The sequence below is a fragment of the Pempheris klunzingeri genome, chromosome 5 (genome assembly GCF_042242105.1).
Source record: "Pempheris klunzingeri isolate RE-2024b chromosome 5, fPemKlu1.hap1, whole genome shotgun sequence".
Classification (NCBI taxonomy): domain Eukaryota; kingdom Metazoa; phylum Chordata; class Actinopteri; order Acropomatiformes; family Pempheridae; genus Pempheris; species Pempheris klunzingeri.
This window is the reverse complement of record NC_092016.1, coordinates 18,925,305-19,412,891: the sequence shown is the minus strand read 5'-3', so window position 1 is coordinate 19,412,891 and position 487,587 is coordinate 18,925,305. Positions and strand designations below refer to the sequence as shown.

Here is a 487,587-nt window from a genome sequence, read left to right as displayed (position 1 = left end):
ACTGACAATTGTTTGTTAAAAGCAGCTCAATGTTGGCCTGTGACTGTATTATAGCCTGTTGTTATTGATGGCTGTTACTATCTATCTATCTATCTATCTATCTATCTATCTATCTATCTATCTATCTATCTATCTATCTATCTATCTATCTATCTATGACAGCTCTTCTGGACTCCATTTCCCATAAGCCCTGGCGACCATTCAGAAATCATGAGACCCATCATGAGACCTTGTAGCTCTGCTCTTTGACGCCAGTGTTTTGGGTCACCTATGCTGGCAGGATGGCGGTAGAAACCATCGCACCTGACTGGGAGTTTGACCGTTTTGACGACGGTTCACAAAGTAAGTTGGTCCTTCAGTCCGGAGCTTCACTGAAACACAGCGACGCGCTAAACTTTCTCCATAGCAACATTAGCCTGCAGCCTGCTAGTTAGCTTCCGCTGCTAGCGAGATGCTTTGCCACCGGGCGCCGTCTATTTGCTGGCATAAGACAGCTGTCACTGTTAATTGCAAACAAGCGTTCGTCAAATGGACTAACCTTATTTTTAATTAGTTATTTCTAATTCAGTTCAACGTCCAGCGTGCTCAGGCCGGCTGTAATGTAAAAGCTAAACTCGTGAAATAAAGTGACAGCAAAGATAGCTGACGTTAACCTCGATCACCGCCATCAGTCACAAACAGCTGATCAGTTTGACAGCTGAACCACATCTGAGTGCTCTAGACAGTAGCTCATGGTGAAAACAGTATAAATAACAAGCTGTAAAGCCAAATCCCATCGTTTAATGTGAACAAATATGCACAGTGGGTGTGTTTTATTGCAGACGTTTACTACAGTTAATATCCACTGCCCCACATGGAAATGAAATGGGTTTGGATATTTATTCAGTGTCTATTCGTGGCTCCTAAAAGTCTTAAGGAGACTGTGCTAACCAGCCCTAACAGCGGTGATGTTTGCATCAGTGTCAGGCCTGCTGAGGTGTCCATGTTGAAACCTTTCACCCTGCAGAAATACACACAGAGGTTCAGCTGAAGAACTACAGCAGGTTTCTGGAGGAGTACACCTCTCAGCTGAGGGGCATCGAGGAGGCTCTGGATGACTCCATCGGAGATGTGTGGGACTTCACTCTGGACCCCATCGCCCTGAAGGTAAAGCCACAAGAATCGGTGGCGGAAAAGACTCAAATTGTTTCTTCACAATATAAACTTGTGCAATTTCCCTCCCAATGCTTTCTGCTCTGTTTCAGCTTCTCCCGTACGAGCAGTCCTCCCTGTTGGAGTTAATTAAAACAGATAACAAGGTAAATGAAGACAAACAAATTCTGGGATTTTTAAAAACGTAATTTTTAAGTTCGTAACTTTTTAACCATTTGACCATTACGTCTTTTTTGTGTCAGGTTCTGAACAAAGTCATCACAGTTTACGCTGCTGTCTGTAGTGAAGTGAAGAAACTCAAGTATGAGGTAAGCATGATCAAAACAGGCTTTCTGTGGCACCAGTTCTTCTCAGCCCCGGTCCTACAGACACACTGTCCTGCATATTTTAGACAGTTCCCTGCTTTAGCACACCTGTTTGAAATCAATGGGTTGCTATCAGGCTCCTGCAGGGCTTGATGACTATTTATCGTTTGAATCGGGTGTGTTGGAGGAGGGGAAGCATCTAAAATGCACAAGGCAGGCGTCTGTGGAGTTTTCTTATAAACAAGCAAAAGTTACGTTTAGTGTTGCACTTCCATTCACCTCAGATCCTTTGCCAGGCCAATATTTTAACACTATAACACACCGTTATTGACATCCATCATTACTAGCTTGCAGTCTTAGTCTTCGCTGTCTCTCTGCTGCACATCTTGGCACGTTATCACCACTGGTTGATTGGTGGAACAGTGTGACACCGTTTGTATCTCATGTCACCCATGAGATAAACGAAATGGCAACTCACACATAGAAAACCAGCGCCACAGTGCTATTAGATGTCCAAAACTGCAGAGTGAACTTTTAAGTGGCGTCTTTCCAAACAGACATCTGTATCCCTCGTTTGTGTTTGTGTCAGATTCTGACTCTGTGCCCTGAATTCACATTGCAGGCAGAAACCAAATTCTACACCGGCTTATTGTACTATGGAGAAGGAGGTAATCAGTCTGCTGTTGCTATTTACTTTTATTCTAGATTTGTTCTCAGCGGTACACGGTGATTCTTGTTAACTTATAGAAACTAGAGGTACATGTGTGTTTGTGTTCCAGTGTCTGACACCAGTGTCGTTGAAGGAGAGTCCCAGATTCAGATGGGCAGATTCATCTCATTCCTTCAGGTAGGCTGTGATTAATTTCTCTCATCATGTAGTTTGTCGAAATGCAGAAAACGCTGATAGATTCTCTCATCGCCCTTTTGATAGGAGCTGTCCTGTTTTGTGTCAAGATGTTATGAAGTGGTGGTCAATGTTGTTCATCAGCTGGCGGCTCTCTACAACAGCAACAAGTAAGATTAACTGAAGCGAGCAGTGTTGCACAGTGAATGCACTGTTGTTGGATCAGCTTGAATATCCACATCGTCAAAAGAGCTTTCATGCACTTCCCAAGCAGACGAAACAACAACTGAGACTGTATTTCTGGAATCGGCGCTTTTTGCATATTTTGCTGTGTTCGAATGCAAAACAAAATGCACAAAAGCATCTCTCCTCTCGTGTCTTAGGGGTGCAACGAAGATCATTGAGTCGTCAGGTGTCCATTTCCAGGTGGGTTTTAAGCTTCTTTTTTTTTTTTTTAATGTCTTGAGTTTGTATTCTCTATATCTCTATAAATACTTGTTGCTTTATCCGTTTTGTGTTCCATCTGCAGATAGTGTACGAACACCTCGGGGAGTTGTTAGTGGTTCTGCTCACACTCGATGAGATTATGGAAAATCATGGCACGCTAAAAGATCACTGGAAGATGTATAAAAGGTTAGCAAACACACACAAACAACTATTGCAACCAGTCAGATAAAGGACAAGCTGAGTTCCAGAAATTATTATTTTTGGTAGTGAAAACGACATTCGTCTATTTAAAAAAAAAAAAACACAATGTCATACAAGATTGTTGTTTTCACCCTGAAAGTCTTTGTATATTAATTTGATCGAGAGAGATATTTTGTATTGTTTGCCACATTTTCCGCATTTCTACCTAATTCCATCTCACCGTACTTACTTTAATAGATAATCTATGAAGACCGCAGTCTTCTGTAATTGCATCCTCTGGTTATAGGTTGTTGAAATCTGTGCACCATAACCCTGGGAAATTCTCCATCCCTGAGGAGAAGCTCAAACCATTTGAGAAGCTCCTGCTCAAGCTTGAGGGACAGCTTCTGGATGGCATGATATTGCAGGTGACTTTGTTTGTTTTTGGGCTTTCATTAAGTGGTGGAATTAATTTTCAGTGGCTGAAGTGTTTGCAGAGAAGTCAGAGTTGATATGCAAACCTGAGATGTTAGCGTCACTCATTTTAAAACTCAGTTGAATATATTCTGTTCATGTCCTTGGAGGACCATTAAACCTTATGGTGTGTACCACTGTGTGACAGGCCTGTGTGGAGCAGAGGTTCGATGATCCTGGGGAAGGAGTAGCTGTTGCCAAAAACAGTGCATTTGCAGAGGAGTTTGCGTTTAACGTTCGCACCATATTCACCAATATTGAGTCTAAAATTGGTCAGTACCTTTACTCAGGCTGGATTGGTTACCCTTGTCACTACTCTTTCCCGCAGCTTCAAGGTGATTTACGCCTGTGTGTGTGTTGATTGTTTTCAGGTGAACCTTCAGAGATTGACCAGAGAGACAAATATGCTGGCGTCTGTGGCCTCTTTGTGCTTCACTTTCACATCTTCAGGAGCGTCGACAAAAAGCTCTACAAGGCACTGCTCGATGTCTGTAAGAAGGTAGCTCAGCGTTCTTTGCCTGCCTCTTTTTTTTTTTTTTTTCCTATCCTTGACAGCCCTCCCTCATCCTCGTCTTTTCCTTAATCTCACAACAGCGGGAACTTCTTGCTTCTGTGTTTTTGCGTCCACCTCTTCCTCTAGGTTCCAGCTGTCACTCTGACTGCCAACATCATCTGGTTTCCCGACACCTTCCTCATCGCTAAGGTCCCAGCTGCAGCTAAACTGATGGATAAGAAGAGTCTGCAGGCCCTCAGAGCGCAGAGAGACGCCTTCCTGCAGCAAAGAGCTCAGACGCTAACAAAGTCAGTGGGGCCAAAAATGATTTCACTTAAATTACATTTTTAGACTTGAGAATCAGAATTTTTTTTTTTTTCCTCTTCAGGGATGTTCAGTCCTATTATGTGTTTGTAACTTCCTGGATGATGAAGATGGAGTCCATCCTGTCCAAGGAGCATAAAAGTGACAAGTTGGCAGAGGACCTCAACAGCAGGTGTAATGTGTTTGTACAGGTGAGGACCGACAGAGCACAGCGGTGTCTCGGGTGAATTTAAAGGTGGAAATGCACCTAAAATGCATTGATTATCCCCAAAAATTTTCCATCTACAAACACGTCCTCCACAGACTTTAATGGTAGACTGACCTCATATAATTATGTAAGAACAGACACGTTCGTACTGTAACATCTCGCTCGGTGTTTTCTGTTCCTCACAGGGCATCCTGTACGCCTACAGCATCAGCACCATTATCAAAACCACCATGAACATGTACATGTCGATGCAGCGGCCCATGACCAAGACTTCTGTCAAAGCTCTGTGTCGACTGGTTGAGTTGCTCAAGGTGTGTGTGTGCGTGTGTGTGTGTGTTTTTCAGCGTTTCCATGCTTTTCACCACTGCTCGAGTAAAACTAATCGTCACGTGATGTCTCTCTCCCATCAGGCCGTGGAGCACACGTTTCACAGGCGGTCCATGGTTGTAGCAGACTCTGTTTCTCACATCACTCAGCAGCTGCAGTCACAGGCCCTCAACGCCATCAGCAACGCCAAGGTAAACGCTCAGATGATGAATCGGGCTATTGGTATTAACAGGACGAGTTTATGCAGGAGATGTGACATGCTCATCCTATGTTTCTCCTTAAAGAAAAGGGTGATCTCCGACAAGAAGTACAGCGAGCAGCGTCTGGACGTGCTGTCATCGTTGGTGCTGGCCGAAAATGCTCTGTGCGGACCCAGCACAAAGGAGCGGCGCCTAGTGGTGTCGCTCGCACTGTGTGTCGGCACTCAGCTGGTATGTCAGGAGAAGCCGTCGGTCTGCTTCCTTTTCACTTTGTGTGATTCTTCGCTTGACATGGAAAACTTTTGCTGTTTCGTAGAGAACTTTCAAAGATGAGGAGCTGCTTCCGCTGCAGCTTGTGTTGAAGAAGCTCGATCTGATTAGTGAGCTGAGTGAGAGGTGGGATTAGTTTTTTTCCTTTTGATCATTTTGAACAAATTTCAAGTGCAAAATTTAAAGTCGGTGCACAATGCAATCTGCTTTTGCTCCATCTGCCAAGAGCTGGCAAAGTGTTGAACCCTCCAGGCAGTGAAGAAAACTTCCAGAAGTTTAGTTGCAGCTGCTTGGTGTGGAGCCAGCGTGACAGACAGCTATCAACATCTTGTGTAATAGAAAGCCAGTGTTGTGCTGCGATGCCAGTGGCTCACAGTCAAAGAACAGAAGCACAGAGGTTTTGAGAACAGGCTAAACACTTTTTTTTTTTTCATAACCCAGTCATTGAAACGCTGGCATCTGAAATACACATTCATCACTTTGTCAGGTGATTGTTGATCACTGATTATCTGTTGAAAGAAGCATTTTTACTGGCATCTGGCACTAATGTTGGACCTCATCAGAACTGTGTATAAATTCATGGCCTCCAGAAGTCCTTACTTGTATGACATCAATTTGATGACCTTTGACCTACTTCAGGAGTCGCTAAGCAAACGTAGGGACTGTTTCCTGTATTCCTCAGGGTCAAGCTGCAGTGCGAGTGTAGTTTCCTTTACTGGCACCGAGCTGTGTTTCCCATCTACCTGGATGATGTGTACGACAACGCCGTGGACGCAGCACGGATACACGTAAGCAGATGTTACACGTTTTATGTTCATAACCATCAACCATACATTGCTGAATGAAGAGGACTGAAGATCCTCTAATTGATGTAAGCTGTTATCACTACGCTGATTTTAATTGTTACCTGCTTTTCTTCTGCTTGTGTTGATCGTCTGCTTTGGTGTTCTGCCTCCCTGGATGGCGTCTGCGATTGGCCGGAGCAGTACATGTTTAGTGCGCTGAGGGACAGCGTGCCCTCCATGTTGCATGCCAAACACATAGAGTCATGTGACCAGCTGTTGGAGAGCTATGACAAGGAGATCATGGACGTGTTCAATGAGGTGAGAACATACAGGGTTCACAAAAAGTTAGGGATATTCGACTTTCAGGTGAAATTTATGGAAAATGTAAAAAGTTAATGCTACAGTGATATTATATCATGAAAATAGGGCATTTAAGTATCAGCATGCAATGGTAGTTTCTTCATCTTAAACAATTTATTGAAAGAAAATCTACCAACAGTGGAGGGTAAACGAGGGTAAACGTAAAATTGGGACGTGGCCAAAGGACGTCCACTCCTCTCCTTTCTGTGACTCTTCCAGTCTCTGTATCACTGTTACAACCTCCTGATGACACTCTGTGACCCTCTAAGCTCAGTGGACACTTCTGTCTGAGGACCTGTTTGAAGCCTCCAGTTTTGAGGTGCTGCTGATCAATTGTTAGGTGTCGTCTTGGTCTCATGATGTCAGAATGTGAACAGCATGATGAGGAGGACTGTTTAAATACCAATTCTAACTGAAGCAGGAAATGTATTGGTGGTGGTTCATCCTGAAATTTCACCTGAAAGCCGAATATCCCTAACTTTTTGTGAGTAGTGTATGACGCTGGAGTGCGATGCTGACAAAGGGAATACACTGTGGGAGGTATAAGTGTCGACAGGTTTCATTTAAACCTTTTTCATACAAATCAAACAAAAAAGCAGCACTGCAGTCAGATCCTTAACCTCCATGTTTCTGATGTACACGTGTGACTTTGTTTGCTCTGTTCCTGGCATCTGACTCATGCAGCACCTGCTGGACAAGCTGTGTAAGGAGATCGAGAAGGACCTGCGTCTCTCTGTTCACACCCACCTGAAGCTGGACGACAGGAACCCTTTCAAAGTCGGCATGAAGGACCTGGCCCACTTCTTCTCCCTCAAACCCATTCGGTTCTTCAACCGCTTCATTCATATCAAAGGTGCAGAAAAAGTGTTCGCACATGTACACACACCAGCAGGACATAGCCAGGGGCATTCTGTTGTTGGGGTTGGCCGCTCTTGTGACGGTGATGTCTCAGGAACATGTTGAGGCACAAACGTCCACTTGGACTCACAGATGAACTGGTTAGATTTTGGTGGTCAAAGGTCACTGTGACCTCACGAAACATGTTTTTGGCCATAATTCAAGAACTGATTCATGAATTGTGATACATTTCACACGAATGTCTAATAGGATGACATGAAGACATTTTATATCCAAAAGGTCAACTTTACTTTGACGTCTTAATGACGTCTCTGCAAAAACACTTTACTGGATGTTATTCGGTAAGCTAAACGGTAGTTCTAATTTTTTAATGAAATTCGGTGAAAATTTAAACTGTGAATGGCAGAACTAAGTGATCCTGACCATGTTGGTATAAAAAGGCGTCCTTTGTGTGCAGTGTAATGCTGACACCTGCTGGAAAACTGTAAGACGGTGTTGAGTATTTTTATTTTATTTATTTATTTATTTATTATCCATGTCGTTGCAGCCTATGTGACCCACTACTTGGACAAAACTTTCTACAACTTAACCACTGTCGCTCTACATGACTGGGCCACCTACAGTGAGATGAGAAACCTCGCCACGCAGCGCTACGGACTGACGATGACAGAGGCACACCTTCCCAGCCAGACCCTGGAGCAGGTCTGTGTGGTTGGAGGATTTTATTTGAAGATGTGTGGATGACACATAATTGATTAACTGGGCGCTCCCCGTGTGTTCTCATCAGGGTTTGGACGTACTGGAGATCATGAGGAACATTCACGTTTTTGTCTCGCGCTACCTTTATAACCTCAACAACCAGGTACGACTTGTAGCCTCCATATTAACCTTCTCTGCCTTAAACCAAGCAGTCGTCTGTGTGTTTATATCCAGTTGTTTTTGTCGCTTTCCATCAGATCTTCATAGAGAAGGCAAGTAACAACAAGCACTTGAACACCATCAACATCCGTCACATCGCCAACTCCATCCGGACCCACGGCACAGGCATTATGAACACCACGGTGAGCACCTGGGAAGGGCTGCAGCACTGTGTGTGTTTCAGTGGATCTGACTTGCCTCAATAGTCTTGTTTGACTCACCTGCTGCACCTCCGCTCTCCTCTTTCCTCAGGTGAATTTCACCTACCAGTTCCTGCGGAAGAAGTTTTACATCTTCAGTCAGTTTATGTACGACGAACACATCAAGTCCAGACTCATCAAGGACATCCGCTTCTTCAGAGAAACAAAGGACCAGTCAGATCAGAAGGTAAGTAAAGGCTTTGTTTTGTTTTTTTGTTATCACAGCAGTTGCGCAAGCAAAGGAAAATGGACAGATGGGGGTATTGCAGGGGTATAACTTTTTTTTTTTTCAGTTTGATCAGATGGTTGTAACACCAGTTGAGCCCCATCTGGTGAGAGCTAGAAACTGAAAACCAGAGTTTAAGATGAAGTGAACCTGCCAATGAGTATATTAAGTTTTCATATCTTAAAAGACACAGGCTTTCGGTAAATCCAGGCTTGGGAACAGCGGCTTTTCTAGATTTTGTGTTCTTGGAGTCATTTTGCTCCTGTAATAACCCCCCGAAGTTGTAAAACTACTGCGTTGTCATATGACCGAGCGCTGCGTCATGGCTCCCTCGCTCAGCTCACTCCTTGCTCGGCCGTGGTCGTCCATATTTTTTCCGCAGTATCCATTTGAGCGAGCGGAGAAGTTTAACCGCGGCATCAGGAAGCTGGGCATCACTCCTGATGGACAGAGCTACCTGGACCAGTTCAGACAGCTCATCAGCCAGATAGGTGAAAAAAAAACCCACAGAAATCTTGTTTATCTCTACTTGACACTTAAGCTATGAAACTTCAGGTGAGGCAAAATAAAATGTAACACCAATTTTCCGCTGTTTTCTCTCAGGTAACGCCATGGGCTATGTGCGTATGATCCGTTCTGGAGGCCTCCATTGCTGCAGCAGTGCAATCAGGTATAAGATAAAGTTGTTCGGGTGCTGGTTGTGTATATTTGTGCTCCCTTGCAATGAGGCTATGAAGGTCTTGGCCTGAATCGGCCTGAGAAAGTCTCTGAACCACCGGGTTAATGGATGCTCTAGTGTGATCTATGTAAACACGCTGTTAAATCTGATTAAAACTCGTGTTGACTGAAGTATTTTCTGTTATTTGACACAACTGTGTTTCTGTGTCTGGGTCATCTCCAGGTTCGTCCCCGACCTGGAGGATATCGTCAATTTTGAGGAGCTGGTGAAGGAGGAGGGGCTGTCAGAGGAGACGCAGAGATCTGCTGGGTATGAAAACCCTGTCCCTCTTTATGTCTGTGAATCACAACTTGTGCGCCAGTGTTTTTCTAGCTACCCTTTACGGCTGTGTTTTCTAGTTTTGGCTGGATGTGGGGTTGAGGTTTTAATTTTGATTTAAAGTTCAGCGTGTGCTCCAGTGATCACAAACGACGGTGCTGTGTCTACGGTCAAATAATGTTTCAGTGCATTTCCAGTTTACCACCTGCAGAGGGCGCCACAGGTAGAATAATGTAAAGGAAACATCGGCTGTTTGCACAGTTCACATTATTTATGGTGTCGTTTTCAGTGTCCTAGACTCGGTGTTGGGTGATCTGACCAGCAACTCTGCTGAGGGTACCGAGTATTTCAAGATGCTGGTGGCGGTGTTTGCAGCCGAGTTTCGCAGCGCCAAGAATATGCACCTGAGGAACTTCTACATGATTGTGCCCCCTCTGGTCAGTGCAAAGACCTTTTTTATTTGTTCCTCTGCTACTGCCTGTAGCGCTCGTTTTTGTTCACCCACTGGCACTGCAGTGTTTTCATTTTTCTTGATTGTTCTTCATCATTAGTCTGTGCAGCACTTTCAGTGATTGATACCCAATAAATCCCTCCTATAGACTGTGAATTTTGTGGAGCACTCCATCGGCTGCAAAGAGAAACTCAACAAGAAGAACAAAAGTGGAGCCGCTTTCACAGATGATGGCTTTGCCATGGGTGGGTGGCCTTAAGTGATAAATTACACATGCATCCTGCACTGTAAAACATCGGCTCAGTTCTCCACACTCGTACTGCTTTTTGACTGTTGACCTACCGTTCTTCTTATTGTTCCCGCTGTGTCTTTCGCTTTGTCAGGTGTGGCGTACATCCTGAAGCTGCTGGACCAGTATCTGGAGTTTGACTCGCTGCACTGGTTCCAGGCTGTCAGAGATAAGTACAAGAAAGAGATGAGTGCAGTGGCGAAGGAGCAGAACGTCCAGTCTGCCAGCCAGGATGAAAAGTTGCTGCAGACAATGAACCTCACTCAGAAGAGGCTGGACATTTACCTTCAGGTACGGTTCCTCGTTGGACACAAGTCATCCACATCCTGTTTGCAATGTATCCAGGGATGCGCACACAACTATCACTGGGTTATTTTTGATATTGAACAGAACATAAACGTGATGATTCCCAGGCAGGTTTTGTGGTTTTATTAAACCCTTTTTATGATATCTAAGCAAATTTAAAGATGTTTATTTGCATTTACCATCTGATATTTTCAGGGTGTGTACATCAATCTGAGTGGGGGGAAAAAATGTTGTCATGTCTGTGTGTTCTTATTTGACTGAGTTGATTATAAAAATGCTTATTGCCACAATCGGCACTACTTCTTAAAGTACAACACTTGCCTCTTCTAGCTGTATGTCACAAACACACTGCTGACGGGCAGAATCAGCAGGTTAAACTACAATAACTACCATGCCGTCGTTTTTAGACCTCACACTGTATATTTTTGCCTCACGTCTCTCCCTCTGCACCTGAAATCCTCTGATGTAGAATAATTGTTGACTCCAAACTCTGTCTTCACCTCAGGAGTTTGAGCTGCTGCACTTCTCATTAAGCAGCGCCCGGATCTTCTTCAGAGCAGACAAGACTGCAGCAGAGGAAACTCAGGAGAAGAGAGATAAAGGTTAGGTGGTGTCGTGATGATTAATAGAGTCTTTTAATTATGCATAGCCACCGGCACACCCACCCTGATGATTTTTCACAGATAGAAAGACAGCAGCCTGATTAACGAGGGAGAAGTATGTGTGTGTCTTCATCCCCCTTTTAGATCTCACAAATTTAACATGACTGTCATTTTCTCCCCCAGAAGAAGCTGCCAAAGCCTCAGATGGCTCAACCCCCGCTGAACCTGCCTCAAAGTGACCCTCGCTGTGAGATCGTGGCTCCGAGGGTGCTGGAAAATGAGGGGATGATTTTTCACCTGGACAGAAGACGTGTGAAGAGCGGATCTCCTGCAGCAAACTGCACTGAAATGTGCACTGAAACTCTTAATGTCCCGAGGCAAAGCGATCGCCTTCATCAGAGAAAGAATGTGTACTTAAATCGCTGCTGCAGGAAGTGTCTTTTTTTTTTTGTTTGTTTGTTTCCATTCTACAGAAACGCCAATGTAACATCTAAGAGCTTTGAAGTGTTTGCAACATTAAATGAATTAAGTCTGAATTCGTAGCATTTACACTAGTGATCAGAAAAGGTCAGGTGGTAACAAGTGAAAGGTGAAAATGAATCCTTTCCTCGACCACTTTGCCTTTCGATGCTCGTACATTCGGTCTGGATGGACTGGATTATTTTTCTACGGTGGAAGCTTCAGCTTTACGCGTCCTCTGCCGATCAGAGATGAGTTCAGGCGAAGCTTAATTTGCATCATTTCAGCACTTTGCTACATCTTTGCTGGTGTCCTAATTGAAACAGACTTTTAATGGCAGCTCTGTTCCTAATACCTCGGTAGATTACAGCACAGTAATGAGGACTGGAGAGAATGTTTTCAATGTATAATGTTATGTTTGTGTGCCATATTAGTCTACTGCTAATTTTTGTTTTTGTTCATTTCATACATTGTATGAAACAAGGTGTGTATGTGCCTTTCAAACTTCTTAGTGTATTTTAGTTATTTTAGTGTAGAAATAATACACACAAAGTTCTTGATCATTGAGTGCAAAAGTTTCATTTTGGCTATGCAGCATCGGAGATATACCATTACATTTTGATTTCCCAGTTTTTTTAATCTACCAACATGTGGTACATGTGGAAATGAGGCCATCATTTGGTCAGAATTACATTCCATCAATTAACTCGCTCGAAAAGAAAGTTCTGTAAAGTCTTTAAAGACTAATAAAACCGGCACTTTCAACAGAATTGAGTCATCAGTTTGTACTAAAAGCCTTCAAACCCAAAGTTGTGGCACTGCAAGAGGTTTTAAAGCACAGTTTTATTTTAAAGCAGTAGATTAGCACATATTGCTCAGATATGGATGTTTCCTGGTGTAAACATTCAATCGATGTGCTATATAAAAATGAATTTTACATGTAAATGTCTCACTTTGGCATTGACATACATCAAAAATAAATCTGACTCCAGCAAATGGGTTGAACTTAATGAGGGATCTCTGTCTTTAAAAGGAGCAACAAACAACACACACACGGTGGTTCAGGAAAGCCTTTTCTGCTTTAATACAAAGAAGCTTTGAACTTCAGAAAATACAAGATTGGTGTGGATTTTTTTTTCCTCCTCAAATTGCTATTTTTCCGTTTCCTATGAAATGCTGCTGTTCACGGCTGTTTAAACAGCTTGAATTCAAATACATCCCTTTTTTTTTTTGCTTTGGACTCAAAACTTGGGGGATGATCTCCATGGTTATTTCTTCTTGATTATTTTTTTTTTGGCTGAGAATCAGGCCTTTCCTTAAATGACATTTTATTTTGTATTATTTTTATGTAAGTGCCCACAGTGCCATGTGACACCCTGTCCAGCAGATCCAGAAATGTCCTGTCACGTCCACATATTGCATCCATGCTCGCCTCATAAAAACGAGGTACAAGGCAGGGCAAAATTTCTTCCAAAATAGATGTCATATATATATATATACATACATATATATATATATAGCAATCATATATATACACATTCGTACATACATATACTAATTTATGTGATGCAAAGAAAAAAATGTACACATTTCTTACAAAATTGTAACAAAGATTGGAAAGTGTTTTGTTTGCTCTGGAGCAACATTGTGTAGCTGTGTAGCCTCTGCGAGGGTTCGTCCACATTTGTGGAAACCGAAGTAGTCTCCCAGATTTGTGTCCATGTTCAACTGGCACAGAACTCAGAGAGAGAGACGGACAGAGGGAGAGACGGAGCACGAGACAGGAAACAGTTTATGGTGCAAACACAGAGGCTGGAAACAATGTAAATGGAAGGAAGAAAAAAAAAAAGGGGGGGAGAGATGAAAAAGGGAGGCATGTGGAAAAGTTGCATGAACCCCTGACCCATAACAAAAAATGGGAAAGGAAATATTTTGTTAGGGAGTGTTCACATAATAAAAAAAAAAAAAAAAAAAATCACAAACAAATTTTGTGTTCTTTTATTACTAAATATAGTGCAACAATAAACATTGCATTTCTTTCACCCTTTCACTTGCGTCTGAGGATGTTAACTTTGCTTTCCCCGACTTTTTTCTGTTCTTAACACTTGTTGTGAACGCGAGGTGTAACCCTTGTTCTGTCACTGTCCTGTGCCATGAGGTCAGTCCTCCTCTCTGCAAGAAAACAGGGTTCAGATTCAGAGACGTAAACAATAACACAGACCCTGCTCAAAACAAGACCAAAAAAAAAAAACAAAAAAAAACAGGAGGAACATAAAGAATAAAAACAGAACAAGTGTTGGTGTTTTGGGCAGCATGTAATTTTGGAAAGGCAGGGCAGTTTCAAAGGTGGCGACGACCCCCGCAGTCACATAGCCAAATCCTCGAGGAATAAAAACCAAGCTGTGTGAACCACAGCGCCCCTCCTGGACAACAGTGCAGGAACAGCTGCGGCCTTTGGACTGGTCGGGCCTTAGAAGGCCTGCTGGGCTGGGTTGTAGTTGAATGTTGTTGGCACGTGTGGCCTCTCTTCCAGCTTATCATACTCCAGATGAAATTCCTTAGAGATGCAGACACAATTTTAACATGATAAGAAAAGCTCTACTCCAAAACAACAGTCAGTCAAGTGCAAAGACGCGGCAGGGAGACAAATTCTTACCTTGGCTACTTTCCTCCAGTTAAGACAATCAAAAAAGTAGTAGGTTCCCCTCTCGTAGGTGTTGGTCTTCAGTGTTGGCTCCATGCCGGGCGCCCTCGTTATCCAAACCCGCTCCTCTTTGTGGTACCTCCAGTCCCGGTTAAAGCTGGAAAGTGAAGGTGTGACAGACGAATTAGAAAAAAAACGCAGGATAGAGACCCAACGACTGACCTGTGACTCACATGAAATCTTAAGAACTTCAAACACCACATAAATCAATGTTTCGCTTCAAAGAGGGAAGAGCTACTGACAGCCTGCGGCACACTTTAACAGCTATTGGTGCAACTTTGAAACGACTTTAAAAGGCCTGTTGACAATGACACACACACACACACACACACTTAAAGCAGACTATTAACAGTGTGAAATTAAGACTAAAAATATGTCAATGACAATATGTCTGCAGCAAGTACTCACAGCTCTACCGCTGCCAGAAGCTGTAGCAGGTCGCCACCATTCATGTAGTACAGGTAGAACAACAGGTCTTCACCGTATCGAGCCAGTTTAATTGCAGCCAACTAGAGGCAGGACAGCAGGAGAATTAGTTTTGTACCCATATGTACCTCCTGATGCCTTCGGCTACTTATTGTTTTGGAGCTGATACTTACCTTGTCCCTTATGTGGATGTTGGTTAAGTATTCAGAGGGAACGTGGAAGTCTGGAAAGGCGAGCACAAGTGTGTTAGCATCTCTACAAAAAGTGACTACAACACATGTAATAAACACAGAATCAACATCCAGTCTCAAGCGTCTGCTTCATCTCCCCTCTGATTTATATCTACAGGCAAAGGGTGCAACATGAGCGCTAAAGCTTTGAAACACTAGATTTCAGCGGATCATATGGCCAATGTTACAAATTATGTGTAATTATTGTGACATCTATTACATCTTCACCTGGTTCCTCACAACCCCTCTCCCTACATACACATGCCATATGTCATCATGAAAATGTCTTCTCTGACATCTCTCCATTGGCTCTGACTCACTAAAATATGGTCATTTAAAAAGATTAAAAGTGGTCCTCCTCCACATACTTCTCATTAGCGCCTTACCAATGTCTTGAGGTCGACAAGGTGACGAAGCCCACGGAGAGGCGAACTTGGGGTACAAGTTTCTGTCAGGAAAGAAAGTTGCAGTGAGTTCTTGGAGCTATGAACAGTTGCTGTAATTCAGATGTAACAGAAAGTAACTCTTCAAACAATTCAAACCGTCTCCTTATAAGCTGTTACTTCTGAAAGGACAATAACACCTGCTGTGCACTTGAGTATTTTTAAAATCATGGACCCTGAAATTTAGGTGGCCTATCTGGGGAAAAAACCATTATGTCCTACTACAGCAAAGGAAGAGAAGATAATTCATTTTCCAGCTTGTTGAGTATTGTGAAAAATAACTGCCTATCACAGTTTGGGATCATCACACCTACGTTTAATTGGATAGTAAAACTTAGATTATGCTGCTACAGATGTCTCAAGTTAATAAGGCATATGTTATATGACACCATTAGTCTCACACAGAGAATTTACTCAAGCAAAGAGCCAAGAGAGCCAAAATTCAGCATAAAAATGGCATGTTGGTAAAAGGGTAAAGCCCAAAGGCCTTTGCTTTAACACAGATATATTCAGTGAGAAGACAACCAGGACAAATGTCATTGTAACCATGGTTACCATCTGTGGCTGCAACATGTACTATGGGTCATATTATATTTAAATGTGCAATCAATTTTCATAACTGGACTGTTGGTTTATTAATCTTATTTTCAACTGCACGTTTAACTAGTCAAAAGTCGGCACAAACCCACTGGCTACTGACACGCTTTAAAGTAACTGTATTCAGGGTAGGATTTGGTAAGTTCAGTCTTACTCTGGTGAGTTTAGGTTGAGTCCCAGTGTCGTGAGGTCACTTCCAAGCGCCAGATGGACCATCCCCGGATCGGTCTCTGCTGCCCGTATAAACGTCAGCAGGCCGATCATGCCAAATTGGTCTGTCACCATTCCTGAGGGAATGTTCGTCACCCGACCTGCAGCGGCAGGATAATTCAACAGAGTTCAACAAGCCGCAGAGTCTGGGCTGTGATATACAGTTAGTACTTACTGTCAATACATTACCCTCATATTTCTAAACCACGCTTTGTGCACGCATTGGAGAGCAAACCAAGCCAATTATTTTTTAACAACTGATGGACACAGACAGACTAATGGAAAGATGATGATGGTCTGTATCATACTGAACATATTCTTTTGGTTTCCTCCCTGCAGCGTATCCAATAATTATCTAACCCCAAATGTAGGGCAGAGAGCCCGACTGCCTCACCCAAGTTGTGCGATTAAGAAGGGGTGTCTCAGTGGAATTGGAGCGATACGATTGGCTGAGAGGTCTCACCATCGGGCAACACCTGGATCCCTTTCTTCTGGTTGTTGTTCTGTGCTGAGGCCGTCTTGTCTCCAGGGAACTTGGGCCCATCTGCATTGGATGTGCTCTTGCTCGTGGAGTTCAAGTTCTAAAAACAAAGAAAACCAGTTTTAAATACAAAAAAATAATCCGTATACAATCCTCATAAATAATTCCCTTTGACATCCGTCACATCCTTGCCAGACTGTGCTGTGGAGCCATCAGAGGCTCACACTTACAGTCTTGCTGTCATCGTTGTTCAACGTGGGGTCCTTGTAGTTTGGGCCAGGCAGTGCAGGGAAGTCCTCGTTATGGATGGAGAAATCCTGTGTCTGTTCAGTTGATGGCTTTGTCACCATGCCAACTTCATGATGATGATGATGATGATGATGATGATGATGATGATGATGATGATGACAATGAGCACAGTGAAATAGAGATTAGAATTCCCCAAAGTGTAATAAGCAATGATTCACAACAACAGGTTTCATAAGCCGCTCTTTTTTCTGTACACTTAGATGCACAATAAAACAAAGATGTGGCGGTTACTAAGAACCCAGTCTAGTTGATTTTCTTTTCCCCTCCTAGGGGAAGCTTCTGCCTACAGCCCAATGTGTGTAAAAACAAGACATTGTCTCCAGACTAATGGCCTACCATAAGGAGCCCGTCCAGCCAGTGGGTTGAGCACCGGTGTTGGGTTTCCAGTCCCTTCTCTTCGACTCCTGTCTGCTAGCGCAGGAAAGTCTGACAGATCCAGTCCTGTTACATTTTCACTCCCATCTGTAGCAAAAAGAAGGTTAGGAACTTTTAATATACATTATCATCTTCAACATAATTTATTTGTGCAAGAATGTGGCAATTATTAACTAGATACTAGACCTTGTTAATAAAAAAAAAACCTTCCCTCAGTAGAAACTGTTGATCAAACACAACAGCAAATTTGCATAGCAAAAAATGGGAAAGGAAACCAAAAAAATGGACTTCTGTTCACTGCATTTTACAAAGAGCTAACTTTTAAAAACAAATTCAAAAAACTTTTTTGAAATGAATGTCTTGTGCGTTGGTCTAGTCGTCTAGTTATAAAACATAATTCTCACTGTGGTTTTTGTAAAACTTTTCTTTTTAAATTAACACTATATTCTAAACACAGATAAATTCCACTAGTGTCTGTTTAAATCGGAGCCCCAACTGGGTCAAACACACTTACCTGTGCCATTGAAGATGTTGCTTGATAATGAGTTGTTCATCCCAAAAGCCTGATTGCGGTTCATACCAAATCCTGACATGCTGCAAAGACGAAAGAAAAACAGAATGTAAGACCAGCTTCCATAAAATGAAGATCTTCTACATCAGGAAACGTCGAGGACAGCCGATCTCCACAAGGATGTATCACAGGAGTGAAGATGCCTGAATTATAAGGATCTGTCTACCTGTTTATGGTGAAGGGCTGGCGTGCTGGTTGCTGTTTGGGCATACAGATGATACTGGGCGAGCTGCGGTTGGGGCTGCCCAGCCCCGAGCTGCCCATGCTGTTGGTCCTGCCGCTCATTCCGATGCCTTGACCGACCTGAGAGTGGTTCAGCATGTTCCTTGTGTTCATCGGCAATGTCCCCCTGTTAAAACATCGGCAGGGAAGATTTAGTGGGTTTACATTTTGGCTCCTGTCATGTCAAACGGCAAACGGCATGTGTGTGTGTGTGTATATATATTTTTTTTTATTATTTACTATTATAAACCATTCAAGTGTGCATCCAAACTGCAAACTCACAAACAAGTGAACAGCTTCACACACTCACCTGCTTGGTGATGGAGGGGTATGGAGGGACATGGTGGGGACACCCGTTGTGGGGGTGATATGACTCGGTAGCTGCGTGCCTTGTGTTAGATTTCGGTTTAATTGAGGAGTATTATTCCCCATGCCTCTTACCGAGAAGCCGAGTGCACCTGGACAAAGACATTACGGAAAAAAAACATATAATGTCAGGCACGCCAGTGAAGAATCTTATGCAAAATGTCCTACTCTTTAACTTTCAGTGATTCTGGTTTTCTTGGCAAGACTTCCCTATAAATGCATTTACATGCAGTTGTGCTCACACTATGTAAAACACCAGATTTCTTTTCACTTCAAATATGCCACATATAAGAAAGCTGCTATGTTAGCAGCAAAATAAACACTTACTTTGTGGACCGTACAAACTTGCACCAAGCTGCGACAGTTGACCTGACGACGATGGCGAGGGAGAGGACAGCATCTGAGGGGCAGGAACATTCGAGGACAGGACAGAGTAAGATAACTACAACAAGTCTCCTCTGGTGTGAACTCAAAAATAAGTGTGCCGAATAAACTCACATCTTTATCCGACCGATGTGGGAACATCGACGGCTGGTTGTAGTACATGCTTTCATCAGTAAAGTCGTTATCGACTACCTCGACGAACTCTACAAATTTCTTTCTAGCACCAAACATGCCTTTCGTCACCTGAGGAGAGAGCAGAGCTGCCGTTAAAGGAAGGAGGGGAAAGTCTGGCAAGAGGTAAAGAACTGGACAAACAAATGCAATTTCATTGTTACATTCATACTTATAATCCATGCAGTAAATACACTGATTCATCTATAATGTTGCAAGAGTCTCCATTTAACCTCTTTAAGTTTCACCTTATGCTGCTTCAGTGCAGTGCAATCATTAAAACACAACCATTTTAACATTAACTGAGAGCACTGCATTGTATTTATTCTGCATGTTCCAGCACATAACCCCAAACCCTTTTACACACAGCACTGTATTGTCTATGAGCGCACCTTTAAATCACATTCAACATTTTGGAAGAATCATTTATTCTCATTTCTTTGTAATGGACTGTGATACATTTGGTATCATACGGTTGTTGGAATAGACCTTTAAACGGCGAGTGTCTCGTTTGTACTGATGTACACACACAAGAGATGAAGATGTTGAACTTTCAGAACTAAATAAACTACCTTAACCATAACTTTTATCAAATAAACCAGCCGACAGCAGAACTGGCCCTTAATTCTCCCCCTGTTAAACTTGTGTGGCATTTGTATGTCTCAAATCCTGCATAGTTTTCTAACTTGACACTGTTGAGAAAATGATTAGCAGCCATGCTAACATGCTAGTTAGCTATCCCCAGTGTAGCTACCGTTAGCAGGCTAAGTTCTTGTAATCAGTCTGAGTTAGCTTAGCTAGCTTAACAGTTTGGTCAGTTTGGAAGCGGGCCACCCAAACAGGAGGCTATTTGCCACAACGTACCAAAATGTTTCAACTCTACAACAGCCTGACTTAGATACCAAGCAGCAGCCACTATTAGGCAGTGCTTTGGGCCCTCTCTGCCTCCATATATCCACAGTCAGCTGTCCGTTTTCTCTGCTCAGTGTACGCTGCAGCAGCAGCAGCAGCGACAGGCTACTGGAGCTAAAGGCTAAAGACCCGCTCCGGACCGAAACGGAGGGAAACAGCGAGATAAATAGCTCGTGCCGAAGATTTAAATGTGTAGCGAACCCATTTAACAGGACGGAAAATAAGGAAAATATCCTCACCGCATCAATTTCCCTTCTCTTCGTTAGATCCAAGATGGCTGTGTGTATTCTGAATCGAAAGAGGGATAGCCTTTACCCTCTGACCTTACAACCTGCTGACCACTTCCGTACACAAAACTGAACACGTCTGGATCCACATCAGCCCCACAGGGTGCTGCACACTCACCACAGACAGAGCAGGGAGCTAAAACCTTGTTAAAACGATGTACATTTTGCAGCGAATAGACACGAGGGCACCACTGTCAGGTCTCTGCCTCCCTCCTGTGATCGTGAGGTGTCTTGCATTATGGAAATACAGTACTGTGCTGTCTGCAGCTGCAGCCTCTACACAGGATGCTTCTTCATTAACATGTCAGAATATTCAAACAATACACATACCTGCGTGTTTAAATCCTCAAGACTGTGACAAATATTTTTTGCTGTGTTCTCAGGTGTGATCCAATAATACTAAAGCAGAAATTAATGTAAACAATGTCAGCTAACATAATAAGGGCCCTAAGGTGGGTGCTGTTTTATTCTGCATCAAAATGTAGTTTTATGACAATCATCATTTCTGACATGTTACATATTTTTACATTTATTAAGAGTATGCTAAGAAAACTTAACACGCAGCATCCTGGGGTCTGATGGTGTTGCGGTACAGAAAAAAAGTGAGTCAGGGGCTGAAGGGTTCAGCTTATTTTTTTACCCCTGGCAGGTTAGTTTGGACCTTTATAGAGCAAATTGGACTGTAACAATGAATGATGACCATTAATCACTTAGTAGAATCATTCATTACAGCTGTGCTTGTCATGAGCAGGGTCTGTTGTGGCAGTCACATGGTTTGTATTTGTATGCTTGGCCAGGGTTGTACTGTCGCCTGTTTGAGGCCTCCAGGCAGTAAGTGGATAAGGAGACAAGGACAAGTGCTAAAAACAGTCTGCCAGTGAGTGAAAACAGACAAGGGACAACCATTGCTCCTTCTGATAAGGAAAATGAAATTCCTTCTAGTTTTATCTGGTTGGAAAATATCCCTAATGAAGGTATGCAAGATAGCATGGGCAGATCACACCTCGGGCAGGTGGGGATGACATGCCACTTTTTACAGCTCAGGGGAAAGACTCCCCCCACGACCATGAGAACCTGGATTTGTGGCATATTTTTAAGAGTGGCTATAGCTTTGATGTCATGACTGTGAACTGTGGCTGGCACTGTCAAAACACAGATCTACAGAGCTATACGCCCTCCGCCACACATCAGTGCACCTCTTAGTTTTTCATTTGAATGTATTTCTCTTCCATGCATAAACATTTCAAAACAAGCCAAGGATTTACTACAGTCAAAGTCGGAACAAAACACATGCAGCACAAACTCTCTCTACCTCTCTACCTCCGAACACTGACAAATTCTTGAGATTATTCCACAGTAGAGGCCCACCGTGGCACAGACCCAGAACCATGTCCGGGCCGATTAAAACAGAATGTAAATGACCTTCGCTGTTCTTTCATCATAAAGCACTTCTCATGCTTATCCATGGCACCCTGCTCCTTCCTGTCTCTCTCTCTCTCTCTCTCTCTCCCACCTCTGTCATCTCTGGTGAAGAAGGGGGGAAAGTCATTAGACACAAATGGGGAGGAGAGAGCAGCCAGTGGTTGCTATCACCATGAAAGTCAGGGCAAAGCTCAGTGCCACTGAGAGATAGTGAGAGGACTGCACTGGGGAATATCTGCCCAGAGAATACAATACGTTTTCAGCTCATTAAGTTGAATAAACAAATGGCTTACTGTAGGAGATGCTGTGAGTCATGGACATCAGCAGGAAAACATTGGAAAGTAGGTGTTTTTCAATTCTCATTATGATCGTATTTGCGCCTGTTACGCTTTCTGTTTTCTCGTTAACCACTAGTGATTGTTATTTTCACCAGAATGGCTTTAATCACATGAAAGGGTGTAAATCATCATAATAATCATATAACTGCTGCTACACGCAGCTTCATATGCTGAGGCAGTGTTACAAAGATGCAATGCATTCTCACAAACCTGTCTTTTTTTTTTTTTTGCATAATATCAGATCAATAACTGCAGAGGGGCGGTGAAGGGGCATTAACGGTATGCTGTTAAATTTACTGGAAGACGCCAACAGCCTGCCTCAGTGCAACCACTGTCTGGTGATGAATTGGTGTGGAGGACCAGTGGTATCTCAGAGACAGTGAGCAAGATGGGAAACACCATGCGAGGCGTCATCGCCTTCATTCCCTCAGAGCGCTGTCAGCGCTTCTTAGTGGGTGACCTGAAGGAGATGCCGCTCGATCGGACCCTGGACCTGAGCAGCCGGCAGTTGCGTCGGCTGCCCGTTGCTGCCTGTGTCTTCCAGGAGCTGGTGAAGCTCTACCTGAGTGACAACAACCTCAGCAGCTTACCGGCTGAACTGCAGGGCCTGAGGAAGCTGCAGCTCCTGGCCCTTGACTTCAACTGCTTTGAAGAGCTCCCTGCTGCTGTTTGCAGATTGCCCCAGCTCAGCATCCTTTACCTAGGTAACAACAGGCTTTACCGCCTCCCCAGAGAACTCAGAGAGCTCAAGGAACTCAGTACTCTGTGGCTGGAGACTAATTGCTTCACTGTTTTCCCAAAAGTGGTTTGTGAGCTCTCTAATCTCAAGACCCTGCACCTCGGATATAACCAGATACAGAGCTTACCAAAAGAGCTTAGAGGACTCGAAGAGCTGAGAAGTATCTGGCTCGCTGGGAACCAGCTGGCAGTGTTCCCACCAGTGTTGTTGGAAATGCACTTCCTAGCCGTCATTGACGTGGATCGGAACAAAATCCGCCGCTTCCCAGGCCTGTCTCACATGCAGGGGCTTAAACTTGTCATCTACGACCATAACCCGTGCATTAATGCCCCGGCAGTGGCCGAAGGAGTCAGGCGAGTTGGGCGCTGGGCGGACAGCTCAGATGATGAACAGGAAGACGACAGGTCAAAAGCAGCGAGTGAGACTACGGCAGAGGTCACGGAAGTGCACCCTGAGGAGGAGCACAGCTTTTAGGGTCAAGGAACAGGGTGACCTTCAGCTGTGGGAGGCCTGGCAGTACGGGCTGGCGTTCAAGTGGAACACTTAAAGCGGTGTGGTCTGATGGTTGGTCCATATATGGTAATGCCAATCATATGAGCTTTAATATAAGACACAAAGTAGTCCAAAATCATGGCCTGTGTGAAAGAGGAAATTTAAATCCTGAAATAAAAATATTGAATAGGTTTGGTTACTTACACTGAATGAAATATTAGTGTCTTATTTCAATTAGGAAAACTCTGTATATGCCTTTAAATGATTAGTTCCAACAACAGTGACTTTGTAAATTGCTACTTATTTTTACCAACATCAGATTTTGCCACAAGATGTATATCACAGGAGTTTTACAGAATTTTTACAACTGTGGAAACAAAACAGCACAGGCAAGCATGTATTAGTACCTGATAAGTATAGCGGTGTTGTTGCAGGACAGTAGTGCAGAATCATCTTCATACTTTCCTACCAAACAAGGTTGTTTCTGGGGCGACGATGTGGGTCATCTAAGAATGAGTTCGTAACTCTGATGTCAGCAGATGCAAATCATAATCTTAAAATGAGGCGTGAGAGCACACCATCTAAACTCAGAGGTTTTGTGTGACTTCATTCATTGCACAAGTTCTTCCTGCAGCAGAGGCTGAGATAATATCTGTACCTGCTGAGGCTAAATACAGCGAGGTTTTTAATATCAGAGATGGATGGTTTAAGTCAATTAGTGCACTCCTTATCCAGACCACTGCATTATTCATCTGCTAGATTGGGGCTGTGGCTTTGAATAAAGACCGCTAATGGGCCTTAATGTCATCACCATAAGGTTCTGATTTGAAAAAGATCATAAATGCATGCTTTCCAGTTCCTCTGTGTACCAGGAAAATGTTGTGTAAACAGGATCAAGTCACTCATCTTGAATCCTTTTCAACAAAATGTAGGAAAAGAAATTTAAGACGGCCTGCGTGCAGCCCAATGTTAATTATTTCAGTTATATATTTTTGATTATATATGTATTTGAATTTGAATTTGCAGGGTTTTGTAAACCAACACAACTATCTAACTATCTTTATTTGAGTTGCATTGAAAGAGAACACAAACATACAAAATCCATAGCCATCATCATATACCAGTAGATGCCACGTGGAATAAAAACTGCCCATGTAGTTGTGTCCCTGTCAAGATCTTTTACTGCAGACTATTCAGTCAGTTTCTGTCATGGACTTGGTCACTGCTAGCAAACACTGTAACTGTGCATTTTATTTGCTTATCTCACAGAAAGATTAGTGTGTATATTTTGAGTATCTCCTTGTTTTTGTTTAATCTGATTTAGTGTTCAATTCAAATTTCACCTTTGGAGTTGCAATGAGCTGACTGCATCAAAGTGTAAAAACTATTGAATCTGTTTTTATCAATCTGTATTTAAAATCACCTCAATTGATGGTCACAAATCTTTTAACCATTTTTTGAGGATTCCACCAGAATAATTTGAACATTATAATAAAGATATATGACATTCTAGTGTGTAAAAGCAGCTTTAAAGTGTAAGTATGGTGTTTAGAAAATGAAATTTGTTCAATATCATGTATTTTAAAACAATAGATACGGTTTGTATTGGTCACTGTTTCATACAACACTACGGTGTAGTAATGGACATTATATCACACTGGATAACCATTTGTTTTTAAAGTCTTTCTGATTTTACTCATGAGAGAGTAGAATATTTCTAAGAGGTGTATATTTTTTTGAATGTTGTGAATCTGATGTTCAACACAGGTTATAAAGAGCACTTTTTCTTCAAAAATCCACTTTTTGTGGCTAACAGTGCATACTGATAAAGTGAATGTGTCTTTTTGATGTATTTGACCAAAATATTTTACTCAAATCTGGGTCTAAAGACTAACTAAATTTAGTTTGTTTGTAAATTCATTGTAAACTCTACTTTAAAGTTCCAGATTTATCCGATTTTTCTCAACAGATAAAAAACCTGTCAATAGTTACAGCTGCTTTATTATTTGACAGGGACGTCATCCAAACTTAGAGGAGAGGCGGTAAAGAAAGAGAAGTGCACTGCTGTATGTTTATTTAATTGGCTGAACACATTAACACCCACTCATATAGCCTCAGTGGCATTTATCAGAAAAACATTCTGCGTGAATTGAAGATGACGACATGATTATGAGTGCATCATATGTAACAGCATCTTTGGTACAAATTCCTACAACTTGCACGAACCCTCACGTAAACCTGCTGAAGCTCAAAACAGTAACTTTACTTTTCCTTCTTGTACTGTGTGCATCTTAACGTTAAAAGCAAACGTTTAATTACAGGCTTAACAGACAAACTAAAATTAGTTAAAAGACCCATCTAAAATATCTTAGTGCTTTGTTGGAATGAAAACACAATAAATACAATTTTCACAACATTAAATTGCAGAGTGCAAGCTGCACTGTAACAGACACTGAATACAAAGATCTGATGGAATGAATACCAACTTTGTCAAAGCGTTAAATCTTTAACTTAATGTGCCACAGCGTTTAAATCAGCCTTCACACTGAGACAAACGGTCTCTATTTTCAAGAATAATAGATGCAACAAATTCCTTTTGTCCCTCCGGCTGGACACACTATGCACTTTTTCAGGCACATTTTCCAAATCTAATTGCTCTGAGAGAACTTCTGAGAAAAAAGGATCACATGGCTAATTTCTGCATATCTTCCTAAAAGGTTATGGAAAAGTTTTGAGAAATCCGAATACCAATGAAAAGTTTACTTTCAAATGCCAGCGGCATTCAAAAACTGAATCAAGCCTATTGTGTAACGCTGACCGTGGTGTGAGAACATGCCACCCTACAGTGAAACACAGGCAGCTTAAACTGACTTTAAAAGGGTGTGTTAAACTGTAGGACAACAGCCGATGGCATGTCAAATTCCTGCGGGCAAACACTACTAGACAAGTCAGAGCAGGAATGTAGTATCTCCTGCTGTGAGCGCCATCAAAGCTCAGATGGCATTAAATAGAAAGAAATGAGCAGGGTCAACATGTTATAATGAGGTAAACTGTTGAGCACAAGACAATAAGCTGTAGCTTGTTAGCAGAGAAAAAACACAGGTACTATATTCTCATGCATCGATACTTAGGCCAACTCAAACAGTGGGTTTGCTTGAGTCAACTAAAATCTGCCATATCATGTTCAATCTGTGGAGCAGTGATGGAACACTGTGTGGCATATGAATGTATGAGCTTAAATTGTGAGCAACAGCGTGGTTCACAGGCTCATCCAGGGTCCGGGTCTTTGCCGGAGTGTAGTCTCGGCCTGGTGAGGCGGCTGGCATCCATTCAACAGATCTGAGCCATCTTTCTCCTCTGGCCCCTCAGAGTCATGAGACCCTTCTTCCTTGGTATCTGGCACATCTGGCCCGGGGGGATCAGGGATTTCAGAGGGCTTCTTTGACAACGGCTCAGGCACCGTGTCATTTCCCGGAGCATCAGATGACTCATTCATAGACCCAATCACTTTAGGAACATCAAGTTCCGTCTGCAAGTTTTCCTTCTCCATACGCTTCCGAGCCTCCTCTTTCCTCTGCTGCATGCGGGTGTTGTCTCCCATCATGACCCTGACCCTCACTTGGTCTGGAGGCCAGAGCCCCCCCCATATGAACTGCAGGTAGCTGAACAGCACAATGACACTGAGGAAGGCAAAGTTGGTGGCTACGCCGATCACCGCAGATGTCAGGGGGAAGTTGTACAGAACATAACGTATACCAGTGAAGTAAGCATGGATACGGAGCTGAGATGAGTAGATCTGCACTCGTTTGGACTGGATCTCAATGACCGCACCCACTGTCGGTTGGTAAGCATTGGTCTTGTAGTCAGAGAAGAGCTCAACTTCTATGAGCTGCTTCTGCTCAGCCAATCCAGTCAGAAGGAGAGGAGAGAACAGTAAAGCGCTCAGGCTCTGCAGGAGGCTGGAGCGGTAATGCAGCATTGTAGAGCGCCCCACTGATGACACGGTCTTCCCACTTTTAGAGTAAGGGGACATCTTCACCATGAACATACCCAGCTGTTCATTCACTGGAGACTCTGGCATCTCCAGCTCCAAAGATATTCTGTAAGGCTGGTCGTAAGCCATCACCTGGTCCCTCTCGTTCTTCATGAAGGAGATGTTGGCCGTGGGGAATGAACAAAGTGTTGACATCGAGGCATCACAATCAGAGGTGTAGTAGAAGTACACAGGGGTGGAGAAGCTCACAGTGGGCATGTAGGAGTAATAGAAGCTCCCATAGAGGAAGATGGACACCCAGAGGAGCAGAACCAGCACACAAAACAGGACGGCAGCCTGAAACAAAGTCCGTCGGGCTTTGAGGAGAGTCACAGATGCCACATCGTGCAGCCAGTGTAGAACCGGTCCCATCGTAGCCCCCATCGTGTCTGATCCGGAGCACCCCGGCCTTCCTCTGGTCCTGGTTTGGGCAGTTGTCCCTGCCGCGAGCCCGACTGACTGCTGCCTCTGCGGTGGGTCCTCTTTAAGGTCATACATGAGTGGGTGGCTCCCCTCCGAAACTATGTAATTGCTTATCCTCGCCGTCCCATGTCTCCTCTGTTCAACTAGCTAGCTAATGTTATTAGCTTAGCAAACGTCCGAGTTTTAGCTTGTTAAGCTACTTGCTGCTGGTTTGGTCCACAACCGAGGGATGCTACTCGGTAACATCAAAATATCTGTAACTTATAAAGGTTAAACATTGATGTTTTCTACAGACGTGCTCGGATGGTGTCTAAGCTCGTTAGCAACTTAGCTAGCATTCAATTACAGTTGCTGCTGCTACATACAAAACATGACCTCATGAACCGGAAGTTGATACTCCTTTTGTGCCAGCCTGAGCCGGAGCGGAGCTGCTACAACGCACTACGCCAGTGAAGGGAGCAGGCCCTGAGACAGACAAGCAGGCAGGCAGGCAGGCAGTGATGGGAAAGAAAAGTCGCCTCCCAGGAGGAGCAGTTGGCCGCAGGACGATCCTGCAGCTTTCACCTCCCGGGCTCCGCAGTGGGAACGCCGGAGAGAGGGAAGAGGCGCCGTCGGGCTCCGATGGTAACGCGATTTTAACCGGTTGTCTCAGTGGCACGTTAGCGGCAGGCTAGCTGAATGCTAAGTGCTCGAGGTGCGATGAATGGGCCCATCTAAAAATCGATTTCCTTAACGAATTCTAGCCGTCTGAATGGTTAACATCGGGCTTATAGGTACAAGGTTGCCAAAAATAGTCTAATGATAGATGTAGCTCACGAAACGAAAGCGTCATTTTTCAATAACCGGAAGCTATTGGCTAGCGTGCTGAGCTAGCAGTTAGCAATTTAGCAGTCATTGTGAGCCTGCTAAAATGGGGCTGAGACAAATGACTGGAGTAGTGAACGCAGACGGAATGAAACTATCCAAAACATACACCTTTATATTTTAGTTGTTTTGTCTCTGAGTCTGAATACGGAGCCCGTGTAGGTGAATAACTTTAAGTCAAATATGCAGCGAGCTTGCGGTAGCAACTGCTGAAGCTCAACGTTAACCTCATCAGCGACGTGTTTTTCAGATGAACAGGAGGGTGATGGACACAGATTTGCGAGAGAAATACGCCCGAACATGAAGGCTCCCGCGGTAAAGGCCACAGGTAAGGTTACATTATGTGTGTGTGTGGAGCCGTCAGTGTTTCTCACTCATTGGAAACGTGATTGGAACAAGATTGGCGTTTGGTTGAACAAAATTTTTTTTTTTTTGTCATCTGTAGAGGGTTTGTCTTTACTTGGAGCCTATGAGGATAGTGATGAAGAGGATGGTGGAGACTCACAGCCTTCAATTGCAAATCAACACAACCGATCAACCGACATCGACAGTACATTGGCCAATTTCATGGCAGTGAGTATGCCTGCAAACCTTAATGCTCTATTTTGGTCACTGGATGCTGAACCAATGTTTATGTGGTACATATGTTTGCTTATATAAAGTATATCTTCAAGATATGTAGACTTATATCTGTCAGTTAAGATAGTGGTACTGTCGAAGCTGTAGGTTATTGCATAACATTTATGGTATAAGTCAAGTCAGAAATACAGTGGTTAATCCACTTGTCTTATTTTTAATTGTGAAGTGTTATGAAACAACCGGCATTCAGACCTGTACATGTACATTCCTGGTTCAATTCTGTGTGTTTGAAATGAAATAGTATGTCTAACAAGTGCTCCTAGATCAGTCCAAAAATAGAGCAAATGAATAGGGAGTCCATCGTGTCATTTGACTAAGTGAGAATTTAGAATCAGTTTTCTCTAACTTTGGCCACTTGATGCATCGTAAAATATGTAAATACTAGTGCTTAGAGTGTGGTTCACTCTGAAAACATGTTTTTGTCAGCATTAAAAGTCCCTGTTGTCTTTTTCCCAATCACAGGAAATTGATGCAATCACCACTCAGCCAAGTTCAGATGATGCGGTGTCTCATCCTTCAGTCCCAACTACCAGGGCACCCAATCCTGATGTAAATACCCAGCAGCCTGCTGCCAGTGAAGAGCAGAACCAGCCGAGCACAGAGTTTGAGTACAATACTCAGTACTCACTAGCTGGAGGTAACTATCTGTGCTGCGTCTGATGTCTTTTCTGTTTAACAACGGACCCTTTCAGGCCTCTGTCCTGTAATACTTTGACAAAGCAGGTGTATGTTTAATATAGTTGTCTTTGTAACATAAAAAAAGCAACAGTTGTTTTGCTTTGGTATCAGAGCCACTGGCTTACTTCGGGGGGGGAAAATCCCAGCCGCATGTATTTATATATTGGTGAAAATGATTAATACTTAAGAATACAACTTAACAATACAGCTTGGTTACTTGTTAAAGAAACTACGTGTTCTGCCAGCCACCTTTTTAGTATAGCAGCATTTTGATATATGTTTCCAATTTTCAAACCATTCAGGATATAGGGATGGGTATTTTTGTAGGAAGAGAGAAATTGTGTTCCAAAAATCTGCTATCATTTGTTTTGAAGCATCTCATATTTATGCTTTTTCCTTTGCAGTGGGCGTAGAGATGGGGGACTGGCAGGAAGTATGGGATGAGAACTCTGGCTGCTACTACTACTGGAACACTCTAACCAACGAGGTGTCCTGGGAGCTGCCGCACTATCTAGCTGATCAGGTGCAGAGCCTGGGGCAGTGTGCCAACAGGTAGCCACCTCTAATCACTGCATCTACATGATAAGATACCTTGTTTTGTCTCCAGTACAGAAATTCAGCTGCATTTGATGTGTTTTATATTCTCCTTTGTCCCTCTTAGCGTCAATGGAAACGGAAACCTGCATACAGGCAGTCACACAGAGGAAAACGCTGTACCTGTCGCTGCCCCGACATCAGTGAAAGAGACCAAAGTGAAGGTGAGTTTCATTTAAGTCCAACACAAATGTGAACCAACTTGATTGTGTCATGTTTATGGGTTGTTATTCTGAGTTTTGATAAATCTTGCTAATGTTTTGTCTCAAAGGAGGTCATTGAGAGTGTCGTAGGCCTCACAAGCGAAGAGGAGGAGCACAGAGGAGTGGCTGCGTCTCTGCTTGGTCCTCTGATCCCCTCTGAAGTGAAAGAAGCAGAAGAAAAATGGAGAAAAAGACTGCTTAAAGGTTTAGATGAGACTGAGAACAGTTTGGATTCTGATGGGGAAGGTGTTCGCCCTGCAGAGTCCCCCGCTACCCCTCTGCAGGACCTTGACTCGGTCCCCACTGTCCAGAAAGAGATTTGCCCCAAAAAGCAGTCGGGAGACAACTCGGATCCTGAGGAAGAGACTGAAGAAGACACAATGGAGCTGGAATTGGCTCTGGAGAGGAAAAAGGTGAGTTTTAATGGGACAACACTGACTACAGGCAGGAATTACCTTCAAGCTGAATTTTCGTACACAGCAGTGGTACTTCAGAATTGGTGACAAAAGTTAAGTTTGACCCAGCTCTTACCTGTTGTCTGACTCTTAGGCCGAGCTGCGGGCGCTGGAGGAGGGTGATGGGAGTGCAGGGGGCTCCAGTCCTTGCTCTGAGACGAGCCAAGAAGCCTCAGGTTCTCGTGGCGCTCCAGTGAAGAAAAACCGGTGGAAGACTGCCTTCACCAGCGCTGCCAGCCCCGACTCTAACAGCAGAGGCTCAGACCTACAGGACAACACAGAGACGAGTGAGTGCAAGTGCTTTCACACAGGCTATGGAAGAGGGTGGCATCAAAAAATTGTTAAGCGCCTTTATCAAAAAACTCCTACATATTTGAATGTCTTTCTTGTGCCCTGTAGCACATCCTAAAGTGCTGGAGAGTGTGGCGGAAAAAGAAGACAAGGAAACAGACAATTCTGAGGAGAAGACGCTTTCAAAACCTCCAGTAAAAGAAGAGTTGGAAACGCCTGAGCTCAAAGTGGAAACACCTGAGCTCAAGGTAACAACACTGTTGCTATTATTAACATAACAATTGTGATAGAATAGGTAATTGCCTCCTTTTCAGACATGTTTTAATGTTGAAAAAAATAGTTTCAGATTGGAGAACTGGCCAACACCTTAACCAGCAAAATGGAGTTCCTCGGGATAAACAAAAAGGCTATCTCAAACTTTCAGCTGCTCCTGCTACAGACTGAGGTGAGAGGATAATAGTTCAGTTTCCAAGCAGTATTATCCTAGATTCAGGTTGTAGCTATCCCACTGAGTCTTGTAAAATATTTAACGCTTCATTTTACTTCATAATTTTGCGCACTGCCATGTGGTAGTACTTAATATTTAAAATTCTCATGATAATCCATCACATGGTGTCATTCTGAAAACTTGCTGTAATTACTCTTCCATGCTACCCATCCATCTTGTGTCTTTCTGTCTCTTTTTATCCCTTTACCTCCACTTTCTGGGCTTTTATCTCACTTTGTCGCTTCTCCTTCTCTTCTCTTTTCCCCAGACTCGGATCGCTGACTGGAGGGAGGGCGCTCTGAATGGGTTCTATCTTCGCCGCAGGTTGCAGGAAGCTGCCGAACACATAAAATATTACGAACTTAACGCCACCCCTAAAGGCTGGTCCTGCCACTGGGACAGGTACGCGCTCCTTACCTTTCACATCTCTAAACTCCCTCGTTCCCCAAAAATCTTGCGTGTGACTACATCCCCCCTCAGTGCCGAGGTTGCAGACTTTGTTACTTGACTTGGAGAGAATCTTAACAAGTCCGAGAGGATCAAAATACATACCAGAAACAGACTCTTCAGGTTTCTATGATGCAATCCTGGCACTCAGCATTGCTCGTACTGATAAGGGAGCATCCACTCTGGGCCAGCCTGCTTCCTGTTAAATATACCTGCCACAGAGAGGACTCCCTGTCCCTTTAACACAGACTCTTAAGCCCTTTGTTGTGAGGGCATTGGTAGACTGATTACGGGTCCAGTCAGTTGAAAATTTGGCAGGGGGGATATGGTAGGACAGTTGGTCGTGTGGGAGAGCTTTGCACTTTGCAGGACTACAACCCCCAGAATGCAATGCAGACAGAGTGATCCCCTGGAAGCGAGGAGTCACGCATCAAATAAAAGGTGAAGATGGAGCAATGGCGGGAATCCAGCAGGTCAGACCTACTCTATTTCATATGTCTTCCTGTTTTCTGTTTTTGTTTTTGTTTTAATTTTCTTCTTTCTGATGTAAAACGAATTGACTGTGTGCTTGTTATTTCCCGACCTATGGTTGTTGATTATGATGATGATGCTTCCTCCCTTGCGTCTTCCTGTGTCTGGGAGGGAATGGTTGTCTAAAACGGAACAAATTTGACAACCATGGTGTGAGCTGCTGAATGCTACTTTCAGGACCTAGAGATGATTTGTTTTGCTTTCTTTGTTTTTGAGAGCAAGGTGGGTTCCCTGTCCACATCCATAAGCACACTCTAATTGGGCCCTTCTTTTGGATGGCTAAAGTCGCCGTCCATACAACAACCCTGCCCCCCTACTGTGACCTTTATGTCCACTCCCTTGTCCCACTGTCCCAGGGTATCATGCCACTCAGCCAGTTGCTAGGCCAGCTGTTGAGACCCTTGTCTTCTATCTCTGTTGTCCCACTTTTTAGAGAGCACAGGCGGTATTTCTATGTGAATGACCGGACCAATGCCTCCCAATGGGAATTCCCAACAGAAGAGGGCAAGAGCGAGGACCTTAAAGGCAGAGATGGTGCCCAGACACAGACGTCCAGCCAAGTGGATACCAAATCATCATCTGCATCTGCAGGTGGACTCACCGGTCAGTCTGTCACTGCTGTTGTTGCTCCTTAGACCTGAATAAGTGTCTTCCTTAAGGACTTCCTTAAGGAAGAAATTGCATATTAATGTTGCTGTAAGTGTGCTTCCTATTGAACATGAAAGCTAATACGGTTCAGCGAATATTGCTTTTCTGTATTAGGTGTAGACTACATCACACGATGCTATCCTCACTAACGCCTGATTTTTATTACCTTTCAAAACAGGACCTTCTTTTACCGCTCCTCCCCCGCCAGCGCCTCCTCAGCACACTGCGTCATCCTTCTGGCCCCCTTCTCAGCCCCCTCTTCCTGACAGCCCGCCTCCACCGTCCATCAACCCCCCGCCTCCGCCTCTCCCCCCAGACTCGCCACCTCCACCTCCTCCCCCTCCTGACAGTGATGGGGAGATCATGGAGGTGGAGATGGAGATGGACGATGATAATGACGGCGAGCCTCCGGCCCCTGGAACAGAGGAAGACGGCAGCGGGAGACCTCCTTTACCTCCAGGCACTGCTAGCATGAAGGTATGGGAGTAATAAAGTTCCTTCTTTAATTAGTAAACTCCTGTTAATATCGTACATGTTAATGCTACATGTGTAAATTAATTTATCCTATTCCTTGTCACTCGCTCAGATTGTGGAGTCATCGGCCCCATTGGGGAAGGGTCAGAAACGTAAAGCCAGTCAGCTGAATAAAGCCATCACTATCGGCAGCAGCCCCATTCTCTACACCCAGCCTGCTGCCATTGCAGGTAAAAAGATATCATTACACATGATATATACACATACTGTACATTATCGGTGTGAATGGTACTATTCTAAGTCAGTGCTTATGTCAGGGTTAGCATTTCAAAAAAATCAATAGCAATATTTTTAGCAACATTTGCATGTTAAACCACTAAAGGATTCTCTTTGTCAGCAGCTCCTGTCATGCCAGCAACTGCCTACTGGGGTGTGCCGGCTGTCGCTGCTCCCGTGGTCCCTTGTGAACCTCCTGCTCCACCTGTCCCTGCCCCACCTCCTCAGCCGCCACTGCCTCCATCCCAGCCACCGCCTGAGCCTCCTGGAGCCAAAGCTCTGCCCACAGACAAGACCAAGAAAGTGAAAAAGGAGAAGGTTAATATCAGAGTTGACTTTCTACATGGCGTGTCTAAGGAGGGCAGTGAATACATTTGGGGGAAAAGATCTGTTTTGATATAAAAATTATTCTGTGTTTTTCAAGAGTAAACCCTCTGCATAGATTACAAAAATAGAGGAAAAGTCTACACAGCCAAGCCATCCTCGCAATCCAGTGCTTAAATATAACATACAAAGGAACCTGCAATGTAATTTTCTCCTCCCATGTCTCTGCAGTCTAAGAAGAGTAAGATCAAAATGCCGTCTCTGGTGAAGAAGTGGCAGAGCATCCAGAAGGAGCTGGATGAGGAAGAGAAGAGCAGCTCCAGTGATGAGGACAGAGACCTGCTCAACAAGAAGAGTATTGAGGATTGGAAACAACAGCAGTTGATGACGTACGTTTAGATATGCTAAAAGATTTCATGGCGATGATGATGATGATAATATAAAGATGTAGCTACACTGTTTCATAGGGAACTCTCCCACTGTTTTCCATTCTGCTAACCCTTCACTAACGGTTGTTGTTTTTAATTCTACAGAGGAAAAGCTTCGAAGAATGCCAACTTTGAAGCGCTTCCCGATGACTGGCGGCAACGACTGAAGAAACGGAAAGTGGCGAATAGCACGTAACATCTTGCCTGGGTCATAGACTGCCCAGTCAAGGTTTTGTTTTTTTAAATTTTATTTTAAAATCCACTCCAACTATCACCATCCTCCCCCAGCTTATGTTTTATTTAATGATACCTGGACTTTCTTTACTTTTTAACTTGTTCGTGATGGAGACATTTAGAGGCCCTTACACAGCTGACCATTCACCAGAGGGGGTCGAATGTCCTTTTGTTGTTACCAACAACTGTAAATGTGCCAAATGTCTTTTGTTCATCAGAAATACTTCACCACCATTTTGTATAGACCCCACGAGATGACCACCACAACTTGTTTAGAGGGACTGTCTATGTCATTGACCATTTTTACAACTGTGTATATACAATGTATAATGGGATAAACCATGTTTTTGAAAGGGTCGCTGAACTTGTATATATTTTGTAAAAAGTTATTAAACTGTTTTTCCAAAGACATCGCTTTTGTTGTTTTTTTTTTTCTTCTCCTGTTTGTGTTATTGTTGTGCTAGCACACACTATCCATGTACTTCTTATTTTTCTGTATGGATTTTTGCCATGCTACTAGTCCCGCATGCAAAAAAAAAAAAGAAACCTTAAATCAAGCAGGAATGATCAGGAATGATGTCTGTGTGTTTAACTAACATCACAGTCCATTACTCTTAAATTACAACATACTGCTGTATAACAGTAATCTGACATAGTGCTTGTTATGATGCTGTCCTTGTGACTCCCGTACACAACATAACTCCTGCAGGTTTATCACATAGTTAATAATCTTTGACACATGCTGATTTATCCATAGTATATAAACTTTACTCCTCCTTTACTTCCTGCGCACAGCCGCTGCGCCGTTAAGGCTTCTCCATGGCAACCGCGGTGTTGTAGAGACAGCCGGTTGCTCGGCAACGTGGCAGACTTCGTGAAAGATTTTGCCACAAGTGTCAGAGTTTGCTTTCCGCTCTCATGTTAACGAATTGTTTTAAAGTAAAGTATCGTAATTAAACTACAAATGAGGTAAGTGGCTGTCAGACATTGATAAATACCCTATAAACAGGCTTGTCGCACAGGTTGAGAGCGGCGTTAACGAAGCGTTAATTGAGGAAGCTTAACTCTGTCATCAACTAGCAGCTAACAGTGTAGCTGCTCTAGTTAACGATACGGACACTGAATGGAAAAAGGAAGACTTCCTCTGGCATTTTTCTTTTAGCAGAGAGGCAGCAGAAGATGCCTGTGAGAAATGTCACCCTCAGCACCTCTCATGTGAGTTTTGCCAAAGCTATTTTTCTGTTGTCTTCCTGTGGGAGTTCACTCAGATGTTTCATATTATTTCAGACCATCTTTAAACACACAGGCACAGCTATCATAATTGAACAACGTGTTTTTGTTTTCACAAAATAGGCTGAATCTCAGATAATGAGAACTACAGTTATAGAGGCACAGCTGATTGTAACTAAAACAGTATTGGCAAATATCAGCTGAAGAGAAATCAGTTCAACATTGTTAATGGTAACTTTCAAATCAGCAACAAAATCAATCCAAAGGTTGTATACTATATAACACAGGCAAGTCTGGAAAGCTCAGTCTGCTCTGTTACAATGGTATTGTGTTAAAAAAAAAAAAATCCATATTGTTCATGATGATAATATAATTCATCATCCTGATTTGCAAGCCTGGATTGATGCAAGCCAATACAGATCTGACTCAGATTGGTAATTAGGATGACAATGTTGATGACATGTTGATACTTTTCCAATCAGGCAGAGAAAACATCAACCGTGGCCGTCTCTGCTATAAGGAATTGGTGGAATACCCAACAGTTGGACAAATCAATCACCAATGACTCCAACACAGAGGAGGACGAGGACGAAATAGCAAGGAGAAGGCGGTGTAAGCTGTTTTCACACAGGCTGCTATGGCTAAGATAAGCATGTATACTGTATGTAGATTAACTGTCCCTGAAATGCTCAACCTGATGTGACACAAGTGCCTCATGTTTGGTCATATACACGCTTGGGTTTTCCTTTTGGGAAGGCGATGTGGTCAACATGTTATTATATGGCATCTCCTCCTAAGTGCTGGATCATTATATGTGAAACCAGAGCTTTTGCAGTTGAGATAATTAAAGCAATCAGGTGCAGCATAATCCCCTTTTAAATGGACACGCTTGTTTGGTCCATGTGTGGTTAGGGAGTGCAGACCTGATGAAAAATGTATATCCAGAGTGGATAGGAAGGACAGGAGCACATGCTGAATGTGTGCTTCATATTCCTATTCAGTATCTATAGATCTAAATCAGACTCTGCGGACCAGGCAGCTGCTCTTAGACTTTGATGGTGGCCGACCCGTTTTGAGTCTCAGGCCACCGCTGGACCTGGTTAACATCCCATCCATCTCTCATCCCCGTTGGCCCATTGAGTGTGACGTCATCAGCGACATTATCCATCACATAGGTAATTAGACATTTTAATTCAACCACTTTGGTACCACATATGTTACTGATATGTCCAAAGGCTTAGCGGCGGCGGTAATCAGCCCAAGAGATAGAAGGTAGATAGATAAAAGGTAAAAAGTAAATAAATATATAAATAAACTGGGAAATTAAAAACGGTTGGCGTGTCCCTTTGCTGTTAACGGTGACATGTACTGATGATGTGTTGTAGAGTGGGACCCCCCTGAGCCAGAGCCTTTCTACCAGCCCACAGGACATGAGAGGGCGCCCATGCCAGTAGGAGAGGAGAGGGGGAAAGTGGTATACTGCATTGACCATGGTAACTTTTCACACCAAAGGATTATTGCAAAGGCATTTTGTTTTGTTGCACCACCAGGTTACATTGTATAACTATAACATAAGTGCATTATGTTGTCAAGGTGGCTGCCAGAAATTCCTCTATTCTACATAAGATAGGGACCTTATACTTAATGCCACAGCCTCGCATTTGAGAGTAGATGACCTGTATTAGTGAGGACAAACCCAACCTAACTCCTTAATGCTTCAAGACTGATGTTCATATTGATATCACAACCTCCCTGTGAATTCAAGTGCTGTATTAACAATCATTTTCTAGATATTCGTGATATACCCCATCCATTTTTATTGAAAGCTGTGTTTTCGACAAATGTAGCTTTAGATATTCACTTTTTCTTCTGTTGCTCTCACTCTTTTAAGCCACTAAGCGTCCGTATTTCACCTGCGCCCGTATCAGAGGAAGCAGGGGGCCCATTAAGAGCGCCACCTCTTATGACGACAATCAGACAGACTTCACCCTTGAGTTTGATTCACGCTTTGAGAGTGGGAACCTGCAGAAGGCTGTGCAAGTGTGAGTCTCTGCAGCCAAATGTGCTGATTAGTTGTTGCAGCATTATATTTTCATCCCAGCTAGTTTTTGCCGTGGCTCTATGCTAAGTCACTCTTTGTCTCCACCCATATTTTCTCTCTGTTCAGGGGCGTTTATGACTATGAGCTCACCCTGCGCACAGACATGTACACCAGAAAGCACACGCAGTGGTTTTACTTCAGGGTCAGGAACATGAAGGCTGGAGTGACCTACCGCTTCACTATCATCAACTTGATGAAGAGCAGCAGCCTGTATTCTCAGGGCATGAGACCACTCCTCTACTCCGAGAGGGCTGCTGAGGAGAAAGGTGCGGGATGGCAACGCACCGGCTCTAATATCAGATACTACCGTAACTGCAATCAGGTAGGTGAACATTATGACAAGATTTGGAACATTCAGTCACGGTGCACTGACTGGATTTTGTCAGCACTCTGTAACTGAGGGAATAAAATAAACAATAGTCTGAAGTTGAAATCAAATGACCCAAACAGCTAATTATAACTGTTGCAGTCCAAAACTTCCCCTTATTAAATATTAATAAAGATGCTCTCTGCTTTTCTTGACATTTAAATCATAATTTTTGGAGCAGGATCTCCTAAAATCCATAATCTCTGTCTCTATTTAGAGTACAAAGGTCAACAACAGCGATGCAGTCACCCTGTACTCGCTCACCTGGACTCTCCAGTTCCCATATGACTCAGACAGCTGCTACCTGGCCCACTGCTACCCCTACACCTATTCACACCTGCAGCGCTACCTGAGGCGCATTTCTTCCAACCCAAAAGTTGCGTCATACTGCAAACTGCGGGTGCTCTGCCACAGCCTCGCTGGGAATGCCGTGTATGTGATGATAATAACGTCCCGGGGGGTCAGCAGGGTGGAGGAGAGGAACAAGAAGGCGGTGGTGGTGACAGCCCGAGTGCACCCCGGAGAAACCAACGGGTCCTGGATGATGGAGGGGTTCCTAGACTTCCTGCTGGGGGACTCAGAAGACGCTCAGCTACTCAGGGACACTTTTGTTTTTAAGGTGAGGGAGCTCAAGCTCATAGTTTCATATGATCACTACTTTAATACATTCCAGTTTGATTATAAACAAAATGATGACTGAACAGCACACTACAATCAAACACTGCTAATTTTCTCACTTGGGTTTGTGGTGCTGCAGGTGGTGCCGATGTTGAACCCAGATGGTGTGGTAGTGGGCAATTACCGCTGCTCTCTGGCAGGCAGGGACCTCAACAGATGTTACAACACATTGCTGAAGGATTCCTTTCCTTCTGTGTGGCACACTCGAAACATGGTGGAAAGGTTAGACTGGATGTTTGCATGAACACACACACAGACACATTAAATCACAAATTACATGTTAAAGAACTTCAAGATCAAATTGTATTTTTGTGTCTTTTACATAGTTTGTATATCATGCCTGTGGGATCCTATTTATTCTTAACAGCATAAACAGATTAGAAAATGGCTTGATGGATGGATGCCAGAAGGATTATTATCATAATGCCATTATTTGATGAAAAGTCGATAGCTGTCACTAGAAACAAACACGAGTGAAGAAAAAGAGAGCCACAGATGCAACAAATGTCCCCAGATGCTGAATGAACTGGGGCTTTTGAAGTTGAATACAAATTACTGTTAAGTAGTTCTGTTTGGTGAAACATTCAGTTTTTCCACTGCTTTTTGAGCATGACAAATACTGTATTTACATGCTGCCTATTCTCTGTTATGCTATATTTTCCCCAGGCTGGTGGCTGAGACGGACGTAGTTCTTTACTGTGACTTTCATGGTCACAACCGTAAAAACAATGTCTTCATGTACGGTTGTAACAACCGAGGTGATGCTTCGCTGAAGCTTCACGAGAGAGTATTTCCTCTAATGATGAGCAAGAATGCCAGGGACAAGGTAAAGTCACTGTTTTCTTTAAAAAAAAAAGTCTACCAAACCTACATTTAATCAGAGTAACACAGGACTTGGTAAAAATGCAATTAAAAGTTTTGCATTTATTATCTTTAATGGACCTGTTTTAATTAGCTGGACACTGTGCTTATTCAACAGTCACCAGTCTGTTACACACAGCAGCACTTTGTGTCTTTTCCTTGTTATTCATTTTTGTGTTCACAACATTTCAACTACATCTAACTAAATCACTCTCTTCCTTAGTTCTCGTTTAAGAGTTGTAAGTTCAAGTTGCAGAAGGACAAAGAGGGAACAGGACGGATCGCCATGTGGAGACTTGGGATCAAAAACAGCTACACTATGGAGGCCACGTTTGGAGGCTCCACTCTGGGTGAGTTTAGGCTTTCCACATGTGTGTGTGTGTGTGTGTGTGTGTGTGTGTGTGTGTGTGTGTGTGTGTGTACGCTTGCACATCTCTTGTATGAGGATCTATCGTCTGTTTCATAATTAGGAGACAGGAGAGGAACACATTTTACTACTCGAGACCTGAAGTCCCTTGGGTTTTACTTTTGTGACACCCTGCTGGACTACTGTGACCCTGATCCAACAAAGGTACGAGATACAGCAGCACGTCTGACAGCATATAGACATGTGGACTCCCTCCATCACTGGAGCTCTTATAGATAGATACTGGTTTTTAAAGCTTGAATTGATTGAACTGATTTTTCCTCTGTGCCTTTTCAGATCACCTACTGTCTGACAGAGCTGGTAGCGTTGTTGAGAAAGGAGGCCAGAGAAAGGCTGGGCAAAGATTTGGGCTCTGACTGTAACATCTCTGTGTCTGACCTGGAAACCAGGTGATATTGTATTTTTTTATTACAATTTTAAATGTACATGCAAACCAGAGTTGGGCAGTGTGGGGTGTTTATAAAATCTGGTCTCATTCAGCTTGAAAGTGAATACTTCTTGTTTGCTCTCACAGCACCAGTGGCTCAAACAGTTCAGATTCGGACGGCCTACCAGTTCATTTACTGAACCAGCCACAAACTGCCCATCCAGAGGTACACTGACATAAATCTACTCTCCCGTGGAATGGTGTTTTTACACACACGCTCACAGAAGTGGTCCTTCTGTGTGAAAATCAGTTTGAATCATGTCTTATCTTGTCTCATTGTACCACACGGTCCTGCTCTCCTCTAAAGCGAAATCCAGTGAAGAAGAAAAAGAAACACCTGAGGAGTCGTAAAGAGAGGAACAGGCTGCGACCAGAGAGAGAGAAAACTAACACACAGCCAAAGGTCCTACAAACCAGCATCAAAAGCATTGTAAGAGACTAAATGATCCATTAATTCATGCACACCCTTGTCCAATTAATGTATTGCATTACATTACATAATGCATTTAAACAATACTGATGAGTGGACGGTCTGCAGGAGTCCAACCTGCCTCCTGAGACCACAGAGAGCATCCAGAAGCCCGTAAGGAGACACAGGAGGAAACCGCTGGTATGAAGCAGAGAGGGTGTGAATAGCTTTAGGGGAAGATTTCCTGAGCGGTTCCTCTAAATATTTCTTTCTTTGTGAAGGTAAATGGCCTGATGAGAAAAGCTGCGGTCCCTCCTCCCACCACTCACCCCGGGCAGGTCAGTCAGGTGACTCTGTGGCAGGGCAGTGAGCCTGTCAAGGTAAAGACGACCCAGATGATCCAGAGCCAATTCTTCATTCACTCGTGTACCTACATCTGTGTTACTGATAACAACTAGAATGCAATTTGCCAACTACCACTTGTGATACTTGAAGCAACAGATCACAATCTGTAAGTTTGACTTAGACTTGGGGATTTTTCTCTGTGTTTTAGGATGAAAACATGACAGCTGCATGCATGCATCGCAGGGCAAAAGCATGTCCACATCCACACACGTGCACAGCTGTGTCACCTCACACAGGTAACATCGTTTTTGGAGGCTCAGTGTCTAATTCACCTACCATTGATTTAGGTTATGATTAATCGTGTTGGCTTTTGGCTTTCAAATATTTGGTGGAGAAAGAAGTATTTTGAACCGTCAGTGCACCAGAGCTCTTGTCTGCCTTGCTCGTTTTCACAGATGACCTGAGGATGGACACAGGACGGCAGGGATGCCCCTGTCAGCTGCTGTATTGGAGTGCTCTCCTTCCACATTCACAGAAATTTATAAATTTCCACCAGCAACAGCAGTACTGCCCCCGACGAGCCTTTGCCTCCTTTAAAGTCCACAAAGGTTTGTCAGCATGTGCAGTAGCTTCACGGGAAACTGAATTCATTTTTAATGATCCAATAAGTGTCATCATCTCACAGTCAGTCCACGTGTGTCTAAAATTGTAGCTCTTTTGTGTTGAGTCTCGTCTTCCTCTTTCAGGGCTGCCATCTTCCCTTAAGGTGCCCCACAGGTAAACCCCACACAGACACTGTGTCCTTCTCAATGGACAGCAGATAACTACATGTTCAGGTACGTTCAGTCACTAAGTGTTTTATCTCGTTTTCATCAGGTCTCCCTCCTTGTATGACAAGATGGTTCCAGACTTTGTTCCAACAAAGCGCTTGCTGTCTAGTGTCCCCACTGACAAGTTCAACAGGCGGCATATTTTTAGAGACACAAACATTTTACGGGTCTCTGAGCGTTATTTCGTGCCTGAAGATTCCTCCACCTCGCATGCAGACGTAACTAAGGCCAAACAGCACGATATGCAGCAGGAAGAGGATTCCCCAGAAGGTTTTCATATGCACACGTTGTACAGATATATGAAATTGAAATTATTATCATGATATGATTAGTTTTTTCTTCTTGTTAGCTGGCCTCAGTTCTGCCTCTTTATTATTTGATCTTGTCATTTATTCAGCGAGCTTGTCACTGTTGAGATGCATAACACTTGGAGAGCCGAACCACATGGAGCTTAGCCCCAACACGCCCCCAAGAGAAACTGAATCGCACAGCAATTTATTTGTTTCTGTGCTGAGGGGCACAGACCTAAGAGGAAAAAGGTACGTGTGATCCTTTTCAGCACCCTCTCTTCACCTGTCTTCTCCGTTTGTTAAACGCTCAGGTTACCATTGCAGTGCAATGATGATAGGACGTTATGCATCATGCCTCATTTTGATGGTCATTAAAAGCTCTCATGTGCTTTCCATCCATTTCCTCAGGCCATGCAAAGAGAGTTTGGGAATCAAACGGCCTCTGGGTTTTATCCCCTGTGTCAAAGCTTTCAGGCCCCATGATGATGGAAATACAGCGTCCACAGAATGACACCCTATCATCCTTAGGAGGAAGCCTAATAAGTACGACTCAAAATCTCAAAATCATCAGAGTCCGCCCTAGTGTAGGGCACAACTTTTGTAATCTGGGGACTACTGAAGTGAACCTCCTCTGATGGACGAAGAGGGATATGATTTTCACTTCACATGCTGGAATAAAATGTTTATTACCTCACACAGACATTGTGACCCAGATGAAACTTGTGTTGTATGGATAGAAGGAGAGAAGTGAAATTCTCTGCTATTCTTAAAAAGGACTATATGGTGGCAATCTTTTTGACATTTAATTATATGTACCCTTTAAATTTTCATAAAAGTGATATAAACTCTACAAAAACTGTTGCATTATGTTAATAACAATACTGATCTATTTTCTGCAGTGTGTTATTATATGCAAGGACAAGATTCTCAGAGTAGACTGACACAAAGTCTAGGAGGCATTAACTGCCTAATAAATGATACACAGGCTACTTGTTCAGTATTTTTTCATTTATTGCAACGCCTATAAAAGCAACAATACAACCCTATGAAATATAATTTCTATAAAATACAAAAATAAATATGTTTAAATGTTTTTCTCTTTAATAAACAACTGTAGGGAGGAAATACTCCATGTAATGCAGAAAGGGACATAGCATCTGAGTCTGGGAGGTGTGAAGAGCTTCAGCTTTCAGTCAAATTGCCGGAGATGAAATTGGCTCTGTGTGTGTCTGACCATGTCCCGGAGAGCCACAAAACCTGAGAGAGCCTAGAGTCCATCAGGAACGAAAACAGTGTCAATAAATCAATGACTACCACCAAATGATAAAATCTAGAAAACACACACAACATAAACTGTATTTAAGAATATATAGTGCTTGGATTGGAAATTGTAGAACTACAACAATTGTTTTTTTTAGAAGAAATGTGATCATACCTGTGTCAGTATGAATAGGGCAAGAACTATGTGAACGCCCCTCTCCAGGGGCTGTATGAGAATGGCTTCGTTGAAGAGCTGAAACAGTATCAGTGGAAACTGCAGCAGGATGCTCAGCAGCCAAAATCCAGCCAACTCCGGGACCTTTGACAAACACAAGCATTACAACAAGTACAATCTGTGCCACGCACCTTCTTTAAGTGTTGACCCGCTCTGTGTGAACTATATCTTTAAGCTAGTGTGGGTGATTTCCCATATTCACCTTTTCCTGCAGGTTCCCAGCATAACCGAGAAAGAGTCTAATGGCTTCGATCAGAGTCATCAGGATGAGAACAGTGACGAGGATGAACTTGTAGTAATCTGGCAAGGCAGGATACTGGTAGAAATGACAATTATAACAATGTAGATAAATGAGCTGAATTCAAATTAGCATGGTTCATAAAATGGGCTTTTATTCCATTAAGTTGTCTCACTTATTCCAGGTCAACTTAAATGGCTGCCTGTAAAGATAAATACCTGAACAAATGTGCTCACGATAATCTATCATGTTTTAACCTTTCAGGCTCATTTGATCACTTTGCTGCCAAATTAAATATCACAGCTTTCTTTAGGAAAATGTATTTGTATTGTGGTGTTTTGTATTTAACTGCTATTCCCAAAGTCAAACCTACTTTAAAAATGGTTTATTTAATTTCTGAATTCAATTGCCTCCTTCCAATATACACTTTGATAATCATAATGATAGAGACCCTGATGTTTTACACTGGCCTTTTCTTGATTTCGAGAATTTAAACATTACCACTGTCTGTATCTGTCTATTTCCTCTCCTCCTGTCTCACTCTCTCTCACCTTGAGGTGCAGCATGACAGTTTCGCTGATCCACCACAAGGGGAAGAACCACATGTTGAAGTACAGAGACATCTGGAGGTGGAGACTGGACAGGACCCGCTTGTCTGAAAACAAAGACACACAGCAGAGCACACATGGGTTGGATAAAAACACCCGATGTCAGCAACAGCTGTGACTATAAAGCCAATGTTATGCCTGAGACAAACACAGCCCAGTCCAGAGTGTGTCTGTCGGTAGTTAGCGTTAGCTAGCGTTGGCTAGCGTTAGCCGCTCTCTGAGTTTACCGTGAGGCAGGAAGGAGTCATTCTCTTTAGTGAAAGGCTGAGTCCGACTCTTGTCGAATAAAACGTTCCGGGAAAAGTCCTCTAGACGTTTTCTAATCGTCTCCGGCAGCTCCATCGTGTAAAATGCCGCCTATTAAACAAGTACATCCCCAGAGGAGACACGCAGCACCTCCTCTTCCTCTCTGCAGGGAGACCCAACGCTGCCGTCGTCTCCTTGGATACCAGAGAAATCTCGCGTTCCGCTCAAATCTCGCATGAAGACTGCCTCCTTGTTCCCTCTGTCTGTTCCCTCTCCTTGTTCCCTCATTACCTAAATAGTGGTTTAATGGTTTACCTCAAAATATTTAACTATTATAACAGTGTTTTTCTTCTCACACCACTGTGCTACATGATTACATTTGGACATCCCCCATTTAAAAAATGTTGGGTGAAGTTAGCCAACAGTGTCAGTGTCACATTATTTAGTGTCACTTTGCAAAGTCTATGAGCATTTCATAGTTAAACTTTGACAGTTTATTTATATTTTATGTATTTATAGTCCAACGGTGGGACAAAAAGCAGGCCTGATTATTGAATGTGCCCCGTGCAGAGGTGGTCAAGTTGTACAATGAAGCAATGGGTGGTGTTGACCTGCTCGATCAACTTGTCAGTCTGTACCGTACCGAATGATCACATATGCTTTTTGAACTCGCTGTGGTCAACAGTTGGTTGGAGTATAGGCTGGATGCCAAGAGTGCCAAAATAAAGGCCAAAGACACTCTCGATCTCCTCCACTTCAAGATGAATGTGGCCCAATGTCTAGTGAGGGTCCACAAACCAGTGGCAGCAAAACGTGGAAGACCCAGCATGTCTCCAGAACCACAGCATGTCCACCACAGACCACACATTCAGGATGTAAGGCCCCTACCTGAAGTGCAGTTAGACATGGTTGACCACATGCCAAATTATGACGATAAGAGTGCAAGAGGCCCTACTGCATGGGAAAAACACACGTCTTTTGTGGCAAATACAATATCCACCTGAGCTTTGTGCCACACAGAAACTGCTTCAAGGCCACTCATCAGAAATGAGTGACTAGATAAAAGTATCCACAAGCTGATGTATGTTCCAATTCTTTGTGTGATCAATTTCTACATGCAGCCTACTATGTTAAAAAGTACGGCAATGCATTCATGAAATGTTACTGACAAAGACATCAGAACTGATGTCTTGATTTTATGTTTCCCCAAATCATACACAGGTTGTTCAAATTGTTCATGTCCAGACCTGAACACAGACATACACATAGACAAACACGCAGACATCTACTTCTAAATGTCATAACATATCCTTTTTCTCTTAAGTTTTTATGACATTTCACGCCCATCCAGTCGTGGCGTCCATTGTAATGGACATGTAAAAATACTAATAAAAAATTGACTTAGCAAAAATGTCTTTTTTTCCCTGCATTTCTATATTGGAGAGGAGTAAAAAGCAACTGTATAAAAAAATTTTTGCTCAGCAGAAAAAAATCAGGTCTGAAGGGGTTAAGATCAGAGATCAAGTCACACCCAGTTTTCGCAGAAAGTGAAAGTTAGAGAGTGCTGCTGTGAAGACAAGAGTTTTTCAGAGCCAGACACTCAGGAGCCCGGTGAGAACAGCACACTTACAGCTGTCCACAGTGCAGACACACGTTCATCCCGAGGCCTGTGTTGAACAAGAGTGCTGGCTAATTTGGCTGAGAAAACGTCAATGGCAGAACAATCCACCCAACCCGAGAAGGATGAAGTGGGCCCGGGGGATGTGGAGTGTGATTTCTGCACCGTGAGGAAGCTGAGAGCTGTCAAGTCCTGCCTGGTGTGTCTGGCTTCTTACTGTGGCACTCACCTGCAGCCCCACTACGAGTCTGCAGCCTTCAAAAGACACAAGGTCGTGGAAGTCTCTGCCTCCTTGCAAGAGATGGTCTGCTCTAAGCATGACAAGCTGCTCGAGGTCTATTGTCGCACCGATGGCCTGTGCCTTTGCCTGCTTTGTGTCATGGATGAGCACAAAGGTCATGACACTGTCTCAGCAGCTGCAGAGAGGAAGCAGAAACAGGTAAGAAGAATACATATTTTTGGCCACATTAGGCGCTATTGCAGCCGGCAAAGGGGTGAACAATATGGTTATTATTTTCAGAGACTATTTGGAAAGAAAAAACAGAGCTACCAGCAGGGAATACAAGAAAGAGAGAAGCAGCTGCAGAAGCTGAGACAGCAAGTGAAAGCACTGCAGGTGAACTGTCTTGTACTTTTTCTTAGCTGACTCAAGTGCAATAAATGTGATGCATCCTTTTCCTTTTAAGTGGCTGGCGTGATGTGTTTCAGTGCTCAGGAGATGCAGCGGTTGAGCAAAGCGAGAAAGCCTCTGCTGAGATTGTCCTGATGGCAGATAAGTGGGGCAGTGCTGTGAAGGAGCGGATCAGAGTTCAGGAGACGGCTGTGGTGAGCCGGGCTGAGGAGCTGGTGGAGAGGCTGGAGAGGGAGATCTCTGAGCTGAGGGAGAGGGAGGATGAACTGAAGCAGCTATCACTCATTGAGGATCACATTAATTTCCTGCAGGTACACACACAGACAAATACATACTCATACTCAGCGAGCAGGGCTGTAGTTCATGCTGTGTGTCTGTTTTCTCTGCAGAGCTGCCAGCCCATTTTAGACCACCCTGAACCTGCCATGTCCCCTGATTTCAACATCCATCTACAAACACCTTTTGACTTTGTGACAAAGGCCATTTCTGATTTGACAGATGAAACGGAATGCATGGTAAAAGCTATCACAGACTTGTCTGAGACAGGTAAGAAAATACCTTTGTGAAAATAATTTATGGTTATGAAGCCACCAAAATGTTGTTTTCATTGTCATATTTTCTGTTTGTAGTTCAAGCCGGTTCTGATCCTACCACAAGACAGGAGTTCTCCATTTGTGAGTCTTTACTGCCGCGTACATACTTTTGAATCAGCCACTGCACCTCACAGGTCACACTCAATGATCATAACTTCTACATTTCAGATTCTTGCCACCTCACTTTGGATCCCAACACAGCATTTGAAAAGCTGTTGCTCTCTGAGGGAAACAGCACAGTGACCGGGATTAAAAAATCCCAGAATTATCCAAACCACCCGGAAAGATTTACCAAATATGATCAAGTGTTGTGCACTTGGGGTTTAACTGGAGTTTGCTACTGGGAGGTGGAATGGCAGGGGCCCAGGGTTGAGGTCGCTGTGTGTTATAAAAGGCCAGAGCTGGAAGAAAGCGGCTTTGGATACACAGACCAGTCCTGGTGCATTTCCCTCTCAAATTCTGTCTGCGCCTTTTGGCACCGTGGGATCAAAACCGAAATCTTCACATCCTGCTCCTCCACTGTAGGAGTGTATGTGAACCATAAGGCGGGGGGCCTGTCTTTCTACAGCGTGTCTGATTCGGGTCAAATGATGCTGCTTCACAGAGTTCAGACCACGTTCTCCCAGCCTCTGTACCCCGGCTTCATGGTTGCCAGAGGGGCCTCAGTCAGGATAATGTCACTGAAGAAAAAGGAATCCAGTGTCAGTGTTGCTTAAATGAAGCATCAGCATGGTTATTCTCAGTGCACTGTCGTGTGTATGCATGTAAATGCAACACTAGTGCTAAAAAGATGTTTACTCCTTTCTCATTAATGCATTGATTCATTGCTTGCAAAGAGAAGGGTGAAGATAGTAATGGCACATATGTTGTGGTTTTTTTCACCCCGAATTGCTTTTCAATTCAATTTCAATTCAATTCACTTTATTTGTATAGCCCAATATCACAACAGAGTGTCTCATAGTGCTTTACAAAGCACTGAAATAAACAAGTGTAAGTGAACAAACAATCTAAATTAAAACAATCTTTTGTGTGCATGTTTACATGTTTCTCATCCTGTAATGAACCGGTTTTACTGTAAACTGAGCCTTTCATTGCTTTTGACTGTTACAAAAATGTTCACGACTAACAGGAGTCATACTCCTTTAGGTTAGCCAAGTGTTCACTCAGTTAATAAAATGTAAAAAAAAAAAAATTCAGTGTCCGCCAAATGTTTCATTTCAGTATTACACATAATTGTACAAAAATAGCTTCATATCAGAATGTTAGTATTGTGCAATATTAGGCACGTCAAGGTGTGGTGTGATTACTAGTTAGCTTGCCCAAGCTCGGCTGCTAAGAAGTTATGTAAACGCATTCTGATGAATGTGAGTCCAACATTCACTTTCCTTTTAGCTCTTTTTGGGTCTCCACCAACCCCTGAGGGAAATATCTGGCCTTTAAGCGACTAATGCTCCACTGTGTTCACTTGCTACTACATGTGTTTGCTGTTTGGTGCTGGACATGTAGCACTCAGAATGTCTTTTGGTGAACAGTTAAGATTCGTCGAACCAAAACAACGAGCTGAAAGATGCTGAACTGCCCTGAAGAGCTGAGGGGGACTGGAGAGTCACATGTTTTCTGTGTGGGTTCATCACTATGAGAGATCTCATTGCAGTACATGTAGTCATTTGATCCATTGTTACTATGAAAATATTGATCAAAGCAGCTTTAAGTTTCTTTTAAGCACATTCCTCAATGTGTGATTAACCAATCTGAGTATACTTACTCAAGTTGGATTTGAATACTCCACTTGCAGTTAATGTTTGACAGTGATGATGGGGTTATGTACTATGCTTTCTGTTGATACAGAAAGCACAGTCAACATCTGTGCCACTAAGAACAAGCTGCCAACAAGCCACTCCCACCTCAGAGAAAAAGGAAGTAACTCCGTCAGTCTGAGTGGGAGAAAATGGCTTACAGTCAGGAACTGTTCGACTGCTCTATCTGTTTACATTTACTGGAGGATCCAGTGACGACCGCCTGTGGGCACAGCTACTGTATGAAATGCATCAATTCCTTCTGGGATAAGAATAATAACAGAGGAAGAACGTACAGCTGCCCCCAGTGCAGGCAGACTTTCTCCCCGAGGCCTGTTCTGAAGAGGAACATAGTTCTGGCTAACCTGTTAGAGACACACAAGAAGACAACTGCTGCTGCTGGTGACACTTATGCTGCACCTGGAGATGTGCAGTGTGACGCCTGCACAGGGAGAAAACGAAGAGCTTCCATGTTCTGTCTCGTGTGTTTGGCCTCTTTCTGTGAGACTCACCTGAGGCCTCATTTTGAAGTGCCACCGTTAAAGAAGCACAACCTGATTGAAGCCTCTCTGAGGATCAAAGACAGCATCTGTGGCCGCCATGACAAACTTCTGGAGATCTACTGCCGCACTGATCAGCGGTTCGTGTGCCTGCTGTGTGTGATGGATGAGCACAAAGGCCACAACACTGTGACAGTCGCAGCAGAAAAACTTGAAATGCAGGTAACTCAGTCCAGCCCCATGCTGAAGTCATTCGTTGCCTATGCTTTTATTGTCACCGACGTTCTGCCATGCTCCTGGTTTTATGTTTCAACAGGATAAACTGGAGAGGACCAAGCAGGAAATTGCAGACAGAGTGAAGAATTCAGAGAGGGAAATGTCAGAGCTGAGGCAGGCTGCAGACTCTATCAGAGTGAGTGTCATCCACCGGCATAAGCAACCCTTTTCCCTTTATCCATCAATAAATGCCTTTATTTCCAAAATGTTGATACTCTTGGGTTAACTTTTGGGTTAACTGCTGTTAGAGGAAATGGACGTGGATGTAAACTGTGTTAGGCAGCCATAGTTTCCTGCAACTGTATTTCTCCTCTCTCTGTTGGCATTAAGTGTTTGATAGTAGAGTGTAAAATGCTGAAAACTGCTGAACGCTGAAAACTTTGAGCCTCGGACACACAACACTACACAATATTGATGATATGAAAATGGGAACAATTTTTGTCTATGTAGAAGTGGTTTAATACTTACTAGTGGGAGAAAATGTCTTTATTTGAGAGGGACACACCAGGCTTGGTACATGCAGAGTGTATACAGACACCAGCAGCAAGAATGTAAATGGGTGAAGAAATTTTGAGCAGTGATTCCCAACCTTTTGGGCTCCGGACCTCTTCAAGCAAAAAGTCATCCTTAAAGTCTTTTGGGGAAACATGTTTATTTGTGTTTTACCAAGGGTTAGATAGTAAGATTGATACCACTCTCTTGTCTTTATGTTAAATGTGAAGTTCTACCCTGTTAGCTTAGCTTAGCATAAAGACTGGGACCAGAGGGAAACAGCTAGCCTAGTTGTGTCCTAAAGTAACCAAATCTATGACAATGATCCGTTGTAGTTTTACTGGGGGCCATGTGCCAGACTCGTCGGCCTTCAATGGCCTAAATGACTACCTGGTCTAAATGTCACTGTGAGGTTGCCAGGCAACCAGGGGAGGCACCACGCTAAGCTTTTATGCTAAGCTAAGTGAACCACTTCCTGGCTCTAGATTCATATCTACCATACAGACATGACAGTGATAAAGACCTTCTCATCTAACTCTTGACAAGAAGGCAAATAACTGTACATCCCAAAATCTCAAACTGTCCCATCACAGTTGAGCCGTATTTGCTTCCTGCAGTTCTATATGTGTTTATGTGTTGAGATCAGTTCAGCCAAAGAACAATTCTCCCTTATCAGATAGTTTTACCTGAATAATTGTAGGCCTGAGGAGGTAAACATAAAAAAAAACAATACTTGTAAAGTGTTAAAAATGAATATCATGTTGTGTACAGTGTACAATAAGTCATCAATCATGACAGTAATGCATGTTTCCCACAAGGAGGCTTCGTGGGAGGCATGTGACGACTTTGAGCAACTATGTGAGGAGAACATCAGCTTGTACATCCGCTCTGTGGAGAGGAGGCGCTCTGAGATGAGAGAGAAAGCTGGAGAAGCAGAGAAAGCTGGGGTGGACTGGACCAACAGGCGCCTCGGCCAACTGCAGCGTGAAGTGTTTGAGCTGAGGAGGAGAGAGGATAAACTCAACCAGCTGTCACAAACGGAGGACCCGGTCCAGTTTCTTCAGGTTTCGAGTCTTTGGATGCCATTTCATACCTGGTTTTGATTTAAAAATGATTGCATTTTTTTAGTCACACAATGTATTTGTTTGCCCCCTGCAGGGTTTCTATGGCTTTGGTGACCTCCCTGTATTCACAGAGTCACATGACAGCCCCGACATGCTGACAAAGTTTGTCACTGCACAGAAAGATAAACTAAAAAATATGTTCAACAAAGAGAAGAATGAACTTTTCAGTCATTCTGACAAACATTTATGTGAGTGTGACCAGTTTATATCTCTAACCCTTATAATTAGTCTGGTCTGATCAGTATATTTCCTATCAGAGACAGAATGATCACTTTTTTTTTTTTCATAGTGTCAAAACTGCCACGGCTGGAGAAAATAACATCAAGGATCTACCTTTTGACCAAACATAAGAGTAAGCGTGTTTTGCATAAATATCAGCAGAAACATACACTAAGGCTTCACCACCTGAATAAATGTCTCATCTTTCCCTGCAGACTCCAGAGTGGAGGTGGATCCCAACACAGTGGCCGCATATCTTTGCTTGTCTGAAAGTAACAGAGAGATATCGTGGAGTGGTAGTGACCATGCTCATCCTGATCACCCTGACAGATTCACCTACTATCACCAGGCTCTGTGCAAAAAGGGCCTAGTGGACAGCAGCTTCTACTGGGAGGTGGAGTGGGATGGCGGCATTGTCGAGTTGGCCGTGTCGTACAAAGGCATTCAAAGAAAAGGTTGGGGGAAAGACTGCTGTTTTGGCCACAATGACCTCTCCTGGAAATTGATCTGCTCTTCGTCTGGCTGCACGTTTTGGCACAACAATCTTCACAGAGGCCAAATCCCTCCGGCTCGCTCCCGCAGAGTAGGCGTGCACCTTGATTGCAACGCAGGAACACTGAGCTTCTACAGTGTTTATCCTGATGTTGATCCTGACAGGTTGACACTGCTGCACAAAGTCCAGACCACCTTCACTGAACCCCTCTATCCTGGCTTCTCTGTTGATTTAGGTTCAACACTGAAAATATGCAACATCTGAAACCAGTTCAGGCTGCACGTTAATGATTCAGGGATAGAAAAAAATATTAACATATGCAAAGTTTTGAAATTTCTTTGGTTCTATTTTGTCTTTTTTTCTCTTCGTTGTTGCTAGAAATTCTATTAAAAAATTATTGTTTTTTCACTTTTACAGAAATGTGTTTTTAAATTGGATTATTAAACAGCCACATTTGAACTCTGTTTAATGGCAATGTTGTTAAACTCAAATGATTACAAATGAACCGTGCCTGTGTATTTATGAAATGATGAGGTAGTTCAACAAACTTTATATTGTTTCATTTTGAGACTTTGCTGGTTAAAAACATTATACACTTTTCTTTGTGCTGTACAATGAAACAATCTTTCGTCAAGCCTGAGAGTGATCACTGTGCTTAGTCTGTATTTTGAATCATCAAAAAAATAAAGGACAATGCTTTGCTTATAATGTATCTTTTCTTTGTTTGGTTAAATATGCTATATTTACATTTTTTGTGGCATACAGCAGGGGACATGCTCGATCATATGCACAAATTATGTTATTAAATTATGATTGTAAAAACAATGGACGTATGTACAACATGCACTTCATTTATACAGTTCAGATCATGATTTCTCCACGTTACAGATTTTGACACACTAACGTGCAGCGCCAGCGCCGCTCACAGCAGAGATAATAACGAAGGCAGTCATAGAATAGATTCAATGGAGGCGTTTTTGTAGGAGTGATCCACAGTGTCGTAGAACTGCAGACAGGCCTTGTAATGCAGCAGCTTCTCAGTCAGAGGGCTGATGGTCAGTGCTTTACCCTGCACACTGAGGTCTATGTACCTGGAAGAAGAAAAAACACTTTTTAAAGCAATAGAGAGTGTCAGTGTGACTGTTCACTTAAGCCTAGTTTCTTATAACCCATTATTTATTTTATTTTATTTAACTCGCACTTTGGTTTTAATCTTTTTATCAATTTATCTGCTTATTTATTGTTGTATTCATGGTGGTGGTCGCTTTTGCTCTTTTGCTGCTGTAGCACCAGAATTTCCCCTCGGGGATCAATAAAGTATTTCTATCTATATCTATATCTATCTATCTATGTGTTTTTTGCTGGAAATTGCCTTGCTTTTCCACAAAATGTCCTTTGATTTGATGTCATACTGTACCTGTAGGATACACTCCAAAACACAAGGGTATTTATAGCCATCAGTGTAGCCAGGAGGAAGAAGAATCTTTCCAGATTCCCATCATGCAGTGTGTTTGGGTAGAAGTTACCTGTAAACGATAATCACTGTTGTCATATCAGCATCAATGAAACCAAATTTACGTGTTACTATCATTTGTTATCAGAAGAGAACTTGCAATGCAGCATTTGAATTCATTTTACCTCCAGAGAGAAAGTACACCAGCTGAATGATGAAGGCTCCCAGAAAACAGCCCCCTCCGTAAGACAGAGTGAGGAAGTGCAGGGAGATCCCTCTGATGTGGCTCGGGGTCAGCTGGAAAGATATGAGGGAACCTGCAAGAGAGGAAGGGACACAAGAAATGTCTCGTCTCCTTTCCTGCTGCGTGTTTGTGACAAATTGAGCAACATGTTGAACTGAGTCAATGACGGCCTTGGACACCTGCATTGGCTGGTTTGTGCTATTTTGATTAATTAGAAGTGTTTGGGCATGAGACACCAGCATCTAATGAAGTCTAATGAAGTTATGGAGTCTTGAACTCACATGCAGGGGTGACCAGAGCCTCTGCAAGACCAAGTAGGATGTACTGAGGAGCCAGCTGGAAGCACGGCATGGACGACACTTGCAGGACTTTTCCGGACAGAGTCTGCTCCACCAGAGGGTAAACTTTCCTCTGCAGCTCAGACAAACCTGCCACCAGGACCGACAGAGTGGCACACGCATGGCCGAGAGCTGGAAGGGGAGGATGGACAGGGAGGGGTCATGAGAGAGGGGGCTGCAGAATAATGACAGGAGGAAAGAGGGAGGATGAGAGAGGCAGAAGAGCAAGAGAGACACAGAGATGTTTAGGTCAAGACACTGACTTTATGTGTGCATTAGTAGAAATGTGCATGTGCGCACATGGAAATACTCACTGATGACTCTCACAGGTGCCAGAGGAGTTTTCTCCCTTGAGAGGTAGCAAGTCGTCAAACACTCGATCAGCGGGGCTAAGAGCAGCAGAGGGAGGATGCTGATCACATTCATGGCGCCGATGGGCAAGAGAAGGTTGCTCAGGTGAAGGTTTGAGTTCATCGTCTGTATGTAATAACCTGAGGGAATCTGTAGGAAACATGTCCCTGAGATGGAGAAGATCCTTTTGTATGCTTTATAATAGAAAACACTGCATTCATAGTGACCTGCCTGTGTGATGCAGGCTCTGTAGAGCAGCTGAAGCCCGTAAAGGGGGAAGAGCTTGGCCAAGACTTTGACGTTCTCTACATGCGTTTCGCTGTAACGACCACCATTGTTCTCTTTGGCCCTGTCCAGCCAGGATGCTACATCTCCGCTCAGGTGGCGATAGTGGAGGCAACACATCTTGAGAGAGTTCAAGAAGACACCCAGTGTGGTCAATAATGATCCACCTACAATGGACAAAAGAAGGAGCAGAATGAAGCCTTTATTTAGTGTGATTCCTTACAGGTTTATATGCTACATGAACTAGATTTTCACGAGTACATACAACTGTGTCTGAATACCAGCTCCCATGTGACTCTATATTTCTGTATGTTACCTTTTTTGGGTTTATAGGTGAGTTTGTTCCGCATCATGTGTATGGCGATCAAAGCCAGCAGCACAGAGGTGAAGGGGATAAGGAAGGCCAGGTTTTTGGCCACAGACTGCTGGATGTAAGCGATACCCAGAAACACCACAGTGGAGTTAAGATTGACCAGCCAGTAGAACCTGAACATAAATACAACAAGCATCACACTAACGAGGAGCATACTGACCGCAAATATTGTAAATGGAAAATCACATATTATTTTTCATCATTCCTGGGGATGGCTCTAGAGAAGATTTGGTCTGGTGGCTATTCCACTAAAATAACTGCAATTTGATGAATTACCCTGACATAAAAATTCATGGTCCCCAGAAGATGAATCCTACTCAGTTTGCATTTGGTACCAATTAGCAAGTGTTAGCATGCTAACATGTTAAACTAAGACGGTGTCAACACTTTACTTTTTAAACATCAGCATGTCGGCATTGTCATTGTGAGCATGTTAGCAAGCTTTCGTTAGTATTTAGCCCAAAGTACTACTGTGCCTAAATACAGCCTCACTCTGGTGAAGGTCTTGCACCACAGTCGGGTCAAAGTTTCACCTTGAGCGATTCTTTGGGCAGTTCTGGCAAAAGTAATCTGCACCTGCACTAATGGGTAGACTTACAATATATTTACTGCTGTGACCTCAGAGCCTTCATGTAACACCACAGTGTAGCAGGACTTCACAGTGATATACATTACAGATATAAAAATCTAATGATTGCTATGAAGTTCAGCACATTCACTCTCCATAAGATGAACCAGCACCACAAAATGTCAGCTCTGTATACAACACATCTAAAAGGTAGTTTTTGAGAAAATCCACAGAGCATATTTCTGTACATTTAAGGGGATTTATTCTTTTGATTTTAATGATCCATGACCTTAAGTTCCCCACTTCTCAAGCACCACTTGTGGGGCACTAGAGGTCTTGGTTGTTCTCCAAAATCAACAAAGAACTAACAAGACCTTGTTTTCCAAAAACCATCTCCATGCAGAATAACTGAACCGTAAAAGAACTTGATTTGGAAGACATAGTAACACTATCAAAGGACTGTTTGGAGTCTGATCATTGGCTTCACAAGCAAATGACTGTATTCAGAAGGCAACACCACCCACCAGTTAAAGAAGGACAGGAGCTGGTGCTGATTGTAGCCCTGCAGGCTGTAGGCTCCCATGGGACAGAGGATGGCGCGGATGCCGCCGATGCCCAGTGCAGCAGCCAGGAGGCCTGTGTAAAACAAGATCTGCTGCTCCCGAGGGTCCAGGTGGTGCGTCATGTGATGAGTGTCAATGTAGAAATCTTCGAACGGGAATGCCACCACGGGCAGCATGGCTGTGCCTAGAAAGCAGGATGACAGGTGAAAGTCATGGTATGTAGCTGCAGCCAGATTTCAAACAGGAGTGTGACTTTGCGGAAGCAGAGTCATGACTAAGCATCTGCTGATGGTGTGGAAATGAGCTCACACTAAAGGGAAAGATTCACAATGACTAATGTCTGATGATGCATCTTCCAGTTCATTTCACATATTCAGATAAATATCTTATGTTTTGAACAGATTTGACCACGCTGTAGAGTTTTAGACAACAATATTAGAGCAAGAATGAATAGATGTACAATGAGTGTAAATACAATAAGAATCAAAGAAAAGTGACAAAACACATAAAACACTAGTTTCAAATGTCAGGACATCATACAACGCATATCAACCTTTAACCCATTCTGTCTTACCAAAGAAATGGAGGAAAGCACACAAGTAGAGCACCTTCGTCCTTCCCAAGCAGGTTTCTGCAAACCATCCGACGAGGACAGGAGTCAGGGTGCTGGCTCCTATAAAGCACAGGTTGACTGTTGCAGCCAGGTAGTTGTCATAGCCCAGCTTCACAGTACAGAAGAGAATCATGTTGCATACAATCCCAAAGAAAGTGAATCTTTCAAATAGCTCAACCAGCAGCACACAGATGATAACTTGGAGCTTCTTGCGGGACCTCCGTGGTGGTCCCTGGTCTGGATGAGGGTTCTGGGAGAGTCGACGCAGTCGGCCTCTGCCCTCCGGCAGTCTCTGAAGGTCCCCTACCACCATGCCACCTGGCCAGCGAGCTGGCTGCTGGGCCGCTGGGTTGGCTGGATGCAGTCAGTAAAGGACCACGCAGAGCTCTGACTGGGAGCTCCTGCCCTTCGAGGATGGGACCAGCAGAGGCCAGAGCTGGAATCCCTCACTTTGGTGTGACTCAGGAGTCACGTAGGATCAGACACACCCACCTGCATTCTGCACGTGCTGTTTGCTGATTATCCTCCTGTGTCATGATCTTACTCAGAACTGTGGATGCCTTACGGGGATCTGATATATTATGCATATGTATCCAGACGGAGTGACGAGTGGGGGCGATTTAGAGAGCATCCCAGAAATATTTCTGTAATTACCAACAGGATACAGACATGTGACTGTTGTTTGTTTCATTGATGACTTGTACAGAACAGTGGTGGAAAGTAACTAAGCACATTTATTACAGTACTGCACTTTGTACGGTATTTTACATTAGTTATTCCATTTTATGCCACTTATTTTCTACTCCACTACATTTCAGAGGCAAATATTGTATTCTTTTATTTGACACATTTATTTGAGTTTTAGTGACAAGATATGATCGAAAAATAAATTATGAATAATTATTTTATACAAGTAAATCTAGTGCTTAAAATTAGCCCCACCTTTATCAGCTGCATCATCAAAATGATCCTTACATATGAATGCATCAGTAATCATAAACTGTTAATAAAATGTACATCATTTTGAAATGGACAATTCGTCATAATAGATACTCTTGCATTTGATACTTTAAGTACATTTGATGCAAAAACTTTTGTACTTTTATTAAAAAAATAAAGTATCCGAGTATTTCTTCCACCTATGATACAGAGTTACAGTAATGTGACCATACACTGTTGTCACTTGATTTAAAACACACAATGTTTCCTAAGCAGTGGGCTTTAGTATTAATGACATAAAGACAATATAGTGCTGCAGGTAATTACAAACACTCACAAAATGCCACATCTCTTTGTGAAAGCAGCCCTTCAGCGTACAAGCTCATTTTGGGACGCCTGCCGATAATTAGATTGATAATGTTAAGTGCGAGTGAGACAGAGTGCATGGGCAGGTTAACATCAGCTGGGTCAGAGCGGCTTCACAGACAACTACATTATTTATTTTTACGTTATTACAGTATGGAGCAATCCAATTATCTGAAGCACAATCAAAAAGCACAGTCCAGGCAATCACACAGCAGAATAACCCTGGATTACAAGAGTACTGTTCACAAAGCTTCAGTAAAAACACCAGTCATAAAACATATTATCTAAGCAGTTTCATTAATTTCCCATTTTCATTCCATTAAAAGGTATTGCAGCTCCTGTAACCTCTTAATAAGTAAGGCTGGATCATCTTTAAATGTCCTTATTCCTCACATGCAGAGACAAGAGCTATAGCTTATTCAAATAGAGGACTCGGTGCTTATGAAATGTTATTCAGTAGGACTAAATATTCTTTTCAGGTGTTAATAGGTGTTTATTTGAGTAGTAAGTCAATGAAAGCTTCCTTATTGTGGGTAAAATTTGGATCAAGCTGAAAATGAAGATATTCAAGGTTCAATGGAGCTTTATTTTAAATGTCTCAAGCATTATGACATATAACATTATTAAAGTACCAAATACAAAACATCAACTACAATACAATAGATGTGGAAGTGTGGGATAACAGGGACAGGATATAATAGAAAAGTTCACTTGCCCCCTTATATCAGCCATTCTTTTTATTTATATACATTATTAATCACAGTGTTTGATGGTAACATGATACAAAAGCACATTTCCTGCTGCTTTGAATAAATAATGAACAATCAGTCGCACAGAGCAGGAAACTATCTGGATGTAAAAACAAACCCACAGACGTTTTTGAACGCAATCATCACCATGGTTACTAAAACAGCGTCTGGTTGAGCGTTGGCTCGTGGTGTATCATGGGAAAAAAAAGTTATTAGCAAATCAGTTGCAGCTTTGGTGAAAGAGAGGAGAGCTACAGCGACACTTTTCTTCAAATATACACACAAAGGTTGGTCTCTTGGTTATCTCGGAGTTAGACACCGCACACATACACAGTGGAGTTAGCCAATGCTACGCTCGTAGCGCGTTAGATATTATTAAAGATAAATAGCTAACCAATGCTAGCCGTTAGCTACCCTTTAATGCTAACGTTAGCCACACTTTTGCTAACTGTGAATACAAGCTGTTGACGTGAGCTTTAAGCATTAGTTAGCCCGTTGTTCAGTGTGTTGTGCTTCACTGCAGTTTTTCATGTGACATTACCTAACAAACTAATGGAAAACATGGTCATGTGTCGACGTTGTGCTTTTCAAAGCAGGCTCCGGGTAGTAATGTCGGCGGGGAGGATGCCGAACTGCCCTGCCTCTGCGTCCAAGGGCTTCAGCTCGACCCCCGTCAAAACCAGACACGGGAAAGACCTCCACACACCATTACACAAGGGCTTAGACGACGACGTCCTGTCCGACGACGAAGACACGTTTTCTCTGCTTTCTCCAATCTATCATGACAGCTTTGAGAGTGATGAAGACCTGGAGCCCAGCCCAACTCAGCAGGCATCACCCAGACGGAGCCCCAGCTCCAGGCTCAGCGCGTCACCAGTCAGGTACTGCTGAATACTTCAAGCTCAAGACAAAGAGAAGAGAAAAGAGTCAAAGAGGACAGGCTACCGGGCTTGGGAGGTAGGTCAGTTGTGAGCAGAACATGTGTGATTGTAGATCTGATTTTGTTATAGATGTGAGCTACCTAGAACGCCGTCAGAGCAGATGCTGAATGCAGCTGTGGAGGCTGCAGGCTCACCTACTCTGAGTGCATGGGAAATATGGCTGGTGAACAAAGCCAAAGAAGACCGTCTCAACTTGGGAAGAAAAGCAGAAGAGGCAAGCTACAGTTTATTATTATTTATCATGTATAGTGTGGTACTGCAGTAGCACTTAGTCTCCTTACTCTCTTTTACCTTTCATGTGTTTTCCTGCTCCCACACATATATTCTTATTGCATCCTGTAGGAATATCTTTGTAGAACATTTTGTATCCTTTGATTTAGGAGCGTTTACTGAAGGAAAAAAAAGAACAACAAGAGAGGGAGCGGGTACACAAAAAGATTGTCATGGAGGAGAAGATCCAAGACTGGCTAAAGTTGAAAAGAGAACAGGTACATATCTGCTACTTAAACAGTAAAACCACACAAAACACTGTAGCAGATTGGCTGTAATTTGTCAGCATTTCATTTCATTACACAGTAATGCTACACAGTCCATGGTTAACATGTTTATTATTTGTTTTTTTCTTGCAATCCCAGGAGAAACTCAAACAATTTCTAAAACAGAGCAAAGAGGAGGAGGAGATGAAGAGGCAGCAGGAAAAACAGAGGGAAACTGAGCAGAAAGCTCAGCAAAAATTCAAAGACTGGCTGCAGAAGAAGGAGCAAGAAAAATTAGAAATGGAAAAGAAGGAGAAAGTAATGTGGATCTTTTCATTGTATGCTTTCAGTGAAAAGATGTTAAAGTTACATTTTTATGTTTCTATTGAAGAGCAGAAACAACTCTCAACTGAACAAATCTTTTTTTTTTTGACAGGAGGAAGCTGCCCTGAAGGTGGAGCAGGAGAAAGAGCGTCACAGGAGGGCAGAGGAGAAGTTCAAGGAATGGCTGGCAAAAGCCAATGAAAAAAGCAGAGCAAGTCCCAAATCATCTCACTGCCCAGCAAGTAAGGTCATTTCAGTCATCTGGGAATTATTAACTATTCTTTATCAGTGTGGGATTAATTTACTCTCTATAATCAATAGAATTTATTTATGGTTTTTCATGCAATGTGCCACTCAGGAACAGAAGCAATATACTGTAACTCTATACATACAGTGTAATTCAATGGGTTCAGACTGTATCAAATGTCACTTGTCTTATTAGTTTATTATAATTAATTTGACTTGCTGTTACTTGTTCTGAATCAATCAGTATTTTATTGTTTCGATTTCTTCCAGGTCCCTACGACAAATCCTACCCATCACCCAGCTTCTACAATCCGGTCCCCTGGAAGCCGATTCACGTTCCTCCTCCAGAAACATCACTGAATAAGACGTCTGACAAGAAACCTCAGAAGCAAAGAAAATGCCAACAAAGCTCCGGCACTGCTTTCAGACTGAGAAACACCGTGAGTGCAGCTCAGTCACTGCAGTGGAGATGACACAGCAGACAGACTCTGATTTGGTAGCTTAGTTACGGCTCAAATATGATTTCAGGACGACTCATCCACACCCCCACAGCTCCTGAACTGAGACTCTGCTGAATCACACAAGTATTTCTGTACTCTAACATGGCTGCTACCATGTCTATACTTTAGTTGCCTCTATTTTGTTGTACACTGGAGTGATTCTGTTATTATGCAGAATTTTTACATGATTTTACAGAGATATTTATATTTGGTTGTGATAATTTAGGTAGCTTTCATACCGTTGTAATGTCTAGCATGAATGTTGTCATGACAAGACACCTAAAAGTCAGGAGTCCATGTTGTTTTACCCTGTTGAAATGTGTTTGCTATTTGGATAAAAGAGGCATAATCAAAGTTATTTTTCCCTGCTCTCCTTGTCTTGTCTGTGTCATCACTAAGTGGTCAACAACACCATATTTCCTTGCCTTCAATAAGGCACCAGCCACACAACCACACAACAGAAAGAAGGCAGTTGGTGGTCACAGCCAAAGATAGACCCCGCTTGGTCAAGTGCCCCTCACACTCACACATTGTTCTGTGTCCAGCTGTGCCTTGTTCTTCTGTGGGCTGAGATGACGACAGAAACGAGTGAGGGGGTGGAGAGGGAGAGAGAGAGAGAGAGAGAGAGACACTGATTCAGACTAACAGCAGTCTGTTCATTCAGTGTTGTCATCTCACTGTGATATCAATGTGTGCAGCCTGAGGTAAAATGATTTCAATTACACTGTTAGATTACCTTATTTTTGATTACATCCTTTCAGTGTGTCTGTTGTGTTTTTGTTCTTGCTTATTCCCCTCTCTGTTGTTGCCTGCTGTGGAATGTGTTAGTTGACAGATGTCAGCGAGGGGGCTAACAATGTAGTGCTTTTTCTTTTTAATGGACAAAGGAAAAAAAACATTCTGGGGTCCAAAGGACAGCTGCTAAGACTAAGAAGTCAAGTGTTTACATTGTGTCAGGTGCTAGTAAAATTGCAGAAGTGGTTTAGCTGTTTGCTCAGAGGTGTTTGCTCACCAAGCCTTGTAAGCAAAATGTGTCTCCTTAAAGACAAACGGTTGTGTTCAAAGTCAGCCTCCAGCACTTTGGCTCTCTGTATACCTCCAGCTTGGTAAGTCTTAACCAGTTCATTGTAAAACCAAGTAGAGCTCAATACGTTTAAATCTACTTAAGTCTATCACTTCTACCCCCGAGCCAGTACTTTTTGTAGTGAATAGTTTTTGTGGTTAAGTTTTATTTCTGCCTCTTCCAGGTTTTATGTCCTGTTACAGCCTGAGTAGAAAATCCATATCCCAAGATGCAGTGGTGCAGGTGGGCTGGCAGTTGGAGATCACACCTACCAAGACAGGTAGGAGGCATGTGTTAGAATGAAAGTAAGGGTGGAGAGGTGTCAAGTGCAGGTAGAGAGAGAGAGAGACAGTCTAAAGGGCAGATCTACGGACTTCACTTGTGTTAAAGACTTGAAGAATGTGGCTGATAGAGTAACGCAGAGTTACAGCGACTTTTGGATGCTGACTTACAGGAAAAAAAGGATTTTGACTTTAGAGTTTTGATGTGAATGAGGTAAAACTGGATTCAACAGTGAGATAATTCGTGCTTTTAATGTTTTTTTTGTTTTTTTTTATCTCTGACTGGTACAACTTTACCTGTGGATCACTCTTATAGGCTGAAGCCGCATGAACTGTTGCACTACAGCTGGTATAAACCTGATTTACCCTTTTTCAAAGGAGGATAGGACTGCTGTTCCTGTAAACACTCTCTCTTATTATTGACACAACGTGGATGAAACCAGTTCGGTTGCCTACAGAGGCATCAAGGTCTTGGATGTAGTGTGTCAGCCTTAGTGTGTTTTGTGTGTATATGTTCCTCCTTCCATCATGCAGTCTGCAGGACCGGACATTGAGGACTCTTTCGACTTTCTCTTTAAAATCATCTTGGTTGGGGACTCAGATGTGGGGAAGACCTGCGTGGTCCAGAGATTCAAGTCAGGCATCTTCATGGAGAAGCAGCAAAACACCATTGGGGTTGACTTTACTGTCCGTACCATGGACATTGATGGGAAGAAGGTGAAGGTAAGTGATATGCACTTTGATTTTATTTGCTCTCTTTTTATTTATTTAGAAGTTTTTTCACAGAATATGTAAAACATGTCTGTGTACTTACACTTGTCTCAAAGTAAATAATAACTCCGCTTGTTTCAGTTAATCAGTGTTTTTTTCCTTCAAAGAAATAGGAGTGGCTGACTGCTCTGTTCAAATGATATCATCTGTATATTAGCTTTCCGGGTGTGTTAATTTGTTAACTGCATAGATGTCTTGTTATGCTAATTAGTTTGGGGTTCTGTACACACAAGCATTGTTCAACTAGGACTGCTCACTGCACACCTGAACAGCTTTGGCAGTGTGCTTTGGAGATGCATTTTGTAACCATTTAAGTCATATGGGATCGTTTTGTGTCGAAGATGCAGGTGTGGGACACAGCTGGACAGGAGCGCTTCCGCACCATAACTCAGAGCTACTACCGCAGTGCCCACGGGGCCATGGTGGCCTATGACATCACACGCCGCAACACATTTGAATCCGTTTCCCACTGGATCAGAGAGGTGGAGCAGTTTGGAGCCGCCAGCGTTGTACTGATCCTCATTGGTAAGTAACATGTTCCTACACTGTAGTTGTAGCCATAAAAAGCAGGTTAAGGACACATCAGTACATCAGATGTACAGTGTTTTCCATATGTGTTCTTCAAACATATTTTAAATGAGATGTTTCTTAACACTATGAATGACAGAAAAATAGATATTGTTGCAATATGTTTTACGTACATGACAAGGTGCTGTTAATTTATTGGTTATTGTGGCAGTTAATATACTAAAGACCAGACTCATGCCTATTTGTTATCCTATTTGTGTATTTATTTTCCTCCTTAACACAAATATGTGGAGGTATTTGAGACAGAAAATCAATCTGCTATTGTTTTGATCAATTTGATCAAAACACTGCCTGGTTCTAGCTACTGAAATGTGGAGATTTTTGCTTTTCTTTGTCATATATGATAGTAAAGTGAATATTTTGAGGTTTGTGGGATGGAGGAAACAATTAATATACATATTGGGCTCTGGTAAACGCCCACAGGAATTTTTCACAATTTTACGTGACATGTAAGCTATACATAAATCTGCTCCACTCTCGTTTTCAACATTTCCTGTTTTGTTCATCACGGCAGGGAATAAGTCAGACCTCCACACTCAGAGACAGGTGTTGTTTGAGGATGCGTGCACTCTGGCGGAAAACAACAACGTCCTGGCCGCTCTGGAAACATCAGCTAAGGAGGCCCAGAACGTGGAGGCAGCTTTTACCCTCATGGCACGGGAGCTGCTGGCACGCAACGGCATGACCATTGTGGATGAAGCCTCTCAAGACTCTCCCCAATTCTTGTTGAATAACGGCTCCCACCCAGTCCATGGTACTTTGTCTTCAGATAAAAAGTGTGGGTGCTGAGCAGACTGAAGCATGGGTGTGTTATTCAAGACTGTGGCAGCCTGAAGAGTGTTTGACAGGTTTCTCTGTCATGGAACGAAGGTTATTTACACAGGATTTGTTTTAGGAGAAACTACATATGTTTCATTGTGTGTGAAAGATTTACTTTTGTTCTTTCTTTTAATATTTATACAGTTTTGTAGAATCAGTGGTAGTAATGTTCTTCTGAGTGATAACTGCTGCTGAATGTGACCGCAGCATTACAAACCACACCTCTGTGCTCAACCAACTCTGTGTCTTTCATCCTTTTTAATTGTTCTTTCACACAGTATGGCTTTTACAGTACAGAGTACCACAGTTTTTAACCTGCAATTTAAGTCATCTACAAATCATACATATTTATACCAGTCAGTTAAAAATATAACAGACCTGCACCTCGTGAAATTTTCACAGATGCTGCAAATACAATTCTTAAAATGCAAACGTTCATATTAACCATTCGTAAGATTTAAACTACTGTGACCATTTGACAGAAAAATAGCACCTCTTTCATTTCTGCAGAAACTGTGGTACTTTGTATGAATTCTGACAATTTCACAAAATAATACTAAAATAAAATGACTCTTGATTTAGGCTAAAATCCAAATGGATGAGGTACTAAACTGAAACCTGACAACTTAATCTCTTGAGCATTAGCAGTTAGTGGTTATTCACCCTAGCTTAAAAACAAATCAAGCTGAAATATGATACCAGTAAAACAAACAGCAGAACTGGTCTATTTAAGACCAGCTGAGGTGGGTGGGGGGGGGGTTGTATTTTGGAAAGGTGAGATGACCTAGTTAGGTAGATGGTTGTGCAAGGAATAAAATCCACCTTCATCAGGACAGCATGCTGTTTGTGCTGTCACAGATGAACCAGCAGATGTGCCTTTGTAAAGATCTGTAACTATGTTTTGATACAACAGTGTAGTGTAAAATGTGTTTAACTCAACACGTAGACCTGCATTTTTAACGTGCGTTAAAAAAGAGAAAGCAGAGATAAAATCTGTGGTACAAAGGCAAGAAAGGACACACGTCCTACTCACATACATACAATAGTGTGTGTGTATGTTGGTCATGAAAAATAAAAAAAGAAAATACTGTAGTAGTCTGTGCCATGCTGCAACTTTGTATCTTTCTTATATTATGTGTTAAACCGGCATATTGTTGCCTTTTGCAGCAGATTCTATGGCACTTTAAGAAAATCTCTAAGAACTAGCCACAGTAACAGCTACATCTCCCCTGTGATAATCAGCATAGATTAGAAAAAGACCCTCAGATACTACCAGTGAAAGGCTGTTAGTGCAGTTTACAGGACGGCTGCGAGAATAAGCCACAGTTTGAGAGAGTCCTCCTACTCCAGAGGCCAGCCTTCCTGCTGAAACACTAGCTCCACCGCCTCCTTCACATCCTGCACCTCGAAGGACGGCTGCGTGAGGTTGGGGTCAAAGCGGAAGTCCCTGTGGCCATGGAAGATGCGCTGCTCGGTGACGGTGTGCGTTGGGTCTGACGGCAGCTCCTGCTGGTCTCTGCTGTACACTCCTGTGCACACCAGGATGGAGCTGCACCCCTCTGGGAGGTCCTCCTCTATCCCGTACACACCTGACGCCCCACCTAGTTCTGCTGATGTCATTTTAGGGGTGTCATCGATAGCTTCTGCCGAGGGATCCGCACCCCCTCTGCCACTCTTAGTCTGCATCTGGGCCTTGGCGCGATGAGAGGCCTGGAGGTAGCGGTTGTAGAGGTTGGCGCCGTATATGTCAGCCATTGGGTTGTCACTATAAAAGAGACACACATTAAAAGGAGCTTTTACTTCAATTCAAAGCCTTTGTTTGAGATAAAAGGATAAAGTGCACGATTCTTAAGGGGGTCTTTTAAGATGATTGAGTCACTCACCCAATAGCATACAGCCTCTTCACAGGTGTGCTCCAGCCAAGTCTCTCAGCCTGCTGTCTAATCAGCAGCTCAGCGTAGTTGTAAGTCACCACACTGGGTTTACCGATCAGAGCCTCGTACTTCAGCTCATAGCCTGTGATCTTCTTGTAGAGGCTCTCTAAGCACACCAGGAACATACCGTGTCCAAACCTAAGAGACATTCAGTATAATAACACTGTAAGACATTTAATAATGTGTCAGGATATGATACAGTCTGATGGGTGTATTTTATTCATTCATTTTTTACACACACACACAGTACCTGGGATTCTTGGCCTCAGCCATCCACAACAGGTCCATGTTACAGGCCAGGACTGGGATGTGAGGGTATCGCATCGAATTCCAGGTATTGTCTGAGTTCCCGTTTGTCAGGAGCACGTCAGTGATAAGCTGGAGGTTCGTCTCCCATCTGATTGGCTCACCAAATAAGATGACAGCTGTAGCAGATGAAGAAGGAAATAAATCAAAAAGACAGCCATACACTTAAAGCTACAATGACTGCTGAGTGTGGAAACGTACCATCTATTGGCCGTAAGCCTTTGGTGGGTGGAATCTGCAAAGTATTGTACACAATTGGTAAAATGTCTGACTCATCACCAACTGAATATATAATCTAGCCGCAATATTGCTTCCACTTACAGTGTCTTTTGGCCTCCTGTTGTGATCTACAACATCTAGAAGAGGATATGCCTCTCGGAGCATATCTATAGTAACGACATCCTGAAAGCCCAGGCTGAAGTTTGGCAGGTTAAAGTCAAACAAAGGAGAGTTATAAGGCAAAAACATAAAGAAAAGTAAATGCTTCTGCCTAACGAAAAAAAACCAGATACCACCTGCAACAGTGCTGAGCATTTGGCATCTGGTATAAATAATAAAACGATATTACTTATTACGTTTAACCACAGGGTTTTCCTGTGACTTGCTGAGAAAATAAGTTGAAATAAAATCCACATTTTGATTTGAATTAATGACAAGCCCAACATGAGGATAACAAAAAAAAAAGAAGCCAGGAAAGAATCCATGGAAGTGAGACCTTTGTCTCACTTCCTCACTGAGGCAGTCGGGCAGTAAAGGGAACAAAGGGTACAAAGATTAGATACTGATAACAACGTGGAACGTGAACAAAAATACACTGAATAAACAGAGCATGCACACTTTTAAGGTCAACACCCGGAGGGAGTGCAGACACCAGAGTCCCTTTAAGGTAGGATACTTGTGAGCCACCTCCTCCACAGGACCCTGTCCTGACACCAGCACGCACATTTTATGGAACTGGGTGAACATTCGCAAAGGACTGTGGGACAGCATCACCTGGTCTGGAGACACCTGAGATGAACAAAGATTTATCAAATAAAGACAAATCAAGCTGAGGACATTGACAGTGATTGAACAAGTGTTCAGGTTACCTCCACTTCGAGCAGATGTGACAGATGCTCTGCTTTGGTCTGCCTCATGCAGTTCCCGGCATTGGTGACGAAAACCACGGGCACTTTGTATTTCCCATTGCGGTCCACCAGGTTCCTGAAGCACTGCTTGGCCGCAGGGATCAGTGTCCTGCCCCGCACCAGCACCCCATCGATGTCAAAGAGGAGCCCGAAGGAGCTTTGGCCCTGAGGAGGGAGCTGGCCCACAGAGCGGTGACATGAGCAGTGGGAAAGCATGGAGTTGTTCATTAACCTGCAGTGATACTACAGGCTGAGCACTCATTATAATCACCAGTCACTTCAAACACGGGGGACTATGTCAGACTTTGTTCCCATTGTATATAAATAACTCATCACTGCTTTATTGGAGTGGATAACTCTGATAAGTGAACTGGATGAATAAGGCAGTAATAGCTGATAGTACTACCACACACACCATAATCATCAGTGTGTGTGTGTGTGTGTGTGCTGTGATTAGCTTCAGCATGGTGTTCAGAGTTTAACATTAACATGGAAAAGAAATCCACCTCTGACATCCAGTGGTCAAATCGAAAAAGTTGCGAAAAGTGCATGTCTTTGTTTTCACTGACGTCCATCTACATTTAAATAAAGTTTGAACAAAGCATCCACTTACATGGCTATAATTTCGTGAGGTCGAAGGCGAGGTGTTTGCTTGTTTTGCTGCTCCCTCACAGCTTGACTTCAGCAGCTGCCAAGCGGTTTTCACAGACCTTATTCTCTGCATTTCTCCAGGCACTTGTGAGCGAGAGCCCCGGCGGGTAAACAAGAGGAAATAAGAGACAGAGCCGAGCTAGCTGTAGCTGAGCTAATAGGAGCTAACTGTCCGCCTAACAAACCAGAAGCTGAGGAAACGTGTCATGGTTTCACACACAGTGAGTCAACACTCTTCTCTAGGCTGTCTCCTGTTGTTGTTGGTCAGGCTGCCACCATTCATCTCACCACAGACAGACGGACAGTCACTGCTGACAACCAATGCGCATGCGCACCGGCGCAAACTTCCAGGTACGATGCTACGTCACACCTTATATACCGGAAATGATATTGATTTTCACTTTTGAAGAAACAAAATAAGAAATGATTTCACTTTTGTAGAAATGAAACTGAGTCACTCACTACTCTCCTGTATGACTGTAACTTCACATTTACCTTCTTTTTCAACTTTAGAAACACAATTTAAGTGTTGTAAATGTAAAAATTATTTTTAATGTAAATGTGATTTTACGAGGGACTGTTTTATTCACAAATGTTTTTCTAAAATATAAAAATGTTTCATACTTGATAAGCTTTCTAAAATTTTATAAACAAACATTTTTCAACTTATTATACATATTTACTTTCATACAATTGAGATGTACCTTCCATTTACACTGTTGCCCATAAAGTTGGAATAACTGTTCAATACCCCAAATTTTGTTAAAGCCTGAATACACAGTTTGCAAAGGTTAATTGTGGTTTAAGTTTCACTGTGATATGTTTGGAAGAGTTTGATCTATAAAGTTGAGAAGATATACACTTTATTTATCAAGAATAAATCACATTGTCACAATCATTTCATGAGAAGAGGTAAAAAACATTTTATTCCAACTTTATGGGCAACAGTGTATTTAGTTTTTTTTTTTTTAATATGAAAAATACACCTCAAAAATGGACAAAAAAAATCATAGCACCAATACTATTTTTAAGTTGACTGGTTATTAGTGAAATGGTCGCTAATAACCAGTCAACTTAAAAATCATTAAGATAAGATCATGACTGCTCACAACAGATTTATATACATGTTGTATTTTCCAGAGGAAACTTAGTTTCAGTTTTGTTCATATCTTTTCACATATTAATGGGGGCTAAGAATACTTAAATTATGTATGTATATATAGTTTTTTTTTTTTTTTTTAAAAACAAGCGATTATTTGTAGCTAGTAGCATGATATAATGTTGTAATTGATGAAGAAATACCAAGTACTAACAAGTTATTAGTACAAAAGCTGTAGTTTGTACCAACATACTGAAGATGATACTTTTTTGATGATACTTGATCAGAACTGCGCCGTTGCTCGTGTTATTAATTGTGCTTTTCTTGCTATGATGACTCAGAAGGTCTGCTTTGAAAAAGGCCTTTTGCTGCCTGCAGAATTCTTTCTGTAAATAATTGCGGGTGTTCATCAGTTTAAAATCATTGTAACAAAACATCTTTATTACTCCAAAGTACAAAATAGAAAAAAAACATTTGCAGTAATAAACAGTGACAAACATACATGACTGGCATAATAAACCACACACAGATTGTCCCCTACAGGTCGACACCCAGTCCTCAGCTAAATCTCAGCTCATTTTCCAGTCCATAGATCTTGGCCTTCAGCGCCATCAGCTCACCCTGAACCTTCTTTGTCCTGGCGTTGCTCTGACGTACCTCATGCAGAATGGCTAAGTCCTGGTTAGGCCCAACATTCAGAGTAACCTGAAGCAGTGGATGCGTATACACCAGGTTAAACAGCTTAAATGTTACAATGATATCAGCAGGAAGAAAAACTGTGGGTGGCAGTTGTGAAATGAATTAATTAGTACAATTAATTAGTTTCAGATCATGACTAAAAACAAAAGAGATCAAAAACATGCAGAAAATATTTTACCTTGAGGAGTTGTTTTTCTACATCTTTGAATTTCTGTCTGAGGTGCTTCAGGTCCGTTTTGAAGCCCTCCACCTCCATGACCCTCCTCTTCTCCAGCGCCTCGTAACGCTGAGTCATCAGCTGAAGACGCTTGGCCATTTTGTCCGAACGCTCCTGCACACACAGATTAAGTGAGTCGAAAACATCAGTCACACAAACTTGGCAATCGCCACGGGATATGAGCAATCAATTTTACAGATAAGCATCAGTGCAGCTGTGGTACCTTGAATATTTCCCTGCCCACGTCCCCTTCCTCTCTGATTTGGGCCAGATCCGTCTCCAGAGAAATACACTGCTCCCTGTACATCTCTGCCAGACGGTGGGCTTGCTTCAGATCCTCCTGCAATACCTGATGAAAGAGATTCATTTAAATAAGCTCAAAAACTCCAACACACAAAAACTATTTCTTTAAGCCCACAATTAAAAAAAAAAAAAAAGAATATTCATTACCTTTAGCTCCTCCTTTTGCGATTGCTGTGACTCTGGCTGAGGCCGGGGGAGGAGCAGGGCTGTGCTGCTGCTGGGCTGCCACGTTCGCCCCAGCTCCGCACCATCTGACCCTGCTCTCCTCATACGGTTGTGGCAGGAGTCCAGCTCCCTCAGCAGCTTGTCCTTCTCCACCATCCAGCTCTTCTCATGGGCCCGTGTGGCGAACTTTAGCTGTAAGAAATCTCTGGTGCTCTCGTGCAACAGGTTCTGAGTTCGCTGGAGCCTGAGGTGTCAAATGGGACAGTTACACAGTGAGCTGAGGCTGTAGGATGCATTTAATATCACTCAAAATGATAAAGACAATTCAAAAGAAGAAGAAAAACAAATCCAGATATTTCTTTCACAAGTGTCTAACATGAACAAGGGCATTGTGTAGGTATCACAAATGCAAACCCACTTGTCAGTCAGAGCTGCGATTCGCTCCTGATCTCGCTGTCGTTGTGCCAGTGCCTCCTCTGTTTTAATGCGCCGATCCTCCAGCAGAGACTCTACCTGGTCTTTGGCCAGACGGGTTTGTTCCTCCATCTGAGCCTGCAGAGCCTCCACCTGGAAACATGAGCCGCAAAAATAAAAGCTTATCACCAAAACCGTGGAGACAGGAGAAGGAGGAAGAAGTTTCATTCCCATTTTGTTTGTCTGTAGTAAAAATGAATATTGAGCGTTGCCACATAAATGGCATTTCCTGCATTCAGAAAGAGAACACCAAGACCCACCTGTAGTAACAACGTCTGGTTATCATTCTTGTATTGTTCCAGGCTCTCTCCATTCAACCCGTCTGTGGACTTTGTTCTCCTGCTACTCTCTGCTTAATCAGACATGGAATCACAATGGCTCAGCCTCTCTGGAGCATTAATTCACCCTTGTGCTTTTCTGCAAAGAGCTTGCTTCCAAAATCTGACAAGAAATGTCACTTGCTGCTGATATCTTCATCAACGAACACACATAATTATATTAACATCATTCTAAAATAATAAGATCAAATTTAAATCTCATGAAATTCAGAAAAGGCATTTGCAAAGGAAATGTCAAACCTTTCCTGGTCGCAGCAGGTCTCAACTTTGTCTGCCTGAGATTGAGATTGTCCTCCAATCTGGACTCAGCGTTCCTCTGTGTGATAGTGACCTGAAATAAAGTCATTACATGTAGCGCGTGTTCAAAACGTATTCAACCCAAATTGATTTTCTTTTTGCTTTTTCGCTGAATTCAAAGTGGGACAAACCACAAAACCTTTGTTTTAAAATGTGGAGGCGTCTTGAGCGGCAGTTAAAGCTACATTAGTCATATTTACAGTATCTGTCATGTGTGTTTGACCAGTTAAGGCATCTGCTGCGAGACAGCTCTATGATGAGGTAAACGTGTACCTTGTGAGGAGGCTCCCGGTGGAAATACGTGATCTCTCCTGCATCGGGACCCACCAGGGCAAGAAGGTGCTGGATTTTCTTCCTGTCCTCCAACTCTCTGTCAATAGATGGTTACAATAACAACACAATCCTGACGATATTAAAGACCCTACACACATTTAAGCCTCTGTCCATGTCAGTATCAGCCCACACGGTCTTGTGAAGAGGTTTAAGCTCTGTGGGTGCACCGTGGATGGCTTTAAATAATCAGAAATAATACCCAATGTCAGATAGCCGAGTAATCCCCAATTACCTATCAAACCTATTATCATCTAATATTGCTTTTTTCACAGCAGGCGTTTTGACTTGTCATGTCATATGTGCTTCTCCTGCTATCACATTAAAATATCCGCTGTGGAAAAAGGCTTCTTATTATTCTTATGGTTCCATAGTCAACAGTGCACCCACCTGATCTTTAGTCGGTCATTTTCAGCATAAAGCCGCAGAGACTGCTCTCTTTCCTGGAAAAGGTAGACCTGCATGTCACTCAGAGCGTTTTGCAGCTCCACGATCTCCCCCTCACGCTGTCGTACCTCCAGCTGTAGCTTATGCTGGGAGGATAACCGGGACAGAGAGAAGATCAGTCAGAAACAGTTGAATATACTCCTGAAAAGCAATGTCGCACATAAAGCACGCAGTAAGACTGCTAGCTGTGTCTCACCTGGTCCTCTGTGATGCCTCTGTACTTCTCCAGCATCTGCAGCAGCTCCTCGTGTTCTCCGTCAAACTGGGCGATCTTCTGTCTGTAGAACTCCAGTAGCTCCCTGGAGGGACGCAGATATGCCAGCCGCTCATGGATGGGGGGAAGAGGGGAGTCAGGTTCTCGACCAGGAGTACCAGTGTTGGTTCTGTAAGAAGAAAAAAAAACACGCACACACGCTTCACATTGATGTTTGCCCTCGCTACTTAAGTATAAGGCCTGCAGTATCCATGCCTGTACAGTACATATCAGCAACTAATTGTATAAACAGCAAGAAATAAAAATGAACGGTTCCCCCGGCATTTAAACCAGCTTAAGGAGTAAGACTAAATCCATGTTGGATAAGACTTAGGATTGTAACAGTGGGGGACCGGACTGATAAAATAAGTCCATTCAGGGAGATTACAGTTAAAAGCCTCCTCACTCTCAGTGCTACAGCAACATTTCTCTTGGAGAGCAATGTCTGTCCTCCGGTGTGTCGTCTACACGATCTTACCTGTGTGGTGTTGCATCTTTTGTTGGAGATCCCATCCCAGCACAAAACACTGAAAACAACAAAAAAAAAATGTGTCTGTAATCAACATTGCAAAAACAGTTTGTTGTTGTTGTTGTTGCTGTAACATTCACATACTTTCTGTAACAATAGACAAAGCTTTGCAAATCGTGTGTGTGTGTGTGTGTGTGTGTGTGTGTGTAATATACATGTTAATACAGAGATGTCAGCATGGGGAGACCCTGAGAGAAATCATTAGTAACTGATAAACGCTGCTGTCAGACTTTTAAGCTCGTGTTCATTTTCTGACACATTGGTGTTAAGCTGTAAGTTAGTTAAATGTAAATGTGTGATGGTCTCACCCACTAGATTCACGGAGTGATGGTCTACTGTGTATCTCAGTCACCTCGGACTGGGCGCCAGGGGGAGCGGGATGCTTGAAACTACAGTCTATTACTCTACTAAGTGTTCACAATTTTAGGGTTTTGAACACATATTCACCTAAAAGACAACTCGACTCGGTTGGGCAGACTGCAATTGTGCTGTAATGTTATTTATAAACGAAACACGTCCGTTCCCGTTGCAAAGTGTAAATAACATTTGACTTTGTCTTTCGGGATAAAATGTTCACATTTAGCAAAAATAACGTCAGAATATAAAAGGACGACACCGTAGCTGTATTAAATGTATGGCAGGACTTTCTAGTCAACATACTGGGATACTTTACATACCAGTCACAGCCTCAGAGACACAGTCGCGTTGATCGTTGCTATCAAAGCTTTTGAAACCCCGGAAGTTTGCGCCTCTTATTCTTCTTCGTGGGAAACTGGAGAGAACTTGATATCATCTCGCCCTCTAGCGGTAGATAAGGTTACTGCCGTTATTAATCAATTAAACTATCAATAACCACATCGCTTGTAATTATTCACTGGGTTTTTGCGATGAAAGTGAGTAGGAGGTTTTTAATGTTGAAGTCAGGTGTGATCAAATGAACCAGTTACTCATTATCGAGTTCTACATGATTATATTGTTGTGTCGAGTAAACAACTTTTGCTATCTCGAGATAAATTAATGAACAGATTAATTAATCAATTAGATGAATACATTTGGCCGAAAGAAATAACTATGATTTGCTGAAAGAAAGTAACTTTCTGATTGGTTGAAAGAAACAAGCAAACAAGGGAAGTCTCTACACACACTATTGGAGCAAGGAAACACACAGCAACATCAACTATGTACCCTGCACAACACAGCAAAAGTTGTATGTCTGTAATGTTTTATTCCGACAATAATCAATGCTAATCAAACATTAATCCAGAGTCCACACTCCACTGACATAGCCTCAAGACAAGATATATTAATCGTCAGATAAACTTTGCACTTAGTGCTGTAATCCAGAGATATACAGAATTAATGACTGCTGTTGCCTACTCATCAAGACAACCTTATCTGGCACCAAGCACTTTTTTACTGTGAGCACTGTCAGATGTGAGATCAGTCATGCACCACACAGCAACAACAACAACTAAGTAGTGGCAAAACTTTGGTTACTGATAGCTGAATATAAAAAACCAGCCTTGCTCCATTTTTTCAATAAAGTCCCACATTCACCCGTTCAATCAACTGTATCATTCACAGCAAAATCCACTATGTGATGAATGTTGATGATCATATAACCTGAAGGAATTTAGCCAACACAGTTTAACTGAATGATTTACTCATCTTCCTCTTCCTCCTTGGCCTCCACCTCGCTTCTGTGTGTGAACTGACAAACTTTCTGTTTTCCCAGATGCACTAAACTGACTCATCACAGACTTGTAAAAATTTTTTATCAGGATCTCTGTCAGGACATGGTGGAGGAGCAAACCAGAGATGAGCTGATTAAATCCTGCTGCAACCAGCTCCACAGCATCTCTTTGGCATGGCGTTATTAATCTAGACTACACATCTAAACTCTTTTAAATGTGGGCCTGTTACAGTCTGTGGCAGACAGGCGGCTTGGTGATTAGAGCTAATCCGTATAACATATTGCCGATCTGATCTATTGTCTAATTGATAAAACACTGACTATCGACAGCTCGTCAAGTTTGATGAAAAAGCAGAAGGTGAACGTTTATCCCTTCAGAATAAAAGCCCAATTTGAAACGTGGGGCGAACATGAAGCCCACAAAACTGTGATAGACTCTTGAGGCTAATATAAACTATGCTATACTGTAAGCGTTCATTTAAGTCATATTCACCGCTAAAACTATTTTCACCATTGTTAATGAATGTCTTACTGTGAAAATCCCCACCGGATGCAGTGGCTGTACTAAGTGTGACTTGCAGTACTGACCCGGGTCAGTCCGCTGTGTCCCGGCCCGTCAAAGCTCACCGGCGCTGGCAGCTCAGATCGGCCTGTTCGTCCCTCAGCGATGGAGCGGAAAGTAGCTCGAGAATTTCGGCACAAGGTAAGAAACCAACATGTGGCTGACTGGAGCTGATGAAGCGGCTCTGAAAGGGCTCTTTACTCTACCTGGTCCGTCAGCTCACCTGCTCAGGTGTCTCTGTCAGTGGGATGTTACGCAGACACAGGCCTCACGGAAAAGACACTACAGATACAATCATTTCAAAAGATTCATTTTAAAGGGACACTTTTCTAAGAGCAAATATATGACTATCATGTAGCCGAGGCTGTGTGAGATGTGTGGCAGCTTCTGGGGGAAGAAACTAAATACAACGACAATAGTAGAAACTACCAAACTACCAGAGTTGCCAATAGATTAAAGGGTTTTCTTTCATCTGAAATAACTGCATTTCATGGAGTGTCTGATAGTCAGACCTCTTATGAGTTATGAGCATTGTTAGGTTTACAGTAGATCCTCCTGTTGTCCTGTACAAAAGCTTAATGTTTGAGTAGACACAGTGTTTTGTAAGCTGCTGCATTGCAGGACATCCTTTCTGTGTTTTGCTCTGGTACCTGGTCTGGCTCAGGTAAACACCATGCAGCCGAGGTCCTGGATAAAATAAATGGTATTTGAATCCATAGTATGTGTTTCCATGAAATAAACCCACATTCTACCATGTTTTTGTGGTTGCTGTTGGCACATTACAGCAGGAAAAGATAACTATGAGCAAGAGATAACGAAGGAAGGGAACATGATATGTTTTCAGCCCCAGAGCATATAGGGATCGTCACACAGCCATCTGTGGTGCACGCAGACGGGGCAGGGTCCCGTATCACAGGCTCCTCACAAAGGGCATGTCAGCATTGGATATTATGTGCAGCTGAGCGGAAGAGATGGGACAGTTTATGGTTTAATCAGAGGCAGAGGGGGCCAGCAGGGCACAATCAGGCTCTGTTCCTTTCTGGGGCATTATCATCTTCACTGTGTCTCTGTTTGGTTGAGTTTTATTGTACATTTACAGAAGAACTGCATCGTTATTTTGTCAGATTTAAACATGTATTATTGTTTGGCCATTTGCTGTATGTGCTGTGTACATTTCTAAATAGACTGGACCACATAGGTATGTACTCTAAAAACAATCTATTTTAAAATTGGTTTCTGGCTCCAGTGATCTGGTCTTGGTTTATGGTGCCAAAGTCTGCTTGTAGTTCAGGCTGCAGGAGTGGCTGACTGTTTGTCACTGCCCTGAGCAAGAACATTTATGACTACTATAAACCCCATGTCACACAAACCCTCACAGCCACCTCACGTCAGTGTCCACATAGGGTAGTCCTACATGTAGGATTACTGTCATTAGTCTGAGACCTTTGCTGTCATTCCTACATAAAACGATACACAAGTGTCTGACTTTGCTTTGTTTTTGCCCTCTTTAAGACTTATCTGTGTTCACACTGCTTAAGCTGAAGTCCGTGTGTGTGTGTGTGTGAATGTTGGGTGTGAATTGTCACCTCTGTTTGTGTCTGAGATGTAAGATGACACTGCTGACCTTCCTCCGGCAGCCTCTCCTCAGCTGCACTGCCATTATTTCCTCACAGTGGTCTGATGGTTAGGGAAGGGCAGTCCATTACACCCGCTTCAGTCCACGGAGGCTCGTCATCCCCGAAGCCTAGTTTTAACAATCTCATCCAAAAAACAAAACAAAACAAAAAGGAAAAAAAGCAACTCAGGTTTGAAGCTCGCAGACGAGTTTGGGACAGATTTAGTCAGTTGGAAAAAAAAAAAAAGAGTGAAATGTGTTATATCAGTGATTGGCCGAAGCGTTTCCTGAAAACCATCCTGTTGCAGCTGAGCCGCCATCAGGTTTGTACAGTATGATTCACACACACACACACACACACACAAACAGGGACACACACAGGTGGCTCACCCCCCGTGGTGGTGTTGACAGGACCACAGGAGAGGGGTACTGTGTGTGTGTGTGTGTGTGTGTGTGTGTGTGTGTGTGTGTGTGTGTGTGTGTGTGTGTGTGTGTGTGTGTGTGTGTGTGTGTCAGTGGGCTGACGTCTCCTCTGGCTCAGCAGTGAGGAGACGGATGGCACCAGTTGTTTGTCCTTTCTTGCAGGTGGAGTTGCTGATTGAAAATGAAGCAGAGAAGGATTACCTGTATGATGTCCTCCGCATGTATCACCAGTGAGTACAGTCTGTCACGGCTCAGTGGGGTTACAGCGTGTGTGTGTGTGTGTGTGTGTTGTTTTGTCTCTGAAAATGTTGGTGGTCACTGAATAGATTGTGTCCTTAAATAACTACTTCTTTTGACGCAGAACTGATAAAAAGTGTTTTTCGTGGAGCCCATGTGTTTCAACATGTGGCCTTTAGTTGTGTGTATTTATGTACAAATATAGAAAAAAAAATGCAGCGTAGTCTCAGATAAAAGGCTCCATTCATTCTCATTGTTCAGCCTCCATGTTGCTGCACGTCCTCCTTGTTCTGTGTAAACTGCAAGTGAAATGATGCCCTCAAGCTTTTTTACTTCTACTTACTCTTCGCCAACTTGTAACATTTTCACATTTCGTATTCAGAAGCTTTTCAGAAGTCACACCATTTAAACTGCGTGCTCCATCAGGGTCTCTGCGGGCAGGGGAGGGGGTGGACTGGGGGTTGGGGGCTACAGCTCTAGGTTTCAATTAATCTTTGTGCAGAGGCAGAGCTCTGTGGCCCCACTGGTTAAGCCTCTGATCAGTTTCCACTGTGCTCCGACAAGCCTGGCCAGTTATCCACAAAAGCTCTTTTTATGTTCACCCTCCAAACAGGGCTGAAATGGCACCTATTAATAATTTAAAGAGGAGGCCAGGTGGACAGATTTTATACAGTAGCTTTTACTTTAGCGGCTTAAATTGCTGTTCTACTCGCCCTTTGTCACTCTTTGAATAGTGAAAGAAAGATGATTCGTTTGTTTTTTTTTTCATCAGCATTTAGGTATTATAGATATATTAGTTTGCTGTTGATTAAAAGAGAAATGGAAGATTAAAGGGGAACTCCACCAATTTTACACATCAAGTCTGTTCATGGGTCTTGGAGTGTACCACTGCATCTGTAATAAAAAAAAAAATGTAAAAAAGCCTTTTGTGCAGCTGCATGCTATCTGAAAATCTGCCTCAAGTGATGTCATGTGACACGTGAGTCAGACGTCGAGCTAAACAAGGCTACCAGGCTCCTCATCCCTGCTCGAGGCTAGCGGCTACAGTAGCTGCCACTAGCAGAACATACTTGAGTCTCTAAACAATGGGCAGTATAGTTGCATTGTGGGCAATGTAGGTTTTCACAAGTAGGTAGTACGAGTGGAATGAAACACCTGATGTATCTGCTTCTGCTGCATCAATTTTCATTTCTTTTGGAAACTCATGAGACAGACAACATTACAGAGGTGCATTGCTCAATCAGTAGAGTACTCTTTAAGGGAGGACTTTAATGATTTTGTGGTTGATAAGATTGATAGAAGCCTTTATTATTACTTGTTTTTTTAGAGTGATTCACTATCTCTAAATCTGACCATTTAGTATTATAAAGCATAGCTATGTGCATGCTGCAGAGTCATACTCTATTTACCTCAGGTAACACTCTCCAGTGCATCTTGTCCAAATCTGAAACATAAACTCATGTTTTTAAAAGTCCAGGTTAACCTATATTTTATCGTTCCTTCATTGTATATTAAGTAAAAAAACAAAAAAGAAACGTGCAAAACGTAACCTTAAAAATGTATCCCCCACTCCTCCCTGAGGTCGATGGATTTGCCGGTGCTGGTGGGGGACCTGAAGCTGGTCATCAACGAACCAAAGCGGTTGCCTCTGTTTGATGCCATCCGACCTCTCATCCCACTCAAACACCAGGTGGAGTACGACCTGCTCACCCCCAAGAGGTCACGGTGAGTACAGCATACAGAAGACTCCTGTCCTGGCACTGGTGTATATCTGATCTGTAGATACATTAGATATGTATTTGCAAAACAAAAACATCCCACAGAGGTTTAATTGTACCAAAATCTCCTCGAGCGTCCCCATGTTCTCTGACACTGACACTGAAACCATCCTCCTTCTCCCTTTCTGAATTTTAGCGTGACCCATAAATCTGTCCTGTTTTATACGTACCTTCCTCTCTGCCCTGATTGTGCAGGAAGCTGAAAGAGGTGCGCTTAGATCGGACTCACCGTGATGGACTGGGTCTGAGTGTCCGAGGAGGGCTGGAGTTCGGCTGTGGTCTCTACATATCACAGATTGTCAAAGACGGTCAGGCCGGGAATGTCGGCCTTCAGGTATGTATGTGTTTGTGTTAATGTTTCACTGATGTGATGATAACATCAGAATCCACTGGGTGGAGTAAAGCACCACGTTTTTTAAACTCTCTGAGCCTCCATGTCTGTCACCGATGCTCCAGTTTTACCCAGATGGACAATAAAGAAAAGAAAAAGTGACGAGAGAGAGGCTTTTACTAAATTATTCTACATTCAAATGAATACTGTGGCATATAGCAGCACTATACGTGTTATTGCCTGCTAGTTTGAGCAGGTTACCTTAAAATGTACTTCATTGGTTATTTGTTATATTGTGACAATGTTTTGCAGTGACAGAAAAACTATTTAAAAAGAAAAGGTGAAATGCTACAGTGTTAGCGGTTACAAGCAAACAGAAATGTTGTACAGCTGCCGAATGCAAATAACACAGTTCGCTAATCCATTTCAATTAAAACACACACATAATGTAATGTAATACAATTATTTTATGAATTCTGAAGATATACCTCATCACACATTACAAAAACACACCAGCATCAAGGAGACATTTATTTATTTGTTTATTTAAAAGGGACCACACAGGTAAACCATGCAATAGATGTAATGTATAAAGAGCATCTAGCTGAAGAAAATTTGCAGCCCCTGTCTTTGGTTAGGCCTTTGAATCTCGGTTGAAACAGCCAAACAAATGAGTTAATAAAACAGACTGAGGGAAAAAAAAGAAAAAAGACACAACAGAGCAGATGCAACCAGTTGTGTATGCACGTGTGTGTGTGTGTGTGTGTTGTACATGACTGTTAACAGTGACACATAGGTGTAATAGTGACTCGGAGTATAAGCATAGATTTGACAAGTAAATCACACAAGCAAATACAGTCAGAAGTCGTTGGGTGTTCATATCTTTGTTGTTGAGCACCCTCGACTGTTTGATTATAAGAGCCTCAGCTGTGTAAATGGCTACAACATCAAAATAGATCATGTAGCTCATAATGTGGCTGCTGGTCTATTCAGCAGACTGACTGGGGTGTGAATTGTGGGACCTAACGTCCCATCCTGTGTGGATTCAAAGGTTGGTGATGAGATTGTGCGCATCAATGGATACTCCATCTCCACCTGCATCCACGAGGAGGTCATCAGTCTCATCAAGACGAAGAAGATTGTGTCACTGAAAGTCAGGCGTACGTAAAACACAAACTCATTTTCCAGCAAGAGCTGGATGACCACTAAAGTGAATACAGTTTAACATAATTTAATTGTATTTGTTGTTTTTTTCGTCCATCGGTGCAGATGTGGGGATGATCCCGGTGAAAAGGTGAGATGACTGATGTGGTGATATAGTTTCCATTTGCTTACTTAGTGTCGCTCTGTGGGATATCTGCTGATCTGCTGTGATGATGTTGCAATGCATAGATCACTGTATTGTCATTTTTTCATGTCTCCAGCTCATCAGATGAACCCCTCAAGTGGCAGTTTGTTGACCAGTTTGTATCTGAGTCAGGCGTAAGAGATCCATTTAGTTTTTTTTTTTTTTTTCATTTTCAAAAGTTGTATTGCATCAGCAGAGAGCTTACGGCCATTTCTTTATTTTGCTCTTTTTTTTTCCTGCACTGCCCCCAGGAGAAAAAAACCAGCGTTGCAGGCTTGGCGTCCACTGGAGGCAAAGAAATCAAGGAGAAGAAGGTTTTCCTCAGCCTCGTGGGCACCAAGGGGATGGGCATCAGCATCTCCAGCGGTCCAACCCAGAAACCTGGTATCTACATCAGTAACGTCAAACCAGGCTCCCTTTCTGCAGAAGTTGGACTCAAGGTGAATGCTCAAAATGATGAAAATGAAACTGTCAGAGTCACATTTCATTTTCACCTGCTGTTAACTGCATCCACGTCTTATCCCAAACTGTAGGTTGGAGACCAGATTGTGGAGGTGAACGGGGTGGATTTCACTAATGTGGACCACAAAGAGGTGAATTTCGCTTGATTTTAATTCTTTTAATAATCAATTTTGCACATTTTGTCCCACAGCACCACGAGGACGTCTGTTTAAACTGGTCTTGTGATACCAGTAGAGGTCAAGCCCCTCCTCATCGATAGTGTTTGTTCTACGCTGAACTCACTGAGCTACAGAACTGCAGCCAAAATGGATTTGGAATAGAAACAATCTTTTGTGGACTCTTGGTTTTTTGCCAAAGTGACTGATGGAGAAAACAAATCCTGGTGGCAACCCTGATTAATATACATAGCACATACAGTGGGGCAAAAAAGTATTTAGTCAGCCACCAATTGTGCAAGTTCTCCCACTTAAAAAGATGAGAGAGGCCTGTAATTTTCCCCCCATTCTGTCTCTCATAGTTGAAGTGTACCTATGATGAACATTACAGGCCTCTCTCATCTTTTTAAGTGGGAGAACTTGCACAATTGGTGGCTGACTAAATACTTTTATAAATACTTTATACTATATACTCTAAATACTTTTTGCCCCACTGTACTTAACACGGACCATGTCTTTCTATGTGGCTGCTATTATATTCTTATTATCTGCTATTACATTCCCAGGCTGTGAGAGTCCTGAAGAGCAGCAGGAGTCTGACTATTACTGTTCTGACAGGAGCTGTAAGTAAACTCTAACTGCATTATGTTTAATAGAAATTGATAACTTTTATTTTTATTCAAGACTGTTCTCCTTTGCTCCTCAACTATAAGACTATAACTCTTGTGTTTTTCTTTTCTTTGCTGTGCAATTCTTGTGAGTATTGTTGAATTCACGTGAAGACACGACATAACACCACTAAGTTTAAGATGTGTGACTACATCTGCGTATGAGATACTCAGCCCTTAAACGTTAAAATGAATACTGAAATATATGTGACAAATTGATCAGCGATGTCAAAACAAAACTGGTAAGCAGTATAAATATTTAACAGACATCCTGCCGCAGTAAACATTTGGGAATATATATAGCACAATGTTTCTAGAATGCATTTTTTTTCTTTTTACCTGCTTATGTAATACATAGTAATTATACATGTTGTGATTTAGGCTTTAAAGATGCTGCTCTCTCCCCCTGGGCTTGGCTTCCGGTATCCAGATCCACAAAATTTTAGGACCCCTGCTGCTCATGTTGTCGTCCCCTGATTCTCGTCTCTGGCTGTTTGTCACTCTTTCAGGGCAGCGAGCTGTTCATGACAGACGAGGAGCGTCTGGCCGTGGAGGCCCGCAGGGAGCTGGACAGGCAGGAGCTGATGCACCAGAAGAGGGTGGCACTGGAGACCAACAAAATCGTTAAAGAGCAGCAAGAGAAGGAGAGGCAGTGAGTGTGGGGGGGGGGGTGGTAATGTGACTGCATATCATGTGTTGCTGGACTGAAGCTTTCAATAGCAGCTATAACCTAGATGAAGTCATATATTCTGTATTTGTATCCCTGGACAGTAGCATGTTATGTGAACAGACTTGTATTTAGTACATTTATCATGTGTTTAACAGGAGACAAGTGGAGATCTCTCAGAAAACTGCAGAGGAAGAGGAGCGCTACAGGAACGAGATGGAGAAGTATACAACAAATGTTGTGTTTTTAAAATCCATAAAGTGCCAGCTCAACATGTTTTTGCATGCATTAAATGTCTGGCTGCTTTTTTCACCCTCTGTAGGATTGAGGCTCTGGAGAGGAAGCACAACAGAGAGTGGGAGGAGGACTGGGGAAGTAAAAACCGACCCAAGAGCCCCAAGAGCCCCAAGAGCCCCCGCACTCCATCACCCGCCCCACATGAGAAAAAAACCACTCCGACCCCAAAGCCCAAAAGCTCCCGTAAGGACTGAAAGAATCTCTGTCCTCAAATGCATGAATCCTCTGAATTTACTTCTGTAACCACGGAGTTGTAGAAGTAACTCTCTCCTGTGTTTCACCTTATCCCCCCCCCTGCATGCTCTGTGTGTCTCCCTCTGTCACCTCTGTGTGTCTCCCTCTGTCACCTCTGTGTGCTGTGCTGCTCGTTATGGCCTCTCCTCTAAGCTGATGAAGCTAGCTCCTTCACAGAGGAAGACAAGGAGGAAGACCAGGACAGACAAGTGAGTCCGGAGCTGCAGCTGTCGTATGAGGATGTTCGTGCAAAACAGCGTACACACAGACAAGTGCTAGATTTCCTTTGACAACCAAAAAGTAAACATTGGAGAAACATTTTCATTCTCATTTGCAGAATTTAGATTGTTTTAATTGCTAAATGCTGCCAAAAAAAAGACACCAACAGCCAAAATCCAACTGCTAAAAGATGATTTTTGTATCAGTTAAAATGCATTTTGCATCATCTGGTTTTAAAGAAGAGTTTCTCTTTCATTTTTCTTTTTGATTGCTGTGTTGTGGCACTTATCTTTTGTCTTTTGAAACTGGGTGCACTGCTTGGAGTTTGCTGAGCCTTTGTTTAACCCTTTGTTGGGTTTACTTCAACATCCTGGTGAGAGTGACCTGTGCTCATCTCCATCCTTAGCGTTTGGCTGGTTTTATCGATATGAGGGGAAGCTGCCATCAATCCGCAAGGTACTGTCAGAGTTCACTGTGGTGTGGAGTGGCTTCAGAAGAGAGTTTTGAGATAACTAATTTCTGCGTTTTCACCGGTTTGTGTGCCATCATGACACAGTTAAAGCAGTTAAAATGAGATCTGTGTTTAAAAATCATTTACAAAAGTCAAGTGGTTTGCTGTGGTTTTAGCAGTCCTACAAAGTGTGGTGCCGCTAGCTACTTGTGCATGGCATGCTGTTTGGTTTGGAGTGGCAGATTTGTCAGCGCCCTGCTTTTTATACTGACTAAATGATGACACCTCAGAAAGGAGAAAAGAAGAAGAAAAAGAAGAAAGTGTCCAACACAGACACACTGCAGGAGCAGAGAAAAAACAAGAAGGAGATGGAGTTTGAGCTGAAACTTGCCAAGGAGAAAGAAGAGATGCATGAACGAGAGAAGCAACTGAAGATCAATCGGCTGGTTCAGGAGGTACGGAAAGAAGGGATTTGTGGTGTGGACTTAAGCAGTGGACAAAGTGACTGTGGACTAAACCATTTGGTCATTTATGATGTACTTTTTGGCAACGTCACTCTGGTTTTCAGGGTGTTAAATTGTGGTTTTGACTGATTTTTTTATGCACCAAAGCACGTAAACATGCATGTGTGTGTAGAGCTAATCCCTGTTTTCTGATGCTGCATGGGCTCTGCCTCTGTACCAGGTGTCAGAGACGGAGAGAGAAGACCTAGAGGAGTCGGAGAAAGTGCAGCACTGGGTGGAGCGTCTTTGTCAGACTCGGTTGGAGCAGATCTCCTGTGTGGAGAATGACTCCCCAGAGGTACAGAGTGAGACCTCCACAGCTTAGACAGAGCTCTTCAGCACTGTGTCTGACATAGCATAGCACTGATGATGATAGCACAGAGGCAACTCTTTCCTGCCATGTTTAGTTGGAGACTGTTTCTGCATGTGTGTCAGCATATGTGGTTTGTAAGATGCATGAGGTGAAGCTCATACCACTAAAAAAAACAAGAACAAGAGGGAAACCAGAGCAGTGAAAATGTGAAATGTGAATCTGGTGCCTCGTGGTTACCTGCATAGTTAAATGGGTCCACAGTAGAACTGACACATGAGGTGAAACATTCATTTTTCATGTCATTGTGACTTTAAGCTCTCCCCGCCGCGCTCTCCGGCCTCTGAGCCCAAGGTGAAGCGTTTCCCCGGCGGCCTCCATCTGGCCACCACTGATCTGGATGACATCAACCTGGATGAGGTGGATCAGAGTTTGAGGGGCCCTCTGAAGAGACTGGCCCCCACCCAGCCCAGCAGCAGCCATCCTCCCCCTCCCTTGCCTCTCCCTCCCCCCTCACCCAAGCTGAACCCTACAATACCCAACTACTCCCCTCCTCCTTCTCACGCCTCCCCACAGCGGCGGCCTCCCTCTCCACCCAATGCTAGGAAACCTCCCTCTGCCCCGTCTACCTTGACCAACCAAAAGGGGCGCAGGCCTCACCCGCAGCCCCATCCTCCCCAACCCCAACCCCCTCGCCCACCTTCCTCCCAACCCCAACCCCCTCGCCCACCTTCCTCCCACTATCCTGCTCCGTCTCAGTCATCGTGGCCCCCGTCCTCCCCTCAGCCCGCTCCGCGGCCTCCTCCGCCGCCGCCTCCTCCTCCGCCTCCCCCTCCGCCTCCCCCTCCGCCCCCGCCACCACAGCACTCAGAGGAACGAGTAGGAACCCTCAGTGGGTACCGCCACCATCATCACCATCACCTCCAGCACCCTCCCAGTCCCCCAGAGCACAGGAGTGAGTGGGAGTCAGGTGGTTATCTCCCAAGAGGAGGGATTTACTCGTCTAACACCAGTGAAATGTCCTACCCCTCTAGTCCAAAGGTCAGAGATCACGACATGTGGCATGTGTGAGGGATGATGTGTTCTACTGGCTTTTCCTTTTTGTATTATTGCCTTACCTTAGAAGTGTCACTCTAAACTGAGGCCGCAGGGCTCGATTCTCTTTCTTTATGTGCATGTTCTGTTTTATATATAAGGATGTTTAATGCATGAAGAGAGAGTGATGCAGCATATTAGCATGATTCAATTGGTCATTGATTTACAATTCTCTTCTAGCTGAGGCCAGGAGATGCTGTTAGTTGTCACTGGTGTTTGCAGCTTATTGTTATACTGAGAAGAGTGTCGCTCGGTGTGTGGTGGCGATGACACATTTTAAAAAATGTGTGAGCTCGCGTTTGCTTGGACATTTGCGCTTTATTCAGTGGGCTTTGCATCGAAGGCTTTTGACAGCCCATCTATGCGTTGATATTTGAGAAAGTGGGAGTGACTTTGCATGTGTGTTGCATTGATATTTCTGCAGTGCTCTGTATGTGCCAGAGGGCTGAAAGATTCATTTTATATTGCTGTGGTTCAGGTGATGAGAAACACCTCCCATGCCAGTCGCATTTCTTCTTCAAGCTCTCCGTTGGTGAGTCTCTGTCTGTAAAGTCTGATGTTAGTTTCCTTTAGTTGAAATGTGTACACCAAAACAAGAAGCTTTTGCTGTACAATGACCTGTTGACTGAGCATACTTTTTTTTAAATGCAAGTGTATACTGAGCTGTTGCATGGAAACACGGTCTTTCCCCAATAGCAACTAGCTCCTAGTCCCCCCAACCAGAGGCGTCAGATGGCACCGGTCATGTCTAAACCGGTCATGCTGCCCCAGTCCCAGACCCACCGACCAGATGTGCACAGAGCTGCAGTCCGTTCTGATGCCCTGGTATGAACCACACACCGCAATCATCTCCTCTCTGAACAAAACAGTCATCTTAATAGGGTCATGAAACATTCAGACACCCGACACAGTACGCCATCATCTGGGTGAGGCATTAATCTCTGTCTCTATTTCGAGCCCTGCTGAGTCCTCCAGACTGTCCAGCTGTTTCACAGAAAGGCGATCTGCAGTTATTAGATCACACAAGGGAGCTGCTTCTACTTCCTGTCAAAAAGCCCTGATAAAACTGGGCAGATGTTTTGTTTTTCAAACTGCATTTACTTTAGTGTAATGCACTCCATTAACTGCCTGCTTCTACCGCATAGAGCCGCACATCCACACCTGAGACACTGCATCCTCAGGCTAATACCATCAGTTACTGAGCAGCTCCCCAGCTGGAGGTGAAATGCTTTGCTGAAGGGCACCTTGACTGTAGGAGCTGAAGCAGGGGGTGCCATGAATCATTCAGTCCCTGCCATGTTTTAATCATTAGAATACTCTACGTTGCTGCAGCACACATATATACAATTGATATCTGTTGTCCGAAAACTATCAAACACACATAAGTCAGTACACTGTTGCACTAGCAAACATCTTCCTTCATTACTGTGGACATGGGCACTGTAGTTTATTTTGAGTCAATCCCAAACTCACCATCCTGTTTATGTCAATATTCACCAGTGCACCAAGTATTAAGCCACAACAGAAAATAGTCCCCCACAAACGCACTGTTTTCTCCTGTTTGAGTTTGCTTAAAGCTACAGTGCCCAGCTGTCTTTGGAAATGTTGGATAGATAGAAATACTTTATTGATCCCTGGGGGGAAATTCTGGAAAAGCTTCCTTAACCTTGGTCTTATTTGTTGACAATGATAAAAACATAGAATATTGCAGGTCTCTTATTTTTGGTAACTTTTTGAATTTTACCAAAACTCTTGGTACTTTTTATGGCACCAACACCTTTTTATTTGTTGATAGAAAGAGTTCTCTTTGCTATTACCAAGAAGTTGCATTAGTGCTCATCACACTGAGCACCCACCCCGCAGTGGTTTAACGTCTCACCCTGCAGCAGTGATGTAGAAATGCACTCCAGGGTGTGTCAGTACGCCAGTACATCACTGTTGGCTGAGGTTACAGATGTAACAGTGCAGGCTGCTGACCACAGCCGTCACTCTAGCTGGGTGTGTTCAGAGGCAAAACAAACTTCAAAAGTCTTCATCCTGTATTTGACATGTGTGATAAATACAAACACAACCGTCTCTTACGTGCTGCAATTTTCTATATGTTTGCTAAACGCTGTTACCTGGTCTTGTGTTTCAGCCTCCAGAAATGCTGAAACGGATGGTGCCTTTCAACTCGTCTTTTAAGTCAAACAACAAACGACAAGTAATCCATACCAATCATCACCTCTCTTAACTTATTTTATCATTTTTACTATTGATTATTCTCGATTGTTCCCCCCCCTTTACTTTCTGCACGTTTTGTCTCCGTGCTCAAACATCAGGTTTCCTCATGTTCGACTGACATATAAGTGACAGCTCCTCCTTTAGTTTGTTCATCTCTGTGTTGACTGCACTGCAGGCCCTCGGTCCTGTTATGTAGCTCCTACATGACTGCACTTTTATTGATTTGGAGCACAACGCTGCTGTGAACGTACACTGTGGGAATGTATGTGACAGTGTTGTGGTGCTGCTGCTGCTGTTATTGGTTTCAGTTTTTACTGGCAACAGATTGTTTGTACATGAAGGTCTGTCCTATAATCCAATCCTCTGACTTGAGCTGGTGCAGCGTACATTTCTAAAAAAAAGGAATGTGTTTGTTTTACCTTCTGATGTACCTTCACTTTGCTTAGACACAGAGAGCATCGGCCTTATTTGATCTGATTTATTTATGCTTCCAAATGCCACATAAATTACATTGTTTGTCTTCAGCCACAGCAAATAAACACATATATTACAAATGAGTTCATTTTTTATGTCCAATTAATGAGTGTTTATTTAGCAGCCAGAAAAATGCCTCTCTGAGTCCTGGTAGCTGGATAAAAGTGACGTCATTTATTTTCGTTCTATTTCCCCTTCCTCGAAATTGAATAGCTGTCGTCCTTGGAAGGAATGATTAGGAATGATTAGGAATGATTCCCCGTGTGCCCATGTCTCCCTGTCAATTGTTCTTGTCCTAAAAGCAGCGGTGCTTCTTGAATTAATGGCTAGAGTGTGTCTAAGGTTTCCATTTATTCGGGGTGGTTTTAAAACTTTATCACAGAACTGGTTGTCAAAGGAAATCTGAGCAGTACTTTATTCACATTCATGGACATTTCTGAAGAGCTTCTTTTGTTTCTTTGTGTCCTGTCTGTTAAATCCTTATTGACTTATTGATGAGTTTTAATGAACTGCGTGTTGATTTTTTTTCAGGGATTCCAGAAATACGAGGAAGATTTTGATCCCTACTCCATGGTATTGTGTGCCTGATATTGTTAGCGCTACAACAATTGGGAAGTGCAGCACCTATTAAAATCAAAGTGATATACAGCTAACAGCTCTAACTAGAAATGTAAACCTCGTGTGTCTGTGACTACAGAAGGATCAGTCTGTTACACACTGCGGCACCCATTCTGAATTATGTCTCACCAAAGATGCATTTAAACTAGCATTACTAAGATAAATCTAACAGTGAAAAAATACACAATAAAACGACACAATAAGTGCATTAATTACTGCTAACGGCTTCAGAAGGGAAGTTAGTTGTTGTTGAGTTGCTGATTAATAGAAATAAATCTGTCAAATATAGTAAGTGAGATTAAATTAAAATGGCTTCTGTGTGAATTAGAGAGATTCCAGTTTGTTTCCATAAAGAACATGAATAACTCTTAAGTTAGTGAACTGTTACCAGGGATACCATGAAAAATATCCCCAAAATGATTCATTACTTGTCCCTTGTTTTTTGCTGAGCATGACCGTATACATAATCAGAGAGTGGGTGGCCATAAATTATGTTGACACCTCTTTTTATTCTTTCAGTGCTTACTATGCAACCACAGTGTTGTTTTGTGCTTTTTGTCTCCTCTGCTTCCTTTTGTTCGTAGTTTTCCGCAGACCAGATAGCTGATCGAGATGTGAGACTGCTCAGAATCAAAAAGGTACCGACTGCATCTGCAGAGAACTCAGTTTCTTGATGAAAGTAAGAAGTGACTGAATCGTGACGTTTTTATTCATTGTTCGTCAGATTGGACAGCTTGACGTTGCCCTGGAGGGAGGTGCAGACTCTCCATTGGGAAAGTTGGTGGTATCTTCTGTGTATGAAGATGGTGCGGCAGATAAGCACGGTCAGTTCATTTTTTTTTGCTTTCAAATTTTAACTTAATAACAGTTTAACCTTTAATCCACAAACAATGCCAAAACTCACCATCAAATTTAAAATTTGGGCACATTTGGCAGCCAGTGAGAGTTCTTAAAAGAAGTCAGGATGTCCAGCAAAAAGACTCCTGGCATGGCTGCAGACTTTTGGTCTTGTTTATTAACATTGGAGAGTGTGAAAATATCAATTTATTTACAAATTTGACCAATGATGACAGTTACTTCTCAGCTGGCCTTTACTCACGAAGCATCAACATCATTGATGTGAAATCTTTGCTGTAGATGTACAATATGTGCTTTTCTGGTTAATATTATTTTCATCTTCAGAGAGGGGGGCCTAATGATTATTCCCAGAGTCGTTTTGTTAATTGCATAACTGAATGAGATGTAAAGCATCTGAAGCACTGATGTTATCAATGAAATATGATGGTCTCAGGCTTATACAGAAGAAGAATCAAACGTCAAATAGGATGCTTTTGTTTTGAAACTTCAGGGCTTAAAATAAGTCTTAAAGCACACTGGAAAATCTATAGCAGACATGGACCATTGTATATAGCTAAACCAAACCCCAAATAAGATTAGATTGACAATAAAAACAAAGCAAGTGACATTTACTTGCATTAGCTTTGCATAGTCAGAAGTTGTTAATCCAATCCATCCTCAAAAACAGGTCAGACTAGACTTTAAATCTTAATATAATATACAAATATTTTTCACATTAAATGTTTCTTTTAAGATTTGTTTTAGTATTGAGTTTTAGGGACTACATTAAATACTAGAAACAGCTCTCAGTATAACGCAGTGCAATTCAAACTGACTTCATTAGACTCTATTCAACCACCTAAGCAGAATCTCAGACAATATGTTCGCGCTGCAAATACATTTAACATTCAGAACAATAGCCCTACAGCATCTGTGGAGACGAAATGCCTTGTGAATAGAAAATAAGTCGTTCTATTTTTATGGTGTGTGCAGAATGCGCCTCTATTTGCGTTACTGTCTCCACGATGAAACATAGAGGGACTCACTACAGCTCATTATGCACAATATCAGGATATCAGTGAATCACATGCACAAGCACAAGCTTGTTCACTTTCCCCTGTAGATACAGTTAAGATACATGCAACATTTTGGACTTGGGGTGACAGTGTATTCATGGTTTACTTGAGTCGACTATCTCTGCAGCTCATTCTGGCATTTACTCTGTGCGCCACTGTTGTGAGTAAATATGTTTTGGCAGTTAACCATCTCCGATGTGTCTTGTGGCTCGTAGGTGGCATCGTGCCCGGGGATGAACTTATGGCCGTGAACGGGAAGATCCTGATTGATGCCACGTTGACTGAGGGACAAAACTCTCTGGCTCGAGCCTGGAACAGCGGAGGGGTAGGAGTCAGATCAGAGGAACATGATATGCCGTACTTTAAAGGCTGGGTATTATTTATCCTGGTAGAGTGGCTGTAGCTGATTGGTTGTTTGTGCTCTGACTTGCAGATGCAGGCGGGCTGCTTGACTTCACATTTTTGTATTGATTTAGTCAAGTGCAAAATGAAAAGAACTGCTGTTTTTACCTTTTTAGGACTGGATCGATGTAGTGATTGCTGCCTCCCCTCCCAAAGAATATGAGGATGAAGTGTAAGCATTCCTGATAATCATTCAAGTCCAAATGTGTCTATTATTGAAGTGCACATCTGACGCATTCTTGTGATAATTTAGGCCATAACCTAATGAAACTGCTCGACTAGTTTACAATATGTGACAGTGCGGCTCGTGTGTCTGTGTGTGCACGTGTACGCAGCCCTAAGTCAGCATCAGTCAGTCCCACTGTGAACAGAAAGGTGTTTGAAGGCAGTGCTACGTTGTACAGACACGGCTACCTGCTTCAGCACTAGCCCTCCCTCTCCTCCCCATGTCCCGGTAATCGACCAAGACTTCAAACCTCCTCCTCTTCCCTGCACGTCTCAGAGGGGATGTTTGGTGTGGCTCTTTTGTTTTTGCTTGGCCCCCGATTTTTTTTGTCTTGAGCACATGTGACAGTCTCCCTGACGATCAGAAGAAAACAAACAGTATTTTGGTATTTCTCTCCCCTCTCAAGCTGTCAGATTTATGTTTTACTGTTACAGCTTGGCTATTTCCAAGAAAAGCTAGCTTGACAGTGAACGTACAGCATACGGCGTATGCACTTTTCCTTTTTGTCTATTCAAAAAATGACTCAAGGCGATGTTTCTGTATTGCTGAAGCATGTGCCCTACAACGCTACAGCAATGCTATTTGAGCTAAGACATTTACAACTAATGCGATCAGTGACCCATCCCGCCATATATCTGCCAAATCCAGACCCAGCGAGCCGTATATAAACACATTTGTACATGTGTGGCCTCTGTGGTATTGTCCTGTGTCGTCAGGTCATGGACGCTCATGAAAGCAGCCCAGGACTCCTGCCAGCCTTCAGCAGTTGTTCTGATTGATGTTGTTCCACAGGACTGTTACATGTTCTGACATACATAGACACTAAGTGGTTGGTACTGTAGATTTCTCCTAATACACACATCTGTTCCCGGGCTCTTTTTTTCAGGCTGACATGCCAAAGTTAAAAAAATGACAAATTAGTGGATTTTGCTGTTTCAATTCCTCAGTAAAAAAAAAAAAAAGACCAGACAAAACACAAAAGACAAGAAATCTTGGGTTCAGTTTAAGCTCTGACTAACTTGTGCTTCTAAAACTCACCTGCATGTGTGTTGGTCTGTTGTGTTTTTAATGTGCAGTGACTGAAGCAGGCAGGGCATAACTTAGTTAGCCAGTTATAATCAAGTACAGCAGCTTTTATGTGGTACACCTGCTGAAAGTAGATCTGTTCTTATCTTCCATGTTGTTGATTAATTCTTCTCTCTTCTCCTGCAGAACGTTCTTCTAGTCTCATCAACAGGCGGCCAAGAAAACAAGGATTCACTGTCAACTTAATCACAATAAAATAACCGTTTCCTCTTCACATGCACTTATAAACAAACAAGCTAAAGATGTTTTTTTTTGTTTTTGCTCAGCTTTACTGTAGACTCTCTGCCTCGTTATGTTAAAGGTGATCCTGTCAGGTGCCCTCCATTGATCTTCGTCACCTCTTTCACGCCTGAACATGTTTGTCCTCTTTTAGATACTCAGGCCATCCTGATCTTTCCCCTCAGACATGTGTCTCATCTGTCAGTAGAGCAATAAAGGCCATGTTACAACAGGAAAATCGTAAAATCAATAGCAGCGCTCCAATCTGCCTTTTCAAAGGACCGCTCACACTCACACTGATTTTGCAACCTCTGCTTTGGTTTTTCATCATCATCATCATCACATTACCAGGAAGGTGTCGCAGTGCAAAATAACAAGTCAGCCACCACCATCAGCACAGAGTAGCTACAGATAGATGTGTGTGCTTGTTAAGATCTTACCATAGAAAGATCAGTTCTAAGCCAGCTCATGGCTTTATGTCTGGCTGTCATAAAGGGGGATGAACAACATTCTTCTCATTTTCAAGAGGCTCCGGGCTAACACATTGCTCTCCTACATCAGGTCCTTGCTTATGTTTTCCCTCTCGCCCTCTCTGTCTGCTGTTTTCACCAGCTTACTCCAAGCACGGGCAGCCATTCAGTTCTGTAATGATGCGTCCACAGGGGGCAATAGTGCTCCTTGTTGAATATCAAGCTGCTCACTGAATGGGGATTTCAAACTGTGTTCACACCATCCTGATTCTAATAAATAATAAACCTGTTGTCTGTCATTTGATCAGATCAATAATCGCAGTGTAAGCTTTTAACTTGCTGGATGTAAATGTTAGGTCATTTTCAATAAAAGAAAGCTGAGAAGCAGAGCAGTCAATCATGTAATGTTGCATGTGTGTTGCTTTGCCTGTGCAGCATCACTTCCCTGTTATATAACCGCTCTGTGTGCAGTAATCCACGCGGGCTTCATGATTGCATACGTGACCATCGCCAGCTTCAGCGTTGCATCGACCGCTGTGTTGTGTTTGTCTGAGCCCCCCCCCACCGGTTCATGACAGACCCCACAGGTGGCCTCGGGTGGAAGATCTGCCCTCTTCTTCTTCTTCTTCCTCCTCCTCCTTCTCCTCGGTACCCGGGTTCAGCACCGCGGACAGCTCCCTGCCTCCACCCTTAAACCGCCGCCTGCGGCCGGATGCTCAAACACAAGTGGAGAGAGCTGCGCTCTGAACACATGAGAGACTGCGCTTTGGGACATTTCACCCCTTTTCTTTTTGTTTCATCCGAGCGACAGATGTGACGGGACCGAGGAGTGGTTTTTTTTTTTTGGGGGAGTCAGTGAACCGCCGCTCACACACAATGATCTCACGCTATAAACCGGTAAGTGCTGGTGCTCGGGTCACCTGGGCGCCCACACTGATCGATACTGTCATGTGTAGCCTGCAGTAGGATGCGCTGCTCTTTGGTGCCACATCAACGTGCACAGAATAGCACTGACACCGTAAAGCACCTCTCCATTACGCACACATATGGGCAGAAATGTCTTCATTTGCATATAGGCGGCATAAGTTTATAGACCTGAGCTGGCTGCAGATTTAAGGCCTGTCTAATTATGCTGCAAGTCTTCTTAGCTCATAGTTAGTCAAGGAACCTCTGTGTGGACTGTAATGGGATCATACATCATTCTGGGCTCATTTCTAGAGGCGAATTATTGGCGAGTGTGAAATATTGGATGTGCTGGTTACATTGTGGTTTCCCTCAGCCAGATGGGAGTCGTCTCATAAAAGATGACCTAGAAAGAAGAGAGATCCACATAGATCAATGCATGATTCATGATCTACCTACCACAATTACTTTACTCCTACATAGTACGTAGCACACACACACACACACACAAACACAGACAGTCCTGCTAAGCTTGTTATATTCAGCTGGCATGTGACTCTGTGACAGATGTGATGTCACCTCATAACAATGGAGGGGTCTCCATGTGAGGCTGTTCTGATGTTTAATGATTGAAGAACTGCACTATTCTCCGTCTTTGCTCTTTTGCCTGTAGCTGCACTAACCTCAGCTTTAAGTCCCACTTCCACAAATGTTCTTTTTCCTCTCCGAGTGCTCTTCCACTCACCCTCTTTTTGTCCTGCACACACTGAAGCTTCAGCTCACCCCAGGCAGTCCGGAGATGGACAGAGCTAATATGTGATGATGTGATGTAATCTGGCCACTTATCACAGCTGTAAAAATGGGCTGATAATACAGAAGAGGTGTAAGATTGAAGAACCAGAGCCACGAACTGTTTGCTGTCAGCTGGTGTAAGTTTTGCTTTCCAAGTAAGGAGATAATTAATGTGTGACAGGAAATTCAGAGGACAAGGCTGCAGATGCTGTGAACTCTTCCTCTTGGGTGTTGCACTGAAAGATTAACAGCACTTTCTCCACTTTCATCCATGCCTGGTGTCTCTTTTCTGTACATTTCACTGCTTCCAAAATGCCTTTTGACACTCAGTGAATATCAGCACTGCACATTGTCCCGGAACCAGCCTCTTGCAAAAGCACCACATTTTAATAACAACATAACAAACACATCATCTTTCACTGTATTCTAGTCAAATGCATTGCAGCAAATATCTATGCCTGTAGGACAGCAGATGACTGTATGTGTGTAAACACTCATGTAAACTCATTACATTTAAGCTTATCTCCCGCCTGTTGTGATGGGAAGGTCACGGTGGGGCGGATTATATTAAACACAGATCATTGTAACCACTAAGAAAAGGCTGTCAGTCAGTTGATTCACAGATTATCAAAATCTGCTCCCATGTGGGTCTTTTGCTGATCCCTCAGAACAAGTCAGCTGTCATTGGCTGCAGCGGGACCTCTCTGTGCAGGACGCTGCATCCATCCCGGGAATTAATATTTCATGTCTCTATTTATTATGTTATTCAGTCATTCACTCACCACTGCGCTCTTTCTGCTTATGTGAAGTAAAGTAATGACTGACTGAGGGGTGGAGAGTTTATGTAATTCCTAAAAACGTGATGCTGGGATTTAGATTAGAGCCCTTGCTCATGCTTCACACATATAGTGTTCATTCAGCAGCGGCACCCCCTCCTCTGTCCTCCCTCTCCTCTCTCTCTCTCTCTCTCTGTCTCTCTCTTCATCAGTCGCTGTTCCCTCCTGCCCTCACCCTCCTACCTTCAGCAGCTCTGTAGCTCGCTCCTCCAGCCCGCCTGCTCCCTCCGCTCCCTCTGCTGTTGTCCTCCAAGGTCGACTTTGAGCTCTCATTTGCAAAGAGACAGGAATAGCAGGCGCACTGCAGAATGCCACCGCTGCTCTCGCTGTACGTGCGTATGTGTGTGTGTGTTTGGGTGTGTGTGAATGCATTCCTGAGCAGCGCCAAGTGAAGCTTCAGCTTTAGAGGATGTCTGAGGATTGCGGGCAGACGGGATGCAGATGTTTCTCACCAGCATGGCCCGGAGAGCTGCTTAGACTGCCGGAGAGGAGTGGGAGCTGCTGCTGCTGCTGCTGCTGCACTGGACTGTGACTGCCTCCCTCCTTCCCCCTCTCCCCCCTGCCTCCCCTCTTTCATTGGATCCGGGATTTGGGAGCTGGATTGGAGAGGGAGCAGGAAGGAGTTCACTTTGGGAATGGCTGGGCTCTGCCGAGGACTCCCTCAATGTTCCTTTTGAAAAGGAGACATGCTCTGAGAACCTCTTTTTAAAATCTCTGTCTCTCCTCCGTTTCTGGTCCTCCTGCTCCTCATCCTCCTCTTCCTCCGGCTGGTCCCCTGCAGAGTCCCGGCTCCACCATGTCCTTGGCGTTCTGTGGGAACGAGAATAACTCGGTGGCCTACAACGTGGACGGAGGGGTGCTCAACAACGGCTGTTTTCTGGATGCGCTCAATGTGGTGCCACATGTCTTCCTCCTCTTCATCACCTTTCCCATCCTCTTCATCGGTGAGTGTCCCTGGGAGGTGAGAGCCTCAGTCTCCTCACAACACACACACACACACCCACACACACACCAACACACACACACACCCACACACACACACACACACACACACACACAGATGATCAGATGATGTGTCAGCACAGCTCCAGGAGGACTAATGGGCTTCAACATGTTCTCCATCTGCCCTTCTCAGCTTATTTACTGTAGCATGTGGTTAATAAACTACTGTATGACATATTCTGTCAAGCAAGCGCTCTTTTTTATAAATACTATTTCCACTGTAGTGTCTTATTGCTTGGATTTATGAATGAGTTTGTTCGACACCCCCTGAGTTAATACAGGAGGTGGTGGCTGCCCCATAGAAAAAACTATGAGAAAGAAATAAGAGTATCTTGAGTTTACTAGAAAACATTTCTTGCATCTCAACTCCTATGTGACTCCTCTGATGAAATGTAGTGCACTGGGGCAAACAGACGCCCCCATGTCGGCGTTGGGTTACACCGCCCTGGCTGCTGGCCATACTATTGGTGTCATCAGCAGTGTGTCACAGACCAGCTCTGCATCGCTGCACACACTCTGCAGCCACAGTCACACATGCTATGGCCTCGTCGTCTGCCCCTGTCATGTCAACTACCATGTGTAGGTGTCCATTTGAAAGCAGTTAGTGCCTTTTTGTCAAGTAGGACAGCAGTTTGTCACCCCATACAACTGGTTTGACAGCAGCTCTGTGTTCCTGTTGCCACTGAACATGCAACCTATAAATACATCTATGATTTGTGTGTTTGGATGCTTCAGTTTGTGTCACTAGATGGGCTCTTTATAGCCACACTAACAGCATGGCTCTGTTGACGGCATATCAGTACTGTCTGTCTGCCTGTCGGTCCACCACTTGGATACGAACTGAAATATTTCTACAACTTTTAGATGGACTACCATGAAATTTGGTACCCACATTCAAGGTGCCCAGAGGATGAATCCATTTTTGGTTTTCCATGAAATGTCTCCCCAACTATGAATGGAAAACCATGAAATTTGACACCGATGTTACCGTCATGATGAATTGTGATCATTTTGGTGACCTTTAACTTTTCATCTAGAACCATCATCAGTGCTTCGGTTTAAAACCAAATACATGCAAACCTAACGCCATTCCCATCAGCCTCAGCTGTACTTTAAATCGATTGCTGATAGGAAAATGTTGGCATGCTATCACGCTAAACTAGGCTTGTGAGCGTGTTAGCATGATGAGGTGTAAAGCGTCACAGAGCTGCCAGCAGTTCTTAGCATGTCTGTAGTCCATTAGTCCTGTTTTGTCTCACTCCCTGGTGAGAAACCCTATAGTGGTGTTTTCTTGTCTCTGGATTTTAATGGGTGCAAACAGATTTAGCTAAACTATGCTAATTCACAGACAGAAACAGAAAAGCTACTCTAAAATATTCACCTAACAGCAGTGTGAGGCCGTTGCTAGAGGACCTGTCTGATAGCCGCAGTGATTCATCCCGGTCACCCTGAGCTGTGCTGCTTTCACTGGCTTTTCTTGTCCACCTCAAGTCACCTGACCAAACCTCTTAAGCCAGAGTCTTGTTTATATACACTATATTCTGCACTTCATTCTGCCCTGCGGGTGGGTCATGTACATCGCTGGCTCATGAGTTCAGCAAGTCACATCACGGCTCCCAGCGTAGGTGGATGCTGTGGATACACGTATGCACCACAACACCTGTACGTTTCCTTTACACCAGCAGTGTGAGAGGAAGATAACTGGACCTCAGTTAGGGCTGCCACTACTAACCATTATTTTCATTATAAATCGATTAATTATTCACCTATGAACTGTCAGAAAATTGTGAAAATGATTTATTCAGATGTATTATTTTACCCAGAGATGTTTGACTTGTTATCACATAAGGCAAAGAAAACCATCAAATACTGAAACAACTGATTAACTGATTCATTTTCTGCTGATTGACATATTGAATAATCCCTTTAGCTCTAACCTTGGTCTTATGTATGGTCTAAGCTATATTCCTGATTACATGCTGCTGATGAGATGAATAAGTCCCTGTAAACTGTATAAAAATACAGTAATTTTAAATTACTTTGAAACACTGCACAGTACCCCGGCAGATGGTATGAATTTCTATGTGTTTGCATGTGTGGACAAGACAAAGAGGCAGATGAAGGACTAGATGTGTGTGTGTGTGTGTGTGTGTGTGTGTGTGTGTGTGATCAGCAGCCAACACTTCTCAGAGAGATAAACTGTGTAACAGCTAAGGTGCCAACAGCAGGGGAGTCACTAACATAATTTGATCAGCAGAGATGTGTCTTATGACAGCACTGACTTGCACTGGTTAAATAAATTGCACTTCATGACTGAATCGACATTATATCATAATATGAGCTGAGACAATGCGGAGGGACGAAGACGTTGTGGCTACAATAGGAGCTAAAATAAGTCAGATCTCAGGCCGGGAGCCGTCCAGCCCTTGCCTGCCAAGCACAGAGCAACTCAATAAAAGTAATCATCACACAAGTTTCCTGAAGTATGAATAGTTAATAGACTCTGGCAGGCTGCCATTGCCCTCAGCAGACCCATCCTTTGAGTTTACTGTCTGTATGAGAGCACTTTGTCATGCAGCTTGTGATGTTCAAGGTTCCACAGGGAGCAAAAAGCATTAATTCAAGACTGTTGGTGAGTGCAAGAAAAGTTCAAGAGCAACAAAAAACTTGACTATTATTTCTGTATGTCTTTATATTCTCTGACTGTCTGCACAATATCTAATAAGTCCCTCTGAATGTATATTTGAAGTGACACACCCCTGATCCTTTTGTAAAAACCTCCTGTGTCCTGTGTCCTGTTTGAGGCTGGGGCAGCCAGAGTTCAAAGGTCCACATCCACCACAGCACCTGGCTTCACTTTCCTGGTCACAACCTGCGCTGGCTCCTCACCTTCGTCCTCCTCTTCATCCTCGTCTGTGAGATTGCAGAGGGCATCGTCTCTGATGGGTATGTGCTACTGCAATTAGCACGTCACCATTTGTGAACTCAATCTTCATGTGGTAATTGCTCAGTAATGGTCACTTTAGGATAACACCATGTCTGACCTCACCCTGTTGGTGCAAAGGGCTTAAAACAGGCGTTAAACATTTATAAGTCAAAGATGTTTTTAAAAAACATATTTCAATAGTTTATACTCACATTCAGTTTATGATTTATAATTTATGTAAAGCATTACCACAGAAAAAGCAAAGCTAGCATGCCAAAATGAGTAAGCTACTAAATAGATATCTACTACTGTTCTGGTTTGTGATGTTTAGGCACCCTGCATTTACTTTTTTACATTTTAATGTTAATAAAGACAAAAAGCTGCTAATTTAGTTAGCATTCAACAGCTAGCTACTTTCTAGCGCTGTGGCTAACACTTGGAGTTGTAATTGTTGATTCGTCCTAATTTAACATAACATAAAGTTTCTTTCTTGGTTAAAATGATGCTGTGTATCTACCAGTGCAGTGGTAGATACCTTTTTAGTTTGGATTATGAACAGAAAAGCCCAATATCATGGTCCAGCCTTGACAGAAATGGCTGTCAGCTGGGTGAAGCCAATGTTAAGTGGGAGGAGTGAGGTGGTGGGCTGTTGTCTGACCCTCAAAGATAAAACAATCACAAAATTACAGGAACAGCAAAAAAGCTGGCTACTGAGTGAATGTTAATGTAGCATATCATTGCAATGTAGTAGCAAAGCAGCTTCAGCTGTTAGCTGTGTTTGCTAGTAACGGTGGCTGCCAGCATGGATGCTAACTTTTGCTAGTTAGCGCTATCAAATGTGGGTGTTTTAACTGAGTCTTCCCATACACACAAAGCATAGCCACTGAACATGTGCTGCAAATCAACTCCGGCACAAAAATATAACAAATGTGTGTATCTGTAATCGCTACCTTCAAACTCAGCAGCTGTTTCTAAACCTGCTTCTTTGTTTGTGAGGTAAATGTCAGTGAGAGTCGAGCCGTCAGTCACAGGGTTTACACGATAAGAAAGAGGTGGACAGAGACTCCATCTCTGCTCTGCCTCTCTGTAAATCCTCCTTGTTATTGTTGTCTACTGCAGTGAGTCCATGCGTAACGGGCTCCAGTAAACACACTATGGTGTTGATCTCTGCAGACTGGAGGCGTGTAACTGCATCTGAGTGATTGTCACTGAAGTGAAGAGAGGAGCTCTCCATCTGCTCGCCATTTACCATTTTACAGCGACTTCAGAGCTCAGGATGGGTGTTTGTGTCTCTGCGTGTGTGCAAATACGCCAAATATGAGTTTTTTTGAACAGCTTCATCACTTTAACAGCTTCATCACTTTGCCGGTACACGATCTTTGACTACTGGTAGTAGTTATACATTACATACATTACACCACATACAAACGTAATGACTTGCTCCAACCCGTTCAGGGTAAATTAAGGAAAAATACTCTGGTTAACCGACACCATAAAACCTGATGTATTTTCTCTCATCAATATTATACATTTGCGTTGGCCATTTTGTGCTTACTCTAAGACTTTTCCCTCTCTATGTGATGTTTCTTTTTATTTTTTAGGTTCAGCCAGTCCCTCCATCTTCACCTGTATATGCCTGCAGCTCTGGCCTTCATGGCTGGCATCACCTCTATTGTCTACTATCATAACATCGAGACCTCCAACTTCCCCAAACTACTATTAGGTATGGTACTCTTAAATTCAGCTATTCGTTCATTAATCATTCACGTTTTCTTTTTCATTTTCTGACCGAGAAAAGGTTTACTGAACCATTAGTTAAGCCTTTCTTAGAAACACACTCCCTTATACCCACCAGTTTTAAGCTGCTGGTAGCTCCACTAACCTTTTTCTGGCATCAAATTCTGATAAGGTTTTGTGGACACATCGCTGAATCGTGATCAGGTCTTCTAAAGCCTGCATTAATTAGACTATGTGATGGTAAGCTGACCTTTGTCAACACTGTTTTCACCCACGGAGCTCTTCTGATTAAACCACAGTGCAACCGTTTACAGATGAATGGTTTATTACTCTCAGATAAGATTGCAAACATGATTAAGGGCAATGTCATCTGGTGCAATTGTACTGCTCTGGGTAGATATTAATGATGCCTTTCAATAAGAAGATGCATTTTAGGTGAAATATCTGCACAGTTTTCTGCGTTTTCAACAAGACTAGATTTCTTGTTTGTGATTATTTTCATTCCAAGTCCGTTATGACCTATGAGAATTAATACACTATAATAAAATATCCCCATAGCGGTGATATAGTAAAAGCTTTTCTTGTTATTAAGAAATACATCAGTACACACACTATACTCTTAATCAGCTGTCAGCTAATATCTATTTAGACATGAAACTCGATTAACATTATTTTACATCAATGTCATCTTTCATCTCAGTCCATTAGTTTCTATCACTCCCATGTTCGCTCCTGTAATGATCACCCTGTTGCTTTTCTTCGACTGCTCCTAGTTTTCCTTTCCTCCTCACACATTATTAACTCATCTGTGTTCAGCTCTCCATGCTTTACCCAGTGAATCTGGGTTCATCATTGCACGAGAAGTAATTAATCTTCTAAAACGAGACCCTGGCAATGACCCGCACGCTGCCCCACTTGTCACGGTATGGGTGTCCTTCTTAAGTCTGCTGCAGAGTCTGAACGGATGATCTTGTTTCCCTGATACCCTGCTGTGTAATCTTTCCTTCCCAGCTTTATCTTTCTTTATCATTCTTTTCACAACCATTCTTTCAACATGAATATACCAGCTGACCTGACATGATGTGACTCTAACAAAGCATCTTCATGTAAAGACAACTGATTTACCGCCTGTTTACCGCCTGCGTTGGCCGCGGACACCCATTGCTGAAGTGCTGTTGTTGACATCTGAAGGGAGAAGGAAAGGGAGAAGGCAGAAGAGAAAGCATTTGCAATAAATAGAGCACACATTATAGTTAAAAAGGACTGTAACAAGAAATTAAATTATGCCTACACAGAAAACTAATTATAACATTAGTTAAGCTCTGGCTATACATGCAGTATATCTGAAATGTGACACCTGGATAGTTTTAGACACACTGATTTGATATTGATACAAACATTATATTGAAACTGCAGCTCTAATATTATCTGTCTGCAGTTCAGTTCATGTATCTTTTTGGCTTGTGCAGTGATTTACGGTCTTTCTCTGATGCGTGCTAAATCTCCTCAGCCCTGCTGATCTACTGGGTGCTGGCCTTCATCATGAAGACCATCAAGTTTGCCAAGTACACGGAGCATGGCATCGGCCCCAGGCAGCTACGCTACTGCATCACTGGGCTGCTCATGCTGCTGTATGGACTCCTGCTAGCTGTGGAGATCAACGTCATCCTGGGCAGGGTGAGTGTGTGCGTTTTCATGTGCGTGTAGCCATCTTGTTGCCTGTTTTTAGCTTCAGTCACCTCTGTGTTTAGTGTGAAGTCCAAATGGCTCCAGTGGTCGGCAAAGCTGCCCAGGTTAAAAATAGGTTAGATGCAGTGACGCTACATATTTGTTTTTCTCTGTCACCCACAGTCAGCTGTCAGAGAAGTGATGTTTGAGTTGGTGCATGTGATAGTGATCAAAGCACCCTTGCCAATAAAAATACTTTACATATAACATGATGCTGAGAAACTACCAAGAATCACGTGGAATCTGTCTAATTCGCATGAAATTTCTGTGCTCTTGTGGTATTATTTTAACCTTTTCCTTTCTATGCTTGCTTTTTGGAGGTGATAATAGTACAATATACTCATCACTTCATCTCTTCACAAAGCAAAAAGTAATTAAAATTAATCAAAATCCAAAAATCCAAAGAAAAATGCCATAACAAGATCGTATATAGCCACTCCAGTGATATTTTTAGCTGAATGTTAGCATGCTCATAATGACAGTTCTAGCAGGGTGATGTTTAGCTAGAATGATGTTCACCATGTATACCTTCTTAGCTTGGTGTATCAGCACGCTAACATCTGCTAATTAGCACTGAACACAAAGTATAGTTGAGACTGATGGGATTTGTTATTATTATTAATTACTTACTTTACATTAAATTACATTACTTTAGTAACGTTAAACTAATGTTATTAGTTTGGCGTGCACAGTATTTAGTCATAAGCAAACACACTGGACAAATATGATATGATGATGGTGATGGATGAGATATTGTGATTCATTCAGAGGTTCTTGAGAGCTTTAACCAAAAGCCAAACATTTTTAAAACTATAGACCCTCATGGTGATTGGCTAGTTGAAAGGTCAGAGGATCATCAACGTCTTCATCCTCAGGAGATCACTAAGGTCCAATGGCAAGATATCCAATAATTGTTGAGATATGGTGACACAGCTGCTAGTGTGGCTAAAACACACATTTATAAAAGAACAAATAAAAAACAAACCTCTCAAGGAAAATGGAACAAATTTAAGGCAATAAAAAAAAACAGCCATTGTCATAAAGGTCACAGGAGGAAGGACAAAATAAAAAACAAAGATTATGACAAGCAAAGGCCAGATCTTCTCAGTTTTATTAGACAGACAGACAGACTCTCAGGTTGCCATCTGGCTCACTCTAAACTGTGACCGAAATGTGTTTAACAATATCTATAAAATCGATTCAGAGAGCAGAGTGAACGTGTCATCGTCTTTTTGACATTCTGAGTCGTTCCATCCTTTTGTTACCACCGATTGAGAAAATGTCAGACTGGTGTCCACTTGTTCGTCTTTTTCCTCTGGACGATTTAGAGTGTGTTCGTCTCTGTTCACCTCTGCACTGAGCACACACAGCGGTTACAGAGCCTCACTCTGAGTGGACGGTAAAGAAAGTGGTTCTCCCATCATGCCCTGCACTCGATTGAAACACACGCTCTGCCTAAACTATCTTTTACACTTCATCGGAGCAGTTCATTTAGCTGAACATTTTAAAGGAGCTCTTTAATTCAAATATGTTAATGTGATCAAAAAATTCATAACAAATTCTTTGTTAATGGCTTGTTATGATTAATGATTATTGTTGCTCAGTCAAATCCCACTAATTTACACTACATCATTGGTGAATGTGGTTCTTATCTTGACCCATTTTCAAACAATACCGGGAAAACAGGATATAATGAGACCTACCATACAATTAATTGATATTATTTGTTTGTGTTTATCGATGGTAATTCATCTGCCTGTCACTTACCTAGTTTCCATACCGCTTAAAAACATGTTACCCATCTCTACTGACTCTGTTTCTCTGTTTCGTCTTCATAAAACATACTGTGAAGTTAAATTTCACTGTACCACATGTATTTTTTTCTTTACACAGTGTTGATATTTTAATTGCACAAGCTCCTATCTGATAGTTGTGAAAGAAAAAATATCCATATGAAATGTAAACCTCTGCCAAGATTTAGCAATTACCGCTGTGATATCAGACAACCTGTAATTAATACGCAATACAGACAGTTTATCTTTCGGCAGCTATAATCAAACCCACTAATAAGAGTGTGTTCAGCTTTGATATCCATTATGTTGTAGCTCTCCCGTGCAGTATGGAGGCCATTCTAATTATTACCTCCAAGATGTTTTCACAAATGAGTTGGTGTTTCTTTTTCACTGAATATCTAATCAGCCACTGCAGTTTTCAGATCGCTGCAGACGGCACAGAGAGATGAATAATAAATCAAACTTGTCCCTCTGTCCATCCTTCTCTTGCAGCGCTACATGTGTTTCGCCAACCCAACCGAGGTGAAGCCTCCAGAGGATCTCCAGGACCTTGGTGTTCGCTTCCTGCAGCCCTTCGTCAACCTGCTGTCCAAAGCCACCTACTGGTGGATGAACACCTTCATTACGTCCGCTCACAGACGACCCATCGACCTCAAGGTCATCGGCAAGCTGCCCATCGCAATGAGAGCCCTCACCAACTACATAAAGCTGCGCAGGGCCTTCGAAGAGCAGAAGGTTAGTGCATCGACTGTATGGAACTGCTGTCTAGTGCTCGACCAGTGAAAAGGAGTTATACGACACACAGCTCACATTGACCTTAATTCAACCAATGCATGCTTATGCTGAAACAGGTCGCCTCCTGTTCACTTTGACGGGCGGTACAACATTTTCTCAGGTCTTTTAGTGTTTATTATCTGACTTCACTGCGCTTCTGGAGATCTGAGATTTGATGACTGATGTGGTAAAAATCAAAAGCATCGCTCTGTTTCTTGCGTCATTGATGCTGAATAAATCATCACGCATGTCTCAGGCTCTGGTGCAGATGGCAACAAAGAGTAACAGAAGATGATATGTAGGTTGGAGGAAAAATAGGCAGCGATAATATTGGGCCGTGTCTTCCGTGGATTCTGGTTTCCGTGTTTTGTACAGAAACACCAAAGCAAATGTCTGCATGTTGATGGTCTCCAAGTTATTTTAAGCCAACATACTTGGGACAAACCAGATTATGAAACAGGAGAAAAATTCCAGTCAAGGGATCAACTTGGATCTCCTGCTGACAGACAATTAAGGTTTTAAGTATTTATGTAGGAGCTTAGAGTCCAGCTTGTTTGGCTCCTTTGGCAACACTCGACTGTATTTTGAGCCCATTTGTTAGTTTAACTGTGTTAATATATCTTGTGTTTATGATTTTAATTGTTGTCTTTTGGTCAGTCTGACATGTGCAATCTGGAAATTTTGAATGAGTGTTTTTTTGATACAGCTGTTGATCTCTGCCCTGTAATGACTCAGTCCTGGCTGAACTGGGACCATTAAACTGCACTCAGACGTCACAGAAATGATTAGTCAGTAACATAAACACTGAAAAGTCACACGTACACAGGCCCAAGCTTATTCTTTCCATCTCACTCAAAAATAAAAGTCAGATTTCATTAAGTCTTGTATTTGGAAAACCATTCTGTTGGTGCTGTGTGAGGTTGACTGACCTCTGTGGTCGTTTCTAAGGTTGTGTGTTTTGTCCCTGTGTCTGTGTGGGTTTCCTCTATGTGTGGTTTTCTTCCTACAGTCCAAAGAAATGAAGATTTAGTGAACTGGAAACTCTAAATTGCTACAGGGTCTCTGACTGTCTGTCTGGCTTTTCCCAATTGCGTGCTGGGATTTTTCAAGCTGGTATACTAAGTGTGTGTTTGGATAAATGGATGCTTTTTGATACAACAACGACAAGGATTTAGTGGTTTGATCCCGGTTTTACTTGTTCATGTCCCTTTGAACAAACTCCCGATCTGCCCGGTTACCAGCCTCTGATTCTTTGCCCACATTGCCATTGACTCAGGTATGAAACAGTGAATACATGAAGTGGAACAAAATGGTAATCCAGTGTGACTGTCAGGCTGTCTCCTGATGTGTTTGTGTATATGGGGGGGGGGGGACGACATCTCTTTAGACCAAAGTGATGCCAAACTGAGTTTTTCACTGTGTGTGTTCTCCTCACACACATTCGTTTAGAAATTATAAAAAAGTGCTGAACCAAAATGTAATAGCTGCCATCAATAGCTGCCATCAAACAGCACTTCCTCAAATAAAATGAAATACTGAAACTTTTTCAGTTCTTCTTCTTGTTTTGCAAAACTGACAGACTAGTTTGCAGTACAGCTCCTCACGATCCTTCTACATACGGAGTGTATGATATGATAATTGTACTGTAGTCTGATTGAGAAGTGAACAGGCTAATTCAACAGTTTTTGTCCTTTCTGTCTTTTTCCATCCTGCCCGAGGACCACTGCTCTCACTCCGAGGCGGTGTTCCTCCAGTCTTATTGAATCAGTCCTGGGCACTTTTTCTTGTTGCATATCATTCTTCCTTCTGCCGTCTATCTCTCTGTCTCACTTTCGGAGCACGTGTCAGGGGTCAGAGGTGAAGGGCCTCCTCTACAGGGTCAGTGTTTTCCAGTGTTTGGAGGGTCACAGAGATTCGTCACGGCTGCGTGTGCGTCCGGTGTGAACGCAACCCCACTTCCTTCCGGCAGGAGCGAGGGATGAGAGAGATCGAAAGATCCCAGTGGAGAGGTGGGGGGGTGGGGCACTTAGAGGAGAGCTGGGAGGCGCCGGGTCATTCCCATTCTACTGTGAACGAGGCGACATCCCGACCCCTGCGGGGGTGAAAGCACTGCACTTCATGGGAAGCTGGTCTCATTCTGTGTGTGAGAACGACGTCCTCTTTCTTTTTTGAACCCAAGGTAGAGAGGGAAGATGTGTGCGTGTGTTTATTTGTGTGTGTGTGTGTGTGAGACGTGCACAGTGACACTTTCAATATGAGCACAAATGGAAAGATAGAGGCACATGATAACGGTCACGTCTGCTCTCACAGTTCTGAGAATGACACACACACACACACACACACACAGTGAAAATGTTCTGGGAGTGTTTACTGCACCGTGACAGTCCAGATGTTTTCCTCTGATCACTGTTAACTGACTCACTGAACCAAGCTGTTGTCTTGTGTGTGCAGTTAATATATTTTGGACATTATAAATGAAAATGAATTAATATCAGCTTTCTCTCTGCTTTGATGATCTATTTAACTCTGAAAGTCTTAAGATTTTTTTTTTTTGTCATATGAAGTGATCTGAAAACCCAGAGAGTGTTTTCACTAGCCATTTGAATCCTCGTCTTCTACATCACTGCCGTGGTTTCGCAGCGACATTAGTTATGGGGCAGCTTAACTCGTCATTAACCATCACGTCTCATGATGCAGCAGGAGCAGGAGCAGCACCAGCGGGGGAGGGTGGGTGGAAATGCCGAACTTGACCTCATTTTGCTGGTTTCTGTTGCATTGGTGGACCTATTCTTGAGTTAATGGTGTCGATTCAGCTTTTATGTTGAAGCAATTACTTCCTCTTGCTCAGCTTGGAGGCTGTGTTGTCTAACCCAGTTTCTTTTTTCTTTGTTGTACTGCCAGTTCAGCTCTGCAGAGAAATCTCTGTGTATAATGTTTGGTGTTAGGAACTGTCTATTCAAAGAAGTAACCAAGCAATTTAGTCTTATCTTCAACAGCAGCATTCTTCATTTCACTAATGGGACATCGTGAATGTATCACGGACGGACAGTGATGTCTATTTCTAATTGTTTAGTTATCAATGATCCAAATTCTTTTAAATGGACATTATTCTTATTCAGCAAATCACATTCAGCATCTGAATGTGATTTATTTGTCCTCAATGTTTTCACTCAGTTATATATCTCTCCTCTTTCTTTTTTTATCTTCCCTCAGAGCCCTGAGGGCACAGCACCCCAGGGCCCAAAGCTGATCTGGCAGGCCTTGAGGAGAGCATTTGGCAGACCTCTCATCCTCAGCATCACCTTCCGCTTCCTGGCCGACCTGCTGGGCTTCGCCGGGCCTCTCTGCATCTCTGGCATCGTCCACCATATCAGCAAGGACAACCGCACCATTCAGACGCCGGTGAGCAGTCAACCGCACTACCATGCACGCAGTAGGACAACACAACGCAACACAACGCAACACAACGCAACGCAACACAGAGAATAAACATTTGTGGGTTCTTTATTGCCAGTGATTCATATTATCATGTATATACCCAATTTACAGAAAACAGCTGTGGGAAATCGTCATTAGCTCTCGAGCTGTAGAGAAAACCTTGAGTTTAGAATATTTCAACATATTTGATTGGCTTGAGTGAATATAAAAAAATATAAAATTATTTTATACGATTATGGCATTATTTTCTAATTGTATAAAAATTACAGAACCCTGTCTCATGTTTTTTTTTGTGGTTAAGTTTTTCCAAAATCTGGCAGTCAAAATGTATATTTTTTTCTGTAAATATATATTTTCTGGTCAGTTGCTGCTTTTTTTAACCTGCTCCTCTTTGACACTGACATTGTTGTTGTCACAGTTCCCTAAAATACAACTTCAGTCTTACATATTTTTCTAATAATATTGTTCTACAATATTAGATACTCATAACTAAATAAGCAGCACTGAAAGTGAATTTCAGGGGGGAAAAAAAGCCTCCTTGGTTATTATCTATGAAGAGTTTAGCTCTGAAAAACTCATCAGGACTGTGAGGGCGTCTCACTTCAAACCAGTGAGAAGCGCAGTTGTGAAATAACCAAAACTGTTTGTTTGTTCATGTAACAGCCCATCGCTCAATATAAAAAACAGATTTTGTTGTTCTTTGCAAATCATAATTTATTCATCTCGTTTCACTTTCACTTTGCTGAACCTGGCTTTGGTGTTGTTGGACTTCAGTCTCATCAGTGGGTTTGGCAGAAACATGCAGAAACCAGATTTTATGTGCATATTTTCAATAATGTTTGTGAGCCCATAACTCTTGAGCTCCAGGCATTGGTTGGTAGAGTAGTTTTGGGTAACAGTTAACTCTCTCTGAGGAAATATGTGGTGTAGAGACGGGGGTTGTCAGCATTCAGAGCCAGCCTCAGCAGACATGACACAGATGTCTCCTGGCTTCCTCCTGCCTCCCAAAGGTCAGAGTTACAATTTGCCAAGATGTTTATGATGCCCTCCCTCAGTGCACCTGCCCCAATGGTGAATTAATTTAATCCTCATCAATTATTTAAGTGACTTATTGCTGCTCGAGCTGACTTCTTTGATTTCACACAGGGCACACTGCCATATCAGACAGCCTCCCAGGCATCCTTCTGTAAGAATAACTCCTCAATCATTTCTTCGAGAGTCATATATCAATGCAGGCCAGCAGAATATCAAAAGTTGATTTGAGAATGGTAAAAAGACTTGTCAGGCGCTCAGAGTAAAAAGCGAGTGGAGAGTGTGGAGAGAAGACTGAAAATAGGCCTGTTTATGTAATAGAGAGCAGAATACTGTTTCTTATAGATGAGAGAGAAATGTGTTTTTTGCAGGTGGGTGAGAGAAGTGTAACATCACGGATGAGTGGATGTGGAGTTAAAACACAATTCTAATCAATAATTTGTAATCTCTCCTGAGTGACTGATATCCCCCTGATGCAGAGTTAATTGATCTGTGATACCATCTCCTATAACTGAGCCACATTCTTCTTTGGTGTCCAGCTGCCACTCATCAGTCATCACATATCAGTGACGCACTCTCAGGGCTCCATTTCACTGCAGCTTTATTTACTTTCACACACAACATTTTAGCCTACTGTGAAATGGATGCTGTTACCCTCAGCTTTTAAAGTAGTGAACAGTTTTTACTTAAAATTTAATTACAGACTGTAACACCCTTAGTTAGTTAAACCCAATCCTGCAGCCTGTCTGATTGACCTTGCCGCAGCTCCTGCCTGACTAACCGTGATAAAATGGTCGATATCTCCATCTCCCGCCTCTCCCTACCTGCCTGTGCATCCAGATGAGGTTGCTGGGGATCTATTTCATTTCCTCTAAAGAGTTTCTGGAGAATGCGTATGTGCTGGCTGTGCTGCTCTTCTTCGCCCTGCTCCTGCAGAGGACCTTCCTCCAGGCGTCCTACTACGTGGCCATTGAAACAGGCATCAACCTGCGTGGGGCCATACAGGTATGACCATCTCACACCTGAGTCCACTGAAGCTCTGCCGTTTGTCCACATGGATCTGATTGTGGTTGTCCTCCCCGCAGACAAAAATCTATAACAAGATCATGCGTCTGTGCACCTCCAACATGTCCATGGGCGAATTAACGGTTGCTCAGATCTGCAACTTGGTTGCCATAGATACCAACCAGCTCATGTGGTTCTTCTTCCTCTGTCCCAACCTGTGGGCCATGCCAGTACAGGTAAGAAACTTGTTTGTCTACTCTACTAAATAATGAAGTACTAGGCCACATTCTTAGTCCATGCATGAGTTTAATGGGAGCCCCGCCACCGATACCAACGACTGAGGTTTTGATTTACAGTTAAGCATCAGATGTCACCCACTGATAGCGGCACAGCAGCGCCAGATTAATGTATCATGCATAATCTGGATGTATCGTTTCTTGATTGTATTGCCCACAGTAACTTTACATTATTTATGTTTTCTTATGGTCTTTCATTCACTGTCCTGGTGAGCAGAAAGTTTGCAGAGGAGATGACTTTTTCTAATGTGTTACTGAAACAGAGAAGATAACTGAGTAACTGAGTGCCTCTCGGTTGTTGCATTGCTCTCTCATTGTATATTATTGCGCTATTTTCTTGTGCCAAGCTTAATTAAGCTGCGTTTTAAAGGTGTTTGTCGCACTGTTTTTTTTAAACACTGGGTTGCTGTGCTGTGTTGTGCTGCATGTTGTCTTCATTATTGGAATTCATGCACTGTGTTTGTCTTCTTCCATCAGACTCATAGTGTGGTGTAAAGCTCACTTTGCGCTCATGTGGGAAATGTTGTATACAGAGATGTGAAGGCTGAGAATGGAGCGTCAAATGTTGTAGCTCCTTTGGGATATGTTCAGTCAATTTCCAACCTGTGACCTTCATGCTTCGTAATGCCGTCCTATAATGGGATTGTGTAATACATGGCAGTACAGTGCGCTGTAATCAGCGTTGTTATTCATATACCATCAAGTCCTCAGGAGAGATTTGAGTTGAAAACAAACATCCTAGCAAATATGCACTTATATATCAATATGCACATACTCAATTTTTTTTAACTGACATCGTTGCCTATTGACATTTCAGTATGACTGTCTCCATGGTAACCTTTGCCCCCTGGGTTGTAAACCCATCAGGGGTGAAATAGGTGCAATCCTCCAAAGGCTGTCAGGGGACATGCCCCACTGAGGAGAACATTTTTTAAATATCAGCTTTAAAATGTAGATTCACAGTCAAATTTAGCACAAGGATACTAATGTAATCTTACTGCTGCAAACATAATGAAGGGGGCACTTAAAAATAGCCTAGAGAGTGCAGAACCCGGTCCAATATTGTGTTTTGCATCCACTACATAAAAGTTAATTAAACAAACCACAATATGCACTACAACTAACAAATCAAATGAAAAACACAGCTTACGTTGTATTTTGCCAAAGAGAGGCAGAGACATGAAGTAGGTCCATTTTAGCTAAATGTCTACACTGTTGTTTCATGAATCAGTCTTAGAAAACACAAGCACCACCACACAGAGATACTTACTGCCTCCTCCTTCGTGTGAAGCAATGTGCTGGTGGTGTTGTGTTGCTTCCTTCAGTAGCAGCATAAACCTGCTGGTAGTTCCTCTGAGGTCAGACCTACATTAGTATTCTCCATATGTAACCACCGAATGAATCTGCGCATGTCACTGGGCTATTGATGTTCCCTTTTTCTGTGGCTTTTAATCTTTCTTACAGCCTCTAGCTATCTTTGAAATCTCATGATTTTCAATTAAATGACTACACTGACATTTTGGGAGATTCGCTCCTTTTGTCACCTCACCCAACACATGCTTGTTGCATTTCACTCTCCAGTAAGCAGCTCTGTTCTGTATCTCTGCTGCCTTTTTAGTACACACTGTGTTCAGTAGTAGGCCTTTTTCACAGCACACATTTTGACTTGTCACAGCAGTAAAAGCAGAGGTGTCCCAGGAAGTTTCCTATGGAGGTATGACAATGTGACAGTGAGCACTACACATGGAATTCAATCATCCATCCATCCATTGTCTAGACCGCTTCAGGGTCGTGGGGGGGCTGGAGCCAATCCTAGCTGACCTTGGGCGAGAGGCGGGGCACACCCTGGACTGGTCGGCAGTCAATCACAGGGCTGACATATAGAGACAAACAACCATTCACACTCACACCTACAGGAAATTTAGAGTCACCAATTAACCTAACCTGCATGTCTTTGGACTGTGGGAGGAAGCTGGATTACCTGGAGAAAAGCCATGCAAGCACCGCAAACTCCACACAGAAAAATTCAAGGCAAAAACCTGCTGGTTTGCAGCTTTGAAACTTGAACCAGAATATTGGTTTCTATGTAGAACCTATCTATCCATTGTTGTGCCTATCCTGGTTTTAGCCATACTTGCCGCTTGGCTCTAGCGATGGCAGCTTTAGTCTTTTCGGACCACTGCTTTGGTCCAGCCGAACAATTTTAACATTTTATACACCAAACAAGTAATCGATCAAGCGAGAAAACAATCAACAGAGTAATCGACAATGAGAATAATCATTAGTTGCAGCCCTGCTGTACAGTGCGTAGGGTGAAGCTTTTTAACAACAACACACGCTTACATCAGGTATGATTCATGTAAGAAGCTCAGAGTGGGGGCTGGTGCCTCCACACCTGTACACTGCTGTGCAAAATGCCATGGTCACATATGACTCACATTTAGGAAGGAGCCACTGTCAAACAATATCATGCTGCTCTTTTACCCATTACCCACCTGGCCCCCAGAGGCAGATATTATCCTGCGACAGATGAAAGAGAGGGTGTGCGAGTGTGAAATACCACATCCATTTCCATCTGGGTCTGTGTGTCCTGGGTATTTGTGGATCCGGCATGCGTTCAGTGTGATGCCAAAGATGGTGGGTGGCTGGAAAGGAGCCAAGGACAGGTGGAAATATGACTCATGTCTGTTGTTAACCCGGAGAGAGAGAGAGAGTTATTGTTACTGTGCAGGATGAGAAAAAGCTTTATTTTCATAATTATTTAATTTTGATCATTCTTTATTCATTGCTTAACGTACAGACTGATGCTGAAGTTGAAGCTGAGTTGTGAGTTGTGTATTTAAAATTCAGAACCTTGTAGAAATATGCTGCTTTGCTTGTATGAATGTCAGTGTATAAACCCAGTTGAATGATAATGTCTCTCAGAGGCTCTTGTCATTCTCTCAGCATTTGCTTTGTTCACAGCCAGTGTCAGAAATTAGTTTTTAAGCTGTATGTCACTTGTGTGACATCTCCTCGCATGAATGCTGATGTCTGTGTTGTGATCAAGGTCAGCGTTCGTCACACAAAGGTGCTCTATTGTAATCCGCTCGTCACATAAGGTCAGCGGGGAGGGTTGTGAATCTGAAGAGCTCCTCTTTGGAAATCTTGTATTCCTCATTTTTCCCCCCACAAGGTTAATGTCTTTTCTTTCCGTCGTTCCCTGTGTCTTCCACTCTCAGATTATTGTGGGAGTGATCCTGCTCTACTACCTCTTGGGAATCAGTGCCTTGATTGGAGCAACCGTGATCGCTGTGTTAGCTCCTGTACAATATTTCGTCGCCACCAAGCTGTCCCAAACACAGAAGAGCACTCTGGTGAGTATTTTTTATTGAACCATTTGTGACTATATATGTATTTCTTATTTTATTTGCTTTTATATGGATAGCAATGTAATCTGCCCACCAGACTAAAATTTCTATTGGATGGAATAGCTATAGAATTTCCTGCAGACATTCATGGTCTTTTTGAACTTCAGTGATTCCCTGTCTTTTCATTTAGCACCAGTTTGTCCAACACTTTGGTTTACTTTGCAGTGAGCATTAAAATTTCTCGGAGCTGCTACAGAAACCCATTATCACCTACAGAGTAAATGTAATGGCTAGTTTTTTTCCCCCCAGAGATCCTGGTTACTAACAATCTATTCACACATTGAAATAGAATACAAACAGTCTGTTCAGTGAGTGTGGTTTCACTTCAAAAGATCACGCACAACTTTGCAAACAGAGTTGGTCAATATTGGTTTGTCCACATCATTCCAGGTAATGAGGTGGACGTAACGATGGTGTTGAATCTTGATGTCACACACATGGGAACACACAGACACACACAATTAACTGGACGTCTCATAGCAACACTCATTATCTCAACATCTTGAACACAATCTTCTGAAACACACAAGACATGCTCATCATGCCTCAAACCTTTCTGCTGCTTCCACCTGCTACATCCAATAAGACCAGATACTGTTTTTTTCTTTTACTGATTTTATACCAGAGGAAAAAAACACTTCAGTAAGTGAACCCAAGAATTAGAGGTGATTACACTTGTGTCGCCCTCTGGCTGCACCTCTTTATCTGTTGTCCCATATATCTCTTTATAGAATTGACCTGCCCTATATGTGTCAGATTGTGGTTGTGTAATCAAAGTCTCCCTTTCGACTTGCAGGAATACTCCAGTGAACGTCTAAAGAAGACCAATGAGCTGCTGCGAGGCATCAAGCTGCTGAAACTGTACGCCTGGGAGCACATCTTCTGTGACAGCGTGGAGGAGACCAGGGGCAAAGAGCTCACCAGCCTGCAGGCCTTCGCTCTGTACACATCCATATCCAGTAAGGCGCTTTGTTTCCTCTGCACACACTGAACTTTAATCTCTGGCCTTTAAACTTCATGTAAAAAGTGCTAAAAATTAAATGTTTCTTCTTCGGGAAAACGTTCACAGGAAGGCACAATGATTCACACGACATCACCATTTACTCGACTAATGTGCCTCTAAAAATAACTGGATGTAAAGATAATGTTTAGGTTACGCAACTAACATGGATTGTTGTTCTTCCATTCATTTCTTATTTACAGTAAATACATCACTGCATCACCACAATATGGTCACTCAATACTTTATTGTTTTCCACAGTTTGTCCTTCTTAACTTCTCCCACACCGTCAGATGAACAGTGGCTCCAGTTCTGTCTAATCTAAAATCAATAATTGCAGATTTAAGAAAAATGAGCAGTTACAGTTTCCCCCTTTACAGTTTTACGAGAGCAAGGAAACAAAATAATGTCATGACAATAATAGAAACCCAGATTTATTCACCATGAATGTAATGCTGAGATTACACTGCCACTGCAGTAACAGCCTTGACATTGAGGCATTTAATAATAATTAATGACATTTTGAATTTACAGCATAGTTGGAGTCAAAGAGCAACAAATGTACTCAGAAAACACTGAAACACCTCGTTTCACGTAGTTTTAGCTGGTATACACTCCAACAGCACACCCAGGCCATGTATTTTTATGTCTAATTAGTTATGAAATGTTTTTATGAGACAGAAAAGGATCTTGAATTTATTTTTTCATCCCATACGTAGTAACCATTCAAAGTTTGAACAGCATATCTGAGTTGAAATGGATAAACTACTGCTTTTTCATGGTAATGTACAGAAGCTTTGGAAAACTAGTCCAGAAACAATTATTCTCTACGAGAAAACGCCTTCACTTCCTTATGTCTGTTTTTCTATTTTCAGTTTTCATGAATGCAGCTATTCCCATCGCAGCTGTATTGACGGTGAGTTTAAATTCTGGCTCGACCATTGATGTGCCTAAATGTGAATGATATCAAGATAGCGACAGATGAAATATAATGGTTGTTTCTAGTGACAAACAGAGCCGATAACTACTGTGCAGAATTCATCCTGTTGACTTTCCTCGTCTGTGGAGGACAGAGCAGAGACGGTGTCAGACTACAGTCTGACTGTAAGACGTCCAGTGTCTATTTCACAGTGACACTGCGGACGGCTCTCTGACAGCATCACGCTAAATCCTGCCTGTATTTATAGAAGTCCTTCATGGTTGCAGACTTGAGTGGTGTAGACAGATCTCAAGGAGAGGGACAATTACAAATGACACATAGACAAATGATGCCCCTCAGACTCTTGCCAGGACACCTCAAGTTCACCAGCCGGAGAATGACCTCTGTTTCTCTTAGACTGTCAGCCAATCAGAAGTTAACTAAAGTTCACAGGCTTCAGATGTGAATCCATGCTGTGGAGACTAACCTCAGCCATTCTGTCCTCTCTCTCATCCTGCAGACGTTTGTGGTTCATGTTCACATCTCCGAGGACGCTGATCTGTCCCCAGCTGTGGCCTTTGCCTCTCTGTCCCTCTTTCACATCCTGGTCACCCCCCTCTTCCTGCTCTCCAGCGTGGTGCGCTCCACCGTCAAGGCTCTTGTTAGGTGACAAACTAAAAAAAAAATGTTTTTACTGTAGAGAGCAATGTCAGATTTTTAAGATAAATGATAAACACCCCAGCTTCATTCTCTAAAGATAAACTAGGAAACGCTGGTTTGTTTTTGCTTTCAGATGTTTATTGGTCGGGAGATCTCTGAAAATAGTCATGTGGGAGGAGATGCTAGCTCAAACAACAGAAACACTACTGACAAAGGGCAGAGCAGTGAAAAGCAACATGATTAGATGAAACACCTGACCTTTTCCTGCAGTAGGTGGCTCAGCTCCATTATTCGATCAGCCTTTGTTCAGTTAACAAAGTGCTTCATTTCTCTGTTGGTTTAGTGAACTTGTGTCTGACACTGGAGCCTCGTGCCTGTTTGTTTTGGCAATTAGTCTCACAATTAGTTTTGCAGTCAAGACATCTGTTGTAATTAGGCTGCTGCAAAGTTACAGATCTCTCTCTGTTCTCTACAAATGCTGCAGTCACTAACTCCCCACGTTGTCCCTCCTCTGGACGTGTACAGTGCTGATGATATTGAGTGATGCAGTAGATTTTTACAGATTACTCATTTTTAACTCGCATGCTTTTATCTTCAGGGAGGTGTGCTCTACTACATGAGACTTCTTAATTCTCTTTGAGTTCTGCCCAAAGTGAATTAAGAAAGACAAATACAGTAACTTGCAAAGCAAGCAGGAGCGCTTGACAATGACTTAATTTGTTAAGGTAAATTTCAACCAATTCACAATAGAAAAAGGAAAAACTCCTCAAATTTGCCAGAATACTGAAGAGCAAAACATTACCAGGGTTCGCCTGAGCTGTTACAGTGTATAGACATGTAATTTTAATGTATAATTTTTTATGTATAATTAGATATCAGGAAAATTAGATGAAAACGAATAACAGAATAGCAGTCTCACTGCTTTACCTAAATTTTTTATTTACTTCTCCTAGAACTCAAATGTAAATTAATTAACTGCTTAAAGATTAAACAGTCTGCTAACGGTATACCATGAATTCAACGAAGCAGAAATCTTTTCCTTAATTCTGTTCTGGCATTAAGAGCGTGTCAGTTTACATCCCATCATCTCCGTCTTTACCTCTTGAAACACAGCAGCAGTGTAAAAGGTGATGACACTGACTGTTTGTGGGGGTCCAGCTACCACAACTGTGCTGATGTGAGCACCTCATTTTGACTAGAGTGGCTTTTCTCTCTTGAATGTGGGAGCTGCCTGTGATCATCTGAGATGTCTATTTTGAGACTGTGTGATGTGACACACTTTGTCAGACACACAGGGAAAAAAACCCTTTCCGTGTAGATTCAGCACTTCAGTTTCTTTTCACACTTCAACAAAACGCCTCTTTGTAGAGGAGAAAGAAAAAACTTTTACAGTGTTGCGAATGCAAAGTCATTGTGCAACTTTTTTAGATTTAAGCATAAGAATAAGAATATTCTCATTTCATAATACTCTCTGTGATAATAGGGACACTTCTTACACTATGTCAGTGTATTTTCTCCAACACAAAGGGTTTACTGTAACACATCACCTGTACGTCCATGAAACATGTGGATACTTCAGTTGGGACAAAGTTATTCAGTTACTAAACTGTGTTATTGAGCACAGATTTAGGAGGCATATATCAGGGAATAATGTCTTCTCTTTTAGGAATTAATTTAGAGATGTAGAGATGTGTGAGTGTGACGGCGAGATAAAGGGAAGGTAAATGTCAGTAAACAGTAGGGATGCTGTTATCTATTTAAATTCTGTGTTGTTTGTTGATTTATGATGTAGATTTCATTTTATTTGTCATCGTTAGTGACTGATTGTCTCTGCTCTGCAGTGTTCAGAAGCTCAGCGAGTTTTTCTCAAGCGATGAGATTGGAGAGGAGCAGGAGCCCAGAGCCATGTTAACCTCTGGCTCTAGCAATCACAACCAAAATAGATACCAGGCTGTGGTAAGTACATGTACATGTATGCTAGCATACATAGGTGGTTGGCTAGGTTAGGCAACAAGACAGATGATGTTTCTTAGGATCCTAGTCTGCTGGTGGATCCCCACTGTGCTGTGAATACTGTTGTCTTCCTCCACCTTTAACATCATTTTCTCCTTCGTCCTCCGTACCTGATGTTATACAACCCTCCTTTAGTCACCCTCTAAACCTTTCCCTTCGTCGTCGTCGTCGTCCTCCTCCTTGTCCCGATTCCTCCAGCCCCTGAAGGTGGTGAATCGGAAGCGCCCCCCAAGGGATGACTGGAACAACTACAGCTCACAGGGGGACCACGAGGGCGACGGACCCTCCCAGGACATGGACCAAGACGTCTGTATCAAGGTGAGACAGACAAAAGGAGAGAGCAATGTGTCATCCTCCGGACTGCACCAGATCTCACTCGGCCTACTCAGTAACAGGATTCAGTATTCCTGCAGGTTTTATCAAAAGGCCACTCGTTTCAAATTACACCGACTGAAGTTCTGCCACAGTGACACGAGTCACGTAGCAGCTATGACCTTTAGAAGTTTCTTTGCATGAGGGACATTGAACAAATGCATTGATACAGCCTCGTCTCGTTTCCACGAGCGTCTCATCAGGTCGTTCCATTTCATCCACTATGCAGGTTCATAGAAAAAAAATATTGAAGTCATTGTCAGGACATCAACATTATAAAAGTGAAGATTAGAGGAAATAGAGATAATAAGAAAGAATGGTTTTGACTTATCCAAAAGATTTAAAATGATGATTTAAAGTGTGACAGTAAATTATTCCAATGAAAGGGGAGCCTGAAAAACAGCCTTGTTGCCCCTTACTGTAGAAACTGTGGAGCAAAGAGGAAAAGTTAGTCAGAGTGTATTAAAAAACACTCTGAGCTGCCAAAATAACTTCAGCTAAATTAAGTAATCAAAATGAATGCATTTAAGAATGAATACAACCAATGAATGAAGACAGCTAATTAAAAACCTCATCATAACACAAATCATAATCATGAGTGTGATAAGGACAAAATAAATCAACTCTATAAATCTAAGTAAATATTTAATACTTAAACTGTTGTAAATTAAAAGAAGAACAATGTTTTTGAAATATAAAGATTTTACTTTTTTAAGCATTTGCATTCTTTTTATTGACATACAGATATACTGAGCCTGTGTGTATGTATGAAATATACAGTATTTCAAAATCCTCTCAAAACAACATAGTCGGTAGCATCATACACATACACACACATTTCATGTGTGCCTTAGAGGGGTATTTTTGACATTTTTGTCCTAACATCTGGGATTTTTCCTTCTAGCTCTGCAGTGTACGTAGCTCTGGAAAATTTCAACCTGCGGAGCCTGCTCATTTAATTCTCTGCATGTCATTCACAGTATCGTGGGGGCTGTATCATTCCCCTTCATAAAGTGATTAAGAATTAAACCACATTTACGTCATCCGTCCTCACTGCCACTCTGCCGAGAGGACGAATGACGTGTTTTCTGTTTACTTGTTCAAGAGTAAGTTAATCTGTTTGCTACCTGGATGACTCTGTGCTATGCTTTCCTCAGATAAACAACGGTTATTTCACCTGGACCGACGGACCACCAACACTTTCTAATGTGGACATCAAGATTCCCTTTGGTAAGCATCAATCAGTGTGATGGGCAGCCTGCCTCCTCGGCTCCTCTCCTTATTTGTCCTTCTACCCAGATTCCTTCCTGTTTACTAATGGTGGTATTGCCTCCCTCTCTCATCAAACCTCTCAGGTAAGCTGACTATGATTGTGGGCCAGGTGGGTTGTGGAAAATCATCTCTGTTGCTGGCAGCGCTGGGAGAGATGCAGAGAGTATCGGGAACAGTCACCTGGAACAAGTGAGTTACACGTTTACTTTGTAGCTCCACAGTTACTGAGAGTTTTGATCATTATTTGATTATTTGAATGGCAAAATGAATGAAAATAAGGTGTCCTGTGAAAGTAACTGTGATTGTTCTTTGTACATCAATCTGCTGGATGGGAACAGAAGGATGATGCTTATCACCCTTTGACCTAATGATCTGATCTGTTAAGTGTCTCCTGTATCTAAATGGCATAAGGCTCTGTGTTTTTGAGCTTTTTGCTTCAATAAGGAAGTGCTGGTTTCATCAACAGCACCTATACAGCAGTCATCTCAGTACATCAACCACTTCCTGAACCATTCAATAACAAAGGAACATGATACATGTGTCTTCAGGGAAATCCTGGTCCTTGTGTTGCACAGCTCATCTTTGAAATGAAGTTCAGAGGTGAAAGGTTAATCTGAGGAGAAACCGGACCACTCTGACTCGTGCTTTTAAAACTTCTCTGGTAATTGGTCTGTCAGGGACGGCTTGATCCTTCTATTTATGTGTTGTCTTGCAGCAATGAATTCTACCTCCATGACAAGGCACCGTAATTAGCATCAAAACCAGACCTCTGACCATGACATGGCTATAAAGAAAATTGATTTGTATGCCAATGAAATAGAGCTGATATTGCAGCTTTTATTGTTTATGGCTGGTAGATGGAGTGTGGAAGAATGTGAGGATCCTTTTAACCACCACTGAGCCAAAATTAGTCAAACGCACATGGGAAAGGATCCCAATAGACTTGCTGAAACCCCCCTTTTCAGATGAAACCTGCGCACGCCATCCTAGCTAACACTTATGAACACCTCTTTTCCTTGCTCTTACGCTTTTTAACTACATGGGGACATATTTCCATGGAGGTTGTAAGTCACTAAGGACAAAAATGTTAAAATCGGTGATTCCAGACATTTTTGAGTGATTCCTCACCGCAAACAATTAAAATTGCTCATTTGTTGATGTGATCTAAGTACGGGACTTAAGTCACATGACAATAGGTGGTCATATATGTGGTCATTGAAGAAAGCTGCGACTGAAGACGTAATTTTGTCAGTATTTTATAATACGACCGCTCAGATTCATCATGTGACCACTTGGGTTGTTTTGACCCCCAGTTTGCAAACAAATTAATGCCAAATGAATGTAATGTAATGTTCTTATAGTAATTCACACTGTAAAGAAGCTCACTGCAATAAATTAGGATCATAATGCTGCTTTGATGGATGTCATTTGTGGAAGGTTTGGTAATTGTTATACTGATTATTTGTGTGGACTGCAGCACTAAATAGTAAGACTGCAGACTAACACAATGGGAGCACTTTGGTTGAACTTGACATATTTTCATCGATTTTTGTAACCTCTGGAGTCTCTCGGTGAAAGTCTTGATCTTTCTGCAGAATGGCCAATTATAACTTCCAGCAAAAATAAACTCTGCAGTGGTTTCAGAGAGGCAGAGCGCATTTGAAATAACTCAGCTGAACCTGAACTCTCATGTCGCACCTGATGCATTCTGGCATTCATTAGCCTCTATGCCACACATCCGAAGATCTCGCCATCTACCCAGGGATAGCACCACTATCACTCTCAATTTGTCAACAAAGTTGACCCCCTCCCCCTATTGGTGTCCCTGGCAGCCACACACACACTCGCACACACAGATCCTCCTGTCCTGATGCCAGGGTCATGCTGGCAGTCTCTCTGATGTTAGGTTGGCTTGTGCACCCTGTCGGGTGCCTAACCCTCTCACTTATCAAATGTCCCAGGGAGAGACTAAGGAGCTGTCATTCAGACTTCAGACAGTTTCTCTCAGGAGCATTTATAGCTACACATGGATCAAAAGTTGAATCTGGGAGGGAAAAAGTCAGCATTTGAAAATGTCCCCACAAATAATTCTCACCAGTCTGCGACCGAACAAAAGAGATAAGAAATAGACACAAAGCAAAAGGCAAGACGAGGATGAATGGGAGCAGCATGTGGCTGGCAGGAGTAAACAGCATGACTAATCAGAAGAGTGAGCGTGTGGGCTCGTCAGATTTATGATGGCAACCTTGTTGGCTTGACTGTGATTGGTGTCTCTGGCAGTCAGCTGTTACTGATCAGCTGAGGTGGTGTCCATGTCATTTTCCGTTTGTAATCAGCTAAGAGCTGTTTTTATTACTTGATAAAACTTTCTCACTGTCATTTAGCAGCTGCTCCTCCTCAGCAGGTGGAGGAGGAGTCTAGTTTTCATGAGCACTTTAGCATACAAGCATGCAAGCGCCCAAGTTATCTTAAATGCTGAAATCAAAAGTTAATTTTTGACCTTTGGAAACAGCTGTTGACCACACAATCTCGCCACAAGCTCCACTGTTGAGTCAACTTTTGGCTGCTAAATCAAGAATGAGCTTCCTGCTTTACGCCCTCTTTGTCTCTACTCCCCGTGTTAGTCCCTTGCTTTTAATAAAGTCAGATTAGCTTTTGATTAAATAAAATCCATCAGTGGGTTGAATTACAGGTCACAGGAGGCGACACGTTTACTAACAGCATATTCCACAAACAGTCTGACATTTTCATTGGTGGGACACCACCACCACCACCACCTGTTCCCTTTGGCTCTAGTTGTCCTCCTCCTCATCCTCCCCCCTCTGGTCGTGTTCAACAACCAGAGGGTGGCCAGAGCACTTTACTGCCGGGGATCAATAAAGTAAATTGTTCTCTGCATTTCACTTATTGAACCAAAACCAAAAAAGTGAAGAAAAGACATTTAAGAGACTAAAATAAACGTTTGTTGACAAATAGCAAAGTGCCATCGGTTATTATCATCATCACTATCAGGTGGGGTCATCACAGTGGACATGCTCCATTACCGCCCGTCATCATTAGGGGGATTTAAAGTTTTAATGGTGGATGTTTGAGTTAATTGCAGTCAGTTAGAAACTGTGGGAAGTTCCTCAGCCTGGCTTTGATGATTAGCATCTCCTTCATGAGTTCTCCTCCAACACGACCTTAAATACTTAAAGGTGGTGATTGACGTGAAGGGGAACCGGCCCTCAGCGGTTAAGTTAGACATGAAAGCTGTTAAGTCACCAGCTCCAGCGTGATTAGTCTGCTTTTATGATGGCTGCAGGATAAAGTCAATCAGGCTTCAGTGTCTTTCAAGTGTCATCAGGTGATGAGGTCTGATGAGGTCACTTTCTGAAGGGGTGTTTTCATTGTGCGCCGTTAGATATTGTCCCGTTTGGATTTGACATGACACAATTATGGATTCTTATTATTCTTTTGTGTTGTAATCTCAACATCACGAGTAGTTTACAAAACATTCTCACATTTTTCACTTTAGAATTTTTTTTTACATTTCCCTCATTGTTTGAGCACAGTTCAAGCGGTAAATATATCTTCTTAGAAAAGGAAATTTCACATGTTGCGTAAAATCCTTTGACTTTGATAGAACGTTTGAACAAAATGACCATAGCAATTTTGGTAATATTTCGGTTATGTATTTATTCTCTTGCCATCATCTTCGTAATTTCTAGCTTTGTCAAACTTAATTCTCAAATGAATGAAAGTAGTAAAACAAGAGGTTCCTTCCTTTATGGAAAACCAGGCACAGCCAGTATTCCTTGAGATATTGTGGTGCACATATATTGAAAGACAACCTGTATACTATTGAGTGCTCGCTATGAAATATGTATAAATAAAATAAATATAATAAAATATAATGTCTAACATAAAGTCTATTTTCTTTCACTGGTTTTCTACTGAATTTCAAAAAACTAATTCAGCTGGAGCCAGTAAAGCGTGGCAATAAATAGGTACAAAATTATGTTAAAATATGTTTGGTACATTTTTGTTTTTTGTTTTTAGAAACTCTCAATGGCAACAATGTGTTGTTAAAAGTTGCTGACACCATTCACTTCCATTGCTTCTTCATATTTTACTCAGTCAGTAACAGCTGTGTTTACGACATGTCAGAGCCCCTAAAATGTCAGTCACCAGTTCACTTCCTAACAGCTGCCACTTTAAAGTGGCTGCAGTAACCTGTTCTAAATCAGCCTTTGCTCTCCGGTCGTCCTCACACGTGATCAGAGTCACCTTCTCAGGACCACTGGGAGAGGTGTCAACTTGTCAAACCTAAAAATACCCTGCAGCTCCTACTGAGCATGTGCAAAGCCCCAAACAGGCAACCAGATCTTAATGAATTTTAGAGTTAGGTGTGTATGCGTGTCTACACTTTGAGGAATTTAGTTATTCTGAAAATAAGAATTCATCAGACTTTGAATGATAAAACCAGACTTCATATAACTTTTGATGAGGAACAATTTCAGAATTGTTAGATGCACTTTCGTTAATATTCTTTTTTCTCTATTTTCTACAGTCTGCCAAGCCTGGACACTGAGGGAGATGAAAGGTAAGTGGTCAGAGTGAGGAGGGAAAAAACCACCCAAGCACCCAAACCTAAACAGTGCTGTCATGCCGTCAACTTGCACAAAGGTCTGCGATTCATTTCTGAAGTCCACTATGAGTCAAATATATTTTCAGCCCAGATTACAGGAATGTTTTCAAAGTGCAAACATGTCATGGCACGCTATTTTTGATGACAGGACAGACATTTGATTCAGCTGTTCAGTTCTTGCACATAAGCATTAATGGACATTATAAATCCTCATTATAAATGAAGCTCCGTTGACAGTTCACAATTGTCACTGGTTTAGCTAACACAAATAGTGATGTTATTTTAGCACACAGACGATCATTGTTCGTAATTATAACTCAACTGGCCAGTCGATGTTTTTTCACTCCAGTATTACACACACACACACACACACACATACATACAGAGGCATTTATGTCACACTGGCATTTGACGACACTGACTGATGCCCTTGTTTCTGAGACAACATGAAACATTTAGCCCTGTGCGTCTATTGATAGCATAATGTTTTTAGGGTGTGAGTGTCCACAGAAACAAGAATTTTGTTTCTATAGCTCTGCAATGGTATGTCAGTTTTCATAAACTCCTCACCCCTGTGTACCAGTGTTCGTTCAACTTGTCATTGATAACATTACATTAATTAAATACTAATCATTTAGATTTTTGCATCATGCTAAGATTTTATACATAATGCTATTTGTATTAATACAGTAAGAGTTGGTTTTATTTTGTTTTTGTTATAAAACAATATATAGTAGGTCTGTAGGAAACAGGAGGACAAAAACACCTCCAAACAAATCAGTGAACAGCAGGAACACATTAAACTGAAGCATGAAATGGAATAAAAAAATAAAAACTTATTATGATATTTGATATTTCCATAGCGGTCCACATGGCCACATACCTCTTAAAGTGAAAGCCAACTCCCCTAAATAATTTCAAACTAGGCATGAATCCTCTCTCCCAATACATTATTGAATTATTCATCTATGTAATTCCTGTCCCTTTGATTATATACCACATGGATTAAGCACCAGTGCCTCAGTACAAAACAGAGAGCCAAGTCAGTGTTTCTGTTTATTTTATTGAAGTGTGCAGGTTTCTGACACATTCTGATACCAGAGGCACATGTACACATTTTTAGATGTTTGGTGTGTCTGAACAGACATGCAAAAATCAAACTGCTTGCCTTTACAGTTAAAGGGCAAATACACAAGATGAACGAGCAAGCAGCAGCATACATCCCGACAGCCACAGTCCTTGTGTTGACGTACTAATCTCAGCCTGAGGAATCAGATCTTCTGAGAACTGAATGAGTCAGAGTCCAAATGGACTGTTGCTGATTTCCATATCAGCAAATTACAGGAAGAAAAACTGGGAGGGGGTGTGGGCGTTATTTTTAGGAAGGATAAGATGACAGCTAATGATAGATGTGTTCATGTAGGGCAGTGGTTGGCCTGTTTGTGCTGGGGCTGCTGAGCACTGGCACGATTGCCATAGTGAGGGAAGAGTATAGGGGTTTGTGTGTGTGTGTGTTTTTGTTAATCATTAAAGGAATAAGATGGCTTTAATGGCTGTCACATCAATAATCTGTTTATCTCAGGGAGAACTGTATTGCTTATGTAATGTTTTTATTTGTGCGTGTGTGTGTGTGTGATATTTTCTCCGCAGTCCCACAGACAGAGATGCAGCAGGAGACGGAGACATCAGGTGAGCATAAAAAACAGCATCCTACACATCAGGAGGTCTCCATGGAGACGCGTCGCCATTATCAGCACAGCAGACTAGCAATTCTCATGGTTATCTAGAAAGCCACTAAAGATAATAGAGAACAATATATTCCCTCCCGAACCCTCGGTCGCTTATTGACTTCACAAATACACCGCAGCCTTTAATGATCCCCGGACCAGTTCTTTATGGACTGGAGTCATTTTCATACGTCATTAGCTTCTGGTGCTGAGGAGTCCCTGTGGATCTAACTTTAACCCATGCGTGAAACAAAAGCCATGAAAAGCAGATTATTGTTTGTTTGACACATGTCTACGTGTGTTTTAAAACCTCTGGTAGGAAGAGAGGCGCTGTGGCCTACGCTTCCCAGAAGCCCTGGCTGTTGAATGCGACGCTGGTGGAGAACATCACCTTTGAAATGCCCATGATCAAACCGAGGTAAGACCCCATAGCTGCTCTGAGTGGTATAAAAAAATGGAACAGATGCAGCCAGATGCAGGATGGCTGCATCTGTTCTGGTTCAAATATATGGTTTTCAATTGTTTTCCTCAATGCTGCAAACAGACCCCTGCTCTTGAACGTCCCTCAATGAAGGAAAGACACCTGTCATAGTGACCCATTCAGTCTGCCCTCACTGACACAGCATCAGTGTGATTAAGTAAATATCAGAAACACCTCTTGAGATACAGTTGAACAGCACCACAAACAGCAGCCTCCAAAAGAGAAAAGAAAAAAGAAGAACTGTTCTGTATAATCTGTGTGAGACTGTATGCATGCAAATCTAATAAACTGACTGTAGTAGTTAGTTGATTAGTCAAAGATGAATGATTTTCATGTTTGTGGATGTGCTCCATGTTGAACAAAACTTTTCAGGCAGAACGCTCGCATCAGTAACCACAGTGTGTTAGCTTCACCTCGGTCATTACTGAAATGTCATTGCCTCAGTGCCGTCACTGTGACACCCATAATGACAGTAAAACTTGCTGTCTGAGAACATTCTCCGTTAAAATGACATTCAGAGTTGTTAATTAGTATAATCAATGTGTTGTCAGGCCAAGCTGTTAAGCCAAAATAGAGTGTTCCTGGTCCCGAGGCCACTGTGGTAAATTGGATGTGTTGATGCCTGATTAAATCAACAGTGTGAGTCCAGTAAAAGTCAGCGACTTCCCAGATAAACTGTTTTGACACTGAGACACCTGGAGCCAGGATCTTTCTTGGCTGGAGGTGTGCGGTTCTGTTTCAGAGCAGAGAGTCTACAGTTTCACTCCTGGCGTAGCAACAACAGCTGTTTTCGCCTGCATGGGCACAATCAAAAACACACACTTTATCTTTTACTGACCCCAAATCAATTGGACACACACGCAATTTTCATCCTCGCCACAAATCACCCGCCTGAAAGCTCACTTGCTCGTGTCCTTCTGGGTTTAATGGACTGTTTTTGGAAAATACGTTTAATGGACCGCTGTGGTTTGTTGCTGTGGAGATGTTCTCTAAACTGGAGATGATTACCCGTCCTGTCTCCTCCGTCTTTCTCCCACCTGTCCTGCTGTTTGTTTGTTTTCTGGCACCATCCAGAGGGGCTAACTTAATTTGTTTCCAAATAGAAGATACTGTGTGGTCCTGCCTGTTGTTGACTGTGTCACTCATTAGCTTTGGTCAGTTCAAGAAAACATTGAAATAATTTCAAACTACTACATAGTTTTAAAGTTAGTAATGAATGTTCTGTCTGGACCTGCTAGGATTTATTATTTCTGGTTTGAGACGTGACCATGTTTACAGCCCGACTTTTCTACAGTGTTGTGCTGATTTTTATTACATGATATTTCAACCAATCAGATAAATAGTCTATGTCATGTGACACTGTGAAATTATAAATCTATGCAGGGACCAATTTAGATTCAGACTAAGAATATCTAACCATTGAGGGCACATCCTGTTTATTAATATTCTCACAAAAAACTTGTCAGGATCTGGACAAAGTCTCAAATCGATAAATTACGCACATTATTTAAAACAGCGTTAATCAACCTTTTCTGGGCCATCACCCCATTACTTTTAGCTCACGATATTGTTCAAGCAATAAGAGAATGTCCCCTTTGAAGAGCGTGTAGGTAGCTCCATAAGGATGATGTAGAAATGATCAGACATTTAAAGGGAAAACCTGTATGTGTATGAATGACTCTCTGTGCTCTCTGAGTCTACCTCTCATCTCTTCATTCTGCGTCTGTATGTTGCTGAAGCGTGTCTGATCAAACACTCGGGGCTAAATCTGAAAGGCTGCTGAATGGTTCTGCTCAGAGACTGTAATGGGCTGTGATGTACATACAGCAGTTTAAGATGAAGCTGTGTTTCTATCAAATGAAAAGATCATGAACAGGTTAATAATGACCAGGCCGATAGATCCCCTCTGGCTAGTGCCAGCAGCTGCTCTCTCTCTATGTATTTATTCTGTCTCTGTTTGTGCTCGTCAGATACAAAGCTGTCATCGAGGCCTGCTCTCTTCAGCCTGACATCGACATCCTTCCACAGGGGGACCAGACTGAGATCGGGGAGCGGGTCAGTGTCACAGTAAAACTGACAACTTTCTTTAAATCCCAGATGTGTCCACAGCTCCCGTTGTGGCTCACTGTGCTGAAGAATCATTTGTCTTTGTTACTGTGCAGTGAGGATTTGATGTTTGTGAGCAGGGAGGTGGACTGACCTTGTTCAGACAGACCACTGTCATGTCGGATTCCTTCATGCGCCAGTAATGCGGGAAATAAACCGTGATCTTCTTTTGTTACCCTGGGGGTGTCACATGTATTTATGGATGTAATCATGCTGCTCCTCCCTCTTCATAGTAAAACCTTGTAATTAAGTATTTTCCTGCGCACTGGTGCAGGGTATCATCCTGTCAGGTGGACAGAAACAGCGTATCAGCGTAGCCAGAGCCTTGTACCAGCAGACCAGCCTGGTCTTCCTGGTGAGTCTGCACACACATCTTCAATCAAAATAATGTCTTTTAGTTGTTGGATTGGGCCTTTATTTATTTATTTATTTAACTATGCTAGCAGACAGTCTGTCTAAGTATTCACAGTGAAACAGTGTTTCTATTTGTGATGTGTCCTACTTGACTAAAATAGTAACACACTTCTTAAGTCCATCTGCAGGGCTGAGAGGATAAATGCTAAATGATAGTTTGAAAATGTCAGTTCCTCGTGGATTTTGCCTCTCAGTAATTATCATTCAGTTTGTATTATATGTTTGTAACTTGGGCTGTAACTGATAATCTTCATTGATTGATCTGCAGATTATCTCTAGATCAATCACTGAAAAAAAATTGAGTTTCAATCAACCTTTTATGAGAAAATGGTTGAGATTATAATCTATATCAATACATCATTTTCTGCCTAACTGCACCAGTCAGAGTTTCAGCACTGGAAAGTGTGGTGACAGTTGAGGGTTTCTAGCCATTGTCAGCGAAATCTAACCAATCAAGCAAATAAGATGAGTTTTTAATGAGTTTTATACTATACTAGTCATGAAGTCATTTAGTTATGAATAATTACTTCAGACTTCAGATTTTAAAGCAGCTTTTAAATGCTTTTAATCTTACTCAGGGTTTTGTTTAGCTCTCTCCTCTTCCTATATATAATCACATGTATTTATGAATGTATTAATGTTTTTATTAATTCATTGATCTGTATTTTTTTAGGATGACCCATTCTCTGCCTTAGACATCCACCTGAGCGACCATCTGATGCAGGACGGCATCCTCAAGCTCCTGAGGGAGGAGAAGAGGACGGTCGTGTTGGTCACACACAAACTCCAGTATCTACCACACGCAGACTGGGTAAGACCTGTGTGTGCCCGTCCATTTGTGATGTTGAGGTATTAGTCATGACGTAAACATGTCTTTGCTTCATTTGGGTCGCGGAGAGCTCATCTCAGAAAGATTTATCTCCAATGTCAGCTAACAAGATTGCATTCCTTCTTTCTACTTTTGTGTGTGTGTGTTTTTTATCAGATCATTGCCATGAAAGATGGCACCATCCAGACCGAAGGGACTCTGAAGGACATCCAGAACTCTGAGCCTGAGCTCTTTGAGCAGTGGAAAACCCTGATGCACAGACAGGACCAGGAGTTTGAGAAGGTGATTAATGACCAGACATTCAACGCGCTAAAGTCCTGCCTTTTATAATCTTATCTTTTCTTAATTTAAGAGTTTTTAGGTTCAGGGGAGGTTCAAACACTCTGTGACTGCTTTGAATGAAAGTTTGATTTCCTGATGCAGTCTTCAGTATTCTGGGGAGAGTCCGATGTTTGTCTCTCTGTGACCTCCAGGAGACGGTGGCGGCGAGTATGACAGACCTGGAGAGGAAAAACCTGCGGAGGGCCATGTACTCCAGAGAGGCCGTCAGGACTGAAGAGGACGAGGAAGGTAAGAGGACACACAACAAGACTTGCTTTAATATGTGTGGCTGATTGCAGCCAGTGCTTCACTGATTTCAGCCTGATTGAAGTGCTTGTGTTTGCACACTGATAATCATAAAGGCAGAGGGCCTTTTTCTTTTTTTTGTGTTTATTTGCTGAGGATCATTGCTTGTTATATTGAAGCTTAAGCTTTAGGTTGAAGTAAACACCTGCTGCAATGTTTGCAATGATTTGAGTGCCGACAAATTCCCTTTATTTCATTCTCGTCCCTTGTTCTTTATTTATTTTATCCAATGCAACGCAAACATTATGTGGATGTTAAAAGCTCCAGACTTCCTTGTTGTCTCTTGCTCTTGTGTTTCATGTCTTGGCTGCAACCAGATATGACACCACCGTCTCTCTAGCAGGCTCCCGCTGTGGCAGAAAACTGATTCTGATCCTTTATCTGCGTGTGCCTGTGCTGTTGAATGTGCGGCTGTGATGAAAGTTGCTAAGATGCAGCGGCTGTACTCTTTATCTGTGTTCTGTGTTGTCTCCCGTGTGCTGGTGGCACCCCTGCGTGGACTTGTGCAATGGCTCCAGCAGCCCCCATGTTCGATCGAGCAGGTGTGGCCAGAAAGCATGGACTGAAAAACAAAACAAAAAAAAAACAACACAAGTCTGTGGCATCGTGACGCTGCAAGCTAATCGCAGCTTCTCCCACCATCTTAGAATCTCATCATCCATTTAGTCTTTGCTTTCTCTCACATTTTCCCCACGCATTTGTCACTCTTGCTCTTCAAAACCTACTTAATGTCAGCATGATTGTACAGTAGGTGATGGTAGCAGTGGTCTGTTGAGCCCTGCCTGTCAGTCTCTCCCTTTCTTTTCCTCCTCTACTCTCTCCTGTTTCCTCTCTGCCTCCAGCTTGTCTGAACCCCACTGACTCCTTCATGCAGCCATATGCTGCAAAGCTTGCTGCATGATGTGATGCGATATATTTACATCAGGGGTGGGGAGGAGGCGGGAGGTTGTTAACATTAGCTCCTGAACCCCAGTCAGTGTGTCATGGCTGCTCCATTGGCCCTGAAAAACATGCCATTCATGGGAATGAGCATCTGCTTGGTGTTGAAGAACATGAATACAGATAACGTAGCCTGCAGCATACGCTCTCTGTGTTTTCTCCTCTCCTTTGGCCCTCTTTCTCTGTTATTTGTTCTCTTCTCTCCTGCCGTGTGCAAGTAATGGTTCTTCAGAAAAAGAAATAGAAAAGAAAGACAGATAATGAAATGTCTTGGAAGGAGGATAGGTAGAGGAACATGAGCATGTGAGCAGTGAGTCACAGCAGAGGAGATCACAGCTAAAATCAGAAATCCTCCACGTAAAGTAAGAAAAGAAAATCTGTAAGGGTTCTTTTCCAAAGGTAAAATGCAGTCGTCAGAGCACACGAAAACTTAACCAAGACCTTTCAGCATTTAACTCATTTCTGTTTCGATCCCAGAGGAATCTGTGGAGAGCGACGATGATGACAACCTGTCGCAGGTAATGCGTCAACGCGCCACCATCCCCTGGCGCTCCTGTGGCACCTACCTGTCCTCCGCCGGGCTCCTCCTGCTCACCCTGCTCCTCCTGTCACAGCTCCTCAAACACTCCCTCATGGTGGCCATTGACTACTGGCTGGCACACTGGACGTCACATGTCATCAAGGCCAAGATAGACGCCACAGCTCGAAACTGTACCGTCGTTCAGGTGAGGGCCGAACGGCAGAGGTTTGATTGAGATAATTTGTTGTCTTTTTTTTCCAAAACGCTTTTTGCCCCTGTGTTGAACAGCAGTTTTAAGAGTCATAGAGTCTAAAGAGGGTTCACAAGATATTTACTGGAGCAGTAAAGAATTTTGTCCTTTGTTGCAAAATGTTGGATGTTTTCAGATCGTTGAACCTTTCATATTCAAAAAGTATTGCATCCTGTTCAAGCAGGATGCAATACTTTTTAGAAGTCAAAATTAGTTTCTTACTTACTTTTATTTTGAAGGGTCACAAGTCAAAAAGGTGTTTTGTGATAGTAAACTGGATATCTTTAGGTTTTGGAGTGTTGATCCATATGCCACCATTTTCAGACATTCTATCGATAAAGAGATGATCAATTAATTGTCCTCATGTATGAAAAAATAGAAATGTCATGTGTTTCTTTGAGAACAGGCTGCAGTGACATTACACAAGAGTTTTATCTCTAAATCTACTGTGAAACTCGGTGAGTGGTGTTGACCTAAAACACAAACACGGATCCAGCCAGCTCCAGATGGATCGTTCACTGACGCACCCCGGAGCAGCTGCAGCTCGGACTCATCTGCACGTTAGAGAAACAGAACGCAGTTTCTCTGTTTACAATAAATTAGAGCATGTGTGAGGCCTGACGTGAGAAAAGTGCTGCTGGGAAACGGGAGATGCTGAAGTCTAATTCATGTAAATGGATGGAAATGACTGATGAAATCATATATGTATAAATGATCTCGGAAACTTTAAATCCATGAAAAAAATACCTACAACTGATACACTCATATGACCTTACTTACCGAACTTATTTTTAACCTTCGTTCAGCTTTAAGCTCACACACACACACACACACACACACAGACACACACTCGCTCAGAGAGACAATATAAATACAGACGAAGGTTAAGCTGATTTGTTCACACATCTGGACCACGTCTGCTGTTGGCAGGTTATCATGTTTCAGGTCCAGTGAGGCAGCTCTATTATTAATAGTCATATATAAAGTGTGTGTGTGTGTGTGTGTGTTTGTTTGTGTGTGTATGTGTCTGTCCAGTGAAGTGAAATGCCAGGTCACATTTCACATAGTCGTGCGGAGGCGAAAGACAGCTGGGGTTTTGGGACAGCAGGCTAAAGAGTGCTCTTGTTGAATACAAACAGTGCAGTCATCTCTTCTCCACTTCTTTCTTTCTTTCTTTCTGCCGCACACACACACACACACACACACACACACTTGATGTACGGTCAAGTGCAGATAGATTGTCGCCTGAATGCTGAGGACATCTTCTTTGGCTGAGTTTCACTGCCTGTTTGGCAGGTTTATCTAATCTACGCTGTGCTGTACACTAATCCATGCGGGGACACTCAGAAGTCCTGTTCCACTATCAAACACAAACTCTGGCACTTCACATAACTGCAGGGCCGCTCTCTGACAGCACAGGCAGGAGTTTTAGAACGAAATATTCTCTTCACCGTAAGGACACTTACAGTTCAGAGATGATCTGCAGTTTCTGTCTGTCTCAATAAGTCTGGAAATAAAGAAATAATACGAGGAATACACAAGTGGTAACTCTTGATGTTTCTGGTAGGGATTAGTCTGCGTTATGGGCAACTGAAGTGCCTTTTTTCTTTAATATGACAGATGTGGCTTGTTATAAAGGACTAATCTAATTTTTTGCAAATGCATTTGAGACTTGCTTACATAATCTAAGCTGTTAATGAAGCCCAATAATTGTGTTTTTCTCACTTCACTACACACAAAGAAAAAAATAAACATGGCATTACTGAGCCACTGTCCAGTGTAGTAAAAATATTCTATGTATCTAAAAACAATCATTTTGTGAGTGAAACTGGGTTTCAATCCTAGATTTTATATATTTCTTGTGGCTTTTTTTTCCTAGAACACTTTATATCTAGATGACTGGTTGTACTCGGATGTCTAATATCACAAAACATATTTCATCTGGTGAAAAAGGAGTTTGTGAGTATAATTATTAATTATTCTTAAATAAAAGAATCAATCAAAGCACAAAATGAAGCAAGAGAGAGAGCATCATCTGAGCTTGTTTTTTTGTTTCATTGTTCAGATCAGCTTGTGAAGCTTCACTGGCTTTTGTCGCATTAGATAGATAATGTTTAACCAGCCTCAGAGATTTATCATGCTTGTAATTACAGTACAAGCAAACTGAGTGGAAGGGACGCCCCCAGTCTTGCTGTCTTTCTCAAACACACACACACACACACACACACACACACAGTTGCAGTAATGTCTTTAATAACCCTGTCTGTCTGTGTGTGTGTGTGTGTCTGTCTCTGTAGGACTGCGGCTTCAGTCACTCATGGTATCTGTCGGTGTTCAGCGTGCTTTGCTGCCTGGGCATCATCCTGTGTCTGGCCACCTCTGTAGCTGTGGAGTGGACCGGCCTCAAAGTAGCCAAGGAGCTCCACCACAACCTGCTCCACAAGATCATACTGGCCCCCATGAGGTACGACAGAGGCAGAGTGTGTGTGTGCGTGTGTGTGTGTGTGTGTCTGTTTGTGCTGAAACGGATCATTTAAATGAGGAGACATGGTTAAATGCAGTGTTTCTTGCGGCCCATTACTCAGAGTGCACCATCTGCTGCCCTTACACAGAACCTGGGAGACATCGCTTAGATAAAGATGCTCACATACACTAAACACACCTGCTTGCACTGTATATACACTCACACACACACACATTCACACACTCACACACACACACACACACACACACACACACACACACACACCTGAATAAACAGATGTATTTCACATGAAAGAATTTAAATTGAACCAGCTGACTGCACAACACGTCTGAGCAGAATCACGTGTACCTCTAAAATACAGTTATAGACTATAAGGATTTAGTAGACTTATACAATCTGGAAAAATACAACATTATTACATTATGAGGATAAAATGATATTGAGGAATACAAGGTTATAAAAGCCTTAGAAATAAGAGAGTATTTTGTACATGTATGAGAACTTTACTTTCAGAGGAATCTTACTTATTGTTTTCACGCCTGCAGGCTGTTTGAGACGACTCCGCTCGGCAGCATCCTCAACAGGTTTTCCACAGACACAAACACCATCGACCAGCACATCCCCACCACCCTGGAGTGCCTCTCCCGCTCCACCCTGCTATGTGTGTCCGCCTTGGGCGTCATCTCCTACGTGACCCCCGTCTTCCTCATCGCCCTCCTGCCGCTGGCCGTCACCTGCTACTTCATCCAGAAATACTTCCGGGTGGCCTCCAGGTGAGTCAGACGGGACAGAGGGACGGACACCACAGGAGTGGTGAAGGTCCACTGAGGACACTGTGACTTCTTTCCTCTAATTCTCTTTTGAGTTCCACAAGTGTCAATTCTTGGCCCACTACTTTTTAATCCTTACATGATCCTACTAAGTAACATAATGGAGAATTATGACTGATCCTATCATTCATATGTGAACGACACACAGCTGTATTTATCTTTTTCTCCCAATTACCTTAACCCAATTGACACAATGCAGATTATTGGATATTGGATGACTTTTTACAGCTAAATAATGAATAAAACTGAAATTGTCATTGCTGGCCCCGAAAAACAGCAACAGGAAAGAGCTTCATACTTTTTATCGCACATCTTAAAAGCCAGTGAGGTTTTTAAAGCTCTACATGGTCCAGCTCCCCAGTATATTTCTGACTACGACCCCATCAGACCCCTCAGGTCTTCAGACTGTGGCTCTCTGGTTGTTCCCAGAATACGATTAGGAGCTGGTAAAGGTGATTATAGTTGTTGTGTACCTGTCCATTCCCCCTATCCTGCTCTATAAATAAAGTTGCCTTGCCTTGCCTTTGTGGCACACAAGCTCAAGTACATTGTTAGAGTCTGATCACAAGGCTGCTGTCCTCACCCCGTCAACCTTACAACCTTTGATATTATTTGAACGTTGCCTCAGCTGATATTTCCCTCTCTGCTGTGTCCTCTGTCTTCTGGTCAGGGACCTGCAGCAGCTGGAGGACAGCACCCAGCTCCCTTTACTCTCCCACTTCTCTGAGACAGTGGAAGGTCTCACCACTATAAGGGCCCTCAGGTAATTATTATAATTAACAGGCCGAAAGGACTTTTCAGCGCAGCAAGACTCATCAAATGCTCTGCAATTAAACTTGAAATACTTGCACATACAGGAATTCTGAATTTATCGTAGATGTAATTTTATGAAATTTTAAAAGGTAAGAATTTATATGAAATAAAATAAAAAATATTTGTTTATGTCTTTCAACCTGTCTGAAGTTTAATGTGTCTAATATGTCAGACTATAAAGTCAGGTATTGAAATGCTTACCTTATTTCAAATATCTTTTCATAAGGTATTTTCTTTTCAAATTGCATAAACTCTGGAGTGCAACTTCAATTGTATTTATTGATATTCTTTTTATCTTTCTCTCAGAACCCATAAATCCTTTTCCCCTAAAGGTTTTCTAGACTCAGAGCTCATATGTTTAATCTCCTGGGTTTACAGTAGTTTGCTTTTGTTGGGTGATGAAATGTTATTCAGCTGTAGTAATACTGTATTTTTCTTTTTGTCAGTTAAATAGTATTTGTATTATTATTACTCACTGGAATAATAATACAAATACTTTCATACTATTATTATGCAACAACAACAACTACCACTACTACTAATAATACTAGTAAATATGTTATTCAAAACACCTCTAAGTCTTTAAGTTTAATAAGCTGGCAAAATGGTAGTAAAAAGTGAGTCAGGTGGACTCAAATAAAGGTGAGATGTGTCTTTTCCTGCTGGCAGGTATGAGCCCAGGTTCCGACAGAGGCTGCTGCAGTTCACCGACGCCAACAACATCGCCTCCCTCTTCCTCACAGCAGCCAACCGATGGCTGGAGGTCCGCATGGTAATGATCCGTCCACCGCCGACTTATTTGGGATTCAGATCCGACCTGTTTGCTGTTTGTTAGGCAGCACTTGGCTCACATTTTTGTTGACGCTGCTGGGTAACTGCTCCCTCTGTTGGGATGCTGAAAAACAGAATTTTTCATCATCTTTTTAAAATTACATCCCGCTGTATGTTCACGTGTTGTTTTATGCAATGATCGCATGTAGCCTGCAGCTCATCTGACTTCTGATGTTTCACAGCAGCAGAGAAGAAAATCTGATGTGAACAGCAAAAGAAAACACGCAGCCACTTTTTGTCAAATGTGCTGACAACAAACTGATCTAGTATAACGAATGTCCCTTTGTTTCTTTTACCTTTTCGATTGATTCTGTGATGTATTTTCTTCTTGCTGTAACGTTGACGTTGTCTTTCTCTGCAGGAGTATATCGGAGCCTGTGTGGTGCTGGTGGCAGCTGTAGCCTCCATCACTAACTGTCTCTACAACCAGCTGTCCACCGGCCTGGTGGGGCTGGGACTGACGTACGCACTCATGGTGAGACTGTGTGTGTGTGTGTGTGTGTGTGTTTTGTTGCTTGTTTACCTGCACTCTATAGGGACATTAGATGTGGTTTTACATGCTTTAGCTGCAAATTGAGCAAATTCTAGTATAGTTGTCTGAGTGTTTATATTTATTTCCGTGTGCTGTACACCATATTCCCTATACATTATTATGTTATACTATATATTCATGTCTCCTCATTTAGGATTTTAATAACAAAGATGAATCTATCTGATTATATTGATTGATTGTGAAATCTAGATGAAAATCTTTGAATCATTTTCTCCCTCCTTTTAATTTCCTCGCAGCAGAAAATACAACTGAAGATCTGTTTAAACGGATCTGCTCCTTTTAAAAAATGGTTGAAATGAATATAAACTGCTGCATAGTCTATTACTACGGAGACTCTCTCTTTCAGATCATCTTCATCCATTATTCAAGATGATTGTAACACTTGTTTCTTTCTCGCTAAATCGCCTCCGTCCAGTGAAAACCACGTGTCCCCAAACGTTATTTTAAAATGTTCAGAGAAACCGATTAAACGATGAGGAAATGGTTCGAGAGAATACGTTATGTCACATAAACCATCTAAAACCCCACTGGACTATCTGAAAAATGTGTTTTCACAAAGCTGAAATCAAAGCTGTTCGTTTTAGGTGATGAAAAGTGTATTTTATAGTGATGGTAAGTAAATCACAGTTGGGCTAAAACACCCTGAAAAGCGCCAACAGAGTCCTGAATCATTTATGTTTTTAAATATTTGATAGAATTAGATAAATGCTTCTTTATAATTCATTATCACCATTATTCAATCATTCATTAATTTACATATGTAAAGACTCATATCGCACTGTTTGCCTGCAATAACATTTACCCAACTGGTCTCTTTCCTCCTCCTCCTCCTCCTCCTCCTCCTCCTCCCTCCATGTATCAGGTGTCCAACTACATGAACTGGATGGTGCGTAACCTGGCAGACATGGAGGTGCAGCTTGGCTCAGTCAAGAGAATTAACAGCCTGCTCAAAACTGAACCAGAGAATTACGAGGGGCTGCTCAGTGAGTTCAGCAGCACGGTCACAGTTACATCTCAAATTAAACCTTCCTTTCACTAATTCAACAGGTGCCTTGTTGTCTGAGGGTGAAGGATTTCTTCTTCACTCAGGATAAAGTTCGACTACATTCGCTCCATATTCATCATTGTCAGCTCAAGTGGGGTATCATAGCGCTCACGGGCAGCGTATCTTTATCCCCCTTCAGCTGTTTTTTTTACATCTGTTAATGCCTTTACATCCCCCAATAATCTATCCTACATGCGTGTTTGCTTTCAACCAGAAGGGATTCTGCAAAGAGCTCAGTGGATTTATTAGCATTAAAATGCATTCATTCATTTAAACAAAATCTTAATCTGGCTCCAATAATCACAAATTTTGAGAAAACACTTATAGACTGTTTTATCGAAGGGAAAAAAAAAGTTAAGGCTAAAATCCACTGATGTGTCCGTGTCCGTCTCAGCTGTGTCTCAGGTCCCTGATGGCTGGCCCCGCGAGGGCGAGATCAAGATCCAGAATCTGAGCGTCCGATACGACGCCACGCTGAAGCCTGTGCTCAAAAACGTCAACGCACACATCAGCCCCGGAGAAAAGGTAACCAAACTGAGGAGGCCTGTGTGTTGACGCTGGGAACGAAACACAAATGCCACAAGATATAAATTATCTATATAAATTAATGATTGGAACGTTGGATGAGTCGGATTTGATTGTTTTTCAGGTGGGGATCTGTGGCAGGACAGGCAGCGGGAAATCCTCCTTCTCCTTGGCCTTCTTCCGCATGGTGGACATGTTTGAGGGTACAGTAAAACATCAGTGCTTTGATTTGACTCATTCCAGTCAATACTGCAACACTGGCAGGAAAAAGCTTTGTTTATTGATGCATTAAATGCCTTAAACACTTTGTAGTGAGGTGTGGTGTTTGTGTTTCTCTCACAGGGAGGATTGTGATTGATGACATCGACATCGCCAAGCTCCCTCTGCAGACCCTCAGGTCCCGTCTGTCCATCATCCTCCAAGACCCCATCCTGTTCAGTGGCACCATCCGGTACGTCAGCGTCACTTTTACCAGCATGACGACCTGTCACAGACATCTAGTTTTCAGTAGAAGGGAGGCAACATGGACGATTTCCAGTAACAGGATCAGTTGGCAAACTGTGACACACTTCAAAGACACTTATTCGAAGCACGAGTAGAGCCGAGTGTTTGTAGATAAGAGGACATTCCTCTGAAAACTCCACTGCAGAGGTTTATTTTTAGCCTTCAGCTGCAGTGTCCATAACAGCTTTGCCCTGTTGGAGAGGAACACACAAGGAGACACTGAGAGAGGCCGTGTGATGCTGCAGCTTTGGATATTTCAGTCAGTCTAATCACCTAAAAGGAAACTTTAGTGTAAAGTTCATTTACATGTTTGGTGTCTCGGCTCTGAACGTCATCACTGCCACAATCTGATCTTCACTTCTTAGACTTAACATCTTAGCGTTGGATGGAGGGAAATAGTGTGTTGAGGGTTTACCTTAGGTATCAATTGTGTTGCTAATTAAGATATATTAATATTATGTGTGTGTGTGTGTGTCTAGGTTCAACCTCGACCCAGAGGTGAAGGCTACAGACGAGATGCTCTGGGAAGCTCTTGATATTGCTCAACTTAAGTCTGTTGTTAAATCCCTTCCAGGAGGCCTGGGTGAGAAAACTCTCTTTATATTAAAGTGTGTGTGTGTGTACATGACATCTATTGCATGCTTGTTACTCTTTTCATGGCTTTAGGGACGGCGCTGTTGGTCTGTGGGTCGGTTTCTTGTCCACCGCTTTAGTCCAGACTGAAATATCTCAGAAACTATAAGATTTGAATTTCTGTGCAGACATTCATGGTCCCCACACGATGAATCGTAATAACTTTGGTGATCATCTCTTTTTTTTTTAATACACTGCCTTCATCAGCTCAAATCCCCGTGAAGGAAATTTGTGATTTAAGTGATTTAACCAATATTAACAAATGCTGTTGCGTATAATATAACTGTGTGGCACTGATCTGTACAATCATCACAATAACTTGACCTCTGGTTCACTGTGATCATCACGTGTCTCTTGCGTCTTGATACAAAGATCAGGCCGCTGTGTCACAGTATGTGGGCAGACATGTTTTAACCCCTTGTCGGAGCTGCATTACGTTTGTGTGTCGCTGCTCCATTTTACAGGTACATCATTCTCACGTCAGGTCTTAGCTCATGTCAGGTCATGGCCGTGACACAGGAGACCTGACAGTTACGGACTGCAGAAGTTTCACCGTCAGATCAGATATTAGCCGAGAGGCGCGTGCCTCTTCAACAGACTTAACCCACATACGCAGTGAATGCTTGGTATGCTGATGCATGGGGGCCTCCTCCCCGCACGCCTCTTACTTTAGCTCCGCTCGGTTTGCTGTTCATCATCATCATCATGTTCACTGGGCTCTTTACGTCTCCGTCGTCCTCTAGACTTAAAATAAAACAGAGAAACTATTCACTGCTCTGGTGGAATAACAGACAGCCGCTGCTCATCTGTCCTGACGGTTGTCTGCCTCAGAAACCTGCTTTCACTTGTCTTGTGTGACACTGACAAATGTGTATGTGTGTGTGTGTGTGTGTGTGTGTAGCTCATTGAAACTCATCTACTCTCTCTGCTTTAGTTCATTTTCACTGGAGCCAAATGTTCAAAAAGATATTGATCTGTTACCCCGGTCGCTAATGCTAATTAATCTCTCCCTTTAATTTAGTTAATGCAGCAGTACAGAGTCAATGTAGAGTTTTATGTTGCCTTTAAAGCAGACAGCAGTTAACCTCGGTGAGTCAGATATGTTTTACTTCATCATACAGAATACTTATTTAATTAAACTTATCAAACTCTTAACAGCAAGAATTATACAATGAAAATATACAAAAAAAACACATCTTACATGTTTGATTATACTTTGAATATTCTGGCGGCCACTTGGTTATACTTGATCTCCCTCTTTCCTGTCTTATCTCTACATATTTAACTGTCCAATTCAAAAAATAAAATGGCGAAATCACTGTTTGGCACACATGTGATCCTGGTGGCTGCTGCATATGTTTTCTTATGAATCCAGATGTTCAAATGACTCAAGATAAACCATCTTTAAACGTTGAATTCACTCACCACCACTAAAAAAAGACTCACTTGCAATGACTGATAGACCACTGGAGAGCAGTCAAGTATAAATGGAAAATCAATAAGATCCTGATGTGTCAGCCAAGAGTTAACAGAAGATGAACTTTGGCCTCTCATTTAGCTACAGCACTGGTTAGTGTGGTGCCAGTGTGCTGTTATGAGTTACATGTGAAGCAAATGCACATAAATATGAAAACATTGTGTACATTTATTTTCCTTCAGATGCAACGGTGACGGAGGGAGGGGAAAACTTCAGTCAGGGTCAGAGACAGCTGTTCTGCCTGGCCAGAGCCTTCGTCAGGAAGAGCAGCATCCTCATCATGGATGAAGCCACGGCGTCCATAGACATGGCAACGGTGAGTTGATGTACGATGAGGAAGAAAAAATACTTGATAACCCTTTAAAATCTAAAGGTACAACTGAGGAGTCAAAGATTTGAGATGGGGTTGGAGATAAACGGGAGTGACAGCAGGTTCTAAGCAGGTCTAAATCATGAGGGTTTTATCTTTAGCTGATGCTGTCTGACATAAGAGGAGTAAGTAAAGAGAGCCAGAGTGGAGGAGGCGTGCATGAAGCCGAGAGAGAGAAAGAATGAAAGGGAGGGAAAATACTCAGTGTGAGCCCGAGGCGAGGCAGCGTAGGCAAATGGCTGCGTGTTACTTAAGACCCTCTCCTGGATGATCGGTCACAAAGAGCGACGTTTCTAGCTTCCAATAACACAGCTGCACTGCCCTCGAGGAAACACAGCCGAGCTTTTAATCGAGGACATCGAGATGAGGAACAAAAGCGGCGACAGTCTGAGAGATGAGCTTCAAGAGGGTCGAACATTAAGTGTTTATTTCACCAGCATGAAGGAGTTTAAAGGGCTCTTTGTTTCATTTGTCTCCCGCTTGTACTTTTTGTTTTCTACCCTTGAATCTCAGTCAGTGTGAAAGTCATCTTGTCTCTGCCTCTGTCCTCACAGGAGAGCATCCTGCAGAAAGTGGTGATGACTGCTTTTGCTGACCGAACAGTGGTTACCATAGCAGTGAGTACCCCCCCCACACACACACACACTGTGCCAGCACACCAGGCATTTACAGTAATGCAGGCATTTACTCCCATTTCCCCCTGAGAGCGCTGACCTTCGTCCTGAACTACTGATGCAATTCTTGTAAACTGATGCAAAGAAATGCAGAGTGGACAAAGAACTACGTCTGCAGGATTGTGCTGAAAATGAAACCTCCAGGACAACATTTTCCCCGTAGATCCTTCACGTTACCTCATGAGAAAGTAATCGAAAAGACCTGTGATGACTTATAAGTGCTGTAGCTGTAACCTCAGGAGGAACCTCTTCCTGAACTAGAACCCACGCAGCTTTTTCTGATGCCTCCATGTGCTGCTCAGTCTAATGTTCGGTTTTCTTCCCCTCCGCCGCACAGCATCGCGTCCACACCATCCTGAATGCCGACCTGGTGATTGTGATGAAGCGGGGCATCATCCTGGAGTACGACAGGCCCCAGACCCTGCTGGACAAGGAGGACAGCGTCTTCACCTCCTTCGTGCGAGCAGACAAATAGCACAAGCAGAGAGAGAGAGAGAGAGAGGAAGCATTAAAGGAAGACATTCAAAGTGCAATTGTCCCATGGAATATATTCCTTTTATTTTTTAATCATGTATTATATTTGTACATAAAAAAGTGAATTCTTTGTTAATAAAACATAAATTATCATTCACAACAGTGCTTTTCTGTTGGGGTTGTTTGGGAAAAGGATTGGGGTTAAAACTAAAATGATTTTTTGTTTTTTTTAGTGCTTGTGTGAGTGACTTTATGCCCTGTGCAATAAACAAGCTAATCATCAGTGGACAGCAGGTTTAAAAGGACCCGAGGCAGAGCTGAGGAATACATGACACAGCACAGTGATCATCTTTTTATACTGGAGGGGGTCACGGTGGGATCAGAGGCTGCGCCTGCTGCAGCCAGGACTGACATTAGAAAGTTATATGGATGCCAGAGGAGCAGAGAGGCCTGTAAAATAAAATCAGGGCCATGGGTGGAGCAGAGGGAGCCCGAACAGAGAGCAGGAACGTCAGACTGTAAAAATCCAGGACTGGATATAAATGTAAAGACTGAATTTGGTGAACACTTTTTTGTTTTTCATGTAAAGAGATGTTTGTAGCCTGAGGGTGATTTACTGTAGAGTGCCCTATATTTAACCCACTACATATTCAGTATGAGCCGCCTGTGGCCTTTAAACTAAACAGTTTTTTATGCGTTATAGACCCACTCCTGCATTCTCATTGGAAATCAGAGTGAGGGCACCACAGAGGTGGTGTAGGGAGGGACTGCCTCAGCACCTCACAACGTCCCCATCTCATGTTACCAAGCCACAGTGAAGTGGTGGAGTCAGCACGGAGCCAAGTGCGCCACCAAAGCCTGTTCTCTCATCCAAAGGTGGGAGAAAAAAACTCAGCTCAGAGGCCCTTTACGCTCCGGCATCAACATTTTACATCTCACTGAATTTCTGAGTGCGCACCGCCGATGGGTCGACTCACGATGGGACTATGGCCGGTCGGTCGGTGGGTGTCGTGAGTGACGGCGGCAGCTGCAGAGCTGCAGGAAGACTCTTCTCATGGGACTTGGCGGTTGTAAAGCGCCTGATCTGGAGGCAACGTGAGGAGCGCGCATACCTCCAGAAAACGGGTGACAACGAGAGTTTCCGTCCTGCGCCTCACAGCTGACCGACTAGTAGCAAAAAGGCACCGGAAAAGAGGAAAATACTTCATCTTTCAGCCGTGCAGAGACGAGCCGGTGCCATCAGAGCCAGAGGACTGCGGGTCCATAATATGGGAGCGCTATGTTGTCCAGGAAAGGACTCCTTCCTGAGGATTACTTGCTGACGCGTTTGGCGGAGGATGTCCTGCAGCAGCCCAAATTCAAGGCGAAACCGGGGAAAGCTCGGTTCGTCGCTAAGAACGGCACCTGCAATGTGGCGCACACCAACATCCGAGAGCAGGGCCGATTCCTGCAGGACGTCTTCACCACTCTCGTGGATCTGAAATGGCTCCACACGCTCATCATCTTCACCATGTCCTTCCTGTGCAGCTGGCTGCTGTTCGGGATGATCTGGTGGCTCATCGCCTTTGCGCACGGCGACTTGGACCAGAGAGAGGACGACTTTGTCCCGTGCGTAACGGACATTCACTCCTTCTCCTCCGCTTTCCTCTTCTCCATAGAGGTCCAGGTGACCATCGGCTTCGGGGGCCGGATGATCACGGAGGAGTGCGTCTCCGCCATCATCATCCTGATCGTGCAGAACATCGTGGGTCTGGTGATCAACGCCATCATGCTCGGCTGCATCTTCATGAAAACCGCGCAGGCCAACCGGCGCGCAGAGACGCTCATTTTCAGCAAGCACGCCGTCATCTCCATCCGAAACAACAAGCTGTGCTTCATGATCCGCATCGGGGACCTGAGGAAAAGCATGATCATCAGCGCCACCGTGCGGATGCAGGTGGTCAGGAGAAGCACCACCGAGGAGGGCGAGGTGGTGCCTCTGGACCAGATCGACATCCACATGGACAACCCGGTGGGGACCAACGGCGTCTTCCTGGTGTCCCCCCTCATCATCTGCCACGTGATCGACAAGGACAGCCCCCTGTATGAGCTGTCCGCGAACGACCTGCAGCACGAAGACATCGAGGTGATCGTGGTGCTGGAGGGGGTGGTGGAGACCACGGGCATCACCACGCAGGCCAGGACGTCGTACGTGGCGGAGGAGATCCTGTGGGGGCAGCGCTTCGTGCCCACCGTCTCCGAGGAGGACGGCATGTACGCGGTGGACTACTCCAAGTTCGGTAACACCGTGAAGGTCCCGACACCGTACTGCAGCGCCAAGCGGCTGGATGCGGCGGGAGGCATCGCTCAGTTTAAACTGAACGAGGGCGTCACCCTGCGGGCGTCTGTGAGAAGGCGGCGGGGCACCGCGGGGGTCCGCAGGTCCAGGATGGAGAGTTCATGACCTGATGAACTCTGAAGGCTGCCAGAGTTTTACATGACAAGTAACTGTTGTGACAAAACTGTACTTATTTTATACTAAATATTTGTTCTAGACGATCTGTAATCAATAATCCACAGCGCATCTCTCTATGCACACATGGAGAAGCTTTTTACTCAGGGTCAGTGTGAACATGCACAGAGACAGAATGCACTGAGAATAATGAGTCATCAAACTAATATATCACGTGTTTAGGTATGAAACCTGGTGAAATGACAGTTCGGATGTGTTTCATCTATTATTTTCTTTAATTTAAGAGTGACTGCATGTATCTAAGAGCAATAAATGAGAATGCTACATGTAAACTGTGTTGTGGATGGAGAGGCCGAGTGGTGTGCTTTAAAGGGACAGTGCATCAATTTGGTATGGCACTTCCATAAAGTTTAGGGGACTCACGAGTGGAACCCAGCTTGAAGCAGACATCAGTATTGTTTGGAAAATCTAGTACACAACACAGACATTTTTAGTAAACTTCAAATTTTGCAGGTAGAATCTATACTCAATCTAATCTCCAAACATTACCAGCCTACATTTCCCATAATGCAGCCTATAACATCTCACTATGTGACCCTTCCCGTTAACTCCCACATCTCTTACCGTTTACGCCAACAGTTTGCAATGCAGGTTTTCTCTCATCAATCTGTAGCTGCCAAGCTCAAACTGAGGTAATTAATCAGACCTCACAAAGCTCCTCTGAAGTCATGGAGGATGTTACACAGCTGTTTTTACAGGCTGAGCTGCTCCTGACAAGTCAGCTGTGGTTTGAACTGGTCAGCTCCTCAGTAAGAACAGCACCATTTCTATGAGGCTGCACACAAGTCTCTTGCAGAAGTTCACACAAAGTTTCATACAAAGGACACTGAGGCAGGTGGCATTTCTCTCTTTTATTAGATTATAATCCGCAGAGCTTAAAATATTAAATTGCTTTTAACTTAGTTAATAATTAAAATACATAAAAACGAGAGCCAGAACTGAAGAACCCTGCAAAAAAAAAGAATTAAAATAAATAAAAAAGGAGAATTATAAACCCAATCCTCCTCCATACAGAGGCTATGTCTGACAGAACCCGCTTGCGATTCTTTGTACAGTAAAGTCCAAGCAGACTGTGCATTTTCTATACATGTGTAATGATACCATTACTGTTATTATTTCTCAACTAATTTTCCTCTGATACTCTTTTTAAAAAGCAAATTTTAAAAGGGACAGGTAAAAAAAAAAAAAACAGAAGTGGAGATTTTTAGTTTTGCACTGGGAGTGCTGGTGAGTGTCACACAGCAGAGCAGCTCCACACCGTCTACGCCCCCCCCCAGCCTTCGTCCTGCCTCCATCTCTCCCTCTCTGAGCCTGCAGACATTACCTCATGTCTTTGTCCTTCTGTGCTGCTGGAGTGGGTGTAGGTGGTGGTGTTGGTGATCTGAGGGAATGCTGCTGCACCAGAAAACAGCTCTGATTCAGCCTCGCCGGGCACCGGTCTGTGCCAAAGTTATCGACTCTCTGATCAGATTAAATATCTAACATACAATCTTTATACTTTCTTCTCTGTCTCCGTGTTTCTGTGGCCTTCTCTGTGTGTTTGCTGCCCTCTACAGGTAGGCTCGGGGACATGTTTGTTAGGGGTACAGCGGGCGGTTATGTGACTATACTGTAGTTCAACACGAGCAGCATGTCATACGAGGGACTGAGCGGTCTGGTGATCCAGGGACAGAGAGTGGGGGGGGGGGAAGAGAGAAACTTCTCTCTGGCAGCAGTGATGTATTCTCTCAGGTCCTGAGTAGGAAGCGCTTTAATCATTCTCCACATAAACAACCCAAACAGTGATTGGCTAGCGTCGCCCCGTCAGGCAGTAACGTGGCTCCCTACTGGCCAGCATAGTGGCCGTGCGCCCACGGGCCGCACCCCCCACCCGCCGCCGCAGGAGGAGGGAAGGACGAGCCGGCGGGTGAGCAGAGACGCCTCTTCTCCACACATCAACAACACTGTACAATAGTAGGTTGAAGCAAAGCAGAGCCCCCCCCCTCCTGAACTGTATGTTAGGTAGAGGAAGGAGGGAGGCGAGGGGACGACGGGCACGCTGCGCCCCTCCTCCCAACCCCCCACGACAAAAATAAAACTGAATAAAACTTCAACAGAAAATAAAAGTGAAATAAAACCAAAAATAAAACATACACATACTTTTTTGTTCCTAGTTTAAATTGCAGAGAAGATGAGAGGGATTTGCACCTGGGAGGAACGCTCACGCCAATTCCTGCTGGCGTGACAAACCCCTCCCGCCACCCCAACCCCCCCCACCCTCACCCCTCCCCCAAATACCCTCCCCCCCTTCCTTCCGGCTGGTTGGTTGGTGTCGTAGCGAAATATAAGGGTAGTGGAAGGTCTCTGAGTCCTGCTGGCACCGAGGAAGGGGGCCAGGCTGTCTTTCGTTCTCGCCTCCATCTTTGTCTCCCCTGGGGCTGCTGTCTCACCGCCGCCCCCCGCTCATCTCTCCGTCACATGGTTTTGTGAAGAGGGGGAGGGCGCTGAGGTTGGGGTGGAGGGGGCCGGGGCGGGCGGGGGCGGCGGGGCGGGGGTGCAGAGGATTTCGGACAGGTCGTCCATGATACAGGTCTCCTTGGGGTCGACCAGGTTGAATTCCCTTACGAAAACGATGAAATGTGCATACAGAGTGTTCAAGTGGCCCTGCAGGTCCAGAGCCACCGTCTCTTTAAAGTGCGCCCAGTAGAGGTGAGCCAGCACGTGGAACAGGTATCGGCAGATCTTCTTTACCAAGGACTCAAAGGAGTTTGGGAACTCTTTGCCTGCAGGGAGAAAAAAGAAACAAAACCAGACAGGAGAGACTGGATTAGGAACTGGAATCACCATGAGGGAGATTAATGTTTAAAGGTGCGGTTTTAAGTTCTTTATATTAAGTCTCCCATGAAAGACCAAGTGTTCCTGCCAAAGACCCTTTAAAAACCTTAAATAAACAGTCACAAGTAAACAGTTTTGTGAAAAAATATTCCTAGTATTTCTTTCAAATGTTAACTGTTGGACCACCACCCGTCTGAGCCTGTATTTTAACATGTCAAGCAGCAGGGGGCAGCAGAACATCATCATTTATTTCTACTGGGCTGTGACCGTCAGGCGCTCCGTGGGTCTGGAAGCAGAGAGACACTCACCGTATTTTGTAGGAAAGATTTCCTCATCTGTGACCAGTTTCTGACAAAGACTCATTACGAAGTCGACATATTGTGGAGCAGTGCACTTCGTCTTCTTCCCCCTCTCGTCATACCAGTAGTATATTCTGGAGAGAGAAAGACAAAAGGAAACATGCCGATCACTGCCGTCACGAATGTCTTGCAAAATAACATTTTAGACTCATCACTGAGGAGCAGGATGTTATAACGCCACTGTGAGCGACTCTTTTCGATCAGTCATAATGAATGTTTTCCAGAGAATGCTTGTGGTTTACACAGGGAGAGAATCGGACATGGAGATACAAAGACATCACCTGGCCCTATTTCCTCATTCAGGGAAAACCCACACTCCCTGTGACGTCACTTTCTGACGGACATGGATCGGAGTGAAGCGGTCCAGTGGCACTACAAAAAGTGTCTTGTGTCTCACCCGGACACATGCTGATGCAGATATCACGTTTGCATGTTTTCATTCCAGTGGACTTGCTGAACTCCGTGCCCCGGAGCTTTCGTTTCCTGATTGGGCCAAATTCCCTGCTGTCACGGGACTTAACGGGACACTGACCCCCTTCCTCCAGTCCTGTCCCGCTGCTGGTCAAACATTTCCAGAGTGGGTGACCCAGATAGCCAAACTGTACGCGGGCAGACTGGAGTCATAGTTAACAAATGTCAAACGGCAGGTCAGCACACACCTGAGAGGTAGATGAATGAGCAGCAGGTGGCTACTAGAGCTCGATTAAAGGTCGATTAATAAGCAGGTAGAGAGGAAAAGTGCGTGCAGGTGTTACTGTTAGCAGTGTGCGTCTGGGGGGCAGTGGGGCAGACATTACAAATCCAGAGGAATGTAAAGCGCTCACATAACTGACCCTGCAGGAGGAGACCCACTGACCACAGCACCGGGACCAGACTCTTACAATGCACTTACTCACACAGGATTAGACTGTGTGTTTGTGTGGGAGAGACACTGACTAAGACCTGGTAACACTATGGCCGTATACGGCAGAAAATACTGCCTCAGGATGGTTTACTCACTGTTTATGAACACATGGGTCAGGGCTTGAAAGCATAAATTAGAGAAGGTATTTGTGAAGATTAATATCCAACAAAATGAAGTTTTTGCTTCATGAATATCAAAACATGAAAACTTATTAAGTTTTGTTTTACAACGGAAAGAATTTGTTGTGTTACGGTTCTTTTAGGAATATATAACAGCATTTTCTCTGTTTTCATGCATTATTTTTATCGTTAATTTATATTATTCAGTTATTTAATCTCCTCTTTCCACTCCAATCACTTGGGTATTTTACATACTTTTTTGTATTTGACACTGCACAGTGTGGGACAAACAACATATTGATATGTGGCCATATACGTGGCTCCACCTGCACAGTGTCTAAAGGATGTAACAAATGATCACAAAACGGCCGCTGTAACTTTACAACTGACAACCCAAAGAATAAATCTCAGGCTCTGTTAGACAGACCACACGGTTGCCTTCAAGCTGAATGACCACCTGAGCGGTGCACACTCAAAATATTTGATTAGAGATTTGTAACTAATTTTGACTAACTAAAATTTAGATTTTACCAACCAAAACCAAAATGGAACCGGCTATAAGAAACGCACTGAGCACATTACATTACCACGTCTCCCTCGCTCTCCCACACACACACACACACACACACAGCCATCCATCTATCCACCCACCCATACAAAATGGGTCTAAATAGCTACCAAATGGTTCCGCTCCCTCATAGCTCATGGAAACATTTTCTTCCAAAAATAGTGCTGAGCTCTGCCTTCAGGCAGGGGCACTGACGCTGCTGTGACTGTGGCTCAGTCAGTTTTCACCACAGAGGGGGGCGCGGGTGCCAGGTCCTGCACGGGCAGGAAAGGGTGGGGTGGCGGGCGGCGGGCAGCTTGGAAGGTACAATCATAAATGGTGGGCCTCGTCTTGCAAACACGACAGTGAGACTTTTAGTCGAACTAAAGTGCTGTGAGACAAACTAAAAAGTTGAACTACCTCTGTTTCCCACAGGTCAACAGACGGTGCAAACAAAAACATGTTAATGTGCTCTGCTCTGCCCACTCTTCACATACCGCAGGCTAAGTTCATTTGCTTCTCTCCTTTTTCTCAGGGTGTGGGCTAGTAGCGATACCTTAAGGTGACAGAAGTGGAAAAACCCACTGTTGACTAAGAAGTGAACTTGTGGCAAGTTTGTCTCTCACAGCCAATCTGTCACATATGTGTAATTTGTCAACAGTGGGGTTGTTTGTCATTGTCATGTTTTTGCTCAGGGTGAGCACTTGTAGACTGCATGTAATGTACGTCAAGTGTTGTAGTTTGTCAAAGTATGGGTAATCAGGTTTTTCCAGCCTTTAGTGTACACTGGGGAGAAGAAGGCCTTTCTCCAAAGACAAGGGCTGACACATAAAGATGGCACCCCACCCTGACAGGGCAAACTAGTTAGATAAATACTTAACAGTTAGTCACCACCCTCTGTTAACATGGCATGAATAGGCCTCTATGTTATCATTATACTTAAAGTTTAACTACTGCAGAGGTATGCCATGCTTTACGGTTTACAGTAGCAATTTACTGCCTTTGGAGTAAACTGCAGACAAAATTCCTCTAAAATCATCACAGACGTTGGCTAAAGAATTAACAGCGTTGTGAACCTGCAGTTTTCAGCTCCAGAGCTGGTCTCACCACTGGAACAAATGACCTGGGTTTAAAGGCAGACTCCTTTGGTAACGGTTTGATCACATGACTGCACCCGGGCAGTGTGTGAATATGATGATATTAAGTTCAGATAGCAGCAAAAAGCATAAGCTGGGCCACAAGGGATTAAAGGTGAAGCTACACCAGGTCGATCCCCAATATGTCCCCTGTCTCTCCATGTTCTGCTCAGATTTGATACAAACTAAACCTAAAGCAGCTGCCACACTGGCTGTGTTTGAAACCAATGGAATGATCTTAAGTGGACACAAAACCAAATGATGTGATGTTATTGGCACATGGGTACTTTGTGTCTCTTTTAGCTCCTTTATCCTACCGGACATATAGATCCTTCTGTTGACTTCATCCACAAGAACTTCACGTAGGCACGACAATAATCTATAAAATGCCTGTGTTTCCATGATAGAGTCTGAAAAAACAGGCAGGTCAAAAACTAATCAAAGGAGAGTCTGATTATCTAGATTTGCCCCCCCCCCCCCCCGATAACGATGTTATCAATGAGGAGGAACAGTAGCAATCTGCTCTTTCCTGACCAGTAAACAGGATGTCTTTTGCTGGGGTTAGAGTTAGAGCACAAACAACAGCCTGAAAACGCAACAAATAAATAATCAAGTAAATGGGTAAATAGCTGTTGTCTCGACTTTATCTACGGACAGTTTTAAGAGACACAGAAAGAGACAGAAAAATATGTGAACTTATCCTTTAAAAACCCTGCGCTGCAGCAAAGACACAGAAAATGTGACGACACAAATGTGCCGTGCTCGGTGTACCGAAGCTCTGTGGAGTGCATTAAAGCTGCATACTGCACGTTCCAAGATGGACTGTGTGGGTAGTTAACAGGCCCAAATGAACCCGAGTGCACCCTCTGGGTTGTGAGTCGTCCCTCACTCAGCAGGAAAACATCCCTTGATGAATTAACCAATGGGACGCTAGATTTCTGCTAAATAAACCAATGGGCCTGGACAGGTGAGCGATGAATAAACCAAAAGCGGTGGAGATAACTTACGTGTTGCAGGCCGTCATGGCTTGACAGGTGTCCCCGGTGCAGAACTCTGAGATGGTGCTGTACTGCAGGTTGATTAGATTGAAGAATGTTGTTGCTGCGGCAAAGACAAGAGAGAGAGAGAGAGAGAGAGAGAGAGAGAGAGAGAGAGAGAGAGAGAGAGAGAGAGAGAGAGAGAGAGAGAGAGAGAGAGAGAGAGAGAGAGAGAGTCAGTCAGCGTGTGTCGTCTGTTACACTGGGATAAATCACAGTGAGGATGCTCAAATACTTCTGGATTTGCCAGATCGATGTGAATGAATGAGTACGATGGCGCCATTTGTGTCATGTGACGTTCGTCTATGGATGATGAGGACACGCCTACAGTTATGGACACTGCAGTGCATCTGTCACTGAGATCAGTGGGACTGATAATCCATCAGGTCACCACATCCTTCAACAGTGTGGGAGCCTCAGACAAAAACAAAAAAAAGGAAGTTGGCAGGAACTTTGGCATGTATTCAGACAGGTATTTGTAGTGCAGGGAAACTCCCTCACAGCCTGTTACGCTACAAAAACAAAGCATGAGGCAAATCTGGGGTCTATTCAGTGTGACGAACTGTATCTCTCAGCAAAAAATATTTGTTCCATTTGTTAGATGTAAGATCTTTCTGGTATGGTGACACTCATTAAACTGTGTGCCTTTCTTTAAGAATAAATAATAGCCTAAAGCATATTGGGGCAACTGTCAGAGCACATTGTCATTCACTAATTGAAATGGTTTTTATTGGGATTTATTCTTTATGGAACAAACGAGCCCAAGGACACAATTTAAAAGTCGTAGCCCCAACAAGTAGGAAAATATTCAGTGAACACACTGCTGGTTTACACACGTTGGCAGAATTAAATCACTCCAATCATTATTGATTTGGTTCAAATAACTAATTAATCAAAACGTTGCTCAGCCCTAATGTTAGTGTTCAAGCTAAAGCCCAATTAGTGGTGGATACAAGCTGATACAAGCCAGCTTAGAGAATTTTCAATCTCAACACATTAACATGTGAAAACACGTCCCATCTGTTTCACATAACAGTTTTATCAGTCTAAAATAAAAAGGAAAGAAGAATGCTTGTTTTTTTTCCTTTTCCCAGCGAGCACCTGGCTGGTTTGAACACGTAACCAAAACAAAGTCAGGGAGACAGACAAAATACAGAGTCTCATGAGGTCGATTAAGCAGCCAGGCCGCAGTGAGTTTACAAAACTCCAAGAGATGCTCAAGATGAAAACTTTAAAATTTCAATGAGAGTTAAAACACAGCAGTGAAGCTGGCAGTAAATAATGGTGTTTTCAGAAGCTCGGTGTGTGTGTGTGTGTGTGTGTTGTTCCCAGGAACAGGCACAATGCTGTGCCAGGCCTGGATCATGTTAGGGGCCTGGCTCTGTCAGAGCTGCATCTCGGGCACCATTGGCACATCTCGTCATCTCCAGATGACAAGTGCATACCGACTTGGCCAAACAATTCCAAACCCTTGAGGAAAATTTTAAATAAGTTGGAGCAAACACAGAGCGTCGTAAATAAGATAAAAAGCCCCGTTTGGATTTGAACAACAACCATGTTAAATTTCCTTTTACAGGCTTAGTAATTACAGTAGTGGTTTCTGCTGGCCGTTTGAGCCCCTCCTCTGTGCAGCCTGCATAAATGCCGTCACTAACTACCACCACAGTCACTCACTGTTGCTGGCTAGCCATTCGTTGAGGTCTATCTCTCTGGGCAGCACCACCAGCTCCTTGAGGTCAAAGTCCACCACGCGGATTTTTGTGTACTCTAGCTCCAAGTACTGCTTCTTCTCCTCTGCTGGAGGCTTCTTTCCATTCGGCTTCGTCTTCGACTTCCTGCAACGCACAAGAAAAGAGGGAAGGTTAGGGAGCTGCAAATGGCGACAACAGATTGAGGAAATTACAAGGGGAGAGTTCAAAAGAGCCTAAGAGCGATACAAGTGGTATATTTCCTGTAAACAATGGGAGGCAACGTGAGCTCTTTGCTTTCCAGACACGGACATGTGATGCCACTGAGAAACAAAATGTTATGTAGATACATCAACATGAGCTCAGACGCTATAGACACCTGCAACCATAGGCAGCTGAATCTCTTAACTCTTGGTGAAGCTCAGAGACAAGTTACAACGCACACCTAAACAGACCAAACAAAGAGTCCTCTGTTGCTGTACCTGACCCCTGACTCTGACCTCTGACCTGACGTTGGATCTACAGCTTCCACACAGACAGACGTCCCCAGCGCCTTGTACTTCCACTGCTAGTTTTACCATGGAGATGTCATATCACACTCCTCCTGCACTTCCACGGCTGTAACGCTGCCCCCTCCTCATTCTCCTCCGTATCAATGGAGGCAGTGCAATCCGAGGTCAAAGGTTGAAAGGCTTGATACACGAGTGAGACGAAGAAACAGAGGAAGACTTTTTTGGGGCCGTCGTTACAAAATGCAGACTAATGTAATCGACTGCCCAACAAGTCTTCAGGAGTTTGAAAGTTAGAGCTAACTGGATCAGTATTCTGGTCAAAGCTTTCCTCATGCTGTGATGACTCCATTCTTGTTTCAGATTTTTCCCTACAGCTTTATTTCGCTCCGTCTTGGCTCTGGTATTGTTGTTTGGGTTTGTTTAAGGACAAGGGAGTTTCAGTTTGCTCCCTGAATTTATTGTGCTGGTGTTGACCCTCATTTCCGCCCTGTGTTGCACTCAGCCCTTCCATCTACAGTTCTCATCCCTCCTCCGCTGTAACACAATGGTACAGCCGTGTGTTCTTGGCTCTCGCTTTTCCCCCCTTTCCTTCCCGACCACACTCCCAGATCCTCAGTCATTCCCAAAAGACTGCAGCTCCGGCTCCTGGAGTGGCGGGAGCTGTTCAAACAGCACTAATGACGAGGGATCATAAACACTATTTTCAAGCTGCAGCCAAAACCTCCTCTCATGTTCACTCAGGCTCTGCTGCTACTAACACTGGACTTTACTGGAAAGAAGTGTAGAGTGGTGGGGTTTCTGCGGGAAACAGGTTGTACGTTCACAGGCTTAATGCAGCCAGAGATGTCAGAAATAGAGTTTGGGAGGAAGGATTGAGAAGAGAAGGGGGAGTGAGAGCCGAGGGGGAGAAAGGAATGAGGAGAGGAGGTAGATCGACACAGACCCAGCTGATATCCATGGGAACTAATAAACACTTACAAAACATGACAGGACTGTGGAGCACGAGGCCTCTTGGCCAGAGCACCGTGTTCAAAAGCCCTTTGCAGCTTAATTCCCCTCTGCAGGAAGCGTCGCCCTGCTTTCCACCTCAGCAAACAAGGGAAGGCATGTGGATGCACACAGAGCCTGCAGCCCTTTACTTTGTAAATGTTTAAGTTTCCCCCTTTTTACATGCCTGTTTTCGTCTAATTTAGCTGTCAGGAGAAACACTTAGCCGCAGACTGGCTTTAGACCTCCTGTGAGAGTGTTAAGATCTGAAGGATCAACATGTTTGCGGACACACACACACACACACACACACACACACACACACGACACTGCTCAGGTTCTCATTTGTTGGGTAATGATTCATCAAGGTATTCGGCTCTTCCTATCAGGCGGCTCCTGAGCTTTGTTTGGCCTCATTTAAAAACCAAGGACACCACTGATTACACTGCTGGCTAATTATTAATGAGTGATCACTTTCTGTTTCACCTCTTTTCTTTTTCTTTTTACAAAACCTCGTCTTCCTTGCAGGCGTTTCTTTCTGTCCTTTCTACTTCAGGGCTGCATGCTCACCTGTCCAAACAGCCTATTGTTCAGAGTCAGAAGCCTCAGGCCCCACAGTTCCATCCTTGCCCTCTCTTTTCATCTCTTTCTGCCCCTTCCCTTCATCCGTCCCCAACTATTATCCCGTCCCACCAGCTTCCCATGTACCTCTCTCCACGACCTCTACTCTGACTCACATTTTAATTACTGTTCCTTTTTGAAAACTTAAGCCTGTTGTATAATTTGTTTCATTTCTCCTTATCTTTGTCTGCTTCCTTCTCCTCCACCCTTCCTGCTCATGAGGGCACAGACAGATTCATGTGGTCTGTGTGGTTTTGCGCTGTGAGCTACATGTTCCGTCATGTGAAAGAGCTTTACCCAAGGATGGAGCTTCATCCACAGATACCGTCGGCTTTCACAGCTTTTCAAATGCTTTGCTAAGCCCCTCAGAAAAAACTTTCGGTTCTTGTGAAGGGTTCAAGTCGGTTCTCTCGCACCCCCCCCCCCTTTTCCTTTTGAAAACATTCTGTTTAACTGAGCTATTTCCTGCCTCTCTCCCGGTGTAATTTCATCATTTTCCATACAAGAGCCTCCACCACTTCTTGCGAACATTTATGTGGTAAGGGGAGGTGAAATTCTGGAGCCATTAGTTTATTTTAGGATAAAGAAAACTTCCTCTATGCCAACACTCCTCCCCTCATACGTACATAGTCTGTCTTCACTGCCACACACACACACACAGCTTTGTCTGTTCCTGGTAAAGTTCTCCCAGGCAAGTCTTTGCCATAAAAGGCAGCAGATGCCTCTTTCTCCTCTCCAGATCAGCGACAGATCAGGGCAGGCCAGAAGGCACAAGTGGAGGGGAACTGAGGCCAGGGCCAGGCACATGTCTCCAGGCCGAGGGGACAGTCACAGCCTGCCTGGCACCAACAGGAACCAGTCACTGATACAGACGCACCAGGCTTGGTGGAATAACATGAGTCTGCTAAGAGCCATGAGAAAATCACTTGCACAAAACCGATGTTTTCTGAACTTTTCAAGTACAGGCAGAGGGTGTGAAGCAGGAAGACAGACAAGCTGGAGTTTATCTGCAATAAAACACAATAAGGGGATAGGACTGTATGGTCGGGTGATATGGAGGTCAGCGCCGCAGAGCTGAGGACTGACTGGCCTGACAGCTGTTCAACTGCGTCTGTTAACCACTCTCTCTTGTCCCTTTCACTTCTTCCCCAGCAATACCACCTCCCCCACCCCATGGCCGTCTTCACTCACTACCTTTCCTCCTGTACCCCACCACTGACACGCTACGCTGCACACATACACACTCCATGAACACACACTCACACACAAACAAACAAGTCTCTGGCTGTAGCCCCCTCTCCTTTTTCACGGCCGACCCAGCTGGCCACAACAGCTGCGTCACGAGCCTGATCCCACCAGAGAAAGTCCACAAGAAGCGTGTCCTGTCTGGTCTGAGAGAGTGTGTGTTTGTGCCAGCACGTGTGTGTCCAGAAAGTCCTTGTGTGTGCACGCACAGTTCAGTCTTGATTTAAGTGTGTCAAGCATACATCTCTCAGGCCAACACTGGTGCATGTTTCAGCTGCTGTGTGTTAGCTGACTGTGTGCTTGCTGAATACTGAATATGCGAGGTACCAAAATAAACTTTAAGTAAAGAGCCCTCTGGCAGGTACACCACAACTCTGTCTCATTACTAGAGCCTGCTTCCAATTAATACTGGAATCACTCGGGGGCCACATTACAGAGCTGCGCTGGAGAATAAGTTCTGCTACCATTTAGTGTTAAAGCACTTCTCCTTTGGTCTATCCACCCCCACATATATCTTAGTTATCATCTCAACACCAAAACATGCGTCCATCAACACTGACGCTCATGTTAGGACTGAGAAACCAGGAGGTTTTTTTTGTTTTGATTATTGCCGTTGACTTAATAAAACTTAACTCTGAAACCTGTTTAACAAAACCATTGCATGGGAGGAAGTTGCTGTTCCTGCCAAACCCGATATTGCACAACTGTTGCTTGAATTGGTCTACTGGATAGCAGAGGAATCTAACTATTGGCATATGGATGCAGTTAATGTGATATGTGCGGGTGAACAGCACGCGAAACGAAATCCGACACACAACAAAAAGACCTCCTCCAAGACAACTTCTGCTTATGACGATATGAGAAATTGGCTTTAAGTACCACAACTGTAAAAAAAAAAAAAAAAAGAAAAAAAGAAAAGAAAAAATAACAATTTAGGGAGGGCAAGATGATCCCTGATCTAAAATTAAAGGAACTGGCAGTGCAGGCCAAATGCAGTAATAGTAAAGAAAAACTTGATATTCATTTAGATATAAATGTCCTGTAGTTTACATGTGATCTTTCTGAGACAAGAAGAGGCACTCTAAGGTGCAGAGATATGCTTCTCTTGTCACCACATGGCCCTAATACGGTACTGTTTCACTGGAAAGCAACCCGTGTGTTTATGATAAGGATATGAAAGATAACCCACAGGCAACAATCGGAAGTCTGCTCCCCAGGAACACCTGAGAAATCAAACGCTTCTAACTGACCTGACCTTCAAACAAACACCTGATAGGTCAGAGAAAGAATCAATCAAATGTCAAGACGTTGATCCCCCCCTTTGTCAAGTGATTGACAAACCCTGTGTTCAAGGTTTAAGAACTGCAATAAAACATCAATAGGAACAGGATATCGCTCCAATCTCAGCCGATAAGCCTCGAACTGAGTGAATGAACTCTGCCATTTTGTAAAAAGAGAGGCTTCAATCAGGAGGATCGGTTTTCTCTGAGCCTGGCCTCCTGATCTATTTCAGGATTCAAATTGAATAGACTCAATGGCTCTTTTCCCCGAAAAACCACAGACAGAGGAGAGCAGGCAGCCTGAGCACACTAAAGCTAAACCACAGCAGCCATTATGGGGCTAAAAAGAGACTGAGTTAAGGATGGACTAAACCAGAAGTTCAGCCTCGCAGTGCTCATGTCTACAGAGCAACTGCTCTGTCCAAGTTGTACCTGAAGTTTCAGTGTAGTTTTAAAAGCACCGACAGACAAATACTTGTCAGTTTTACTTCTGGAGTGAAGAGATAAGAGGGAAACAAAAACAAAGAGGCACAGCTGCCACCACTTAATCAGTAGCACCACCGGGGGCGTCAGCAGCACTGTAAATCAGTAAATGAGAATTGTAGCCAGGGTGCAGGCCTAAACATGCACACACACAGCTACTGACCCTACCCCAGCACAGTTCTGGCTACCTCCTCTTCCTCTCGTCATCCTGTGCTAAATCCCATTCAGTGGCTCTCAGGCCTGCAGACTACATAAGGACCCCCTGCCAGCACTATAATGGAGCCTCATCAACATCACAACGCACGTGTGTGACAGGAAACGGGGGTTCGGGTTGAGATAAGACCGCACTGCTGGTTAAGCAATTGGCAAATGTAACCTTGCCAGAAGAAGGCTAGCTACTGCGTCGATTTGGCACGATTTCTCTACGCTTGGATCAATCCAACCGTTCCACTTGAATGGTTACTGAATCAAATAGTAAAACAAAGAAGTTAGGCATGTGTATTTGTGGTGGGAGTGTACACCATTTAAGCCAGAAATAGACTTTTCTGAGAAAAAGGCCAAGATTACACAAGGCTACATATTCACTGTCAGGGGACTGGACCATTAACAGTCTAGTAGTCATACCTGCATCCAAGCCAGGGGCATTCAACCTTGCTCCGGAGCAGGAAACTGGTTTTAAGTGGAGCTATAAACAGGTCTACGACCCCCCCCCCCAGCCCCCAAACACACACGCACCCTCATAAAACCCCAAACTATGCATCCTTGTTAAGTGTTTTTTGTTCAACTTTTCCTCAAGACGTCATCAAATTTGTGGAAACCCCCTTTTGTCACTTCCACGCAAATAGATAAAAGGTGTGTTTCCTTGGTAAGCAGCTGATTTCTTAAGTCAAGCAGTTTAGTTTGGCAGTAAAAAGGAGCAGCAGAACTTGTCTCTACCTGTCACGGCTCTTGCAACAGACATAACAATACACTGTACAATAACACTCTCCGGCTACGTCCATTACATCCTGCTTACAATCTGTTAAAGAGATCCTAAGATGGTAGGCACTCTCCCTCACTATCACCCTTCGCATCTTCACACATGACAATAGACTTTTGAGGCATGTGCCCTGTGGGCTGCTGCCTGGAAACACACCTGTCCCACGACTTGAAAGGTAAGGGGAAACTTCACTAATGCACCAACGGGCCGCTATGTCCCCTGGAGGAACCCACTCATAATGACTTCATGTCCTCCACACATGACACAGACAGGGTAAACACACACATGGAAACTAGGTTAATATTTGCCTTATTCACTGCCGCTGTTACATGGGTATTTTTCTTTGCATTGATTCTCCACAGAGATTAATCATGACTGGGGTTGTTGTTGTTTGTGCCACTGTGTTTAATGCACTGTTAACACTCTTATTTGGGTCACGCATTCTTTAAGTCTAACGTCTTCTCTGTGATATTACGGCCTTTAGATGGCTGTTAGAATAAGTGATTTGTAGAGCACATTAAATATGGGTCAAAATCGTTTCCATTAAGAGAAAAATAACTAACGTGTTAACCGTAAAAACTGTGAAATAGCAAACAATCAGATGCATGTACTTTCAGTTCTAGTCCTACATTATCTATTTAGTCAATTTCCACCAACATTTAATCTATAGCCTTGGGTGTAAATGAGATATTGGGATTAAGATGAAAAAGTCGTCCATACTCCGTCCTGACCACATTCTGCTTCTTTATCAATTTCTAATAGAAACAAAAACAGTTTTCATTTGACCTCTGTGATTTAAAAGAATTTCCTCCTTAAGCTGCCTATGCTAAGACGTTAACAGGCGCCTTAAATCATTTATTAGACTAGATGAGGAGACAGTGTCACATTTCTCTTGCTCTTGTTGAGTCTTGTTAGTGAGAGCTGCAGGAGGAATGAGGCGTTCAGGCTGCATGTGCCCCCCCATACCCCCCCCCCCTCTCAGTCACCACCGGCTGGTAAATTGCTGTGACCCCGGAACCAGAGGGTCCCAATACTTCTGTAATTACTGCTCAGATGAGACAGCTACTTATCTTTCAAACAGAGCTGTAGAGGCAGAGGAGAGGAGACACTAACACAAGCTACTGGCTGCTCCGTTGCTTAAACATCAGCATACGCACGGCGTAGCTTTACGTTTTCAGTTTATAATCGCAATTAAAGTCACTGGACGTCTGTAACAATGTAGTAACACTGTTAAAGATGTATTATGTCGGGAGAAAAAATAATGCAAACATACAGTCAGCGAGGTTTATGGTGCGTGCGGAGAAAGCAGCATATGCGATGTATCGACAGAAGTACGACATTATATATATATATATGTGGACTGTCCGGCTCTATCGGTCAGTCGAAGCCTTGTACTAACATAAAAATGCCACATGTACAGTAGAGGCTCGACTCGAAGTTATTAGCACACACACCAATTTGTCGGGTTAAAGTAAGCGTGGAGTTTTTACCTTAGTACTTTGCCGACTGCCTGAAGCACCATTTTGCAACTTAGTCCGTTTTTGGAGTTTCTCTGAGAGTGCATGTCCGTCTTATCTCCGGGAAAGGAGCAATAGTCTCCCACCATATCTTAAAACATGAAGATATGATGTCAGAATATCTCCCCTTCGGGTGTCTCACATGCGCTGTGTCCGGCCCAGACGGGATTTGGTGTGTGTGTGAAACTCTGACTCGCTGCACGGCAGCAGAAAGGAAAACTTTGTGAGGACTTTCACAGAGGGCCCGCCTCCTCTGCCCCTCTCGGCCAATCAGAGAGGAGGACCGGGGCTCGGTGGGCGGGCCGTGGTGACGCCACAGTCTGCCCATGTGGACGTGGTCCGTCCGTCTCCCTGAAGTGTAGTTGCAATGTAACAACAGGTGGTCGACCAGTTACCGAGTAGAGAGGTGCTGCTAGATTTTATGAGCCTACTGCGCCAGTTTACATGAGCAGGGCCTTTACAATGACTAAATAAATAAATACTATTATTATTATTAGCAGCAGAGAGAAAAACAGTGCAGTACAGTAGTAATGTATTACTCATAGTGTATCAGTTTATCAGCCCCAACAATCCTCCAGCAATCAGTCTTGACCACACGTGGGTTTCTCTCATATAGGAAACATCTAAACACAAAACAATGTAAGAGGGAATGATAGAGTCATCACACAACTTGTAATCTTTTCCCCCCCATTCAGAATAACACATATTTTGTCACTATAAATGCAAGTTGGCAAACTAATCTGCTCGAGGACTGTGAGATGTGGTTGAAAGCTCCAGAAAAGGCTAGTAATTAGAGCATGACTCTAAAAGGACTCTTATATCTGGCTAAAGTTAGTTTGAGCAGTGCAGCTCACACACAGCCTACAGGTAAAAATGTGTGTACTGTCACAGCGTGTCACTACTTCGGCGTGAGATCTGTCGCTGGGTGATGCGCGGCGTTTAAGCAGGGACTGTGGGGTGACATTCCTCCTGTTGATTGTGAACTTCACCTGGAGTCCGGCTATGGCAGTCTGGCAGCAGTCAGGCGTGTTCAAACATGTCAAAGCTGAGGAACCACTGAGGGAATCAAACAAAGCCTGTTTGAGAGCCAAAGGCAGATTCATAAGAATATCTAAAGGTTTCTGTGTGTGTCTGTTGGCCGTGGCTTTGTACCCGAGGGAACTGTTTGCAACAATAATTTTAGAAAATGTATATTATGGAGATGATTTGAGGCATGAGTATGATGTAAATTCTAATTAAATTGTCAACACAGAGCCAACAACACCTAAGTACAAAATGAGCAACAGGAAATGAACACTGAACATTTGGAGCTTTGCGACTCATGAGAAGATTACAAGTCGTGTTTTGGAGCCATCATTCCCTCGCCCGTCTTCCCTCTAATTAGTGCCTCTCAACAAAAGTCTTTTCTTACTCTCTTGTCTATTGCTCTCTTCACACATTTCTCCTCCCTTTCTTGGTTTGTCTTTAGTTGCCTCTCCCTCTCATTGTCTCTCCCTCTCCTCAACAAGTCTTGTTTTTCCTCTCCGTCTCCTCAGACAAAACGTGCGGGGCCTCGGTGGGCTCCAGATGTGAGAAATACTGAACCAGCTGGCTGCTGCAGCATGGACGTACACAAAGACACGCTAATCTATGGGATCTGTGGAGCTATGTGCACTCCTTGCATGTGGGTGGGTAGCTGAGTGAGGAAGATAAAAGAGGCTGTGAGGGTGTCGTGTGCGTGGACTGTGTTTACATGCTAGTATATATGGGAGTGTGTAATTTGCATGTGCAAAGGTGTGTGTGTAGTGTCTGCAGACGTGCCAGAGAAGCGTGTTTACTGTGGACTGTTGGACCGTCTGAGGCGCTGCTTGTTTACGTTTAGGAGCCCCTATGTGATCCACGGAAACGATCTGAAAGAATCAAAGGGACAGACAGAGGGTCTGACGGGCGCCTCTCAGCTCCCTCATCCTAAACGACTGACTGCTCTCCGGCTCACCGCACCAGGAGAGCGCTCCGACTGGGGTTTGGTGGGTGGAGTTGGGTGATCCAGGGACCCAATGAGTGGCTCCTACTTTGGTGAGGAGCAGGGGTGAGGGGAGAGAGAGAGGGACCAGAACAGGACACTGACTTTTCCCCTGGCGCTAAATATAGCATCAGCCTGCCTGGCCAGGCCCATAAAGAATACAGAGAACAGAGCAAAGACGGGAGGGGAGGGGGATCGTGCCATATGTGTGTGTGATAGAGTGTGTGTGTGCGGGTATGCACAAATAAGTGAGCAGCTTAATCACTGCCTGTAAGCAGGTGAGGCGATACTGGGACCTTTAACCAGGTGTACGGTGTCTGTCTGTGCTGGGGTGGCTCTGGTATATAGAGCTGAGTAGACAAAGTCAGTACGTTTTTTGATAGTGACAGAAATGTGTCCACAACACTGAATATGGAAAGTTCTTGTACAACTGCTTGAGCTTAGACAACATGTATTATTTGAGAACTTTGTCCTCTTTTGTAGAAATAAAAAAAAAAGGGTTTGTAGATAATTAAGGTATCTAAAAAAAAAACAAATTTGGGCTTCTATCAGGTCAAAAATGAACAACACCCACTGCTATGCACAGCACTGTTTATAATACATGCTATAATAGAGTTATGTGATGTATAATAGTGTAAAATTGTTGTTATAGTTGATCCATGAAGTGCTCAATGCTTTCTGTGACCACCCAGAAGAAAGCAGTTTTGTTGCTGCAATGGGAATCCCGTGCTCAGGGAAACTTTCCATCAATTTCCCTCTAACTATTGGATCCGTGTGGTCGCTGAAAATAGAAGACATCCATTCAAGTTTAGTGGGGCTTGTCCTGGGCCTCATACTTTCACCGTTGAGAAAGTTTGGACAAAGTGTCTCAAAGAGCCAAGCATGAAAGTTAAAGAGCAGGTGATCTTTCTTTAGTTAGATGGAATATGTGGTCAGAAATGTAGTCCGTGTCGTGTGAGAGCAGGTGGAGACAGAAGGTGCCACTGAACTGCACAAGTTGGACACGCTTATGCAACGTCTGACGTGTATGGAAAGCAGCGGACACATTCCATTGTCTGGCAGACAGAGGTTTACTATTATTTCTAACGTCACAGTCACCCTCCCATTCCACCACGCAGACACGACATGGCATCACTCATCCCACCGCCACCTGCTCCTACTAAACCAGATGTTGCTGAAAAGCACCGATCACTGGCACCACGTATACCCAGCCTCTTACATTTTCATTTCATTAAACACAACTCACTACAACGAAGGGAGAAGAAGTAGTAAAGGCAGGTTATGGAAACATTATGACGTCAATGGCCTTGTGACTGATGGATGAGTTAAGCCTTTATCTCATGAGTGAAGAAATAACAATAAGCAAAATGAAGACAGCAATGACTGATCAGACCAACAGATAGCACAAGGAAAATAAACACAGTCATGACGTTACAAAGCATCAGGTAGGAAGAGGTCCTTTGTTGGAAGAAGAAGGCTACATTTGAATATTAAAAACTCAAGATCAACACTGGTGTAAGTTTTAAACATAACCGATAAATGACAGACACACTGGACTGTTAACGCTACACAGAAACCTAAATAAGACCCTTAAAAAGCAAAGCAGTGGCAAATTTTGGACCAGGTGCGTCTGCCTGCACTGCTCTTTTCACCACTGAGAGATGGATGGCAGGCCCAACAGGTTGGGTCTGAAAGTCAGCGGACATTCCACCTATTTGAGACAAAGAAAACACTGATTCCAGGCCAGCAGTAGATGAGTCACAACCGCAGCAGATGCGCCTTGGGGCCTGGCAACAGCTCAGTCCCGTCCCCACGGAAGCAAATCTCTAGCCAATCATAGCTCGGGTCCAAATAACAGACAGGACAGGCGCCCAATCCTGTTAAAACCAAAATGAATAAATATAAATCAGAGCAGTTCCAAGTTACTCTGTAAGACCTTCAATTGGCGTGGCGTTCCGGGTGTGTGGGAGTGGTGTAGCATGTTTAGGTAAGGTCTTAGTCAGAGAAAACAGTGCAGACTGAAGGTTTTTAGTGCCAGAGGGTTTTCTATAGGCCCGGATAAAGGTCAGCAGGGCCAGGAGACACTCGGCACACTGAACCCAGTGACCTACCCTGTAACACAAACCTCCACAATTAGACAAGAGGAGCGATTCTGCTGCCACAGCTAGGAAAATGACAAGAAAACACTATCTGCCTGCCACCTTCTCCTTCTAAAAAAAAAAAAAGACCATAGAAAAGGCGGATTAGCCATTCTAAGTCCTGTAACCAACTTCACCTCTTTACCCTCCAATTGCAGAGTATGTGTGGCATGTATGAAGCGTCTGTGCATGTGCAGACAAAATCTAGGCCAGATTATGTAGCATCAAATCTGGTCGAGCCAAACTCTTTTTCGTCGTGCCTCTACGGTGAAGAGCTCCCACCTCCTCTTTACAGGACGCTCCTGTCATATTCACTGTGCATTAAGCACCAATGCCGTTATGACCAATGTGCGGGCATTTTAGGGGCATTTTCCAAAAGTGGACCAAATATCTCCAGTTCTTGCCCATCTGCTTTTCTTTGACCTGTTCTCTCCATTCCTCCTTCATGGCCTTGAAGTCCTTGTTCTCTCCTTGCATGTGCGCTCTTTTCCTCCCCGTCTTCATCTCTGCTCCTGCATTCTTGTAGGGGAAGGGCTGCATGCAAAGACATGCCATCGCTCTCTGCGCACACTGCCTGGCTAAACAAAAGGAGAGAAGAGCAACACGAAGAGTGCGCTAAAGGAGGTCAAGAGCAGGAGATCCAAGAAGCATGGCTCTCAGTTTGGTCTGACTTGGCTTGTTTGGAAGGCAGATATGTGCACTTCATGAGCAAACATATTAGGGTTTAACTTCATGCTCTATTTACAGCAGCAACGGCACAAAGGGAAACTACTCGACTGCCTAATTGACAAAGCACGCATAAGCCAATTAGAGATCAGGTTTGCATTTTGAAATGTTTAAACTGTTTCTGCATATTTTCTGGAACTGGGGCGATATCAAAAAGGAAGAGAGTAGACAAGTGTGTTTGAAAGACAGGAGGCCATGTTCTGACTGGTTTATGACTGAAGGAAGAAAAGGATTAGCAAGATGGAAGACAGGAGATGAGAAATACCAGACTCGTGTCCAGACGTTCATAAATCATCATCTCCATGGATACTGCTTAGATTAACCGCCATCATATCAGCAGGAATGGGCCAGAGTGGAATATGAAGAGGAGAGAGGGATGAAATGGGAGAAGGCAATGGACGAGGAGGAAGGAAGCAAGGCCGAGGGAGCAGTTGAGATTAGTAAAGCGAGAGGGGTGAAGAGAGGGCAACAGAGGAGCGGGGAAGTGAAAAACAGAGAGAGAGAAAGAAGGAGGGCGATTGAGAGTAATAACAGAAGTTTGGATGAGAGGAGTGGAAGAGTTTGGCTCAGTGTGGGAGGTTGTCACAGCATGCCCCGGCAGCCAACTGCACTCCTCCTCCCTACATTCCTGAGCAGGGGAGAGTCTCTATCCATCCTGTAATTCGCCACCTGGGCAGCCAAGCACCTGTCTTCAAAGTCTAAGAGCGCTCACGCAAACACCAGGGGCGTACCTGTGAGCCCAAAGGCTCAGGTGCAAGATCTAATGGTTGATGAACTGAGAGAGTGCCAAGGTTACTGTTTAAAAGGTCAAGGTGGGACACAGACAGGTGAGGTATCCGACCCGTGGAATAACCTGTGACTTGCTGTCGCATCACAGGTGTTCATAGCAGGACCAGAATGTGACTGTGCCCTCAGGCCGGCAGGTAAAACAGAGATGTTAATGAGGCTTTCCATCTTGCTAATGACTGCAGATCTGTGTGGCAGATTCCATCACGTGCTCAGTGCCAGATTAATCACATGACAAAAAGAGTGGAGACAAGGCGGGAGCAAGGAACCCATCACTGCCATGTGGTAAGAGGGTTCAAGATAATGCGAGTACATGGAGTTCATTCTTCACTTTGAAAACAGGATAAGAGAAAATATTCTCACCACACGGTCCATTTAGTAGCTGTTCTGAAGCTTGTGATCAGACAGCATGATATTTATCAGCAAGCAGGTGGAGTTTGCCCAGGTTTCCTTTTTTCACAGCACGTAAAGGACACATAAATGTTGGCTCAGAAGCTGATAGCTATGGTGATTTGAGGTTTTTATACTTACAATTAAGCTATAAACATAAGTGTGGGTGTGTGCACGTGTTGTGCCTTGTGTGTGCTGCAGGAAGAAACAGAAAAGGTTCCCCAAAGCTACGCGCCTTCCCAGAACTCTAATAAATGTCAAAAAAGGAAAAGAATGTGGCTTTTCCTGGGAAGACTATGATAACCTTGGCACTGACGCTAGGGCGCACGCACACACACACACACACACACACACACACACTCCCAAGAGCAGGTAGAATTCTGAACATTTCTAAACCAAACCAAAACATTATCTACAGATTACAGCTCCAGTGTAACAACAGTGCACAGGGTGGTTTGGCTGTAGGACTTGTGAGAAAAGAACATTCCTTGTTTCACACACACACACACACACACACACACACACACAAAAGGTGTGAGCAACACTGCCACCTGCTGGCACAAAATGTAGGTGTGCACGGTTTTCACATCAGGTGAGTGAGGTCAAACACACAACCTTTTGAAAACTACAGAGCAACAACCTGACTCCGGAGGGAAACTTAGAGTGAGCAGAAAGCTGAGAGCAGGCTAGATCACCATGAACAGTACCCACCCTCGGAAAAGGCCTCTCACTGCAGACATTGTCTGAAACTTACACAACCTCACTGCTAGACTGACTTTTCCATTCCACTTTTCCATTTCAGGTTTTATAATAAAGGGTGTGGATGGTCTATGTGTGTGTGTGTGTGTGTGTGTGTGCTTTCTGTGACACTTGACACCAGTAGTATGCCGACCCTACAGACGCCTGCACCCTTTGAAGACTGTAAAACTTAATGAGTTACTTTCCACTACTGGTGTGGTTCAGTAACCTGAAGACCATAAAGAAAGTGTGAAAAATGAAAATTTACATGAAGCAATTATTCAGTTCAAACAGCCGGGCGAGGAGGAGTGAGGTTTGGGGCCAAGGAGACGGGAGTTTGTGACGTAAACGAAGAGGTGCGAGGAGTGCGGTGGTCAAACATACGCCACCATTTGCTCAGGAGCACAAGAGGTAGTCTGTGTGTGTGAGAAAGAATAAGGTGGAGAGGGCTGAGCACCGGAGAAAGATCGTCATGGAATCGGGGATGGATAGGGGGAGGGAGCGAAGAGGAGGTGGCGGGAAAAGGTTGGGGTAGCGCCCATGTTTGCACAGGATGTGTGTATGCGGGGTGGGGTATGACGGGGTAGGCCGTGGGGCTTAAGGGGGAACAGAGCTCTCTTTTCATGGTCCTGAGAGGCAAAAAAATAAACGTAAAACAAACAACAAAACCAGAGAGGAACACCAGCATGGATTTCTATCTGAGGGGAAGAAGCCCTCAGTTACAGCAGCAGAGCAGCACGACACTCTCACACTGTACAACAGCTCTGACAGGCCAGAATGTGAGGCACAAAAATCAGGCTCCTCTAACACCATTATCAAATAGGTGACAGCACAGTTAGGCTGCATAAGTTAAGTGATGGCTCTTGAGGAGATGGGAGAGAACCAAAGTACATAAAGTCAGCACTGTAGAGACTGCTGGTGACTCCTAAACGCAAGTGATGCAGAGATAAGGAGGAGGGTGTGGGGCTTTTGGGTGGCTTTCTGTTTTCTGCTCCAAGGTTGTGCATGCCCGCCCTGATCCAGCTCATTAACTCCTAAGTGAGGGCATTTAGTCACAGATTTCCTAACGAGGGGAATGTGGATGTAGCTTACAGCTCTTCCCAGAAAAGACTCACACCAACAAACACACAAGGAGAGACTCGAATGTACGGAAAGTTCCTTTAGTTTAGTTTAGTTGGTGTTGAGTGACTGCTGGATGTCGAGCAGACACAGTTCCTCTCTGCTCCCACACATCACTGAGTCAAACAGAGTGTGGCAAATAACATGAGGCAACTATGCGAAGAATGTGTAAAATTTGTTTTACATAAAGAAAGGTATGGGACAGCGTCACACAGAAGCCAACCTGCATTTAAATCAAAGAAGCCATCTTGTCAGCAGAAATGTTTAAGATTCAAAAGCCAGCTGATAAGATCAACTCGCTGCCTACAGAACACAAGTCAAATCGCATTAGTCCGCTTCCTAACACACAGCAGTCTGTTTCTAGGTACATTACATAACTTGTGCATTCTCTCGGCCCGTGAGATGCAAACAACAGATGGAGACGAGAGGTGAAAGGAGAGGTATGACGGGAGCCCTTTCCCATGGGCAACGTCTCCATTTCCTGCAACAGCAGACAGAACAACTCCATCAGACTGTCTGGCATGTGAGCGATGGGTAATGTTGGCGTTTTTTTCAGTTGGTGATTTGTTATTTCACCACAGCCGATAGGCCAATGCCCCGTTTGCTCTTTAACCCTGAGAACATGGAACATGGCTGCTGACCAATATAAGTAAACAAGTTGTACAGATCGATGCTCTTTCACTTCCTATTTGGATCTTAGGCTTCTGTTCATTGCGATCTGAATACCAAATTTTCATTGTATAGTATAGCAGCCCCTTGTAGTATAGTACAGTATAGTGGTTCATATAACTTTTGTACAGTTGACACTACAATCTGACACTTATTTTAAATCAGGGTTTTTGTATTTCAAAGTTATTTCAATAAACAGGGTCACATTGTTTTACTTTAAAAAAAAATAATTTTTAAAAAGTTGGTCTGGTTGAAACAAAAAAATTAAAAGTTCCACTCTTGTCCACGAATTGTGCTGTTGTATTAGACTGGACATGAGTGAGTGAAATCAGGCTAAAAAAAAAAAAGCAAAAACACTGGTATACATTAAACAAAATAGAATAACTTTTTTCTTGGGTAAATAAATATGTACTAATGTTAATTCCTTAAGGATCAAAGTTTAAATGTATTCTTCCTTTCCCGTGTTTCCCCTGTCATCACATTTCCTTTGAATCTTCCATTTCGCAGAATGACACGGGCTTCTGAGAAAGCACTCATGTCTGTGCACCTTCTCATCCCGTTCCTAACACCTTTCTCCACAGTTGTGAGTGTGCAAACATTATGTATCCGTAAGCTCTAGCGTGTTTTGTACAGTAGCTGTTATCTCCGGAGAGCATCACTGGAGCCGTCACAGCAGCAGAGGGTCTCTGAGAGTCTGATTGGCTCTAAAAAAAAAAAAAAAAAACAGCCAAGTCAAATCTGCTGCTGTGCTTATCACAACAACCGCACGGTCAAACGGAGAGAACAAGGACATGTTCAGAGAAAAGTACAGCCAGTGCCTCCCTGCGCGCACGCACACACACACACACACACACATATTAAAATTGATTAGTGCTGGTTGCATATTCTCAGAGTACCACAGTTCACAAGGTGCTTGATTAAACTTTCATCAAATACACACACATATATTATCTTTTATCCAATAAAAATGAAAAAAAACACCAGTCAGTTGTCCATTCTGTTTTGTATAAACAGTAATGACAGAAACAGAATAACAGGTTACAAAAGTTAAGAAAATAAAACTTCCTTATTGTTCAAGGGTGTTAGTTTACCTCAAAAATCCAAGCAAGCAAAAAAAGAAAAAACAAAACATAATTCACCCCTGATGACTAGACGAGATCTCGCCACCATCTGATAGCAGAGGAAACTCTGGTCCATTGTGAGAGTCTGATTAACACTGGGCGTGGATGAAGGCGTAGGAAGTGCTGGTGGTCACACCCAGGATTGGGCAAAGAGGTGAAGAGATGTGACTGAAGGAGGCCAACAAATTAACAAACCAAAAACCAATCGGGTGGAAAATATGAGCAGTCAGTGCTCCCTGCAGGAAGGTCTGGTGAGTGCACCTCTGTGTGAATTTTAATCTCTAATCGGCTTAGAGGTGCTCAGAGTACCTTAGTTAATGCGAAGAAGCAGCACCTCTACTGCCAAGACAGGAAGTCTGATCTCTCCAAGGAAGATACTTGGAAGGGAGGTGGGGATGATTTAACCACCAGCACCGCTCCTCATGGACATCCACCCATAACAACAACAACACTGTCACCAAACAACAGCAGTGCTGGTTAGCCCACAGCAAGTCCCATAACACAGCGCAGCGACAACACACACGGCCGTGGGCTGGGTTGAACTTTTTATTTTTATTTTTTAGAAAGAATGCGCTCCACCCAAAGGCTCCTCTTTTAGTAATTAATCATGACAGCAGATCATGTAGGGATGTCAGCAAATATCAGTCTCTCTGGGCTAATCAGCGAAAAACAGACAGTGTGTACGTGTTTTGCGGGGTTGAGGAGGGGTAAAGGTAGAGATGTGTTGTCAAGCAAGACACGGCGATGGCGTCACGTGTTTCTGTGTCGCGGCCACAACAGAGAGAGAGGAAGGGGCGTACTAGTGAGGGGGGAGCTTGGAGACAAAGAGAAAGGGCAGCAAATGTTATGGAAATTCCTGGACAACGCCATTCGTGTTTTGTTTTGTTTTTTGCTCCTTGAGGGCATTGCTGAGATGACAGTGGAACCGCAGCAAAACTCTGCACTTTGTCAGAGACTGGCATGGAGGAAATATTAGAGCATGTCCCCGTCGGCCTGCCGAGAGGGAAAAGACGTACAAAAACATGCATACACAATCCTAATGAGTCACTCAAACACTCACAAGAGAAACAATACTATTACATGTATCTACTGGCTGACTTTTTTTTTTTTTTTTTTTAAACACCCTCTCCAACACACGTGCTACTAAACAAAAAGCAAGCCTGTCGCCTACAGATGGTGCATCAATGGCTGAGGGAAGGAAGTGGGCGGAGGCAGCTGCTGCTGCCGGTGTCAGAATGGGAAAATAAAAGAGAGATGGATAGAAAGGAGACAGAGGAGAGGTCAAATCAATAGATGTCCTCAGAGCAGCGAGAGAAGGGATGTGTGTGCCCCCCCACCACTGCTGCCGCATGGCATCAGGTCACTGACGACTGCTGATGTTCACATTTTCCTCCGCAGATGTATCGCATCTAACCGTAAAGGGTGAGCTGTGGTGGGAACAATATAATCCGATCCGTTTATGAGCAAGAGATGAGATCAGCAGTTCTTAACTCTATGAAGCCGAGCATGTGAGCGCGTGTCTGTCTCCTCGCCAGATGATTCAGGTGTAAACAAGCCTCTGATTGGCTGGAGCTAGAGGAGTAACTGGCTCCCACCTGGGAAGAAGAGCTTATGGAGTGACGCCATCTCTCCTGGAGGGGGAATGGGAGGGTTGCTAGCGCAGTGTGCACATCTGTCTCCCACACAAAAGACTTCAACAAGAGCAAGGAAAATAAAAAACGACTGCAACTAAAAATCCATCCTGTGTTGGCAGAAATCAGAAGCTCCTGTGATACAAAAGGGTATTTAAGGTTAGGCCTTGTTTGGCCAGCAGCCTCCAAGTTCTGTAAGTGAGCATAATAAATGATGTGAATGTCACCTCAGAACATGCTGGAGTCAGCACTCTGCAGCATCCCTGCTCGCTCTGGAGCAGCCTCTTTGCCTCAGCTACTCTCAGATTAAATATAGTTTCACAAGGCAGGAGTTCAGTGTGTCTGAACATGACGTAGGTGGGATCCAGCTGTGCTCCTGTGATGTGAAATATGACAATCTGTACATAACAGATTTACATTTCTGGAGGCCACATAAACACTTTCCTTGTCCGTTTTTTTTCTTGTCTCCCTCTCCGGTCTATGCTCAGTAACGGCGCTACGTCAGATGGTAGATAATTGAAACAAATGAGGGGGCACAGCTGCCGAAGGCACTGCAGCACAGAGGCAATTACACAGCTATGCAGGAAAGTCTGTGTATGAGTGCATGTTTAAGTTTGAGACGGAGAGCGAATAAGGAAGGCTTACCTACTCAACACCACCTTCTCCATTCAATTAGGCTGCACCAGACCACCCCTCCCCTCTCACTCTCGCCTGGGACAAACTCGATAAACAGGAAGTGAGGCGCCCAGGCACTTCCTGTCTCCCTTCAAATGGGCCTCTTGTTCCCAGAGGCGGCCCAGACAAGCCACGGGCTGCTATTGCAACAACTGCTACAGCCCATTTCCCTGCCACCTTCACAGCCGCTACAAAGCCTCCAGGCCCGTTGTTTTGGTTCTGAATTCTGTCTAACCCTTTTCCTGCCACCTGAGTGAGCCAAACACAATGAAGCCATTATCCACTTGCCAATTGGGCCACCAAGCTGCTATGAGGTTTTCCATGCCTACAGGGCACCTGCTGCCAAACACAGACAACTTTTACTCTGCTATGCTTGCACATAAGGTTTGTCTGATCAGCTCTGATGTGGTGTTTGACATGTAGTGCGTTACAGGGTGTGCTCCGATTCCTTTTTCTGAGTGTCTGAACTTCAGAACCTTCCCTTTCTCTTATACTTAATGATCAAAATCTGAATTAAGTTGTTTGAGTGATAAATGAGCTGCAAAGAGGTCTAGTGTCTTTTTATTTAAGCGTGTGCATGACTGCGTGTGCTGACTGTGTGGATCTAAATGCGGAGGTGAGGTTAGTGCAAGGCCATCTCTTTCTCCTTCTCCTGAGCCAGCAGGACTAGGCTGCTCCTGAAAACACACACAGTCTGTGTTATGCAACTGGCCCCATGTGTGAGGTCTGCCCGCCGCAGTGACTGGAGGGCAGGTGAAAGTAGAGAAGGACGGTCCGTCAAGTTGAGACTGACAGTCCTCTTTTATGTGCACTGTCCCTCCATGACAGTCTGATGTAACACATGTCCTGACAGGATCAAGTAAAGTCAGACACCTCAGGTAGGGTTCATCTGTTCTCCTTTATGATTACGTGTGAAGAGAATAGCAAAAAAAAAGATGGAAAAGAGGAAAAGGCAGATCTATTTCTGGATGCCCAATTTCAGAGAAAAAATTCCTGAGAGGAAATTCTAAAACAAAGATCCAAACCACACAGATTACGTCCAAAATAAAAAAAGTTACTGATGCAAGTTTTTTCTGACCTGTGCTCATCTGTGTGCAGCCATTAGTCTTGACGATGAGTAATGGGAAGAGTCTACTATATGAGTGCAACAACCCCAACTGAATCCCGCTGGTTGATTTTGGACTTCATGCCCCATGAGTTTGGGTGGAGTAGCGCACGGCCATAATTGATTATACAGAATCAAAATTTACTAGATCGATATTTTTCCTTGAGTTCTTTTCTGGAAATAGATTTTCAACAGACCATCAACTTTAAAAATGAACGTCTAGGTGTTATCCGGTCAGAACGACAAAGCAGCTCGATTATACAGTTCAACAGCCACAGGAAATAATGCCATCCAATTCCTCAGGCAACGCTTTTAAAAGATAATGATTTCATGAGATTTCTATCCACTAATCGTAGCTACGCCACCCCAGATCTTCAACTAAGCTTTCCTCAAAGACTGGAGTATTTCAGCTGAGTGACGGGCAGCCACGCATGGAGGGAGTCTGCTGGGCTGACGGGAAGGAGTGTGGGGTTTGTCGGTGGAGAATGGTGTCCTTGTTGAGCTGCTCGCCTTAGCCCTGTGGAAGCAGCCAGGCCTGCCAAAGATAGCCTAATGAGAGACACATGGAAAACAGTATGGCCTGCTCTGCTAATACAACACACACAGTATGATGATACACTCAGAACTATTGTTCCAAGCTGCGCGTTATAAAATCTACCAACTGATCCACTGAGGGCCGACACACACAAGCTTTTGTCATGTGATGGAGCCTGCAGGTCTAAATGTGCCTGCTTTCCAGAAACATGTCAGCAACGATACATCATATAAGAACAGAAACATTCAACATAACAGAAGAAAATTGGATTTTCCGTGCAGTTGTGTATGAAGAGGTGGCGGCCACGACTTAAACCATTTACATTACTATAGGGGGGTGGGGTGGGAGTGGAATGAGGAGTTGACCCAGGATTCAACTCTGACTGTTATGTTGGAGAAGGCCCTGGAAAACTGAGTGAGTGTGTGTGTGTGTGTGTGTGTGTGTGTGTGTGTGTGTGTGAGAATGCATTCACATGCGATAATGTATATATTACAGTGAAGTGATCCTAAAGGTAATTTTCAAGGCCGTCAGCCTTGTGACAGCCAGGTCGGACGACAAAGCCAGGCTTCTTTGTTCAGCAACACTTTAATGGGTGAAAAATCAGAAGAAATTCAAACTCTTTTTAGGCTTCAATGGTTATAAATCATCTCTGTGATCTGAAGGCCACAGCTACAATATTTTCATAATAATGAAAGAGTGTAAGACTACATTTCTTTTTGGCCATTTAAATCCTCACCAGATTAGTTAATGTGTGTCAACACACACGGGGCACAGTAGAGAGCAGATCTCCACCAGCTACGCCTACCTATCACCCAAGTTAAACCAAACTCAGTCTGCAGAGGGCACCACTATAGGTAACAGTATCTGATGAGGGAACAGGCTTAGACACAGCAGGTGTTAACAACGGCTCACTTACATCCAACATGGCTGTGAAGATGAGAGAAACCGTGATTTAATCATGCTGTATCATAACAATATATCAGGTATGGAATTAATCTGCAGATGCTCCAGACCAAACCTTTCTGTCGATGTCAGTTTTTGAGCCATGAAAAAGGCCAAAATGTGGCCCGCTACAGACCAGGTAAAGCTTTTCAGCCTAACCGAATGCCTTTAGCTCTGATTTCAAACTAAAGCATTTTTGATGACCTCTGGCCCCTACCGACCAGCTAGGAGGAGTGAGCAGTCAGCAATCAATGAAGGACAGTCAGTAAAATGGTAGCGCGCGTACCATGAAAGGCTTAGTCGTTACCATAGCAACCTTGGTTCGATTCTGTCATCCCCTCTCTCTCCCCGTATCCTGTCACTCTCTACTGTCACTATATCATAAAGTTGAAAATGCGAAGAAAAAAAAAAATCTTTAAGAAAAAAATCTATTGGGCTGATCAATAAGTATGCAACATTAGCCGTGGACAGATACAGAAACACACACACAAACACACGACCAAACGCATGATCCCCTCCGGGTGCTCCACGTCCATTGCCAAAGAGCCTCTTCTGAGAATACACACAGGAACATTGTATTATTATTAGAATAGTCTGACATTTTCTAACATTGTTGTCGGACGTTATTTGTTACCCATTCCCTCCTGTGTCAGGACTTTGTGCGAAGCCAAGTTAACTGGCTGCTGAGTCCAGCTTCAAACTGAACAGACCACATGAGTGGTAATGATTTTTTCATTCAACTCTCGGCAAGAAAGTGAAATAGCATTTTTCCAAAACTCTGAAACCATTCCTTTAAATAGATCCTAAATCATGTTATAGGTATGTTTCCAATAATCTTCGTTTGTTTATGATAGTACATATGAATCAAAACTAAATTTAACAGAGATAAAGTTCTATTATATTTAGGCAATTCTAGGCTGAATTTGTGGACTCCCAGCTGAGTGTGTCCTGCTTAAATTCACCTAGTAGGCTAGAAAACATCAAGTCTTTGCTCCTGACTGTACAAAAACAATAAAAAGGTGATGAATAAAGGGTCAATTCCAACCTGTTTTACTTTACATCATATGATGACAAACTTTTCAATTCCTCCATTCTCAATAGGATGATCAAAATTAGAGTTGACAGTGTGCTGGCAGGCACTTTCTCCTCCACACAATGCTACTGTTGAAAGCTGAAACACCGGAGCCCCGGGGACGGAGGGCCGGCTGGGGCCGAGGTCATCGAGGACCTGTTTGGATGGGTGTGCCTCCAAAAATACACATCAATCAAGCCATATAACATCACCGCTGCGCTGCCTGATTGGCTGACAGAGGCGCCAGGGGAGAGGAAATGCTAAAAATAGACATGACGGCCCATTTTGGCTTAATAAGCCCATGAGACATCAGAGCGTCGTCCAGGTCCCACCCCTTGACTTGATCAAGACCGGGGGAGAAAAGAACTTAAGTGCTCCTGGCACAAGCCGTGCCTTAACACGGCTTCTGTGTGTTTTTCACCAAGGCCTACAGTATATAACACATGTGCAGTCTCACAGATACATGAAAACACACACAAACGGCAGGCTGTTATTCATACTAAGAGTAGCAGTGAAGTGTAAACAAAGTTCTGAATCACAGCGAGGCCTAATCTAACCCAGCTGTGCTGTGTGTGTGTGTGTCTGTGTTAAAGCTACAATTTTACCCTCACCATCAAAACGCTCCTTAGAGAACCAGAAAGTTATATTTAGACTTTATACAGCAGTTAAGGCAGGCTCAGGCTGGCTAACCCCAGAACCACAAGAGAGAGGTAGCAGATCCTTTCTGCTCCGACTGCCAGAGAGCCTAAATCATCTACTCTTTCTCTCAAGCACAATAACCAGCTATATGAGTGCCAGTAAATCAGTCAGATTTTAAAGCCAACAGCACCAAACAGTTCCAGGTCTATCCTAGGGGAAGAAAATAGAAAGTAAATTCAGGTGGAAACAAGCAGAAAAAAGAGCAAAGTCTGTGAGGGCAATGCTCTGCAAACAGCAAAAACAGAATAAAGGGAAAGAACAAATCCCTGCCTGCTTGTAAAGGAACACAGTGTCCGAATAAACAGTGCTGCACAGCCAAAGGGGCACACAGGAGGATCAGAGGAAACATCGGGCAAGCCTGACTGACTGACTGACTTCTGGCCTCATGCCATTTTATTCCAACTAGTCTTAACCTAACCTCCTAACAAACCCTGTAACCTGCGAGATCTAACACTTGGTCAACCACATAAGGCTGACTATGAGCCATTGCTGTCCCCTCTGTCCCATTACTCCCACCCTCCTCCTCCCTCATCCCACAAGTCAAGATACACTGTGTGTCTGACTACAGCAGAATCTGTGCCTGCTACAGCAGCACTGTCCTCAAATGTCTCCTACAAAACCGCAGCAGCATAACAGTGAGGTGAATGGGAAGGAGAGGGAGGGGGGAGGAGATGGATGATACATGGAAGAAGTTAATGAATGTCTGGAAAGCCAAGTTCGATGTCAACAACAATCATCAACAACAACAGTAAAGACCAAGGAGGAAGGTCAAGAAGGAAAAAAAAAAAAAGAAAGAAAAAGAGTAAAAGTGACTTGTTTAAGTACCGATAGAAGAAGCAGTCGCAGCACACCAGGACCCCCATCCAGCCGGCAGTGAAGCAGAGCCGGGGTGACGAGGCTCCGACCCACAGCACCCTTCCTCCCTCTCACCTCCCTGTCTCCGCTCGTCTCTCGTAAACTCGGCTACAGGTGCAGCAGCACCAGCATAGCACCTTGTGCGATCACACAGCCACTGAGACGGCCTCTGACGTTCAGGCAGTCAGTCACGCAGGATGCACAGACGGACGGACGGACGCGTGCACGCCGTTCAGCTTTCAGCCGAACAAACGCGGAGATACACTTTGAAAACAAAAACCACCATTCACAAAACCAGACGCTTCTCTGAGCATGTTTCCCTTTCTCTCTCTCCTTTCCAACTACTGCAACTGCCTGCCTCACTTTCACACTCTCGCTCGCTCGCTCCCTCCCTCTACCTCTCCCTCTCTTTCTCGTTCACTTGCTGGCTCCTACTTGAAAGGCGGGAAGATTAGCTTGGCAAACAGAGTCCCATAAACAAACTGCTGACTGCTGGGCAGCACAGGGTGGACTGCAGGAGGGAGAGGGAGAGAGGGGGAGAGAGAGAGAGGGAGAGAGGGGGAGAGAGAGAGAGAGGGGGGGGGGTGCAATCCCTGGGAGGCAGCAATCTCAGCCATCTGTATACATCCTAAACAAGGGCTTAACATCCTATCTCCACCCATCGCTCACACAACCCAAACACGCGCTCTGTTTGCTAAATCTGAGTTGGACTCTAATCCTGTCAAACCTCAGTTAATCGGTGCGCCAAGCTGACTGCCTCATCATGCTTTTGCACATGAAGTGTAATGTTACAACAGCAGACGGCTAATTGTCAACTCTTGAGTCAACACTGAGGACGGACGAAACGCGCCAATGAACATGCATCACAGGACATACGCTGTTTCGCGTACTTATGTAACTGCCGTGACTCTTCATTCACACAAATTGATGCAGAGGTACGGGATGGGAGGGGCTAGCGCGGAGACAAGCCCCCAGGAAGCGAGCCAATCACTGCAGAGTAGTGTTGTTATGGTGTGGGCAAATAAGGTGAAGGGCACAGAGTGAATCGTGGGCCTCGTTACTGCCCTTTCTCTCTCTCCTCTGCATCTTTCAATAAGAGCAATCGCTTTCATTCGTCCTCTGTAATTCACTTGCTTCTATTACAGCGGCGGAATCGCACACGAAGACTGCAGTGGTCCGTGATGCTGTAATGCAGACGAAGGCTGCAGTCAGCGCTGGACCCGGCAGTCGCCAGCACAAGGATGAAACGTCCGTGACGAAGGCAGCCGATGCTCAATGTCAAAAAGGCCAACTGTTCAGAAGAAAACAAACCACCGCAGCCTGCCAAGAAAAGACTGAGAGACGACAGAGGCAGAGGCGACAGTCACCTTCAGAGGATGGAAGTTATACATCAACTGTAGGATGGATGTGCTCTTATTCTGTCACCGACTTATCAAAGAGCTGGGATGGATTTAGGGGCTGGGAGATATTTTCACCCAGACCTGCTGGACACACCGCAGGACAACACTGCACGCCCACCCCTCTGCTGCTTCCCTCTCTCCTCCTGTTCTTTCTGAGATAAAAGATGACAAAGACAAACTGCAGCAGCCCGGCGGAGCACTTCTACATCCCATTACGTCATCCCTCCTCCTCCTCCTCCTCCTCCTCCTCCTCCCTGGAGGCCCGTCACCAGGAGCTGCAGCTAACAGGCCTCCGCTTACGCTGTTTAATTACCTCATCCCTCTCACCTGCTTGCAGATGTGAATACACGCCTGCAACGTAGTACACATGACACCATCTCTCACACAGTGATCGCAGAGGGGGATAGTGACACACACACACACACTTTTCTTGCACACACTTCCTAAGTGAAAACAGAAGGGGGAGAAGAGGGAGGAGGGGGTATACGGGGATAACATCGTTCTCGCTTTTTGAGCCATTTGATGAAGTATGTGTTTGGCACTCATTAGCTCCCTTTGTGTTTCAGTACCTAAAAGTCAGGATGTGGGTTGTGTGTGTCAAGCAAAGCGGAAGGCCGTTTGCCCGATTATAAAGCGAGGAGGAAAAGGAGTGCCAATGGAAAAGTGTAAGAAGTTTAACTGCTATTAAATCATCTGCCACTTTGAACAATATGAGCAAGTTCTTGTGGGTCTTATGTGTTCATTTGTGTGCGTGTTTCCTCAAATGTTATCATAAAATCCAGACAAACAATAAAAGCGAGACATCCGCTGTAACGATGATGGGCTCATGTCGAGAGAGCTGGGAGACTTGGCAGGCGGATGGCAGAGAGAAAGATTTTTTTTTTTGTAAACTTGTGACTTGGGGAGATAACACAATGATGAGAGAGAGAGAGGGAGAGAGAGAGAGAGAGAGGGGCTGAATCACTGTGCAGGGGAAAGACCAGGCTCGTGACCGGGTTTGAAAATGCCAGGATATGAATAGAGGCCGTTGCAATCATGTCAAGGGAAAGTGGGTTAGGGGGAAAAGAGGCAGAACGCATAGTGCTCATCATTCACACTGCTGCACACACACACACACACACACAAACACATACAAAGTTGCTAGGTGATGGGATGGCAAGAAGGGGGTATTTCTGCAGAAGGGAAAGGAGAGAGGTCGCTTTACTCTTTTCCTAAATGCGGGGAGAGGAAACAAAAGACAGAGAGCCCACTCCCCTTAAAGCGAGACAGACAGGTTCCTCCCGATCAAGCCTAAGTGAGTGAACACGTGGACGGCACATTGGTGAAAGGAGCTGAAATCAGATCATCATCTGATTAGATTATTAATGGCTGTTCAGCATTTAGCTTGCATTGACAAGCAGCAGCATGCTGTATTTTTTTTGCCATTACAACTAACTGCATGCTCAAGTTTGACATCACATTCAGCCTCACAAGTCCCACATATGACCACAATGAAGAACTACTTTCCAATGATGCCAATGCAGCTGCTCTGGGAGCTTACTGATGCTTGTGTTGCAATAAAAACACAAGTCTCCTCGAGCAGTGCAATAAAGAGACCGAAAAGTCACCGTGAGCACCGCTGTAAGCCTCCGTGGAAATATCACACACACAAAGTGAGCTGGTTTATGAGCTCAGCGTACAACAAAACGTGCCCCCCCCCCTCCAGCCTCCCTCCTCTTCCTCCTCCTCCTCCTCTCCACATGGATAACACATTAATAAGTTACCTCTGCGCCTCTTACCTATTTAGCGTATAGGACCCGTTCCGTTTAAACCTCATCCTGGACGACAGGAAGCGGATGAAGAAATCCAGAATTGACGGCGTTTCAGGGTTTTTGTCGCACCTCGAAAGAAACAAACCCCACCGTGTGTCTCCGCAGAGCGAAACAACCGCGGAACAATACGGAGTTGCTCTTTGCAGTCCTCTCTCACTCCTCCAACACCTTTCTCTTTCCGTCCTTTCTTCCCAGACCTCCTCCTCCTCCTCCTCCTCCTCTGGTCCCCCCCTCGGTGTAGTTTCCGCGGGGCAGAGTTAACGAGTCTTCAGGCTGCAGGCGTTTCGATTAAAGCGGAGAGGGCTCGTAGCGGTGACATACGTGTGGTCCGGTAAGTTAGAAGAAAGGAATAAAAAAAATAAAATCTAGTGATATTAACACGGAGTCTGGTGGAGGCTGAGTCTGCTTTGTGTCCACAGCCTCGCTGACGCAAATCGCGTTTTTACTCCCCCCCCCACCAAAAAAAGAAAAACACCCAGATGAAACTTGAACCTTTTCTTTCCACATCTACATCCTGACCTCCGGCTCGGTTCGGCGACATAAAACCGAACAAAAGCGACGCCCAAATACAAAAAATATCCAAGACAAACGCAGAAGCTTAATAAGAAAATGGTTATCGATGAGAGTCAGCTTCCTTCTCCCCATTCACGGTCCTGAGGAGGCTCTCGTGTTTCATGAGCGTTTCCTATCTGAGCAGCTAAATATACACACACACATACACACACACACACACACACACACATATATATATATATATATTTCCTCCAAATGCTGAACACAAACCAGACTCCTGCGTCCCAACACAGCTCTTGTCAGCGCCTGAAGGGTGAGACAGACTTAAGGCTAAGAATAGGGCTGAGGATCCATTAAAGCCATTTAAATCCAAAGTAGCCCTTGTAGGTGTATGTGTGTGTCTTTCTGATGGACACACTCACTTTACAGCTATTTAACATGTTTGAACTCCAGGAGCAGAGTCAGGGCTTTAATTGATTATTAGTACATATCAATCGATCATGTGGTTTAATACAGGAAAAAATTTGTTTTTTTTTTTAATTATGATTTTGATGATTATAAATAGCCGCACAGGTGGTTGTAATGATGACAAAATAGGAGGTCTACCTTGTTAAACTGCCACCCGCTGCACCAGCGAACTCTTGACCTCACACCAGGTGCTGCTGTGAGGACAATGACCAAGGGACCAAAAACAATGAATAATCAGAATTGCTGGTGAGTAATATTCACGCTATGCAGCATTTTCATAGCATTTCCTCTGTGACAAACACGCCGAGAACTGACAATGAAGCGAGTTGCAGGAATGTTAAAAAGTGGGGGAAATGACATGCAGACACGGAGGTGACACAGGAATTACTTTACAGCGTGTGATCTGTGTCGCTGCACCCAGCCGTCTACCTCCAGCAAGCCTCAAGTGTGAATGCATGGCCTCAGGGAGGCAAGACAGCAGAGGTTAGTCAAAGACTTGTTTGGATTTGTAATGGATAATATAAAAAAAAGTCGGTGCAGTTGAGTCGGAGAAGAGAAAAGATGGATGGATGGAGAGAAAGGGAATATGGTGAGCAGAGAGCCAGACCGCAAAGACTGAAAAATGGAAAGACCAGATGTGCTTTTTCTTACAGCCAGTTGTGGAAGTGTTGGGAAGGGGAGGAGGACAACCCAAACTGGATTCAAGGCACCCCTGAAAATTAAGTCTACAGAACTTAATGAAGTGACTTGAAGACAAAAAACTAAACTATTTTACACTGAAAGCGTCAGAAACTACAAATAATCCCCATTATAATAAGAGAAGAGATTAATTAAAGGTGATCTAAGAGCAAACGTCCAGTTCAAAGAATGCTGCACACAAAAAAAACCCTCTAATGATAAAATAAAATGTCTCATTAACTTTTGTGTGTTTCGGTTTCGAGGGATTATAGCAGGAAGAAGTACAAAATGATGAATCCAGGCAAGCGGTAAGTTTAAGAGCATTCAGGGTTATTCAGCATTACATCATGGGAGTGCGGTGCAGTGTCTGCATGTGTGTATGTGTGTGTGCGATTTCTTTACTCCCACAAAAGCACTCAGGGTTGGTTTCAATGGCTCCAAGCTCGTTTATTACAGTAGGAGCAGCCTGGCACCAGAACTGCTGATCAATCGCACCACTGCTGCTGCCGTCGCTGCCTCTGCTGCTCAGTCAGTCACTGCAGAGTTACACAACAGCCACTGGGAGGATGAGGAGGAGGAGGAGGAGGAGGAGGATTGGAGCAGGCTATGGGATGAAGAGGGTTAACAGAAGATGAGAAGAATCTGGAGGGACAGCAAAGACTTGGGAGAATGGTGGAAGAAAAAGAAGGTGCAGACTGCTTCAGACCACAGAGGCACAATTAGCCTGAGCTTTATTGATGCAGTTCAAAACAACACCCCCCCCCCTCCTCTTTCTTCCTCCTATTCAGTCTCAATCCATTCTTCCTTCCTGCACTTATTCATCGCCTGCACCTCAACAGCCCTTGATTTTATTGCTCTATTCGCAGCCCCTTCATTAAGCTAATTTGAGCTTTCTTGCTTCTTTCGCAATCCTTATTTCTATTCAATCCTCTCGTCCATGCATCCCTCCCTCGCATCATGAGTCCCCCTTTCTCCCCCTTCTGTCCACCCAGCTCAGTCCCCCCTGCATTCCTCTTCGTGTTGTGTAAGAATGATGTGAACTTTGAGTGTGTGCCCATGGCATGCTAATGGCCTTAAAAGAAGCCGGTCGATGCGTGACGCCACCTCTTTTTCATCTGAAGAGGAAGCTGCAGATTTTCTGTGAAGAAGTTAATATTCGGGATAAAATATAATATTCATAAACTCTTCTTTTCTGTGTCTGGTTCCCAAGTGACAGGGAAGCTTCCAGAAAAATCTCTGGCTGTGTTGTGGCTGTGGAATAGCCCTGGCTCCTCCACAGGCTTTCCATGAATACACTGCATGGAGTCAAACGCTGGACCGCAGTGCACACACACTGTCTCTCTCTACTGTGGCTCCAGTGACTTGAGTGCATGCATGAGAGGGGAGCTGTGTCGCTGGATGTGCCAAGCTTCCCAGCACAGAGGTGATACTGACAGAAAGCACACACACTCAACGCTTCCTGCTGTCACGCCGAGAGGAGATGAATCTTGCAAAACCGCCAACATGTGTGTTGCGCAATTTAATGTACGTATGGTTTTGCTGCCAAGTACCAAGAACGTACTGTTTCTCTCACACGTACACTATAAATATGTTTCAGCACACACAAACAAACACACACTGAGCACAGTTAGAGGCGTGTGTGCTGGGGCCAGGCCAAGAGGAGCAGTATGAAAGGGCCTATATATACGACCAGGCTGGGCGACGCCAGGAGTCGGTCAGTGTGTCTGTGTGTCCGTCTTTCACATATAGCCTGGCCTATAGTGAAGGGACGCCAATATAACTCTCTTTTTATAGTTACCTCAGTGGGTCTGTCCATTTAGTCGCCCTTCCGTCTGTTCACGGCCATCTATCAGCACAAAGCTGGGGTGATATGATATACTGTATATAAAGTCTGATAGGGTTCTCTCAGTACACAGAAGCTCATGAGAGTTAAGTGTGAAATAATGGTCTCGGTGACAGCGGTGTTAACATTTTCTCAAATGTCTCCTGAATGCCCCCAAAGGCAAATGTTATGTCTGGGTATTTCTGGGCTTTGCACCCAATTACTATTATCTTTTTATATCTAGACAGCTTTGGTTTCAATTCAAATTCCAGGAAATGAAATGCAACCTTACCCGTGCACTGATCACCGCTCAGGTATTTTGAGAATGTGAAGCTCAGCTCCAGCTTTGGAAAAACCATCTAAAAACAAAGTACCACTTTTTTGTTCCCACTTTCCATTATTATTTAGCTTCCTCAAGAATCTAACAGGACACTATACAGTGTCATTAAATTAAAAATGCCACATATTCACTAAAGTCAGCCTATAAAATCTGACTATTTGCTGGTTTTCGTAGCCGTCTGTGATTGTAAAATGAATATCTGTAGGTTTTCAAGAGGTCATCCTGGACATTTAATAAAGCCAACGATTAATTGAAAAATAATTACATTAACTGATAATGAAAACAATCCTTGTGGTTTTTTTTCTCAGAATTTGCATTTAAGGAGCCTGGAGGGGTTTACATTCTACATTAAACATTAAAAACAAAGTGGGTATTTTATGGGGTGATTAGTCATCAAAATAAAAGAATAAGTTAAGGAGCTCAGTATTTTCCCCACTATAGTTACATTCCTAGCAGCATGGAGGAGACTTTGAAACACTGTTCATGTGTCTAAATTTGGATTTTTTTCTTGTGTAATTCTGATTGGTTTTGACTTCACCTCATGAAACAATCAAATTTAACCTGCCCTCCTTAAAAGAGAAAGAAGTTCATTGTTTGAGCAGCTCACCTCTCTGCACATCCATCCTGTGACAGGGAGTCATGATGGACACGGCTTTGTTTTAAGGGACCACGTGTCAAAAGGAAGATGAAGCACTGATTTGGAGAACTGCCGAGGTTGGTGGATCCATGATGCCACCTACTGTTAACCAGAAATAACGCACCACAATGAGGAGAGAGCACTCTCTGTGCTCTGCTTAGTGAGCTGTGGTGGGGCTGAGGAGCAGTGATGAGAGAGCGGCAGCAGGTGGACCTGCAGGCAGAGGTGTGGGCAGTCACTGATGTCCTGTTGACTGGTATGCAGTCTGGTATTGCTGGCATGTGAAAAAAGGCATTGCGCCGGCAGGAGGAAGGGAGGAGGTGAGGATAGAAGATTAAAAAAAAATAAGACAGACAAGGGATGGAAGGAGAGGAAGAACAGCGCGGGTGCCTCATTGATGTCTGGTATTGCTGGTATGTGACAGACATTGATGGCATGTAATGAAGATGCCTGCAGTGGTATAGTAACGAGGGAGAGTTGGATCTTTTGTGGATAAAATTTAAAAGTATAAGAACACAATTAAAAGCTTCTGGACTTTTTCCTCAATACTTGATTTCACATTTGTAGAAAACCTTTAAGTGCTTCTTTAACATTAAATGACAGCAGCGTGCAGCCACCAAATAATCAAATCATGATTTGAATATCCAAAGATTCAGCCTTGAGTTTTGAAAATAAGCAAATTACCCCATAACCTTTGCTTGAAAATGTTAAAAAAAAAAAAAAGCTAGTGGCTCAGCACCGAGGAGAACAGAAATATTGATCTCGGAGTCTGCCTCTGGCTGGTGGTGGACTGGTATTGCTGGTATAATACTGCTGCAGTTTGATACGGTCATGTGATACTGGACTGGAAAGAGCCGACAGAGCCCGGTGCACACTGGGAAGGCCTGCGAGCCATGATTATGCAACAACAAGATCTGATTTCATGCTCATTGGATTTCTCTCTCTCTGTCTCCTTCTCTCTCTCTCTCTCTCATTCTTCCTCTCTCCTCTTTTATCGGCATTTCTTTTTATGCCACCACTGACCATCTCTTTTCTCTCTTTTGAATTGTCTCGTCGCTCACTGAACACACACACACACACACAGCGGTTTATACACCACCCCCTCATGGGGAACTCACACGGCCTCCTAAAATCAATATGATTGACCAAACAAAATTACAGAAGTGCTGACAGGTAAGCATTTTTTACCAAGAGGCACCGTCCTGCTTACTGGACAACTGTGTGAGCTGGACATGTGCTGCCCTCTTGTGGTAAAAAGACACAACATCCAAATTCTGTTTCCAGCAACGTATCGAGTCAAGCAACTATTATTTAGATGTTCAACAAACAGATGACTGGGTGCCTTTGAGATGTAGAACACAGAGCTGTGGCTTACTTCCTAACAAAGGCTGTAATATTACCAGCCCAGAGACGGATGAAAGAGTGAAAAAAGAGCCTGGCGATCAGGTCAAACCAGAACAGGTTGGGAGACATGACGCTAAGGCAGAGAGGTGCAGAGGATCAGGCAGCCACAAGGAAACTGACCATGGAGAAAAGAAACACAGGTCCTTGTTATGAAGCTTTCCTCTTTCACTGCCATCAAGTTCAAGGACATTTCAATGACGATTTCAAACTGTGGCCAAATGCAGATCTCCATTAGAGGTTACAATTGTATTAAAAGATTTGGTGTTACTAATATTCTCAGCAGTTTTATGATTTTTATAAAGAAGTAGTTTCAACTGGCAATCAGCAAATGACCTTGAAGATGCAGACAGACTGGATGAAAGAGAGTAACTGAGTAAAGATATTCTATTATTTAAAAGAACTAAATTCAAAATGCTAGTGACCCAAGTGATATAATTTAAGTTGAATGCAACTAAGCCAGCCAAGAAAAGCAAAGCAATGAATCCCAATCACAGTCACTGCGACCAAAAAGTCCTAAAAAGGAGCTTTCTGCAGTCATATCCACAAATGACAGGTGCAGAAAAAACACCTTTTAGATTAATGCCTCTGCTATTTGTACAGCAGCGTTAACAGGACCTTTCCTGACGTGCATTACCAAACACTGAGCTGTGAGCTGAGCCTGAGAGCAGCAGGCTCAGAATGACTTAGACCCAAATATAAAAGATAGGAAAATGAGTACAGACATCCCTTTTAATGTATTCAAATCTGCAGACTCGTGGTTGTGTGAAAACACCACAGAAAGCATTCGTTGAGCACATGGAGCATGACCCATTAGCGTGAGCTAAAAAAGGGCTTGTCCAGGTAGCTAATCACCGCAGTAGAAAAAAAAGTTTTGTACTTCCATACGCACATGCTCGGACACACACACACACACACAGAGCTGAAGCGTGCACTACACAGCTGCCAGCATTTATGTAACAGCTGGTATGTGCAGTGGTGTGTGCGTGTGTGTGTGTGTGTGAGAGACAAAGTACATTATCCAGTCTCTATGTGGCCTTTGAAGAGTCCAGTGACCTCTAACCACCTCTGACCACAGCTGCACCTCTCAGCTGTCAGAGATGCACTTCAGGTAGATAACTCTAATATACCAGCTCCAGTGAAGGCCTCACTCCAATATGAAGCAAGAGGAAGTTATATGGCAAGGTCAGCTGCTCCTGGCAAATTCAGAGGAGCAGAATGAAGAATTTATGAGTGTTAATAAAGTTTCTGGGATACATAGGATGAGGCAAGTGTTGCAATGAAAGTATTAAAAGGAAAAAAAAAAAATCCACCTTAGAGCAGCTTTGGAGATGTTTTGTACATTTCCAAACCCTTTTTCTTATTTGTCGATCACTTCCAAAAACTATGACAACACATTTATAACATCACATCTATTTTCCCAGAGGCCACTTCACTACACTGTCGAATGAATAAATAGAAAACATGGCAGAGCACACAAAGGCTCATTAACCGTATTCAGTTATGCAGTGCAGCTGCACAGAGCCAGAGTGGTTATCGCTGACAGAGGATGGGACACGTCGACTAGCGAGATGAAGGAGCCCGAAAGGCCGAGAAAGACACGTGCGGTTAGAGACGCAGCTCACGTTGCTGCTTTCTGACAAACCGAGCGAGGTGAGAGACGCCCAGCTGGAGCCTGCATAAGGAAAGCAGCGCTTCCTGTGTTTGTGCATCTCACTGTTTGCTTTCCCTTCAGCGCAACGACTGATGAAGACTTCCTGCGAGCTCCTGCTCCAGACTCCCCGGCCTGGTGGAGAGGCAGAACAATGAGGAGGAAAGGAGAGCATGTTACAGTAAAGGGTGGGGCAGACAGGGAGATAAAGGAATAACACATTTACACGCGCACCCACACATGACGAGGCCATATGCAAACAGAGGCAAGGATACAGGTGAACATGAGGACACACGCCCAGGCCACACAGGTCACCATGCAGCCAGAGCACACATAACTCTATCACCAAACATGAAAAAAGTGCAACCAAAAAAAGCCTTTTGACCTGCCAAATGTTACCCTCCTTCATTCAGGAAGTGTCAGACTGAACCAAACTTCCCTTAAAAAAACAAACACAATGCAACAAGGCTAAAATTTCCTACACATGAAAGAGTCACAACCACCTCACAAGGCTGCATGAACTCCACAGTGATTATATGAGAAAAAGTCCCATCTTCGTGCACTGTATTTCTGCCCCTTCCCCTCCTCTCCTGCCCTGAGCAGCACATGAACTCACCAGAGCGGACCACAACCCCTGACCTACTGTTCCTCTATGAGAGGAAACGGATGTGGGGAATGTCTCTGACTCGCTCTCCGTCTCCCTCACTCGCACACAAAACAAACGTTCACAGGAACACGGTTGAGGACAGAAACAGCTTACAGGGCGGATATCCAGCGCACCAGTTTGTTCACATATAGCCTCATCCAGAGCCATAGATAGACCTTTACTATTTCTATGCACCACTCCTGTCAAATGCTGTCCTGAATCTGATGATTAAAAGGGGCATTCCACCTGTCTTGACTTGGGTTTTGAGAATCTAACATCATAACAGAAAGCCTGTGTTGCTAGAAGGGGCATAGTTTTCAAAAGATATGGGCTTTTATTAGCTGGTCCAATGAAAGATGCAATTGAGTTGCATTATGGGAAATGAAGGATCCAGCAGTTTTAGAGCTTGATGCTGCTTACTGGGAACTATACCCTGGGAAAACTCGACCATTGGTGCATCAATTTCAACCAATATTTTTTTTATGACTCCCCAAATTGGAAGTGCAATACTAAGTTGCTGGAGTTCTCCTTTGAGAGCTGGTGTGTCAGTGAAACCTCACATTTTCATTGTAAACTGGCAGAGATGGACATCAAGGGGAAAAAAACAAAACATTGTCATCATTTCTGTGCTTTCTTTTTCTATGACACATCTTGCTTTAGGATGTGTTTCTGCCCATTTGTTTCTCATTTAATCAATTAGTCCTTTTGTCCATAAAATGTCACATAATAGTGACAAATGCCCAATGTGATCTATTCAAATAGCTTCTTGTGTTTGATAAATGGTCCAACAACTAAAGACACTCTGTTTACTATCAGATATTGCCAAGAAAGCTGCAAAAACACACAACTGTGAAGCCAAAAGGTGACTAAAGTGATTATCAAAACAGTTGCAGATTAAAATACACATCTCAAATATTCAAATGAAGTTCCTCTCAGCATTTAATGTCCCCGAACAGACACATCAAAGAAAAAACTGCACAGGCATTACAAGTGCACTTTTAAAAATAGATGTGTTTTGACATGTGGTATATTAGTTATGTAAATGTGACCAAGCCAAGCTCAGGGCTGCAACGCTGCACACAGACCAAGTCATCGTCGGTGACAATGACAAGCATTAACTTGTTGCAAAATAATTAGACAACACAGAGAACGTTGCAGCCCATTTCTCAAAAGCAGAGCCGCTTTGCAGAGGCAACACGAGATAGTTGCAGGGAGGATGACGGGAGAAGACACGGGTAGAGTCGCTGAGCAGAGGGGGGGTGGTAGAAGAGGGTGAAGATAAAGAGAATCAGTATGCAAAAGACAGGAGGTCAGGAGTCACCGTCCGCTTCCCAGATCTTCAGCCTCCATCGCTCTTTATGTAGGCTAATCTCTTCCATCTCGCCTCCCTGAGCTGGCCGGCTCACTTAGCCTCATTTAACCAGCTAATGGCCGGTAATAAATCAGCAGCACACTCCTCTCACCTCTAATCTGTAGAGGCTGTTCTGATCCGCACACTCCCCCTGATATATGACTCAGTCCACTACGGCCTCCAGTGTGAAGTAGCTACTGTAGGTAAAAAAACCTCTGTTGGAAGTACAAGTCAGACCGCAAGCACAAAACAAGACTGGTAAGATAAAAAAACACTCAGACTCCCCATTTTCTTGTTTCCAGGCTGGAGTTCACATGACTTTTCATCGACATATTTCACCAATATCTTTGTCTTGTCCTTTGTCACATATTTTGGCTTTAGAAAAACAAAACATGGCCTCTTACATCCACTAACATAAAACTATTAATAAGGACAGAGTATAATTTCATGAGTTTTAACACTGGTGCCAATTTTCATTACTATTTCTATCACCAATGAGCCAAATTATGCCTCAACAATTACCTGACAGCACTGTAGAAAGACACAGTATTCCCCTCACATTATAACCTGTAATATGTCATATATTTCAGTGAAACTTTTGTTTTGACAGATCGAGTTGGATGTGATGGTGAGAAGTCCTTCCTTCCTTCCCCTGGCTTCCTGGATTAAACTGTGGCAAAGTGAGCTGCTGGCCTCGCTCCCACGCCTGGACTACTCATAATACCCCGGTCTTAAGCGGCAGCTAGCATTTAACCTAGCCGCTACTGCTAACAGGCTGTTGGCTCAGTGTTAGCATTTGTCACGAGCCGCCCAGCTCAGTGACCACCGGTGATTAAAAAAGCTTTTTGAAAGGTCACGTTAAGCAGGTCTACGGCTGGTGGCACACAGCAGAGGAGAAAGGGCCGGTTTTGTGACATCACACGAGATCCTGACCGTGTTATAAAGAAGTACAGTGTACTCTGTGAGTGTGTATGTGTGTGAAGAGGACATAGCATGTTCCCCACCGTGGCCTTCTGTAAGCCCTCAGTCAGTCAGACTCATCCGTGTTTATACACGATACACGCACACATTTCCTCGGGGGGATATCAGAGGCCTTATAGGGGTCAAATTCTCTGTTGTGTGTCTTGTGTTTCTGTGTTGTGTCCAGCCTTGAGCTGTCCCATCTCACTCCTGGGAGGCCCAGTCAGCAGCTCTCCTACAGTGACCCCAACCCAGCAGCGGAAATGCAATGACCCTGAGCGCTAGCTCCCCTCTCTGTTATCCCTTTGCCTTCATTCCAAATCAAACTCTCTCGAAAAAACAACTCCCTCCTCCTCCACATCCTTTTTTAGACGTGAAGCAGCTCGCAGAGCTTGCTTGTGGCACACTCACAAACTCAAGCATTAGTGTTTAGCAGGCATGCAGCAGGCTGTCCGTGAGGTAGCCTGCGTTACATCTGCAGATGTAGAGATGTTGACGTTGTATCCTACAAGCAAACAGTTACAGCTGCTGCAAACTCAACATTTGGACTATGAGCAGTGCAGCTACTTTTATTCTTTAGCCGTTTTTGTGTATACGTTTTTAAGATACAACATTTAACACTTACACAAACTAAAAACTATAAATATATATCATCCTGTCGCGAAAAAAAATCTTGTTGATGGATATGCAAGCTTTATCTAAAAGTGCATGTCATACGTTAGGCAACTATTGCTAATTAATTTATTAATTCTACTAAATCTGCAAGTCTAAACTGCTGCTACTGTCATTTTCCTTGCCGATAGGTGGTGCAGGTTTGAAACCTTGGCAATGAATGATATTGGATGGGTGTGGATTTGGGTGTTTTGCATCATCAGAGCTACACCCTCCTAACCTCCCTCTATCGTTGTCCACATGCTGTCCCCTCCCTCTCTTGGCTGTCATGGTGGCAGGAAGTTGAGGAGATGTACAGGCCATATGTGCAGATCAGAGCCATACGGCGGGGATGTCAGCGGACACATATGAAACATATGGCTGCTGGTGCTGGCCTGTCAGCTATTAAGTCTGTTCCATCACTGACTCCCTCTAATCTTACTGAGTGCCTCGCTGCTGTTTAATTTCTCGCCTTAATCACATCCACATGTGCTGTACGAGTGTTAGCACACATATGCATGTACAAGGACACACACAGTAAGATAAAAGGGGGGATCGCTGAGAGAAGGGAAATCCTTTTTTTCTTGTATCTCTTCCTATGGGTTGCTGAACTTTGCTCTCTTCCTTTCCTTCATGCCTTCTCTTCAGCAAGTCAGCCTCTGGTTTAAACCTGTACAAAAAGACACCTCCCCACACCCTGCTCATGTGTTACAGTGATCAGTAACACACACCTTTCAGTGCAGTTTCTTCATCGGCAGGCCGGGCACTGAGATAACATCCATTTTTCTTCTCAGCTTTCGTTTTATTTTTTTTCCCCCTTGCACTGTTGTGCAAGTTTATTCTACAGAGCTGCGTCCTCCTTGCGGATAATGAGCATAATTACTGTAATGCTTACAGGTGATGTTGATGACCTGATAATTTGCCTTTCCCCTAATCATTCATTCATCCTCAAAAGACAGGAGCATCAGCTAAATTACTGGAATTGAGGAAACTCCACACCTCCGTGACACATAAATCACATGAGCCACAAAGTTACACAGACAATGAATGCATGGAATAAGACGCACACAGTACCCAGTTAACGTCTAACTGAGTTTACAGAAATTAGAACTTATCATGAGCTCTTTTCTTTTTCTTCGCAGTTAGAGAAGTAAAGGAAATCATTGCACACCAAAATGTTAAGAACAACAGTGCAACCCGGATGCGCAGCACCCCTGACATCACTGTCTACTTCCTGTCTAAAGCTGCTTAACAGGAAGTTCACAACTGAAAAAGGTTAAGAGCAGCTCCTCGCTCCTTTCTCCAAGTACATTAGGATGTCTACATCCGTCATGCTCACATTATTATCTACACTTGACTGTTTCTTTCCTCCCTTTCCTGTCTTTTATTCTCTCAGGTGTTCTCAGCATGGGCTCCACTGCAACGCCTGCAATCCCATTTAGAGATGCTACGCATGGCAGAGGGCTGGTTTGTATGCATGCACACAAACACTAACATGCTCATACACGAAAATGGACACACCTACACATAGGCATAACAGCCAGGGGGAAGGGGTGGGTATCTGATTAAAGAGGGATAAAGAAAATAGCAGGATGCTGAGGAAAGAAGAAAGTTTGAGTGGAGAAAAAAAAAAAAGAGGCAGGAGGAGGAGAAGTTCAGCCTGGAGTACCGAGATGAACTTGGCTGCCTGAGGCATGTGTGTTGCTTGATGCAACGCAGAGATCTTTAATCCAATTATAGTTCAGACCAGTCTAGCGGACTAGCCTCAGCCACCAAGGACAAACACAGCGAGCTTCCACCAACGTTAGCTGCCCACCGGCTCTGCACAGATTTACAGGCTCACCGCTCAGCTGAAGTCTTGCCCAAGGGTGCTGACCACATCTTAGTGAAGAATAAATAAAATCACCCAGAATCAAAAGCTTCCTCCTACAAGACAAATTAGGTCTCTTATCTCCCTGGTTGAATGAGGAACGACTGTTCTGCTGGGCAAACACTCAAAATCTTGGTGTTAAGGTTTTGGGAATCTAAGCAATGAATAGAAGGTAACCAATGCATTTGTATTCCTCCATCCTTCTGCTGGCTTTCCCTCCTTCTCTAACCCGCACACGACTCCAAACTCCATTTCTCTCTCTGTCACCGACGGCCCGGGCCCCTGCTGTTAAATCTCCCTCTCTGTCCTCTATTGCAGACCTCTGCTGTTTCTAATCTAGCTCTCTGACCCACGTTGCCGCTTCCCATTTATCTCCATATCTCACCTATCGCCCGAGCCACTATCGTTTCCCTCCTTCGCTCGCTCTTAACCCGCACTTTCTATATTCTCCTGCTGCTCTCCTCCTTATCAGCTGGCCTCTCTTCCTCTGTCCTCAGTTTCTTTTCCTCTGGTCTTTTCAATTTGCACTGCTCCAGTACACCGTCTTCCCTTTTTTCTCTACATTTCACATCTCAGCTCTAGATCTTGTATTGCCTCAGTCCGGGAGGTTGTGTTGTTCATCCCCTTTGTCTTTCAGATAGCCGGAAAACTTCAGATTTTATTGAAATTTGGTGGGAAAATTAGACACTGAGATGTGATTAGGTTTGGTGCAAAAAAAACCTCTGCGTCAGGGTTTGCTGCAAAGTATTATGACGGAGGCCTGCCACCATGCCTGTAATAAAACCTCTGCTAAAGTAAGCAGAGACGTGAATTCATACAATAAAGTGTAAGGTCCACATATTTAACCTTTACAGTTTTACAAATAGGAAAAGTCAAGTCTTAGGGGTGTAAGAGGAAAAAATGGCGCTGCCAGTCAAACACCAGACTGATTGGTTAGATTAGATAATCACCAGATGGACACAAACTGCATCGAGTTGTATCAGCAGCTCGAGTTTTGCTCATTACTCCGAAAGTGTGGGACAGATCAATAAGTTAAACACCGCATTAGGACTCTGTACAACTGTGAGGCTTGTCTACTACTGACAACGATTATACGTGTGCCTGTTGATACTGTGAAACTTAAACGGGTGCAACCACAACCAGAGGTCTCATATTTGACTGATTACTTTGACAAAGCAAGTTTAAGTTGATTGATTAAATGTGCTTCTACCCAAAGAAGAAATGTATCATTAAATGTAATTTATAGCCAGAACTGAATCTGAACGACTGCAAGCAGTCCTGAAATAAATGCAGCCAAATGTTCTGCGGGGTGTCCCTTGTGAGTGGATGGTAACAACAACCCTAAATCCTGCTGCAGGGGGTTCAAGTTATTTTAGCCGATCTTAAGACAGCTCTGGCTGGCAGCGCTCCATGACTATGATACTCTCTGACAGAACAGGAGCTGCTCCCAGGCCTGTGGCGGCCAAACCTGCTACTGAATGAACCAGGATCTGTGAGGTAGTGTTGGCTTGAAATTAAACAACACGTTTTGAGAGAAAAATGTCATTTTTGACCAATAAGAGTAGAGAAAAGGAGGAGAGAGCAGAGCTGATTAGTCATGACTGTTTTCCAGCCCTCTGTTAGTCTTTTCTTTCTCCTGTCTCTCTGTCCGATGGCAGTGCTAGTTGTGTGCACTGGGCAAGGCTGCCCAGAGCGTTATGAAAGAGTAAACACAGCCACAGCATGGTGCCGCTCTCCTGCCAAATGAAATAGAGGCAAAACACACACACACACACACACACACACACACACACACACACACACACACAATGCCAGGAGCTGCCAACCAGTGTGACCCAAATGAACAGAACATCTTCAATGTGAAGATATACAGGCACATAATAAAAAAACAAGATGTACTGCACACCTAAGTGGTTACTGCACCATATGCATCAGAGGCTACTGGATAAATGTCAGCTAACTGAGCAGTTGACATTGTTAAATGCAGCCTGTTTCAAGCTTACAAACAGGTCAGGGTCCATTTGAGGGGGCGGAGAAGCTTCACAAGCACAGCCAGCTCAGGTATTGAGTTAAGTTGCATTTGCAGCCTCTTGATCCATCGCAGTATAAGGTTGCACCATGCTCACAGAGCCATGTACTGTCCTCAGGCTTTTGAAACCTCATCTTCGCTCAAACGTAGTAGCAAAAAGGGCAAAAACACCACACCTAGCAAGACCTTCCATCTCAAGTGCTCGCAAAAGTGCTTAATACAGCCGTGCATGCATTTGGATTCTCCAGCTATCCACTTATGCATATTCAGTGAAAGGCAAACTGCCGAGTCATTCTGGTATCACGTTCATTTCTGGGCCTCTCCGTGTCCCTGCCTCAGAGAAAAGGAAGCCGGGGAAGTAGAGAGGTGTCTCAAGAGACGAGCCAGAGAGCACAGCAGTGTTCGCTCAGGAGTGTGTCTATGTGTGTGTGTGTTCTTGTACCCAGGCTATTTCCCTGCTCAGAAAGGCATTCAATAGAGCCTTTATATCCCTCTCAATGATGCACACTGATGTCCTAAAAACAGTCCATGATACAGTATTGTGTGATCAAGCCTGGGGAAGTCTCGCTTAACATTCACTCAGACCTTTCCTCCACAGACCAACTACTTTAAAAGTGCACTGCCATACGATGGTGCAATATTTTAACCAAAAAAAACCCTTAAATTAAAGGTGTTGGAAGACAAACAGTCAGCGGTTTCATATTGACTACACACACTTCTCGCTGGTGTGCTGGAGCTGCTAGTTGTGGTTGTTACTATATCGACTCATCGCTTTAGGTGTCACCTTGCTGTGAAACCCGAAGTGATCGACACCTCTGAACTATGACAGCTGAGCTTTTATGGTGTGGCGACCGTCCCGCTGCTCACTTTTCGCTCTGCTGTGCTGCTGGGGAAGAGGAGGACTCTGCTACCGTTGCCCAAAAATAAGGACGCAGCCTTGATGTGCAGTGAGCGCTGGCAAAAGTCAAAGTCAGAGGGCTGATGTCAGAGAGGGGAGCTGAGGACTTGTTTGTTTAGACTCTGCCCCTCCAGCTCTGCTTTGCTTTCCCCCCGTTTTACTCCCTGGGTCCCTCACCAAAAGGCACATGAGGCCAGCATACGAACACAGCACGATAGAGCTTGTACAATATCGCTCTGCATATATTCTGTCCTCCTACATGCTCAGCTTCGAGTGCAGCCAACACCCCTGCTAGTTTCTGTTGTTAAACATTTCTGCCCTGGGCCCGATCGACGCTGCCTTGCTCTCTGTGGCCGAGCAGTCCAGCTCAGGCAGCAGTCAAGCACGCAAATGTCTCTGCACATCAGCATCCCGAGAGAGAGAGAGAGAGAGAGAGAGCGGGAGACGTAAAGAGGGAGACAGACAGAGAGAGAGAGTGTGAGCCAGGGAGTGAAAGACAGAGTGAGCTGGAGGGGTTGAAAGTGACTAAAATGCCCTTTCATGGGAGTAAACAAACCAACTAGCCTTCCTGTCATCCAGCCAATCCCTCAGCACAGCAGCACATCACGGTAGAATAGCTCGAGGCCTGCCGCTGAGCCCAAGGCCAGGGCCCAGCTCCATTAAAGCAGGGTAGAGGTGATCTTAACTTCAACAGGAAACTGAGACACATCAACCAATGAAGACAGAAATAATAATCTCTGTGCAGTTGTTGGGAATCAAATAAAAACGCCACGCAATAAAAACTGATTGAAACTTTTTTATTTTTGTTGTCGAGTCTGTCAAAAAGGGTTTTGCAAAACAACTGATGTGAACCACAGAGTGATTTCTCAGGGTTGAATGCTGTGCGGAGAGCGGATGTGTGCTGGGACACTGGGCAAACTGCCACTCACAGCACAAGGTGAATTTGTAAAACTACACCACATAACTGTCATTAAGGGTTTGGCTGGCTTAGGTGGCGTTAAACATCTTGGCACGGGCTGCCGTGGGTGTGTAGTCGTAAAGCAACTCTACTGCCAGACACAATGAATTGATTCTTAATAGAGAGGGATTCTAACTGCGGGCTCTGACACACAGAAAGCCAACAGAAGCTCTCTTCACTGACACGGTAACAAGCTAGTTAAGAGCTCTTTCCCAGGCAGACGCTGAGATCTTCTGGTGAGAACTGCTACACCGCTCCCGGGTCAGACCTAATAACAGAACAGTGTACCAGCGAAACACTGCAGATGATTGTAAAGCCGAATAATAAGATAAGATGATACAGGAATAAAGACAGCAAAGTCTGACTCAAGTCAAGATCAAGCAACACAGCTCCAGTGGTGGTTAGTTTCTATTCTCGAGCAGGTGACTGCTTTGAGGTGATGTCTGCTCATCTGTCACAGCCTATTATCAGCGCTGCATCTGTGGTGCGAGCAGCGGAAACAGCCACCTGTGCTGAGACCGTGTGCAATAGTGTGTGCATGTGTGTTGAAGTGTGCTTGTGTGTGGTGGAGATGGAAATGAGGCAGTGAGGTTGAATGAGGACAGGATTGCAGTGTGCAAAATCCCCATTGGGAGCCTCTACAACTAAAAACACATATAGTGCTGTAACAATGGGGGATTTTACCAGATAAATCCCAAAAGCAAAAAAATTTTTTAAAAAGGCAGACAAACCAGAGAGATGGAACTCCGTACGAGGTTTAATCTGGTAAAATCCTCCGTAGTTACTGGACATTAGATGCTGTGTCCACACAGCAGATGCTAGCCCTGATGCGTTAGCCTCCAAGGCTAAAAACAAAGATCAGCTGGGCAGACCGGCTGCTAACTTCCACTTCTTCCAGATTGTCTTGAAATTCCTAGTTCCTTCTAAAGTCTAACATCAAATTATTTATTATTTCAATATTAAACATCAGGAGGAGAAAAGTTGAATGGCTGTTGTGAGAAATACAAACATGATGTGTTATTAGATAAACTGAGGACTGACTGACATAAAACAATATTTTGGCTATAGCCTTTTTATGTTGCAGTTTTTACGGTTTCTCCGAGATAAGGGCCCTGTATTTGTGGCACCTATTGGCCTCAGCATATATCATTATTTAATCCAGATTGGTGGGTTGTCCACATCTATCTTTTAATGAAGTTTTATTTTTATAAAATATTATATATTATATTATTATCATTATACATTAGCTCTAAACTGCTCCCAATGACCAAGTGTAGGCAGCTATGGTTGACAGTGGTATAGGTTGCACATGCTGCCTGCCAATAAATAAACACAAAAGGCTTCGAACACACACCCCTGTGATCCGTATCAGCGGATCGTAACTGGTACTGCTTCCAGCAGTCTGTGATCGGCCCCATCACCTCATCACCTGTTGTTATGGAGACGTTCATATATGTATTTGGAGCATTTTGTTGCTGCAATCAGAAGCAAACTCCTGCAATGTAATTGTTCAACAGATAAAAAAAAAGACTTTTTTGAAATTAAAAATGATTATTGTGACCATTTCTATTGTTTGGTCTGAACCTGAGAAACAGTCTATAATCCATGAAGGGCTCCATTCATGTTTTTAAACTTAATGCAGAATCATGCTGTATTCAGTTTTGACACTTACAAACATGGTCGCGGGCTACAAAATAGTTGAGAAAATGCACTACAGTAAACAGCGTGAGAACAATCGCATCAGTAAGCACCAACAGTGTGAGACACCACAGCACACTTCTGTTCTGGATATGAGACTGAACGTGACAAACAGACAGACGTTTCGCACTGTAGAGGAAACGTCTGTCTAAGTGGTTGCTGTAAATTCCCCTTCTCCATCTACCATCACCCTCGTTCTTTATTTCTAACCGTTTTAGCTGACAGTGAGAAAGGTCATAGAGGAAGAGACGATGGGTGAGCAGCTCAACTGCAGCAGTGCCCCGTTCAAAGGTTCTCCAGAACAACATAGTATAAAGAGTAAAATGTCATCTGATGCTGTACTTAGAGAGCAGTAGAGAATAAGTAACACCTTTTCCTCTACAAAACATACAAACCTTCTCAGACATATCAGAGTTTAATGTTGCCTTAGAAGAACTTCACCAAAAATGCCACAATTCCTAAAATTTGTTCTCCACAAAATGACAGGATAGAAAAAATAAACCCCCTTTTTTACTGGGATGTTTCATACTATTGCTTGCATTACTCCAGTGATGCAGGATAATGATATGCTGCCTTTACACCGTGAAGTCACAGGTGACGCAGTGCGAGCTAAGTGTACATTAAATCTGACTCTTGCTCCGGTCAGGCGGCCTAAAGCGGCGCTCCGCTTAGCTGCTGCTGTAGTTTCAATTATCTCGCTCTTCGTTCAGCATTACCAAGCCATCACCCAAAAGCGAGGGGATTAAATATCTGTCAAAGCCTGTCCATTTCACCCAGCAGGAAAAAGACACATTTAGGCGTCGTGCATCTCCCCGGTGATTTAACGTCCTGTCTGACTCTGAATCTGGACAGATGAGGTCATTCAGCTCTGAAATGATGCTCCAAAATAAATACACTGCACGCCACGCAGATGGACTGGATGTGTTTTGTAAACACGTTCTTGGCTTGTATTTTTTAGGCAAGCACACAGGTGATACACACAAGGGGTGTTGTTTGTAGCCTCCTGCTGAAACCACAGAAAAAAGATCCTGTTCTTGTGAATTTGTCACCCACCGTAATACCTCCCCTCATTGTCTTCCTATCTTCTTTCCTCAATCTATCCACCATTAATAGGCCGTTGTGTGCTTGTCATCTGCTACAAACCTCCATTTGATTCCCTGTGAGGCTTCATCTTATCCCATCTCCTGCTCCACCCCTTCCCCCACCTGCTAATTTCTCCTGTCTCTCTCCCTAATCAACCATTCCACCAAAAGGATTCATATCCCCTTCCTACATCAGTTAGAAACACACCATCTCCTATTCCTCCATCCCTTTAGATCACCATGGCTTTCCCTCATCAGTCTCGCCTCTTTCATTCATCCGCCTCTTCCTTCCCTTTTCTCTCTTCATCTGCACAGAGCTCCTCAAATCAGCTGCTTTCACCAGCTTCCATCACCGTTGTGTGCCCCCTCTCTCTCTCTCTCTCTCTCCACCCCTCTCACATCTCTCCTCACTTCCTCCCTCCATCGGTCCTGGCTGGAGCGTCCTTCACCCTGGGTCTGTATTCAGAGTGATTACACGCTTGGTTAACTCATTCATGGACTCCACTCTGTCAGTGACGCATGCTGGACGCATGCCTGCTCGCTCCCAATGCATTCAGCTCACATGCACACCTTTACCCGCATATATAAACAGTAGACAACGTGCGGCTTTAAACACGCAGGTAAACACTGACTCTCAACATGCTGAAATGCCATCGTTCTCGGTCAGTGAGGAACAGACACTACAGCTAAACAGACGGCTGACAGTGATAACACACTGCACTGTCACGAATTACCTATTTTAGTGCCTCTATAAGTATGACTCATTTTTTAGGGTATTTAAAACATAGTCCACAACTTATTTAAATGGTGTCGCTACACACACACACACACCACAACAACAAAAATGGAATGCGACTTAATACCAACTACATTTAACATAATAATCCTGACTATCAGCAAACATAAGCAGGCAGTGGCCTTCGCTTCTGCTCGTATGTGGTTCCTCTCTTTCCTCACCTCTTCTAAGACCAAGACGTAACTGGGTGTTGCTCTTGAATTCCTGACAGATCACTAAGCAAACCAGTTTAGGTTGGACAGCACCAACTGTTTGGGCAGAAAAATATCGTTATGAGGGGAAGACGGAAGAGGAGGTTAAAACCTATGAATTTACAGCTGAGAGAACTGATGCAACTCGAGACAAGTCAATGCAAGAACCAGTTACCAAAACCAGGAACACGAGTGTCAAGGGCAGGAAAATAAAAACTACAAGAAAGCTCTCAGAGGCTGAACACCACTACCACACTGCACGCCGTGTTCAAGCATTATGACAGTTGTTGTGAAATAGGCCATGCATAGAAAACCTCAAAAAACATTTGTGAATTTTAACAAAATTGGATGGACTTTGTGGAAGTTTTTTTTTTGTGGGCAAATAGATAAGTACATGTCACACCAAGCCATGCCAGGAAAACTATTTTTGCTCATAACCCTCACAGTTCAGCAGTTATGACGGAGAATGTTAACAGTTTTATAAGTGGCAATAAAGTGGCACCCTCCACACCCAAAACTCATTAGATCTTCCTTTGCCCATGGCCTAGATATCTGTCACTATTCATTGAAGTCTGTTCAGTGTTTTCTCAGATATCCTGCTAACTGACTGACAGACAGACAGACAGACAGACAGACAGACAGACAGGCAGACAGGCAGACAGGCAGGACAAATAGTTGGTCAACTCTGGTATTCTGGTTGGCGCTATAGGCGGACTGCATCGTTATCTGCGAGCCAAAATGCCACAATGTGAAACACCCCTGACAACATGCCTCCACCCTTCCTCTGCCCTGATCTGCCCCCAAAAGTGCTGCAGCGAGCCAGCCGACCAACCTGATAACCAGTCAGCAAATAGAACAACCTCACAGCGACACACCTTACTGTGCGAGTCTGAAGCTTTTGAGAAATGCAAAAGACTCGACGTTCTCCTGTCTGGAGAGACATCCGATCCCACTGTGTTTCAGGTATCACAAGGGTGAAAACAAAATTTAGCCGTGTGCATGAAAAGGTGTTATAGAAAGAGAAATTGCAAACACACGCTGGACTAAGACTTGACCGAGTCCCTCCTTCACTTACAGGCAAATACGACTTACACCCTGACCAGACGATCAAGTGCCATTAAGTTTGCACTGCAAATAAACAAGTGAATAACACATCAGTGCTGTATGATGGCAGAAGTTTCTTTATCACTGGCACAGATGTCATGGGTTGATCTTGAATACAGTGATCGTGGCTGTAGAGCAGGTGTCAGACTCAGACAGACGCATCTCATCCGGCAGTACGAACCACCAGCTCGTGACTCTGACCAAAAATAATGTGACAAACCAGCTTTATCAACTTTGTCAGGTGTCACCTGCTGCACTGAGGCAAAAATAACCTAGAGCACCTTCAGCTACTGTGTTGGTGACACTCTTGCCTCAGTGACGAATTACTCAGCAGTAATCATCATCTGCGTATAATGTTTATTCCTCCTGTCTGACAAGTTAGAGAGCTGAAGCCTCCATCAGTGAGCTCGCTGACAGGGACCTCTGTTGTGTCCCAAAGGCAGCACGTTGTAACGATAGGTTAGCTTGGCTGCTAACGTGTGGTCCCCGCAGAGGCGGCCAGCGCACCTTGCAAAGGAAATAAACTAAAACCGGGCACAGCCGCGTTAGCAAGACTGACAGGCTGCTAACGTTAGCCCATTTGCTGTGTTAATCATCCCTATAAATAAGCTCCCTGTGCAGTAAACTGGCCTCCACAGAGATATCCTCACGACCTAATCTGGGCGCTGCCGTCGTTGGCTCGGTAGCTGCAGGCCACGGAGATGCCCTAAAATACCGCCTGGCCCCGGGTAACATTAGGCTGGGTTACCGTTGCAGGATGAGACCGTTGCCAGCTTTGCTACCAAGCTAGCATCGCAGAGCTAAGCTAGGCTAGGCTAGGCAACATGCTACCCGCTCTTGGCTACATTAATGCGTTAAAGTGGATAATTAACAGTATTAGACACGACAGTGCACCTGCCTAATGCTGCCTGTGGTGGTGTCAGCTACTGTGCAACGAATTTGCTGCCAGCATCAGAAATACTGCGTAGTTGACCTGCCATAGGAGAGTAAAGCTGGCTAGCCAAGTGTTAGCTGTCTGTACTCACCCCATTAACCAGTCCATGGCGCTGTTTGTAGCTAGCTTAGCTCACGTTAGCTGGCAGGGGATAAATCCACCAGGAGCTGGAGGCGACCCCCTAGTTTATCCAGCCACCACCCTCGCTGCCCTGGCTGCCTGGCCCCCGAGTCCCGTCGCTCTCCCCGGGGCCCGCGTCTCTCCCAGCTGCCGGATCCTGGCCGCTCAAACACAGACGCCGCTTAAACTTCTAGCGATTGTCCTTGTTTTGATCCTCAGCTAGCCTCGGATCATGAAGTGGCAGGAACACAGTCGGATCAGTCTGCTAGCTGGTAGCGGGAGCGCAGCATTGGGTGACTTTGAGCACGAAGGCGAGCGGAGGAGAGCGGGGGGCAGCGGTGCGGGTCTGCCTGCCTGGAGCCGCGGTGTCCGCTGTGCAGTGGCGCCGACTGAGGCTCGTCTGCTGGGATGCCGCTAGTCAACCCGGTAACCTCTGTCATGAAGCCTTGTATGGCTACCGTGCTAGCTGACAGCCTGAACCTCCACTGGAGCTGCTGCCGTCTGAGCGAGCTCTAAATCGGAGTCCGGAAGTAAACAGAGACCCGACCCACTCTGTCTGTCCTGTGCGTAAAATGCGTGTCACGCAGGGCTGCATGAACATGGATGCAGTGGGATATGTAGTGACTAGAAAAAGGTGACATCAGTGCACTACTACGGACTTTCACGCTATAATAGGCAGACGACATACCACTGAGTTTAACTGTTAAAGCACATTAGCAGCAACACCTGTGATCTTATTAAAGGGCAGTGAGCGCCAAAAACACGATTTTAATGATGATGTTCTCTTTCCATCCAAGTAATGCAGGCAACCTCCGGGACCACAGAACCCCAGAGGCCCCTAATGTCAGTGGGTTTTGGTGATTTAATGAACTGCAACTTTGTTAGGGAATTTGCACCAAAAAAGTACAACATCAACAAAAGCAGGTCTTGCGGTATCAGCTTCAATGATGTTCTGTCCATCTGCCAAAATCTAGCTTCAAGAGCTTAATTAATTTAGTTTGTATTGTCCACACATGATGCATGGTCCTAAATACAGTAGTGATCAGTCCACGCACACTGAAAGCTCGGTGGTAATACTCCAGCATACAGTAGGAGTGTGGACATATGATAAAGCTGCCAGGTACAGTCTGATGTGCCTCACTGGAGCTGATGGGAATCTAAGATGACACATCGTACGGATGGAGGCCAAAAGGGCCACAACAGCAAATTTTTTTGCACCAGGACCCACCAGTTAATCTCTCCATGTCTTTCCCTTTAGTGACTGTGATTTTCATCATTAGAACAAATAAAACAGAAATGCCCTTTCAAATAAAACCTGGAGTAAAGTAAAGTCAGTAGAGGTCATAAATCTCAACAGGAAGGCAGTAGTGTGTGCTGACCCCTCACTGCGAACCTGTGCAGGCAGGGCAGTGCCAGTGATGACCAATGTATTACTGGCTAAATTATTATATGCCATCAGTTACACTGCTCTGCTCATTCTTAGGCACCGACTGGACAGAGCCATCTTGGAGGATGACATTTAATCAGATCTGTCAGGTCTCACAGAGAAATAGTGCTGATTCATTGATCAGAGAAAAAGTAAATCTCTGATCACTTAGTCAACTACTTTAATAATTGTTTAATCTCTGAGTCTTTTATCAAGCCAAGCTAGTTGGTTTCAGCTTTTCTCTGTTTTTTATATAGCATTGTGAATTGAAATGCTTACATTTTGGGTTATTTAGTGAATAAAACAAGACGTTAGCAGGAACTACGATGGACATGTTCGACTATTTTCTGACACTTTATAGGTCAAAAAACGTAATTGACAGATTCATCAATAATGAAAGTAAATGTTGTTAGCTGCCCTACATAGAAGATGGCAAATATAAAATACAAAATGTGACTTAGTGATCACTCATTGGTCCTTATCATTTGCCATTTTTATTTTCACTGTGTGGTTCTGTTTGGGTACAGGATTATATTAAATCACATAATTCATCATATATCCTTTCTTATGCTCATCCTTTGGCCCATTCAGTAGCTTTTAATAGCTCTTTCCCCTCTTCCATTCCTTCTTTTCACCCACTTTCCTCTTAAGAAACCATCAATCAGACAGATGTAGTTTGCAAAGATGGGATCAATAAGTACTTTGCCCTGCTAAAATGACTGGTGACCTCTCTTCCCGTCTGCCCCTCTCTGAGACACCCATTAGAGCAAGACGTATGGTCGTCATCCTCTCCTCCTCCTTCCTCCTCCTCATCCTCCTCTCAGCATCCTTAGGCTTCTATAAATAACAGCAGCCCACAGGTGACGGAGAGGCCATTCAGGAAAGGAGCCATGTTAACAAGAGGCAGAGCCGCATGATTGGCTCGTTGTCACTCCGGCGCTCTGCTGTCGTCCAATCAGATCACTGAGAGGCGGAGTTACAGGGATGATTGACAGGAAGCTGGCGGGTTGTTAAAACGTGGTGTGATGCTGTGAAGCGCCACGTGGGGGCGGTGTGGCCTGTTTGTTGACTGGCTGTGCAGACTGGTGTCAGTGTGACAGGTCTGGTACAGTTTTACTGTGGACACTGGAGGAATCTGCTGGTCCAGGATCTGTGGCACAACTTGTTTGAGAGTCTCTGTTGTACCAGTCACACTTTTTCTCTCCGTGTTCAGTGTTTTGGCATATGTTTTTTAATATAGCCTACAAAATTGGTATGAGCAGTGTTGGAGAGAGTCAGTCTCACTATTTCATGAGGACAGTTTCTAAGAAACAGTAATTAAGGGGTTGTTTCATTCAGATTATAAACAGCTTCCTTTTTGTTTAGTGTCTACAGGTCCTCAAAGGTCCATCAACTAGAAACTAGATATCTTTGAATTTATCTACATCTATCATTGCTTCACAGCTTTGATTAGGTATCTTTGTGACAGTGTCATGTTTTTGTTTTTATGGTTTCATTTGCTCAGGTTTTAAGGTGTTTGTTTCCAGTCTGTGTAATTTCAGTTGTGGTGCTCAAAATATCCGAAACCATCAAATTAATTGATTTGTCGTAAAAGTATTATCATAATGATTTTACCATCATAATGATTATCCACAGACCTCACTGTGAACTGTTCTCATCAGAAATATTCTCCACGTGTGATGACTATAACTGATTTTCTTCGATTACTGGGGTGGAAGCAGAAACCTCAGAGACTGACATCTTAAAATTTCAACAAATGAAAACAGAACGATGGTCGTGGTGGGAAAAAATGTGTTCTTACAATTTGGGTGAACTGACCCTTTAATATCAGTTGATATCATGTGGATGTCTGATCTGTTCAACAACGACAGTATTGGCATCAATGCTGTCATCACTGGTGTCTGTGCCTCAGAGGACCGATGTGACATTTCGACTCGTCACAGTATGAGAAGCACAGGTGTAAATAATAAAATGAACGATGGCCGAATTCCATTTAGCTGCTTCAGTTTCAGCATTGTGGTATTGTGCATTCTGGCTGATTGTCACGCTGTTATGACTTACCAGGACACTTGAACAGAACAGAGACAACATCACCACCTAACGCTGTCACAATTTCCCTCTCAAATCTCCTTCACTCTCTCCATTAGCCGAACTGTTTTTGACACCCACAGTTTATGACACAGACTCCTGTTACCAAATTCATGACAGCGCTTCAGCATGACTGCAGTGACCTAAGCTCAGTCTGCAACGACCCAGGCTCAGTCCAGTGAACTATGTTTACCCCTCGGAGGGATACAAGCTGCAGTGTGTTTTCAGAGGGCTGGCCGGTGCCAGAGATGTGCTGGGTGGGAAAACGAGCTGGGCTCTGGTCAGGTGCTTGTCTGAGTTAGCCAAGGTCACTTCCTGAAATCCATCCACCCGTCAATACTGAGCCATCCCGGGGTCGATATGTTCCCATCCCATATCATCCCAGCCCCGTTCAGAGCACGATGAGAGAGACCTCAGCGTCAGTTCATCCTGTATCCTAATGACAGATAGCTGATACTAACTATACAGTGCAATGCAATCAAACAGACCTCCATTAATGCTATCATTGTCAGGTTTATTGTGTTGAATTTAGGTGAGACTTTAGGTTGTCATGGACTGCATGTTACTCTATATTGTATCTTATGTACATGAGGCATGGGGAGGGCAAAATATTTCACCTTTCCCTTTGATTGCCCTGCATTACAGTAAGCCTTTTTCATAGCATACATACAGTAATCTTGAAGCAGGGGAAGCACAGGTCTGGCCAATAACTTGAACGATGGCGTGATTCCAGTGTCCCAACAAGCCAGTGTGCACAACACTCATGCCTTTAAACTGGAACACCTCGATAAATTGAAGTCATCGTCAATGTTATTTATTACTTGTGCGCTTTTTTCCTGCAATGACACATGAAATTGTCCTCTGTGGAAAAGGTCTGTAGGACAGTACACACGCATGTGACCTTCATTATCGCTGTTATCCTGTCACACTTGTTATGTTGGCATATAGTACACAGGCTAATTAAGCCTATTAAGACACACACACACACACACACACATTTGTTGTGTCATCAACATAAGGAGAAAAAACAAACTTAAAGATTTTTCTTTTCCAAAATCTTATTTTCTAACTTTATTTAGAATCATAGAGATTCTGTGAAAACAACACACACACACACACACACACACACACACACACACACACACACACACACACACACACACACACACACCACATACCTAAGGATGTGAGGGAGGTATTGGCTTATGCCATGACTAATATGATTTATTCATTGCTGGCAGCGGTAACTCAAAAAGCCATTAGGAGGCATTAAAACGGAGACACCTCACATTACTCTTGCATGAATAATAAATGTTTAATAGATGCAATGAGGAGTGTGTGCGCATGTGTGTTTACATAAATTACACAGCAACAAGACGTGACGTTTGCTTTGTAGCTTTAAAAAGGCCGTTTTTATGCCCCCATAAAACTGAAACTATGTTTTGATTGGCGGTGTTTGATTCCAAACTCTAATATTATCATTTAGAAAAAAAAACTCAGGGGTTTACGCAGCAACCTGAAAACAAAGCTGAAGATCGGCATGTTACCTGAATAAATATGAGATTATGATGATGATAAACTCGCAATTAAATATTACTCAAGTAACATTATGTAATGATATGTGGCCTTGTGCAGATTTGTCTGTGTGTATGTGTGTGTGTGTTTGCGTCATAGACGTGTTTACTGTTAGCAGTCTGATCTCATCACCGATGGATTCATTTTCAGTTTCACAATAATGATCACATAATATAAGGTGATGATAATGGCCACTTGCATGACTGGGTTTCATATCGTTGGCACCGCTAAGTCTGTCTGCCTGTGTGCCCATTCACTATATACTGTAATGTGTGTGTATATGTGTGTGTGTGTGTGTGTGTGTGTGTGTTCGTGCTTGTGTCATTGCTGGCTCCACACTGACGGCTGATGTCTTGGCTCATGAGTCAGTCTCAGCCACATTACTCATGTCTGCAGACCTACCTGGCTCCAGTGCTCCCATCCTACAGAGAGGGACAGAGGTGGAGGGAGGAAGGGGATGGATTTAAACCACCAGATGGAGAGATGAAACTGATTTAAGAACAGGAGAGAAGTGAAACCAGAAGGATTGGTAGACCAAAGGCACTGAGAACCATTAGGGATTTTGAAAAGGGGAAGTAGGAGAGGAGGTTCAGCGCTTACCCCCGGCACATCAAACCCAAACGGACTACAGTACAGTCTAAAGAACAGTCTACAGCATCCTGATTTAATGCAGTAAATGTTCCACGCACACAGTGATACAGCCCCCACCCACACCCCCCCTCGCTTTTCTGTTTCAAGCAAATCAGACATGAAGTCATTCGCAGCCAGAAGCAACTCAACAGAAATAGCTTGCATGTGGCTCTGAGGTCATGGGCAGAGAGAGGAGAAATGATAACAGAGCGGCAGCCACAGACACTGTGTGTCAGCAGCAAGCAGTCTGCTGTGTGTGAGATTCACTCTTTGTCTTAGCAACATGCAAGTCCTCATGTCTTTGTGCTTGTTAAACCAGTCTAACAGACCAAACCATAGACAACAGAAAAAACCCGATAAACCTATACATGTATATTATTAACATTTGGTACCTGCTGCTCTAAGTGCATGTAGTAAACAAAAATATATTGCCGTTTTCAGAAAACAACATCATTTTTGATAATAAAGCGAGATATAAACAGTTAAAATCTGCTTTGTTCTCTTGTTAAAAATATGATTGTTTCAACATAAATTTTACATACAAAGCACTGTTCTAAAAATTGGTTTGTGGATACAGTGTGGCCATCAAAAGGGCATTGTGTTTCCCAATACACATTGCTGATACTTTTTATATTTATATAAAATGTATATGATATTTTGGAAACAGATACAATTTGTCATTATTTGCCATATATTTTATTAAAACAGGAGATAAATCCCTGGTGATGATATACTATTAATTCCTCCATGCATTTCAAAGAGGAAGATTCGATTCGAAGGTTTGATGTTGATGAAGTGTTTTAATTTAGTGCTTAAATAAACACACAAATATGTGCCTTTTAATTGAACATCTAGAACTGTGTGTCCTAGTCAATAGACAAGAATGAATGCGACACTCCATTCAAAGCGGCTGCAATTTACAGCTCTACATTATTGACTGAGTCAGGAATACCGTCGTGATCAATGCCAGTGTCACCAGAAAAAGATGTTTCAAATAGCTCACAAGTGATCTTCCTAGTGGATTACCTTCACATTAAGGCAACAAGGAAAGCATTAAATAAGTGTAGGATATAAAAGTTGCAGGCTTTCTCAGAGGAGAAGTCTGTTTGCAACCTGAGGGGAAAACACTAAGGTGTGTGTCAGAGCCAAACCTGTGATTATGGTAGTCTAGTTTTCATGCTGGTCTTGATCACCCAGAGTGGTGAGGCAGCATCTGACCCTGCGTCAGCGGGGCCACGTCCACCTGAAGCCCTGTCGTCTTCAGTGGTGGTCCGGGATGTGGTTTTAGAGGTGCAGACGCTGAGATATGGGATATGCACTGCTGTGTGCTGTGTGCTGTCGACTACAGTAGCAGGAACAGTGTGTGTGTGTGTGTGTGTATGTGTGTGTGTGTGTGTGTGTTGACACATTGATGGGGTTTGGACCTGGGCAGAGAGTGCTGATGGGGCTGATGCTGAGAGAGAGAGAAAGAGAGAGAGAGAGAGAGAGAGAGAGAGAGAGAGTTGCAGTTTGTTCCACCATTAGAAAGACAGAGACAGATGTCAGCACCACCAGCTGCTTGAGTCAGCACTTTGAACATACATCAACACACGTGCACGCACACACTCACTGACAGTCAACGGGGTCTGCTTCACTGTTACGTACAGAGAGGAAATGAGGACACACACACTTTCTGTTTGTCCATTCATTTAGTTTCATTGCTGAAAACAGAAGATAAGCGAAACCTGAGGACTGACGGACTGATGCGCATTCAATCTGCTGCTGGCTTGACTTGTGGAACAAAAGTATTGATCGCCTCTCACCTTCCTGTCAGGGGACAAACCGCAGCTGCTGAGTTTGACTGGGAGCCAGCAGTAGGTGGCAGCAGTCAGTTACGCAACACTTGCCTGAGTAATCATATTGAGTGTGTCTACTTTCTGCTTTGTGCACAAATCAAACCCTCCATAGATGGGAGTTATATTGAACCTACCTGTGAGGTTTATGCGGATGAACCAGGTGGATCCCTGATTGTTACAATGACCCATCTCTATTGTTGTTTGTCATGTCAAAGGCTCCAGACAACACAGAGTGCCCCCTCACAGCCTGTCTTTGTTTTCCGGTGATTTGCCAGTCTAGACACCCCCTCTTGTCTTGCTGCGGTGTGTAATACACGGGTGGCCATGACAACGCTAACTGCATTAAAGCTGGATTACCTGAGGCCTGCTGAGCCTCAGAGCCAGCCAGGGATCCCTCCTCACCACAGGCCTCACGCACAAACTCTTGCCTGCTGCTGCTGCTGCAGAAAATGCACTAATGATCTCCCAACGTTCATTTATTTTGCTCATTTCACTGCGGTGAGCCGTAATTCATGTTGAAATGAAGACGGACTCATGAATGTGCTCATGACTGCACGAGGGCAGCAGCAGGAAGAGAATATTGGACACATATGTGTGTACCAGGGCTCTTGTTGGCCGAGCAGAAAGGAAAGGGGAACTACCACAGGCTGCCCGGCCTCCCAGCCCACAGGGCTCAAGTTTTTGCCCACTTGCGTGAGAGATGGATAGGGATGAGAGAGAGGTTAGAGCCAGGGAGACAGACGGAGGGAAATAGTGGGACAAGCAGGCTGCCAGAATACAGGGTTATATAAGGACAAGAGTTTTCCATGGAAAAAAAGGGCAAGAAATGCTGTTTGGAGTCAGTCATCCGTGGTGACGCGTGGAAAAGTGTGGAATGCTGTGCTGACGCAACTTTCGAGCAGCGAGCATGTGTAATGAGAGTGTGTTTGACATTAAAGCTTGCTAAAATCAGCAACAAAGGGAGAGGAAGAAGAAGAAAGTGGGCATGTTCTGTGAAAATGTGTGTGTGCATGTAAGTGCACTTTGGATGTGAGCGCACATGTGTGTGAGTGGAAAAGCGGAGAGTAAGTGCCGTAGCCTGCTGACGTAACAGTTCCTAACTGTTTCCATATAGACGGCCTGGGACCAGGCGCCAGGCAGCCCCTCAGCGTGGATACGTCTGGTACCCATCAGCCCATGTGAGAGGGAGGATGCACACTCACACGCTTACACACATGCAACACACAGTCATGCACACATGAGTGCGTCAACGCAAAACACGGCCATTCATTTCCTCACATGCACACAAAAGCATATTCACATACATGTAAACACACATACTGCGTGGACCAAAGAGCACCTTCATACAAGCATGCACATACACACAGGTGATAAATTAAAGGAAAAAGCCGTCTGAATGAGAATAATGACTGCAGGCTGGAGCTGAAACCACTAATTCTTAAATTGATCGATCGACATTTTATTGATTGGGTTCTCCTTTGTCACCCATCTGCATATGCATCACACATTCATACACACACAAATAGATGTACACTCATCTCATACTCCTGCATAAAAACACACATGCATGCATCCAATATATAAACACACACTTTGTATCCACATGCACGCATTTGCATTATTGCTGACAAACCCTTCCATACATTTGTGTTAGTGAGCAAACAAGTGAAGAAGCAGTTCAGATGTAAATTAAATCTAAAAAAACTATGAAAAATTGCATCAGAAAGCTATTTCAAGCCACTGAAGGAGTACAGTACATTGGCAATGGGAAACCTGCAGAGAAGTGCAGACTTCAGCACAGCAGAGGGGAGACTGTTAGACGGGCAGGTTACCCGAGATGCAGATCCATATAATACGAGCTGAGGGCACCTTGAAAAACACGCACACACACGCATAGACACAGACATACAGGAAGCATATTGTGAAAGGATTATCTGTTATGATCCAGGTGACAGATAAATACACACACATGCTGAGCTCATGTTAAGGAGAATGAAAGTGAGAAAGTGGGATTTACTATGTATTCCATTACCGAGGTGGTCTTGTCAAGGGGGAATTCCCAAGATGGCCATAAAATTAAGACGCACACACACGCACACACACACACACACACACGCACACACAGGGACTCAGCTGGAGATGCTGGTAATGCCATTACCTTTGCCTGAAACCTATTTGACTCAGTGAAACGCTCATTAAGACAACATTGTGCTCACTGAAAAGGGCCATGGGCCATCTGGTTTTGCATGTGTGTGTGTGCGCGCTGAAAGGATTTGCTCCATCTTCTTTACTGCTCCTCCTTACCTCACTCGTCCGACCACAGAACAACCAGAGTGTTGTTCTGGCTGGAGTGAACCAAATGGAGGGACTTGGGAAAGGATGCTTTGTTTGCAGAGAGATGTTGTTTGATTGCACGAGGTGAAATTCCACCATGACATCATGAAACCAAAACTGCCTTTGTAGTCAAGGCCCCATGAGGAGACTCGATGAATTGGCCCCCCTGCTGGATTTGGACGCAGTGTTTTTTTGTAAGATCGGTGTAGCCTGTGTCCTCTGGGGAAAAATACCTCTCTTTGTGTTTCTCTTTTCTCACACACACACACACAGACACACCACTACCTCACCTCATTCTCTCATCCCTTGGAGGTAAGCACTGTTCAAACACATCACATCATTGGCAAACACTGCACACAGCCTCACCAGCCGCCCTCCCTCTCCAGCGCCCGCAGACAGCCGGAATAAGGAAGCATGGTGCGGGTGAAGACCTGAAACTAGGCGAGTGTATTTGTGTGTGTGTGTGTGTGTGTGTATGGTGGGGCATGAGAAGAGGAAGCAGAGGGATAATACCAGACGTTGAGTCAATCTGAGACAGGGAACAACAGGCTGATGCTGCTCAGAGGTGCGGCTAACAGGTTCCCTCTATATTGTCAGACACACACATGTCCATATTCCTCCATATTTGTCTGGCGAAGGTGTGCCTCTGTCAGCTATTAGTGAGCTACCACTGTCAGAAACGTCTTTATTTCTGAATTTTTAATCATTTTCTGAATCGTGACGCTAACATTCACCTGTGGATGTAGAACATTTACAGTGAATGTGTAAAAGAGGAAAAAAAAGGGTGTTAATACAACCAAGAAATGTTGCCTGTATATAATGGAGTAAAGTAGCTACGTGAAATTTATGGCACTTTACTTGAGTCATTTTATTTTATTCTACTTTGTTTATGCACTCCACAACCTTTCAAAGGGAAATATTGTACGTTTTGCCTAAAAGTTAGACAAGAAGATTGAGACCACCCTCATGGCGGTACTGTAAATACAAAGCTATAGCCAGCAGCAGGTTGTCTTAGCTGAAACAACCAGCCTGGCTCCGTCCAGCTGCGAGTAAAAGAAAGTCAGGTGATAGTACATTTACATGTTGTATTGTCTTTCAGTCTTATTACGTCTAAAAATATGGTGTAAATTTCATAAAAAGGTGGTTCTGCCTTTCTAGAAAGTACTTTTGAACTGTTAAATAACCCCCCTCTCCATCAGCATATCACAGCATGTGGCACAGTCTGAAAAAAAAAGAAAAGAAGAAAAATCAATGAGGCCGTGTTGTGTGGTCAGAGAGGAGTTGGTTAAACACAAAATCAATAGAAAGACTCCAGGAAACTGGATGTCGTGATGTGATGTCCGTCTGCTCTGAGGAATTCCCTTCCCAGCCCCGTCCGGCCCCCACGCAAGCACACAAGAAGAAGAAGAAGAGGAAGAAGAAGAAGCAGAGAGGAGTTTGTATTTTGTCATGTCTGTATTTTTGTATCATTTTCACAAAACATGTACAGGGGAAGGAAAAGCCTTTCAATAGAACCTGAGGTATTTTTGCGTCAAGCAGCCTAAGGTATCAGGATTTTCTTTTAAAAACTCATCTAAATCATCAGTGTTCTTAGATGCGTTGCTATTTACACAACATAATAATAATAATAATAATAATAATAATAATCATAATAATTCGATAACAACAATTTTAGCAAATGGGACAGCCTGCATCATCTTTGTTACATGTCATAAATAATTCTAACAACATTTCTTAAAAATATAGGAGGGAGGTTGAGGAGAGGAGAGGTTGCTTGAGCCTCGGGGGAAACACAGGAATCTATCTGAACTTACTGTAGCTGCAGCAGCCCAAGGTCAAAGGTCAGAGGTCACCAGAGAGAAAAGCTAATCAAGGGGCAAGGGGAAAATAAACACATTTTACATCATAAATAAATAACCATCTCGCACCAGGAGAGCAAAGGATTCATGTCTTTCAGCTCAACATATGAAGATCCTCTTTTTTTTCTTTCCATTTTGTTATGCTGTTTGTTATCAAAGCTTTGGAAAGTAAGAAATAAGAGCAAAAAAAGAGAAAGAGAGAAAGCAAGGGAGCTTTATGGACATGCATTGTGCTGATGTACCAGCAGCTGTGTACCCTCTGCCGGGCTTGGCTCACTGAAAGTTCCCCTGAGAATGAACGAAAGGGTGTGTGTAGGGCCTATGCTTTACATGTGTGAAAATATGTGTAAGTGCATACAGTATAGGGTATGTGTGTGTGTGTGTGTGTGTGTTAGTTTCAGCTTTGGTGGGACGCGCTGCGATGATGACAAACTGGTGCTGGCTCGGAGAGGACACTCGGTGTGAGTCTAGAAATCTCAAACTTGTGAAAGAGCGTGCGTCTGTTTGCATATAGCTGTTGCTATGCAAGCCCTCAGGAAAATGGCAGAAAATGTTTCACTGTATATGATCACAGTGTGTGCTTGGCTGCTCTGTCCTCCTCTGCACACAGTCAAACAAAACAAGTGTTTTTAAGTTAACGCTGAGCCCTCAAATGTGATAAATCCATGAATACACACTGCAGATGAGCCAAAATAGAGATCCCGTTCTTATAGATCTCACTAGTGAGACGTCTGTACCATCCTCCAAGTACAAAACAGAGGCTCTATATTTCTACTAACAAAACTCAAGACTTGGCTTTCGGAGTGTCGCCAGGATGTGAGGAGTAACTGAACTTGGTTATCAGAAAGCAGAAAAGTGCATTTTAAAGTCATACATCGCTCTCCCCAAAGAAGGAACAGCACATATTGCTTGCTTGATTTTGTTGAATGTGTGTATTTGTTTGTGTGTGTTCATAAATACCATACAGCAAATAATAATAATAATAATAATAATAATAATTCAACAAAAGAAAAAAGAAATAAATCCACAAAACATTATATTATTTCTCATTACCAGAATGAACCAATACAATAAATTAAAACTATAACTGAACAAAAAAGTCCATTAGAAGTCCATTAAAATTGCTATATATATTCATATTGTATATATAGTATTTGTCTGTCTGTAGTCAGCCTTTCTGGTGCATGCTCAGTGGTGACCATAGGTGGTGACTGGGAGAAGCGGGTGGGGGTTGGGGGGGTGGTTCCTACAAAGAAGCTGAAGGGCCGTTGAAGTGAACCCTCGGCACCTTCCCGAAACCTCAGTCCCATCACACCGTTAACACTGGAAACAAGGGAGCCAAAGTCAGGAAAGACACACTGTGCTTTAAGGGGGGAAACACTGCCCGTCGATAAGAGTCTTCAACTCAAAGTCCTTTCAGCAACAAAATGCTGAGGATCCTTCATTGTTTGGATACAGTACCGCCTTTAGATTAAGTCCTTGGGATCTCTCTGCCTTGTGCTGTGGTGATGTGAGGAGACGGTGCTGTTATGGAGTCTGTTATTGTCATTGATGGTGTTATGCAGAGTCTGTAGCAGGCAAAGCCACTGGAAAAGGCGTGGGGGTGGGGGGGACGTCGCCGTGCGAGGTTCTGAGGCTTTCGGACGCTGAGGTGAAGCTTTGGGAGGAAACATGGGGCTTGGTTCAAATCACAAGCTATACACCCGCTGAAGCACACTACATTTGACCGCAGGCAAGCAGTTTGTGTCCAAGCTCTGTCAAACTCAGGATATTCTATATAGTAAGGATGCAACATGGCACTTGCCCTGGGTCATTTATTTTTATCTGTGACAGAGCTCAAAAGAATTTGGAGTTTCAGTACCTACAGTCACCCCCTTTACCCCAGCCTCCCCCAAACGTTTCCTCAGATTTGTACGAGAGTTCGGGAGGGTCACGGTCCGCCAAGCACCACTTCACAGGCTCTGTCTGTCCAGGTGTGAATGCTAGCTCGCTCCCTAACCTGTTCACATTAACTCTCTGCTTGAGTATCTATTTGTCCTTCTCTCTCGTGGAGTCTTTAACACTGGTCTGTTAGGGGAGCACAAAAAGCCTCCTCTGCTCCTTCTCATATGTCCTCCTCTTGCACTCTCTCTAACCAGGTCCATTTGTGCCCCCAAGGGACACCTCTGATCATGTCCATTATCTGTCAGGACACCTCGATGATCTCCATGCTCCCAGAGAAGCTCGATTGCTTCCCGATCTTGCCCAGTTCTTCTCTGGACCGCGTTTCGGAGATTCCCTCCTCGAACTCCATCTGACAGCTGCGCCGTTTGAACTGCTTCTCTGATGCGGGCCCGCTGTTGTTCACACTGCTGGACATGGTCACTGTGGATGACGACATGGAGTCCCGGTGGTCTCTCTGCGTCTGCGGTGCCGACGACTTCTCCCTCTGGGATTTGTCTCGTAACCGCACACCCTCGCTGCACCCAAACGCCACATACGCTGAGCTGCTCCCAAACCTCACCGACGACTCCTCTCCCCCTCCAACCCCTCCTCCTCCCAGCTCCATCTCTCCCTCAACACCCTCCTCTGCCCCAAAGTGCCATGGGGCATCTGTGGTGGGGGTGACCGGAGTGACGGGAGTGGTAGCCTGGACAGTGTCTCTGTGTTTGGTCCACATGGCCCCAGACCCTACAGTGGGCAGGGAAGGGAGCGACAGGAGCAGGGAGCCCTTTAGGTTCTCATCCAGGCTGGGGCTCTTGTTGTCCAGCGACAAGCTGAGGGACTGTGGAGGTTGGTGTGATTGCGAGCGGATTGGGGAGCTGCCGGAGCAGTGTTTGGGTTTCCTCCTGGGTCTGGAGGAGGAAGAACTGGACCGATGGACTCCTTCACTTCCTCCGAGCCCTAAGCCTCCGATGCTGCCGCCGCTGCCTGGTGAGGGGAACGGTGAATCGGAGGAGCTGGGGCTGTCTAGGACGGGAGACTGGGAGCAGACACCATTGGAGGTGCCGGTTCCTGGGCTGTCAAGCTTGCACAGCTTGGGGACGTCTTCAGAGTGTGTGGGTGCCAGGCTGGGGCAGTGGGAACTGTTAGGGGAGTAGACAGACTTAATGTCCAGAGAGAAGGAGCGTTTAAGCCGGTTAGTGTCCATGATCCTCTCTGCAGAGAGGTGCAGGCCGTTGAAGCCTTGCTGGAGGGAGGTGGGTGACGGCAGCTTGGGCTCTGGTGGGATGTGCGGTTCTGCCACAGATGAGTCAAAGTTGCTGCGGTGGCCGTTCATCTCGAAACCTGTGCTGACTCCATTAATCTCTTTGTTTTCAGAGGTCTTGTCATCAGAGGTGGAGGTTAAAGCTTGCAGTAATCGCAGGCCCTTCTCAAACTCCAGTAGCTGACCCAGGAAGTTAAAGTTGGGGGATATGGACGGTCTTCGGTCCTTCACAAACCTGTAAGGAGGAAAAGAATTGGAAGTTATTAGTCACAGGAAAGCAGTTTTACAAGGCCACTCTTATAAACAGTTTGAGTTCAAGCTGTAGCCAAGGTTTTACAGTAAAGCATGTCTGAAATCATGACACACACACACTGAGGAACTTTTTAAGGTCAGAATTACCCTGGTGAACTAGGTGTAGGGTGTCAGCAGTTTTACTGATGCACAATGCATACTCCTGAGCCAGTGTTGTCCAGACAAGGCAAAGCAAAGCCTTTTGTACACACTCTGTTCCCTGGCAGCCATCTAACAATTTCATTTCTCACGACTGGGGAGGGGTAGGAGGGGTGAGAAAATCGTCTAGCATTACTCTCAACGGTGAATTGCCTTTTTACTGGGGCTGACACCTTAGCTCAGCTGGTGGTGGATGGGAAGCGTAAGCGTACCTGTAGGCATCATCTGATGACAAGCCCATTGTCTTCATGATGTATGCAATGGCGATGGTTGCTGAACGTGAGATTCCAGCCAGGCAGTGCACAATGACTCTGCAGTTTGACACCTTAGCTTTGTCTGTTGAGGGGGGGAAACGAACAGGTATGAATACACATCTTTAGCACAAAGTTTCTGGAGACAATCAACGTCTATTGAAAGCAAACTGACATTTCCTGGAAGAGTACAGGGGGTCATCTCAGCGGATGTGTTATACCTGACGCTATTGTTACCTAAGCTGCACGTGAACGTTTATTAACCGTGACAATGACAGGATATGTCGTATTGAATATCATGGCATCCTTCAACACATAACTTGAGATGAATTCACTTCCTTATATAGACACTTCCCTTACTGGCTATTGCGCTTTTTAATGCTAATCTTCACCTTCAACCCACACACAATCCAAACATAACATTTTCCCACCTCTTACCTATGAATTCATTCGTTTTGTCCAGCCACGGAAGCAATTTCTCGCAGTAATTGTCGTTAACTGGGATGCGCATAAAGTGGCTCTCACTGATAAAGTCTGGCTTGGGGCAGGTGTTGCTGGCATTCAGCACGTAGGTGATACCATTCTGAGCCATCAGATCCTGCACAGATAGAGATCAAATGAGTTCAAGGTCACATTTTGTTGCCAGGAAACAATAGCAACTTCGATGTCTTTCAATGACGGGGATAAAGCGAGTAAATTTTACCTTGTTGAGGACGTCCTTCTGTGAGCCCAGGTAGAGGTGTGGCAGGATGCGAGTAGGCCCTACATTAGCCACAGGCAAGCAGGGCTGGGACAAGCTCATAGGTAGAGCAGTGGCAGGTTTCCCTTCGCACAGGCCAGGGAAACAGGAGGAGAAGGCAGCAAAACCTCCTGCAGAAAGAGAAGAGGAGAACTGGTTAGGTAAGCTAATGGTCTTCCACAGAGCTGTCGCAGAACACATGGGAATCCCGACTCCCATGACTCCCATGAATTCATCAAAAACATTGCACTATCATCCCAAGGATTGAAGATGGAAATTAGCTAAATCTATCATAAATCATCATCTCTTGTCATTTTGAGATGAATGTTTTTGTGCATGGTGTTTGTGTTTAATACAGATAATAGCTATTGGCAGAGCAGACAGATGGTCTATAGCCTTTCAGAGGTGAAACCGGGCAACAATTTCTGGGTCCTGTTTAGTGCAACAGGAGCAAAAGAGAGGCTCTCTGTGCTTCTGTTTGCAAGTTAGGTTAACTGCTGGGCGGCCAGGAATGTGTGTGTCTGGCCCTTTAAGAGGCAGGCGGCTCCACTTTTGGCATATGTGTATGTATGTGTGTGTGTGTGTGGCTCTGTTTCCTGCATGAGCTCATGTCCTGTAGCAGTGCATTGCGTCAGGCCGGGGGAATGAGAGAGGCCACAGGTGCAGGGCCAGGACAGAGGCCCAGTAACATCCCCCTGACAACCGCACACACACACACACACACACACACACACACACACACACACACACACACACACACACACATGCACACACGCACACACGCACGCACACACAATCTGAAGACATGATCGCATAATCCTGCAGTCAACATATGCTCAATATTCACTTTCATTGTCTGTAATTCTGTAAGTCACACCACATAGGCGCTGTTTGCCCCCACTCCTGTATACATACACATACACAAATACCCACACTCATCATTACTGTGCAGTAACGCAGTTGTATAACTACAAGGTGGGGGCCAACGAGAGGAGGTGGGGGTGAAGTGTGTGTGTTGAGGAGTGGGTAATGACCTCGCTGAAGAGTGTGTAGGAGGGAGGGGAGTGCTTCAAGGAAACCCTGAGCCCCAGAAAGGAGATTAGAACCTAATCAAGCTTCAGCCCTGCCTGACCCAATCTGGGACACACACACACGCACACGCACGCACACACACACACACACACACACACACACGGACACAGAGTGAGAGTGAGTGAGACATGACATCACTGTTCTAAAGTAGCACACACAGCACAGTGCAGGCAGGACTTTGCCTTCCGTTGTAACACACACCCAGCTGCACTACTCATGTAGCAATGGCTTGCCAACACACACACACATACAGCACACACACAGAGCACACAGTGTCAGCAGCATGGACTGTGTGGTCAACAGATATGAGATCTAAAAAGCTGCAAAATTAAACTGTGCAAACAGTCTGAGGAAAGCAGCTTTCGGTGCCTGACTCTATTTCACAACACCACAGCCTCTGAGGCTGGGTGCATCCCCATGACCAAATGTTATTTTGGGTATACTGTCCCTTTAAGAGCAAAATGAAGAAGGGTCTGTTTCCAGCTATTAATGGCAACCGGCGGAGCAATGACATCAACGCTCCACATGGGGGGTGGAGTGAAGGGTGGATGGATGCAGGGAGAGCGATCAGATAACTCACAAGATACAGGAGGGAAAGCTCAATGCAAAGAAGCAGAGGCTGAGGGATCGCTGCTGCTCTGGCTTGTGGCTATGGACTAACATTTCTGGCCTCTTTAGAGTAGACTAAACAGCCATTTGTAGTTCACAGTTTGGCTTTAGACTGTGCTGGCACCGTACAATTTCCACCAGAGCCTCTTTCTAGTGATCCTATGGGCGGTGCTACAGTGTCACTAATTGATAAAACAGAGGGAGGAAGGGTAGTTCTTTGAAGGGTTTCTTCCTGCTTTCTCTGTTCCCAAGCTGCCGGTGTGGAGCCTGTGTGCGCGCACACACACACACACACACACACACACGCAAAGAAAATAAATGGTGCTCCACATAGCCCCCTCCACGGGCATATACAGTACTGTATCTGTGCGAGGAAACGGTATGTTCCTGGAGACAGTTAAATCAACAGGAAAAGCCTCACGTCACACTGCAACCATTTCCCTTTCAATGCCAGGACATTGTTGGAGAGTTGTTAGAAGGACAGAAGACAGGACGTACCACAGTGGACACAGTGTTAGTGTGTGTGTTTGACAATGAAGAGAAAGTGTGTGTGTGTGAGAAGGGAAGTAAACCCATGAATGAAAAATACAGTAAAAATATTCTCACCGTTTGATCTCATGTGTGTCTGGATTAATAATTACAGCCATGACTACTGTGGGTGACCTCATATGGTGTTAAATAAACATCAAACGACAGGAAGACTGGCGAGCCAGAGTGTGTAAGAGGTTACATGGCATGAAGGGAGGCTGAAGTCTGAGATAAGAGATCGAGACTGAGTGTGCCTGCCTGCTTTTTTAAGGGCTATTACATTACAGTGACATTACGTCAACACAATTACAAACACCTCCCTTGTAGTCAAAGCTTTACATGGCTGGCGCTAATGGATGTTAGTCACACAGGAGATAGCGTGTTACTGTCACCTCGTCACCTGACCCCACTCTACTTGAGGTTGCCATGACGACAAGGAAGGGCAGTGATGTTGATGACAGTTGGCTCGTCGTGTCTCCCCCCCCCCCCCCCCCCCCCAAGTGCTGTCAAGATGGAATAAAACACACACACACTCGGTGTCCAAGGGGCACATGAACACACTGACACACACGCACGCACACAAAACTGTGAGCGCCAAATAACCCGAAGAGACATGGCCTCACATTCTCCAAAAGACAACGATGACACATCCGTCCATTCCAATTGAAGCGCACACATAAACACACTGTACACTCACACTGAGGTCACTGAAAAAACCCTGTGACACACACCAGCCCAGCTGTCTATTAGGATGACATCAGAAAGTCAACTGGGAGAGATGAGTTCACCTTCAGCGCAGTATGATAATCAGCAGAGATTAACACTCTGCTACATTAAAATCAAGAGATAAACCCAACTCTGGCATTCATCAAATGTGGCGTCATGCTTGCCTCAGTTTCATTTGAAAATGACTAGAAAGACATTTACTTCTGAAGGGAGATAAATGATGCTGCCAGGACACACATCACTTTCAAGTGAAGTAGTGACATCTTGCCGCCCCAAAAATACTTCTTCAAACTTTTAATTTCTCGGCTATTAGATCACCTTTTGCAGAGCGCTGCATCATCTATCTTTAACTTTAGGAAAATGTAGTTGAACAGGATGTGACTAACCCAATTCTGAACACACACGCAAAGTTTGAGTAGAAAGAAAACACACAACCGGGAAAGAGGGCACTGTGTCGCCATCAACTACTCTAGCCAGCAGTGACTTCCTTTTTCCGTTTTCCTCTGCCCACTTCATCACTTATGCAACTGCTTATTTTCCTCTCTTGCCCTGTCAGAGCTGAGCACTCAGGCCTCCTTTGTTCTCTGGCAGCGAGCAGTGGTCCCGCTCCACGTCGGTCATTTCCTATAACTAACTTAGTGTTCACATTTCAATTTAAAAGTGCAGCTTATTATCCCGCAGAGATGAAAAGTGTGTGTTTAGCAGGAGATATCTGGATCAAATTCAGGCTTTTTGGGGCCGCGCTGCAGCGCAAATCAATAGAGAAAGCCGAACGATGAATGGAAGTGGAATCCCGGAGATATTGACCGGACAAACAGAGAAACACAACACCTGCCTGGCTATTACGGTTAATAGGAGCTCTGCTGTTACATCACTGCTGTTGGTACAATTGACTGCCTCGTCAATACAAGCCCCCCTAGCCTCTGTGTGTGAGTGTGTGTGTGTGTGTTTCAGTCTCTGTGTGGCTTTCAGTTGCCTTCTTTAACTCGTCTGTTAATGGAGAGGGGACACACACACAAAGCAGGCATGTACACGCACACACACAAGCGTCCATATCCTGGGGGCATTGATCTGCCTGAATGAGTACCCCTCCATCCCTCCCTCCAACGCTCTCCTCTGTGGTTCATATCGGGGGAGACATGACGCCATCCTCTGTGCCCCTCCAGCTGTCCCCTCCACTATGAAGGGACATTAGCATCTCAATGTGACCCCCCCCCTTCACCACCATCCCTCACCCTCCCAACATGACATCATTGCACACATGTCCCACTCAGCTCCACAAAGGCTGCGCTGCTGCCTGAAGAGGCAATGGGAATGTGTGTGTGTGTGTGTGTTTTAGGGGGGCAGAGTGGGCCGCGTCTGTCAGAAATGTGTAGATTGACAGAGCATAGACGAGCTAGTAGGATGAGGTCATCGCTTTTCATGCAGGGTTTCAGGTTGATGACGGTCGGGAATGACTATATGATTAACATGTCATCCTGGCTGACGGTTAAACTGTTTATTGCCCCACTATCTTTGTGGAAAGATAGCGGGATCAAAAGCTGTTTCAGCAGTGCCGTGTTACTGCAATAATGGACTATAAACCCTCCTGTAATTTAGCCGGCACTCACAAGTCTAACTCCACAGAGACGTGTTGAAGTGCCTAAAAATAACCCGTGACAGACACAATGCTATTTTCACCTGCTGATGGCAAACGTGTGATTTTTTTTGCCAGCTTTCTCTGAGCTAATGAGTTTGACACTTCCAGAAGAACGGCACATGCACATGTGCGCTCACACACAAGGAAAGACACACTTAACAGTGTGAAGTGTGGCAGGTGTGGAGGGCTGCTGTGTGACTGCTTCGAACCGGCTCTGTAACACGTCCCGATATGAATACAGCATCCACATTTGCACAAAAAACACTCATATTCTCACACATTTGTGACCCAAAGGTACAACAGCAGATTCATTTTAATGAATGCATGGCTGAATAGATACTTTGTGCAATATGCATGTAAGTGTGTTGGTATATAAAAAGGATTTGTCCACAGCACCGCAGCTCTGCATTGCCTCATCGCTCTGTGTGAAAGGTGTTATGTTAAACACCTGCAGTGCACACTGCACACATATTGATAACATAATCTCCACGAGACACCATTCTGCAGAGAGAGAGTGAGCAGGAGTGAGAGAAAAGCCAAGAGCAGGAGGAGAAGAAAGAGAAAGAGAAAGAGCCTTTTGTGATAGTTTTACATCTCAATGACCACAGGCTGAGAGAGCATGAGCACTATGTCATACCGCGGGTCACGGCTCTCAGCCCCCCCCCCCCCCCCCCAAGCCCTTTTTTCTCTCCTCTCTTTCCTCTTCATCGCTCCTCATCTTTATAATGTCATCCTCCTAATCCTCCTTTTTTCTCTCCATTCTGTCTCTCTAAACACATTAACTGTGCAAACAAAAAGGTGGGAAAACAATTAGCATGGTTTGGCTGGGTCCCCACAGTGTATTATTTTAGCCTGCTGTAGCAGCAAATCTCACTATTGATCCTGTACACGTCCTTAAAATTCAATTCACAACAATCTTTCATTTGCAGCATGCCTGGACTGGAATACCTCAATACCTCAAAGCCCACTGTGCTTTTTGTACTCATCTGCAATGCACAAACCATTATCAGGGGCTTTCCCCACACACACATCTTAAACTGTATGCAACAGTGGCATATTTGACAGCCAAATCCCAGCAATGTCAGTGTCTGTACTCCACATTCTTTGCATCTTCACTATGTATGAGAGCTCTGTAACCTCTGTACACAAAAACCTACATCATCAACATGTTAGTTGTCCAAAAGGGATCTTCTTGCCATTATTAACTTGCATACACACACACACACACACACACGTCACTTCTCCTGCTCTGAGTCCAGGTGGATACACACCTCGTAGCTCTCTCCCCTCCTTCATTCGGCGGACCCTGATCTTCAGCCTCATGTCTGTGTCCTGCAGGTCCGGCCAAAAACAGTCCTCCGCTGGGGCAATCACCACATCCAGAGGCATCCCCCAGAACACACTCTGTCTCGCACACACGCACACACGCGCACGCAGATGGAAATGTTCTGGTGCTCCCTCCTTCAGGGATGGAGCGAGCCCTCACCACACAAAAATGTCAGAACAAACAAACAGAGGTGCACTCCTTTGAGGGACGATTAAGGTGAGCCCACAGTTTGAGTGTAAAAATCCCAAGTAGACAAAACTCCTCCTGGTGCTCAAGTCCTCTCTAGTCAAGTCAGCTGTTCCAGTATCCAGGCGCTGACGCTCCGACAACAGACCCAATACTACAAAAACTAGTCCAAAAGGTCTGTGGACGCGCTCCTCAAGTCCACCTATGGTCAAAATCCCATGCAATGACCACAACAATTCCTAAAATGCTCCCTCGTCAATATTTAGTAAATCTGCGGTTCTGTGAAGAATGGTCGCCCACACAGAGCAAGAGGGAAAACAAAAGTGAGTAGTCTGTAATGCCTGTAGATACAAAACCAGCTGTAATCTGCCTGCAGCTGGTTTACAGAGCGTCTGTGTGTCTCTCTGAGCGCCCTCTCTGTCTCTGTGAGTCCACAGCCAGAAGAGCAGCCCACTATTGTTGTGCTGCTCCAATCTCCCCGTCTCTCATTCGCTCAGTCGCTGGCTTACACTCCTCCCTCTCCCTCCCTCCAACCCGCTCTCTCTCTCTCTCTCTCTCTCACAGCAAAGAGGATGACGGAGCTGCACTCTCTCCTCAAGCTCTGGGGGTGAATGAGCTCACTTGCCGTGAGCTCAGACTCTACCCTCCCTCCCTCCCTCCCTCCCTCCCACCCTCCCTCCTCTGCTACCTCCCTTGCACCCTCCCTCTCTTGTGGAGCCAGCGCTCCGTCATAGCTAATGTCTAAGGCATGTAACCACATTCCTTACTCACCCAACAAATATGCGGCCACCTCAGGGGCCTATCTGCGGAGCAGGCCTCTAACAGGGAAGCATGGAGGCTAAGACACAGCTATCAGGCTGCTTAGCAGCTACACACACTGCGATGAGACAGAATGGTCTCTGTGTTGTTAATTACAAGGAAGAGAGGAAAATGCTTGGCTTATGAAAAGAGGCTTGTGTTGATGTGCTTGACGATGTACTTCTTAATATGAAAGAATATGTTTCCTGAGGGTGAACTTGATGGTCTTACAGTATTAATAAATACATTTCCACATTAGATAGATACCAAAGATGATTTTTAAAGGTGAAGATTCTGCACCTTTAACAAAGCTACACAGTGTGTCAGCAAGCAGAAGCTGGATACCTACATTAGGTTGATTGCCTTAAATGTACTGTAGCCGCATAGTGCAGCGGGGATTAAGACTGTGTCAGTGTGTTGAAAGCTGATTTGTCTCTGAAGGTGAGGGAATGTGTGTGACTTCACCATGTTTCCTGCACTGGTTCATGTCTAACGCGCCTCTGTTTGGACACTGTGTTCTCGTGTTTGAGGATGAAAAGGTAGAGACGAGAGGAGACGAGAGGAGACGAGGGGAGGGGGGGAGGGGGGGGAGCGGAGAGGAGAGAGAGACAAAGTGAAGCTCTAGAGAAGAGAGTAGTAGAAAAAAAAAAGAAACTAAAGCAGACAAAAGAGAAAGGGAAGACTAGAGGTGATGAGAAGACCAAACAAGCTTGTGGTCGGCAGCCATCATCCATTTGACAGGCCACAGACTCCTGGTACTTTACTATGGAATGACAAACATGTAGGCCACAAGTCCGGCTATGGAAACAAAGCAGCACAGGATTTAACATAACTGCTGGAGGAGACTGAAAGTTAAGAGAAAGTTAACTAATTATGAAGCAAATTCAGCTGACTGAAATACATTTAAAGCCCAAAACGCAACGAGACAAACTTCTTTTGGTTTGTATTAGTGATCCATTTAACACGGTGGTTCCTTTTAGCTGCCTTTTTATGTCATTTAGCTTCTTGCTGGTAACTGATAGCACAGATTTCATGAAACAGCACCTGTCATGCGAGGGCCAGTCACATGCCTGACTGTCTGTTCAGTCTCAGGTTGAGACATCATGGTACACTGATTACACTAAAACCTGGTCAGATGGGCTTCGAGTACATTAAGTCATCTCTGCAGTGAGCCCAGCTCCAAAATAAGGCAAATAAGCTTATACAAGACGCCTAGTTAGGGGGCCAGCTGCATGCTGACTGACTGACCTCATCTCATCAGTGTAGACCCCTGCATGATCACACACGGGTGAGAACAGCCTTACGTCACCCTCTGTTCAACTGTGGGTCACTGAGAGAGGGAGCGGGAGAGGAAATAGGTCACTTGGTGATGATGAGCTTTGTGAAAAATGCAGACACTGGTTTTGGGAGGATGAGGATGTCTAACCAAGAACAAACACACACTCAGAATACACACAGAGGATCACTCTCATGTGCACACACACACTTTGTTCCTCATCTGCAGCTGGTTGAAGCAGGTGTGGCACTCCACAGTGGTCACCTGGGGTCAGTAGACTTCAAACACGGCGATCATCACCACGGTTTGGATCCACACCTCGGTTTGGTTGTTCTGTCTGTGTGGCTCGAAGCCATAAAACCAGCTTTGAAACACACGACTCCCAAACCCACAGCAGCGAGAGCCAGCAGCGACAAAACAAAGTTCCTGAAGCAAACACCCTGCCCTCACTCTGTTTATACCCCTCTCCTCCTCCTCTAGTCCTCAGCAGGGTAACAAGGCTCAGAATAGTAGGTGTGTTAATTAGAGGATTACAGCCAAGACGCTATAAATGACAGCCAGGCCTTTTTTACTGACTGCACATGTGTACCCTGCTGCGACAGAAATAGGTAGGATGGTCACCCCACCTCCTCCGACGTCTCTTAGATCTAGAGCGTGCTTTTATGGTAGGGGGCTTGTTACTGGGACAACGCACAGTTTACACACACACACATAAAGACCAACGAAAACAGACAGGGGGAGAAGAAGAGATGGGTGTGAGATAGTGGTGTGAGACAGAAACACAGAAGGTGTGTAAAGGCCAAAGCTGGTCTTGGAGACCAGAAAAACATCCACAAGGTGTGTTGTGAATAGTACTGGAGAACTGATGTCTCGTGTTTAAGCAACAGGTGTTAAGGCTGTTAAATGTTAAATTAACATCAGAGAGACTATTTTTATCGTGAGGGCAAATATATCATGTACTGACACCATGGCACTGAGAACTGACAAGTGTGACCTGGAAGTTGCATGATATCATCTTCACTCTACACTTTTACTAAACTTAATTAAACTTAATGTACTTTTTAGAATGTTTATGCTTTAATGCTTTTAATACTTAAATAATTAACTTAATACAGCATTGTAATTTTTTCTAATCCATATTGGACCTTTTTTCCTGTCCTGCAAGGGGAATTCCTGTCGCTCTTCCTGAGGGTTCCTCCCCTTTATTTCCTGTTAAATACATATTTTTTATTCATGATTGCACTTATTTCTGAGTCATTATTATTAAGCTATTTCTATTTTGTATCAACGTGATGTGTTTAAGTGCTTTGGCTTTGTGCATATCTGTCTTGTGGTTCTGTTTCACCGCTGCGCCTTGGGCAACCAGTTGCGGTTTGTGAACAAATAAAGTTATCGATTGGTTTTTGTGTAATTTACTTTGCCTGTTTTAAGTTGAAACACTTGTGGCTCTAGTTCACAGTGTTTGGAAAACAATCATCTCGGTCTAAAATGACCGAAAACAATAATTACTAAATAGAAATATATATGTTGTATGTAAAAACCTACCATGTAAATTTGTACCAGCGTCAAAATATAAATAAAATATTTTTAATGTGATATGTTTCGCCCGCGCCCGTACCCCCGTACCCCCGTACCTCCCCAGTGAGACAGGCAGTGACAGGAGTGTCATCCTACACCGCAGATCATCTGTCAGGATATCACGGGAAAGAGAGACGTCATTCTCCGGATAGGGCTGGTTAGGGTGATGAAGACAAAGTGAAGAGGATGAACGGAGCAAAGTGAGAGGAAGACAGAGAGGGCATTCCTGCAGGGGTGAGGGACGGGGTAGACCGTTATTTGCACCAATATGCGTAAACACAAACATATGTGCCCATGCATGAGCATGTGTGTGTGTGTGTGTGTGTGTGTGTGTGTGTGTGTGTGTGTGTGTGTGTGTGTTGATAGTGCCGGTTGTCAGGGGATCAGTAACAGGGCTGCTCTTGCAGTGATGTAATGCCTACAGGAGAACACAGCTGCCATGTCTGGGGGGTGAGGTAGTCACCAGGGGAGGGAGAGGGGAGGATGGATGGAGCAATTGAGGATGGGGGAGGTGCTGGAGAAGGGGGGGATTAGGTAGCTGGGGGTGCTGAAAGTAATTGGGGAGGGGGGTTGAATCCATAGGGAGATGGTAGCTGAAATTATGTGGTCATATCGCAAGGGGACATTAGTGGTTCACTGGGTGATGGTGTGTGTGTGTGTGTGTGTGTGTTAATACATTTTTAGTACTGACTGAAATGTGCTCGTAGCATCAAAAATGATCAATTATTGTATTAAAAGTTGCTCTTGAAAGCCTGGACTGATTTTAGTTAAATTATTTTAACATTTTTTAAAATCTAAATCAGAAAACCTTTCTAACTTAAGACTACACTTGAAATATCTTTATTTAACAGACACACAGAGTTGTATGGTGTATTTTTGATGGTTGGAAAAAAACCTTATATATATTCCTTAACTGAGGAATCAAAAAAGTATTGTTTTGGCTTCAGGCCTGAAGCTCAGTTATCCTGTATAGACACCTATATCGAAATTTTGAACGATACCCAGCACTGGTATAAGCATGAGTGTGTGTGTGTGTGTGTGTGTGTGTGTGTGTGAATATTCTCACTTATTCCATGTACCTGCCCATGTGCATTTATTAGAACTCCCTTTCTGGGATGTGAAGATGAGAAAGGAAACAGGGGAAGATGGAGGGAAGTAATTCTTTGACGTGAAGTGCAGGAGGGAGGGTGTGTGAGATTAAGGCAGCACTGCTGCACTGCTTGGTCTTTGTGTGTATGTGTGTGTGCTCAAGCACGAGGTAGTTTCATCTCTATCGGTGCAGCCTGGAGGGAGGTCCGCTCGCATCAGTCATGCAACCGGCCCCCTGCCCTGCAAACAACTTAACCCCTTGGAGGAGCTCAGCACCCGGGGCTACTGCACCAGTAAATCTATCGCATTGGCGAGAAATTAGTTTGCACACACAGATATATATACACTCAAGGAAGCACATACACACACACACACACACAAAGGAGAGAAGAGGGTACGCTATCAAACACACCGAGGGGGGCTTTCAGGACCAGACGGGCCCTCATAAACCAGATGAACTACTTAAAAATCCCAGTTGGAGATGTTCAGCGGAGTGTGTGTGTGGAGAAAAAGGGGGGCTGTGAAGCCTCAAATGAAATGCCATCACAGGCATATGCTTACAGTGTGTCTGCATGCATATGAAGCCTGTGCATTCACTTTGTGTCAGAGTGAGTGTATAAAAATGAATGTTCATTTTAGCCGAGAGTGAGATGTCTCACAGCTGTTTTCTGAGGCTGTACGTAGATGAGTAACGCATGTGTGTGTGTGTGTGTGTGAGAAGAATAATACTGTATGTGCAGGAACTGTGCACATCATTCTTCAGGAATTAAAAGATGAAGAATGTGTGTGTTCTCGTCTGATTTCCCCAGAGGTGAGTTTGTCTACACAGGTTCACTTGAGCGTAACAGATGGTTATTTCATTCTAAATGCAAATGGCCGGAGCTGGGATACAAAGGGTTTGCTTGCAGCACTTGAAGGCAATAAAACACTGAAAACACACCGCTCTCCTTCTCACTCTCTCTCGCTGCCTCTTGCATGCAGGACAGTCTGCCACGCACACTTGTGGTAGCAGTCTAATAACTGCGCTGCTCCGACAGAGAGGAGCTGACAGCGGATCAGTTTGTTTTTAATGAGCTAGTACCGCTGCTACATGCAGACTGACAGGCAGGTCTCAGATCAGTTCAGTGTTAATTAGTTCCTATCAGCGCAGCAGGCAGGCTGACAGACACACTGTCCTGACACCAGCGCTGGAAACCACGCCATCTGGTCCTCTGCTGGTTACACACACACACACACACACACTCCTCAGAGTCTACCAGCGTCTAGTCTACCTATCTCACAATTAGCTCAGACAGTCTCAGACTGCACTGGTGTGTTTCTCTGTAGTCTATCCATAGTGTCTGTCTGTGCCTGTCGCTGGGTGGTGTGATTGCTTCCCTCCAATATTCTGTTACACAAAAACTCCTATTATCTCATCAGCACATGCAGCATGACTCATGACACAATGACAGGCGTGAAATGTGTAAAAAATGCGAGTCCCACTTTTTCCACTGACCTCAATTACATGTGCTCTAGAAACGAATTATTTTCAAATCATTTCTTGCCACACAGAAATGTAAATTAAATACTTCTGCTGCTAAATACAGAGAGAAAAAGATTTACTGTGAGAAAAAAAATAATGTATACATTAAAAACAAGACAAACTCCATATATCAATTGCATGAAAGTGAACACACTGCTGAACTTTGGGCAGCGATCTCTTACACACAGACATGCATCAGAAGTAAGGCGTGACACCCTAGAGACTGTATTTGGGCGTACAGGACATGGTGACAGCGGCTATCGCAACATCCGCGGTCAGGGTTGGCTTTCCTGCCATTCCAGTCCCTGGAGACAGTGTGTGTGTGTGTGTGTCTGTGTGTGTCTGTGTGTGAATGTGTCACATCCACAACGCTGCAGTGACATCACTCTACCAGCTACAGAAGAACAATAGAGAAGGAATGACGTGATGCCGTGAGAGGATATGGGCAAGCTGTTTCTGTGCGCGCCCTGCCAACGCCGTCATGATGCCTTCAAAAATGCTTTTTACAGCTGACGGTGGGACTTCTGGGCTTTTTTGTTTTGGCCTAAATAAAAAGACACTTACACTAAAGTAGACGCACATTTGTCTAAACTCAAGGCGAGTTCCCAAGGCGTGTCCCTCTTTCACCCTGGAGAACCCTGATGTCACTTCATCAGAAACAGGAAATAGTTACACAACAGACGGGGAAGAGGCCTCTCTGTAGGCCGCCTTCATCTCCACATGTGTGTATATGTGTTTGTGTTTATGTGTGAGCAGAGGGGGAGATATCAGGAGGACCGGGAAGGATCACAAACTGCTGCATTCCTCAATCTGGAGCCTTGGGCTTGCCTGGAACTCCAAAATTAGCCTGTTGCCGTGGCGATGGAAAATCTCCCGCGTTTATCAGGAAGCAGCGGCAGCCCCAGAGATTCAGCCCAAAAGTTTGTGTGTGGTCAGCATGTATTTACAGTAATAGGACCTCTGCTACAAGTCTGTATACATACCAGGAAAAGTGTTAAACCGCTGAGGATTTAAAACTCTCTGCTCTGCTACAGGCAGCTAGTCTACTCCTGTGCCAGTGAGCCTGAAAAAGAAAATCCCCTTCTCTTTATTTGGAAAATTATTAGCAAACTGCACATTAAAATAGATTTCCTCGTACTGTAACACACTTCGAAAGGCTGCCAAGAAATAGAACCTCATCCACATGGCGGAGGTGCACACTAAATCTGATTTAAAAAGCTAAACAAAACATGGCAACCAATTGGGTAAACAAGGAAGCAGCACTGCGGCGTGCCTGAGATAAAGAGCATCAAAGACAGCACACCGATAAACAGGAATCCACCATTGTTCCAAGGAATGACGCCATAACAGGAGCGGCGGTGAGCGGTCCGAGCATGAATGGAATCTGCTGGACGCACGCCAGCTCTGGGTAAGACAAACTAACATCAATTTTTAGCTACTCCTTTCCCTTTTCTTCAGCCTTTGGAAATTTCCACTCCACATGTGTGTCAGAGCCACCAGGATAAATGCTGCAGCGGTAAACTGATGGCGCAGCAACCAAACTACGCAGCGCTTGGCCTAAATTCACGGCGAGGTTCGAGTTATGAGGTGCTGATGGGGGCGTAGCACGGAGAAACTGGCCTGGGTGAGCACGCTGTTCAGCTTCAGCTCCTGTTGACCTGATGTGTTGACACTGCCTAGGTAACAGTTTAAACAAACTATTTTTATTCCATGCTGGATGAATGCATGACAGGGGCGTGTTTGGATGTTCAAAAGGCCTCTAGATAGTTTTCAAATGCTGCAGGAGCCAGAAGGTATGCACTGTGAATGGACTGTATACACAAAGCAGCTTAAACAACTATGGTGGAAGTATTTAGGGCACTGTGGTACAAGCACTGCCCCGCAGGATTTCTCCATAAACTTTACAGCATCTTTTAAGAAAAGAAACCGACGGTTCTCTATGCACGTCACATTTAATTATCTGCTTAATTTCTACACTTACATTTTTTACATCACAATGATGCTTTTCAAGACACGCGTCTTTAATCATGTTCACGTTGCCTCACAGAATTCACCTTTTCAGAGTCTTATTTTTAGTCTCGTAGTTATTCAGTTACTTTATTGACCCCGTCGGGACGTACTGTACGGAAGGGTCAATTTATAACATACTGTGTCTGTGAATGGTGAGCAAATTAAGTTACGGTCAGGTTTTACAGTACATGGGGTTCATTCTGTGTGCATATAATACAGTGAGAGATAAATGTAAGCAGAAATATCACATGTATCTTTGTGTGTGTGTGTGTGTGTCTGTAATGACTTCTTCAGCTCTTATCTACTTGGAATTTATGTACACCTCCTATGCGTGCATCTGAGAGACAATGACCTTCTCTGTCTTGGCATGCTAGAGTATATATGTATGGCTGTATTTCACTGACTGTGCGTGTGTGTGTGTGTGTGTGTGTGTGTGTGTGGCCCTTCCAAGCCAGCAAGGGACTGAGTGATGGAGGAGAAGGGGAAGAGGAGCAGGAGGCAAGCAGAGCAGTGAGATCACGTCATGGTGGAAACATTTGGCAACTGCTCACATAAACACACACACACACACACATAAAGACGCATAAGCATGCACGCATCATACTGTGCATGCAGGCACGCACACACACACACACACACACACACACATATGCTGGCTTGTTTTTGTTCTTCAGTTTTGAGGGAAAGAAGGGGAAAATGACATCAAGCTCATCATGTGAGGCCAATGAGACAGACGAGGGAGGGGGTGAGAACGCTGGAAACAGAACAATGTTACATAAAACTCGCTACAGGCCTCCTCTGGGCCCTGTTTACCATATTACGTGTGTGACTCTGTCCGTATGTGCATGCATTTGCTCGCTTGCGGGAGTGTGTGTGAGTTGAGCATTTGCACTACACCTCATCAAGGTGTGAGCCTAAAAAGGAGCTCATTACATACCTGCAGAGTGACTGCTTGCACAAAGCAGAGCATTATGTCACGCTGCAGCTCCAAGACTTCTCAAAGTCTGTAACACTTCTCAGAGCGCGGAGGTGATGTCATAGATATTTTTGAAGGCCATTTTCTTTGACCTTTGTGCTCCCTTGGTGCTGGCTAGGGTGTGGCTAGTGTGTGTGTGTGTGTGTGTGTGTGTGTGTATGTGTGTCCTTGTGTGTGTTTGTGTATCTACAGGCCAGGGTGAGAGCACCGAGGCCACTGGCGCCAGATGTGACGACCGCAGGAGTCTGGGCCTAAAAATAGAGCTCTGTTCTCAGCACCATGAAACAGAGGAGAAGAGAGAGGGAGGAGAAGGGGGGGGGGGGGGGGTGCAGTGGGGGAGAGTTAAAGGGGCTGAAGGAAGGATGGAGAGGAAGGCGAGGTCATTGAGAATAATGTGTCAGATCTCCCCGGGGAAGGTGAGCTCACCTCCTAATGGCACCACTGGCTCCTTCTCAATGAAATCATTGATCTGCTGGAGCTCCCCACGGCGTAATGGAGAGGGGTCCGATGGAGGGGGGAGGCGAGGAGGAAGAAAGGGGCAACGAGGTGCAGAGAGGGCAGGTTAGGAGGTTAAGGGAGATAGAGGAGAGAGGGGGATGACGGAGGAAGTGTTGAAAGAGGAAAGACAGACCATAGAGGGGGGGAGGACGCGGATCTCAGGCACACAACCTTAATTAATGTGCCATCCCTCTGACCTGCACTGCGGCCAATCAGAACACACATGGAGGCACAGAGGACCTGGGGTGGCGCTGTGACTACAGATGCAATCAGCACCTTTGGGCCACCAAGAGACTGCACTTAATGCAAAAATGAGTAAGCGCAGCAACAAAATGATGCGCTCGGCAGTTTCTAATCACATAAATATTAGTGATCTGTGTTTGTTGGAGGATCTTGCATACACTTGCACTTTGTAGGTGCGCATGTGTGTGTGTGCATGTGTGTGTGTTTGTTGTTCTGGCTTTCTCTCCTCAGGCTGGTTCAGGGAATGCAGTGACATCCTGCCGAGCTCCAGGAGGAGAAGAAGAAGCAATAAAGCAAGACTTTCAGCTCTGAGGAGGCTGACGAGCGCAGCACCGGTCAGCAAGACGGCCTGAATGAGCTCTCCGACCACACACGCGCTGACTGACACACACACACATGAATGCACATAAATGTAGCCAACTGAACGCACACTGGACCTACACGAAGACACGAACACACATTCAGGATGAAATGAGTATTACCTCATCTCCTCAATAGCTCTCCTCCTTCTGTTTTGTCTTTCTCTTTTTCTCACACACACGCTCTCAAACATTGCCTCATGCGCGTGCACACACTACTTCATATGCACATATTCATGCACACATGCGCTCAGACGCACAAAAACGCACATACACACCGACACAAACAGACCTCCTTATGTAGCTCATTGGAATGTCTCTGTGAACGGCTGCATTGTGAGATTTGGCCTCCCACGATTACCTCACTTCTTCAGCTTCTCTCTGATACACACACACACACACATATGCACACACACACGTGCACACACACACACACACACACATGCACGTACACAGGGGCCACCGCCCCGTTGTATAACAGCACAGAAGAATGACACATAACTGTGTTGACCTTTGTACCCTCTGTCTGTGCAGTCACACCCTAACCTGATCTTGTCAAAGCCCAGGGGTGCACAGCAGCTCCTGTGTGTGTTTTCAGTGTGTGTGTGAGAGAGAAAAAGGGAGAGCGAGCGAGCGAATAGAAAATGAGAGAGAGGCACCTTTCATCTCCTAATGCCTCTCATCAGTATGTCATCACCATGTCTCATCCTATGTGTTTTTGCTTTGAACTGGCGGGCTGACAGCGTGGGACTCAGCATGTTAACCTGTAAAACCCAAACCTGCATCCCAGTTCCAGATTCAGCGCTAATACTACAGCATGTGCCATATATCAATCATCTCAGTGCTTTACAGTCATACAAGAGATGATATATCAAACAAACAAAGTTAGGAAATCTCTTGCCAATCAAACTCACTACAAAGAGAAAGCAAAAGATTTAATACTTTATTTTCTGTTTTCTGTCTCACCACTGTACATAAAATCTTCTATTTTTGCCAAGTTGTGAGTAACTAGGGGAAAATATAACAGCGTACAGTAACTGAGAAATTTAAGCACATTTAGTATGGAGGTATACTTGAATCTGAGTATACTTCATTTTGTCACTTTTAAGTGTGACAGCACCACATATTCAAAATCTGGTTAGACTATGCAGCATGGAATGTGACCCGGCTCAAATCTCACCAAGCCTGTTTAGCTGATACACGACAGGTAAAGGTCAGAGGTCAGACCTGGATTATATCTTTGGGACTTGTCACCTTGACTGGTGAACGGCCAGTGCTGCAACCAACAGCCACTTTCGTTGTTAATTAATCTTTTTTGTGATCAGAAAGTTCTCCAGATGCTTTCCAAGAGCCCAAGGTTTTTTTTTTTTGGTTTTTTTTACCAACAGCACAAAGCACAAAACCTTGTTGAAATTACAATGACATAGACCACAGAACAGCAGGAAATCCTCGCATTAATCAATTATTGAAATTACTCATGAATAACCCACTGTTTTAGTACGTGTAATTAAAGATAATAGTGGACTGTGAGTTAAGTCAGAGCTCAGATGTCATGTAAATGCCGCCCTCCGAGTGCAGAGAATCTCGACCCGTCTGGCTCGAGCCCTCCTCTCTGTCTCATTTCCCCTTTTCTCTCCTTTCCCTCCATCTCTTTGACCCAGTCGTGTAACGCTTTAGTAATCCCACGAAAAACACTGGCAGATGGGGCTAGGGTAGATTAGGAGCAGTCTTGCACATCTGCAAACTCAACACAGAAACACACAACCGCAAATGGATAAAATACACACCTGCATCCCTGCGTGTCCATACGCCTCCATTTCCTCTTTCATGACTACACTCTGTTTCCCTTCAGCTCCTTCTATAACCCTTTTTTGCATTTACTTTACATTTATTTTCCTGCTGTACTTATTTATAACTGTCAGTCCTTAAACAGAATGTGTGCACTATGAGTAAAAAGCATTTCATCACCACCTCACATCCCCTCGAAGCTGTTATCCAACTCTCTTTTCATCTGTAAAACAGGAGTGCATATTCCACACTCTTCTTTACTCTCTCTCTCTCTTTACCCGTAATTATTATTCTCTTTCTATTCTCTCTCTGCAGCCTCTTCTGCGAAAACTAGAACATGAAGTTCAGAGGCCAACATCAAAACATTTCATCCTGGCAGGCCTTCATCAGAGCCCATGTGACGCATGACACAGCTACGCAGTTGGCATCGGCTAACATACCACCTAGCTACACACTAGCAGGCAGTGTTGTCTTTGGTTTGGCTGTGTGCTGCAGATTTGTGGGAAACATGCAAACTTTAGACCCACTGGGGAGACAGCTGGCCCCAACCAAGCGATGTTCTCCTCCTCTACGAGAAAAAATACACACACACGCACACACACATGAAGTCAGATCTCTGAAAAAGGCAAAAGACACATCAGCCTGAGCTCCAACTGGGTGAGATCATTGCTGTGGTAAAAATACGGCTGTCCTCAGAGGGATGTGTTTCTCACAAACACTTTCACACAGTCGATGAAGTAATAAAACAAACATACACGCGTACACAAGCCTACGCAGGATCCATGCGAGCACATGCACTCACATGCACACATAAACATTTTCCAACTGCCACCGCCACCACATCTTGTTTGACTATATATCTCAAACCAAACACAGGGTGAGACTCATTTGCTACCCGGATTACTGGTCTCATTCACAAAAACAATGGCCCTATTGGGACATGGCTTGCTCCATGACATCATCCACATGTAGAAAGTGCTTTCTGAGCACTGAGTTATTGATTATTGAGTAAATGGAGAGAAACAAAACAGGAGTCACCAATTGTTTTTCGATCAATACGTTCCCAGTACATGCACTTAGGTTGTGCAACATGTCACTCAAGCAGCTTATCTGCCAAATCTTTCCTGTAATTAATTCCACTTGTTTATGGAAAGTTTAAGTCACTAAACTTTAGCTCAAAAATATAAACCCATTTTAGAGATGTGTGTCCCTGCAAGACTGTGCTCTAATCTCCCCTTTGGTGAGCTTCTGCACAAGTAACAGTTAAGGCAGAAAATCCTTTTCCCCCCAGACAGTAAGCTCAGTAATTATTCTTTTATTCACTCTGTCCATCCCATTTATGGATTCTTTTCTTTTCATCTCTCTATCTGACCCTCCCTCCCACCCGCATAACCCCTCACTTGATTTGCAGCAATGTAACAGCGTGTGCTGTGCGTGTGCGGTCTGCATACGCAAGGCTGAAAATAAGTCGTCAGTCAGGTATGAAGTCATCGCAGGAATTATTAGTATCATAAATCAGAGGTTCAGTAGAGGGGCAGAGAGAGAGAGAGAGCAGGATTAACGTTTGCTGTTTTAAAGTACCTTGAATCTTAAAGAATGTGAGAGGAGTACAGACTGGAATGAGGGGAAAGAGAGAAAGTATTTTCTAGAGCTCACAGTGACGTTTTCAGCTGACTTGTTTTCTCCTACTGAGAGTCTAAACCCCGATGTATTTGATTCACAAAGATGGAAAAAAGGGAAATGCAGCAAAACATTCTCATACTTGCTGAACAGGAACCAGAGATTATTTCACATTTTTGCTTGAAAAATGTCTGTAGATAAACTAACTGTTTAGAAACAATTTAAAACACTATGCTCGTGCTTGAGGTGGCTGCTGTGTGAAGAGCCAAGATGGCACAGCGTGACCTCTGACCTCTGAGCCTGCTGGGTGTTTGTCTCTCTGCTGTAAACAGGCTGATCAGGTTGTTCACACGCACACACACGCACACGCACACGCACACGCACACACACACACACACACACACACACTTTGCATGAGTTCAGGATCTAAAGCTCAGTTCACAGATTCTTTAAACCTTAAACAGGAGGACACACAGGCTCCTAGACTTTGTCGATTGTAAATCAAAGACGCCACAACGAGCTGAACCCCATGATTAAAATGACATACATGTTCAAATTAGCGTCATGTTTCATCAATTCAAAATTTTTTGTTGTTCAAAAACCTTAAAAATTCAATTTCCCCTTACGTCATTTCTCTCATAAAAACTGTAACTTTCTCTGACACTGGCAGCACTCATCCACACGTGATCATTCACGCAAGCATGCATACGTGTACATGCAGCCTCGGCCCCTCTGCCCTCCCACATACACGCATGCACACATAAATATCAAGTATGCACAGACGCAGGCTGCTAGCACCACTGACCCCAATAATACAACCACCCAAACAACAGCCAACGCCATTGGCTGAGTCCTTCTGGGGAATATTTTCTGCCACTGTTGTCGTGGAAACAGCAGAAAAGCAGGGACGGAAATGGAAGAAGTGTGATTCCTCTTTTTTTTTTTTCTCCTGAAGAGAAACGTAGCGAGAGTGAGCCGAGGGGACTGATAAAGAGGAAAAGGAGGTAATTGCTGACAAGGGGTCTTTAGGAAGGAAGGGTATGATGTCTGATCAAAAATGCTGAGGATGAAAATCCTGGCTTTGAGAGACAATCAGTCAGTGTGTGTGTGTGTGTGTGTGTGTGTGTGTGTGTGTGCGTAATATTCAACATGGTTGTGTGTGTGTGTGCATACAGTATATGCGGGTGTGCCTGGCCTGAGCATGTCCTCAGTACATCTCTGTGACTAATTGTGGAGCCTGGGTGCTTTGAGGCAATCCTCTGCATCTATGAATGACTCATGAAAAAGCGCTAATCTCCCAGCGGAGGGAGAGAACTGAGAGGAGGAGAAGAATTGGGATGTGGGGATGCAGGGAAGAGAGCAGAGATTTGCCCGAAACAGCGCGCCTCTGCTGTCTCGTTTCCAATCCTGACTGAGGCAGATTATGCTCCCCTTTCTGCTCTGACACATTTGGGACGGACTCATAAGCCTCTGCCGGTGGATGCGTGTGTTATGTCGTCCCTTGAAAAGCTGCAGCCACCGCAATCGAGATGTTATTAACTCAACGAGGCTATTAACAGTCTTGCTGGGGCTCAATTATAAGTCTTAGTGTGCTTAGTGGACACTATGACAGGATAATAACTGTGGTAAATAAGGCCAGAGGATTGACGTTAAGCTTCAGCTTTATTTCAGCGATGCTGGGTAAGAGAGCGACTCCAGGCAAGCTTAAACATCAAAGAGTCATCAGAGGGGCTTTGTGTCCAGGGAGCATGCTTTTCTACTTCCTCCACTCCTTTCTATCTTCACATGTACCTACGAAAGTCTGATTACTGCCAGATAAGGAATGAGGAACCACTGGTATAATATGACTGAGGAGATTAACGCTTGTTGTGCTCATCAGTGACATCTGCTGACCAAAATGTGGAATGACAAACAACTAAATGATGCAGGAGGGTGAGGTGAGGCACACCTGCTCTCAGTACAAGAGGAAGTGGGTAAATAAATAAAGAAACATCAAGCAATGTAGATAGAAATGTCCATTCTGGATCAATGTGTTTAGTTCACATTAAGAAACGATAAATTACACTCCACGCTCCACACACTCTGGCATACCGGTGAGCAGGGAGACTTTGTGGAAGGTGCCCTCCAACTTTCCCATGAGAATTTGCACGAAGCCGTCTTTGGACAGGTGCCCTGCCTCCTTGGAGCTCTGGTCGTAAACCACCACTTCCTGCTTCCTGCCCAGCTCCACCTGCACAAAGGGTAAACAACAAAGAAGAGAGAGTTGATTTTCAGTGCGACAGTGGAAAGTATGTCAGACATCCAGCACCAACGAGGAAGAGTTTGTTAATATGACTGGAACTTGAAGAATCTAATAGCATCTGAGACACGTGCACGCACACACACACACACACACACACACATACAGGGAAGTACAGTACAATAAACATCAGACCAACCTTAGATCAGACCAACTGATCCTTAAAAGGGGACTAAGGAGAAGGTGCATCGTTACAAGATGTTAAAATGCACATGAGCTGCTGCAGGGATTAGACGTGTAACTATCTGAACCTGGGATAGTTTCTTCAAACACCTGACCACTTTGCTCTCCTAATATCCACCAGGAAGCAGCAATGAGGAAAACAAAATTAACTCACAAACACACCACAGGGAGTTTATGACAATAAACTCAGGCTTCATCGACTGCAACCAAAAGTAGGATGAACGACAGGTGATTCTACTGTTAGTCATGAGGTTATGGGGATAAAGCGTAGGATTATGAATAATCCATGAAGGCTGAGTGTTGCGCTGTGCTACTGTGACATATTCACTGTGCAGATACTGCCGAGAGGCTTGTTTCGATATCAGTAATATCAGTAAAATCATAAAAGCTGGACACGTTGCCAAGGGTGTGGGCATCCATCAGCGTATCAGTGTGAGAAAGATGAGAGGATATGAGCATGCGCCGGTGTGACGACTGACTGTGTGCGTTTGCATGAGAGAGTGTGAGCATGTGCCTGCACACACACACACACACACACACACACACACACACACACACACACACACACACACAGCCAGTCTGTGTTGTTCCCCATGTTGTCAGGCAGGCTTTGGTCACATGACCATCAGGCAGCGCCTACTGCAGCTATGAATCACTGCATCATTGAACCGCCACTGGACAGGAGAGGAGAGAGGGAGGAGGAAGGAGGGCGAGCGGGGAGGGAGGGTGGGGGCAGTGGGGCGCAGGAAGATGGAGACGAGGAAAATGAAGAGGAGGGGAAGAGGCAAATGAAGAGTAAGAGAGGGAAGGAGAGAAAACTGAGGCGAGAAAGAGAAGATTGAGCAGGACTGGGAGGAGAACATACAGCGCACCACTGAAAATGTACCACCGAACAGCCGCTAGCTTCCGGGCAAAACTGCACTTTCTCCAAGCGTGGCACTCGTCCTCACCCATCGTCACTGCCTGAACGCTGAAAGGCTGGTGATGATAGCTCCTGGCATACACAGCATACGCAGAGTGCATATAGTGGGCCTGATTATGTTTCTGCTTACAGAGCAGCTGGAGCACAGCGCCTGGGCAGACAGCCATGCAGGTGATTCAGACAGGACAAGGTCAGTTTCTGAAGTCTGGTTACAAGTTACTTGGGTCTAGTAAAACCCGGCTTTGCTCTGTCTACCTGCATCCAGCGCCAGCAAAACACTTTGTCTTCAAGGCTTTGTCTGTTCGCTGTGAAGATTATTTTATTTTACCCTATATTTCCTTACTTTAGTCTTCACCTGTCCACAGCACTCATATATTTAATTTCCCTTCTTCCATCTTCCTACCTTGCTATCTTTGTTTTAAATCCCCTTCACCCTCCATCTTTACTAACCCTGGATAATTTTGGATAATAATCCTAATGAGATCAGATCTAATTTGGGAGCCTGATCTCCACGTGTGAGGATTACAGGCCTTTAACTTTACATACATGCAGCACAAATACGCGCTCATTGTGCAGTCTGCACAACAGCCTTGGTTGTCAGCTGCTCCGTGCAACAAAAGTTTCCCTTCTAGGGCAAAAACACAAAATGAGTGCTGCAGTAAAATTATAATTGCTAATCGTATTGTTTGACAAGCAGTAGGTGATGCATTCAGGTTTTGCAAAACAATGAGTCACTTATCCCTGCTAAGCGATTTCATAACTTACAGTATGTGATGTACTGTATGTGTTGTGTGTACACTATCAGTAAAGCTACTCTGTACTAAATAAGTAATAAGTCTCGCTGGAATTACTACCAAGCACTTTGTTGAGGTTCATAAGGATGTCATGTTACAAAAAAAAAACCAGTTGAATATTTACACACAGCAAGAAAAGACAGTTAAAATGCTGTTTTAACCTGCATTTTTCACAAAATCCATAGTAAACGTGAAAGATTGATTCAGAGCAGAGAGGATGAAATTACACCTCCATTCACCCCATTTTTAAAAGTCTTCCCTGTGAGTTAGGAAAAAATAGCAGCCTCGACATTTGATAGAAGTGTATGAATGATAGTAAAAATAGAGTGATATCAATATCATGCTAAATATAATGCTATATATATATATATATATATATATATATATATATATATATAAATTGCTTAAATGGTAGGCTGCAGCCACTCCTCCAGCTCAGTGTGTGATATGCATAGAGTTTGCTGCAGTGTTAGAGGTCAACGACCCGAGGGAGCGTGGGGTTGGCTGTCAGACTGCAGCAGTAGTACAGATCTCTCATCCCTCCGCAGTGCTACAGCATCACTACTACTACCGTACTGGCCCAGGAGCTCTGACGCATGCACACTGCAGGTAAACAAGGAATGCCACTGGCAGAGAGAGGGAAAAAGGAGGGGCTATGGAGAGAGAGGAGAAAAAACCTGGGGGATATAAGGAAAGAAGGGGGTGAGGAAGCCTGGGAGGGGGATCACAGGGGAATATGAGGCAGGACGGCGATCTAATGTAGAGACAGGGATGAGAGAGGAGGGTGCAGAGAGGGACAGAAGGTGGCACCGGCAGACCAAATGCTACGATCCCGCTGCACCCAGGCTTTCTCTAGAGGATCTGAAGTCTGGCATCACAGCAGGACGTAAAAAGGATCGGTCACAGGGGGAGAGGTTATTTTTCTTCCAGACATTTGCGGAGCAAGACAACAACAGAGAGAGAGTAAAAGATTTCAAGGAAAGCAAGAGACAGAGCGAAGCAAAGCCAGTGGGAAGAGCGTGTAAATGTATGTTAATTAGGTAAATTGAGATAAAAAGAGAAAAGGTGAGTATGAGGGGGAAAAAGTGAAGGTGTTGGGGAAGAGATAGATACAGAGATGTTTGTTACTGACCCCGCGTTATGAAATATACAAGGATACATCTGTGAGTCACAGCTCGGCCTTACTGTCAATGCTCTGCTGTAGGGACAGTCTGTGCGCACACACACGCATAAACACACACACACACACTCACAAACCATGAAACAAAGATGACGGGTAACTCGGCAACACAACTTATCTGTGGGATTGTGGAAAAAGCCCCGGCATACGGTAAGTGCTTGTGTAAGCAAGTGAACCACTGACTTCAGCAGCGCTACTGGCCAGTGTCAAGGTCAGTGCTGAGCGGGAACGGTGCGTGTGCTTGTGTGTGAACCGGCCTGTGACACAACATCAGCACAAACAGTCTAAAAATGGCCTCCACATTCCTGAAGCGCAGTCTGGGTTCTCTCTCAATGTGTCCTCTCTGGGATGTCCCACAGAAGACAAGGCGACTGCATTATGAAGTCGCTGTGACCATAAAGCTGTGTGGAGCCTAAGACACAGCAGAATAAAATACACTGTGCCCTGTGCCCTTCTATCGATTCAGCAGCTGCAGAGAACACTGTATAGTTCACCCCTTCATCCACTTGTTGTCGCTTGATTTGTCCGTACAGCCGTCTTATTTCAATCTGGCTACAAACTGGCTTAAACCTTTTAAACCTGGCTCTTATTTTTACATATTTTGGGTTTCAAGTGACTCGTACAGAAAACACCAAAGTCACAAAATAAAGACAAACAAATTAATAGAGTGAGACCCCTCCCATAGCCACTTCCATGTTCTGCCAGGTAAAATACTACTTTTGTCTATGGAGTCTGGTGGCTTTGAACAGCTGTTTCTGGTTAAACAAAAAGGATCTCACAGATCTATCACTGTGGGGAAGCTTTCTGTAATGATGTCAGGCACTGCTTATGACAATCTGGGCCTTTCAGGTACTTTTAGCAGATGTACGGTTGCCCAGAAGGATTACATTACAGCCACTGTAGCTCCTTCGCAGCCCGTTTGCAGCTGCCGGCTGAGACGATCTACTGCACCAGTTCCAGAACTTTTTGCACCTACCAGTCAGTGTGAACCCAAACTATGGAAAAGTCCCAGCTTTTAAAATACCACAGTTATCCTTTAATGGTTGGGCGCTCCTTAAACATACAATGCCAGACGTTACATTTAGTGCATTGCATGCTAATAGAGGACCTGCTGCAACAGGCTGTGGCCTCTCCCAGCAGTTGATCTGTCAGTTTAGGACTCTGCCACACAGGGTGCGACATGCACCACTCACCGCTGTAAAGATACCACCCTGGGGCCAGATGATGTCATTGACTGGCACTGGCAGCTGCCACTTCCATGTATGCTTGTGTAGGTGTGATGAGTGTGTCACAGAGATCATGTTCTTCTATCCTCATGAGGACCAAGAACAAAGTAGCTAACAGTAGTAACAGGTTTAGGTTTGTGTTTAGAGTTAGCGTTGTGTTAATGACTTAGATAGAAGTTTGAGAGAATTCATGTGATTGGTGGAAAGTCCTCAGAAGTACAGCAGTAAACCGTGTGTCTGTGAGTGTCTTTGTGTGATTCAGACAAGGATGTGGAGATGTGGCAGGGTGGCAAAAGTCCCTGATGCCTTTGTGCATGTGCAGCGTGAGGTCATCACTGATCATTTCAGAGATGTGGTCACCTGATCTGGTCACACCCTCACACCCCCGAATGTCAGAGGAGCTTCAGCACACACACACACATATGTACACACCAGGGCCCACATACTGTAGGTTACATATTAAGATGCACGTAATGCCTCAGTCTATCTCTGTCTGTTTCTCTGTCTCACTCACACACACACACGCTCACACACACACACACACACACACAGACTAAATTGCTGTCTTTAAAGAGCACATGCATGCTGTAGATCTAGTTATACCACATCATCCTCTTCACTTTGTATATAATGAAAGCCACATTTCATATCCACAAATCGTTGCCTCCATCTTTCATTTACACCCATGAATTAAAAATATATTTTTACATAAACGTAACTCCTACTTCATGGTGCAGCAGCTTATGTCTGAAACTAAATACAATGTGTGTGTGTGTGTGTGTCAGTGTCAAACAGTAGGATCTTTAAAGTAAACAATGATTCACGTTGTGACCTCATCAAAGCAAACATGTGACATATCCGGCTCTGCATAAAAACCACCGCTGGCAACTGGGTCTCTGTTTGAACTTGGCAAAAGGAAAAATGTGAATGAAACATACAGAAAAAGTCCCTGAGTTTGCCTGCTGGTTAATCTGGGAAACAATCCACACAGTGAGTCATCATCCAAGTTCTCAATTCTGCTGCTGCTGTCAAGACAGATGACACATCAAACACTCATACGTTGTCCTTCATATGAAATCTGCACTGAAGTTACTGGAAACTTCTACATCCTGAAGAACACCATTATGTACGGTGTTTTCCAAAAAACTCTTACACAATCTCAGGAATAATAGTCCTTGTTTCCATCAAATTATCCATGAATGTCCGATCATGTGTCATTACAACCAGCACCCTCCCGAGGAGCAAAGACACAACATATGGTGCGTCATGAGTGATGCTGATGGGAATCTTCTTCATTGCATAAATGCATTAGTTGGTCACATGCAGACTCCCTCTGTGCGAGGCAGCAGGGAACTCGGCCAATCCTACCAATTAAGATCACAGACATGATCACAGACCCATCACCTGGCTCTCTTTATTGCTACGTGGCCATGATGCCAAACAACAATAATTAGGCTTCTGTTCAGTAATCATGACTAATATGTTGCTATCAAAACACTTGAAGACGCACTAGAGTCTACCTACAGATGTACTGTAGTTACAACAGTGTGAATAATTAACTATGTGAGTGCTATTAGGCTGTCACCAAGGCTTTTATACTGCTGGAGAAGAATGAAGGTATGGCTAAAACTAACAGTTATTATTATCTATTATTTCTTCAATACATTTTGTAGTTGAAACAGTAAAAATACAGAATGTTTGTTTTTTTCTCGAAGATTATTAATTTTTTCAAAAATAACTGTTCATTTATTTCTGTTGACTGACTTATTGATCCATTGACTAATTGTTTCAAGGCGACGTCAGTGTTACTGGTTCACCATTGTTCTTTTTTTTTTTAGTGTGATTTGTGATTTGACTTGTGATTTTGTTTTGGGACGGTTCCTGATTCGATACACATACGCTCTCTTTCCAAATCTGTGTACCGCACTGCTTGGAACTCATTTTAATCAGATTTTGTTAGCGTAAAAACAAAAGTTAAGAGGACAATGATGAAAAAAAAGTTTTCACGTGGATTGGTCACATCTAGCTGAATCCCTGATCCACATATTTAGGCCAGTGTGCCGCTCTGGCAGATTCTTAAGTTGACATCAAAATGCTAAATCACAGGCAGATGTATGTCTCTATTTGTGTCCACTGCCACGAAAATGACAAAACTAAGACTCAAAACGTGCTTGTGGTTATAAATATCTAAGTTCCACTGACAGCTTGTACGAGCAGTGTCTGTCTCTCTAGTGCCGTGGGTCCCATGCATCAGAGGTCTGGCCTCCATGCTGCTTAGAGGAGGAAGGGTGCTTCCTCAGACTGGCTGCTGGTAGTGAAAACCTCTGGTCCATCTGTCGGGCCTGCCTGGCCGGCTGTCCCCGCCACAGCGGCAGGGATTAGCCAGGCTTAAGCCAAGAAACCAGCCGCCTGCCCACCAGCCTGTCAGAAAAGGCACGAGGAAGCCCCATTCCCAACTAAGCCTGAGCCATCCCTCTCTCAGCAGAGGTCCTCCACCACCACCTCACCTACTGTATCCAGCTCTCTCTGACCTACATTAATAGAGCGCATTAATAAAGAGGTTATGAAGGGATGGGATGTGAAGTGAAAGGGAGAAGAAAGAGGACACCATTTTGATTGCTGCTGTGCTAGTCATGGATGTTCATTCAGCTCAGTTAACTGAAGCGTTGGAAGCTTCTATGAAAGAGGGTGAGTGCAGTGCCTTGGGGGATGCTGGCTATTAGTGCTCAATGGGATGTGAGGCGGGAGGCAGCCGGGGAGGAGGCGGAGGCAGCAGCCCATCCATGAATACCCTCAGTGCTGCTCTCCCGCTTCCTGCATTCACTTCCCCAACAAAGAGCCACAATGGTGTCCTTTGCTGTCTTGGCTGGCTGAGGCGGCTCCTGGCGATGCTCAGAGCCATGTGGGGGGTAGAGGGGATGGTGTGTGTGTGTGTGTGTGTGTGTGTGCGAGGGGTTAGCTGGGGAGCCGGCTTTAACACCACACAGCCAGTCTGCACGTGCCCAGCCCGCGGCCTGCCAGTGGCCGCACAAAAGGGATGATGTCATGCTTAGCCAATAACAAAAGAGTCTGGGTCCGTCAGGCCCTCCTCTCTCACACGGCTAGTTCCAGCTTTATCCAGCCTAGCATTAATCGCAAGCCTTATCCTCTTTACTGGGGGTGGGGAATGGATAATAACAAGCCAGCCATGGGGCAATACTAGATAGGGAGAGGAAGAGGAAAAGAAAAAGGAGTAAATGAAGAAGGAATGGGTTGGTGGTGGAAAGCTGCAGGCTCCAGTTGTGGGAGACACACAGACGGACAGACAGAGCTGTCACGAGACTGAAAGTGAGAGAAATCAGGAGGAAGCACGGCTCTGCGGGGTGCCACAGTGTGAGACCTACCAACCACAGGGCCCCACACAGAGATGGACCCAATAGACCCAACACACTCAAGCTTGCTGCACTGACTAAAGTAAGGAAACTCTGAGTGTGACTAGATCCACAGCTCTCCTGCCGTTTTTTCTTTTTTTGTTCCCGTTCTTGTTTTTTCCCCCACATCCACAGACTGCAAGAGTTGGTCATGCATCATCACAACCCAAAATAAAACCATTATCTAAGCAAAACTGGATCCTTTGGTCGGGATGAGTCATGAGATGCAGCATCTCCTGTGTGGCCTTCAGGCTTAGCAGCTTCTTTTGTGTCCAGGTACATGCAACTCAGGCTGGCAGAAGGCACTAATATAAGAGGTGTTATACAAGATCCTTGTTGTGTTAATAGTGGTACATTTTGAGCGAGAAGAAAGGCATGTGGGTTTGACTGCCAGCAGTCCCTGCAATAAAGCTGAATTAAAACTAATTGGTATAACAGAGAGTCGGTGAGAAACAGCAGGCGCATGGGGACTCTCGCCAATGTACCAATTATACAGACGCTATTAGCTGAACTGAAGGTCATTTGACTTGAGAAAGTAACAATAATCCACAGTTCTCCTCCAGTTTACCGTATGACCAAAAGGAAAATCAGTCACCTACAAGCGTTAAGTGTAATCCAACAGAGTGGCAAAGCAATAATCTAAGGCAATAATGTATAATTATTTGCCATTTGATGAGCAGGGCGTGTTTTGGGGGACTAAAGTTCTCTAGATGTGCACCAAATGGAAATACAGAGTCTGCTTGTTTGCTGCAACTGCAGGACTGATACAGTATCTATGGGGCATAAAATGGGAGCAGGACATAAATCACATTCATAAGTAGGTTTGACAGACTGAGGTGGGTTACAGGTCAGACTCTCCGACTTGCTCTTGGCAACCAGGAAGTAAAACAACAAAAACAAAAGCAACAGCATTTCATGGACTGCCATTCAAAACCCAAAGTGTCACAACAAAGAAAACAATTTCAATCACCTGTTATGTGTCATCGGCATGCCGTGTTGGGGCGTACCGTGTTTAAAAGTGAAATAAATACCTAAAAACAAGATTTGGAGAAGGAGTTCAGACGGGAGGAGGAGTTTCCTCTGCCATCTCCGCTGCTTTGCGTTTGTCTAATTGTGTAAAACTGTCGGCCAACGTATGCAGTATGCACACACAAACTGCATGAGAGCACAAAACACGTCACACATAAAACACACAACACCCCCCACCCACCCCCCCCCCCCCCCCGTTCATCTCTGCTTAGGTTTCCCCACTCAGAGTTCCTTCAGTTTCACACAGCGACTAAAAATACAGGAGACAGCGTGCCATGGGTGGACAGGCCATGGAAAAAAGGCTGTCATATTCGGAGGAGAAGTCATGGAAAATGCGAGGATCCGATTTCAGGGCCACTGATAAGCAACAAACCTAAAGTACGCCCACCTGCCCGCCAAATATAGCACCCACCGATGTGGCGCAGGCTTGGCCGAGCGCAGAGGAGGCCGATGTAGAACCACAGCGGTGCACGGGTCAGGCTGTTGGAAATGTTCTGAGGAACCCATGGATATGTTAGGGGTCGCTGTCTTGCTCAAGGACACATCAGCAGGGTGGACGGTTGTTGACATGGGAACTTGAATCTGACACCTCTGGTTCAAGGAGACCCTTTGCTCCTACTATCCAAACATGCTGCACCTACTGTAGCTCTGAATAACAAAGAACACGTACTGTACTCTCTCTGTTACATACATGACACACACAACATTGCTTTACCACTACAGCGATGAGCAAATTCTAAACTTTACCCTGAGCTGTAGACCAACATATTTCCTGTGGCTCTATGTCCATTTAAACAAGGAATTCCCCGACAGGATATTTTCTTACAGAAGTTCCTGCTGTATTCATGTTTTGCATTCGTGCCGATTCTGCGGTTTCTGCTGAAACAAGCAAGATCATGCTGACTTGTCCCAATGCACTGTACTGTAAATGCACCATTTCAATTCCCAGCCCTCACTTAAAAAGGGGCACTAGGTGTTTCTTCACAGCAAGAGCAAATCCCAGAAGTCTACTTAGTACGCATGCAACTATTTTTGTTGGTCTGTGGATAAGAGAATTAACTAAATACACAAATCACCAGGTTGAAAAAAATCAAAAATCTGGACTTGTGTCATGACATCCACAGAATGCTGCTGGAACTTTGAAGAAACAGCACAACACTTTGGAAAGTGCTCATACTTCCTGATTGATCATGTGTGTGGTCAATATACAGCCAGCAGCCAGTTATCTTATTTTAGCAGAAAGACTGGAAACATGGGGACACAGCTATCCTGGCTCTAACACAATCCACCTTCCAGCACCTCTAAACCTAGTTAATTAACACACTATATCTCTGTTGTTCAATTTGTGCAAAAACCTAAGTGTAAAAAGGACAATTAGCTGTTTTTCAGGGATTATGTGCTGGATTATTAAATTGGTATGGGTCCAGTGTCTTGCACTTATTCGCAAGGGGGAAGCATGCCACACAGAAACACTGCATCCAGTCTGGCACTTAAGAAAGGCTCTCTGATCGCAGGCATCACATCCCACCACCCTGACAGCATCAGCTGTGAGCTTTAACTCACCTTCACCTTGCCGTTGGGCTGCAGCAGCTCGGTGACAGACACCTTGTCCTGCTGCAGTCGCCTCTTCACCAGCTTGGAGCAGCAGACGTTGACCGCACCTTGCACGTGTGACGCATTGTACTCAGAAAACGTCCTGCTGTCAATCACCAGCAAACGGCCCGTTCCTCTCTGGATGAGGCTCGCCAGGCGCTTGATGTCCATGGCGCTTCGCTTCGTCGGCCCTTTCTCCCCTGCCATGATGTAGGAGGGGCGGAGTGGTCGAGTGTGGAGGAAGAGGGTTAGACAAGAGAGGGAAAGGTGGAGGAGGAGGTCAGTGGAGGAGGGCTACCACCGGAGCAGGCGCTGACAGATCCATGGTGCCTGAGGAAAGAGGAGACAAGGGGAGAAGAAAAGGAAGAAAGTTAGGAAAGAATCCTACTGGTGTAAGAAAACAAGGCATTCAACGGTTTACTTCAGTGCTATTATTGGGCCGCGGTGACATTCAAAACTGCCACTGTTGGCTTTGAGATGCTGCGGACGACGAGACAGCTGATGATCAGACATCAAGGGCATGATCACCTCACGTCCTGAGCTTCAGTCCACTCATACCAGAGCAACAAATAAAATCATTCCAACCCCGCTGCCACAAAGCAACAACGACTGATTCGTTTCGCATTAATTTCCAAACCAGTGCACAATGTATTTTTGTGCACTTGTATTATCTTTTATTGGGAGACTTTGAGGACCTTGAATAGTAAAAATAGCCACTATGCATGAATATAAAAGTTATTTAAAGGCTTGAAAGCCAACTGGATCATCCGCTGGGATTCATCAGGCCTGAGATCTGAAGAAGCATCAAACATCCAAATACAAAGCCGAAGAGTTGAGGTAGACATGCACGGCAATAAAATATGTGTGTGTGTGTCTGTCTGTCTGTCTGTATAAGTGTGTGTGAAGGTTGGTTGTTGTTGATCGAGGGTCTCTTGTGTGGTAGCTCATGAAACAGGAAACTGAGGGCGTGAGATAAATTAAGCCAGGGGAATTCAGAGAGCAGGTCTGGACACAGGCAAACAGCCTGTGTGACATCCTGTGTATGTGTGTGTTACAGACAGCAGTCCATAAACTTGATGAACTGCCTCCTGCTGTCTATCACTACTAATCACTCTGATCTCCTCACTGCTCACGTTCACCACATCCCGTGCACCTTTAACGCGAGACACATACAAACACACAGGATCAATGAGAGCACGCGTGTGTGGCGTGCTACACAAAAACCACAGCGCCGTTTGCCTGTGAGAAATTTTTATAATGAATGAAAACCCATGTAGGTTGAGGACCATTTCCTCGGTCGACCAGGTGTCACGCGACAAGTGAGAAGGTCAGAATGTGAATGCAGTCGTGTTGTTTTATTCATCTACAGGCACGTGGTGTCATGAAAAATAAATGGGCCTCCTCTCATTTACCCCAAACACTAAATGGAGGTTTAAACCATTTGAAAAGGGAGAGTATGACAGGCAGAGGTGTGGAAACAGGCAGCGGAGGGAGATAAAGAGGGAAAACACAAAAGCCACAAAAAATTTTAACAGCAGAAACCCATGATCAAAGCAATCATACCAGCAACACATATGCCCACACAGAGAGAAATTAAAGAGGGGAAACAAGCAAAGATAATGTGTCATGTTATGATAATAGAGTTCATGCGGAGCAGAACACCTGAATCATGATGAGAAGGTGGGCGAGAAAACAGCGACTGAGAGAGAGGAGATGTGGAGGAACCGTGTCTACTGATCAGTGGCGTCTTGGGAAGATATCCAGGCTGCTCTGCTCTGCAACTTCTCACCTCTGTTCTGACAACACCGCCGTGGAGGTGGGGAGGGAGAGAGGAGGGAGGAGGGGAAGGATGTTAACTGATGTTCAGTGAGGATCTCAGAACTAGCTCAAGGTAAAAGATGGAGCTGGCCAGGGAAGAGATGCAGAGATAGAGGGGAAATATAAAAGGGAGAAGCTGAGGGTCAGAGAGGGAAGGGAAAGAAAAATTGCCAACATTTTCATAAACCAACTGGTGGCTGCGTCACACTTAAGACATGGACGTGGAGCAGCTCCTCTGCGAATCCACAAAATAGTCATTTTCCGTTAGCCACACTAAGCCCTATGTCTCCTATAGGCTGCTGGCCAAGCCTGAACATAGATGTACACATGCTGTTGCTGCCTGGCAACCTGCCTGATGCAAAAGCAGCAGCACAGGAGCATGGGAGAAAGTCTAGATAGACAGTAGCAACTGCCTGCACTGTAAACACAGCCAGACTGCTGCTGTATCAGAAAGTACAGCAACAGTAAAGGCATGGGTGTGCAGACACAAACAAGCCATAACATGCTGGTTAAGTCAAATATAGGATAGTCAAGTCCGTCAATGAGGACTGAAGGTAGTACACACTGTGCTCTGCACAAACATAATGCCGCTTATATTGCATCTTAAGAAAAGAGCACAGACAATAAAATCAGTTAAGTTCATCTAATCTAATCTCTCCGCCTGTGTCATAGTTAGCACCGAATGTGGATATTTCCCCACTTTCCCCATGATGTGCACCCCAGCAGCCATGCCCTCTGCAGAAATACTAAGCCTGACTGCAATTCTTGCATTCCACTACCACTAACAGCCCCCACCCCCCCGCCACATTACGACCTGCCCCATCACCTGTTATACCATACCTTTTATGGCGCGGAGCCCTTTAGCCGAGCTGCTAACAACACAGGTTCCAGGGGTGTGAATCTTTCTCTCTCAGTTTCTGCTTCCTTGCTGCTGAGCACAAACATCTGACGCTGCATATGTCTAATGGCGACTGCTCTCCCACCCGTTCAGCCTCTCTCACTTTTCCTCTCTGAATCCCTCCTTCCTCCTCTATCACTCTCTTTCGTGCTCTTGTGCAGTGAACGGGGACGGGGAGGGGAGGAGTGTGCAGGTTTACATGTGTGGCGGCAGTGAGAGGGAGAGACTGGTGCTCTGCACCTTTCTATGCCCGCTAGACAATCATCTTACCATAGGCTCATACTCAGTGGGCGCCGTTTTTGTGGATTAGACGGGGAATGACGAGAGGAGATAAAGGCAACAGAAGGAAAGATAGTGACAGGAAAATATCAGAAAGGATGATAAATTATATGATGAATGATACAGAGAGGGAGCAGAAACCTCAGCATGCTTACTCAGCACAACAATCACGACCGTGACCCCTTATGCAAAACCATCTCTCTTCCTCCATCTTGGATCCAGGCAGGAACAATAAGGAGCAAAAACAAACAAGCCTCCTCAAACTAAAATAGGCTGCAGCTAGGAGCGTGCTGTGAGGCTCTGGCTGAACGGAGGAAAACAAGCCGAGAGGAGAGAAAGCAAAGAGACAGAGACAGTGTGTACAGGCCCGGAGCAGATTCTGTTGTTGCCATAGAAACAGCCCTGTTGGGGTGAGCGTGGGGCACGGGGAGGGTGATGGTGATGGGACGCTACTGGTGCTGACGCTACATCAGGATGCATGAGAGGAGAGAGCTAAAAACTGACCACGCTACATCCACTAGAAGAACAGGTTCTCCCCACTTTAGCATCAAAGTCATCGTGCTGATTTAATATTCAAATGTGAGTTTTAAGCTTTCTATTAAAAACACGTCTGAGATTTTGTTCTCTACGATTTGTTCTCGGCTGGTTTGCTCTCGTCAGCTAATTTGGCAAAGTACTGAACGAAAGCATCATCCACATGCAAACAGGTGCGCGTAGTCAAAAGAAGTAGGCGGACAAGGACGTGCACCTTTAAAGCTTGAAGCAACGCAGTTACACCTTGACGACTGTCTGAAGGCTGAGGAACCAGACAGACTGGTCCATTTTGAAGGATTTTATTTTTATCTCCTTGGGGAATTTGACTATCTGAAGAGTGCCTGCGACGTGCAGCAACTGTCAGCTGTGATCACTGATGACAACCGGGCATTTATATGTAGCTTAATGTATAAACGCTGACCACAGTACTGAAGTCTGAAACAAGCATGATCTTCACATTCTCATGTGTAAAATCATACAACACAGGTGCGATCTTCTTATTGACTGTTTTTGAACACTAGCTGATTAACCTATTAAGTATATGCTATTTAACAGCTGATTTAATTATCAAAACAACTGTTAGATACAGATTTAGAGGAATGGATATGCATTTTCCCCTGGCTTGTCAAGAAGAATACACACAAATCATCAACAGACTTTACTGTCACTCTCTTTACAGCTGATAATATAAGACTGATAATAAAAAAAAAAGGCTTCTTTGTAAGAGGCCTGTAAAACAAAGTTGGGGGAGTGACTTTACCTCCATAAAAAGGATAATCCATGCAGTATTCAGAGGCCCTTGACACAGACCCATGGGCTAAGCGTGATTGACCAGCTCAATAAAGCCATATCAGCCATCAGGGAGAAAGGAGGCAAACATGAGGAGAGCAACTGGAGGGCAACCAGCACTGATGTAATACCATCCAGGTTATTCATTAACTCCCTGCATAACGTCACCTGTGGCCAGAGCCTTGAGCAGAATAACATAAAGCTCACTTTTTTGTTTTCCTACGATGACAGACGTGGGTTGTTTGTTTAGACCACAAACAATTACATCATCACAGCGTCTCCTGTCCTTTACTCTCTCATGAACCGAAAGTTTGCATCTGCGTGTGTTTACATACTGTCTCTTTAGAGTGTGTGTGTGTGTAATTTACTCTTTAAATTGCAGCCACAACAAGGGATTCTGCAGGTACTCAAGCCAACACTTTCAACACGGTGCTGCTGGAGGATTAAAGGGTCACAGATTCACCGTGGAAAAATTAGTAACCAGAAATGCTGCTGACACGCCTTCAAAAACACTGCTGGGTTAGTTGTTGGATAACTAGTCTGATTAGAGCTTTTCTAACCTATTTCCTGGCTGTTTTCATGACATTACCTCATTTCTAAGACAAATCAAGTCATGTTTTGAAATTACAAAATCACAGACATATTTGTTTTAAATGAGGGAGGGCAGCTTTGTGTGTAAGGTTGTGACCAAAAATGATTTTCATTAACATTTAATATGTTAATGACTAGATTAAATAAAATGTCAGAAAACAGTATAAGAATGTCTCAGTTTCATCAAACCTGGGTCAAAATATCATAAAATATATATAATAATCAAATATGCAGAATATTTACTGTCACATAAAAGCAGAAAATCCACACAAATGAGAAGAAGCTGCAACTAGCAAATGTTTTCTAGAAAAAAAAAAGGATAAACAATTGATTATCAAAATAATTACAAATCAATTTTCTGGAATTCACCTTAAAATAAATTTCTTCAAATAAAACCATCTTAAAAAACACTATGAGGTATGTATTAGAGCAGCTGAACGTAAATAATGAATGTGTTCACCACAAACAGGGTTAGTGGAGTGACGAGCCTGGTGGAACATGGAGCTGTTCAACATGAGCGGTGCTCTCACAGCAATCATGTAATTTGGGACAAAAAAAAAAAAAAAAAATCAATTCCTGGTTGGCCCGCTGGAGCTGAAGCATCATCTCACTGTAAACAACATAACCAGGTATAAAGCCTTCTGGTGCCTATAAATCAATACTCTCCCTGTGGGCAGCTGCAAATTGAGGGTTCATGTAACAAACTGGGAACTACCCCGCACTCCACCATAACAATAATCAGGGCTTGGATACTCATGCAAATAACACCTGAACTAAAACACACTGCGTGGACTGTAAATACACATAAATATGTGGAAAACCCTTTATCCTCACATATTGCGGCTACTAACGAGTTGGGGCGCACAAAGACGTAGATGGGACACTGTGGCCTGTTTGATAACGTTAATAACAATGATGGAGGGGGAGCGATCGTAGCGCACTATAATAAACCGACCTAGATTAGAAATAAGAATAGAGCGCGATGCGGACAGCGGCCACAGCCTTTACAAAGGCTGCATAGTTAGTATCAAAGTAAGGTTAAACTGGGCGTTAATGGAGAGCTAGACAGTCGGAGTGGGAAACCTGCCCTGTGTTGTTATGACGCGTGGATATGTCCGCATGCGAAAACGAGCCTCTCCATTGATCGGAGGCTGAAGCAGCAGAAAAAGGACAAATTAAACAGAAAATGGAGAAAAAGGCGTGTTTTACCCACCTGGAGACGGCCGGACGGTGAACGAGGAGATGGTCGTCAAAATAAAAGAATAGATAACTTCAGCCTGGACGGGTTTAATTCCCATTATAAGGCGGGCGCGCACATACATACAGCGGGGGGTGCGCACTGACAGCCTAGCCGCAGCAGCGGGGGGGGGGGGGGTAGGAGCACAGATGAGCGAGCCGCCGCTGCTAACGTAACCTATCTGAGAGGGCAGCTCCAGAATATCAGCCTATCTGCGTCCTACTAATCAATACACACACTCACCTCGGGCTCCACGCGGCTCCTGTGTGTTGCTCAGCTGGCCTCCATGTGTGTGGGAGGTGGGGGGGTGGGGGGCAGCGGCCGTGTCTTCACGGGGCTGGCCGGTGCTCACCTGGCGGAGTGGCGGGGGACGGTGCCGCTGGCGGAGCGTGACAGCGCCGGGGACAAGCGGGACATGAAGGCTCGGCGACACCCGCTCCTCCAGCCGGTGAACCGACCAGGATACGTGGAGGGGTAGATTAGCTTAGCTAGGCTAGGTGTTAGCAACACCGGGGAGTGTGTGTGTGTGTGTATGTATGTGTGTGTGTGTGTGTGTGTGTGTAGAGGAGGAGGAGGAGGAGGAGGAGGAGGAGGAGGAGGGGTGGACACAGAAGGTGCACTTTAGCACTTTCTTGAACTAAAGCGATGAGGTCATGGTTCAGGAGGGAGAGGAAAAAAAAAAAAATACCAGGTTGACGTCACCTCCAGCCAATCAGCGCAGGCGGCTCAGGGGCTGGCTGACGTCAGTGTCCTGATCCCAGATTAAAGGGACAGTCCGGCTTCTTTTTAAAGGAGACGCGCTGGTGGAGAGCGCTGTCCCAGCGGGCTGCCATAGACATGAAGAGGTTGCCTCCAAACCCGTCGCAGAAGTCAATTAGTGATTAAAATGGATGGAAAAAAAATGATGTAATTAAAGGTGAAATGTTTTTTGCCCAGAACAAAGTGGCACAGAGATGCTTTCATACCGGTTTTAAAACATGCAGTTTGAAAGTAACGAAGTAACAAAGCCATTTGTATTTTATCGAGCTTTATAGAGGCTTTAATGTTTTTGCACAACCCTACCCATAAATGTGTGAGTAGACGAAATGACTTAATTAGCACACTTTTTTCTAAATTTGATATTTAGCCCGTATTTTATTTTATTTCATTTTATTTTATTTACACCATGTGGTCTTAATCACATGCACATGCCATTTCTAATTGAACTACACTAATGAGCTGTCCTGAGCTGTTAGTCCAGGTTTATATGCTGAGATGTGACTCCAATCTCTTTTAGATACCAGTTATTTTCATCTTGCAATATGTTGTTGAGGACGGTCTTTTAATCACGTATGCCACCCAAACCACCAGCCAGTTGAAATCAACAAATCAAAAAATATAATCTCATACTTCTCATATTTTCAAAAGCATGTTTGCATTACGGACTGATGCACAGCTTAAATGTGGCATATAACAAAAGGTAAAACAATAAATCAGCACAGTGATCCCAATATTGTGATAAAGTAGCTTTTTGCCTCTCTGTGGCTATGAAATCGCTAGTTGAGGCACCCATGCTGACACTGATCAACATTTCTCATGATGATTTAAAGGCCCTGCTCACCCACACGTGTGTTTGCCATTAGTCTGGTTAATTAGACCTCTAAGTAGTTGGACGTTGGGTGAAATTATGCAAGAAAATACGTCTTGTCTTTTGTATGGTTTAACCGAAATTAACCTCTATTTATCCACAGCGTCACATTCTTACTAACTGCTGAATAAAACAGTTGTAATAGGTGGGTGTTGAGTGTTTGAATCCAGTATCATGAATCCTCTTTTGTCTGATTGAAAGTCTTTGTTCTGCCCCTCTGCCGTCTGAGTGTGTCAGTGAGCAGGCAGATGAAGGCTTGGTGAAAGAGCCACTGGCAGCGTGTGTGATTACATTGTATATACTGATACCTAGTGGTGCAGATATTTAACTGCACTCTGTGGTGCAGGAGTGAGTTTTTTTGCAGATACAGTAAAGGTGATGAAGCTAACCCAGCTTTGGCTCTAAATCTCTCTCTCTCTCCTCTGATGCTGTGGTTTAAAGGGACGTTTGTGTGATTGAGAGACAGAACAACACAGATTCATGAAAATCTACCTTTATTTGGATGCAAAAACTCACAACTTAAAGCGATACTGTAGCAGAGGAGAGGAATACCGATTGCTGGTTGGTTGTATGTCTGACAGTTTGGCTGTTTCGTCGTCCCCGTTTTGATCACCAGAGGAGGACCAGGTAAGCACTGAAAACAAGCACTCAAAATAAAAGCTTTTCAGTCAAGTACACTGGACATTATCAGAGGATTACCTCAAAAGTTCCACAATAGATTACTATTACTTTTCCTATCAATCACCTGTCCTATTTACCTGTAAAAGGCAATTTTGGCAGTTTAATTTGCTATTTGAATTGATGTTTATGAATTGGTCCGAGCCCCCGCAGTTACCCCCATCCTCTGATAATGTTCACGACTGCTGATCTGATGCGCTAAGTCAAGATAGAAGTTGCTTGAGTGTGATTTTTGTTACATAGAAAACTGTCTTCACTGTTTTAGCTGCCTTACACATAGCAATTATTTCTCATGTTGTCAACTGAGAGTGGCCTAGAGTCACAGATGGAATCGAGTGGGGACTGCGTAAAAACTCAGTCTGAGGTAAAATTCTCCAAGAAAACGATAAAAAACATACACAGAAAGCAAAGCATGTTAAAGCAAAGCCTAAAGGCGTAAAGTAATAATACTGAAGACTGAACATAATCTATATATTTTCTGTACTGTAAGGTAACTTAGGTAGTTGTCACATTTTGTTCTGTCAAATCTTGCAATATAAACCGATGGTTTGAACCACAGTATGAGCTACATTCCATCATGGTATAAACGGAAATATACACAAGGCATCTACTCGAAAGGATTGTATCAAAATGTTCTAAAAATATCTCTGGTTGGTTTCACAAAAGCAAACTGTATCAAAAGCATTGGCCGAGAGCAAGCAATATAATAGGCTTAAACCCTTTTACACAACAAAAAGCAGGACAACCAATCACGTCGCTTTGATTGTGGACCTATGGAGTCCCATACAGCACATGCAATCCATTAAACTCAACACAATCAAAACACAATACGGAAAAAAAAGAACTTTTACAGCTGAACATCAGAGACAACCTTAGTTGGTCTATTGTGCTTCATACAGATTAGGCCTGGCCTGTCTATACAACAATCATGGGCTTCTTACTTCACAGATGTGTTCAAGCTACTGTTGAAAGCAGAGGCATCACAGAGCGCGTAGCTGTGAGGGCGACAAGCCTTATGATAGTAATGGGACATTTACAAGAATATGTGACCATCCCTCGTCAATTTATGGTGCACTTTCGTTACGGAACTTTTAGCTTTCCTCTGCATCACACTTCCCCGTATGCCCGCGTCAGATCCTCCAGAGCTTTGATTGATTTTTCGGACTGTCTGATTCTATTTGTGGCCTCTGTCCCCTCAGTGTCGCTGGCTCCGTGACGCCTCTGAGTGTACGTCTATGTGGCCTTAATGCAGGAGTTGTTTACTGTAAACATCATGGGCCATGAGGACTGCACAGGCAGCATAGTAAAGACTGTAATACTGTAGATTGCACAGAAACCCTAATTAGTTAATTAATAACCTAATTGTTATACATTCCTATGTTCCATAACATTGCACATGCCTTTAATGAACACTTAGCACCATGCAACCTGAAAATGAGGTGGCTCCTGAATGCATCAAAAGTGGAAACGGGCCTTCTCTAATGATTTTTTTTACATTAAAAGTGACAGTCATTGAGAGTCAGTGAGAAAAGTCAGTCACTTAACTTTATATGAACTTTTACATCTACATAGTGTTTAATATTAGGCTGGCATTTGATCGTTTCTGTGGATTTAAATTATGCTGGCACTTATACCGTAAAGAACCCTTATTATACACACTAACTTTGGGAGACTGAACTAGGATTTCACAGCAAACCGACACCACTGCAGGTGATCTGATTATACTTCAGCTCCAGTGTAACCTTTTAATAACTGTATGTACAGTATGCGAGGGGGCTATTTCAGGCCAAGAACTACACAAGGCCTTGATGACTGAAACTCATGTACAGTGACATGATAAAAACCTCAGCAGTGTAAATGATATGATGTCAGGAGCACGGGCTTGGACTATTTCGAGTCGGACTGTTTCGACTCTCCAGGACTTGCGTGGATCAACGACACTAAAGCGTCTGATCAGGATTTTTTTTGGGGGGGGGATAGCTCACAATCCCACCTCTCTATATTTGTTCTGCTCAAAGACGCACAGTAAGCACAGATTTCATGTCAACCGTTCAGTCCTGTCTGAGCGAGCCTGTCTTGGGTGAAGAGATTAACATGGTTTGAGCTTGTTAAAGGGTGAGATTGAGATGATGCTAGGTACAGTGGTGCATACCACCAGAGGCGGTACAGTGTACAGTGGTGTGTCTCGGTCTGGGTGTGGCTGTAGCGCTCACTCTACTCCTCAGCAGTGTGAGACAGCTGCTTCTCATACAGGCTGAGGACGTGATGCACAAACTGGTACTGCTCGCACGTCTGGATCATCCCACCCCTGAGAGACACACACACACACACACACACACACACACACACACACGAGCACAATCATTCAGATAGAAAAAAAAGATGGTGAGGTGATGGTGTAGTAAACATTACACCTGCTTAACATCAGCATGTTAGCATTTTTGTTGTGAGCATATCAACATGCTGACATTAGCGTTTAGCTTGAAGCTCCATGGTGCAGAAACACAGCCTCACACAGCTCTTACATGGCAGTGGACTGTCATTCTACTATGTCTGCTCTCAGTTATATAGTTTCCAATCCTCTTATCATTCTAGACGATCAGCTAAATGGAAAACGATCATGTATTTGTAACGTTATTTCTTGTAACTCTTTCTTTCCTAACAAAGTTTGCTGCTGGAGCCCACAGCTGAGTAGTTGGCTCTATCTTAAGGAACAGTCACCTTTGAACAATAATTTCTTGATATTGGATTTTCAAAACAGAGACTGGCTGTCAATTGCCTACCCCTGAGTAAGCACCCTTGTGACCATTTTACTTTCTTAAGAATTTCATTTTATGGTTTTTATATACGTGAAACGATTATTTCAGCAATTTCAGTCTGTTGTGAGAAGGATGTGATGGACTCAGGTGGTGTAACACAGCGGCTCTTTAGGCCTATAAACTCTGAACTTTTCTCTGAAGTGTCATTTTGGTTTAAACTATTGAAACTTACCGTGGCTCGTGATTTGGAACCAGATGAAAGGAATTTCCCACAACAAACAAAGATTTGGTGCCAGGAACTAAAGATAGTCAGAAGCATGGATGAGGGCTAAGAATATCTCACCTGTCCAGACGGAGCTGGCAGGTGGTTCTCAGGATGTCAACCACACCCTCGGTCCTCAGCTGCTTGCACAGGATGGAGGTGGCAATGAAGCAGCCTGTTCGACCAATTCCAGCACTGCGGACAAAAAGTTGGAGAGGTGAGGGGATGGAGGAGGGTGGAGAAGAAGAAAATGGATGGAGCGGTGTATTGATTAGCACTGATCCCACTAATTTAATTACTGTCAAATCCTCCTCAGGGATATCAGACAGTGAGGGGCTGGATGAAGTCAAATTTCCTGCTGTGTCAAGTGGTTTCTTTGGCAATAAGCATTAGTAAAACTTATTCTTTTGATATGAAACTGGGTTGTTATGGGTATTTGTACTCAGAACCTTCTGAACTAATTTTTAATGTGTTCAACATGAGCCTTTTATTTGTCCCATATAAAAAAACAAGCTACTCTTGTACCTGCAGTGGACAATTATGGGGCCAGCAGAGGGCGGGGCTTCCTCACGGGCCCTCTCCACTTCCTGCACCAGCTCCAGAAGAGGTGGAGCCTTATCTGGAGTCTTCTGATCAGGCCACGAGGTGTACCAGTACTGCCGCAGACTGCGCTCCTCTCCTCCACACTGGAACACATAGACGGGCATTTAGGCATGCAATACAGATGTGATCATGTTGTGCACACGTGAACATGAGACTGAGAATGATTTCTGATCAGCCTGTTGCTCTGCATGTATATCCAAATTGTTACCTTGGTGTTAGTTGCTATGACAACAATGAACGCAGAGCAAGACAGCTAAAAAAGAGTGAGGGTTACAAAAACAAGCTTACATAGTCTACTCCTCCCTGTAACGTATTCAAATCTATCAGCTGCCTCTATTCCCTGAGTGTCAGTCTGACAATGATCATTAGTCCAATAGACAGACAACATAAACCAGAGGAGTTGAATGAACAACAAGCTTTTAACTCAGCACAGTTACATAATGAGCCCTTGGTGCTTAGTAATCAGATGCAGGCTGCATTTACTGAATTATCATGCTTAGCTTGCTAAGTGCCAATGCCACCATGACCCCAAATTAAATATAAAGCGCCCATCACAAACATGAGTGGAAATTAAAAGTACGGCTACACCAGCAACGTCGAGTAAACCACCGCCCAACACACACTGAACTGTGGTGACACTGTGTACACCCTGACAGTCTTGTGAAACTGATTGATAAAAACATTTACTTTGGGAAAAAGGAAACCAGGGTAGTGTTTGCTTCGTATGTTCAGAACCAAGGATCACAATCTGCCGTGATGGCAGACAAGTCTCCTCTACAGCGCTTCAGGTTTTTATTACATGGTCAAATATTAATCTTGAGATCAGATGTTGTGGACACAAACAATCATTTGAAAAAAGCATTTTAATACACACTCAGCCAGTTGTCAACAGACATACTGCAGGTAAGAGGAGAAAAAACAGTTTTGGTTTTATTAGCCCAGGTGTTGAGCTATCCATCTCTCTAATATCCATATTAATGACTTTGGTGATTTAGACTTTTCCTCTAGAGCTGCCATGAGGTTCACCTTTGTTGTTCTGAGTGAAATGTCTGGATAACTATTGAATGAATGGCCATGAAGTGTAATACAGACATTCATGTCCCCCCTCAGGATGAAAAACTCAACTTATCCAATACTTTGGTTCATAGCTAAGTACTAATGACATCCCACCAACCTCAGCTGAACTTTGCCTCAGATATCACTGCAATTAAATTAAAGAAAAGAGTATTTTTGCAAATTATCTGAAGTGACCCTTTAATATGTTTGATGTCTGTATTCACCCTTCTTGTGTGACACATGAGAAATCTTGCTGTCTCTCACCTTCAAAGTAAACACCCTTAGACTGTAGTCATCCTCCTGGGTTACTGTGACTACGGTGATCTCGATGCCCTCATGGGTCACAGTGTTCTCGGGCCAGTACTCTGCACATTTCTGCACAAGGCACAGCAGACACTCAAGTGGATATTTTTACTCATCTCATTATCGGTTTGTCTGTCCATTTATTCCATTAATGCACCCATCATCATCATCATCATCATCCTGCATTTTGCCACCCTGACCTCATTTTTCTCCTCCAGGTTGGTGATCATCACTATGATTGGGCTTCTCTCCTGCCACACCATCCTCCAGAAGTCCCCCACTGTGTTCACGGTGGGACCCTGTGTGGCAATATATGCACGCTCCTCACCCCCATAACCCTACACACACACACACACACACACACGCACACACACACACACACACACACACACACACACACACACACACAGAGAAACATGCCAAATCTTGTCATATACAGTTATCTGTTTCTACTAACTGTGAGACACTGAAAATTCGAGGTCACGTCCATGGAGAATGAATAAAGTTACGAGATCAGAGAGCTGTGCTGAGGCAGGACTTTTTCTTATAAAAACACTTATTTTCACTTACTTTGAGATAATTAGCATTGATGTAGGTAGTGAGGAAATCATCTTCATCCTGCGACTGCAAGATCACTCTGCTGTGTGTGTCTGGAGGTGGACAGTGTGAGATTATCAAGAGAAAGAGAGACAGATGGGTTGTAATTCCAAGAGATGACAGCAGAAGAAGATGAAAAATAAAATTTATGCACATGCGCTGCATTATATCTTACAGCTCAGTTTTATTACAAGGCTGCCACGTGTCTTTTTGTGTGCTCTGTCTCAGTGTGAGTATCAATACTCTGGTGCACAGACAGACCTTTTACAAACACATCTAAGAGCTAAATAGTTGATGATTATGTGGAATTATTAAAGAGAAGTGGCACGAAAAAGCAGCTTCTACAAAATGTACAACTGCATTAACTCTTTTTAGTGATTGCTCCTGTACTGTGTATTGCAGCTGTACTCACTGGGTAAGATGGTTTTGTAGCGGTTCTTTCTCACCAGCCCTGGGTAGTTATACTCCTTAGGGTCCACAAAGTTCATGGGAGTTTCCTGCCGATGGACACAGAACAATGGGTGCAACAACAATTAGCCCTTGGAGAAATGGAGGGGAAGTCCTAGCCTTGTCTTCTATGAGGCAACCAAACAGTAAGAAAATAATACCCATTTTTCACACTTTCATACTAAACTGTTGCTGTCAAATTGTATGTGAGTGAATTCTATGGACAACTTGTGTGTGATCTTGAAGGCACGTCTTTCTGCCTAGCAGACACCGGAATCCTCTGTGGGGTTTCATATGCAAATATGCCTGCATCTATCCTGCCTTCGCCCACTAATAGACAGTGGAAAAGCTTACGGGTGAGTGCAGAGCTACGCTGGGTGTGTGTGTGTGTGGGTGTGTATATTTGTGTCTGTGTGTGTCTGTGTACGTCTTTTCCGGTGAGAATCCGTTCATCCCTGTTAATTTAAAGCGTGTAGGTGGGTGAGCAGCCAATGCTGTGCTCACATAAAACTCAGCCTGCAGGCTCTGGTCATCCATGGCCCGTGTGTGTAGCATGGCAGGGGTCAGGGTGTGTGTTCCCTGTCGGAGGTACTCCTGGGCTGACTGGTCTCTGGGGGAGAGCTGGGCTCCGTAACCGTAGGGCTCAGTGCAGCCCGGTGTGCACATGTCCAAGGTCAGGGAAACATTGGAGCCTCTCCTGTGTGATGCATATTAAGTCACACACATGCATTTAAACGTAGAGTATGTGCGTACCCATCTGCTATGTTCGAATATGTTAGAGCCTACTCTAACCTCTCCTGAAGCCCCACTGGGGTGACAGTCAGGGTGACGGCATCTCCCTCAGTCCTGGTGTCTGTGCCCATGTCAAAGACCGGCGTCTGGGGCACAGGGTCCATGTCCAACAGGTCTTCTTGAGCATCCGTCCACTCTGAGAGGGTGAAAGAGGGCTGGCGGCTCACAGACTGACGGCGATCACCAATGTCCTGCGTCACCATTTCTGACAACGGCAAGCCTGAGCCGTAACGCCACTTATACACCATGTGGACAACCTGGGGAGAGGTTAGCAGGAGGGAGGAACGTCACTTTATACCTTCAAATCAATCAAGGAAGAACCTAGCCTATCCACAAATGAATCTAGTTCCTCTCAAAGGCTTTTGAGTTCCTTCATGGTAAACTGCAATAATTCAGTATCTGCTATTATGTCACATTCGTGCAATGACCACATATTTGAAACAAGTTTTGAGTAGCGCTTTACCATGATAACGCAGATGGCTACACCAATGCCTGCAGTTCCATGGACGATCCAGTTGTGCTGTTTGGTGTTTACAACCTCCCTCATCAACACCATGGACTAACCAGAGAGAGGAAGACAGGGGAAGAGACAGTCAGACATAGCCAGCACTGGATTCATATCAGTCTCTCGCTAAAACTAACAGCTCTATAGGTCAGGTCCAGGACTGACACTTACGTCCATTCCAAAAATCGGGTGGCAGGGTAAGATGAAGCCAAGGTAGAAGTCGATGACCTGCAGGGCTTTGTAGATGGAAGAGAGCGGCCCGTTTCCCTCCACCACAAAAAACACCCAGTACCCCTGGGAGGAGAGAAATGGGGAAGGCAGATTGTCACTGTGCGCTCTCCAGTCATTCATGCACTGGTGCTGCTCTCAGGTGCAAAGCGAACAGAAAAGAAAAGAAGACGGCCTATCACGCAGGCATAAAAAAATATGGAAATTGACCACACGCAGTCTGGTGTCTCATAATCATGGCCGCATTTACAAGACTCTTTTTTTTTTGTACATATGGTAATGTTGCACCTGTCCTTTTTTTCTTGAATGAATCAAACATGAAGTCAGCAGAGACAGAGATGGGAAGAGGGAATGAATACTAAAGAGGTGTCCAACTGCAGCCCCCAAAACTTTGCTGGAATAAAGTGTGCTGTGGACTAAAGCACTTTAGAGAATATGACAATGTAATGACGCATATGAAAAGAAAATAAGGGTCAAACTGAGAGAATACCTTGTGCTTAAATGTAATTTGCATTGCTAATGGTGCAGATACACCACTGAGGACTCCTCATGCTGGTCTACATCACATGCTGAGCTGAACACTAAGGCTGGAAGGCCATCTTAATTTCAGTCTAATCTAAAGCAGACACTTGAGCAAAAATGAATAACATGTAAAGATCTTATCCGCTTTTTATCCAGTGTCCTCCATTCACATACCGTGACTTGGGAGACGACTAACAGTGCAGCCCAGCAGTGGATTTCAATCACCAGCGCGTACACCTTGTGCATAAACACTTCCTCTCCCTGTGGGCTTTGGCCCCCTGCGGGTCCATCTTTGGCTTTTAGGAGCCCGTCCTTTTTAGGAGCTCCATCGCCTATTTTGTCAGTCTTTGAGGGCTCATCCAGCCAGACGGGGTCCTCGTCGGGCCTCAGGAAGATGGAGTCCTCGGTGTGGGAACGGGTGGAGCTGCTGAGCCGGCGGGACATGATGCTCCTGTTAAATGAGATCATTTACTCCGCTGCGTTCAAGTTATTTGATGCGTCTTGCCTCATTCTGACTCTGTTTTCTGACATTTACTTATTTATTATGTGTTTGCCATGTATGATTTCTGAAAATGTAGCGAAATCCTGAACGATTTAGAGTGTACGATGAACAAAGAACGCAGCTGAAATCAAATAAATAGTTTGTGCTTTAGTTGCTGCTTTTACCCTTAATAAACCTACTAAGGCCAAAGTGGGTTTTAATGGTTTTATGTTGCTTTTGAGACCTTTGGCATGTTGTTAGATAAGTTCATATAAGAACATGCAGACATACTTCAAACTTCACAAAATAAAGGTTTTTATGTTCACTCGAGCGTCAAAATGTCTCGGTGTGTTATCATGTTTCTATGCTTTTTCTTTCCGTTGCTTTAATAATGCACATGCACAGAAGAAAATTCAACAAATCTACGTATTGGTTTCCAGTTCAATTAGCCGTGTTTATCAGGTTGTGTGTGTCTGTCCGATTGTGTGTTTTTAAATGAGCGTGTATATGACAGAAAGGGTGGCGTTTATTCCACAGGCCTATTCAGATGTATAGCTAAGCGGCTTGGAGTGGCTCTCATCTCCGGATCCTCTTGTCTCACTCAGATTGGACTCGCTCAGATTGTGTGTGAATGTGTGTGTGTGTGTGAGTGTGTGTGTGCGTGCGCGAGATAGTGTGTGTGAGCAGGAGAGAGAGAGAGAGAGAGAGGCTATTGTGTAGAGATGAGTCAGGGGTAGCGTGTTTACAGCCCTGGCCGTTGCCTTGGCAACAGAGTGGCTCTCATCCCTCTCATCCGTCCTGAGCATTATCATCTACTGACAACAGACACAGACACACACACACACACACACACACACACGCACACACACAGACACACACACACAGACACACACACACACACACACACACACAGACAGACACACACACACACACACACACGCACACACACAGACACACACACTGCCTCTCTGCATCAGTCAGCAGTGTATTCAAAGCCCTTTTCCGCCCTGCTCTTTTGTCCTTCAACCATTAATAAAGGTGTTTTGTACATTTGGCTGATTACCGCCACGTGGTTTGTGCGGATGTGTGAATGCGGGGGCCTGTGAGAGTGGTGGTGTACTGTTTGCGCACATCTCACTTTTGTCGGAATGTGTTGCTGATAGCTAAATTTGTCACGAGTAAGCTTGGAACAAGTTTTCATCAATGACTACCAACCAACAATGCAGAGGAAAATGATTTTCCAGTTGACTTACCAGAAACTTGGAAAAAAAAAAAAATGTATATACACATTTATATATATATACATATATACACAGCCCTTCACATGACTCACCTATGATAGATGGCAGGAAACTGGGGAGGGAGTCAGATCACATGATCAGGTTAAATCCTGTATCCTGTGGCAACCAGCCGTTGTCAGCCATTGTGAGGCAGAGTCAAATCTGAAGGACAGAAGACAACAGCCAAACATTACATCTCTTGTGTTCATAATTCCAGAGCATTTAAACAACCAGTCATGTGCTTCATAGACAGCAGAGACACCTTGTGACTCAAACTCAACTGGTCACGCTGAGACAGGTTTGGTCGCCTAGTTTCATCTAGAGATGGATCAGAGTAGCACCCTTGTCAGCTCCCAGCTGTGCTTTCATGAGCGGAGGATGGTGATATAAGGTGACACAGTAAACTGTCAATATTTCTTCCCCTCTCTTTCTTTCTCTGACTCTCTCTTCCTCACTGAGAGGCAGGGATGATTCGAGGCAGACTGAGCAGACACCCTCAGAAATACACTCAGATTGCTCCAGTCAAATCAGTATGCATGAAGTCAAGCCTTCTCTACTCTCCTCTTCCTCTCTCTCATCTCCCCTCTCCTTCTGTACCACTGGACCCTGTTGAACGAATGAGGTGAGCTCAGCGGAATATGAGACCACACCAGTAGCAGGAGCTATGTGTGTGTGTGTGTGTGTGTGTGTGAGAGAGAGAGAGATAGAGAGAGAGAGTGCAGGTGTTGAACAGAGGGGAGCTGCTTTGAGTCCTTTTCTATCTCTCTTTGCTTGCTGCGAAGGTGGTTTTGAAGTGATGACGCCAGTTAGCCCGGCCCGTAGTCATGGAAACGTGCATACATACAATGTATACACACACATATAAAGTACACACACACACACGCACACACACAGGTTGTGTTGTATAAGAGAAACTGCTTCCGTTTTTAAACAATACATGGACAGGTAGATGAGTGCATGGAGGGATGAATGGGAGGAAAAGCAGCTCTTTTTTGGTGTGAAGGTTGTCTGAAGCGATGACGCAGTGAGGTTGGCGTTTTGGTAACTGTGGCAACCAGCATACTGTAGCGTGCACACACACACTTTGGCAGACACACTGCATGAAAAATAAAAAACACAAACATACATCTGCACCGGGAGAGCAGTGACAATAATCACGTTTGTCTAGAAAATTCTGCCTCTCTTTGCTTTTGCTCCTGGAGGTAAATATGGGTGTTTTTCACTCACTTCCTTTAGCTTGCTTGGTGGATAGTCTGGTACATTTATCAAGGCCTGTAACCAGACACCAAAATTAAAGTCTCAAACTCTTTTTTTTTCCAACTGGTGATGGTTCAATTATATTGTCTGCATTTCATTTACCAACATGTTCTGACAAAGTGTCTCCTCACTGCCAGGACTTCTGGTTGGAAAATACTAAGTACAGTTTTACTTGTAGGCCTAAAGATAGCAGAATGTATATGTCAGTTTAGAAAATGATGGAATATGTAATGTAAGGACGAGAAACAACACTGTGAAGGAGCCCTAGTGTCCTCAGTGGTAAGTATGCCCTGCATTTAGCCCTTTAACTTCTACCTCTTTGACTTTGAGATCATTCAAATTGCCTTATTAAACACTGTAAGTTCCAGTTTCATGAATATTCTGTCTCTGCTTGTTCCAACTCCTAATTTAAACTGTATGATGATGATTAATAGTGAGAAAAACATCAAGCCAAAAATTGTTTTAATGCTGCACCACCCATTGAATAAAAAGACATTGTAGATATACTGTGTGTCATTTTATACACATTTTAAACACAAAAATTCAGTCTCATTTGATAACATTTTGGGATGTATTGGGCTCCCCACTGGAATTTAAAATAAAGTTTTGAGGGTTTGAACAGTGATTGTGATTGTTATTCATACCTGGTAAGTGATAAAAAGCCGGCTGTTTCCAGCTTGTACACAATGTTCCTGTTGATTACTGGGGAGCTCACGACACGCGATAAGGTTGTTATTCAAAATCACACAAAATCAGAGAGTGGCCGACAAAATCAAGCTGCAGCAATAAGCTGAATATTGGAGTGGAGGGAAGTAGTTTGACAAAAACTATAGAACGCCTTTGACAGTCTATCGATCGGTAGACTCCAATCAGCGGCGACATCACTGTTTAAACACAGTATTTAGAGAAAAATGTGCAACTAGGCCAAGTGGATCCATGGCCAATAAGTTAAACCTGACAGCTGATTCAGCCTCGCTCCTCACTAAAGGTGACTGTCTTTGGGTCCTTACAAACGCCACCCCCTCAGTCTTCAAATAGAGTATGTGTGTAGCGTTTCCATTGATCTGCGTTCATTCAAAGCACCCAACATCCAGCTGTGACTAAACGGAGCCATACAATAAACCCGTGGCCTCTGTCCCAGGAGAGCCACAGGGCCAGGAATGACTGCCTGCTGACAGCTGCGTAAAGCTCCTTTCCTGCAATCAGGAGCGAGGGGGAATTACCATGGTCTAATTTCTTTTTTTTTTTCTTTTGGTGACAGCTGGCTTGTGTTTTAATGGACATTCCTGATGCTCCAAGTGTCTCTGTCTGGAATTATAATGTGCTCAAATCTGCTCTACTTCCCTATGTTTTTCTTCCTTAATGGTCAGGACTTGTTTTGCTTCGTCTGATGTGCACCAAGGAAAATCTCAGGTTCAGCAGCGTTTCCTGTGTGCAGGTGAATGAAACGCACGTGAAGTTATCGAGCGTGCTGGTGAAGTGCTGAATGTGGCAGGGAGATGAGGTTAAGAGGAAGCTCTCACTGAAAGTGATGACGGGACGGTAACGTGAGATAAAGTCACGAGGGCCAAGACCTGCCTCATCAACCTTTCCCTGTCACACACACACACACACACGCACACGCACACACACACAGACGCGCACACACACACACACACACACACACACACACACACACACACACAGACACACACACACACACAAACCAAAACCTAATTCTAACCTTAACCTTAAAACTAAACCCTCAAACAGCCCTTTGAAGTAGTGAGGACCGGCCAAAAAGTCCTCACTTTCCAAAAATGTCCTCACTCCCAAGGTCTAAAGCTCAAATTGGTTCTCACAAAGATAGTTGTACAAGTACACACACGCACACACACACACACACACACACACACACTGACACAGATCAAATCCTGATATTAATACACATAAGCTCACAATGACCTTAAAATTAAGTACCCAGCAAGCCTGCAACTTCCTCCTGTATATCACAGAGGCAGATAATCAATCAGCTCTATTGTTTACATACACTCCTCCAATCTCTTGCAGCAGCTCAGGGGGCATTTCAAAGAGAAATCTCATCAACACACGTACAAACTTACAATTCAGCCTAAGCAATACTGTATGAATAATTGAAATGTGCTGCATAGCGAATTGATTTGCAGGCTGCTGGAGATACATTTGGATTCCCGGCGACAAAGGATTGTGTTACATGATTGCACTGCATCAAAACAGCAGTGCAGGAATGGCATTCTCTGGCAGTCATTCATACTAAGACAAAACACCATTCATATCACGTACATGGCTACGGTGAGCTGGAACGACCACACAGTGCAGAGCTGGATGGATTAGTAATGAATCACCCGGGGAGGTGGACTGTTGCATCTCTCTCTGGTAACTCCCACATTGTCACATAGACATGATACAACACAGAGGAAATCAAGCTTTGGGTGATATAAGATGGGAAGAGGAGACGCACAGAAGCAACCTGTTGGCGAATGATCAGCTTTGATAATGTGAAAATAAACATGCAGAGGCTACATGACAGATCCCCCTACCTTTTCACAGCCAGGGAAGCGCAGCAGCCATATGAACCGTGGGGGCTTTGCTGAGGAATTGGTATTCACCTCATGTCGCACAAAAGAGGGAGAGACAGAGGGAGTAGAGGAGGGCTGGAGCAGTCACTCACCCACAGCCTTAAGTCTGGTCAGGATAAGTCCTCTTACCTGGCTGAGCCCGTCTTCACATCGCCATCTGCCGCTCTGCTCCGTCTGAGCCAAAGACCAGGAGCCAAACACCAAGAACCACGCCAATCCCTTTACTGCTCCTCTGTCTGGGAGAGGAAGGAGTGTGTTTGCATGTGAGAAGGAGACAGACCGACAGCGAGAGGCAGGAGACGTGTGTGTGAGGATGGGAGAGGCACAATCTACGGCTGTCTGTGTGTGTATGTGTGTATGTGTGTGTGTGTGTGTGTGTGTGTGTGTGTGTGTGTGTGTGTGTGTGTGTGTGTGTGTGAGAGTGAAAGAGGGAGCGGGGTGTAAAAGTCTGATGGGTTTTCTTTTGTTTGTATCCTGGAGGAGAGAGAGATCCACAGGCGGCAGCTTCGTCTAATGTAGGTATATGCAGCAAGAGGCTGTACGGTAGCCTTGGCAACAGAGCCAGAATGAGGGAGAGCGAGCGAGAGAGCGAGGGGGGGGGGGGAGAGGGGGACCATGTGTGTGTGTGTGTGTGTGTGTGTGTGTGCATTAATCACAGTGGGCACATGCAGTCATATCATGGGGACCTCCAAAAGATGGTTCCCACATGGTAACATTATCAGGGCTAAAGGATAAGGCTGTCTATATTTTCATCAGTGTCGACAAACCTCACAGTGCCAAAACCAACAGCGGATTCATCCTCCTGGCAAGTATTTTGTCACCAAAGCCTGAAATAGTTTATTCCTCTGTGCCCTAGACCTTGGTCATTGCCCCCAAACTATTACAAACACATCAGTGAGCCACAACACTGCTGCACTGGAGCAGACGATCCTTTATTACCATGTGGTTTATTGTGAGTCAGCCCCACATACACCGTCCTGCTGCCTTAAATACTCATTAGAGCATCAAATGTGGATTAATCCGCTGCTAAAAATAGTCCCAGACAAATGCACTATTTACTCCTGTTTCAGAAATCTTTGCTGAAAACTACCTTGTCCAGTTGATCTGGGGAATTATTCATAAAATCAATCATTATTTCTTATTACTCATTGAAAAGATTAAGATGATGATGAGAAGTCGGAAAATATTGTGGTTTTGGTCTTCTCATGGCATTTGCTGACCATAACACAAAAAGACACTTCCGGTCTGAATATTTGAGGTAAGTGCTCAAGAATGAGTGTGAATTAATGTGATGTCCTTCTAAGTGACAAAAACAAGTTTTGTGTATGTGTGTGTGTGTGTGAGTGTGTGTGTGTGTGTGCGTGCGTCTGGGATCATAACACATCACTGAGCAGTGAACACCCCCCACAGTCACCTCCTCTGCTTCCAAGTTGTAGGCTCTGCCACCCACCTCTCTCACCCAGTCTCTCCCTCATCTTGATCACCCCCTCCCATCCAGGGCTGAACTCTCGTTCCGGTCTCCATCCTTGTTGCCGTCCCCCTGCTCTCGCTGCTCTAGTCTCATCCTCTCGTGCGGTCCCTCTCGCTTCCTACTCTCCCCCCCCCATCCCCCTCCCTCCCTGCTGCTCGCTGTTTCCTTACAACCTCCTGTCATTTCTTGTCGCTCCTCTCTCCCTCTCTCCCCCTCTCTCTCTTTCTGTCTCTCTCCCTCCCTCCTTCCTGTCTTGCCATATGGCTCTCTGAACTGACCAGCAGAAAATAGCCACTAGCTGCTCAACACAAATACTGGGGAACACAAACACTACGTCAATTTTTTTCTTTTTTTAAAATTCAGATTTGCTTTATTAGCACGAACATAGAGCACTGTCAAAAACAGGTTGTGTACATTTTGAAATCTAAGTATGATAATTCTGAAAAGAAGACACTGCATCACTGCACTATACAACACTAGGGTACATTAATACAGTACATAATAAAATGAGAGAAACACAAATCTTTGAAGACAAATGATTTAAAGTTGAAATAAGAGATGTTTTGTCCACTTGAGGGAAACAAATTGTAAACACATTATTATTAGATTTTGAGCAAATATGGCAAATTTGCTTGCAATGAGTTGCAGACACAGAGCAACACTGGTATTAATTTGGAGGAGTCGTGTCTCAGTTTTTGGTCTCCACCAACTCCTTAGTGAAATAACTCTTTAGCTGCAAAATGCTCTTCAATGTTCAGTTGCTAACTTTGTTAGCTGTTTGGGATTGTAGATCTATTGTGGTGCCTGCTGTGTCAAAACAGGAGCGTGCGAGTCAACCAAACCCTAAAAACCAAAACAATGAACCAAAGGATACTAAAAATCTTGGTTACGCTGAGGGGATTGAGACTGGTTGGTACAGATAAACCTGATAAACAGACTGTGTAAACTCAGCTGAAAAGAGATGGTCAGTGCACAACTTTGTGCTACGCTGGAGTCTGTATAACGACAGAAAAGTCATAAAATTGTTCACTAAATATAAAAGTGTGGGAATAGTAACCAAAAAATTTGGACCTCTCCCCCTTGAGCTGCCACCTTATCGTAGTGGGGGAGTTTGAGTGCTCGAATGATCCTCAGGAGCTATGTTGTCTGGGGCTTTATGCCCCTGGTAGGGTCTCCCAAGGCAAACAGGTCCTAGGTGACGGGCCAGACTAAGAGCAGTTCAAAAACCCCTATGAACAGAAGAAAAACAAGGACCGTGATGTCGCCCGGTATGGCGCAGCCGGGGCCCCACTCTGGAGCCAGGCCTGGGGTTGGGGCTCGCATGCGAGCGCCTGGTGGCCGGGCCTTTGCCCACGGGCCCCGGCAGGGCCCAGCCTGAATCGACAACGTGGGTCCGACCTCCTGTGGGCCGGTCGAGGCGGAGTGCCGACGACCTGGGCCTCGGAGACAGCCTCTGGCTGTAGGGACATGGAATGTCACCTCGCTGGGGGGGGAAGGAGCCGGAGCTTGTGCGGGAGGTTGAGAGGTACCGGCTAGATATAGTCGGGCTCACGTCCACTCACAGCTTGGGCTCTGGAACCCAGCTCCTCGAGAGGGGCTGGACTCTCCATTTCTCTGGTGTTGCCTGCAGTGTGCGGCGGCGGGCTGGTGTGGGCTTGCTTATAGCCCCACAGCTCAGCTGCCATGTGTTGGAGTTTACCCCGGTGAACGAGAGGGTCGCGTCCCTGCGCCTTCGGGTCGGGGACAGGTCTCTCACTGTGGTTTTGGCCTATGGGCCGAACAGCAGTGCAGAGTACCTGGCCTTCTTGGAGTCCCTGGGAGGGGTACTGGATGGTGCGCCGACTGGGAACATTGTTCTACTGGGGGACTTCAACGCCCACGTGGGCAGCGACAGTGAGACCTGGAGAGGCGTGATTGGGAGGAACGGCCTCCCCGATCTGAACCCGAGTGGTGTTCTGTTGTTGGACTTCTGTGCTAGTCACAGATTGTCCATAACGACCACCATGTTCGAACACAAGGGCGTCCATCGGTGCACGTGGCACCAGGACGTCCTAGGCCGGAGGTCGATGATCGACTTCGTTGTCGTGTCATCTGACCGCCGTCCGTGCGTTCTGGATACTCAGGTGAAGAGAGGGGCTGAGCTGTCAACTGATCACCACCTGGTGGTGAGTTGGATCCACTGGCAGGGGAGGAAGCCGGAGAGACTCGGCAGGCCCAAGCGTATCGTGAGGGTCTGTTGGGAACGTCTGGCGGAACCCGCTGTTGCTGCGGTTTTCAACTCCCACCTCCGGGAGAGCTTCTCACAGATCCCGGGGGAGGTTGGAGATATTGAGTCAGAGTGGACCATGTTCTCCACCTCCATTGTCGGCGCGGCCGCTCGAAGCTGTGGCCGTAAGGTCTCTGGTGCCTGTCGTGGCGGCAATCCCCGAACCCGGTGGTGGACACTGGAAGTAAGGGATGCCATCAAGCTGAAGAAGGAGTCCTACTGGGCCTTGTTGGCTTGTGGAACTCCTGAGGCAGCTGACAGGTACTGGCAGGCCAAGCGTGCTGCAGCCCGGGTGGTTGTGGAGGCAAAAACTCGGGCCTGGGAGGAGTTCGGGGAGGCCATGGAGGAGGACTACCAGTCGGCCTCGAGGAAATTCTGGCAAACCGTCCGGCGCTTCAGGAGGGGGAAGCAGTACCCCACCGACACTGTTTACAGTGAGGGTGGGGAGCTGTTGACCTCGACTGGGGATGTCGTCGGGCGGCTTTTTGCGGATGATGTTGTCATGTTGGCTTCGTCGGGCCGAGACCTCCAGTGTGCACTGGGGCGGTTTGCAGCCGAGTGCGTAACGGCTGGGATGAGAATCAGTACCTCCAAGTCCGAGGCCATGGTTCTTGACCGGAAAAAGGTGGTTTGCCATCTCCGGGTCAGTGGAGAGTCCTTGCCTCAAGTGGAGGAGTTCAAGTATCTCGGGGTCTTGTTCACGAGTGGGGGAAGGATGGAGCGTGAGATCGACAGGCGGATCGGGGCAGCGTCTGCAGTAATGCGGTCCCTGTATCGGTCCGTCGTGGTGAAGAGGGAGCTGAGCCAAAAGGCAAAGCTCTCGATTTACCGGTCGATCTACGTTCCTACCCTCACCTATGGTCATGAACTTTGGGTCATGACCGAAAGAACGAGATCTCGGATACAAGCGGCCGAACTGAGTTTCCTCCACAGGGTGGCCGGACTCACCCTTAGAGAAAGGGTGAGGAGTTCGACCATCCGGGAGGGGCTCGGAGTAGAGCCGCTGCTCCTCCACATCAACAGGAGCCAGCTGAGGTGGCTCGGGCATCTGTTTCGGATGCCTCCTGGACGCCTCCCTAGGGAGGTTTTCCGGGCATGTCCCACCGGAAGGAGGCCCCGGAGAAGACCCAGGACACGCTGGAGAGACTATGTCTCTCGGCTGGCTTGGGAACGCCTCGGGGTCCACCAGATGAGCTGGAGGAGGTGTCTGGGGCCCGGGAAGTTTGGGCATCTCTGCTAAAACTGCTGCCCCCGCGACCCGACCCCAGATAAGCAGTTGAAAATTGATGGATGGATGGATGGATGGAAATTTGGAGAGTTAGATGAGAGGATTGATATCATTATGTCTTTAAGGTAAATATGAAGCTAGAGCCAGCTGCTGGTTAGCTTAGCTTAGCACAAAAACTGGTGAGTAATGGCGTTAAACATGTTCTAAACCTTTTGTACAAATGAAACAAACAAGATATAACGTGTGAACTAGCAGGTTTGAGAGACGCTGGTTGGTAGTTTTTTTACCTTTTGACAGAGTCAGGCTAACCATTTACAGTCTTTATGCTAAGCTAAGCTAACCAGCTGCTTGCTGTAGCTTCATATTCACGAAACAGGCATAAAAGTCATATTGAGCTTCTCAATTTCCCACAATGTTGAACTATTCCTCTAAGCTTTTGTTAGCCACATGATCTTAGCCTAAGTCTTCCTCAGGTATTGATTTATTGGTATCCGGGACCTGTCCCATAATAACATGAAACTATGCTATTTTCCATTTACCTTTTTTTATAAATTTTTTTTCATTTAGACCATAACTATTAACGGCAATCATGAAACTACATCTCATTATTTCTGTCCCTCTCTCTCTCCCTCCTTTCTCCACTATTTATGACTCACTTCTCCTCTCCCTCCATATATCTCTCCCACATCCACATGTCCACATCCTCGCTTTCCCCCTGCTCCAATCAACTAAATGAACTCCTCTGTCCTTCCTTATCTCCTCCTCCTCATCCCTTTTTAAAAAATGACTTCACCTCCACACACACACACACACACACACACACACACACACACACACACACACACACACACACGCAAGGTCACTGTCACACAGTGTAAACGGTGAGTGTGAAAGCCTCATCTAACCTAATTAATGATACAGGGGAAGAGGCTGATATTCGGTGGCCTTGAGCTGTCTGGGTCTTTAGCTGCTGACACTTAAACATCAAACTGTTACATCACTTCCTTGTTTTCTCTCGCTGCGATACACATTTTTATACATGTTTTTCTGAGGCCATTTCACAATAATGTGCCGTTATATGTAAACTTGTAAGTTTCACAGCGGGAGGCAACAGCAGTTTAACAATAGCTACTTCCTGGAAACTTAAAGTACATATAGTTATAACATTAATAGTAAATGGTCTGTATTTGTATAGCGCCTTTCTAGTTATTTCAACTACTCCAAGTGCTTTACATGACATCCTCGTTCACCCATTCACATTCATCATCATACAGGCGGAATGTAATTTTGGAGGAGACTATTCTTTCATACTCATTCACACTCTGAAGCCATGCTTCAGGAGCAAGTTGGGGTTCAGTGTCTTGCCCAAGGACACTTCGAGATGTTGACCCATAGGAGCTGGGGATTGAACCCCCGACCTTCTGATTGAGGGACGACCCACTCTACCACTGAGCCACACCCGCGTTCATTATCAATATCACCAACTCTGTAGTTTGTAAAAATAAGAATGATAATAGACCAACATTTTAAGAATTCCATGTGAGTGTCGCTGAGACGATGGAGGAGCAGCTCTCCTCTGGTGACAAATGGAGGCATCTAGTGGTCCTAATGGCTCACTGCTGGTTTCTTTATGAATGACAGGAAGCCAGCTGAGTCTCTCTCAGTACTACATGCCTCTGGAGCGTTTCGCCAAGTCATATGTAGTGTAATGAGTTCTCACGGGCTAATTGGGTTTAAAGCTTCCCTGTCTGTTACTAACCTGATGCCAATCTCAGATTTGACTGTGACTCATCATATCACACATCCAGAGGAAGATGGCAGCTTCCAGCCTGCCTATCTGGAGCCATAAAACACAGTCTAACACAGACAGGCAGGCTAATCTCACTGCATATTTGCATTGGAGGGAATCAGGGAGCTGTTAAATGTTCATCTGATGACCGCAGACTGCTGCAGTCAGCTTGTTTCCTGCTAACACACTGTGACTACTACAGAGCGTTAGATCTGTGGAGAAACTGTATTTACTCGAATGCTAAGTCAAATATAGTGAGATATATTTAGGATCATGAGACATAATCAGGATCAAAAAAAGCTGTTCGTTGTCACCATGTCACATACAAGGGCAGCACTGCACAATAACATACACAGATACACGTGCATCTTACACATAAAGATCAGTTTACTCATATGGTCATGGGAAGTATCATGAGTTAGCTGTATAGGCAAGTTGGATTGAAGGGAGCTCTGTAAAATCTGAGACTATGATCCCTAATAATTTAGTTTATTAGCTAATTTATCTAATAATAAGTTTAGGCCTTAAGACTAGACATGTGTAATAGAAAGCCTGTGTTTAGAAGTGGGGCTGTGGACATAGCGACTAAAAGTCTTTGATTTCTATTTCAAATCTGTACCATGTGCAGATCTAAAATATAAATCATGTGCAATACTAAATTACTGGAGTACCCCTTTAATGAAGAGCTGACAAGTACTTCCTGAATCTCTAATGACGGATACTGTTCCCAGTAACTGCTGCTCACCTTGATTATCTTGAGCGGACACAAAATATTAAGTAATACTGTGCTTTCATAATTAATTATTTCAGTGATAATTCAGTGATTGGCTGAAAGTTCTCATCATGCTAATTCACATATATGTAATCATTAGTGATCATTAACACAGTATTTAGACATCTGCTCTTAAGTAACATATGATTATCGATTAGAGTTTGTAGTCCTTGATTCAGTTATTCAGTAACTTAGCTATTCATTCATCAGCAATGAGTTCCTGATTTCATGGTAACCGCTGCAGATTTTGTTTTCCTCGTGGTAAAATGTTACTTTTAAAAGCAGATGAGATCATTCTCAGGACCTTTCACTCTGCTCTTGTACTGAAATGACAGTTAAGTAGTTAGATACATCATGTCTCTGTCATGAGGACCAGAGGTGTGAAGTTGACTGCGGTGGCAAAAAGTGTTACAAAGCTTCACCTACTGTGTTATGTGGTCTGTAATCACATACTGTACTATTATAGTTACGAACAAAAGAAAATACAGTATAACATCATCCATTTTCTTACCCAACATTGTGTTGTGCAGTGAAACTAGAAAAGTGGGTGGTTGCGTGAGTCTGTGCGATAACATGAGTGGATTATGGATGATGTTGTATTGGAAATGACAGAACTGTTTGTTTATCTGTCCATGAGCGAGCGTGGATCTGTGTGTGCTGTGTATGTATAGAAAAGTGGGAAATTTGCAGGATTTATTTTATGTATCCTACTGTCATGCATCCATGTGTGTTTGTGACACAGGAAGAAGATCGTCAGTGCATTTGAGGCCAACCCGGGAAGATGTCTTTAATAGAGTTTTTAATGGAGTGTGCAGTGATTATGTCTTTCCAGTGCAACGCCGCCTTCGCTGCAGGGCTCTGTCACAGCAACCTCGCCACTGTTGTTAGCGACCTCTTTTCAACATTGTACGATCCCATCGAGGGACGAGACTTCAGATCAGACGCTTTCAAACGCCAGATTAGGAGTCTGTGTTTACTCCAGTGTTCTAATCTAAACAACAAGCTCTGACAGCGAAGACATAAACACACATGTGCATGGGTCAGGGCCGCAATTATGACCATTTGCTCAACACAAACAAACAAATGAGAGACAGTCAAGCAGATGGAGTGATGGAGAGCAGAATTACAGTAGGAGCATCCTGCCTGCTCTCATAGTAGTTGTGACCATTTATTTTTTGCACAAACATAATTACAAACTTTACTTTATTTCCCCCCAAAATCTAAACACAAATTTAAAGGGTAACATCCTTTGTACGCCCTTTACTGTGACAGTGTGGTCCATGTTTCTGTAAAGTGCAAAGCCTCCAAGAGTATGTTTTTTAGTTTGTGAGATTGAGAAGAAGAGAGAAAGAGAGAGGGCGGCAGGTAGTGGAGGAGGCACAGGAGTACAGATACATCAGGAGGAGTGAGGTCACTGATGGGGCAGCAGCAACATGGACACTACAGTAGATCTGTGGTTCCCAGCCTTTGTTGTCTGATGCACCCCCACGGCCCTGTCAGATAACCATAAGCTCCCTTCACTGTGTTCTAAATGTGGTTATTTGAATTGATTTCCAACTGGAAGCTATTTATCACCACTATTTTAATGATGCAATGATGTTTTCATACAGTTTAATTGATGTAAAAGAGTGGCAACAACTTAACTATTACTGTTTACTGCATTACTTTTAGCAACCTGTTAGGTGCTAACTAGTTATCAAGCACTCTCAGTCAGGTGTTTAATTCTATCATTTTAAATCAGCAGCTCTACAAATTTTCTACGTATCCCCTGGCAACTGCATAAGTACCACCTGGGGTACAAGTGCCCTTGTTTAGGAGTCACTGTTGGAGATGCTGTGATCAACCACGTAAATGTCTGTGATGTTTGTGTTGTAAAACAGGTCTTAGTCCCACTTTTTCTTGTCAGTGGGCATAAAAGAAATAGGGTCCTGTTATTCCATGTTATTTTAACCATGACAAGCATTCTGCACGCAGGAGTCAAGTCTCCATGGAGGCTCCCTCACGGCTCTCCATAAAACTCACAGTATGGATCCTGTCCGACTGGGTCATGACATCTTGATTATAATACAAGCAGAGTGCAGCTGCCTTCCCCCCCCCTCGCTGGCTGTTACTTAAAGCCAGTCAGAGGAGAAAATTACAAAGTTGCCTTGTCTTAGGCAAAGACAAGACCCTTTGGAAAGCAGGCAGCCGAGCAGATAGACAAGAAAAAAGTCTTTGTCGAGGTCTACCTCTGCGTTCAGAGGTACATACACTACAATGAGTTCACAGTGTGGGGAAGAGGAGAGAAAAGAAAGGGGAAAGCACTGATGGACAACACACAGAAAACGCATTACAGAAATAACAGCGTGCAAAGCTGTGACCTTCACACACGCATGTACTGTGCTGTATGTGCATATGTAGCTATAGATATAGTCACTCATCCAATGTTCTCTTTATACAAAGAGTTTTTCACTTTATACAAAAACTTTTTCAACAAGACATTATTGTCTCAACATTTAATTTCATTTGTTTTAAGGTGTGTCTTTGTGCTCATTTTGAGTACCCCTTTTCCACTGTAGAAATATTAATGACATATTTGATTAATTAACAATTAACACCAGTTGGGACAGGTGTATCAGCCCATCACAGTCATCTATGGTAACTATTTGCTCCACAGATGCAGATGCATCTGCCCCTCTTATGGGTCATATTACAATATTGCATTATTAGCAAATGCTGAGAGGTTTCGATTAAATGCTGTTACTAAAGCCCAAAAGTTGTTGTGCTTAGCTTGCAGTGTATAGAAAGAGAAAGAGAATTCATTGTGTATCTCTGACAGAGTTTCCCTAATGGGCAGCAGATGGTGTGAGCAAACTTCAGACACTGAATTTTCTTTTCATTCCAGCAAGTTTCAGGCCATTTTCAAAAGCGGTAATCATTCATATCAGGGAATTATCATTTTATCACACAGATAGCTGAGGAAAAGGTGGGGTTCACTTGGATTGGGACACTGGGAGACAAACATCCTCCCAGTTATCCCAAACTGTGAATAAAAGTCAAGAAAATCCTGTTTGTGCATCTAGTGTCAAGAGCTAGAATAACTGACCCAGAAAGGAAAACTGAACGGAACCGAATCTTGATTTGCCTTTTTTTTAAAAACGGTCCAAGCTTATGTGTACATAAAACGCAGTCAGCAAGAAAAAAGATTTTTATGTCTACGTGTCCTCTAACAACTCTACTTATTATACTGAACACATTCTTCAACTGGAGCACTTCTTTATCTCTGATAATCACCTTCAGTGTGAGTTTGTGGCTGACAGCCAATGTATATAACCACTTTGGCTTAATTAGGAAATTCCCCCATTGTCTCCATTATTTGGTCTGGAACTAGAAATGCTTTGGTTTCTTTCCTGCTTATAACTTCTTCCAAAGAGAGCAAACATTCAAAGGATCACCTTTTGAGACTGACGTTTGAACTTTAATCAGATCACTCTGTGTCAGCTTGTGCTGCTTTTTGATGCTTTTATCAGCCACTCACATAAAATGTCTAATAAAAACATACAGTCAGTCATCATATAGACACCATCTAATGTAATTAGACCTCACTTCTTCTCTCTCTGTCCTTCTTTACTCTCTGTTTGTTCTTTGATTGTTACAATACAGAACCCAACATGGCAAAGGAGCCACTGCTGCGTCATCTGCTGACGTCAGGTTGTGTGTTTGGTCAGACGTATTAACAGCATATAGACATTGTCCTATACACAGACACTGGCCGTGATGTTTAGAATTCATCAGAAAACAGAATTTACATAAAATACAACACCTTGTCTCTTCATGGAAATGTAATAGCTGTGTCATTTGCATTATGTCTTATTTACAGAATATCAGAGCCACATATGGGAGCTTGCAGTTATGTTTGTTTGTCGTGTGTGTGACGAAAGGAGACCGAGGCATACCTATATAATAGGGAAAAATAACAAAGAACATCGTTTGCATTTGGTTTGCATTATGAGAATAAATTGCAAGTTTTCATTTCACATTTATGTGGACCTACAACTGTTCCAAATAGAGCAGACATGCAGACTTTGTAGCTTGATAAGTATTTTACCTTACTGAACGCAAAAGGGATAATTTAACATTTTTGGAAAAACAAAACATACACTTGTTTTCTTGCTCGCTTCCAAGGGGCATCACAGCTATTATGTGAGGACGAGTAGGGTATAGATTTAGATATATGAATGTCGGTCTGTCAAGACTGAAATATCTCAAAAACTACTAAATCTATTACCATTGCATTATTTTAAGTTCACTTTTACGATGAATCGTAATAACTTTGGTGATCCTCTGACAAAGGACAAATATTTATTATCATCATTTGTGCAAATACCTACAACACTATTCTGGTCAGGATCATCTGTGGGCCTACGCTGAGTTTAATGCAGATTAGCAATTGTTAGCATACTACCATGCTAAACTAAGTGCATGAACTCCTGGTTACGACACTGGAAGTCACGTACAAAGACTCCGACTTGCTGTCGGTGTCTAGAGGTCACTGAGACTAACAGTTTAGCTAGCTAACGAGTATTAACGTGACATTAATGCAGCAAATGTGAGACCGTTATCATTTGTATCAGGAAAAGCTCTATACAACTAAAATTACAACATATGGACTCACCATCCACCAAACAATGAACTTTCATGGCCTCTGCAATTTTTTGAAAACGTCAGCAAAAAAAACACCACTCGTGAATTCAGAGCTTTCCGATAAATTTTCACTTCCAAAGTTGTGGATACCACAAGAGGGACACATTCATGTGGGCTCTCACCATGAACACGGTAAACTCGTCCCCATTTGAAGGCACCATCACATTTATCATTGTGAGCATGTTAGCATGCTGATGTTAGCATTTAGCTTTGTGTTTAGGTTCAGCACGACAAAAATAGTCAGAGTGTAAATTCACCATTTTCTTGTTGTGCCTCACTGAACTGTCTCTTAAGCGTCAGTAATGCTTGGCAGGTTTTCCAACAAACTAAAATAGGGTTATGATAGCACAAAACACCAGTATTACTGTGGTGGGACATCACTACCAGGAGGCTGTTATTAGTTAAACCCTGGTCATCTACATCACTCACTAAGCATTTAAACATTTTGTGAAATAGAGCTGTTTATGTCTGGTTTATTTCAAGTGATTTTATCCATATTATCATCAACACTGGAGATGTAACATGCCAGTTATTTCACAACTGTAATGCTTCATTATTAACTGGGACTGTATATGAATGAACACAATCTGTTAAATAACTAAATGCAACTATACATTAATGCATGAATAAGCAACAAAGAAGAAGAAAAAAGGACAAGAGAAAGGGAGAAGGACATTAGAGGAGAGGGATCTGATTTAGGATAAAATGCCACCAGGATGAGTGGAGCTCCTGATGGAGCAGCGACAAATGATGCTCTCCATTATTTGAGCTAGGTCATTGACATTTTGGAGAGTACTGTGGGAACATGAGCGTCCAGAGCTTGATAGTGTAGCGGTATGGAGAATACACCTCTGGGTTTACTTCTGCACAAGCCACTCTCCAGGGAAAGGAGGTAAAGTTCCTAAGTGATGAATCGTTTTAATATTTTGCTTATGTGGCTAAATGTTGAGACAAAATAAAAACAGCAGTGGAAGTGCAGGCTGAAGGGAAGCTGTGAAGAAAAACATGAGTAATCTCAGGCCGGGATGTTGAGGTCTACAGTTTAAATGGTGTGTGCATGTTTATGAATTCATACAGATAACATAACATTCCTTCCAAGTCCCTCTGCCTGCACACTATCAGCATCATCTCACACATCAAACCACTTGACTCTTGATCTCTTGACAAGGGAAGATGGGGACATGGCAGGAGACAAACATTAGACAAACACACACACAAAAAAAAACATATACTGTATATGGCAACAAGAGCCAAAAGCACAAATGGAGCGAATCGGCCTGCTGATGGAAGAAAAATAAAATGGACGAACATAGTGCAACAATCCCCAGAGAATTACATAACGTTTCCTTGGGAATGACGACCAGTTTATATCATCTCCATTAGCCACCATCGGCAGGCCTCTCACAACAGCCATTATGAAACTGTCTGTCACAAAGCGATGGCGGCTATGCTATCCAGCGCGCTATTTAAAGGTCAGAAAATCACCCACTCGACGCAGCGCATCTCAAGCAAAACAGCACAAGTACTGAGAGGAGCTGTTGTTGCATGAACACATCAGAACAATCAACAGCAAGATGAGCCGTCCTGCTCGTATGGAGCACTGCTGATTACAATGATTGTTCCAGTTTTGGGAGATTTAAAGTGATATTCCACCTCAAAATCTGTCTTCTGAGTATCAAGCACTCACACCTTACTGAAAAAGTGATTGTATGTTGTTGTTGTTGATGCATGTTGAAATGAAGCTGTTTGAATTCAGTCTGCCAGTGTGGCTGTAAACCCTGTGATGGGTGGGCAGCTGACTGGTTGTAGTGGGCAGCTTCCAGGTTTAAACCTGTGCAGCTCTGCAGATGAAAGAGAGCATTGCTACATTTTCTTCACTGCATGTGCCATGGTAAAATCATATCAAAATTCTTTTTAGCCCTGTTCCCTGTTCTTTATAGCAATGACCACATTTTAAAAATGATAAACCATTGAGACCCAATTCACAACAGGCCGCAGCTATTAATCTGAGTGAATCTGAGCATAAATGAACTTTGTTGACAAATTTTCTGCCATTTCCACATGAAGTTGTATGACCCTGAATGGGTAAACCAAGCATTACGAAGAGACATACAAGAGTCACATCTGATAATAACGTGATAAAACATGTGTATACTTGGAACAAATACATGCAAATAAATGCACTGAGGTGGAGCTGTTTTTCCTTAGATCAGACTTTATAGATAAAAAATGAGAAGTGCGTCGTTTGTAGAAATACCAACAAGCTACCCCATATGGCTCGAAAGAGCTCAGCAGATATAAATCTTAAATAAAAAGAACAAAAAAGAACTTCTGGCAAAGACTGGTTTATAGAGAGTGCAGCATCCCACCACTTCACATACTGCATCAGTTCAGTTATCAGTGTTACAGCAGCCGTGGCTCCGCTGACGGATGAAGAACACATCAAACTGAAGATGGATGATGTTTTAAATGCACTTCTGAGCGGTGTTGATGTGAGGACTGTGGCGTGAGCACAGAATCATGAGATGAATAAAACAATATAACTGACAAAAAAGGGGAAGGAACAAAAACAGAATCCTGAAGTATGTGGTGCCAAAACATTTTAATTACCGCACATACTTCCACTTGATTAGAGCTTGAAATTCGATTACTCATTTTTTCCCACTTCTTTCACTGCAAAGTCAAAAAACTGTGTTGTTTTTTTTTTCTACGTGGTGTCACAAGGTGGATCGGCTGCTGTTTTACAGCTACCTATCCAAATATGCAAATGGAAAAAACTCTCTCATATGAGAGCTGTCTGTTGTTTGCTGTTTCCTGTACAGTGCTCTGTGACAAAGCTGATAAAAACGCTCTATAAATAAACTGGATGCGACAAGCCCATATCATGCACACCATACTGTGGTGTCCTTTTAGTCCTTTAGCAGAAAACCAAATCTTTACTCGCTCCAGCACCACAGGGCTGCAGTTGAGCACCTGCTCTCTGACAAAGTTAAAAATATTACAACAGAAATAGTTCCAGTAAGTCATTTAGTGAGTTCATGTGCAGTTTAATCATAATTATCCCTTTCAATGGATTGATAAAGTAGATTTATGGCATAGTATGCTTGACTACTTCCTCAGGCAGACTCTTGGATGGGAGGATTTTCTGCTGTTCTCTGTTTTACATCACTGTAAAGTGAAGATCTTTGGGGTTCTGACTGAAAGAAGCAACCTGAAGAGGCTGCTTTGGGATTATTTTGTCGCAACTTGTTTATACAATGAACAAGCTGCAAATAAAACTAAAAAAGTAACCCATGATGAAAATGATCACTAGTTACAGCAGTAATTCTATTTAAATGGTTTTGGAGCAACATCCGAACAGCTGGTTTGTGATCCTGATAACTTTGCAGGTGCTTTTCCAGTAATGAATGTGTAAGTAACATGTCAACCCCCCCCACCACCTAGACAGGTCCGCCATCCTCTCCTGTGTAGCAGTGAAACCAGGCCAGTAACTTCAGCGAGCTGTCCCATGTTTCCTGGCAGCCCGGCTCTGCTGCAGAAGAGACCCCACGGTTGCATTCCTTCACCCTGCGCGGCCAAGTTATGGCAAGAATGCGGGGTTGGCTCTTCATTTCTGCATGACCGGGCTGCCCTGTCCTCTGAGCCCGCAGATCGCCGTGACACATCGGTGATGACACTGGAGCAGAGGAGGGGAACTGATGATGATGATGATGATGATGATGATGATGATGATGATGATGATGATGATGAGAGGAGTGGCAGACTTCAGTAAAAACTTCCCGGAGTGACGCGCCCGGTCGCCGCTCCTCCCCGATAGTTAACAGCGAGAAGAGAAAGTTTCCCCTCCGACTTCTAGCTCTTCTCATGTCGATCGGAGGGCGGTAGGACCGAGAAATAAAGCCAAGGCTTTGTCTTTTCACGGGAGAAAGAAGTCTGGACATGAGAGCAGTCGGCTGGTAGAGAAGTCACCTGAATCCCCCCCTCCCCAAAGCGAGCGCCATCATGAAGCCCCTGCTGCGCCTCGGCGTCTCCCTGCGGACTCTCCTGCTCCTCAGCGCTCTTCTCAAGGTAAAAACCAAACAAAAAAAGGCTCTTATTCATTGACACTCTGCGCAGGATTAAACCAGGTGGCAACGCGGTGTTTGGGGATGATGGAGGTCAGCTCTCATCACACCGGTGTGACTGCACCTGTTGCGCAGGGAGCTCAGACTTATGAGAGAGAGAGAGAGAAAATCAGCAACTACAAAGAAGTTTCATCCTGGTGTCAGCAAAGGAGGTTTGGTGGTTGATAGAGAATGTCGTGGCTTATTGTAAGATGAATGATGGTCCTTTGAGAGTTTTAATTGGATTCAAATGTATGTCAGCGAGTAATTAATGCGCCGACCTTCAGCTGGAGAGGTTTAACAATGGTGGGCTATTTACTGGAAGACGGAGAGAGAATAAATTAGGTCTAACGATGGACTTGGAAATTAGAAAAAAAAAAAAAAAAGAGGCATTTTTCACTACTTTACTCTCTTGTAGTAATTAAAGCAAATCCTCCAATGAGATACATGATATCAGGAGTGTTTGGTCAGTTGTTTATTCAGGACTGCACAGGTCAGCATCCAGTGACCTGACCTGAGGTGTGAAATGTGTCCAAATGCATCCCTCTGAGCAAAGCTTACATAACAGATAGACTGAGGCATCCAGCAGCCACAGACCCACCTGTCCCTGTCCCACTGGTCTTTCTGGAGAGAGGGAGAGGGTGAGGGAGGTTGAGAATGGCATGTGAGGATGTGTGTGGCCAACACAATGGGGTCAGGAATGGAATGAGGTGCAGCTCGGTGTCTCTGTCACTCCTGCAGCCACAACTCTAACGAACACGCCACTTTATTAGGTACAGCTACAGTCTGATGGAATCCCATACAGCGGAGAGAGCAGCGTGTGACCTCTGGGCATTTTGAACTGTATTTAGAGGAGGTTTTTGTATTGGACACTACTTGATAACTGCAGGGAAAAGTTTTAAAAGTTCTTTCTAATAATCAGAGGCCTTGTGCTGCCAAATGTCTCATTCCAGGCGTCGTAAATGATGATGAAACACTTTTTGTGCTGTAACCAAACTGAACCACATGAGGAAGTCCTTTTTCTCACCAAAAATGTGTTTGTCTCCTCATGACAAAATCATGACCAAAAGTTACAATGAAAGTCAAGATGAACTAAATAAATGAAGAGACAATGTACAATGATTGCTGTGTTGCTAAAGGAATTTTATTAACTAACAACTTAGATGTGATCATAGAGATTTAAAGAGTCTGAAAGTTTCTGGTTTAGCTACCTGAAAGTGCTTGAATTTTACTCTTGAAAAGCCGTACGATCCCTGAACCTGAAGGCCTCACTAGAAGTAGATTTCCTTGTGGCATTGCCAATGTGGAGACGGTCCTCACTAGGAAAAAAAGACCAAGACACTTAAATTCTCCGGATAAATGTGGCCTCCAAAAAACCAGAAGGTTTTGGCGGATGGTTTTTGCTTGCAACATGTGTGACTTTGAGAGTGACCAGAGTGCTCTGAGTAACTTCTCCTATCAATAATCTGGCTTCCTCTAACTTCACCATAGAGGCAGCAGATTGAAAACGCTCATGCAGCTTTTATGTTTGAGCTCTTGTTTATAATGGACGAGGTTCGCATCATGCAGAGAAGCTTTATATATAAGCCCCAAATGATTCATTCCCCTGGCAAGTTTTGACTTAAAGTTACTTTTATTCAACCAGCAAGTTTTTTCTTGATTGGAAATGACACAGGCGTCTCCCAGAAGATTATAAGACGATGTACAAGAGGCGTCATTGTGGAAAAAAATATTTCTCAGCTTTTATTTACATTTGAACAAAAAGTGGCATATCCAAAATTATTCATACCCTTCTCTATAATCAATAGAAAAGCCTTTATTGGCTATTACAGCAATCAAACGCTTCCTATAATTGCTGACCAGCTTTTTGCATGTCTCACTGGTATTTTTGCCCATCCATCTTTAGAGATGAGCTCCAACTCTTTCAGGTTGGAGGGTCTCCTTGCCATCACCCTGATCTTTAGCTCCCTCCACAGATTCTCAATTGGATTCAAGTCAGGACTCTGGCTGGGCCACTGCAAAACGTTAATGTTTTTGTCCGCTAACCATTTCTTCACCACTTTTGCTGTGTGTTTTGGGTCGTTGTCGTGCTGAAATGTCCACTGGTGCCCAAGGCCAAGTTTCTCTGCAGACTGCTTGATGTTGTTGTTGAGTATCTTGATGTATTGCTCTTTTTTCATGGTGCCGTTTACTCTGATTAGGTTCCCTGGTCCATTGGCTGAAGAACACCCCCAAAGCATTAGGTTCCCACCACCATGTTTGACAGTGGGGATGGTGTTCTTAGGGTTGAAGGCTTCTCCTTTTTCACGCCAAATGAAGGATACATCATTGTGGCCAAACAATTAAATTTTTGTTTCATCTGACCATAAAACAGAAGACCAGAAGTCTTCTTCTTTGTCCAGATGAGCATTTGCAAAGGCCAAGCGGGCTTTTGTGTGCCTTATTTGGAGAAGTGGCGTCCTCCTTGGTCTGCGTCCGTGGAACCCAGCAGTGTGCAGTGTCCGTTGGACTGTCTGCCTTGAGACGTTGCCACCAGCAGAGCCCAGATTCACCAGGATGGCCTTGGTGGTGATCCTGGGATTCTTTTTCACCTCTCTCACTATCCTCCTGGCCAGCACAGGTGTCACTTTTGGCTTCCGACCACGTCCTCTCAGATTTTCCACAGTGCGGAACGTCTTGTATTTTTTAATAATACTTTACACTGTAGCCACTGGAACTTGAAAACATTTAGATATGGCCTTATAGCCCTTTCCTGACTTGTGAGCAGAGACAATGCGCAGCCGCAGGTCCTCAGTGAGCTCCTTTGTCTTAGCCATGACTGTCCACAAACCAACTGCAGAGAGCTGCTGTTTTTCACCTGTTGAGTTGATTAAAACTGTTCCCGCTGCTGCTGTTCCCAATGAATCAGGGTAATTAGGATGCTTTAGAACAGCTTGGACTATTTGGAATGGTATAGAACTTTGGATTTTCCCATTGACTGTGACAGTTTGCAAAGGGTATGAATAATTTTGGACTTGCCACTTTTTGAGAAATATTTTTTTTCCACAATGATGCCTCTTTTACATCGTCTTATTATCTTCTGGGAGACGCCTGTGTCATTTCCAATCAAGAAAAAACTTGCTGGTTGAATAAAAGTAACTTTAAGTCAAAATTTGCCAGGGGTATGAATAATTGTACATATATATGTGTATATATATATATATACAGGCCTGCATTTGAATCAGAAACTGGCACCAGTTAAATCCTGGTATGATCATAATGGTCTCATATATAACTCACAAAGGTAAATTCTCCATGCTTCATTCTAGTCAAATTCGACACGGATAATGCTCCACTTCCTGTCTGTCAGTGGAGACATACTGTAGACGCGTGTGTCTGTGAGGCTCAAAGTTGATTTTAGTTGAACTTTTAAGTTAAAAAAATAGCGAGAATTGGAGTTGCCAATTGTTGCCGTTGTTTATTTAGCATGATCCTGTATTGGTTTGTTTGCCGTGGGTAAAACGAAACAACAAAACCACAGTTATTGGAGGATATGATCCCATTTGAAGGACGTGTGTGCAATTACTTAGCATGAAAATTTATTCTTGACATTGATGGCATTTGACAAAATAATCACGATCAAGACTTGGAGGATGAAAAGCTCCACATAATCTTGTCATTTTGTCTTATTAAAGATGTAACATTTAAAAATTGGCCACTTGCTCTGAATAAATGGAAGGATGTATTTCACCTCCTCATCCCACCCTCGTCCTCCCCTGCTAAACCTTACAATGTCCTCAAAAAGCATCTTGATGTTCAAGGTTCATTTATTTCTCATTTTACAACACAGGGCTGCATAATAGAATGAAGCTGTGGCCCCTTCATGCTACACTCACATAGAACATACTATATATACAGATAATTACATTTAGAACAGGATCAAATATGAAATGAAAACAATATATGCAGTTATTTATACACATATGTGCATATATACACCCATACACACCCAGGAAATAATTCTGTGGTGCATTTTCTAAATTTGCGCCTGGAGGAATGTGAACAGCAGGATAGTGATGATGACTTCATGTCTTCATCTTCACAATAAAAGTTTGGCATGTCGGAAACATTGTCCATCAGCCTGCCTCGTACTACCAAAGTCTGCTCTGTCTCCAGTCCACCCGTCGAGAGCGGCTGTGTGCATGCTACTGGTGGTCATAAGATGCTGTGGGCAGCGATTGACAGATCTGCTGCTCTTATTCCAAACCCCCATTTCGGTACATTTTGTGTTTGGTCTTTGTCTCATGTTGGACTGAGTGCAGACTGATGCTACAGTGAGTTACTATCACCCCAGAGGTACAAAGTGGTATTATGAGATAGTACTGGACGGGGCTAGCTGGTTAGCATGCTAACTTCAGTAGATATCTCTGCAACACAGTGCATAGACGTGTTTGACATAACAACATTCTGTTGATATTGGTAGTTCATTCGTGGATGTTTAAACTAAAATTATGTCTAGATTTTACACATTGTACCTTTAACTCTTAAACATTGCAATTCATTGTCTTATAGTGAAAGTATCCGATATTCTGTGCCCAAATGGCATCACAACAGTATTGGTTTCAATGAGGAGGTAAAGGTGCTTGGCTCATTGATATAGTTAACTTCTCTGAAGAGTACACATGTACACAGAACACATGAACACAGGCCGCACAGTACATATGCAAATGTACCCTGTCGCCAACACAGTTGGTTTTAAGATCGTGAGAGAGAGAGAAAGGCAGGTTTACCGACTCTGATGATGGCTCATATATGATGGCTGTATGCCTCAGTACTACAGAGAAGTTTCATTGTGTTGTAAAACTATGAAAACACATTTTCAGGGATTGTTGTAACAAATGTTGTGACGGTTAGAAAAAGAATTCTGTGTTGGCCTAAAGATGCATTCACTTTCCCTTTTAGAGACAAAACCTGCTGCTCTTTCAGCCTGACTCAGACCCGACAGTCTCCTTTGTAGCTTTAGGGAACTTTAACTTTGCCCTTTAGGATATTATACAAGTGTGCTGGTCTGTGTCAAGTCTGTGTCTGGTGACGATTAAGCACTGTATTGAAATGTGTCAGAGAATAGTTTAGAGATGCATAGTCTGGCCAAAGGCTCAAAGGAAGTTACAGTAGAAAAAGGGGAAATACTATGTTCCCCTGAAAGGAAATATTTTTTGCATACACGTAATGAATAAACACCTTTTATGCCAAATACAGAAACAGGTAGTTGAAATGTGGACCTAAATATGTGGCATGGACACTTAACGATTATAATGACATTATTAAATTCCCTTCCTCTACACGAAGGTGTCATTGTTTTCTGTTCAATGATCAACCAGATACAACACTGCTGAACCTCTTCTCTACAGAACATATAAAAGGCCCTAAATGCCACACAGGTGCTTTCACTTACAGTATATAGGATAGTTAGACCTGTGCTCAGGATGTAATTAGGTGGAGCTATGATGGAATAACCAATTAACCAATAGGAACCTCACCTATGTGGGCTGATGAAGGGTATGGAAGGACCTTTGCCTCTCTCTCACCTGTATTTCCTGCCACCCTTACACTGTCCTGTCAAAATAAACGCATGAAAAGCAAAACAAAATGTGACGTTGGAGGTGGCTCAGATGGTAGAGTCTCCTTCTCATTCCTGACATGAAATGAAATTTAATCACTTTACTGTTAACAAATCATTGTTAGTTTACTGGAGGTGGAGGTTATAGATCCTTGTAGCCTTGACTGGATCTTCTCTTTGTTATAACAGTATATAATCTCTTCTTTTTGCAATGACATACAAACTCGTGTTAAGTAGAAACAGTTTTTTGTCAAAACATCATGATGAACAGATCAGTGTGTTGTTTTACTAATCAGTGCTCCTCCCTCACTTTTTGTAACATGTAGAAACTGTAGTTTTAAAATTGATGTTTGCATAAATTCAGCATAATTATTGCACAGGAACAACAGAATTATTTATATAACACTGAATTGATTCAATAGTTTAATTAATTTGCCTGTTATCTCTTTAATCACATGTTCAATATTATTCCGTGTATTTGTCTGTTCCCTGCCAAATCTAATGCCCCTATGGGGACCATTAAAGTTTGATACGTAAGTGTTTCCTATTAAATTTATATATAACACTAAATTAAACAGAAGTGGTACATTAACATCCTGATGCATAATTCAGTTTTCAATTCTGACGCCTTTAATGATTTTGTCCTTTCTCTCAGCCTCGCTTCTAGTCGAAATAACACGTCCACTCAGGAGATAATAATAATTTTTTTTTTGTACTGAGGAGCTTTTCATGACATTTGTGTGGCCATCATACACAACGCTGGGAATCAGACTGAAATGGGATTCAAAATAGGTCAAGTAATAAAGCAGTGGTTTGATAGGTGCAGCACAGAGAAAGTGCATGCAAAGTCACAGCTTGACAGTCACCCGTTAATGACCCAGGAAAAGTACAATACTTTGCATGCGTTTTTGGTATGGAGCCTCTCTCTGTTCTGTTCCCATCCCCTGCATCTGTTTCTGTCGCTCTTTCTGTCTCTGGGTCCTCATCTCAACATTCAGGAATGAGAGAATGGTGACGTTGCTATCAGTGGGAAGCATCTTGGAACAAGGAAATATGACGTTTTCTAACACTCACAAGAACTGGCCCGTCCGTGGCTATGGACTCCTGTGTAACGAACACTGCCGGCTGCTGTTCTGATGCCTTGCACTACTACAAAATATGGATGGTGTGTGATGACATGATGACGTCTCATATGAGCATCCCGCTCCAAAATTTGTTATTCTCGCTGTATCCAAATTAGAAAGCACAGGCCTCCTTCTGTCTTGCCTCCCATAACTGATCTAAAGTGCAAAAGTCACAAGTCAGGTCGTCCTTTGTGGAGAGCTGTGCCCTCCACCCACTCCCAACCCCCCCGTCAACTATATCAAGACAGTCCCGTTCCAAATAAACATGTCCAAAACATGCTGCCTTCGACCAGGACTGGAAGCTCTGCATGTAAAAGATGAACTACAAAGAGTCACAGTTCCCCAGTCCATGTAAATGAGACACAGGCTTCTCGCTCGGCCTCAAAGGCCTGATTGTCAGCAGATAGCCATCATTTTGCCAGTGGCCTCTGAGCGATTCACGGCGAGGCAAGGCAAGGCTGGATGAAAAATTATTTCACTCGTCTCTCTCTCTTTCTGTCATACTGCCTTTCCAGATTAAGTGCTTCAAGATTTTTAATGCCCCTTTATTACAAAATGACCATATTACAAGTGGCTATCTGTGGCAGTTTGATGGTTTTATCACCCAGCAGTTGTACTGTACATGCACAAATGAAACATGATGCATTCACTTATCTTTCTACATCCTGTAGTGCCTCTGAACAAGTGTTTTTCACTTCTATGGCAGTCCATGACTTTGGGCCAGACTGTTGGATGTCATGACATTTTATGTTTCTGTTTACGTTCATGGTGCCCAGAAGATGAATCCCAACAACTTCTGTTTTTTCCTCCAGGGCCACCAGCAGGTTGAGATTTTCTGTTTTTTAATGAAATTCCTCAACAGCTATCAGATTGCGATACATATATTCATGTTTCACCCAGAATGAAACAGATCGTGCTGCCCATAGTCACATGGGGCAGTATACATTGTTCTTTGGACAGTTTAGAAAGGGAAGGGACATGTTGAGTCACAAAGAAGTCTGTCACTAATCATATAAAACATACAGTATGCTCTCTCTGCTCTCTGCTCCATTTTAACACATGTCAAATATCACACTGACCATACTTCTGTGATCAGTGTGCCGTCCCTGAGCATGATCCATTGTTGCTCTGCCAGCAGCATCAGGAGGAAGCTCGAATGGCAAGTGCATTGTACTCAGATGGGTATCTGCAGCCAGGAGCTCAGCTCTCTGCACAGCGCTGCGCTGTGCTGGGGACAGTAAACACTACGTCACTTATTTCCATAGCCTCCGATGTGGCCCGTGATAGCAGGACTGCGGTGTGGGAGGCTAATACTGTACCTGGAGACAAATATTCATCAGTCATGCGTTTGTTTGAGGCAGTGGATACTTTTAGACATGACTTTTGGGGATTTTTTTGCTGATTTGTGTTCGTGTAGTATTCCACAATGGGGAGCGATCATATTGAATTTCTCTTGTGCAGTTTTGTGCCATTTCTCGCAGATATGCAATCATTCTAAAATATTACATAATATAATACTGTACAGAATACAAATTCATAAAACACAGACACCTAAAAGGACCATCTGCACGTCAGAAAAAGAATAAATCAGCCGTAGATGTGGTCCAAATTACAAAAAACAATAAACAAAAAACTATAATAAAAACAGGTGCCTCTGCATTTAAATGACACTAATAACAAGAAAAGTATGTTAATTTCCCAGTCTACAGTAGTTATTGATTAATTTTCAACAAAACTTTAGTGTAGGGTCATTAAAAAAATGTATATCCCAAATATTCAGATAATTTACGAAATCCAGAGTTGATGCCCAGCCCATGTGTAAAATCATTGATTGTGTGGTTCACAAATAGATAGAAGTAAATAAGCAAAATGGTTGTGTAATTTGGGTGAATGGTCCCTTTAAGAGGTAAATAGCAGCACTCAGTCTTGTAGCATCAGAGAGGTCAGAGTTTGTTGTGAATTAATTGGAGGCAAAGATCTCAGAGTTGTCTGGCACAGCTGGTCACTCATGTGCGGTGGTGCGGTAAGAGATAAACTTTAATTTACTATTTTGTCAGCGTGTTCCACTAAACATTGAATGAAAATACAAAAAGTCAAAGATCAGGCATTTTACTCTGGGATATTTCACTTGTTTAAAGAATAAGTTACCAAACCATGTCCCTTGGTAATGGAAAACAAAGCCAAAGGTGCAGTTTGGCGCGAGAGAATCACACACGGCACACAGCGGAGGAAGGATGCTCGAAGACGGCTTCAAGTGAACCCAGACCAGTTTGAGTGACACAAGTGTTGATTTATTAGCCGATGTCGTGTGGCTCTTGTCTTCCTTTATTTGACCTTAATGAACTGGAGGTATGAAGTACAGCATTATGCTTAACTTAAAAGTCCTTTATGCTGTTCAGATCTGTTATCGGGGGTCTCTGGGTGGGTTCAGGAAGCGCCAGGAAGTTCTGTTAGAACAGAAACAATTGAGCTACTGAGGCAATGAACTTTAAATAGAGAACAAGACGTCAATTCATTACAGGCTGACAGAGGAAAGTGAGAGTTGAGAATTTTCACACGTCTGACAACACATCATACATGATATATTTCAAATGTACATGCTCTCTCTGTGATCTCACTGTGACATGTTAGCCACATTATTGATGATACATGTTGCCATGATGTTTAGTGGCCCTGTCTATTTACAGCGCTTGCATCCATTATTTGACACTCGTGGGTAAAGAAAACATTGTCTTGTGCCACACAGCCAAGCTAAGCTGAAGAAAAAAACACTCCTCTGGTGCTGTTATCTACAACAACAAAATCTAGTCGAGGACAGGAGATGTCAACACACAAATGCTGCCAGAGGAGAAAAGAATAAAAAAAGAATAACAAAGAATAAAGTGAAGCGTTACCGACACTGATATGAACTAGACAGTGGGGTGAAAAAAGATAGAAAGTACAAAAGAAAGGAAATCAATAAAGGAGAAGAATTAAAAAAAAAAACATGTCTCACCCTGATCATGTTTTTCTTTATTTCTTCCTTGTGAAACCTTTCACACACACACACACACACACACACACACACACACACACACACACAAATGTTTTGGATTGTGTCAGATAACGTGATTTTGCAGAAATTACTGCTGTAGAGGAATCCACTTTCTCCACTCAGCAAGTCAACAAGGGCACCACCAGCAACTCCTCAACCTTTTGCAACTTTGCATAATTGAAGGAGGAGAATGAAGTATTTTTTTTTTTTTTTTGCCTTCATGTTATTTGTTCCAAGTTATCAGATTATGAGGAGCTAAGGTTAAATAGGCTGATCCCTGAGCAAACAGCTTTTAAGGCGATTTCTTGATTGTTTAGGAGTCCGAGTGTTATTACTGAGGAAGGAACTGAGGCGTTATCAGGAGGCGAGCAGCAAAGGCGGACCGTTAGGAATGAAAGGGAATCAGAGAGAGTGGCAGGCGGGCTGCCTTTAGGGTTGATGTAATGTTTATATAGTGGTCAGTACAGCCATTTCCTCCTCCTCCTGCAGACGGGCCAAGTCAAAGGGCACAGATACAGAACACGGGGCACAGGGGTCAGCGGCTGAATCCCAGCCAAGTATGTTTCACCATGAGCACTAAATACTGCTGCTCAGACCGTAAGTGAAAGTCTGATGGTGATTAGGAGCGACCCTGGAAAGCTTCTAAGAACTTCTTCCTCTCTTTTAGTGGCTTCAATAGAGGAATAAGTAGTTGTTATTAGTGATTTTACTAGACAGAAATCCGAGGGAGCGTATAAGGCCTGGCAAAAGCATGAGGCTGAGACGAGAGCTGGGAGGGAGGATGTACATATGGGTGGAACTGAGTCCCAGTGGATACATGAAAAAGGAGAAAAAAATGACGTCCACTATTTGAACTTCACCATTTCCCAAATGGGACTTTAAGCTTGGGTTTTTTCTGCTCTCTGAGTCAGTGCCAAGGCATAATGGCTTGAGACGTTGTTTTGTTTATTTAGTCAGGGGAAAATAAGTGATACTTAGGAAGGCCGCCAAGGGAAATAAAACATTCGGGAATGATAGCTCAGCAAAGTCACAGCCCTGGAGGTCAGTTTAACATGAATATTTGTGTAAAAACACGAGATTGTCAGCGTAGTAAGATGCAGCGTTCACATACTGGTATGTGTGACCTTTAAGGCGTTCTTGTGGAGCGTTAAGAGGTTGAGTTTATCAGATTCTGCTCAGACACAGATAACAGACAGTTAAAATATAAGCAACCAGTTTTCAAACTTTGTCTAGTTGTAATGTTCTTACTAAGTTTATGTAGCAGTAAATAGAGCTTACAAAGTGCATACACATGCCAAATACTAAGCACATCTGTTGTCAAGGTTTAGAGATCATTCTTCACCCTCGAAACAGTGGCAGATGGAGTTTTCTCAGTTGTCATTCATTTTAGTAGTTTAAATCCCTGTTTCTTCGGAGCACTTTACGGACAGTTGCCTAACACTTGTTAAATGGGCCTTTTTCATGGCATCTAACTATGTCGTAGCTTGAGGAAAAGTAGCCCACAAGTTTACCTAATGATGTGACTCCGTTTGCGCTCTGCATTTGGGTTCTTTATCTCCTTGGCTACATTGTAGTATTTTATTTTATTTGTCTCTGCCACGACAAGTTAAAATGAAAAAGGTGCATTATAGCTTTATTAGAAAGGTGTGACTAACAATTATTATTAATCATTACTAAGTATTAGCTGCCTATTTAGACATCAGGCCAGCACAGAGAACCATTACCATTCACGTAGAGTCAAGTTCCTGAATGCCTGATGAATCCAAGGGCAGTATTTACTCTCCTCTTTGTTCCGTTGTACACCACCTCCTGAGAAAAATATCTGGTTCTTCAGCTGCCAACTGTTTGACTCTAGTTAGCCTGTTAAATCCTGCGGGCTAGCGTGTCCATATATTCACTACACACGCACATGCAAAACCTTGAGCAAAAAATGTCTGCTTGCCTCCTTTGAAAATGGGGTTGAAGGAAAGGATGAACCATGTAGGAAATATGCAGGATGTAAAACCCAAAATAGCTAAATAGCTTTAGTTATTTGCTAACTCTTTAAACTATTCTTCTTTTTAAATAGTTTTTTTGGTTTTGTTTTGTTTGTTGTTTGTGGAGGAATTAGCCTAGCTATATCTCATCTCCATGCTGCTTCTACTTCAGTAACAGGTTAAAAAAATATGTTAAAGGATGCGTCAGTTCAGTCTACACAGATTAAAATATCTGTTTCATGTTCATAGTTCACAATTTTGAATTTTGAACTAAGTTCACAGTCCCAAAAGAGGAACTTCACGCTCACATGTCTTCCATTTTGTGAGTCCGACTTTGCTGCTGTTGGACTTGTTTTTTCAGGCCCTTTGGGCACAATTTGCACGAGAATGTGAGATCTTTTTGTGGAATCTATCTTTAGCTTTTAACAATTTTGAATAATACAAATGATAGATAGATAGATAGATAGATAGATAGATAGATAGATAGATAGATAGATAGATAGATAGATAGATAGATAGATAGATAGATAGATAGATAGATTCTACATAAGTAAAAAGAGCAGACTGAAGAGTTTTAACTGTGTTAGACTAGGAGCTTAACTAAACCCCAACCCAAACCTCTGATGGAAAGGCTCTTTCATTACTAAAAACTAAAAATAGTGTGTCACTATCGATAGTGAGAATCTGTCTGATACCCATTTTTCACTTTCTCTGCAGGGTGTTAGTGTGAAGCTCAGTCACATGCAGTTGTATACTTCCTCATGCAGGCTGTTCTTCCCTTTCATGTACAAAACCAGTGACTTCTCACACTACATAATAATTCAGAGTCATGGTCAGTGGGTTGGTTAATGTTTTAAGAGACTTGCAAGACTCAAATACTGACTTTCATAAAAGATAAAACACACGAATCACATTTCATTTCATTAAAATGTGTGTCGTACTGATGACGTTGTGTCGGTATAACATGGTATAAAGTGTTGCCCTGACCCTCTCATCCACCATGCAAACACCCTTCACCAGATGCAAAGAGCACTGAAGCCTTGAACTCCTCATGCACCACTGAGTGGCACCGTTGTGCTTCAGACAGAAGAATAGAGTCCCAGAGGACTGGAAGGAAGGGAAGGGTCGCTGCTGTGAATAGAAGAAGAAAAGTTAAGGAGAGGACACTCCAGGGACCGGTGGGTGAGAGGGGCGACATCTGATGCAGGATGGACCTTTTCTTTCTTAGTTTCCTGGTCTGATGATTTCTGAGTTGTTAGGCCAATTCTATTCTATTCTATTCTCATTAATATCAAATATGCCAGCCTCACAAGTGTCATGATTCGCTGCTTTTCTCAATTTTACCACATTGTGAACTGAATATCTTCGAGTTGTTGGACTGGTGGTCAGACCAAATTAGACATTTGAAGAGTTCATCTCGGGCTCTGGGATATTTTTCAAAATGTTCTGACTGTTTCAGACAAAATTGAAAAAAAATGAAAAAATTAACTTGATTACTTGAAAAAAAAAAAAAAAATAGTATATCCTCACTGATAAAAGTTTTAGTTGTATGAATGTGACTTTCTTTGTCATACCATCAGAGACGCAGTGCTTTGAGTCCAGCCTGATTTGATCTTGTGTGAGGGAGGACTGCTGTACACTCTGCTCCGTCATTATTCAGAGTTGTTAATGATTAACCAGATGTTTGAGCGACGATGCCATGTGTTTAATGTTTAGCTGCGTGGTAAACAGACCGAAAGGCAACATGTCAGTGAGTGACTCTGGGCTGTTTAAGTTTTGGCTAATAAGTAATGTGGAATCATAGCTGTGTGTTCAGTCCAGATAGGAGGACGCAGACTACAACCACAGCAAAAGAACAGAGCTGTGCGGACATGAAGTTGTGTGTCCACATGTGTGATATTAGTGCACGTGGTCGTTTATGAGCACGAGAGATGAGAAATTCAGATGAAATCGCACAAGGAGGAAGAAGCGTATTTTCATCAGCAGTTCCCCACATCTAACTTCACCTGAGGCCACAGAATGATTACAGATGATCTGCTTTTAGCAAGGGTCTATGTCCGTGTTTGCACTAACTGGTTCACAACATGATCTGTTCATGAAAAGACAATGAGCCTCTATCCCATTAGCTGTTGTGTAAGAGGAAGTGTCTTGATGAGTAAAACAAGGCTTTCTTAAATTTACAAGTTTAAAATTGTTGGTTATTTTACAGGCTGAGTATGTTTATACTTTATATACTTTAATATAACTACTTTCAGACCAACAAATGTAATTAATAAAGAACTTGGGCTCGATATCAATATATGTGCCTACATAATACTTTACTTTGGGAAACATAGCCATCTTTAACAAAATACATGAAACACCCAAACAAGCCTATTCTAAGCCTGTGAATAAACATTTGATATAACCTTCTGTTCCTTGACACTTTTTGATAATCCCTGCTACCGTGCATTATGTCCTCACTGCATCGAGGTTTGGTGAGAGCATGTAGACCATCGTTTTGGGAAACGAAAGTTACACAAATACGAGAGAACAGTTAGCTGAAAAAGACTGTGAAAAATAACTAAAAAGGAGGTTTTACTGGAGTTGGATTCTGGCTATATGGTTCCTTCTTTCTCATCATAGTTTTGGCTGTGATCAGATGCCTTGATGCTTTGTTATTTGGCAGCCATAGAGAGAACAAGAGCAAGGACTAAGCTGAGATTGGGGTTTTGTCCAGAGTGGATGTAAAACTAGAAGTTTAAAGCACCACATGTGGTTTGGCTGGAAGAACCACAGCTCACAGCAAGCGTGACGCAGGCTGGTGTCCAAGAAACTATTAAACTACTTTTAACTGTAACACTAACACTATTTAACACTAGTTATATTTAATAATTGATAATTCAATGTACTTCCAGTAGGTGCTACATTTAATGATGCCCTGTGCCACTGAACACGTTTGGGTTTCTAGTTGATGCTTTGAAGCTGTTTTAAACACAATGCTGACCTCTGCTGGTGAACAACCATTGACTTTGCTTTTCTCTGCTCTTGTATCCCCAGATATGCCAGGGACAATGTCTCTGTAAGTACACATGCACAGCTTCTTTGTTTTGTTTTATGTGCAAAATTTCCCTTCATTTGCCTCTTTATATTTAATGATATACAAGTTCATATACAATACAATTTGTGTGTTTAATATACATTTACATCAATCCTGTTAATATAGGATATGTAAAAGTCCTCTTCCTCTGTTTCTTCCTCTTCTTCTACTTCTTCTTCCTCCTCTTAGCTAGTGATTGTGACAGCAATATAACGTTGACAACCACAACAACAACGCTCACATTTGAATATGAACCAAACTGCACCTTATCTATTGGAAACGACACCTATGAAAACGGTTCGATAACTGGTTTGGTTCCTGGAGCAGTCTATCGTGTCACCCTTCATTGTTTAGCCTGCTGCAAAGAGGTCACAATGAGTAAGTTTGTTCAATCACTTACATTCCATACGTTAACCTTAACCACTGTCTTTAACAATGAGATCATATAGTATAATATCTACAGCGTTGCTCATAGCAAATACACAGATGAGTTACACTAATGATGAGACAATGAAATGTGAATTTTTTTCCTCCATCACACTTCCTCCTCACAGAGCCTGAAGCTGTCGGGAGTCTCACTGTCAGTGGAGTCACAACATCCAATATGTCTCTGAGCTGGACTGAACCAGAGGGAAATAGCTCCTCCTATAGAGTACAGTGGACTGATGGAAAAGATAATGAGACTATAAATGTGACACAAACATCCAAAACCATCACTGGCCTGACTCCTGGGGTCAAGTACAACATAACGGTCTCTGCAGTAGCAGATGATGGCCGGACTGAAGGAGAGAAAGTAACTGTTTCTAATTACACAAGTAAGTACACATTTTTATTTTGACTTACATTATTAGTATAAGACTCCATATGACAAGGAAGTTAAAAGTGTGAAGACACTGTGGTTTTCCTTTGTTATGTTATTCCTGTACTTTGTCCCATATGAGGTACATTGTTTTTGTTCTTTGCATCCACCTCTATGTCACTCACAGAGCCTGAAGCTGTCAGGAATCTTAATGTCAGTGGATTGACAACATCCTCTGTGTTTCTGACCTGGACTGAACCAGAGGGAGAGAGCTCCTTCTATAGAGTACAGTGGACTGATGGGAATGTAACACAGAATGACACTGTAACTCAGACACATATAAACATTTCTAACCTGACTCCTGGTGTCCAGTATGAAATAAATGTTACTGCAGTAGCAGGTGATGGCCGTACCGATGGACAGAGTACCGCTGTTTCCCAAAACACAAGTAAGTCAGCATTTAAATGTGGTTCATACTGTCAGGAGGAGCACTGAGGACACCTGGTGGAGCATCATCATTGAGAGAATATTTGCATGCTTGCGTTAGCATCTACAATAGCTCAAGGCGCAGACTCACAGAGCCAAAAGAGTGGCTGTAGAGTTTTAGTCTTGTTAAAACAAATGAACCAGAGGGTTTGTTCTACCTGTCAAAGAATTACACTGGTCAGCCTCCTTTGGGAAGCCCAAGACAGTTTGCTTCATCGAAACTCGATGTCCTGCCTCAGATTCAGAGGAAGAAATGTGGACTCAAGTGTGGACAAGGTCTCTTTGTCAAGCTGGTGTTACTCTTTAATGACAGAAGTCAGACGAGGTTGTTTGTTGACCACACAGATTGACCCTAACAAGTGTGGTGGCAGCACCAACAACCGAAAGAGGATCCAACAAGACAAAGATGCTCGATGACTTTCCAGCCAAATGGAAGCAGCTTGATAACTTTGCTGAGACAACAGGGCTCTGGTTACACTGTTTCCACTGTGATTTAGGTTCAAAGATGATTTTCGAATGTGGACTCTAAAAATGCAGCTATAGAAAGTAGCAGTATGATAGATTTTAAGTAGCGATGTAGTATGGTGTGACTTTAATCTTTGCCATATCACCTCTATGTCACTCACAGAGCCTGAAGCTGTCAGGAATCTTAATGTCAGTGGATTGACAACATCCTCTGTGTTTCTGACCTGGACTGAACCAGAGGGAGAGAGCTCCTTCTATAGAGTACAGTGGACTGATGGGAATGTAACACAGAATGACACTGTGACTCAGACACATATAAACATTTCCAACCTGACTCCTGGTGTCCAGTATGAAATAAGTGTTACTGCAGTGGCGGGTGATGGCCGTACTGATGGACAGAGTACCGCTGTTTCCCAATACACAAGTAAGTCAGCATTTAAATGTGGTTCATACTGTCAGGAGGAGCACTGAGGACACCTGGTGGAGCACATTCTCTGCAGTGACTTCAACCTTTAGCTCAGGGCTGGACTGTATGTGCTGGATCTGGGTTGTAGCTCTGGACATTGTTGATGACACATGAGTTCAATGTTGTTCAGATCTCAGGTGCATTCATTCTGGTTTGACAGACGGGGTTGGAGATGTCAGCATGGCTCTAAAGATGGCAAAGTCCATCTGTGGGTCCATCAGTGAACACTTTGGTCCAAAGTGAAATATCTCTACAGCTAGTTAGTGGGTTGTCATGACATTTTGTAGAGGCATTCATGGTCTCTACATGAAGAAACCTTCAGATGTTGGCGATGACCTGACTTTTCTTGTATTGCAACCATGAGGTTGGCATGTGGTTTTGAGTGTCATGACTCAAAATCTTTTGGATGGGTTGCCATGACATGTAGTACAAATATTAATGTCCCTTTCAAGATAAATCAGAATTAACTTGCCGTTTCATTGACCTTTCCTGTAGCGCCACCATCAGGTGAACATTTTTTATTTGTCCCATAATTTGTTTATAAGACAAAATAACTGCAAAACTAATGACACTCCCATCAGCATCAGCTGTACTTTGTGTTTTAGTAAATGTTAGCCTGCTAACACGCTAAACTAGGAAGATGAATATGGTAAACATTATACCTGGTTAACACCAGCATGTTAGCATCATCATTGAGAGAATATTTGCATGCTTGCGTTAGCATCTACAATAGCTCAAGGCGCAGACTCACAGAGCCAAAAGAGTGGCTGTAGAGTTTTAGTCTTGTTAAAACAAATGAACCAGAGGGTTTGTTCTACCTGTCAAAGAATTACACTGGCCAGCCTCCTTTGGGAAGCCCAAGACAGTTTGCTTCATCGAAACTCGATGTCCTGCCTCAGATTCAGAGGAAGAAATGTGGACTCAAGTGTGGACAAGGTCTCTTTGTCAAGCTGGTGTTACTCTTTAATGACAGAAGTCAGACGAGGTGGTTTGTTGACCACACAGATTGACCCTAACAAGTGTGGTGGCAGCACCAACAACCGAAAGAGGATCCAACAAGACAAAGATGCTTGATGACTTTCCAGCCAAATGGAAGCAGCTTGATAACTTTGCTGAGACAACAGGGCTCTGGTTACACTGTTTCCACTGTGATTTAGGTTCAAAGATGATTTTCGAATGTGGACTCTAAAAACGCAGCTATAGAAAGTAGAAGTATGATAGATTTTAAGTAACAATGTAGTATGGTGTGACTTTAATCTTTGCCATATCACCTCTATGTCACTCACAGAGCCTGAAGCTGTCAGGAATCTTAATGTCAGTGGATTGACAACATCCTCTGTGTTTCTGACCTGGACTGAACCAGAGGGAGAGAGCTCCTTCTATAGAGTACAGTGGACTGATGGGAATGTAACACAGAATGACACTGTGACTCAGACACATATAAACATTTCCAACCTGACTCCTGGTGTCCAGTATGAAATAAGTGTTACTGCAGTGGCAGGTGATGGCCGTACCGATGGACAGAGTACCGCTGTTTCCCAATACACAAGTAAGTCAGCATTTAAATGTGGTTCATACTGTCAGGAGGAGCACTGAGGACACCTAGTGGAGCACATTCTCTGCAGTGACTTCAACCTTTAGCTCAGGGCTGGACTGTATGTGCTGGATCTGGGTTGTAGCTCTGGACATTGTTGATGACACATGAGTTCAATGTTGTTCAGATCTCAGGTGCATTCATTCTGGTTTGACAGACGGGGTTGGAGATGTCAGCATGGCTCTAAAGATGGCAAAGTCCATCTGTGGGTCCATCAGTGAACACTTTGGTCCAGAGTGAAATATCTCTACAGCTAGTTAGTGGGTTGTCATGACATTTTGTAGAGGCATTCATGGTCTCTACATGAAGAAACCTTCAGATGTTGGCGATGACCTGACTTTTCTTGTATTGCAACCATGAGGTTGGCATGTGGTTTTGAGTGTCATGACTCAAAATCTTTTGGATGGGTTGCCATGACATGTAGTACAAATATTAATGTCCCTTTCAAGATAAATCAGAATTAACTTGCCGTTTCATTGACCTTTCCTGTAGCGCCACCATCAGGTGAACATTTTTTATTTGTCCCATAATTTGTTTATAAGACAAAATAACTGCAAAACTAATGACACTCCCATCAGCATCAGCTGTACTTTGTGTTTTAGTAAATGTTAGCCTGCTAACACGCTAAACTAGGAAGATGAATATGGTAAACATTATACCTGGTTAACACCAGCATGTTAGCATCATCATTGAGAGAATATTTGCATGCTTGCGTTAGCATCTACAATAGCTCAAGGCGCAGACTCACAGAGCCAAAAGAGTGGCTGTAGAGTTTTAGTCTTGTTAAAACAAATGAACCAGAGGGTTTGTTCTACCTGTCAAAGAATTACACTGGTCAGCCTCCTTTGGGAAGCCCAAGACAGTTTGCTTCATCGAAACTCGATGTCCTGCCTCAGATTCAGAGGAAGAAATGTGGACTCAAGTGTGGACAAGGTCTCTTTGTCAAGCTGGTGTTACTCTTTAATGACAGAAGTCAGACGAGGTGGTTTGTTGACCACACAGATTGACCCTAACAAGTGTGGTGGCAGCACCAACAACCGAAAGAGGATCCAACAAGACAAAGATGCTCAATGACTTTCCAGCCAAATGGAAGCAGCTTGATAACTTTGCTGAGACAACAGGGCTCTGGTTACACTGTTTCCACTGTGATTTAGGTTCAAAGATGATTTTCGAATGTGGACTCTAAAAACGCAGCTATAGAAAGTAGAAGTATGATAGATTTTAAGTAACAATGTAGTATGGTGTGACTGTAATCTTTGCCATATCACCTCTATGTCACTCACAGAGCCTGAAGCTGTCAGGAATCTTAATGTCAGTGGATTGACAACATCCTCTGTGTTTCTGACCTGGACTGAACCAGAGGGAGAGAGCTCCTTCTATAGAGTACAGTGGACTGATGGGGATGTAACACAGAATGACACTGTAACTCAGACACATATAAACATTTCCAACCTGACTCCTGGTGTCCAGTATGAAATAAATGTTACTGCAGTGGCAGGTGATGGCCGTACCGATGGACAGAGTACCGCTGTTTCCCAATACACAAGTAAGTCAGCATTTAAATGTGGTTCATACTGTAAGGAGGAGCACTGAGGACACCTGGTGGAGCACATTCTCTGCAGTGACTTCAACCTTTAGCTCAGGGCTGGACTGTACGTGCTGGATCTGGGTTGTAGCTCTGGACATTGTTGATGACACGTGTTTAATGTTCAGATCTCAGGAGCATTCGTTCTGGTTTGACAGACGGGGTTGGAGATGCCAGCATGGCTCTAAAGACGGTAAAGTCCATCTGTGGGTCCGTCAGTGAACACTTTGGTCCAGAGTGAAATATCTCCACAGCTAGTTAGTGGGTTGTCATGATATTTTGTAGAGACATTCATGGTCTCTACATGAAGAAACCTTCAGATGTTGGTGATCACCTGACTTTTCTTGTACTGCCACCATGAGGTTGGCATGTGGCTTTCAGGGAAATGTCTCAAAACCCTTTGGATGGGTTGCCATGAAGTGTAGAAGAAATATTAATGCTCCTTTCAGGATAAATCCTAATTACTCCAGTGATCATTTAACCTTTCCTGTAAAACTACCATCAGGTGAAAATTTTGATTTGTCCAATAATTCACAACTAAGCTGCATCAGCTGTACTTTGTGTTTTAGTGAATGTTAGCTTGCTAATGTGCTGAACTACACTAGTAACCAGTATACCTGGTTAACACCAGCATGTTAGCATCATCATTGAGAGAATATTTACATGCTTGCATTAGCATCTACAATAGCTCAAGGCGCAGACTCACAGAGCCAAAAGAGTGGCTGTAGAGTTTTAGTCTTGTTAAAACAAATGAACCAGAGGGTTTGTTCTACCTGTCAAAGAATTACACTGGCCAGCCTCCTTTGGGAAGCCCAAGACAGTTTGCTTCATCGAAACTCGATGTCCTGCCTCAGATTCAGAGGAAGCAATGTGGACTCAAGTGTGGACAAGGTCTCTTTGTCAAGCTGGTGTTACTCTTTAATGACAGAAGTCAGACGAGGTGGTTTGCTGACCACACAGATTGACCCTAACAAGTGTGGTGGCAGCACCAACAACCGAAAGAGGATCCAACAAGACAAAGATGCTCGATGACTTTCCAGCCAAATGGAAGCAGCTTGATAACTTTGCTGAGACAACAGGGCTCTGGTTACACTGTTTCCACTGTGATTTAGGTTCAAAGATGATTTTCGAATGTGGACTCTAAAAACGCAGCTATAGAAAGTAGCAGTATGATAGATTTTAAGTAGCGATGTAGTATGGTGTGACTGTAATCTTTGCCATATCACCTCTATGTCACTCACAGAGCCTGAAGCTGTCAGGAATCTTAATGTCAGTGGATTGACAACATCCTCTGTGTTTCTGACCTGGACTGAACCAGAGGGAGAGAGCTCCTTCTATAGAGTACAGTGGACTGATGGGGATGTAACACAGAATGACACTGTAACTCAGACACATATAAACATTTCTAACCTGACTCCTGGTGTCCAGTATGAAATAAATGTTACTGCAGTAGCAGGTGATGGCCGTACCGATGGACAGAGTACCGCTGTTTCCCAATACACAAGTAAGTCAGCATTTAAATGTGGTTCATACTGTCAGGAGGAGCACTGAGGACACCTGGTGGAGCACATTCTCTGCAGTGACTTCAACCTTTAGCTCAGGGCTGGACTGTATGTGCTGGATCTGGGTTGTGGCTCTGGACATTGCTGATGACACGTGTTTAATGTTCAGATCTCAGGAGCATTCGTTCTGGTTTGACAGACGGGGTTGGAGATGTCAGCATGGCTCTAAAGATGGTAAAGTCCATCGGGGGTCCATCAGTGAACACTTTGGTCCAGAGTGAAATATCTCCACAGCTAGTTAGTGGGTTATCATGATCTTTTGTAGAGACATTCATGGTCTCTACATGAAGAAACCTTCAGATGTTGGTGATCACCTGACTTTTCTTGTACTGCCACCATGAGGTTGGCATGTGGTTTTCAGGGAAATGTCTCAAAACCCTTTGGATGGGTTGCCATGAAGTGTAGAAGAAATATTAATTTCTTAATAAATAGAAATATTAATGCTAAAACAAATGAACCAGAGGGTTTGTTCTACCTGTCAAAGAATTGCACTGGTCAGCCTCCTTTGGGAAGCCCAAGACAGTTTGCTTCATCGAAACTCGATGTCCTGCCTCAGATTCAGAGGAAGCAATGTGGACTCAAGTGTGGACAAGGTCTCTTTGTCAAGCTGGTGTTACTCTTTAATGACAGAAGTCAGACGAGGTGGTTTGTTGACCACACAGATTGACCCTAACAAGTGTGGTGGCAGCACCAACAACCGAAAGAGGATCCAACAAGACAAAGATGCTCAATGACTTTCCAGCCAAATGGAAGCAGCTTGATAACTTTGCTGAGACAACAGGGCTCTGGTTACACTGTTTCCACTGTGATTTAGGTTCAAAGATGATTTTCGAATGTGGAATCTAAAAACGCAGCTATAGAAAGTAGCAGTATGATAGATTTTAAGTAGCGATGTAGTATGGTGTGACTGTAATCTTTGCCATATCACCTCTATGTCACTCACAGAGCCTGAAGCTGTCAGGAATCTTAATGTCAGTGGATTGACAACATCCTCTGTGTTTCTGACCTGGACTGAACCAGAGGGAGAGAGCTCCTTCTATAGAGTACAGTGGACTGATGGGAATGTAACACAGAATGACACTGTAACTCAGACACATATAAACATTTCTAACCTGACTCCTGGTGTCCAGTATGAAATAAATGTTACTGCAGTAGCAGGTGATGGCCGTACCGATGGACAGAGTACCGCTGTTTCCCAATACACAAGTAAGTCAGCATTTAAATGTGGTTCATACTGTCAGGAGGAGCACTGAGGACACCTGGTGGAGCACATTCTCTGCAGTGACTTTAACCTTTAGCTCAGGGCTGGACTGTATGTGCTGGATCTGGGTTGTGGCTCTGGACATTGTTGATGACACGTGTTTAATGTTCAGATCTCAGGAGCATTTGTTCTGGTTTGACAGACGGGGTTGGAGATGTCAGCATGGCTCTAAAGATGGTAAAGTCCATCTGTGGGTCCATCAGTGAACACTTTGGTCCAGAGTGAAATATCTCCACAGCTAGTTAGTGGGTTGTCATGATATTTTGTAGAGACATTCATGGTCTCTACATGAAGAAACCTTCAGATGTTGGTGATCACCTGACTTTTCTTGTACTGCCACCATGAGGTTGGCATGTGGCTTTCAGGGAAATGTCTCAAAACCCTTTGGATGGGTTGCCATGAAGTGTAGAAGAAATATTAATTTCTTAATAAATAGAAATATTAATGCTAAAACAAATGAACCAGAGGGTTTGTTCTACCTGTCAAAGAATTGCACTGGTCAGCCTCCTTTGGGAAGCCCAAGACAGTTTGCTTCATCGAAACTCGATGTCCTGCCTCAGATTCAGAGGAAGCAATGTGGACTCAAGTGTGGACAAGGTCTGTTTGTCAAGCTGGTGTTACTCTTTAATGACAGAAGTCAGACGAGGTGGTTTGTTGACCACACAGATTGACCCTAACAAGTGTGGTGGCAGCACCAACAACCGAAAGAGGATCCAACAAGACAAAGATGCTCGATGACTTTCCAGCCAAATGGAAGCAGCTTGATAACTTTGCTGAGACAACAGGGCTCTGGTTACACTGTTTCCACTGTGATTTAGGTTCAAAGATGATTTTCGAATGTGGAATCTAAAAACGCAGCTATAGAAAGTAGCAGTATGATAGATTTTAAGTAGCGATGTAGTATGGTGTGACTGTAATCTTTGCCATATCACCTCTATGTCACTCACAGAGCCTGAAGCTGTCAGGAATCTTAATGTCAGTGGATTGACAACATCCTCTGTGTTTCTGACCTGGACTGAACCAGAGGGAGAGAGCTCCTTCTATAGAGTACAGTGGACTGATGGGAATGTAACACAGAATGACACTGTAACTCAGACACATATAAACATTTCTAACCTGACTCCTGGTGTCCAGTATGAAATAAATGTTACTGCAGTAGCAGGTGATGGCCGTACCGATGGACAGAGTACCGCTGTTTCCCAATACACAAGTAAGTCAGCATTTAAATGTGGTTCATACTGTCAGGAGGAGCACTGAGGACACCTGGTGGAGCACATTCTCTGCAGTGACTTTAACCTTTAGCTCAGGGCTGGACTGTATGTGCTGGATCTGGGTTGTGGCTCTGGACATTGTTGATGACACGTGTTTAATGTTCAGATCTCAGGAGCATTCGTTCTGGTTTGACAGACGGGGTTGGAGATGTCAGCATGGCTCTAAAGATGGTAAAGTCCATCTGTGGGTCCATCAGTGAACACTTTGGTCCAGAGTGAAATATCTCCACAGCTAGTTAGTGGGTTGTCATGATATTTTGTAGAGACATTCATGGTCTCTACATGAAGAAACCTTCAGATGTTGGTGATCACCTGACTTTTCTTGTACTGCCACCATGAGGTTGGCATGTGGCTTTCAGGGAAATGTCTCAAAACCCTTTGGATGGGTTGCCATGAAGTGTAGAAGAAATATTAATGCTCCTTTCAGGATAAATCCTAATTACTCCAGTGATCATTTAACCTTTCCTGTAAAACTACCATCAGGTGAAAATTTTGATTTGTCCAATAATTCACAACTAAGCTGCATCAGCTGTACTTTGTGTTTTAGTGAATGTTAGCTTGCTAATGTGCTGAACTACACTAGTAACCAGTATACCTGGTTAACACCAGCATGTTAGCATCATCATTGAGAGAATATTTACATGCTTGCGTTAGCATCTACAATAGCTCAAGGCGCAGACTCACAGAGCCAAAAGAGTGGCTGTAGAGTTTTAGTCTTGTTAAAACAAATGAACCAGAGGGTTTGTTCTACCTGTCAAAGAATTACACTGGCCAGCCTCCTTTGGGAAGCCCAAGACAGTTTGCTTCATCGAAACTCGATGTCCTGCCTCAGATTCAGAGGAAGCAATGTGGACTCAAGTGTGGACAAGGTCTCTTTGTCAAGCTGGTGTTACTCTTTAATGACAGAAGTCAGACGAGGTGGTTTGTTGACCACACAGATTGACCCTAACAAGTGTGGTGGCAGCACCAACAACCGAAAGAGGATCCAACAAGACAAAGATGCTCGATGACTTTCCAGCCAAATGGAAGCAGCTTGATAACTTTGCTGAGACAACAGGGCTGTGGTTACACTGTTTCCACTGTTATTTAGGTTCAAAGATGATTTTCGAATGTGGACTCTAAAAACGCAGCTATAGAAAGTAGCAGTATGATAGATTTTAAGTAGCGATGTAGTATGGTGTGACTGTAATCTTTGCCATATCACCTCTATGTCACTCACAGAGCCTGAAGCTGTCAGGAATCTTAATGTCAGTGGATTGACAACATCCTCTGTGTTTCTGACCTGGACTGAACCAGAGGGAGAGAGCTCCTTCTATAGAGTACAGTGGACTGATGGGGATGTAACACAGAATGACACTGTAACTCAGACACATATAAACATTTCTAACCTGACTCCTGGTGTCCAGTATGAAATAAATGTTACTGCAGTAGCAGGTGATGGCCGTACCGATGGACAGAGTACCGCTGTTTCCCAATACACAAGTAAGTCAGCATTTAAATGTGGTTCATACTGTCAGGAGGAGCACTGAGGACACCTGGTGGAGCACATTCTCTGCAGTGACTTCAACCTTTAGCTCAGGGCTGGACTGTATGTGCTGGATCTGGGTTGTGGCTCTGGACATTGCTGATGACACGTGTTTAATGTTCAGATCTCAGGAGCATTCGTTCTGGTTTGACAGACGGGGTTGGAGATGTCAGCATGGCTCTAAAGATGGTAAAGTCCATCTGTGGGTCCATCAGTGAACACTTTGGTCCAGAGTGAAATATCTCCACAGCTAGTTAGTGGGTTATCATGATATTTTGTAGAGACATTCATGGTCTCTACATGAAGAAACCTTCAGATGTTGGTGATCACCTGACTTTTCTTGTACTGCCACCATGAGGTTGGCATGTGGTTTTCAGGGAAATGTCTCAAAACCCTTTGGATGGGTTGCCATGAAGTGTAGAAGAAATATTAATTTCTTAATAAATAGAAATATTAATGCTAAAACAAATGAACCAGAGGGTTTGTTCTACCTGTCAAAGAATTGCACTGGTCAGCCTCCTTTGGGAAGCCCAAGACAGTTTGCTTCATCGAAACTCGATGTCCTGCCTCAGATTCAGAGGAAGCAATGTGGACTCAAGTGTGGACAAGGTCTGTTTGTCAAGCTGGTGTTACTCTTTAATGACAGAAGTCAGACGAGGTGGTTTGTTGACCACACAGATTGACCCTAACAAGTGTGGTGGCAGCACCAACAACCGAAAGAGGATCCAACAAGACAAAGATGCTCGATGACTTTCCAGCCAAATGGAAGCAGCTTGATAACTTTGCTGAGACAACAGGGCTCTGGTTACACTGTTTCCACTGTGATTTAGGTTCAAAGATGATTTTCGAATGTGGAATCTAAAAACGCAGCTATAGAAAGTAGCAGTATGATAGATTTTAAGTAGCGATGTAGTATGGTGTGACTGTAATCTTTGCCATATCACCTCTATGTCACTCACAGAGCCTGAAGCTGTCAGGAATCTTAATGTCAGTGGATTGACAACATCCTCTGTGTTTCTGACCTGGACTGAACCAGAGGGAGAGAGCTCCTTCTATAGAGTACAGTGGACTGATGGGAATGTAACACAGAATGACACTGTAACTCAGACACATATAAACATTTCTAACCTGACTCCTGGTGTCCAGTATGAAATAAATGTTACTGCAGTAGCAGGTGATGGCCGTACCGATGGACAGAGTACCGCTGTTTCCCAATACACAAGTAAGTCAGCATTTAAATGTGGTTCATACTGTCAGGAGGAGCACTGAGGACACCTGGTGGAGCACATTCTCTGCAGTGACTTTAACCTTTAGCTCAGGGCTGGACTGTATGTGCTGGATCTGGGTTGTGGCTCTGGACATTGTTGATGACACGTGTTTAATGTTCAGATCTCAGGAGCATTCGTTCTGGTTTGACAGACGGGGTTGGAGATGTCAGCATGGCTCTAAAGATGGTAAAGTCCATCTGTGGGTCCATCAGTGAACACTTTGGTCCAGAGTGAAATATCTCCACAGCTAGTTAGTGGGTTGTCATGATATTTTGTAGAGACATTCATGGTCTCTACATGAAGAAACCTTCAGATGTTGGTGATCACCTGACTTTTCTTGTACTGCCACCATGAGGTTGGCATGTGGCTTTCAGGGAAATGTCTCAAAACCCTTTGGATGGGTTGCCATGAAGTGTAGAAGAAATATTAATGCTCCTTTCAGGATAAATCCTAATTACTCCAGTGATCATTTAACCTTTCCTGTAAAACTACCATCAGGTGAAAATTTTGATTTGTCCAATAATTCACAACTAAGCTGCATCAGCTGTACTTTGTGTTTTAGTGAATGTTAGCTTGCTAATGTGCTGAACTACGCTAGTAACCAGTATACCTGGTTAACACCAGCATGTTAGCATCATCATTGAGAGAATATTTACATGCTTGCGTTAGCATCTACAATAGCTCAAGGCGCAGACTCACAGAGCCAAAAGAGTGACTGTAGAGTTTTAGTCTTGTTAAAACAAATGAACCAGAGGGTTTGTTCTACCTGTCAAAGAATTGCACTGGTCAGCCTCCTTTGGGAAGCCCAAGACAGTTTGCTTCATCGAAACTCGATGTCCTGCCTCAGATTCAGAGGAAGCAATGTGGACTCAAGTGTGGACAAGGTCTGTTTGTCAAGCTGGTGTTACTCTTTAATGACAGAAGTCAGACGAGGTGGTTTGTTGACCACACAGATTGACCCTAACAAGTGTGGTGGCAGCACCAACAACCGAAAGAGGATCCAACAAGACAAAGATGCTCGATGACTTTCCAGCCAAATGGAAGCAGCTTGATAACTTTGCTGAGACAACAGGGCTCTGGTTACACTGTTTCCACTGTGATTTAGGTTCAAAGATGATTTTCGAATGTGGACTCTAAAAACGCAGCTATAGAAAGTAGCAGTATGATAGATTTTAAGTAGCGATGTAGTATGGTGTGACTGTAATCTTTGCCATATCACCTCTATGTCACTCACAGAGCCTGAAGCTGTCAGGAAACTTAATGTCAGTGGATTGACAACATCCTCTGTGTTTCTGACCTGGACTGAACCAGAGGGAGAGAGCTCCTTCTATAGAGTACAGTGGACTGATGGGGATGTAACACAGAATGACACTGTAACTCAGACACATATAAACATTTCTAACCTGACTCCTGGTGTCCAGTATGAAATAAATGTTACTGCAGTAGCGGGTGATGGCCGTACCGATGGACAGAGTACCGCTGTTTCCCAATACACAAGTAAGTCAGCATTTAAATGTGGTTCATACTGTCAGGAGGAGCACTGAGGACACCTGGTGGAGCACATTCTCTGCAGTGACTTCAACCTTTAGCTCAGGGCTGGACTGTATGTGCTGGATCTGGGTTGTGGCTCTGGACATTGCTGATGACACGTGTTTAATGTTCAGATCTCAGGAGCATTCGTTCTGGTTTGACAGACGGGGTTGGAGATGTCAGCATGGCTCTAAAGATGGTAAAGTCCATCTGTGGGTCCATCAGTGAACACTTTGGTCCAGAGTGAAATATCTCCACAGCTAGTTAGTGGGTTGTCATGATATTTTGTAGAGACATTCATGGTCTCTACATGAAGAAACCCTCAGATGTTGGTGATCACCTGACTTTTCTTGTACTGCCACCATGAGGTTGGCATGTGGCTTTCAGGGAAATGTCTCAAAACCCTTTGGATGGGTTGCCATGAAGTGTAGAAGAAATATTAATGCTCCTTTCAGGATAAATCCTAATTACTCCAGTGATCATTTAACCTTTCCTGTAAAACTACCATCAGGTGAAAATTTTGATTTGTCCAATAATTCACAACTAAGCTGCATCAGCTGTACTTTGTGTTTTAGTGAATGTTAGCTTGCTAATGTGCTGAACTACGCTAGTAACCAGTATACCTGGTTAACACCAGCATGTTAGCATCATCATTGAGAGAATATTTACATGCTTGCGTTAGCATCTACAATAGCTCAAGGCGCAGACTCACAGAGCCAAAAGAGTGGCTGTAGAGTTTTAGTCTTGTTAAAACAAATGAACCAGAGGGTTTGTTCTACCTGTCAAAGAATTGCACTGGTCAGCCTCCTTTGGGAAGCCCAAGACAGTTTGCTTCATCGAAACTCGATGTCCTGCCTCAGATTCAGAGGAAGCAATGTGGACTCAAGTGTGGACAAGGTCTGTTTGTCAAGCTGGTGTTACTCTTTAATGACAGAAGTCAGACGAGGTGGTTTGTTGACCACACAGATTGACCCTAACAAGTGTGGTGGCAGCACCAACAACCGAAAGAGGATCCAACAAGACAAAGATGCTCGATGACTTTCCAGCCAAATGGAAGCAGCTTGATAACTTTGCTGAGACAACAGGGCTCTGGTTACACTGTTTCCACTGTGATTTAGGTTCAAAGATGATTTTCGAATGTGGACTCTAAAAACGCAGCTATAGAAAGTAGCAGTATGATAGATTTTAAGTAGCGATGTAGTATGGTGTGACTGTAATCTTTGCCATATCACCTCTATGTCACTCACAGAGCCTGAAGCTGTCAGGAAACTTAATGTCAGTGGATTGACAACATCCTCTGTGTTTCTGACCTGGACTGAACCAGAGGGAGAGAGCTCCTTCTATAGAGTACAGTGGACTGATGGGGATGTAACACAGAATGACACTGTAACTCAGACACATATAAACATTTCTAACCTGACTCCTGGTGTCCAGTATGAAATAAATGTTACTGCAGTAGCGGGTGATGGCCGTACCGATGGACAGAGTACCGCTGTTTCCCAATACACAAGTAAGTCAGCATTTAAATGTGGTTCATACTGTCAGGAGGAGCACTGAGGACACCTGGTGGAGCACATTCTCTGCAGTGACTTCAACCTTTAGCTCAGGGCTGGACTGTATGTGCTGGATCTGGGTTGTGGCTCTGGACATTGCTGATGACACGTGTTTAATGTTCAGATCTCAGGAGCATTCGTTCTGGTTTGACAGACGGGGTTGGAGATGTCAGCATGGCTCTAAAGATGGTAAAGTCCATCTGTGGGTCCATCAGTGAACACTTTGGTCCAGAGTGAAATATCTCCACAGCTAGTTAGTGGGTTATCATGATATTTTGTAGAGACATTCATGGTCTCTACATGAAGAAACCTTCAGATGTTGGTGATCACCTGACTTTTCTTGTACTGCCACCATGAGGTTGGCATGTGGTTTTCAGGGAAATGTCTCAAAACCCTTTGGATGGGTTGCCATGAAGTGTAGAAGAAATATTAATTTCTTAATAAATAGAAATATTAATGCTAAAACAAATGAACCAGAGGGTTTGTTCTACCTGTCAAAGAATTGCACTGGTCAGCCTCCTTTGGGAAGCCCAAGACAGTTTGCTTCATCGAAACTCGATGTCCTGCCTCAGATTCAGAGGAAGCAATGTGGACTCAAGTGTGGACAAGGTCTCTTTGTCAAGCTGGTGTTACTCTTTAATGACAGAAGTCAGACGAGGTGGTTTGTTGACCACACAGATTGACCCTAACAAGTGTGGTGGCAGCACCAACAACCGAAAGAGGATCCAACAAGACAAAGATGCTCGATGACTTTCCAGCCAAATGGAAGCAGCTTGATAACTTTGCTGAGACAACAGGGCTGTGGTTACACTGTTTCCACTGTGATTTAGGTTCAAAGATGATTTTCGAATGTGGAATCTAAAAACGCAGCTATAGAAAGTAGCAGTATGATAGATTTTAAGTAGCGATGTAGTATGGTGTGACTGTAATCTTTGCCATATCACCTCTATGTCACTCACAGAGCCTGAAGCTGTCAGGAATCTTAATGTCAGTGGATTGACAACATCCTCTGTGTTTCTGACCTGGACTGAACCAGAGGGAGAGAGCTCCTTCTATAGAGTACAGTGGACTGATGGGAATGTAACACAGAATGACACTGTAACTCAGACACATATAAACATTTCTAACCTGACTCCTGGTGTCCAGTATGAAATAAATGTTACTGCAGTAGCAGGTGATGGCCGTACCGATGGACAGAGTACCGCTGTTTCCCAATACACAAGTAAGTCAGCATTTAAATGTGGTTCATACTGTCAGGAGGAGCACTGAGGACACCTGGTGGAGCACATTCTCTGCAGTGACTTCAACCTTTAGCTCAGGGCTGGACTGTATGTGCTGGATCTGGGTTGTGGCTCTGGACATTGTTGATGACACGTGTTTAATGTTCAGATCTCAGGAGCATTCGTTCTGGTTTGACAGACGGGGTTGGAGATGTCAGCATGGCTCTAAAGATGGTAAAGTCCATCTGTGGGTCCATCAGTGAACACTTTGGTCCAGAGTGAAATATCTCCACAGCTAGTTAGTGGGTTGTCATGATATTTTGTAGAGACATTCATGGTCTCTACATGAAGAAACCTTCAGATGTTGGTGATCACCTGACTTTTCTTGTACTGCCACCATGAGGTTGGCATGTGGCTTTCAGGGAAATGTCTCAAAACCCTTTGGATGGGTTGCTATGAAGTGTAGAAGAAATATTAATGCTCCTTTCAGGATAAATCCTAATTACTCCAGTGATCATTTAACCTTTCCTGTAAAACTACCATTAGGTGAAAATTTTGATTTGTCCAATAATTCACAACTAAGCTGCATCAGCTGTACTTTGTGTTTTAGTGAATGTTAGCTTGCTAATGTGCTGAACTACACTAGTAACCAGTATACCTGGTTAACACCAGCATGTTAGCATCATCATTGAGAGAATATTTACATGCTTGCGTTAGCATCTACAATAGCTCAAGGCGCAGACTCACAGAGCCAAAAGAGTGGCTGTAGAGTTTTAGTCTTGTTAAAACAAATGAACCAGAGGGTTTGTTCTACCTGTCAAAGAATTACACTGGCCAGCCTCCTTTGGGAAGCCCAAGACAGTTTGCTTCATCGAAACTCGATGTCCTGCCTCAGATTCAGAGGAAACAATGTGGACTCAAGTGTGGACAAGGTCTCTTTGTCAAGCTGGTGTTACTCTTTAATGACAGAAGTCAGACGAGGTGGTTTGTTGACCACACAGATTGACCCTAACAAGGGTGGTGGCAGCACCAACAACCGAAAGAGGATCCAACAAGACAAAGATGCTCGATGACTTTCCAGCCAAATGGAAGCAGCTTGATAACTTTGCTGAGACAACAGGGCTCTGGTTACACTGTTTCCACTGTGATTTAGGTTCAAAGATGATTTTCGAATGTGGAATCTAAAAACGCAGCTATAGAAAGTAGCAGTATGATAGATTTTAAGTAGCGATGTAGTATGGTGTGACTGTAATCTTTGCCATATCACCTCTATGTCACTCACAGAGCCTGAAGCTGTCAGGAATCTTAATGTCAGTGGATTGACAACATCCTCTGTGTTTCTGACCTGGACTGAACCAGAGGGAGAGAGCTCCTTCTATAGAGTACAGTGGACTGATGGGAATGTAACACAGAATGACACTGTAACTCAGACACATATAAACATTTCTAACCTGACTCCTGGTGTCCAGTATGAAATAAATGTTACTGCAGTAGCAGGTGATGGCCGTACCGATGGACAGAGTACCGCTGTTTCCCAATACACAAGTAAGTCAGCATTTAAATGTGGTTCATACTGTCAGGAGGAGCACTGAGGACACCTGGTGGAGCACATTCTCTGCAGTGACTTCAACCTTTAGCTCAGGGCTGGACTGTATGTGCTGGATCTGGGTTGTGGCTCTGGACATTGTTGATGACACGTGTTTAATGTTCAGATCTCAGGAGCATTCGTTCTGGTTTGACAGACGGGGTTGGAGATGTCAGCATGGCTCTAAAGATGGTAAAGTCCATCTGTGGGTCCATCAGTGAACACTTTGGTCCAGAGTGAAATATCTCCACAGCTAATTAGTGGGTTGTCATGATATTTTGTAGAGACATTCATGGTCTCTACATGAAGAAACCTTCAGATGTTGGTGATCACCTGACTTTTCTTGTACTGCCACCATGAGGTTGGCATGTGGCTTTCAGGGAAATGTCTCAAAACCCTTTGGATGGGTTGCCATGAAGTGTAGAAGAAATATTAATGCTCCTTTCAGGATAAATCCTAATTACTCCAGTGATCATTTAACCTTTCCTGTAAAACTACCATCAGGTGAAAATTTTGATTTGTCCAATAATTCACAACTAAGCTGCATCAGCTGTACTTTGTGTTTTAGTGAATGTTAGCTTGCTAATGTGCTGAACTACACTAGTAACCAGTATACCTGGTTAACACCAGCATGTTAGCATCATCATTGAGAGAATATTTACATGCTTGCGTTAGCATCTACAATAGCTCAAGGCGCAGACTCACAGAGCCAAAAGAGTGGCTGTAGAGTTTTAGTCTTGTTAAAACAAATGAACCAGAGGGTTTGTTCTACCTGTCAAAGAATTACACTGGCCAGCCTCCTTTGGGAAGCCCAAGACAGTTTGCTTCATCGAAACTCGATGTCCTGCCTCAGATTCAGAGGAAGCAATGTGGACTCAAGTGTGGACAAGGTCTCTTTGTCAAGCTGGTGTTACTCTTTAATGACAGAAGTCAGACGAGGTGGTTTGTTGACCACACAGATTGACCCTAACAAGTGTGGTGGCAGCACCAACAACCGAAAGAGGATCCAACAAGACAAAGATGCTTGATGACTTTCCAGCCAAATGGAAGCAGCTTGATAACTTTGCTGAGACAACAGGGCTCTGGTTACACTGTTTCCACTGTGATTTAGGTTCAAAGATGATTTTCGAATGTGGAATCTAAAAACGCAGCTATAGAAAGTAGCAGTATGATAGATTTTAAGTAGCGATGTAGTATGGTGTGACTGTAATCTTTGCCATATCACCTCTATGTCACTCACAGAGCCTGAAGCTGTCAGGAATCTTAATGTCAGTGGATTGACAACATCCTCTGTGTTTCTGACCTGGACTGAACCAGAGGGAGAGAGCTCCTTCTATAGAGTACAGTGGACTGATGGGGATGTAACACAGAATGACACTGTAACTCAGACACATATAAACATTTCTAACCTGACTCCTGGTGTCCAGTATGAAATAAATGTTACTGCAGTAGCAGGTGATGGCCGTACCGATGGACAGAGTACCGCTGTTTCCCAATACACAAGTAAGTCAGCATTTAAATGTGGTTCATACTGTCAGGAGGAGCACTGAGGACACCTGGTGGAGCACATTCTCTGCAGTGACTTCAACCTTTAGCTCAGGGCTGGACTGTATGTGCTGGATCTGGGTTGTGGCTCTGGACATTGTTGATGACACGTGTTTAATGTTCAGATCTCAGGAGCATTCGTTCTGGTTTGACAGACGGGGTTGGAGATGTCAGCATGGCTCTAAAGATGGTAAAGTCCATCTGTGGGTCCATCAGTGAACACTTTGGTCCAGAGTGAAATATCTCCACAGCTAGTTAGTGGGTTGTCATGATATTTTGTAGAGACATTCATGGTCTCTACATGAAGAAACCTTCAGATGTTGGTGATCACCTGACTTTTCTTGTACTGCCACCATGAGGTTGGCATGTGGTTTTCAGGGAAATGTCTCAAAACCCTTTGGATGGGTTGCCATGAAGTGTAGAAGAAATATTAATGCTCCTTTCAGGATAAATCCTAATTACTCCAGTGATCATTTAACCTTTCCTGTAAAACTACCATCAGGTGAAAATTTTGATTTGTCCAATAATTCACAACTAAGCTGCATCAGCTGTACTTTGTGTTTTAGTGAATGTTAGCTTGCTAATGTGCTGAACTACACTAGTAACCAGTATACCTGGTTAACACCAGCATGTTAGCATCATCATTGAGAGAATATTTACATGCTTGCGTTAGCATCTACAGTAGCTCAAAGCGCAGACTCACAGAGCCAAAAGAGTGGCTGTAGAGTTTTAGTCTTGTTAAAACAAATGAACCAGAGGGTTTGTTCTACCTGTCAAAGAATTACACTGGTCAGCCTCCTTTGGGAAGCCCAAGACAGTTTGCTTCATCGAAACTCGATGTCCTGCCTCAGATTCAGAGGAAGCAATGTGGACTCAAGTGTGGACAAGGTCTCTTTGTCAAGCTGGTGTTACTCTTTAATGACAGAAGTCAGACGAGGTGGTTTGTTGACCACACAGATTGACCCTAACAAGTGTGGTGGCAGCACCAACAACCGAAAGAGGATCCAACAAGACAAAGATGCTCGATGACTTTCCAGCCAAATGGAAGCAGCTTGATAACTTTGCTGAGACAACAGGGCTGTGGTTACACTGTTTCCACTGTGATTTAGGTTCAAAGATGATTTTCGAATGTGGAATCTAAAAACGCAGCTATAGAAAGTAGCAGTATGATAGATTTTAAGTAGCGATGTAGTATGGTGTGACTGTAATCTTTGCCATATCACCTCTATGTCACTCACAGAGCCTGAAGCTGTCAGGAATCTTAATGTCAGTGGATTGACAACATCCTCTGTGTTTCTGACCTGGACTGAACCAGAGGGAGAGAGCTCCTTCTATAGAGTACAGTGGACTGATGGGAATGTAACACAGAATGACACTGTAACTCAGACACATATAAACATTTCTAACCTGACTCCTGGTGTCCAGTATGAAATAAATGTTACTGCAGTAGCAGGTGATGGCCGTACTGATGGACAGAGTACCGCTGTTTCCCAATACGCAAGTAAGTCAGCATTTAAATGTGGTTCATACTGTCAGGAGGAGCACTGAGGACACCTGGTGGAGCACATTCTCTGCAGTGACTTCAACCTTTAGCTCAGGGCTGGACTGTATGTGCTGGATCTGGGTTGTGGCTCTGGACATTGTTGATGACACGTGTTTAATGTTCAGATCTCAGGAGCATTCGTTCTGGTTTGACAGACGGGGTTGGAGATGTCAGCATGGCTCTAAAGATGGTAAAGTCCATCTGTGGGTCCATCAGTGAACACTTTGGTCCAGAGTGAAATATCTCCACAGCTAGTTAGTGGGTTGTCATGATATTTTGTAGAGACATTCATGGTCTCTACATGAAGAAACCTTCAGATGTTGGTGATCACCTGACTTTTCTTGTACTGCCACCATGAGGTTGGCATGTGGCTTTCAGGGAAATGTCTCAAAACCCTTTGGATGGGTTGCCATGAAGTGTAGAAGAAATATTAATGCTCCTTTCAGGATAAATCCTAATTACTCCAGTGATCATTTAACCTTTCCTGTAAAACTACCATCAGGTGAAAATTTTGATTTGTCCAATAATTCACAACTAAGCTGCATCAGCTGTACTTTGTGTTTTAGTGAATGTTAGCTTGCTAATGTGCTGAACTACACTAGTAACCAGTATACCTGGTTAACACCAGCATGTTAGCATCATCATTGAGAGAATATTTACATGTGTAGTGTCTGATTTGTGCCTTTAGTGAGTATAAATATGAATGTGGTGTTTGGTATGTGCCTTTAGGGCATATGATGTTGGTAGTGGTCAGTGTTTCTCTGTTTTGGATCTGTGATCGATTATCTGGACACGGAGAGACTGGGAATTGCTTGACCTGGCCAGGGGAGATCTGACCTTTGCTCCCCCTTACTAGATACTGGGGGATGGTGTCCTTCTAATATATCCTTGTACCCCTAAAACAAAGAATAGAACTGTTATATGGATGAAAACCAGATGTTGGGATGTATGGTCAAAGGGGGTATAAGAAGTGACCAGAGAGGTGGCTCGAGGAAGACGAGGACAGAGAGACAGCAGATTCGGCCGGGGGTTACACTGTCTGTTCCTACAATTGGCTGAACGTTTTCCCAGGCCTCCATGGTGCCTGTTAGACAACTGACCTTTTTGCAATAAACCTATTTTATTCACTAAGTCGTTGTCAGCGGAAGTTTCCTTTCATCAACTGCATATCATCATCATCAGAGAAGATACGACACATGCTTGCGTTAGCATCTACAATAGCTCAAGGCGCAGACTCACAGAGCCAAAAGAGTGGCTGTAGAGTTTTAGTCTTGTTAAAACAAATGAACCAGAGGGTTTGTTCTACCTGTCAAAGAATTACACTGGCCAGCCTCCTTTGGGAAGCCCAAGACAGTTTGCTTCATCAAAACTCGATGTCCTGCCTCAGATTCAGAGGAAGCAATGTGGACTCAAGTGTGGACAAGGTCTCTTTGTCAAGCTGGTGTTACTCTTTAATGACAGAAGTCAGACGAGGTGGTTTGTTGACCACACAGATTGACCCTAACAAGTGTGGTGGCAGCACCAACAACCGAAAGAGGATCCAACAAGACAAAGATGCTCGATGACTTTCCAGCCAAATGGAAGCAGCTTGATAACTTTGCTGAGACAACAGGGCTGTGGTTACACTGTTTCCACTGTGATTTAGGTTCAAAGATGATTTTCGAATGTGGAATCTAAAAACGCAGCTATAGAAAGTAGCAGTATGATAGATTTTAAGTAGCGATGTAGTATGGTGTGACTGTAATCTTTGCCATATCACCTCTATGTCACTCACAGAGCCTGAAGCTGTCAGGAATCTTAATGTCAGTGGATTGACAACATCCTCTGTGTTTCTGACCTGGACTGAACCAGAGGGAGAGAGCTCCTTCTATAGAGTACAGTGGACTGATGGGAATGTAACACAGAATGACACTGTAACTCAGACACATATAAACATTTCTAACCTGACTCCTGGTGTCCAGTATGAAATAAATGTTACTGCAGTAGCAGGTGATGGCCGTACCGATGGACAGAGTACCGCTGTTTCCCAATACACAAGTAAGTCAGCATTTAAATGTGGTTCATACTGTCAGGAGGAGCACTGAGGACACCTGGTGGAGCACATTCTCTGCAGTGACTTCAACCTTTAGCTCAGGGCTGGACTGTATGTGCTGGATCTGGGTTGTGGCTCTGGACATTGTTGATGACACGTGTTTAATGTTCAGATCTCAGGAGCATTCGCTCTGGTTTGACAGACGGGGTTGGAGATGTCAGCATGGCTCTAAAGATGGTAAAGTCCATCTGTGGGTCCATCAGTGAACACTTTGGTCCAGAGTGAAATATCTCCACAGCTAGTTAGTGGGTTGTCATGATATTTTGTAGAGACATTCATGGTCTCTACATGAAGAAACCTTCAGATGTTGGTGATCACCTGACTTTTCTTGTACTGCCACCATGAGGTTGGCATGTGGCTTTCAGGGAAATGTCTCAAAACCCTTTGGATGGGTTGCCATGAAGTGTAGAAGAAATATTAATGCTCCTTTCAGGATAAATCCTAATTACTCCAGTGATCATTTAACCTTTCCTGTAAAACTACCATCAGGTGAAAATTTTGATTTGTCCAATAATTCACAACTAAGCTGCATCAGCTGTACTTTGTGTTTTAGTGAATGTTAGCTTGCTAATGTGCTGAACTACACTAGTAACCAGTATACCTGGTTAACACCAGCATGTTAGCATCATCATTGAGAGAATATTTACATGCTTGCGTTAGCATCTACAATAGCTCAAGGCGCAGACTCACAGAGCCAAAAGAGTGGCTGTAGAGTTTTAGTCTTGTTAAAACAAATGGACCAGAGGGTTTGTTCTACCTGTCAAAGAATTACACTGGTCAGCCTCCTTTGGGAAGCCCAAGACAGTTTGCTTCATCGAAACTCGATGTCCTGCCTCAGATTCAGAGGAAGAAATGTGGACTCAAGTGTGGACAAGGTCTCTTTGTCAAGCTGGTGTTACTCTTTAATGACAGAAGTCAGACGAGGTGGTTTGTTGACCACACAGATTGACCCTAACAAGTGTGGTGGCAGCACCAACAACCGAAAGAGGATCCAACAAGACAAAAATGCTTGATGACTTTCCAGCCAAATGGAAGCAGCTTGATAACTTTGCTGAGACAACAGGGCTCTGGTTACACTGTCAAAGATGATTTTCGAATGTGGAATCTAAAAACGCAGCTATAGAAAGTAGCAGTATGATAGATTTTAAGTAACAATGTAGTATGGTGTGACTTTAATCTTTGCCATATCACCTCTATGTCACTCACAGAGCCTGAAGCTGTCAGGAATCTTAATGTCAGTGGATTGACAACATCCTCTGTGCTTCTGACCTGGACTGAACCAGAGGGAGAGAGCTCCTTCTATAGAGTACAGTGGACTGATGGGGATGTAACACAGAATGACACTGTGACTCAGACACATATAAACATTTCTAACCTGACTCCTGGTGTCCAGTATGAAATAAGTGTTACTGCAGTAGCAGGTGATGGCCGTACTGATGGACAGAGTACCGCTGTTTCCCAATACACAAGTAAGTCAGCATTTAAATGTGGTTCATACTGTCAGGAGGAGCACTGAGGACACCTGGTGGAGTGATGATATGACATTCAGCACTCTCTCCTAAAAACTCTGCAAGGACTTATGACAGATGCTGGATCAGGTTTCTGGCTCCAAACCACTAGCAATTAACATTTGTCCTGATGATAATGATGATGATTCTTAACATTTAACTTTCTCATTTTGACGTTTTCCTCTCCTCTCCTCTCCTCTCCTCCTTATCTTTAGAACCTGGTAAAATTGGGGAACACACGGTGCACACAAACACCTCCTCCATCTCTCTGAACTGGACATCTCCTCTTGGTGACGTGTTTAAATACAGGGTGGAGTGGCATAATGGTGGAGCTCTAATGGTCATATTCACGTACGGTACTGTCGCTGTGCTATCAGACCTGATCCCCGGTACCACCTACACAATCGCAGTCATTGCTGTTGGCAGAGACAATAATACAGGAGAACCTTACACATTCACTGAAGTCACAAGTAAGCCATTAAGCTCATTAAAAATGCACAGTTGTGATAAAAGTCACTAAAGACTTTATACATGGTGCTGCAAACATGTTGATTTTATTCCCACTCATCTTGTTCCCCTCTTGCATTTGCAGAACCTGCTGTGGTCAGGAGTCCCACCATCATTAATGTCACAACGTCGTCCGTGTTTCTGAACTGGATTGAACCAGAGGGCAATGCTACCTCGTACGTTATTTGCTGGATGCCGGGAGAGGCCTGTAGCAACACTACTGAAACCTCCTTCACTATCCCAGATTTAACCCCTGGATTCCAGTACAACATTACAGTGGCTGCTGTTGCTGTAGATTCTTCAAACAAAGGAGAGGAAACCTTGATAACCACCTTCACAAGTGGGTCCACACTTTGACAGAATCCTTTTTTCATCATAATTTGGGAAAGTCCATGTTTTTAGGCTAAAGCTAAAATTGAATAAGCAATACAAAGATAGAAAATGTAAGCCAGCATGTGTTATGAACCATGTATTAGATGTTTATATACCACTTTTAAACGCTGAATAGGAGCAGTGAGGCGTGCATTGACGTTCAACTTGTAAAAAGATTTAGTGAACGATTAGTTGATTACTTGGCAATTATTCTGATAATCAATTATTCGTTTGAGTCATTTTGCAAGTAAAAGTGACAACATTCTTTGAATCCACTTTCTGCTGTGTGAGAATTCGCTGCTTTTCTTTGTTTTATGTGGCTACAGACTACAGATATCTGCTTGTAGGAGCTCACCTCAGTTTGAGGTGATTCATCGTTTAATCAAAATATATCAAATTTAAAAATAATCTGTAGATTGTTCAATATCAAAATTAATTGTTAGTCGCAGAACTATGCAGTATTTAAGATAAATGTACCAAGATTATGCTGTTTTGGTGCATTTCTGTAAATGTTAATGTGTTTCTTCTATTGTTTAGAAATAGAAGTATGGCAAATTGATTATAATATTTACTGATCATGTTGAAATATTTTATGTTTCCAATTCATTAAATAGACATTTTTCAGCAAATATATCACTGTAGTTATATTTACTTTGGTTACTTAAGTTCCATGTGCCATTTCAAGATGTGTAATATGATGACACCACAGTGTAACACAAACCACCTTTTACTTCTTTATTGTTTAGGACCTGAAAAGCCTGGGGACATTAGAATTACAGCTCAAGGAACTGACTACCTGAACACCAGCTGGACTTTGCCCAGTGGGAGGGTTGATCACTATGAGGTGCGCATCTCAAATGAGGACTGGATGAATTCCAAGAGCAGCAAAACAACACTCACCACAGCCCACTTCACTGATTTACATCCCGGGAGAATCTTTGTTATCACAGTAATGGCTGTAGCTGGAGATTTCAACAACACATCTAACCAGTCTGCATTCGCCACAAGTAGGTTCAACAACCTAAACTGATGATGTTCTCATGATAAGACCAGTCATGAAGTGTGCATAGCAGTTACAGAATATATAAAGTAATAAGTGTGTACCCATACCTGTTACTTATATCTTTTAGTCCCCACGCCTCCTGGTCCCATCATCATTGTCAGTCGGACAAACTCTTCGTTGCGTCTGCAGTGGGCCACACCTGATATGATGGATGGTGCTCCGCACATCAGCTATTGTATCACCTACCAGCCTGAGGGTGGTGAAGTACAAAATCAAAGCACCACCGCGAATTACACAGAGCTGTCCTCGCTTTCCTCTGGAACGTTCTACAAAGTAGCTGTAGAAACAATCGGACCCCAAGAGTTAAGGAGCACGGCCGTCCGTAATTCTGCTTTCACTAGTAAGTACAACAGGGAGAAACCACAGGAGGAAAGGTCACTGTATATTACATAACATTTTATAAATGTGACACATATGACGGAAATCTCTTCTCATTTCATCAGGTTTTAACTAACATCTCCTTGGTGTATTATTTTTCTAGTTCCCAACCCTGTGTTGAACCTTGTGGCCAGCCCTAAATCCACCACGTCAATAGAGGTGCATTGGTCCTACCCACAGGGACACCAGCCGTATTACAGCTACTTTGTTCAAACCTACGACACCATGGGAGCCCTATTTAACACAACAGTCCGCACCAACAGCACAGATGTACCAAACCTGCAGCCAGGAACTAGATACACTATCAATGTCACGGTAGCAACAAACGAAAGTGAATCCGCGGTGGAACAGACATTCAGTTACACAAGTAAGACCTTACATTTAAACATTTCATATTTCCTGTACACTCAGTTAAGGATACAACACAAATGTGAAATACCTTTTTCTGCTGTGTTTTTAAAAAAAATTATTTTTATCTACGCTATGTCTGCTACAGTACCCAATGCAGTGACCAACCTCATGGTGGAGCACGTGAACACGACAACCATCCGGCTGACGTGGCTCAGACAGAGTGATCATAAGCCTTCCTACATCTACCTGGTGAAGGCGCTCCAGGGCGCCACGGTAGTTCATAGTGGGCAAACTGAGACTGAGACTTACACCTTCTTCGCTCTGCTCTCCGGAACATTGCACAGTTTTACTGTGGTTACAAGCATAGGAGGGGTCAAGTCCGCAGAGAAGAGCACATCAAGTTACACAAGTAAGCTTGTGAAATGGGTTTATTATATATGATACACTATCACTGGCTGAAATGTTGAATTTACCTGGTCAACACTGAAATCGGTTGCACCATGCAAAAGACTAGCAGAGCTCAGTTAAGTAGATATGTCAATGATTTCTTTAAAGGGATATGGCAGGAATTTAGTGTTGTACTGTCATAAAATGGGGGGACATTTGAGAGATAGTTATAAAAAGAATGATCACAATCCAAGCAGCAGAGGCCGACATAATAGCCTTAAGTCTGTTATGGGTCTCCAAAAATGCAAGAGCCTATAATTTCTATAATGCAACACAATCCAATCATCAGGATAATCTTTTTCTAACTTTTGAAACTCCCTCCAGAGGTTCAGAAGAGATCATAGAACAACAGGCTGAATAGTACTATCTATGACAAGTAAACTGAACTTTGTATTTTTGTTTTTGTCTTTATTTTTTTTTTAATATCATTATCCCATTTAATGTACAAGAAAATAACACACATTAGAGAAAATGTGCATATATATTTAACTCCATCAAGACAAGCCGAATTATAATATTATGTACATGCACACCCCAATTTACAATATATACCACATAGTCAGCTGTGTTTGAATTAACTTATAAAGCAGTAATAAATGAATGTAATTGTGGGAAATCCACATCTCGTACAGCAACAATTCATATATGCTTATTTAATTTTTCTATGCAGACAGTAGGCAAATCCAAATTTAGAAGTCGTTAAATGCCGTAAGGGACGAAGAAATTAGGGTTGATTCCATGGGATGCCAGAGTTAGCCATAGTATTGCTGTACACATCTGCAGATACATGAAAAAGGGGGGAAAAAATCATAGGTTTAGGATTTCTCCATGCTGTCATGTTAAGCAGAAGTAATGCAGTAACTCCCAAAAATATTTTTGGTCAGAATTGCCTCAAATTTTTATTGCATTCAGAATAACTGTGTTACTACCTAACTCTGTATATTTCTACAAGTGAATTTAATGTGTGTTCATCAGCTCGTACAGACCTAAAACTAAAGATTTTCTAAATGTATTTAAATCAGGAGAGACTTCACTAAAATCCATTAGCTTGAAATGACAGCTGACAGCAGCAGAGAGAGGAACAGCTTTAAACTTTGACAGCTTTGAGATGATCGGCTTGTCAGAGTGGAGGCAAGAAAAGGAGTGGTTTAAGTGAAAGAGTGAAATGCCTATAGTCAGCTGATGAGTGAGAAGTGGGAAGAGATAGAGACAGACAGAGAGAGGGAGAGAGAGAGAGAGAGAGAGAGAGAGAGAGAGAGAGGACAAATAATCAATGACCATAAAACAGGTTGAACCTCTACTGAACTTCATAATACATCTCTTTTTCACAGGGCCTGACACAGTGTCTGACATCACCGCTATAGGAACCACAACCAACATGTCCGTGAGGTGGACAGAAGCGTATGGGCAGGTGGACTCCTACAACGTCCAGCTGTACAGAGAGGGGCAGTTGGTGGGAAACGACACGGATCTGAGCAACACGACTGTACACACATTGTTTCAGGGCCTGACACCTGGAGTGCATTACTGTGTGGTGGTGATCACCAAAAGTGGACCTTTTGAGAGTAACAAATCAAGCATATGCAACGCAACTTGTGAGTTACATCGACTTTATTTATAAACATGTGTATACTATATGTTCAATGTATATATATTCATATATACATACAATATACATGTACTGCTTGCAGCATTTATTTCAGAAATACCTGTAGTCTTTGAATCGAGCACTATTGAACAGCATTCCCTCTCCTGTTCAGTTCCCAACCCTCCTGGCCCCATCAGGTCGGAGTCCCAGACCGTCGGGTCCATCAACTTCACATGGGCCTCCCCAGAGGACATGGACCATAATCAGTACAACTTCAGTGTGACCACCATTGAAGGCTCCTCTGCGACCAAAAACAACTGGTTCCTGTTGGACAGCGACCTGCAGTCTGGAAGTCCCTACAACATCTCTGTTGTTACTGTGGGCGTGTTGAACTACGAGAGCACAGCAGTGACGGCGGAAAAATACACCAGTGAGTGTGATTAACACACACTCTATTGATATTAGTAGCTATACTTCAGGATTTTTTTATAGTTTTTTAAAAATGTGATTATTTACACGCAATTTCTCAATTAGTATTACCGGACTTTTATTTTACTTTTGACTACAAACTACTCTAATCTTGTGCACAAAAAAGAGATGTTTTGACATTAATAGTGATATTATTTAACTGCATTCGTGAGCTGGATACCAAAATCAGATACCAAAATTAAGGCCATTCAGAAGCACCAAGTAATATATTGAGCACATAAGTACCACATAGGATAGACTCCCAAACCACAAACACTGTTTATACTATTGTAAAACACATTCAGCAGCTGTTCTCTTTATCCACTGTACCTCATCTGTCTCATTTTGTCAGAACCGTATCCTGTAACCATGCTGAGAGAGGCAGGAATCACCACAAACACAGTGACCTTAGTGTGGGAACAGCCGGAGAGCAAAACTCACTACTCATATGTGGTGCAGTACACCAACGGCTCCCTTTTAGCATCAAAAGAAGCCTTAAACACCACAGAAACAATCACTGGACTTCTGTCTGGGACCAACTACAGCTTCACTGTCACTACACAGACAGCAGATAGCACTCAGGCAGATCCTGTGACTGTGTCCTACTTTACACGTATGTACTGTGTATATCCGATCCAAGACACTGACATTATTGTTCCTTTTTACTGAAGGGAATGCTGCTTATTTGATAGATCGGCAGAATATAAAAGAAGATTACACGATTTACATTTAGCATTTTCTGCTTTGTTCGTAGGGCCTCTCAGTGTCAGACACCTGGAGGCTGAAACCTTAAACACAACTGATGTACGCCTGGTCTGGCTGGAACCACTGGACTACAAGGCTGAATACACATATCTGGTTGAGACTACAGGCTCTGACTCCCAAAACGAAACCGTCGCAGGGCAAGTCGCACAGATCTCAAAGCTCACCCCCGGGACCAACTACACCTTCTGTGTTTTTGTCCGGGCCGCGGACGGTATCAAAGGGGAAGCAAACTGCATCTCTCAGTACACCAGTAAGACTCTCATTTCTGTTCTTTTACTTCAAATTGTCAGTGATGAGCTGATCTGCTTTAATCCTTCCTCCTCTGCACATTAACAGAGCCTGAGAGGGTGCAACCTGACATCTCCAGCCAGGGCTCCAACAGTTCAATCAGGGTATCATGGACCAAACCTTCTGGGAGAGTGGAGAATTACAGGGTTTACCTAAACAACACCTCTTCACCTTTATTGTTGGACTCCGAACAGGACTTCCTGTTTGAGGACCTGTCCGCTGGAAGGCGTTACACTGCCATGGTAACCACATATAGCGGAGCCCTCAATGCATCATCTGGACTTGTCACTAATGCAACGTGTAAGTATAATAAGTTTGCAACACTTTTTCAGCGGCTTCACAGCTTCTGCGTCAAACAAATGGTTTTCCATATTGTTCCTAACAACTAACTCCATAAATTTGACATCATTGTTTAAGTTTTTCAAAGGATGCTAATTAAATTTTAAGATGTATCACTTATAATGTGACATCATTTGGTGCTGCAGTCGTGAGCACAGCTGATGCTCCGCCCTTGATGGTACTTTTAATGACATGATAATGGTCGTTTCACTGCAGCACTCATGCGCAAGTGGACATTCATTTTATCTTTGTTTTTTTTTTTTTATATCACGTCAACTGCTATTGAAGTCCTATATATTGTAATATTTTGTGAGTGGAGATCAGCTGCTTCATGGCTGCTGACAGACGCTGCATCGACTGTGGTTTCAGCAACCATCGGCGTTGTCTTAAATCTAATGTTAAGAGTTTTTAGCATTTATGTTTACTGTGATGGTTTGCCTTTATCAAGCTAATTTGGAATCCCTGCATGCCGATATTCATGCGGTAGTGAAGAGGAAGTGAGGACAAATAAAAGTTATGGAATGCTTTGGAAAATTGCCTGCACTATTGTGAAATCTTTGTGTTTTAAATGTAATAGAAACCATGCAACACTATCAATGAGGACTTTTAAGTACTCATATCTTATTGAGCATTGGAAGAATTTGTAGAAACCTGCTATTTGAAGTTCACATTATGCAACTCCACCCCCCTCCTCAGTCCCTAACCCTCCCGGGCCTATTGAAGTCCTGACGAAGACAACCAGCTCCATCGACATTAGGTGGCAGGAAGCTCCTCTGATGACCGGTGCTTCATTCCAGTACTATTTGACTAACACATCACCGCAGGGAGGCGAATTTGTCCCTTCCACCAACACCAGTCATACTTTTCCCTTATTGCTCTCTGGGACTTCCTATGACATCTCCGTGGCAACAGTGGGTGTCATGGGTTTTGAGAGCGAGAAGGTTCAGATCTACATGGTCACCACAAGTAAGGGTTTTATTCTTGTACCCAAAGTACAAACACAAGCTCTGTTTCACCCTTACTGCCTAGTAACATTCTCAAATCAAATCTCATTTCAAACATTCAGGACCGTTCAGTGTGAAGAATTTGAATACTTTGACATATGAGGAGAACATCACAGTCATGTGGGACGCTCCTGACGAATATAAGGAAAGCTATCGTTACAATTTGACCTGGCAAACCTCAGATGGACCCAAGAGTAGAACAACTAGGGAACATATGTATAATATCGATAAACTGGTTCCTGGCACGTGCTACAACATCAGTGTCACCACAGAGACCTCCGATGGAACACAGGGTGACCCAAGAGGCATTTCCAGCTGCACAAGTATGGTCATAACACATTGATTAATTTTTAGATAGACTTACTGCAATCAGACATTTTCAAATAATTCTGCCTTTCAAGTGTGCAGGTATGAATACTGTGAAAAGTGAGCTGAATCAGGAATGATTGTAGGTCATTGTAGGCATGCTGCAGTCTGAATTTTAAGAGGTTATCTAAAAATGAATCACAGTTGATGACAGCAATGGAAAGGAAGTCTTTGGCAATAAATGATATATAAGAGATATTTTCAGTTTTAGATCGCCTGAAGACACTGAAATAAACAATATACGGTTACACAGTTGACTGTTTTATTCAATGATTATGGACACTATTCTTTTTTCCTAACACTGATTTCTGTTCGACGCTGCAGACGCAAGCTCAGTGAGAGACTTGCGATGTGAAACCCCAAACAAACCAAACGCAGAAGTCATCCTGTCCTGGACCGAGCCCAGAGGCCATTACACCGGCTTCCAGGTCACCGTGAATTACCACAACTACTCGATGACAACAAACACCTGTTGTAGTCACACTGTGTCCAGCCTTCTTCACTATACTGAGTACCAGCTGACTGTGGAGACTCTGAGCTATGGAGAATCCAGCACTCCCGTGTCTCGTGTCTGTCGGACAGGCATCACAAGTAGGACACGCTTATGCTTACGAACACTGTAATTAGACAACTGTAGAATGTGAATACTAATAATAATGTGTTCAAACATATTTAAATACAAGTTTTCCAAAGTGTTTGAGAAACATATGGCAAGGTCATGAGAACCTTTTTGTAGATCAGTGCACAAAGACGTCCAGTCATTTCATTGACATACTGTATCTGTAGCAGTTTCTCTGATTTTCATCTGTGGTTGACATTACAACGGTACAAGTATAACACGTTATAGATATTTTTTTCAGAATAGTTTAGCTAGGTTCAAAACCTCATGCAGTGTTTATTTTTCCATTCTTTCAATTACTTTCTTTTATTCAATATTTTTGCGATATTTGAGTGAACTCTTCTCAAACCCTAATCTCGCCTCTTTCATATCGTTTCAAAGATCCGCCTATTCCAGTTAACTATGAGTCACTGGTGGTGGTGACTAACACGTCACACGACACGTTCTCACTTCGGATTAACTCCAGCCTGCTGAACAGCACCAATGGGCCAGTCACACATGTCGGAGTGCTGGTGACAAACGACAACCTCCCTGGTGTGTTTCTGTCTCTCGTCCTAATGTCACATACGTGAATGCTTACGCCTGGTCTAAGAATTTCTTACAGTTTGTTTGTTTCATGTGATAAATAAATCAGGCTCATGACATCCTGTCCCTCCAGGTGACACTGATAATTTGACAAAGTACCTGGGGAAAACTTATGAGCAGTGGAAGGCATCGAAGACTCCAGTATACCTGGCAACAGTCCAAGAGAGCGCCCTGCAGTCGCGCGGGGAACATGACCTGTACATAAGAGTGGGAGATAACTCCAAATGGGCAGGCTACACTAATGGTCCTCTGTCTGCCAATGAAAAATTCCAGTAAGTAATATTTTGTATAAATAGATGCGCAGCAGCAGATACATATCAGTAAGTATATAGAACAACTAAATGTAATATTACTTTCTTTATGGGTTATTGCTTACAATCATTATTACATAAACTGCCAACTATTACTTCCTATGTGGTGTAAATACTGTGGTTACATTTTCAGTCACAGCATGTTATGTAGTGATTTTATTCAGGTTATGGAGGATTTCAGTCGTCGTCATTTAACAGAATCTGTTTTCTTGTGTATTACAAGCAGATTTATCAGCCGGTATTTCTCTTGAACATTTTTGACACATTTGAATGATGTGTGTCATTTTTTGTGCTTACACTTTGACAAATCATCACATTATCCAGCAAATGTCACAATAGTAATTTTAAGATATTCAGTGACAGAGATTGTTAGCAAATTACTGAGCTTTTTTTTTTTATCCTGCAGATATGCTATTGTGGTATTTACGAATCTGACTCTGCAAAGCAACCTTGTGAGCTTCGATTTCTCGCTGGTCTCAGTGACAAAGTTCTTCCCCGCTGTTAAACTCCCACTGAACACAGGTAACACATTCAGTACCAACATTATTTGTTTGCTATAAAATGCTCCCATAATGGGAGAAATTCCCATTCTGCCTCTTTCTTTGTCGTTCTGGTGTAACCTTTATCAACATTTCAGTTGTCATTGGCATTGCCATCGGAGCAACACTGGGAATCTTTTTCATTCTCTTTATCGTCCTGATCGGCTTCATTATCTACTGGAAAAGGTTTGTCATCACCGTCATTGATAAAAAACGACTATTAAGTCAGCATGTACAGGACTAACCCCTATATGTACTGCAGGTTATCCACCAAAGACTCACCAGACATCCAGATTAGTTCCATGAGGTAAGGTTTTCATTTTATAACCACATTATTGTGAGTTTCAAATAAATGGACAACACCTGTGGTTCAACATTGCTTTTCCCTTTTTCTTTTTCCAGGCCCAAAGTGTAAGTATAAATCCTCTACTTCACAAACCACGATCAGGTCCATCAAATGCTTCACATTATGATAAGAACAGACTGAGCTGTGTTGAGATCCAGAGACAGGGATTTTCTGAACAAAACTCTTCGCTCTCCTCTGACCTCTGGTGTCCATTTGAGTAGAAGTGTGGCTGTGAGGGTGGAGGACTACGAGGCTTACTACAAGAAGCAGAGAGCAGACTCCAACTGTGGCTTTGCTGAAGAGTTTGAGGTGAAACACAAGCTTACTATTCAAGGGCTCCTAATATACATATACATATACATTAGCTTATTCATAGCAGGCAATTGCTAAAAAATATTTTTACTGTCATGATTTAACAATCAAATGTAATAATTTTGACAATGATTATTGTTGATATAATAACTATTATCATCACTGAAGGTGCAAATGTTCAAAAATGTGATTTCAATAGAGGCAACCGTGCAAGAGTCAACATTTTATAGGGAAGCTTGCAAGGATTCAGTTGCAGTCGGACACAAAAAGGCAACAACAAGGATACATGATAATGTCAAAATAAATAAGAGGTTCAAATTACTTTGTGCTCCTTCAGAATTGTCAGACGCTTTAACTGTGGAGCGTTTAGAAATAAATCAAGATTGATTCAAATGTCCAATGTCTCCAAACATCAGCTTCACAGTATTGCTTACACTATCCAGCAGAACAAACTGTGAAATTGCAGTAAAATGGAAAATAATTACCATTACAGACATTGGACAAAGTGACCATGAAAGTCACATTTCACATTTGCGCCTCCTCACTAATACAAAGATGTTTTTTTTATCTGGCACTGTACATGCACCAGATTTTGGTCTTAGGTTGAACTAAATCCATCATCAGTCACACTTTTTTTCCATTCTTTTTAAAGGACCTGAAGGTTGTTGGTACGAGCCAGTCAAAAACGCACGCTATGACTATGGAGAACAAGCCCAAGAACCGCTACAACAACGTGCTTCCCTGTGAGTCGCCTCAACAGACTCACCTCTGCTGCCTTCAACAATAACACTCCTCACTCTTCAAACTGTCTCATCGTCTGTCATACTGTATCCATTATCCTGTTTAAACTCTGAATAATAACTCTGAATTATCACACATCTATCAATGCAGTAACACAGTTCAGGGAGATACACTGCAGTTATTCAATTCATTTGAATTCTTTATCGTCCAGAAAAGTGAGCATCAGTGCGGTAGAACCATTTCCCATTTCATTTACCCTCTTCTCTCATGTCCTAGATGACTCCTCTAGGGTGAAACTCTCTATTATCCATGGGAGTCCATATGATGACTACATCAATGCTAACTACATGCCGGTGCGTACTGACACTCTTTCCAGCAGCTCTCCGCCTCAGTCATTGCTTCAGTATCATTAAACTTCCTGCTGGACAACAAAACTGCACATTCTTTTGCTTAATGCTGTTTAAAGTATTCCACCCTCACCCACATCAGTGTTTGAAACAATGGAGACTCTCCCAGGAAACTCAGCAGGGTGGATGTTTGTGTTCTGAGGCTGGGCTCGTGTTTTACTTGGCAGGGTTACAACTCCAGGAAGGAGTTCATTGCAGCTCAGGGTCCTTTGCCCACCACCGTCAACGAGTTCTGGAGGATGATCTGGGAGAAGAACGTACAGACGCTGGTCATGCTGACACGCTGCAATGAGCAGGGACGAGTGAGTGCAAACACAGACACAACACATGAATGTGTATATACGTGGACGCACACAACACTGGCCAACTCTTCCCCTTGTATTAGCCACAACACTGTTACTAAATACTAAATACTAAATATCTCATCTTAAATGTAACACACTCCATGAATGCATCCTCCATGTTGAAACTTTTATCCACTATCATCATTTATTTGTACACCAGAATTTACCCACTAATGTTTACATAGGTTCACTAATTATAGGCTTCTAAAATAAACCAGTATTTTGATTGACAAAAGCTGCTACATATATATTACATACATATATTGCATATAAACAACTGTACAACTGAACCCAGCACGTGATTTATATTTACTAATATCTCAATAGTTTGCCAACTGTGCTGTGAACTAGAAGTGTGTGATCTGTCTTTATGTATATATTGTGTACGGCTCATCTATTAATCAGCCTCCTGCTCTTATATGGAGATCACCTGGAGGAAGTGCAGCCTTTGTTGGTTTGAAAATAGCTCCGTAGAAACTACCTGTAGTGTAAATACCGGTGTTTCTAAACGTAAGGCGGATATGGATAATAATATCAATATTCTTATTATGAATTCGAAGACTTACAGTCTGTCTTTTTCAGGTCAAATGTGAGCAGTACTGGGATTCTGGCACCAAGCACTTTGGAAACATCACTGTGACAACAACCTCTGCAATACCACTTGATGACTGGACCATCAGGGACTTTAATGTCAAAAATGTAAGTGGCAAGATGTTATATATGCCAAGGGGGAAGCAATCTCTTAAAAAAGGGAAAATTCAACACTGTGTGTCAATAAAAATCATCACTCATCAGCACTTTACACCTTTAGTCATGTCCTACAGCCGTGAGTGAACAAACAACACATACTCAACACTTGTCATTGTTTGATGAATGTGCAGTAGTCATACAGCGCGACAAACACTTGACTGTTTTGAGTTTGCATCCTTCAGGTGAAAACAGCAGAGACCCGTTCGGTGCGGCACTTCCACTTCACGGCGTGGCCCGATCACGGTGTACCAGAAACCACCGAGCTCCTCATCAGCTTCAGACATTTGGTCAGAGAGCACATGGACCAATACTCCAGACACTCTCCTACTGTGGTCCACTGCAGGTCTGACAGAAAGCACGCACACACCCACATACACATACGTTCGCTTTTTCTTCTGCATAACTGTTTCAGAAATGACATTTAAAAAAATATCTATCTTTCTCTGTCTTCCTATAAGTGCTGGTGTCGGACGCACAGGTACCTTCATAGCCATCGACCGTCTAATCTTCCAGATTGAAAGGGAGAACATTGTGGACGTGTATGGCATCGTCCATGATCTGCGCATGCACCGGCCCCTGATGGTGCAGACAGAGGTAAGACACAGTCACATGCGCTGTGCTGACTGTGGTACTGTGCATGTTGTTGAAACGATGAGATGAGTAATCTGCAGCTCGGTGAACTTTTGCATCTGATGTCCCTGCAGGACCAGTACGTATTCTTAAACCAGTGTGCCATGGACATCATCAGATCAAGAACTGGAACCAATGTGGATCTAATCTACCAGAACACCGCCGCTCTCTCTATTTATGAGAACGTAGTACCAAAAAAAGGCTTTCCCAGAAACGGCTACCACAATGCATAGGCCCGAGGAGACGCTCATGTCTCAGCTCCTTCTGTCTTCACTCTTAGCGAGAGACTGAGCAGACAGATTGTACTGAATTTATTTTTTATACCTGTCACACTTTTGTTAAGAGTCTTATACCTTTCTTGATTTAAACCTCTATTTTTTGGTATTTATTTGTTAAAACTATTGAATATTTGACAATGGAGGGACCTGCATATGGAGACACGAGAGTGGTCATAATCACTGACCAAAGACATTTGCATTATATGTAAACTTTGACTCTGATTCTCTCTGATCGGATTTTATATTGCTCAGTTATTTCTGCTTGTGTACTACTGTATGTGACTCACTGATGATTATGTGATTACTCAGGTAATGTGTTGGATGCTGTACAGGTATTATTACAGACACCTTTGGACAGAAGAAAAAGTTTGAAATTGCCTCTTAAAAAAAAAAGAAGAAAACTGCTGGCATGGATACTGCGTGCCTTTTTAAAACCTATATGGTTTTAAACCAATAGGTGTCACTCTTTCATTTTTGTTTGAAACTGAAAAAGACAATCAGGGACTGTTATTATTTTACCTTGTCAGAGGAACTTTAAGATTAAATGTATCATATTTTATTAAAGTCTGTCAGATCATCCAGCGAACTGTTTTTGCACCTCTTAAGCCAATTCGAACTGTGCAATGCCTTTTAAATGAAGGAGTTCTGTTGTTTGTTGTTGTAGAGACCTTTGTATGTGTTTGCCATTTAGTGCCTTTAGTGAATAATGCACTGGATGCATTTGTCTGTCTACACTTTTTTAAACTATAGAGATGTATTTTTATCAGTGTCGTTAATTACACTTTGGCCAGTTCCTTGTGAAACTGTTTGGAACATTTTTCTATTCACACCGCATTAGATTTTTTTTTTTTTTTACAATTTAACGTTTTTTAAACATTTTAGTCGGAAGTTTGGTGTGAGAAGATCCATCCTGCACCAGTGTGCACTTTGATGAATGTAGAGGTCACACCCATTGCCTTTGTTAATTTTTTGTTAATGTCCTTCTCTACATTGCACATTCCTCAGAGAGTTATGTCACTTCCTGCTGCATATCTGGTCTATCTATGGACATTTCCTGTCATGTTAAAATCACCAGAGCAGCACAAGCTCCACAGGCTTTTTCAGCTTCTAAAGGGCAGAATTTTCCATGAGGCAGGTACGTTTTTTTCTAAGATAATTGATGTGTGTGGTTGATATTTTTAAGTCAGTGTTTTGTTTTCGTTGTATCATAATGTACGTAATGATTGAATGCACTTATGTATTATAGCAAATAGTCACAAAGTTTTAAGATGTTTTTGCAATGCTTGCTGGTACAATGCAAAGGTATAAAAGGCGCAACGCAAAACAATGGGATTAAAGATACACTTTTACCCCCCATTTTTGTGTGGCCATGCTTTGTGTGCTTTGAATCAGTGTGTGAGTGAGTGCCGTCCCAACCTCTCCTTTAGTGGAACCCAACATCTTTTTACTCTCACTATCATATTGTGTGTTACAATAATGACTTTCGATAATGGTATCACTCAGAATAACCTATTTTTTATATTATGTCAACATACAATAACATTTTACAAGCTAATATCATTAAAACATACCTTAGACAAGCTGTGACAGCTACACCAGACACTGCACTGCTCATGAATTCATTTTGCAAAACACTTTGAGAATTGTTTCAGTGAAAAGGAAAGATCGAAAGAAGCCAACAATAAAATGCTGCATGCTGCAGAGGAGGACTGAGCTGGAATACCTCTGCATTATTCAGACAAACTTTGAGGTTGCAGGTAGCTAAGTGCACCCTCAAAGGCTGAATAAATAATGCAATTTCTGTTCCTTACTCCATGAGGGAAAAGCTTTCTACACAGAAACTTCAAAAAGTTCTAATTTTACAGCTCATGCTAGGCCTACACTCGGGGGAGTTTTGCGCAATATGGAGGTGTTTTTAAGGGCAATCATTTTCACACAGTACAGGGCACTCCAAGCACGGAGGTAATACAAGGTTTCGTCAGCATGTCAGCTTCAATAAGCCTGATATTTCTCATGTCTTATAAAGTGTGCCTCCTCCTCTTTCCCCCATTTCTTCATCTCCCCCCTCCACCCCTCCTCCTCATCCTCGTTTCATGTCTCTCAGACTCAAAAGTTAGACCTAAAAATAGAATTTTGCATTTGAAAGCCTCTTTCTAGTTTGCTATGCTGTCAGTTGCAATGAAAAGTATACAGAGCACTGCAGCTGTTATGAGAGCAATCTAACTTGCAAAATACCAAATTAAAATAGGACAAAAGACAAGTGAGTGATCCAAATTCAATGATGAGCTCAAATGCTTATGTGCCAGTAAATCCACCATAATGGATTACACTGGGATATTTCAGCTTCTGATTGATGCTTTAATTTTCAGCTTTGAAAATATAAAAAAAACAGTCTCAAATGAGGATTTGCGCCCTATTAGAGTAAGTGGAAGAACACATTTACTGTACTGTACTGTACCACAGAGCCTTTGCCCTCATTAAGGTAAGACCTGTAAAGTTTACACTGTAGCTGCACAAAGACTTTTAGGCTTAACACTACAGGGAGTCTGCCGTACATGTAGCTGTTAATGTCTGGCCTGCTGTGCAATACTGGCATCGCTGGTATCGTATTACAGCTCTCACTGGGCTGAACATCATTTTGTGAGTATGTTTAGGTCTGCAAAGCCACAGTGGACATTCAGTCTGTAGCAATACTCATCAAGGGCACGAGAGCCCGGCAAATTAAAGCAAAAGACAGACACAAATACTCACTATCAAGTTGTTAAAAACAGGAGTGTGCTGTGATCGAGCCAAAACAATGAAACAATGAAATTATTAAATATAATTCATTATACTTGTGCTTATTTACGTATGTCACTTTTCTTCCACTTCATACTATTCAGCAAAAATATTGCCCTCTAAATCCACAACACGTCATAACTTTACGCGATAAGTATTCCCATAAAAACATATGATCCGCTTATACAGTGGGATGAATTGTTGTACATTAAACTGATGAACTTGAAACCAGCCCCCCCACAACCAGCCACAACATTAAATGCTACTTATATGTTAATGCATCATTAACAATAATCCAATAAAACTATATATAACGCTGACAGGGGCCACTTTCCCAACTAATGAGTATCTTTACTTCTGATACTATACTGAAATTCAATACTTTTTAGTGGTGGAAAGTAACAGTACAGTAAAAGCAAGTTTGTTCACATTCATGTACTGTACTTACATATTATGTATTTCCATTTTATGCTAATTTATACTTCTGGTCTTTTACCAGAGAGAAACATTGTACTTTTTAATCCACTACACGTGTTCTCCATGAGAAAAAATGATATGATGTGCTTATGCAGAAAATGCAGTACTATTCCACTAATCTAACTCCACTAAAATATCTGAAACCAGCTCCACATTGATGAATTACAACATTGAAAAGCACAATAACATACTATTCAGTAATAATGTAACTCTGTGAAATGAGCAACTCTGCATAATACTTTAAATGCATTTTGCTGATAACACTATACTATAGTTTGTGGAATTATACTATGTTACTACATTTCACCCACTGTCCCATACGATATTCTAATGCTAATGTTAATACGTTACACTGACTTTTGCATTGTATTCTACATTGTACACGGTACATCTCTTTTATCACTAAGTACATTATTTAATCATAACATAGTCTGTTGTCACTGTCACTTCACCTTGTAATTATGTCTCCAAATTTAAAATGTATTTTAATTTTATATGCATTTCATGTTATCTATTTGTTAACTTTCCCCACTTATCTATACTTGTTGCTCTCCATGTGTTGCTGCAACAACAATAAAGCTTTATTTTAACACTTCTGCAGTCTTACTTTTCCTTCAGCAACATTTTGAATTCAGGATCTTTTTTTTTTTTTTTTAACTAGTAATAGAGTATTTGTAGAATAGGGTACTTTATTTTTGCAGACATGCTTCCTCCACCACTGGTCTTACCTGACAGCAGCCCTCCTCTCCATGCTGCTCACCTCCAGTGCAGCAGGTGTTGTGCGCCGCTGCGGCCACAGGTGTCGCCCGGGCTCCCTGTCTTGTTGTAGCAGCAGCAGCAGCAGCAGCAGCCGCCGCCAGATGAACCGCAGCAGGAGGATCCAGTCCTCTCCACACTCTCCATGTTGAAACGGAGCAACTTCTCCTCCAGCCAGCCGACTCCTACCGTCCGCCGCAGCCCGCCTGCCGCTCCCCTCAGCCCGGCCGTCTCTCTCTCAGCCCCCCTGACATGACGCCGGACCGGGACGGGAGCTCGGAAACAACTGTATGAGCTCCAGGCTGGTCGACACAGAGTAAGTTTACATTTAACTATCTGTCTTAGCTCACCACGCCAACCCGGCGAGGAAGATAACTTGCTATCTGTAGCGGACATTTCTTCTGTTTCCTCCACTAACGAGTGTTTTTATGTGCTAACTTGGGCTAGCTAGCCGAGCTCAGATAGCATTACCAGCTACACGGAGGGGACTCGCCTTTTCGCAGGACACAGACGGTGGTTTGGAGCATGGTAACGTCGCAATATTAGGAGGAATTGTTCAGCGGTGGTATTAACGCCATCTGTGTGTGTGTGTTTGTCGTGTCGGCTGGATGGGTAGTGGCTAACAGGCGACTAGCTCCATAAAGTAAAGCCCCGTCTCCACGCTAGCAGACCGTGCCCCATGCGGCTGCTGCCTGGCTGTCACTTGTTTGCATGGCAACCATGAACCCAGCCGATGTCTGGGGTGGCGGTGACCATCAAGGGCAAGTACCTCTGAAGGATTTCCTCATATTTATTCGTTTTTGTGCCTTCCTGCCATCACCTGCCTCAACTTAACTGGTAAATTTAACCAGTTAAAAAAGGATAATGTGTAACAGCGCGTGTGGCAGATCGGACCACAGCGATCAATGCCACTTCCAAACAACCTCCATTAGTCAAAGAAATCATAACAGTAATGGTCCTCATCCTAACGCCATGCAGGGCGCGATGTGTTGCCTGCAGCATTTAACGTTAAGACATAATGCAGTATGGAGCTGTAGATGATTCAAATGAGAGCAGCGAGCCTGGGAGACATTTAAATGTCAAATATATGCGGTGCAGGCCAAGACATCTACAGTGTGGCTCAACTCCAGGGTAGCTGGTGTAATGCCAAAGCTGTAACCTTTGACATGTGCTCACCATCAGCACACTAACCCTTTCCTGCAGAGACCTGAACTCCAAAATAGTAAAAGAAATTTTTCAATTTTCATGACACAGCCTTTATAACGTGCATATATGACTTTCCTGGCCAGAAATGAAGTGCTCTTGTGATTAGAACTAGGCTGATAAACCTGCCAATATTGTCTTATTGCGGAAATGTTATTACCAGCGCATATGTCAGCAGGTAAGTAAACCAAAATATGTTTGCACTGATATAAAAACAGTGTCCTCACTATATAGCTTCTCTAGCAGGGAGCGCTTCATACATATTGAGGTCACAACTTTAAAAAAAAAAAAAAAAAAAAGCTAATTTTCTAATATGAAAAATATTTATGTGTTTATGAAAAAAAAAGACTGACCAAAATGTCATTATCAGATTACTCTTAAATACTGACATTTCTGTCAGCCTTAAAAATCCAGTATGGGTCACGCTATACTTGTGATATTTGATCTTGATGAGATAATGACTAAATGTGGAGGTTTTACAGTGCCACTTCGCCTCATCCATCTCTGTCTAATTCCCAGTGCGGACAAAGACAGAAGAGCTCATCATCTTTAATCGTGTGGTATTATGTGGAGTTGGGCTTTTGCTGGAGATGAGAATAACACATAAGTGCACTTTAGTTAATAGTTAAAGGGGTTACTGGAATGTGTCACTCAAAATACTCGAAAAAAATAATCTGAAGAGAAGGCAATCTAAGTAGAAGAGGAAATGATTACCGGAGTGCTAGAAGTGAAATGTCGGGTGATATTTGGGAAATTGCGGCTGAGTGAGAAAAGGGTTTAACTGTGTGCCTCTTGTTCCCCACTTTCTCTTTTTGTCAAAGCTATTATTTTCTTTGTTGTCTCAGTCTCTCTGTGATCTGTCTGCACTTTCAATTGACTCCATCTCTCAGGGTTGGTTATACAGAATAATGACGGCCTGATAACCGTTATTAGGATCCTCTGTCGGACTGGGACTGGAAAAACATTGATCTCATATTGAATGACCGCAAAATGTCAGACTGCAAGTGGTGTCAGCAGCAGGGATGGTGACATATGGGCATATGGAGGTCATTGATACTGCGTGGATATTAGAAATAGGTCACCAGAGCACTAACAACACAACACTACTCCTAGTCACATATCTGGTTTTGATCAAGTCTGTGTCGCCTTAAGTACTCAGACTAATGCCGTTCATTAGATTGAGTCTTAATCCTCTGTAATCAAACAAATCAACATCTATTCCACTTTCTGCTGAGTTTTTCCAACTTAGCTTTTATGATAATGGGAGGTTTTCTGTGCTGATCTGTTAACACCCAAAGTCTAGTCATGTCATGTGACAGTCTACCTTGCACTAATCAGGTGGCGACATTTAATGGTGTTGGTCCCTAAGCCCATCAACTAGAACTGTGGCTTTGCTCGGCAGTGAATGACGAATTGAGAGAGAGTAGTTGCGAAAGAAGGAAAGGGAAATGGGTGGTGAGCATGTGAAGAGCTGGTTAAGCTGTTTCTGTGGGTGGCTAGTGCTGTTTTTTTATTTATTTCTTTTTTTTATCACTGCTTCTTCTAGCAGGAAGATGCAGCAACAGATGTCCCAACTTCCATGCTGTGTTTTGAGGAATGATTCCTCAACTTCAGATCGCCCCGGTGCTTTAAGCTGGCTGTGTAATCGCAGTTTGCCTGGTTTGAGTCCAGCTGGGGACCTTGTGTTTCACACAATCTCTCCACTCTCCCCTCATTTCAGTCTAATCTCTAATATCCACTTTAAGAGTACAGGCACCGTGTGTCAGGGTGTCAGATTTGGGGATTTTATACCGTTTTTTTTTTTTTTTTTACATTTTAGTTGAGTAGTGCCGGGATTGTTCATTATTTTAGGCAACCAAGTAGAGCTTTTGCCCTTTATATGAATAGTATGACAGTATAGAGACAGGAAAGTCATGGTACACTCCATAGACCGCTCAACCACCAGTTTATTCAGCTTTATCTGTGGGCAGGTGTTTTGTCCCTCCACCTGCCAGCCTCAGGTGCAGTCAGCTAGAATTGGCATTCAGGATTTGTTATTTTCAGGGTATCAGTAGATCAAAAGGATAACAAATTGCACAGCAGTTACTTCTGTTTTCCTCTGTGTCACTCTCATTTTCGGTGGGCCTCCTATTCAGCTCTCATGTTGTGTTAGAGCAGTAATCGAGCCTGTTTGTCCCATGTAATGTGAGTTGTTGTTGTGTAGTCTCTCCTGCTTCTTGTTCACTTTACAACTGTGGGATGGGCCATGACCGTGCATGCAATCGTGGCAGTGACAAGAAGAGATCAAGCAACTAATAATGATTAATTAATGTTGAATGAGCGTGGGGAGATGGAGAGGGGTGAGGGGAGACATTTGGGAAAGACCAGACAACAAGGAGGACTGATAGCCAGTAATAAGTGAGGCTTTTACCTGCATTGCAAAACACATAATAGGCAGTACAAGGTGTAAAGAATGTATTGAAGCAGCCTCTAGGACGCCTATATTACCTCCTATTGTGTCACTTCCCACTAGAAGTCTTCTTCATTGGCTACACTTTGTCATGGAAGTTTCCTACTCCAGGGTTTGATAAGTGGCTCAGTGCCGTCCCAGTTCCCCTGAGATGTCAATGCTTTCCCCGACATCTAGTGGGGGAATCTAGGCTAATACTGCTCCATATTGAATCTGTCTCTTTGCCCTGAGAGAGCAAACGCACTTTTAGCAGCCTCTGTTGTGCCAAGATTCCCCTCCCCTCCCAGGGTCCTGCAGAGGATTTTTGTTACTTTACAGCTGTAAGTTGGCCTTATGTCTAAAAACAGCCCATCACGTTTCTCTTCACAGAAAACTCATCTGTGTGACCACAATAAGGCGTTGCTGCCATGTTCAAGCTTATGACAGAGCTGCACCATTAAGTCGGTGACATATACTGCTTGCTGTATGATCCCATTCATACATAATGATTTGTTCAAAACTTTTAGCCAAATGGAGACATTATTCGTACAAATATCACACTATTAAAGCCACCTTACATTGTTAATGTTACTCTGGTCCAGTTTTAACTGCTATAATGTTAGATATTCTTTATGAAGACAACAGCAGCGTAACGTATGTAGATGTGTTTGTCATTACAAAAGTCAGACAAAATCAAACTTTTGAGCTTTTAATTTGAATTGCATAATGTGTCTTTTATTTTGTTACAAGTAATGATCCCTGTCTCTTATATAAACAGTTATTGAGCTTGACAGCTTTATTGACTTTATTATTGTCTCCTACTTCCACACTTTTGAACCCTTGTTATACTGGGGTCACTTGTGACAGCCTATGTTCGAAATAATCTAATAGACAAACACCTGAATTTCCAGTCACAGCCTCTTTTGCATCTCCTTTTCTTTAAACAGAAACAATAAATCCCGGTTCCTCATTCTTTGTCTGCCTCTTGCTTACCATATCCAGAACAAACACACACACACACACTCACTCAAATTTAGGGTTTGCGACTAACCTCTTGACCCCTAGGCGTTTGTTCCTAGGCTGCTGGGTAGCTGGCGTGCGTATTTATAGAGCAGGTTTAACACCATAGATCCACTGCACTTCTTCTTCCAGAGTCTGTGGTGGCCTGAGCGTTCTCACGGTAGCTAGCGCCTCTGCAATCAATATCCACCTCTCACTTATCTCTAGCTTAATGTATGGAGCGGCTGCTTGTGTAAATGCTGCCGGCTTTACTCAGAACCCAGTGTTTTTACTTTGCTGTACAGTTGAAAACGTAACACAAATTCAAAAGCTACAAAACTATACAATGTCAAGAAAAAAGTAATACATTATACACATAGATTAGAGAGAGTATTCAGTCTGATGGTTTATGCTGTTTATGCCTGTGCTTGGCTCATTTATAATGTGTATTTATTCTTTGGATGTACCCCTGTGTAGTCATGAACACTTTTGCAAAAAATCTAGAAGTGTGAAGCAGTTGTACATATGTCCTTACCATGATCTGCATTTGTTTGAAAGCTGTCACTGAGTGGCAGACCTGGCACAAGGACGTCGTCCAGTCCCTGAAAATGATTGGCACTGGGTACACTCCATGTCAACGCTGATAATCTGCAGTTTCAAGGGATAAGCCGCAGCGTCTGTGTTGAGTTAACAGCAATGTAGTTGTGGGTTTTGAACATACTCTGTATTACGAAAGAGATGCATGATTGATTACGTCATGGTTTTAACGTCAGTCTGTTAAAACCCTCTTTGGAGGGTCATCATGGTGCAAGAATATCTGTGCAGACTATCTCAGATTGGCTCAAATGTTTGACACAGATCTGCCTGCTGATGTTTTCCTGTCTCGTTATTTCATTGTTCAGACAAATCAAACAACGACTAATGTAATGTCTTAATTTTGCTCATTCAGTAAATGAATAGCCTGCAGAGTATTTATGAGGCTGTTTAGTGTGTGATTTTCCTAATGGCGATGCCAGGTGAGGAGAAAAGGTGACACTGTGTTAGTTAACACTAAAAGGAAACTTGTGACACTCAGGTGTAGCTGTCTTTGCCAAGCAGCTCCAGGAAAGATCCAGCATCGCCTTAACCTTTAAGACAGACCTCAGGTTTCAGAGCATGGGCCGTTTCCATCACAGAGGACTGTCATCTGACATCAGTCTTAAAGTGGTACTCTACCCAGAATCTATCTTTTGGGTATTCACCACTGGCTTATAAAGGGGTTTACGCTTTGACTAGCAATGAGAAGTGGCCATAGATAGTTTTATGTTGCTTACAATGTTTCCAACAGTGACCGGGCATCGCACAGAAAACAAATCAAGCATTTCTTCACACTCCCTCTCACCAGTATTTTGTGTCTCCCTGCTTCTAGCACTCCCCCCCCCCTCGCTTCCGCTCTTTTGTACTTAGATAAACACATCTCGGTCTGATCTCTATACTGAATTCACAGAGATGAAATTGGTATCGATCTTCTCGTCTAACTCCTGGTATGAGAGCAAACAAGTGTAATTCCTAGAATGCCAGACTGTGATTTTGTTTTGTTGATGCAGCACTGCTTAGATTCTGCTGCTTGTTTTGACATTTAAGCTTCTTTTAGTGACTGATCAATGTCAATCTTCCCATTATGCTAATAATTTCCACAAAAACATCAAAAAGCTTACCATAGCCGACACAGCTGGTTGCCTTCATGTAAAGTAGAGTTAATGATATACAGTGGGGTCTGTTTTTTATATATATATATATATATATATAAAACACATCTATTCCTGTGCTCACTCGCTCAGTCAAGCAGTGGGTGTGCAGCAGTGCAACGGAAAAAAGAAACCTTATCTACCCCATCCAGATCGACGCAGTGAAACAGATTTGTGGTCGATCTGATTGGGTCCACAGCTATGCTCCCGTCCTGGGTTGAATGCAGGTCAGACACTGCCAGGCTGTGCCAAGCTATGTAAGGTTTAGTAGAACCACATCTCATGTCTCTCGTTGAAAAAAATTGCATGAACACCCTGTCATCCTCTCCTTTTTCTCCTCTTCTTTGCAGGCTGCTTTGTACTTGTGCTTAAGGTCTGTAACATTTCATGTTCAAGCTGGTGATCACAGCCTTATTTAAAAACCTGGCCACCCACAGCCACAGTTCATGAAGATGAATCGCTGTTCGTTGTTAATATTATTGGTACTTATTTTGCAGAATGCTGGTCTCTTTGTAGTAGAAGACTAATGTCAGTGGGCCTTATGTTTACAGCAAAGCTCGTTTCAATAATTTGGGTTTGTCCGCAAAAAAAGACTCAGACAGTAGTTAAAGTAGAGTAGAGCAGTACATTATCATTATAAACCTACATCTTCAGACGTATATTTCCAAAGCAAGCCGTTTGGTTTTTTTTTTGCCTATTCTGTGTCACCATTATGAAGAGCACAACCATTAGTTCCCAAACAAGTATTGCGACGTAGAGCCCAATTTATTCAATTATTATTTTTAGACTGTTTTATGTTGACTGTTGGTATCATGTCGCTGGATCCCACTGATGTGTTGCTTACTAGTTTTATTTTGCCAACCCAGAGTTAAACCTAATGGCACAGACAGTGGGCCTCAGGGATGGAGGTCCTGTGATGAGCAAGAATTAGTCTGTAAGGCAATTGAGTGCACTTAATATTAAGTGCCCTTAGACCCAATGCCATTCCTGTAAAGTCTAATCTGCTGTCATTATGAACAGGACGTGTGCTGACTTTGAGTCCCTTTGTCTCAGGCTTCTGGGTTTTCTGTGTTCATGCAGGGAAAATGATTAAGTTTATGGTCTGTTTGTCTGTGTGACCTGGCTTAACTGGACAAACAATCCCTGTGTGCCTAAGGGCACTTGTAAATATCAGCCTCCTTTATCCACTTAGATTAGAATTTCAGATCCAGGAGCAGACAAAGGACTTTGTTCAATAATCAGTTAATTGAAAACGTGGACTCCTAAACAGACGCTGACTTCATATTTGGCTTTTGACAACTGTCTACCTTCACAGCAGAGCCGTCTATGACCTGCTCCAGCCGCGCTTGAGATAACGTTAAGCTAAGTGGACATGTATTGATGGAGATGAAGCTGGATAGAATGGGAAATAGAGGTAGCTGCTGATGAGATGATTGATGGATTTTTTTCTTTTAAAAAAACAAACAAAGAAATCAAGGTGTCTGGTTTGTAAAAACCCTCAATCACAGAAAATTATCACATACCACATGTAATATTATCATCATGATTTAACCTTTTAATGTAATCTGAAAAACAACAATAAAGCACTGCAGAACAACATATCTATTTTAGAATATATGAGTCTAACTGGTCTGCAGTCAGTTACAGTAACAAATCACACAAACTAAAGTGCACATTGAAATATTTTTCAGGTTCTACCTCATATCTAATACCTAATATTTTGATAACTCAGAGCCTCATAAACATGTAATATGGAAACATGAGGACGCATCACCTGAATAATTTTGCAGTGCTTTTTTGAATCTGCTTCATTTGGAGATGTACTGTGGAACATTTCAGTCAGTGATCCCTGTCGGATGGTAGTTGGCTTATTTCACACTGGTTGTCCAGTTTTTCGCAACCATCATACACGACCTCATGATGCCTTTTTTTAATTAATAGATTTGCAGTGTTGCCTCGTCTTGTAGCTATGGTAACGTTCTTCACATTACTGTACTCTATTATTAGCCTCTGTAGAGCATCTTCTCCAAACCCAAAATAGGTTCAGACAACAGGTATATTGTTCCACTTTGGTGACACTAAAGTCACCTCCTGCTCTTAAATGTTTTCTCTCAGTAGTACTGTATATTGAAAATTGCATTTTGTTATATTGCAAAGTTGGTTTAAATTTGATTTACTGTTCAGCCCTCGTTTCTATCCACTACTAAATTCTCAGTTGGAGCACCTCAAGTCTCGCCTCAAGTCATTAGTCACACCCTTCCTATTGTTCTCCTTAATTGAGCCAGAGACACAACTATAAATCAGGGCAGGATCTGGCCTGGACCCCTCCTATGAGTCAGTCTTGGCTCTCAGCTGGGAAAGTTGGCGAGCTCCCTGTGTTCTTATGTAAATGATTCTTGGTTGTATGCTTGCAAGAAGCATGCAGAGGGCTTTTTATACAATATGCATGTAGCAGTGTTTCTCCCATCCATAACCATATGGTTTTCAGTTGCAGTGGTAGTGTGGCTAATTGTTTCCTTACTGTATTTTCACCCCGATGGATGGATGGATGGATGGATACTTTATTCATCCCTTAGGGGAAATTCAGGTGAGGCGAGGACAATTTGAAATTAGAATTTGAGAGTACAAGACTTTGGCAAACTAACAAATATAATATTATATTATAAATAATAAATAATATATTAGTGACAGTGTCTCTACATGTCCAAGTGATATATCAAGGTAAATCCAACAATTCAGGGATTCAAATGTTGTTTTTGTGGGCCGGTGGTGTGCTGTTGGACTGCAGTGTGAAGGTAGAAAGGAATACAAGTCCTGAGGTGAATGCAACCACATAATCCTGGAGCGTCACTTCTATGTAGCATGCAGTTTATTTCATTGCGCTGAGAATTGGTCCTGAGGACAGATACTTAAATGTCTGGTCTGAATGAGAAAATGTAGGACAGCAAGGAGTGTGTATTAGAAAGTGGTGGAGGCCTTCCATCCAAACCATGCCATATTCTGGGTCACGGTGTCTTCCACCCCTCCTCTCTCTTTGCACATGCACTCTTGGTGCATTTGATTGTTCTTCTGCCATATGTTAGACATGTCATACAAATCCGTCTTTTGTGTAGGACAAAAGGAATACATAAAGAGAAATTGGTACTGCTTAGTTATTTTAAGGATGCCACAGTCCTCTGAGATGATCATAAATTGCCCCTCCTTCTCTCTTGTCCATGTCTTTCTGCCTTCCTCCAGTTGCCGTCTGTGCTTGGCTCCCATCTCCTCTGCACTGCCTCTCCCCTTTGTCTTTGTCCCTTAAGTGCCGTCAGCTCAGGGATTCTCTCTCAGTTCACTTCTTATTTAGGTTAGACATACTCAAGTGTTAGGGCTTCCTCCTTTTCTCAGCGGCAGCATTTAAAGGCATAGATTCTGTCTCTGCTGCCCAACCTATTGTACACTTGTTGGTTTGCCATTAGATTATTAAGAGGGGTGTTATGTCTGCTGAGATCCTTGCCAAGGTCTTTTTTTGAACTGCTGAAATTATTTGACTTATTTTTTTTGCTTTTACAGTCACTGTGAACCTCAGTAAAGTCTGACAATTGGTGATGCTGTATCTTTTTTTAGTCATTGAAGCTCTTGTAACCATGAAATGAGAATGATCCAACAAAAATATCCATACTCTATTAACCTTGAAAAATATAGTTGAAATTTCTTAGAGACAAACCTCTACTGTGCAAATGTTTATTCAGCCCTGTATTCTAGAGGTTTGTATTGAACAGTCCACAAATTGATAGCTGCTGTGTGTTTATTTGCCTGTGGCAAGACTGGTGCGATACTGAATTTTGGTTTGAGTTATTACAATAGTGAATCAGTTGGGAATCGTATTAATGCATTTGTTGTATATTTGGGGGTGTGTGTGTGTGTGTGTGTGTGTGTGTGTGTGTGTGTGTGTGTGTGTGTGTGTGTATGTGGGTTTTCTGCTTTGTGAATGGATGTGTGTGTTTTGGTTTTTGGATTTGTGGCTTATCACACATCCCGGCTGTTGGAGAATGCATTGTTCTTTACACAGACAGGATTAAGAGGCATTTCAAGGAAAAACAAAAGTAAGACCAGAACTGGGTGTTGAAAACAGCATTTTTAGCAGTAAACAATACTGTATGTCAAGTTCAGCCCTTTAGAATGAGAGTATAATGTCCATTTCAATGTAATTTTAACTCTGCAGGAGTGAAATTCCTTCAGTCCTCCTGCATTCACACCCTGTAAGGATGTGTATTTGTCCAGTGTAAGAGTGGTAGTCCTCCATGAATATGACCGTGTCTGTATATGTTTGAGTGCAGTTGACTGTAACTACTGCTGCTGTGGTTCTGTCGACTTAGTAAACGCACACACTGGCGACAATGCAATCATGTTTCTTTTCTGATTCTGTGAAAAATACTGTTTTTAATAACTTTCTTTTATTGGATTTGACCAGTGATAGACTACTCAAGTATTTCTTTTGCCCCAAATCTACATTAGCTGGAGACTAGATGAGATTGAGCGACAGTGGTTTGTTTTGAAGCAGCAAACAGGCTCCGCATTTGGCCCAGAGAGACGCTAGCGGCTGTCTTGGGACTGTGATAAGGTGGGGTGGGGCTCCACCCTCCTTAGCACAGTGGTGTGACCAGGAGGAGCATGGGAAGGAGAGACACCGGGAGTGAGCCAGTTTGTCTGTTTGTACTGTGTGAGTTAAAGCGAAACCTTACTCTAACTTTTGTACCACTGCAGGTGAGACAGGCTGCTCCAACAAAGGCATCTGAATGCGGTGTCTCCTGCGGCTCAGGTGAAAGGTAAGCTGAGCTCTCACCTGCTGACCCAGTCTGTAATGTCTTAATAATGCATACGCTCACTGTCCCTTCTAGCTTCAGTTAATCAAATGGTTTGCATGTGCCGTTCACATGTTACAGTCCGAGGTTAAGGTTTCATTTGTGAACCTGTTTTCTCTCAGGCGTCAGTCTACTTTCAAAATTTGACACAATTGCAAGTACATTTTTACCCAGTGTTGCCAGGAGGGATAACTCACTTTTTGAGCAGAGCAGAGAATTAGGGCATGTCTCTTAAGGTGTGAAGTAGATTCGCTTTCTGTTTATGCCAGTTTTTATTACTTTTTAAGCCAACTTGCTGCTATTTGATCACGGTGTCGCTTACAGCTGCAAAGCTTACATTTGTACTCTTTTGGTGACTTCTGCATTTCCAGACTGTGTGAGTATTGCAAAGTTGGAATACCGTGCAGCGTTGGTTTGACAGAACTGAGATCAGCAGCTTTACAGGGTGTGTCAGAGTCATTTGGGTTAGAAGGGAGTAAATGTTTGGGGTTTCACAAGGACAGTTGGCTACAGAGTGATTCTTCAGAGATATACGCAAAGCCTTAAAACTGGCAGGTTGCCTGGAGTCCATGTTGATCTTTCTTACAGTGGCAGGGAAGAGTAATGACTAGTTACTATTTCCTTCAGCCTACCATGCTTAGTGTACTGTGTATTATGGTCTTTATGCATGTTGGTTAGTTGTATGAACAGTACTGAAGACAGACAGCTGTTCAGCACATCTGCCCATTGGACACAAAAGTTGGAAACCAGGTGTTCCTATTACACAGACTCATAAAAATGTTTCATTTTTGTGGAACTGCTTTGACAGGAGTGACACAGTTATCTCACTTACTTTCTCTGCATTTGGTGTCCTGAACTTGCGTGCGGTCATGTCAGTAAGAAATCTTGATTTGCAGTTCCGTATACCCCAGAGACGGTAGCAGACTGCTCTGCTGAAGCCTTGAAAAAACACCACTTGCCTGCTCATATCTGTCAGGAAGCATTTGGATTCAGCCTTGCCCAAGCTGTTTGTCTTGGCATGTGTTCGCTGCACCAAGACGTATGAGATTTAACAGCAAATTACACATTAACCCGGAAAAATGTCTCAACCTGTATCCAACAGTCCACACCCGGTCTACTCTTGTCTTTTTGTCTACCTTAAAGCCACACACACATCTGAATTGCCATGACGCTAGGATAATGGCAATAAATACTTGGTTGTTTATGTTTCTATCAACTGAAGGACTGGCCACATAGTTCCCTTATCTGTTATATGTTCCATTAATAAGGTTTAGATCTAAGATAGTACAGTGTAGTGTCCATTTACTGGGCACAGAAACTGAAATAAAAAATTGGGTCAACAGAGGATGTCTTGAATTTCATACAATGATCACAATTTGTTTTACAGTAAAGAAAGCAGAAAGTTGTTGTGCACCATTTTCAAAATCTCCAGCAGCTCCACTTTAAACATATTTTTACCTCTGTGTTTAACTGAATAAAAGAGGTATTGCTAAGTACAGTTGGGGAATAACATAAATGTTACCTTTATGACTGTATCTTGGTCTCACATTCTCTTTTTTTTTGTTATTGTAATGACCAAATACCAAAGGAGACTTCATAGCTTCTACTAACTGTTAATTCAGTGTTAAAGACTGATTTCCCTGGTCGTTGATAATAACAATAAAAAGACAAATATGAATAAGAATATGGAAGTTGCTGTTAATGTTGTTAATAGCAGAACTGCTCTGCTTTCCATATTCTGTCTTTTGTAATAATTTAACTTACTATTTGATCAAGGAATTACGTGATTAGCATTGTCCAATACGAATGATTTAAGGTGCAGTGAGAGGAATAGGGTGGAAAGAGGGAATGTGTGCTTGTGTTATAAACCTTGAATCATCACAGTCCTATATATTTATTTGATGTAGCCCGGAGCCATTTCATGAAAGACCCGTCATACACTCATGCCTTGACCTTTGTAACAACGCATCTAAAGGAAAAGTACATTCAAATTGGTTGTCAGGGAGAATACATTAAGGGAAGTGCTAATCATGCTAAATAGCATCTGCACTGGGTATTGTAGAAGTCCATTCACAGAAAATAGAGTACTCAGCAGTCTCTTTTGATCAGCAAAGCAAATTGTTATTTAATGAGATCAACACTGAGAGAGCCAGAGTGAGATTTATGTTTATGTATTGTGTTCCTAGTGGTTGGAGAGTGGCTTTCTTCCATCCATCCTTGTGTTGGATTTGGATTCTACCTTTTATTAGTGACACATGGAAACCCATCTGGACTCAGTATTCCCTCTCAAACAGCATAACGACAGCAGAAGCAACACACCCATATAAAAATGTAGATCTCTGTTTTACAAAGGCGGCAGTAGAAGTCTATGCTGTGGAGATCTCAAACCTTGGCAAATAGATTGTGGATTCGAACCCTCTGCATTTCTTTATGGAATCTGCACGTTCTCTGTATTCTCCTGCTGCCTGTGTGGGGTTACTCCAGGTGCTCCAGTTTCCTCCCACAATCCAAAGAAAAGCAGGTTAGGTTAATTGGCCCGTAGGTGTGAATGTGAGCCTGAACGGTTGTCTGACTCCATGTGTCAGCAGTTGACTGGTGACCTGCGTACCCCACCTCTCGCCCAATGTCAGCTGGGATTGGCCTGAGCCCTCCGCATCCCTTGGAAGGATAAGCCGATATAGCTGATGGATGGATGGATGATCCTTAAAGGTAAAGCAAAGTGGCATATTTAAGAGAACTATTACGATTTAAGGTCCATCGTATATATGATTAGCACTCTGCTCTAGGATAGGGCTGTGTATCTGTCAGTGAAAAGCCTGGGAGCTGCTGCCAGCTTCTATAAAAGTGTCTGTCGGTGTGAGATTGAAATTGTGATATGTCCTTGGGTCGACAAGACAGAGGGAGGATGGATGGGCTGTGGGAAGCGTTAACCTGTTGACATATTGTCATCATTGCCTAATCAGTAGAGGTGCACAGGAAGGAAATGAGATGAAGTGTCAGTCGTAAAGTTCACGAAGTTCACAGCATCGGACAGACACAGGCAGAATGACAGCTAAATGCTAGAGCTAGAAATTTCACTTTCACAAAAAAATGTATAGAATGCTCTTAAAGACAAATGATATCCTTGGGTTTTGCAGGAACTGTGTTACATCCTCAGGAATTATTATAAAATAGGGTAATAATACATAAATAGGGGAGGAAAAAACCTGTAAAGCAAGAAACCCTCTCAAGAGTAGAACATGGACTAATGTAAAAAGACCTGTTTTGGAGAGTACTAGTCAAAGCTATGCAGATAACTTGATGAACCTGCTTCCCTTTTCTCAGTTTTCCTTCCCTTTATTTCAAAGTGTATGGCAGTGTATGGAGTCACTACATGTCTTAGCTACACATGCTACATATTGTTATTTTCAGGATATGTTGGGCTATTTTGGAATACCATTATTTGGCATGTAGTAGTATAGAGGCTCTGTGAATAAACAGAAGTTTATGGAAAAAAATCCATTATTTATAAATGATAAAATAATTCATTAATATATTAATATAATACAGTTCTTGACTACTGTTTGCAAAACCCAGTCATGACTGCACTTTACTTCAGCCTGAGAAAGAAATAAGGGACAAACTGGCCCCTATTGATGTATTTTCATTATCCTGGTGGTTCTTGGGACTGAAGGTCACTACAACTTACCCTGTATTCAACAAACTCCAGTAAACAGTTCATTCTCTCATGTGCCTTTTTATTGATGATGTTAGAACAGCAGCAGTCGTTGTAGATTTTCATGAGGACTAAATTCTAGACAAGAAAGAGCTGATTTGTTCTGTCAATAGATCTATAGAAAAAGTATTTCCTTTATTACATTACGTTCATTTAGCTCATGGGATGGCTTGTGATACTACTGTCAAGTGACTGTTTGGACAAAGGTCAGAACTTGTACTTTCACTAGGTTCACCCAGTTGCTTCCCATTCAGTGTTTTACAAATCATGAGTGAGTCTGGCTGTGGCAGTGTCCATTCATCTCGGGTGTGAGAGCACCCGGCGTGAGAGCAGGGCCAACTTTTTTCATTTTTTAGTAAGAGAGATGGAAGATGTAAGAGAGAGTTGGAGTTTAGTGAGTAATGTTTTTTTTAGGGCAGAAGTTGGCCTGTTCCTCTCTCACCGCTCCTCGCTGGGAAGGAGGAGTTGGAGGAGCCCCCTACTGAGATCACAGGTGGGAAGGGCGTAGCAGCTCATGGATCTCACCTAGTATTTCACTTTTCTGAGGATTGTGGTTTCCAATGCAGTTACGGTCTTAAGTCTGGATTGATTTAAAATATCTGCTTGTATGCTGCGTAGACATATTGCTAGAGGCTCCGACGTATAAAAGTTGGACTCTGAAAAGCTGCAATGTGCTTTTTCGTCGGAAGATAAAACCTGGATGATTATAAACAAATATTGACATTATGAAGAAGATGACGTCCAATAGTTTAGCATTACTAAAACACACATAATAATAGTCTCATGCACAATACACAATGCACAATTTTTTACAATACATTTCCATTTGAAATGTCTCCTTCACAAGAATGACTGGTAGCTTTAGTGTATTGGACAGAGGGAAATGTATTTAAAGTATTTTGCCTGAAGCGGTTACAGGGACTTATGTAAGACTTGATAGACTAAACAAGGGGCCTTATGCATTTGCACAAATGTGCAGTTTGATTTGATAAATTGATTTGATTCATTGCACCAATTTGTAAAGTGTTTATTTTCTATAAAGTGACAATGCTCTGTGAACTTCGGACATTAACTGCATGTGGCCAGCAACATTCACCTACCTTGTCTGTGCCTCTGTAAATGTGCCAGTGTAGGTGTGTAATGGCTCAGACTCTGACTCATTTCAAAGCTTATCAGGAGCTCTAGTCTCAATCCTCTGTGTTTTTTCTCCAGTTTGTTCATTCATAAAGTTGTAGAGCTTTTTTAAATATGCAGTCAGTACTTTGGCCAACAACCAGTGTCTGAGCTGAAGGTGGAAGTAGCAGGTTTGTTTTGCCTAGCAGAAATACTATTGCAGAACCCTTGATCAATGGATACATTTGCTTAAAGTTGCCCAAAGAAAATCTTATTTGAGAAAATATATCTCTGCCGTAATTTATTTCATTTTTAGCAGCTGGTGATTGATTAAATGTGATATTACAGTGTGAGGAGTCTGTAATTGGCTCCCACCCTCTGCCAACCACTGGGCTGCTCTTAGTTTAAGCGTCATTAATTAAAGTCATTCATCCGACACCCTGTCATCCACCATCCTTTGCTTAATGACCCTCCTTCTGTCCAGTCAGGAGAGGCAGCCTCCAGGTCTCTACTGGCAGACATCTTCCTCCCGGCCCCTCACACCTCCTGTCTCTTTAGCAGACAGACAGAAGAGCCCCTGCCCTCACCACACACACTCCCCTGAGGACCACACTCCGCTCAGCCCTTAGCCTGTGCTGGCTTAATCAAACACAGGCTCATTTTCTGTATCTATTACTCTGTCTACACAACCTCCACATCTTATTATTTCCCTCTCTGCCACAGAGGCTTTCAGCTCTATAAAAAGGCCTTGTCAAGATGTAAGAGGGCCTTTAAATCACTGCAGCGACTTAAAGTACAGCACAAGAAAGAATCTGATTTGCATAGCCCTTATATATAATTCAAGATGCAATGTGATAAGTGAAATTGGTCGAGGCATTGCTTTTTCATGCCTTGAATTTTTCTCAGTTTTGGAGGGCATGAAATTCAGTGATACTGTCAAACTCTTGGTATTTTCATAAATAAACAGCTTTTTTGGCATACGAGCATAATCATGTTATCAAGACACATGATTCTACTTTCACCTTTATGTAACCGTGGATGACTTTCTCATAGTGCCTCCAACGTCCTGCTATGCTCTCTAACATAACCACTCACTTTAATTTTTCATAAAGATCGGGCCTAAAGAAGAAATCTTAAATGATTGCTTGATTGATCGTCAGAAAATGCTTAATTGATAGCTGCAGTCCTGCCATGTTGGTTGACAAGAATTTCCACAGCTTATCTTTAATCCTCTGTCAAGGCTTTGTTGCCTCATCTGGCTCACAGCTGTAACTGAGAGGAAGACTGGAGCTCTGTGTCGGTTTGTGTTTGTGTCTGCGGGCACAGAGATGCTTGTTCTGTGTGTGGAAATCAGCGTGCAGATGCTGATTTTAATGCAGCAAGTACTATCAGATCTGTTTCTGTGTCAGGTTCATTTCACCAACACTCAGAGGATCTTTAGTGATGTTGAAGTGCCACTGTGCAGTGAGCATCCTTGATGTTCCAAGAGAAGCAACACCATGAAAACGAAAGTCAAACTCATGGCTGCAGCCTTTCAAAGTACATTATTGAAGTCCTCTGATGCTTAAAATGTTCAGGTGGTGTCTCTCTGGGTGTGTATACATGTGCATGCTGATGCAGTTGTATGTAAACAAAGGGGACACGCTTGGCACCACTGCATTCATCAGCTCAGGGCTGGTTCTCGCACACAGCCACCCCCTGGCCTGGATCCAAGTGTAGAGACTGCCAGCTGGCTTGGTCTGTCCACCAGGTCAAACATGGCTCCAGTGTGTGGAACCGTGGACTGGAGAATCGTAGTTTTCATATTTATGAAGGGAGGCGAACATGACTGCTTTGTCAACATGGGCAGGAATATAAACTTTGGATGTGGTTGTTAGTGGGCCAACTGAACTTGATTTTCCATTTAAAGACAATTAGATACATACCCAATACGTACATGATATAATACATCTACTCTAAGATGTGTTTGTATCTCTGGAGTATTTTTTGTAGTGATGGTTATTTTGCACACTGTGTACATGGTGAAACCAACTCATTTTCTTCAGTGTGATAATTTGTATTTGTTAGTGTCAGTTAGTGGAGGGCTCAAAGTAGGTGTCTATTGGGGGGAAGCACACACACAGACACATGGACACTTGAGGTAAAGGAGCACACAGAGAGAGAGAGAGAGATCTTTGAAGAGATCCTTTTGGATACACCAACTTCGTTTTGGATCTGTGCTTGTGTTTTTATATTGCCTGTCTTTGGTTTGGTTAGTCTTTGCACCCCTACTTCAGCCTGAACCAGAATCTGAGCTCATTTCCCACCTCTTGTAGGGACTCCTATGTCTCATTTTTAGCCTATGTTTACTTTGCTCTTTCCTCTCTCTGTGGCAGGAGATACAACCTCCCTTTGTACACACAGGTTTGTGAGAACAGAGGCTTCTGTCAGTCTAACTTGAAACATAGGGAACAGTGGAGCCAGCCTCTGACAACGTTCCTGGACTACATACAAGCTGAAATGCTCCAGGCATGCTGGGTAGAACAGGGTGGAGACTGTGGCTGCAAAGGTGCAGTGAAGGTTTACCACAGACCCCACATGACAGAGGGACTTTCCTATTTTCAGTAAGATCAAATGGGAAGTCTGCCTGGAAGGCATTTTCTCCATTTGTGTTCCTTAAAATATACCTGCACCCCCCGCAAGACTCAGAATAGAACAACTAAACCACACATCCTCCCACACACGTCACAAAATTAGCCTCCTTTTTTGAACGGTAACAGTAGACCTAGTTCTGCCTTCTTCACATCCTCTAACACACACACAGTAGTTACAGTATTTTCATTTGGGTTTTTTTTTAGTTAAGAGTCTTTTAGCCATTTTAAACATTTCATTGTACAATAATCAGTATGTTTGTAAGGCTACTCCTCCCAGTTATCAGTCAGGACAACAGTTTTAACAACTTGGTGGCTTGGTCAAGATGTTTGATGCCACTGGTGCAGAGCCAGTGTTATTAAAGCTGTAATAACTAGATTCAGGTGAATGAACGCCCGTCTGCTTGCATATGAAAGAAACTCTCAAAGAACTTATGCTGTAGAGAAGAATTGACTCCAAAGCAGTTACATTAATGTAACTTTTATTTTACATGATCAACACACTACAGCAGTCGACACAATATAATGCAACACTACAGTCAGTGAGTATTGAGTAAAATTTAAAATAGTACAACTGCTTTTTTTTTTATCAAAGTAAAATTAAAAAACAAGTAATACATAATAGTAATAATGATAAAGTCAGAGCTTTGTGAGTTGTCAAATTAGACCTTTTTGTGATCAAATTTCTGCCCAGTTTTGAGAAGGGGAGGGAAGAGGAGCAGAGCGGAGCAGAACAGAGACGAGTGGGTAGGACACAACCAACATTGTTGCGCAAGGTTAGTTTAGATCACCATAGCAACATATAAGGGCGGCTGGTTGACAATGATAACTGACAGCGAGATAGACCAATGAGTTTGGTTGCAAGTCTAACTTTGTTCCAATGAGACCGATTACAAGATAACTATTTTTTATGAATCGATATTGGATCATTCAAATGATGTAATTTGATCAATTTGATGTAATGTTGTTTCAGTTATTTTTGTAGTAGACATAGTATTTTTTATTTTTTTTTTGTGGTTTCATTTTAAAATTTAAGAATAATATTTTTACATCCATAGTTTTCATGCATATTTTTGTTCGTGATAATGACTGTATTTAGAAAGAACATAATTACCTTAATTACTTAATGTGCTGATTGTGTTTCTCAGTAGTAGTTGTAATGTTTTATAGGATGTGACAGTAGATTAAAAACATGCTGATGCTGTTAGAATATAAACAATGCCCTGTAGCCCTGCAGCAGCATTAGAAGAAGAAGAAGCAGTACTTGAAATGCGCTGCACATGAGCAAATGGAGGAAGTGTCTCCACATCCCCGCTCTCCCCGCTGTACCATATACAGTATGTTGGCGGTATTCATTGTTAATGCACATACTGTAGGTGGCAGCAGCCTATTGGTGTATATCTAGGTCATATGGCGATCCATTAGTCCTGTCGTCACCAGAGACAGGGGGTTAACAGGGTTGGGGGTGCTGAAGGGAGCACAGATGGAGGGATGGAGGGATGGAGGGATGGGGGGAGTGTCTGGACTTAATCTGTGCCATCATATTAGCAACAGCTGGCTTGATGTGGACTGTCAGTATTGCAATGCTCTCACACTTTCACACACAAGCTGAGCACATCCTGCAGTGCGCACATGCCGAGACACACACACACACGCACAATGGTGTCTCCTTTTAAAACGGGGATTCTGCGTATTGTTCTTGGATCAAGAATTATATAATATACTTATACAGACACTATACCCACTTTACTTTTTTAAATTATTTATAGCTCTTCAGACCAATTGTTTTAAGTTACATGTAAAATTTTGTAAATGTAAAAGTATGTATGTTCTCTCATTTTCCTTTTTATATTTTTCCTAAGTTTATATCAGATGTTTGTTCACAAAATTTGTTCTCAGATGCCCATGCTTTTTTTTTTTTTTTTTCATTTGTTCATTTATTTTTAATTCACAATCATGGTGTGAAAATGTTGACATCACTCAGCCATGGTGGCAAATTGAAAATCTAGCAAAGTGCATCAGTCAGGGCATATGTCTTGAATTATTGATATGCATAATATCATCCCATAGAGCTCCTGGTGGTGCAGTAGCAAATGGCAGAGTTTTATCTGAAGATGTGCAACCAACCCTTCCCATTTTTTATATTGACAGCATTGCTGCCGGCCTGCCAGCAGTAGTAGGAAGGTTATGTTCTAACATTAATTAGGTCAACACACATTAGTTATCTTCCCTCTACCTCTGAAGAAACTGTCAAGCTTTCTCAGACTGCCAATGTTTTTGTTATTTGCTCATGTTAGCTGGCTAGCAGGAACACAACACACACGCAGGTAAAGGTGAACGTGATGATGGAATGACGACCTTGTGTACTGATGGCCTACTTTAATTTACAATCAATATGCTGATGATGTGGGGGTGTCATGTAGCGGAGACAGTCCTTGTTTTTTTACCATAAAATAGACCATGATAGTCTATAAAGTCATTTTATTGTTATTCACCTTTTTTGCAGAATCATACCATATCCTCGTTGCTCAGAAAGAAAATCTTCTGTGGTTGGTACCCTTCCACAGCCCTGGGGTTGAGAACCACTGCTGTAGATCACGAGCAACCATGAGCAATTGCCCAGATTTATTGTCGACTGTCATAGCTAATAAGTTATTAATAGTAGTTACAGATCTTTACTTGTCTCTTGTTCTCGTTCTAGCTGAAGTTTATTCAGTGTGTGGTATTTTCTTTATATATGAAATATTTCCAACTTGGAAGACTTTTTTTTCTTTTTTTCATTTGACAGACTGGTTGTACTTGAAATTTATATACTGGTTATACTTGGGTTTTTTTATATGCTAAATCTAATAATGAAATACATTCTGTTTATTTGTGTGTATGTGTGTGGCTGCAGAGAGACTTATGGGTGATGATGACAGGGGCAGAGGGTGAAGGTCCGACATGAGTCAGGAGAGTTAAACTCCATATGACATTTTCCGCCTTAAATAGCTGTAGTGTTGACAGCTCGGATGTGTTTATGCTGCCATTTATATTGACATATTTTCTGTTTCAGCTGTCAGACAGTGACGTTATGAGATCATGATCTGATTACAGCCAAAAACACTAAATGTTAACCCACAGTAGGTCCTGCAGTGCTGCATTATGACTGCTAATCTAATCGCTATTTCATGTTCATGAAATCATCTGAGCATTACAATCAAAACAATGTATTTGCATTGAAAATTGGCAGTGACAGAAAGAGTTCAAGACAACACAAAGTTTTGAATATTACCAGCACAGACTAACCAACTGTCTGTGAAGGCCTGTGTCAACTGTGAGCACAGTCCTGAGGTGTTTTTAAAAAAAAAAAAAAAACAAGAAAAAAAGACATGACGTAGCTTGAATGACAGACTAAAGTGGATTAAGTTTGAGTTTAGATTGCATATTGAGATAATGTGAAACTTTTTGCCAGAAATGGCCTCTACAATAAACATGGATCGGCGGAACATAATGAATACTATGATTTTTTTTTTTTTTTTTTCCTGATCCCAAGGTCCAAGGTTACTATCAGCAACGATATCTGCAGCTCAGCCTTGTGTTTTCCTGAGAGGGACTGAGGCTTATGCCAGTTAGATCAGTCAAGCATACTAAAAATATACAGGTTAGAGCATGTCAGCACGTTCCCTTCCAGACACCTCTCTTTGTTTTCCCTCCCTCCTCCTCCCAGTTGGTGTAATGATTACTAAAAACGAGCATGTCCCACGTGACAGCAAGACAAGTGCTTTCACCTCGACAAGGTAACTGCGGGTCAGACCCTTTTGTTGTATTTGGTTTATCTGTCCTTCCTCTCGTATTTTCAAGGTTAATGAATGACTCAGGAATGTGTGTTATTGACTGGCCTAGTGCTGCTACCTTATTCTTATCTTTCCCACAAGAACGTTGTATCACCGGGTAAATATTAGTCTAGCACCTGTGTAGCATGACTGTGGTAGATGAAGTTAGTGTTAGCTAAGCCTGGAAAACCTCAGGTACAGTGAGTTGTGAGAAAGAATGATTGCATATTGTGCTTCAGTATTAATAGAAGGTCAGTCAAGGGGTAGAAAACCACACTGGTGCTTGAATTTCTCCTTAATATTTTCATTGAAGTAGAATAAAGCAGATGTCCTTCTATGACAGTGTCTCTCATAGATGGCTCACACACAGTAAAGAGTCACTAATAAATGCTTCATTTCCAACTTGTGTGTATTTATGAGGGCCACTCTGATATTGGTCCCACTGACATATCCAAATGTCCTTGTTGCTGTTGATGTCAACCTTCCCTATTACACTTCTTGTCTTACTTCTGTAAAGGCCAACACTGAACTTCTTAGACTCAGAGGATGACAGGAGCCAATTTTAATTTATATTTGGATCTGAAAACACAGCAGTGTGTTAGTTTTAAATACGCGCTTGTCTCTTCAGCTTTGAACATACCAGTATTGCAATAAAGCAATTAATATGTTGGTTAGAGTTTGTATGAGATGGACCACCTCTGTAACACACAGCTGCTGCTGTGTATGTGATCTGTGTGTTCATGTATGTAAGTGTGTGTGTGTGTGTTTGAGAGTGATGCACACCTAATGGGGTCTGCTCCAGACTACTTGCTGGGATTGGCTAGTTGAACAGGAGCATCGTCTCTCCTTTGGCGCTGCATGATGTACATGTGTAATTCTCCTTTCAGTCTGCAGCAACAAGACAGGCACACACACACGGTCATGCATACACATCCCCACTTATTTTTATACACTTACGTCATTCAACAAACGCCACACACACACTGTTGGAATAGCCTCCGTATACGCTCACACACACACACACAACACAAACACACCAAGCCTGCGTGGATTCCACACCCATGCTCAGTCTAGACTGCGTAATATGCTCACACACAGCCTTTTTCCCCAGCAAATCCCGCCCTGCAGCTGTGAGAACCGGCTGTGATTGGTTTGTCCTGTCAGTCTACATGTCTGCCCACATCTTGACCTGCCTCGTGGCCTGTACTGCAAGTAGCGTTAATTCTGTGTGTGTGTGTGCGCGAGTGTCTTTCCTGGTACAGTTTGGCTGCCCATTATGTTTACTGTTGTGTAATACTAAAGCTTCATGCTGTTTTCCATGCAGCACTCAGGGTTCAGCACTGTACTGCACTATACATACAATCACGCAGCAATGGAATGCTATTTATAGACCTGCCCCACAAGGACAAATAAGGCTCCTTCTCTGAAAGAATAGATTTACCTTTTCGTTCTCATATCTCGCTCTTCTATGGCTGCCTCTTTGAAAGGACAAAGGAGCAGAGGGCAGGGGGAAGAAATGCACAGAAGAGATTGTAAGAACAGAAATGAGAAGGGTGTCAGGAGGTTGACAGAAGAGAATGAGTCACAGAGGAAGGGTAGAAAACGGAGGGAAGCAGGGAGTGGTGTGACAAGTACACGGATGTGAGTGTGCTTGTGTATTTTTTTAATGTGCATACACAAACTTGTAGAGGGAGGCTACAGTTTGTGAACCGCCAAGACTCCCCCAGCTCCACACATGGATTCTGATTTCCAGTTTAAGCCATTGTCAACCCACAGGTTTTATTTCTGTCACTTACCAGCATGTACACCCTGACATTCTGCACTTGCCTCGTGCACCAGTGTAATCACTGTTTAATAATGTGGGAGAGTTAAAAGATGAATCAGTCAGTGAAAACGTTGTATGAATGAATTTTTACGTAACACGCTGTTCTTGGATGTTGCAGTGGAGGACTTGTAGGCGAGACTTCTCCGTAGGCTGGGAGTCAGAGGGTCTTGTCTACTGCATGTGTTTGTGCACTGAAAGAAAATGAATGAGATTATATTGATCTGAGCAGAGCACAGTGTGGCTTGTCCAGACAGACCCAGGTGGTAACAGCTATGCTCCATTTACTTCAGTGTTTTACCGTCAGCTCTGATTTGCTATGATCAGCCCACCACCCGTCTGACCGAGCACAACAGTCTGGACACAGCCGTGCCTCTCGGTTGTTAATAACATGCAATGAATGGTTTGCAGCTTGTCAATAGTTAGAGAGCTCAGTAGAGGGGAAAATGAGGCATAAGAGAGGGCAGAAAACATGCAGAGTGAGACTGAGTGCTACGTCATTTTGTCTCTGGTTAAAGAAGAAAAACATGTTTGTCATTAACAGCACTCTGATAGGCATACAGTGTGCATATGGCTACATGGTACCTTAAAAGCGTGTGGTTGCTTTGGTCTCCTCTATGTGGGCAAAACTATGACTAATCCACTCACTGCTGTAAATTAACAACACACCATGACAGCATGAAACTGTGCAGCAGCAGCTTGATCCTGAACACATCTGCAGCAGCTACGTTTGCCCCCTTTTTGTGTGCAAAGATGTGCATCTCATTAGTAGATAGGAGCCTTGTGGAAATTAAGGGAAGAAGGGACATTTTGATGAAGCTATTTGTGGACTGACGCCTGTTGTATGCAGGCAAACATGGAGGAGTAGCAGTTATGGCGGCGAGGGTCGTCTTGCACAGTGAGTCTCTGTGGACAGAATGACCGAACTGGTTGGAGACGCTACGTTGTCACCACCATGCACAGTGCAGTTATGTGGACTGGCTGACATGTCCTGGTACAGTAGGTCTTTGTTAGTGTTAGAGGGTAGAGAAAGGGTGGGGGTCCAGACAAGACCGATGGATATATACGAAGAGAAGGAGTGAGGATGGAGTTTAAGATCTCAGAGTCAGTGACGCAGGGAGAGACAACAAAACAAGTAAGATAATATTCAAAATAAAAAGAGCGACATAGACGGGATGAATCACTTGAACTATTTTTAAATCCAAATATTAAATGAACAAATGTATGCATGCAAAAGAAGTGTTTTGTTCTAATCAGACCTTTGCTGTTGTCCTCTGTTTCCTTTTTCTTTTCCAAATCTTCCCTTCCCTCCTTTGCTCCCTCTTCGTTTCTCCCCCTGCAGAGGACGAGCAGGTTGTCAGGATGAAGGAGGAGAATTTGTTCCATCGGAGGTTTTCTCTGTGCCCCAATGCCACCTCCCCTCCCAAAATTGACCCCCGCACCCTCACCCGGAACCTGTCTTATGGAGGAGACAACGACCTCTACAGCCTCAGCCCAGGTAAAAGGCCAAGAGGCCGAAGCTGACAGATGAAATGACAACATATTATATTTCAGTGGCGTGTGCCAGTGGATTCCAGTGTGTGTGAAATGATGGTGTACTGTGCTGTATTGTACTTATTCCATACAAATCAACGAACCTCAGCTGCTGCTTATTAGCTGCTTTTGGGGCTGCCATGCTTTAATTGTCTGTCAACAGGTTTGTTCACGGAGTTCATTTGTATGTGACTGTGTGTTGTGGGTTCCCACCAGGCAGTGAGACAGACAGGAACGGTCTCTCCATGCTGAGTAATGAACTTAGTCCTGCCCAATCACCAGGCAGTCAGGTAAGAACACAGTTCCTGATTGGGCAGCTCCTCAACAGCTCACTGTAACTGACTTATTAGGTGAGCCCCCACCCCTTTGTATTCTGTGCCAATTTTTTTTTTCTTCATCTGATTGCTTGCAGTACTAGCAACCTGAGACACCTACAAGATTTTAAGTAGACCAACCTGCAATTCTTGAGGCCTTGTTTAAAGGAAGTGAATTAATATCAGGTTATTTTACAGATGTGTCATGATTTATACAAGATTGTTATTTCCACCTTGTGTCAGACATTCACTGCATTTGAAATGGATACACCAGATGTAAATGCTTTTTTGGTTAATAAACAACAGAGCAGGAATTATTACCATTTTTAAGTCATGACACTGCACTTTGTAATCAAGTCGAATAAAAACTGTGGATTTTTTGTATGTCAGCGCCATGGTGGGAACTGTGTCTTGAGCACCACAAGCCATTTATTTGGAAATCCAGACTTTTATCGTCCTGGTGCTGCCTTTCCTGCTTATGCTGAATTAGTCCCAATAATTTGCCTCCATTCTGTAGCAATACTGATTAGGAGTGGTCAGTAAATGTTTCCAATGGCAACTGGGTAATCTCATCTTGTCTTGTCTCCTCTTGTCGCTTTGCCTCATCCCGCAATATCGCCTGTTTATATGTGGGATAATTCACAGGCGCAGCTGCATCTCTGGCCTTTTGGCCTTTCTTCCATCCTGAAAGCCCCAATGGGACAATAGGAGACCGAGCACAGCCTTACTCTTCCATGTTGTCTCGTACACAGGGTTGTAATGGTGTGCTGCGCTTTAAGAATGGCTTCTTTTAACACAAATAGATAAAACTAATTGCCCGTGTGGGCTCACCAAATAATATTGAGTCATATTGGTTTTGTACATACAGAACAAGTGGTTGTGTAATTTCAGTGAAATCACAGAATCATTCAAATTCAGTTCTCTACTCACTGATCAGTGGAGTGATAATGACAGTCACTGCCCTTCGCTGTCTCACCAAGGAAGCCTGTGGGTTTGTGGTCACAACATCAGAACTGAAAGGGCCACCCACCTGCTTCAGACAGACTTGCGGCAGACTAGATGTGCTACATAGCAAAGGGAACAAATAAACAACGCGATGTTCATAATGTAAGCTAAGTTAAGGTAGTTAACTCGTGTGGAAGGGCATCGCAGGAGCTAGCTGTGAACTGTTTAATAGGGCTGCACCGTTATATTCTACAATGTGACCACAAAGGTTTGTTTGAAAGGCTGTTGTGACTTAAAACTTTTTACAAGCCAAAATTTCACATTCACACTTCTATATTTTGATCCATTCATTATTGCAACTTAAACACCTTTAACTGTTACAACTTCTGTAGTGAGTTGTCTTTAGCTCCTAGTTTAAATGTCTCTTCTCCCTCCTCTTCATCCTCACTGACTGTCTCCTGTCCTCCCTCCCGCCTCCAGTCTGAGTCCAGGATGTTTAATGGTGTCGAGAAGGACTGCCCCTCCCCCACAGAGAAGCTGGCCCGGAAGGAGTCTCTCAAGGTACACATCACATTTTTCACGAGACAGTTGCGCTAAATGCTGAACTTTATTTTGCAATTGGATTCATCATAAAGTTCATGTAATTTAGCTCTGCAGTAAGACTGTCAGTCTAACCTATGTGGGATAAATGTACTTGAGCCACCTGGAAACATTTTGAAATGCCATCTTATTATATTTTTAATAGATCACCATTTGTATGTTTCAAATGATCAACAATGCAGAAACGCATTGAGCGTCAGCATGATTGTTAGCATTTGTTTGACTCTGCCTCCATCTAGTGTTCATGCTCTCAGATCAGCCCTCTGACTGAGCAGTAAGACTGATGACTCATTCATGTGTTGTATTTTTTCCTGTTTCACAGCTGCAAAAGCAGAATTACAGGCAAGAAAAGAAACGGGCGGCTAAAGAACTGTTCAGTGCTCTCAAGGATCCCAGTGTTGTCATCATGTCCAACTGGCTAAAGGTGTGTGGACATTGTCTATCAGACAGAGTTCCTGCATTGACATTAAGAATGATGATATCTCTGTAATCACACAGAAAACAAGCTATTCAGACATTGTATCATTTTCCATTCACACCTTTTGCTAATTATTACCTTAGTTTCAAATTTGCATGTTTGAGCTGTACAGTTGTTCCATTTCATGTGCATCATTTGTAACAGCAGACCGTTTTCATGTTCATGTTCACTCTACTAAACACAAAGTTGGGGAAAAAAAACATCATATATCCCTCGTATCTGATCCCTTTGTCCCTCTTTAGATTCGTGGCTCTTTAAAGAGTTGGACCAAGCTGTGGTGTGCCCTAAAGCCTGGAGTTCTTTTGATCTATAAGACCCCCAAAACGGACCACTGGGTGGGCACCATCCTGCTCAGTGCGTGCAAGCTGATTGAGAGACCTTCCAAGAAGGACGGCTTCTGCTTCAAGCTCTACCACCCGCTGGACAAATCCATCTGGGCTGTCAAGGTCAGACATGTTTGTAGGCTCGCTGGCGTTTTTATAAACCCACTAATAACAGATGAAGGGGAAGCCATAGTGAGATGGATTAAGATCTAAACTATTATTAAACTGTTCACTTGATAGTAAAATAATGCAGTATTTTTTTGTAGTTAGGTGTTAGTATCACTGATATCTTTCTTTCTTTTTTTTGAAGATATTTATTATTGAGGATATTTGTGTTTTAGTGCCTCTTAGTGGTCATACGTGAATGTGCTGTTACTGATAAGAAATTAATGGACATACATGGAGTGGTATAACCAGCATTCATGTGACAACATTCAAGTTCTCTCCCTTATCAAGGGAGCTTTGTTTTTATTAAGACTTGAGTTTTTAGTTAAAACTTGGCTTTGCAACATTGAATGAAAATGCAGCATTTACTTGCACTGCAAGATTTAAACAAAAGCAGTATTTTCTGTAATTGTATATGATTTTGATTAATTTTGTAGTGCATATTGATGCTCACTTTTTGTTGTTTCTTTTAGTTTTGACCTTGACTTGATAATTATCCTGTCTAGTGCTCCATTAAGCTTATAACCCCTGAGGGGGCCATTTGTTTCTGTTGGCGCAGCATGACTAAAGTGGCGTGCAGCGTGACTCACTGTTCCATCCATATGCTCAGGGTCCCAAAGGAGAGAACGTCGGTTCCATCACGCAGCCTCTACCCAGCAACTACCTGATCTTCAGAGCAGCGTCCGAGTCTGACGGTGAGGCTTGTCTATGGCTGTGGAATTGTGCATTCTCACATTTTCAGTGAATCATGGCTCTCCTCCCCATCACTGACATGTGTCTGTCTCCCCAGGTCGGTGCTGGATGGACGCCCTGGAGCTGGCTCTCAGCTGCTCCAGTCTCTATAAGCTGACAGCCAAAACTGGGAGAGAAGGAGATATCAGCACGTCTTCAGAGTCCTCTCATATACTCCACCTGCTGCAGTCTACCACGCTCACTGATACGGAGCTGCTCCAGTAAGTAGTACACTCATGTAGCTGAGAGCCTCTCATGTATAATTTAACTCCATTTCACATTTATTAGTTGTTGTCATAGAATTTATGTTTTCTGTAATTACTCTCCAAGTTGGTGTGCTTGCCAATTTACGCACAAGACCGTTGGCATTTCCATCAAATACATTTATGCTGTCTTATTCATGCAGAAATCAGAAATTCCCAGATAAAATACTGTCTCGGGGATTTTTGGTCATCAGCTCAGAATAACAGCTGAAGAAATGTAGACTCCCAGAGAGACGACACCAGCCCCACTGCGTTAGCTATTACGGGTGCATCATTCTAGTAAAATTTAGATTTTCTTTGTGAAACCATTTAATAAACACAAGGCGAGGTCATGCAGTACCAGAAAATGTTGTGAGCATTTGGAAGGGGAGCATCGTAAATAATGCTGTGAACTGTGTGTATGTATGCCACCAACGAACATCACATCTGAACATTGCATCATGGGAATACCAGGCTTCCAAAACACTGACAATGCAAAATAAAGTTCCAATATGAAACTTTATATTGGAAAAGTGATAACGCATTCAATAAAGAGACTCTTTTTATAAGTAGTCTCAGGAAACTACTCTCAGTTTTGGAAAAAGACATCCCTATTTAATGTTGTTTAATGTTTCAATTAACAGTTACACTCAGTGTTTAGCCAAAATACAAGATGGACAGACATAGAAGGCTGCATTAAAAACACAATAGTAATGATAATTTATGTGTAAGTTACTCCATGTCTTCAGGTTTTCCTGTGACTGTAAAATGAAACCATACTGACTTGTAGCCGTATGCAGGTATACGTCATCGTGTGGCTCTGCAGGACACAGGACAGAATGTTTGTTATTATTTGGAAATATCTTCCAAACAGCAATATATGTTGTCAAAGATGCTGCTGAGGTTTTTAAAACCTCCTGAAACTTCTCTGATATAAACGAGTTATGTATCTCTGCATTCAACTGCTGATGACTGTTATGTGATAACAAACCTATAAAGCTATCAACCATGCCAGATTTTTAAATACAACCTGCACCGCACCCAGGGTGTGTCTGTAATTTCCATTAACAGCTCTATTTATGGGATATCCTACCCTGTTTTGCGTCTACAGTGGTTGTATTATTACTTATCACACATATATAACAATATGTGTTCATGTGTCTCTGCTTGTGAGTGTGTGTGTGTGTGTGTGTGTCCGTTTTTTTGCAGTCTTTATACATGTAGATACTCATCCATCATAGTTATTTTCTCATTTCTTCTGGAAAGTGCACATCCCTGTTCATGCACTGTTTACATCCTACATTAGACATCCCTTTCCTTCCCCCTCCCCTCAACCCCCCCCTCCCGATGGCTTTACCCTCCCTCTGCCTCTGGCCATCATCCCTGCTCCCTCCTCTCCTGCTCCTCTCCCAGCCAATCGCAGCAGCCCGTGCAATCACATGACTGACAGACGAGCAGGAAGATGGAATAGAATGTGAACCATACACCACCCAGAAAGAGACGGCAGGAACACAGTCGTTGCAAGCTTAGACACAAACACACACACACGCATGCACACACACACTCAGGAAGCAGGCGTGTCGCAGTCGAGGAAACACAACTGTACCTTTAGTGACCAGATTAAAAACATTTACGCACACACAGGAGAGAGGGGGGGGGGATAGGGAGAGACTGCGCCTGTGTTTGGATTTACTGGTAACATCATCGGTGGTGTTTTGATTCCTGAGGAAGAGTTTTTCTGTGTGCTGTGTGTCTCCAAGGTAAGAAAGACTGCCTCTGTATCAGGGCGGGTTTGTGTTAATAAATAACGACACTAGTCAGTCAGTGATTCACAGAGTGTGCAAGAATGCGATGGTTCTTGTCTGTCGAGCCCTCAGGCATTTTGAAAAAACTCCCTCCCCTGTTTCCTTGTTTTCTGTGACCATAATTCCGTCACTGAATGTGGTTTTGAAAGCTTGTGACACACTACAATTATCTTCTTCTGTCCTAATGTTTGTTTGTACTTGTTAGGATCCCAAGTGTGTAGGATTTGTGAAATAACTGACTTAATATTCATATGATTAACTGCTTAATTTTCTCTGTCTGTTGGTCGGGCGGTCTGTCTGTCTGTCTGTCTGTCTGTCTGTCTGTCTGTCTGTCTGTCTGTCTGTCGGTCGGTCGGTCGGTCAGTCGTTTCTGTGCGTCCCTTGGAACTTGTCTGAGTGTGATTCGGGACGTGTGCACCCATCCAGACTTCACAGACGTCCAATGTCTGACTTGTAAAATGGCTGTAAGATTGGAACCATGACGTTTCCCTGTAGCTATCGATTTCACCCAACCCCCTCTCAATTTCGCTTCTCCTTTCTTTGGCCATTTAGAAGGTGATGCGTGACTTTCTTCACTGTGTTCCTCCTCCTCTTCTTTTTTTCTTTTCCGCTTTTTTCTGTTTATTAAACTGCTGACAGATCTGAGGTCTGGGTTTAATGTGTCAGGACAGGAAAATGTCACTTTGAGAAAGTGATAAATCAGCATAGGATGCAGTTTGAACTGGTTATTTCTCAACTGTGTGTTTGTGCGTGCGTGTGCATGCACAAATATCTATGAAAGCGTGTGTGCGTGTGCGTGTCAGGTACATAGATGACCCTGTTTGTGTTCCAGCCACATTCAGACCAAGTTAAAAGTGGGAGGTGAGGGAGGATAAAGATGAGATGGTGTGGTGTGATCTGGTTGTCCTGGCAACCTGACAGGTCAGATTTACTAAATACATGCTCCTGGTCAGCTGGGCTTTTATAGTGAATAGTCTCTTACCAGTGGGCTTACTCATAGCCGTGAGGAGGAGGCTGCAAGGGAACATCACAGAATCAGTACACAGACACAAAAGCCGTTGAGGAGCCTTGAAGCTCTGTTTTTCTCAAAATTCTGTGCTGTGTTTGATCTGTCTGCAGAATCACCACTGAAGAAAAATTAGATAAGATACTTGTAACGTCATGTGACATGTGACTCATCTTAAATGCCTAATCATGGTCACTAAAACTTACACACTCAATTAAATTATCCCTGGTAATAGCTTGCTGACATTATGAGAGCCGCATATGGCACCAGTTTAAATCTATTAAGATACAATCTTAAGTCAAACATCAGCAGACAAAAATATTACAGACGACGTGTCTCATTAAGTCCTGTGATTATTCTCCATCTGTAATTTATAGCATCATTTCCAGAACAGGATTGGCTAAGCTTTATCAACGACTGGATGTGCAGTAGCAGTAAAATGGTTCGGTGTCAGAGTTGCCCTACACAGTTCTAACCTTGGTGTTCACTCCTCCTATGTTAACCATCAGGTTAAATGACACTGGGCTGCTTGGCAATCACCACATGGAGCATGACGGCTTGTCAGACAAATCTGAGCGTGAGGCTCACGATGACTGGGACACTACGGCCAATGAAAACGGTGGAAGGCTGACAGAGGAGAGCGACATGGACCAATCCGACGAGCTGTCCCCTGGGCCACAGGCCACAGCCTATGTAGAGCAGAGCACAGAGGAGATGGCCGAGGTGAGGCTTTTTTTGTGTTCAAAAAGTTTGGCAGAAAATCTAAAAAAAACAGCAGCAAAGTATTCTGCTTTTGTTCTGAAAGTTTGGCTTCTCATACTCACCAAAGTTCAATGCAGGACCTTCTCTTACTTGCTTTCGCCCAGTATTAGTTGAAAAGTAACTGGTAGCCTCTGGGGAAATTCTCTCTTTGTTCGTCCCAGTCGTCTCAACCCAGGTCTCCACCAATGTGACTGCAAGTCCTCTCTGCTTCCCTCACTCATGTGCACTCGTGTCTGTACGTGTTATTTCAGGCTGGGGAGGCATCGCAGGTGGAGACCGTATCAGAGGAGAACAAAGGTCTGATCTGGAGCCTACTGAAGCAGCTGAGGCCGGGCATGGACCTGTCCAAGGTGGTGCTGCCCACCTTCATCCTGGAGCCACGGTCTTTCCTGGACAAACTGTCTGACTACTACTACCACGCTGATTTGCTCTCACAGTCAGTAACTTAAAGTCTCCGTAATGTGTGTCCATAAACGTGTGCTCGCGTTTAGTATTTTGATTCAAAGTCACATGAAGACTGGGATTGTTATCTGCCTGCTTTTCTTGTCATAATTGGGTCTGTCTCCCTCACTATCGTTCCTGCCACAGAGCTGTGCTGCAGGAGACTGCATACGGTCGGATCAAGCAGGTGCTGAGATGGTACTTATCTGGCTTCTACAAGAAGCCCAAGGTAAGATTTGTTCACTACTACACCAGATGGAGTTGTTATCATGTTGGCTCAAATATGGAGCAGCCCTGATCGTGGGATAAACACCTGCTTTCGGATGCAGACTGTCTGCCTCAGTCAGCAAAAAGGTTTTTTCTGATTTATTGATTAATTAACATTATTAAATACAATGCAGTAAACATATTTATAGCGTGATGGTCTTTCAGATTCCATTTTATAATCTCAAAGATCAGCATTAATCAGAGGATCCAGCTGTTTGGTGATTGTCGAAGCTTTCAGCTCTATTTATGGGCATCTTCTTTCATGTTTTTCAGTCACATATTCACATGCCGAGCTCTTGGAAGTGTCATTTTGGGAGCACTGGAAGATTTAGTGTTAACATTTTTTAGACTGTTGTTTTGGGGCAAGCCATCTTTTAATATGACACCCTGTGACACTGTATTTCTTGGCCACCTGACAAACGACTCTCTCCTGGGTTTATTTCCACTGTAAAAACGCTCTCTTTGTTTCCTCTCGTTAGGCATTTATTTCCTCAGTGGCAGCAAAACACCCAGCATGAGCCAGCAGATAATTCCTCTAGATTGAACTGGGTTTGTTTAGCACTTTTTAGGGCTGACCACCTCATAGAGTGTCACTGGAGATGGATAGGTAGAAACGTAATAACCATTCATCATTAGGACATCTGCACAGGACTGTCTGCCTGCGGTGCTGTGCATTGTTTCCTGCTGAATTATTGAGTCCAGGGAAGTGGTAATGTGTTCCATGGTGATTTGTTTAAATCTCACTGATGAGGCCAGTTGTAATTGATCCTCAGCACAGGTATGGTTAAGGGTTAGGAAACTGTAATCTTGCCCAGTTATGACAAAGAAAACTATTTCCACATTTGACTTCAGAGAGAACAGATGTTTCCATCGATACTAACGCTGTTTTATTTTCCAGGGTCTGAAGAAGCCTTACAACCCAATCCTGGGGGAAACGTTTCGCTGCTGCTGGCTTCATCCTCAAACCGACAGCTGCACATTCTACATAGCTGAACAGGTTAACCAGATTCATAGCTAAATGCAAAGAACATTTCTTGTGTGCAATTTTTTTGCCCAGTTCGGCAAACACACAGAGAACACACCTGTGAAATGCAAGTGTAAAATGAATACGTGCCAGCGGGTATCTGACACCTCTTTCTCTCTCTCTGCTGCTCAAATGTCTCTCTCTCTTTCTCTCTCTCTCTCTTTCCTCTGCAAGGTGTCCCACCATCCCCCCATCTCTGCCTTTTATGTCTGCAATAGGAAGGATGGTTTTTCTATCAGTGGGAGCATCCTGGCCAAGTCCAAGTTCTATGGTACGCCGTATACTACAACATGTAACCTGTTTGTCATGTCTGAAAGATCAGACCAATACACATACACATGTATTTCAAGTCATACAAAATGGCCATTTTGTCCACTTTTCACACTTTCTTCAGGGCACAACAAATCGCTGTCTGTATGAGCTTTTTAATTGAGTTCTACAAGGAAAATGAGTACTTGTGGTCTTGAATCAAGTATGTTTCTGTCCTCCTGCTGTTGTAGGTAACTCTCTGTCAGCTATTCTGGATGGCAAAGCCAGGCTGCTGTTCATGAGCAGGGGTGAGGAGTATGTCATCACCATGCCCTACGCTCACTGCAAAGGTAATGGGTCCACTGTAAATGTTGACGACCATCAACACTAAGGAATCTGAAACCGAAACATGTCTGATCTGCACTCCATACTGTGACTATGTAGACACTGGTGGAGCTCTGAAGCTGCTGCTCTGCTAGCGTGTTGCTCGTGTTTGGTTTTCCTTGCTGTCTTCCTGGATGACTTTAGTTGGTACTTGCTGCCTCACCCAATAGACCATGTCTGTTTGTTGCCAAGCCCCTCACTGTCACACTTAAATTACCAAACACAGCTACAGTCGGATAGGACAGGAGGATAACATAGAAACTAATCCACAGTGGATACAATGAAATCTGTCTGTTGTGACAAATCATGTGAGGGCTGTAACCTCTGCAGCCATCTGTCGCAGCCAATATGTCTGAGCCACTAGAAATCAAATAGCGCCCTGCATTGCTCTGAACATGAACTCTCAAATAGCTGACAGCCAAAATTAGAGGTGGATGATGAGTGGAATGTTAAGTCAGGTCGCGTTTCTGTTTATTCTGCGAGTGCACAGGGGTATGTTGTAAATTACCGTCTTTATCGTGTCTCACTGTCCAGTCAAGGAATTCGCTGACTGTGAGGGCCTAGATCGTAAATTCTGTACCAAACTGTACGTTATCAAAGGGCCTGGTGTGACTTTGGACTTCCAACAGGATTTCATTGCTCTCCTCATCTACATTCTGATCATTGACGTGCTGTTGATCTGATGCTTTAATAGTGCGTCTGTGCCTCCTGTAGGTATCCTATATGGCACTATGACACTCGAGCTGGGTGGGAAGGTCACAATCGAGTGTGAGAAAACAAAGTGTTTCACAGAGCTGGAGTTCAAACTCAAGGTATATTTTTGAACAAGTTAAAGGTTTTGGATCAGGAATGTTTGCAAGTGTACTTTGACTGTACATTGTCAGACAACGTAGCTTTAATAAAGGTGTTACACTTTAACTCTGTTCACTGCAGCCTTTCCTTGGAGGCTCCTGTTCTGTGAATCAGATCAGCGGGAAGATCTTTGTGGGAGAGGAGCTACTGGCCACTGTTGATGGACACTGGGTAAGAGCTTGTATTTAGCTTCTTTCCCCCTGTCCTCCCCCCAATCACCCTCTGAAGTCTCATCTGACAGCATCCCTCTCTGCCACCCACTCGCCCCACTCAGTCAGCCTCTGTAGTAATTAGCTGCAGTATTGGTAATTAGAGGTTTAGGAGCAGCAGGAAGGCAGAATAAGTAGAGGACCCTGTTCAGAGGGCTCTCACAGTGGGCTGAAGTGTCTCAAGTTTGAACATTTCTACATTTCTAATTTAAGTCTCCAGTTTTTCCAGTGTTAATTCCCTGTGAAGGAGGAAAAAGAATTTGAATATTAATCATTACTTGCTACACTTACAAGAGTGTTGAGAGTTCTGTGTGATGAATTGGTTCGATTGATGGAACTGAAGAAATCGTTGCCTTTGTGGTACTCAGGACAGCGAGGTGTTCATTACTGAGAAGCGCTCGGGGCAGCAGGAGACGTTGTGGAATCCGAGCTCAGAAATTCGCAGCAGCCGTCTCAAGAGACAAGTGGTCCAAATTGACCAGCAGGGAGAGTTTGAGTCTGAAAGGTAAACCGCTTGAGCTCATTTCTTAACTTCAGTTCATATATCACCTCTGCATGTGGATCAGTCAGTTGAAGGTGGCTAATTGGAGGAAACAAACATGAAAACAGGATCAGGTGAAATTAATAACATTAATAATGAAAATCCATTTAGGTGTGTCAGTATGTCAACATGCACAGTACCAGGGCTCGGCAGCTGGCACACCTAAATGAAATGCAGCCATTATTAATGTTATCAGCTACACCCGTGTTTGATAAGGTTAAAATATCTGCTGTGAGAAAGATCTACAACCCTCACCCTGCTGACTTCAACGACACTTACTTGTACAATATGTCTGCCCCGCGCTCGTGTCATTTGAATATTCTCCTGGCAGACTGTGGCGGCATGTGACCAGTGCCATCATGGATCGGGACCAGGTGCGGGCCACCCAGGAGAAGTTTGTGCTGGAGGAAGCTCAGCGGAAAGAGGCCAGGGAGAGAGGAGACAAACCCTGGTTGTCACGACTTTTCCATCAGGAGCCCGTCACCTCCGAGTGGACCTACAGGCACATGGAGTACGAACACACTCACACCAAGCACATAAGACACACGGGATGACACACTGTTGTCTTAAGGAGAGCAGAAGCACTCAAATTAATGACATGCTCAGATTTAAAACACGCTGCATCCACAGCTCGGTATGTTTTCTTGTTTGGCAGCAAGCAGCCGTGGGACCCTGAGCGCTGTCTGGTTCAGTTTGAGAAGGACGGAGTGATTCAGACGCACGAGAAAAGCCTGAGGCAACACAACGGGCTCTCCTACAGCCACAGCTGGGCCAGCCAGCAGAAGGTTAGCCAGACCAGTCACACACCTCCAAACTCCAGCAGTATCGATATATATTATTAGAGTGTTAATAACTTACGGTCTCCTGCGTCCTCACAGGCTGAGGTGAATGGGAAGCGCAGGAAGGCCAGCAGCCAGCCGTCCAGCTGCAGCCAGAACACCGAGAGCAGCAGCAGCACACCGGAGCCCACACACGAGTCCTCGGACAATGAAGGCGAGTCACACATACACACACACACACACACACACACACACACACACACACACACACACACACACACACACACACACACTCACTCACTCACTCAAAAACCAACTAAATCTGGTAATAAAAATGTGTCTAAGTCTTAAGCGCTCGTCTGTCATGTGCCCAGGGTTCTCAAACCAGTGTGCACGGTGCAGTAAAGAGGTGAAGGACATCGCCCTGATAGAGGCCTCCATCACATCCATACAGAAGACACAGCAGGACATCCAGAGGTGAAAATAACACGTGTTTTACACTCACAACACATTTGTGGAGGGACCCGGGATGGTGTAATGTCTAAAGAGTCTTAAAGGAGAAAAAATATGAATATGTTGTTTCCAACTGGAGAAAAGAAACAAATTGAAACAGTCACATATATGTTATGGGCTATGTTAGGCTAAATCTTTACATTTTATGATATTCATTCAAAAGCAGAATTAGAAACTCCCACATTCATATCCACCATTTGCTGAGTAGAAGTGGGGTCTGTACATCTATAACCAAAACAACGTTGTTAAAGCACTGTTAAACACTCCTCTCTCCCCACAGGAACCTGGTGGCCCTGAGTCGTCAGCTGGCTCGTCAGAGGGCGACAGACGAAGGCGTGTCGCTAACAGGCCGTCACTGTTTCATCTTCTGTGTTCTGCTCCTCTCCCAGCTCCTCCTCAACTACGTCTTCACCTGAGCCCGCTGCTCGGGGGAGGAGTTTCCCTCCGCCACCGATCTGGCGTTAGATCCCTCCAAAAAGCACAGACTGCAATCAGCAGATGAGGGCTCAGACCTCAGATCAGTGTCAGGAGGGTAACTTTGTCCCTTACGTTTTTCCTCTGAGAGGGGAGGAGCACGGACATTATAGCAATAAACACAGCCACAGCCACCGCCTGTCAGTCATCTGCAGAGAGGAACGGCACCCCCTAGTGTAGCCAGACTGAAACAGCACCGGCACCCACGCACTTTGGATAGGAGAGGAGTGTTGAGAGACGAGCACGGCTAAAAAAAATAATCAAAAACAAAAAGAGTAAAAAGATGATATGTATGATGAAGAATGATTTTGCAAAAAGAAATGACAGAGAGGATGTTTCACCATTCCTTAGTGTCTTTTTATATTGCCCTGCAATACTGTTTGTCTGTCAGTGTGCCTGTGTGTGTGTCGTTCGTACCTACAGTACAGTAGGCCCTATGGGCGCAGGCAGATCACCGCTTGGACTTCTCCTACTCCCCTTCCACTCCAGATTTTGGGCCTTAACGCTGAAGCCAAAAAAGAAGAAGAAGAAGAAAAACACAACGTATATACAAACCAAGAAGGAATATCTTCCAGCAGTGCAATTCTTGTGTGTTTTGTATCGATGTACGCTCAAATACACTCTGTCTCATCTTTTAATGATGATGATTTTACCAAAACAGTATTTATAATCCGAAAGGACAAAGAGTACTTGTTTACAGGGAGCACTGTGTGTGTTTTGTAGTGACACATAGGGAGGAAGGATAATGGGAACGGGGCAGGGCAGAGAGCCAAACAGAGTGTCTTTGTATTTGTGTGCCTGTAGTGCTGTAACAGAAGGGATAATAGCATTGCACTGCTTTGGTCTAGACCACGACACTAGTGTGTACAATCACTTACATAGAGAAGCAGCAGCGTGTGGAGGAAGGGACAGACGGAACGAGTGGGGGGAAGGAAAAAAAACAAGAAACAAATTGAATTCTTTGGCCTAATAGAAGGGGTTTGTGTGTGAATCTTGGTCCACACCATGTTCAAGTGACTGTTTTAAGATGTAAACACTTAGTAAGGAGTTGTTTTTTTTTCTTTCTTTTAATCAGTTTGTATATATTTGTCACGAGTTTTGTGTATCAAAAAGAGATTTCAGAATGTATTTATTGGGTGATTAACCTTGACTTTCCTAATCTAATTCAGCTTGGAGGACGGAGAACCAGGGGTGACAATCGCTCTCCCAGGGTTGTGTGGGTTCGTCATATTTGTGTACGTCCGTGTGTGTGTGCGCGTGTGTGTGTGTGTGCGTGCGTGCGTGTGTGTGTGTGTGTGTGTGTCAATGTGAGGGAGCACATGTGTGCGGGTAAGCCATTATGGTTGTACTATACAAAGCCAGGTCTGTGATCTCGGTTTTTAACAGCTTTTTTTTTTTTTAATTTTATTTCATTCTCCATTGCCAGTACTGATCTACCCCACAGGAGAGAATCAGCGAGCACAAGAAGGAAGTCGACTCTTTGAATGATTTTATTTACACTTTAATTTGTTTATTATTTTAATTATTTTCCTGTTTTCTACTCTACTGCCATGTCGTAGGGATTCTACATGCCAGATATTTTTGTCATATGGAACGAAAGAAACTACAGAGAACATGATGTTGCCTGATGTTTTCATTCATACCTGTTGCGTACTGTAGCACTACAGTAAAACATTTTAACCCTGCCACCATCTTTGGCTCTCATCAATGTCCCATAGGAGAAAAATGTGTCCACTGGTGTTCAAAACAATGACAAATACTTATTTTCCTTTATGTCTATTGTCAAATATTCTCCACTAGAGGGAGATGTTGATGTGGATAAACTAAGATCTCTACACTGGAACTGTTCACCAAAATATAGAGGTTCCCTTTACATAACAACTGCAATAGTCCAACTGAGGAATCTTTCAGTTGATGAAAGAAAATGTTTGCTGAGACAAAACTAGAAGGCAACAGGTGACAGTCTTTACCTAAATACAACCAAGGTCTTTTCTGCGGCAACACACACAAGACTTAACAACGTTGGTGGCAACATTTTTGTGCAAATTACACGACAATTGACGGTAAAGGCAGAGCCCTGTCACGGGCCTGAGAGCTGAACCTGAGCAGGTGAAAATCTCTCGGTGGACGCCACAAGGATCAACTTCTCAGCCACACACACAGATTTAAGCCCCAGTGAGCCTCCCCACAATGCAGGAGGCCTGTAGGGCGAGTGACATTCAAGTACGCCTAACACGCTGCTGTAACATCCGGTTACTCTGCTGTGTTTTAAATAGAAGTAAGAAGATCACTTTCTACAAAGCATTCTGAGACACCATGTCAGTTTTAGACAAGATGAACATGCTAATGTGTGAATTCAAACTGAATCCAATAGCTGAAATTACAAAATAATAATCACTTTGCTCAAGTAAAATCAATTTTATTCATCTAGTCAAATGTCATAAATCACATATTTGCCTCAAGGGGCTTTACAATCTGTGCAGCATACAACGCCCTCTATTGTTTGATTTGATTTGAAGGAGAAGAAACTCCCCCCCCCAAAAAACTATAACAGGGATAAAATATCTGCTTTAATTTCTGCTTCCTGGTTTAAGTGACTGTCCTGTCTTTGATGCTTACGGGGAAGCTGATGACATTCGTAGTTAAAAGATGAGTCTCAACTAGCGAAGAGAACTACATTTCTTTCCAAGAGCCACTTCCCCTCACTTCTACGTGAGCTGCAGACGTGAATGGCGGCTCTGCGGGCCTTCAGAGGAAGCCTGACGAGGTGAATACCTGGCATATCGAAGTGTCAAGTCTGGCAAAGCGGAGATTCATCTGCAAAAGTGGAATGTGTTTGTAGGTTTAGCGCCCATTGTAGCTTCCTGATGCCTTTATGAGTGACTCAACCTGAACTGAACTCTGAACCCTGTATTACTCCAACAGTTGTAATGGTACCTCTAGACATTGAAGCAGCCTGCACCAATACCACACTGTACAACTATTTACCTCAGTCTCACCAAGATAGTCACATGTTTCATTCTCTATTTTAAAATGAGCAGCCTGTCGGGGGAACAGGGTGAGGAATATGGTTGAAGCAGCAGAGTGGGCAGATTGGTATTCTCCAGTCCGCTGGATGTCTGCGTGGGTGCACACTGGACCTTTGTGTGTGTGTGTGTGTGTGTGGCTGACGGAAGGAGCGACAGGCCAAATTAGGCAAGAGGAGGGTGTGTGTGTGTTTATTTTCCAGGCAGTAAGCAGTCCATCAAAGGAGGGTCCTCTCAGTGTGTGTGAGTGAGTGAGTTCGTAACAGTTTCCCCACTCCGGATCCCTCTTTGTCTCCATGTGTGTTGTTGTGTGTTTACTCCTGGCGCTGGACGGGCGATGGGTGTAAACTGCTCTCTGGTCAAATTCCCACCAAATTCCCAACATTGGAGTAATAAAACATTAACCAGACTAAAATGATTTTATTTTAGGCAACATAATTCTTAGTTGCTGAAAATTCAAAGGAACATTTAAACATTTTGAGAAATACTTTTCTTTGCCTTCTTGTCTAACAAGCTGTTACCTTAACAGTGGTTAGCTTAGCTTAGCACAAAGAGTGGAAACAGAGGGAAACACCAGCACCTTTAAAGCTCACTAGTTAACACGTTATATCTTGTTTATCTCAGTCATACAAAAACCTGTGTAGTGTAAAATTACACTTTTTTGTTTTACACGGGATCATGTGTGGGGATGGTGAGTATTTCTTGTCCATCAACAGTTGCCAGGCAACCAGTGAAGACTGTAGACAATATATAAAGATGGACAACATGACGGCTTCTGGAAAGTGAAGCCAAAACATCTCAGTCGCCCCTTCGTTGCTGGCTCCAGTTTAGACCATAAAGGCCCCCCACATTGTTAGCAGATGCCACGTGGGCCAAATCGGATAAGTGTTTCTCGAAGATGGTCATTTTAAGCAGCTTACCACGCTGATATATGTGTAAGTGTTCGTTTTTCTGATCAGTTTGGTTGTTTGGGGCTATTATAAAAGGGGTGTGAAACATGATTGACAGCCAACTCTTACCCCTGATTGGGTCTGGTCAGTGGGAGGAAGTGGAGACACATCGAGCATCGTTAGAAACAGATAATAGTGGAAGTTACTGTGCTTGGCTAAGAAATTGACCAACTCCTCATAAAACCAGTTTTTGTCCAGATTAAACAAACAAGATACAATGTGCCAGTTTTATACAATCTATGGTTCTAATTAGTGAGCTTTAGAGATGCTGGTTACTTTTGTTGGCAATTTTTTTTGGCATTTTCTGCTTTATTGATGACAGCTGAGAGTGCAAGGAACCAGGGGAGAGTGAGAGGGGATGACATGCAGCAAAGGGCCCAGGCTGGATTTGAAACCAGGACTAAATTTTTAATAATACACACTCTACTAGGTGAGGTGCTGGGAAGCTTTTGTTAACTTTTGACAGAGCTAGGATAGCTGTTTTATCTAACCCAAATAAGTTAATGCACGTAATTCCCGAACTGTTGAACGATTCCTTTAAATTCAAGCTCACATGAAACTGATCATGTTGTGAAATACGTGACATTAAGATGTTAATTGAATGTTCTTTCCATTATGAGCAGAAGTTTCCTTTCAGTAATCATTTTGAGTAGCTGTCATGTTTATTTGGCTTTCATTCCTCCACCTCTCGGAGCCACACTTGGACAAAAATAATCCTTTTATTCTCTCTCTGTGATCCGTGGCCTCCTCCTCTGTTTTCCCCCCAGGTAACTAAGGTAGTGGGTGAGAGGCCAGCTGCACCGAGGCGTGTCCTGCTTGTTTTGGCTGAAGGGCAGCAGCAGTCGGCTCGGATGTTTGCTCTGTGGGTTGCCTCTCTGCAGCAGCTCACGCCCGTCCTGAACAGGCAGCAGGGAGGCAGAGACAGAGGACTTGTCTGGACTTGCCCCTCAGAGAGCAGAGAGCAGAGAGGACAGGGAGCAGTAGGAGGGAGTCTGGCAGTCTGGTGCACCCTGAGGCGACGTGTGTCATGTGTCTATTTCTTTATCTTATGCTGAGATCAGGTGCTGTCAGGTTAGCGCCACTGAGTGAAGCAGTAAATCACTGCTGAGAGCTCCATTTGAACAAAAGTGCTGTTATGTTGGTGACCAACTCTGCAGTAACTCTGCATTTAATATGACCAGTAAAACACTGGTGCTTCATTTCTCTTTTCTGCTACTTTATACAAACAGGCTCCACTCATGGTCCACTGACATGCTTGTTCTGGAGCTTTTGACCCCAAACATGGCCTTCATGAGCAGATGAAATTTTTACCCTTTGCCATGGAACAGCAGGTAGTCACACTTCCTCTCAGGACATCACATCATTGTTTCATCTTTATACTGTGCTTTATACTTGGATGGGGAGGCCAGTGTTGTACTTTTTACTCATATTCGACAGATTCAGTTACCAATAACGTTGCAGAAAAACATTGTTACATTTACACTTTTTTTTTTTAAATTTTTGATGAGATAATTTTACTCACATTACAAAAAAAGCATCATCTGATGAGTGTTTTGATGTTTTTGAGACGTTCCATTTGTTTTTGATTTGATTTTGACCTTCTGTTGTCTGAACTGTCAGGGTTGACACGTGTCAGTGAGGATGACGCCCTCAGGTTGCTGATTTTTTTCCAGTTTTATGTAATGAAATCTGATGGCTTATGTGGTGTGAGTTTGGGTGTTTGGCCTGCAGCACTCTGAGCCTTCGTCTGTATTTCATCTGTATTTGATTGCAGATCCTGATACAGATCGGTGTGTGGGACAACCCGTCTCCTTTGTATGTTTCATTAGTATTTGCTGAGCCTGACCACCTCTGTTTCCTTGAAGAGATAATGAAACCAAACTAACTACTAAATTGACTCATCAAACTTTGCCTTTGATGATTCAAAAGATGAATCACTGAGTTTCCCTCTTAACTCTGTGCCAACTGCCCACATCATGTGATGTAATTGTGAGGGAAAAGGATGCTGGGTGGTCCTCTTGTGCAGACAGGTAGACACGACCTGCTCAAACACAGACAGGCGAAAGGATCTGCTTTTACCTCCCAGGATGCAACGCGTCCATTCACAGCTGAGGTGAAAAATCTCAAAAGCAGCGAGGTGTGATCTCTCCTTAAGTCCTAATGTAAGAAAATCACCACCGACCGGCAAGTACATAACCTCCAAACACAGTTATCACCTTCTGTAGGCTACAGTCTCACGCTTTGTTTTGTTGGCATGGCGGCTGCGCTGCCTTGTCTGCGGGGAGGGCTGCTGCTCTTGTTGAGTCTTGTCTCGGCCCGTCCCACAGTTTAACTAGAGGGAATTCATCACTGCACCCATCATCACCTCAGCATAACATAACAATGGACCATCATGTCCTGTCTGTTGTCAGACAGAGTGTATGTAACTGAGAGAGGAGGGAGGAATGCATCATTTTTATCACTTCCCTTAAACATTTATGAACCAGAGGAGAGACCTTTGACCTATTCTGCCGCCGCATGAGGATGTATGGTATCTAAATATAGTTGTGGCATCTATGTATGGGGTGTAGTGGCCAGATTACATTTGTGTTTGATGTGTCTTGTTTGCACACGTTAAAAGCTGCTGCTGACTGATTCCTGCCTCCTGCTTCCTGTCTGTGTCTCATTGTTTGGTCCCTCCACACTGTTAGTCTGATCGTCCGTCTGATTTACTGTTCAGGTCATTCTTTCATCACACTTTTTACTCTTCTCTTCTCTTCTCTTCTCTTCTCTTCTCTTCTCTTCTCTTCTCTTCTCTTCTCTTCTCTTCTCTTCTCTTCTCTTGCCTGTCGGTCACACAGTTGCTTGTGATCTAATAAACAGGAGAGTGAAAGCAGTGACACGAGGTCACAGCTGGTGTATGTGTGTGTGTGTGTGAGTGTGTGTGTGTGTAATCCTACACAGACGTCATAGTTGCTCCTGGGATCATCCTCGGCATTAACACAGAGATGTGACACAAGAGAGCAAGTCGTCGTTGTCGTTGTTGTTGTTTTCGAACAAACACACTTGCGTCTCTGTGTTGTATTTGCACACTGGAGAACGTCACACGACAGCACGGAATAAAAAAAGAGAAAGTGACAGACACACAAAACCACCAACTCGGCTAACCAGGGTTTGTTGGAGAGCGTACAAAACTGAATCTGTTCAGCCGTACACACACATACACCGTGTGTATAACAGCTCACTATGGAAAGATAATAAATTGCATTGCACTCACAGAAAATACAGACAAGCACACACTGTACATACCCCCCTCTGACTGTCTACAGTAGAAGCCTTTGTTGCAGGGGCCACATCCTCTGTGGCGAGATCCTGACCCTAGTTAGAGGGACTAGAAGTGTGTGTGTGTGAGTGTGAGAGTGTGTGTGCATACTGTATGTGGCCTGCCCACTCAGCTCTTCCATCCATAGGCCCAGATTCCAGCGGACCTCCCTGCTAGGGAGTTGGGGTTGGAGAGCAGGCTTTGAAGCAGGCTCCAGTGACTCATTACCCAACAATCCACCCACCCTTCGTGTCCTCTACGCCCCTCAAACATCTCCATCCTCGCCCCTGCCCCTGCCCCTTGTCCTCTGGCACAGACAGCCGACACAGAGCTCCCCGCACTCACACACCCGTCGATCGTTGACTGAAGAAAAGAGATTCTGTTTCGGTGGAACAGGGATTGTGTGGACCGAACCGCTGTGAAAGACTCGTCTGTGTTATGTGTGTGCACGCTGACATACATACATGCACAGCCAGTGCAACGAGCTCATCTAATATTTCTCACTTTTAACAGCATGTGGAACGAGTTTGATCAGACAGGATCTCAGTTTTCATATTTAATGCTCCAGCCTTTCACGGATAAACCTGACGTCCTAATCTCTGGCTCCATCTGGCCTGCTCCGCTCATTTCTGCATGTTTCCTTGGGGGTTGTGTAAACTTACACCGCAAACTCCTGTTCCCACAGCTCACACTGGTCATACCCCCACCTTTGACTGGTGAGAACGCACCTCATGGGGACAAAAGCAGACATCTGCGCCCATGTTTTAGCAATTGGTCCAGGATATGTGTATGTTTTTACCATACCGCTGTGTGTCCGCATGCATGTGTGTTCATTAAAGATGACATCCATAGGAGATGACATCATTTGGTCTTCCTGTCTGGAGCACAAAGAGCAAAATGACATTTTCAAATGCACACGCTGGCTCACAAAGCATTAAAAATGTTTGCATCTGCATTCATGGGGAAATGTTTCAGATACATTTAGGTACATTGTTTTAGTAGTATGATGTGTAATGTGGAACTCCTGGCTGTGCTGGGCCCAGTTTTCAGACTTTGACTTTTTTTTTTCAGACATTGTGAACTGTGAAACAGGGTGAGAACAAAGAGGAGTCACTGGCACAGACAGGTGCATTGCATGGGTCACATTCTTTGACTTACAGCTTTCAAACATCATTTGCAAGTAATATACACACTGTTGCTTGTAACTCAAAATTGAAGCCAGTTTTGGTTGTGATTAAAGAAAAAAGTTTTGCTGGCTTCAAAGCATGAAAGAATGCCTCTACTCAAGATTTAAATTCAGTTTTTTTGCATATGAATCGCACAACTGTGTGGTGCAAGAAAGGATGAAAGAGATTAAGGTACCATTTTATGGACGAGGTCCCAGATTTCTTTACATGTACCAACTCCACGTGGTCTGTGCGAATGCCTGTGTTTACACTGCTGAAGTGTGCTTGTGCTGCATTTTAAGCGTGCTGTCTAATATGATTAATGCTGACCTCCGATACAACCGTTGCCTATTTGGCAAAAGGTTGCCACTGTGCTCAGTCTCGGAGCAGCGTGTGGACAGAGAAGGCCATTGTGAGTTCCCCTGCTCTTTGGGAAAGACCCTTGAGCCATGAACAACAGGATTTCCTCTTATTTCAGGCTCCAGTCTTCCCATTTCCTTCTTCTATAGGGGATCTATAAAGCAGCCACTTTCAGCTCTGAAATGTCGCATAAATTCAGCAGCAGCCCTGGATGAGGCCAGAGTGTTAATGTGTCCAGTAATGAACTAGTTTGAGATTTATTATACACTGTTGGCCAAAAAGTTGGAATAAAATGTTTTTTACCTCTTCTCAACTTTATTGATCAAACTCTTCCAAACATATCACAGTGAAACTTAAACCACAATTAACCTTTGCAAACTGTGTATTCAGGCTTTAACAGAATTGGGGGTATTGAACAATTATTCCAACTTTATGGGCATCAGTGTATATTCCATCAACATCTCAGATTTCTAAATATGTAACTGACCTTTTTCCCGGCAGACATTTTGCCTTCTCATTGCATGAAAAGGACAGGTGTAATTAATGACTAATAAATGATGGATCTGGTCCATTTAGGGGTTCCACTTTGTAACTCAGCAATTATAAAGTCAGCCCACTTCTTTAACATTGTCTTACATGCAGACATTTACTGATATAATTTGCACCAGATACATTTTTAAACAAATATTTAAACCTGCTCTAATCAGTATTTATATTAACGATGGTTTACATTCCACTTAACGTGATGGACCTGCAGTGCCCCTCAGCTCTATCTTACTTTCTGCTCATTGTTTTAGTTTTACAGCCCTCAATTGTACTGTTCGGCTTCTCTCTCACCCCTCTCGCAGCTGTTTTCAGCACAAAAATTACTGATGAATCTATTGCAAGTTACCTGCACACTGCAACAGACACACAAAGTTAGAAACTAGAACATAGCGGAGCATTTAGCTCCGCTATGACGGCTAAAGAGCCAACTATTTCTTCCAGGAGTTGGTGGAGACCACAAACAGAGCTAAAAGGAGAGTTCGGAATCACATTTAGCCAGAAACATGAATGCTTTAAATCAGGGGTGTCCAAACTTTTTTCCCTGACTGCCACATACAGAAAAACATACAAAGGGCTGGGCCACTCACTAGAAGTGAGCTATATTGCTAACTTTAATCCACTAGAGGTGATGTATATCGCCTCACCTCTAGTGGATTAAAGTTGGCAAAATCAATCAAATGTAGGTCAATTCTGCTTGATAACTGAATATGATTCAAGAAAAAAAAAACAGCCTTTCCATTAGTGGGCTTTCATTTCTTAGTTGTACAAGCTGGTCTTTGTCTTGTAGGATCTTGTTCAGGGTGTTCAGGTGATCAGTAAGATCCACTAAAAATGCCAACCAGAGAGGATTCTCCGTAATGCAAAAGTGATCGTCATTAGTTATTAGCTGTGCTCTCATCGCGCACCGCGTCTGAAACTTTCTACACTCACTTGCTCTCTTACGTTTCCTTAATTCTGCCGTTTTGGGTCACCTGTAGCAAATTTCTTCTTCTATTACTTATTTTATAGAGAAGCTGCCTCGTTCAAGACAGTTACTCCACCTAGCGGTGAGACTAAGAAGACAATACAGTCCAGCACAAGTTCCATGTGTGGGCTGTATTACAATACATTTTTAGAATTTCCTGCGGGCCAATAAAAATTGGACCACGGGCCGCAGTTGGCCCACGGGCCGTAGTTTGGACACCCCTGCTTTAAATGAATGCTGCTGTTGCTCCATCTGCTGGATGTGTGTATGCTAATATTTGCTAACATGTTAGCCACGTCAACTTTACACAGATAATATGGAGACAATGTTTCGAGCTTGTTAAGCTGAAAAAAATCAGTTCTACCATTGCTATTGCTTCTATTTCAACCACAGTACTACTAATACCACTGCCAGTAGCCTACCTCTAGCGCTGCTACGGTGGCTAATGCTACAACCACTACTACTCCAATTAAGTACATTAAGTGAAAATGATTAGTTATCACAGATTGGATTTATTTAAAAAACTCCTGATATCTATTATTTTATCATTGTACCCACAATGCAGAACCTACTGTATATGATTGTCTGACTGCTCATGTTTGTTCATTCATTTTCAGATCTCATAACTGAATGAACTGACGGTCAGAGCAAAGTTTAAGTGAAGTTTAAGTGAAACTTAGTCTTGTTGTCCATCCATCCATCCATTCATCCATCCGTCCATGGATGAACCCACACAGGCGTCCAGCTCGTGGGCGGCTAGGTATGCAGACTTGGAAACACAAGCCTACAACCTGATCAGTGGTGTATTTAAACACCCTCTGCTGTGTCTTTGAACAATACACCTCTGTTGCGTGCTGCTATGATTGATGGAGGCATTTGTTGTTGGGTCAGTACCACAATGCTGAGGTGATCGGAGAGCTGGAGCCAAGCAGTGAAAACAGTACAAAGGATCTAGGACTGCAGGAATGCATTGTGCCACAACCTGTGCACTTATAAAGGGACTTTCCAGCTTCCTCGGCCTGTTCCTTGTGGTCCTATCACACTGAGAATCACATTTTCAATCTATTCAGTCAATTTCCCTGTTGGACACTAAATGTCAAGTATGAAAGTACATAGGAAACTATGGCACCAAATTTATGGATAAAATGTCACACTATAAGATAAATACTGATGTGTGTCTGATAAACAAGTCATAGTGTTTGGTGTCAAATTAACTGTAAAAACTGCTCTCTTGAAGGTTAATCCTTCGATTTTTTTGCTCATGCCAAACCTCTTCTCAGGAATAAGGACGTGGTGAGAGATAAATTGAGGATCATACAGCAGACTGTTTGTGCAGGGAGGTGTATCCCTGCTGAATTGCTAGTTGATTAGATCGTAGCTGGTATGTTGTTGGCTTTGGTGTGGCACTGGGGAATTCCTGCATCCATTTAGCAAACTCCTCTTGTGTTACTTGTAATATTCTCTGCGCTGGAATTTCTCCTCCCTGCTTTTATGTGCTCATTTATCTTTCTTTCTCTTTCACTTGCCCCCCCTCTTGTGTAATATCTACAGTGAGCTCATTTCCTCTCGCCCTGATAGCGGCTCCGGACCCAGGGTCATAATTACACGTTATTACAGCCATTTATTTCACCTTTGGTTTCATGTCAGGCAAAGTTGATCATGCTGCCTCCGTATTTGCTGCACCAGCAATCTGATGTAACTTACTGTAACTCATGTGAGTGATGACCAGCTGCTGTGGAGTTATTAAATGGCACCTTGAGGAAATCACGTGGCAATCACACAGTCTAACTGGCCCTTTGCACTTAAAATTCTAGCTCTTGAGTTTTTGTCTTTTCTTATTTCTCGTTTGTTCAGTCGTCGCGCTCATTTCTCGTTCTCTTTATTCCAAAAAAATGTTGCTGCTGCCAGTCAGAAATCTAAAGCACATCGAATCAGGTGATACCGGCATGTGTGAGAACCATAAAAGTTTCGATGAACTAGTTGTTGCTGATTGTATCACACTCGTAGTACAAATAATGAGCACAGATTCTGGGGAAATCTGTTTTCTCCAGACATTGTGTGCCACCCGTTTGCTTGAGATAAAACTTAAACTGATCAAAACAGACATTTACTGATGTAAGATTGGATTTTAAGTTCTGAAAAATGTCTGACATTAGACGTCCGGGCTGGGAAATGTAATGTTATTGTAATCTGTTCTTGTTCATCTCTTCTCACACCCACTCAGGCAGGTGCTGGTAACCAAACTCCCCCTGTGGAGCCCAGTTACAGTAGACAGCGATCAGGCTCCTGAACCCCAGCTGCTCTGCTCCACAGCTCACTGTCCCACCATCCACTGCGATCCACATCGATGTGTGACTGACAAGATAAAGGACCGGTTCACCAAAGTTAAATCGCTTACATCTGGTGGGATCCGGCCACACAGCTTTGGCCTCATTTGTCCAGTTTTGCAGGATATTGTCTCTGAGATTTCTTCCTCCACCCCAACGCGATGAGGAGGCGAAAGGAATTTCATCTGTTTAGTTCAGCTCACTTGAAAATTACATTTACATTTCAGAAGCATCTTTTCTTTCATTCGTTTACTCAGGATTATCCACAGAACACCACATCGGTTTTCATAGGAACTGTTCTTTGGTAGAAAGTGATTTTAATGAAACTGTTTAGTGGGGGCTATCACACGCTAATAATTGTGTTTGTCATTGCAATAACTATCTCTACACTTTCTGAAATGAACAATTTATAACAAAAAAGAGGTTTGAGATAATCTGTGGATTATCTACAGAGTAAAAGGGACATTCAGTGGGTTACCATCCACTTGCATATTCATATTTTCAATGTGTGCATGAAAAGAGTAGAATTTGGAGAATTTTTTTAAATGGTTGAAATATCTCAAAATTTTTTTTACACTTTGAGAGCCGGAAAAGTTGGTGTGTCCATGAAAAGAAAATACGACAAAGTGCAGTGGAAACAGATTCAACAGGTAGAATTAATACACATAAAACAATGATTTTCCACCGTATTTTAAGTTTGTGCTACATTTGGATGGAAACCAGAATATTCACTGTGGAAAGAGATGCTGCTGTTGTTGGCCTGGCCATCCCTGTTAAGCCATGTGTGCCGGTCAGTTTTAGACAGAAATATGTAACAGTTAAATGTTCAATGTTGCTCAGGCTATGAATCCTACTGACTTTGGTAAACCCGACTTTTTTTTCTAGCACCACCATGAGGCTGACAAATGTGATTTTGAGTGAAATGTCTCAACATTTATTCATGTCCTAGATGAGGATGAATTGTAATAACTTTGGTGATCCCGTGACTTTTGTCAACATTTTATTTTTCTAATACTTGAATGACCAAACACCTGGGAAAATAACAACTTTATGTTTAAACGTTAGCATGCTAACACTAAACTAAGATGGTGACTATTTAAACTATTCCACCACTAAACATCAGCATGTTAGCATTGCAAATGTGAGCATGCCATCAAGTCCAAGTCACAGCTGAAGTCCTGAACCCTCACTTAAGTCCAACTGGAGTTCAGGCCTAAAGTTTTAAGTCTACTCTAGCTGATACTAATCTGTGTGTTGCCGTCTTCCTCTTCCTCCCGCCCTCGGCCGTCCGCCCCCTCGCTGCCTGGTAGACATTCCTGACAGCGTCTCCTCTCTCTGTCTGAGGCTTCTCCCCAGACAGCTGGGTCTTAAGCAACATGATCCCCGCTCAGCAGTGCAGACCCTGCACACAATTTGTGTGCATATATACAGCATGTGTGTGCGGCTGCGAATATATCCAATACACACGCATGTCTTAGATATGAGAGGTGCCACATTTTCAAGATTCTCATTGAAAAACAGGCCTACAAAGACAGGGACTTGTCTATAATTTGGAAAATATCACCTTACTCTGACATTTGCTTCTTGTTGTAGACGTTTGTCTATATTTACGGAGTAGTGGATGTCGTCTGGATGCAAAAAGCCAATAGGATGCATCAAGGGAATGTCTCACACACAGAGAATGACGAATCATCACACTGCTGATGTTTTGGTGTCGTAATCCCTGAAAAGTGTCTCCCATGAGTCCCATGATTCCTGATAAGGTGTTATTTAAAAATTGCTCTGTCTCTCTGTGACACAATATCTGCATTCAGGGTTGTTGTGTCGTTGCTGCTGAGGTTGTTTGACTTACAGGTTTGTGACCAGAGAGTGGGCAGACTGAGATGAAGTTGAGGATCTGGGGAGTTCTTTCCCCGTGACTCAGCAGACAGAAATGGATGTCTGATCAAAAACAAACCCACGTTGTCATGGTTACAGACGATTGGGAGAATGACGCCTTTGTGGATAAAACGAGGGCGGTGAAATTCGTCCATTTTATCCGTGAGACCAGATCTGGGAATCAGATGACCTTTATTTGGATGAAGAAGTGATTAATGGGAAGCAGCAGTGAACCATGGAGAGCTGGAGTTCAGTCAAGCACTTGAGAATTTTTTCCTGTTTTGTGGCCCAATTCTGGCTCTCATGAGGTTACGTTTGCGTAGAAAGTTGGTGACATTAAATTGCCTCTGCCATAACCTGAGGGTGTGCGCCTCTGTATCTGCTGAGGTATGTGCTCAGGTATGCACTCACATGAGCTCTGCGTCACAAAGTGAAATACCTGCAGAGGTTCTTTCCAGTAAAACAAGCCTGTGAATGCACCTGTGAGATGATCCCATTCCTTTGGTTTATCAAAACTAAAGACCAGCTGACGGCTCCCTTTGACTGCTTTTCAGACGAACACATGACACAGATCTTGGAGGTTGTTAGTAATCAGACTAATCCTCCGAGGCCTTGACTAATATCCTCTGTGTGTTTGGGTTTTAGGTTTTTATTTACATGAAGCACGAGTGTTGTGTCCTGCTGGCGTCAGATCGGACTCTGACGGGAAGTGGGAATGAGGAAATGACACAAGAGTTTAAAGTGAAACATAGATACAAGTCCCTACATTACGGGAAGCAGAGCGATACCTTCATTCGGTGAGGGGACCAGTACTGAGTCATGACCCATACCTGAGTACCTAAGTGGTATTAACAAGCCATCATGCTGTGCCATCAACGCTGAAGTGCTGCTGTGCTTTGAAATGGCCAAACAAGCTCTTTATGAGCTGTAAGGCCACACAGGGTGAGATTTTATATAAAAATAGATCAATTGTAATCTTCATATCATATCTTTATAGTTTTCTATGAAGTAAATTGACCACGTGGAACAAAATAATCCAAGCTCATTAGCTTTTTTTTTAGCTAATACAGCTGGCAGGTGTCATCGCGTGATCTAAGTTTGTACCTTTCAGTCAATTCATTAAACGAGATGTGACTGAAAGCTCTAAAAATCTAATAATATTTTATCATAGTCACTGTTTTCAAAAGTCAGGGGTGAACTTCTATCTTTAAATGCAACGTTTGGAGGAGGCAGCATGTGAAACGGGGCCATAGCCTGGAAATAGTGAGTGCATGAGAGTGAACAGTTCCTACCAAAAACCACCACACACATTTCTGACTTTGTTCAGCTGTTCAGTAATATCTTTGGTTGCCTGATCATCTATTATAAATCTCACAGCAGAAATACTAAATCCTTTCATTGTATTTACATTTTTGTCTAAAAGCAATCAAACGTAATTATATTTAACCTTTAAAACCCTTTAAGAGGAGTAATTTGTGTGTAACTATTGAATGGAAACTACCTTCCTGGGTGTTGTCTCCATACAGCCACGTGCTTTTTTTCCCATGTCCTTTGTCAAGTTGAGGCAAAACACTCCGAGAGGATTTATAGGTGTGTATCAGTAACCACAGATCAATATCTTGAGATATTATTATTGAATGCTTGTGGAGTTCATGTGGGAGTTCTGTTCGATGATGAAATAGAGACATGTTTCTTCTGGCCACCGACCTTCACCTCACAGCACCCCGTTCAGCTGTTACTCCATACACGTCGCCTCAGCTTGTCAGCACCGCTTCTCGTGTTTACAATAAACGCCTCTGAATCAGACATTTGGCCCTGCTCACTTTAAAAACTGAAGAGTAACTGAGGATGTGTACACGGGTCGTGGCCCACTTCTCTCACATCCTCTCTATTTATTGCTTGTAGCTTTTCCTCATGAGTGTGACAATGCATTCACTGTTGCACAGCCATGCTCCATCCACATAATGACGGCCTATGGACAGATGACGCCAAGGCTACAAGTATGGGCCGAGTGTGTGCCAGCGCTGCGTCAGGGGATGTTTATATCAGAGAGAGAGAGAGACACAGTGTGTGTGTGTGTGTGTGTGTGTGTGTGTCCAGATGATGTACAGTGGATTGTGACGTATTTTGTGTGAAAAGCATCTCAGGAACTGCTCGCAGAAGAAGCACTTTGCTGCATCATATTGTTTGGAAAATAAAATCATGCAGTGGTGACACAACCTGCTGTGTGTCCCTTGGCTCTGGGGCCAAAGGTGTGTATGTGTGTGTGTTAGAGAGAGATTAAAGTGGTGCCAATTTGTGAAGCAGTATTTTTAGAAAGGAGGCCCGTCCGCTCCGGTAATACTCCTCAGATCACCCTTTGATGCGCTCATGGTAGTGTGATCCCACTTCAAAGCTGCACACAGGGCCTGGGAGGCACGGGGAGGGGGGTGTGTGACTTTACTATACACTTCATTACTGCAGCCCAGAGATTCGGCTTTCTGTCACCTTTGACCTTTGGGCATTTGTGCTCATAACACACTTCCACTCCACAAGATCCACAACCGGAGGTATTTGTCAGCAGGAGGGCAGAGAGGACGAGTTCTGTTAATGTCCACACTGTTTACTTGACCTGACTTTTGAGACAAAACTCTGTTAGTTAATTTTCCACTGTTTTAGCTCCAATATCTTGGATCAAACTCTGCCTCAGTATCAGCTCAGTCCTTTAAAAACCATTTTTCATTTGGTTACATTTCTCTAAGTTTGACCATTCCCACAAATACTTTATGGTGTGTCATATATTTCATTGTATGTCAACCTGTGAAGCACCTTGCAGCTCTTATTTTGAAAGGTGCCATAGACATAAAGTTTATCTTTATTTCTAAACTCAATATTTGTCAACCGGCTCTTATCATAATTGTCAGGGCTGAACCAAATGTTGACTATTCTGTCTTTTTTTTTTTTACTTTATATGGAGCTATACACATAATCAACCCAGGTTTTAAAGCTTAATGTTTGTATTTTATGTAACAGTATAAGTAAGTCTGACATTACAGCACATACTGTATAATATTTATACAAAGCATGTGACTTGCTAAAATATAAATGTGACTAACCAACATCTTGCTATTGAGCTAATTTAAGATTAACATTGTTTCACATCAACTTTTAATCTGCATCTTATTATCTCCCTGCTGAATGTGACTAAAGCCACGCTCACTGGGTTTATAACTGTAATTAAATAGGTGTGTGCAGCGTGTCTCATTATATCCTTCGAACAGCCTTTATTTCGTGATATCAGGGCAGTAAAGTGGACCTCCTGTGTGTTTTCTCAGCCTTGTAAAGAACAGAGGCGCCTGATAAGCAGCCTGCAGAGGAATTTGTCATCTGAACCCCTTTTGAAAGCTTCCTGAAGATCAACTAAACCCCAGGTTTGTACAGCTCACGGTCGGAAACACCACAAATATGACTGATTGAAGTGACACTTTTTAAAATTTAACTTTTTAGCGTCTACACCCTGGCAGCGCCCTGTAAACCTACCACACCTTGGAGACAGTTAAGGTGTGTTCAAAGGCTCCACCGAGTCTTTTAAGTGCCCTGTGCTGCTGACTAAATCTACTTATCAGTTATGACTCAAGCCTGAAACCCTCCCAGTGACAAGGAGTCACATTCCGCAGCAGAGAGGAAAGGGACTTTCCTGTCCCACAGCCTCTTTTTAAATGTTGCATGTCTGGCATTTACTGAGAAATGCTGCTGCTGAAAAGAGTGCCCCAGTGTCGAATATACTGTTACTGACTCTAATGCTGTAATGAGACACTAACAGGCCTTGACGCCAAGCAGAAAGGTTTCTGGTTGAGGTGAAAAATAATAACGGAGGAGAGCATAACTTTATGTCAAAAATGCATGAATATTTATTCAAATAAATACACACTCTGCACACATCGAAATAGTGAATAATTTAAACTACACAAAGCTGTTTGCCAGTAACACCATATCCTGGAAACAAATAAATTAACATCATGGTTTTAGGAGTCATTCCTCCTTGGAGAGCAAACTTGAAATAACTTTGACAATTCAAGGGTTCAGTCCTGTGTGTGGAGCTGCTGAAAATCTCCCGTCTGTCGGTTCAGATCAGTTGTCCCCCCCCCTCTCTCTCTCTTGAGAGAGAAAGAGCTCAGTCCCGAGCAATCCTTCATCTCTGGACCGGATGACCTCGTCTTCCGTTTGGTCCGCGTGTTATTTCTTTATGGTCCACAGTGACACTAGGAGGAGAAAAAAAAAAAAATACCGTGCCATTAGTTTAAAGCTCCAGTTAGAGTTTATCTTTACTCATATTTTCATTCAGATATCATGTCAGCTACATGTCATGGTGTCTCTCACCATATTAGGAGTGGTTAACGGCCAGGGTCCCTACAGCGGCTCAGGGCGCCCTCGCCATGCGCCTCTCCTGCTGTCCGGGCGACGCGCTCTCGTTGTCCTGCCGCGTTTTAAAGTCCTGGATTGCCTTTCTGTTCTGGAAATCGATCAGGGCCATGGTGATCACTGCGTTCCAGCAGTTCTCCTCCCCAGAGCACCGGAAATCGATCTCCTTATTGTCCGTGGTTACGATGGTGAAATAGACGAACTTGCCGGTGCGCTCCACGCAGTCCACCTTCTTGATGGACTGCAGCTTGAGCTCCTTGCCCTTGGTGCGCTTCTGCGTGTCGGCGTAAATATTGAGGCTGTCCGTGGTCAGGACGCATGTCTTCCTCTTCCAGAACTGGAGCAGGTTGTCGCTCCTCTTCTCCAGCTCTCCCTCCTTGAGGACCTGGCTGATCTCCTCCGCGGACATTTTCATTGTTTATGCCGGGCAGGTTAGTGAAGTCCCCGCTGCTTCGTCCGAGGAGCCCGAGGAGGAAGGAGCTTCTCCACGAAGGTCTTGATAATCCAGAGTGACGTTGTGAATGGACCAAGGTAGCAGGCGACTTTTATAGTCCACTCTGGCCTGAGCCCTTCCCACTTGACGTCAGATGAGTTGGGAATGCATCAACAGTTGCCGGTGGAGTAATTCAAGGCTGTGTGGGCGGAAGCTGCGGCGCGGGCGGGGGAGAGGGCAGAGGAAGTCCTAACGTGGACCTAATTACACTACAAACATGTTAATTACTAATCCACATCCTGCTGCGGAGATTAGTCCAAATATTTGCCCACTCTGCAGCAAGTGATTCAGTCTAGAATGGCTGATTACCAGAAGGAGAGCTGCGCACATGCGTAAAAAGAAAGAACCAGTCTGGCCCTGTAAACCCTTCAGATCATCACTCACTTCAGAGGGACTTTTGACTTCACTTTGAAAGTTTATGATCCAGATTTTTTCCATGACAGCCTGGTTATTCATTCCCTTTATAATCCGTCTCTGTGCCAAGTAGATGCTGTGGTGCCCCGCTCTCTAGTGGTTAAAAAAAAAGGTACTTCAGGCTGATTTACATGAACTCTGCCATTCCTGTCTGTGGATGTCAAGCAGCTGAAATGCACCCAAACAGCCCCACATGCCAGTTTCCATTCAGTGAACAGAGGACTCATCAGACTGTCTGTTAGCAGCTACAAACAGCTAGGTTACAAGGTTTAGTGAGCACAAGCAGTTACAGAGCCCAGAGCAGACAGAAAGAAAGAAAAGAGTGTGTTTTTAATGTACAGTTAAACAAGTTTAAGGACGATTCAACATAAAAACAAAAAGTTGTGTTACTGCCCTGAAATTATGATTCAACTTAAATAAACTGGATTATTTCTGTCAAAGTTGTCTCAGTTTGAAGAGTCAGTTCTTTATTTGGCAGAGCCTAAAATGTGCAACTCTTAAATGAACTTTGAATATATAAAACACGTGATCTTGATCTTGCAACCTGACTAAAACTGAAAGCTACATTAAATGAGTCAGATGCCTGTGTCTGTGTCCACCCTGATATCATCCTGTTGGTGTCACTCTGTTTGTTCATGTCAGACTGACTGGCCCTGGTTTTACTTACATATGGGATCAAAAACACTTGTTGTTGTATTGTCCGTGCCTGGCCTGTGTGAATCAGCAGGAGGAGGTGGTAAGAAGGCGGTTGTCATCGCCTCCTGTCCTGTCCTGTCCTGCTGGAGCATCATCACCCACACAGACACAGTCCTGACCCCATCGTCCAGATACACCAACCGGGGTGCATCTTACGTGCCGCAAGCACCCACTTCAGGGTCCTGTCTGCCTCACTATCAGTTTCCTCTCACAGACATTTTGGAAATAACCCCCCCCCCCCCCACAGTTTCCCTCAGGAAGTAACACATGAACACACACACACACACACACATACACATGCACACCCTCCAGTAATTATGCAAATAGCTGGGTGACCTTTAAGGGAATCAAGCCACTCTGTGTCCCTCATGAGTTGGAGAGGTCCGTCCATAAGACTTCACACATCAACACCACCATGATAATACAGACATTTGACAGCACCAAAGGCGTAACCATGGTGAATCACTTTAGCCAGCTCGCTGAGCAGTCTGCATGAGCACTCAGCCTGGAGCGGGATGTGGCGACCACATTAATCCTCCCATCTCAAAGAAAAGGAAGTCACACGTGTGCACTGAGTTCTGTTAAGTGTGTGTGTGTGTGTGTTGGGGGCTCCACCACCTCTGGTCCACCCCCTTTGTTGTAGGGTCTTTTCTCTTTGTTGCCTAGCAACATGTGTGTGTGTGTGTGTGATGTGTACATGTGTGCATATATAGATTTCTGTTTGAAGACTGGCAGACATGCCCAGGCAGTGACTCAGTGTGTGGAGCGCCTTGCTTTGGAGGAGTTTGCTTGCCAAAGGAGGGCCAGATGTGTGTGAGACAGAGTGTGTGGATGAATATGAATATGTTGTGTCTGTCCGTGCATGTGGGGATCATAATATATTTTCAGGCTCGGAGGGTAATGAATTACGTGTAGCAGTAGTGTGAATGTTAGTATGAGTAACAGAAAAAAGAAGAAAAACATCTGGAAAGTCTGTAGTTGCAGTAATCAAAAGTTGCAGTTACCAGTTACACTATATAAGAATAAATGTGACCCACATTCAGTCACTACACCCACCCCTTGGTTTTGGCCAAGATCATATCATAGGGGAGACCCAATACACATTCCTACATTAGAGGGAAGCTTAAGGTCTTGGATTTAAATGTGTTTCCCTTTTGTTAACAAGTTATTAACCATCAAAGACACTCTTACATATTGTGACATCCAAACCTGTGACGGGGTTCGTTGCCCTTACAATTATCAATGGGATTTCCATGAAAACAAATGTAAAAACATTTGCAAGCCAGAGACATCAATTAAGGGTTAAAATGAAGAGAATAATCATCCCTGTAATTCTCACCAAGGCCCTTTGTATTTGTCTATTTCTTTAAAACATGAATGTGAACCATCATATGGGTTTGATTTATTGAAAGAGAAGAAAAAGGAGGTAATTTGCAGTGCTGAATACAACATCTTAACCCTTTAATGTCTGAACCATGAAATAATTGCCAGAAAATTCAAATTTTTTTGAAACTGGAGTGTTTATTGAACCTTCTGACAAATTACAAAAAAATGTGTAGAGGTCTCAAAAACTCACACTTGGCGTTAAAGGGTTAATGTTGCACACAGGAGAACCATCCTCAGCTGACCCCCTGACAAAGAGTTCATACAAGCTACCACATGGTTTTAGCCAGCAACTGAAAACTAGACTAAGATTAAAGCTAAATTAGAATCAAATTCCTCTTTTTAATAAATGTCTGATCATTTTGTGATAAAAAACACATTTTTATCACAAAAACAACAGCAGCGGCATGAAAAACAACTCTGACCCATGAAACTGACAAATTGTTGTGTTTTGTGTGTTTTACAAAAAAAATGAACAGACAGAAATGAGCATGACATCACATCAAATGTTTGATATCAGCATGATGAAACGGCACCGTGTCGGCCAACCAGCCCCGTTCTCCCCTACACTGCATATCACAACATCAAACAAGAACATGGTGTGCCTGCAGAGTTACAACAGCAGTAGACCTGCTAATGTCTCCCTGTTTTCCTTGTTTTTCAGGCTCCTGGGAAGGAACAGCTCTTCCTGGGGGGGGAGTCAGACTGAGCGATAAATCTCAGGAGGTGTGTTGTGACAACCTCGGCTTCAAACCAGCGCCCTCTGGGTCTCACCGTCCCCGCACAGACGAAACAAAACCCCCAGAGACACACACACACAGAGGAAGTGAGATAACGTGTCATCGGCAACAACCCGAGGAGTGTTTTGATAACAAAATGAACAGATAAACTGTGAGAAACACAACGACATGTATGTTGCTCTTTCCGCTTTGTTTACTTGAGTGTGATGGAGTTTAGCAGCCAAGGGTACATGGGTGTGACGAGGCAGCAGGTGGAAGGACCAGAAAGGCCCAGAAAGAGTGTGTTCATCGTGTTAGGACATGAAGCCCCAGAGAGTTTTCACAGAGAGTCACAGCACACAACACACACAAGTACAGAGGAAGTCGACTCACTGAACGCCGCTGGAATTCATTTGTTTAGGATGAAAACATTATGTGCCTGAGATCAATGTTCTATTTATATGAATACGATGCGTATCTTCTGGGTACTATCTTGCACGTTGAATTATTCCTGATACTTCACACTGTGAACATTCCCTGTTCAGTGCTCTTTCATTTCATTTTATATGTTTTATTCTTATGTTTTTACATAGTTTATTGTCTATTTACAGTTATACTTTATTATGTATTCTACTTATTTATACTCATTGACTGGCAGTACATGCTTTATCTTTCTTTAGATTTTCTACTTCTATATATTTCTTATGATTATCGTTGCACCAATATGCCACAGCGAATTCCTTGAATGTGAAAACGTACTGATTCTGACCAGATTTGGTGCGGGTGACATAAAATAGGACTACAGGACTCAAAATAAACTTTGTCACAGACATTGAACAGAAAATCTGAACAGTGTTAATTTTCTTTAAAACGTTTTAAGGACAATCTAATGGTTATATGACATTGATTATAGCCGCTTCAACCTTTTAATTGGTCTAATAAAGAACGACAGTCTCTGATGAAAGAGAGACGTGGCCGGGGCAGCAGCAATAAAGTGTAAATAAAGGTGTGGACTGTAAACTGTTGCTCCCAGCACAGAATTCAAAGGCTGCAATAAACTGTAATATCCTGGGCACAAATGTTTACCATGGCCTTGTGTCGTTAAAAGCTGTGTGTTGAAAGTGTTCAAATTCAAATATCTATTCAATTAAAAAATTAATTGGATTTTGAAGGCTTGTAGTCAGAAAACAAAGGGGGGAAAAAAAACAAGATTTCTCAGCAAAACTGCGTCATTCAGTGTAAATAAGACAATATTCTAGAAAGGAACTCATTTTCTTAACTTGGCTTTTGTATTTCGGACCAGTGACTGTTGTAATGTGTGTTTCTGCACATTAATGCTTATGTGCGTGGTGTTAGCCGGTGAAGCCTCCCTCGGACGGTGAACTATACATAGTCAGCCTAACAATGGGGAGCAGTATGGATGAGCTGGCTGTGATGGGCTGCTGACAAGTACAGCAGAGCCCGCAGGTAACAGCTGCATACTATGACACGTTTATGACTTTGGCCTGTCTCGTACATACACACGCATACAAGCACACCAGCGCGCACACACACACACACACACACACACACACACACACACACACACACACACACACACACACACATCCTCCTCAGCTCCTCGGTGACATGCCCTTGCGATGAGACTCCGGAGCTATTTGAGGCATTGTTCTGATAAGCCCCGTGTGTGTGTGTCTGCGGCCACGCTGGCATTCAGCAGCGTGGGAAAAAGAACAAATGGCTGATGAGGGCAGCGCACAGTCAAGCACAATGCTGCAGGAGGAACGCTGGAGAACAATGAAAACACACATGGCTGTGGTCATACACTCTGCACTGTCTCGTGAAGATCACTGTCCTCTATGGTGGCAAAGAGACTCAGATCTACAGCACTGTCTTCATAATCAGCGCAGCAATACAATAATGTAAATACTCAATTTTTAGTAAGTAGAAAAATAAAAGTGAAGTATCAGAAGTTCTCACTGTGTTGAGTGGCCACTGTCAGAGTATTATATACACTGTTGCCCATGGAAGAACTGTTCAATACCCCCAATTCTGTTAAAGCCTGAATACACAGTTTGCAAAGGTTAATTGTGGTTTAAGTTTCACTGTGATATGTTTGGAAGAGTTTGATCAATAAAGTTGAGAAGATATAAACTTTATTTATCAATAATAAATCACATTGTCACAATCATTTCATGAGAAGAGGTAAAAAACATTTTATTCCAACTTTATGGGCAACAGTGTATGTTAATGGGTCATTATTGTTGTAATGACATGCAAGTAGCATTTTAACATTATATGGAAATATAGGGTTCGTTTAAACTCCTGTACATTCTTGTGAAAAGCTAAATCTGTAGTGCATCACATTTTTTTCATCATCGTTCATTTATTTGTTTTATTGATAATAGCAACCTGCAAAATAAACACTAAGCGCAGCAGTCAGATAAATGTGTGAGTAAAAAGAACAAACTTTCTCTCAAAGTGGAAACACTCAAGTACTAAAGTGCAACTGTGTAACTGCACTGAAGCACTTGTGCGAACGTATTTAGGTACATTATTATTACTCCGTTTTGTATTTCCAGAAAGCTGCTCAGGCAGAGGAAGCATAAATGTTGGTGCATATTAAACACTCTAATTGCTGTGTGCCACTATCATTAACACATACTTTGCTTCAGCATGAAGGTGTGTGAGCGATAAGCGCATTTCCTCCTCGCGCCACATGAGCCGGGTGAGGAGACTCAGGTGAGAGTTGTGGGGTGTGATCCAGCGAGGAGAGTCCACCGCCTCTCTCCTGCTAATTTGACTCTGCAAAGAATGGCAGGTATGCAGGTCTGCAATCCGTCTCCCTGCCAGGAATGTAGCATTCACTTTGCTGTCTGCATAGCTTCACTGCGGCTTACATGATAAACCTAGAGTCTTTCCATAGAACCAAAACTAATCTGTGCTTGGAGCAGGGCCACGGACTGGACTGTAAGGCCTGATGGTTTAACCTTTTAGGCCGGTGCTCTCCACGACTGAAAGGTTTGCTTTTGACGATGGTGTTGTGCAGAAACACCGTGGACTTGTACTAGAACGCTAAGACGAGGCCTCAGTGTCAGATAATGTACTTAAAGCCAAGAGACGCAGTGAGAAGATGATGAATTAGTCAGGAAATCCTCCTGAGCGTTTTCTCATTCATCAAGTCTGAACTTTACTGGATCCCATCAATCAATCAATCATTTAATGATTACTTTGAATTACCAGAAATGTCTAATGCAACATTTTGGGGGCAGCCAACATTATTACAAAATATGATTTATCTTGTCGATTTCTGTCATGGTCGTCACTGTTTACCTGAAACACACATAATCCAGCCAGCCTTGGCTTGTGTGTGTGTGTGTGTGTGTGTGTGCTCACTTTTCTGCAACCCAGGTGTGACTGGCAGCTTTATGTGTGAGTGAAGGAGCGTGATTCAGATTAAACATGCCGCACCCAGTTCCCTGTTCATTCACCGATTCATTCATAAATCCAGACAAAGGTGCGCTGCCCTGCCGCCGTGCTGTGATTGGGTGTGAAGCTTCCTTTCCCACACATACCGGGCAGAGAGGTAACTGGTGATAATGTAGTAAAGCCAATAAGATTAGCTCGGTCACAGTGGCTGTTGTTTATAGTCATTCATGTTAAGCACATGTAGATAAACAGAAAAGAACAAAGTGTGCCTGGTTGAGGAGCCACTTTCATGAAACAGATTGATAACTCTGGCACATTCAGCTTTTCTCACAACGCAAAGTCAGTGTCTGACGTTTTTTCTTCTCTCCTACAGTAACCACCTCGCTCCTCCTAGACTTAGACTTCTTTTATTGATCCCCCATAGGGGGAAATTTACATGTTACAGCAGCAACAATAGACAAGAAAGAGTGAATAAAAGCAACATTGGAAAATAAAGCAATAGCAAAATAAATATGTGTTGTGATGATAAATAAATATTTACACTATGGAAAATTTACATTATGGAATATTTATACTATGTATCATAAAATAAAATGTGAAATGTACAAGTATGGACAGGAATATCAAGGAGTGGAATGATATGAATGGATGTTTCCTACAGTGAGACAGTGACTTGGTGGTCAGTCAACTCGGGTTTGATTCTACGCCCTCGTCTTTCCCGTCCCTCCCCATAGTGCCGCACTGCTTTTTCTCCCAAAGACATGTCAGTCAGGTAGACTGGACATTCTCCAGCCTCAAATAAGCAAGTGAAAGAAAAACACACACACTCGATACATGGATCGTGTTGTGGCTGTCAAAATCCCTCCATGTTTCCACCAGTGGAGGCATTTGACAGAGCGTTGGCCTGAGATGATGTAAAAGATGTTGTGGCACCCACGCTGAAGAGTTAGTCACAGCCTGTAGTTCGGTCTCTCTCTCCCCCGGTGGAGATTGTGCACCGTTCTCCCAAAGGACTCTGTCCTCCTTGAACAGAGTTTCCCAGCAGACCTCCGCAGTGTGTTTACGCTGTCAGGAGAGGTTACAGTGACAGCTGAGCTCATTCATTTACTGGCAGCTGATTTAGTACTACATTTCCCACATGTTTTGGCTTCACTTCTGGATGTTTTTTGGTTTCAAGGAAATCGTTCACTTCAAAGGGAAATTTTCACCATCAGCTGCCCGTCAATGCTGCAAAAACTGAATGATTGAGTAAACAGTGTTGGCTTTTTACTCCTAAAATGCATCAAATGTTCATTAGGAATTATGTAAAATGCCTTTGCAGCATATTTGAAGTGTGTTTAAAACTACAGAAGTTATTTGTGGAGTTTCAAGTGGGCAGATGAAGTGTCTAAAATCACAAATGTCTCCCTCCTGGTGGAAAAGTCAGGGGATCACTGTGATTCATCATCTGGGCACCATGAATGTCTGAAGGTAAACTGTCCAACAGTTGTTGAGATGTTTGTGATGGCTAAAAGAAGAAAATGGATAGACAATAACTTTGGTTTTGTTTCATGCACCAGCTGATCAAAATCCGTGCAAAGCAGTGAGTTCTTGTGTCGGCACCATCAGTAACATTACCGGGTCCTGGAGGTAATGGGCTCTTTGTCTCGCTGCCAGTTGGACTCATTCAGTCCTGCACACCAACCCAGCATCAGCAGCATAAAGCACCTCTCTATTCCCTTCTGTCTGGCTCACATCACTTCCGGCTGGGGGGGGGGGGGGGGGGGGGGTGACGATACAAAAGACCGCACACAGACAAACTCGGACACTCATGTGCGCTGGCGTACGCGTAGAGGCTCTGCCAAAAGCACCTTGAGGCCAAGAGTTTGAAAGTGGGTGCAGCTGCAGCTGGGAGGAAAGCCGGAAGGAGACTGCACCCTCACACTCCTGCTGGATGAAGATGAGACGATGGCAGGAGGCGTCATTTAGGGATAAGGCCAGCAGTCTGAATGCTTTCCTTTGTTCTTCTGCTCCGGCCATGTGGACACATCAGAGATCATCTCCCTTTGAATCCTCCGAGCTGATTTCTCCTGTACGTGTTGTTGACACATGTAAAAACACCCTCTCTGTCCGTTCCTGCACATTCGCACTTGACCAAACATCAACCAGCTGAGGAGTAGATAGTGCAGAGGACGTCGAAGACAGCACAGGAGATAAAGCCTCTCTGTAGTCTCTCTTTTTATCAATTTTCTGTTAATTCTCCTGTCTTTCAACTGGACCAAATAAGTTGATGTGACCTTTGTCTCATGAACGGCCTGCTGAGTTACAGAGAGGGTGTGACTGCTGCTACACCTGGTTTTACTTCCTGGTTTTACTTGTGGCCTAGATGTCTAAATATTTCTCATAATCCAGACAGAAGCTATTCAGACCTTTACATATATTTTACTCAAATAAAAAAATGCACACAGTGTAAAAATTCTTAGTTACCAGTAAAAGCCCTGCAAGTACAAACGCATTAGCATCAAAATATACTTATAGTAATAAAAGTAAAAATACTGCAGAATGGCCCATTCGGCCCATAATAATATACATTATTGCATTATAATTATTGATGCATCCATATGTTTAGCACTGCAACATTGAAGCTGATAAAGGTGGAGCTCATTCTAATCATTTACTTTATATTTCAATGCAAAGCAACTTGTAATTTAATGATAAGTTGTTAAATAAATGTGGTGGAATAAAAAGTATAATATTTGCCTCTGAATGGTAACGAAACTGCTCTTAAGTACAGTATTTGAGTATTTGACCGATGATTTCAACATCCAGCATTAGTAGCCACCATATTTCGTGAGGTTTAGAAGTTTGAACTAGTCTCTAGTGTTACGTCGGCGTACCAGAGGTAAACAGAGCTCATGTGGTTGACACCTTAGGTATCGATGTTTGGTGTAAACTGTAGGCAGGCCGGTGTATCAGTCCATCACAGTGCGCAGCAGCGGCTCCGTTTCGCCGGCCATGTGTAACAGAAAGCACTGTCATGAGTGTTTAGACACAATCGGACTCATTGTCAGAGTGAAGCGATCCTCAGACCCCCACAGAGCAGCTTCAGCATGAACAAGGTCTCGTTCACAGGTCTGTAGAGCAGAAATCCCCCAAATTACAGAAAGAAACTGGAGGGAGAGTTCAGTTTGTGGTTTGTTTGTCTGTTGTGGAGGAGTGAAGGATCACAATTCACTGCTGGTTCACTCATCTCCTCCTAAACATCAAAACCCATCATATAGTTTATCATTCAAAAACATTAAATATGGATTCAGTGTTGACAGTGATCCAGCGCTTATCGTGAACTTGATCCAGACCTCTGTTTTCTCACACTGTCACATGTTGTCGCCTGTTCCCATGAAGATAGAAGCATAAACACACACACACTTGTACACTAAGTGTTGCCGGACGAGGTGACAGGACCAGAAAGCACCTGTCTTTCAGCACTGGACAGAAAATCTGGGTTGCTAGGACACAGTGTCGCCACCCTCCTCCAGAAACTCAGAGCACTCAGCCATTATCTCCCACAATGCATTACAAGGGGCTCTCAGAGGAGCCTGCGTGCTTTCTCTATCTACAAGACGGGATTCCAGACATTCTGGTTGCCTTCCCGATGTTGGCAAATTCCTCCAGCCTGGATACCACCATGCTGCTCGGGACGAAGGGTCAGTCCCAGCGCACTGCGGCCATCCAGATGAAGCCGAGGACTCTTGCATCGCTCTCGGCTCTTGCTAGTCATTTGCAAATGATCACCTGATGCCTAATAGTTAAGTCAGTGTTTGGCTATTCAGTGTCCAGGCTCATTGTGCTGTCAGCAGCATGTGGCTAAGTTATAGACAGCTAGAGTGGATTGTTGTGAGCTGGCCAGTAAGAGCAGTCTCTCACTGGTGACTACTGAGCACCGCTGGAGCAGCTGAAGACTGGCTGCTTTGCTCAATCTTCACTCAAGACACTTTGACATGTCACAGTAGGGGGGATAATAAACTTAATGATGGCTGAATTCCATTTAGCTGCTCCAGTTTCAGGGTCCCCCCTGCATACGCCTTTTTCCCACACACGAGAGAGGTGGAGACAGCTGCAGGTGAAATAAGCTGGACATGAAACATGAAGTGTAATAAAACATTTAGGTTATCTGCCCGTTTTACCATTAGTCATGAATGTGGTAAATGACTAAATGATCTTTTCATTTTAACCTGACTAGTGAAGTGAATTAACCGCTCTCACATGTAGAAATGATTGAGCTACCACCTCCATGATGATGATGATGATGATGATGATGATGGTGTGGAAATGAGGCTTGTGAGTGCGGCTCCACAATAAATGAGATTTGTCAAACTGAAATCTGATACAAGGGATGCCAATGCAGTTTTAGCTGTGAAAACACTGAATTTATGCATCTGTGCCCCTGGTGTCGTGCATGCTGCCTCACACCGTCGATGGGGATTGCAGGTCATTTGTTAAGGTTAAAGGAGTCACAGTCCACTGAAGGCTCTCACACACACATAGAAGGACACAAACACACGTTTCCATGTCGCACAACTTTAATAGAATATTTTAACTAACTCTGTACAAATTGAAAAGAAAAATTGCGCAAGTAACAAATTGTGAATAAGAACCAGTTAAGGCCATTTGCTAGCACACGGTCCAATGTGGTAGATTTGAAGATGTCAACCGCGGCTCTGAGAGATCTGTCCAACAAGATCTACAATCGTTCTTTTTAAAAAGAGAGAAGGGGTGGGTTTTTATTTTCGCTGTAAGTTATTCCGCTGACCAGTCACCAGGCAAAAGGTGTCCGACTCAAACGGCCAAAATCCGAGTGCAGTATATAAAATACATTGGCACCCTCTTCAATTGGTTTTCCACAGACATTCTACTGAATCATTAGACAGTAACAGAAATATTTATATATTCTTAAACATCTTTAAACGCTGAATTAGATTACACATTTGTTATTGACAATTGGCAAAAAATTTAATAAAAGAGGACGGTGCGTTTTGTCTTTCATTTTGGCTTGTTGGCAACACAATTTACATTTGACCATCCCGCACGCTGTCCCATCGCTGACTTTAAATGACATTTGTTAAGAACTACATATATATACCAGAGGGGATGTCTATAAACCATCACAAACGGTTGCAGGTCAGCCACTGTGTCTGCTTGCGTGTGTCATGTTTTAGGGAAATATTCACCAGACTGGATGCGACTGCTTGGGCTGAGGAAATCCAACTAGCTGAAATCAACCTATGCAGAGAGAAAAGTCTACTTTTCAAACGTCTTCATCTCATAAATTGTTCTTTATATGCTTGTTAACGAGTTCAAAGAGCAGTTCAGGGGTCAGGGGTCAAATGGGGAAGAGCAATAAAATGACAGTTTTGAAAAATAACCACAGGCCTGTCACATGATCTGAATTAGTGGTGCGTGTCCACTCAAGTGCTCGGTTTAAATGCTTGTTAAGCCCAATACATGTGGGCGGAGGTGAGCAGTATTAATACAGAACACAATTCTTCAATGTTTGATATTCATTTGGATAATTAAAAAAAGCATGACTTGGCAGTATTCACGTTTTGTTGACCTGCTAAGCCCAAATAGGATTTGAGACAATGACGAGGAGCCTATTACTGTGGCTGAGCCTTAACAGTTCCCAAAATGCACCACTTCATACAGCTGCATGACACCAGAATAAATAGTCCAATGACATGACAATGAACATTTAAAAAAGTAAATTAAATTCAAAATGATACATTGTATGTCTCTTAAAAAACACCATAACAAAAGAAAAACACTGCAGCAACCCCAGTGAAAGATTTAGTCAAACTTGTTCAGCAGTTTCCTGGTAAACTCACACTTGTCTTGTTGGCATTAAAAAACCCTGAGTAACTGATTTATTTCCATGAAAACTAAAGTTGGGAGCCATTCCTTTCCTATAATTTCATTTTCCTCAATATGATGACGTTCTGAGGTTCTTGGCAGTAGTAACCTACTCCACCTTACCACAGAAGAAGACTGTCCCTATGTGATGCCATGTTATTTTAATTAGAGTAAAGTCACTTCCTGCTTTGAGTTCAAATGAAGCCAAATAAAAAGGGGTGAGATGGGCGCAAGACAAAAGAAAAAGAAGTCATGCACATAGTAAAAACGCAGTTTGGTTCGCGTTCTATTGCGTTCAGATGAGAGTTCATAAATGGGCGGGGCCTGCAAGAGTAGGAGGACTTGCTGATTGGCTAAGAACTGATTTGACGGACAGCAGGTCTCCACCTCCCCTGATCACCACGGTTACTGCTGTTTGCATTCGGCAGGCTGGGGCTGTTCTTTCTGCGGGGGGGCAAACAGGGAGAAACCAGGTTAGAAAACAGGAAGACAGATGGGTAACGAAGCCACTGGGCAATAACTACTAACTAGAGGAGACTAACAAGAAAATAGACACTAAAGAAAGAAAGAAACTTTTTTTGAGCTTTTACAGCAAAAGGAACAAATGTTAGAAACCTGGGATGGGACTACAGGAGGAAACACAAACAGAGGGAGAGAGCTAAGACAGGACAGGGAGAACAGAAGCTGCATCTACCAAAGATGTGAGATAAGGGTCCTAAACACCTCGGACAACAGGGAGATTCAAGGATGTAGTTAAAGAGAGTCAGCCAGAAAAATAAACCAAAGCCAGTGGACGAGACAGTGTGTAATGTTTGAGGGACGCCATCCTCATTTCTCCCTTACCTAGAAATGCATGGGGTGAGAATGATTGATTATGCCTGTAATGGAGGGGAATCCAGGGAAAGGAGAGACAACAATACACACAAGTTTAATTGTCACATCCAAAAAAAAAACGACATAGTGTGAGCACAGTGAGACATTGCTGGAGCTGGTGAACGAGCACACTGCATTCCTGCAGCAAAATGAATAACTGATGAGCTGAGAGAAGGAACCACGAGAGGAAAACTCAACACAACGAGCTACTAAAGAAACTATGTCACACACAAAGCAGCATTGTTGGTCACTCCTGATAAAAACTGCTCACAGGCCACATTTTGCACATACTATCAGACTGGACTAGCTCATAATACAGAAGGGTCATCTGAAATAAACCGTCAGCCAAACTATACACATAATAGACGGCCCTTTCACCGACTGTCATTACATAATAATTTGCGGCCAATGGTCTGAGAGAGAGACAGGGCAGAAACAGAAAACATTTGCCACATGCAGGATGCACTATATGAATGAGCTGCTGGTGGATATTTCAGATACAATTAAAGGGCACTCTGACTCTCTGACTGTGTGAAGGAATACTCAGTCTCCTCGTGGTGGGTCTCTAGTGAAAGAGGCTTCAAGCAGCAAGTTTAGCTGGAATACACTTCATGTTTTATTACTTAATTTTCAGTGGGCTCTCTGCACCAAATAGCTATAAATCTTTTATGCCCTTAACAGCCAAATTACAGATTATGTTTGGGCTTTGTGTTAATTAACTCATGCTTAGTGCAGCACATGTAAATGGTATCATCAGTTTGGAGGGGACAAAGAAGTCACAGATACAGACGTGTGATGATTTTGCAATTAATTCGCAAGCAAACGTTTTAAAGTGGATAAAACACAGATTATGTTTTATTCTGCTTTTGAGTTTCTTTTCTTCCATCAGGGCGGCGGTTCAGTCTCAACAAAAGGTAGAATGAATGGATACAGATTGTCCTTTGTTCCATTCTGCTATTTGTTCTTTGAACAAACTATAACGACGGACGTCACTGTGTCTGTATCTTGCTGTGGTTCAGTTGTAGCAGTACTGACTTGTAGCCTTTTGTAGAATGTACTATGAATGTCCGTCATGTTTACAGTGTTCACAAGAATTCATACTGACCTTGGGTTCAAAGTCTCCCTCATCATCATCATCATCACCCTCCTCATCTTGCTCCTGAGACACAAAGTCAAGATGATTATAAGAATCTGATTTAACAAAATGTGTACTAGGACTGATTTTACATGGTTTAGCAGTGATTTGTATGGTTGTGCAGACTCAAATCCTGTGTGAACAGCGATAATTGTCATATCAGAGCAAACTGGGTGTGTGTCAGTGTCATATTACTAACCTCTTCATCTCCCTCTTCCAGCTCCTCCTCTTCAAACTACATAAAAAAAAGGAGACAGTGAAAACACACCCACATGTGGTACAACAGTGACGACAATTTCAGCTTGTACGTCCTTGGGAAGGTTTCAGTCTGAAAACATCCTATCTTGTGGCTTTTTCTTTCTTTGTGTGTGTGTGTGTGTGTTTTAGAGGAAAAACACTCACACTCTCGTCATCTTCCAGGGCCTCTCCAGTGAAATACAGCACTGCTCTGGGAACTATTCTCTCACGGAAGAAATGACCAATCTCAAAGTCTGTGGCTAGGGTGAACTCAGAGTCTTCGTCCTATAAACCAAGAACACAAAGAGAGCGTTTCAACGCTACACATCCAACAGGCTGATGGTGATGGAAGACACAATAAAATGGGTGGTGATTTTATGATTATAAGAATAAACTACATTTTACTCACCATTTCTCCATCTGGTGAAGCTGTAAGGGAAAGGACATATATTATATATTATTTAATCAATAAGCACCTCAACACGCTGCTTTACAGTGACTGTAGAAGGCAATAAAAGGTATGATGAAAAGGGGAAACGGGGCTTTAAAAGGGAACATTCATTTTAAAATTACCAGTTAAGCCAACAAGTGGATATTAAATTTGTTTTATAGCTTTCGTTGGGGCCGCTTTGGGAATACCTGTGATTGAACCAACATCTGACAGCCCATTTAAGGCAACAACTATGCTTATCATCAGTGACATCTCAATATGAGGTCAGCTCATCCATAGACAGTGACGGGCTGTTAGCAAACAGCTATGCTTCACCACCCTGGTAATAACCTCACTAAAGGTGACATCATTACATTCTTCCTGTTCTTTCAACTGTACTGTATTAGAGGGAACGGCTTTGTTACAAGTCTCTGTGATAGAAGAGATACAAAAATGTACTTCCTCCAAGTGCAGACATGAAAAGGTGTGTTTATGTCAATTTGTTGCCGTGGTCACAAAATGACAAAAAGACCAACCTCAACATTTCCCACTGTCCCATCAAAAGCAGCATTTGCTGCAGCATCTACTCTCCAGTCCAACCTAAAAACACCCATCTGTCATATAAAGAAATGCCCAATAAATCTTGTTCACGCATCCACGGACTGCACAGCAGTGAAGTCACATGCTTTCTTTGCGCGGGTTCATATGATCAGTGAGTGATGGCTTATTCACATCACAGCCCCAGAACTGCACAACTGAACACACTCAACAAAGAGCTATTTATATGCCCCAGTCATCTACAGAGGATATGACTGAACCAGTAAGTCAAACACTTTCTCAGCCAATGATGAGGGATTCGGTCAACTTCTCAAAGTCAGAATAAGTCCAGGCATGTCAGACGGGTAAGTTGACTGAGCAGGAAAGACGATCCAGTCATTATAATAAAGGTGTATGCTGCCTAATTTAGTGATCCTTTGAGAGAACATGACTCATGTATTTGCTTTAAGGGATCTGTCACTGCATTATCAATCTGCTATTTATCAAAATGAACAAAAGGAAATCAACAGGGGTGAAATAGATGACAAAGATGTGATTCTTTCACCACTAGTCTCACAAGTTTGCCTCAAATTGTGGGTCAGTCATTTATGTGTCAGTCATTAAGTGATTTAAGTGCCATAAAAACTCTCAAGGCTGGAAAATAGTAAAAACCAAAGATGGTGTAAAAGTTTGATGGTCCAGGGAGCTCGGCTTCACGTTCAAACTACAACATCAGGGGGCAACAGACATGCTGACTGCAGAGCCGCTGACACAGACCAAGTGTCTGGCCCCACCTGCTGTTGAATTCAGCTTAATGCAGGCACCAAAGAAAAACCACATGCTAGTGTCGTAAAACTGCCTCCAGATAAGCACCAACACATTGACTGTCAAGCAGGTGTAGGTGTATGTCTGTGTGCTACTCTGCCAGTGATTTTAGTGATTCAGGGTTTGCTCAAGGAGTTTGCGTACACAGGTGACAGAGCAAAGCTTTGAATCTAAAAGGTTACTGCTATGTGAGCAACCAACACAAGTTGCTGAAAAGAAAGAATATGATTAATTGCTTTTAGTGTTTAAACCGCCTGAGAAATCCACTATATTTCATGTGTGCATTCCTGTGTGCGTTCTCACCTTTGACAGGGTTAAAGAAGTTGAAGAAAGAGTCATTGGGGACCTGCTTGGTAACAGTGCGGACGGTGCCACGGCCTTTATGCTTCTGCTTCTTCTTAATAGTTTTCACCGTCACATCCTTCCCCTTGTGCCAGTCTATCTGACAGCTAGAGAGAAGAGATGTGCAAATAAGTGAGAGGCTGCAAAGACGCAAAACAGGTAAAGGTTGGAAGAAGAGCCAAGAGGAGGCTGATATGTGGGATGTTAGGTAAAGAGATATTAATATAGAGAGAGAACATACTGTTTAACCACGCAATCTCTATTTATTCCTTCAACCTCAAAATCAGAAATCATGAGTTAAAGCCACAGTTGAACAACTGTAGGTGATCGTGTGTGTTCCCTTACCCTTCACAGTCAATGATCTCTGGCCCCTCGAATGAGAACGGGTCTGAAGCATCAGGCTCTGACTTCATCTTGTAGACTTTAGTGAGGACTGCATTGTTGAAGTAACCATTGGGCTCGAAGTGGAACTCTAATGTGAAACTCTGTGGCAGAGAGAGAAAGATCATTTCACTCACCATTTTATTAGTTTATTCATTTGGACTGATTCATTATTACAACATGGTGATCCTGACCATTGGCTGTCCTGGCTCAGAAAACTTGACTTGAATATCTTTCAGGTGCTTTAGGATGGGCTCATCATGTTCCTGGTGGTAGATAAACACATAAGAGACACGACATTGTTCAGATGTGGTGTGACGGTGTTTAAAGGCATCAATCAGATCAATCCTTTAATCGTACCTGTAACATGTCACTGAGCATGTCCACACTCTTGAATATGGTGAGCCAGAATTCAGGGATGCCTTTTGGGTCTTCCTCTGGTGTGGCTTCTTCTTTCTTTGCATCCTCAATAGCAGCTTTTTCCTTTACCTCCTCCTACGGGCAGTGGTGCAGAGCACTCGTCAAAATTTGCTGTTCACAAAAATCTAAACAATTTAATTTGTTAAGCTTACGAAAAGTCTCACTGAGATCAAGACCTTTAACAAGACACAGATCTTATGTGTACAAAGAAATCAGATCCACAGCCATCAGTTTGTGAGTCTAGTGATTCTCATTAAAACCACATTTTCCACTTCCCCTGTTGTTTCCTGTTGGACATGACCCCATTCGCGTATTTGTCCAAATGTCTGTTTTCCCCTGTTTGTTTGACTAAGGAGACAGATGTTGAAAATGAATTCTCCTGTAGGTCTTGCACTCATTCCTTTGCAGGCCATGGAGAGAAAACCTTTGTGCTTAAGTTTCTGCTGAAAACAGATCTTATCTTAATCAAGTAATTTGGCAGTCCCATACTATCAAAGTTTGGCAGCAAGTGCAAACTTACTTGGCATTGGTCACATCATTCTGTTAAGTAACTCAAATCCCCTCCATCATGACATTCTGCGTTTAATAACATCATATAAATCCACTCTTATATCACTTATTATTTTAAGGCGGTCTGTGGAGTTCAAAGAAAAATCTCTTTTCCTTTGGTGCGGACAATGAGAAAAGGTTGAATTTTTCAAAGCTGCACTTACAGCTAGCTCCTCCTCCTCCTCTCTGTCACTGTGCCATTCACACTCTTCATCTGTGGGTTCCACTGTTCCTGTGACAATATCTCGTCTCTGCGACACACACACACACACACATTACAACAAAGTTTATCATTTTAGAGAGTGAATTGGGAATGTGTGTGTGAAAGGAAGAAGAACAAGCATTCATTTGATAAGGCTGAATTATTTTCAGCTAGGACACTGAAATCAACACCGTTTGACAAAAACCCACACACACTCACCCACTCACACACTCACACACTCACACACACACACACACCACAGACAGGTGCAGCCGGATTACAGCTGCCAGTCTTCAGTGTAACTAAGAATGGCTGAGTTCTTGTCACTAGCTCTGGAAATAGCCTTGACTGACAAAAGAGCAGTTGACTACTCGTTGTAGCAGTTTTCAGTTTAGCACCACGGATGAGTCCCCACTGACCTAAGATCAGACCAGAGAGACATACTTCAACACCCACTAGTGCAGGACACATCACAAGTGATTCTTAAATGTTTTACAAAAATAATCATTTGTTGTCTTTTTTTCTGGTCTTGGCTCAGTTTGCGATAACATGAGAAAATTCTGTATGTGTGGCTTACAGTAAGGCACAAAGAAAAAAGTTCTGTTATAAAAACATTATTCACTGTACCTTCTCAAACAGAGGCTGATAGAGGGCAGCATACTTCCTCTCTAGCTCATGGACCTCCTCGTAGAACTTTGCCTCTATGTTGGCACATTGCACCTGTAGCCTTTTCAAGGCATGCACTCGCCTCTTCACTGCTTTGGGAAGCATGCTATATGAGAGGGGAGAAACATGACGATTGATGTGAATCTAAGTAATTCATTGTAAATGTACCATTATGATCTATATTTTTGAGCTACAACTTTTACTCTGAACCAGTTCTTACACAATATTTGATCCTTTTTAACCAGCGAGTTCTCAGGGTGTTGGGAACCATCACAGGATGGTAAGATAATTTCGTTTATGTTTATGCGTGGTAGTGTAGAATGTGTCACAGTGGTACTGTATCATTTACCAGCAATAATTCAATAGTCTCATTCATTAACTTTCTTTGTTGATCAGAAAATAATAGCAACAGTCAATAATCTAACAAAGAAGTTTTGTTTTACATGTGAGAAGGGGTTTGGCTGTTATGCATAAGTGCAGAATAGTTTCATGTATTAATCCTAAATTACATAATCTGACGTGATTTTTCAGACATTTAATTTTGGAGCCTAAGTAGTTAATGAGTATTAAGTATTTCAAACAAGTTAACAGAATAACCACAAGTTGATGTCAAAGTCACAATCAGTGAGGGTTAGGTTCCAATTATATACATGTACTACTGACAACTGTGACCAAAATTTTGGAATTTTCAAATATCCATCTAATCTGTGCCCTAAGAACACACAAACAACGCTGAACGCTGTGTGCCAATAATGCTTAAGATATTTAATTTAAAAATAATTACACTACAGTATAACATTAGAGGTAAAACCAGTTACTATTCTGCACAGTACCAACCTAACTTGTCCGTCAACTGACAACCGTGAGCAGCAGCATGTTGTAACCATTTTTTATTTTTTTTTTACCTTACTACCCTTTATCTCACTTAACCCTTTAACTTGCCTTTCCAAGAAGTGGAAGTTAACAGGTCTGTCCATCTGCCCACCTGGATTTTGCATCACTTGATCCACTTTACCTGCCCAAGTAACAAGAAAGATTACTGCAGGCATTACACACCCCAAAACAATACCACACCACTCATAAGTAAATACATTTTGCACCTGATAAGGTTCATTTTTGTTAATATTGTGTAAGATTTGTTGATTACACTTGTTTTTTTTAATGAACAATTCAAGATTCACTTTGTAGTATTATGTCTTTGCTACATGTGTACACATACATAACAATATATACACAACAACTAATGTTACACTGAGTCAAAGCAGATTAACCAATTTCCACTGGATATGTAAATCAGCACGGCAAGTTAACTTAAAAATAAGTGTGCCTTTACCTTTATTGGCGTCCATTTCTGAGTGGCAGCTCCTTCCTCTAATAAAAACAGATCATTTATATTAGACGTGTACTAATTATGAGTCATTGATTAATGCTGACAGAATCATGAACAGAGTGAATGAGAAAAATACTGCCTATTTTAACATTACAGCACCCGCGTCATTTAATAGTTCATCTACATGTGGGACGTTTTTCGTTGCCACAAAAGCGATAGTGTTAAAGTTTCACTCGTACTCAGGGGTCAGCTATTAAAACCAGAGAGAATAGCTGAGCTAACTTGGACCGATCAGCAGCAGCGCTGGTGTTCAGCGAGCGCAGGCCGATGACGCATTGACATGCTAACGGCAACTAGGCTAGGCTATGACCACCAAAGTTAGCACCTCCACATTTACAGTCACCAACACGACTGTCGCCGCCTCTGACAGTCACAGAGGGCCACTGATAAAACAACATCAAATGAATCTACACGCTTACATCGGTCTACCAACAAGCACATAATAATAATCACCTCGTTTGGGCGGTGCCAAAGATCTGACAGCAGCTAACAGGGCTAGCTAGCAACAAACTGCTAGCCAACGTGCTACGAACAATACTTTAGCTAACAGTGAAGGTTAACACTTTACATTAACCTTTTCTCCTCCACTAATATGAGACAACAAGGATACTGTAAGAGTGGGTTAAACATCACTGCTGTGTATTCCCAATATGTAGATAAAACTGACCGTTAGGGTTGAAGCGAGCTAGCCAACTGACAAGCTAATGTGAGCTAGCTACCGTTAGCTCGCGGGCTAACAAAAACACGGAGAGTGAGGGCAAAGTTCACCGGTGTTCTGTCAGGTTAGAGAAGCAACACGAAACGCAGCCGGTTGACGGCTCGGCCCGGCAGCACATACTCGTATAGATGAAAGCTTTGTGCTCATGAGCTGTTTTGGCACTCTTACCTGTAGCTGAGCCGGATTCTCGCTGGTCGCGTCGCTCACGCGTCTTCGCTTCAACCCACACGCGCGAGTAGCACACGCGCTCCAGCATCCTGCGCTGTGATTGGACAGCTGGTGCTGCGTTCAGGCGCTACGTCCAGGTGCTGCGTTCAGGCGCTGAGTTGCGACAGCCTCACTGTTGCGGAAGAGACAGCATCATTACTCAATCGTCTCTGCTGTCTGAGATAATCTCATATAATCTCCTGCAAAATAATCGGGGCTAGAGAAAAGAATAGAGCGCTTTTATTTAAGATGTCACTCACACACTCACCTCTGAATTCCAAATAGTGATTGCCAAATTTATGGTCATATATGGTCATGAATTTATTTCTGAGAGCTCCATATGAATTCGCAAATCTTAAATACAACTTTTGACCCACATTAAATAAGTGCTTTTGGTCGTGAGTGATAATAAATCTCAAGATTTGTGAGGTTCAGGAGAACTCTTGAAATAAGACAAACAAACATTTTTGTATAGTCTACAAAAAAGTTTAAATAGATTTTAGTCTATTGATCCAAGTTGCGCAAGTTGTGAATTCTTATTTAGATTATTCACACATATATTTATTCATTTGGCAGATGCTTTTGCACGAAAAAAAGCCATCCTACATTCCTACATCAGATTTACACAGATAATATATAGACCACAAGAGGGCTTTATAGACCTGTGTTTCAACAGTGACTCCATTAGTGTTTGAACACTGAAAGAGGCTCGATTATTCCATAAATGTAGTAATCATTTGAGAGGTGATGCGTGTGTCAAGGTGAGTGTTATTATTCTTACATCAGAAAATAGCTTTTCTGTACTATGAAACAACATTATCATTGAACGAAAAGCTGAAAAGGCATCAACAAGTGCTGGCAGTTATCCTTCACAGGAACGAAGCAGAGGAACAAGTACTATCATTTACCTGCTTTGTCAGATAACATCAGTGTTTTATTGGATTGAAGTGATGACATTGAGGGAGATTTTAAATATGTGTGACAGAGCTTTCAAAGTGGGAAGTGGTGATGGCTTTGAGCCATTTTCTGTCAACAACATTTGTCAATGGACAGCCATATTTGCTGTTCTTCTCTTGTCATTGGAAATCACATCTCAAATTAGAATATCTTCAGCCTTTTCACATTGTATTTATTTAGAAACAATCAGACTTTTGTTCATATACAGTACTTCACCGATCCACAAAAAGTTTTTTTTTTTTTTTCATTTTCGAAATGTGGTTTTTGTGGAAAGAGCTCATTGGGTAACAGACATAAAACCACTAAAATCTGTCTCTCTCTGGTAACTATCAACCACTGCGTAGTCTACACACTTGAGAGGAAGTGACAGCAATGGAGCCCCTCAGGGAACGATCGTAGCGACCAGGCTTGGTGCTTGTCACAGTGTGACATTTACCAGCAGGGTCTGTACTCACAGAAGAAATTAAATGTGATTGTGTAGCATTTGGGACGAGCCAGAGATCTAAAAACAAATGTACGGTAATCGCTAATCTTGGAAATGTGGGGAGATTGTAGTGTTTTTTTTTAATGGAACTATGGCTAAATGGACAGTGGAGCTCACTGAGCACTATCACCCCAGCGTAATGTGGATTTTGGAGTTGCTGCCACTAAATCAAAGAACCAAAATGACTTTAAATTCAGTCATTTAAAAGCCTCTGATTTCTTCTGTTTTGTGACCCTCTGCAGCAGCTGTTGAAGTGACAGTGATATTGTCAAGACAATTGTAACACCTGCAGCTCCTGCACAAAGCTGTACTTTATAGCGTCAGCCTGTCAATAAATCCCAAACTCCCAGATTACACCCCCTCTTCTTCTTTTGTGCCCTGCCCCGCTGAGTGGGCAGAGGCACACACCTGGCTGTTAAAATGTTACGTGTGCTGTTGCGTCTCCATATGTTTAGTCAAAGGACCAGCTGTGTGTACACACATTCCAGCGTATAACAGTGCGAGTGTTTGCACTGCACATCTAGAAGACGCGAGATAAACACATTCTGTCAGATCGACTGATAGAAGCCAGACTTTCAAACACTGTATAAGACACTGGCAGCGTGTCTGTAAATTACTGAAGGATCACTACAAAACCGAACAGACTTAAAAAAGTGAGATCCATTCTCTCCTCATACACCACTCTTTGTCTTGAATAGCAGGTTGTTGTAAACTGGAGGGTTTGCAGGAAAACATCACAACATATTTCACAACTTCCAAGACTCCTCTGCCTTTACCATGTAATAATAAGTGTAGCCCAAAGACAAATGTGCCCTCTCCCTGACCCAAACCTCTATGGGTCAAATATATGTTATATGTCACTAAGAGTAGTACAGACTGTCTCTTCTCTCTTCTCACTTTATCCTTTTTTTTTTTTTTTTTTCTTGTTTTCACTTTCAAACCTAGCATCTAAGCGGCAGTTCACCACACACACTCTGTTTCTTAATATTTTACTTAATATTACATTATATTTCTTTTCTGTCTGTCCATCCTGGTAAAGTGTCTCTGTTGCCTGTCTTGATTTTTCATGCTGTTTTTCCTGTGAAATTTTTCTTGTGAAATGAACGAAATTGTGACTTTGTGCAATATAAACAAAATGGACTTGACTTGAATAGGTTTTAGCAGTTTTTGAGTTGTGTCTTGATGTCTTCATGGCAGTCAGGTTTAACTTCTCTCATTCTCTGTTGGAGGATGACTTTTACGGGTGTATCTAAAGACAGCATAGAAGTAGCACATTTCATCAATTCTCAGCCCATGCAGTCTTAAATCCTGAATTTCTGAGTTTGCATCTTCTTCCCATCTTTTCTTTGGTTGCTCTGGTTTGTTCTCACAACTAAAAAAACGTACAAGTTAGCGGAACAGAGACTCAAAATTGTTGACAGGCGTGAATATGTTGGTCAGATGCATGCTTGATTAGGCTTTGGCCCCTGTGACCATGAATAGAAATACGTGGGCAAAAACAATAAATGAGTGGTTGAACTTTTGCATGTAATTGCCAACACTTTTTCATGCATTGATTAGTCAATTCCTCAGCATCGATTGGTTGAATGTGGAAATGAATGTTGCACACAGACCCGGAGAACAATCTGCTTATCATTTACAAGCACTCCAAATCAATATTTTTACATTTAAAAAGAAAAGTAGAGTTTTTGTCTACTGTATGCTGGTCATGGAAAACGTGTGGTCTGGACTCAGCCAAGGTGGTCTAGCCAATGCCTCTGCTGTAATTTATTGTTCTCTGTCTTTTGTTTTTGTGTCCTTGTTTCTCACTTGTCTCACAAGAAAAGAATTGACATCCTCCTGAAAGTGGATGTCATGACAGCCCTGGTCATTTTCCGTTGATTGAACACGTAACAACAGCTACGCCTCATCCCACTGGGGTATTGGTTTTGTGAATGAAGTGGCCAAACTCCCAGATGGCAGTATTGATATGACCAGGAGAACAGGGCAGTGTTTACGAGCCATCCTGCCCCTGCATCCTCTGTCGTCCATTAAGCCCCTCTCTTCCTAACGCATGGGTAATGGCCTATCTGTACACCATAATCAGACAGACACACACGCACACACTGACTGTAAAAAGCCATCAAAATAAGACACACAAACAAGCGCACACACAGCTAGCAGCCACATTGACACAGCTGCAGTCATTATTCACAGGAGGGGGTCTTGGGCGGTGTGGTTGGGGGGGTGAGAGATGAAAAATGGCAAGCGGAACTACTACATCTCCTCTGAGGTGACTGCGTCAGAAGGCCCTGCATGCGTAACAAATTCAGCAGAGCCATCGATCCAACTTATGGCAGGCTGAGTTCTCTGCTCACGCTTTACACGCTTTGAGTGCAATTTACTTTCATCTGCCCCGATAAGCAATTTCTATCATGACATCGTGTTTGATTGTTTTTTTCTATTTGTTGTCCTCTGCTGTCTCCATCAGTCTGATTCTGCAACGACAGCTAAACCTTTTAGGCACCAACAAAAACAACCTGTAACACCTACCATCACACATGCAGACACACGCACAATGATGGATTTTGTATGTTGACAAAATGTAAATGACTTATGCCTACTCACCCCCTATAATTTCAGCTTCACAATTTTGACAACAAAACAGGGTTTATTCCATTTTTGACAGTTTAGGATTTCATGTCAAGGGCACGCTTACTTTCATAATTTCCATTATTAATGGAATAAGTCTGCAAATATAACGGTTATGGGTCACTCTTTTACAAATCCCCTGAAGTCCCAAAAGATGGACTTGCATGAGCTGGACAGTAGCAAACATTTTCTCTTGTGTGCAAGTCGAAATCTGTTTCTGTTGCCTCAGTATGAAGACATGTGGGTTTGTGTTTCTGAAGCGCTGCCTGCCTGTAGGGATGGACGAGCCCAGTCACTTCTGTGGCTCATCACAGAAAGCAAATCACAAGTCCTGGAAACAATAACCAATTTGTAGCCCTCAGTGAGCCCGACATGCACTGGATAAACAGCCTTTTGCTAGATGTGGATTTTTCCTCCTATAATACACCCTGATGCCTAACCCATTGTGTAAATATTTCCATTTAGTATATTGAAATCAGCCTTAACATTTCTGTGGAATTGAATACACTCAATGCTGCACAAACGTGGAAAATGGTGTTGGATCATCCAGGCAAACAACACATTAGGTCACCCTATGCTTTGAGCTGAAAGATGGCCACACCTGTCACATCTTTCTGCTCAAATTTGGCAGCCTTTTTAAACCCTTTGTGGGTTTAAAAAGGACACAAAGCAAATAGGTTTAGAGCAAAGTGAAAATTTTTGCATCTGAAAACTCTCTCAAAACCAGGTAGGCAAACTTTACCAGGTAAGGGGCAGGCGAAGAATCAAAGTCCAGGAAAACAGGCAAGGGTTCAGGTGGCAAAATACTGTAAATACAGCTAGAGTAATCAGAGGGAATGGGGAGCAGGTAAGTAAGAGGGTGGAGCAGGTCAGGTGATGGAATTTGCCGTAAAAAGGGATGAGAGAGCAGGGGGGAGTGGCTGGGTCTGCAATGCCAGGAGAGTCAGTAAACATGAAAACCCAGGCAGAAAGAATGGATGAATAATGAGGGATCAGGACAGGTTTGTGACACCCTTTTGCAGACATATTATGATCTTTGACTATTTTGAATTCATGATGCCATAATGCAAAGGTGAGAAGAGGTAGCAACACTGCATTTTGGTGAAAACTGGGTGTATTTAAATCATGAGCAGCCAACATGCATCCATGCATCACACTCTGGAAAATGAATAAAAATGTGATCAGTATGAGCAGCTGTCAGTTTGCACATGTGTAAATGGTTTAAAGAGACAGAATACAGCTATATCACTGGCAGAACAAGCTCTAGTAACACTACAGGTGGGGCTTTTCTAAAGCTCCAGCTGCTTGATTTCTGTCATGAGCTGCAGCGGCTTGGCCCTCCAGGCTGCTGGATGACAGGGACCCATTAAGGAAAGGTAAATCTAATTAGGAGTCTCTCCAGCCACAGAGCTGTGTGCCACTGCTGGAGGGGGAATGGCTGATGTTACAACGGCATCATACTGCCTCTGTGACCCCGGCACAGGGCAAATGGTTGGATAAGACTTTACGTGGTGCTCAGACTACTAATCTACAGGCAGGTTTCTGTTTCTGGACACTGGGGCAGGTCAGAGATGAGCAGTGCTCAGTCGTAAGAGAGCCTCTTGTACATCTTTTGCCATACCTTTAACCCCTAAATAGGCAAAATACACCAGGAGATACAAACTGTTGAACATCCTGTTGAGGGCATGGTTGAAGGTTTTCACCCAATCAGTTATCATTTATCAAAAGTCTATTATTAGGTTACATGACTTGGTTCAGTTCATCTGCCATGAAGTATTCTACGATACAGACATGTAAATTATGACATATACAAGCTGACCATTTGAAACAAGTGTGGTGGAGCATACCTTTAAAACAAGCAGGGCATGCCTTTCCTCTCTTCATCAATGTAATGTATGTATGTAAAGTAATGCAATGTATTTTGGCACATACAACTCATAAAATCTGAAATGTCTGAAAAATATGCGTGGAAATGTGCAAATGGGATGTGGAATAATGATAAATCATTTTTTGCAACTTATTTTCCACTTCTACCCAAAATGCAAGACATATCCATGGAACATATCATGTGTGTAATTGTGTGGAAGTGGACAATGTTCTCAAAGCAAGCATATAAATAGTTTCATACGCAAATAGATCCTGACGTTCAATCTGGATTTTTTCCATCATTTCTTGTAGCCCATCAGCTAGAAATAAACTTAATTGTGCTATTTGTGACCAGTGAGTTCTCAGACCACTTATAGTGATTGATGGAAATCATTGTTGAATGAATTTTTACCCTGCTGGGCATATCAGACATGGAAGACAAAGTAGATATGTGGATGCATCCGGACCACAATCATACTTATCAGATGTGACATTTAGAAAAGCAAAGGCTGCTCAAGAAACACAGAGCAAAAGGGAGGCACATCACATGCAGCCTAAAGCACTGAAGATATACGGTAAGGAAGCGCCAATGAATCGCCTAAAACGCTAAAGCCACTGTGTCTCTTTAACTGCGCTTGTTATGAACTGGAGGGAGATTTCAAATTCATCAGCCTTTTTTAAATTGATGTCCTCGTTTCTTTGTCATCATAACATGCTGTTCATTTTCTAATTGGGCCAAAGTGCAAAACTTGATAGGAATGATTTGGTTTTATGTTAAGAGGAGAAGAAGATCAGTTTGGTCATTGTCCCCGATTTAGAAATCTTCAATCTACTTCAGTCGTAATGGGATCACATTAAATTACATTTGCACATTGTGTGAATGTTTGTACCTTTCTGTGCGAGAGGACAGACACACACCAAAGCCTAGACAACTGAAAACCAGGTTGATTTAAAGTATGAATTGGAAGACTCTACTTTGGGCCCCAGAGGTGACAGGCTGAACTGTGACGGGGTCAGAGCAGCCTGCTGGTAATGTTGGTATTGTGTGAGGTCGTGTCACAGCCACAGCTATAGTTACCGGCCACCGTGGCACCGGCATGATGACAGCAGTCGACATGGACCATTGAGCATCAGTCCATCAACCACTCACCCACCACAGGAACACTTTATGCCACTGCTGTCAAATTACACATGTAGACAGGGGCATTGGAGGAGCACTCTAGGTGATTAGTCATTCCACTTGGCAGCTGTATTTTGACACATGCAAAAACAATCTCAGTCACCGCCAAGGCACAGATGCTCAGATGCTTTGTTAAAAAGAGAAAAAGTCAGAGGAAAGACTTACATTGGATGAAGATACTTAAAACAATCAAGCCTTACTGTGTTTGGCCATAAATGTCTTATACAAAATTATTATCCTAAAGCTAGGATTTCACATTTAACTAAAAAATCTTTATAAATAAATACTGCATCGTTGTGGTTTTACAGATCAGCTACACAAAATCAGCATAATGGGATTGATGTTCCATTGGTATAGTATATGATTCATATTAAATCATATTCGGTGACTGTATGCATGGAGGCAACAGCATCTATTTTGTGACCCAGCTGTATATTTTTCATTTAGTAGTGTACAGCATTTAAAGGCACCCGTTGGTGTTTTTCACCACTAGTAGTGCTATGGAGCGGTCTCTTTTATAAGTGAGTCCCCCGTTTGTGCGTCCTCGTGCACGTGGGGGGCCATGCAATATACATTTATACATATACATTTTCCTGCCAATGGCTTCACACTAATCAACAAGTGGTGGTGATGTGCCAAGAAATGCAGCAGGAAGATTGCTCGCATAAATAAACAATGTGGGTTTCATAATGTTGTTTTATTTGAATGAAACGGAATTCAACAAGATTGCTAGATCCCAGGATCAGGATCAGGATATATGTAATGTGCGCAGGTTGCTGTGTGGAGAATATCTAAGAGATCTATATAAGAGCGTTCACTCTCAATACCAGTAATTAATTTTAATGCACATGAAACAGTTTGTGAGGTCATACTAGTCATGCACCGAGCACTGCAAAATGATATGCTCATTCTGAGGCTGTTTACCCAACATAATTGTGATTAATAGGACATTTATTTTGTATTTCCTCTTCTGTTCATCAACAGGATGAGTCTAATGACCCCTACAAAGGTGACCAGCATTGTTCAGCAGACAGAGAGAGAAAAGAAATGTGGAGGATGATGAATAATAGCCCAGCTGGTAGTGTTAGCTGCAATTAGCCCGTCTGAAGTCCCACAATTATGCAGGGGAAAGCTGACACTTACAATGCTGCAGCTGAATCAATACATAATTGTAATAATTATCATCCTGGTGTCATTTGTGGACACGTCCAACACTTCCAGAAAAGAAGATGGAATTGGATAAACACAGAGGGATGAATGGCAGAGAGATAATGCCTCCTCAAGTGCAGCATTACTAACAAAAGGTAGCCTCGATATCTGCAATGAGCAGTGATGGCGGCTGACTGATGGGGGAGTGGCGACGATGAGTCAGCCTCACCACATAGGGCCAGAAAAAACTTTGCAACCTCCCTGCAGCCGAGCTACTGCGCACCACCAAGAGTCAAGAAGGACAAGCTGCATGTCACAGTCTGCTAAACCTTAAAACTAGATCATTTATGAAGGTAACTCACATCCACAATGCTTATATCTCACCTTTCTTCTATTTAGTGCTCAAAAATTGAGAAAATGACAGACCAACCGAGCAAACTTACCGCTGGAGAAAAAGCCTACATCTGTCACTACTGTTGAGATAACAACACCAAAACTGAAACACATCTCAGAAAGCTGTTTTAGACAATCATCATTTGACATAACAGCAGATTTTATCAGCTTAAATTTAGTTAGACTCGAATCGCTGACTACATGTAAAGCGATTGACCCTTCAGAAACCAGTTTGCAGCACAAAACACCAAGAAACCTCAACTATCATAACACTGCTATTTCTGAATTTATGACCGAAGCTTAAGCACCATAAAACATTACCAAACTGACCACATTCACATTGTCAAACACTGAATTTAGAGAGCATATATATAAAACAGAAACTGTGATAATATACAGTAATTGTGCTAAATTGCACAGGGCTTAAGTGTGGTTTACCGAAAGTCGACTTCAGAACGTGTTTAGTTACTCTCCTCCTAAGTATATATACTTGAGTATTACTTTTCATTTGGAGATTTTTAAATTACAATTATTTGATTAGCTTCTAAATGTATTAGGATATAAGTTTTGCTGATAATATCTATATACTTTTTGCACATGTATGTAACTTAAATACTAGTATTTTTTCATCACATTGGTACTTTTATGCAAGTAAAGGGTCTGAACACTGACCACTGATGGTTGGAAATACTACATCCTGCCCTTGTGAACCAGGCTTTGTTTGGCATAGACTGCAATAAAAGTGAAGAGCAGGGAAGATCTGGAAAGCTTTCTCTCTGGGTGATTTCAAATAAGTAGTAATAGGCTGCGGTCTTGATAAAGTGGGCTGACACAGGAAAGCAGACATATGGAGGGAGGAGAGGGAGTGATATCAGTTTATCTTGATCCTGATTCAGCCTGTAGCTCCGTTGCTCTTCCTCAGATGCACAAAATCTGGTTGAACTTCAATAAACTTGTGCTGCTGTACAATCATTGAGTCTCTTGTGGTTTGGAATACAATTTTCATGTGTATTCTCTTTTTCCTGGCTCAGTAAAGATGATCAGTTTTGTAACTAATTGGTGCTGTTTTTTAGTCACAGATACATTTTTAAATGGCATGTGTTTTCTGGCTATTTTGAAATGTCTTTCTTGGGAGAACTTTAATAATTTGTAAATCTTAGTAAGTAATCTAAATATTCTTATCATCTACATCAACCAGATGAGTATTTTATATAATTTCTGGTTGCTTTTAAAAAAATAATAAACTACTTGAAAGACATGGATGGAACAAACCATAAAATTGCTAATTGTTCTTATCTCTGAATAAATGTTGGACCCCTGCGTGCCTTTTATGTTTAACCACTTTCAACAAAGGTCAAGATAAAGCAAAACACATACTACAGATATACCAATTTGCTCTGTTTCCATGCAGAAAATAGGCATAAACAACATGGAAAGGTGGTTTCCATCTTAGTTATCTTTCCTTCTTCATACTCACTCTGTCATCTCCAAATAAAGGACAGAACAGCCATCGTCTGTGCCTGGGGCTACATCAGTGCTCTTTAGCATTTTCAGCCTGTGTCTTCAGGTTGGGGGAAGAGTCACAGTGGGGCCCATTTGCCTTCCCTGCACTCATACGAGGTTGCTGCTGTGGCAGCATGTGGCCAGAGGTCCTCAGATAATCTTTTTACCTCTACTCGCCTGTGGGCAGCGAACATCACCTCACAATCATGTTAACCACCAAAGTCCTCAGCCAAAAGCAGTACAAATTCACTTGATGTGGTTGTTGCTGAGGTAAGAAACAGACAGAGTGGTCCCACACGGGAAAACAACTTGTTGTTCTCTCTTTTCTTGTTGTCCGTGTGACTCTGTGTGTGTGTGTGTGTGTTTTCCACAATCAAATTTAATTTGTGAAGAGCTGTGGAGATTCGATTGAGCTGATAAAGTGACTTAATTTTCCACAGTTGACTTTTCTCTGGTCTAACCTTTATGTAAAGCCCTGAGGTCAAAGCTTTGATTATTGTCTAAAGATGACAGTGTATTCACCTGATGGTTCAACTTCAACTTACTGATGTAAATCAGACAAAGCATATATACAGATATACAATATATATACATTTTTAGGGCTTCAGACAAATACTAAACAAAATCAAGAGCTTGTGCAGGTTACAATTTTCTCATTTTCCTATTAAAAATGATAAAAATCATAACTAATAAATTGAAACTTCTTTGAAAATGTCAATTACAAACGCTGCTCATTAACCTCTCGTTTAATTTCTAAAGGCCACTGACAAAACATTGGAAAAAAAACCTTGAATGCTGTTTTCAATCTAAATCCTGTGTGTGTAGGCTTTACAAAAGGTCACATATACTGTATATAACTCCAAGTTAGGATGTGTCTGTGTTTCGTGCTCTGTGAGCTGATTGATTGGCGTGTTTGACGTCAGAAACTGCAAACAAATGACCCCATAAAAAGGGGGAACCTGTCTGGAAAAAAGAGAAAAGCTCTGGGCAAACAGCACAGTCGGAGAGGTCTGGAGAGCGCCACAGCCGCACCGTCACTTCAGTCAAGCTTTGACAAGCAAACAAAGACAATACAGAAGACTTCAGCGCCTAAAGATGCCCCTTTCAAGCAGCTCCACGTCCTCCACAAAGAGCATCCGCAGGGCAGCATCCGAGCTGGAGAGGTCTGACTCCATCACGGTAAGAGATATCAACAAGTTTAGATGAGCTACTTTTTCCTTGATTCTGTCTTTTTTTTCTTTATTCTGTTATAATGGACAATCTGTAACTGTGTCTGCGAAACATTCAGAGAGCCACTAAAGACGCTGTTTTTACGCACAGAGAGCTTGGCGATATGACCATTACGCAGCGGCGACGCCTGATGCGCACTAGACCACATTCATACACGGTGAAATTATATATGAGGGAATTAAGAGCTAACATCAGTTTAAATGGTTATCTAGTATGGAGTTAGGGTACGATACACTATCCTGGGTAATTGGTATGAATTGATAGCACATTGTTAATATAATATTAACACATAACACCAGCAGTGCAATAAATGTACAACTAACATTTCTTTTATGTTTTTATTGTGGGGTTTGTTCCCTCATTCAATGCTTGTGCAAGAAAACTGGTCTACATTTGTGGTCAGGCTCTAATTTGATCATGAAGTGGCACTAACTTGTCAACCGTTATATCTATTGGTGCATATCAATGAGTTCAACATTTCCAGCTGTTTTCTGTAGCACATCAAACTTTTTTTTCTATGTCCCGCCCCATCCAGACTGCGATTGGTCGCTTCACGAAAACTGACATCGATGAGCGCATTACTTTATGAAAAGTTGAGCACGTTTGAACAAAAGGGAACCGGTATGGCTCCAAAGACAAACCTTCTCCCTGCTGCCTCCTGCCTCTCTGCACCTGACAGGCAGATGAAGAGGTGTCTGTGGGCTCCCTGCCCTCCTTCAGGCTCACTGGGCTCAATGAATAATTTGTTATTTTAAACCTTTTGGATCAGCCTCAAGGGGCTTCAGCCTCTTCTCTCTCTGATTTTCAGCACAATCTTTACGTTTTTTTTCTCACTCTGGTTGCCCATCTTTGTCCACGCGAATATTTATCCATATATCTTTTTTTTTAAATCAATTTATCTACACTCAGTTATCCATATATCACTAAGGGGTGGGGCCCGTTTGAATGGACTGGACCAAAAGTAAGTGGACAGTCAACCACACAGCTCTTGATTATTTTATTTAAACAGGGGCTGGGGTTGATTAAAATTTAAGAAGGTGCATTCATATTGTGGAAAAATTGCCGGGAGAGCTCCAAGTGCCCCAGGGGGCCAGTCCGTCAGCGGCTGAGTCTCAGGTTTACCTTGACTGCACTGCTGTTCTCATGCGCATTTGGCGATGGAAAGCGCTCCTGTCAAAGAGACATACCCAAAATGGAAAAAAAGAAAAGAAAAACAAACCTGCTGTGTTGTAGGTTCCGTGTGCCGTGACCGTGGGTTAAATCAAACCACCTGAGATTCTTATTTGCCTTTTCAAACAGTCTCCCAGATTCATAGGCAGGCGCCAAAGCTTGATCGAGGACGCGCGCAAAGAGCGAGAAGCCGCCGCTGCAGCTGCAGAGGCTGCAGAGGCCAGTGAGCAGATAGTGTTTGAGGAGGAGGACGGGAAGGCGCTGCTCAACATCTTCTTCACCTTGAGAAACTCCAAGACTCCTGTGCTGTCGAGGACACTCAAAGTTTTCGAGGTATCATTTTACGGTTACAGTGATTTTAAATCTGTATCTGTGAGCACAATCGTGGCCACAAAAGTGCAAGGTGGAAGGGCGTACCACTTTCTAATAAGGAGCCCTTTATAAAGAGCTGTTATAAATAATGGCGTAATTCATGGTTAATAAATCATTCTCTAGTCATTCTGTCAGTTGTTAGTGATTCGATAATTAATTAGGACTATGTTTTGGTTGCTTGATTGTTTAAAAATCCAACTGATTGGTGTTATTTCTGTCTACATGGAAACAATGCAGTCATAAATGTATATGTTAATAGCAATCATCATAGTTATGGCAGTGAAAAGGATTTTAATAGCCTGGCAAACCCAAAAAAGTTCCTTATAAAATCTTTCAGCTGTTCTGTACACTGTTTAATAGCCAATTATAAACTAGTAAATTACAAATTAAAGTACCCTTATAAAGGGCACATTATTAGACAGTGGTACTGACGATAAACATGTCTGGAAGCACATTATATCCCATATGGAGTGTAGTTTACTAACAGATATACTGTAAGTGCGGAATCCTGACAATCAATAAGAAATAATACATTCAATTGAAGATGGATGGTAATATGGGCTGTTCAGACACAATGTAAAAAATGAACTAGAAGGCATCGTCAAACTGAAAAACTGAAGCCAAATTGAACAACCGTCCTGCTATATAATGAAGAGTCATACTTTGAATGTAATCCAGTGCCGCTGCAGGAGCTTTATTTCAGCATTGACTGTATTTCAGACATTTGAATCTAAGATTCACCATTTGGAGACGCGACCATGTCGGAAGCTCAAGGAGAACCTGGAAGGCCTGGAGTTCTTTGTTCGCTGTGAGGTGCACCTGTCAGATGTCAGCACTCTCATCAGCTCCATCAAGAGGAACGCAGAGGACGTTAAAACCACCAAAGAAGTCAAATGTAACACCCTGTCCCTGCTTACGTTAAACACACATGAAGCACATTCAGTATTTTGCAGATGTAATCACAAAAACAGCTCTGAACTGAATTTGGCCATTTGTTTATTTTTGTCTACCAGTTCATTGGTTCCCAAAGAAAATAGCAGATCTGGACAGATGTCATCATCTGGTCACGAAATTTGATCCAGATTTGGATCAAGACCACCCTGTAAGTAACGACATTTCCAGTAGCATGTATGGCTATTAGTATTACGTTGTTGGACCGATATGTCATGACACAGAAAATGTGATTGGTGTTTGATATATTTGATTTGAGCAGGGCTACACAGACCCTGCTTACAGACAGAGGAGGAAAATGATTGGAGACATCGCCTTCAGATACAGACAGTGAGATACCATCTTTTTCCTGAATACTGCACAGATGTCCATAAGAAATAAACAAAGAAACAAAAAACTAATGCTTGATTATTCCTCATACATCTGGTTTTCCTCAGTGGGGAGTCGATTTCCAGGGTGGAGTACACAGAGGAGGAGACTGGCACATGGTGAGGGCGGCTGCATGCTCATTTAAAATGCTGTTAATAAGTGACGCACACGTGAAAGCTGAAGAATTAGACCAGCACGCATGAAGTCACTCCATAAATTCAAACTCTCAATTAATTTTCAAACAAGCAGTTTGACCTTCCTGCTGCTTGGGTATCAGGACATCGTTGTGTCAGCTCATGACCTGCTCAGTCACTTTCATCTCCTTTCTCAGACATTTGGATATGATTTGTCTTTCATGGGTATTTTGGGGACATTAGTTCCAGATGGAGGGTGCTATCAAAGGTGTGGCAGCTTGAGCTTATCTGAGCGCAAAATATATCAGGAGGCTTGGAGCAAATGATTCGACAGGAACGGTTTTACAACTCAGTGTCTTTTCGTTTATATCGGTGATTTCGCATTTGAGCCAAAAGTAAATTAAGCTCTAGAGATTTATGATTAGATTTAGTAATGTTGCCTTTCAGATGATTTGTCCATTCAATCATAAGTTTATTTGTATTGCATTATTCAATGAGAAAGCAAAACATAGTGGTTTACAGACTTAAAAAGGGATTTAGATGCATTATAAAAGAAGGCAACATGGAAAACATATAAATAATAATAATAATAAATAATAAATAAAATGTGTCCTAGATTTAATAAAACTGACTGAACAGGTGAATACAAATTACAGTCCAGTGCAAGATGTAAATCAATAGTACCAAATTTAATTTAAAGATATTTGTGCATTGTGGCAACTCTCCCATCTGCGTTTTCCATCTATCTTTAATGCTTGAGAAGGTCACAAGAACGATTTGGCTTGAAATACGAAATCTGAATAATTATGCAATTATATCCCTAATCTAGGAGGGAAGTCTACTCAACTCTGAGGGACTTGTACACCACCCATGCCTGCAGCGAATACCTCGAGGCTTTCCGTCTGCTGGAAAGGCATTGTGGGTACAGTCCAGACAACATTCCCCAGTTGGAGGACGTGTCGCGCTTCCTCAAAGGTAAGAAACGGTGAAAGGCACGATGGGTAAAGTGGAGCAAAGGTTTAGTGAATAAACGGCCCATCAACTCAGGGTTTGATTCTCTCTCTCTCTCTTTGTCTGTCTATCTCCTGATCACACACACACACACACACACACACACACACACACTCACACACACACACACACTCACACACTCACACACTCACACAGAGCGTACAGGATTCATTCTGCGTCCAGTGGCAGGTCTCCTCTCAGCCAGAGATTTCCTGGCAAGTTTGGCATTCCGGGTGTTCCAGTGCACCCAGTACATCCGACACGCCTCCTCACCCATGCACTCCCCAGAGCCGTGAGTACGACTGTGACTCCTCCTGCTCTGCCTCTCACATGCTTTGGCTGCTGCCATCAACAGCTCTGTGTTGTCAGTATATCTGCCATAATATGGCCTCCCGTCCTTTTGGTCTCTGGAGTTTTGTTGCATTACCTGCTTTCTCACGCCGTCTCTGGATTCAAATCAATAAAACTAAACTATGTTTTTTGGTCAAAAACATGTTACACAAAAACAGAGTGACAGCATAAAGTAAATCAATACTATGAAGTGGAAGTTATTGCAATATATAAAAGTTAGAAAGATAAATTAGTGGTGAAATTTAAAAGCTATCCTAAAAGGAGGAAGTTATATTGGTCCTCCCAGTTCTCAGGTTTCAGTGCACATAAGCTCAATTCTCAAAGGGTAAAAAAGGAAAGTCTGGATTTTTGGGACAAATTTAAGTTGTTTTTTTCCACATTTTGGGTAGTCTGTAGGAAAATGAACTTCTGTCTTCACTTCACACTGGGCATAAAAGTGTTTTTCACTCTGTAACCATTGTTTTGTAATGCAACCAGACTGAATTGCCAGTTTGTGATCACAAAGTCTGTATTTAGTTAAATTTATCTGTGTAGGGTTTTTAAATTTGGATCAAACACGGTCCCGGTTGAATCTCTCTTTCTCTTTCTCTTCAGTGACTGTGTCCACGAACTGTTGGGCCACGTCCCCATGCTGGCCGACCGCACTTTTGCCCAGTTTTCACAGGTGAGTGGGAGAGGCTCTATCACACGAACAGATTCTTATTTCCCACACTGTGTTATTATGTTTTGGTAACAATTTATTGATTATTTGCTGCAGAACCTCGGTCTGGCATCACTTGGGGCTTCAGATGAAGATATTGAGAAACTGTCTACAGTAAGACTCTAGTCCTCCAACCATGAGTACTTAGGGACTGTACAAAAATTACTGAGGTTGGAAGTTATATTTACCCTGCCAATGACATAACAAGACATCAGAGCGGCCCCTCTAATATCTGCCCAGGTTTCATGTGCAATATGTGAATGAAAGAAAAATATTTTATGTAGCCTAAATTGCACATTAGAAGTGGAATTAGCAATTGCCAAAATTATGAAAAACATAACAAATGGGGCTTTCTGTTTACTGAGCCCCTTTTTAGAGCATCAACTAATGTTTCTCAAAACAGAGATTATGACCCTACCAGCAACTAGGTGATTAAATAAAGTGTTATAAAATAATAAATCCCTGCTTTAGAGACAAGATTGATGTCCTCTCCATATGGCAAAACATGTGTTTAAGATATAAATCTGGGGCAAGAAAAAGCTAATGACTCCTGTACTCCTACAACAATAAGACTGCCGTCCTGTCAGCCAAAAGAAAAAGCATATAACCCTCCCTCTTTTCTGACCCCACCTCCCTCCCTGATCATTTTTGTACACTCCCTTATCTAAAATGTGGCTCAGAAACTATGAATAGAGTGTCCGCCCCAGTATCTTTCTTTTCCTCAGTCCCCCTTTATGTTTTTCCCATCAGCTCTACTGGTTCACCGTGGAGTATGGCTTATGTAAACAGAATGGTGAAGTGAAGGCTTACGGCGCCGGACTGCTCTCCTCTTATGGAGAGCTTGTGGTGCGTTCCAGCACTTTCTCTGCCTTCTGCTTCATGTTTTAATCTTTCCCCAAATACAAAAAAAAAATAGATACATAACGGCCAACTGAGCTGTCAGCTAATTCTCCATCTCTTTCTTTTAACTTTAATCCAGCACTCACTGTCTGATGAACCAGAGACAAGGGAGTTCCACCCAGACGCTGCGGCAGTGCAGCCCTACCAAGACCAGACGTATCAGCCCGTCTACTTCGTCTCTGAGAGTTTTGCAGATGCCAAGGAGAAATTCAGGTACTGAACCACACGTGCAAACACACAAGAACATACAGTGACTGAGAGAAGAAGAAGAAAAAAAACAAAAAGAGAGAGGGGTTACGTAAGGACAAGGTCAGAGAACAGCCAGCCAACCCCTGAGGCCACAAACTTTTGTAGGTCAGCCATAGCAGCCAGAAGACAGCTGTTACTAATGTAGTCTTTCTTACCAAGGCAAAACGCTGGAGTTTTATTTGGCAAACAGATCAAATGTTGCCCTGCAAAACAAGTAGCTTTAGTGAGTGTTTTGACAGTATTTGGTCTCTAGTAGAGTACAGCGCATGACATCCCTGCCACACTGGATGAGAAAATATCCGCATGGGAATGTTTGCAAAAGCACAGACAATATGAAAAAGGACATTACGAATGTTTTTATAGTGTATATCTTATGCAGTGCTGATGTAAGCAGGATAGCCCAGTCTGTGCTAAGTGTATATATGGATGAACAAAGGGCCAAACTACACCTGAGGGAACTTTCTAGTCAATTAAAGGGAAGTTTCCTCTGGCCAAGTGAAATATTTGGGTTCGCAGTTCTCAGACAGTGCAGCTCTAATGCATACATTCATGAAGAGACTGAATACTTTGCCTTTGAGCTCCTTAGGTCTTGCTTTTTTAGTTTTCTGACCTCTTTATATATCTATGACAAGGGAGTACGTGGCCGGTATCAAGCGCCCCTTCTCGGTGAGGTTCGATCCTTTCACCAGCAGCGTCGAGGTGCTGGACAACCCGCTGAAGATCCAAGGAGGCCTGGATGGTGTGAAGGATGAGCTTAAGCTGCTGACAGATGCTCTCAGTGTTTTGTCATGATGATGCCCCAGTCTGTGACCACCCTGCTGTTGTTCGCTTCCTCTTCCACTGCGCTCTGCGACGTCTGATGTGTGAAAAGACCAATGTGTTTATCTTCCTGTGCTGTTCCTTCAGTATGATACTGTCTCTGATGAGTTTGTTGCTTGCTGACGCTGGCTGGTTGCAGCCAATAAGACCTCAACACGGAGTGCGGGCAAAGTTTGCAAAGATGCTGACGATCCATTTGTGAAATTATGGGGTTTTACCAACTGGGCCATTCATGCTTTTAAAGCAAGTGTGTTGCTTGAGAAATATGTCAAAATCTGAACCAAAATCAAGGGAACTATGATAATGAATGTATTAAAAAATGGGTATGGAAAATTATTTTAACATCAAAGAAACATAAAGATAGAAGATTAGAGTGTATATTTAAATCCTATTTATTTTATTTAGGGGGAAAAGGATTTCTGCTGTGTTTTATTTTCACAGCAGGCTTTATTTTCCAGAGATGTGAATTCATATTACCTCTGAATTTGCTGATTTCTTTGGTTTTCTGCTGGTTTTGTCTTGCAGTGTAAATGCATACTAAAAGAAACAATACAAACCCACTTTCCATGTAACGTACCGCTGATTACTGTTTGAGTAAAATGAATCTGTCAAACAATAAAGAATTGCAAATTAACATTTTGCTGTCATGTTTACATCATTTATAAACAGTCCAGAAACTCTGAAGAAACACACACACACACACACACACACACACACACACATATAAAGAACACTGTATATATTTCATGATAATCTGCTCATCTCTTGTCTGACCACATAAACAGAAATCACAAATCAGAGCCCAACCTTTATTGAGGCTGGCTACATAACAATGTACGTTTGTCTGCCACAAGAGGGGGCAGTCAGCAGGGACTTAAAATGCCTGATCTGAAAATCACAGAAGATTCTGATTGAGGCCTTTAAAGGAATCAGTCTGAATGCTCTCCTCCTGCCTTCAGTCACAATGGGCTGTTCTGCAATGTTACTACATATTAAAAACAAGCCAATAAACATTTGAATGACAAAATATACCTCTGGGTGGAGAAACCTTTGGAAATACAGACATTTAAATCAAATATGTTGTGTATTATCATTGAAACAATAGTGCTGCATGATCACCGTGTACATGAACACCACAAATCAATGGTGCAAGATCACCTTCACCGATTGGAACCACCTATATACATTATTTGGGACAAAAGAGAGAAGTCCATGAATATTGCCGAAACAATGAGACAATGTCAAATTCATTTTTAAAGGACAAGCCCTGGGGAGCTTGTCCAGACAGAGCACCTGGTGGTCAGGTAAGAGCTTGTGAATCAGGTCCTCACTGAGAGAAAGCTGCGAGACAAACAAACGGAGGTTCACCGCTGGCACCACTAGGTGTCAGTCTGAGTCTAAAGACACGTCCAGATCCTCACCTTCTGCAGGAGCAACACTTACATAAGGGAACCCTCACACAGTTTTGTAAAGAGAGAGAGAGAAAAAAAAAAGCTTACTTATATGTAAAATCACTTTTTTGAGCTTGACGTATGCACAACACTGATGTCTGATGTGAAAGCTGCCTCTGCAACATCTGGATCTGCTGGACATCAGCTGGACAGTGAGTTCAGTATCTGTCATCCACAGTGTGAGTGATGCACTGATCAACCTTTTTATTAAAATACATTCTGTTTATGTTTTCTCTTGATTTGTAAGTAACCAAATCATCTTTTTGCCTCCTCATCATATGACATTCATTCACTGACCAAAGGCTTCACATTAGTGTGTGTGTGTGTGTGTGTAGCAGTCAGCCACTGCTGCTGTATCATCCTCATCCGCTGTATCAGCCCCATCATCAGTCACCCTTCTCTCCCCTGTCAGACACATTTGACCCCCGTGCCTTACACCTGAGCCAGAGGAGAGCCACACAGCTTTCCCCTCTGAATGTTAATCCTAATTACGGCAGGGCGGAGACATTGACATTTTTCTTGGAGTCTGAGGAATTACGTCTATTCTTGTTCAGTCTGCGTCCTGTGTGTAAACATTGTGATTGTAGGTTACAGCGCGTAAACATGAAAAAAAAAATGCTTATGGAGTTGTTCCATATTTTGTGACTCTCACTCTCTCCCCCGCTTTCTCCTTCTTGCTTTTTCTCCCTTTAAGCACTTTTCCATAAAACGTCTCTGGACCATTTTCTTTTTTTACCAGCCGTGAAGAGGAGGAGCGAGGGGGTGGGGTGTGGGTGTAAGGGGCGTGTTTTGGTATATAATACTTCTCCCTGAGAAGTTTTGCCTGTCGCCTGGTCTTTGGGACAGCCTCTCACACATCATCCCTATAGCCGCACCAACTGGGAAACTAACTCACCTGCAATCCCTCCGACCAAATAACCCCCCAACGCTTTGCCTACTACCATCGGACATGGAGACCCAGCAAAGACACGGACACCACTCACTTTGCCACACCTGCCGGAGAGCGGAGAGCAGCAGAATGAAGGTAACCAGAGGGAACAAATAGTATTACACTCCCCCGGTTGTACTGCACGGGTATTGAAAGACCTCTGGCGGGGTTAAAGCGATGTTTTCTTGCATCTGTGAGTGAGAAAACCCGCTTCGGGCTGAGCAGATGCATCGATCGCATCTTTTTTTTTTTTGGTGCAATTTGAGCAGCCGGACATGTCTTAATTTGCATGCAACAAAGAAAGTTCAAGATGCATGAATGACACGGAGAGCGCCTGTGGCTGTGAGGCATTTGTGCAACAGGTCACCTGATAGGATAGACGAAAAGGAGTTGAGAGGTATTTTTTTTATTCCACTTCTCGTCCGGATGGTGCGCCGTTCGCTGGACTCGGAGCAAACAGCTGGTCTATTTGTCGGCAGATAGGGGGCGGTAGGTCTGAGGGTCAGTGAGCTCATCACAGGGTGAGCAAGGGGAAAATATATGCTGAGTCTGGCTTTTCAGATAGTTAACTATCGAGCAGCCGGTCTTGCAACTTCTGGAGAGTTGTGTAAGAGTGTGAAAGCAAGTGATACTGTCTACTTTTTCCTCCACAATAAGCACTTCTCTCAGGTGCGACACGGTGACAGCGGCTGATAGCAGGCGGGGGGGGGGGGGGGTGGGGGGTGAGGGGGGGGGGTGCAAATTGCACATTTGGCATCATTTGTCTCACGCAATAGGCTTCATAGAGTTAGTAGGTCGACGCATAGAAAAAGCGCACAGCACTGGAGGTCATACATCTTGTGAAAGCACGCAAATATGAGTGCGTAAAGAGCGGATCCTGTTATATCACACCTACAGGCAACATCTGGCTGTCATCTGGGCTGCTTTCTTTTTTTTTCTTTTTTTTTTTTAAACCTCAAAAGCGATTTTTATGTCATCGCTTCTGAAATGTCTGTTTGCATTTGGTGATCGGATACCTTATTGTGTGTGTGTGTGTGTGTTTCTGCCTGCAGGTCAAGAAGATGTCTTCGTCCAGTCGCGCGCTGCTGTTTGCACTGGCCCTGACGCTCTACGTTGTGGAAATAGCCTCGGCGGAGACGCTGTGTGGGGGAGAGCTGGTGGATGCGCTGCAGTTTGTCTGTGAAGACAGAGGCTTCTATTTCAGTAGGTTTCACAAGTTTTCACAATGGGCCCTCGTGAACGCCGCTTCGCCTCTTACGCTCCCTCTGTCCGCTCGCGCACATCTGTTTGGATAGCTGAGACTATCGCTCTGTCTGTGGCTGTGCGGTATGCGTGTTTGGTATTTGTCTTTCTCACGCACGTACAAACACACACACACACACACACACACACACACTGACTGAGAGGCAGAGAGAGATTATAGCCAGCTGCGTGTCTCAAGACCTCGTCCAGGCTGCTCTGCTGAGTGTGCGCATTCTGCCTACAGCCCATACCTCTCATTGCATATGAAAGGCCGGCGAGCTGTGAAGGCACACACGACTCAGCGCGACACAATGGGCCGCTTGTTTACCAGTAAAGTAATAGCACCCCAAGAGGCATACCAGTCACCTCAGCACCAGCGTTCCCAGGCAAGGCGACCACACTGATGTGTCGAGGAGCGGGTGGGGAGGAGGAGGAGGAGGAGGAGGAGGAGTAGGAGGGGTGGTGGTGGAGGGGGGGTGCTCTGTTTTTGATGTCAGTTTAAGAGGACACATCATTAACATCAATTCTGATCATTGCTCCCATTGTAGTGATGATGGCAATAGCTGTAAAGCATTATGGGAATGCTTTGTGGCGGCTGTTAATCCTCCAATGGATAAGCCCGTCCGCGGTGCTTGCCACACACACACACACACACACACACACACACACACACACAACTTCATCTTCGTCAGACACTTTCAAAATAAGATATTAGCTACTAAGTGCTTATCGCCTTTGACAGACAGGCAGGCTGCTTCTTTGTGTGTCTGCTTGCCACAGCAGCTTCTCTCCGATCAGAAAGGTCATTATCCAATTTAGGCCAACATAGATGTGCTCCCTCCTCCTCCTCCTCTTCTTCGCCTTCTCCTCCTCCCCCCCCGCACGCCGTGGATCACCCTCTCTTTCTCTCACATGTTCCTCTTCCTGCAATCAAATCTAGCCTTCCGTCTCATGAGATTTCTCCCAACATTCTGCCGGGCGCTGACTTCAAACAAGGCCTTTATTGGTCGTGGATAGTGTTCCCCTGTGCAACATGCTAACCCTCCACCCCTCCACTGTATTCTTCTGTACTTTTTCTCTCATGTCTTTACTCTCTTCCTCCTTTGTTTTGCATTCTTCCCCTCACACACCCTCTCTCTCCCTCTCTCCCTCTCTCTCTCTCTCTCTCTGCACTGATCCCTTTTCTCCTGTTTTCTCTACCTCTCTGCCCCTCCTCTCTCCCTACTCATCCTCTTTATCTCTGCTGACTTGACAAAGGACAAGGTCACAGAAGAGTTTCCATGTTATGTATTTGCTCACCTATAGGTCTGTTTGAGAGCTTAGCTGTCTGTCTCCATCACTCTCTTTTGATGTCCACATCATGGGGTGTTTACTTGTGTATTCACTCATTAAAGGACTTCCATATAGCCCTAATCAGATTATCCTCTACAAACAAAAAGATTTGTTGCAGTTGGGCATAGATTTCCTTTTATCCTCTTTGCTCCGTGGACTGCTATGATTGTCAAAGTAATCCTGCGAAAAACAACCTAGATTAATTACTGATGACAGTGTTGTGTTCTCAGGCCTTAGCCTCACCCTCCTCACGGCCTTTCTTCATCGCTTGCTGCGTTCCTCCTCAGGTAGGCCAACCAGCAGGGGAAACAACCGGCGCCCCCAGAACCGTGGGATCGTAGAGGAGTGTTGTTTCCGTAGCTGTGACCTCAACCTGCTGGAGCAGTACTGTGCCAAACCCGCCAAGTCCGAAAGGGACGTGTCGGCCACCTCTCTACAGGTCATACCCGTGATGCCCGCACTAAAACAGGTACATTTCAACGACAACAACAACAACACGCCAGTATGGGAAACAGTTCTTATCCTCTATCTGTCCTCCCATCTCCTGTGCCTCCATTCACCTTTGAGCCTCACCCCTATGTCACTGACACTGAGAACAGACTGAAACCCACACAAAGACAGGTTTACCTTGTTAAATGGTCACTGGTAAGCAGTTACCTTCCATGCAAAGTGCTGACCACCGTGGAAATCATCAAGACAGTCACAGCACATCAGGAAAAGGCAGAGTCATACTCACAGACTGAGGCACACAGACTGTGTGTGTGTGTGTGTGTGTGTGTGTGTGTGTGTGTGTGTGTGTGTGTAAGAGAGAGAGAGAGAGAGTGAAAGAAAGTCTGTGAGATGGTGGAGTCTGCTGGTCCGTGACAAAACAGTGTGTTCTGAGTGCACGATTATTAGTCACGGAACAGCAAGCTCTCCGAAACTGGCATGCATTTTGATCCGTGCGGTCAAGAACACCTGACCCGACCAGCAGAGCTTCTCTGAAATATATCACAAACATGCAGGGAATCGTCAAAGCGTTTCAGGTCTTTTCACTGCGGTCACAAGACTGAGCTGTGGCTGCTTTCCAGACCACTGAAAATCCCTTCCACCTCCCTTTAGACAAGCCTGGAAAGATATTTACAATGCCTCTGCTTTTACTTGTTGCAAAATCAGTATCAGTGGCATGAGATTGCGGGGGATGTAAACGAAGGAATTAAATAGATATTGCAATTGTCAGGAACGAAATTATGTGGTTTCTGTTAAAAAATAGGCTGCAAGGGAATTAGTTGGGACATGTCCCTAGTTTGTCTGGACAGGGAGAGTTGGTGGGTACAGCCTGCACTGAGGGCCAGCTGTTCTTAGGCTATTGAGCAGGCCTGAGTGAATGAAGGGGGATAAACACTCCTCAAGTGGCAGGACCAAAACAAGCCATTCAGATGGAGCACTGGCTACTCACGCATAAATTCTAGCTTCGCTGCTACCACTCCCACTTTGTCTCAATCTCTGGTGCTCAGCACAACACCTAACACTGTTTAGAGGAGTTTGCTATGTAAGAATAGAGGTTTTGAAATGACGCTGTGTGAATTTGTTGTCTCACTGGGCCTGTGGAGGTTAGTCAGTTCAGCGGGTCATTGGGTGAACGACGACGTGCTTCTCATATGTATATGAGGCGAGTGACCGCCCTTCCCTTTGACAGTATGTTAAAGAGGCTGAACTAAGCACTTGTTGACAGCTTCTCTCAGTCAAGGAAACCAAAACAAGGGCAAGTCGGAGGCAAGGCGAGTTTGTTATGACGCTTGGCGCTATAAGAATGACATTTGATTTCCATTTGACTGGCCCAACAATGACTGAATGTTTTCACAAACTAAACAAGGCTTTCCTCCATTGTAATAAGCACTTGTGCAGTGTCTTATCACCTCTAATGAACTGATTCTCTCTTTTCCCCTTTTCCTCTATTTTCGCCTGCGCGCCACAATAGGAAGTCCCAAGGAAGCAGCATGTGACCGTGAAGTATTCCAAATACGAGGTGTGGCAGAGGAAGGCGGCCCAGCGGCTCCGGAGGGGTGTCCCCGCCATCCTGAGGGCCAAAAAGTTTCGGAGGCAGGCGGAGAAGATCAAAGCCCAGGAGCAGGCAATCTTCCACAGGCCCCTGATCAGCCTGCCCAGCAAACTGCCTCCCGTCTTGCTCACCACGGACAACTGTGTCAACCACAAATGAGCCCGCTGCCAGCCCTTTGCACAGACAAGAGTTTGGAGGGAGAAAAAAAGACTAGGGGATTATAGCTTTGTCTCTGACGTCATTTCTGTGGCAGTCCTCTTTGACCTCCCCAGCCCTGTCCGAGCCCACCAATCCCCCCCACCCCACCCCACCCTGTCCCACCGACCCCCCGCTCTCATCCACTACTTCTTGACCCCCTGGCCCTTTTTCTAATGCCCCCCTCAACCCCAAACCACCCACCCACCCTCCTCCGGCACACAAACATGCATTCACATTCTTCCTGTCTGAACTCTTTCGCTCCCTCTCTCTTTCAGTCACTGACACAAAAGGCACAAACACAAATGATGAACAAAAAGTTAACAATTCGGCTGAATGCAATTCAGGTGGATCCTTCAGCAAAAGAGAAACGGGAAGGGAGAAAAGAAGATGAAAGATATCTGTGGTTTGCAAGTGTCAAGAGGACACCCATCGGAATGTTTTTTTGTCCTTGTGGAAGACAACTGAAAGTGAAGAGCAGCTTGCATGAAAGAATCCATTCCACATCATTTTTCCTGAGGCAAAAAGAAAATCTCTGTTAGTTCTTTTTCTTATTAGTTTGCACCTCTACCTATAAAGGGACTTCCACACTGTAAGGAATTATTTTGTAAAATTAGATTCCTGTTCCAGCACCTTTTGATCACAAACAAAAAGCAGAAAAGAGTCTGCAAAATTGCACATTGCCACGGATTACGTCAAAGTAAAGAAAAAAATGGCACTATTTTTTTATGAACAATGAACGTGTAGCTTAAAAAAATGTCATGGTGCTAGCTTTGGAAATGGACTCAAAGAAGAGGTTGAAAAGCACGTTTTTTTTCTTTGAATGAATATTAAAACTTTCCGTTTTAAGGAAAGTGTGACTTTTAAAAAAGGAAAATTAAGGATATGGGGGAGCTCCTGGCAGTGGCAATGTCAAGGGGGAAGTGTCACTGAGAAAAGAAATGGGCTGTGTTGGCATCTAGGCTCACAGCGAGTGCTAGCGGCTGCTCATCACTAGCTTGCCAGCGTAAGCGGCAAGGGGGACCTGAGACCCAGTCCCTGTTCCTCCTGTCCCTCTGAGGCTGCCAGACACAGGGAGCAGTGTGGGGACACATATGGGACACCGTGGACCGCCTGGATTGAGACAGTACTACAGTTCTGGGACAGTACTTCCTGTTTGCCATGGCTTTGCAGACTGCTCTGACAGGAAGTAACATGGCATGGACAAAGAGCAAGTGGGATAATGATGATTATATTTTATTTTGTCTTTTTTTTCTGTTTTCTTTTCATATCAATGTTTCAATGAAAAAAAAAGGAAAACCCCGTCAGTTTCTGGTACCGTGACATTCCTGTTTTTCCAAGTTAGGCTTTTGTTTGTTTCCATGGTTATTGTTATGATGTTATTTTACAGTTCTAAAGAAAGGCACAAAATTTCAATTCAAAGGGAAAAAAACAGCAATAATGTCAACTAACATTTTATTTTTTATTGTATATCAGTAGTATTCACATGCTTTTGCCTGAAAACAAATACTTGAATATATATATATACATCTATATATATATATATATATATAAATATAGATATATAATTAGTTTCCAGGGACGTTGTGTTATTTTCCTTTAGTCTGAGCTGTATCTTGCGTAATGAGCCGCCAAGCTTTTTTGTTTGTTTGTTGAAATACAAATAAGGGCACTGTATAAAGGCATTATTTATTTTGTTATAAAATATATTTGAAAAATTGGTCCAAATAATATACGTAGCACTGATGCTCAACTGACGGTTTTATTTTGTATGATCTCTGTTTTCCAATTGGAGTTGTAAGGCTTTTTTGTAGATGCTTTGTACCAAAAATAATGTCTTTTTTTTTCCTTTTTCTCGTTTGCCATAGTTACTTTAAATTAATATTTTAACAGCATAGCCTGGATTGCTTAGGCATGTTATGTCACAGAAATAGGCACATACTCTGAATACGTTGGTCTGCATGGATTTCCAGAAGCCCGCCAGGGTTATCTGTGAAAAGGAAAGCATCAATGAGTGACTTTATTATTGGAAAAATAACTGTTCAACATTGATTGTACTCAAACCCACTATGTTTTGAAGCCACTTTAGTATTGATGGCGGGGGGAATGATCAGTCCTTCATTAAATCATGTCTTTGTAATTGTGCATGGTGTCCTATGATCTTCTAAGGAGCATCTTGCCTCTGTGCCAGTGCCACTGATGCTGTCGCGTGGTGTTTTCGGTCACAAGGCCATAAATGTCTGGTCAGTCGTAGATTTAGGGTTCAGCTTACATGTGACATACACAAGTCATTGTGTCGATGCCTTAACTGAAGGTAATGATGTTACTATGATGCCAGTAACCATCCAAGGTCACCTAAAGGTCATCATCTATAAAGGAAAGAGCATATCATCAGATCACCTCACTGTTCTCTATCTATCTATCTATCTATCTATCTATCTATCTATCTATCTATCTATCTATCTATCTATCTATCTATCTATCTATCTATCTATCTATCTATCTATCTATCTATCTATCTATCTATCTATCTGTCTATCTGTCTGTCTGTCTGTCTATCTATCTGTCTGTCTGTCTATCTGTCCGTCTGTCCTTTCTTCTCTGTTTGTGGAAGACAATGCCCCTGATCTTCTGCATCAACAGTATGTATCTGTATTTGCATGGCGAGGGGGTGGAAGCAGAGTTGTTAGCCCGCCGTTCACGCCTCAAGAATCTACCAATCAGCCATCCATTATGCATTTGATGAAGGGCTATCATGCTGAACCATTGCTGAAGCACTCAGGAAAAAAACAATCTATGCTCTCCGAGGGAGAAGTGGAGTAGATGCTGAGTGTAAGTGATAATCTTGTTGTGGCAGGGCAGCTGAGGTTGTTACCCACACCTGGCCTCAATGATACAGCTCTCTGTGACAAACCACTGAAGCCCATGTCAGAAACAAGGTAATTCTGTGCCACATTATAGTTTCCTCCTCTACTGTGTCATGTAGTACCCATGGAATGGAGTCTTAATGGATATGCGCCGTACTGCGGTGAGGAGTCAAGCCGATAGTTCATATCTTCTTTCTGTCAGAGAGATCTAAATTATCGAGGCTGCATCCTGTCTCTAATTATATCCTACTTCAGTTGTGCAACAAAGCAGGCAGTGCAATTATTATTATTATTATTATTATTATTATTATTATTATTATTATATTTTCTATTTTATTCTATATTTTCCTGCTAGGACTGCATTCATTCACTATTGTAATGTTCAAACAGGCTACTCTAGTGTTCTTATGAATGGCGTGAAAGACAACCACTTCTTTTCGCTGAATATGAAGAGATATCTTGCCGAGCAATGGCAACTTTTTCTGTGTCAGTAGCTCACTCAGCCTGTGTGTATTTTATTGATTTAACCTCTGCACGCTAGAACGTCCGAAATGCACAATTCATGTACTTTCATTTTTAATATCAATAAAAAAAACATTTTATCAAATATACTATGTCTAAAAAGATTTACTGTTTTGTTCAGTGTATTCACCCGTCTCGGATGTGTGTTTACACTTTTTGGTCTGTGTTGAGCTTGAGGGCCATTTTTGAAATCTTTTTATATCAATTAAACCTTATGTACCCTGTAAATGATTTATTACATCTTAAGGCTTTGCAAAGAATCTCCAGTTGCTTTTAGCACCCTCTCCCTTCCTCTCACCCATCCGGCCACCTTTCTTTTCCCTCTCTTTTCTCTCCATCTCTGCGGGAGGCCATGTCTATCTCTGTCTGTCTGTCTGTCTGTCTGTCAGTCTGTGTGTCTCCTACTCTGTGATAGGGCAAAGTGTGCCAAAGTGGAAATCAGCACTTAGAGTGGCAACCAGGCTGCCCACAACGCCTCTGTGCTCCCTCTGCTGCATGCCACACTAAACCTGACCTGTTCTCACTGGCTCTGACACACCCATCCGTACATCCATCCCTCCATCCTCCAGCGGCTTGCTAACTACTGGAGCAAGCTCCACTTCAGTGGCTAAGTTTAGTAACCGACATGTCTCAAATTATCACATGCATATTCCGAAAATGGCACGACCTTTCATTGTTGACATGCATGCACATACCCACCCATGGGATGTCTGTTACCGGGCAGATTTACAGTTTAGTATCTTTGTTCCCAGAATGGAACAGTTTTGGGCACTGGGGTTATCTTTGTGCAGCAGAGTTACTGCAGCTCTCAGATCTGTTTTAAGTTGGCATCAAAGAGTTTGAACTTTACAAGCTTCAGTGAAAACTTCTGCAGTACAGTGATCAGATGCAAATGATAGACTGGTCGGCTATTGCTGTAAAGGAACTCTTGTTCTGTGTTTAACGGAAATACATCATTCAATTAAATCACCTCTGCCTGTCTCATGAAACCTTATTGTCCCACTAAGGAGTCCACACCCCTGCATAACAAGGGAAAAACACTCAGCTGGAAGTGCATGCTGTCAAAAATTATTCATTTCTGACGGATGGCTAGAGGCTGCACAAGTTCACTCCAAAAACATGCACATACTGAACTTGCAAGCAAACATGTATATTTCAGCTTTTTTCAGTAAGTGAATTTTGCACCATTACCTCAATCCCTTAATTAGTGAATGCATTATTAGTGCAGTGTTTTTAAAGTGTCATTCCCAATAAAACACTTTACTCTCACGGACTCTCTTGAACCTACTAGCAGGTGTGTGTGTGTGTGTGTGTGTGTGTGTGTGTGTGTGTGTTCTTCAGCAGCCGTTTTGGGACTGAGCCTGTTCCCTGCAGGTGCTTATACATAATATGACTCTCCAGAGCTTGGTAATGAGATCAGGGACTCTCTGGTCCTCAGGGCTCATCACGTCACTGCTGTGCCTGATGGGGCAGTGTCTGGCACAACATAAGTCAACCAAAACAAGCCAAACCGGGCCACAGTGCGCCTCGGCATATACTTGCTTTCCTTCTTCATCTTGTCAAAACAAAGCTGATGTGGTGTGACATTGGCTAGAAAATAAGCAATGTGAATGTCGTCAGTGTATTAATGACTTTGCTGTGCAAAACCCTTAACAAGCTGAACAATGTGGAGGGCTGAAAAGTATTTTTCTTGTGTCCAAGGTATGCATCTAATTTAGGTAGGTGCATTTTTAACTTGTTAAATTTATATCTGCAACTAAATTTGGTACCTAGGGATAAAATCACTATAACATTATCCTAAATAAGTAAACAATAGAAAGAGCACAGAAATGCCACCTCAACCTAAACTGGTGGAGCCAAATAAACCATAAACCCAAACCCACGCCTCCATCCCCATCAGAGAGGCCTCCTGAACTGTGGAGCAGAGTGTAGATGTGGGTGGCACAACTCTCCCAGGCCTGACATTGGAAACTGCCAAAGAGCACACTAGAGTTAGTTGTGGTTGGCCGGATGCACGGGATGCATGTAAGGCCAGGCCAACTATTGAGGCACAGGGTTTGGCAAGCCCAGACCATCACAGCCCAGCGTGGCCACACAGGCCAATTAAGACAGGCCTTCTCCTCTCCTTTCTTCTCCTCCCCTCCTCTGTGTCTCTCTCATCTCTCCCACTCTCTTTATCTCTCACTTTCTCTCTTGTACTCCCTCTCTCTTTCTCCCAATCCTCACAAAGCATGCTCACACATTCCTCTTTTCCCACTTTGCCTCTCTAATTGCTGTGGACTGAAAAGAGGGATGGAGAGAGGGGAATGAGATTGAGAGAAAGAGACAGAGAGAGGGAGAATCAGAGGGAAAGGGGGTCATACCACAGAACCTCTATGGCCAGGACAAACTGTACTGGCCCCCTGGAATAGTCAAAACTCCTGTGTGTGGTGTGTATGGGCTCGAGCATCCACCACTCTCTCTCTCTCCCTTTCTCTCAGCAATCACACTGAGATATAACCATTTGGCTAATTTCGCCTAATTTCGCCTGCTGCTTCATTTCTTATTGTAAAACTTGATTTGACGTACATCCTTGCATGGGCTCTGAGGTCACAGCAGAGCCAGAGTATAAAGGGGGGATTGTGTTTCTTCAGCGCCCCACAAAACTATCTAATTGTTGATTCCTAATCAACCAGGAGCTGCGAGGAGGCTTTCCTAATTATGTAACCGTGAGTTCTGACATATTAACAATGAAGTGGAAATTTTAGTGGATTTTATACAAAGTAAACTGTGTGAGGAGAGTCTATAATATCAAATCTATATTTATGTAGGTTGTTTCCAAGGATTTAGTTGTCATTATCACGATTTACAGATTTACACGGCAACATAATGTATCATAGTTTGTAATTTGTTAAATACAAGATCTGAATTCAAGGGTTCACAGACGAGACAAAAGCAAAACCATTTGGGCGCACCAAAACAACTGCACAGTGTCAGTGTTTGTCTTTGGTCTATCGTCTTCTAGAAAGCAAAGTATCCACACAGCCCACTCACACACTAAACATGGAGCGCTTTGGAAGCGACATCTGTAAGGTTTTGCAATTCTGAGGCTTTTGGTGTCTGATGAAACACACCATTGAAAGGTCAGATATGGCAGAAACAGCAAAGCAATGTCGATGTGACAAAAAGTGTGGGGTAGACTGTATTCTGAAGGGCCAGAACAAGGGAAATGAGGTGGTTAAGCCATACAAAATCATAACAAAGGGGGAAGTGGTTTCCAGTGTGGTCACTGGGTCATTGCATGACAATTTCCTCTTACTGGAAAACAAGGGGGTCACAGCTTTACACTCAAATATACTCTGTGTGTGGTGCAGAGACCGCTTGGACTATACTTATTCACAGGGGTCAAATGTTAGACTCTGTGGCCACTCAGTTTGTAAGATGTAAAACTATTCACATTTTTATCCAAAGAAAAATGAAAACAATAGTCGCCACTATCTTCATTTTTCAGCAGCGTGGACCTTCATCACGTTTGGCTTTTCTGAAATATTCATGGATTTTTTAAAGAGGCAAGATTTAATTGAAGGTGTTGCAGGAAGAGTGAAGTGGGTGGCAGTAAATGTTTAAAAGCAGAATGCTGCACTTAATTAAACAAGGAGGTCAGCATCTTGTAACGTTTAAGGTTGCGGAGTTTTTAACTTTAACATTATCCAGGTGTGTCCTTACTTCACTCTATCAGGGCATTCATCATTGTTGCACGTCAGTGTCACTATGTGGAGGTCACCGGGGCACTACCTGGGACTGCACACATCACACACACACACACACACACACAGGCACTGCCTTTCTGCCACGATCCATTAGGCGCATTAGGGGCACGACAGTGAAGGGTGCGAAACTGTGGCAGATAAACAAATCTGCTGGAAACGCACTGTAAATGACAAAACGAAAAAGGACTGAAACTTTAGAACCAAAGGCAGACAATCGGTGATGGTGGCTCTTGTTGTGGTGGTAAAGCAGGCTGCACAATAACCAGGGACACTCCCCTCTATGTTTGAACAACATATAATTACAGATCAGGATAGGAGAGCCCATTCTAAGGGGAAAATAGCAATCTCTCTTAATTACAAGGCAGGCCATGATCCATACCTATCCGTCACTTCAAATAACTCTGTTGGATGACTCTCTGTTGGAGAGGCAGGCAATATTATTTCTGTTCAGGTAGAGATAAACAACACGAGCAGAGCTGGAACGACCAGCAAATCTATAGACTGACAACAGTAAAGTCAGCTGGCAACTCTGTCCACAGCTATATTTTTTACTTCTTGACCTTTGTAAATTTCAAACTATAAAAAAACGCAATACTTGACTATTTTAAAAGAAAACAAAACAGCCACGTGGGAGCAACCACCTCCTCTAACTTCTGTTCTGCATGCTTTTTCCATTTTTATAACCATACACAGATCCCTGTGGATGTTATTATGTGCTTTTGAATGACAAGTGTTGAGTTGGAATTTTGTGCAACAGTTGAGCGAGTGCCAGCGTGTGTGTCCAGCTGTCATGTTCACACACACACACAAACAGGCTTCCGTCTCTGGTCTCCAGTGTCAGCATACAGCTATGGCGGAGGTTCCTTTCTCCGGCCAGATGAGCATTCTAGCTATCTTCCCCACATAAACAAGATAAGCTCCATTTCTTCGGCCCTTGCCAGGGCCCAGGGGTCACAGAGTTCTTCCCTTCTATTTCTCTCTTGCGTTTCCTCTCCTTGACCTTTTTCCTTCTTGTTTTTCTGCAGCTTCTGTTTTTCGGTGTTGCAAAGATTTCTGCAGGATTCAGAAAATGGCAAAGTGAGCAAAATCTCCCAGCTCAAAATGAAATTATCACCTGCCAATGAATGTATACAATTCCCTAGTCATTTCACTGTGAAAAACTTTCATGATTACATCTCACGTGGTTGCAAAAGTCTTCCTTTTTTCCTACACACACACACACACACACACACACACACACACACACACATACTCAGACAAGAACACGACAGAGGAGTGCAAATATTTGTGAGGAAATTGCTCGAGAAGGACATTGCAGCCGTGCCATTTGGCTGCCCTAAACCATTGTCCGTTGAAACTTGCCATGGAAGCTGGCAGCAGTTGTTTGTGTCTGCTGTGCCATCCTTCAGCCCAAGACTGTCAATTTCATTCTCATGCTTCAGTAATGTGGATGGGAAGACGTCCAGAAATGCCACAGCTGAAAAGACTATGTATATATATGCGTGTGTGTGTGTGTGTGTTTGTGTGTGTCCGCCTAAATATAATGGCATGCAACCAGTCTGGCAAGTGATGACAAAGTTTTCTCTATGAAAATCCACACATGCACCCACATGTACACAAACATAAACAAACAATCATGCATACACAAACATACATTAAAGCACACGTGCATGCACATTTACACACACTTGAATATGAACATACATATGCACACGCACACGCACACGCACACGCACATGCACACACACACACTTGTGTTCACGGAGCCCCTGCTAATGATGGGTGGCAGTATGATGTTTGTGTGTGTTCCAAAAGAATTGGCATTACTACTTGGGCCAAATCAGCAGCCAACAGCAGCAGGCTATTAACAAAACTGTTTCTTTGTTTGCTTTTTTTCCTGTTTTTTTTCTTGAGAGGCGCCAAGCAATTAATGGTCTGCCTATGGGAGACCAGTAAACTGTGCCACAGTGGAGAATATATGCACATTGATGCAAGACACGATGGAAAAGAACAGATGATATTATGACTGGCCGGCATTCATCATCCTGATCTTTAGACCAGCTAACGTCCAAAGGGGATAGATGCGTTTTTGATCATCCTAGCCAGTGTTACCAAGTTCAAAACCTCCAAGCATGTACAGGGATGAGAAACTGTGTGTGTGTGGTGTGGGAGATAGGATTACCATGTTGAATTAATCCCCTGCAACACGTAAAAGAAAAAGAGACAACTTGGAGCAGTTTGCTCGTTCTTTCTCAAGGAAAGAAAGGCATTTCTGGGAAAAGTGTGTTTTTTTAATCTTAAATGTGCAACATAAGGTTTTCATGAAGGTCAAATAAAATGAGTAAAAATGGCAGAGAGGGAGGAAAATGTCATGAGGTGGTAAGACTGCAGTATGCAAATGTAAACAACTTCTGCTGAAGGACTTTTATCTCTTATATTGTACCATTTAAACAAGAAGATATGATAAGTATAACAGATATGAAGACTGGGAAGGAAAGAAAAGGAATAATCATTTACATACAGCTCTGTAGGTATACCAATCCTACTAACCACTTGTGTCAATTTTGAAGTCTGAATAAATTTGGCTACATATAGCTCTTTTGTTTTAATCACTCTTTTCTTTTTTAGGCAATAAAATACAGCAAATGAAACCAGAGGTAACAGTGTGTGTTGTCTTTTTCTTTTAGATTTCGGTTTCAAGCGTGTATGTTCACTGTATTAGTGAGCGCTATGGGTACGGCACGTGGCCGGCGACCTCACCGGTCACCAGTCCATCGTTCAATATTTACACCTGCTCTATCGAATAGTACAAAAACCAGATCAATGGGGCAAGTGTGCAATGAGGATGGGCCTGATTAATGTTTAGCCAGATAATGTTAAATTAGAGGATATTGCCGTATTATTACTGAACCATAAAAGTGAGATAATGATGTGGATTTACAGTCAATCGGTGGCACTGAGTGCACAAGCTCATGTGACTATTAGATGAGTTTCGCTCTGCTGACAATGATTCCTCTGAGTGATCTGTGTTGAGCTCATGTGTGCACAGTGTGTGCTCATAATTGTGTTGGTTTGAATCTATTTATGTCCAAAATCTCGCCTTACAACAGCCCTGTTTCAAACTTGGTAATAGTACATTTTCCAGATAATTCATCTAGGTTTTTTTTGGATTTATGTGCCTGTAAAGTAGAAGAAGCATCTGGAAACTTGAAATTCATCAAGCGTCAACTTAGATCAACAACGACAGCATAACTAAAGAGTGAAAACACATATTCAGTCATTCCTGGGAGCAAGACTCTTCTACTATCCTGCTCTGCATTAAATGTGGGAGAATTACAGCTTTAGCAGTCACAGTCAGCGGTCTCTATTATGTATTACAAGGGAGTAATAATGCTAGAAACACAAAGCTACAAAAACACCCCAAATTGCCTTCGTTTTATTGTCAATTAACACAGAACATCATCAGTAATTTCCTGTTACGCACAGAGTGCACATGGCCTCTGGGCTTTTGAATGACCCCTTGAGATGAGGTAACAGTGGTGGTTTCATCTTAAGTAGACATTTTGGGGAAAATTAGCAGCAAATCCACATTTGGCTTACTGTACATGGTTGGCTAATTCTCCTGTGTGTGCATGTTCCTAAACATGTTTCTGCATGTGTGTTCATCACCATCAGTGTTTTTTTTCTCCCTAGTATTTGTATGTTAAGTGTGTTTGTGAGAAGTGGCTGCGACAGGTAACCAGGAATTATCCAGTGGCTTGCTCCCCAGACAGACTGTGTGCGCACGCAGTGTGCCAGGCTAGTAATTGTGGGCTCGGAGGGAGAGAGGCTATACTGTGTTAGCCTTATTATTATCATTAAAGCGAGAGTTAGCTCTCCGTCTGAGGCCAGGTCGGACAGGGAGATGTTCCCCCAGACAAACTGATGCTTACAAGCCTTCTGTGTGCTCAGTGAATCAACTGCTGCCTAGTAGCAATTACTGCCAGGCCATCACTGCAAATAACAATTTGTCTTTATTTGACATCCATGCTTTTTTTTTAAATTGAAAACAAAAGGTTGTGCTGATAGTTTCAGACATGCCTGTCCTGCAGCAGTGTGCTGTGGGTTCATTAATAATGTCAGTTATCAGCCCTGTGGGTTGGTCCACCTGCAGCCCCTCGGCGTGATAAACAAAGAGAGCTGCTCAGCTCTCAGTGCTCAGAGCCACCTGTTAGTTTCTGAGTGTGACAAACTGTACCTGTGCATCAGCTCTGCACTCTTTTAACACCTGTAACTGCTCTGACAGCTGCCCAGCTGTACTATGACTGTATTGAGAGACAGAGACAAGGAGAGAATGCTGCTTTCTAGTAGCTCCCTTAAAGGTACATTCCTGGAATCTATTTTCTTACTTAACCTTTTTACCTTTCAACCACATCTGTCCCAATGAGGTTGGACTCCTCTTTTGTAAGGGTGACCAGCGAGGCCAAGATAGCAGCAAGAAATGTTCCAGACAAAACAATAAAAAATGATACACAAACAATATTAAAACAGACAATAATACAAGAATAAGGCCACAAGTAGACTACGAAAACACGGGGCATGGAACCATTTACCATAAAGTTTACAGTAGTCTTGAACTCTACAAGAGAAATCACATTCACCCATTCAAATTCTTTTTGCTGACTATTTCTGATGGCTGGAACAGATAGCACAAAGGCTGTCTTTCCCATTGATGTCCATGTATTCTATTTCCTGACAAAGAAATGAAGATCCTCACAATATGTCAAACAATATCCTTTCAAAACTAAAACTGGGAACATCATGTGGTATATTTTTGCTTTCATTTTTCAGTTCCAATAATTTTCTCCCCAAAAACAAAGATATCATTCTTACTATTATGCATCTTTCACAAGTCAGGAGGGAGACAGAGTTCTCGCCACGGACTGGCAAACCAAACAAAAAAGCGAGCAAAACAGCCCCGGACAACAGACAAAGTTTTATCAATAAAGATGTTCTTTCTATGAAAATAATCACAGCGGCCAAACAAAACATGGCGCAGGATCCAGAGTTGTTGTCGGAGGTTTGCCAGCAGACACTCTTCAAGGAAACTGAGGGGACAGGGATGACGCCACTGGGTCTTTTGTAACCTAAATGTCCCCCTCCACCTGTCCCAGTCCACATTCCAGCAGTATGACCTGCTCCTCTGTTTCTCCTGCGGGGAGAGTCCAGAGGGTCCGGGGGTCCTGGGCTTTCCAGCAGTCTGATAATAAGGGATGATGTGTCTGCCAGCTCAGCTCGGCTCCCATGTGTCATCAGTGTGGGGTTTTGTTGAGTGGGGGAAGGGTGAGGGGGACAACAGCAGAAAAACAGGGAGATTAAAGAGCACAATAACACTTTTTTATCATTTACTACATCCACACTACGTGTGAAAATGAGCGTCGCAAGACCGAAAGCACCACGAAAACAACACTTTGGGGGAAAATAACACCCAGGGGTCACTTTGTTTTCGTAATTTTGCTTGTTCCCTTATCTTCCGTTTTACAAGCAGTTCAGTTGAGAAATATCAAGAAAGAAAGTAGCACGTCCATTTCACCATGGCATCCTCATTGTTTGTGAAAATTTTAATGTGTTTCCCCACATTTAAAGATACGGTGGGAGCTTACAAATAGAAAAAATTCCAATGATGGGAAAGTATGGTGAAATATGAAACAAAGGACACATGCCCAAAAACTCCGGCGTTGGTCTTTAAGACAGGAATGGAAAGCATTTAGATTTTCTCAATTTATTAATAGCACATGGCAAAGAAGTAGTGTGTGGGACTGTGTGTGAGCAATGAGTGTGTGTGTGCATGTTGAGCACACAACAGGTGCCAAACATAACAGAGGAGACGAGAAAAACATGGAGGGGTTAGCTCACAGCCAGGCTTCCCGCTAACACCGTGTCACAAACAAAAAATGGGATGGTGCGTAAGTTTGAGCGAGTCCGTGCGACTTTGTGACTATGTGTGATGTTATGTGCGTGTTTGATAGATAGTGTGCCTGAGAGGATGCACGTGTGTGTGTGCATGTGTGTGTGTGTGTGTGTGTGTGTGCTTTTGTCAGTGTCTGCAGCTGTACGTGTGCAATGAGCAAAAACAGTACAGGGAAATGAATGAGGTATGTGTAATGGCTTGCTGCTCTGCTATGTTCATTAGGCTACAGCGTATGTGAGTGTGTGTGTGTCTGTGTGTGCGTCTGTGTGCCGGAGTGTGTTTGCTTTGCTTAAACACAAATTCCTGGGAAACAGTAGGAGGTATGGAAAGTGTTCCCTGCACAGCTTTTGAGGTTTGGTTGTCAACATTTTCAGTGAAACATCACTGACAGTAACACATGAGACAGATGCTGACACTGTAGCGGATTACCCTACATTTGTTTGGCTGCATTGAGCGATAGATCATACTTCTCATTTCTCTGCTGCCTCTGTGGAGAGTGACATAAATTTTGGGCCTCACATGTTTTATGGTGAAAACGTGTTATTCAGAGGAGGAGTGAGGGCCAGCATGTCCTTTCAAAATGTCCTCACTGTGGTGCCGTGGCGTGCTAGAACACCACATACTGTATGTACTGTGTGTGGGCCATTTTTTCCAACGTTCAGGCAATATGCAGTAGTATTAGCTGCTGCCTGTGTCTGCCTGAGTAACCCTAGAAGGTACCTTGCAGCTGTTTGGAGCCAGAAAGCTTTGTATAAACGTATTTTTTACCTCCTCATATTTCACTTCACTCTCATCCTATTACCTGTTCTTTCACACGTAATCATTTAGTGATTGTTTTTCTCTGAATTACTGAGGTAACTGAGATAAATTGTCCGTGTAAGGCTCAGTAGAGCAGGGGGACGTTGTTGCAGAACAATCTACAAAATATAATTCATAACAGAGTAAGATTTTTTTTCCACAAGATTGAGTGGATATAAATATGATCCTGATGCGCTGTGACACATTTGGCAAGCCCTGTTACATGTACATATATAAGCTACACTATGTTTCCATAGAATATGCTGAGACACACTCTTTGAATTCCCTTGAACACTGATCTTGTGTGCCAGATCATATAATAAACACCCCTTTTACAGCCTCAAAGCCAGGTCTTCCCAACATCATTAAATACACGGTCCTTGTTAGAGAAGCCATTATGTTGACGCTGTTTTCCATATGAGGCTGTACATTTCCCTGTGTGCCTTTGGTTGTCCTCATATGGCTGGGCTGAGCTGGCTGACCCACAGCACAGTTTACTGGGAGTTTCACTTCTACAGTGCTTCCCAAAAAGCTGTCCAACTCAGACACTGGTACAGCTGCCGCCCTATAGCTGACATTAACAACAACCTCTCATCTGACAGTGATTCACGGCACATGCACTAAGGATATATATATCACTCCAGATGTGCCAGTGAAACTGTACAACAACAACCAAGAAATCAAAGATGAAATATGTCATGCTGAGCAGGTGAATAGGTCAGACAGCCTGTGGGAGAGTGTTCCATTTTTTGCAACTTTTTCCTACATTTAGGCGAACAGTATAGTTGAACTAAACTCAAATTTGGAATCGTTTGTCTTTCAAATGCCAGTTTGCTCACTGTGAGCTGAGCTTTGAAGTCAGTACGATTAGACGCGTCTTTTAAGTTCCTCAGAACAAGATGTCAATAAAAATAAATATATATTTTGAAATTTATTTGCAAGCAATTATATGTGTAGAATCTAATATAATAAAAAAGTACTATGACTTTAAGGAGATGCACGGACTTCAACCATTCACGTGACATTGTTGACCAGCTGCAGGTGAGGGTGTATTAGGGTAAAAATAAAGGATGCTGAGAGAAAACACTGACAAGTTCAAACAGCCAGCCTGCAGCCAAAGCTTCACATGCGGCTATGGTTTACCTGTGTAAACACAACAGAATTTACTGATTTTAGAGTCTCAGTCTGAAGTTTGCAGCAGACATCACTGGGGCTTTTCAGCCTTTAGGCAATGCAATCAATGGATTCTGAAAAATAAACATTTTTCACATTTTTTTGTGCGAATAGACCCGTGGCACCATAACATGCGTGAAAGAACTTGCGCTGCTTTATCTGATAGTGCTGTATCAGTGTGTATGATTGACAGAGAAGTTGCTGCTGGCAGCAAATTCTTTTTAACCAGCCCTAGCATATGAGTAAATACTTCAGCAGAAGCTATCTCCCTCCCCTGGCCAGCAGAAGATCAGTGATTAGTGATGTGTGTGTGTGTGTGTGTGTGTGTGTGTGTGTGTTTTGTTTTGGGGAATAGTGTAAGGTGGGATTGCAAATAAAAGTCCTGACCCCAGGCCGTGGAATTCCAGGGTCGGCATTCGAGGAACATGCCCAGCCCTAAGAGCAGGCGAGCCCAAATCCCCCTCTGGGCAACTTCAGCCTTACACAACGCGTCTGCAACACACACATAAACACACACACGCACTCGCACACATTATACACACACATACACACAATAAGCAGACAGTCCCCTACCCCCTTCCTTTTGTTGTTGTTTTTCTCCTCTCCCCCTCTCACAATGGAAAGGCATCTCCACTTTCTAAGAGGCCACAGTGAGAGATCAGCTCAGTAGCAGAACAATAAACAGAATCTATAGTGGCTACGCTCTTCGCCTACCTTGGACTTTAGTCGGCCAACTGATTCTTAGATTCAAGGGCTGGATAAGAAACAGACATACTCGCTCCAGGAGGAGTACCAAAAACACACACTTACACTCCCTTTCTGTCAAGCACAGTTGTTGATAGAGCCACTCGTAGCCTGCCTCAAACAGCATCAACTTCTTGGGATGTGACAGTCTGTCGCAGAGGCCCCACTGGCACTGAGGCACTCGGTAAGTTGCTGTCAATACAAAGCTCCTTTGAGCTTGAGCATTGTCTCCTCCCTGGCTTGTTCTCTATGATTAGTCAGCAATCTGCTATCATACAGGGCCCTGGCCTACTTCTACACAGGAATTCGACCTATGACATCAGTCTGCTCCAAAGACGCCAAAGTCTGTTCGGCGTAGGCCTCATAAAGTCCAGGTGGACCGTTTAAAGAACCACCTATATCAGGGATCAGTGCATCTTTCTTTGTCTCATTCATTAACACACATCAAAAAAAAAACCCACACAGATTGAAAAAGTATCTCACTGAAATGTAATTAAATGAGCACCAAAATGAGAGAATGCATGAAAAGATGACGTAACACGGGCATTACTAGAAACAGACACAAGGTAGGCACAAGAATGTTGTTGTGGTAAGTTTTTCTTATTTAACCATGACCAAAGGCTTTCAAACCCTAACCACAGCCATAAAGCTAAACCATACACTGAACAGTTTTTAGTTTCTTAATGTTAACCAAACCTTTGACTGCTTAAACCTCACATTAACCTTAGCCATTAGGCAACTATTAATGTGATGAACACAAGATGTCAAATCGGCGCTGTTGTCACATAATCTAATTTGTGGTAGAGAAATACACTGTCTGCAACACGTAGTTTGCATGTCAGACTTTGCACTCATTTTCCGAACTTTTACAAGGTCTTGATGGTGCGCGCGCTCACACACACACACACACACACACACACATGCAGGGATGAAAAAGACACTGGTGGGAGGAGGGGTTAGAGGGAAAGAAAACAGAAAACGTGAGAACAGAAATGGGGAAGAAAGAGGAAGATTAATCCTCCCTTTGGTGGTGTTCTCAAGACGTTTGATTCAATCGCGCAACCCCCCTACCAACCTGTCTACTTCTCTGAGAGTTGGTTTGATGTTTCATTCTTTCTTATCAATAGCACCTTTGCATCAATTACCCAACAAAAACATCCTTCAGAGGGAAGGGGTCGGGGGAGTGCAGGAGGACAGCTGAGGGGGGCGGGGGGGTTTCTCTGAGGGAGTGTGGGAGACAACCTCCTTGTAGCGCATTCCAGGCTTTTGTCATCCCTGGGAATTTGTTTCCTGTCAACGTCTTAAGCCAATAGATAATATGTTATCAGGGATGAGAGGAGCCTCAAGCCCCCCCCCCCATCCCTTGATGAGAGAAGAAAATATGTATGAGGAAATGCCTTTTAAGTGAGACGTCCTCTTTAGTGATAAATGTTTTCTGGTTTATGTGTGCAGCGGTAATCATTAAAACAGAATGAGGAGACTCAATTCATGATCTAAAGCATGGGAGAGCAGAGTAGAGGGGAGGAAAGACCGAGTAGTCTTCTTGGGACCCCCCAGCCCCCCTAAAATAATTATCAAGAGAGCTGATAAAGTAAAGGGGCTGCCAGGTTCTTACTCGAAGTGACATAAAAGATGTTTACAGATTTCTCTCTAATATGGATGTTTTGGGGTATTATTTCATAGCTATTTGGTCTAATTTATGAGGTGCTCCACACATGAGCTCGTTCAGTTTTATGGCCCTGTGTTTCCCAGTGTCTGCAAAGAGATGTGTGTGCCCTCTAGACGGCCAGCCTGGGGCCAGTAAACCTCTCTCTGTACAGGCAACCGCAATCATTCTCTTTAAATTACATCACCTTTCCAGATCCCACCAGTGAAACGGACGCTCAGCTGCTGCTGGATTTGCCTCTGGTTTTGTTTCCTTTTTTTTTGCATTTCTTCCTCCATCGCCTTTTTTCTTTCTAGATTTCTAATGTTCAGCATATGAAATCTCATTATTTTTTCGACTGTAGCAACAGCCAAAGTGGTTTTGTAAGCCATGGCTATATTTAGAAACCTTTCCTGCTTTATTGCATTATTCTTGAGCCCCAGTTTTCTGCTGTGCAACCTGTGCCCAGCACCATCCTCTCCTTTTTTACGTCCCTTGGCCCTTTCATCCCTCTCCATCTCTGAGACCGACTTGGAAGGAAGTGACTGTGGGTCAGTGGTATGTCTGCAGAGTAAACAGTGGCTAACGGAGGCCTGGACCAGGCTTATCAGGTCGCGTCTGTCTGATTGACCCTCCACTCCCTCTTTGTTTAGACGTCCTGACAGGCGGGTCACCACTCCACATCCTCCTCCGCCTCCGCTCCATTATTCCCACAATTTCATGTTGTAAAAGTGAAAGGCCATGTTTTACTTCTTTACTTGAAGGGCAAACAAGCAGCCGGAGGTGCTTCTGGGAAACCAAACACTGCAATAAAGGGATTCGTGGTGCTACCTGAGACACTACAGGTCATGATGCTTAGACAGGCATCTGTGATATGTGGCCCTTTCTATAGAAACAGTAGGGAAAGGTAAAGGCATGTTGCGGGCCGTCGACAAATATTTACAGCTCACTTGGACAACATGAGGAATGCAGGAGAAGGTCTCTATCCGAGGTTACTCGCCCCCCCACCTTCCTCTTTCCCCCTCTGTGTGTGGTTCTTCAGCTGTTCCCCAGGTCTGTCTGAGGCCACTGTGGCCTGTCAGCCTGTCAGATTAAAGCTTCGGTCTCCCAGTCTTCCTTAAATGCCGCACGCTTTGTTTTCATTGAGGAGGGGTGCAGAATGCGTGTGATCTCTTGTCGGCCTCCTTCTCATCCATCTCTGCCAGAAGCCGAAGGGGCAGAGGGGGTAAAAGGGGGTTCAGGCAGGGGCAAGGGGCAGGGTCACACAGGGGGAAGAGCAGGGTCGGAGGTTAAGCTAGGTTACCCCCAGCCTTTGCACTAGAGCGGCGAGGACCTGAACAGAGGCCTACCAGACACACACACAAACACTCATACGCACACACACACACTTCTCTGCCCACCAGTAATGAAGCCTTCCACTGACATTTCGCTCATGTCTGCAACACTGCTGTTATTCATGCAGAGTGTGGCCTGTTATTGAGTGCAGATGTGGGGCTGTAATGAGTAGTGGCTCTGGCACTGACTACCCAGTGATGAACAGACGGCTGTGCTGTGCCCAGACATGGAAGAAGAGAGAAAGAGATGGATGAAGAGAGTTGAAATGAACGAACTGATTGAGATGAGTCTTTTGTTTAAGGTCTAGGAGGGATAAAGAGGTTTTCACAGGTGTAGAATTTGCTGTTCACAATCACTTGTAAGCTCTCAGTGTAACTGCATCTTCTGCTGTGAAACCCATCAGGTGGCATCATTGCAGCCAGTGAAATAAACAGAATGGATAAATGAGAACGACAAGAGTAGGACTGAGGGAAAATGAGAGAAGAAGGACAGAGAGCAAAACAAAAAGGAAAATGAAATCAGTCCCCAGAGAGCTTGTTGTTACTATGTCCTCTTTTCCACTGGGCTGATGTAGTCCACACCACAGTGGAGTGAGTGAACATTGGTCGACTCGTGTTGGAGCCTCGCCAGGTCTTACCCAATTTTCTGATATCGAGATGTAAGGTTCACAAATCACTCACTAAGGAACCTACTTTATACACGTCAGCATAATCGTCTGACATCATTATGTGTCTAAAATGTACAAACACTTATTTGTATTTATATAATAAAAACGCTTTTTTTCTCATGACATTTTTTGTTAAAGTGCTGAAAACCATCATGGTTTACTCAACACACATGAGACATTACTTTCCAATGTGAAGATATCCTCTTTTTTTACTTTGCAGCTGCACTTTTTAACTGTGAGATCAGCAAACCTCAGTTCTTGCAGAATTTCCTCAGGAATGTGAAACTATTGAGAAACTATTGAGTGGCTATTTGAAAGCCTTTTCGCTTCCCTAAAAGCGATGAACTCAGTGCCACACTGCTGCAAGTGGTGAAACTGGACATAGCATGCATCATCCAGTGATTCATCATGTGAGAGAATTAGAAATAGCTGTCACTTCAAACCAAATCCTGTTGTACTTGTTGAGCGGCAATCGACTGATGCTTTTGTATGAGGATATTTTACAAAATCTCAAACAATTTGTTGTTTCCTCTCATTTAGAAAATCAGGAAACTCAGGCAAAGCTGCAGAGTGTCTGAATGAAGGCAAATAAAAACAGTTTGGGGCACAAACCTTTGCCCGGCATAGTGCTTGTCAAACAAAAGGAGGAGACAGACCGGTGTTCAGAGCAAATCTTATCTAAGTCTGTTCCACTTTTAAACTGTTTGACTGACTGTCTGGGATGAACTGGTATGAACAATACTCTCTCTGTGCCACGACACACACTAACTGTGAAGGTCAGCAGGTTACGGAAGATTCTATAAAATCATATATATTCTGACGTATTTTAAACCTCGCAAGAAAGATTTTGAACTTGAACCTGAGAGTTTGTCTCTTGTGGATGCAACATTGTTTTTACAGCATTGTGGTTCTCATTTGATTTTATTTAATCACCTATTATGACATTAGTGATGAAGATAAGAGGAAGAGGGAGGCTCCAGCAGCAGAACATCCAATAACAGACTGTGCACTTGTCTGAGCCTCTGTCCATGGTCCTGAACCACTCATCTACACCCATAGATCTAGAGAAAGTAGAACAGACCTGGGCTTAACAGGCTATCCAAAAAGAGGTTAAGTTCAAGAAGGGAAAAGTCAGGAAAAAAATTGCACCCAAAAATGGGTGGAATTGCCTTTTATTTGCAAGTGTTTCAGATGTTACATATAAAAAATGTCTGAGATACAGAATTACTGAAAACTGATGTACAAAAACGTGTCACTTATTTATGTCTGACACTTTAAAGTGAGGAAAGAGTACAGGCTGATGTTCCTCACCAGCATTCAGTGCAAAGAAATGCAGATTCACTTCAGATCTCATGTAACATTTAAAAGCTATTAAAAGTTTAAAGTTAAAAGTGTAACGTAAACAGAGCAAGCTATCTGCCAGACAACTTCCCACTGTATTCTGTCCTTTTCCCTTGCCTGATCCTGCCATCCACCCTTGATTTCACCTTCCTCCGCTCTCTCCTGAGATGTCAAAGAAGTGAGTGTGCCAGGAAGAACGGAGCACTCACCTCACATAATGCATGAGGAGACGTCCTAAGTAAACACCACAACAGGAAGTGTTTGAATATACGAAACATCCTGCTTTCTGAAAGTTAAATGGTATGCTGTAAATAAGTTGTAGTTCCTGTGTGTGCGTGTGTGTGTGTGTGTGTTTGTGCGTGTGTGACTAATACAAATACGAGCTACCAAGGTACAAACTGTGCTGCACACAGATGTTAAACTGAATCTGTTAATTAGACAAATTTTTCAGCGTTTTTACAGAGTGTTGATGTCAACAGGGTGCCTGTGACTTGCTGCAGATGTGCGTATGTCTCTTAGTCACCTCGAGCCACAGACCATAAACCCAGCGAGCTCCTGCGGTGAGCTCCTGACCTTACACCCTAATAATGTCCACGTCACTCAAACTTCCTCGCCATGTCTGACACACTCGCGCACAGACTCAGTCATCTTCGGTCAACAGCAGCCCTTATGTTGCTGATTAATCTGTTAAACAGTTGAATAAAACATTCCAATCAGGAGAGAATAATTGAAAGATAAAATACATTTATTTGTTACAATGAGCACAACAGAAAAAGTTGAAGAAATACTGTATGTTGGAGTCTTTGGGGACTCCCATCGTTTCAGTGATTGCCAAAAACAACATATGTTTACGCTCAAATGACGAAGCCCTCTAGCGGCTGAAGGAATTATGGCTCTTGTCCATTGGGATCAAAGGAGGAAGTAGAGTTACGCTGTTATAGAGCCACAAGGTCCACAGAGAGAGGAGTGCATGGACAGGTCAATAAACTGCTGGACTTTAACACAGGACACCACTGTCATTTCCAGTTTCCTTCTGACGGTCAACGTTATTTTTTCTAACCATGACCACGATCATTCCTAAACCTCAAGCAAGTGGTTATTGTTGTAATCATGACCACAAGGTCCTGACCTTAACAACGTTGTAATTTTAGCTTAAACCTCCCAAGTTGTTTTAGTATATATATATATATATAAAAACAACTTGGGAGGTTTATATATACATATATATATATATATACTGATCACTTAGCACTGTCTGCACACAGTGACTGTCGAATCATAGTACATCACAGGCGCGTCAAACATGGGACTCTAATGAGGCTTCTTTCAACTCACTTTTTTTTTTACTTCTGTTTGAATTTGCAGCCTATTATTTAAACCATTACCACAATTTTTAAGTGGTGAATCTGCCATCGTTATCAGTGTAAACTGTCTGTGTGTGAGGTTGACGGGCCCAGCACGACGGCACAGTCAGTCAATTATCTAATTTGTGATTGTGAATTGTTCTGGCGATTAATCTAAAGATCCATGAAAAAAAAACTCAAATAAGTCTCTAACACTGTACTTGCTTGTGATTATTTGGTCTATTTCCGATAAGATAGTCCATTACAATAGATTTTGTGGAGATCCACTGTGTGATGATTAGTGTGATACAGTATACCAGGATGATAGGAAGCCACCGGACGCCCCTAAAATCTACTCTTGTGTGTCTTATCGTCTCCACTCTCCTCTTGCTCCTTCAGTGTCCTCTTTGCACATGCACAGTCCTGCACCTTTGCACATTAGAGAAAACATGAAGCATGGAGTGGTGTTTTTTTCTTTTTTTTTTTTGTGCAGAAGATCAGCTTGTGTTTCGGCTCACTTGGCTCAGTATGCTCTCAGCTCAGATGGAGGCACATACTGTAGGGCACATACTCACAGGATTTTCTCAGGAACAACCAAACACTTCCTCTAAACCTTAACCATCCAGAGCCGTCTCTGAATTCAGTGGATTTTGTGGTCCTTCAAGAGCAACGCTATGAGGGGTACAAATGCTCAGCATTGACCATTCCAGTATCACAAGCTCCAACTTGCTGGTGGCCAGTCACTGATTAACTGGAAATTTGATAAGATCTGTTGGTTGAGCTGATAAGGCCTTTTGAGATCATTGACACTCGAACAGCATTATGAAACACCAATGCTTTAGCTGCAACCTGTCTTTTCGCAGAAGTGGAGGGTTGATTGATTCACTTTGTTCTTTCTCTCTCTGTACGTGTGAGATGTGCTACCTGACCATTGCTCTCCCCCTCTAACTGCATACATTTTACCAGAATATGACTGGTACCTGGTATCATGACAATTCTGCAAATTCAGAGGATGCATGTTGTTCTCTTTAAGAAAAAAACAGTAATGACTGCAATGGAAACGTTAACTCAAATCAAGTTTAAATATTTCACCTCATAATTTAAAACAATGAGACTGTTGGGATTCATGATGAAAGCATGAATGGTAGTTAGAAAGTCAGTTATAGATGGAATTGGAAAAAAAACATCTGTTGTATATTTGCTTTTAAGCAAAAATAAGTTAAAACAGCACAATTTTGTGTAGTTATTCATCATGGATGTCATGGTGTCTATGGTGTCTATGGTGTCTATGGTGTATGGTCAGTGTGACTGCTGGAGTACTGCACCATATTTTCAAACCAACAAACATCATCATAGTGACACTTTCTATAATTTTCCATATGTAGTCAGTGTTGAAAGTTTTAGGGGAAGGGGTTGGTACGGATACAGGTCATGAGGAGGCCACTTCCTAGCATTGTTTCAATTTAAAGCATGGGTAAGATGGCCAGGATGGATATTACAAACAATTACAGCCAATAAATCTTCCTGTATATTTATGGGCATGTGGGTATTGTTTTAACACAGATGAGAAAGAAATATGAATCTACCCTTTAATGTCACTGAAGTATAAATAACCACACAACCACTAAATAATTCAGATTGTATGGAGGCAAAAGCAAATAAATAATTAAACCAATCCACACCTTTATGAAACTCAGTTGGAATTTGACAAAAAAAAGAATCAAACTAGTTCAGACTTGATCAATGTCGAGACATTTTGTCTACATTTTTATCCATTGCTCAGCAGCTTTCTTTGGCTCAGCGCTTAAAACAGGAGTAGATCAGCTCCTGCAGCTCATGGCACACGATTAAAGATCTGTATCCAAGCCTCTGAGGTTTGACTCCCAGAGCCTGACTGTTATTCCTGGGAATATGACGTGTGTCAGGACAGTCGGGCACAGGAAGCTCAGGCAGCGCGCTGCTGTCTGTGGGGCTGATGATTAACAACCAAGAACCAACCACAAGAGGGAGAAGCCAAATGCCACCCTGACAACGTTGGTGAAGGGGGGGGTAAACCCCATGAACCTGTTCTGCCAGCATCCAACCCTGCTCAGTGCTAAACCTCTCTAAATGCTCACACTCCACCGTTAAACTTTCCCTCCCTATGGGCACGGACTTCGATCTTTGAACAGATCGTTGAAAGCCTTCATTGATAAATTCAATAGAGGTTCATTGACAAAAAAATGAATAAAAGTCTTCTTTGTTATCTCTGTTAAGCTCTTTGTTATCCGTGTTTTTACAATCTCTCTATCTTTTTTTTTCTGCCCCCCCCCCTCAAAAAAAACAAACAAAAATCACTTTCTAACACAAAGAAATAAGATCCAAACATTTGACCCCAAAAATGTCCCAAAACAGAAGCACAAAGCCGTCATTCAGACTGGCATTTGTGCAGTATTGTTATTGATTCAACAGCAAGCTCCAGTTACATGTAGCGCCCACAGCTTCAATCAAACATGGTAATAAAAACTACGTTTAATGGATGGTTTACAAACAGAAAAAACAATGCTAGTCATTCACATTTCACTCTTCAATCTTCACAGGTAACCAAAACTACAAACTTCTTGCACACCAGAAAACACCTGTGATAGTGTTTTGGTCCTCTGTCCTTTGTTGGATTAAATTCATATTTACTTACTTACTTACTCATTATGAATTTTATCTAGTGTAGGTCCATTAGGTAAAATCACTCATTCATAAATTTGTCCCTCCTCTCCTCTTCTACCTTCACATCCACCTGCTCTTTTCTCTTTGTTTCCTCGCTGTGTCCAACACACTTTCACACACTTTGATACACACACAAAGTCACGTACGCATATACATACGCTCAGATAAAAACACCTAAACTACCTGCGCACAAGCACATGCCACATTCACATACATGCAGAAACGCACTGCTCACACAAACACACACACATTTCCACTGCAAACAGTCACTTTCATGTGAATTATACTTCCAAGCAGGGAGCAAAAAACTTTGCTTAGCGGAGGCTGCCCTTGAGCAGATAACTCTGTTTGATCTGCTAGATTTTGGACTTTAGGTTCAGAGATGGCCTGGGAAAGAAATGTTCTGAAATCACGTGAATCAACAGACTCGTTTCATCATGATGTCACTTTCTGGTCAATGTGCTTTTAATTAAAAAAGGTATTAAAGAACATGTTGTAATTTCTATTAATCATAGAGATTAAAGCTGTTGATCCCTAAATTAAGTGATTCTACAACCATATAATAGAAAGTTTTTTGGGAGTGGAAATTAGATCAGCATGTCTGTTGTAGCAAGAAACAAAAGTTAAAAGTCAAATTTCTCTAAAATAAAAACAACTGTCAACAGAGTTCAGCTGGAAGACAGAGAGAGAGAAAAAGCCAAAGGTCACCTGCACTTTTGTGGTTTTCATAGGCCATTGATGCCCTCATTGTTTGACCGAGTGTAGTACAAAACTATTTAAGATGAAGTCATCCTTTCCCCCAATCATACTCGAGGATATTTGCTCTGTGAAATATCATGATATCACGATGTCACGCAGGATATGACCTCAAACGGCTCAGATGACATAATTGCTATCACCTGCACGATGCCCAGACATTCCTGCGGCTGAATCAGCATTGAAGCAGTGCTAATCATCCTTGCCATCGTGATAACACAAACACGGCGCAATAAGAGGCTTTGGTAAGCATGTGAGAGTGGTTTTCATCTTACTATGAAATGTGACAGAATTTCCTACCACCAAAGCTGACGTTCCAACACTGCTGCCAAAGGATTTCCATGCAGACTGTCTCTTCTTTGGCTGCCTCTGGGGATTTTGTCTGGGTCAGAGTGATCTGAAGTCTCGTGGGAGCTGCACAAGCAGCAGCAGTAAAAGTTGTATGTTTACTTGTAACAGCAGGAGTAACAGATCTCAAGTTTTAGACCGTGTCAGAGCACAGCATTAGAAATGAATTAATGGCATTCCTGTTGATGCGTGCTTAGAGACATTGCCTCTTTGATTTCAAAGGCCACATTGGTATGCTGCCATCGGCAGTTGTCTACAGGGGACAGAGCCCTCTCTGTCTTCGCAGTGTGTGTGTTCATGTGCATTTGTAAAACTGTACATACAGGTGTGTGACTCTGCTCTCACACTGCCATGCCTTCCCCTTTAAGCTGGAACCTGACTTGTCTGTGCCACTTACTCATCTCTTTGCTTTACTGCGCCACAGTTGCACGTAAAAGATCTGACATTTAAAACAAACTGTGCTCCTGCTACGATTTATGTCTAGTGAAGGTCAGATAAATTATTCATCTGGAACTGACTAAATGCTTTGCCAAAGCAAGTAATCATGTTTTTTTTGTCCACTTTTTTTTTTGTCAAGAACTGTTATGCCTCTCTTTCATACAAGAAAACCTAACAAAAACAGCTAAATGGACAGGCCAGAAAATAAAGAAGATATTTTCTTCTTTTGATATTTTATGTGACTGTGCTAGATTTGTGTTCTGTGTTGTGGGTGTAAATACAGGCTGGATGAATCAAGTCGGAATAATGAAAAGTTGTGTTCTGTTTGTACAATTATGAATTAAAAAAAGTGAAAAATAAAATCTTGTCAGGGTTGGAAGAAGTATTCAGATCCATCCAACCATTGTCTACACCGCTTATCCTTCAGGGTCATGGGGGGACTGGAGCCAATCCCAGCTGACATAACCTGCATGCTTTTGGACTGTGGGAGGAAGAACCCAGAGAAAGTGAGCGTGCAAACTCCATACGAAAATGTGCATACGAAAAATAAAACCAACTCTGTTAAAAGTAAAACTCCTGCATTTGAAGTGTTTCTTACAGTAAAAGTACAACAATATTATCAGCAAAATGTACACAGAGTATAAAAAAAAAAGAAATTAGAAAATACTCCTTTGTTATATTACCAATAATGCATTTTATAATTGAATATTATTACTTGCTGTAATTTCTCACTATGTAGCCATACGGAAGTACTTTATACACCTTCATACACTGGGATTGTATTTTTTTATTAATGTTCTTCATATGTTTTACATGTTGAATCTTAATTTGAAGGGTATTTAATAACTAAAGTTGTCATATATAAAGTAGCATAAAGTAAATTCTCTTAGTAACATTTCACCACTTATTGTGTTTGCATGTCCCAAGTTTTGTCATGACTGATACAATGGGCGTACGTTATAATGACTTTTAAAAGCCACCACAGTGAAAACCCCAAAAATTTACTGAAGAATTGTGATTCGACATTGTGAGAACTA

General features: G+C 43.3%; 29 protein-coding genes, 1 long non-coding RNA gene and 1 pseudogene across 45 annotated transcripts; 20 read left to right on the top strand and 11 right to left on the bottom strand.

Moving 5' to 3' along the window:
* Positions 1 to 223: 223 nt before the first annotated feature.
* washc4 (WASH complex subunit 4) lies at positions 224 to 12,445 on the top strand. Of its 2 annotated transcripts, none has more exons than XM_070831451.1 (33): positions 224 to 342; positions 1,007 to 1,146; positions 1,245 to 1,298; positions 1,395 to 1,460; positions 2,080 to 2,125; positions 2,237 to 2,304; positions 2,389 to 2,471; positions 2,685 to 2,727; positions 2,831 to 2,934; positions 3,236 to 3,356; positions 3,551 to 3,674; positions 3,774 to 3,901; positions 4,043 to 4,203; positions 4,284 to 4,410; positions 4,613 to 4,738; positions 4,838 to 4,945; positions 5,039 to 5,185; positions 5,271 to 5,350; positions 5,907 to 6,012; positions 6,211 to 6,327; positions 7,054 to 7,222; positions 7,775 to 7,929; positions 8,015 to 8,089; positions 8,184 to 8,288; positions 8,398 to 8,532; positions 8,954 to 9,062; positions 9,175 to 9,241; positions 9,473 to 9,559; positions 9,858 to 10,005; positions 10,168 to 10,264; positions 10,403 to 10,599; positions 11,120 to 11,216; positions 11,403 to 12,445. In XM_070831451.1, exons 1-33 carry the CDS (start codon positions 282 to 284, stop codon positions 11,453 to 11,455), a joined length of 3,504 nt encoding a protein of 1,167 aa, XP_070687552.1. In that variant the 5' UTR covers positions 224 to 281; the 3' UTR covers positions 11,456 to 12,445. The 2 variants fall into 2 exon arrangements, with proteins under 2 accessions (XP_070687552.1, XP_070687551.1); XM_070831450.1 differs by having other exon boundaries at positions 11,400 to 12,445.
* Positions 12,446 to 12,735: 290 nt separating this feature from the next.
* cnot2 (CCR4-NOT transcription complex, subunit 2) lies at positions 12,736 to 20,354 on the bottom strand. The gene is made up of 15 exons (XM_070831452.1): positions 20,316 to 20,354; positions 19,108 to 19,236; positions 18,937 to 19,009; positions 18,554 to 18,701; positions 18,188 to 18,370; positions 17,965 to 18,044; positions 17,412 to 17,537; positions 16,997 to 17,121; positions 16,749 to 16,866; positions 16,230 to 16,386; positions 15,422 to 15,483; positions 14,979 to 15,028; positions 14,788 to 14,888; positions 14,332 to 14,476; positions 12,736 to 14,232 (listed from the first exon to the last, which is right to left on the bottom strand). Exons 2-15 carry the CDS (start codon positions 19,222 to 19,224, stop codon positions 14,146 to 14,148), a joined length of 1,572 nt encoding a protein of 523 aa, XP_070687553.1. The 5' UTR covers positions 19,225 to 19,236; positions 20,316 to 20,354; the 3' UTR covers positions 12,736 to 14,145.
* A 2,157-nt stretch (positions 20,355 to 22,511) lies between these two features.
* On the top strand, positions 22,512 to 23,336 carry lrrc10 (leucine rich repeat containing 10). The gene has a single exon (XM_070830558.1). The coding sequence runs from the start codon at positions 22,512 to 22,514 to the stop codon at positions 23,334 to 23,336; it is 825 nt and encodes a 274-aa protein (XP_070686659.1).
* Positions 23,337 to 25,413: 2,077 nt separating this feature from the next.
* Positions 25,414 to 28,162, bottom strand: LOC139201527 (seipin-like). Its single transcript, XM_070830865.1, has one exon. It carries the CDS (start codon positions 27,883 to 27,885, stop codon positions 26,614 to 26,616), a length of 1,272 nt encoding a protein of 423 aa, XP_070686966.1. The 5' UTR covers positions 27,886 to 28,162; the 3' UTR covers positions 25,414 to 26,613.
* An 87-nt stretch (positions 28,163 to 28,249) lies between these two features.
* fnbp4 (formin binding protein 4) lies at positions 28,250 to 35,790 on the top strand. 2 transcript variants are annotated; one of them, XM_070830488.1, is made up of 17 exons: positions 28,250 to 28,434; positions 28,925 to 29,002; positions 29,120 to 29,247; positions 29,776 to 29,950; positions 30,396 to 30,543; positions 30,653 to 30,749; positions 30,857 to 31,201; positions 31,338 to 31,530; positions 31,643 to 31,782; positions 31,875 to 31,979; positions 32,290 to 32,423; positions 33,433 to 33,602; positions 33,826 to 34,124; positions 34,234 to 34,351; positions 34,519 to 34,715; positions 34,953 to 35,110; positions 35,255 to 35,790. In XM_070830488.1, the coding sequence occupies exons 1-17, from the start codon at positions 28,311 to 28,313 to the stop codon at positions 35,343 to 35,345; spliced, it is 2,700 nt and encodes an 899-aa protein (XP_070686589.1). In that variant the 5' UTR covers positions 28,250 to 28,310; the 3' UTR covers positions 35,346 to 35,790. The 2 variants fall into 2 exon arrangements, with proteins under 2 accessions (XP_070686589.1, XP_070686590.1); XM_070830489.1 differs by having other exon boundaries at positions 28,252 to 28,434; positions 34,522 to 34,715.
* Positions 35,791 to 36,264: 474 nt separating this feature from the next.
* On the top strand, positions 36,265 to 43,983 carry agbl2 (AGBL carboxypeptidase 2). Its single transcript, XM_070830557.1, has 23 exons — positions 36,265 to 36,352; positions 36,546 to 36,602; positions 37,100 to 37,225; positions 37,615 to 37,788; positions 37,999 to 38,106; positions 38,505 to 38,655; positions 38,781 to 39,036; positions 39,299 to 39,700; positions 39,839 to 39,981; positions 40,426 to 40,585; positions 40,844 to 40,970; positions 41,091 to 41,191; positions 41,324 to 41,436; positions 41,562 to 41,640; positions 41,782 to 41,904; positions 42,013 to 42,084; positions 42,165 to 42,263; positions 42,785 to 42,836; positions 42,975 to 43,005; positions 43,105 to 43,328; positions 43,456 to 43,597; positions 43,660 to 43,715; positions 43,757 to 43,983. Exons 2-23 carry the CDS (start codon positions 36,563 to 36,565, stop codon positions 43,981 to 43,983), a joined length of 3,006 nt encoding a protein of 1,001 aa, XP_070686658.1. The 5' UTR covers positions 36,265 to 36,352; positions 36,546 to 36,562.
* A 389-nt stretch (positions 43,984 to 44,372) lies between these two features.
* Positions 44,373 to 46,086, bottom strand: tmem17 (transmembrane protein 17). The gene is made up of 5 exons (XM_070831345.1): positions 45,917 to 46,086; positions 45,633 to 45,736; positions 45,046 to 45,159; positions 44,784 to 44,927; positions 44,373 to 44,615 (listed from the first exon to the last, which is right to left on the bottom strand). Exons 1-5 carry the CDS (start codon positions 46,029 to 46,031, stop codon positions 44,538 to 44,540), a joined length of 555 nt encoding a protein of 184 aa, XP_070687446.1. The 5' UTR covers positions 46,032 to 46,086; the 3' UTR covers positions 44,373 to 44,537.
* Positions 46,087 to 46,762: 676 nt separating this feature from the next.
* Positions 46,763 to 49,800, top strand: LOC139201279 (tripartite motif-containing protein 16-like; annotated as a pseudogene).
* A 925-nt stretch (positions 49,801 to 50,725) lies between these two features.
* Positions 50,726 to 54,337, top strand: LOC139201631 (E3 ubiquitin/ISG15 ligase TRIM25-like). The gene is made up of 6 exons (XM_070831009.1): positions 50,726 to 51,295; positions 51,390 to 51,485; positions 52,660 to 52,905; positions 53,000 to 53,153; positions 53,255 to 53,317; positions 53,400 to 54,337. Exons 1-6 carry the CDS (start codon positions 50,726 to 50,728, stop codon positions 53,939 to 53,941), a joined length of 1,671 nt encoding a protein of 556 aa, XP_070687110.1. The 3' UTR covers positions 53,942 to 54,337.
* Positions 54,338 to 54,626: 289 nt separating this feature from the next.
* Positions 54,627 to 58,778, bottom strand: slc15a5 (solute carrier family 15 member 5). Its single transcript, XM_070831475.1, has 9 exons — positions 58,427 to 58,778; positions 57,814 to 58,036; positions 56,665 to 56,834; positions 56,295 to 56,515; positions 56,027 to 56,213; positions 55,656 to 55,844; positions 55,316 to 55,447; positions 55,095 to 55,203; positions 54,627 to 54,768 (listed from the first exon to the last, which is right to left on the bottom strand). The coding sequence occupies exons 1-9, from the start codon at positions 58,776 to 58,778 to the stop codon at positions 54,627 to 54,629; spliced, it is 1,725 nt and encodes a 574-aa protein (XP_070687576.1).
* Positions 58,779 to 60,727: 1,949 nt separating this feature from the next.
* Positions 60,728 to 63,351, top strand: ccdc34 (coiled-coil domain containing 34). Of its 2 annotated transcripts, none has more exons than XM_070831256.1 (7): positions 60,728 to 60,806; positions 61,113 to 61,400; positions 61,530 to 61,674; positions 61,841 to 61,948; positions 62,096 to 62,254; positions 62,373 to 62,502; positions 62,777 to 63,351. In XM_070831256.1, exons 2-7 carry the CDS (start codon positions 61,129 to 61,131, stop codon positions 62,977 to 62,979), a joined length of 1,017 nt encoding a protein of 338 aa, XP_070687357.1. In that variant the 5' UTR covers positions 60,728 to 60,806; positions 61,113 to 61,128; the 3' UTR covers positions 62,980 to 63,351. The 2 variants fall into 2 exon arrangements, with proteins under 2 accessions (XP_070687357.1, XP_070687358.1); XM_070831257.1 differs by having other exon boundaries at positions 60,756 to 60,806; positions 61,116 to 61,400.
* Positions 63,352 to 64,090: 739 nt separating this feature from the next.
* rab19 (RAB19, member RAS oncogene family) lies at positions 64,091 to 66,794 on the top strand. The gene is made up of 5 exons (XM_070831259.1): positions 64,091 to 64,112; positions 64,254 to 64,349; positions 64,885 to 65,073; positions 65,463 to 65,646; positions 66,224 to 66,794. Exons 2-5 carry the CDS (start codon positions 64,299 to 64,301, stop codon positions 66,496 to 66,498), a joined length of 699 nt encoding a protein of 232 aa, XP_070687360.1. The 5' UTR covers positions 64,091 to 64,112; positions 64,254 to 64,298; the 3' UTR covers positions 66,499 to 66,794.
* On the bottom strand, positions 66,751 to 70,840 carry hdhd5 (haloacid dehalogenase like hydrolase domain containing 5). The gene is made up of 8 exons (XM_070831254.1): positions 70,509 to 70,840; positions 69,857 to 70,072; positions 69,664 to 69,776; positions 69,090 to 69,183; positions 68,970 to 69,003; positions 68,713 to 68,887; positions 68,412 to 68,600; positions 66,751 to 68,293 (listed from the first exon to the last, which is right to left on the bottom strand). Exons 1-8 carry the CDS (start codon positions 70,617 to 70,619, stop codon positions 67,870 to 67,872), a joined length of 1,356 nt encoding a protein of 451 aa, XP_070687355.1. The 5' UTR covers positions 70,620 to 70,840; the 3' UTR covers positions 66,751 to 67,869.
* A 1,240-nt stretch (positions 70,841 to 72,080) lies between these two features.
* On the bottom strand, positions 72,081 to 76,406 carry ccdc77 (coiled-coil domain containing 77). Of its 2 annotated transcripts, none has more exons than XM_070831018.1 (12): positions 76,375 to 76,406; positions 75,647 to 75,695; positions 75,112 to 75,298; positions 74,859 to 75,001; positions 74,412 to 74,508; positions 74,082 to 74,172; positions 73,764 to 73,855; positions 73,448 to 73,596; positions 73,012 to 73,273; positions 72,785 to 72,910; positions 72,523 to 72,675; positions 72,081 to 72,350 (listed from the first exon to the last, which is right to left on the bottom strand). In XM_070831018.1, exons 2-12 carry the CDS (start codon positions 75,679 to 75,681, stop codon positions 72,204 to 72,206), a joined length of 1,482 nt encoding a protein of 493 aa, XP_070687119.1. In that variant the 5' UTR covers positions 75,682 to 75,695; positions 76,375 to 76,406; the 3' UTR covers positions 72,081 to 72,203. The 2 variants fall into 2 exon arrangements, with proteins under 2 accessions (XP_070687119.1, XP_070687120.1); XM_070831019.1 differs by having other exon boundaries at positions 73,764 to 73,852.
* Positions 76,407 to 78,032: 1,626 nt separating this feature from the next.
* On the top strand, positions 78,033 to 96,032 carry LOC139201513 (harmonin-like). Its single transcript, XM_070830848.1, has 20 exons — positions 78,033 to 78,093; positions 80,153 to 80,220; positions 81,809 to 81,952; positions 82,201 to 82,339; positions 83,388 to 83,496; positions 83,606 to 83,630; positions 83,761 to 83,818; positions 83,936 to 84,124; positions 84,218 to 84,277; positions 84,868 to 84,924; positions 85,479 to 85,621; positions 85,795 to 85,860; positions 85,959 to 86,116; positions 86,321 to 86,376; positions 91,974 to 92,015; positions 92,645 to 92,698; positions 92,785 to 92,884; positions 94,189 to 94,298; positions 94,492 to 94,547; positions 95,814 to 96,032. The coding sequence occupies exons 1-20, from the start codon at positions 78,058 to 78,060 to the stop codon at positions 95,824 to 95,826; spliced, it is 1,683 nt and encodes a 560-aa protein (XP_070686949.1). The 5' UTR covers positions 78,033 to 78,057; the 3' UTR covers positions 95,827 to 96,032.
* Positions 86,693 to 88,721, top strand: LOC139201124 (harmonin-like; the record flags this gene model as incomplete). Its single annotated transcript, XM_070830362.1, has 4 exons — positions 86,693 to 86,842; positions 87,128 to 87,292; positions 87,522 to 87,638; positions 87,969 to 88,721. Coding segments are annotated over 4 exons (1,185 nt in total), but the record flags the coding sequence as incomplete, so codon positions are not given.
* A 3,671-nt stretch (positions 96,033 to 99,703) lies between the features above and the next one.
* Positions 99,704 to 148,084, top strand: abcc8 (ATP-binding cassette, sub-family C (CFTR/MRP), member 8). Its single transcript, XM_070831253.1, has 38 exons — positions 99,704 to 99,851; positions 102,714 to 102,855; positions 104,437 to 104,558; positions 106,083 to 106,249; positions 108,586 to 108,828; positions 112,081 to 112,269; positions 114,178 to 114,342; positions 114,423 to 114,578; positions 117,860 to 117,994; positions 118,845 to 119,007; positions 119,924 to 119,964; positions 120,488 to 120,633; positions 122,469 to 122,583; positions 122,839 to 122,958; positions 124,170 to 124,242; positions 124,368 to 124,473; positions 128,837 to 128,869; positions 130,565 to 130,603; positions 130,961 to 131,059; positions 133,093 to 133,177; positions 133,503 to 133,583; positions 134,316 to 134,453; positions 134,628 to 134,753; positions 134,945 to 135,041; positions 136,515 to 136,762; positions 139,105 to 139,271; positions 139,838 to 140,065; positions 140,793 to 140,885; positions 141,605 to 141,707; positions 142,128 to 142,241; positions 143,182 to 143,302; positions 143,759 to 143,889; positions 144,014 to 144,092; positions 144,232 to 144,340; positions 144,873 to 144,976; positions 146,686 to 146,819; positions 147,428 to 147,490; positions 147,885 to 148,084. Exons 1-38 carry the CDS (start codon positions 99,704 to 99,706, stop codon positions 148,020 to 148,022), a joined length of 4,761 nt encoding a protein of 1,586 aa, XP_070687354.1. The 3' UTR covers positions 148,023 to 148,084.
* Positions 148,085 to 148,793: 709 nt separating this feature from the next.
* kcnj11 (potassium inwardly rectifying channel subfamily J member 11) lies at positions 148,794 to 151,078 on the top strand. Its single transcript, XM_070830059.1, has one exon. The coding sequence runs from the start codon at positions 149,301 to 149,303 to the stop codon at positions 150,462 to 150,464; it is 1,164 nt and encodes a 387-aa protein (XP_070686160.1). The 5' UTR covers positions 148,794 to 149,300; the 3' UTR covers positions 150,465 to 151,078.
* Positions 151,079 to 151,369: 291 nt separating this feature from the next.
* On the bottom strand, positions 151,370 to 210,468 carry mob2a (MOB kinase activator 2a). 4 transcript variants are annotated; one of them, XM_070830063.1, is made up of 5 exons: positions 209,945 to 210,468; positions 159,124 to 159,284; positions 157,420 to 157,513; positions 153,656 to 153,780; positions 151,370 to 153,295 (listed from the first exon to the last, which is right to left on the bottom strand). In XM_070830063.1, exons 1-5 carry the CDS (start codon positions 209,959 to 209,961, stop codon positions 152,976 to 152,978), a joined length of 717 nt encoding a protein of 238 aa, XP_070686164.1. In that variant the 5' UTR covers positions 209,962 to 210,468; the 3' UTR covers positions 151,370 to 152,975. The 4 variants fall into 4 exon arrangements, with proteins under 4 accessions (XP_070686164.1, XP_070686163.1, XP_070686162.1 ...); XM_070830062.1 differs by lacking the exon at positions 209,945 to 210,468 and adding an exon at positions 187,143 to 187,306; XM_070830061.1 differs by lacking the exon at positions 209,945 to 210,468 and adding an exon at positions 166,735 to 166,934.
* Positions 210,469 to 223,519: 13,051 nt separating this feature from the next.
* Positions 223,520 to 259,057, bottom strand: dusp8a (dual specificity phosphatase 8a). Of its 2 annotated transcripts, XM_070831281.1 has the most exons (6): positions 258,818 to 259,057; positions 248,303 to 248,441; positions 226,312 to 226,478; positions 226,047 to 226,206; positions 225,570 to 225,693; positions 223,520 to 225,142 (listed from the first exon to the last, which is right to left on the bottom strand). In XM_070831281.1, exons 1-6 carry the CDS (start codon positions 259,052 to 259,054, stop codon positions 223,906 to 223,908), a joined length of 2,064 nt encoding a protein of 687 aa, XP_070687382.1. In that variant the 5' UTR covers positions 259,055 to 259,057; the 3' UTR covers positions 223,520 to 223,905. The 2 variants fall into 2 exon arrangements, with proteins under 2 accessions (XP_070687382.1, XP_070687381.1); XM_070831280.1 differs by lacking the exons at positions 248,303 to 248,441; positions 258,818 to 259,057 and adding an exon at positions 232,213 to 232,879.
* Positions 259,058 to 269,512: 10,455 nt separating this feature from the next.
* Positions 269,513 to 275,816, bottom strand: ptpn5 (protein tyrosine phosphatase non-receptor type 5). The gene is made up of 12 exons (XM_070831237.1): positions 275,547 to 275,816; positions 274,794 to 274,916; positions 274,581 to 274,676; positions 274,118 to 274,374; positions 273,830 to 274,022; positions 273,291 to 273,375; positions 272,852 to 272,931; positions 272,482 to 272,619; positions 272,243 to 272,353; positions 270,845 to 271,005; positions 270,401 to 270,514; positions 269,513 to 269,606 (listed from the first exon to the last, which is right to left on the bottom strand). Exons 1-12 carry the CDS (start codon positions 275,814 to 275,816, stop codon positions 269,513 to 269,515), a joined length of 1,722 nt encoding a protein of 573 aa, XP_070687338.1.
* A 21,218-nt stretch (positions 275,817 to 297,034) lies between these two features.
* On the top strand, positions 297,035 to 312,773 carry LOC139202039 (uncharacterized). Its single transcript, XR_011584334.1, has 4 exons — positions 297,035 to 297,264; positions 312,072 to 312,093; positions 312,301 to 312,489; positions 312,666 to 312,773. It is a non-coding gene; the product is annotated as an uncharacterized lncRNA (long non-coding RNA).
* A 38-nt stretch (positions 312,774 to 312,811) lies between these two features.
* On the top strand, positions 312,812 to 352,115 carry LOC139201789 (receptor-type tyrosine-protein phosphatase eta-like). The gene is made up of 28 exons (XM_070831207.1): positions 312,812 to 312,926; positions 337,185 to 337,439; positions 337,562 to 337,816; positions 338,595 to 338,855; positions 338,979 to 339,251; positions 339,393 to 339,656; positions 339,786 to 340,049; positions 341,419 to 341,682; positions 341,848 to 342,105; positions 342,496 to 342,756; positions 342,898 to 343,158; positions 343,245 to 343,496; positions 344,232 to 344,501; positions 344,602 to 344,862; positions 345,230 to 345,496; positions 345,906 to 346,058; positions 346,183 to 346,381; positions 346,827 to 346,942; positions 347,058 to 347,145; positions 347,222 to 347,266; positions 347,527 to 347,614; positions 348,270 to 348,360; positions 348,635 to 348,711; positions 348,933 to 349,067; positions 349,692 to 349,808; positions 350,042 to 350,202; positions 350,318 to 350,453; positions 350,564 to 352,115. Exons 2-28 carry the CDS (start codon positions 337,307 to 337,309, stop codon positions 350,720 to 350,722), a joined length of 5,109 nt encoding a protein of 1,702 aa, XP_070687308.1. The 5' UTR covers positions 312,812 to 312,926; positions 337,185 to 337,306; the 3' UTR covers positions 350,723 to 352,115.
* On the top strand, positions 314,012 to 318,538 carry LOC139201123 (receptor-type tyrosine-protein phosphatase eta-like). Its single transcript, XM_070830361.1, has 4 exons — positions 314,012 to 314,285; positions 315,616 to 315,876; positions 317,207 to 317,471; positions 318,367 to 318,538. Exons 1-4 carry the CDS (start codon positions 314,012 to 314,014, stop codon positions 318,536 to 318,538), a joined length of 972 nt encoding a protein of 323 aa, XP_070686462.1.
* LOC139201122 (receptor-type tyrosine-protein phosphatase eta) lies at positions 318,737 to 321,067 on the top strand. The gene is made up of 3 exons (XM_070830360.1): positions 318,737 to 319,010; positions 320,014 to 320,250; positions 320,964 to 321,067. Exons 1-3 carry the CDS (start codon positions 318,737 to 318,739, stop codon positions 321,065 to 321,067), a joined length of 615 nt encoding a protein of 204 aa, XP_070686461.1.
* Positions 324,074 to 331,309, top strand: LOC139201121 (receptor-type tyrosine-protein phosphatase eta-like). Its single transcript, XM_070830359.1, has 4 exons — positions 324,074 to 324,347; positions 328,438 to 328,698; positions 329,981 to 330,217; positions 331,209 to 331,309. Exons 1-4 carry the CDS (start codon positions 324,074 to 324,076, stop codon positions 331,307 to 331,309), a joined length of 873 nt encoding a protein of 290 aa, XP_070686460.1.
* A 2,740-nt stretch (positions 352,116 to 354,855) lies between the features above and the next one.
* On the top strand, positions 354,856 to 395,397 carry osbpl5 (oxysterol binding protein-like 5). 7 transcript variants are annotated; one of them, XM_070831210.1, is made up of 24 exons: positions 354,856 to 355,094; positions 365,882 to 365,943; positions 368,568 to 368,688; positions 380,417 to 380,572; positions 380,824 to 380,897; positions 382,347 to 382,427; positions 382,789 to 382,890; positions 383,187 to 383,390; positions 384,043 to 384,127; positions 384,223 to 384,385; positions 387,727 to 387,940; positions 388,231 to 388,415; positions 388,568 to 388,649; positions 389,586 to 389,684; positions 389,886 to 389,982; positions 390,212 to 390,310; positions 391,059 to 391,156; positions 391,278 to 391,367; positions 391,774 to 391,910; positions 392,278 to 392,457; positions 392,602 to 392,731; positions 392,825 to 392,939; positions 393,100 to 393,202; positions 393,519 to 395,397. In XM_070831210.1, the coding sequence occupies exons 3-24, from the start codon at positions 368,664 to 368,666 to the stop codon at positions 393,652 to 393,654; spliced, it is 2,655 nt and encodes an 884-aa protein (XP_070687311.1). In that variant the 5' UTR covers positions 354,856 to 355,094; positions 365,882 to 365,943; positions 368,568 to 368,663; the 3' UTR covers positions 393,655 to 395,397. The 7 variants fall into 7 exon arrangements, with proteins under 7 accessions (XP_070687311.1, XP_070687309.1, XP_070687312.1 ...); XM_070831208.1 differs by having other exon boundaries at positions 368,565 to 368,688; XM_070831211.1 differs by lacking the exon at positions 368,568 to 368,688.
* Positions 395,398 to 412,096: 16,699 nt separating this feature from the next.
* phlda2 (pleckstrin homology-like domain, family A, member 2) lies at positions 412,097 to 413,154 on the bottom strand. Its single transcript, XM_070830832.1, has 2 exons — positions 412,590 to 413,154; positions 412,097 to 412,471 (listed from the first exon to the last, which is right to left on the bottom strand). The coding sequence occupies exon 1, from the start codon at positions 413,044 to 413,046 to the stop codon at positions 412,630 to 412,632; it is 417 nt and encodes a 138-aa protein (XP_070686933.1). The 5' UTR covers positions 413,047 to 413,154; the 3' UTR covers positions 412,097 to 412,471; positions 412,590 to 412,629.
* Positions 413,155 to 424,306: 11,152 nt separating this feature from the next.
* Positions 424,307 to 434,614, bottom strand: nap1l4a (nucleosome assembly protein 1-like 4a). Of its 2 annotated transcripts, XM_070830439.1 has the most exons (15): positions 434,525 to 434,614; positions 433,582 to 433,619; positions 433,191 to 433,263; positions 432,210 to 432,354; positions 431,545 to 431,631; positions 430,772 to 430,906; positions 430,606 to 430,677; positions 430,376 to 430,515; positions 429,992 to 430,137; positions 428,306 to 428,325; positions 428,062 to 428,181; positions 427,859 to 427,894; positions 427,630 to 427,683; positions 426,495 to 426,529; positions 424,307 to 426,095 (listed from the first exon to the last, which is right to left on the bottom strand). In XM_070830439.1, exons 2-14 carry the CDS (start codon positions 433,595 to 433,597, stop codon positions 426,524 to 426,526), a joined length of 1,050 nt encoding a protein of 349 aa, XP_070686540.1. In that variant the 5' UTR covers positions 433,598 to 433,619; positions 434,525 to 434,614; the 3' UTR covers positions 424,307 to 426,095; positions 426,495 to 426,523. The 2 variants fall into 2 exon arrangements, with proteins under 2 accessions (XP_070686540.1, XP_070686539.1); XM_070830438.1 differs by lacking the exon at positions 426,495 to 426,529.
* An 11,207-nt stretch (positions 434,615 to 445,821) lies between these two features.
* Positions 445,822 to 452,955, top strand: th (tyrosine hydroxylase). Its single transcript, XM_070830560.1, has 13 exons — positions 445,822 to 445,905; positions 447,256 to 447,459; positions 448,219 to 448,393; positions 448,512 to 448,600; positions 448,712 to 448,779; positions 448,887 to 448,937; positions 449,782 to 449,927; positions 450,120 to 450,255; positions 450,909 to 450,978; positions 451,072 to 451,128; positions 451,765 to 451,860; positions 451,994 to 452,127; positions 452,796 to 452,955. The coding sequence occupies exons 1-13, from the start codon at positions 445,822 to 445,824 to the stop codon at positions 452,953 to 452,955; spliced, it is 1,470 nt and encodes a 489-aa protein (XP_070686661.1).
* A 2,319-nt stretch (positions 452,956 to 455,274) lies between these two features.
* igf2b (insulin-like growth factor 2b) lies at positions 455,275 to 462,311 on the top strand. The gene is made up of 4 exons (XM_070830127.1): positions 455,275 to 455,457; positions 456,414 to 456,568; positions 458,227 to 458,404; positions 459,896 to 462,311. Exons 1-4 carry the CDS (start codon positions 455,383 to 455,385, stop codon positions 460,133 to 460,135), a joined length of 648 nt encoding a protein of 215 aa, XP_070686228.1. The 5' UTR covers positions 455,275 to 455,382; the 3' UTR covers positions 460,136 to 462,311.
* The last annotated feature ends 25,276 nt before the right edge of the window (positions 462,312 to 487,587 follow it).

Bases quoted from the DNA above. Each gene is read 5' to 3' on its own strand.
- abcc8 (XM_070831253.1), top strand. From the start codon at position 99,704: ATGTCCTTGGCGTTCTGTGGGAACGAGAATAACTCGGTGGCCTACAAC. The intron at 119,008-119,923 runs GTAAGGCGCTTT...TTCTATTTTCAG, and splicing joins TCTGTACACATCCATATCCA to TTTTCATGAATGCAGCTATT. The intron at 146,820-147,427 runs GTGAGTTGATGT...CTGTCCTCACAG, and splicing joins CGTCCATAGACATGGCAACG to GAGAGCATCCTGCAGAAAGT.
- LOC139201121 (XM_070830359.1), top strand. From the start codon at position 324,074: ATGTCACTCACAGAGCCTGAAGCTGTCAGGAATCTTAATGTCAGTGGA. The intron at 328,699-329,980 runs GTAAGTCAGCAT...TGTCACTCACAG, and splicing joins CGCTGTTTCCCAATACACAA to AGCCTGAAGCTGTCAGGAAT. The intron at 330,218-331,208 runs GTACCGCTGTTT...CTTTAATGACAG, and splicing joins TGGCCGTACCGATGGACAGA to AAGTCAGACGAGGTGGTTTG.
- igf2b (XM_070830127.1), top strand. From the start codon at position 455,383: ATGGAGACCCAGCAAAGACACGGACACCACTCACTTTGCCACACCTGC. The intron at 455,458-456,413 runs GTAACCAGAGGG...TTCTGCCTGCAG, and splicing joins CGGAGAGCAGCAGAATGAAG to GTCAAGAAGATGTCTTCGTC. The intron at 456,569-458,226 runs GTTTCACAAGTT...CTCCTCAGGTAG, and splicing joins AGAGGCTTCTATTTCAGTAG to GCCAACCAGCAGGGGAAACA.
- kcnj11 (XM_070830059.1), top strand. From the start codon at position 149,301: ATGTTGTCCAGGAAAGGACTCCTTCCTGAGGATTACTTGCTGACGCGT.
- LOC139201789 (XM_070831207.1), top strand. From the start codon at position 337,307: ATGGTCATATTCACGTACGGTACTGTCGCTGTGCTATCAGACCTGATC. The intron at 337,817-338,594 runs GTGGGTCCACAC...TTTATTGTTTAG, and splicing joins CTTGATAACCACCTTCACAA to GACCTGAAAAGCCTGGGGAC. The intron at 346,382-346,826 runs GTAAGTAATATT...TTTATCCTGCAG, and splicing joins TCTGCCAATGAAAAATTCCA to ATATGCTATTGTGGTATTTA.
- phlda2 (XM_070830832.1), bottom strand. From the start codon at position 413,046: ATGAAAATGTCCGCGGAGGAGATCAGCCAGGTCCTCAAGGAGGGAGAG.
- th (XM_070830560.1), top strand. From the start codon at position 445,822: ATGCCCCTTTCAAGCAGCTCCACGTCCTCCACAAAGAGCATCCGCAGG. The intron at 447,460-448,218 runs GTATCATTTTAC...ACTGTATTTCAG, and splicing joins GGACACTCAAAGTTTTCGAG to ACATTTGAATCTAAGATTCA. The intron at 448,394-448,511 runs GTAACACCCTGT...TTTGTCTACCAG, and splicing joins AACCACCAAAGAAGTCAAAT to TTCATTGGTTCCCAAAGAAA.
- agbl2 (XM_070830557.1), top strand. From the start codon at position 36,563: ATGCCTGTGAGAAATGTCACCCTCAGCACCTCTCATGTGA. The intron at 39,037-39,298 runs GTAGGTGAACAT...GTCTCTATTTAG, and splicing joins ACTACCGTAACTGCAATCAG to AGTACAAAGGTCAACAACAG. The intron at 43,329-43,455 runs GTTTTCATATGC...TCATTTATTCAG, and splicing joins GGAAGAGGATTCCCCAGAAG to CGAGCTTGTCACTGTTGAGA.
- dusp8a (XM_070831281.1), bottom strand. From the start codon at position 259,054: ATGGCAGGGGAGAAAGGGCCGACGAAGCGAAGCGCCATGGACATCAAG. The intron at 226,479-248,302 runs GTATGCCAGAGT...CTCTTTCTGCAG, and splicing joins CAAAGTCTCCCTGCTCACCG to GAGGTTTTGCTGCCTTCTCC. The intron at 225,143-225,569 runs GTACGCTTACGC...TCCTCCTTACAG, and splicing joins TCATCAGATGATGCCTACAG to GTTTGTGAAGGACCGAAGAC.
- rab19 (XM_070831259.1), top strand. From the start codon at position 64,299: ATGCAGTGGTGCAGGTGGGCTGGCAGTTGGAGATCACACCTACCAAGA. The intron at 64,350-64,884 runs GTAGGAGGCATG...TCCATCATGCAG, and splicing joins GATCACACCTACCAAGACAG to TCTGCAGGACCGGACATTGA. The intron at 65,647-66,223 runs GTAAGTAACATG...TCATCACGGCAG, and splicing joins CGTTGTACTGATCCTCATTG to GGAATAAGTCAGACCTCCAC.
- ccdc77 (XM_070831018.1), bottom strand. From the start codon at position 75,681: ATGGGATCTCCAACAAAAGATGCAACACCACACAG. The intron at 73,597-73,763 runs GTGGGTCTTGGT...TCATGTTTCCAG, and splicing joins ACCAGACGTTGTTACTACAG to GTGGAGGCTCTGCAGGCTCA. The intron at 73,274-73,447 runs GTGGGTTTGCAT...TTGACACCTCAG, and splicing joins ATCGCAGCTCTGACTGACAA to GCTCCAGCGAACTCAGAACC.
- cnot2 (XM_070831452.1), bottom strand. From the start codon at position 19,224: ATGTTTGGTGCTAGAAAGAAATTTGTAGAGTTCGTCGAGGTAGTCGAT. The intron at 19,010-19,107 runs GTGAGTTTATTC...CCTGCCCCTCAG, and splicing joins CACATCGGTCGGATAAAGAT to ATGCTGTCCTCTCCCTCGCC. The intron at 15,029-15,421 runs GTAAGGCGCTAA...TCGCCTTTCCAG, and splicing joins TTGTCGACCTCAAGACATTG to ACTTCCACGTTCCCTCTGAA.
- LOC139201513 (XM_070830848.1), top strand. From the start codon at position 78,058: ATGGAGCGGAAAGTAGCTCGAGAATTTCGGCACAAG. The intron at 81,953-82,200 runs GTGAGTACAGCA...CTGATTGTGCAG, and splicing joins CTCACCCCCAAGAGGTCACG to GAAGCTGAAAGAGGTGCGCT. The intron at 94,299-94,491 runs GTAGGAGTCAGA...TTACCTTTTTAG, and splicing joins GAGCCTGGAACAGCGGAGGG to GACTGGATCGATGTAGTGAT.
- slc15a5 (XM_070831475.1), bottom strand. From the start codon at position 58,778: ATGGTGGTAGGGGACCTTCAGAGACTGCCGGAGGGCAGAGGCCGACTG. The intron at 56,214-56,294 runs GCAGGTCACTAT...TGTTTCCTACAG, and splicing joins ACAGAGCCTGCATCACACAG to ATTCCCTCAGGTTATTACAT. The intron at 55,204-55,315 runs GTAAAATGAATT...TATCGTTTACAG, and splicing joins GGTGTACTTTCTCTCTGGAG to GTAACTTCTACCCAAACACA.
- fnbp4 (XM_070830488.1), top strand. From the start codon at position 28,311: ATGGGAAAGAAAAGTCGCCTCCCAGGAGGAGCAGTTGGCCGCAGGACG. The intron at 28,435-28,924 runs GTAACGCGATTT...CGTGTTTTTCAG, and splicing joins GGCGCCGTCGGGCTCCGATG to ATGAACAGGAGGGTGATGGA. The intron at 35,111-35,254 runs GTACGTTTAGAT...TTAATTCTACAG, and splicing joins AAACAACAGCAGTTGATGAC to AGGAAAAGCTTCGAAGAATG.
- LOC139201122 (XM_070830360.1), top strand. From the start codon at position 318,737: ATGTCACTCACAGAGCCTGAAGCTGTCAGGAATCTTAATGTCAGTGGA. The intron at 319,011-320,013 runs GTAAGTCAGCAT...TGTCACTCACAG, and splicing joins CGCTGTTTCCCAATACACAA to AGCCTGAAGCTGTCAGGAAT. The intron at 320,251-320,963 runs GTACCGCTGTTT...CTTTAATGACAG, and splicing joins TGGCCGTACCGATGGACAGA to AAGTCAGACGAGGTGGTTTG.
- ptpn5 (XM_070831237.1), bottom strand. From the start codon at position 275,816: ATGTCCCGCCGGCTCAGCAGCTCCACCCGTTCCCACACCGAGGACTCC. The intron at 274,375-274,580 runs GTAAAGCGCTAC...ACCTCTCCCCAG, and splicing joins TAGCCATCTGCGTTATCATG to GTTGTCCACATGGTGTATAA. The intron at 272,620-272,851 runs GTAAGTGAAAAT...GTGTGTGTGTAG, and splicing joins TCAATGCTAATTATCTCAAA to GGTTATGGGGGTGAGGAGCG.
- hdhd5 (XM_070831254.1), bottom strand. From the start codon at position 70,619: ATGCAGAGAATAAGGTCTGTGAAAACCGCTTGGCAGCTGCTGAAGTCA. The intron at 69,184-69,663 runs GTATCCTACCTT...GCCAAACTTCAG, and splicing joins GTGGAGGAGGTGGCTCACAA to CCTGGGCTTTCAGGATGTCG. The intron at 68,294-68,411 runs GTGAGTGACTCA...TCTCTTTTATAG, and splicing joins AAGAGGCTGTATGCTATTGG to TGACAACCCAATGGCTGACA.
- LOC139201123 (XM_070830361.1), top strand. From the start codon at position 314,012: ATGTCACTCACAGAGCCTGAAGCTGTCAGGAATCTTAATGTCAGTGGA. The intron at 315,877-317,206 runs GTAAGTCAGCAT...TGTCACTCACAG, and splicing joins CGCTGTTTCCCAATACACAA to AGCCTGAAGCTGTCAGGAAT. The intron at 317,472-318,366 runs GTCAGCATTTAA...CCTCAGATTCAG, and splicing joins GTTTCCCAATACACAAGTAA to AGGAAGCAATGTGGACTCAA.
- mob2a (XM_070830061.1), bottom strand. From the start codon at position 166,850: ATGGTGGGAGACTATTGCTCCTTTCCCGGAGATAAGACGGACATGCAC. The intron at 157,514-159,123 runs GTGAGTGACTGT...TCTTTGCCGCAG, and splicing joins CGAATGGCTAGCCAGCAACA to CAACAACATTCTTCAATCTA. The intron at 153,781-157,419 runs GTAAGTTATCTC...TTCTCTCTCCAG, and splicing joins GCCATGACGGCCTGCAACAC to AATATACTACTGGTATGACG.
- LOC139201631 (XM_070831009.1), top strand. From the start codon at position 50,726: ATGGCTTACAGTCAGGAACTGTTCGACTGCTCTATCTGTTTACATTTA. The intron at 51,296-51,389 runs GTAACTCAGTCC...ATGTTTCAACAG, and splicing joins CAGAAAAACTTGAAATGCAG to GATAAACTGGAGAGGACCAA. The intron at 51,486-52,659 runs GTGAGTGTCATC...GTTTCCCACAAG, and splicing joins AGGCTGCAGACTCTATCAGA to GAGGCTTCGTGGGAGGCATG.
- nap1l4a (XM_070830438.1), bottom strand. The intron at 430,678-430,771 runs GTACGATTAAAG...ATCTACCACCAG, and splicing joins TGCTCAGTGACATGTTACAG to GAACATGATGAGCCCATCCT. The intron at 428,326-429,991 runs GTGAGAACGCAC...TTTCCCTTACAG, and splicing joins CTTCTTTAACCCTGTCAAAG to CTTCACCAGATGGAGAAATG.
- osbpl5 (XM_070831210.1), top strand. From the start codon at position 368,664: ATGGATGGATGGATGATCCTTAAAG. The intron at 384,128-384,222 runs GTGAGGCTTGTC...CTGTCTCCCCAG, and splicing joins AGCAGCGTCCGAGTCTGACG to GTCGGTGCTGGATGGACGCC. The intron at 392,732-392,824 runs GTTAGCCAGACC...GCGTCCTCACAG, and splicing joins GCTGGGCCAGCCAGCAGAAG to GCTGAGGTGAATGGGAAGCG.
- ccdc34 (XM_070831256.1), top strand. From the start codon at position 61,129: ATGTCGGCGGGGAGGATGCCGAACTGCCCTGCCTCTGCGTCCAAGGGC. The intron at 61,675-61,840 runs GCAAGCTACAGT...CCTTTGATTTAG, and splicing joins TGGGAAGAAAAGCAGAAGAG to GAGCGTTTACTGAAGGAAAA. The intron at 62,255-62,372 runs GTAATGTGGATC...TTTTTTTGACAG, and splicing joins AAATGGAAAAGAAGGAGAAA to GAGGAAGCTGCCCTGAAGGT.
- tmem17 (XM_070831345.1), bottom strand. From the start codon at position 46,031: ATGGAGCTGCCGGAGACGATTAGAAAACGTCTAGAGGACTTTTCCCGG. The intron at 45,737-45,916 runs GTAAACTCAGAG...CTTTGTTTTCAG, and splicing joins TGACTCCTTCCTGCCTCACG to ACAAGCGGGTCCTGTCCAGT. The intron at 44,616-44,783 runs GTATGATCACAT...GATGGACTCTAG, and splicing joins CCCTATTCATACTGACACAG to GCTCTCTCAGGTTTTGTGGC.
- washc4 (XM_070831450.1), top strand. From the start codon at position 282: ATGGCGGTAGAAACCATCGCACCTGACTGGGAGTTTGACCGTTTTGAC. The intron at 343-1,006 runs GTAAGTTGGTCC...TTCACCCTGCAG, and splicing joins TTTTGACGACGGTTCACAAA to AAATACACACAGAGGTTCAG. The intron at 9,242-9,472 runs GTATAAGATAAA...GGTCATCTCCAG, and splicing joins TGCTGCAGCAGTGCAATCAG to GTTCGTCCCCGACCTGGAGG.
- lrrc10 (XM_070830558.1), top strand. From the start codon at position 22,512: ATGGGAAACACCATGCGAGGCGTCATCGCCTTCATTCCCTCAGAGCGC.
- LOC139201527 (XM_070830865.1), bottom strand. From the start codon at position 27,885: ATGTATGACCTTAAAGAGGACCCACCGCAGAGGCAGCAGTCAGTCGGG.